Here is a 509,215-nt window from a genome sequence, read left to right on the forward strand (position 1 = left end):
TCATTAGCCTTCACCTTTTAGCTTTTTTTATATTTTCTTCTGAGTAAATAAAGACTAAATTATTTGGAACAAGATTTTCCTGCAGCGTAATTGTTGTGCTAGCAACAGCCAAGCGCTTTCCACAGAGAATGAGAGAAATATACTTTGCCAGGAGGGGAGGGTTGTGTCACAGAACCATAGAATGGTTTGGGTTGCAAAGGACCTTTAAAGATCATCTAGTTCCAACCCCCTTGCCATAGGCAGGGACACATTCCACTACACCAGATTGCTCAGAGCTCCATCCAGCCTGGCCTTGAACACTTCCAGGGATGGGGTTCCCACAACTTCTCTGGACAACCTGTTCCAGTACCTCACCACCCTCGAAGTAAAGAATTTCTTTCTAGTATTTGATCTAGACCTACCCTAAGCCAGTCCTCATTGTCCAATCACTACATGCCCTTATAAAAAATCCCTCTCCAGCAGTCTTATAAGCTCTCTTTAGGTACTGGAAGGCTGCTATAAGGTCTCCCCAGAGCCTTCTCTCTCTTCTCCAGGCTGAACAACCCAAAATCTCTCACTCTGTTTTCACAGCAGAGATGCCCAGCTCTCTGATGACCCTCTTCATCACACTTCTGGAGTCACTCCAACAGGTCTATGTCCTTCTTATGTTGGGGATGCCAGGTGGGGTCTCACAAGAGTAGAGCAGAGGTGAGGAATCACCTCCCTCAACCTGCTGGCCACACTCCTTTTGATGCAGCCCAGGACACGATTGACTTTCTGGAATGAGAGTGCACATTGCCGGATCATGTTAAGCTTCTCATCCAGCAACACCCCCAAGTCCTTCTCCTCAGGGCTGCTCTCAATCCATTACCTGTTCAGCCTGTACCTGTGCTTGGGATTACTCTGACCCAAGGGCAGTACCTTGCACTTGGTCTTGTTGAACTTCATGAGGTTGGCACAGACCTACCTCTCAAGCCTCTCCAGGTCCCTCTGGATGGCATCCCTTCCCTCCAGCATGTTGACTGCACTGCTCAGCTTGGTGTCATTGGCAAACTTGCTGAGGGTGCATTTGATGCCATTCTCCATGTCACCGACAAAGATTTTACCCAGATGTTTATTTGGTTCTCTCAAGCAATGGCTGCCAGAGCCAGCAGTCGCTGCAGAGACAGGCTCTTCCTGACACCACCCCAGGAGCTGGAAGGGGCCAGCACCTTTTGCCCCTCAAGCAGTTATTGAAAAGATAGCCAAAAGTGAAAACCTTTGAACTGTCTGACTGGTTTTGTACCCACTCTGGGTCCCAGTGATCTTAATGTTGAGCTATCCTAGACACACTGTCCAAAATCACACCCCAGAGGCTCACCTTTATTGAAAGAAGTGCAATTTTGCGAGGATGAATCTATCAATTTACCTGCCAAAGTATGATAAATAGAATTCCACTGAGAAAAGGCCTAAAACTAGTGCGTTTTACTCATTTATGTATAGTTTACAATACACTTATGCGTAATTGTGCATGTTTTGGATGTAGGTATTTAGATTTTGATATGGCTAAAGCATATAGTTTGTGTTAACTTTGTAAGGTATATAGCTTGGAATAAGAATAGCATTTTCTCACAAAGATGAAATGTAATGAATAATAAAGTAGATATACCTTCATTACTTTTTTTGTACTTTCAGCTATTATAATTCATAGTCTATATCGTGTACACATATGAGGTTTTTTAATATAAATATGGGTTTGTGAGAGTGCCACTTAACATCAGTCTGTAACACATTATTTAGAGACTATTTATGGGCTGTTGGTATCCTTCCCACTTTTTTTTTTGGTTGTTTGTTTTAAGAGGACTGAAGGGGAAAACACAATTTAGCATGGAATTGATTTTACATCAGCTGGTTTTACATGAAATAATATTACAGTATTAAAGAATTGCATTGTCATCTCTTGCTGCCAAGTTGCATTATATTCTGTAGCCTTGGCTCACTTATTAATCCTTCAGTAGCACACACTTAATTGTTCAGCAAATGACACAACATGTGAAGAAATAATACCAACAATGTGATTTATATCTCTTCAGGCAAAGACATTGCGAACTGGATCATCTGCCTTTGCTTATTACACTGCAACACAGGAACAGCCTGATCTGAAAACTGTGGCCAGGTAGGACACACTGAAAATACCTACCCTGGAAACAAAAGGTACGACTGTTCTATCAGTCAGGCACAAGTCTGAATTGCTCTTAAAACTAACCACATGCGTGGTGGTCAGAACCTTTTAGGCTCTGAGCTTACGTATGCAGGGCAGAACAAGTGCAGTGTGACCACCAAAGCCCAGCTTGAATGCTGTGCACTCACTGGAGGGAGCTGGGGGGTGCAACCAAATAAATACATCTGACCCCAGTGGGATATAAATACATTGAGCCAGCAGGACTTCCAGGGGGAGAGAGAAGGAGAGGGTGGGCAGAGAGAAGTGATTTTTATAGCTGGTGGGTTTTCCTATTATGAGTCCCCCTGGACTAGTGAAGCAACTTACCAGCACAAACATCAGTTCACCATTTTCTAGGCAGTGGCTAGAAGTGGTGGAGAGAAGAGTCTACTTGAAATAGGTATTAACAACTAGCTCTCCACAGCAGAAAGATTGCATCTAGTCCAATCCCAAGCTTTGGCATGCCAAACTTCGAGTCTCCCAAATAGAGCATGTTTTAAAGATCAAGTAAAAAACCTGGTGTGTGTAGATTGTGTGGCTCATTATATTTGCATCTCCTTGTGTCTTGCTCTGTACCTTGAAGGACAAAGGGTGCAGATCTTCTGGTGCAACAGCTATGAAGGGAAGAACTAGTACAGTCCATTTGTTCTCCTTCAGCCTCCAGAAATAGCTGAAGAGCAGAAGCCCAGTCTCCAACATGCTCTGTGGGTGCCTGGTTAATTTTTTTTTTTAATTAGTATTTATTTTTCCTCCAAGTCCACTGCACACATTTCTCTTTCCTTTTCCCAAAGTAATTAATTTAAAAACAAACATGTTTTTAGCGAAAGGAAGTTAGAAAATAAATGTATTGGAAGCAGGACTGTTTTCTTTCCTTGTAAGTAAAACAGGCTCCCATGTGTGTCCTACACATTCCACAGATCAAAGCTTCAGTGATGTTGCATATTAGCATTTTACATTTGTGGCACTCGGACTTGCCATAGCTTTTGTGTTTATTTGAATTTTTCCATTCTGTCATTTTTTTTTCTTATTCCTTCTATTTCTGATCCTTTTATTTTGTCAGGCAGAAAATAAGCACACTCTACAGGCCAAAAAGAAATATCACTTGGATTTTATGAAATTCCCGGAGGGCACTAATTGAAAAGAGTTAAGGCAATGGTAGCCCAGTTCAGCCAAACACTGCACAGCTTCAGGCAGTGTTCTGGAGATCTCTGAAAGGAAGTTCAGGCATGCTTGTCACCATAGTGTGTATTCAAGACTGCCTGGATGAGTCAGGCACAGTCAGAATATATTTCAGCCCACTAGTAGGTGCAGCAAGGTCTGCTCTTCCTCTGAAGAGTGTGGATGGCCCAAAGTACCCAGAAGATACTCAGTGAAGTTGGAAGATGGTGGTGTAAATAGAAGGCTGGAGAGGTGGATCACGGAACTTTCACCTCATGGTACTTTTGGATATAACAGCGCTTAAAAACCTTTCCAGGTTTCTTGCTTCAGTTTAGGAGAGTGTCTGAACCCCACTGAGAATCCTCTATGCTGCTGATTTTGTTGATTAATCTGCTCAGGTTCTAAAAGTTTCTGTTCTAAATTTTCAAACTGCATGGTTCTGAAGAAGTCATAGAGTGAGGGTCTCTTGCTCAATGGGACTCAGATAATTACTTACATTTCTATGGGAATCAAAAATGGAGAATCTTTTGCTCAGAAAATAGTGGAAAAAAAGAAAATAAGAGCCATGAGGAAAGGTCTGTGAACTGCTGGCTGTACCGTTCATGACAGAAAGCAAGCCCAGTGTGTTATGTTATTCCTGTGATGGTCATCTGTCATACAAGCTACAACCACCGTGGATCTGAAGGACATCTCTTTTGAGTTCTAAAATCCTTAACTAATCTGAGTCATTTGCAATGCTGAGCAGACTGAAGGTCTCTGAAGTAAATTTGAAATACCTATAATTCTGCAGGAAATTAGGGAACAGTTAGGTAGTCCCAAAGCAGAGGAAGGAGTCATAAAACCTCTGGTCTCTGGGAAAGCTCTGGGTGAAGATGACTTTCTAATAGAATTTTCTAAGCTCTTTCAGTCTCACTTGCCTCCTACCATATGGAAAATTTTTTGAAAGGCCAAAGCAAAAGGGTTCCATTTCAGCATTAATTGCAGTGTTGGGGTTTTTTAACTCTCTTTCCTGGGAAATAAGTCACTGATGCACCATTTTCAATAATTAAATTACAGACCCATTCTTTTGACTAATGTGACTCAGAAGACACACGTTAAATAGCATCTAGAAAATGTCTGAACAGCATACCTTATGGACAAGAACTTAGCATGTAACTTGAGGTTCACATTAATCAGAAAGCTGCTACAGAGTCTTGTAGGCCTGTTATTATAATTTTCTATTTTTAAAATTCTCTGAAGTAATCAGAAAATCAGACAGCTCAACATCCCCAAAGAGAGCTGCTTCCCACCCACCAGCAGTGGCTGACTTCACTGTTGACATAAAAACCATGAAGATCTCAGTCTAGTATTCTGCCATGTAATTGTATCCTTAATTTTGGCCTTGTTAAAAGTCTGCTGGAAAACTGAGCTTGTGTGTCCTCATTAGAAGCAATTCATATGTAAATCATTTAAGATTTTTTTTTTTTAACTTCAAGAAAGAAAATGTTCCTGTGACTCAAACATTCTGCAGGCTCTTGCTCCTCTTGTGGCTCCTGCGGGGCTGTGACTCCTGGCAAACCTGTGCCTCATGGCAAATCACAGTGAGAGGGTTGCTGGCCATGCTCTTGCCTTCTCTTACCTTAGCTGCTGGAGAAAGCATTTGTCAAGAGACTTTACCATTTTCCAACTTTGGTTCAGTCATTGAAGGAACATTGGATGAAGCTATGCTATATTCTACGCTTTTGTGCTTGGCATACACCCATGGAAGATGCTTCACTCCCTTCAGTCATTAGTAGCCATTTCGTTACCAATTTTTCTGCATATTGGAAGGCTTAATTTTTGCTCTTTTATGTGCAAAAATAAGTAGATGTCATAGTAGTGGAACGACCTCCTAGTGTTAAAATTGAATGATTTTGAAAACATTAAATAAACAAGTCAGATGACTTCTCTGGGCCTTTATCAATAAAACTGATGAAGCAGCATATGAGGTAACAGCCAAGTACTTGTCTAAAATCCTTTGATAAAGTTTGGGCACCTTATTCTTCTGAGTATTTCTGGAGCTGGAAATGGAAGTTATCATGAAAGTGTTGACAGCAATTTGAAGGTGTAAAGGAATATTGCATCTTCACCATGATTTCTATGCTTTTGAATTGGATGAGCTGGGTCCCTTCACACTTTTAACTGTTCCTAAAATATAATGTCTGAGGTATTTGTCTCCAAGAAAGATGAGGTTTTGTTGCTTATGAATAAATTTTGAACTATTGCTAAAGGTGTTTGGAACTTTCCTTTGGCACCTTGTTATTGTAGATACCTAAAAATGTAAGTGGGACTAAGTAGCAGATGATGAAATTTCAGTTGATTAAAAACTGTTTGTCAAAACCTATGTTTTTTCCCAAGTATAAGGGATTCTACATTAAAAAGTAGCAGAGGAAAAATAAAGGTAGGGTTCAAGGTAATCGGGAGGGCAGGTAATTCCTTATTGTTCATTAATTGTCCAGTTCATCGCAAAAAAAGTCTTATAGCTGCTAGGAATCTGACCTCATGCCCAGAAATGTGTAAAAGCACAGCTGGACCTGTCTGGGCTGCAAATCAGCTTTAACACTAATGGCAAAGACTATATTTCAAGACAGTATTTAGCTTCGAAAAATGAATAGGGGCTGCATGTTCCAAATGTCATCTGTCAATTTAACAAATGGCAACTATATACACATCTTGATGCCAGATTGCTGTTTCATTAGGCTCCTTGTTGGTTATTCCTTCTTGGTAGCTGGCATTATTCTAGCTGAAGCAGCAGCAGGAGGGCAGAGGCTTCTCACTGCTGCTGCTTCTCAGCTACACTGTGCAGCTGCTGCTGCTCTTGAGGGCAGCAGGAGAGAAAAGAGGGTGCAAAATGAAAATACGCTCGGCACACAGGCAAGTGTTGCTGGCTGTTGAGTAGCACTGCCTCGGGGTGGTCTGAAATCTGAAATGAATAGGCAGGTGGTTCCAAATCGGAGCACTCTGTAACTCTGCCACAGAGTATAAAGGAAGATCAAAGGCTCACAGGAATGAACAGAATAAACTTTCAGTACAGTATGTTAAAGTGAGTGAGTGCTGAGGAAGCATCCATGGCAGAGTGTAAGGTAAAGAGGGACAAGAGTCTGAGCCATTCCACTTTGCCAGCCCCAACCCACTGTAATACCATTCCCTAATTGTCCTCTGTGGCACAAGCAGCACTGCAAGGACCCTGTACATCTATAGGTAAATCCATAGGTTGAATCTCCCTGAGCAGCAGTTGCCCACACTGAAGTTGTCAGATTTTCCCTGTGGTGGAAATGCTTCTGAAATATCCTGTGTTGTAAGTAATCAAGGTTTTGTGGCTGAGAGTAATCATGGCTGAGAGCTTTCAGCCTTGTCCCTGGCAGCTTGAGCATCCTGATGGAGCACCCTGACGGGATTAACACAGTTAGATATTTAAAAGTGCACTAAAGAGGTATCATTTTGAATTATTCATTCAGGCTGCTGCTGGTACAAGTGCTGCACAGCATGACTGCAAAAAAGTTGCAGAGGGCAAGAAAATTAATTTCTTTAAGAAAGAAGGATTTGCTGTCTCCAGGGACAGATTTAGTAATATACGAGCGAGGCCGTAGCACAGAAGGGCAGCCAGGTAACTTTGTTCCCAGGATAAACTGACTTCATTTGCTTGTACCACAGCATTCAGGGCAGTTCATCCTGGGATTCCTAAACCACAGGTACCGTGAACCACTCTTGCTGTCCCACAGCACCCCCCAATAGGAACCTGCTTCTCCTCAGCAGAGTATCCCTGCTCTAGGGCGAGGGGGTCAGTAAATGAGCTGCTGCATTCAGCACCTTGCTGGGAAGCTTTCGAGAAGGGAAAATTGCATTGGGTTCTCACAAAGTGCTGGCGTATGTGCTGACACATCTGTACAGAGGCAGTGGAGGGTTCTGCTGGAGAGTTAGAAGCAGAGTTTACCATGAGTCCAGTCTCCTAACAAACCTCTTTTCCTGCTCAAACCAGCTGATAGACAAATCTGTCCTTTTTTTTTTCCTCCAAGAAAAGCAGGTTTTGCAAGGAGATGGTACATAGTTACTAATCTTCGTTTTACTTTCATTAAGTGTGTGGAAAAAGCTGGTAAGCTTTTGAACTCGGCGTCCCTACAGCTGGTTGCTGAAAAGCTTGCCTGTTTTTTTCCAATTGTCATTTGGCTTAATAAGATATTGCCTCTCCCTACAAACCTTGTTTCTCTTGCGCAGCGTGGTCATACAGATAATGGCTGTTGTTTATATCCTCACAAATTAATATGAGTGTGATGGCTACCTCTAAGGCTTGAAAGGAGAAAGTAGGAATCAAAGTCACAGGAAGCATTAATTTTTATTGCACTGCCTCTTGCATGTAGAGAAAGCTCTGAAGGTTAGAGAAGTGCCACAGCAAACCTTCCTCCACAGGTAAACGTGAAAACCTGACACCACAAAAATCAGTGCCTAAACAGTTGCCCCTCCTAGAGCACTACATTCTGAGATATATCTTAATTTCAGAAGCTGTCCCTGCCTTATCCAGCAAGACAAGCACCACAGCAACTGAGGCTGATGTGTGCGACTGTAGCTGAGGACAGTGCATCACTGTTCATGCAGAAATCAGAGATGAGCCCAAGTCTCTGCCCCTGGTGGAGCCCTTCATATTATTTTACCCTCACCCCACCCCCCCTTTTCTTTTTTTAAATCACTTAGATTTTTAAAAGACAAAAGGAAGGCACCATGTAAAAACATCACTATGGAAACATCACAGGCTCGCTTGTCCTTGCCTGCCAAGCAACTACCTAACTGAAGTTTTACATCCTATTGGATCACTCTTGGCCATCTGCTCTCCTTCAAACTTCTCTGAATTCCATATTTCCCTGAAAAGTTCATTTTTAGAAAGGAGGGAGGAGGAGGCAAAGGGAGAATCCAGTATTCTTGGCTAGTGCAAAGCTATTGTGAAAAAGGAAGATGAACCCCTTTGGGGCAGTCCCTTAAAAAGACAAAGATCCATGTTTTGCAAGGTAATTTCATAGAAAATACCTTGCCTCTAGATGCACTTTAATGATAAGAGTACATATTGGCAGTCACAAAGCAAAACAAACAGCTGCTTCTAGTACTCTTGCACTAATTCTCTTCCTCTCCCCTTCTCTCATTTAGCCTCAAATGTATTTTCTTCTAAAATGTAACAGTCACTGCCTACACTGGAGTTGTTGGCTGCAGGCTCCCGAGCCTTGCTCCAAATAAAACACAGAAATAGATTTCCTGCCAAGCACCGAGAAAGTTTGAAGACTTTAGTTTTTAAAAATATAATCTTTTTATCAGTGCCCTAAGCCTGCCAAAGGTAATTATGGGCCATGGTGCATTTACATTAATGCATAGGACCTACAGACATTTCAAAAGCTTAATGGAGAAACTCCATAAATGTACATATCGAAAAATAAATTAATTAAATTAAACTGTCATGTAAAGAGATCACTTAATTTTGCAGAGCGGAAGGCGCTCTTAATGGGAATGGAATGGATCAGTGAGCATTTCAAAACCCAAAGCTATAATTTAAATTCAGGCTCTCCTCTAATGTGCAAGTCACAAGACGTATTTATTATAGCCTTAGATTGTCAATTGTAATCGGTTTAGCAGAGACAAAGACATGTTGTTTTGCTTCCTGCCCTCCTAGCTAGTTTAATATATTTTGATGTCAAGCTATTGACAAGCAAACCGAAGGCTGAAATAAAATCATGTTTACCTGTGATGAACTGGTAAAAATGCAGTCCAAGGTAAATGTAACCCTGAAGCCTAAGTGTTTATTTATCAAGCAGCAAGGGAAAAACGGTGAAGAACTTAAACTTCTTTAAATAAACCAGTTGAATACTGCTGCTATGTGGCAACCTAGAAACAAATAGATAAAAATAGGTAAAAGCACTGTGAAATGAAAAGTGTTATTTATAAGCTGCTGCTCTGACTTTTCCAGGTGTCAGGAACAATTAAAGTTGTTGCTCTTGACACTCTTCCAGGGCTAGAGCCAAAACCTGACACTAGGTCCCCAGCAAACAGACAGCAACACTTCTTCCAGGCTGTGTAACCCAGTTTGCTGCAGGATTTTACTTGGTAGCAGCAGTTACAAACCAAGCCTATGTTTCCACAGCCATGAGCAAGCATCTTCTCACTGAATAAGCTTCCAAGAATGGTTCAGTTCTTTTTCTGACATTCTTCTTTCTGTATTCTCTAATTCTCTTGATTTTTAAGTTCATTTTCTGACCTGGAGAACTGAAACCAGTTGACTCCTCAGGTTATAATTGTTGTGGCTGCCTCCTGCCTTCTTCCAGTTCCTGCATTGAGCTTAGTCATGGAGAGGTTTCTCTGAGACTGAACTTAGAACATTCTACCCAGAATCTCTGTAAGTTCTTGTGGAACACTCAGGTTTTTCAATCTGACTGTAAAAAAACACTGACAAACTCAAAACTCATGGTTAGGAAGAGCTGTGGCACATCAGACTGCGACACCTGCTTGAGGCACATGTCTGAGGGCAGTGGCACAAGACTGGCCTCTGCGGGCTCCTGCTGCCAGAGCTGCTGCTACCGTGGTGGGATGGCCATTTGCAGGCAGGAAGGAGAGCACTGACTGGGGGGAGCGAGGAGGAGACAGCTGCACCCCTGATGGTTGTCAAGACATCATGCCATGGCTCTGATGAGCAGCTTGTGTTCACAAGAAGAGTTGATTTATTTCTTTTATAAAAATATCTGCATTTGTTCTTACTCGCATACATAATAGGATTTTCAGGTGAATGGGTCACATTTTTGTTTTCAGGGTAATCTTTCAGCAGTTTGTTCCCTAAGCTAATTATTATACTCAACCAAAAAAACCCAACCAAACAACCCCCCTAAAAAACAAACCCACCAAACAACAAAACCCCCCCCCACCAACCAAACAAAAAACCCCAGTTCTATACATCCAAATTTGCCTCTTAATATTAGACCATTGTGGTTTTTTGCTTACACATTACAGTAAACAGAAGTATCTTTTATAACCTTTCTGTAAAACAACAGCTTTTATCTTGCTATGCTATTCATCTGTCATGCCTCTGTTCCAAGATGCACATTATTGTCTTTGATCACTCTTAAGAGAAATTTTTATTTTTGTCCCTCTCTTCAGTCTCTTTTCATTTTGTGCAAGACTTGAACTGTTATTTAAGTGACAGGTTACCACTGACTGCTATTACAAAAAAATTCTGTTCCAATTTAAGGGTTGAAAAATTGGACACAGCTTTTAAAGTGTGTTTTGTCCTACTACCAGTAATCTTTCTACTTACTTACATGGCTCCTACTGTCACACTATCCAAATGCTAACAACATTCTTCTTTGAAAGAAGGCAGCGGGAAAGAAAAGTGTTCTTAGTCCCTCCGAAGAAAAAGAAGTGTTGAGATTTAGGTCCTAGTCCAAAACAGTATGAAGGCTCCAATTCCTACTGTCACTAATGTCAGTAACAAGCCACAAGCCTAATGCCTTCCTTTAATTTGGACTTCAATGACTTGAAGGTATAAGAAAATTAGTCCAGTTGAGAACTGAATGCTATCTTCTATCACAGCCAAATACCACATACTGCAAGCACAGGCATGCCCATTTCTTTTCAATAAAGCCATCATAGTCATTAAAAATGGTCTTTTCCTAAATAGTTTTTCCAGCTTAGCTGTCTGGTTCATGAGGCCTTGGAGCTCTGAAGCAGATGAAATCTACAAACACAGTCATAACTTATTTTGTTTATGGAAAGGGAAAGACTCAAAGAGTGCTGTAAGTAATGGTCAGGAGAATAGGACAGGCCGCTGATGTCAGTTAAAGGGCTTAAGTTAAAGGAATATTATTTTTAAACTCTGAGAATAGCTATTATGGTAAAAACATTTCTTTCCCCATGTCACTTTGTAAACAATAAGTAAATACACAAAATACAAATTGTAAGTTATTAGGAATAATAATGTGACAAGGTAATGCTTTTAATATTTAAAAAAACCCAACTTTTGAAAGTATTTATTTGAAATATCTAAAAGGTTTAATTGTATTCACTTCTTATAATAATAAAATTTTAGCCACTCTTTTGCATTCAAAATAAAAGCTAGGGCATTTCTCAAATTTCTGAACAACAGCCAAATAAACTACAAACAGTTTCATGCTTAATATAATTATCCACTAAGAGGTACAAAATCAAGATTGAACCGTACTTATATTCTTAATTCATTAGTGGAACTTGAAGGCCCTCTTCTGGATTATAAATTACTGCACTGCTAAGGAATGTACATGGAAATGACAAAGCCAACGAACACCACGAAAAGATAATCATCTTAAATATTTTTTATTCGTGCTATTACCAATTTCCTGGTTTTCATTTGTATCTGCCTGTCTCAATTACTATAATTTAGTAGCTGACAACAGCTTCAACTTCTTAGTGGATTGTTAAAAATAAAGCATTTCTTAAACTAATATTCACAAGCAGAGTGGACAGTCTAAAGAGAGTTGTAGAGAGTTTCTCCACAACTTTGTATGAAGATGCTGTGGAGCCAAGTGATGTTTGCTCACCTTATTAAGCAACAGCACACACAGAGACGTGATCGTCCATATGTACCTGTCTGCACAGGTATGTGACTTTCAGAAATCATGTCTGAAAATCTGGCTTGTGCTAGAGGGGGTGTAAAAAACAATGAAGAAACATTTACAGTGGTCTTTTCTCAAGTCTTCAAGGACTGTATAATTCCTTTATATGCCTTTTGATTCAATACACACACATGGACTATAAAGGACTTACAAATGTAACCTTCCAAGAGATTTAAAGAGATTTACTTACTTGCCTAAGCAAACGTGCTGTACAAAATGCCATCATTTTAATGGATCCATCTGTCTGTAAACAACTTGAACCACAAATTTTCCTCTTTCTAAAAAACAGCCATTTATTCTTTTTTTTGGTCATTATGATAGCAAGAAATCACATACATAGAAACACAGGAAGAAGTAGTAAGTATCCTATTAGTAAAAACTCCGTACAGAAAATCAGACATAGTTTGATTGAACTGTACATTTTACACAAGGACACTGAAGAAACCTTCACATATAATTTTTTGGTAAGTTTCTTTCTCCCTCCCGAGTGCGTCTACTTACGACGATCCTTTTTCCTTACTTTTGATTTTGGTGCTGCCAAGAAGAAACAGAAAGGGAGAAAAATTATCAGAAGTGAATTACAGTAATACCAGTGCCATCATTCTTTTAAATTAGGTAGGGATCAAAATGGATACAAAATTAATGTAAAACCTACCATTGGGATTTTCTTGTCTGTAGAAAGCTCTTAACAACTCCACCGCTTCTTCGGCACGATAGCCAGAAGTGCACTGTTCAAATTAGAATGATGTTAGTGAGCATATCTGAGAATAACATATTCCATACTTCACAATAATGCCTCAAGTACACAATAATTTTAAGCAACTGTACCGTCAACTTACGGGTCAGAAAAATCTCCTTTTCAGGTTAAATACCTCATGTTTGAAAAATACAAAGTAGAGGCTTAGTAGAGTAAATAATTTCCCTAAAACAAACTTTCTTAGTAACTTCTGTAAAATTTTTATGCAACCTACAATTTCTTTCTTATTAATGTATTTCAAACATATACTCCTCAGGCACTTGGAAATAAGAGACATACAGCTAGGTATTTGTAAATGAGATTCCTGCCAGAAAACATTCATCCACACACCTATTCTTTACCAAACAGTCATCTCTCAGACCTTTTTGGTCCTGCCAAAATACTTTTCCAGGCCACGAACACTAATGACAAAGCATTTGGATGTCATTCACACTAAACGAATCTTCACCGGCACAGAAAGTAATTAGTTACTCCCATAGATTCCACTGCAGTTGCCTACAGAAACAAAGGAAGGATTTGCAGCAGCAAGAACCTTCTCCTTTCTTTCTTCTGAACATATAAAAAAATTAAATACCACATGCCAATGTTAGCAAATGAACACTCTTCCAGTACTGACTATACAAATTAATTCAGATGCTAGTCTCGCTAACACCCCGACAGAAAGACACCTAATACATGTACACTGGAGTGCCAAACAGTATTGTCTTGCTGAATTAAATTCTTTTGAGCCTTGAGTTTTCAGTGCTTACTTAAAATGCTGAAATATATTACTTGTTTTTACATTCATTAAATCATAAATATGAAGTGTGGAAAAGAACTCCAAGAACCCTAATCGGTATCATTGTATAAGGCAGGATCATCAACAACTGTAACAATGATAATGCTATAAATACTCTCTATATGTATGTGTGGGTATATAGGTATAGCAGTACAATGCCGTGAAGCATTTAGATTTATGTATACTATACGTCCACTGAATGCTTGTCCAGCCTTTCTTACATGACAAAGAGGCCTCCTTCTTCCCAGACTGTTCCAGTCCTCCAGTATCCTTACTGTTCAGAAAGTTTCCTGATACCTAAACTAAATCTCCTCTGATACTTGTGCAGTCCAGATTTATTTTGGGATTTAAACTATATGAAGTAAGTCTAAGCTAATGCATTTTACCTCATATATAGACAAACTGTAAGCAAAAACACAATCACTTCCAATGGCTCAGCTAAAAAAACAGTAACTTGGTAAGTTGCTGTTACTTGATCTTTATTGATTATGTGTTTATACATTCTGCATTTTAAAACAATTTTCCCTCGTCTCTTCCTGCAGCCTACACTTACTGTTCTAAGTATTACACATATTTTAGATTATTTAATTCTTACCTTGTTCCACGAATATAATTCCCTTCCCCTTTGATACATTCTTTTTAATCATTTAAGACTGTCATCAGGCTTTTCTTTTATTTAGGGACCTAATGTGTTTTACATTATTTTCTTATTAAGTCAAGTTTACTTGACTTTGATCATCTTCCATCTGAGTCCTCTTAACATGATGCATAACATTCTCAAAGCCTGGTAACAAAGCCAGACACAGCACCCTAGCTGAAAAACAAAAGGAAACATTTCACAGCTTACTTCAAATGGGTCTCCTGTGTCCACCATATCATCAGATGAGATGCTCAAAACTGAGCCACAGCCTCCAAATCGCTCATTTCGACAACCATATACAACCCGTGGAATTTATGGGAATGAGTCAAGGTATTAAGTTAAAGTGAAAAGCAAGTAGGAAGTACAGTAGCCTGATTTAAGTAGTCATTAAATTTCACTAAGATGTGCTTGTACTTTTCAAACTAAATTAGTTTGAGCTGCAATTCTTGCCTCATAAAATCAGAACTTACTTCTGAGCAATGTAAGATGTATTGCTGAAGGTGCACATCCAGCCTTCCCCGGAAAAGGAGAAGCATGAATCACAAAGCTGAGGAATAAAAATACACAGTTTACCAATTGTTACATTAAAAACTGAACACTGAACTGAGCATCGCTCATTTTACCTACTAACAGATATCTCTAAAACATATTTTTAATCTCCAAGAGAAACAGCTGTTTGTCGTAATTGCACCATTTCTCTTTCGTTCTTGAGTCTCCCGCTATTCACCATGCAGTAAATGGAGGTGGGTGCAGACCCTCAGACCACCCCTTTTGGCTTTCCCTGATAGCGTCAAGCCCTTCTCTGTGGGCTCACTGCCAAAAGAGTAATGCCTTGACATACGGTTTCCCAGTGTGAATAAGCATGAAAGGATACTCATCAAGCGCACAGCAGCTGCACACATGATACAGGGCTCTACAGTTACATACAATACCAATTGTGGAAACACTTCCGTATAATCTCTGTTGTGTTGCTTGCACCAGTCAAGGACCTGATCGATCGCTACCATTTCTGCATGTCGAGTAGCCTAGGAGATAAAAATAAATCTTTTCTGAAAGTTTGCATTTATTCACTTTTGTTACAGAAGTAATGTAATGGTCTTTGCTGGTTCAAGTTGCAAAAGAAATTTCATGCTGCCCAAACTGCAGAAGAAATACTCAGCCCAAGAAAGAACATATCCAACCTCAACCTCAGTCACTAGTGTGCAGCACACAAGATCCACAAGTGCAAACCGGTTTTTTCTTCTACCTGTTCCTAAACAGAGTAACCTGCTCAGAAGTTCTCCTCTCCCAGTCATGTCAGCATAGTAAGCTGAAAGCTCTACTTGAAGCTTAAGGGACATACAAAGCCCACTAGAACACCTGATCTAGTCCATAGTCCACTGTGCTTCCAAGAGCAAGAATGCAGACTGGGTTACTTTCTCTGGAAATGTTAGAAAAGTGCTCCTAGCTGGTACCTTTTCCTCCCTCTGACAATGTTACTGTGCCCTCACGGATTGAATGCACTGTGAATATGCAATAACTTCAGTATGTTTCTGGAAAAGCTTGGCATGCTGTGTAGACACAGTATTTTCAGTTTGCATCAGGTTTACTGCTGCCTGGGAATACATACAAGTACAATAAGTCCCTCAAGAGAGGGACTGAGCATATGCCCGATTACAAAAAGGCAGAATAATATTAATTTCTCTTTTTTTAATCCAAGATAACAGAATGATTAGTATCTCAGTACCTATGGCACAGAAACCTAAACAGAAGTGTCGACTTTAATTGCAGAGAGACAAAAACAATTAGTAATCTCCCAGTATCGCTCTGAAATGTCTGCAGCACTGTTATGCCAACCAAACATCACAGCAAAAATACCACAAAGTACTAGTTATAAAGGGACTCTCCAGTTACAGAGCCTGATGCTTATTTGAATTAAGACTGCTAGTGTTTTCCTTCTTTTTTTCTAATCTGAAAAAAGGATGTTTTCGACACAGGCATTAGACTAATATTTAATCAATCCCAATTATACCTGTACCTCTGCTTCATGTGACCTTAGATAACTTTCCCTCAACACGTGAACTTGGGTTAACGTTTTAGCACTGTGAAGATCTGTAGTGATAACAGTGAGATGCTCTACAATAAATGGCAGAGGACTTGTAACTTATTGCTAAGTTTAATACTGTTTAAAAATGTTTTAAAACTTCTACAGAGATCTATGTTGCCTTTGCCTACATTAACAAACAGTGCAGTGCCAAGAGGAGTGTATCTGTACAGCAAAACATTGCTGAGGACTCAGCACCAATTCAGGGATGTTCACAGTGGCCTACATCCAGTTTAGTCCCACGGACGGTGTATTTGTGGCAACAGCTGGAGTGCATTTGGGATGCTCCCCCGGTGCATCTTCTCAGCATAATTTCATCTGCCAGGAAGACAGCTTGCCATCTCCGAGACACAAACCAAAGCAGGAAGCACAAACGGTAAGCAGACACAATCAAGAAATTTATTCTGGGAGTGCATTTGTAGTTTGAACTAACATAGTAATGAACCCACTCAGAGTAAGAACACGGATCTGAATCAATATGCAGACATGATCTTTCCAGACCTACTAGTGAAATGTTGCCATGAAGGTTCCCTAGTTGAATAAATGAGATCGCATCAGCTGGAATCTCAGTGTACACACTTTATGGAGACACAAAGCACAATGCCCTCCAGAAGATACATCAGAACTAGCACTGCTACTGTAACTCAAACGTGTAAGTGGTGGCTATTCTATTTTTATGCCCCTCAGATTAAAATAGACATGAACACCACATTGGCTTTTCACCAGATTGGCTTTTCACCTCTGTAAGCAATAAGCCTTCTTTACCAGAGGAAAACATGCCTCTATCCTCAGACACTGCTTTATACTGCATACACCTAGCAGCTTTCAGGCCTCTGCTGATCTTGGGAGCACAAGTTAAGAAAAGCCATGCTGCAGGTCATATCAGCTTCTGCAGTAATACAAGACAGCTCCACAAAAGAGATTACCCTAATATGGAATATTATTACATCCCACTGCACCCAGATTTTAAGTAATACACCCTGGTTTGGTCATCTCACATCACGAAGACATGGGAACACCAGGACAAATTCACCTCACAGTGAGAAAGGATTATCCAAGTTACAGAACAGTAAAGAGACTGTTCAGAGACTAATTAGACTATGGCTCTTAACTCACCAGATACAGTAATTAGTTTTCTAAGTTAAGAGGACTACAGTAGAGGTTTTTAAAAAATCATGAAAAATGTGGAAAATCACAGTTATAATTGTGATTTATTACTTCTCATAACAAGTAGGCACCCAATGAAATTATCAGGCAGCAGATATAAAACAAACAAAAGGAAGTACTCTTTCACAAAGCCCATAATTAAATTGTGAAACTCGGTGCCACAGGATGCTATGGAAGCCAAAAACATAAATGAGTTCAAGAAAGGTTTAGACAAATTCATGGAGGATATGTGCACAGACAGCTATCAGAAACAATGATCCAGATATAGTCTTGGGCTCTGGAAGTCCCTAACCTATTCACTTTCAGAAGTGGAAAGGATATGCAAGGGGAAGGTTTACACTACTCTCTTCTTGTTTCTTGAGCTCCTTCCTTACATGTCTGTTGAAGATACCCCTTAAAGACAAAATATGGGGAAAAACCACCTTCTAGGTCTGTCTTAAGATTTTATTTTGTATTAAGCTATGACTAGATAGCCTTTTTTATTGACTAAGGAACTAAGACAGAGAGCATTCTACTGGGGAGTGAATGATTGCGTCACACATGGGAATAAAGATGCCAAAAAAATGTTTGTAGCTGGGAAGGGTCACATATGCTATAAAGAAGAAAATTTTCAGGATGGTCTGAGGCAAGACTGTGAACAAGCAAGTGTGGGAGCTGCCAGAGGGAACACAGTACTGGCACAAGCTCGTGAATGAATCGCCAGGCTGTTGAAAACCACTGTCTTACGCAGGCATTTGTTACACTATTGCCCAATGAAGACAAGTAATGGCATGCATTTTGAAATGCTGATGCCACAGCCATGCTCTTTAAAAATAAAATAAAACAAACACAGATGTATATAAACTCCCTTCTTCCAAAAGCAACTTTTCCCAGAAGAATGGGATGATCAATAATTTTGCAAATAACTTCCACAGAGTAAGCGGCAGTACCTCTGACATTAACATGTCCTACTACGGACGTACAGGGCAGAAAGAAACTATGCAGGGTGACAGGAGACAGCCTGAAAATAATGGAGAGTTTTCAGTAACTAAATCTTCTTACCAAAATGAGCAGTTTAGGAACAGAATGAAAGAGGGCATAAAGAAGATGCTATCTGCTCCTAACTTCAGTCTGTTAGATCTGAGGATGCAGGGACCTATTTAAGGAGAAGGCAGAATTTATTTGACACAAGGGCTAGAGGCAAGTTGATTCCTGAGCAAGGGCAGAATTGTAGGAAAGGACTGCAGATCTAACTGGATAAATGATCATTTTTTAAAATCAGGAAGAAAGTTTTCAATAAGTTAAAAAAGTCAATATATTATAAAGCTACATTTTGGAGGTCAGAAAGAAAAGGCTAAAGGAAAAATCACTTGAGAGAAGTAAAAATACCTTGAGAGAAAACACGTCAAAAAGGAGTTAGCACTACTACAGTGACCTTGAGATGAGGCTCAAATATAATTATAGTACTACTCCAAAACAAAATGAATAATTTGTGTTTTCAATAAAAATGATGCAGAGAATGTGATCAGAAGGCAGAATAAGAGTATGAAAGCACAAATTACAGTGTATGAGACACAGAATTAGGTATTTAAAATTAAGAAATTGCCTAGGGCGTAGAAGAGGGATGAGAAGCAAACCCCCAAGTTGATAAAGCACTGCCATCAAAAAATGCTCATGAACTTGTGCATGAGGCTGCCAGTATCATAGCAACGTTTTAATACATCAAGGGAGAGTATTGCATGGCTGAAACCTGTCAAAGCAAACAGAGTCACTGTATCGAAAAATAAGAAGGATGCACAGTCCTGACACCTGGAGATCCATGAGAGACTCAATAGCAAAACAGGCAAGATAACAAACTTTGAAAAACAAGCTAACAAACTAATGCTTATAAAAGGCAAATGAAACAAAAAAATCAGTAAGATACCTGACACTAAACTGACCTAGTACTTTCTTTGACAAATGTTTTTTCTAGGCAAAAGAAACAGCAGTCTCACCTCTCTGGACTTCTACAATGCATCTGGTACAACCTGTGAAATTATTGTGAGTTTGGGGAAAACGGCCTAGTGCAAGAAAGGTAGGGTGAGCAAGAAGAGATGTTGCATTGACAGGGAAAATATTTGTCCAGAGGGAACCAATTAGCAAAGACACTCAAAGATCATTTTGCTTAAATGTTTTCAGTTGTGACATCAGCATTAACTGGAGAAACACCTACAGCTGACTATGTGATGTCTTTCATATGATGAGAGACTTCATGAGAAGTGACAGGGTCAGATGTCACTCAAGAGCTGAATGGTCTTCTGGATAGGAGTAAAAAAAGATTCAAGGTAACAAATGAAGAATAACAAAACAGCAACATAAAAGATCAAAGCAGCTCTGGAAAAGATCAGTGGACTTTCTTCCAGGGAGAATGGGAGGTATTATTGTCATCAAACAAAGCACAAGAGAAACTCCATCTGGAATAAAGTATAGAGTTCTGGTTAAGTGAATTCAAGAAAGATGAATCAAAGCTGGAATGGCTATATAAAAGCATTATTGAAATGAACACAGAAAGAAAGCCTGCCTTCTGAAAGGAAATTAAACAGTTGGCTTGGGAAAAACAAAAGCCAAAGGGGAATAAGACTTTAAATACATCCAAGCTATGTAAAATAATGGACGATGCTGGCACAAGAACAGAGAGCTATAAACAGAACACAAAACGTTTAAAACTGGAAATCAGATGTTTTTTACCCATCTGAGGAATGATGTTCTGGAGAAGTCCTTCAATATAAGGTGGGACAAGAAATTAGTTTTAAAACAAACCTTGACATTTATGATGTCTGCTGGAACTGCCTCGATGGTTCAAGAGGGTTGTTTTTTCCCAAGGATTGTCCCTAAATAATGCCAGAAGCCGTTAGAAGAAAACTGAAAACAATTTTCTGCATTCACATTTCCTAGCAAGTACTTCTTGCAAGCTTATATTTTCTTTTAGAAATATGGAAATTTAGAAATTGCTTATATGGAGCAATTAAGTATCTGATAAAATATTTAGAAGCACTAAGTACCCAGCATTTCCATTCACTGTAATATAAACATTTATGAAAATGAAGCCACAAAAGAACTGAAAGTTGAGCTAAACGGCAGTTCAATAAAGGCTTGGCTTTCAAAGATATTAGCAGATTACTGTTTCCAAAATGCAGCTGAATCTTTTAAAATCAGGCTACTTGCATTTTAGTATGTATTCAGTATGTATTCAGACAATCCTGATATCAAGAAAACCTGAAAGTTTCCTGGTATTTTTAAATTGATTATGATTTCGTTAGCAGTGTTGTCAGTTATGTTCTATTAACATATGATTTTTACACAGTATTAATATCTCAGGTATGATTTTTCCCACAAAGTGTCTGCTTCCCACAGTGTTTACAACAGTGTAACATGAGATACCTAGCTTCTCAGTTATCTGGCTTTCTTAAGTAGTATTAGAATCATCTTAATACAACTGTCCTGTATCACAAATTAGTATAATGACTCATCTTTACTGTAACATTTTTGAGCTTAAAAGACTAATTTTCACTTTACATTATATTTTAAGATTTGAGACATCTAATATAAACTACAGCCAGATCCTGCAATCAGATTCATTTATACAAAACTTCCAGTTGTACAAAATCCCTGTTGGCTTTAATGGGTCTCTCAGCAGGTATAAGATCTAATTTGATGCTTAAAGTTGCAACATGTCTAAAATTTACAGGCAATATCTTTTAGAAAGCAGAATTTGGTCAAAAGGAAGAATTTTTGTAAACTAAATGTGACATGTGGTTACTCTACGTATTCCTTAAGTCTACACAACTTCCCAACTGCTTGTCTTCCTCTGCATCTTCATTACTTATTCCTTTATTTGTATGGAATTTTTCCTAGAAAAGCAAGAGAGTTGGGTTTCCAATTTAGAGTTCGGTACTTTTCTGGTGGTCTAGTGGTTAGAGTGCCTGACTCTCACCTCTGCGACCCGGGTTCGATTCCCGGCCCCCTGGGCAGGTGGAGCTCGTCAGCCGTGGAAGGCAATCCACCTAAGAGAAGGTCACTCTAAACAAACCTACATCCTGGGGACCTCACTGCCACTGTCCAAGCTTTGCTCGGCCCCGGCAGATGAACCTCAGGACTAAAGGGTGGGCTCAGTTCAGCGCACGCTGTGTCTCACCTAAAAAATCTACTGCGCAGGCTGGAAGGGTTAATGACCTTTCCCAAAAATCTTCGCTCGCGAAGACTGGCCATTACTTTACTTTACTTTTCAAACAGCCGCACCACATCGCATGAAAACATCAGTCTACTAACAAAATGAACTGTTTCTGGAGCGTCTATGGAAAGAAGTTCAGCAGAAAAGGCTGCACGAGTCACGCTTTTCTCACTCTTAACCCCCAGGTGACTTTAAAGGCCTCCAGAGAGCACGTCTGAGACTCAGTAAAGGGACAAGAGCACGGCAGGGCAGGGCGGGACAGCAATGCCCCAGACACGGCGTCCCCGGGGGGACCCCAACTCACGTTCTTCGTCTCGTTGACTTCGTTCCTACCCCTGCCTATGACCTCGCCGTCGTACACCAGCAGGCAGCCCACGGGAACCTCCCCTTTCTCCAGCGCCTCTTTAGCCTGCGGGACAGACAGACAGACAGACAGACAGACACGAGGGGGGCACGGGATCGCGTTACCGCGGCGCGGGGCACGGACGGGCTTTCGCCGGGCCCCGCTCTCCCGCCCCCTCCCCGCTGCCCGGACAGAGGGAGCCCCCGCCCGCACTGACCACGTCGAGCGCCTGGTCCATCCAGGCCAGCGCGGCCGCCTCCTCCTCTCCCTGTCCCTGCCCCAGTCCCTGCCCCAGTCCCTCCTCCGCCATGCCGGGCCCGGGCGGTGTTTCCGGGGCACCGCAGGCGGTGCCGCTGCCGCCACCGCCCCTTCCGCCGCCGCCGCGGGAGCCGACGGGCGGCCGGGCCGGGCGCGCAGGATGCTCCGGTCCCTCTGGAGTTTCCTGAAGCGGCACAAGAAGAAATGCCTCGTCCTCGGCACCTTCCTCGGCGGTGAGTGCCCGGCAGCCGGGCCGAGGGGCGGCGGCGATAATGCGTGCGGGGGGGAGGCGGGCGCGGGGCTGGCCTTGGGGACGTGGGGCCTCCCGGCTGAGCGCCCCCGGATCCCGCCGGGGAGGCCCACTCGGAGCCTGCGCTGGGCCCGGCGAGCCCCCCGTGGCCAGGCGGGTTCCCCGCTGGCTGGAAAGGCTCTGTGTCCCCGGGCCACGGGAGCAGGGAGCTCCGGGGGGCGCTGTGACAGAAGCGCTCCCACCGACAGCCGTGGGAGAGCCCGGGGGCAGCAGGACTTTCCCACCAGGTAGAGAGGGGAATCAGCACATCATCACTTAAGCCCCAAAAGACGGGGCTCGGGCTGCCTGGGCGCTCTTACGGCGGGTGATCGCGTTGCTTTGAAACAGCGATTAACCACGCAAAGCGTGGGTGACATTTGTGTTGCTTACTGTGTTACTTGTGCTTTTAGGATGGAGGCTGAAAGCCTCAGCTTTCATATGTGACTTGTGCGTTGAGATGAATTGTTAAAATGTCACAGATTCACAGAATCGATTAGGTTGGAAAAGACCTCTTGACACCACCATGTCAACTAGACCATGGCACTCAGTGCCATATCCAGTCTTTCCTTAAACACCTCCAGTGACAGTGACTCCACCACCTCCCTGGGCAGGCCGTTCCAATGTCTAACCACTCTTTCTGTGAAGAAATTCCTCCTAGTGTCTAACCTAGACCTCCCTGGCACAGCTTATGACCATGTCCTCTTGTCTTATTGCTGGTTGCTTGGGAGAAGAAGCCAGATGGTTGTAGCCATCTGGCTACAACCTCCTTTCAGGTAGTTGTAGAGAGTGATAAGGTCTTCCCTGAGCCTCCTCTTCTTAGGCTAAACAACCCCAGCTCCCTCAACTGCTCCTTGTAGAACATACACTCCAAACCCTTCATCAGCTTTGTTGCCCCTCTCTGGACAAATGTTGACTGGCTGCAGACACAAAACTTTCATGGAGAGGATTTGTGTTAATTTTTCAAGCAGTTTTTTCTCCCTTAAGGCTTTTGTCTAACCCATAGTGTCGTCCTGATCTAGTAAGCTTCACCTTTCCTTGGAGTTATTATGGGATTGGTTTTAGTTGGATTTAAAAGAGCACATTGGGTCTTTCTGTTAATGATAAAGTGCATAGCTGTACAGCTGGAGATTAGATGCTTCTCAAAAGGTACAGCCATGTCTTTGCACACTCAGTCATCAGATGTACTTGTATCTGACGTAAATGACACAGAATTACATTTTACAGAGATGCTAAGGAAAGTTTGTGTTTGTTTATACCCACTAGAACTTGCCTGAACAGTTAAATATTCTGAGAGCTGTGGGGTTTTTGTAATATGTTTTGTCATATATTCAGGTGATGTATGGCTTGCCTTGGTTCTTGTGTCCTCTGCATCCTTTCATCATTAATTCCTTCTGTGTTTTTCCAAAGACTGCCAATTAATACATGATAATAGGTTAGATGATAATAGGTTAGATGATGGTTACTACAGTACTGGTCAGACTGCTTCTCCAGTTCACCTCATCACCTGCAGGTTTTGTGACTCCTCAAGTACAGCACAGTGTCACGTTTACCACTGCACTTACAGCCCACCATGTTAGTAAACAGATTTACTTAAATACACCCGGCTGTAACCCAAAACCTGTCCTCCCTGTCTTTAACTGTCTATGTGAGAGTGGTGGGTGGACAAATGGGAGTAGTAAAAACATCAGTTGTCCCAGTTTTAATTAGTAAACGTGGATCAATGTCCAAGGGGTAAAGCGGGTATTGGGGAGCTTGTGGCTCTTAGTAGTCCTGAAAATAGTAGCCTGAAATCCTAAATTCCTCATGTATAAACAGCCTTCTGCCAGCCTGCAAAACAACCTAAAATCCCTGAATTTGCAGCTTTTTCCTAATGTTTGGTGTTGTTTATGTACAGTTCAGTGTCACTTTCATTTAAGTGCTGCTGATTGGATGAAGTGCACTTAAAAAAATAATAATCATGGACTAAAATAAAGTCATTTAAAGAATGACCAATCCATAAACCCCCAAGATGCTCCTCCCCTAACAAGCATTTCAGCCTCTGACTGAAAATAATGAACTATGCTGTCATTTTCTGCAGCATGGATCAAGTACCTATTTCCTCAGGCCATGTAGTATTTGAGGACTCTGTAGAGAATTGCTTTTCTTGTATTTGAGACTGAAGTAAATCGGGGCTTCTGCAAGCAGGTGAACATCATTAGCTGCCAGCAGCTGCAACTTGCACCATGGTATATTAAGGCATCCTGGGAGATGGAGTGATGTCCTGCGGAGTGCTGTGTTACAGTTGCTCGGCAGCTGAATCTAGAGTGCTTTGGCCACGTACCTATTAGTTATGGATCAGACCTTAAAATAACTCCAGGAGCTATGGTAATGTCACCACCAATAGTCAGAACTCTGAGATCTGCAGTGGACTCTCCTCCAGAAAATATTGCCAAATCTCGAAAGGTAGAATGCAACTTTACATGCTGCTTTGACTTGAGGACAGAATACTGGGAAGTGGCTCACTGGTTTAAGAAAAGCATCCAGGTCTGCTGATTTAATACCAGAGCCTGGAATCTACAGCTGTCTGGTGTTTGGGTTTTTTTGAGAGCTGCAAGGTGCATTATCTGGGAAGGAGGATGTAACAAGGAAAATGGGACATCAGAAGATTTAATGATTTTAAGTCTTTAGCTGGCACATGGTCAGAGATTAATGTGAATATTTAATGATTCATTGGACACTACAGCAGAGTGTCTGTGTTATTACTGATACAGGGTTGTATCAGTGTTGTATTACTGAAGCCTTGTTGCACCAAAGTCTGAGTTGGTTGGAAGCTTTTCCTCTTTTTACCAAGGTGAATTCCTTATGTGTTATCAGTGGCTGTCATTCTTAGTGTAATCCCAACACAACAACTACAACTGTCAATCCCAACAGTACAACAGATTTTTCTACTTATGAAGATGCAAACCTCACAAAATAAAGAGCTCAAATTGAGGGGGAAAAGCAACTGAAAAATAGGTGTAACTTTTCCTTAATCATAGAGTGGGGTTGAAAAGACCTCAACTTAGCAAAGACTCTGTACAAACCCTTTCTTCAGAAGTTGTTCTTTTAACAATATAAGATAAATTGCACACTAAAAAGACTTTTATCTCTTCAGTCAAGCGAAATCTAGTGGTCTGGGGTCAAACTCACTAGAAATATGTAAAGTAGAGAGCGAGCGAGCTAGCACGATGGAGCCGCAAGGACACATTCGTTACAGTAGTTCTTGTTGGATGGGTAGGTTAAAGTAGTTTTTATCTTGGTGCTCAGAATTCAAGGTAGATTTCAGTGGATATTACAAAACGATTCACCATTGAAATTCTATTGCTGTAGTAGAAGAACAAGTTCAGGGTGTGTCTGCAATGTATGGTTCAGATTTCAGTGGTGAATTAATTATCGCTGAATTTCATGTGTTGCAACCTTTGGGTTGCAGAAAGAGCATTTCAGTTCAGAAGTCTGTCTGCTTAGCAGAGAAAGTTGGCTTGGTTTGTGAGTGAGTACAGGGACATTAAATATGTTTTGGTGGGACTCAGTGCTGCCAAGAGAATAAGGCTTTAGTGTCTGCATATTTTAAAGATGGTTTTCAACCATAAGGGGACAGTTGTATGTCAGTTGATGCACAGCTTCCTTGAACATAAGGATAAACCACAACTTATGGAGCTGTCCGTGTCCTGGAAGGATGCAGGCTTACACATATCAGCACAATTTCTACATAATAAAATTCTTAAAACTAAAAGTTTCCCCCTTGTTTTTGTTTGTTTGTTTTTTTTTTTTTTCTGAGGTAAATATGGCGGTGAGGGCAAAGGTTACATAGGGTTGTAAATAGGTTTCCTGAACATTTGGTGCCTCCTGGTTACCTTCCCACCCTTCTGCTGTGAAGAAAGGAAAGGGCTGAGGGGGAGGGAAGTCGTAACTTAGGTGATGTGAGAAATATCTTTGAGGCTACTAGCAGAAACATGTAAGAGCCTGCAGATTTTGTAAACTACTTGCGTTACTTACATTTAGATGGGAAGAGACTATACAGTGCTACAGCCAAAGAGGGCTACAGAGACAAATTAGGCCACGTTTATCTAAGTGTTGCTTCCACAGGGTATAGGTACTGTAGACCCCAGGGTACTCCCAGTGTTGTAGGACAGTGTTGTGGTTTAACCCCAGCCGGCAACTAAAGCACCACAGAGCCACTTGCTCACCCCCTCCGCAACCTGCCCAGTGGGATGAGGGAGAGAATCAGAACTGACCGATGCCCAGCAGTCCCTGGGCAGTGCCTTCCCCCTTAGCCTTCCCCTTGTTTTATTGCTGAACAGGACATCCTGTGATGTAGGGTATCCCTTTGGTCTGCTAGGATCAGTTGTGTCCCTCCCAACTCCTTGTGCACCCCCAGCCTGCGCCCTGGTGGGGCGGTGTGAGAGGCAGAAAAGGCCTTGACACTGTGGAAGCGCTACTCATCAATAACGGAAATGTTCTCTATTATCAACACTGTTCCCAGCACAAATCCAAAACACAGCCCTGTACCAGCTACTATGGAGAAAATTAATTCCATCCTAATCAAATCCAACACAGACAGCCAGTACAAATGTAAATAAATTTCACTTTGTAGATCAGTTTTAAAGCAGTATACATTGTAGTTTGAGATCCTTACTGAGGTTCCTGTACTTAACATCAGGTGATGTAATCCTAGTTTGTACCACTCATCTGTTTCTGAACTCTCCAAATCAGAAGCATTGGGACTATGGTCTTTTGTATAGTTCCCATTTTGATGAAGGTACAAAACGGTTTACGGAGGAATGATCTTTGGGCGGTCTCATTATTTCTGAATTTTCTTAATTCCTGGTTTTGTGTGAAACGTATGGATAAGAGTCAATATGACATTCCATGTATACAACAATTTAGCTAATTATAAATCTTGTTGCTGCCACTTTTTGCAGACCTCCTATCCCATACCAAGAGGTAAAACCAAGTTACATTAGCTGTTGTAAAAAGTTGGTGTTCGCTTTGCTTGTTTATAACAAGAGAGACTTTCAAAATGTCAGTTTAGTTTCTGACAGGTTTGTTAGCTGATTTGACATTATGGCAGTTCTTGGTATGGGGCTTTCTCTGGTCCTGCTTCCAACTCCAGGTGATGATGTTTTCATGTGATGTGTTCATTCTGGACTTCTTAGAAGTCTGTGTTATTTTGTTATTTTCAAGTCTTCTAAATAATTGCTACATGTATGAACATAGATGCAAATGGTTGTTTTAAAGTAAATTGTGAACAAACATGAGACCAACGGCCAGGTTGGCAGCTTCTTGAAATATCCCGTAAGTCAGAGATTTGCAGAGGCTCCACTGCTGTTTTCAGGCACGAGTGACTAGTGGGCAGAAGGTCGTTGTCATAACTGAGACTTGAATTTCCCAAGTGAGGTGCTGTGTCCTCCAGGCAACTTAGAGGCACCTACAAGCCATGCAGGTAACAGAGTCTGTCAGTCTGCTGCTGATGACCAAACTCCAAACTTATTATTGTTTGTTGGTTTTGCTTCAGCTGTGTGCATGGTGCAACTTTTACCTTGGTTAACCTCTAATGCATTGCATTCCCAACGATGAGGATGATACCAGATAAGCAACATCTGTTAGCAGTGGGTTAAAGTTATGGCTTAGTTCAGGGGAGGGAGGGAGAAATAAGATGCTTAGTAGCTGGTGTTGCATTGTTTTAGACAAGTGTTTTTTTCTTGAAACTCCTTTAAACCTGGATGACTGTTACTGCAACTTTGTACCCTCACGAGTCACAGCAGTTCTTAGTACAGAGTAGTCACTTAGCTTTAACAATCAAGTATTAAGAAATTAACTGTCTAAATCTTAAAGCTACTGCTCCAGCATATCACTCAAGGGTATGCATATGATTCTTCTTGAACTGTTTGCATGTCTACCTATGTCCTGTCTCTATTCAGGAAGGGTCTTTTTTTATACTTCTGACTTTTCTGCCACAAAACCTGGAGGTAAAAGGATTTGTTTTGGGGTGAGGGAAAGTAAGCAAAAGTAGTCATTTAGACAGATGACTCTGTGTTAATGTAATGTGAAAAATGTGGTGGGGTAAAATGAGTGGAAAAATCGTGTGTTCAAAAATCATTTGCTAATGCTAAAAAATTGTTTCTATTTCAGTATGTTAGCTGAAAAAAAATCAGTACCCTGGCAGTTGTGTTCTAAATAGATATTCTTGGCAGGAATTGGTAATTTTTTAGAGAAAAATAATCTGATTGTTATTTATGAAGTCTCATATTGGTTAACAATTTACTGGTCAAATAGCATTTTTTGTAAATGGACCCATAATATTAAAGTTTGCATCTGACGGAGTGAATATCCCACGTGACAAATGGTCAGTCTGCCTAAACACTGAAGCAAGAGAGAGAGACTTATCAATTTCTATTTTATGAGGCTTTTGGGAAATAAATGGAAATGACTGTGGTTGTTCTAAACTGGTCTGGCTTGTAATTTCCTATTAGGAAACATAATGCCAGTATGAGTAGCTGGATTTTTTTGCAACCATGAACATTGGAGGACAAAGTTGAAAAGCCTTTTGAAATACTGATGATAGTTTTGGAGAACATTTTGAAAGGTTTTGATGACCTAAAAAATGTAGCTGAATTCAATTATTATTATTTTTTAGGTTTTGTAGATTTGGTTTATAAAATTAATTTTGAACCTTTTAGTATTCAACTGTTTGAATGTTCAAATATTAACTTCTAAATGTGAAAATTGAAGAAAACTTTGTGACTGTGTGTTTAGAAAGTACTTTGTGGAAAAAAATAAGTAAAGACTGGATTTGTTATTCAAGTTTCTTCTGTGTATCATTACTGACCTGACAGATTTGGAGCTGACTCTCTGTAGAGGAGTTTCACTACTTAAGAGAATTGCTATAAAGCAGACAGAAGATGATCAACTTGTACAATAGTCTTTTCTGCTTGTGTTGGTTCCTCCCTTATCTCTGTCCCCCCTCCAATTCTCTCATGAGAGACCATGGGGAGCGCTTTTTACACCTAAATAGGTAACTGCTGCTGTCAGTGCATACAGGAGGCAGCAGATGAACTGGATACACAGAAGGTGTTGTAAGAAACCCCAGGTGGAGGTCAGAAATCAATGCAAAGCAGCTTACAGTGGGCAAAGGTGCTGAGGATAAGCCTGGAAGATGTAGTTGTATCTTGAGAAATGGCTTGGAAAGTGGGGCAAAGATGAGGAAGGATGAGAAGAGGGCTGTGGGCAGCCTGGACAGATCTCTGAAACTCTGGTGGTGTGGGACAAGTAGTTGGGGAAAACTTCAAGGGGATGTATGTTGGGAGAGGAGATAATGTAGAGTGAAAATTTTTGGTTGGTCTTTGTGGAAGTGGAGATTTATAGTGAAAGTGATAAGGGATGGTCAGGTCCTCAAGAGTGAAGTTGGAAACTAAGAACTTGGTAAAAAAGAAGAGCAACAGTCAAGCCCCATTGGAGCTAAGGTGCTTCCTACAGAAGTTTCAGGACCAAATGAAGGAAGTGTTGGTCTGTAGCATTTTTCTCCTATGTGATTCTTAAGAGTTGAGTTTTATCTCTCCCTCGTGGTAATTTTTAATCTGCAGACCTATGCATTCTTGTTTTTTCCTCTATTCTTTTTTTGTTACCCTACATTTTTTTTTTCTTTTTCGTTTCAGTCTCTTCAGTATAGTTGTTCACGTTGCAGTAGTACCAGAAACGTCTTCTGTGAATGGCAAGATATCTCTTCTTGGCAAAGTTTCTTATACTGCTTCAAGTCATTACCCCTGAAATTTTAATTAATTTTGAAAACATTATTTCTGATATTACTTTGTCGATCATTATTAAAATACCCAAGACCCACATATCCAAAAAAACCCCACTATGCACTCTTATGGTTTAAAATCAAAGAAAAGGGCTGAAGGGACCTTTCTCACTTTTTTAAAGCACCTTTTAATATGAGTATTTCTCTGTAGGAGTCTATTTACTGGGAAAATATGGGCAGAAGAAAATCAGAGAAATCCAAGAACGAGAGGCAGCTGAATACATTGCCCAAGCACGAAGGCAATATCATTTTGAAAGTAATCAGAGGACATGCAATATGACAGGTAAGAAAAAGAAATAGCTGCTGTTCTTGATAGGTAGGATTACTTGGGGGTACATACTACATATTGTCAGGATAGAAGAAAAATAGAAATGTAGGTGAATTCAAAATCTTCAGTAGTGCTGCATAAATAGAGTTGTTTTGCATAATAAAAAGACTCTGAAGAACAGAGGATTGAAGGGGTTTTGGGAGACATCTGAACCCTTATCCATCTATAATCATACAAGTATACCTGCAGGTTACAATTTTTTTTCATGTCAAGATCCTTTTTCCTTAAACTGCATGTGGTACTGAGGTATGAAACAACATCCAGATTCAAACAATACTGAATTTACAGCAGGATGATTGTATTCATTATAGCACATTGTTATAGCATGTTATAGCTGCATGGAGAACTTGTGGGTAAATGTTATTTACAAATAAGAGGCACATCAGCCCATTAGTTTCCTACACAGTTAAAAGGTACCTGACTAGGTGGGGAGCAAAAAACAAAAGTATTTTTCTTACAGCACCAGTCTTAGGATTTTTGGAGAGGAGATGGCAGAGTGGAGTTTAGCAAGGTCCTTGTTGTTCTTGTAAGTGCAGGCTATTTTTATAAAACAAATTGGACAGCATTTTCTTTTTCTGTTGAAATTTTTAATGGCTTCTTGGGTGGCTGTAAGTGCTTTCTGTGCACTTTGTTTACCCTGACCAGTTGGTATTTCATTTTCATCTTTTCTGATTTGTCCTGCTGGGATTGATTTTGCTGCAAGAGCTAAGTTTTTCTATGCCCTTCTTTGTGCCAAGTATCTTCTCTCTGGCAGCATGCATTCCTGACGAGATGTTTCATACTTTGTTCTTAGTGTCTATTATGTTTCCTGTTTCCTGTTCCCATCATATAACGGCAGATCGGACATTGTTCTGAAAGTAAAGGATTTTTTTCACATCAGGTTTCTTTCATTTGAAACTTACCTTTCTCTGGTTCTCTTGTTGGAAAAAAAACAAACCTCAGATACTTTTCTTCTCGCTTGGAGAAATGCAGCAGTGTAGATTTTCACCAGATTTTCTTTTGGGGAGTTGGAGGCAGGATGATGTATATGTAGGATGTGAGTGGACATTTGCAGGTAGAGCCAATAAAAACGTGTAGTGACAATAAGGGCAGCATTGTCCCCGAGCTCGTAAGAGGCACACAGGTTATTGCACCTCTGAGTATTCCCAGGGTTTCCTATTTTGCTTGTCCTCCCAGCTTTGCCTGTTGAGCAATGGGACATACATTGTATAGCACCTATTGAGTGTGAGGTGGGGATAGGTTTATGATGTTTGGAGTTTTTTTATGTTGATGGGTTTTGTTTGTTTGCTTTTTTTTTCTTTTAACAACAGTACTGTCAATGCTTCCAACATTGAGGGATGCCTTAATGCATCAGTTAAATTCTGAGAGTCTCACATCTCTTCTTAAAAACAGGTAAGACTATTTTAATTGTGTTAAACTGCATTTGTTTTGATCACAAGTTTTTGTCAAATTATATTATGTAGAGAGCATGCAGGATTTTGGTTCTCTGCCCCGTGAAATCACTAGTCTTAAAGTCTTTCAAAATCACTGTGTAAATATTCTGCATCGTGTTAGATGTGTTTTGATAGGTATGGCTGGCGTTTTGCAAACATTACAAGAATTTATTCTTCCTTTAAGATGTTGCAGTGAGAGGCATGTTTTTTGTTGGAATGCTTTTAAGATACATAGATAAAAGTACTTAAGAGGATCTAGTCTTCTCTTGAACAGGACAGGATATCTTGAGTGAGTTGTCGATGTTGTGTTTGTAAAGATGTTTTTGTAATCTTATCAAGTTCAGAAGTGAGTAGAAGTGGAAAGTATCCAAGATGAGATTGGAAATGGATGTGAGCAAAGAGAAGTAATTTTCTTCCCTCCTTTTTTTTTTTTTAAGTAGAACAAATAGGGGCACGTCATACATTAAGAGAAATGCTGCCCTGTCAGAAAAAACCCCCTGGATTTCCTTATTACTGCAGGAATAAATTGCCTGTTTTTAAATACATAAAGGGCATAATAGCATACCTTAAACATAAACTGCTTGTCATCTGGCACAGAGTAAAAGTGTTATGTAGGCAGTTAACACAGGGCTTCTGACTCACTCGAGACTGTCTTTCTAGTTTACCTTCCACTAGTTTATTTATGTAGCTATAACTTCAGCTGTCCAGCATTTAATAGGTTACCAATTCAATCACTTTTTTCAGTCAAAAAACTTCCACAACAGGGCAACAGAATGAGATATTTAAAGGGGGAATTGCAGCCTGAACAATGTTTTTATAATAAATTATCTGAGAATTTAGAACTGTAATTGAATATTATTTACCCCAAACAACAAGAAATTAGGAAAAATTAATTTTAATGTTTATCATAATAAGAGTCTTACTCAAGAAAAAAATTAGACTGAATGAACAAAAGAGCTTGTGGATCACCAGATATGTCATCTGGACTATGCAGCAAAATAGTCTACAACAGTTTGTAATCCTTTATTCAGTGGTGAAGAAATATAATGCCTTAGTTTGTTCTCTGTAGCAAGCATTCTTTTATCAAAATATACCTAGTTTCTCTAACTTGTTTGACTAGCTGAAGCAGTTTATGGGTACATTGACACACCTCTGAATTCCAACAATCCCAGTGAAAATAGATATTAGACTTTTTTGTTATGATGCATTTTTGAAAACAAATATTTTTTTTAAATGCTGGTAGGGAAGGGGTTGGGAAGGCACAGATGATGGAATCAGCCAGCAAGGCTCTCTCCACTTTGAAGTGATTCTTTGAAGAAGCTCTGCATTCTTATGCTATGCATGGAGGTATAGATTTCTTCTTTCCACTTCCGTTTGAGAAGCTCAATCAAATGGCTCCAGAGCTCTGAGTGCCATTGTTGTTCAATATACAAAAGAGCAGATATGGAGATTTACCTGTCTTAATGTCCCTGAAGATGTGTTATTTTTCTCACTGTCGTGGTTTTACTCAGGCCTAATTTTTCAAACGCCCACAAAATTGCAAAAAGGTGAGAGGTTTTACACAGGCAAAACAGACTCGACATGGGGGAGTAGTATTAAAATTTATTGCTAACAGAATAGAAAGTAAAGAGTAATATATACAACAATTCTAACTAGTTTCTCCTATGATGACAAACCACCCCTCCTTCCCCCATATCAGTCCAGGAGGAGAAGTCTCTTCTTCACTTTCAGGGCTACAGTTAAAGTCTCTCTTCCAATCAGGGTGTGGGGGTTCTCTCTCTGCACCCCCCACTGGTCTTCCATGGGCTGCAGGGGAACAGCCTGCGTCACCATGGTCATCACCATGGGTTACAGGGAATTAAAACTCTGAGTCTTCCTTGTTATGCGTGGAGTCCCTCCCTGGGGAAGCAAGCTCTCAGGGGATCCCTCTCCAAGGGGTCCACCCTTCCTCCCCGGGTCGCACGTTTCTTGGGGTTCAGCTCAGTCCTACCCCAAGAATGTTCCAGTGTAGCTTTTCATTCTCTCCGCAGGGCATCCCCGCATCTCTCGGTCTGGCTCCAGCTGGCCGCTGGTACTGTCTGGGCCACTCTAGGCCCGCTCTGCTCTGTTCCGTGCGTTGCTGCTGCTTCGGATCTGCTCTGCTCCTCAGCAGGGCCTCTCTGCTCACTCCGAGCTGCTGCAGCTGCCACCGCTTTTTCGCAAGGCCTGGCCAGCCTGCTTGCCGTGCCTCCCCCTGCAGAGGGGGGTGAAGGCAGTGAGGCTGGCCGGGAAACTCCTGGAGGAGTTTCTCTCTTGCTCTCTGGCTGCTGCATATTCTGGCCAGGGGCCCAGCTCGGCCCGGCCGCTCCAATGCTGCGCTGGGCCACCGCTGCCACTCCGGCGTCCTCTGCCACCCCCACTCGCAGTAGGGGAAACTCCCCAGCCCTTGGCCACAGCACCTGCTCCAGTTCTAACACCATGCCGGGCCCCCCTCGGTCCCGGCTGGGGAGGGCGGGGTGGCCTGGCCCCCCACAGGGCCCGCCAGCCCCTCTCCACCTCGTGGCTCTAATTCCTACTGCGTAATAAGTGCTTCTCTTCTGGCCCTATTAAATATGGAATTCGTAGAGGCGTTACTGCAGCTTTCGGTTGGCTGTCTGCATCAGAAACCCACCTGGAGCTACCCATCTTTCAGCTCCAGGGGGACAAGACTAGTCAAACCATGACACTCACATAATCTGTGTCGTGGCTTAACATGTTACGGATTTATGTTATCATATGTTACAGATCATGTTATGGCTCAGGTAATCTCCTTTAACTTAAAATCCATTCACTTATATAAATTTGGGTGGCCAGTGGTAGGCTGGGGGTGTAAGCAGGCTGAAGTCTTCAGTCTTCTAGAGAAACTTCTAAAGAGGGAGCAGCACCCAAGACTACAGATGTTCCTGCTCTCTCTGTCCTCCTCTTTTTAAAGCCATGTAACTGAAAGAGATGAGATGAAGTGCCAGCTGCTGTAGCCTTGCACATGTTGCATATCTCCCACCTATTCAGCACTTAGCTTTATTCCAAACCTCTGTTTTTTGTTTGCATTGCTTTTTGTTTCTGTAGCAAGCAGTGGCTTTCCAAATCAATGAATGTGAAACAAAAGTTTAGTTTTGAGTAGCAGCTGAGTCTTAGTAAATTGCAGGAGATGAAGACCAAAAAATTTATTTCCACTGTTAGGCTTAATGCTTGCAGACTTAAACTGTTACCAGGCTGCTGCCTTGTGTTGTGAGGAGAAACTCTGTAAGCATGAGCTCTGAAAAATGTTTTGATGTAATAGGTGCAAATATAGTTGGCTGATGTTGATGTATTGGCTTCTCTTTATCTCTTCAGTTGGCGTGAAAAACTTACCCCTCATAAGTAACAGATATGGCTTTAAGCCCTGTTATGTATTTTATCTATAGAAATAGATATTTTTTAACAGTCCTTCCTTTGTTTTACTTTAGAATAGCTTAAAAAAATTTGCATATAATAGCTTGCAAAAAGAGAAGCGTGTAAATTGTTTTTTATGTGCCATGGATCATTGTGTCTCTTCCAGCTATCGTTTATATAACCTGTCTATTATTTGGAGTTGTAGACTTAATAGTTTATTATACCAGTTCACCTGCATTATTAAAAATACATTGTTTATGTAAGTGATATAAGGGTTGAACTGATGCCAGAGTGCAGATGTTGTGCCTGTAAAGAGAAATGATTTCTGGTGAAAAGCGTATTTTTCTTTTTGTAAACTAGGTTAATGTAAAGTCTAGGTTAATTTGAACTCTCAGTCCTAAATATTTAAATGTTAATTCTGATGCTAAGAAATTATCAAATGTTTCCCTAAGTGACTTTTACAATATATATCTTCCACGATAGATACACAGTAACCATTCTTTACTGAGAGTGCTTAACGGGTGAGAATGGCTGATGAAAGTTTTGGATGATTACCTGGCTCTTATCCCTGCTACTGCTGCTTGCTAAGATTACCTCTGGATAGTAGTTACAAATATGACATGTACCTTAGGCAGTTCAGGTGTGTCTGCGCAATCTACAGTCTTGCAATTTTGACTGCAGAATATATAAAATTTTAGGTATTGGTCAGGTCAAAAAGTGAACCTCAACCAAAGAAAAGAGATTAGCATACGTTTGTGTGGGTGGCGCAAGATTTTTTTTCCACGGATGGTCATGATCTCTGTTTTTTGATGATCAAATATAAACTTTAAACCCACGCCAGGCAATGGTAAATCTTGCAAGAAAGTAGGGTGATCCTGCACTTATTATGCACAGGCAGATAGAGGAAGCCCTGCTGAACTGAGTTTGCTTTAAATATATAGAGAATCAAGGCCCCAGAAAAGACCACTTTGTGCCATCAGTGGGCTTTTTCTGATTGCTTATTGTAGTAGTTCAGAATTGATCATATAAGTGTGTAATTGACATGACTAAATGCTACATTTATACATTACATTTGGGATATCTTTTTTTGTGTGTTGTTTATATAGTGCCTTCTTGAATGAGGCAAATGGATATAGACCTGAATTTGATCTGAATAATTGTGGTAGCTAAATGAGCTTGCCTTAGAGCACTGTTATTTCATTTAGCATATTTATTAATTTCCAAGGAAAATATACTTCTTAGTGTTTAATATTTCCATTTATTTTTCCCACAGGCCAGCAAACAAGTTAGAAATATGGGAGGATTTAAAGATAATAAGTAAGTGGAAATGAGAGATTACATCTGCATAATTATTTAGCTTAAATTTAAAATGTCTTTCATGCCATTTAAAAGGCACACTTTAAACTGGGTTGTTGTTTCAGTAGGTATGAAAACAGTGTAACACACTACATGGCAAACCTCCTCCCTGCCCCTCCTCCCAAAGGCTTCTCATGATGGAACTTTTCTTAGCCCCAAGGGAAGTTAGAAGCTTGGACACCAAGGTGAAGAATGTTATTGCCCTTCATGTTACACTGCTCAAGAAAACTTTGTGAGACCTTTCTGTGTCATCACAGAAAAATCAAACTAGTTTTTCTGAAATTCTACGCTGAACCTAATGGAAAATGTTAATCAGAAATGTAGGCCAGCCCTTACATGGTCAGTGGTTTCCTCTTCTTGAGCCTGTTGGAGAGAACCACCATAGCAGTGGTCATGAACCTTTTGGTTCATCTTTTTTTTATTGTCTGATGGAAGCAGTGGAAGGGAAGGAAAAATAGTGGAGTCAGATAATTATGCTGTGAAATACCACAGCTTTTGGTTTTGTTTCTCCTTTTCACAAGACCTTTACAGATCCTACAGATCCTACTTTTGATCTGACTCCTTTCTTTCTGTGTCTTTGCACTCATCCATATTTATTCATGTCACTTCTTCTGCACATCCTCCTAGCCTTCTGGCTGGTAGCTGATGTTTATTTTAATTTTCTTTCACTAGATCCTAGCTGCTCCTGCCTTAGGTAACTTTTTCTCAAGCTGCTGTTGTGCCTTCTGTGTCTTAATTGCATGATGAGGGCTACCATAGACTGTGTATTTCTAATGAAGAAAAAGCATTTGACAGTAAATATTTTTCTTCTGAAGCAAGTTGTATAATTTTTATTTTTCTCAAAATAACTTGAGTAGTGTGCAAAATTATATTAACACAGGACTTCAAATGGGATACTCTAGATGTAGCTCCAGCACATTAGACTCATGACCATATTGGGTATGTATTGTGAAAATATGTGTTATGACAACCAGTGAGAGAAATGTGACTGTGTATTTAAAAATCATCAGCACTTCTTGAGTCTTGGAGAGCACGCTCTCTCCTTGACTCACCCTTATTTCTTTGACCTTGAAGTTACTTTGTTTTCTCTTTTCAAGGTTTCACAAGGAGCATCGTAGCTGTGTATAGTACCTGTATGCTGGTAGTTCTCTTGCGAGTCCAGTTGAATATTATTGGCGGTTACATCTACCTAGATAATGCTGCACTCTGTAAAAATGGCACAGTAAGTTTCTTGGTTTGTTTCAAAGGTATAACTTCTAGGAAGTGAAAGGATTATTTGGTGAGAGATAAAAAGGGCATAGCTTAGGAGTATCAGAATGAAACTGAGAGTTCTTACAAGAGTGGGAAATGTGGAAGCATTACTGCAAGTAAGATATATTGATGTCTTTTTAATACCCTCTAAATTTGGATGATTTGGTGATGCTGTTGCTTAACTGAATACTAGCCATATTGAAGAATGCTTTTTGTCTGCATTTCTCTTGCTTAATCATGTCTAAACACCAACATGACATGGTTTCTATGCTTTAATTTTTTTGTGGAACGGTAATACTGTTTGAATGATCCAAGATATGTATGCAAATTTATATAAATGCTTAGGTATTTCTAGCACAGACATTAATTCCCCCAGTTTAATTTTTCTAGGATTAAAGAAAATAGATGTTGTCTTTGAAATTTTGACTATTTTGTTTAACTCCAAAAGGCCATCTAAATGTCTGTTGGTGGGGCCAAGCAAGGTAGAAGACTTGTTTTTTGTTTATGTAGGATATCTATCACTGCTCAATAAAAACAGATCGATCCCACAGTAAGCAAGTATCCGTTGTAGAGAGTGAGATCTGCAAATTGTTGGATGGCTTGTCTAAAAATAATGGATACAAACTTTGATTAGTTCTCATATGCCCCCCTGTGATAGCTCCTGCTGAGAGTCAAGGAACAGCATGTCAAGGCAGGTCTGAGAAAACCTTTCATTAGGGAGGCCAGGGTTGACTAAGGTCATGCTTCATTTTGTAAAACCTGAAAAATCTTTTTTAGAAGGGCAAGATGAGTTTGGACTGGAAACATGTTTTCTTTCTGTTATTTTTTTCAATACAGAAGTGAGTTGACAGGGCCAATCTGAGGCACTCCACTGGAGCAAATTGAGATCCTGACTCTCAGTTACTGAAAGCTTCTTTTCTGTCAGATAAGCTTTTGTTAGGTTTCAGCATAAATAACATACTCCACTAGTTTTGATTTCTGGGATGGTGGAGGGTCTATTTGCATGTACAATGCAGGTTTTTAAGAGACTTACCTTTATATAAATGAAAATGAAAGAGTTTTCTGTGCCACTGAAGATGGAAGAGAGATCTGTATGGGACTGAAGAAAATAATGCAAGAGGACTTATGAAAGATCCAGGGGTTGACAGCAGGAACAGTCAGAAGCTAGTTGCACCGGAATGGGGGAATCCATCTGCTGCAGGGTATTATAAAGATTAAGGAAATTGGTGGCAGCTGTTTTGAAATGATTTCTGCATTGTTCTCTATTGTTGACATGTTACAGAACTGTTGTTTTTTTCCCTACAGACACCATTAGCTCCCCCTGAAGTTCAGCAGCAATATTTATCGAGCATTCAGCACCTTTTAGGAGATGGTATGGTGCTTATTATGAGCTAACTACACTTACAAAATTCTACTTTTTTCTAGACTTGAACAAATCATTAGAATAACTTTGACACTTTCTTCCTTCTAGGACTGACTGAGTTAATAACTATTGTTAAACAAGCTGTGCATAAAGTTTTTGGAAGGTAAGAGCCCGTGTTTCTCTGTGGTTAGCTTTTAAGTTTTATTGTGATGACTGTTCCCAAAGCAATGAGTTTTATGAGAATAAATAAAAAAGGGGTTATATCGACTTTTTCAAAACCATGTTTTTATTATAGCAGGCTGGGTGTACCAGTGCAAACCAAGGCAGTAGACTGGGGTCCTGTTACTTCTGAACATGTTATTGGTAGGAAGAGAAAGAATCAATATTCATTTTGCAATCAACACTGTAGCCTTTTTCCTTTCCAGTATTTCCCTTAAGCACACCCTGTCTCTTCTGGACCTGGAACAGAAACTTAAAGATATCAGGAAAGTAGTGGAACATAAAGATTCAGATCAGATTGCATCTTACTCTCCCTTATGTCATTATCTGATGCCAGATGAAGAAAATCCCTTGGCTAGCCAGGTACTTGTTTCAGTTTCTTTCATCTACCTTTTTTCATTCTGCATTTTTGTTTCTTTTTGGGGGTGAGGGAAGGGTGCGTAATAGTCCTCGAGCGTACCACAGTGTCTGTGTCTTGATTTATGATGGAAGAGGCTCCACCATTTATTAAAGTGTCCTTATCTCTTTAATTTAGGCAAAGTTACGTTTTCTTAGATTTGACTGAAAACAAGTGTCATCCTCAGAACATCAGCTTTGTGCTCAGAAACACTGCCCAATTACTGCTTTTAGCCTGTGGCCGAAGTTGTGACACAGTGCAGCTTAACTCAGCCCTAAGCTACATTGTATAGCTTGCACTGCTGTACCGGCAAAGTTCATGGAGCATTGTAGCATCTTGGCCGAAGCACGGGTTGATGATGTGCTTTGTTGCTTTGGGTTGGAAAATGAACAGGAAGCCAAGAGAAAGCTGTATCTAATCGCAGCTGTAATATTAATTTCCTAAATTTTGTGAAGGTGTTTGTCTCCACCCTCACCACAGGTTGGAGAAAACTCACTCTTCACTTGGTTTTACACTCATGTAAAGATGAGACATGGGCTTCAGCGTGTGAATGCTGTACTTACCACTTTAGCTTAAGCTGATATGCTGGGTTTATTTCAATTTTGAAGGTCAAAAGTGGAAAAATGCCTTGCCCAATTAGTCTGGTACTTCCTGCTAGTATTGTTTTTAGTTAAAAAAAAATCCTACAGTGACGATTTAAAACACAAATTATAAAGAATCTGATTTATGACAATATTTTCTTTTAGATTTGACTTGTACATCTTGACTTTATTCTGTGATACACAACTTTTTTATTTCTACTCTTATCCTCATGGTTGCTGATTAAACTTACTAAACAGTGTCCATCTTTGCTTTTTCTAGGCTTGTGGACTCACAGAAAGAGATATTGCTACAATTAAATTACTGAATGAAACTAGAGATATGCTAGAAAGGTATAGAGAAATAACTTGTATTCACATTAAACTCCTCACAACTATTGTTTATGTAAGACAATTACTTTCATATAAAAAAACTGTCAACTTTTCATTTGTGAAATGTGAGCGTTCTGTATTAAATTTTTACGTTCACTAATTGTAGGCTGGGATTTTCAAAAATCTGGGAACTCTGAAACTTATTTGTAAGAAATAATCCTGCCTTAATGAGGTAAACCAGGATGTCCTTCCCAGTCAGATCTCTTATCTGTTCCTCACCTGTTCTGTAGTTGTGCAGGAACAGAAGAGTACTTCTTTTCTGCCAAAGCAGGATAAATTGAGAGTAATTTTATTGGATTTACTTGATTTGATAAAGTGAACACCAGTATTGGCTTACTGGAATTTATTTTTAGTGCATGGTTTTGAGAGTGGTTGTATGTGTACTTTTACCAGAGAAAGCTATCAAAGTGAGGCTTCTAGAATAAACACAGGATATGAGGGAATTGAGACAAATGCTGAACTATTCTTACCATTTAGCTGCTAGGGATCTGGGGCATTTTAAGGGTAAGTCCCTTCTATGTTATTACTTAGTAAGAAATAGAAGTGAGAAATGCTTTTAGACTTAACTCCGTTTTAGGGTAGAGTCTGGGTTGTTGAAGGAGCTGGTCTTTGGTGAGGTGGCAATAGTAATGGCATTTATCTGGGTTGTACATGCCCCCTTAGGGGAGGCACATCTGAGGCACTGAACACTTGCAAGGTTTTTTAGTTGCAAAACATAAAACCCATGAGTCAATCCTTTTATTATTATTATTGTTATTATTATTATCATCATCATTATTATTTATTTTCAGTCCAGACTTCAGTACGGTTTTGAGCACATGTTTAAACAGAGGATTCAGTCGACTGCTGGACAATATGGCAGAGTTTTTTAGACCTACTGAAAAGGACCTCTCTCAGAATGGCTCTGTAAATAGGTAAATATTTCCTTCTGTTGTGGTTCTCATGTCACTGGTGTTTTGCGTTCATAGTGAATTCCAGAAAGCCTATTGATTTTCCTGCCTTCTTGAAGTTCTCTTGCTGGAAGTATTATTCTGCTTCTTGCTCTTCAAGAATCACTGCATTCTCCTTGTTTTGTTCAGGTAGGCAGCTAAGAGGATTTCATGGGTGGAAAGAAACATGCAAGAGTATAGGTGAGGTATCTTTCCCACCATTACTTGCAGATCTAGAAGTAGAAATCAGATGACCTATACCTTCCACTGTTTGCCTGAACACTGTACTGGCAGACTGCCTTTTGGCCTAGGGAGGGTTTACCCCACTGGTGGTGATTACTGGCAGATGTGCTGCAGTACCTACCTCCCTGTGAGGCCATAATGAAGAGCCTTCCCCTGCAGCTCGCGAGCCCTGTGCACCCCAGTCTCTGTCACTCTGGTTTTCAAGGAAGCTGGGTGGGCATTGCCGTGATCCTCCAAATACAGGGAGCCAAAGCATCTACAGAGCTCTAGGTTCTTTGCTGGTATGTTGATAAAATATAGTAACGCTCAGGATTTTCTACATATTCCTAGAAGACAGCTTAAAAATAGCTTTTATTTCGAAGTTAGCTTTGGTTTTAAACAGTGAGGTGAGACTGTTACAAATTCAAAAGCTGAGTTCAAATCCTTGAAATATTATTTCTCAAGTATTAAAATTAAAACCTTGAATGTTTTATGTATGTTTATTTTAGTAACTGATGGCTTTCAGGGGGTCTTATTTTTATTTAAATATATACTATTTACATCACTTAAAATACCCCAAAGAGTGTAGTTTGGTTGTCTGTCTTAAGCCTGGTTTAGTTTGAAATAGTGTGAGACTTCAGACTGGCACTTCTATCACCTGTCTACATATGCACACATGTAAAGGTTCTGGCTAAACCATAATTCGCTTGCATGAGAAGCAAGTATGAAACGTTGTGTAATAGGAAGACCAACTGAAATTAGCTTTGGTACTCCTCTATATTAAATGAAAGGCTTGACAGGGAAAAAAAACCCCTTCATCTGTACGTTTTAGTTTGCAGTCTTGCAATTCTTACTTTTTAAGTAGTAATTACTTAGAATTCTAATAATCACAGTTTAGTGGTTTTACCAATGTCAGAGCAGTTCTAGGTCAATATTTTTTGGTTTTTTCTAGTCTTTCCAGTGTCAGTCTTCCTTTAGCCAAGATAATTCCAATAATAAATGGGCAGATCCATTCAGTATGCAGTGAAACGCCCAGTCACTTTGTTCAGGTAAGAATCTTCCTTATTTACAATATTCCAAGTAAAATTTTGAAATGAATGTTGTATATTTCTTTTTAATAAATTCATTCTTTCTACTTTCACTGGCTTTTAAAAAATGGGAAACAATTGGCATAAAAAGCTTTTTGTACATTTATATCTTCCAAAAATATGCTGTGTTTCTAGAACCTCTTCCTTCTGTTGAACTGTGCAGATGCACAGACAGGTCTTTTAACTTGGTTCGACTTGCAGTTCTGCCCACAAACCTGTCTAAAGCAAGAAATTTGAGTAATGTGTCTGTGGAGGCACCAGGTGTTTTTCTCATGATGAATTCTGTACTGCAGCAAAACCAGAATGGCGTTGGATGTGTTCAATTAAGCAAATTTATTTTTTACATTTCTTCCAGGACCTGTTAATGATGGAACAAGTGAAAGATTTTGCTGCTAATGTTTATGAAGCTTTTAGTACCCCTCAGCAACTGGAGAAATGACTCGCACACTTTTAGGAATAGATGGTGTATTTATAACAAATCCCTTGCAACTACTGGTGAGACTTGGGTTAATTTTTTAATGGTGTAGGAGTGGCAGACCAGCAGAAAGAACACTCTGAGAAAAGTGGGAGTGAGCCCATATTTTTTCTAATAGAATTATGTTTCAAGCACCCATTAAAAGTATTCTTGTTGAAAGAATCATTGTATGTAAAGACTTTTCTATTAAAAAAGTCGTTAAATTCCTCTGTATTTAATTCGATTATTTTTATTGCATCTAAAAGGCATCTGGTGGCGGTATTACAGCAGGTTACTAAAAAACCCATTTGTTTGCCCTGGAGTGTGTAAGTTTTGAAAAGAACTAATGATAGTGATCTAAGAATAGCACAGAGTAGGAGAATGAAGTAATGCTTTCTGCTTCTTCTCCCCTCAAATTTTGCTTTTTATAAAGGAAATTTATTTCACTTAACTTTACAAACATTATTCCAAAGTCTCTTGTTCTTCAGAAGGCCTTTGCCAACAGATGCACGTTCCTCTTGAATGAGCTGGGGGCATGCTCTCTGTTACTTAATACTAAAGGAATGTGGGTTTTTAGATGTTCTCTTGTTTATGCTGTTCAAACAGCTACACTGTACACATTACCTTGTAAATATTTTATCTTAATTTGTATTAATTTTGAGCCCAATTGTCTGTATTGTAATAAAATATTTTAATGTAAAATTTGTGCGTGTATTAACATTACTAGCAGGAAAGGGAATAACCAAATTTGGCGCACCACTCAAAATTCTGACATAGTTGAAAGAATAAATTTAACTTACATAGTAATAATTTTGCACTCAGCAAAATTAGTCAGGAAAAATAAACCTTAAATCTCTACACTGAAGCAGAAACAACTAATACCTTCTGTTGTGCTTTATCTCCTCCTCTTTGCAAACTTCACATTGTGTGTCTATCCCTAGAAATGGTGACACGTGATGAATTTGGAAATTTTTCAAGTTGGATGCAGTCTATCCTCTGCTTAAAATGTTGTCCTTGCCAAAGTTGAAGATCCCTAGCAACTCCTGATTATTTCTCTTTTTTCAAGAGTTAAGTTATTGAAGTATATGCTTTGTTTAATAGTCTGCAGAAGGCACCCTGGTAACTGTGTAAAAACAATGGCTGTAAACAAAAGTCAAGCTTTACCCATGTAAAATTATACAAAACAGAAAAAAAAACCCTTCCCAGTTTACCTATGTCCCAATAATGGATAAAATTACTCAAGAGTAGGAACATGTGAAATGAATGACTTCCATGATGAGAAATGATGATGTACATATGCATTACCTCCATGCATTTGTGAGGAATTCCTAACCATTGCAGGCCTGTTCTTCCCGATGTTACCCTACTCAGTTGAAACTGCTAGCTACCAGTTGTTGTACACACCTGGAAAAAGTTTATTCTTTTCTCCAAAACTCAGCTTTTACTGTGCAGTTTTGTGGAAGTTGGAGTTCTTGCATTAAAGAGGGTGTCCAACTGACTTACGTGCACCTGAACAGTGGCTTGAGCTTTGTTTTTTGAGCTTTGCCTGTTTGTCCCTACACCACCCCCTTCCCCCCCTCCCCATTCTTCACATAACTGGGCCAGAAACTGACTAAAACGAGTAGAGAGGTCAAGGTAGCTGCTCAGTTTTTCACACAAGTTCAGAGAAGCAAAAATATATGCAGAGGATCAACTGTCTCATGGTAGACTTCGTGTGAAGTTTGTTCCATTCCTTTATAACAGCCTACCTTTCATAAAAAAAGTGAATTTATTGGTGTTTTTACAGGCAAGTAAGTTCAAAAACAGTGATGAGAAACAGCAAAACATCAGCATTCCCTGCTAGCCAGGGCTCCAGCAGAGTATGGCTCATTTTATGGCAGTCAGTTGTAAAGTCCAGCCCCACTGGCATGGCAATTGCTTAGGAGTTAATTGAGGTAGAGCTATAATCAGTCCCTTTTCTCCCAGTGCAACCCATTTCAGCAGTTCCTTGTAGCCAGCCAGCTTTACCTAAGATAGAAACATAGACTATAATTAGAACAATGCCTTTTCAAAGTGCATATAATTGCAATATTGACAAAATAAATATTGATCTATAGCCACCTTTCTAACCAATTATCCTTAAATGCCACTTACCAACCAAATGAGTGATAATTATTAAAGGTAATGGAAAAATACTTGCAATGTAGAAATGGAAGTACAAGTAATAAAGCTAGTCATGTTGGGTCTTGAGAAGTACTTAGGGCTGTAGAAGGTAAACAAGCACCTTTCAGAAGTATTTGGGATGGGATTTAGGTCTAAGCAGGGATCTAGGTGCTACAGTACAGAGCTTTGTATCACCTATTTCTGAAATGCCTACTTCCCATGGTGGAACTTGTAGTCTTGAATGAGTATCACTGTTTCTTACAGAGTGCAGCCAGGTACCTCAAAAAAGCTGACCTGAATAACCCCCTCCCACTAAAAACACACAAATAGGTTTATGGTGACACTCCTTCTTAGGCAGCTGGTGGCATGCTGGAGCAGCTGAAGACCAGTCTCTACCACTGAGGAACAGTACTCTCTTGTGCACATGGAGTCTAGCTGCATCTCCAAAAGTCAAGATGCATCTCCATTACTTTTGAAATTACTCTTTCTTCCTTATCACAGAGCTATCTTGGCACCTATTAGACTATTTTCATATGGAACTAGACCAGAAGCAGCTCTAATGCATTTCAGCAGCTAATGGACATGAAGTGCATGAGACCAGAACAGAGCTAAGCCAAAGTGAATCTCCCTCTTAAATGCATAGAGTTGATACCAACTTCTGCTTCCATTGGGCCACGCTTCTTTCTAGAGTAGGTGTGGCATCAGTGTCCTCAATATCTGACCTCCACTTGGTGTAAGATGAACATCTAGGGTCACACTGACTTATTTTAGCCTCCCTGGCCAACAAAAACCTCTGTGTGCATTCCCTCTGTGCGCATTCCCTCTGTGCAAGGCTTTAACTTGAAACAACTGCACCATTACAGCAACTCCAATATCACCAAAGTCACCAAAGTGAGGACAGCTACTTATAAAGCAAAGTCATGCCAAGTTAGAGTCAACACAGGAAAAAGGAGAAGCAGCACAGTTTTTTCCCTGCTACTTGGCCTCTTCATGATTCTTAGTTTGCAAGCTAAAACATATCCCGGCAACATCTCAGTCTAACTTGGTTAGTTGGAGAAGAAACATCCCACTGGAACACTACAACAAGGAGGTCTGAGAACTAAAACAAATATTTTGCTGGATCTCTTCCAATGTACTCTGTCCTAAGAGCTATGCATTCCTAAAGATGCCAGAAACTTAAATAAACATGATGGAACATGACAAATCCTAGAGGGAAGGGCACATGTATGTGTGTGTGTGTGCTGTCTTTTACCTGTGTTTCTCCAAGCTTAGCCTGTGGCTCACCAAGTTCCAGAATTCCAGAGACTGGCCAGTTAAGGAAGACAGCATTGACTGTCCCTTCTTTAGGGCTGAAAGTGTACCTGGTTGGAAATGGGGAACAGAAATGCATGTCAGTTTTTACATGTAAATTTTCTGAAGTGCTACATAAGAGTGTTTCAAGATTAGAAAAACAGATTTGAAAAGTCAGCATTAGTTACATTTTCACACACATAACCATCTTTTCAGATGATTTATACCCTTTAATAAAGTACTGCTCCTTGAAAATGTGTTCCAACAAACTAGAGGTAATTAAAACTATTAACTGAATTCAGAGGTAAACATCTGTAGTTACTTTAGTACACGTGTAACTCTCTGCTGCTCAGCCATATAGGAAGGAGATACTTGCAGAAGGGGAATCCTTAACAGAGAATTGTAGGTTATATTCAGAAAAATGTGCTAATTCACATCTATATAGCAACATACAGACTAAAAAAAATTAACAGGTATGTGCAACAATAGACCTTCCACCTTGTATAGCTAGTTTTTGAAAATATTATTTTCAGCATATACTATCTGCACTATTGCCATTGGAAATCTTGTGGCATATCTCCGAAACATACCCCCCTCCTTCCTTCATTTAGTTACAACTTTTTATTGCTCTTGAAAGTCATTTTACTAAACAGTCAGCAGTTCAGCATCTCTCGGCTAGAGCCAGATGGCCAAATTTTACTGGGAACAGGAGTAAAAAGGCCCACTGAGACAGAGAAGAGGGACAAGACCAAAACCCTGATGGATCATTAAGGCGTTACAGCAGCTACAAGTCACAAAGGCTGAGGAGTCCAGAGACCGGCTGTATTTAGGGACCAAACAATTGCTGTTATTTTCCCATGCATTTTTACCTTAAAAAAATGCAGAATATGCTAGACTTGTTTCTAGTTTCTTCCTCTCCCATTTTTCTCTTTAAATATCAAGTGACATCAAGTATTCCTTTCTACAGATAGACACTTCATAGCAATTTTATATTTACAGATTTGTATATTCTTTGTTTCTGTTGCCAACTACACTAAGAAGCACAAGATCACTAAGGAAATGTTTGCAGTCTTCCCTTCAGCCTCAGCATCATTCCCAAACTACAGTCTCTACCTACAGCTTTATACATACTTCTGTGTGCAGTTACTTAAAATGACAAAGGGATTAATTTCTTCACCACATACAAACTAAGATGGTGACTTCTGTAGCATCAAGTCATTAAGAATTTCAAAGTTTCACATACATTGGTGCTGCTTTACATTTCGATTCAGTAACCTTACCACACTTCTGGTGTGACTGAGTCATTCTGTGCTCTCCATGGTTTTGTTCCATAGATGGCCTCTCCATTGACCTCCAGCCAAGCACCCATCTGCCTCAGGCGCTCCTCGAATATAACAGCGATGCGACCATCGTGAGTGGGCCCGATATTCATCAAGAGATTTCCCCCACAAGACACTGTTTCTACAAGTTGCTGAAATGTTTTTCAACACACAGACCATATGATTACGACTAATGAAATCACACATCTGAAGTACTTTCTAAAGTCTGCCATGCTGCTTCAGAACTATGAACCAAATGAGTTATGTTACTGCTGCACGTTGAGACTTATGGGGGTCATCCCAACAGTCAAAATAAAATTTAAGCTCCTATAAAACAAAGCTCTGATGACAAGCTTTACATCAGAAAAAAGCCCAAAATATGTTCTTGCACTAATAGATATCACTGAATCCACATTAGAATCAGATCCTACACATTTTTAACATTGTGACTGCTGCAAGAATGTCATGAGGGTTTTACTGATAGAATAGACAGATGATTTCTTTGCACCAAAGTAGAGTAAGGCTAACAATTGCCACTTCATCTTTACTGAAGCTTAGAGAAGCAACTTCTTCTGTTCTTCCTCTATTTGATACTCTCCCTATTTTACAGACACATCTGTAAAACACCAGGAAGCCTTCTACAGAGTCTGTAAAATTTGTGTTCGCATCCACACTGCCCTCCAGAGATCATGGACTGAGATGCACAAGTCGGAGAAACACAGCTGGAGACAAGCTGCTGAATGAATTCAAACCTTTTGCTTCTGACAAGAGGTTACTTCAGTTTGTAATTGTCTTTTGCAAGGACAGTACTAGAAACAGATTTAGATTAACAATCAATCTCCCCCTCACTAGCTGAATTTTGCAATTAAATGCATTTTTCTGAAAGGCTGATCATCTTTCTTTCATTCAGTTTTCCTAAGCTTCACATCTTTTTTAATACCTTAGACTAGCAAAGGGAATCAATATTCTACTATGACCAGCTGTCTGCATCTGCTAATGTTTACCTGTATGTCTGTACAGAAAGTTTCTTGCTACAAGGTAAAATGCCTATGGAGTCATAAACTATCTGTAAAGGGGAAAAGATGTAGCCTTCAATCAGGAGTTCCTAACCAGGAGCTGTGAAACTGCAACTGTTTGCTTCTCATCAACTTAAAGGTGCAGTTACCAGAAAAACTTAATGGAAAAGGTAATTATGAGACTGTCCAGATCAATCCTCGGCCAGTTACTCGTAGGGGAAATGGCTTCTAAGAAACTCACTGAATTTCTACTAGAAAAACCTTTCCCTTAGTAATTTCTATAAAATTAGTAAGAATTACAAGGACATTCCATCCTGTCAGTGTTAGGCTGCAAATGAACAAAATGGTTTATTATTTCATCAATTCATTATTCAATTAATACTTTCTAGATAGAGACAAGTACACGAATGTCACACTGCTTAATATAAAAACTAGGAGAGAGAATCGGAAGTTGCAGGCAACTCCTCTGCCCCACTGTACCTTCACCAAGTCCTCGATGGTGAGGTAGTCACTGAGCTGCGCATCCCTGCGGTACCCCCAGGACCTCCTGTCGATGGTCATACAGTTCTCCCACTTGTGAGGCAGGAGGTGACCGGGGTTGTACCGGTCACTGCAGGTGTAGTAGCCGCCGTGGGTACAGATGCTGCCAACTCCCCAGCGGTCATTGGTTACAACTGTGTCTCGGACTGGGCTGGAAACAGAGAAATTTTATTATTTTTGTTCTGTAAAATGCAGTCACAGCCAGCCCTTCCCACACACACCCCTCCCAGACACTAACATTCTGGATGACTTGTGTACTACTCATTTACAGATTAAGTGCAATGTCAGGAATTCTATTCTCATCCTTTCCTAGTAAAAGGTCCAGATCGGCATTTCTTAAGAAATATGCTCCAGACTTTTGTAGGACCTCTGCCAGAAAACAACCTGCATTTCACATCCAGTGCCAGATGTTCAGTCTACAATGAAAACAATGTACCCACATTCTCAAATTGTCCTTCTATTCTGTTTCTGTGCAGCAGAAAATATTTAGGAAAGGCTGTGACTAGGCAGAGTAGCCAATACCACCTTAACTGATTAATTTGCAAATGTGTTTCAAAAATATGTAACAGTCTTTTTCTAAAGCAAGCTTTGATAATTCTAGGGAAGATCTGAATTCTGTATTTCAGGAAAATGAATATTTTGTTAAGTCCTCTAAAGTAGAGGTAACAGGTTCCATAAAATAAAGTGAAACAAACTAGACAGAGAGCAGAATTTTAGATAGGGTGCTAAGGCAGTATCATTATGTACCTGTCATTATACAGCCAAGCCAAGAAACCAGTGCTGTTCCAGTAAGTATCTGGAGCATTTCCATTCCCATCAGACCAAATTATTTCTGGCTGGTACTTGGTCACAATTTCATAGAGTTCTGGTAATGATTTACTGGTTGGAAACTTTCTTGTCTTAAAGACATTAGTGGCATCCTCAAGGAAGAGAGGATTAAACCATTCAAACAGGGAATGGTATAACCCGAAATGCAAGTCAGTCCTGTTTCTAACAGATGCTGCTAGTTCAGCAACAAGATCCCGCTTCGGTCCCACATCAACAGCATTCCAGTTCCAAGAATATTTGGACCCCCACAAAGTAAAGCCTGAAAAGAGAAAAATTGAAGGATAAGAAAGAGAAGAAGAAGAGGGGAAGTTATAGTTCCTCTTTCTGGAAAGTGGTTTGGAAGTGTGTTGCAAAAAATAATAAAAATTATATTTGTAATAATATTGTGGTATAAACTGTGCCTATCATTGTGCATAAACAGATTATAATAGTCATAACATCAGAATACCATGCCAGATATGTTTATGTATTTTTCTATACATACACATATCCTAAGCAGTTCTGTACTGCTTAGGATAATTATTCCCTCTCTTTAGTTATTCACTTCATTCATATGTCCCAATTAAATTAACTAGATGATCTTTAAGTCCCCTTCCAACACAAACTATTCTATAATTCTATGAACTTAACCAAAAATACAGCAGCTTTTGAGGCATATATGTTTTTGAAGAAAGTATCAATGTGAACTGTAAATGCACAACTACTGGAAGATAAAACTCTCAGCTGCAGCAAGCACAAGCTATCATTTGCATTCAAAGACTCTTCTCTCTTCTGTTTCCTTCTTATGCAAATGTTCACTTTTCATTTGTCTTGGTATTTATAGCAGCTCAATCAACTACTCAGTACATGTATATAAGCAGAGTGCAAAAACTCCTGAAACAGATTTTAAAATATCAACATTAAATATCAGGAGTCAGGAGGGATTTGACATTTCAGACATCCAGCAATCCTAGCACAAGCACTTAAAATACTACTGCACTGCAGACTCAGACCACTGCCAGACAAGCTACACTCTCATCTTCAAACTGCTTTAGACTCACTGCCTAATAAATCTTGTGACATTTTTGTGAACTGAATATACACAATTGTATCGACTAGACAAACAAGCTAAAAATTCATGCCCAAGGCCACAGGACAGACTAAATGAATCACTATTCTTTTGAAGATTCTTGTGAATTTCACCACAGGCATCATCAAAATCAAAATTTATGTGTATCAGAGCTGAGATAAAAATTTACAAGTCACAAGTTGCCAGTCTTGAACCCACATCTCCCCAAAGACCAAAAACATTCATTAGCTGTACTTGTCATATTGCATCCTAATATACTTTATTTGATACCAGATTTCCTTCCAGCCACTTTCTTTTTCTTTATTTTTCTCTGCAAAGCATCTTACAACTACAGTGCTAAAAATCAATTGTCCCTGTAAAGTTACAGACCCAGTTCAAGGTTTTGGCTTCTATGAGCTACATCAGGAAAAGCTATAGGTTGTGAACCTTCCTAACTCTGAAGTTGACTCCCAGAACATACCCCTAAATTCCTTACAGAGGAATTTAGAGAGCTTGTTAAGTGCCTGCATACAGCAGCTCTCCACATGTTAAAGAGTGCAGAATTCACTTTTATGGTTCTTTCAGCAATAAATTGCACTATGGCTACTGCAGGAAGCTCAGCTGCCACCACCACTTCAGGCTGTCTTACCTACAGCAAGAAAACAGTGGCACAATTTATTGTTCCTCCTATGCAAGCTCCATGACCTCAGCTTCCATGTAAGAGTCCGGAAAACGACTGCACATTTCTTGGGTAGTTTTTTTCCTCTTTGGCTGCAGTAGGACAGGTAAGCCTGCCTGACTTTCTCTATCCATCTTAGCAAGCAGGAAAGTCACCTGCTTTTTTCTTCTGTTGACAGAAATGCAACAATTACTGACATTCACAAAGCTTCCACTTACCTTCATGATGTTTTGAAGTTAAGACAACATATTTTGCACCTGAAGCCTTCAGAATATCTGCCCACTGGTTAGGATCAAAGAATTCTGCTGTAAACAGTGGCCCAAAATCTTCATAACGGAAGCCAGGTGGGTAATTGGCCTCCATAAATTTCACATAGGGCTCTCTCTTTTCCTTCTGCCAGTACCACCTACAAAATACAGAACAAAACATGTCTGCTAATGCATTTTTAGATAAAGAAAAGAGAGTTGAAATCATCAGCTCCTATTTGAGTTAACACTGAGAGGCAGAGGCATGGGAAGTACACGACACTGGCAATAGGACAAAATTGCTCCAGAACAGTATTAATTACCAAAGATTTGCTTTTCTCTATCCTATTTGTTCATGTTCTACATCTTCGAAGCACTCCACTTTGAAAAGGTCCCAGGATTTCATCTGAAGCAATGAAAAAAGCGGCTACACTTTGAGAATGGAAAAATGACAGTCTTGCTCAGTACCCAAATCCCAAAACCATACTAGAGAGCATGCACAGACAGACTGTGTAAGCAGCCCATGTGGCATGAGAAATGCCCTTTTTCTGAAAAAATATGACTCATCCTCCTCAGGTCTCACACCTCAGCCATCAGGCACCTCTGCTCTGCCACCCACATTGCAATTCCTCCCACCTACAAACATGTGGGCCAGCAGCTTTACCTTTCTGACAGTCCCAAGTCCTCTAAACCAAATGCAGTTGATTGACCAGATGCCCACAGTCCCAGGGCAGGAGAGAGCTGTGACCAGTGTGCTACAGCCACTGCACAGGTGAGGCTCTGAACCAAAGGCACCCTACTAGAAGCCATGTCCTGCAACAAAAACCCGACACACACTTAAAAATGCACCTCTGTCATAGTCTCTAACATGCAGGCACACGTCCACCTACCAGGGCACTTGGATTTAGCAACTAGAAGGAAAAATAAGCTGATGATCTCTTTTTGCCTTCCATCTGGCAAAAACAGGGACAGTTTCTATCCTGTGCTTCCCCAAGACAGTGACTGGTATTGTCTCTATTCCAACTGGGCTAGTCCACAGCAGGGCTTGGAGCTCTGCTCTGTGTTCAAGGTTGGTCTCTTGCCCTCATCATGAGCAGAGACCATAAATCACCAGTAGAGCAATATTTATTTTCAACTTGCTCCCTTCCCTACTGAGCAATGAAAGAGGAGCTTCAGAAACACCACACAACAGTCCTTACTGCATAAACAGCCTTATTGCCTTCTAACAACAACATACCATACGACTGCTAATATATACAGAGAAAAGGGTCTGGAACCATTCACCTTTCTGTGAATGAAGACAAGCAGCAAAGATCCTGTTCTAGCAAGAACATACATGAAAACAGATAGTAAGTGAAGGAATAAAACAGGCCAGAATCTAAATGTTTGAAGTATGTTTCTCTCTCCTATCATGAGCTGGACTCTGACCTCAGTTCTTTAAGACATAGTAACTGTCTAGATATTTTGTAACCTTCCCAGACTTCATCATAAACTGACACAACCCCTGACAGCCAACAGGGAAAAAACTCAGAAGAAAGGGGCCAAGACAGCTTTTCTCACTGAAAGAATGGAGGGGTAAAGGGAGGGGAAGAGGAGAAGGAATACGAGGAAAAGGGAAAATAACAAAACAAAAACAAATGAACACCCCCCCCAAAAAAAACCCCAACCGACCTCTGATTTCAAAGTATGTAATTGCATAAATAAACGGTAAGATCCTTGCTTCTCTTCCTTTGTCACGTGGTTTGCTAACATGAGCACTTTGATGCTGACATGATTAGATTCTAGAAACATCCTTACCAAGGCCATGCAGCTGCTAACAAAGGACCTCAGTCGTCTGACTGCACATGCTGCTAGAAGGCCTGAAGCAGCTCTACACCCACACGTGCCTAAGGATTGGAGACTCCGGGAATATAAAAAGCAACTTCATCAACTATATTAGAGAGTTTTGAGGTCTTTTTAGAACAACAACGAAGACCAAATGCTTGATCCTGAATCTGTGCACCACTATCAGATCACTGCACTCAGACTGAGGCTTGAACCCAAACCTAGCTCTATCACACCCCCCCAAAAGTAATTTATTAGTAAATGGAGTCTACCTTAAAAAACTGCTGAAATCCTTGAATATAACTCTGAACAAACCAAATATTGTCAGAAAACAGTTGTTTGTTTAGATCTATATTGGTTTGTTTTGTGAATATTGCATTTAAGGTTCACCACAGCTCTGCCACAGAGCTGCTATCTTCATATTTTAAATGATAATGTGACTCACTTGAAGTCACACAGGAAGTACTTGGTAGAGCATGGAAAGATGAGAGCAGAAATATGCTTACAGCCAAAGGACCTGAACCAGTGAACACTCGCAAAACAAAGGTTTTACTGAGCCTCTGAACTAAAATTACTTAAAGGATCAGAGCCTTGGACTCTTTTAAGTGAAAAGCAGTCCTGAATAATAGTAATAATAAAGGAGAAGAAAACCATCAACAGCACAAAATGTGCACAAGAAAACGGCAGGCTCCTCGCTAAGTAAGGGCAGCAATGAGCTCCTGCACTCCCTGCAGTGCTCCAGCAGTTGTACCAGGCTGTTCCAGGGGATGGAAGATCCTCAACACCTGTTCCCACGGGGTAGAACCCCTTCATCCATCCCTTCAAGGTGGTCCTGGAGAAATCTCCTGCCACTTAACCAACCACCTCTTTCACCAACAGCAAATCACATCTCTCAGCTCTGTGAGATCTCTCCTTAATTTAGTTTCGTCAGTCAAGGTATTCAAGTTTCAGGGCTGAGCAGGCAGATGGTCAGACACACCAGAAACACATCAAACTGTGCTTCCTTCGAAAAGGCGCCATGGAGTCCTTGGCCTTGGCCGGACACAAACCTCTTCCCACACACCTGAGCTCCAGGGTCAGCCTGCAGAGGGGCTTTAACCCAAACCTCCGCTGTACCGGGGTGGACACACCCATCCCCGCCTGCCCTAGGAGCTGCTTTCCAAGCAAACCCCTCGGACCGCTGGTACGACCCGTCCGCGGCAGCTGTTCCGGTGCGACCGGACACCGCTCGCCGCAGCTCACCAGAACCACTCGCTGCCGAAGCTGGGCACCGAGAACACGCCCCAGTGGATGAAGACGCCGAACTTCGCCTCGTCAAACCAGGCGGGCAGCGGCCGGGCGTCCAGCGAGCCCCAGGTGGGCTCGTAGCGGGGCCGCGCCGGCAGGAGCGCGGGCAGCCCCAGCAGCAGCAGCGGCGGCAGCAGCGCGGCGGGGCCGGACACCCGCGACATGGCGGAGGCGCGGCCGCGGGAAAAAGGCGGCTCCGCAGGGCGGGGGTCGCGGCGCTGCTCGGCCGGGCCGGGCCAGGCCGGTGGAAGGGGGACACGGGCGGGTCTAGGCGGGCTGTCCCCGCCCCAGCGTCCGCCCCGCCGGGCCCGTGGCCCGCCGGCCGGAGGGCAGGCGGTCCGCACGGCCCCGGGTGCCGGGCCCTGGTTGCGCCCCGCCCGGCGCTCAGCCGGCACCGCCGCCCCTGTGCGCCTCCCTCTCCCTGCCTGCCGCCCGGGGTCTTGTCCCCATCGGTGCCGCTTTATCTGCCTGCTCCATCACAGATTGCCCTCTGGATTTTAACGGTTTTAAGCAAATGAAGTAACTGGTTTCTGCCTCGGCCGACATCCCGCCGTACTTCCCTCGGGCCCCGCGGCTCCTCCCCTGGGAGCACCGGCCTCCCCGCAGCGCTCGCTCGAAAGTTCCTGCCGGGGCCTGCTGGATCTACAGCCGGATCCAGGGCTGAGCCTTGGATCTGCAGCCAGAGTCTGCTCCAAAGGCGGCCTCGGCAGCTTGCTGGTTTTGCCCTTCCCGCCTGCTTCCGTCCACAGGCTCAGCTTCCCTGCCCTTCCCAGGAAGGACAGCGTGTAGCGTTCATCGCTCTGCAGCTCCTTCCAGCCGACTTGTACATGGTGGCTTCCAGGGTAGAGAGGTGCCCCAAAGCCTCTCAAGGAGATATTTCTTTGATCATTAGAATGGCCTGTGCTGAAGTGGTCTCGATTCAGTAGATGAAACTTGGCGTTTGTGATGTGGATAACGGGTGGCAGGCACGTACGTTAAAATTTTCAGCAAATTTGTTGCCAGGGCTGGTGCTCGTCCAGTCTTTCCTCATGCCCGAATTCTGTATTTTTGCTTCAACCCCTAGACATCATGGGACAGCCTTTGTAAAATAATTTGGTTTAATCAGCAAATACAAATGGAAATGTCTTTGGCAATGTCATCAGAATAGTTGAAAATGAATGACGAGGCAACTGAATTAATCTCTCTCCAGCTGAGAAGAATGTATACTTTGCTGCTGTTCTATGGAAACAGAGCTTCAGTTTCCAGAACTATTAACCACAGTTGTTATATCTAATTCAAAAAATGTTTAAAGGGCTGTGAAAATAGGATGTGTATGATTTTGTAATATTTTCATTTATATACCTTGATGAATATATTAAGTTACAGGCAAGTAAAAACCATTGTGACTTCCATGGTATTATTCTTTCTGACTGGCTGTTCACATTTCTCTGATTTACAAAAGCACTTTGATATTACAATAGGAGCCTCTTCATATCTCTTTTACATTCAACGTTGACCGACTTTACGTCTTCTTTTGCCTTCACCCTTTTAGATGTCACTTTGCTCCTCAAAAGGAATCTTTAGATGCCTTGACCACTTGCTATGGTATCTTTTCTAGTTTATCTTTCTGTTTCTTCATGTTCTCCTTTTTGATCACACCAAGGGATTGCAGACACTGAGCACCTCCTTAATGTGGGAATTTTCAAGCATACATTCTGAATAGCACAACAAAGTTACAGGTGCTCTGTGGCTCAAAATGTTTGGAAGGAAAAATTATTTAAAAAAAGCTCAGGTGTCTGACCCAAAGCTCACTGACCTGCCATCAACTTCGATGAGGTTTAGAGCAGGAACTGTGTATTTCAATAGTGAAGTTAATCACATCTTTTAAACTTAAAAAAAAATAAATGTGGAAAACAGTAAATAGCAGCCATGAGTACACTTCTAATTAAGGCTTAAACAGGTTCAGAAAATGTCATTAGCCCACACATGCCCAGCCACTGAAATCTCCAGTGAGGGAAAGTCCTCAGTGTACAATCACATCTGTAATGATGCAAGCTGCACAGGGTAAATAACAAAAATAGCACATTGTAAGATTTTGTGAATAACACAAGACTGGTGTCAGCAGCTGCAAAAAGCTCTCTAAGCCTGGGTACAGTGTGCCTGCCTGTGTGACGCTGGAGCCTCTGGGCTCCCATGGGAGCGTCTGTAAGCAGGGAGCTCACTGCTGTGCCCTTCCAGGAGAAGCCCCTGCCTCTCCCTCTCATAGCACAGTCCTGCTGGGAAAGGTCTGTGGCTGAGGAAGGAGCAGGCTGGTCTGTCAGCAGAGGGAAGGAGAGGGAATAATGAAGGCAATTCTCTGGGAGATGCTGAGCAGAAGAGACCTTTTGACCTGACTAATGGCTGACATACGAGACTCCTGTACTGGATCGATTGCTTGGACAAAGGGAAGGGTGCCTGCATCGTGTGACTGCTGGGAAGACTGCAAAACCACTGTGCCTGGGGAGCTGTGTGAGACTCGTCATTGAGAGGAAGGCACTTGCTTGCCTGGGTGGAAGCAGAAACCAGAAACTGAATTTCACATGGACACGTTTCAGACGTGATAGATTTTGATTCAGACATGGGGAGTGGCAGTTGGTAGTTGTGGTAGTTTAATACAGCCTGAATGCAGCTTTCATGTTAGATAGCTGGATGATGCAGCACTGGATGTGTTAAAAATGTGGGGTGCAGTCCTGTCTGTCTTTGCCATTGTGGCTTCAGGACAGCAAGGATTTTATTCAAGGTAGAATATAATATGATTTACCTGTAAAAAGCAGTATAAACATTAAATATCCTTTTAAAGATGCATCTTGTTGTAAAAGTGTTTCTGTAAAATACCAGAAAATGAAAGCACAGAACTTGATTTTGCTTCTGCTTAAGTCTGTGTGACTGATTTGAAAGGCAGGAGAGTACCTTCCTCCATGAGTTAGTGGAGTAAAGCCTCTTGCGTGCAACCCAATCTTTAAGAAAGACGGGGGGAGATATTTGACTCATCGCTCTCCTCGCTCTTTTGCAGGGGTGCGATGCCTTGTGCAACCTCCTGGTTTTGCGGGGGGAGGGGGGAGGGCACCCTATTACACAAAACAGAACTGGCAATGTGGTTTGCTTGGCTCTTTTTAACTGACTCTCTTTTTCTTTTTTTTTTTTCCCCCGAGAGTTGGAAATGACGGGAGCGAGGAGCATGAAGACACCCCGGGGAATGGGGGCATCCGCGCACCTACGCCTCCACTTCGCTTTGCTCCTGTGCAAACACAAATTTTATGTTCCCAGAGACCCAAAAGGTCGACGGCGTCCCTGCGGGGCGGTCAGAGGAGGGAGGCGGCTCTTCCTCTACAAACTTTCCCTGTCCCCTCCCTCGCCGCCTCTCTCTCTCCTCTTCTCTCCTCCCTGCAACTCTCGGCTCCCGGTCGGCGATGGCTGAGAGGCCGGGGAGCAACGGGGCAGCACTGCTGCCCGTCTGGTCCTTGCCCGGTCCCCGCGGCCGCTCCCAAAGCGACATCTCCTCCTTCTCCTCCTCCCGGAGAACCTGTCTGCTGCGGTCCATCGTGGGCGGCTCAGGTAAGGGGGGGGGGGAGGGAGGGAGAGACCTCCGAGCGGAGCTGAACTAAAGAATTTGGGAAAAAACATCCTCCTCCACACCCTGCCCAGCTCTCCCAGACCCAGGACACGGTGGCCAAAGTGTGCGTCTCTGGTTTACATGCTTAATCTACTCCTTAAGATGATGTTCGGAAAGTTCCTGGCTTATCATACCCGTGTTCTCACACCTAAATGAATCCTGGTAACGCCATGAGTACCCACCTGTTTGACAAAGCATCTTTGACTGCAAGGGCAGAAAAGTTCCAGGAAAGCTTCTGGGTGTATTGCCAGGACATCAAAACTTCTCGTCCCACTGCTTCACACATTACACTTCAGCTGCATGTTAGAATTTTACCCCACGCACTTTTATCTGTTTCTTGATTTTCGTTAGTAGGTGAGGCAAAAAAAAAATGTGTAAATCGGTATTCCACCATCTTCCTTTGGGAGGTAACCACTGCAAGTGCCCACGGGATGATATGGGGATGGAAGCTGGACCTTTGGGACAGAGTAGGCTTCCTGCAGGATTCAGAGTAGCTTTGCTGTGTTAAATGAGAGGAATTGAGGGCCCTAGTTTACATTGCAGATATTTGAAAGTGGCCGAAGTCCCTGGGCTGTTCTTTAGTCAGTCTGTTTCCTGAGGTAAGGCATTAAGGAAAATGAAATTCTGGTCTCCATAGGGCTGAGTACATTTTGAAAATGTGTGCTTGCCTGGTTGCAAATCAACCCTGTATTGACTAGAACGAGGCTGTAGGCATATACATCCCTGGTGATGTAGGTACTTTGGATGCACTCTCACACTGCTGCACAGAACTACACCACCATCAGGGAAGCTCCAGAATGCACTGAGAGACTTCTGCTGCTGCAGCACAAATAAGGCACTGCAGTGCATGTTTGAGTCTAAAATGGACCACAATGTCCTCTTATGTTTGCTCCTCAGGGACTCTTAAGATAAAGCAGACCATGTGCTTGGGGAGGCTCAAGTATACAGGCTATGCCTGCCTGATGAGGAGAGTGGGAGTGAAAACTTGCTTAGTCACATAGGAGCAAGTAGATTCAACTTGTGGGGCCAGAGGCTGCAAGCAAAAACAACTCTGTGTGCCAGTTTCTGTATAATTTTTTGCTCTACCTTTTTCTGTGTCTACTTAAAAGTTAGTCCAGAGAAGGACATTTGGGACAGGGAGGAGGGAGGAGATTCCAGTGATTTGTCCAAATCAGAAAGGGCTACTTTTTGGTGTAAGGTGTATTTCAGCACTGCCTGGAATAATATTGCGTGAACAACGCCCTATGACTTGATGTGTACACCCCTGGATCCAGAGAGATTGACACAGAAGGATTGTCACAGAGGTTGACAGGATTGAGACCATATCAATGTTATACTATGTTTTTTGTCGGCTTAACTACAAAGACTGCTAACAATGAGCTGGGTTCATTATGAGAAACTGGCAAATCCAATGGAAGTAAAATGATGGTGTTTTCAAAGATGTGTTGTTATTTGTAGTTTCTTACACACAACATTTAGGCCTCCCTGTTGCCCTTCTTGGTTTTTGAGGATTTGTCACTTCCTGCCAGTAAGTGACAAATGCTGCTTTCTCTGGTTTTTATTTTTTAACGTATTTTCTTTCATTCTGTATTTTCTCCATTGCTGCTTCCTGTATCTTTTTCCAGCTGCTCATTGAATGCAGCAAAAACATATTCTGCAACACAAGTGTTGATTCCCTCTTTAAAAAGGAAAGTATGCATTAAAGATGCAAAGCTGTTTAATTTTTAATGTGGTGGTTAGAGAATTGGTTTTATACTGAGGTGCCATTAAAATAACCTGCTTTTTCATTCCCCCAGTAACCTAGAGAACAACTGTAATGGGGATGGAAATGTGAAGCATTTAGAGAAACAAAAAGAGGCAGTATTTTTTTTCTTCTACTTTTTTCCCTAACCATACCATTTGATTAAAGCAGATCACTCATTTACATCAGATGTTACCTGTGCTCCAGCTGCTGCATTTATAGAACAATTTGCATTTTAAATAACCTGCAAAATGCTTGCTTGCCACCTGTTCCTGGGCTGAATCACTTGCAACTGTTGAAGTCACAAGTTGCAGTTTCTGTTGCATATTTGTCTTCATTTTCTAGATCCTGACACCAGTTCTGCTGAGAAGACGTTGTTTCCTCTCACACCATCAGTGATAGGTTGCTGCCCCATAGGTGGTTCACACTGTCATTTATTTTACCACCTCCTAATTCACCATTCTCAATGCGGGATCTGTGAAGAGGCAATATTTTTAGAGACTCTTCTAGCTAACAGATATATAATAGATTTTTTAAAGCAACTTTGGCAGCAGCTCATAAAATTCATCTGTTTGTTATTCTAGGTCAGTACTATATGTATCTTGATAGTGCAGTGAGGCTGGTCAGGTGGTCCCCATGTTTATACTGTCTGTGCTTTCTTACCACCAGTTCTTCTTCTGCTATTCTTACACATTGACAGAAGCAACTTCCTGGTATCACTTTATAGCATCTCATTTCATTAGCTGCCATCAAGTATGTGAGGACAATATATTTTCAGGATTTTCTTCTTAAATCTGGCCTTTTCTTTTAGTGTTAGTAGTAGAAGATTACTTAATTTCTCTCTCTGGGCTCTCACCTTAGCTGTTATTTTGTGAGAGCTTTACCTTCCAACTCTTTTTTTATTTCTTGTAACCCCTAGGAAGAATAAGGTGAACCTCATCATGAGTAAAAGTGGCATGACCTGGAATTTTGATTTAGACCCTGAAAAAGTGCAATGTCAGCAAAGTTCAAAGGCAGCATACCTCTAGTTTGTTGTGGTGGGCATAGCCTGTGCATCACTTCGATGTCGTGGTACGCCCCACCTGACAACTGGCTGGTTTGCTAGAGCATCTAAAGGAGACTGGTGAAGAAAAACTTACTCTCCTAAATTTCAGAGCAACACCAGAGGCACTTGAAGAAAGCTGCTTGAATTACATACCTTTAAGCAGCCTTCCATGTTTAGTGACTAGATTTAAACCCACTTTAAAGGTGAATCAAGTTAGTCAATTTTCTTGATTTGCCCAGCATAGATGGGGACTGAACTGCAATTGAAACAAAGACCTTGCTCAGATGCTTTCCCAGAGCTCTTCCAAACTCTAGATTGTGTGGTTATGGGGCTGAAGGTAGCTCTCAGCATGAGTGGTGAGTTCTGGGGTGCAGGGTGGAGGAGGTGTGCTGTTTCATATCAGCCACCTCTGTGCTCCGGTTGTGAAGCGGAGACAGCGGTTCTCTTTGTGACAGCCCTCAGGCACCAACCTCAACTGCTGCGGTGCCCATTCTTTATCTTCATGTCCGCCTAGACAGTTTTGAGTTTGCTCTCTTTTTAGTGTTGTGGGTTTTGCTATACAGCCTTGCATTTTGTTCCGAAGGCAGTGAGGTCTGTGTTGAGGTACATCTTGGTGAAAAGGGAACTTTACTGCTCAGACCAGAAGTCAAAAAACCACCCATCTCTACTCTGGGATTGACATTGTCATATTGTTGCAGTTCCTCCTGAGGTCTTGCTCTTTAGCAAGAAGGAGAAGTTTCAGATAATTTGTTCCATTAGTAAGAAATGCACCTTTCAGATAGAGAGGTGAGCTCCTCATGTATGTTTCCATTCTTTTCACTGTTTTTTTTTGAGCCTTTCTAATGTCAGACAAAAAAAACCTACCTGAGAATTCAGACAGCAATTCATCAATACCTCAGGCTATACCCCAGATGTTGGGTTGCAGAAGAGAGTGAGAGCCAGAGTGCAAATGACAGTCCTGCCTCAAAACTTGTACATGCCAAGATTATTTTCGGAATTTTTGCGGGTTAATTTATTCAAAATGATAATGAGTAACAGCTACGAAGCCATCTGCTGCTGACTCCAGAATAGAGTGAGCAAAAAGATGGCTTAAAATCCCCCAATTAAGTGAAGAACTGGGGAAGCTTTCATGTAGTGATCAGGGCATCAAACTGGCTGATATTAGATGAGAAAAAAATTGAGGATTTTTGGACTTATTTTAGCTTTTCATTGTTAGAGTGCTCCACGTTGTAAACTTAAAAAATGTCAGATACTCTTCTTAATGGACAAACTTTCTGGTTGATGCAAAGGAAGCATTTTTGACAGCGGAGGGTATTTGACAATCTAGAAATGGTGAAATCCAAAATACTCATAATCTAGACATTGACCTGATTATCTGGGGGCATGGAATCTAGGGAAAAAAGTAAATTTTGCATGAGTAGGTAGGTAGCTGTTAACCTTTGCCTGTATTTCCCACTGTACTTGTACTCATATTTCCCCAAATGGCTACAGATTCCAGTTTCCTTATTCATCAAGTCCTACCAAGGTCTATGGGAGTTGAATTCAGCATTTGTGAAGAAGACATCAGATGTGCGTTGTGAGGGCGGTGAGAAAGATAGTGTTTCTCAGTTCTAAGATGGAATTGATGAGGGAGAAGATTGATGCTGTGAGAGAATACCATTACTGAAGCAGCTGATGTTGGTATATTGAGTGAAAATATGGGAGTTATAGGAAAATATCATTCTCCATTGTATCAAGCAAGACTTGTTTACAACATAAATTGAAGTACAGAATTTTGCAAGAAGACTAAGGCAGATAATCTGAGGTAGAAAACTATAGTAGAAATTAAAACAAGTAATAATTTTGAGTGATTTAGAAACTAGACTCAACACGGCTGTATCATTTCCAAGAGACTCTGTATCCTGTCTCTAAGTCTGCTTTATTATTTTTCATCAATTTGCAAATTTGAAGTATCAAGAAGAGGCAGCAAACATAACCATATGAAATTTGACATATGCTTATAGAATTAAAGCATTTATTTTTTATAATAATCTGCTTAGACCATCGTCTAATGTTAAATTCCATCCTGGTCAACCTTATATGTAACTTCAGACTGATGCTGAGGAAAAATCCAGGAATCTTAGAACATTTTGTACTGCATACATTGACAAAGTTCAAGTCTGCTTGAAAACCAGGTTAATTTATAAGATAGATGTGCATGCAGGGAAGAAGCGTGTGTCAGAATATAGTCAGCCATTTCTAGTATGAGTTTATACCATAATGCATGCTAAATAAGAACCTGCCTGTTTTATGTTGGACTAAAAGATATTATTCCACACCAACTCTTGCAGAATAACTGGAGTAGGTTCTTGTTATTAGCCTAGCCTGATTAAGTGTGAAAGGGGAAACCCTGGGCACACTATGGTTTACAAATACAAACCATGTATTCTATATGTCATTTACACATGACCCAGTTTCTGAGACAAAAACTTTACAGTCATATATTCAGACTTGGGCTCAGGCTTGAAAAAAAAAATTTCTAAATGTGATGATAATCTTCATGGTTGGCTAAGTAGAAATTGAGCTGCAAACATTTCCAGCATAGGCTTTAATGTGTGTTTTGCAGCTAATCAGTAGCTGAATGGGGGGATCTGTTCAGTGTTTTGCTGCTGTGTGTGTTTTAGTTTCTCAAGGCCCTTTGGCATTTAGCACTTCCTGCTGCTGTGTGGCTTCTAGTAAGTAACCATTTAATATCAGACCACATGTCAGGTATGAAGGCTGAAGAATTGATCTTAAGATTAGCTGAAGAAAAATTTTGCTCCTTCTCTTACTGAATGTAAGCAACTTGTTAAAAAAAAAGCATTTGTTTTGGTTTTAAAACCTAAACATATCATTAGTCAAATCCATAATTTGCATAAATAATTTATCTTTCTTCCCTACCCCATTCCTCATGTCCTTCTCTTTTTGCCATTATTTCCTGAAAAAGCAGACACAGTTTAAGGTCAAAAGACTGGGGACAGTTGGCAGATTTATTAAAGGTTGATGAAGAATTTAAATTTTTATTTGTTATTGGTTTTGAAGTCAGAATCTTTTCAGTGCCAGAAATCCTGTAGGATTTCAGTTTTCAATAAACCCAGTATTAGTCTTGTTTCTGAATTTTTAGTAGTTCTTATAGAATATGCTTTATCATAAGGCAAACCTATCTTCAGTTATAAACTTTTCTTTTCCTTTCTTTTGTTTCTTTTCCTTTTCTTTCCCCTAGCATTTTACCTGGCACGTTGCAGGTAAAATTAGTTTTTCTCAGGTACAATCAATTGGCACAAAAGGAAAGATATATAGAAGAAAATAGAAAATCTTGACTTCGATGTTCCAAGTTCAACCGCTTCTCACTTTATTTTTGAGATTGTCATTTTTAAATCCCACCACAACAAGGGTTACTCTTGCTCTTCATTCATGTGGAAAGCACTGTGATCTTTCTGAAATACAAGCAGAGGTTTTAGGCAGTTAACACTTCCCTTGGTGGTGAGCTGAGAAAACTTGTTGCCCATCATGCAGTTTTGATGCAGAATTGGAGTTTTAAGATGCTGTGTATAAATTCTGTAAGTGCCTTTGATGTTGTTACATTTTTTGAACTTGAAAGGCTGAAGCAGTGAAATATTAGTAAATTTTATCAGTATCAAGTAGTATAAAGGGCTCAGAGGTGTTTGCACTGCTTTAATACAGCTTGAAGCTTCAAAGCCACTGCGCTTTGCAGGTTGGCTGTGCTATCAGGTGGAGGGAGAGCTTTGTAGAGAAGAGGAGCTAAAGAGCAACTTAAACCACTGCACACTTAGGTGGCGAGACACTTTTCTACCCGCTCTCATCTCTCTTATGTTATTTATATATATCTGGCACATTCGGCATTGCCCTTCCCCTTTCTCATGTTGTTGTTAAAACCACTTGGGTGTATTTGGAGAAATACAGGGCCAAACAGTATGGGGCTGGGAAGGAAATGTGGAAGAGTAAGCATTCTACCAGAGATGGGCAACATGGCGACACTTCACATGCTAAAATACTGTGTGTAAATGGCTTCTTTTTAAAATAATGATCATATTTTTACCAAATGTCTTAATTTCTTTTTAGGAAATGTAGCATTTATTATTTATTTTTAATTAAATATGTATTTTACAGCTTGATCTAATTTTTTTAATTTTTATGTGATTTGCAGTATCCAGAAGAAAAACTTGTTTAGAGAGAGTGGCTTCCTATTAAAAGGAGCTGCTTTTTGATTCCTTTGAACTGCAGACATGATTTCAGTCTCACACACAAACTGTGTTGGCTACTGCTTGGGGAATTTGCCCAGTTGCACAATACCACACACTATTTCCATTAGCTGGATGCATCAGTTGGTAGCTCAGTTTTGGCATCTTTACCCCAGTTGTTCCTATTCAAGCTATATTGGAAATAAGAGGCACTCATCTATCGCTTTCTTCCTGTCACCTCCTTCGCAGTCTTTCACTCCCCTCTTCTCTGCTAGCTTCTTTTCTGTATTCTCCATAGCTTCCAGTAAATGTCATTTATATTGTGTTGATAGCCTAGATGTTTGGTGATTCTCTGTGTAGGTCTGATTGGGTATATGTCAGGTTTCATCCTGCCCATTCGAGTCTGATGCACTGAGATGTGAAGGGACTAGAAACCTACAATTAATAACATTAAGTTTATAAACTAATAATGCAATTATCTACAATTAATAACATCAAGTAAATAAACATTAAGTTTATTTTCTGATTGTCACATGGAGATAAAGGTCAGAATTTGTACAGTTTGAGCAGAGATTCATTCAATTTTACGAATTCATTGCAAAAGGCTAAAATATCTCCTAAAAATGTTAAAAGAAAGAGTTGCTAAATATTAGGAATGAAGGAGAAATGCTTCAGAGCCTTGCTAAGATAAAGGCTAAGATAAAGCTTGACGCAGTGGCAAGGATCAGGAAACATGAACTCTGGCACAATCCTTACTTTATTTAAAGTTATCAAGTTATCTTCAGTTTCTTAGAATACAAATTTTTCCTCATAAAATAAAAGTTTTATGAAAATAATTTTTTTTGTAGAAACAGTCCTGATTTCAGGCACACTTTTGCATTTTCAGGAGAAATATCTGACAAAATCTAAAAATGGTAAATTGTCACTTCAAAAAATTAATCTGATGTTTTTATAATTTTTCATCATACAGAAATCTGGTATAGGAGGTTTTTTCGTCTAGGTTAGGGAGCAGGAACAGAAATAAAGGCAGCAAAGAAGTGTCAGAATTTCCTTGCCACAGAAATGTTATTATCCTAAGGGACCCTGTCCACCTCTACAAGGCAAGTGTAACCACTACCACTTTCCTTTCTTATGGCTAAATCAAAGGTTAAAATGCCTTCTTGAAAGAATACGGGTGTTCAGTATAGAACAGAACCTGAGCGCAAAGAGCACATTGAGCAAAGTTCTAACTTCAGAGCATGTGTATTTGCTTTTCCTGTTTCTGGGGGGAGAATCACAGCTTTTAAGTTATATCTGTGACTAACATACACAGTACTGAAGAAAATTATAGGCACCAAGTAGAATTAGTATTGAGGTATTGTTTTGTGTCATCTACAAGCACAGTAAAGAGGGGGTTGTGGTGCATTTGCAGTTGAATGTGTCCTAATTGCAGGCCTTCTTTGTGTTCAAACACAAGGAGCTATATTTAAATTTTATGAGTGAAAAGATAATTAGCAGTCATCTGCTTGCCACTTTTTAATTTAATTTCTCTGTTGCCCTGTGTCAGGGCTGCCAGTAAATGTTAGTGGTTTAAACCACCAATGAAACTGTGACCTTTTTATCTGCAAAAAAGATGAGTGCTACCAAAGCGTAGCACAAAAAGACAGCATCTGCAAGACATATTTCTGAATGTTATTCTGATTTAAAGCAGTTTGGGCTATCTCAGAATGGTTGGATTTGAAATGAGCTATTTCACTTACACAGAACAGAGCCAGTGTAATTCATCAGGGACCAGTGGACATCCCAAGCCATGATATGAACTGCGCTAGGCCCAAGGATGAAGCATGGCAACGCTGCCTTTATTAATTAGGCTTATAGCCACATCTGCCTGTGTTTCTCTGAGTAGACTATTGACTCTGTGTCCTTAGAAGTGAGCCAAGAAGGGAGAGTTACACCTCCCCAGGGGCATGGCATCTTTCTTCCAGGCGTTTGACTTCTGAGCCCTTAACATTTAAAAAAAAATAATGGTATCTTCCTGTTATGTCTTCCTGCAAACAAAACTGAATGGCATATTTCACAATAATTTATTTTAGTGAATAGCAAATCCAAAAAAAATAGGCTGCAACCCAGCTATTTAAGTATTTGGAGGCACATCTGCTATGAATTTTGCCTTATTCTTTGGAAGTTGAGATAAACAATGGCTTTTGATCTACAAATAGCAAAAATCATTTTGGGGAAAGATTTCCAAAGAATCAATGCAGTAATTTTCAGAGCTTTCTCATATTTAGAAAGTCATCTTGGGATTTGTCTAATGGGATCTTCCTATGGTAAGTGGTGAATATATATGTAATTTTGTAGACGATTGTGGCTCACAAGCCAAGAGCTGCTCTGTGGTACAGATGTTTATCACTGCACACGTGGTAAAGAGTGCATTGTACATGCTTGTGCATTTAGTGGTCTATCTGAAATAGCCTCTGAAAGCTAAACCCTTGCACTGCAGGACCTACCAGAGTGGGAGGGAAACAGCAGAGCAAATGACTTTTTTTCAGCTACAGGGGTGAAAGACTTCAGGGAGAGCTTCAGATGTGCTGCCTGCCCCTTTTTTGGCTCTGTGTCAAATAGCTCTCCTGATGATCAGCAGACCGTGCAAGAAAGTTCCTCCCCTTGCAATTTCCATGGGGAAAAATAAAGCCTTTCACTCACTTCCTGGAGGCAGTGCCAGGAAGCTTCACAGGTTTGTCTATCCTTGGGTGAGGAAAGGTGGCACGCTGTCTCAAATAGCAAGGTAATTGCCCAACAGCAACTTAGGCATTACTCTGAAATCACTTTTAATTCAAGATGGGTTATGTAAAATGAAAACAAAAGCACTTCTTTTTTATAATGTCTAAAATAACTCAGTTGCCAGTCTTTTAAAAAGAGAAAGAAAACATCACCGACAAAATGAGTGCTAGCAAGATATCTGTAAGCAATCTGCTGATTTCAGGCAGAGAAAGACCCATGAGACTTTGCCTTGGTGTCAGCAGTTTAAAGATTTTCTATGCTTCTATGCTTCTTATGTCTTCTATGAAGTTTGTAATAATATTGTCTGTTTTGGATGGCTTTGCACTTCAATAGAGATATTGTAATTTATTAAAATTAGAAATTATGTATTTCAGACAACACAGAAGTTGTTATCACGTAAATTCCTGGTGAGTGGAAGTAACTCAGTGGAGCACACAGCTTTTCCAACTTTCTTGCATTATTATGTAAACTCTGTGGGGAAAAAGTATTTGTTCCATTCATTCTAGGCCAAGATTGGAAAAGTGCTGCAAGCATGTGTAAAAGAGGTTTCTTGGGAGTGGGATTTATTGGACTGGGGAATAATCTGCCAGGAGGAATAGTGAAAGCTTCTCTGCTTTAAGTGCTGGAAGCACTTAAAACCAGATATGGAATGGCACTAAAAATTGTGTCAAAAGAAACTCTTTTTTGCAGCAATGAGCAGGGTCTTTTGCAAATGTGGGGTTTTTTTGTTTTGGTTTGGTTTTTTTTTGTTTTAATTGCTCTGTGTTTAGGTCAAGTCAAGAATGACAGGAGGGGGACAGAGGACTGAGCATGCAAGCCATCCATGTGCACCAGACTCACTGGGCTAAGGAGATGAAGATGCATTTTGCTTTTTGACTGGTTGGAAGAGCCACATCTATGACCTTCTATCTGTGGCAGGGTGTCCTCTTTATGTCTTTCAAAAGTAGAGGGAAGCAAAAGAGATGGGAAGGAATTCTCCTAAGCAGCAAATAAATAACTGACAATAGGATAAGCGAAATGAAAGGGCAAACCCAAATTCTCCCTTAGTATCTTGAAGATGAGTTCTGTTACATGCACTTTTATCCTGTGCTTAAGGTAAGTATATATTTAGATGATTTTAGGTGAATATTTCGAATATTTAGATGAATTCTAATCAGCTGGGTTTTGACAGTGAGAAGTGCATCGAATAAGCAAGTTTTGTCTGCCTTCTAAGACAATTGCCCTTTTAAAAGAATTATATCAAGGAGATTTTAATTCAGGCACTAATTAGTGAAGTGAATTCTAATATTTATTGGAACTCCATATTTCTGCTTCAGTGAATTTGTTTCAGTTATACATACCCCACAGAGAAAATAAATCCCAGAAAACTAAACTTCATGCATATCATATCTGAAGTAAATGAGAATTGTTCCAAATTGTTTTCATACAAACATTGATTAGCATAATAATGGAAGAGAGGGAAAAAAATCCAGAAAGACCTCTACAAATGCCAGTATGCATCTCTCTCAAATTTAGGATCAGATGCCTCAAATTATGCACATTTGTAAGAAGAGCCCGAGTTCTAAAAATACATTCAAATGATTTCTGATTCTCATCCTTTTACTGTCAATGAAAACTATGAAAATATGTGCACTTTTCAGTAGCCCTAATCTCCATCTGTTAGTGTGAGCTTAATCTTTCAGAAACAGAGTTATAAGAGTGACTTTTTTGCAGCAATTTGGGATGACTGTGAAAGTGATTCAGCCAGTGTAATCATTATACCAAGGAAAAATCAGAAGCCAAGTTCAGTGGCATCTAATAGATGCCACATGTCTGTGGGATTCACCTGATGTTGAAGACTCCTATAGTAAAGGCTGGTGTTTTTCAAGGAACCAAAATTCCTTCTTTGCAATAATATTCTAATGCAATACTTTCTCTCTGTGATGCTCTGAGGGATGTAATGTCCCAAAGTGGATTGCTCTGAGCCCTGGAATTTCTGTAAGCGCTGAACATTGGCTGAATTGTGTGGATAGTGGGCATTGAAATAAATACTGCCATAAAACTGCAGGGCAGTTTTTAGAAAGGGTGCATATTTTTTTTTCTCTGTAAAATTGCAGTATGAGTTCTTCTGTTGAGAATTCATGGAACACAGGGAATAAGATGTACATGTCAAGTATGCCATGTACATAGGCACTGAAGGGCTCTTGGGTACAATGATGTGGGTATATATGAAAAAATAACTACCCACCTTCAATTCAGTCCAGTTCTTTTAAATGACATTTTTCTAAACCACTGAAATATAAGCATCTAGCTATCAGACTGGTGGAGCCTTGCTTTCTCTCCTAAAAAATACAGGTACACAGCCACAGGGAAGGAAGGAACCAGTTGGCAGCTATTGGGTATCTTCAAGAGAAATGCTGAAGGTTGAAGGCTGGGCATATGGATCCTTGCTCTGAACAGAGAAACAGACTTCAGTCACTGCACTTTGAGCTTGCCATGGATGGAGAAAGAGCTGGGCACCCCATTTCTTTCCCCTTCTGTCTGTGCTGTCATTTTTCCTCCCAATTCAATGATTTGGGATAATACAGATGTTATGATCTCTCAGGAAATGCACTGGCTTTAAGAAAAGGGAGGAGACCTAGTACTTCCAGTAGGCCAAGCATTTTTCGATGGAACAGGCCACTCAGGCTAAGCCGGTGTGGTCCAGCCAAGCCATTGCTGTGACTGCATCCCACCAAAGTTTCACCTTCATCTGCTGTGCAGCCCCCTTCTTTGAAATGTAGCAGTGCATTGCCAATTAAGTCTACTGCAGTGTCTCTGGGATTATGATTTCATTGTGACTTTCCACTGCTTAACATTGTTTTGGTTTGGCTCTTACAGTCACATTCTCAGCTGTGTTTTTTTATTTTCAATGGCTGCTGGACTTTGGTGTTGAAAACTTTGGGAGAAGACACAATTTTTTTCAGTTCCAGCCTCTTAATAAAATCCTAATGTAAGCAGGCATGAGATGCATTAACACGTTTTGTGATTGCCCAGGGTCAATAATGATCAAAATTAATGTGAGATTGTTTTCCAAAGGAAATTAAACAACGAGGAAGTAGAAAGCATCTAGAACAATGCCATAGTAGGCATTATAGAGCAACTTCTACCTTTATGCTGTAAAAGCCCTGTGAAGGTACACTTGACGATGTGGGTGTCTCCAGGCAGCCTAACTTCACGGAAGGGGATCTCCTTCTGGGATGAAAGCCCTGCCTGGGCTCCGTATTACTTGGGTGAGGACAGGAAGAGGTGGGGATTATCTATGAGTTCTTCCAACCTCTGCTGCCTATGAGTGGGAGTGAGGAGTGTGTTAGGTCTTCTTCTCTGATATGAGGGATATTATCTCCCTCCACTAGTCCTTTTATTATAGTATCAAAAAGAGTAGGAAGGGCCAGGGAGGAGGAAGAAAATACTGACTTAGATAGCAAAGGAAAATGGAAAAATTTTAAAATGTGAAAGATCCCTGTCAGGAACAAAAGAAATTACTTCATTCGGATTTCTGATACTTCTTTTTGGTTAGTCCAACCATTACGTTCACAAACAGAGCAAATGATTTTTTGTCTGTAAAAATCCATTGATTCTGCTCTGCTTCTTTCAGTTTACGTCCAGCAAACTATGTTTTGGCTCAGCACATTTTTGATTCCTGTTTAGTAGAAAATCTTTATTCTCCAGATCTTTTGTACTACGATGGACACCAAGTGTGGGAGAAGTGGGGATGCTCTCCATCTAGTATCAATTACTGTAGGAGTCCATCTGCCTGTGGTGGCCAACAGAGCTGATGTGCTGGACTCTTACTAGCTCCAGGTCTACTCTGCCATGGATATGAGGAGAATTGTCCACAGACCAAGATTTTCCAACAGGTCTGTGAAGGAACCTAAAAACACTGACTATACAACAGAAAACAGCAAATGAGTAGGTTGGTGGCCTTAAACAATTTATTTGCACTATAGTAATTGCTTGAAGAAAGCCTCACTCATATGAGCAATCTTTTTTATTTTTTCTCTATATAATGAATGTATAAGGTAATGGAGCTTTCTTTTGCTGTTCATGATATTGCCTGTTTACAAGGACAAACAGCTTCAATAATCTTCCTGCTGCAGGAGGAAGGAAATGGAAAAAAGTTGGAAAAGCAAAGATTTTTGGGTTTTGTGAGGGTGCTTAGGTTGAAATGGAAATATATTGCCCAGCCATAAAGTAGGATTAGCCCTCTTGTAGCTCCTGTTTTGTTGCCTCTTCAGTTATTTTTCATAAGACTTCAGAGCTAAGAGCATCCTTACAATTAGAGTGGCATCTGGCCTTGTCACCACCAAAACAGCTTTCCCTAAGCCCAGCTGTACACCTTCTACGCCTCAACACCGTATTCTCACAACTGCCTCCTCCATCTTCTGACCCATTGGCCATGCCTCCCATAATCTATCGTCTCCATACCCTTATTTAGGTGTCTTAATCTCCCAGCTGCCCAGCTGGCTGCCAGGGGAGTGCTGGGGGAAATCTCGTGTGGGTGAGAGGTTCTGTGTCTCAGCGAGATGCTGCCGTGTGAGGCTGATACACTAGATGGGGCGGTTGTTATGCTGATCAGCAAACACCGTTTCTCTGGCGCTGGGTTTCTGCTCCTGCTTGCAGGACGAGAAGACGGGAAATACAGGCTTGTTTATAGGGAGTGATCAGCCCTCCTGCAGCAGAGTTGGTAGATTGCTCTGAGCTGGTTTCGCCCGGTTTCTTCTCCTTCCCAGGTGAAGTCACAGCAGGGTCGTCATTACTTTCTGTGCCTTAAGTGCAAACTCAGCTGTGTTTAAAGGCACAAAGCTGCAGTGGGATGGGATGGTGTGTCAGCCTTTTAAATTTCTTGAAGGTCGCCCCACCCCTTTTTTTCTAATCCATAAAATGTATATTTAAACAACACAAAATGTTATTATCAGCCATTGCTCTTCCCTCAGCCAAGCTTGACATTATTGGTTGTGCTAGTGAAATTGGATCTCCTTGTCATATTGATTCTGATGTACTTAGGTCGGGGCTTGTGGGTTTTGTATTGATCTGTCAAACTGCTGAGGAGTCAGTGAGCAAGATCTGTTGTCTGTGTTGTTTGGGAACTAACAGAAGCTCTTATTATTTGCCGGCAGCCTGTTGCACACTTGGACATTGATCTGTTATGAGAGAAGCTGGCTTTAATTAGTACCAGGTTTTCCAGTATTTGCTCAGAGTGCTTTGACCCTGGTCCACAGCAAGTTCACAAAGCAGACTCTCAGGTTGAGCTGTACATTTATTATGTAGTCTTTTGAGAAAGAAATCATTAAAATAATTGGACTAAAATTTTTGTATGTGCTGAACTTGAAGTAGTCTTTTCTAAAACAAAACTCAATTGGATCTATAAAATGTGTTCAGAAATACACATCTAGACCTTGATTGGCATTATGCACTTAAGTAGTTGTTGTTTACCCTGATGTTTTGCTGGACTGCTAGAGATTGAGATTTGATGTATGTAGCTCTAATGGCAGATACAGAATCCCTTGACTAGTCTGAACAGGCCTGAAGACAGTAATTCCTTCTCCCAGCTTGATTACTTCAGCATGAAAAAGGCTTTCCCCAGAAGCCTGAAAGAGAGAAATCACTCATTCATTCCAACTTGTAAACAATTTTATGGCAGGAAAAAGCTTTTGTTTTCTTTTTTTTTTTTCTTTTATTCTTGGAGGAAGAGGGCCTGGCTAGATTATTGCTTTTAGTCTGTATTTCATGAAATAAACTGACAGTAACATTAAGTGGCTCATACGCAATTGATAAGTATCAAAGATGTCACCAAAGTGGTCATGTATGCCAGTACATCTGCAACAGGAATTTTCTTCTACATGAAATAGTAAAATTATAGACACTAGATATATGACTAAAAGTAAGTTAGAGCAGTTTTCCCATGATGTATCACCAAATAAAACATGAAAAGAACACTCTTACTAACTTATCAAAGTATTTATCTATTGTTTATTCAATACTTGCTGAAATGATCATGAAAAGTGACTCAGTGAAAAATGACTGTGTCATTTTATAGAATGTAATCCATGTCCAGGAAATTATATCTGTAAGTTCTGGCCATCTCCCACATATATGTGCAGATGAATGGGGGACGAGGAGGAGAAACTAAAAAAAAAATGTCCAAGCAGCCATTGCAGCATCTGCAAGGATAAGGAGCCAAAGCTCCCTTACTCCACAACACCCACAAGAAATGCTTGGTGTGTTTCAGCCCCTGTGGCTCAAGAATATCTAGGACTGTTGCTGCAGGCTTTCTGAAAGCTTTGGGTCAGGCTGTGTTGCTAGAGCAGGGTGGTAAAAGATCTGTCCTGGATTCTGGGGGAGGAAGCATGGTGTGATTCCCTCCAGGTCTTGAAATGTGTGATTGGTAATATGTCAGGATGAAAAGCACAGTTGGTTTGTTGGTTTTTGTTGTTATTGGTTGGCTGGTTGGTCTTGTTTTGGTTTCGCTTGTTTTTTATGAATTTGAAAATTATGCACTAACCTTTTGTATTCAGATACAACATTGACCTAAATATGCAAGAAATAGGGTAGCTTATTTCATTGCTTATTGAAGACTTAGGACAATATAGTATCTGAATGCTTCCTCTAGTTTAACTGTTTAGCTTTCTTCTGAAGAGATTTAATTTTTGATTTGGACTTAAAAACCTGTGAGAGATGTATAGCAGAGATTTTGCAAGTTCTGACTAAGCATATGAAAAAGTTTATCTATTGCACTTGACTTTCATAAAATAGAAATGTGATCATTAAACCTGTCATAGGAGGGTCTTTGTGGACTGGTCTAGCTCAGAAATTGATGTAATTTGCTTAGTTGTCTTTAAACATCATCTTTTTCCAAAAGAGGCATGGCAAAATGGATACAAAGTCACTAAAAATGTTAAATTACTAGAATGTTATAGGACTTGTATAACTGTGCAGACAATCAGTGGGCTGCATGGCTGATTTCTAGCAAAGATAGGCATTGACAGGCTTGTTCCTTTAATTTAATTGGGCTCATTGAAATGTGGGGCCAGCACAATCTTCTTTTTAGATCAACTTCATCTCTTTCATCTTATCTTGTAAACCATGTGTCAGCAGCTTGAGAGCAAGTACCTCCTTAACTGATTTATATTTCTGCTCTTTACAAATATTTCAGTGACATTGTTTTCTTCCCCTCTATTTGTTGGGCCTCTCTATGCATTCTTGAGCTTAGTTTGTGGCACTCCACCATCCCTGGCAGCCCTTGCTCAGCCGAGCAACTGTCTTGGCCTGGATTGTCCTTGCTACATGTGGAAGAAGTTTTTCCTTTTGGTGTAGCAACACAGCACTTTGTTTGGAGGTCTCTCTCCCCAGGACTGGCTGGCAGGTGACAAATGAATGAGTGTACCATGCTGTCTCTTCTGCCCCCATCCCTGAAAGCTGAACAGGAAAATTAATTACATGGGTCTGTGTTACTATTTCCATGTATGGCTTCCCAGAGCAAGCCACAGTCAATGCTGTGTCTGTTATGCTGGCAGAGTTTCAGCGAAGCACCCCGCTACAGTCTGGAGCAGCATGGGAGCTGACATTGGCTCTTTGAGAGCGGGCTTTGCAAGACACTGTTGCATGGCAGTGTCCTGGTGTGATGTTTTATAACAACAGCCAGGGACCAGTTAGATTGAAAGTCATGCTACGAAGGTTCCAGAATGAGCTACATTGAACAATTGGCAAGTTCTTAGAAAATAATTGAGTCAATAACTAAATGAGAGAAAATGTGTGATAAATGCATTTGATTTTCTGCTTTGGAGAGCTAAGTTGCCTGGTGAAGGAAAACACTAGATGTGTCTTGATTTGGTACATCTCAACATCAAAAAGATTTTGAGGCTGTTCCACAGGACTGTGTTTTACACGTAAGCCATAGAAACACGACCTAGATGTAATCTCCATGAAGTGGGTGTACAACAGTGTGATAAATTGCTCTCAAAAATATTTATCAGCAGTTTTCTGTCAGTCTAAAAGGACATCTCATGCAGGATCTTGCACAGGGCAATCCCTGGCCCAGTTGTACTCAATGGTTCAGTTTTGATTTGAATGTAGGATTACAGAATATCCTTGCAAATTTTGCAACTATTACCAAGCCAGGAAAGTTGCAAGCACTGGAGAGGACTGCACTGTGAATCAAAATGGTCTTCACAAATTCAAGCAAAGAGGTAATACAGCTTTCTGTCAGTTTGCATACATCTCCTTTGGTCTGTTTTTCATATAACTATGTGTCATAATTTGAGACCTCCAAAATCCAATTCCCGAGTCCAAGCCCTCCTCCCACAACTCAGCCCAGTGTGAGAGGGGTTTTCCAGACAAAACACAAGACTCAATATGGGGGGAAGGGAATTATATTACAATCACTACACAAATATTATAATATATTATATACATAATCCTAACTATCTCTCCTATGAAAAAGCAATATTTACGATGGATCAAATCTCTTCTCCCTCCAATAAAAATTCAGAAGGAAAGAAGGAAAGATCCTTTCCACTTTCAGAGCAGCAGTCTCTCTTCTTCCACACAGCGGTTGTAGTTGTAGCTGTAGCTGGATTTCTTTCCATTACACACAAGGGGTCTTCTCTCACCCCTCTCGGCTCTTTGACTCCAATCGAAGGTCTCTCTCTCTCCCGTGGACTGCGAAAGCAGGGACAGGCTCACTTCACCACGTCATATCACGAAGCGCAGGGGTCTTCATGACGGTCCCTTTCCTCAGGGGGTTTACCCCTGAGTCAGAACGTCTCGGGCAGCTTTCACTTGAAAGTCTTTGCCTCAAGCTCTGTCTCAGGCTGCCAGCCAGGCAGCAGCAGTGGGGGGGCAAGGTCACCCCCTCTGCATTTCATCTGGCTGTCCTGGTCCAGCTTCCAGGATGTTTTGAGCTTCTCAGCTCCTCTCTCTGGTACTGCTGCATTCCAAGACTCCCCTCAAGTAGGCGTCCACCGCTTCCTCCTAGGAGGGGTCTCACAAAGGTTTGGGGGGTTTGATTCAGTTCTTACCCCAAAACTCTCTCTGTAGAGCTTAGTCCTGCTCTGTTGCTCTCTCTCTCTCTCCTTCAGACATCTCTCTGTCTCTCTGCTTAGCTGCATGCTTATTTCTTATCTCCTTGGCTTTCTGCCATAGTCTCTCCGTTCACTGCTGCTCTGCTGCTGCTTTCAGTATCTCCTGCTGCTGCTCACAGTGGAGAAACTTCCCCCAGCTCTTAGCTACAGTACCTGGCCCAGTTTAACACTGTTCCAAGTTCCTGCAACCCCCCAGCTGGGGGCTGGGGGGGCCTAGGCCCCCCAGCGGGGCTCCCGCCCCTTCTCCTCGTGGCTTCGGAACATGGCCACTTCTCCTCCAGCTACCTCATCTCCCTTCTTTTCCAGTCTGGTGTGATATGTTTTAATTTTGCAGGGGTGCTGATTGGGTCAACACCAAGAGAGACACCACCCTCCTCAGGGGTTACCATTTTTTTTTTAACTCAAGGGGGAAAAACACCTTTTTTCCCCCACCACACTATGGCACACAAAGAAAGCATTATCACAATCCAGGTAAAATTCCAAAGCACTTGAGAGGTTAATCACTGTGAAGTAATTTATGCTCAATGCTAAGGTTTTGTAAGAATTTAAAGATATTTGAAAAACTGCTTTAGATAAATGCTGAAACTACCACAAGAAACACACCATTTCAAGACTTCACCAAAATGCTTGGAGTTTGGGGGTTTGTTAGACTTGAAGAATGTGACCTGAGAGGACAAGTAGAGAGCAGAAGGGTTGGGAGGTTAAGACTGCATATGATTGTGCCATTTAGCCACACTGGTAGACTGAAAACAAATTAGAGGAAGGAAATTATGAAAAGACAGCAAACCTGTGCTTCAAAACCAAGATGGAAAATGGGAAATCCAGGAGGGAACAATCTTCATTGTAATCCCATTGTCCAGGCTGACCTCAGTGACAAAAGAAAAAGATACCAGCAGTAAAATAATTAGCTATTTCAAATTCATCACATTTTAATAATTCAAACCTATTAATAATGCAAATAAAAAGAATATTTCAAATATATTTTTGTCAGGGTCTTTCTATAATATTCTCTTTCTCATTGAAGGAAAGAAGCTTATACTTCTCACCACCCTGCAATGTAAAGAGAAGAACAACATAGTTCTGAAATACCCAACCACCTTTTGTAATAGCTTTAATGAGTTTTTTAATATGGCTCTCAAGAGGGCACCATTCCCTGTGCATCTAAATATGCTCTCCAGGCAAATTCAAGCAGCATGTTCTTGGTGAAATGTCACTATTTTTAGAAGTAAATGAAGCAGGATACATCATTTCCCCTCCTACACCTTTGTTGATGCTTTAATAGAAAGACTGTTCAGAAGTTAATTACAGCATCCTAGATTGTGCACCAAACAGGCACTGCAACTGCAAGTGATTGCTATTGTAAGGGCAAAAGAAAAGGAGCAATGCCATACAAATGTTGCTCTGGAGTTCTTTTTGTGCCTGATTACCACCCCAGGAAAAGAATGCTGACTTGTTTGCCACAAAAGGGATTAAACTGCCTTGCATGACACCCTGGGAATGGATGCCCAGGTGAAAGGCATGTTACAATAAACAGATTACTTTGAGTAAGAGCTAAGGAAGGAAAGAAATAGCACAAACCAATTTGCCATCCCCATTTGTCCGCTTTTTGAACTTCCACACAACCTGATGTGCTGTTTCACTTATGAGGAGAAATTGATAATAGAAGCAGAAATGTCTTCGATTTCTTCATCTGGTTGTGCACTAAGTTCTGTTTCCCTGAAGACAGTGGGAGTCAAACAAAAGGGCATCATTTCACTGCTTGCAGCTCAGTCTTTTTCACCTGGCATTTGGTTTTACGTTTTCCTTAGGATGTCTTTCTAGAGTTTCCCTGGCTACTTTGTTTCCTCTTCAGTCAAATTCTCTGGTCTTTCTGCCCTTCTTCCCAAGATATGCATAATTCTGTGCAAAGCAACCAAGCAGTTTGTACCAGATTTATAACATGTTGCTGAGTTCATCGTAATACACCACTCGGCACTGGAAGTTTTTGTTATATTAACAGTAGTTCACCCTCTGGCTCCATGCTGGAGTGGAGCACTGTTGGAGTTCTGACTCAGAAGGAAAAGTTCGGGCTGCTGAATTATTGGCATTATTACCTGAAATTACTCTGGGGTTTCATTTTTCTTCTGCTATACTGGCCAGCTGCGGCCTCATGAAAGTATAGCCTATGGTGGCACAGTTTCATCCTGAGCTGAAAAATATTTACCTTGTCTATTCATTCAGCAAAAGCAAACTCTTTCTAATGCATTTTTCCCAACCTCTGCATATGGCGCATCTCCAGCTTGCCAATTTATGTGGTGTACTTTGCTGATATCAGTTGGGCTCTGTGTTTGTCACAAGCATTTTACAGTAATTCCTGGCAAGCATATTAGCTACCAAATTAGAATAAAAATGACTGCTGTTGTTAACAAGCCTCCGCAGGGAAAACTTATATTTTATAATAATTAAAATATACCTGTCCTTTCACTACCTTTGAGGTGCATTTGAACATCTGTTCTGTTGCTGTTGTTAGAATATCATCAAGCTGTGCAAGGTAAAGTGATGCTTTATGTGGTACCGAAAGCAGTTAGGGACAAGAGTTTAGCAGGAGTCAAAGTGAACAGACATTTCTGTGACTGATGAGGGTACAAAGAGTCAAATTACACATACACTAACAGACAGTCAATTCACCACACTTTCTGCACTTAAATAAGCAAAGTCAATCTTTGACTAATAGTCATTAAAAAGAAATATCCTTTTGTGGAAGTATGAAGCACCTTGTGCTAACAGTATACAGAGCTGCGATTCTAGTCTAGCTGGATCCCTTGAGCAGGTGATCATGAAGAGAAAGTTCTCATTCATAAATATTTCATTTTGGGTCAGGAAAGAGCAGGTGAAGTAGATACAGGAAAAAAAGACGAGTGTTTAATTTCAGGGGTCTCTACTAGCACAACATAGACAGATCCTGTTTAGGCACATTGGACTGTTACACAGCCCATTCAACTTGATATCCTGCCCATGAAGGAGGAAAGTAATCCTTGCAACTCCAAAGAAACTCAGGGACTGAAGTAGTAATAACGCTGAGCTTGAAGAGGTGAGACATAATTCCATCAGACCTTGTACAGATACCAGTTTTTCATATGGATAAAATAACTTGGACTATAGGTGTGTAAAGCAAATCCCTTCTATGTGGAACAGAAACTGAATTAATTGAGAATTCAGTCCCAGTATGGTAAATTAGGGAATAAATTTATAGATAAATAGGTATTTTTAAAAGTCATTTGGGAGAACACACTCAAGCAGTGTCTTTAACTCTACTTTAGTTAGTCTCTCCTGCCATTCTCTTTTACAAATATTGCAGCACCTGGCAGCACCTAGAAGCACTCCTTTATTTGATAGTCACTTCTGGTTGATGGATTTTACTTTATTATGTGCACTATGGGGTTCAAAAGCAATACAGGTTAGTGGAAAGATCTATATGATAACAGTACCTAGCAGTACCTAAGGGGAAGAGACAGTAAGGTAGCAAGCTGAAGTTGTTTCTCTCTTTAGTGGATCTTGTAAAGTGTCTCCTCTGATCATTTCTAGTTTATGTCTGGTCAGATTTCTGTTTCATGAATCAAGTTGCAAACCAGTAACCTCTAACGAGGTGGCCAAGTATGTCTGGCTAAGTGTACAGTGCATCATGTATCATGCATGACTTCACACTAGCAGTAATTTGTCAGCCTTCAAAGTTTGAAAAGCTGCTTTTGCTTTTTCAATATTTATTTAATCACTTTTCTAAGGGTGGCATTTGTCATTTAAGTGAACATTATCTAGCTCTCACATGTCTAAATTTTACTTCAACTGAGAGAGAGGGTTAAGACAAATGCACACTCTTCTACTGCGTAGCTGAAGACTTTCTTCATGTATTTTCACTCATAGTACTTAAAACAAACTGAAGCATCCAGAATCTCCCCTATCCTTAACATAAGCCTGGCCACATGTTTTATGTCTAGAGATGAAGTCCTGGCCATACTGAAGCAGCAGTTTTGCTGTTGGTTTCACCATAAATTGGGTATCGCCTCAGATCCTCAGACCAGGATATATTGTCTTTCCTTGTTTTTTCTTTACTGAATTATCTGTTTGCAGATTTTAAGGAAAAACAGAAAAAGACCTTTGTTTATGTCTCTCTTTTTCCTGTACATAAGACTGCAAGAGAGGAATCTGCAGAACACACAAAAGAGTGGTGGGCAGAAGGTAAGAATAAGGTCCCAAGATAAGGAATAGGGTAAAATGTTCTATAAATCTATTATATGCAGTCATTTAGGCATGATAAAGGTCTGGCATTTCCCTTCAGTAAGGATAATGAAGACTGACCTTTTTACACAGATTCATGGCACTAATGCCAAAGGGGTTCTTAGGTCTGACTTGTGTGATACAAGCCATTAAATGATGCTCATTTACCCTTTTATTGAGCTCAGTAACTTATGTTTTATTGTTGTCATCGAGAAAGACATCCAGTCCTGACGTGATGACCTCCAGAGACAGAAAATTCACTGATAGCCTTGGTAGCTTAATCATTTGGTGTTGCAATAGATACGTTTTTCCTTGAAAATGCCTATTCTCAGTTTTCAACTATTGTTTCTTATTGTAACTTTCACTGACAGAGTAAAAGGCCTTTTGTTTCTTCTTGGTGCCTTGACCCCTATGACTTACAATGTGTGTTCACTGCTTATGTGGCAATAGAAGTCTGAAGCATTTTTGCTTGTATTAGCCATTCTGATGGAGTCAAATACTGAGTGTGGAGGTGTTGCTGCAGTACAACTGAGCCAGAGGTAAACTGAGGATCCAAAACTGTCTGTCCTTGTATACAGAGCTTTGATTTGGCCTCTTTATAGAAAACCTATTCTAATACAAATACTGCATCTAGCCAAATATCATGATGGTTTCAGAACGGTCAAAGATGTTAATGGATTTTCAAAGCCAGAACATTTTATAACAGGCTCGATAACTGTCTAGCTCAGGTGTGGGAAGCCTGCAGCTCATAAAATGGGGTTTGAGTCTGGAACTTTATTTCAGTGTACACATGGATGCAAACTTTCTATTCCTTGTTATTATCATATAATACTGAGGATTATAGGAGCCGGCTACCTTAAAATTACACTCAAAAGTCTTATTTTGAACTGATTTTCTCTATTTCCTATATCTGATTTAGCCTGATGCTCTGGGTAGCAAAGGCCGTGCTCTGAGGTAAGGTTTTGGTTGGAACTCATCTGTTTCCACAGGAATAGTAACTTGTTTCAAAGCACTTGTTTGTGATATTTAAAGAGAAAAGGAGAGAGGTTATTTCAGTTTGCCTGACAAAATTCACTTATGTGAGCAATATGTTACATTAATGCAGGAACACCCACGCCAGGGATTGTAAATGGCTGTCCAGGTCTTGTAGCCTTTCTCCCAAAACATTTACCCAGTTTTCTGTGACAGAGAGGAAAATATATCTTCTGCTCTTTCCCAAATGATAGCCCTAATCCCTTTAGTAGCCATTTGCTTTTCCAAGTAATTTTCAATTTTGGGAGACTGCAAAGAGCAAACAGAAGGGCATGTTTTTTTTCTGACAGCAAATCCTTAGCAGTTCAGTGGAAGATGTGTGGCAATTTCTGATCTATACACCTTCCTCCTGTTGCAGCCCCACTTGGCTCTGTAGAAGCTGGTACATGACAGGGTCTAAGAGTTTGACTCCCAGTAATAGCCGAACACGGAGGACTAACCACAGCCTAGTTTGTGTCTGTACATGTCCTCATGCGAGAGCAAGAGGAGGGAAGAAATGGAAACAATACAGAAGTAAAGGCTGTCTAAGAGGGAGGATGGAGCGCAGACATTGAGACATGGCATTTTTACCAGCATGTCGATTAGACCTGACTCTGAGTAGATTTAATTGTTCTCTGAAGGCAGACAGCCTGCTAATAGTTCTGAGCTGGTTTAAACAGTAGTAAAAATCCTTAAAACCATTAGATGTCTTGTTTCTGAGGCTCCCATCACCAGCTGTGCAGCTGTGCTCATGGGGACACAACGATACTGTTAGTATATATTTACTTTTGGTCATGTCAGGGCATGGCACAATTCGTTCAAGCACATCCAAATCCAAGAAATCCTCTAAAGATTTCCAGGGCTATGTTAGCAGTTGGGCACATGCAAAACCTCCATAAAGGGATCAGTGGGAAAGCTAAAGACAAAAACTTTGTGTTTATTTTTCCAGATACTTCAAACCAAACACATATGATGCCTCTTTGTAGATATGAGTTCACTAAAAGCTGAGATTCAGAAAAAAAGGTACAATTTGCCTAAATAATCAAGCATTTAGAGATGTTTTTCTCGCCAATGCTTTTGTTTCCTGCTGAGTGCCTCTCTTCATGATATGCTGAAACCTCTTTCTTGACCTCTCCCCATGTCCCTGCTCTCCTCTCCCACTTCCTCTGTCCCTCCTCTCACTCAGCCCTGCCACACTTTTCTGCACTGAACTCAACATATGCCCAGCCCCTTCCTGCTCCTTCTGAAAACCCATCTGTGCTGTGAAACTCCCAACCTACAACGACCACATATTACTGTCTGGATCCCACTCTCATCTTGTTTTCTATCAGTTTAAATCTGTTGACTTCAGAGGTGTTGCTTCTCCCCTCACAGCTTTTGGCAAGAGTCAGATCCACTGCATCTGTCCAGGCTGTTCAAGGATAAAGTCTTCCTGGGGAACAAAAGGCTCTTGTTGTTTGCTTGGCAAAATAAAGTATCCTGTGCACTTGTAGCAGTGTATTAACAATATTTCCAGGTTGAACTCTAGCTTCTTCACAGGAAAAGTGTATCCTTGTTACTGTCCTGCTCTCAAACTCTTCTGCCTCTGTAAGGTGGGGAAAAGATACTTGGCAAAACCTTCTCCCAGTGATGCTGAGATGATAGTTGCTGAAGTTTAGGGAAGGTGTCTGTTAGAGGTTGGTCTTGCATTGTGCTGAACCCTCTACCCTTACCCAGGGAAGCCTATCCATGCATACTACTGAGCACTTCCTCAAGAGGCTCTCTCTTTTGCCTAGCAATTTTCAAGTATGTGCCAGAGGAGAGATGGTTTTCACATACCTAAAGCCTGAAGAATGTGCATCTAACAACTGTATTTATAGAGATGTTACTAATCAAGGATTTTGGTGCAGTTTATAAAGCATCCTTTTGCAGTGACAATCTTTGTTACCGACTGAAAGATTGGGATTTGTCTGTAGCAGAGCCCAGATATTTGCAGCCATTCCCATGCCTTCAGTGTGTCCTTCCTTCCCTCCCTGCGAAACCACCCCACCACTGGTGAATGGAAGTGGACTTCACAGAAGGAAATACCTTTTGGAGGGCTACAGATCACTTGACTCAGCGTGGTTGTTGCCCTGGGAATTGGTGGACACTTAGAATAATTGCATGAAGCTGTATATTTAGAGTGTTGACGTTAACTATTCAAACCCACAGCATCTAAAAACAAGTATAGCTTCTCCCAGAGACACCTGCATGATGAGTTCTGTGTGGGAAGAAACAGACACAGTGAAAGGGAAGTGAAACATTTTGCCCGAAATGGCATCTTATGGAGTCAGATCTTTGCAGTGACAAATATGCACCGAGCAGAGCCAGATTTCACATTTTCTAAATGTGTTATTAGACATCTTTGTCATGATCAGAAACACCACAGCTGATGCTGTACATTGGTTCTGCATGTTTGTCAACTCAAAGTGTTTTCGATGGCTGGGTGCTGAGGTCTCTGTTTGCCTCGATTTCTCTATTTGCTTCTTACCTGGGCAGATTTCTGTGCCTCTGTGAATCCTCATTGATTTTTGTGAGAGTGAAGTGTCATTACTGCAGCAGGCAGTGCACATCAGGTATATTGGAGAATAGGATCATTAGGGTTCTGTGTCATTAGCAGTGCTTCTAATGTACCCTGTAACGCTTTCTTCTCTGAGAGGTGGTACTGGTTATCTGAGTTAGCTACTTCATCTCCTCTTAACATCGCACAGCTTCCAGGGTGTTTATCCTCATACAGCTGAGGTGTGGGAAGCGAGCATGGTACAGGTCGTTTCTAGGTCAGATGTTGGAGGAGCTTGTGCAAAATTGTTCAGGAAGTCTCTGGATGAACATGACATTGAGCCAAGGTCTTAAGTACCTATGACCAAAATGGACTGTTAGACAGGATCACCTCAAAGCTGAAGAAAACTGGGATACAGTGTGATGGAATATGAGATCTTTGGAAGGTGGACAGAGAGCTTTGGACCTGTGCAGATCTGGTCTTAGTCCTTACCCAAAATTGTCCTTAAAAAGACTGACGCATTTTGGTGTCATGCAACTATGGATTGTGATGGGGTTGCTCTGTACTCACAAATTAAGTAAGTTTATGCCAGAAATATATGTATATTTTACTTTTAAATAACAATCACAGTCTGCTGTTGAACCCCATCTATTATCTGTATCTTTCTTTTCATACGTGTTCAGTCAGGGAGACATTGCTTTAATCCTGCTATAATGGCATCTGATCATACACATTTCTTAATTTCTATTAATTCTAATTACCTAGAATTAAAAATAAAAACCCAAGTAATGTATTTTGTAAAGCTTTCTCTTTTTTGGAAGGTTCCTGGTGAGATACTTTCTGTTCAAATGTGATTCACATCACATACCATAAGAAATTTCCATTTATAGTTAGCTTTCAAGAGTTAATAAATGTTTACCTGTCACACAGCCCTGATGAAGCATCCAAACTCAATGCTTATCAAGCTGCTGTAATTGGGACTTTCCATACTCTAGTTAGCACCTTAAAATCCTGATCCTCAGCTAACTTGAAGCTGTGACTATATCTGAATTGGATGTCATGGTGGGACGTGGGTACACATTACCATCTTCCACGACATCTTTGGAAGAAAACTTTTACATGTGGGTGTGCACAGGAAGGGAGCTCTGTTACTCTCTGATAGGTCTTCTCATCTGTGTGACTGGGGGACCAGCACCCCGAAGTACACCATGAAGCCCATCTGCCCTGCAGTTGAGGTTCAGCCATGGCATGCACACTAGGACCACTCTGCCACACAGAAATAGTCACTGTCTGGAGCTTTTCACTTGCCTGAGGTCTAAGAAGGTGTAGCTTTGCTCCTTTCTTGGGCTCTCTGGCACAAGCTGTTGCCCACCTGTATTCCCCAGCCACAAGGGTTAGTACTGGTTCCCTATAGCTGCACCATTGCCTAGTGGCTTCTCAGGCACAGAGCTCCCCCTTTCCTGGCCCCCAGTGAAACTCAAAGCAAACAAATTGGATTCAAAACCAATCTCTCTTAGTTTTAATCAGCACGAGATATTTGCATACTTGCTAAGATTTAAAATATGCTTATATCCTTCTGCCCTGTGGTGGCTTTGGCACCATCCCTAAGTGTTGTTTGAGCTCAGGCACCTGTAGGTTTTGCAGTTCTTCAGAGCCCCATCTCAAAAACCAGGGAATCTCTTCCTTTCACACGGGCAGCTTGCTGTCCCCATGGTTTGGCTCCATAGTAGAGTAATAGCATCTTAGCACAAAGGCACGGTCTCTGCCCTTCTCTTCCAAGCAGTCTGCCAGTGCAGCAGTACATCCCCCAGCTCTCTCCAGGACAGGCTTTAAAGACACACCAAGGGCCTGTGCTTTCCTTCCTTTTCTGCAGGAATCTGGCAGTCTCCAGGCAGCTATCTCCCAAAGGGAAGCTGAAGAAAAATGGTGACCTCTATCAGGTGGCCATCTCACAGCCTCCAGTTTAGTGCTCCTCTGCAGTTAGATTTCATCAAATGCCATTAACCAATTACCCAAAATGGCACATTAATCAATTGTCATTAAGTGATGCAGAATCTAGCAAATGAATAAGTTCCTTATTGGTCATATTTAACCCTTTGTATTAGTGTGGTTGTAGCTATCCGTGACATGTACTAATGCAACATGCTTATGCTAACTTCTATTTTTTATAAGCTGTTCATAAGCCACTTATAAATAGAAGCTTAATATGAAGTGTGACAGATCTCTAATCTTTAGTCTCTCCTTAGCCCTCCAAGCGCTTCCTTTCTGGAAATACAGAATATATCCAGTATGCCCTAGATATTCTCCATTCTTGCTGATGACTTTAGCTCTCAGCTATTGACGCTTTCCACTTCTTAATCAGTGTAAATAGATCAGTGCTGCAACTGTCTTTTTATTTAACATTTTAAAAAGACAAATAAGATAAAAGGGGCAGTAAAGGGGTGATTAATAGAAAATATATTTTTTTGCTCATGTGATGCTGTGAGGTGGAGGGGTTTTCGTGTCAATATAATATAGACATAAAAATCTGTATTTCTTTTCTATTGCAATAAAGAGGATTGGAGTAGCTAAGTGAATTGTCTAATAGAAGGGAAAAATATTAAGAAAATACTCTGTGGCATTTATGTAGTGTCAGTACTATATGACATTCTTTTTTACCACAGGGCATCTGTGTAATGGTTACTCTGTCACCACTGGGCAAACACTGTAACAGAAAACACCCGGTTTAGTGTTACACAGCAAATCAGTGCCAAAATGGTGGATGGAACCCTTATATCCTGGTACCAGGAAATGTTTATTAGTCTATACTAGGTTTGTTTGTTTGCTTGTTTACTTCTATGGGGGAAAAGCCTGTGTGTCAGAGACTCAGGTAGTATGGAAAATTCAGAAGTAATACCTGTTTATTTCAGCACGTCATTCAGATTTTGTTGAGTCTAATCCCTCCAGCATCCAGTGTTTTTACTTTGACTTTAAGAGAAGTAAAGCCCTGTAGTTACTTTTCAGTCTTTCCTTACATTCAGCTATGAACAGTATAATAATGCCTGTCCCCAGGCTGTTAATATATTGATATTCATTCACAGATAAGCACATCTACTGTGTTTCTCACAAACAGGAGAACATTTGATGTAGGGAACATCAGGTGCAGAACTTGTAGGATTTAAAGCACAGCCAGAGGTAATGGCTCCAAACTGTAACCTAACCTAACACTTTCTCAGCCATAGATTCCTCCCCTTTTTTTTCTCCTTAAAACTTTTGCTGCTGCGTCATTGGTAAATAACAGCCCTTTGCTCTGTAATATATCCCTTTTTTATTTAAAGTTTTGCCTTCTTACCCATTAAACCTCTCCTCATCAGCATTACTTTTACTTTTCAGAAGTGTATATTCAATATTATAGGCAGGAGTTCTTTTGTTTTCTCCCCGAGGATGTAAAACCCTGGGGGATTTAAGTATCTACTTGATAGGCTCACACAGTCTTAATCAGCCTATAATGGAGCTAATGGCTGTTTGTCATCCTTGGAGATATAAATTTCCTGGTGATGTCTACTGCAGTCAGTACATGAAGTATGCTCTGACTGCCAGCAAGGTCTAATAACCAGGAGAAGGGCAGCCAGCTTCATTAGTGAGAGCGAGACTGAGAGCATACCGGCTGCTTTTCTGGGGAACTGTGCTTTTTTGAATACCGAGAGGGAATAATGGATAATACTGGTAAGTGAAATAAAACAGATCTTCATTCTTAGTGGAGCTCTGGGGTTCGTTTGATTCCTGTCTCACTTGCTGCAGAAGATGTGTTTCTTTAGCTTGTGTGGCTTCTTCCTTTTAAATGTCCTTTATTAAAGCAAATTTTTATGTGTGTGTGTGTAAAACATGACACACTTAAGTTTTTAACCCTTTAATAGTCTGATTTTTTCTGGTTTAAGTCTGTTTCCTGGAATTGTGAACCTAAACTGTAATGTGGGATCTGCCTTTTTGAGGTTTTCAGTGTTATTTTGGAATCTATATGCAGGAAATGTGGCAGGAAGGGAAAATGCATGTACTTTAGTAGGGAAATATCTCTCACAGTTTGCAATAGGTGTGGATAGGTAATTAATAAAGCTAACGAAAAGTAGATAATGCTTAGCTCCCATCTGTCTTATTTCAAGCTGCTTCTATTTTCCCTATATAATGCCTTACTCTCTTTTATATTTAGCACATAAAATACTGCATATATTTGCACTTTTTATTTTCTTTGATGTTCCAACTTTAGATCATGCATTTTCATCCAAAATAATGCACTTCACGGTTTCTAAGGAGGCACACACATCATTGCATCCGCGATGAAATGCATTATTTGCATTTCCCTTTTACATTACCTTGTATCACAAGGCAGAGCAAAAAGAGAGCTCTTTGGGATGGATACTTTGCATGCTGCTTTGACTGCTATGAAACTTGAACATGTCAGTGTCTCTCTGATTTATTAGTACTAGTGCAATACCTACTAGGACACATAATCTGCAGTAGATTCAGTGCCCTTTGAAACCTGCTCAAATCTTCAGATTTGTCTAATGTTGACCTTAAAAGTGATGATCACCTCTACAATGTGTGAAAAGATTATTCTACAGTAGATTTCAGTCATGATACTACATGTAGTTTAAATTCGTGGGATTTTTTGGGTGTTTTGGATTTTTAATAATAAAAGCAAAACTCTTGCTTATGTCTACTAAGCTGTCCAGGTCATTCTCATTTCACGTGTATTGTTATCAACTTCCATGACAAACAGATGGAAGGGTCTTGCTGCTTTTATTTCTATGAAGTCCAAGACAAAAAAAAAAAAAAAGAAGAAAGTTTTCCCAGAATTTAAAATGTAGGCATCATGGAAAATTACACTGTCAGCACTTATGAACTTAAAAACTGACATAGTCCTAGTATAATGTTCATTTTTAGAAATAATTAAGATTAACGATACTCTTTGCGCTTGGTGCTTTGGCTAGCTTTAAGAAGCCTTAACATAATAAATGATAACAACTTGTGTTTGATATTGCATGACAAGGCAGAATTTTCTGCTGGAGAAGGATTCCTGCTCTCCAGCACAGAATGCCTGTGGGTAAGAGATACCCTGGCAGGCAGAGCTGCTAATTCCTGCAGGTTTTTACACTCTTCAGCATCAACAACTAATACTATTGAAGTCTTGACAGAGATACCACTTTAATCCAGCTATAAGAATCCATTCAGGAATGAGTCACATTTTTTTTTAAAGGCCAGGGTTTTTTTGGGGGGGGAGGAGGGAGCGAAGGGGAAAGCTAGTATCTGAAAACCATAGAAACAGATTTTCCTGTGTGTGGCGTTTGGGGTTTTGTGGGTTTTTTTGTTTGTTTTGTTTTGTTTTGGTTTGGTTCCTTTCTGCAAAATTTGAAAGTTAAAGTAAGTAAGGTTTGCTCTCTGCACAATTTACCAACTACTCTCAAAGCCTCTTATAACACCAGTTTGCTGAATAATTCCAGATATTTCTTTTTTTGTGCAGAAACAGCAACTGATACTTTCCATTTTTTAGAAAACAAACTATATGCCATTGAAATCAGTTAAAATAATAGTTTTGGTTGAGAAGTAAAAACTAGTTATAGAAAAAAGCCCCAAATCAACCCAACAACAGATGGAACTAAGCCTTATTGAAGATGTCATGGCAGAGGGCATGGCTTTGATCCAGCTTCTACTGTCATTACCAGCGATCTTCTCACTGCCTGTGTTCAGCTTGGTCAGCGAGCTTCAGCCCCAGGTGTGGCATGGGCACACTCCCTTCTCCTGGCAGCTCTTCTATGACTCCAGTCACTTCCACACGTTGAGCACGGTAGGGATTACATCCATTTCCAAAGAGCCTACAGGGTGCTGAGTAAACACAGCCAAGGTCTGTAGAGTTACTTTTAGGTCTCATGATCTCTAATTGCAACCAAATGGAGTTGGGTGCCAATGTGGGGACTGTGCAGCTGAATACCTCTGTATATCTTGCCTGTGCCCTCTGACTTCTACAGGGATGGGAATGCACCTTTGAAAGCCCATGTGGTGTAATCTGGGCACTTACAAGACCAAACAGACAGGGAGAGGACATTTGCAGCCATAAACATAACTGCCTGATTAATTTGTTCTTCAGCAGTTTGCCAACTGAAATGTAAACATGCTGATGTATACAGGCTGGATACCTGCCTGAATTCTTCCTAAAGAGATGCTATTTCTGGCAATAAAGAACTGCAGAATATTAGCAAAGCTGTGGGTTTGAGCCAGTGAGTGCTAGAAATAACAATTTGGTATCAGTGTCAGTGAATCAGGCCTCTGTTATTAAACTCATCATGCTGTCGAAGAGACTTTCAAAGTCAGACCATGGATAATTGTTGGGCAAAACTCCATCTTCTGCTCTGCTTAACAGAAATATCTCTGTAATTCATCACTCTTCTTCTCTGCCATCATTAAAATAATTTTCTGGCCATAACTGTAATTTAAAAAGATCAGTGTAGCTTATGTGCACTTTTTAGCTGTTATGGTCTGAGCTATTTTGTGTGTTTTAGAAACAATGTTTTTATTAAGAAAGTCCTTTAAATGTTAGATTGCTTATATTTTTAATCCATGTACCGAGACAGCTCTGCGTAATTGTTGTCTCATGTGTTCTTTTAAAAGCCTTTCCTGGAATAACAATAAAATATTCATCTGTCTGTGTATGGCACATCAGGACAGTTCTAGTTGTATTTTTTGCCTATTTTGGCATCATCTGTTTGTGATGGGCTGGCTGCAGGTATTCAGCTGCAAGGCTGCCTGATGCTCTGGGCAGGAGAGGGCAGCCAGCAGTCCCTGTCTTGCCTCCACTGGCAGGTCCTGGGATCCGGCTTTGCTGCATGAATCTACTTTGGGCCAGACAGATCGTGCCTGGCAACAGCAATGATGTAATAAAACTCGTTTTAAAAAACCCAGGAAGGTCTGGAAGTAACTCATGGGGAAAAAAAGCGAATATGAAAGTAGCAAGAAAGTTGCAGTAGCAGGAAGAGCGAAGCTGCGGAAACAGACGTGCTCCAAAGTGATGCTTTTTGAGGGGGATTTCCTGAAGGAGTGAGATCAGCAACATCCCTTCACCCAGAGCTCCTAGTCAGCTGTGTCCTGCTCAGAGAAGTGTCTCTCCTTAAAACAGACAAGTCTTACACACTCATTCTTATCCAAGGAACATGCCAATGTGATGTGCCAAAATCTTAGGGGAAGGATCTCATCAGGGTGAATGGCAGCATAACAAGGTGCTGTGTCATACCAGTCATGAACAAAACCAGGAGTCCTTGTTTCATGTTTCTTGGGGATTTATATGACTTCTTTGCACTTGGAATATTATTTTAGCAGTAATGAGCTAGCGGTGGTTAATTGTTACCCTGAATTATGTAGACTCTGCAGCTCTGGCTGCAGGCTATGCCTCCAAGTAAAAAATCTGTTCTAAAGGGACGGGAGGTCTTGTATATTGAATATCTTATCTCTGAAGAATATCCAGTACCAACATCAAACTTCATATTTGACCTGAAGTGAAACTTAGAGCTTTCCATTTCCATTTCCTCAAGACTTTAACTTGAGGCCTGAAACACTGCGGGATGGGAGGATAGCAAGTGTCAATTTAGCCTTCTTTTGCATGATATCCTGTGTCACAGGAAGGGCAAGAGACACAGGAAACTGTCTGTGGATGGAAATTCTCTTGCTTTTGAAGTAACTGGTCATTTTTTTGTTTCTGTAACTCAATAGGATTTATTTAGCGTTCTTTAAATATAAGACTACTGAAATGGAGTGCTGGTTGAGGATTTGACCTTACAGATGCTTTTTAGTGTCTTACCTTATTTCAAGGCAAATAGGGTATATCTTTCTAAAACATAGGGGAGAAAAAAAATCAGGTAGTTAGATGAGCAAAACTGGGAGATGGACTTCAGATTATGATCCAGGTTTCTCATCAACTCATACTGTTCAAAAGCCTCTAATATAGCCCAGTTGATCTGTGTGCAGATTTAGGCTAGATAACAATCTCAGTGTGTTGTAAGGTTCACTTGTTACCCATAAAGGGCTCTGAAATACTTTAAACATCTAAGGCTTAAGCCTGACTGAATTGTCCGTATTGATTTGGAAAGTCATTGAGACAAAAACCCTTGCAATGGAGACAGTGACAGTGTAGCTGCAGGTTTGTCAGCCCTTGAGACTACTCCAAACTCCAGCAGCAAAATCAGTCATGTCCTGTTGGCAGCTTCTGTTTTGATCTTTGATGGTACTTTGCTCATATTCTCCCGAAGTGTGAAGATGCTTTTAGAAAAGACGACAGCACCTCCTTTCTCTCTGTCCCACTCATGTATATGTAAATGGCGCTATCCATGATGCCATGTTGACTTTTATTGGGTTCTTATGCCGTGTTCTATTAGATCACAAAGTGGTTTGCACATGGACAATAAAATACAAAGCAATAATCAACTCTTTTATACTACATTGCTTATCTTAATTTATCTCCTCTTTGTACCTATGCCCTCAGTTGAAGTGAACACTCTAGTGTATCACAGGTCACTGCTAGAAAGTAGACTTTCTTGTTGTATTTTTAGAATAATATTTACGGCTTATGCCCCTTTACCCAGAACAGTGTGCTTATAAAGACATGATCTTGGAAAACATTTCTGTGAGGATTAAACTTCTTTGTGATGCTGCTGCTCCCAATGTTATTTTCAAGTGTTTAAACACATGTTTAAACAAGTGTTTAAACAACCATATAGGAACTTGCACTAGAAGTAACCAAATACTGTGTAGTACAAAATGTAGAGATATACCACCCACCCTACTTCTAATGGCTCTTGTTAGCTAGAAGTGCTGTGGTCCCACTGTGGTGACACACATTCATATTTTAAGCAACAATTCCTATTGCTGCAGTACTTCTTATAAAGAAGCGCCATGAACTCTAGCTGGTTTGGAGAGATGGTATAACACTGCTTTTATTTTCTAATAATTTCTGATTCTTTTTTTCTGATGAAAGCTAACAAGCATCAAACCACCAGGTGCTGAGCTCATGCCTTATGTTTACATCTGCTGATTGTGTGGCACTTTTTGGCCAGCTGCCCTCAGACCCCTGTTCTGAGCTCTGGATTAGCACTGCCACCTGTGGTGAAGAAGCAAATGTTGTGTACAGAAGTAGTAATCCAAATTTGAGAGGCAGCACTTCCCCATATACTTCTAGCAAGGGTGAGACCATAACTGCAGGAGCCAACCATTCTGAAAGTCCAAAGCAGTCCAGATGAGGAAAGGTTGTATTGAGAGGCACAGGCACAAATCGTTCCAAGAAAAACTGCCTGTGTTCCAGCGGCTTTGAACACCCCAAATGGAAGTGAACTGCAAGGAGGAAAGCAAAATTGTATGGCCAAAGAGCAGGTGGCTGATAATAAGGATGTATTCTGCTGCTGTTTAGTCATCATTCATTGTCTCTAACTGAGTCCTTAGGAAATTTGATGCTTAATTATGGGGTGACTTGCAGGGGTATTGCTTTGGGCTCAAAAAGTAGACTGGATGGAATTTTACAAAAAAATCCTCCCTTTCTCTTTTTTTCCCCTCTGTCTCACTGTTTAACCATTTTTTATATTTTCACATAAAACATTTATGAGACTTCTTCCTAAAGTATAATTGGAAAATATAAGTAGCTTAGGACTATAAGAATCCTAGCAACCTTCTCCCCACAGACAGGAGTAAATCCTGAATAAAGCTGCTGAATTTGTCTCTAGTCACTCTTTCTGGCAAGTGAGGCCCAGCAGCCCCTGGGTGAGTGTGGGGGGCCCAGGTCCAACGTGAGTGTCCCTGTGGAGTGCTCTGTGGAGATGCAGGATGTTGGAGGAGATTCATCACCTGGATTTGTTATCCCATACCTAAGGAAGCCATTTGTGCCTGGCTCTGGGCACAGCTCAACATTAGAAGGGATGTCCCATTTGCTGCTGGAGATGAAAGATTACAGAAGTAGCCATATTCATTTGAACAAAACTACCACTTTTTCTGCAGATACTGGGAGACTGAAGCTAATGTGGTTTGTACTGATACCTGTACAAAAGCATCCTCTCCAAGCACCTCGTGGGGGCAGTGGTAGCAGTGGAAGGACTTCTTGCAAGGAACAGAAGAAGGGATGATGTTTATGGCTGTCTGCTTTCCTCCCAGAGGAGACAAACTCGACCCAGACTTGTCAGCAATGAGGTATTGAGTTGCTGGGAACATAGGGCTCAAATAATGGACTTGAGTGAAGAATTAGGTCCCTGTTAATATTCAATTTTCAAATAAAGCAAAAGACACAGAAGAATATAAATGGGCCAGGGACAAATATTCGCTTAATCTTGGTTCGCTCAGCAGCACCTTTCCTGTAATGTAACTATCAAAGATTACTTATTTCAGAACTTATGGTATGGGAAAATCCCCTTAAATGCATTTTGGGTAGCAACAGGATATTTCATAATGGTAAAGGCAACCCTGTGTCTCTGTAGAAAGGCAGACACAGTGGGAGATGGTCCACGGCTTGACCATTGCTAGGAGAAGCCTTGCACAATGTAATTCCAATACAAATATGACAGCAGCTGGTATTTCCACAGGAAACAAAGTTGTAATTGATTCTTCCTAGCTCCAGCTCCTGCTGACTCACAAGTCCCTTCTGTCTTTCTCACTGGGACTTGAGTCAGTCCAAAAAACGAGGGGTATTTCATTATGAAGGCTTGCATGGAAACCATGTGAAGAGATGAACTGAAAATATGGTGATCTCAGACTGGTATAAAATTTGTGCTGCTGTGAGCTGGTTATTTAGACCATAATCCAACAATACTTTTCTATGGCCTTACTGTCAAGGGAAATGGTTTGTTAATGGAGGAAGCCTACGGAGTTTGTCTGTGTGATTGTATCAGAAAAACAGGCTATATATTTTAGCTGCTTTGTTTGTAGCTGCAGTTGTTATATGTCTCCTTTTTCTTCTCCTTTCTGTTTCTGTTTTTATTGTTTAATACTAGTAAAGTAACTAACATGACGCATTACTCTGTTTTAATTTCAAGTGAAATTTGGCATCTTCTAGTGTTGGGATAAGGTTTAATTGCTCTTGGCATTTTAAAAAGAAATGCAAATGACAAAGATATTAAACTAACAAATTATGACAGCTCACATAACGCTTTTTTCAATGGATTTTTCTATGCATTTTTAATACCCAGAATAGTCAGCCTTAATGCTGCCATATTTACAATAAATCATTATTCTAATGGAAACATTTTGCTTTGTCAGGCAACACACAATCAGCAGTTTTCAATAAGGAAGCTGAAAACTGTTTAACATTTATTCTGTGACACAAACTTATAAAAGCCAGACAATTTATAATTGGGGCCAATATGCTGCCCTTAAATTGGGATATTAAGAAATAATTAGAGCACAGTAAGGGCAGGTTGCCAAACGTAACTTTTAAATTCCCTAGCTTGTATCACACAGCACAGTGATTGTAATACATTATATGGCTTCTGTAAGGCATAAACTTGCATTTCCTACACAACAGCTTAAGGCTCTGAGCGGTGCCCGCAAAAGGTTGAAGTAGTTGTTTACTTTGGCATGAGTGGCTTCAAGAGGCATAAAATATCACAGAACTTAGGAACAAAGATGGCTTTTGGGTTAAAAATGGAAATGGGAAGCAGTGGTAGAGTCCGCTTTTCTCACTTTTCCCACAAAACCCAGCAATGGGGTTTTTTGTTTGTTTGTTTTCTCCTTTCTTAGCCCATGAATGCCTTGTCTGCTCTGTGTAACAAGGGCTGTGCCAGAAGTCCTTGAGTGAGCTCTGAGCATATTTATGTGGTGTAGTGCCTTTTGCTCAGCAGACATTAATCTGAACCACTAAACAGCATAGTCACATCAGCACTGGTGGTAGCACCCAGACTGGTTAGTCAGCTGAGATTAGATGTGATGCAGTGTCTTACATCTACATGGCATCCAGTTCAGGGCACAGCTGTTTCTAGTTCTAGCTGGAGGATCTTTGAACACTGTGATATTAATTGATGCAAACAGGCCTCAGAGCCTAACCCTGCCTATGGTTTTGGAGGTACCACCCACCCTGATGAATTACCTGTCTTATTTAGAACTAAAGGTTACATAGCACCATGTGAGAGCATCTTTGTAATTTCCAAAGTTAGGTAGTCTAGATAGTGGGGAAAAAAAAACGTTTGTTATTTTTTTTTATCTACATGTGGGAGGTTCTGGGGCCCAATTAAATGATGAAGTCTTGATCAAGATTCTGAGGTCCTTCAAGGTGAACAATTTACTTTCGACATCTGAAAGTAATGAGCACTGCATTCTATTATTTTCTTGTCCTCAAAATAATGTAGTATCTATTAATGATCATTATTTTAGGTTGTTGATTCTTCAACATGAATACTAGAGGGGATGGAGTAGCTCTACACGTAGCTCTTCATTTTCACACGTTTCTGTCATGTCTGCAAAGCCTCAAGTTCTGTAGGTGTTGGGTATATTCTTTAATACTGTAGTTCAGAAAACTTGACTGCAAAGAAGAGTGGAAAAGTATAATACTGGCAAAGTAGAAGTACTCCTCAGCACCATTTAGAGTCTTATTTTGAATTGCTGAAGGAACAATAGTGTTATTTCCCAGAAATGTTCTCTTCTCCCAGGGAGGAATAAGGATGATTGTGGGATCCCTTTTCTCTCTCAGGTGGTAGCCTGCCTAACTATTATTCTGCACTGTAGATGAAGAAGCTCATGATATGTCACTTGAACAGGGGGCAGTTTGTACAGCTACAGTTTAAGAGCACTTTGAGAGTAGTGTTATCACTTACCCTGAGATAAGTTCCCTCATCGCAGCTTGCAATCACAGCTAGATTTCTTCGGGGTTTTTTACGCAAAATTTGAAATTCTGAGGGCAGATCCAACTCTTTCTTCTTTCAGAGCAGATGGCTCCCAAGTGCTAAAGGTTGTATACATCTTCAGATTCAGATAGGTTGTGCAGCCATTTTAGAGGACTACTGTCAGGGAGAAGGCAGGAGTTAGCATCCTTCCTAGATCAGCATTTAACCACACTTTTGTGGCATCGTTGCCTCTTGTGGTGATCTCCTCTTCCTCTGCTCTGCCTTTAAGCTTTTCCTCCAGACCAGTAAGTGCTATCTCAAGCAGTAGATCAGATTGCTAATGGAAAAGAGGGTTGCCATGTGAAAGGCAGCCAATATGTTCTTGCCCGAAAAATGACACAAATAAACCTCTCAGAACATTGCTGATGGAGTGTGACCTCAGACTTTCCTTTTCTCTGCTTCTGGCATACCACACTTGTCTTTTACACCTTTGTCTTTACCTTTAGCTTATCAGGAAGCACCTAAGCCTCCATAGAATGCAAAAGTGATGCTTCCCACAGCAAAGCATCTATTGCCTGCTATCATGTTGGATTGGTCCTGATGACTCCTGTGGCCCCCTTCATTTTCACATTCCCATGCTAGTCTGCACTCTCAGTGTGAAACTGCATCACTGGGGTTTATTTTATTTTATTTTTTTCCTTCTACCCATTTTCACAGTCACGGTGTACTATGGGCAGAATGAAAAAGAAAAATACGTATTTTGATGATATTAGTAGCTTGGCAACCATAAAGCTTTCCCATGGCTTTGCAGAGGAATTTGGAGTACTTATGTTCCATGCTTCCCTTGATCCTGCTATGCACTGTGCACCAGAGCTCCAGTTCTGCAACTGATGTCATGAAAGTAGGTTGCTGTTCTCAAATACAGGTTTTGTCTGAGTCTTCTCAGCACAGTTTTAGGCCTGGTAAGACAGTGTATGCGTTTGTGGTTCAGACTGCTTCCACCATGGATCATCCATTAGCTGTCTCATACTATTTGGAAAGGGGAGTGGGTGAGATCTTGACAGCAGCTTTGTTTCTAGAAACAGAAACAAAATGATAAGAAAATGCTTACCTGTATCAAACTGGGCTTCCTCTCAGAGAAAAAGCAAAGAAGATTCTCACATGCCTCATGATTTCCCTCCTTGCCAACTGTCATGGTTTGAGATAGCCTCAACATCCAATTCCCTAGCTCCATTCCCCCTCCCACATCTCAACCTAATGTGAGATGGGTTTTTCCAGACAAAACACACCAGACTCAAAGTGGGGAAAGGGAATATATTACAATGACTGTACAAATAAATACCATATCACATTATACACATGATCACAAACTATCTCTACCACGACATATGTATTTACAATGGATCAGATCTCTTCTCCCCTCCAAATAAAAGTCCAGGAGGGAAAGAAGGACAGATCCCTTCCAGTCTCTGAACAGCAGCATCTTCTGAGGCAGCAGGTTTCTTCTCATCTCATGCAGCAGCTGATAGCTGGCTTTCTGCCAGCGTCCACGAGGGAGGTATTCAAGCCTCTCTCTTGGCCCCATCGCCTCACAACCGAGGGGTCTTCCGTGGGCTTCGTAACCCCAGACAAGGTCGTTTCACCACGTCATATCACGAAGACACAGGGGGTCTTCGTGACGGTCTGGTATCTCTTGCAGGAGACTCAGCTCCTCCTTGCAGGGCCTCTGTGCCCTGTCTCTCAGGCTGCCACCGTGGCAGCAGTGCGAGGGGGGGGGAAGCCAAGGTCAACTCCCCCTGCATTCCTCTCGGAGCTCTCTAGCTCCTTTCTACAGTGCATGTCGCACTTCAAGGCTCTTTCAAGTAAGAGTCCATCATCTTCCTCCTTCCAGGAGGTCTCAAAGGAGTTTTGGGGATCTGGTATCAGTCTTACCCCAAGAACTCTGTAGCTCTCAGCTGCTGGCTCTCCTTTCCTCGACTCTCCTTCCAGGAGTCTCCTCTGCAGTGCTGCATGTTGCTTCTGCTGCTTCTTCAGTTCAGGTTCTTATCTCTGGCTCTCTGCCACTGTTTCTCTGGTCAGCGTCGGCTGCTGCTCTGTGCCCATGGAGAAAACATCTCCCGACATACTACAGGCACCTAGCCCAGCTTTATGCTGTTCCAGGTCCCTGCAGCCCCCAGCCAGGGGCTGGGAGGGGGCCAGAGGCCCCAAGGGGCTCAGAGCCCCTACCTCGTGGCTCTACAACATGGCCACCTCTCCTACAACCAAAACTACAACTCTTCTTTTCCGGTCTGGTTGTGATATGTTTACATTTCTGCAGGAGCGCCCATTGGGCAGAATTTCAAAACTTCCAGGGGTTTCCACCCCTTGGGGTCTACCACTTCTCTTAGCCTCTGGGGAGAACAAGGTTCAAACCACTACACCAACTCCCTGGTGACACTGGCTAGACCCAAATGTCAGAAATTAGGGGTTCTTTAGAACTGGTATAAAAGGACTTCCTACAGATGAGAAGCAGTCCCTAAGTTATTTCAGCTTTTTCTCTGTCAAAGGTAACTAGTCCAAGATATTTACCATCCTTAAGCATATCGACACTTCCACTTTGCTCCCAATTTTTTCCTCCTGTTTAATTACATTAAATCAAATTCCATTATGTGTTCATTCATAGAACAAGTTGTCTTCTCATAGTATTTATGGACAGCTGCGTCATGTACTTTATGCAGTTCATGAGACATTGCAAACACACAAGAGCAAAAATGTTTTCCAAGAACAAAAGCACACTCCTTGGCACATAGAGGACTGACTTGCGTTCAGTCGCTGCACAGGCCCTGTGGAAAGTCTGAGAGTGCTTAGGGACACTGCTGGAAATGGAGTGCTGGGCTAGGTGGACCTTTGCTATATGTGTAATAGGGATGCAGGTAGGGTAGGGAGGCAGGAAGGTCCCACCCTGTTGCAACATGTGTTAGTATATGGTAGTGGTAGAGAGAGCACTACAAAAGAGCCACAAATAGTTGGCCACACAAAGGCACAGAGCTGCAGTTTGTTTTGTAGCCCAGAGATGGAACTGGCAGAGCTTTCTGGCCTTCTGTTTGTGGGCTGGGAAGGCAATGAGTTACCTGGGCTCAGAATCATTCCTCTTCTGAAGATAACCAGGTAGGGCACAAAACGTACCCCCCTTGGTCTCCATTCTGAGAGAACGTCATGCTTTTGAAGGAATTAATCTGTGTTGCAACAATTTTTAAAGGGAGTAAATGAGGTAGACTCATAAGCATAGCTAGTGAATCTCATATCAGTCCCAGGCAAAAATGTGAAACAGATGATATGGCGACTGAGCCAGAAAGAATTAAGAGATTGAATACAAATAATTCCAATTAACATGGGTTGGAGAAAAACAGGTTTGAGGGAATTATTTCATCTATCTAGCTACATTACAAGATGATTATTTTATCTGTCTATCTTGCTGCATTAGAAGATGCTTGGCTTGATTCTGGTGTGTAGAACCTAAAATGATACAAACCCAATATGTTATGTATCAAATGGTTTAATTGGTGTCCAAACCCCAGGCTTCAAAATACAGGTGTATTTGGGGAATCGTTGTCACACATCAGGTGTGATTCAGGAGGTATATAGCAAGAACTGGTTCTTGCTCCAGGCTGACTGGCAAGAAAATATAAAACTATTTTTATGCAAGAAACCAATGTGTTCAGTATGGACAAAGGAAAGGCCCTATGATCAGGGGAAAACTAATTAGGTCTTAGTTACAGATGGAGAGGCTCAGTATTGAGAAGCAGTCATTTTCAAAGATAGTTGCATAATAATAGCATTATTCTGGAAGTACATGTTCAACTGATGAACTACCCTGTCTCAGGGAGCATATGTACTCTTTAAATGTATTTGCAACATGGAAAGACGTTGTCTTGTTCTAGTTGGAGCACTAGAGTGACTGCTCCTGGGATATTGAGTAATCTTTGGTGTACCATGTCTTCCTTGAAACACAAAAATCTGAGGAGGATTCAGGAAAGCCTTGTAACTATTCACTTTGAGCTACTGTAAAAGCAAATTTCCTAATATTCTGAACCTACTTTGCACCTCAACCTAAAATCCCTTTGCAGCTTTCTAACTATAATAATCCTACAAAGAAAACTGTGTTAATGCTTCTTACTGGAAAATACTAGTTTGGACCTCTTTGTTCCCAGCTATGACTAAATACCACCAACATCTATCTGTAGAGGTACATTGTTGGGAACCATAATACATTTATATATTAACATGTGTGTATATATATGTTATATTTAAATATTGGTAATGGGTGATTCTGAATATATTTCAGATTTGAAAAAAGAAGGTGACTATTAGCTAGCACAGGGGAAAAACAATACTGCACAACTTACAGCAGACAGACTGCTAAAAAGGCTGGAAATTAGGGGTCCCAGGTGCTAAAAAGCCTCCAGCAGGAAGAATTTCTTCTTCCAGTTTTATTAAAGGCTTTGTTTCCACTGGAGCTAGCTGCATCTGCCTTAATTGCCACCTGTTGGACACAATGGAACGGCATTGCTGACACGTACAAGCCTTGGCTACCCTGACTTCTTGGTAGGAGAAAAGTGTGTTGAAATAATGCCCATTATACCATTTTTCAGTGCACATGTAGTTAAATGAAAAGTGTTTGGTTCTTTCTCATCACCCCAGAGTCAGCACCAGCCAGAGTTCCTGTACAAAACATTAACTCATGTTTCTTTTAGGTGGTAAAGTACTAGCGAGAGGGGCAGGTGGGAGTAAGCCAGAAACAATTAAGTAATTTATATCCACTCACACCAGTTGAGGGCAGATTTTGGCATTATTCCAGCATCTCTGAAATTAGGCACCATTCTCTTCCTCAGTGTTGCTGTTAGCCTGACACTGTAGCTGGAACTCATACAGGGCTGCAGTGAAGACCATAGTTAAACACTGCCTTGGTATTATGCCTAATAGGAAGGTTTCACTGGCTAAATCTGGCTGTTTAGGAGGTAAAGTACTGCTGCTCTTCATACTGCAAGGCAATACTTTATACAATCTTATTACCATTGCTTTATGCAGGTGGTGTGGTTTTCTCCTCTGTGCTCCAGTGTTTTCCTAAATTTTATTTTTTAAAAAATTATCAAGTCCTTTAAGTCCTGTCCTTCAGTTTATGATGTCATTCTTTGTGTGGCACCTAAGAATTCTGCATTACAGGGCACCCCCTGCCAGAAGAGGCCTCCTGGGACAAAAGAGCTGGAGGCAGCCGATCATGTTATGGTGAGGGTGAACGCTGTTGTTGGAGCATGCAGACAGTGTCTTCAAACTCCACTGTGTCTAAAATAACAAGTTCTTTAGACCTTAAATAGACTATGTATATGGTAATACACCTACTGATTAAGGCCCTCACCTGTCCTACTCTATACCTACTTAAAATGCAGAAGTACTTTCTTTTTTATGGAAGGAGGACTAGGAGGACTAGAAACAACAGCCCAGCCCCATGCCAAATGCTGTAGAGAGGTGCTAATGCTGCTTTATTCCCCATGCCAAAGAATCACCAGTGTTTCCCCCCCTGCAGCTGGCAGGACAAAAGTCCCCAAATACTGGTATTACACCAGCAAAGAGATCAGGTTAATTCCACTATTGGAAGTCAGAGAAGCAGGAATTAGTCCCTTCAGGCAGTAAAGAGTCAAGAACCCCCAAACTGTTCTGCATCCTGTTCAAGCTACTGTGTAAACGGACAGAAAGAGTCCTCTCCATCTAAATGCTGGTCCTGTGTGGGATTTGGTCTGGAAACAGAGCCCCTGTAACACAGATGACAGGCAATTTCACTACCCAGCACTGCATTGTCTAAGCTCATCTCTTGGGAATGGGGACCCTGAGGAGAGAGGATAAGGTTTTCCTCCAAACATGCCATCTTTTGGCAGCCCAATATCATTTGAAAAGACTCCTCAAAAAGCTCAACCTTCACACTGCTCTCCAGAACTCTTTAAAAGGGACTGGGCACCATTTCTCCAACAGTGTAGGTGCTAGTAGTGCACTGCTGTGGTGACCCTAAGTGGTAGTTTAGTTACCAAGGATGAAAGCTCAGTGTATGGGTAATTGAGTGCCTGTGTGGCTGAGCAGCAATGAAGGAGGGTGTTCAGGACTGTGGAACTCAGAGTTTGTGGATCCAAGCACATTTCAGTTAAAGGAAATAATTTCTCACAGAACTATCCTGTTATCCCCTAGATTATGCCCATAGCAGATCTGTTTGCTGGGTACTGTGGGGTGCTCAAATCTTGCAAAGATGAGGAGCCTAAGGTTTGCTTTATGGCATAGCTGGTCACCTCCCATGGAACACATTGTTCCAGCTACTCAGTGTTTTCAGGATAAATGTGCTCCTGCTGTACCTTCTTCTCTCCTGGGGTGCAACAAAAGGCAGAAAAGACTGACCATGATGGAAATAGCTACCACACACATGTGCACTCTTCACAGCAAAGGGAATGGGGAGTCAAGGAGTCAGATCTGGGTTCAGTCTGTCGTTGTAACCTTTTGTTCACATTCACAAACAATGCCCTATTGTGATGTTGATTCCTGCAGATTATCCTAATAACCAGTGAGCAGTGAAGCATGAACATGCGTTCAGGTTTCTTAGATTGAGTTCTAACGTAATAAAATGTGCCATCATTTTAAGGGCCAATCAAAACTGCATAAGAAGAAGAATTGGATAAGATGGAGCACCTGGAATTTTGTTGTAACTCTCAAAACTTGGAATCTTCCAGGAAGAAATGAATTTTATACCTAAGGACACATGATGTTTGCTTTCTTTTCTGCTATTATATGACTTGGCAATTATACTGATACATTTAATCTCTAAAAATGCATAGTCTGATGTTGGTAGTACAGCTTTCATAAAGACTTGATTGCAATTATAATGGGGGTAGGATTTTTCATGTGTGTGAAAAATATACAGCCCAGGGCTATGGTATGTGAGACAATACAAACAGTGATCAAATACCTTGCCAGGGAAAACAAGGAGTCTCGGAGCTCCTACACAGCCACTTTACTGCACACGTGCTGAAGTGTTACAGTCATTTACTGCACCAGCGCATTTGTAATATACTGAGTATAAAACTGATTGTCAGTGAAGTATGTTTTAGTGACTTCCGTGAAACAGCACCAAAGAGGAGCTGAAAGATGACTCATTTTAGCAGTTCAATACCAGGCTATTAGCAGCAGACTAATGACGTATGAACGTAAATGTTCTGCCTATGAAGAAGGTCACACTCCTCATATACTGGGTTGTCTTTTGTCCTTTACACTGGCTTGAGGGAGCTCAACCTGGGAGGTATGTAATGTCATGTCACTTGGAACAGCTTGCAGTCAGAAAGGCTCTTCCAGTCAGACCAATTATGTTTGATGTAAAAATTAACACACAGACAAGCCTAAAATAACTTCAGAAAAGGTATGGGTTTTCCTTTAATAGAGCGTTAACCAATGTTGCTAGACAACTTATACAAACAAAAAATGCCTTGCATGAATTGTGGATCCACTTATCTCATATTAGTTTAGTCAATTTGATGGGGCAAATTATTTATAAAACCAACTAATATTTATCATGACATAAGGAAATGCCAGATGTGTATAGGTTGCTATGACCATAATTTTTCACTTACTAGTTTAATAACAAAATATCTTAAAATTCAGATAATTAATTTTCTTTCTATTAGAGTGGTAAATAGACCTCTTCCTTTCCATAACTCTTACAGTCCATGGATTTGAATTGCAGGAAGTCTCTCTGCTGGTACTCCTATTCAGACTTCCAAAAATTTTGTAGGATTAATAGGATGGTTCAACACAAACATCTATACACAAAGAAAGTTTTCAGTGAGGCTGGCCACACAAGAAAATTTGTAGCTTTTCAACTGACTTGCATCAGTTTAGCATATCTATACATGGATATATGCATGATTATACATACATTCATTTATTAATGATTTTACTTAAACTGGTCCGGCCCTTGTCCATAGACATGACCTGCCTTGGGAGGCCGGGAGTTAGTACTGAGTGCTAAGCAAGGGTTAAGTCTCCATACCTTTTAAAAAAATTGACTTTGATTAGCTTGAGCTGTAAGGATCTAAACCCTGACAATGTCATGTGATTTTAAGCGCAGTTTGTCTTTAATTGAATGGAAGTCTCCCTGGATCCAGGTGTAATATCCCATGCTAGGACATTTGGCTTTTGTGGAATTCAGCTGCACAAAATTAAAGTGGTCTTATGTCATCCGTTAAACAAAAGGTGATCTCTCTTAAAGGCTACTCTGAAAAAGAAGTAGTATTTTCTCTGTGTATATTATAAAAAAAAAAAGAAAAAAAAAAAAAAAAAAAAAGCTGCTCTGTGCTTTCCTCAGAGTTTAATTCTACATACTGCACTCTGATTTATGTTCAACATGTCAGGATAATGGGGATGGAAAGCACAAGACACCCTTAGCCACGTAAATATGTTGTAAAACATTCTGAAAGTTTTCAGTCTGTCTTCAGCAATGGATCATTAAATAAGAGGAATAAACAAAGAAAGGACCATCGACCTGACCTCCACATAATTTACTTAATGACTGCCAGCTACATTCATAAATTTACAGGCACTGGGTTTTATCACCATGTGTGAATCATGGTTGTGGTTCATAATTACTGTGCAGTTCATGGGAAAACTAAGACTCTGACATCTTGCGTTGTATTTTAGTATTTTAAGTGAGTGGGATCTGTGCTTGAGAATGCTTAGGAGTACCTCTCGTCCTGCAACATCACCCAAGTCGGTGAGACTTTATATAGACTTTTAATTACTGTTTTGGGGGAAAACAATTATTTACTGTGGCACATAGCTAATATAAATGGAAATGTCTCAGCTTTCCTAGAAAGGGTAACTGTTTAAAATGAGAAATGAAGTGGGTATGTCTTATGTAGGGTATCTTTTTTTTTATCTCACCAGATAGCACAGTTCTCTAAGTGACTTTACAGAAAATACTGAAGCATAATGCCAAGCTGGATTTTATGGTTCATACTCCACAACCAAAGGCATTTGCCTTTCATCCAGAGAACCCAGTGGATACTATTTGCAGTGCCCATGAAGGCACTCCTGCATGGCATGAGGCTGTGCTTTGCACCCACACAGGGTTTTAGAGGGAGCTTGACATTGCAGCCTGGCTCCCAGTGATGCCAGGGACTGTGAAGGAGGCAGTGAGGGTTCCCTGAGCAAGTCGTGGTTTTGGAAATGTGTATTTTCTTTGTTTCACAATGGTTCTTCTTGGGTTAATGTTTTCCACAGTTAAATACTTACAAAAAGCACTGTAAAATTAAGACCTTTTTCTCCTAGTAATTGACATACCAGTAAAGGTCTTATTACTGGCTCTCCCACATGAGCTTTGCTGCTTCTATATGGGAATATAATTCAGTGAGCCACAGAACCATGAAAATATCTGAAGTACTATTTCTTTTAAATGGATTTTCCGTACAGAGAAGCTATCTTCCTGAGCATTTCTGTGAAAGCTTCTATCGACTCAATTTAATTTGATTGTAGCTGAAAACAATAATATTTCATTTACATTAGCTTTAAAATTATCTGCATTTTTCTCCCTGCAGCCCATCTGGCTTTAATGTTGATGAATTGTAATTTAATGAAATTTGTACATTTGAACTAACTAAACGTGCTGCATTAATGATCTGCTGTATTAAACAGGTAGTTAGAAAAAAAGTGTAATATTGATATTTATTCTTGGTAAAAGCACTTTTGGCATTCCTGTCTTACTTCATATAATTGTTTTAGTTTCCTTATGTGTGGGGTTTGCGACTGAATGAACCTGAGCTAAACATGATCTGGATCAGCACAAAAAAGACCTCCAGGACCAGTGTAGTTAAAGCATCCTGGTTTCTCTCATCACCAGCAAGTCAATGAATTAACACACAAGAATTTAAAAAGCAAAATGAGACTCACAGATTGACACTTGATTTATACAATCACCATATGAAGACCAAATGCCACGCATATAGGAGAAGCTGGAGGCAAAGCTGACCAGGTTTTCTGCCTCGTTAAAATGTTAGCAGGTTACTAGATCAGAATTCTGCTACAGCATGCTGGCAAGGGTGAAAAACCTGACCCTTTATAGCCCTCCCCATACACAGCCACGCACACTTAGACATATGGAAGTTAAAATGGGATGATATGTTTCCCAGCATCAAGGATAGCTTTAGAAATTAATGGTGTGTAAAACCTATTACAATGACAACTACCTTCAGTTTGGAGAACGAAAGCAGCTGTCTCTGAGGGTTCGGAACAAAACCCCAAACAATTGCTTGGGGGGTGGGGGAGTGGTAGTGTGCGTGAAGGATGAAATTGGATCTAACTATGTCTTTGAACCAATCACACCTTTTTGACATTACCTCTTAAAGCACTTTTTGACAGCAACACTTGAAGGGTCCAGCCACCAAAGTCAACACCCACAGAACGCATCCCCATTCCTGAGGTGTTAATGAACCCCATGGCTGCCTGCTCTTCCTGGCAGAGCAGGCTGTGTGCTTTGCCAGTCCCCCTTGCTTGCCTGTGACTGCTGTCCATGAGCCCTGCAGATCCCCCTCTGGACTGACCCACCAGCCTTGTGGGGAGCTCGGGCCAGACCACGCAGAGAAGAAGCAGCCTCAGTCAGTGCTCTGCTAGTGTTGGTGTATCTCTGCAGCCAGCCAGACCCTGACAGAGCCAGCTGGGTGGGCTTTTCTGTTAAACTTCTGTGAACTTAAAAGTGGCAAAAGGACACGCTCCACCAGCCTCACTCCCGGGAAAACTGTCAGTTGGTGTTTGCATGTTATTGCGAGGCAAAAACTGTGAGCAAAAGCCTTAAATCTGTAGGAAAGACAGTCTGCACAAAAGCAGAAGATTCATTTTACATGTTTGACTAGGACACTTATAACTGGCTGTGGGCTTTCTTACGGATTAGCAAAGATGCAGGCCAAGCTGTAATTCTGGTAGAAGTAAAAAGAATCACAGAATAGCTTGGGTTGGAAGGGAACTATGAAAGGTTATTAGTCCAACTCCCCTGCAATGAGCAAGGCCATCTTCAAGTAGATCAGGTTGCTCAGAGATCTGTCCAGCCTTAAATATTTCCAGGGATGGGACACCTACCAACTTTCTGGGCTACCTGTTCAGTATCTCACCACCCTTATAGTGAAGGATTTCTTCTTGATATGTAGTCTAAAGCTACCCTATTTCAGCTTAAAGCCATTCCCCCTTGTCCTATCTCCACATGGCCTTGGAAAAAGTCCCTCTCCAGCTCTCTTCTAGGCTCCCTTTAGGTACTGGAAGGTGCTATAAGGTCTCCCCTGAGCCTTCTCTTCTCTAGGCTGAACAACCCCAGCTCTCTTAGCATGTCTTCATAGGAGAAGTGCTCCATCCCTCTAATCATCTATATGGCCTTCCTCTGGACTCGCTCCAACAGGTCCGTGTCTTTTCACGTGCTGAGGACTCCAGAGTGAGTCATAGTACTGGAGACAGTACTCCAGGTGGGGTCTCACCAGAGCAGAGTTTTCCATGATAGAAAACTGCTCAGGGCCAGGCCAACTGCATTGGAGCAGCTGGAAGAAGCAGACAAATGCAGAAGAAAGAGTCTGCCAAGGAGGAGTGCAGTTGAGCAGGATGTCCTCACACTTTTAGTAGCATGCTCTCTCCTCCCATCACTGCAAATGAAATGTGGAAATCATATCTTGGGGATAATAACCCTTCCCTAGGACCAGTGAGAGGTGCTCACATGCTGTAGTAATAGATGCTGTGTAAGTGCTGCAGATGGAAAGTGGATGTTGGCTCAATATTTGCAAAATGGGAATAATAAGCCCAGTCTTCCAGAAGACCATTCAGCGAGCGTGGTGCAGGTCTGCCACCAGCCCTTTATTCTGTTACTCTGCAGACACTGATGAATTAAGTGTATAGTGTCTTGCTGTGAAGAATAAGTGGAACAGGCACAGGGAGATGTCTGACATATATTTTGAGGTGTATTTAATATTGTAGCGCTTGCGGATTCCACTAGCATGGTAGGGGTTTTGGCTTCAAACCAATGTTTTCAGCAGTACCATGTGTCTCTGGAACAGCAGTTCTTACTTTAGAGCCGGCTATGAAAATAGTTTCCATTATAACCCCTTGTTTTTACATGCTTCTTTTATTTTATTTTGAAAATCCTCTTTTGAGTAAAAAATTTCCATCTGTATCTTTGCCAAAAGGTGAAGTTTTCCCCCCTTCTTTTTTTTAAGCTTGGAGAAAGAATCTCTCAGTTGTTTTTGAGTCACGGGAGAGTGGAAAAAATGCATTTTCCCAGTAGAGCAAAAAAAGTCCACATTTTCATAATAACAGAAATATGGAGGCAAATTAAACTGAAGGCTGAAACTTGTATTTTGGTCTAGATACTTCTGTAGTAAGCCAGCTTCATAGGGAAGGACCTCGATTTGCCAGAGGCAGAGATTATTCTGATTTTTGGAAGTTAATCAGGCAGGGGTCCACGTTTGAAACTTTGCTGTCATTCAGGATATTGTTCAAGGTAGTGTCTTTACAGCTGCCCATTTAAAAAGGAAAGAGCTGGTCCCCTGTGGACTTCTGCCCTTCAGAGCTAATTATAGTCCAGCAATGCATTTGAATTCATTCTAAAATCTGATTGAATGGAGAGGAACTAGATGAACAGTGGTGCCAAACATTTTCAAAACTTTTTCTCAAAAGTTTTGAGCAGAAGTCTCACTCTAGTCAGCAAGAGCAAATGGCTGTGGTTGAAGTTGTGAACAGGCTCACGTGCTTTGAAAGGGCCAAAGTGCATGGCAGGGGACGTACACACAACTGGCTTGAGCAACTGAGGAACTTCATTCAGTATGCCTGCTAAATTTTTTGTTGATGTCTTTTCCCCTTCACACAGGCTAGGAAGCATCAGTGTAAAAATCTACTGTGCTGTGTGTAGTTACACTGAATCAGTTATTAAACAGAAAAGAAAAACAGAAGCAGAAACAAAGAAAAGGAGAAGAAAGGAGAGGGAAGGGAAAGGGAAAGGGAAAGAAAAAGAAAAAGAAGAAGAAAAAGAAAAAGAAAAAGAAAAAGAAAAAGAAAAAGAAAAAGAAAAAGAAAAAAGAAAAGAAAAGAAAAAGAAAAGAAAAAAGAAAAAGAAAAAGAAAAAGAAAAAGAAAAAGAAAAAGAAAAAAAAAAAAAAAAAAAAAAAAAAAAAAAAAAAGAAAAGGGAGAGGAAAAGGAAAGGGGAAGGCATCTAACCATCACACTGATGAGTGATCCTGCACCCCTATGCTGCTTTCTATTACTGTTTTTTCCTGGTTAGGCTGTAGTGGACACACTACTATGAAGTCCTCCATGTGTTCCAAAAAATATACAAGATCTGAACAGTTTTGGGGGCTAATGATACTGTTGTGGTCTTCAGTTTCATATTTTCTGGCTCTTTTGCAACTTTTAGCTACACAGCCTACACATTTCATGAAACCTTTTGCTTTCTATCATTCAAAACCTGCTCCAAGTGTACATATGTTTGGCAAAGGCATCCAAAATGATGTGTTTATTTTGCTTTGGTGCCAAAAAGCAGTGATTCATTAAGGAGCTTGGAAATGTAGAGGTAAGGCCACAGCCAGCAACCACCACACATGCCCTGAAGAGCAGAAAGCTGTGTTTTTCCAAGGAAAATGGTCAGTGCAGCTGGACCAGTATCATGGCAGACTGCTCTGAAGCAAGGAAGCACTGCTGGACAGACTGGAGAGCGCAGAAGTTCTCCCAGATAATTGGGCTTTGCTGCAGCAGCCAGAGGCTGCTGTTAAGCCCATACATGAGAGAGAAAAAATGCCTAAGGGGAACCACTCCAGCCAGTAGGAGACTTTCCTTAAAATGATGAAATAGGGAACTCCAGTACCATTACCACTTCTGTGGTGAACAAAATGCAAGGTGCAACAGGCCTTGAGAGAAGAGATGGAGGAGGAAAGGTGATGTCCTGCAGTAAGAACAGGCCTCCAGCTGCCTTTTGCAGCTTCATTTTCTCTGCTGGGGACATGCCTGCTTGTACCAGTAAAGGGGCATGTTCACTCTGTTTACTGTAGCTAGTGATACAAACTTGAAGCAGCTAAAGCCTTTGAAAACCTGGCAGAAACCTGACTGTTGAGGAACTCTACACTCCGGCATGTCATTGTTACACGATTGCTTCCTTTGTCCCCAGTGGCTTGAACTAGGACAGGCAGAATACTATTTATAATTTTTAATGTAGTCCTTTTTGTCTTTCATCATAAATCTGTAACCCTGGACAAAATTGATATCTGGTGACAAACCCACTGTTGATTGGAAAATGTCTGATGGTTATTTTCTGCCTGGAAAGGAAATGCTGTCCTGTGCTTTCACAGAGCTGCCACTGCACAGTGAGACACCATGCAACAGGAGGTGCTAGGATCCAGGAGCCAGTATGAGGCACAAAGGAAATGATCATGTATGAGCAACATTAGTATCGAGAGTTTTTGTTATTAACAATCAGAAACATGTAGAAGAGTTTTAGAAAATTTAAGGTTTAAATTTTAAACCAAAACTATGGCATTTAAATTATTAAGTATTAGGGTGAGACCTTACAGACTTTGGGGGTGTTCTTCATGTTGTTTTCAGGAGTATATGGTCTAGGATTAGGGACACAGTGTGATCTGGTATGTCAGTTCCCCTTGGTGCTTTAAACAAAGACGGGAGGTAGATTTTTGCAGCATAAACTGCACGATGCTTAGCCCTTCTTGAAAGAAGACAAGATCCTTGCCCTGAATAACACACATTTCTTATGACATATTAATTTTCAGTAAATTCAAATTAAAAAACCATAACACCTAGTGTCAGAAGTGTCTGATTAATCAGGGTCTGAATCTCTCATTTGTTCCCTTTTCATAATATTGCACAAGATGTTCTCCAAAATCTGCATTACACTGCTTCTACTGTTTACATCGGAAGTCTTCAGGCAGCTGAAAACTTTTGAAACAGTAGATTTCAAAATCTGTGAAATAAGACATTTCAGAGATTTTGAATCTCCAAATAATTAGTGAAAACTCCAAATAATTAGTGAAATACTCCAAATAATTAGTGAAATACTCTGGATCTGTGAGAAAACAAAGGTTCCTGTGTAGGCCAGGCTTGATGAAGCAAAGCAAGGGAACTGACTTCAGATCATTACAAGCAAAGTAAGCAAACATTAGCAACAACCGCAGGATGAAGGAAAAAGTCAAAAAACTCAGAAGGATATAAAGTTTTAGAATTTGCCTTTAAGGAACAACAGGGAAAGAAAACATGTTTGAAAGATATTGTGGAATAGAACTGGAATGGGGATAAAGCATGTAGAAATTGAAATGTATGAAGAAAGTGTAGAGGGGGTTTAGGGCAGCTTCTGAAGCTGAGGAGCATGCACAGGAGATGAGTAGATCTGCTCTCCATGACTCCCAAAATGTTTGTGTTGGGACCATTTTCCTTCTATTTTCTGCCTTTCAACCGCACACATTATGTAAATTACTTCAAAAGTTCAGTGCATACAGTACCACAAGAAACTGCAAAGTATTATTCAAATAAAGATTTTTCAACATACTTGCAATGTTCAAGTCTGTAGAAGTCTTTCCTACGAAAATTTTCCAGGCAGTTACTTAATATAGGCAAGAGCAATGTTAAATTAAAGGGTACAACAGAAGAAAGTCACAGATCAGATGATAAAACCACACAAGTAGATCCATAAGCATTCATTACTAACCATTTAAAATCATTTTGATGTACTGTTGTGCAAGTTTCTTCTAGGTACAGGTAAAAGTCCTGAGTCAGAGAGCACAAAGAAAGGCCCACAGCTGAGGGCATCTAGCACACACCTAGATAATAAATTATTGAACTGCTGTTGCCATGAATTGTTTACCTGCTTCTTAGTGTCTAAAACTGACTTGCAAACTGTTACGGTGAATAATTTAGAGCAGCAAACAGCTTTGCAAGTGCAGAACCTATTTGCAGATAATTTGTGAGCAGAAAAAAACCTGTCTGTGCCAAATCACCAGGAATGAGTTTGTCCAGCTGTACTGTCTTTCCTGTGTTTGACAGCTAACAGCTGGTAAGGATGAATAAGAACAGACATTGAAACAGGAGTCAAGATCACCTGAATACTAAAATGAGTCTGAGCCCTTCAGATCTTCCATAAGTAAGGGCCTTGCTACTTGTCACCCAATGCAATCTTAATGTGAACAAGCATATCTCATTCAAAAAATCTCTGTTACATATTTTAATCAGAATAGCCCTCATTTGCATATTAACGCCTCTGATCCAAGGCTGATCCAAGGCTTCCAAATTTAGAGACTGAACCACAGAAGCTCCTCTCAGTGCTGTACGGTTACCTTCCATTCTGCTATGTAGATATTATGTACCACAGGTTTTTATGAGGAAGGAAGACTGGTGGTGATCACTGACAAAGACAAGAGCCTCTTTTTTTAAAGAAGATTTCAAGTTCATTTTTTTGCCTAATACATGGGCATTGAAAATGGGAGATGACACTGATGAGAACATAGCATTGCTAAATAAAAGTAAAAAAAGGACACAGAAAAATATTTTAAAATATTTTCAAATGAGAGAATAATGTAGAGTTATTAAAAAAGTCCCTGGTTATTAAAAGGAAATGGCCTAAATTCCCAATACAATGCCAGCATAATCCATGAATATGGCCTGTAATTTTATTTTGACAGTGCCAAACTGCATTCAGTTTCACAGAAAACAGAACTAGATTTTTAGCTCAACTACAGCTGATGTTTCAGTCTTAAGCACACAAACTGATTTTGGTGATACCCTCCCCAAACTCTTCCCTTTTGTAAATGCAGGTTTTCTACAAGTAGGTACAAATTCAGTGTCATCATTATAAACCTTAGTGTGACCCATGACAAAAAAATTACCTGGCTTCTTGCTTGTGTTTGCTCATGCCATAACCTCTGCTTTGTTCATTAAATCATACAGCTTTGCAGCCTACTGGACACTGTGCTGCTCATCTTCCAGCAGTTCTGCACACTGACAGGAGTTGTGGGTGGGCAGGGTGGGAGGACCACCTGTCTGTTCATTTTTGTTCTAGACTCAATGCTAAAATTTTTTCCTGTTATAAGGCTGAATGTGTTTGCCAGTCCTGCATTATGAATCCTGGGATTGAATGTGATAGCCTGTCCTTGTAGCTTCTGTTATATTTAATGCCATAAATTAATCTCAATGACTGAAAGAATAGTTATACAAATTCACCTTTCTAAAATACCTCTTTACTTTTGTACAAGCCTACAGAACTTTAAAGACTGGGCAACAGCATCCTACAAGTTGTAGGTCATCTATTGCTATCCATCATCCCAGTATAGTAAACACACTGAAATAGAGCTGTCTTTGAAACTTTATTGATGGGAAGGAATTTGGTCTTTGATATGTGAGACAGATTATTGTGTGTATTATTTCATTCTAACTTTGGAACAAATTGGAAGTTTCACATCATCTTCCATGAAGAGATCTCGTATCAGTCATTTAGATAAGTGCAATATGCTTGTTTTACAAACACTTCTGAAATTCATGAAGAAGCTATTCTTCCTCTTTTGATGGAATATTTCAGTTCCTGAGGGTCAGCAGAGTGTCTATTTTATTTATCAATACTCAACAGAATAACTTGGGTCAAGAAGGGAAGGACTGTGTGAGCAGCATGAGGCAATCAGATAACTGCAGTATTGTTACTGACGCTGAAATTTCAAATCTAACTGGGACACTGGGTCCAGGAACCCGATTGATGCTGATGTATCAGAACAGTCTGGCGTGACTTACTGGCAACTGTTGTACCCATCAGCTTCCCCACCTTCCTTGGGATGTTTCAACATCTTGTTATAGTATTAGTACAAGACTAGCCCTGGATAAAAAGGTCCTGAAATTCTCACTTTCATCTGCCCTGCCCATTTTTGCTTTGCTTGCAACTGTGGATTTCCAGGAACTCCAGAAGACTACAATAGCTCAAAAATGCTGAGCAGTCCATTTGTGTGTTTTATCCTTTTAGCTGTTTAAAGGAAAAGTGGAATATACATCTTAACACATCATAGATAAAGCCATCTAAATCCTAAAAAAAAAAAAAAAAAGAAATTATAGCAAATAAAGGTGTATTTTATCTACATAATTGTAATCTCAAATCTCTGCTACAATCAGTTGTTATCAACCACTATTGTACCCTTAAACTTTTAACTGTCCTAAACACCAACTGCCAACATGGCAAGAAATGTAATGCACAGATGAGAACACCTCTATCATACTGCAGAATAAAAGTCCACGGACAACTGAATGTTTATGTATTTTGTGTGGATGCTCAAATGGGAATGTCAGCAGGGTGATAAAATCCCTTCTGTGTGGAGGCAATTACATAAATATAGCTCTGCATATGAGAAATGTCATATCTTGGCTTTCAACAGCCCAATTTCTCTTACAGGTCACATTGTAGACACCTTTTTGTACAGTCTTGAGGATTCATGGTTCACTCCCTCCCATCAGTGAGTCACAAGCTGAATTCTTTAATCAAATGGCTTAAAAGGCAGGATTTAAGCAGAAAAGTGCTATTGTTTTTTCTAATTTGATCTTTAATGACTGTGAGTACCTGAGATGTATACATTGCTCCTTTGCATCTTTAGGCAGGAAATAAAGCAGAAAGAGACATAACCATTGTATGCACCTGTACCATTTTATATATTCAACCAGTATTCCCAATTCAGGATCAAAATAAAGTATTTATTTTTGCCCACTTTACGAAAGATGAATAAAGAATCTATGGTGCTGGTATTGGATGTTGGCAATTATCTCGTCCATCATGAATAAAAATCCCCTTAATAAGAACTTTAAATTTTCAAATGCAAGTAAATTGTTTCTTCTTTACTGGTTGCTCTTTTGGGTAAATTTTTATAAGCAGAAGCTACATTTTCTGATTCTATACAGCATAATGCCTATAACCTGTTAGTGCTATAAATCAACACTGATGTTCCCTAATAGAGCTTCCATCCCCTACTTTCTAAAGTTGTAACCATGTCTGATTAGTTCTACAACATACCACTGAGCATTGCTGAGGTATGAAGACAGAACCCTTAAAAAGGAGGTGTCTGTAGGGAAAACATATAGAAGAAAGTCACTACCTTCAATTAACTTAGGAAGAAACAAACCCCAAACAGACAGAGTAACCAAACCAAAAGAAATTGGCAACTAATTCAACTAATTCAACTAAACTCATTTTATCAGCTCATGAATCAACCTTGGGGAGTTTATTACTTCATGTGAATCATAGCAGACAGATGACATATACTTTTGCATTGTAAACTGGGCTTTTACGCAGCAGGAGAACACAATTTCCTTTGATAAAATTAATGAGATTCACCAGAGGCAGACAGGAACACTTTTAGGTTCCTGTTTACAAGTGTCTCCAAAGAGGTAACTCGAGTTTCTCAAAACAAACTCTTTAAAAATAATTTTTCAAGGTAAGAAAAATGAATGTGCCAAATTGCATGCAAAAAAAAAAATCCCAAGAAATAAATGACAGAAGTTGTCTGTTCAACAAGCTGCCCTTCTGAAAGACTTTCCTTGGGTTGGACGAAGGCACCACTAAATCACCTACTTTGCCCTTGGTTCCCACTGCATAATTTAGCCTCGTGTCTCTGTATGAGTACCACTTAGTTGTCTTCAACTCCGTGCTTTGTACAGGGCCTGGAGTTGGAGGTGTCAGGCAAAGAGTCTTTCCTTCAGTGTTTGAACATCCAGGACTGTTGCAATGCTATTCTCTCCTTGCAAAGGCACTGTTAGATTAAAACGCAGCACATCAGTCTTTCCTGAATGCATTGGCACTAACTTTCTTCACACCTTTTGTTCAAGAGTGCTTTCTGCAATTTCCATCTCATGTCTTTCAAGCTGTCTCCCATCATCCAGTGGTATTTTAAGGGGCAGAAGACACTGAACACAGGACACCACTTTTTGTCTGATAAAAAGCACAACTATCTAATGGGAATTCTACCTGCCCCTTTCCTATTTGCACATATGTATGTGGATATCAGATCTCTTTTGTATCAGCACTAGTTCACTAGGAGCTCGTGTTGAATTTTGCCAAGCTCCTGCATGGAGAAACTTTCTAAGATACTCTCCTTGGCCCTGTAGGTAGTGTTACTCCATCCTGCAAGTCTGGCGTTTTTTTGACCCTATTAAAACTTACTTGTTTGAAAGAGCTGAATTTATTAAATAATCCAGATAACTCTGTGACTGCCTTGTCCTCATTATCACTCTGGTAATATTTATTCTGTCTAAAATTGCTGTTGGTGATGATTTATGTAGTCTTTTAAAGCTGTCTGAAATAACACTTTTTTAGATTGCTGGTGAAAACACTGACGAGCCTCCCATAGCTCCCCAACAGAAACACCCTCATTAAATGGTACTGCTCCTTGAACAATTGATCTGCTTTTCATTTAGTCTTCATCTGTTTGTGCTTTATTAATTTTGTGTTGTCTTCACTTTTTTCTCTCTTACTAAATCAAGTACCTAGCAGAAGTCTATTCCACTCAAGCCTCAGGCAATTTAACACATAATCATATAAAACAAGGAAATAAAAGGTCTGTTTACCAGGACCTATTTTCTATAAAATACCCATAAAGACTAGCATTAGTTGTGTTCTTTTCTATTCACCATATATTAGCTGAGAATCTAATATATTAGCTGACAGTCTTCTGCCTACTACACAAGCCACAGCTACTTGTGGTGCTCCATTTGTGTCCTTAGTGTTAGGGCCCCACACTAACACAATTCTCCATCTCCTGAAGCATCACCACAGCGCCAACACATGCAAAGAACAGCAGGTCAGACATCTCTTTAACCCCTCTAGGATTTCCCTCTAGGATTTCCAGACCACTGAGAAATATAGTAATTTCACCATATGGCTGCTGATAGGTGTTCTTTGGATGAGCCTTGAGTGTCCTTCTGTGATGCATGTGCATCTCCCTGCTTGTTTCTAGATACTGCATAGTAATACCTTTTTGGGGGGGGGTTACATTTTCTTTTTTTTTTTTTTTTTTTTTGTCACTGGTAACAGTTGCTAGCTCTAGCTCTAGCATTAAACTTGGTCTAGTGAGCTGAGCATTAAGCTTGTATCACTGCTTAGATTATACTTATGCATTAAAGAAAACAAACCATTATTCCTTTTGCCCTAGCTATATGTACAATCGCTATTTCCCTCCCATCTTCCCCATAAATGTATCCCATTGATTCTGACGCTTCTTGTCACTTGTTATTGCAGAGTTCTGTCTGGATGTTGCTGTCTTTGACTATCTTCTTTCTTTCAAAATTAAAAGTAGTCCTGTCTTTGATTACTCACCTGTGGGTGAGGTGAGGGTCGGGCACTTTTCCAGACCTGCTCTACAGCCAGACTAGGGCTGGTAACGACTCCGTGCCCTGCCCAGCCACTCGTTTTCCACTCGTGGCGGTAGCACAGCCCTGAAAACTGCCCCCAGCAGTGAAGCACCTCCGAGCAGGGCAATGGGGATTCGTTCCCTGAGATTGCCTCAAGTTTCCCCTGTACTTTGGCGATAAGGAGGGGTGGGAATAACTGTGTGTCTGGACTAACCCTGTGGGCTTCGGAGAGGGGAGGGTGGTAGACAGACACCGGGACACCGGGACACGCTAACTGGGAAGCCTCGCCAGTTACGCACCGTCTTTTCCGATCTCCGTGTAACTAAGGTGGTTTTCCTTTCCTTTTTTTTTTTAATTTTTTTTTTTTAACTTATTAAAAACTTTTGCGCTCCCCCCCCGGGCAGGGACCCGGGCTGGGAGCGGAGCGCAGCCCCGGCCGGGTGGGGCCGAGGCACCCGGGGGCGGGGTGGAGCGGGGCGGGGGTGGAGGCGGAGGGTCCCGGGTCCGCGGCCGGCGGCCGGGCGGCGATGACAGGCAGCCGCCGGCCCGCAGCCGCCGCGGGAACAGCCGCCCCCCGCCCGCCGGCGGGGAGCGCGGCCCCGGCCAGCACTGGGATGGCCCCTCGGGAACAGCCGCGGCGGAGGCTGTGCGCCCGGCGGGCGGCGTGACCGCCTCCCGGCCCAGCCATGGGACAGACCTCGGTCTCCACGCTGCCCGAGCCGGCCGGCGGTGAGTACCGAGGAGCGCCCGGCGGGGAGGAACGGGAAGCGCGGCCGTGGCGGCGGCGGGGGCAGCCCACGGTCCTGGGAGAGCAGTGCCCGCGGTCCCCGGGTCGCCGGCGCTCGCCCGCCCCTTCGGACCGCAGCGGGGACGCGAGGGACGGCCGCTTTTCAGGCTGCCCCGTCCTGCTCGGCAACCGCCGGGGGGTGAGAGGCTCCGCCGTGCCCCCCACCTCCCTGGAGGTTCGAGGTTACTTTTTGCCCCCGTTATTAAATAAATAAGTACGAAGGCGAAAAAAAAGAAAGGGGAAGGAAAGGAGCTCTGGCACCGCGCCCAGTAGCGCGGCTAGTAACCCGCCCAGCTGGTTGCTTTTGGCTCCAGGACGTTTTTTGTGTAAGCAGACTGCTGAAAATAAATAAATAGCGAGTGAGTAGAACTGTATTTTGTTTTGTTTTGTTTTTCATTTTTCTCTTCAATAAAATAGTCCTAACTGTTTGCAACTTTTTGAAGATAGTACAGACTACTTGGGAATGCTGTTTGGAGGCATGTTAGGATAACCCAATGTGTTTTAGTTACTGAAAAACAGAGCGTGTCTCTTGCCACAATAATAGGATGTATAATCTAAATTAACTCCAGCGAGGTTTGAAGTTTCCTGCGAAAATGTCACTTGCATGCATGTTTTTCCTCAACGCTTGTTTCCTTGCATCCAGTTAAAAAAATGAGAAAATCCTGTTGTGGAATTTAATTCTGGAGGTTGAACTTTATCCTTAATTTGCTTATAGCTGTTAATGTGGGACTGTTTTGTCAAACAGGAGACAGTGCAACAAAGTTTCTTTTTTCCCCTTGTTTTTCCTTCATGGGTGTTTCGAAGGATAGTTTTAGTAATAGCACATACGTTTTCAGAAGAGCTCCATTATGTTCTTAGTCACACCATCCCAGTCAAAACCTTGGATTATTTCCTCACCTGTCAAACACTGCATGAAAGAGAAATTGGACCATTTCCAACAATTGTCACCATCCTGTTGAAGGTTTCACCTAGTAGCCAGCATGATAGGATTATTTCAAGGTAGGCACTGGGAAACAGATGGACTGGTTAAAAATCTTTGATCGCTTTTTTGTGCAGGAAGTTGAGGAAATGGTTATGTACAAAAGTCTGCTGTGAGAGTATTTTGCCCTAGGGGAGCCCATATCTTGACCAAGGATAGCTGTGGTGTCTGTGTTCCCTTGGCTCAGTGCTAATGAACAATAAGTTTTACCTAAAAGGAAAAAAAGTCACCCTTGAATTCTTTCCTAACTGAAACCAAACTTTTCAACCAGGAGCAGTAAGAGACTGCTATCTGAAGATGTAAGTTACTATGATGCTACCTCAGTATTGCCAAGTAAATTCTGGTTACCTCCGTTTTAACAGCACTTCCCTTTATGATGAGACAGTGGCAGTGGTAGTGCCTCCAGGAGGTTCCACAGAAGAGTAATCTCACTGCGCTTTGAGCCCCGTTGAAATTGTTGGGAGGGTATATCCTCAACAAGAAGCCATAGGGGCAGGTGGGTTTCCGGGTGGCATGGAGTCTTGGGGGTGCAATCATTTGTTTTCTCTAGTTTTGCTGGTATGGTCTGGATACTTGATACATTGCAAAATTTAGGAAGCCCTGTCCAACTGTGATCAGGGCAGGAGAATGACCTCCATTGGTTCCTGTTTCATAGGTTGCCCCTTAGGCAAGCAAGCCTAAAATCTTCATTGATTTTGGCATGCTAGCCAGCTACAAGCCATTTAAGTCTTTGACAGCTGCTAGAGATTAGAGTTGAAGGAGATATCTGTCTTGCACACACAGGGATTACAAATCTGTTTTAGTGCTAAGGAATCAATAGTACATTCAGATCCTCAGTGAGCCACACAAAAGCAGCTATGAGAAGTTGCTTGCCTGTTCGCTCCCTTTTTTCCCCCAGCCATGCCAGCCTGCAAGGGCTCAAACCCTGCCCTGTGATCCCTGCCCTGTGATCCCCTCAGCTGGATGCAGGGGAAGGCACCACTATTAAATCACTGTGGGGACTTTGGATGGACTGGTAAGGTGAACATGGTTTGATGTACAAAACTAAAGTAAAAGATTTTTCCTGAAAGTCATAATGTGTTAGAAGAGATAAAATATATGCATAATACAATATTCGGGATGGAACCCAGCCAGTGTCCTGCAGGGTTTTTATTAAGATTTCCTTTAAATGAAAGGTTTTAGTCTTGGAAAGGGAAATATATACTGAAGTAGTTAAACAGATCAAGGTCCTAGTGTCACTTTCCCATTGGGTTAAGGGCAGGACTGAGGCCTAACCATAAAATTCAGAAGTCCTTCTCAACCGGAGAAACATAGACTCATACCAGATAGATTAGCATGCCTATGAAGAGAGGAAAAATCAGTTTTTTGTAGCCCATTGGAACTTCCTTTAGCAATGCTGTCTTGCTAGAGTTTGCCATCAGTTGCGCATGAGTGGGTGTTGAAATGTTTTGGACAGGAGGATCAGGGCTTTAATCATCTCCCATAACTGTGAGCGGTAGATGAGCAGCAAAGAAGGTCTTGGATGTCCACAGGCAGCTTTTGCTCCTTCTCTTCAGTTACAGCTTTTCAGTAATTTAGTTAAATTTTTTGAAGCTTGTTTGTTATTTGCCGTGGTTAAAAATGTGAACAAACAGCAATTGCAAGAGGAGCTTGCAAAGACAGTATCGATATGTTGATAAGGAAGAGCACGTATTGCCTTGTTCCTTTTCCTTCCTCTTCTCTGATTTTCCCATGCCTGGCAGGACTTGATTACTGTGCTCTCTCTCCATTCACTGACTGGAGTTCAGTGCTTTTGGGGGTTATCAGCAATCATGTGCAAAAGCTGTCACTTCTGTTTTCTCATCTACAGTTTATCAAAGGGCAGCAGAGCTGTACGCTTTTTTCAGTCTTTTTTTTTCCTTTTGGATTTGCTCTTGGGTAGTTCAGAACCAGCCACAGTATGGAGAAACAGCAAAGTCATCAAGTGGAGGCATGACCAGTGTGTTGGGAAGGTAACATTTCAAAGCAGAACTAGTTAGGTGATGAAAGATTTTTGTTGTTTCTTGAATAGCAATGCCTTGTCAAGAAAGAAATTTCCAGTAAAAACAGACCTAGTAGTGTTCCTGAGAAGAGGTCAGGCAGCTCAGCATGAAGTGTGAAGCACAAGCAGAGGGAAAGGACAAGTTGCAAAGTCTCAGGAAACTCTTGCACTGATGATCGAGATGCTCATCAGGGCCAGTTGAAGACTGGGGTCAGATCCCTGTGCTGACCTCCTGTGCCAAGAACATAATCTGTGGGTAGGAGTTCCTTCTGTCATATACATTTTGCAGAAACAGAGCACAAACTGTAATCCTTCTACAGACCCAAAGATTTTTCATGGGCATGAAAATGTACTTCAACAGCACAGAAAAACCATTTCCCGCTCAGCTCCCCCCTTGAGATGAAAGCAGTCAGTGGAAGGATCCTGTTGTTTGTTGACCTTGGCACTCGGTGAAATGATTCTCATAGGTCAGAAGTGAACATGTTTCTCAGACTGCTCCTTTTCATCTCTCTTGGCTTTGTGGGATTTCCTGCTCATGGACAAGGAAATAGCAGCTTCACCTGTGTCTGTGCAGAGGAATTGTCATTTCCTTAACTAGGCAACTTTGTCCTAATCCTGTAATGAAATGGAAAACTAATATTTGTTTCAGCAGTTGTAGGTGTTGGTAAACAAACTAATTGGTTAGCAGTTCAGCAATTCCAGGACTTGTCTAATAAGAGAAGTTATTCCAGTAGTATTCTTCATTACTACCTACTTGTGAGCCTTACTGAGGGTGCTGTTATGGGGCAAGCCCTTCTGTTCCTGAAGAGCTGGACATGGAAATACTCAGCCATAGATTTGAATCCTCATTCTAACTCAGTCTATGAATCTGAACACTATGAATCTGAATGTGCAGAAAAGCCCTTACAGTAATAATTCTAAAGAGTTTTTAAAAGGAAATTGATTTTTCTCCTCCAGCTACTTTTATTTTCAAAGGTGGAAGAACTTTGATATCATTGCACTTTACAGGAGGACATTTCAAAGCATTTACAGGTGCAGCGAGCTACTCCCAACACACCTGTCAGCTGGTCATTTCAGGTTTTGATGCACTTGAAAGAATGGAAAGCAGAGCTGTTGAGCTGAAATGTCAAGTCCCATTTGATGTGAAGCCCTAAATGACTTGTCCACAGCCACAAAGGACATTCTGGGCAGAGTTTCATCTTCCGTATTTTGGTTGGGGCCTTTGAGGCTGAACCCTCATAATATTTCACGGGGAATCCTATTCCTTTTTTCTCCCCTTTTTTATGCTTTTGTAAGTTATGCAAGATTTATAAGTATAATGTAAAGGTGTATTGTTTTCATTTGCTACTAAATTTACATCCAAGACTTTTCAGTTTTTGGGAAACACTTTCTTCACCCTACCAGTATCGTCAGATGGGGCTTCAATTGTGACAGCTCCAGAATTCGGGTTAAGTAAGTATGCAGTTTGCCTCAGACTTCAGGCTGATAGAGTGGATATTTTGGATACCTAGTCAAAGGCATAAAAAGCCCATGTTTTCAGACAGAATGGGTAGCTGTGGATTTACCTGCTACTAGTGAGAACTGCAAGAGCTTTTAAAAAGTAGGTGCTTGTGTTTCTTGAGAAGTTTCTGTGAAAAGTAATGGCAACTGCTGAAGGTGTAGGTTTCAGCTCCCCACACCATAAATCTGATTTGTGCTGTTGATGAGGGTCTGAGTGTGAACATGTAGAATGAATCACTATTTATAGAGAAAAAAATGTGCACACTTTTAAGTATTGCATGTTTATAAAATATAAAATGTGTGTGCTGCCACATACTCTGTGATCTACCAGAGCAGAGCGGGGCCCCCCACGGCTGCAGCAGTTGCTGCTGGCCCAGCCAGAGCTCCTCAGCTGTGGCAACAGCTCACTGCAGGGGAAGCTGCAACCTGAGCCTGCACCAGGCATGGCCCAGAACACAGGTCTCATAAGGACACAGGGGACCAGTTACAACACAGGGACTGCATGTGTGTGAAAATAAAGGTGTGGTGCTCAACAGGTTCCAGGTCAATGTCTCACCTCTTCTCACTCTGTTGCCACTTCAAGGATGACCGGAAATTCTCCTCGTTTAGCTGCCAGGGTGTGTGACCTTTCATGTCAGGCATGCCAGCTGAGGTATCTTTATGTGCTGATGTTTGGTAGCTGTTAATCACCTGTTCGCAGTGTTAATCATCAGCTTCCTCATCTGCCATGAGGAGAACCAGAGTTGGCTCCTGGGGAGTCATCGTGGGCAGGGCGGCAGAGTCCTGCCAGCTGCCTGGGTTTGTGTGGGGGTTCTCTTCTCAGATGACCACCCCGATACTTCCCTCAGATGAAAAGCTCATGGAATATCTTGTTTCCTGCTGAGCCCCGTGTGCTAAGCCCCACTGACAACTGATCCCACTCCACTGGGTCTGAGCCACCCTTTGGATCAGTTGTCCTTCCTTTCCAGATCCTCTTTCTTGGCTTTCTTACTGCTCCTGAGTAATATGGCCTTGTTCTTAGGTGGTGTTTTCTGTTACATATTTCAAAATGCTTTCCAGTCCTTTTTATCTTATTCCTTGTTTTAAATGGGAAAACTTATCATAAGGAGGTGGGACAGCGCCTAAGACGCAGCCAGGAGGAAATCAAAGAGCTCCCAAGTCCTCATCAGTGAGGCATCAGTCTTGGGTCAATCATTGGTAGATTTTTAAAAATACTTCAGCAAATAGCCTGCTTCCAGAACTTATTTCTGCCCATTGCATTTAAATTGTAACAGTGGCTTGAAAGATATTTCTGATATACAGAAATACCCCAACCAGCTGCCGTTCAGTCCCATATGGAGAAGTAATTTCTGAAGTGTCCATTCATTGCCTTCTGTAGTTGGCACAAGGGGAATTCCTGATCCTGTTGTTCTTCTGATACAAAAGGATTTTCATTCTAGTAGGGCCAGCGCTAGGCATAGGAAAAAAAGAGAGGAGTTAGTTTGCTGGTGATGATAGAATGTCTCTAGTAACAGGCAACAGTGGCTCCGGTCTGTTTTGCCCCCAGCAGATCCCAGAGAGTGAGGCTGGTTGCTGGTGCTCCTGCTGAGACAGCAGCCAGGATGTAGGTGTGTGTCAGGGAAGGAGGCAGTTTGGTTTTGATTGTGTCCCTGAGCCGCCAGTATTCAGTTTCGCCAGGGCTGATGAGAAGCTTTCAGTCAGGCCTGGGTTCAAGCCACATGAAGATATTGATGTATAAAATATGTGCAAAATTGAAAAAGAAACTGTGAGTACAAACCATGAGCAGGGAACATAGGCAGATAAGTGAGGGGGTTGGTTTGTTATTTTATTTCATGCCCCCAAAATAAAGTCTAAGGCAAAGCATGACGTGGAGTAATTTATATTGCCTTGTATGTGAACTCTACAACCCCTAGACTGTCAAGTGTATTTTTGGGTAAGTGTAAAATCACAGTGGGGTCCAGAGTGTGCCGTTTCCTACAGTGTCTTATGATCAAAATGGTTCAGTAGGAATGAGGTGGGAAGGTCACGGTGAACATCCAGGTGATGCAGGGTGTGAAGATGGACTGTTTTTTCTTCTCACGGTCTTTGACCAGAATCACATGGGTGACAGTGCTGCATATCCTCTCTTCTCGGTTTTGGGGTTTTTTCCCCCTTTTTTTCTGGATTTAAATATTACAATATGTGAATCAATTTAACCTTGCCTGTTTGTAGTCCACAGAGTAGTTTGGACTACCAGTCAGCACAGACCATGCAATTACCTCTGGTAATCTTATGGTGGCTCATTATTAGGAAGTTTGACTTAAGACTTGAGTTTCTTGCAAGGCTTGATACAAGGTCGCTGCATAGGAATATGAATTTCTTTTGTCTTTGACTTGGTTTTTGGGTCCTTGGAAAGAAAGTCTCTGTCCAAAGGGAAAGTCTTATTTATCTTTGTGTTCTCTCAGTGCTTTGTACAGTTGTGATGATCAGTGTAAGTGGGGAAAAGCTAGGGAGAAATGAGGATCTATGGTTGATCCATCATTGTATGGAAGTCTAGGGTATGCTGTGAGATGGCATGCAAGTAAAATGAGACTGTATAATAAAATATTATAATAATACTATAAAACTGTGATAACACTTGTTAATTGACGGATCAGAGTGTTAATATCACACCTATATCAATGGTATCTTTGTGAAAATGAAGTTTTATATGAAAAGATAAGGGCTATGTTGCCTTTTTCTTCTCTCATTCCCGCATTGGTTTCGTATGAATTGTAGTGATGTTTTGCCTAGTGGAGTTAGACTGTGATACAGCTGTCCTAACATTTGAAACCATGTGAGCAAAACCAGTTCTATTTCCAAATCAGCCTGCATTCCTCGCCCCTGAGAATGTGCTTTTTTTATTAGTGTTCCAAGATGTCTTCACTCTGACTATCTGCCCAAACTGTCACCAAATCCTCGTCAGGTAGATGGACCATCATAATTTCAGTGTTATTTAATTCTTTTTGTATTTTCTAAATCTGAATTTTTTAATGTATTGCCCAGTAAAAATCCAAGAATGGTGCAGAGGCCTTAGGTGTTGACTGGGCTTTAAAGCCTGGGCTATTACTCCTCATGCAAACAAATCACATAGTTTATAGTCTAGAGATAATTCATGAAAAATAGCGACAATCTCTAATTGATTTAAGATAGCTAGGTGGTTTGCACTATAAGAATAACTGTGATACACCATGAAACTTGATGTTGTCACTGCTATAATATAATTTACATTTGCAGCTTAAAACGTTGCTTACAAGACTTAGAGACCCATGGGGACTGTTTTTCAAACTTAAGAATTTTTCTTTATTGCTTGAAGCCTCAGGTCAGAAAGTTAACTCTCGACTGGGGATTTATCACCCCTGGTTTTATTTCTGGGGTTTGCAACATGGTTGATGCCCACTAAAATTATTGTTGTTTTGCTTGACCCTTTCTGATGAGGAAGACAGGGCTCTTCATGCCTTCTGCCTCCGTGGCTGTAGAGCAAGGACAGGCAACAGAAAGTAACAGCTTCTGTTTAGTAGTCAGATGAACTAAGTAAAATAGCATTGTCTTGAGAGAAATTTGGTCTGAATACCCAGGAAACTTCATGAGAGGACAGCCTGGCACTGGAGAGGATGGTGTGCTGAAGAAACAAACTACAGCAGGGGGAGCCTGGAAGCCAGAATGTGGAAGGTTTCTTGCCCATGGCAGAGGGGTTAGAACTAGATGATCTTTAAGGTCCCTTCCAAACCAAAACATTCTGTGATTGTAGGAGCCAGGCTTTGCAGTTCAGCACAGCCTGCTGCAGTCAGGTGCCCCAGTGATCTTCTTTCTCAAACCAGGAGCTAGGAAGCCAGCACCACGTGCCAGTGTCTGTGTCTTCATCCTCAGCAGACTGCAGCTTCTGCTGATGTATCCCAGTTACCAGTATAAGTCAGTGTGTGTTGTTGCACAGATGCCTAAAGGAATAGCAGTTCGTGGAAGAGCCCAATGATGTAGCCCTAGGTTACATCTGTCTGTGCCCCAAGTCAGCTTTTACAAATGCTGTAGGGAGTGCGATGCCCACATACTCCTAGCCAGTGTTTGCCTATGAGGCCCTCATGAGCCTCAGCATGGCTTGGAGATCTCTCATCTCTACTGTTGAAGGGGCACACAGAGATTCCTACTGCTTGGGCACCAAGCCAGTGAAGTTCACTCACACAGCAGCATCCTGAGTTAAAAATGTGGTGTGACTGAATAGCAAGGGAGGGTCCCATTTGTGACTCTTCTCCCAATTGCTCTCCTTGCTTATAACCCCCAGAGATCAACTTACCTGAGGCATTTATGTCACAACAAGCAAGATAAAGTCACCCAGGCTGAAAACTAACCTTCTGTGGGCTTTCTTTTCTGTCTTTTTTTTTCCCCAAGATCCTGGATGAGTCAACAAAGAAATGACACTTTTATTGTGTGCTTATGGAACAGATTTAGTGGGATACAATCAATTAATTTGAGTCACATTACAACCTAAAGTCACTGCAAGCTGGTGGGAAATGATTTTTAGATACTAGCAGTCCTTATGAGAAGAAAAATAAAACCCCAACAGTTAATTGCCAAGAAATTTGACATGTTTAAATTACACATTTATAATGTTTTATAATTTATTTCATTCTTAATAATTCAAAACTGGCTGTGCATTTCCTTCCCTGTAAATTCATTCAATGTGTCTGAGGATTACTGGTTTGTTTCTTGGAGTTTTATAGATCTATTGCTTTTCTGAAGGGAAGGAAGTGTTGGTTTTGGCACAGATGCTAAGAATATTCTTGTTCTGAAAATGTGAAGCAGTGTTCTAGTGCACTGCTAATCTGACCTCTTTTATGTTGATACAGAGAAGGGTGTAGTGGTTTTCTGCCCTACACATTATACCACCGTGCATGATTCTCCTATTCTCATGAATTGTTCAAGTGATTGATAGAAGGAAAATGTTAGTATTGATAATTAGTGTTAACAATCCATATGTGATTTAAAACAATTGCACTAATTGCAGACTAGTTCCTGTGCTTACATTCTTGAAGAAAAGTTTTAGAAGGCTAGTCTGACTCTTATAAGAAGACACCTAATTTAATTTCTTGGAAAAATGATGCTGTTATTGATTCTTACTTAAATATTGCTGCTTTTGACACATAAAAATAGGGTATGGAAAAAATACGTAAGGCCTGATGGTGAGACATGAATGAGACTGTGTCTGTGCAAGGGAGTGAACAATAAAGTAGACAACTAAGACTGTGGATAAAGCCAGCTTCCCGAGAGCCAGAACAAGGACCAAGCAGAAATAGTGTATACTTTAGTTGGAGGAGAAAGTAATGAGCCAGCGGGAAAGAGATGTTAACTACAAAGCATTGCAGAAATTATGTGACTATGACGCTCTGCTTTTAAAACCTTTTGTTGGACAATACTGTCATGTAACTGTGTTGTGTTACGGAGCGAACATGATTCTGAAGAGAGGAAGAAAGTTTTTGTTGGAAAAGCACAGGGGAATTCACATAAACCTGAAACTAAAAACACAAGTATCTTGGGCACTTACAGCAACACCTCTCTCTTAACTTCCCCCTGCACTTCTCCTCCTGCTACCAGAGGCAAGGGAGGAGAAGAGGAGGAGGGTATATTTCAGCCAGATCCAGCAAGACAAATGGCATGTTCCTGAAACATTTAATGCACCTGGAAACTCTGTAGCTTAGTTTGAAATGTATAATAAAAAATGTGTTGAAGAAAAAAAGTATTTAATGTCAGTATTGGATCTCTAGGACTGTGTATTTTTGAAGGAGAAGAAGATGAAAAAAGAGTGTACTTTTGTAGTTGACATCCGTGAATGATGAAAAAAATGTGAGAATACAGGTTTAGGCCACTAGAAGGTATCCAAAAGCTAAGTATTATTTTCAATACATTTTAAAACATTAACAGAAATTTGGGACTTATCAGGTTTCTCTAGTTATCAGGAGAAGCTGGACACAAAATTTGGTATCTAGCACTGCATGCTGTATCTATTGCATAGATCAGTTATTAGTTTGGAAATTACTGCAGTGGCTGAAAATGCACACCTTCCCTTGGACAGAAGTTACCCCACCTCAGCTCAACCCTGCTAAGGTGTGAGCCTTTCCCAGCCTTTCAGCACAAAATCGGCAAAATCTGTTGGCATGTAAGAATAAAGGCCACAGATAATCACTCTGGCATGTTCTGGAAGGGGCTTGTGTCTCCCAACTCTGAATTATTCCATGAGCATTAATCAACCCTGAAGATGGGTCTTGTGTGATAATTAAATATTGTTATTCCCCACCTTGCTACGGATGGAGCATGTCAGACCTGAAAGCCACAGACCAAGGACTTAAGGGAGCACAAATGATCGAAGTCAAACTCAGAATCTTTGTGTTTGTACCTTTCCACCAGCTGTCCTTAGGGGATCTATTTGTAGAGAAAACATTTCTCTCTCTATTGGTCAGCCTGCCATGCATTCAGGGTTTCCTCAGCCACAGAAGAGAAATATCACCAGAAGATGAGATGAACCAAAAAACCAGTTAAAATATTTTGTTAAGTGAGTTCACCATGGTAAAGGAATCAGCTGAAGACAGCTAGTGAGTTATCCCACAGCCACAGCAGTTTTTTTTTGTTTTTGCAGAGGAGCAGCCTCCTCAGCCCCTGTCTGCCTGTGGTTTAGCAGATAACATCATTACTGGTTAGCATATCTGGCAACCTGGTTTTTTCCCTCAAGGCTTGTTTTGGGAATGTATACCAGCAGGGCAGAACTGAGACCAGTGTCCATTTGTCAGCAGGGAGGTGTCTGGTGGCACAGATGAGGTTTTTTTAATCCTCTAAGAATTTATACATCCTCTGTATATATGGGCCCAGAGGTTTCTTCCTTTCAGTTTAATTTTTTTATTCTTTATGCAGGAAATTCCACATAAGATTGAGGGGAGAGGAAAGGAAGAACAGATGCAGTGCTGCTAATTAAATTAGGCATTTCCTAAAAGCAAAGACTAGGCAGTTCAGTCTCATTAAAAAATACCAGCATGGAGCCCATTCTTTCTGATTTGAGTGATTACTTGCACATCCAGATGTCAATGCAGGGGAAACTATAAATGTAGAGAGGTTTATTTTGTATTAGTTTGTGTATTTCTTTATAATTCAACCTTTGCAGCTACCATCTTTGGCTTTTTCTAATTTATTTTTTTAACATATGGAGTGGTAGAAGAAGCTTTGAGGCAAACCAAAAAATGTCCTTCTTTCAGGGTGATATAGAAGGACCATGTTTCGGGTGAGAGAGAAGGGAGGGAAATTGAGATAATGCTGACACTGTGCAAGAGATGACCCTTCAAGGAGATGGGTAGCAAAGTGAAAAGTCTTCTACGAGGACTTCCAGTACCCCTCTCTAGCCCAGTAGCTTGCTATGAGGTTAGGTGAGAAAGCCAACCATTAGTTTATCTCAATGCAATTATTGTTGGTATCATATTGGTGGCTTTTTTCTGACAAATTTACAGGTATGGGTTTTTTTTTTCTAACCCAAGAATTATGGCTGAGGTCCCACTGAGACAAACACGTATGTGTGGAGTCACATATACTTGCAAAAATTTTTAGTGTCAGATTATAGTTTATGTTATATTTTGCTGTAAATTTCTGTAGCACAAGAAAACTGTGACAATTTTTCAAAATATTTTCAAAATATTTGTTGTGTCAGAGAGAAGGCAGAGCTCTGGCAGTAGCAACTATTTGCAGTTAGAGTACATGAAGTCATTGGACATCAGAGAAGATGAGAGGTGGATCAATGCTCCCCAGAGCTCCCTGGTAGTAGAATAAAGTACATTTCGGGTCTGGGGTAGGTTGAGTCCCTTCAAGAGCAGGGACTTGCTCTGAGCCTCCCTAGTTCTGAGTAGGTGCCATAAGAAGTAAACAGGATCCTTCAGTTTTGTGGTATAGCCCTACACTTCCTTCAGTGGTTTGGTATTTGCCTGAAATGAGAGCCACCTGCATTCAAGTGCATGTCAGTGAAATTATTGATGAGAACTTTTCCTTGCAGAAAAACATACATAATGTTTTTTAGTTATAGTCCTTCCAGCATTTTCACTAATTACTCACCTGTTCCTACCAGCAGGTAGCTTTGTACTTATAAAAACAACATCCAGATACGCCCCAAAAAAGTACTATGACTTCGTATAAAATCAAGATTACATTCTTTTCAACAGCTTGACCAAAGCACACCAAGGAGGACAGTATTCTAGCACTATACATTTAGCTCTGGTTTTTAAGCTCTGGCTTGTTTTAGTTGTGAAATAGGTGAGTTTATTAAAACATTATGTGGAGTCAAAGGTCCTTTCTAAATCCAGCGTGTAGGGATGTGTACTCCAGAGTATTACAGTAATGAGGCACTTTTCCTCTGCACAAATAACAAGAGCCACTTAATATTTTGTGTTTGTGTTTTTCTGTTCTCATTTGCCTCCCTGGGGAGCAGGTGCTCAGCCCAGGATGCTGCCACTGCTGAGGCAGGGAACTGTGCATCCGGGTGAGCTCTACGCTCCTGCCAGGGGACATTCCTAGCCACTGGCTCCTGTTCTTATGCTGGTCCTTGCTCCAGCACTGGTCTGTGTAGAAGTGTGTAGTATTAGTGATAAACCATGGTATTTCTAGCACACGAGCAAATTAAGATATAGTCTTTTGTTTTGCTCTGAGCATGAAGAAAATGTACGTGCTGTAGTAATCCTTTTTTTATTTCCTTGCTATCCATTATTTTTTCTCCTTAGTTTTTCTCAAAGCTAAACTTCCCACAAAATTCAATTATACTTTAGAAGTCTGGGATGAGAGATAATTAAAAGTCCACTCAAACCTTTGCTTCCCAAGTGGTTTAAAAGACAGAAGTTTAAAGTTAGTGTAGAGGTTGACTGAAGTGGGAAGGCAGTGTTGGTAATGGAGCTGTTTGAATTGGAAGCTTTGAGGTGACATCAGAATGATCTTCATTCTCTTCAGAGCTGGTGTTACCAGAAATAGGATCACATTTCCCCTGGGACCTTGACATAATCCATGGACCTGTCCCTTTAGTTGACTGGTCCAGCATTGCTGAACCGCTTTGACAGGGGCTAATTTGCAGTGGATCACCAGCTGGATGCTTGGCCAGGTTGCTCCTCTTCATGCTGATGCCCATCCAAACACTACAAGGCAGCCTTGAAAATGCCAAGGCTGCTTATAGCCCTGTTGTTATGGGCTATATACATGTTCACAAACAGGACATTGAAGAGTTTTGGTTTAAGTGAAAATTCTTATACAACTGGTTCCCAGTGACCACTATGCCTAAATACATGAAATGTCATAAGGTTTATCAAAAAACTGAGTTAGATACATCTTGCATACCTATGCTGTTCAAGTTTAGTATGTTATTCCTAATCCTATACAGGAGTTTAAAAAAAAAGAGCCAGTTAACACTTGATTTAGTTTAATTTTATTCCTTCTAGAACAAGAAAATACTCAGTGAAGGTTAGTGTTTCTCTTCTAGCAATTTTTTTTAAACCTGAGTCAGGCTGTGCTGTTGTGCTTACCTACATTCCTTGTATTATGCTTTTGTATTATTATGCAGAAAATCTCCTACCAATTATGGAAATCTTCTGTTTTGCTTATTGTGTCCCCTATATGTTTCATCATGATTTCAGGTTTTTCCCTCGTATGAGCACAGCCAGTGAAAGGCAATGCCTGCCCAGGGCAAGGAGCTGTGGTGTAATGCACCAGTCCCTTTTTGGGTCTCTCCTGGGGTGAGAATTACTGCTCTCTCCCAGACTTCAGCATCCAGCTGGAGTGAAAAGTGAGCATAGGGTCTAAAAATGTTTAATAAGTGTGCCAAGTACTTGAATGTTAGCAAGAGTGGGAGGAAGGTTTAAGGGAAATTACAAACCTTTTTCAAGTCAAGAAAAATGACTGAACCCTTTATCACTTCTTTTCATTTACAAAATGTCAAAACTGCTCCCCTAAGCTTGGCAAAGTTACCATCATTTGTTTGTGAGCTGCTTGAAGGCACTCTTTGAAAGAATAATTATTAACCTTTGTTCAGTATGACAAGGAGAATTTTTCAGGAGGTATTTTCTGGGGGAGGTAAATTGGTGGGGATTGCAGGGGGGCACTCTGCTTCTTTGGTCGAGATTGGAGCTGAACAGGCTTCGAACCGTGATGTCAGAGTAGCACTGGCCTGTGCCTTGCAGAAGGGCACGGGGACTGAGTTTGACTCCTGTTTGCCTACCCATGGCTCCAATATTCCCTCTGCGCCCACCAGCATGCGGACAAGATCATCCATCATCTGTGAGATCTCTGCTTTCCTTTTCCTCCTCGGATCCCTGCAGCGATGCCATTTTGGGGGACGCTGAATGGAAAGAGCAGAGACCCAAGCAAGCCCTGGCTGCCAGGAATGGGCTGCCCACTTCTGGGCAAATCCTCAGAGAAAGACTCCTGTAGAAATATCACCAGTGGAAGCAGTGTTTGCTCGTTACTTTGTGGGAGACTATGTCCACACATTGATTCATTATTAAATAAGCATATAAATATCCCTTTGTCTCCCTTGTTGGGTGCATCAGTTGCTGTGCAAGTTGCAGAAGGCCTGGGATGAGAGGATGAGAAACAGTTGGGACAGGCAGAAACTGCCAGCAGGAATTTCTGAAGTATTCCTGTGGGCTTTCCTAAGAAATGCCTCGCTTTCCCAGGGACTGCTGGAAGCATGGGAGCACTCAGTCACATAATGTTCCCTCTCTAGGAAAACATTTGGTAGTAGTTTAAAAAAGAAAGCTTTACAGAGCTTAAATAATGCCAAAGATGAATTTGGTGAAAACTGATGCTGTACACACTTTACTTAGGAGAATTTTGAATTTCCAGTGCTGCTTGGAGTTGCTAGCAATAGTTCCAGGGCTTGCCAGTCATATTCAGGTTTTTTGCACCACCTTTTTTATTTTAATCAGGTTATTATATACTTTTAAGCACATGGCTAAATATTAAGCTTTTGTGTTCAATTCACCTGTATCAACATGGTCATGGCACTCATAAAAATACCACAGAATTTAGTAATCGTAAAGTTAATGAAATCCTAATAATTGCGAGAATGGCTTCAATTTCATTCAGTTTTAAAGTAATTCATGTCAGTGCTTACATTCGTAAACAGATTTGTATGCTGGCTTGTAGTTACTCAAGAGTCATATAGCCTGGTTTACCTCTAAAGTAAAAAGGAATAATAAAAAGATTTTTTTTAAATGAAAACTAAATTTTTTAAGGGTTTAAAGACAGTCTTAAAGGAAACACAAAATACAGTGAAGTGTGTCATTCCATACTGTGGGAGTGACCGATGTCAGCATTAATCCGGCTAAAATAGGCTAAAGTATTCTTGTTGTCTGTATTGGGTTTTGTACAAAGTAAACAAATCAATATATTGTCTGATTGACAATCAGCCTGAAAGCATCTTAATGGCAACTGGAAGGCTTAAAATTTCTCACTGGTCTACAGCGACTGCTAACTCTTAACTGTCCTTAGAACCACAATGGACGGCAGTGCAGTGGTGTGTGCTGGCATAACTGGGTGGTCTTGGATTTCCCCCATCATGCAAACAGGCATCTCCTCTGGCACCTTCTGAAACTCTTATTGTATGTGAACTCTTAAATGTGTGCTGAAGTACTGAATGAATATTGTTAGGCCCTGTGATAGTGTAGCACTGAAACACGTTGGTGGGGAGGAGATGGAGTCTGGTATTTTTTCTGTTGTTTATTGCTTTCCAGCTTAAGGGGTGTTCATCCAACTCCAGCTAAAGTGATTCGGTTTAAACTGGCACATAAAAGTTCAAGTTGGTGCTTTATTTTAGCCTACAGACAACAAAGATATATTTTATGATTGCTTAATGTCAGTGTCTGAATGAGAGAGGAAGTTAGGAAGGGACATGCAAACAAAATCAGAGAAACTTGTGGATAGCTAAAAAATTTTAAAAATGCAACAGCTGAGCAGGTGGCAATGAAAATCAGAAATCTGTTGTTCAAGCTGTTCTCTTCCATTTTATACTTAGAACTGAAGCAGGAATGGTCTTTCTGGTTTTTTTTGGTACTGCTCTTGTTACAAAGAGGTCTTGATCTATGGCCAGCCTTCTTAAGCAGCAGGATAATACAGTCATTCATTATTAATAGAAAGCAAGGAGAAGTAGGAACCTCAAATACAGTATGAAACAAGCAAGTGGGGAAATGAAGGTATCAATTATGTACCTGTCATGTTGATGATGCTCTTACAGAGTTGATGTTTTCCCCTAAGGAAAGAATCTGCTGGGAGAGCAGAGCGTATTCTCAGTGCCTTGTCTGATAACAAGATGACAACTCCCCATTGGAAGCCTCAACAAGCCCCTTTTTTATTAGCCCTTTTCCCTCCCAGGAGGACTTCAAGCTTTGGTTAGTCCTGGGCTGGTGCCTGGACCTAAAGGGAGAGTGCTGTTGGCTCTCTCACATGGAGGTGGGATCCTGGTTTCAAAGCCTACCTCCACAAGCATCTGCACCCTTGGGGTGCGCTGTGAACAGGCAGGCTCCAACACGGCATCCCAGTGCAGTGAGCTGAAGGGCAACAATTTTCTCGTTTGTAATTTGTTCCAACTAAAGTTTTTTGTTTACCAGTGCATCGCTTCCATAAACACTGATTCCATGGAAAAATTGAAGTCCAAAATATGTATGAATACAGCCTTCAAGCCTACATGAAGATGGTACTACAGTTCCACTGGGTTTTACTGTAGTGATTTGTGGTGCCATCAGCTTGCATGACAGAATTACTGTTTCTTGATTGTGTGGGAAAAGGACCACACTGGTTTTTAAAGTATAACTGAATCCCATCTTTGGGATTCACACAGACCTGTCCTTTTACTTGCCCCTGAGTGTCCAAGTTTAAATTGGCAAAGGAAGGGCAGCTAGGCCGACAAATATGTCAGCTTGTGCCTGATTTCCCCACCTAGTAAAGAACAAGATTCAGGGAATAAAGCAGCTGTTTGCAGTGTGGCTGGGGATAGAGAGAGCGATGAAACATGATGCGGAATAAGAGTCAGCTGCAACTTGGCAACTCCCATTTCCTCATAGCAAAGAAGATGACTTAGGTTGTATTCAGAATTGTGATATTGTAGGCATAGAATGATATGAATGACTTTTACAGGCTGTGGTTTTAGAGTTGGCAAATTGGCATTTTGACTGAGAGGAACTGTATGTAATCATTAATAGGTTCTTCTGAGCATTTTGGAGTTTTATTATTATTGTTTATCCAAGCTGGTATCTAGCAACAAAGACAAACATTTTAAAGACAGCTAAAAACTGAACTTAAAAATAAACAGTTTTCTCTACAAAGGCGGCAGAGTTAAAAGCCTGTACAAACATTTGCAATGACAGCAACAATCAGAAATTTGCTAGTTGGGTTTAAAAAGCCTTGACCTCCCTGGTGGGTTTCTGAGGCCAGCAAGGTCATAAACAGAGACTGTTTGCTTTGGGTTTGCCTTACACGCATTTGGACAAGTGAAATATGCTGTTTCCTGTACTAGAAAAAAGGTGTTGAAGTGGTGCCAGTACAGAAGAAAACGTTGCTCTTCAAAGGCAGCACAGTGAGCTCTGGACTGTCGCATCCCAGGGATTTAATTACATGACTGATCAAATTGCTCCTAAGGTTTTGGGTACATGAACATTCTGTTATTTGTAGATCAGAAGCTCCTTGTCATAGTACTTAAGAGCAGGGAAGCACTGGGATGGGAGTCCACAAAACCACACCTGCTTTCAGATGTGTAAACACAATGTTAATTGTGAAAGAGTTGGTTCAAGATAGTAATAATAAAGGTAAAAACGTGTAATGTTCATACAGAATTGTATTTAGCAAGGGTGCTGGGTAGTCTGGAATGAGATAGAGTGGGATAGGATGGAATGGGGAGATGTGTACCTCCTTCCCTTCCTGTTGAAGAGGAAAATAGCTGATGCTAGCACTTCACGTGGTCGTTGCTTTAGGACTGGATATGGTAAAGGGGTCGGAGCATCTTTTGCACCCACTGGTGGTGAGCTCGGGTAATCGCTTCCTAGCAGAAGTCTCCCTCTCTTCTCAGGCTTCTCTCTCACTCACTCCTGTTCTCTTCCTGCCCCAGCTCAGTGGCACACTATCCAGCCCAGTCTGGTCAGCAAATTCATTTGCCTGGTCCTCTGATGTCAGTAGTAGGACCTAACTCAGTTTTAAAAGCCCAGGCAAAAGGTGGTTTTTCTTTTGTCTCACTGTGGTGATAAGGTGCAGCCTTACAAATGGTTGCCAGCATGGTTGATGGTTCAGCTGATATTTCCACCATGGTGGTGTGAAAACACATGCTGAGATGACTGGAAGCCCACTTGTATGGGCAGCATCTCTATAAAGCTATACCTGCATGCTGCCTCCACCGGTAGTGGCAATGGCTTCTGGGGACATAGCCAGGGACCTTCAGGGAAATGCCTCCCATGTTTCCAGCTATATTGGAGGGGTGTCTGAAAGGCATCAGAGAAGGATCAGCAGCTGGGTCCTTTAGCCAGTGAATATATCATTACAGAACTTAATAAGATGCGTACATGCATCTTACTTTTACGTGAAATTACAAAATTATTAAAAAAAAAATTAAATAATTAAACTATAAATGGAAATACATACTATTTGACCTCCAAGGAGATATATCCTTTAATATTACAATATCCCTTAATAACAGAAGAAGTGTTCATTTTCAATGTTCAACTGTTCAAAGTAGTTTGGTTGCTTTTTTATTTATACTGCTTTTAGTTGTTTTTTGTACCACATCTGTTACTGTGCCTGGATTTTTTTTCCCCCTGTTTTTGTGGAGGAGTTGCTTTGACCTTTGGCCTGATGTTTCATATATCTGGAAAATGTAACTGTCTGGAAACTTTCCATTTGCTGCTTTTTGCTCAAGTATTGAGGTTGAGAAAAGAAGGAATAAACAGCCTGTATTAAACCCATGATCCCTTTCCCTCTGGTTGGGGCTGTGTTCAGGGTTACAGAGGAGGTAGCAAGAAGATTTTCAGCCAGATCACTTTCAAACTTCTGTAACAGAATGGCTGAGCATTTGCTTACTTCTGTAGAAAGCTAAAAGGATAGAAATTAACATTTCATTGAAGAGAAGGAAAAAGTTGTGTAGGTGTTCTAATAAGGACTGCATGATGCCAAAATCTAAATAATTAATTTACAAACACATGCTTTTGGGTATATTGCAGACATAAGGTAATGCCCTTAATTTTATTCAGACCTGAAGCGAATCCCTAATGTGTTCTGACTCAAAAAATAGATGAGAAGAGAGGTGGTATAACTGCAGTGCTTAATGTGCTGTAGAACCCACCCAGCTCGTGCCAGTGTAGGTGTAGCAGAAAAAAGCTCTGCGCAGGTTCCTGCATGAGAAGTGTAATTTAGTAAGGCTGGATAGCCCTGACTGGCTGTATTGCCTGTGGCATTTCCAGTGTCTCTACAGAGTGCTCTACAACCATAACTTCCCTTTTTTATTTTCTTTAGAATTAACCCAGTGGGAGTGAAAACTGTGAAGTAACTGTGCTGTGAAGTAACAGTGAAGCTGCAGGTTACAAGTGTGTTATCTGCATTTGGGTTGCATTAACAAGAGACAACATGTGGTAACTAATGTGATAGCCTGTAACTCGACAAACTGCCCAACTGCACTTAAGCTGATGTGGGTATTATATTAGGAAAAAAAAAAAAGAGCAACACTTAAGATAACTCCAAAGCAAAGAGTTTCTTTGTGCTTTACCCCAGTGATGCAGCAAGCATGTCTCAAGCCCTAAAGTTAACACTGTTTTAGGTCGTGTGTCTTGTGAAAGGTAATGGGAGGCCAAGGTAAGGTCCCCCCTTGCTTGCTGGGGATCAATGTCTTGCAGGGCATCCTGCCTAAGAGACAGATAGGTAAATAAGCTTTTCCAGGCCCTGAGCCAGTTAATTCCAGCTGTGCAGGTGAGAGAGTGAGAACTAGAATAAATGCATGATTGTTTGGGATTCTGGTCATATTCCTCCTCTGCACACTGTAGAAGAGGACAGTGTGACTGAGCATCCCTCTGAGCCACGTGGCTTTTTGTCTGAAACGTGGACCCCTGGGCATCCATGCTATTGCTTTCAGGAGAAGCACAGGTTTCCCTCATTCCCTTTTAAGTACCTTTTTATTAATTTTTTTTCAGAGCTTAGGTAGTGGCTCATCACAGGGGCAGAACAGAATATGGCCTTTTGAGATGAATTTTTCACCCTTGCAGTGTTTCACTTTCTGGAGCGAGGTAACATTTTGCTTGTGGAGATACAGGAGTTACAGGGTTTGGGCTCCCAAAGCCCTTTCTGGAATATTTGGCACTGCTGATCCAAGTATGACTCCAACAACCCAAAAGGCATTTGTGTGTGTATCCTTGTAGAAACCTGGAGATATGCAGGCAGTCATATTCATCCCTGCTGTAGTTTTTCCAGGAGGATTCCCTCTGGCTGTTTCAGGGCTAGCAGCAATCCTCCCTATGAAGTAGCCTCTATCCAGCCTCTTTAGCTCATTGCCAGCAGGAGGTCCAATTAACATTTTGCGATATTGTCAGTTCCATATGGAAACTACATTTCAGCTGCCTACATTTGAACTTCAGCTTTTTCCTTTCATTTAATTAAAACACAATCAAGTTAATTAGCTCATGACAGCTTCTCCAAAGTTAAACTCCAGATGTATGGCAAGGCACAAGCATGCAGATGCCAAGTCATTGTGCTGCTTGGAGGTAGATTATAGCTCTTCCATTTGCCAGTTTATCCACTGGGGATTAGCTGCACATTTTCCCTTCCAAGTAGATTTAAAAAAAAAACAAACCAAAACACAAAACCAAAAAAAACCCCAAACCACAAAACAAAAATGGGAAAAAGAAAAAAGACCCATCTTTCCATCTGTTTCTGGTCAGGAAAATAGATAGAACATTACAGAATTTGAGATCCATACTGAAAATGACATTTTTAGTGTCAGAATGACTTCTGATTTTTAATGACCGCATCAAACATTTTACCATGCAGTATCTTGAATTTTGCCAATAAGTTCCAAGAATAAGCAGCTTACCATACTCTCTAGCAAGTTGATGACTTATTGTTCTTGTTGCTAACTGGGGATAATATGCAGCTGCATAAACATGTTGATTTTGCTGGCATAAAACCCATGACTTCCAACTCTGTGCCCTTTGGCAAGACAGTATAGAATTTCATAGCACTGTAAGAAGAGGTTTTGAGGTCTCGATAAACCAAGATGACTTTTGCAGCGCATCCCTGCAAGGCAGCAAGGTGCACTGAAAGGAAGAGAAAAAAATAACTGTACTAGCTAACTGGTAGTTAATAAGCACAGAAATCAGATCCACATCCACACATAAGGTAGCTTTTAACTGGGGCCATGGCATCTTCTGTTGCATTTCTCAATTCATTTATGGTTAAATGTGGCAATACCCTGAGTCACCTGTATTCTAACAGGACAAAAAGGTTTTTCTCACACACTTCAAGGATAGTGTGGTGATACCATGGTACTACTGCAAGAGAACCAGTGCTAGTGAAAGTATTAGGTGCCAATGCTACCTTAGTGCCTTGATATCAGTGGAGCACTTGACTCTGTGCCTTTTTCCCTCTTGGTTGTATTGTCCAGCGCTGGGGAGGAGGAGGGGCTGGAGGCAGACCTTTCCTTCATCTGGCCATTCTACACCTTGCTGTATGACAAGGATCCAGAGCAGAATTGCAGTGCAGGCGGGTGAGCCTTGGGAGATGTGGGTGGGAGAAGGAAATGCAGCATGAAAGGTGCAGTACAGAGGGGAAAGAGAACTTGTAGCTCTGCTGGTACTGTCTTGTACTTAGCAACCCTGATGTGAGAAGAATCCCTTAAACGTATATCCCAGTGCTCCAGCAGGATTAGATCAGTTCTGTAGAAGGGTGCTGGTGAGTGGAAAGACAGAAGAAAGGAATACTTCTGAACAAATACTTCTGAGTAACTGTTCATAAGGTTTAATAGCATTACAATCCTGTAATACTTCTTTTTTAGTGTCAGATTCAAGTGAAGGGTAATACATTTCAACACTATTTATTCAGGAAGGGGGAAACCCCCAAGTCTTCCACCTACCCTGTGAATGCTCTAGGCAAAAGCGTGCTTTATTTTGTGGGCTCATCTAGGTTCAGGCACATGCCCGGCTGTGCAGCACTGTTGGGTCCATGGCTGGAATGTCCTGCTACCCTGGCTGCAACTGCAGAGCTTCTTTAGGCTGTCTGCCCAGTTCAGTCTCCAGCTCCTGCCCTGTGCAGCAGCTCCTCGCCCAACCATGACACTGCAAGTGTTTGTAGGACTATGCTGAAGACTCGATCACTAAAAAAGCTCAGATTTAAAATAACTTTTTAAAAAGGGAAAGGGGGAGGCCTTTTTGGTCTGGATCAGTCAGAGATCTACTTGCAATGAAGCCCAATGAACAGCTGTATTTTTACAACTGAAGGGATGGCATATTTTTTTAGGATCAGGAAGGAAAGTGCAGAGGAAGAAACTTCCCAGACTGCCTTCATCACCAGAACCACTCTGCTGTGAAATTTCAGTATAGGATGCTGTTTGCATACAGAAAAGCAGAGACTTCAGATAGTTTTAATGGCACCTGTACCTTCAGAGTCAGGGAGCATCTGATGAGAATTTTTCAGACTCCTAATAGCAAAACTTTTGACATACGCACCTAAATTCTGCCTTATTTCTTTTCTTCTATGTAGTCCTAAGTGTTTTTTACTGCAGGATCTGCAGAGTCTTTACGACAAGAATAATATAATTAAATTAATCATCTAACTTATGGCTCATGTGGCATGATTTGGCTTTTCGGCGTCTCCGTTACCATTGCTGTTGGTCTTTTACAACAAGATCTCCTCTTTGTGTTACATCAACATTCATGATTCATGGACTTCTTCTTATCCTTATGTACACGTTATGTCCTTCAGATGTAAAATCTTCACTTAGAGCAAAGGACTGGATAAACGATGTAGGTAGTATAGTCAAAAGTCCTAATGTCTAACTTAATAATGAAGTTTTAATGAAGGCAATGAAGGACTCATTGGCTTTTTGGAGATGGTGGGAAGAAGGAATGACTTCAAGACACTGTAAAAATAAAAGAATAACACAAGTGACCAGGTTCCTTGTGGTGGGAAGTTAAGATGTTTCTTTTCATCTCTATGAATATGTGTAACATTTATAATGATTAATAGAATGTGGGTAAGCCCTCTGAGGTGAAAAATACACTGCTTTATTCTTAAGTAGTACATGACCTATAAAGCAAATAGTGTAAATCTTAAACATTAGTTTCCTGCTGAATGTTTCAAAGAAGAAGAACAATAGCTTTTGTAAAGATTTTTCCATAAATGCTCTGAAATGTTATTGTTGAAATTGTGCGGTTTTTTCTAAGTAGTTTATTAATTGGTAAAATGTACTACCTTATGAATATATTTGTAATACATGTAATATATGTGCTTTTGAATATAAATAAGTTCTTTTTCCTGGAAATGTTACTTTATCTTACATTATTTCTGAAATCAGTCTGTGATACTTGGCTATGCTTATTCATCCTTGCTAGATACATATTTGTGTCCTTTTTTCAAATGAAGGAACTGCTACAAGGTGCCAGTAGATTAGTAAATTCCCAATTGTGAGCATTTGTTGAACTTGCTTTATAAATCAACTCCTCATCTTCTATTGTCAGAAGTAGTTAATGTTGAAGTCGGTTTTCAAAAGTTTCAGTCTTTCTGAGCAGAATTATTCCCCACGAGTTCCATATCTTAGCTCATTTGAAGCAGACAGATTTCTGTAGCTAGGGTCATTATTTTGGAGTTATGTTTTCAGCAGAAGGCAGAGCAGGGACTGGTACAAATCCGTATGTCTCTGTGGGGAGCTGTTGGAGCCCTAATCCTCCTCCATTTCTGCTGGTAGACACAGAAGAAAGAAATCTAGATGAGGCTTTTGTGGAAGTGGTTGCCTGCAATACACTGCACTCCATGACTCAGAAGGATTTGAAAATATTGGTGTTATAGTGTTGTAAGACTGTGCTGTCTATCACCGGGATGCAGGCTCTTCACACCGGTAGCCCAGCCTTTTTAAGCCATCGGAGGCAAGAACATGGGTTTCGTCCTGCTGCCTCAAGGGGTAGGTAGCCTCTCACTCTACTGAGCTGATAGACTGCTTCTGCCAGTGAGATAATGCTTGGCTGCTGTCCCAGGACAGAACTCTACAGCCAGCTGATCCTAGTCTCTTTTCTTCACCACTTCATTTCTGATTGTTTGGGTTTACTAGTGCGGATTTCACAGAGAAACCATGTCTGTCCGCATCCCTTAGCACCCACGGGAATCTTGACTGGGAGGGACCTCAGGAGGTCACTTGGTCCAGGCCCTCACTCAGAGCAGGACTGTTCCAAAGAGTAGGTGAGGTCAATCCCAGAAAGAGCTTTTGAGGCTTGCCTGGTTGAGCCTCCAAAGCCTTCCAGGACCTGTTCCAGTTCTGTACCACCCACCTCCTGGAAGTGTTTTTCTTACCTCTCACCTGACTCTTCCTGGTTGCAAGCTGTGGCCCTTGTTCCTTCTTATGTCAACTGGAATTGCTAGGATAAATTTTGCTCTCTTGTCTTTGTAAGTACCCTTCAAGTAAATGTACTTCTCCCTTAGATCGATAGTTTCCAGCAGAGGCTTCTGTATTCCACAGGGGACTGCACTCCATAGGCAGTGTCTGTAAGCCCAGACAAAAGTGCAATCCCTAATTTCAGGCAAGACATCCCTGCAGGGCTCCTTCTGGTGTCTTATGCTTCTCTCTTTCTACAGAGCTGCTCACTACCTTTGGTGTTCTCCTCATCCCTCACCTCTCGCCTGGCTTCTCAGGGTGTGTAGGGGGGCAGCTGGTTCATTTTAAGGGAGTTTTAGCTTAAACCGCCCTATAGATTGACTTGTTGTCTAGGGCACACAAGTGAGGAAGCTGGGATTTTGTACTCCTGCAAGGGGTAGACATAGCCGAGTCCTTAGCAAAATCTTGGTGGTTTACATTCAAAATCCACTTGCATGCCTTCCTTCTATCTTATCTCCGTGTTATGGACCAGAAAATACCCAAAGCTGGGTAAGAAAAGCTTTAAACCCTGTTGTATCTGACTAACAGTAATTTATCCTGGGAAAGTTTTCCATCTCTCAGGCAGTACAGAATTTGTTAAATTTTATGGCATAGCTTGTTCATATTTACTGATTTAAATGCTATTGTTGTCATACAAATTTATCTCTGATTTTAACTTCATAGACTTCAGTGAGGTTATGCAATGGATCTTTCTTCCCATACTTTGTTTCAAAACACTGGAAATAAAGTTCCTTGGACTCTGTTTGCATTACATCAGCTTTCTCATAGAAAAGATTTTTTTTTTTTTTTCTAGCATCCTGGATCAATCTAAAGCCTAGGACAAATATAGGACTCATTAAATGCCATTTGTCTGAGAAACAGAATTTGATTGCACCATGATGTTATGTGGCTGAATATATATCTTTTTAGCAGCTAGGACACAGGACCAGGATTCAGGAAGCCATTTGGCAAACACAGAATTAAGCACTTAGCAATTCTGTGCCTCATATTTTCCATCTGTAAAATGGGAACAGTGATACTTCTTTCTTTCAATAGAATTTCTGATTTAATGATCTATGATTATCATTACTACTGTTCAGAGTAGCATCAACTCTGTTCTGAATTGACTATAATTAGAATGTTTAGATGAATGAAAGCAATTACAGCGCCTGTATGCCACAAACAGTTAAGCCCATTATTAATTTAATGTCTGTGAGTAATTGCAGTTACTTCAGTGCTCACATGAGTAAAATTCAGCACATTTGAAGTCTTTGCAGGACTACAAGTGGAACACTCTAAGAAACCCTAGTTCTTAAATAGAAATAAATTATAGTAGATGTCTCAAAAATATCTAGGAAATTTATTTTAACTGTATGCTATGGCATATTGTGCAATGAGCCTTAATTTGGTTCACAAAACTTGATGTTACAGCCATTGATGATAAATATTGGCTTTCATATCAATCAGTATATTTTTGCAGAAAAGTAATCCTTCTTTAAATTCTATCTACAGTTCAAAAGCTTATTGTTAAATACGTTTTGTTAATAAGAAGCCTGACTCATGGCAGGCTGCACTGTGAATGACTGATTACCAGGGATATCGAACAGACCTGTTTCCATTCCACTGCCAGAACAGCTAACTTTAGAGCTTGTTTAAGAAAGGAATCGTTTCACTCAAAAAATAGTTTATGTTTTCACATTACAAGGGTTTTGTTTTCTGTGTGATGATAGCTAGTTATTCAACTTTACCAAGGATAGGGAGAAAGTCACCCAAATATATGTTGAAAGAAATTCTCCAGTAGTGATGGAAAACCCCAGGACTGTGCAAATGTGCCAGATGCGTATCACAAGAAGCAAGTTCTGGACAGCTGCAGTTGAGATGCTGAGAAGCAGTGAAGCCCAGGGCAAGCTGGGGTGGGGACTGGCTGGTGACCACAGGCTGAGATCAGATGCCCCTTGGCTCACTTCTGGAACAGGAAAAAAGCCACACAGATACACACACAGCTTGTTGCAATCTGACAGTGGAGGTGTTTAGTTTTTGGGTACCATTTTGTTTTCCATCCTTCAATTACCCTTACTTTTCTTCTTTATACAGTTGATGGTTTGGACAAGGCTTCAATTGCTAACTCAGAAGGACCAGCCCCAGGATCCCAAACTCCCCCCTTCAAGAGGAAGGGCAAACTCTCCAACATTGGCAAAATCTTTAAACCTTGGAAATGGCGGAAGAAGAAGACAAGTGACAAATTCAGAGAAACGTCAGCAGGTATGTCTATGGCCCTTTGGTGGCAAATAGTAGGAAATGCTATGATGGTTTTGCAGAGCTCTTTGAGCTTGTTAGGTGGCAGGGATTATTTAGGCATGATATTTTACATGTAGAAGAACAGTTTGATCCTTGGCAGTCTTACAAGAATGACACATTAATTCTTATAATACCAAGGCAAAATGTGTGTTCCTATTTCTTTTACAGAAGGAGGAAATTAAGCACAAAGAAATTAAGATCAGCTTTTTCAAAAGTGCCTCCTTAGTTACTTGCTAGTACTTAATTTGCTGGTCTTGTTTATGATGATGTGATCCCTCAAGATAGCAATTTGCTTTTAAACTGTGTGTGAGGTCACTTATGATTGTGTATGTGCTTCATGTGAGGCTGGAATTTAAAATGAAAAGTAGTTTGGATTGCATCCATCCTGCCTCAGATGGTAATTTCAGGGAGGAAAAAATTAGTTTTCCCTGTGTTTCTTGAGGAAATAGACCCAGGACCAATGGAGGCTGAGATGACGCGTTTACGTGGCAAGTTGCCCCTTGTTGCGTGCTTACTGACACAGGAGAAGAAACTTGCTTATTTGACTTGAGAGAGAAATGGGAAGACATCCATACAAAATAAAAATTCTACAGGATATCCTCTTCCTCAGACTGCTCCATCAGAGATGTATTTACATTACCAAACGGGGGCTGTGTGTATGTGTGTGTGCATCTTATATGCAGGAAGCCCATTTCCTGGCCTGAGACTGTGGGAGAGAGCATGATGATCCTCATTTATTGCCTATTCTCTTAACAGGGCTACAACTTGATAAGTCTGTATGCAGCTGAAAAATGAGTTTTCTTCTAAGACAGAATGTAGGCTGTTGGAAAGAACTCTTATAGCTTTCTCTGGGTTTTCAATAGGCTTTTTAAAATAGGTTCTTGCTACAGCCTTGCCAGGCCATGTACCTTAGAGTGCTTTTTGTCTTATGAGCAACTGAAAGATGTTCATAAACAGCAAATACCACAAAAATAAAAAAAATAATGGAAGTTTAGATGTTAGATGTTAGTATCTGTGCTGATGTGGGAACGATGGTTTGAATTTTTTTCCTTTATCAACATATTTTCCATGCTCCATCTCAGAAAGTCTGTTCTCTGGGCCCTGGTTGTATGCTTTTTGCCTAGAGGGCTTTCAAAATTAAGTAAAACTAAACAGAAAATGGTATCATCTCAAGGGTTTCTCTTCTCTGCAATGTTTTGTTGTTAAAGAAAGGAAAGCAGCAGTTTGTGTCTTGGCACAGAGTAGATGCCACTTCAAAGCTTCACTGCAAGAGTATATGCAGACAGGGAGCAGAAGGCAATTTTAGCTATTACTAGGTCAGAGAAAAATTAGTAAGTGGAATTATCTCAAGCTTCTCTTAGAAGAACAAAACTAAATACTGGAAAATATCCAGAATCTCACAGCATTCTTTGAGTCAGAGAACGGGTTTTAAGCCTGCCTGAGGTTTGTAGCTGCTGAGCATCACTAAGCAGACTCTTTTGAGGGGATGGGGAGGGAGGGAAGGAAATGTTTGAATGATGGTTGCTGGGTGTGCAGATGGTACAATACACTTAACTGTATAAATGTGAAATATATTGCCTAACCTAAAGTCTGTAATCATCAATAAATTATAACGATGAGTCCATGCTGGCTAAATAGCACCCAGTATAAGTTTCTAAGTTGACAGGCTACTCATTCCTCTTATACAGGAGCACATACTTTTGGCGACTTTGATTTAAATTAAAATTTTGCCTTTTTTGTCGTAGGAATTAAAATTATGATACTCATAGTGAATACTAGCATAATTTCTAATTTATTTTTTTTCCATGGGCCAAATAATATTTAAAATAAATTACCTTTTCAAGCTGAATTAATTGAGCTTAATCAGTTTAAATAAAAATACCACTCATGGCTAGCATTTTAGATGATGGAGGACTGGGGCTTAAGCTTCTTATCTGTTCACAATTTTTCTAATCCGTGAAATGGAGATAGTTATGTGTCAGGGTTGTTATGAAACCTACGTAATTTATAAAATGCTTTGAGGTCTTTCAGTAAAAGTATAAGGAGTTCATGTCTTTTAATGCCGATTGACATTTTCCTTGATAATTAATTCAATACAGTTGTTAATTCAGGGTTGTAGAACCAAAAAAAAAAATCCTGAAAACTAGAGAGACACATTGATGGGGGGGGATGTCTGATTCGATGTTCTTAAGCTTCATGGAAGAAGAATTATTGTTTTCAATAATTCGACTGTCCCACAAATAGGTATATGAGAGATCACTTCATTTCATTGTCACCAAAAAACAATTCTAAAAAGGAAGCAGAGAGAAAAAATAGCAGTAATCAAATTATACCTGTAATGCTGAAAGAATAATAAAAGAATTTTTATATTGCCAGCAAGAAAACAAGTGTAAAGTATTTGCATAAAATGTTCCTCCTTGGGGGCTCTGTCAAAGGAGATTTCATTCTGCTTGTGAATACATCTGCTTTCTAGAAAGACTAAGACACTCCATCCATGCCTGCCTATGTAGTCCTCTGTCTTCATGACTTCCAATGTCTTTTAAAAGAGTCTTTGTGGGACTGAGTGTTCCCTGACATGAAAAAAACTCTTTGCAAGACTAGGGCATGCTCCTGTGCCAATGTGTGACACACAGTTGCAAAGCATAAACCTTAAAAAATAGTGGAGAAAAACTGGAAGAACTTGTGAGTAATTTAGGTTTGGGACCCAAGGCAGTCTAACCTGATCAGAGTTCCTGCTACCACACTCTCCCCAAGTAGGCTGGCTTATACTGAGAGTCTATAGCCACACTCATGGGCTCCTTTATATTGTCAAATGCAGTTTGAATGCGGCAGAGGTTTGACCTTTAATGGGCAGATCTCACAAAGTACCTGAGTATATAGACACAGACTTAATGCCAACTTACATGTTCTTGAGCCAGTACTGTTTGCATTTGTGAGCTCTTGATCTCACAGACATGAGTAGCTTGAACTGGGCTGGTCAAAATGTTTACTGCCTCCAGCTCTTCTGCCAGGAATTGGTGCTATTTTGACACAGAAATGTTGGGTAGTTGCTGCATCCCTGAACTTTGTAGTGTGAGAAATAAACCTGGTGCTATAAATTTGGGAAGTGCAGAATCTGAGTAACTTTTTACAAGTGCATGTAATGGTAGGACAAGGGTAATGGCTTTAAACTGAAAGGCAGGTTTAGATTAGATATTAGGAAGAAAATCTTTACTGTGAGGGTGATGAGGTGCTGAAACAGATTGCCCAAAGAAGTTGCAAATGCCCCATCCCTGCAGCTGTTCAAGGCCAGGTTGGATGGGGCTCTGAGCAGCCTGGTCTAGTGGAAGGTGGCCTTCCCCATGGTAGGAGGATTGGAAGTAGGATCTTTCCAACCCAAACCATTCTGTGATTCTGTTCAATCATCCCCTTCCCTGGCAGAGAAGGGGAGTGGGAAGCTGTGAGCAGGGATGCCTTCGGGTGCGTGAGGTCAGCCAGCCTGGTTGTGTCAGCAGCCTGAGTTACCTGCTGCTGGGAAAGATGTTTTGCCATGCATGGAGGGTAGCCTTCTTAGAAGACCTGAACTGCCTCTCTCCTTGCTTTCTCAGGAGCCGTCACTTCACTGTATGGCTGATTCATCCAACTGGGCTGGCACAAATGAGATTGATAATACTTCTTGCAGTATTTAATCTGCATACAGCAATTAGACTGACCCTAGAGAGTGTTTGAATTAGTTGATGAGATAAATAACCCTATCCCATAGCATTAATAGGATGAAGTCCAGCACGGCTGAAGCTTCGCCACATGCCCTCAGCTTGAGCTGCAAACATCACTTGGATTTTGATATCCAAATGTAAACAGAATCAGGATGGGAGACTAGCTTTTCCTAACAGCAAAGATGAGATTTTACAAGTGATGCTCACATTTTGTGGGCCATGCGCCATGGTCCCATGGATCTTAACAATGATCTCCCAGATCACTGTATTGGTTTGGGGCTGGGCTGCAGTGTGGAGCTATTCTGTTTTGACATCTATAAATTCTTTTCCCTGTAAAACTATTTAGCATTTTTTCCCATGGGAAATAAACATAATAATTAAAATGCTTCATGTCACAGTCTTGTGTGTGTGTGTTGTATGCTGCTTTTTCTTTTTTAACCTAAAAACAGGATGCTGCATTTTTTTCCATGAAAGCCCACCAGCATTGATGAGGATGTTATTTCCTTTTAGAACACAACTTTCTGACTTCTGTTAAAGATTGGTTTTGTTGTTTGCTTTTTTTTCCCTTTAAAACAGTTTGCATGTCACAAAGGCTGCTTGCTCTGAGCAGGATTTGTCTCTCCCAACTCAAAACTTCTACAAAGCAGATGGAGGTATCTCTAACTGAGCTGGTCTGCCCAGTCAGTGGGAAAGAGGTGCTTTTACATGTTAAATGGCTATTCTAGGATGAGTTCAATTTCACTCTGGAAGTACCTTTTTCCATTGACTGTAAAAGAAGCCTCAAGGAACCTTGCTCAGTTGAAGATATTGGATCATACAAGTCCCCACTTTCTGTGCCTGAAATTGTGGGATGATATTTTCAGAGATCATCCATGAAAACCCAGGCCACTTCTCCTGCAGAATCAGAGGAAACAGATTTCTCAGGGTTTCTATAAAATAAAAATATTTTCCTATTTTTTTTTTTCACAAGCATCAGCAGTATGAGAATAAATCTATTCTTAACTGTGCTTTTTCTTTAGTGTTGGAAAGGAAGATTTCGACAAGACAAAGCAGAGAGGAGCTGATAAGAAGGGGAGTGCTGAAGGAAATGCCTGAGCAAGGTGATATGATAACACATTAACTAGAATTTAGCTACTAAGCACTAAACACGTATGATAAAGCGACTATTGCATTGTTTCCATGTAGTATAAATAGGTATGAGGAGACAAACTGAGGAGCGTGAGAGGTGATTTGGGCCAGCTGACAAAGAACTACAGCAGCTGACTTCTGTCATATCCTGAAGTATTTTAATACTCCCTGTGAATAATGTGACTTTTGTGGGTCCTAGTTTGCCAGAATTCTTTTGAGGTGATGATAAACCTATTTTTTGAGTCAAAGTCTGCTGTCTAAAGCCACTGAAATATAAAATGAGAAATTTTGGCTGAAAAATTAGAGGCTTTGGGACCCCAAACAAATCAGTATAATCCATTTTAATCCATTTCAGGTATCAAAAAGTACCAGTGCTGGGATCATATGGATCCCACCACTATCACACAGATCACATTCACAAATGGCACAAGCATAAAACCGTGGGGAAAACATCACTTGTATCAAAATGCTCTAAGTTTAGTAACCGGTATTAGACAGAATCTATATTTTGAAAAACATGAGTAAGCCAAGGTTAATACCTCTGGGCTACATCTGATTGTGTTTCTAGTGGTATTCTTTCTAATATTCTTCATCTTCTATAAATCTAGATTAAATAAAAGTAAAGTGAGTAAAATAATCTTCTGTAGCTTAAAATTAAACCATTTGTCATTTTATCAAGGAGTCTAAGAACTCCATGTTTTCCCAAAATATTTTTCTCCTAGAAATTCTGTTATTCTGTCTGATCTGAAGAATCAGGAAAGTATCGATGTGTATGGTTTGTATTGTGCACATAGATACTTAGAAGTAAAGGGCTTGTTTGTTGACATGTGGCATCACTTGCCTGTACAGTGTTTGGCTAATTACCAGACTATGACATTCAGCATAGCTGGCTTCTGCACTTGTCTCTGCTGTCTTTGTCTTAAAACAAGACATGTAAACTCTCCATACCTCAGTTTGTCCATCTGAGAATTTGTTGTGGTTTTTGCTACACGCTTTACTGGGGAGCTGCGTGACTTTGTCCATTGAAGGTTGTAAATTGCATTTATTGGGAATAAACTGCAAGGTTGTAAATTGCATTTCACTTAGTGAAATATATTAACTTCTCAGATCGGTTACAGTCTGAATGTAAATCCTATCATTTGTGCCAAAAGTATGAGTACTTTTGTCACAGGTGTCCTTGGCTCTCTCTTCCATCCTTGAAAGGGGATGGGAGTCTGGGTTTCCTTACAGGGACTGAGCAAAGAGAGAAAAGGATGTAAAGATGAACAATTTTATCCTCTTCCTCATATATCGGTCTGATCTGTGTTCCCTTCATTACATTGTGCTTCACGTCTGATGAAAATTATAATTTTTAAGGACCATTTTGAAAGAATATGGGATTATTTTCAAGGTGGTAAAGATGGAGGGGTAGGAAGGAAGGTGGTTGAGAAGTGTGAAGGTAGTTAGAAGTAATGACTATGGAGATGAAAACTAAATGAGGAAATTACATGGAGTCTTGAAATGTGAGAGATAAGAAGTGTGAAGAAGTGACAGTGTGTCACATGGGATGAAAAAGAAGAATTGGAAGGTGGCAAGTGCCACTTGGAGGCAGGAGGTGTTTGCAGAACCAAAGCATGAATAAGAGGTGGCAGTGTCACATGTGGAGATAGAGAGGAGAGAGTGAATTTAAGAATATTTGGAAGAGAGAAGCTGAAGAAACTGAATGTTGCAGCAAGGTAAGTGCAACTGTCAGACATAGTGAAAGAGACAAGGTTAGGAAGGAAGAACTTACCTTTTACACATCAGGTTGCTGTTAGTGTGTGGATTACAGTGAAATAATCATCTTAACCCATGGAGCACCCAAGGTGGTAGGAAAAGGGCTGCATAATTTTGTTCAAACCAGGGAAGTGCCAAACATCCAAGTCTGATAAGACCCAGCAAGGAAGAGGAGTGGAATCACCACACTTACTGAAGAATCAATGGAGAAATCAGAAGAGATGCTCTGTAGATTTGCGTAATTTTTGGATTGACAGCAAGACAATCCTGTAGAAAAAAATTACCAGGGAAGAAAATCAGCAGCAACTTCAAAATGCATGGAACAGAGAAAGCTATAAGCCAGCAAGGGTATGTATGTAGCACTTTTCAGGAATATAAAGACAAATAGGGAAGAGAAAGAACTTTTTTTCAGGATTAAAAAAAACCCTCAAACTGAGGTAGTCTGGGTAAGTGAGTAAAGTATCATCAAGGAAAGAACTTAACTTGCAGAATTTAATAATGGTATGATATGTGATACAGAAAGACTTCACCTGGATTCTTAAAAGTGGATAATATCTTTGTGAACTGTTTTGTTAATTAACTGGGCATATACATTCTGAGAACTTCTGTCTGAATTCCTGGCTGATTTACCTACTGGGATGCACCATGGTAGTCCTGCAAATCTGCCCCCTAATTGTCCATTTTTGGGACATGTTGGAAGGGAGAGAACAGGATGCTTATGTGTACAGCTGTACGAAGCTGTACCTGAAAACCGACATGGACTTGCAAGCCCATTACTGCAGAGATGTCCACCCAAAGAACATGGAAGCTTATAGAGTTTCTTTACAGTTACTTTTTAGAGCAGATCTACAGCCTTTCACATTTCAGTAAGTCTTTCTGCTTTGCTTCCACGGGATCTTGAAAGCAGAGGGACGCCATGTGTTGTCAGTGGGTGCTAAGTAAGCAGTTAGGCAATAGCTTTTTAATTTTCATTTCAGATGGTGATGTAACAGTAAATTTTGAAACTTCAAATGGACACACCATAGCCATTGGTGAAGAAACCATACAGGAAGAAAATGTGGTAAAAGCTAGTGGAAATAATGGCACTTTATCAGAGAAAACAACATCATCGGAAGGAAAAAAAGATCAAAAAGGTAAACTAATGCATTCTTCACAGATTGTTTTTTTGGCTACTTTAAATATTAGTGTGTTCTTCCATTAGCACCAATACATGCTGTGAGTTCTGTTCTGCCTCAAGGATGCCATCAGAATCCGCTGAGAGAATAAGACTTGGTAGGCATGTCTTTTACTGTGCCTATAGCAAGGTCATAAAGAGAAGCATGGTCTGAGCATGAAAATGCGTGCAGGGATGTTTGATTTCTAAATTCAGTGTGAGCCTTTCCTTGTAGCCATGGGCAAGCTTTGATTTCAAATTTTCCTCTTATGAAAGAACACACTAAGTGCATATGCATCACCTTGCAATATCATTGTAGAAGTGGCTCATGGGTTGAACGTTCAAAGGTGTTTAACCCATTTGAAAACCATGTATAATTTTGTAAGTAACTTCCGCAACTCGTTCCTGTTGGTTTTCATTGAATCTTAAACACCTGCAGTCCAGCAGAAACATTCAAGGGGCCATATCACTACCTCACACTGAACCTAGGCTATTTATGGAAAATGTATTTTATAACTACAGGGTTTTCTATGGATGAATTGTAGTAAATACTGCTAAATATTTAGAAGTCCCAGGGTCCATGTTAATTTTGTTACCTTTACTCAGATCTACTTTGGTAACAAGAGTTTGACTCATAAAGGAAATGTAAAGATAAGTGTGGAATCACGGTTTTTGGACCACTTTTATTTTCTTTCTTTAACATCTTGAATAATGCACCACTTATTTTCCCTATCAAAAAGTGTTTTTAAATACTATTCCATTTATTGGATTTTCCTCGAGGAAAGAGCAAGGATGCAAAAGATCAAGACCTTCTTGGCTGGCTGTTAGACTGAGCAGCCTTTCCAATGTCTTCTGTTAAAGTCTCCCTAGTGATGAATGAGCCTCTGAAGGTTGAGAGGATTGGTTCGGCTAACACAAAAATTTGAATTCCTCTCTGAGCTACGTAAATCACTTGACTATGTAAAAAGTGGCTAGATGTCCAAGGAGAACAGCCTTTCTTATGAGATTTGTCGTACTTCCTGTCTCCCAAAAAGACAGAAATACAAGATTAGCCTTTGTCATGACATTTAAATACACCTATCTTTTGGTGCCAACTAGAACCAGATGTGTATTGGGTCAGGGAAAAGAGTTATAAAAGCCATGGAAAACTCCTTTAAAATGGTTCAATTTAACTTTGAGGTTAGATCAGACCACTTATTATTTTATGCACCATTAAATACAGCCTTTTGGAAATGTTCAGTTTTGGAAGTTTTTCTAAGGTACAGTTTATTTGAGAAATACATGTTTTTAACTATGTTGAAATCCCCTCTAGCTGACTTTGCAGAATGCAGAACTCCAATGAAGCAGGAAAGGTTCAATATCTATTTCAAATTAGGCTCTGCACTCCTTATACGTTATGTTGACCTTACAGAGAGAAATTAAAAATGATTGCTGTACAGGATTAGACTCAATACAGAAGAATGTGTAGCAATCACTCCAGTCCCTCTCAGAAAATGAAGAATATATGGAGGAGGGAGAAGGAAAACAAAAAATGAGCCAACCTGGTATTCTAGGCTTCATAGAATGTCAATCTGAGCGTACAGAAGATGCAAAACAGTTCAAGTATACTTTCGTGTTTAAGGAGCAATTCTACACATCAGAAACTGTGTTACACTGTGGAGACCCAGTACAACTCAGCAGGTAGTCATTGTGAATACACTTCAGTTATTCTTTACTTTATAGCACATTAAGCAAGAAGGTGAGCCAGCCTGTTAAACTCAGTGTAAGAGTAAGGCCCACTCCATCTCACAGATATGTCTCACCTGCAGATTAGTCCTGGGTGATTTTTTTATGGCAGATGCAGTAGGTATGCATTATACACACACCCAGTAGCAGGTACAGGTTTGCTTATGCTCACAGAGCGTCAAAATCAGAGCTGAAACACACATACCTAACTCACTGTCTTCTGCTAAGACCATAAAATATGCTGGTGCTTCAGATCACAACCCTCCATCATGAGAACTGAGATAGGAGTGAATACTAGCTGACAATCAGGAGTAGTGGCTGCAAGGATTTCATCTTTAGTAAGCCTAATGTTAGGCTTCTTAAAGTCATCAACTCTAATGTGTAAATCTTGAAGGAAGATATATACACATTTGTAAGACCTGAAAACAGGATTAATTCCTGCTGTTTAGTAGCACACTGTGCTGCTGTTCCAACTCTGACTGAATCAAAGGGTTCCAAAAATTCATCTCAGCCCCTGAAACTTAGGAAGTTATTTTATAATGCTCTTATGAAATGATGGTGCTCTTTACTTGCTCTCTTGTTCAAGTGGGTCTTGAAAATGCCCTTCTGCTATATATGATGACTGCTGGAGCCAGAATCTTAAAAAGAACAAGCAATATAGGCAAATTGTGATAATATGGTGAGAATTGGCAGCAACATGCTGTACAATGTGGAATATGTTAGGAATTAAAAGAAGTTAAAGGAACAAAGCTATTTCAGCATGAGCTATGGGAATACATTATCAACAGGGCAAACAATAGGCTCAGCCATGCAATATAAAAATGAGTTAAGCAGAAGCAAGTAAAGAAGACAACCCCTGAAAGCTGTTCCCTCTGCTGCTAGGCAGTTCCATAAACTGTGTACCCATCTGCTGCCTGTGTACCCATCAGCTCACAGGTGCCTTTTGTATTTGGTGAAAAATTCCCTTTGGGAATTTAATAGTGTAACTGTTGCTATTTATAGTAATGATGACAGTCATCCAAGGAGGGCATTTAAAAGAAATTTTTTCCTTTATGGCAGAATGATAAGAAACTAGTGACAGTTTTACATAAAACAGGTAATTGATTGGTAAAGCTTTGTCGATGAGAAATCAGAGAATTTTTTTTTCTGAGATCATTTATTCACATTATGTTTGTGCTAGGCTGACTTCTAAATTCTTTTGTTTTGACTAAGAAAAATTGCTAGCATCTTTTGCAGAAAATAAAGAGCTAAACTGTAGCTATTATCTGTGAGTCTTGCAAGGGATACAGAGCAGCAAGTAGACAGGTAGCATATCAAAGAACACCCTGTTGTCTGGGCAGCAGTCTGAACTGTACCACTGTGTCAGGGCTCCTGACCCATGGCACCAGCCTGCAGCAGCCCCAGCAGTCCCCAGAGCTCCAGGTTCCAGGTGTGATATAAGCATCACGAAGGGGATCCAATGAGTCTCTTTGCCTCCTGCCCCCTACAGCAGTGTTGGAGAAGACCAAAAGCCACATCAGTAGAATAGGTGTCAAAATATTCACTGTTTGCCTCCCTAGGTATAGGGGCATAGCACGGTGATACAGCATGCATGCTGCTCCTTGTAAAGCCTCCTGGCACTATGTCAGAGCTGCTTTTCTCCTTTCTGCCCTCCCAAGATGTCTCTGGAACACAGATGTACTAGAGAACCCTGGATTTGTAGCTGAGTTCAGTTTTTAAACTTGTGTCTTACTCATTTTTATCACAGCAAGCTAGCTCTTTTAACAATTCTGGTAGATGCTTCCACATTGCATTGTTAACTTGGGCTTGAAGAAGTGAAAGGTTCAGTAACCATTAGCGAGATGGTTGGAAAAAAGTAGTAAGTTTTGTTTTGCATGCCGTCAGTCAGGTGTATTAGGTACTGCTTTGCTAAATAATTGCATTTCAGGAAGCCACAACTGTGTTGCAGGTGTCGTGGGTGACATGGAGCATAAGCTTCTGGAATGTTCTGGACCGTTTATAGCAAATTGATCCTCTCAGGTTTTCTCATGTCTTTAAGGGAAGGAAACAGTTTGTAGTCCTGTTTCCAAATGAATTCGTGGGCTACCTGCGCATAATTTTTTTTCCCCACAGGAGAACTCTCATATGAGAGCTGGCAAATGTTCCAGTATGCTGGGCTCAGAGGTTCCTTTCTCTATATCTTTGTTTGCTCTCCTTAAATCTTAAACTTTTCTTTTCCTTATGGGTAACCAAAAAAGAAGGTTGGAGGTACAAACTCTGGTCTTATGAGCATGTATCATTGCTGACTAACACTTTAGTTTGTCTACCAAGGAATGGTCTTGAAAGTCAAATTTTTTAGATTCCTGTTCTCAGAGGTCTTTTCTTTTTTTCCCCAAAGGAGAACAAAACTTGTTGAATTTAAGATAGTAACCCTTATCTCCCAGGGTCTCAGACAAGAGCCTGCTTTGTCTCAGATTAATCCTGCAAACCAGTCACTGTGAGAGATGAGGCAGACTTTCCTCCCTCGTGTGCCTAGCTGGCTTCCTACACTCCTGAGCTCTGTAGATCATTGATATAAGCAGCATACATAAAAGGTTGTAGGGTTTTTTGCCTGACTCCCTAAGAATCTCTCACTCCAGCAGAGTTATTTGCTGGCTAAAACCAGTTCTTCTAAGAATAGTATATCTTCGATTCATCACCTGAACTATGTAAATGAGGTTGAATCCAAGTCTTCTTAAAAGGAAAGCTACTTTATATAAAACTGTATTTGGGTCTGTCTATTAAGTCAGCTGGGCTGGCTCATGCCAGTAGGCTGATGTGAGAGGCATGGGCTTTCACCCACAAAAGTTGAGTGCCAGAGGAAGCTCCTGACTCGTAAAGCAACTTTTTTTTTTTATAAGAAGGATATCCATATGTGGCTCCAGAATTAAGACTATATACATTATTTTAATGAACTGACTATTCAATTATTTGGGTATATCTTTACAGAAAGTATAAGGGAATATAGAAATATACATACCTCTCACCTTCCAAGTCTCCCATAGATCAAGAAATGGTAAAAGTATGCAGCTGACAGTGAATACATTTTAGGTGTTCTCTCTTTTTTTAACAGCTTACTCCTGACACATAGGTTGGGTAGTTAACACTGTAAAATGACAGTCAGTTGGGTTCTTTCCCTATTTTATTTAGAAACCAATGCAAAACACCTAAACATGGTGGCTTTAGGTCAGATGTTATACCTGTCCCTTTCTCCCCTCTCCTGTTTTCTACACTGTCTCTGTTACAAGACCTCTTGTGCACAGTGCTGTTGAAAACAGTCAGTAAGTTCTAGAAGTTTGTAGACGTGCAGATCTGCTCATCCATCTTCAAGAAAGATGAATTCAAAACTGCAGAGAGAACTGCAAACAGCATCATGAGACAGCTGTTCTTGTTCAGTCTAGCAAAACGGAGCCTGAGAGAGCCTGAGTGCATTTGATGAATGTAGCAAGCTGGTATATAGCCAGGAGAGAACATGGCTAAAGGACAATGCTGGCACAAGTAGAAAGGAATAAACTGTGGCTTGAAGTACAGTTAGACTGGAAATTAAAGGAAGCTTTCTAACAATTAGAATGGGTCTTTTCTTGAACAGAATTTTAGTAGCAGTAATAGGAACAAAAACTTGAGCTGGTTGAATCTAAGTTTATGAAAAGATTTGTCTGAGCTGACCACCTGCATCAGGACAATCAATGAGTCCAAAAAAGTGACAAAAGACACCTTGTCTTGCTCTGTGTCCTATGTTTCTGAATGACAGCTTCCTGGGTTTTGGTGAATCAAAACACAGCTCTCTTCATAGTCTGGAAAGGAAAATCATGATTTGCAAAACTCTTACTGAGTTTCATTGTGCAGGGAGTCATCCTGTGAAAGACAACAAATCATACATTATTTCCAATTTTCATTCTACATAGTTTTGCTCCACTGAGTTCTGTTCCTCTTCCAGGAGAAGGGTGCTTTGCAGTTGATGTAGATCATATGCTTGTGCTTCAGCACTATGGGTTTGCTGTGAGGTGGCTTCATGACACTGCTCTAGCTGGAGAAACAAAAATACCAGTACTGTATGACAAAATCCTCAGGTAGAAAAGCTTTGGCCTTCTGTTCCTTAGAAGTTCACAAAAGTAAAGAAAAGTCTTGTATTTTACAACCTAGCTTCTGAAACTATGCCCAGGATCTTCATTGGTCCACTTGGTCCAGAGTTTGCAAAAGGTCCCACTTCTAGTTTGCAAAAATCTGATTTTCCAGTGCATATGACATCTCTCTGAAAGTCATTGAGACTTGGTGAGTCCCCACAAGAGCTGTTATATACTGAGAACTTTGTAACTCTGACCATCATTTAAGTGTTCACGTGAGAATAGAGCTTTCTTAAGAATCTGGCCCAAATCACAATTTCTGGGATCAAGAAAATATGGTCTCCAAATGAGTCTCTTGTAAATCTGACCTGTGGAAAATTTATTCTAAACATAAACATATTATTGATCCAAATGTTTAATGAGATACTTACATTTGCTTTGCTTTCCTGATAAAAGAGTAAATTATAGGTGGGTTGCTTTTACAGCAGATGTCTTGATCAAGACAGCAGTGCAGAAATCCTCTTTGATGTGTTTTGGAGACCTTTTCTTAAAAGGTCAGTTCTTAATGAACAGATGTCTACACTGAGAAATGAAACAGCAATAAAAATACATTGCAGCTGGTACTGAGGTATCTGGGGGATTGGATTGAACAAATAGAGAGGTCTGAACTGATTCAGATGCCTCCTTGTTTTGGCAAAAGAAAGAGCAGGCATGAAGACCAAGGGTCCATGTTCAAGCAGAATCATGTTAGGGAGGTACAATTACAACATAATTGTGTCTGAAGCCATTTACAGACATCAGACCATCCCTGTCACTGTTCAAGATCAAGCCACTGTTATTGTTATTAGTTATTTGTATTACTATTACTATTTGTTTCTGTATATACCAGAAATTTATTATAGTGTCTTACATAGATGCAGGAAACCACAAAAGTTTCCAATGGACTTGCAGTAAAAGAAAGGACACTATGGTTAGGCACTGAAAAACCAGAGGACATCAGACCAGGAAAACGAGCACAGTACTGGCAGCCTAAACATTGTCAGCTTTGACATCACAGTAGAGGGGAGTTTGAGGGAGGACAGTCAGTGAATATTCACAAAAGCCTGAGGGGCAAGAGAAGAAAAAGACTGAAAAGTGTCTGCTTCAAAACTTGGCTTGTCATTGGCAAAAGCTGGTATAATGGACTGGTCAGGTAGGAACTGGAAATCCGTATCTCAAGTAAACGAGAAACAATAGTTTGGTCAAGATTAGAGTGACACTGAGAAAAAAAGATGAAGCTAACAAAGATAAAAACAGTAAAGCTAATAAGATGCTGAAAGGAATGATACAGTCAAAGGCAATTGTCTTCACCACAGCTTTCATCCTGGCTGTGAGCAAAAAGAAGATTCACTCGTCAAGGCCAAGACAGGGCATTAGTTAATCAAGGGATGGTCAAGACTCATGAGAGCTGTAACTATCTGAGGAGATAGGATGCTGCTGTGCCGGAGTCTGCCAGTCTTTGGTACAATGTACATAACAGTATGAAAAGAACTGTCCTAGGTAAAGATGATATCCCAGTGATGGCAATGCATTTCTGTTAAAATCAATGTTATATAAATTGCCAATTTTAATCACAACTGAAGTCTGCAAGCAAGAACTTTGATGAGAATGAACTGTTCTAATTTTTGTTTTCATTTGTAGTTCTTAGTTATTTCTTTAAAGAAAAATCCAAAATTGTCAGATGGTTGTCACTAAGATGTGTGTATTTGCAACTAAGTAAAGCTTTAGCCTTATATTTTGTTGTATTTTTGTACTTTTTTTCCTGAATCAGAAGATAAATTCTGATATACGTTATTTAATCAGTTATTTGTTTTAGTGTAGATTGACTGTATTACTTAAGAATATGGTAGATAGAGTATTACTTTTTACTGGGTTATAATTCTGTTTTTCATATTTTCTCTACTACTATGTCTGGACACAAAACATGGTAATGGTGTACAAGTACACAAGTTTTAAATTTTTTCATATTAGCAGGTAAAATTGCAGCATTCTGGATCCATAAGTAAAAGGTATATCAAAGAATTGTTTACACTTAAAATTATTTTGGATCATCATGTCCTTCGAGATCTTCAAAATACAAAGATGTATCTTCTCTTGCCATGTTTGTTATTAATGGGATTCAAACTTTTAAAATGTCCTGCTTTTTCAGAATTAAATCAGCTTTTCAACTTCAAATGAAGGTAGGTAGAATTTCACAAGGAGACCTTTTTGCTGTAAAAGAAGAGACCAAAATATAACAAATAAGCATGTTTCTTTCTCCATCCAGAGTCTTTCTCTGAAAAACTGAGGGACAGTATAAGAATCTGTGCTTGAAAGAATTTGTTTGAAAGCTGTAAAAGGTCGCTGTGAAATGGTTCTTTCAAAACTTTAGCAAAAACATATTAGTCTATAACAGGCTGGAAATAAAGGAGGAAGACACTGGACAGTTAATGTTAATTCCTTCAGTTCATGAAGAGACATGCAAGTTGCTGCTAATAATGCAGGCAATGCATTGAGTTCGTGTTAACAAGCCTTAAGCTAGAGGTTGGAAAGGCTTTGTTTCTGAGATGAAGAAATGTCTTTGTTGTCCAACACATTATTTGTTTTTCATCTACTAATCTTAAATTTAAAATGTGCTGCTTATCTCTTGGGAATCTTTTACATGGGAAGGAAGAGAGATGGGAATGTCCATTTATTTTGTCTCCTTTCTTCCCCAACCATTTTAGGTTTTAGTAACATACAAATAAATCGCGTATGATTCTGATGGTATGCTCTTGCTTTTATAACATACCTTTTCATAAAGATTTGGGAAGGCTATCTTGAGACTGAATGGGCACAGAATTGGTGTAATTGAATAAATAAAGATTCCCATGTGGGGACACATAGTCTTACAGCCACAATGATTATGTGCAAAATTTTATGTTTGACTATAAATGGCTTACCTACATTACCATTACAGCTGGCATTAGGCATGCATTTTGAAGTGAATTTCCTAGTCATCCCCACTTACCCTTCTTTGGTTTGCAGGGCACATAAACCAGGTTCCTTTTGGATGAAACTAAGCCAAAAGATGCACTCAGGAATTTTTGCTCCCACCACCACCAGTCATGCAATCTACAGAACTAGCCCGAAGACAGTACAGATTCAAGTCTTCTGGAATGCACATTGTGGACATCGAGTCCTGAGTGCTACCTCTTTCACTCTACAGAGCCATTCCTATTGCACAACACAATGTACATAAAGTCCAAATTCCTGTTGACTAATGAACTGTTGATTCTTGAAAGTGCAGTCATATAACAGTACCCAAAGAACTTGCAGGAGAGGAGAGCATTCCCATGCCAAATGATATCCTATCTGATTTAGCTTTATCTGTTTCTGAAGAGTAGAAATACCCTGAAGAAGTTACCCAAAATAAGTTGCTAACAGCAAGCAATCTGCAGTTTAGAAGAATGGGTTGATTCAGGGGAAAATTTCAGCTGCGTAGCCATATTTGAACCCATGGCCGACAGAATGGCCATGTTCACATTCAGATTCACAGGAATCTGAGTTTTATAGCCTGTTGATCTTGGGGTGGGTAGGGTTGGAAAGAAGCCAAGGAAATGTGTTAGAGGAGTAAATGGCATTTCCCGTGTTTAGTTTGCAGCCAGCAATCTGGTTTAGGATAATGGATGTAAGGATGATCCTTGGAGGTCTAGAATAAATGAGGCTGAAAGAAGTTCCAGGTAAATATCTTTTGTGAGAAGGACTTGAACTGAGACAGACCGTATTTTTTTTTCTGAGGTAATACTTCCTTAAGAGGCAGAAGATTAAGTCTCTCCTGATTCCCAAGAGCTCAAGCAGCAAAAGTAGTCACTGTTTTGGGGCTTGCTGTTGAATTTACGTGTTGTATGTCTGTGTCAGTTGGCTTCTGTTCACTTTCTTATCCATAGAGAGCACTACTGGTCACTGCCCAGAAATACCAACATCCCATGCTCCACCACTACCCAAGCCTAAGCCTAAATCTAAAAAAGCTCTACTGCCACCAAAAAATGCCATTGCTGCTTCCACAACCACGAGCCATAAGGGTAATGAAGCACCTCATGCAAAAAAAAAGGGAAAGGGTCCTGCTAAGCAGCCTCCTCTCCCACCGCCCAAGCCAACAGGTCACAGGGCAAATCAAGAAGCTGGTGAGTACTGCCCATGCAGTGCCAGTTATGGTGGGTGCATGTGCATGGGGATGCTTGGCTTGGTCTTATGATATCTCCTGCCTTTGTTATGTTACTAAAGAGCATGCCATGGATGTTTAGCTAGCTTCCCACTGAGCTCTGGTTCTGCTGTCTACAAACACCCCAGACAACCCCAGACAGATCACTGCGCTGTTTAATGAATGTATGCACAACACAAAGCGTATCAGGGACAATATTGAATTTTCAGTTCAAGTGTGAAAGCTGGCAACAAAATGACCCAGAGAACTGCTGAAGAGCAAGTAGGAAAAAAGGTGACTTCTTTGTCACGAGTTGCTCCAAAGTGAAACTACTTTGGTGTTGCTATAACTTTCTGCTGGACATATCAGCTATTCCAATTAATTTGACAATATTACAAGATCACAAAGAGGTAAAGGACAAAACCATTAAGACATCTTAAAAGACTGTTAAGTAGCAGTTGGTTTAGCTCAAAAAAGAAAAGGAAAAATAATTATAACCATTAGAAATGAGCAGGTCTTCCTGAGCTAGCTGATGGCTTGCTGTGATTCTAAATACACACTGGAAATGGAAAATGTCAATCATCAGCCACATCCCACATGTATTTACCATCACACTTTTGAACTAAAAGTTGGCAGTGATGCTAGATTAAATATTATAGGTAGGTGTTCTTAAGGTACTGATCTAGAGTTTGAACGGTTGCAATGTAGACAATAACCAAAATGAAAACATCCAGATGTAATTTGAACACAAGTGGTATTGTGATGAATGGACTCCATATACGCATTGGCAAACTTATACAAGCCTTGTGTTTTCAATCCTCTGTTCGTCTTTGAAAGTCCTTCAGTCCCTCTAGTTTTCTCTGCAAATGTGCTGCTTCATAGCTTGTGCATTTTGGCACGTTTTGTATTTGAAGCATGCAGAAGAGGACTGTTTGAAAACATTGCAAGACTTCTAGAGTTACAATAATAACTTTTCCATAAAATATCCATTAACTTGGTATTAACTGTCCCTTCTACATCAGATGACTACAAGAATAAACATTTTGAAAATCCAGAACTTGCTGCTTTTATTTCACATGCAGCTGGAAAACTCAGCTCTTCCTAAGTGAATGAACAGCAGACCTTTCAGAAATAAAACAATCCATCGCATAAAGCAATGTTTATACAAATGGGTGGTAACAAGCTGTCAGGTATCTGACTTTTTAAATTAAAATGCATACAGATTCCAGATTTGTCTTTTAGTAGCCCTGCTGAAATGTCATGCAATGCTTGAGACCGTACAGATGTAAAATATATCCACATATCCCTTATTCTACTGATAGTTTCTTCCGATATTAAAAATATATTGTGTTCATTCAAAATGGGGCAATACTTAATAAGTATACCTGATTTGGAACAGTATTAGTAGAAGAGGTTTGTCAGATCGCTGTGAAAGTGACCATATGATGCAGCCAGTGATCCAGTCCTGTGAAGGAGAGGAGGAATATGAGTAACAACCTGAGCCATGGCTCTCCTGAGGGCAACACAGTAGGTTTCTAAACTGAAATAGTGGAACTGGGAGAATGGGACTTAAATGCAGGCATGGACATGTGCCAAAAGGCGAATAAAAGCCATGACATTTTTCATTTAATCAAAATTCAAATCTTCTACTTAAAAAGAAGCATGACAGAAAATTGTCAGCCAGCCCAGTCAAAAGCAACAATGGCAATAGCACTTTTGACCCATGTGGAAGCGTAGGAGGGTTTTCAGTGGGAGAAATCTTTCAAGTTTCTGTATCTAATTGCAGGTCCAGAAAGGTTCTGAGAATAATGTAATGGTTTTTACAATGGAAACATCTTTTGACATTTTCCCAGCAACAGTTGTGTGGCTGTATATTTGTATTATGCTGCAGTTTTTAAGTGTAAGCATGTAAATGGTTCTGTTGACCTCCAGCCTGCACTGAAGTGCTTTGCTGGATCAGAACCAGAGCCTTTTCTTGCAACCATCCACTTTCTCAGTAAGGTTTCTGCTAAATAATATGCAGGTTAGAACCAACATCTCTTTCCACTGCAATTATGAACTACTGCCTATACAATTTCTCTGCTTCATTTTGTTTTGCTTGTATGTTAAGTCAGTGATTTGTACCTGATGTGGAAGATTAGTGCAGTATCAGTAGATTCGGGATGCTGCCCTTTACAGTCACCTTGCAGCAGGAAGAGGAGCAGTGATTTGCCTGAACTTTTTATGGATTTTTCCAGATGTACTGAGAGCCTTAAAGCACGCTAAGTGTTTATAAACCATAACACTCAGCTACAAAAGAGAATGGTATAATGTGTCTTTTGAATTACTTTCCATCTTGGAGATTGAGAACAGTCTCACTGTGAAAGCTATTTTTATATCATGAACTTACTATGGCCAGTATCTGTATTTTGATTCTCTCCTAATCTGCCAGGGTTTTGTTTTTATTTAAATGCTTGTAAGTAAAGTAGGCCTTCCAGCAGATTTCTGTTACAGCTTTCTGTTTTACTCAGTAAGCTTAGCTGCAAGGCTGCTGTGTAGCTTTATAATGGTTTCATTTGTTCTCTGGAGGTTAATGCATTTTTACTACTGCAGAAGTGTTTGAGTTGGATGCATTTTGATGAAAAGGACTGAACCATAAGATGGTTGTCATTTTTATTGCTTTTTAAATGAAATTCAGAAGTTTGAAGCTCCCAGCTCAGAGGATGGAATGCACATGAGCAAGTAGGCTAGGTGAAATCTCTTGTGAACTTGGGCATTATACATATATGCTTCAATATGGTAAGTATCACAGGGTTAAACAGCAGCATCACTGGCTAGCTTGTACAGCTAGTGTCAAAACCTTGTTTCACAACATTTTCAATACTGCCCAAGCTGATCACTGGTAAGACAAAGACCTCCAGTACCTACAGGAGGCCTTCAGTGCCTCCTCCCTTCTGAAGGTCATCTGTGCAGAGTGAGATTGGTGGTTTCTGACTCTGTTTTATGGATATATCCAGCTGGACCTGAAAGTACATCGTTTTGCTGTCCCTCTGCTGTTTGCCATTAAGTAGGAGCACACCAGTTGCAATAACATTGTGAAAGGTAATTAATCGATACCCATAACAGTCCTCAGATGTCCATTGAAAAGCATAGGGTTTTCCCGCTGTTCAGACCCAAAATTCATGTGCTAGAAAAGGTCAAGCAGTTTTCTCTGTCAGGGAGCGTTTTTTTTTAAATAGGACACTACACAATTTTGGAATAGGTAGTGGACTTTTTAGATGATGTCCAGGGAAGTTGTAGTGAGCCAGTGCAGACTGCTCGAAACAAACTCTCACTGGTTTGTAAGGCTGATTTTTTCAGCTGTTCATCATTTCAATTTTTCCCACTGCAAAGGTGAAATTGGAACTGCAACATTTACTTATCTCAAGCACTTAGATGAAGGACTGTAGAAGTATCAAATGTAATTTTTTCATTTTTTAAATACCAGCACAAGTCAATCCATGCAGGAAATACACTGCAAAAATCATACAATTGCAAGACTGTAAAATCCTTTTTCTTTTCTTATTTAGCTGGTTCCTCTCATGCAAGAAAACCACCAGACTCCAAGTCCTCTTCATCACCATCTCCTTTGTCTGCATCATCTCACCCCAAAGCCTCTAAGGAGACTTCCAGCAAATTGGGCACATCAGGGACTCCCAGGGGCAAGAAAAAAACCGGGAAACAGTCAACCCCACGAACAGCACCAGATGGGGCTGCTTCTTCCCCCTCAGGTGCCACAGCCAACAGTTTGGAAGTGAAGACAGAAAAAAACAAGGCTGAGCAACCTTCCATAGTAACTTTTGAAATGGAGGACACAGACCAATCGAGCAAGCTTGTCGTCCCCCCTCCTCCCACTGCTGCCCCTCCTCCACCTCCACTTCCACCTCCTTTCCCTGCTGCAGCTGGTCAGCCTGCTGTCTCCTCAGATGCCCAGGATGTGTCAGACAGCTGTGTGGCAGGGCCATGCAGCCCTGGATCAGATACTAAAACTCTTCTCCAGACTGAGCATGGCACAGATGAGAGTCTGAGCAGTACGGCCCTAGGCAGAGGTCCAGATGCTAGTGGAGAAGACACAGAAAGGTAAGACAGTATTGCTGTCCTGGGTGATGGTAAGACCCACAGCCAAGGAAGCCACGTTTCTTTGCAAGGGATGCTGTAGGCACACAGGAATCTCTTCTGTTTCTTCTGCTGACTGGTAATAGTTTGTGTTGCATCCCAGCACAATTTGTTCCTTTCCAGTGCCTTTGAGCCATTCACCTGCAGTACCTCATGTTTCCCCAGAAGGTCATTGCTCACAACCTGCCTCTTACATCATTGTTTGGCTGACACTGCTGTCAGCAGTTCAGCTAGCAGCTGGTGACACTTCTGTTTCTCTCTCATAAAGGCAAACAAGAAATTATGCTGAATTATAAGGGGGTTTACTTTTTTTTTTTTTTTTGTGGATGTCATTAAATATCTCGGTGCTAAAGCTCTAAATTCAATGGCTGAATTTACTTGCACACTTGAAAACGAGAGTTTCAGGCTCCAATTAGTGGGTCTTTGGTCTGTCACTGCCTAGTAGCTTGTATAAATCTCAGGTACTGTAAAAACTAGTCAAGAGAAAGGTCATAATTACACTTTTTCAGCAAAATAGTTGGCAGCAAAATGGAACTGGCTTAATGATTTATCTTTTCCCTGCCTCAAGAACCAGCATCTTTTATATAAACCCGATAGAGTTTAGTCTAGATGCCAGTAGCCTAGAGACCTTCCTTTAAATTCTTGCTGGTACATCTGTGTCAGCATTACATTCCTGTGCTACATCTCCCCTTGCTCTACCCTTCTTTTACACAAAGATTTTCCCAAGGCAAAGGGCAGTCTGCTGCCAATTTCCGTGGTTGTCAGTGATGGTCATGAACATTTTGGACTCAACTGCAGTGAAACTGTATTTACAATAAATAGGGTTAGGCTTCCAGAAAAGGAAGCTTTGCACTCCCATCTGCTCTCCAACTTGCTCCTCTTACCCCCAACTTTATGAACTGGTTTTCTCTCTTTATTATGCACTGTTGGTCCCATCCCACAAGAAATAAAAAACAATTAGGATTTGTCTTTATATAGTCTTTGCAGCACATGATTCCAGATTGTTTGAATCCTTTTTCCTAACATACATACATAGATACATACACACATCTGCATACGTTATAAATGTTTTACATATGTACATTTTTTAGAAAGGTATTAGTTTGAATAACAGAACTTTTCATACTTGCTTATACAATCTGTCTCCCGTTTGTGTTCTGTTCTGCTTGCATTAATGTATCACCGTGTCTGCTTTCAAATTAACAGCTTGGCTATGAAAGGAGACCAAGAAGTGGAGGCTCCAGACCAGGCACACTCTGAACCAGTGGAGGAGGCTGCTGACACTGGTGCCCTTCATGAGAGTGAAAGTAGCAGAGAGAGCCATGGCAGTGACTCAGACTCAGATGGGCCGATACTGTACACAGATGATGATGATGACGATGATGATGAGAATGCAAGCGCTGAAAGTAAGCATCCTGCTTAGCTTCTTAGCTGCAGGCTACCTTTTGCAGATTGTGTTATGTAGCATGCCTGACCCATGCTAGTGTGAAGCAAAGAGAGAGATGACTGCAGGGGCTGGTTTTAGGGGATTTAGTATTTTGCCACTACTGAGAAATGAGTGTCCTGCTTCTCCCAGACAATTGTGATCAGAAACCTGCTGGGGCCTGTGCACGGATGAGAGCAGTGCACAGATGGGAGTAGAGGTGGGAGGAGCAGGTTCAGAAGAATATGAGGGTGGAACAAGGCCTCCATGTTAGGGCATCACAAGCCATTGATTTGGCTCACCTCTGTCACAAATTCCTTGTGTGAGTTACATGTGTGGTGGATGACAGAGGAAGCCCATCAGTTGTCAGCTTCACTGTCTGAAAGTCATTTGTTCCTCTTTGATCAGGATGTTTTAAGCATTGGAGCGACCTTAGCCGACAGAGCAGATCACAGTAGTTTACATCTAAGTTGTAAAATTTCATCTGAGGTCATGACTCTATCATCACCCTAATTGTGCAGAAGCCCTGCAGCTGCTGAAGGGGTTGTCCTACCCCCATTCTCCCTAATCCCTGCTCCTAGCTGTTCTCTCTTCCCTTAGGCCAGCACTCAAATTCATTTTTGCAGCAGTGGCTGTTGTTGAGCTGATTTTCAATATAACTGGTGGTTCCCTGATCCAGCTCACCCAATGGCTGCTCCTTTGCTTGGGCAAAGAGGTGGCAGCAGCAGGCTGTTGGGATGGAGAGGCAGGCAGCCCTACCTCTACTCCCTGCAGGGTGGCCATATGTCAGTATAAAATCACTACTGAACCATTGCTTGAGAGCCTTGCCCACAGGTGTTCCGGAGGAGGTGCTTCTCTGTGCTCAGGGAAGAAGTCCTGAACACCAAAGTGCTGTGTACCAAAGTGGGGTGAGCGAAAATGAACGTGTGTTTTTTATCTTGGCCATTGGTGCGGCAGAAGGTGAAGTGCCAGGTAGCTCAAGAGGCTGAAGTCTTCTGCAGTTCTGTGTTGGGTTTGAATAAAATCCAGTGTGATAGAAACCAAAAATTCATGTATTCAGGCAGCAGCATGATGTCTTATGAGAAGTGAGCTGAGAGCCTGTGGTCTTACCAAACTGCCTTACATGGTGAAAATCTGCCAGCCAGGACATATGTAGGCCACCTTGGTCAGAATGTCAAGACACAAGGGAAAGACTATAAAGGGTGTGAAAAATACCCTTTCTTCCACAGTTGGCTGGAGCTAATGCTGACCAAGCTGCAAGGCCCTTGTCCCTACTGTGTCAGTTTTATGGATAAACAGATTGCTTCAATGTGTTGGGGTTCCTGCCTAGGTTACTTTACAAGCACTCAGAGCACTTCTCTAAGCTGTATTTTTTGTTTTAATTTATAAATAAGTTTAAGATGACAGTGGTAATTGATTGGAAAAAAAAATTGAAAGAATGAGGGAAATGATGATAGAATGAGACTAAACCATTTAAGGCTGAAGAAAGAGCAGCAGGTTGCTAAATATACTAAGTAGATAAATAAGCCAATCTGTAATGTATTAGACTTCAAAGACACTTAAGTGTAGATTTGTCATTTTTATCCTATCGCTTCACAGATGACAAGTGATGTTTGTATCAATTTGGCTGGAAGCTTTTTCCTCCAAGCCTTTTAGCTTTTTATTTTTGAGAACTGAGCTAAAATTTTTCTTTTGATGTTAATTAAAATTCCTCTTCTGCATGTGGGAACAAGGTCGCTTTGGGGAGGTATTAAAGTTTTTACTCAGAGTTTGCGTCTGTAACCTAAGCATAAATGAACTAAATCTACCCTACTCTTCCTTTCCTCAGGCTCTTTGGCAAGTAAAATCCGTCGTAGGGATACTCTTGCTATCAAACTTGGCAACAGACCATCTAAGAAAGAATTAGAGGACAAAAACATCTTGCAGCGTACATCTGAAGAGGAAAGGCAGGAAATCAGACATCAGATTGGAACGAAGCTAGTGAGGTATCAGTCTCAGGGTAAATGTGATTTGACTGGGTGGAGGTGGAGGAAGAGAATTAAGAACACTGGGTTCATGTTTTAAATGCAGCCCAATATGCACTGCAGGATCTTTGTGGTATAACTGTCTGGAAAACAGTAGCTTTATTTCTCACAAAACTTTAAAATGTCAATAATTCATTTTTTGTCCTGCAAGGAACAAATGTGAGAGGTTCTGGGTTTTTGGGTTGTTGGGTTAAAAAAAAGGAAAGAAGAAGAGGGTAACAATGAGTCCACAATAATCAGTGCTATGGTTCAGGTTTTTTCTCAAGTTGGTTGGCAGGAACTTTCACTTGTATGTACACCCATCCCAGACAGAGTCATAGTTCCTGACATACAGAGCATGCCTGTGCATGTTTGTCCCTTCTGACTCTCCCTATCCTCCTGCTCTCTAATTCCTTCATTATTCATGTGTTGGTTCCAGCAAAAGAAGTGGAAGGAGGCTGACTTTGCAGGTCAGTGTCTGTTGTTTTACTGTGCCCACCTCTGAGGCATGCCTTTCTCATGCTGTTAAACTGCTATGGGATATATGTTACTTTCTCTTTCTAGACCTGAGAACATTGCATGAAAATATTTCACTTGCCTTTTTACAAGCTTTTTTTTTTTAAATCTTCATGTCTCTGAGAATAGACTACAGCATGTCTGTATTTTGCCAGATCTGTCCTTGTTTCTCTTGGGCTCAGAAATGTTGTCCAGACAGATCTGGAGGATGTCTTGTGTTGGTTGGACATTTACAGATATAGGATAGTCCAGTTGGTACTGCTCCAGTACAGAGTAAAGCAGCTCTGCATTAACATTTAGAAGCTGAGTTTGTGTGTGAACTGGGAGGCTGGATAAGGCACCTATTTAATTACTTAACAGTAAGAGTGATACATCTATTGTGTAGAGCCTGAGGGTCACTTTTCTTTTGCTAATAAAGTGGTGTGGTTGTTATCACCACTTTCCTAACCAAATCCCAGCTCTGGTGATCACATCCTGCTTGTCAGTGCTCCCTCGGGGGCTAGAACTGCAGAAGCTGCTTTGGTTCCTCCCCTGATCTCCTTGCACAGGGACATGGTGGGTTCTGCTGGAGAGCTGACATGCTCCCCATACAGCTCTGCTTTGGTGGCAGGAGACAATGTCTGTGTGTGTCAGGGCTGTGCTCATACCCAAAATCACAATGAAGTTTGACACCAAGTTCCTTAAAAATTCCCAGCGTGGTGATCAACACTTGGCAGCATCAAGGTCTAGGTGGGAAATCTCTTTCCACAGCTCAGCCAGGGTCAGGGTCTGCCATTCTTTTGGGACACATCTGGAAGTCCAGGCATGATTTGAATTGGATGAGTTTAACGAGGCTGAAGACAGTTCGTAGTGAACTGTGTGAGTGTTGCTGGACAGAGGAGCACCTATCTTTGACAAATCTGCAAAATAAGTTTTACTGCTGGAATTTTTCATGCTCATTTTCTCAACTGAGCAAGTGAACTTGTTTAGTAAACATAGAGACAACATCAACCATGTTCTTTACTATACAAACCAGAAAATTAAAATCTCAATTTGTTTTTTTTGTAAGGGCAGTTGTTATATATAGGTAACTAAATAAAATTAAGTTTCAGTTAAAGCTCCCAACTGTACTGTACGTACAATTCAGTGACAAATGAACAGCTTATGGGTTTTGTTGTTGTTTCTTCTTTTTAAAAAGTAATAAGATTTGCATTTGGAATATCTGATAATAGTCTTACAATTGCACTACTTATCATAAAGATGGTGCTTGGGAACAAAAGAAGATTTATGAATTCTTTCATAAAATTACACCTGTGAGGAATTTTAATTTGTGGTGCAATTTCTGTAGTATTATTCACTTATCAGTTATTTATGTGTTCAAGTGGCAGCAGTACCTCTTTTAAAACAAACAGCCACTCGCTACTATGGTTACATGTGCAGTTATTATAACTGTCTGGAAATTACCTGTGCTGGCAAAGAACAGCACAGCCATATGAGAAATACCTTTTGACATTACAAAATGTGTTCTGTATTACAAATTGGAATTTATTATTTGAATCTGGTTTTAAATCAGTCATTTACTTTGTTCTCACAGGAGACTTAGCCAGAGGCCTACAACTGAAGAGCTAGAGCAAAGAAATATCCTGAAGCGTAAGTATTTTATTCAGGCTTCAGCTAGTATTTACTTAGGAAATGAGCATGTGTTGGATTCATATGGAAGCCCGTAATTATTGCTGCAGTATTAGATCCATAACCAGAGAGAAATTATGTTCTAGAAAATAATGTGTCAACACTAGATTTATTTATCTAACCTGTAACTGTAGCCATGAAAAGAGCGTATATTCAATATGCCAAATTTTGCTTGTCACAATCCCACTTCTTGAAGGTGGTCCCAAAAGACCAGGAATGATTTAGATGCCCCTTAGAAGTAGTTCTAGGCTAGTTGACTTTCCACCTAATTTTTATGAGGAGGAGGAGAGAATATCAGATGTAGGAGGCAAAGGTGGGATGTAAGGGCAGAGGTTGGAAAGAGGAGTAGAAAGAGGTAAGGCAAAGTGTTCAGAGGAAAGACAATAGGTATGTGCCGAGTACTTCAGCATGCTTGCCTTCATATTCACTTTTGACATAAATGTCTTCTGTACTGAAACCTTCATGAGACATTCTCACCAAATATCTTCCCATTTATTAAATCCTTCCTCAATATCCCTGCTGAAAAAAAAGTCTTTAATTCAAATAGTCAAGGGCAGAGGAATGAAGTACATTAGGTATTTATCCTCTATTCCTATTTCCCATTTACTTATGTTGGTTTTGTTCTTAGGCTGGCAAACTCTTCAGAACAGGAAGTTTTTGTCTTCCTTTATGAATCTTTCCATAATATGGGTGTTACCTAAACACATAGTGTAGCAGTTGCCATGCCCAGCTCCATCTAGCCCTGTATTCATTCTACAGGAGTAGCTAGTATTTGATGGTTAAGTAGAAGAAATAAATGAAGAAAACGCACATGCAAGTCTTTCACACATACCAAAAAAATCAAAAAATTCATCTATTCTTAGGACATGAGAACTTTTCACACCTCATGAAAGAGAAGGAATAATGCTGTTATTTCCAACAATCATTCAGAAGAGTTGTGCAACCCTGATGTGCAGCATGGTAATGGAGGAAAAGAAAATGGGCTGTTTGCCTGACAACATCCATGGACTGATGACTCTCTCACTTTTTCAAGCCAGCAAATCAGAGGAGTCAGCAATTATTGGCTTTCAGGCAACCATCCATGCTAATAAAATCTTACTGCTGTTGTACAAGCTCTCAGATGCCAAATAGCTCCATGTCTTATTGAAGAGAGAAGCTACAGTTCATGTGTGCACAAAAAAGGGGTCATGAGACTCCTATCCAGCACCTAATGTGAATAGACTTCCTAAAACTGCAATTTCTGAACCTATAGATTGCGTAGATAAATAAAGATAAAATTTGAAATATAAATATTTTTTTATATCACAGATTGCTCATGCTGGACTATGTGAGAAAGGTAATTCCAAAACATCTTTGGTGGGCCAAGATATGGCCACTGAGCTGGGAGTACCAGCTGGGCTCCCTTATTGCCCTTTCGGTCTCGTTTATCTTGAGATAGCTAACCTAGTAGCGAACCTGCAATGTATTTAATATCACTTTTGCCGGTGTTTTTTCTATTCACTGATTTTGCAATAAGTAGCTCAAGACTTGAAAGCAGTTAATAGATTTCTTCTCCTGTTTCTACTTGTTTACTTTAAGCTTTTGGCAGTGTACCAAGCATTACACTCAGTGCCTCCCGCTGTCCTCCCCTGCTGCTGCCGAGGGGCTGTCTTAAATAGGCAAGGGAGAGCAAAAAATACAGGCTGGGGAGCAGAATGGTAAATCACAAAAAGTCACAGAGTCCCTGGCAAGCACGTGGAGAATCCAAAACTGCTTTTTGCTCATCTCTGAGATACAAAATTTCAAGTTGAAAATGATCTGTAAAAAGCAAAGTGAACCAAAGCAAGCCAGGATTTGTGGTGACAGTCTGACTCAGAGCCCTTTCAGGGTGCAAGTTCTCTCTCAGCCCTAAGGCACTCATATTTTAAATCAAAATTATTGCATTCCCTTCCCATGGATCATTTGAAAATGTTTACATGTCTTAAATGCCTTTGTTGGTGTAGTCAGCTTTTGTGAGTAAGGTGGGATTTCTTTCATAAAGTTTCCTTCTTCCTCTTTTTTAAGCAGTGGATGGGGAGGAGGGATTATATTATTGCATGTATATAAATTGCAGCTAAGGGGAAGTATTGTTTTGAGTAATATTTATCATAGACTTTGAGGTTACATTAAGCGGTAAAGGTCCAAATGTTTACTTCAGAATAAGTTCAGCTCAAATCCTCTAAGAGGTTAAAAAAAATCCGTATTTTTTTCTCTTTTTTTTGTATATCCAGTTAGTGAGGAAGTCTGTTTTGCAAGAAGTTTTGTTTTGATAATATCACCAGATAAACCAGTTACTGAAAATCCTGTTTCCGTATGATCGCAAGGCATTGCAGGCGGATTTCTATAAAAACTGTTTGAATAAAACTATCCAGACTTCTGAGACTTCCCATACTAAAACAAAGTTATGATAACTCAAGAGTCCACTTGAAGGAATACATAAAGCCCTGTGTTTTTTATAAAGACAGGTTTCTTGTGTACTGGCTTTGAACCAACAGTATTTATAGTACTGCAGTATGGCAAAGAAACTTTCTAGTCTTCTAAGAATTTCAGATTAAGATAACTGTATTTTTTCCCTGTATTGGTAAAGGACAGTGAACTTCATGTACAGTGCACCTGCATGCCTGCCAGTAATGGCTTTGTAGAAGACAGGGTTTGGCTTTATAGAAAACTGGCTTTAGCTGTCAGTGCTAGTTAAGGAATATTAATGTAAAATCAGGAAAGAGAAAGAAACCACTTTGTGTGTTTCAGAGCACTGTGAGGAGCAAGTGCTTTGTTTGTCTTTTCTTTCTCTTTCCCTAGCAAGCCACAGAGAAGTCTAAACATAGCTAATCCCATAGGGACACAATGGAAAGTTCAGTACTCCAGGAGTACTTTCTGGTCAAGAACAGAACAGTCCTCGGGCAGGAAAAATTCTCTTTTCTCTTTTCCCCTACTGCTGCAAAACAAATGTCTCAAAGAACAGAAGGTGACCAAATTTAATATGGCAAAAGTTGCAGGAGCAATAAGGTATAGATGCCAGGGAGGCTGCTGGTTTGACTTTGGAGAGTGGATTGTTTAACTTGACGGCCACAATAAGTGATGATAAACAAAATTGTTTCAGTTAGGATTCAGAACCCAGTTTGACCTCTTAGGAGGTGCAGGCAGGGAAGGAGGGAAGCCATAGTTTTGCTGGGATCTAACCAGAGACTTCTGGAAGCAAAGGGCGCTTGCTAGGCTGGTCCTTTGCCAATAAGGCAGCAGCGGGACATCTGAGGAGGGGACTTGCAGCTGGGAATGCTGTGTTTATATTTTCTTTCTCCACGCTACACAGATTAGATCTGCTTTTAAGGTGGAAAGCAGAAGTGTGTTTCTGTGCATTAATGTGTTCCTGCTTGGGCAAGTGAGTCACCTGCAGCCAGATCTTGGCCCTCTGGCTGGAATTTTCCACAATACCTGAAGGAACCAGGAGCACTAGACCCATTATTTTTAGCATCACATATCTTCTTAACTCATTACAGCAACTTTCAAAACTTTTACCTTAAAAGACCGAAAATACACTGTAGATTTTACTGTTTGAAGGAATTTGTATCCAGGCAGTGTTTCTGTAGCACCAGGCTTAAAGCAACGCTCTGCCCAGCAGGCCAGAGGTGGGAAATTGGTGCTTTAGGCATGAGTCAGTGCCAGAGACAGAGGCCTGTTTGCCAAACAACAGATTCAGTAGATTAGCAGCAACCACCAGATTTCAGTCCATTTCCTTTAGCTCTTGAGTTTTATTCCTAGAAGTAAACCAACTTGAATGTATAAAATACATCCTGTCCCCGGACCTCTCACACAGAAGACTATCTGTTCCCCATGGGTTTGATCCTTCCTGCTTTGCATCAGGAGTGAAGGAAGGGCCTAATGCCTCCTGCTGGTATTGTCCTCCAGAAGATGGGCTGCCAGCTCTCTTCGACAGCCTGTTCCAGGACCTGCCTGGACCTCTGCCCAGCAGCTATAATGACGGCCTTGCATGTTGCCTATTTTTGGGTATTTTCCCTTGTTCAGTTGTCCCTTTGTGCAGTCATCTGGTACCCACAGGGAGGTAGCTTTACAGCTTGGGATAGGCAGCTAACCTTCAACCTTCCTAAATGTCCAGACTAACTCTTTTACGGTATTGTATCCTCCCTCAAAATATAGAAAAACAGTATTTCAGGTGACCATGCTGTTGGTAGTTCCTTAAGGTATGCATTAAGCAGTCTGAGCCCCTATTTCTTACGTGAAGCATCTTGTTGCTGCTTCTTAGGAGACACTGGTTTAGATAGCAAAGAAATGTCAAGATATGAATAATGCACAATTTATTTTATGAATTAAGTTAAGGAAAGGACAGTACAGTGATGTGTATATTCAGCTGCTTTTTTTTTTTGCTATTTCTGCTACTGGAGAGTTTCCAAGGTAGACCATTCATGAAGGGACAAAATTTTTTATGTCAGATGATTCCCAGGTGAATGGAACCCCAAATTAATAGTTTGTGTTTAATTACCTCAGCTACAATGTCTACTGATTGCAAAGACAGGATGTTTAAACAAAAGCCTGCAGATGATTTATCTGTCCTAAAACAGCTAGAGAGCTTTCGATTTTTTTTTTTAGGTGAGGATTTTATGAAAAGAGTTCTCATTTAGAGTCCAAAGTCCTTAAATACACCCAATTTGTTTATTGATAGATATATTAATTAAAAAATTTAAATGTAGATTAATCTATAACTCTTCATACTTCAGTTTTAGTCCATTTACAGTTCCTCTATGGAAGCAGGCCATCAATTTCTTTTCCATTTAAGAGAAAAGCCATAAATTACATCCACGTTTCAGTATCTCAGTAAAATCACCACCAATATGAGATCCAGCCTAATCCTGGCAGCAAGACTGTGAGATTGCATCTTGCTCTTGGAAACCTGGGGTTGGTGTTGGATGCTTCTCACAGAGCAGATCTTGGGCTGGCGTTGCCTTTTTCCTACTGTATCTTTCTTCTTTTTCATTTTAATAATTTGTCCTGTTCTCCTTTCCCTTGTATTTTTCTTCTATGAAAGCCTTTGAGTTAGCAAAGGAAATCTGCAAGTACCACAAGGTATCCTGTTGTAGCATTGCCTCCAGTGTGTAAGTCATGATACACAAACTCTTCTGTAGCTACGTTACCTATACTAACATAGCAAGCTGGACATAGGAAACAGGGCAAATATGACTATACTAGGATTTAAAACTGCCTTTTCATCTATACAGGTTGGCTGTATCCACAGCAAATTAATTCCTTTAAATTTATAGTTACCCTTGAACTATAATGTGGTGTCCGTAATCCTAAACCGTGAATAAAACAGGATCAAAATTTTATGGATATCTCTAGATAGGATATTTCAGAATATAACCATCAGAGGTGGACTGAAAGGGCAAATAATATTCTGCAAACTGTACATCAATCTAGAAACATGCTAAGCCCATATGAACATGTCTTTGTAAGTGTGCTTTTCACTGTCAATCAAGAAATCAAGTTTGGTTAGCACAGAAATTTGTTAAAACCACATTTTAGTCACATGCCCAAATACATTCCAAAAATGCATGTGTATATTTGTGCTGAACTCATTTATCTGGTATAGCCAGTGGCCCTTAACCAAGAGGGCTGAATCTTATGCCCCCCTTATAAAACCAGAAAAAAAATATAAGTAATAAAACCAATTTGCACTAACAAATGACAGTGAAACAAATCTCATTGATTCATTGTGTCCTGTAGCAGTAGAAGATGCTTGTCTGATTTAAATACTCAGAGCAAACTTTTTTCTTGACACTTATGAATAACTAGACTCTCACTCTAAAGTCAAGAGATGGCATGTTGGAAGTAAAAGCAACAGTGAGTTTTTTGTTAAAATAATTAACTGAAACATTAGGCAGCTCTTTCAGGGTACTTGCTTGCTGATGCACAGAAAGGAAATGACAGGCACCTCCTCTTTGCTGTGCTCGTGACCCACAGTTGACTTGAGATGTCTACAGAATCAGGGGAAATGCGGATAGGGAAAAGAATGAGAGCAAACAAAAGCCAAAAAGCAGACAACACATGCAGCACCATCCAGAAATATGAGGAAATGTGAGCCAGGACTTAAAGTTCTGAAGCTTTCAACCAACAGATATACATTATGTGCAGTTATAATACTTAAATATTCACTCCTTTTTATCTCTTCTGAAAACAGAGAAGAATGAAGAAGAGGAACAGGAAGCCAAAAGAGAAATAAAACGTAGACTCAGTAGAAAGGTGATGATGTGTTTTTTGTATTGTGTATTTGTGAAAATAGAATTATGTTTTATAAGAGTCTAAAAATCATTGTGTAGACATTACTTCAGATGTCCATCAGTCATGTCCCCAGATTAGAAATCTGCTTAAAAAGCAGTACAAGCCAAATCTATCTTGGGGGAAACTCCATCCTGTCCAGTTTCCCACACCTGGAAAAGCATACAGAGTCTGGCCATGCTTAATATTTGTCTGTGTAAGCAGGGGAGATAAGTGACACGTTTCCTCTGTGAGCTGTCACATATGTTGGAGGGCAGCCACACCTGTAGATCTTAGAGCAGTGAAGGGGGCAGCAAAGCAATGCAAGCCCTACAAAATCCCTTCACCGATCTTCTAACCACATTGGTGGTCCTAGCTTCTGCAGGTGGGATCATGCTCATTGTCCCTGGAAATGGAGCAGTTATGGGTCTGCTGTTCTGGGACAGGATGTGGGGAGTTTTCATAAGTATCTCTAGTCTGCTCTTCTCTGCAAAAATACAGTTTCCTTAATATGATCATCCTTAGTTAATTAAAGTGAATATTGTTTGAGGTGAGTGAAACAATTTGGCATCATAATGACCCCCAGATGGTCAAACCCAATTTTTTTAGTTAGGCAGGTAGTTCCAAATCCTGCTTATTTCAGTATTACAGTTTAACACAGCAAACTGTATAATCATTGATGCAAATGGCCTAGTGGAGTAAATGCTGTGACAGTTGCAAAGTCACAATTAATATTTCAGGGATAACTGTCATGATTCCCTGTGACCTGTCTGACAAAGACTATTTTTATAATTGAAAAAATTAGGTTGTGCTGCCTCCCCATTCCTGTGCAGCACTCCCGGGATGGTGCTTTTTATAGACACCTGAAAGTGACCCTATTTAGAAATACCATTAAAGTTCTCTTGAGATTACATCATACCCTCGGATTTTATTTTACTTTATTTCATCTTATTAAGTGTATTACTTTCTGCCTCCTGCTTACAGCTCAGTCTGAGGCCTACAGTGGCTGAACTTCAAGCAAGAAGAATCCTTCGATTTAACGAGTATGTGGAAGTCACGGATTCTCCGGATTATGACCGTCGTGCTGACAAGCCTTGGGCCAGGTTAACTCCTGCAGACAAGGCAAGGGACAAATGTAGATTATAAGAAAATGCTTGCATCTGTTATTTTTGTGGAGCTTTCCTCTGGTTTACATTCTCTTGATGCCAGCATCACAAATGACATCTGCTGGAGACAGCGAGATTGTCATGGTACTATTGCTTGCAGATAAGAAAACCTACTCAAGTGCCCACTAAGAGCATATTTGCCACCTCTGTTATGACAGTTCAGCCCAGAATTTCTAATCTTTTTTCCTAATTTTTCTAATTTTTAAATCCTTGCAAAGCCAGATAAATGCTTAGCAAAGGTGGCCCTGACCTGTGGAATTCAGGCAAATTCTGCCACTGAGAGTTACTTTTGCAACTCATTTGAGTGCAAAAAGGTAGAAACTGCTTTATCCTCCTCAGGGATCTTGGTCACAACAACCAGTGCAGGAGCTGACTGTGTGCATGCAGTGCAGCTTCATGGGAAATTTGCCCCTAAAACGTACAGCTTATAGTTCCTCTACCTAACTACAAATGATGAGACAAAAGATTCTGTGACTCTCATTTGAAAAAGAGATCAAAGATTACCATAAAATACTCTTCCATTTCCATCCTATACCACTTAATAGGAAAGGAACTTAAAAAGGAAAGCTGTAGGATTTAGGTAGCAAATGGCCCTTTTAGCAGTGGATCTGAACCTACTTTTATGGAAGTCCGATGACATGTGCTTGACATGAAAAGCGATATGTGCAAGCACTCACTGTCTTTTAGCTCAACATGGTGAAGCACTAATTTTATTTCAGCTTGCATTTTTTAATATTAATATTAAAAAACTGCCAGCTCATCTTACAATCAAATGAGAATCTCATATCAAGTCAAGGTGGAGACATTAAAAATGTAGCCAGAAGTGTTTGTATGTGTTGTTTCTGGGAGGTGCTGAGCACTGTCTAATCCTCACATAGTGTGTGGGACATTAAAGCACCCAGCTCCTCCACTTTGACCTGAGTCCAGCCAGGGTACACTGAACTATTAAAACCAATGGAGTTTTCTACCTACTTCAGTATAGCAGTTTTTAATTTCAATTAACTTTGTAATGAACAGGTGCCCAGGGCTGGTTCTGTGAGCCCCATGTTTGTTGGCCTTAGCAGAAAGGCATACCCAGGGTTGCCTGGAAACTCCCTCACTCGTTTTTTTTCCCAGGGAAGTCATTCTTCTAATTCCAGTGGGAGCAGAAAATTGTACTGTAACTATATTAAGGAGCTGGAGCTCTAGTGTCTTTGCTGCTGATTTGGTGCTCAGAAATTGCTGCCCCTTTCCTAGCTATAACAGCAGTTTCATGTAAGCATGCTGTTGTGGCTAAACAGAACCATCCCCTGCTTAAAATGAAGTTTCTCATTTATGAGACTGCAGTCTGGTGATGCTATAATTCTATCATGCTGCTTGCCTGTTCTGCATTGAAAAGATACACACCAGATGACATTTCTTTAGGGCTTAATGAACTGATACTGTCTTTATTTAAAATAGTGAAAGAAAAGAGTAAGAATAATCTGCCATTTCCTTTCACAGTAAAGGTAGGAAGGCATGTGGCATAGAAATAAAACCCCTTGTAGTATATTAGAATATTTCAGAAATTATATTTATTACTTGATGAAGTAAATTGCTTATCAGTCTCTTAACATAAGCAACAAAGCATTTACAAATGCACTGAATTTTTGCTGTTCCTCAGTATCTGCCAACTGAAAACATAAGCCTGAAATGTCCAAATATTTCATGTCACTTTACATAAAACTAATCAAACTAAATGACTAATTCCACTTTAAAAAAATTGCTGTTCATCTTGCATTCCTGAAGACCTGTCTACAGTGGGGTAGACAGGTAGACCTTGTCTACAGAGACAAGGCCCCTGCTGTGTGCACAGTGCCTGTGCAGGTGGAGTGACTCACCAGCTCCTCAGGGGCTGTGCCTGGAGATACATCCCCCTCCTGGCTGCATATTCATCAAGTGATTGCAAAGTAACCCAATCCCTTGCTCATTTTTGTCTGTAGGAAGTGCTGTATTTCGTATTTCAGTGGGGGCTTGGTTCACCCGTTGAAGTAGATTTGGTGTTTCTTTGTTTATTGTTGGTGCTTGATGCTTTGGGTTTCTCTGTAATGTAAGACTGCTTCAAACAGCTGTAATTGAAAAAAGTAATTCATGTTGATGATCAGAAATGTGTGAGAACTGTGGATTATAGTAAGGGAGACTTGAAATAGGAGCTGTAAGGAAAGTGCAAAAGGTTTCTTTCATATTCATTACTTTCCTTAAAATTCATATTTCATATTCATATTTCAAATTAATATTCAAATTTCATATTTATTAGGCAGCAATACGGAAAGAACTGAATGAATTTAAAAGCACAGAAATGGAAGTACACGAGGAAAGTCGGCAATTTACCAGGTGGGTGAATCCCTCTTCTTGCATAAGTGTGAGACATGGGCCTGACAGCAACCCTCTGCCTTTCTGCAAGTCCTCTGCAGTTGTGTCATGATTTGTATGGATTCCTACCATGAGTCCCCTTGAATTTCATCAGTGATTCTGTTAGAATTCCCAGTGATTCTGTTAGAATTCCCAGTGTTGTTGATGCCACCTCTAGTTGGTACAGCAGTGAAGGTGACTGCAATGGATTGGTTGCACAGAAAAAGATTGTTTGGGGCATCTAAAAAATAGTCCTTTGAAAGAACTCGGTGGTTCTCACAGATAAAGTTAGTAGTCCTCAAGCGCACAAAAATAAAGGGATTTCCTTCTCTGGCAGCACTCCCTTGCTCATGAAAGTATACACTTTTGTAGATGCATTTGCTAAGTGAAAACTAGATGATGTGTTGAACTTCAGAAAAGCTTGCCAGTCTTTTGGCAAGCTTTCTAAGGGTCACCTAGGTGCCTGGCAGCAGTTTCTGGGGAACAAGATAGATTCCCTTTTTGCCACTTCTTATCTGTTAATCTGGATTTGTTTTGTTCTCTGCTTTGGATAACACCAAATTGTTGTCTGAAGCATTATTGTTTCCAAGAGCTCTGAAGTGTCCATAGTTTTTAGCAGGCCTTAAAATTTGGCAGTTATTCCTAGGGGGAGGGAGACATTTCCTGTCATCCCCGTGGCATGTGTTCATGCTTCTTGGAAGTTACAAAGGCTGAAAACGGAGACCAGCAAGCAAAACCTGATGTTAGGATCAGCCAATGTTGCGTACACAGTATTATTGTCTTTGCTTCTACAGAGAATTAAGTCAAATAAAAATAATTGCCTAAAACTTCATCCTTTCTGTTTCCTGTTACTGTTTCAACCAAACTCAGGATCCAAGCTAGGGATCCTAGTGTGAACCTTCTAATTTAAGAGTGTGTAACAGGAGAATTCAAAATGGGATATGGATGTTTCATGCCTCTTCTGCTTCATTGCCTGATTTCACAACTTCAGTGATTCCTTTCTCACCAAAACATGGATATTTTTTTTAATAATAATGTAAAGTTACTTCTGTGTAGATACAACATGAACAAATTCATTTTCAGAAAATCAAACCAGTTTCACAGGCAGCAAACCCAAGCCAGGAGATTAACCAGGAGGTAAGGTTTTAATTTAGTGTCACATTCTGACAATTAGAAAATGTTCTTTTCAAACACGGAGATGTATATCTTCATTTGGCTTCTGATGTAATTGTCTCTTCAGCTACTAGGTAGTGTATCTTTTTCAGAATATATAAAAATACCGCTTTTTAAAAAAAGGACATCCCAAGGTAGAGAATAAAAATAGCAGGTATAGAAACCAACTCCCTGCTTACATTGTTGTGTTTCCTGAGTTGCACTGCAATATCGAAGCATAAGTAACAGATAGGCATGAGTCATACAAAAATAATCGGATATTTTTTCATGAGGTTCGAAAACAGTTGAGACTTATTACAATTGGATTTTTGAAAGCTGAACCAGGAATCCAGTGGAGTGACAAACCAGTTAAAAAGTGAATTATTTTTTTTCGAAGAGGGCCTTGGAAAATGGAGCAAAAAATAGGCACAGCCAAATAATGGTAAATACAGGCAATGGTTCCATAGGGTCCCGAAAGAATTTCAACATGAGAGAAATCAGGTTCTCTGTTCCCTCTCGACCCTCTTTTGTTTCACTGATCATTTTGTGGAGTCACTGCACGGAAGTCAGAAGAGTAACACTAGAAAAAGCTAATTAAGAGCAAAATAAGGTGCAGATGTTTTAAGTCAATTGCAATTTTGAAAATAAAAAGAGATCCCATTTCCTCTGGGACCTCTCATTAAAAATTATGTAGTTTCTGCTACATTTGGATTGATAAAAAAAAAAGTGATTTAAGAAAACCATAGACAGAAGCCTCTAGCTAGAGAGATTGATTCTTTCCAAGGAGATCACTGAAATAATGCAAACCAAAAGGCAAGTGCATTGGCAGCTGGTTAACAAAGCCTTATTCATAAAGTTCTGTGATAGAATGAGACAACGAAGCTGCTTACTAAACAAAAAATAGTTTATAGGATATGGTTTCCTATATTATTACAGATTAAATATAAGATGCTTTAATATTCTAATCAGTACTACAACATATTTGAATTGTTAAAATTTTATTTTAAACATGGAAAATTAAAATTGTTCATCATTTACAGCAATGACTGTCAGTTTAACTGTTTTTCTACTCCTAGTAATTTAGACTGATTCTTTCTGTTATTTCATGAGAGAATCCAAGAAACCAAGTTTCTAAAAATAGAGAAATACATAGAAGTTTGGAAAGAGGATATTAGTTAATAAAGTGTTTCTAATGGAAATGCTATATATAGTCCACTATATCGTTCAACACAAATACAAAAACCCTATGTCTTTATTGCAGTCCACTGTACCTTCACTTAGCAGATGAGCTGCATACTTGTGAATGTCAGCTTTTGTGTACACCTCCTTTATTTGAGAAATGCATCCCTTTATTGTACTGAATCAGCTTGTAATGTGGGGTAATGTGTGGCTTGTTTTCTTTTCTCTGGAACTGTTAAGAGAAAATGTGTCAAACAAAAACTTAGGTAATTCCATTGTATTACGTGCATCATTACCTGTGCCTTTTTTCAAGCTGTTGCATATTTTACTACTTCATGGACAGATGCATTTTATAAGCCATTTAAAGAGATATTTATGGCTGGTGATAGATACATTGAGAATCTGATACTGGTGTCCTTCTTACCCTTTTGCTTGGATTCATTACATTTAAGATGAGTTAGAATTTCAATTGCTGTAGGTTCCTAACATTGTAGAAAAGGTTGGTGACACCTTTTGGAGCAATCCATCTCTCTAGCCATCATATAGGCAATCTGGAGCAATGTACATGCTCTACCTAAAAGCCTAAAAAACAGTGAGATATATTTGGGCCTTCATGTGCCTCAGCTGATAATAGGAAGAAAGCATCTGCAGTGCTATAAAAGTTGTTGCTTACTTTAAAAAAAAGCAACCTTTTTTTAGCATCACTTTGCACAAGGATTAAAACCCAGAAATTTAAGTCTTATAGTTTATCAAAGCTTTTCCCATAGTAGCTACTGTCATCCAAATAGTGGATGCAATTATGGCTAAATCTATACTGGCAAACAAAACAGACTGGACACTGTTCTCTGGCCCTGAGGCAGGCTTGGCATAGCTTGCATTCATACAATTAACCTATCCCTCTCACCCCAAAACAGGGCGATGTCCCCCCATACCCAGCTTGCCTGTTGTCCTGGGCTGATGCCAAACACGCCCAGGCAGTACCTGAAAGAGCTGGTTGACCCAAGCCAAACCATGCCAGGGACCACAGTGACAGGTTAATGGTATGGACAGACAGTGATACACCAGTGCTTGAGCCACACCGAATCCCTGTTTGGTTTTATAAGTAGAGAGAGATGGACAGCGAGTGATAATAGGTGTGCCTCTAAACCCACATAGACCAGGAAAATCAGGAGTAATTCTGTTTGGGCCAAAAAAGTAAACAGCTATGAGAGAAGGATGAGGATCAGGTTCATTTTCAGTTGAAATAATATAATTCTAAGTTTTTTAATTTATCTTTTCAGGTTTCATCGTCCATAACAGTTTGACCACATCCCATATTTCATGTAACAGTTTTCTTTTGGGAAATCATTGCATCCTGAAGACCTGAGATTGCACTGGAACTTAAGTATGAGTGTGTGCTACAGTTTACCCTCACGTTAATGAAGAAAGTGGCCCTCGTCTTTATCAATGGACAAATGATTTGTCTAGGAGGAGAACTCACGTGAAGCATTTGTCCGTGTTCAGACAGACCACAGTCTGTGGCTACCCCACACAGACGAGTTGGTGGACTTCTTCATCAGAGCTCCACAAGTCAGGAAGTGCTGAAGACAATCGCTTGAGAGCCTGCTACCAGGAACTATCAGATTTCATAGGGTTGTGACTGAGGGTAACTGCGAGGGAGGGGGTGTGTGAAAAGGACTGAGAGCTGGGGGAAGAGAGTCTTCGCTTGTCAGTCCACAGAGAAAAGTGGAATGGATGGAACTGCCTAATGATGCACAGTGGGAAGAATTATTTAAAGGAAAAAAAAAAGAGTGTGTGAGCAACTGTGCGTGTTTATTTGGTTTTTTTTAATGGCTACAGCCTGTCTTAAAAAGACAGCAAGCCATAAGTCCTCATGTTATCACTACTTTAGTGAAGAACTGTCATTTTCTTTGGTGCCAGTAAATACAGTTGCCAGAAATTAACTCATCTGTCTTTTTTAAAATCCCAATGTGCATGCTTCAGGAAAATACATTGAACATTCATACAGAACAAGCCACATATTTTTTGGTTTTTAATGTTAACATACTCTGGATCCTCAGAAAGACATAAAGAGGATTTGAAGTTTGATAACGTTCAATGAAATGCTTCATGTTTAGAAACACTCCCTGCTGTCTGTCACTTGCCATTCAAACCAGAGGGATCATTATCTTTCTCATTATGGCAGGCAGTGGTGACTTCGACATCATGCCAGTGTGAATCCAAAAGTAGAATAAAATTAGGCACAGAAGTCTTTGCTAGTATGCTTGAGGAGTGATTACTAATGTGACTTTTTCCATTTAAGGACTCTTGCATTGCTTTGAGGAAGAACTCCCAGATGATCAGTATGTCTTCAGCCAGTGGTCCTGTAAAAGTGAAGGAAAATCCTTGGAGTGTCTGCAGCCTGCTTTTGTTCAGTGTGAAGAATGCTTCTTAGATTTGTAATTTTTTATACTATCTTGAAATAGTATATGTGAATACAGTACTATTAAAATTAAGTGGTATGGAGTGTGAAAGGCAATACATGATTTTTCTAAGTTGGCCCAAAGGCCCATTAAAAAGCCCGTGGCATTGTTTACACTAAGAAATTTTCTGTCTTATATTAGCACTTATTTATCCTTTGATTAATGTACACAACATTTGGGGGGTGGGTCTGGAATTCACATATGCATACTTTTAATGCAGTATTACAGTATATTTGCTATTTATCCTTTCTAATGTGTGTACATATTACAATTTATTTTTGTCTTTTATGCGCCCTGTTCAGTTTTTAATTATGAAGTGTAAGTATTTCCTTTTCTGGCAATAAAAGATCTGTGTAGATGTGATTTTTACCTCAGTAAATCTGCAATAGATTCTTGTGGAATGTTTTTAGTTTATAAAATTGAAGGTTGTTGTTTTAGATGTCAGCCTAAAGGCAGAAAGGCGATTTGGTGGCTAAAATTAGATATCCCTCTTCAGTGCTATTTACAACAAGACCAGGTTTGCATAAATGGGGTGGATTATTTTAGGAAAGAGCACTTCTAATAACAGGAGAGTGCATTCCAACAGCCGTCACTCTATTATTTTTAAAGAGATTGGTAAACCATTTTTAAAGAAGATTTTTATGATGTTAGGATCCCTTACATTTTAGTAAAAACTCTAATGAGGTACAAGGCCCAAAATATCAATAACGAAATAAAATAACCATCTACATGCTTGTAGCAAAGAAAAGCAAGCAGCACCTTCCTTTTTTAATGGAATCAATAAGAGCCATTAGGATTCCATTTGCAGAAAACAGTTTAGCTTCTGGGAGGCCCATCATTTTAAAAATATAGAAACACTACTTTGACATCAAGGAAGCAGTGAAAATGTATTCTTTGGCACTAAATCATGCAGGAATTATCAAGCCATTAGAGTTAAGGTTTGTCAGCAATTCTGGTACAATGCTAATTTTTATTTTTAGAATTTGATGAGTAAACTTAAAACTTACACTAGAAGAGTTCTGCTTAAACTTTTTTTTTTTTTTGCTGATGTTGCCAAATTTAGAAATGTGTGTCCAAAATCATATAAAGGTCTACTATGTTGACTTTGAAGTATAAAGCACAGTATTTCACTTCAAAGGAAACAAGTGAAGCAATTAAACAGACCTCAGTGTTGCCTTAATCCCATCAAAACACTTGAAAGCAGCCAAGATACTAAAGGCAGAAGGATAGCTGTTGCACAGGCAGAATAACTTGGACAAAGGTAAGGTAAGACTATATATACTTTATATAAGACAGTAGCTCCTCTCACGTGCCAGGGTACGTATGGGTTACACAAGCAAAGTAAAAGTTGTTAAACTCTTAGGACGAAGTTAAATACTTGACTTTGCAAGAACATATTCCTCTATTCTAGGCCTGGAGCATGGATGGAAAGTTATGTGCTGCCTTTTCATTTTAATAGTTAAAATGCAAAGGTGAGGATACAACTTCTAGCTCAGACTTCTTCAAGCTGCAATATGTCATAAGAAATGAGGATACTTAGGTGAGGTATCATTTAGGCTTTTCCTATCCTCCTTCTGGGGTTGGAGGTTTTTTTAAAGTGTTCACTACAAGCCATTGCTAGAGGCAGAACACTAGCCTCGATGGAGATGCTGAGTTAATTTTTAATTTCTTTTTATTTTTTATGACAATCAGATGCATTCTTTGACCCACAATTCAGCAAACTAATTAAGTAAATTTATGTAACTGGACAAAAGGATTTGCCTTTATTGAAACTTATGTAAAAATGTAGTATGCTTGCAGAATTAGAACTATAAACTATCCATTTTGTATTATACCCACACACAGACATAGAATTGTATATACTATTTTTATATTCTAAAGATCAACTGGCAGAAAAACAACAGTTGGAAAGTGTTATCCATGCAATAAAAAATAATGAGAATTTGGTATGTCACTATGCGAAGTGAAGCAAGTTTGCTTTACCTTATTGAGCTGCCTGAAGTCTGTTTCTGCTGCATCTCCTAGCCCTCCATATTGATGATTTGAAATGTCTTCGAGTTGCATCAACAGCCCATTGGAAATAATATGCTGTATACTTGTCTATGGGGCCGCATGCCTGTTAGAAGATAAAAATCAGGATAAGTCCTGAGAAATTAATAAGTGAGTAGTCCTTGAGGAAAAAAATAAAAATATGCTGAAAAGGCAAAACAAAAGTAACACTTTCCATGTGACACATAGTACAGTCCAGCTGGCTAATAGGGAGCAGTATATTAATTTTTATCAAACTGGACAAATAATTTAAATGTCATCCACAACATATGACAAACCTTACACATATTATACCTAATGTTCCACAGAGTCATATATGAACTCAGATGTCTACAGCCATACAAAGAGAAAATTAGTAGCATGAAGTAGTGGTTTCTGAAATTACCTCATATATCATGTTTATCAGTAGAATCATGCATCACACCATGTTGCTGTGGGTGCAAAAGAATGGATGCTTAATCAAATCCTAATTTCTTCTTCACATAAAAAATGTAAATGATTCTACAATGTCTCTTGTCTCTCTCAGGTAATACATATTAGTCTTTTTAGCTGAAATACAGTCTATATGAATTTTCTCAAATTGTAATATATATGTTGACTCAACAAGTGCAAAAAAAAAAATTAAACTGAATGCTAATGATTACTTAAGCTAAATACCATTTCAGCTGGTGATTTGAAACATGTTAGGACCAGGAGCACCATCTCTTCAAAATCACTGAAAGTATTTGCAGCCATTTGTAGGTCTACAAGACTGCATTTATTTGTTGAGTTTATCATTTACCTACAGTTGTCCATGTCCCTTGCTGTGGTGGCCTTTCCTGACCTCTGATGTGGTGTGGGGCAGGGCATACCCACCACCTGCTCTGGCCACACTAAGTACCTCTTAGAGAAGCACCATAGCCTCGGTGTTGATATGTAAAAACCTTATCAGGTGACCACTTCTTATTTTTTACCTTGAAAATGAAATGAAAGCTGTGAAACAAAGGCATTAAAGCACCCCTGATATTAAGAAATTAGACCATTAGACCACTCCTTCCAGGTGAGATTAGTGCTTTGTTTCCTGTAGAAATGCTTCAAACTCAGAGCTGTAACAAGTACTACTACAACTACATCAGAGAATTTGTTTCAAAACAGCAGTCAATTAACCTGACTATAAATTTAATCTGAGCCCTAATTTTGTATCATCATAAAGTGGGAGGAAGATCCAGCCAGCACAGACTAAAAATGTCTAATCTAGTCTGGCAGCCTGGGAATCAGCTGAAATCCCTTCAACGGCTGCAGCCGGCAGGGGTTGGAGCCAGGGTAGGAAGAGCCACACTGTCACCTGGCTACCTAGCAGGACAGGTCTGTGTGAGCACTGCTGGCATACTAAGCAGGGACTAGACTATCCACCCATGTCTTAATGTCTGTTAATGCTTTAATGATAAAGCAAACCAAGCTAAAAGCCTACGTTTGCATGAAACTGTCAGGCACACCTGAACTGCATCTTTTAATGCTTTCACATCATCTCTTTTTGGTAATTTCTTAAGGAGTTAAGACCTGTGCCACTGCTGCAAACTAAAATAAAAACATACTCAGGGTGAAAAAAAAGGATAGACTTGCCTCCTGCCTTTACAGGCCACATTTAGTTCCATTATTGTTTCTATCCGTATTCTTACTGTACAAAGCTCAGTGCAATGCTCACTGCTGGGACCTAGATTTTAATAGAAAAAGTGATTCTGGAAGCTTTTATTAGGTTGATGCAAAAATATTTTGAGGATCAAATTTAAAAAAAAAAAGAAAAAAAGTAAATTCTCCAGAATAGCTTAAAGCTTCTATTTAACAGAAATCTGGAAAAAAACCCCCACCAAAACTCATGGAAGTATATGTATAGAGAGAAAGGGAGAAAAAGGAGTGAAATGAACATATTTTGCTGTAATGTTTCTATTTATTAACTTTAATAATTAATAAGTTCTTGTTTCACTTTGTCAGTTCCCACCTTGTTTCAGGTTTTTAATGGCAATAGAGCTCATATGAACTAGATACAGCATATCACCAATATTTTCTAGGAGGTAAATATTGCATTGGATAGAACTGAAGAAAGTAATGGTATTCCCTGTATCTCCTTGTTCAATCATTAATTCTTTATATTAAAAAAGTCTTTCAATGCTATGTCAAATTCAACAATATTTGAACATTGTTATGATATAGTAAAATGTTGCTGAACAAATCTTCTCTTCTTTCACTACTTTGTGTGGTGGTATACTGATTTGTAAACTTGCATAAATTTTGGAATTAAAGAAATACTGTGTTTTGGATTATTATTTTAGCGGGTGTGATTTCAAACAAAAATATATAAACGACTTGTTTGAATGGGACTGTGTGCGCAGGGTGGGAAGGGTGTGGAGATGGCACGTGCTTAATTGCCTGCAACCATTCAAATAGCTTTTAAGATTTTTATTTTTTTTTCCCTAAAAGAGAAATAGAATTCCATTTACAACCAAACTGTAAATCTGAGAGAGGCACAAGAATGCTGTAGACCACATTGCTGTACGCTCAGGAGCTAATAAATTGCGTCCCTTCCCAGCATTTTACAGAATAGCTCAAACAGTAAATAAAGATGTTATTAGTATGCCATGCTTTGTAGACCCAAATGTACCTTAAACACGGACAACTCAAGAACATGTATGCCTTTGGTAGAGCTGCAATTTGGCAGGGCAAGGTACTATTCAGTAGTAGGAATCGTTGCACACATGCCTCTTCCAATCAAGTCCACATGGACACCTCTGAGAGACGACTCCAGTAAGGAAGGTTGATAACCCCTGCACATCAGTGTTCCAGTAGTGTCTTCGGAGGGTCCGGTAAAACCAGAAGATTCTTATGAGCTGAATATACTGTAAGGCAGCACAATCACCTAAAATGAAATTTTCATGTGAATTCATTGGAATTTTGCAGCATGTAATGGAGAGTATCACCTATTGATATGCACTGGGCCAGTTCTTAGACTTTATTGTTTCTGTTAGTTTGCTTGGAAATAGAAACAAACTATGCTCAAAGTAACTTGCTTGAATTTCATTAAATGTTCCTATTTACAAGTAAACTAAGGCAAACAAAATTCAAGCCTTGGTTCCCCATTGCCTGGCATGCTAGATAGTTACTGGTAACTACACAAAATGTATCTGAAGCATTTTCAGCTTAGAATTCCTGTCTCTTTAAAGTGTACTTTCCACATTTCATTACTTTCAAAACATGTAAAGCTGTGGAGAATCAATACCAATAACTTTTCAGCTTATGGAGGGCATATTTTACATAACAATTGTAAAAAGGATGCATCTACCTATACTTTGGCAACTTGACTCAGTGTGATTGATTATGGTAACTATAAAGAACTGGCTGATCTGATACTGCATTTTACACAGGTGTATTGATATCTGAGAATATAAGTAACTGGAATACTGGAATTATTACAAATTAATGATAGCTGCTTCTTGAGGTTTTATCTGTAATGTAGTGTGTATATATATATATACACTACTATATATATATATATATACACATATATATATATACACATGCACACAAATATATTCCAATATCATCATCTGGAAAATATAAAATACAGAAAATATTTTGCTCTTGAATCTTTAGCATGTACATGGACATATATAAAAGAGTTAAATTGAGAGACCAAATTAAAAACCCCTCTTCATGGAATTGAGATGAAGAAAGGTTCCTAAAATCTTCCTTTGAATTTCCAAGGTCCTTCAAACATATCTGGTAGCTCACTCATGAGTGGTGTATTGTGTAGTGGTGTGTTCAATGAAGTGATACTTGGTATAAAAATAAAGAGTGATAGCTCAGTGGTTCAGAGACCTAATCCATGTTCCCAGTTTCCCAATTTTTTTTTTATCATCAAGAAGTGGTTTTCACTAGTTCAAGTGTCATTGACAGTAGATTTGCAACAGAATTACACCCACTGCACATGGACAAAACTGATCTGCATAGTTGAGGATCAACCTAGTCTGCAGTGTGTCTGCCAATTTTTTAACATTACAAAGTGACTGACAATAACTTTTGTTTTTTAATTACTTTGCAGTAATTTCTGCTTTGCAAGAACTAAGACAAAAATATTATCATAAATTTCCTCACACGGAAGGCAAGTTGATGATCATGTTAAGGATATCCTTCCAGCATATTATTTTTTAAGTGTCTGCCTTGACACACCATTTCAATATTGACCATTCTTCTTCTGCAAGCATAAAAGAAATGGTTAGTAACCTGAGCACTTTTCCCTTTAGTCTCTGTAGATGCTCTTTGCTGAGTTTAAAGTGTGAAGAGTCTCTGCAAAGAAGCCAGTGAGAGAGTACAGTCGGATGGATGACCTTGTAAGGCTTGGATGAAATGAGAAGCTTAAGCAGAGTCTCCAAGAGACTCTCTCATATACATTTCAAATACATGTGATACTAAATTTTGAATTTTGATGTATCATAAATCAGTTGGAAGGAGACGACTCACTCTTAGGTATCAACAAAGGAGGCAATATGATGCTTATTATTGTTAATCCTTAATCTTAAAACTGATTTCCAGATGTATTACTGTTTGTATACATTATCAATCTTCTGTGATATGGGAGGGAGCCTGTTGTTTTATTCTCTATGTGAACATATAATAACATATCCTTCCCCCTAAATGCTTAGAATCTAACCAGGAAATTCAGGGTGGGGATGTGAATGAAAGCAAGACAGAAAACCCTCAGACTTAATGAAACAGGTAAATTTAACTTACACATATAAAACAGCTGATTAGCCACACAGTTGAGAGCAAAAGCTCATTTTTCCCACTTCCAAACTGATACGATGCTTCTAGACCAGATTTGGGGTATATGGAATGACAGTACTGCCATTATTAGATAGGGAGGTCACCAGATTTATGGGACTGTGAAGTGTAATCCTGTCACCAAGTCTATGTACAAGTATTTTGCACTTCTGTGTATGCCAGAGCTATGTCAGGGACCTGGAAGCAATAAGGAGTAATCTAATCTACATCATTACCCCACAGATAAATGCTAAGCACTGTGTTTTCAACAGCTGAGTGATTCTGGTCTTAATTACCCTGTGAAAAGCCAGCTCTGCTATTCTACCTGTCACTGGGTTTACAGTACAGACACACTATAGGAAGGAGTTTCTGCTGTGAGGTGCAGTCCTGAAAAACCTGAAAATTTGCAGCATGCAGTCAAAGGACACCTTTTTGGATCTTGAGTGTCTACTACAACCTTCAGATGGCAACAAGATGCTCACCATGTACTTTTTGCAAGAGGAAACTCTAGCCTTTGCAGTGATAAATCCAGAGCTAATCTGAATCCTCTGAGTACAGGAGTAATTTCAACTGATGGAGCTGATCAGATTAGTTTGTGCACTTCCATAAGAGTGATGTGATGAAACCTGAAGGTAAAGATGCAAGACTTTAGAAAATAACAGCTAGAACAGTGAAAATTTGGGTTCTTTCGGAGCTTTAGTGACACCTACTGAGAGCCAATGAAATCCACTCAAATATGACTGAAGCTAATATTTTAAGGTACACATATGCATATATATTTAGTTGTATACATATACACACATAATTTGGATAATTTTTCTGAATTTTCAGTAACAACCTCTTCTTAGCTGTTGTTATTTGCTTGTATGAATATAGGAAAAAAACCTGTCCCTTCTGTTTTACATTTTCCTTTTGAAATGTAACAAAACAGGTTTACATCATATTCCTAAAATACCAAGCATACTTTTCTCTTTCTTAGCAAGGAGCCTGTATGTGCACGCCTGTGTCTGTGCACAGCACTGTCTGTGCACTGTGCAGCATAGGTAAAATTTCTACAGCTGATGTGTCATATCACAGAGCCACAGAATGGGTCAGGTTGGAAGGGACCACAGTGGGTCACCTGGTCAAACCTCCCTGCTCAAGCAGGATCACCCTGGAGCACATGGCACAGGATTGTGTCCAGACGGCTCTTGAGTATCTCCAGGGAGGGAGACTTCACTGGACAATCTGTTCCAGTGCTCAGTTATCCACACAGTAAGGAGGTTCTTCCTCATGCGCAGGTGGAACTTCCTGTGCATCAGTTTCTGCCTATTTTCTCGTGTCCTATTGCTCGGCACCACCGAAAAGAGCCGGGCTCCATCCTCCCGACACCCTCCCTTGAGATACCTATGGACATTGATGAGGTCCCCTCTGGGTCGTCTCTTCTCTGAACAGGCCCAGCTCCCTCAGCCTTTCCTCGTAAGAAATAAGAACTCAAATACGGCAAAACACTCTCAATATGACTACGTGTTATTTATTTCTCACCCTTCAAATTCAGACCCCACTCCTCACACCTCCCCCCAACCAAGCCCCGCCCTCCCCCGCCTCTTCCTGCGAGCGGAGGCACGGTCTCTGCGCATGCGCGTTGTCCCTTGGCTCCCGCACACCGCTCTGCCAGAGAGGCCGCTGGTGGGCGGAACCACTAGTTTGGGGGGAGAAACGGGAAAATGTGTCCTTGGCGGGCGGGAAAAAGCAACCTCCCTTGCGTTCACAGAACCTTTCTTTTAATAAAATACTATTTCAGTCTGAGAAAACGCTCGTTGTTTTTTTTTTTTACAGTGAAGAAGAAAAAGCCCCAAACCTGCCTGGAGCGGCTGCCTATCGCGTTCCCCCCCGTTTGTGAGTGGTCTATTCCAAGATGGTGGCCAGGGCTCGGCGGCGCTGAGGCCTGGCTTGCGTGCAGCGAGCGGGGTTGGGGGCACTGGGAGTGGCGGGAGCGCTCCCCGCGACCGGGGGGCAGCGCCATGGTGAGTGGGTCGTGTTGTGTGCTCGGAGCTACCGGGTGAAGAAGGCAGGTTAGAGTAGCCCCTAGGTTGCATATATCTGCTATAACGCGTTTTGGTGGGTAAGTAAAGCCAGAAACCTTCATAAAAGCATTTCCCCGAGTCAGATGTGCTAGCCTGTAGAAAAGGCTTATATTTTTGATGTTAGAACCATGTCTGGTTCTAGTCCTCTTGGCTGGTGTTGAATTGCTGGCGTAGGAACACCGTCCAGACAATTTTCCAGAATATAAGTGTGTCTCGAGGAATTTCCTCATGTCGGTTTCCTGTGTTTCGTGGATGAAATTTGTTGTAGTTACTTAAGAATTCCTTTCTGGGGTTATATGTTAAACTGTATAGGGTACTAGCAAATATTTATTGTACTTGCCTTTTGGCAGCTGAATAAGCGGCATGTGCTGTTGGAACCTATGAAATATCTGTTGTGCATTTGGTGAGGTGAGTTAAGCCACCACTAGTCTCTTTTGCTTTGTCTCCAAACATGTTTGTAAAGTATTGTTTTAAAAAGAATACACTAGCACACTCTAGACAAAATATTCTTTGTAGGTGCATTTAATTTTTCATTTTGTATTAATGGTTAACCAAATGCCCTTTTGCAGCCTCACAAGAAGAAGAAACCCTTCATAGAGAAGAAGAGGGCAGTAACGTTTCACTTAGTGCACAGAAGTCAGCGGGATCCACTTGCTGCTGATGATACTGCTCCCCAGAGAGTTCTGCTGCCTACACAGAAAGTAAATACTGACTTTTAATATTGAGGTTCATTCAGATAAGAAATGCTGTGGAGAAAAAAGTTGGTTTGCAGTCGTACAATATAAAAACATACTCGGACAGAAGGTAGTATTTAGTCCAGCTTATTAAAAAGAAGGGGATGTTGTAGGGAGTTTGATAGTGGTGAGTTACTACCTGGTGGTTGAAGGATGACTAACTGGCATTAGGGATATAAATATATTTTAAAAACAACAACAAAACTTGCCTGACCCACTCTGGTAAAACAGGCTTTGTAAGTTATGTTGCTGGTGGAAAAAGTTGTCTAAGATCCTGCTCAGACAGCACCCAAACACTGAACCAGCTGATTACAGTGTTCTAGTTAGTTTTTGTGCAGGTAGTGAGTGGAGAGAGGACTACCAGGATTTTAGAATTCGGGCATTCTCAATTGATGTGTTACTCTTCTTTTTGCTAATAAGTTTTAAATGAGCTTAGGTAATGTATTTATTTTTATTATTTTTATACATTTATTTATTAATTATACATTAACTAAATGTATTTCTTTCTTCTATTTTCTTTTTGCCCCCCTTCCAAGGGGCATGAGGAGCAAAGAAGGGAAGAGCAGCGGAAGTACGGCGTCTTCTTTGATGATGACTATGACTATTTGCAGCATCTGAAAGAAGCCTCTGGTCCCTCTGAGCTGGTCCCTTCTGTGCGTGGACAGCAAAGCAGAATCGTTGTTACAAATGAGGGGCACATAGAAGATGAAATTCAGAGAATTTCAGTAAGTAGTATTTTTGCTAATGATTATGCTATTCTTTGGAGTTTAGTATCCTGTAGACACAATAACCGTATTCAGCAAATGTTACTGTGACTGTGATCTCCTTCTATGTAAAAAGATCCTTTTGACCCACAATCAGACTTTCCTACAAATAAACCCAAAAGTTGACAAGCCAGAGTTTATTGATGAACATTATTTTGCTAGTGCAGTGTTAAAAGCTTCATGTACCCATGACAAACTTTTCTTTACAGAGATGGCTTACAAAGGTATTTGTTTGAACAAGTTAGGAGTTTTTCTGGGGTGGGTGTTTGTTTTTAAGGTTTTTAGAACTTTTGAATGCTCTGGGAGTTATGAATATGCCAGGTTGCATTACCAGCACACCATGTTTTTAAAGTGGAATGCAGCAAAACCCAGAGGGAATAAAAACAAACGTTTCAGTTACTGGGATAACGTGTAGAATTTCATGATGCTGAATCGCATTGGAATGGAAAATCAGTAATTACTTTGAAGCAATGATCTGTACCATTGACAGTTTAATTGAGGGAGTTTAATTTAACCAAATACTGTAGTCAAAACCAGTGTTCTTAGTCAGAAATACCTTTCAGGTACAGTTTGGTGATACTACATAAGATTTAAAGTTAGATTAGATGGATATGTTGTGAAGCTTTTAATAAGCCTTTCAATAAAGGGGTGATTCCAAATGTTTGTTACTATTCTCCAAAACAAAAAAAAAATACAAATTTCAATGTGCCTGATGTACAGCCATTCTCTAAAAAGCTTCAGAGATGCAAAAAATACTGTCTCTATACCTGGAGAATATTGACATGAGAATTAAAGCTACCAACACTTTACCTAGCTTTCATTGCATAACTTTGAAAATTTGCCACTGATCAAGTAACGCTTGTCTTAATATTTAAGTAGTACTCACAGACTTTCTTTGTGTCACATGAGCATCTGCACCTTTTTTTTAACATGAGCTCAAAGGAGAAGCTGCGAACAAATATATTGTGATGATGTTATTTTGTTTCCTTTTCTAAGGCTCCATCTATTAAGTTACCTTCCTCAGTATTTGCCACAGAGTTTGAAGAGGATGTGGGCTTGTTAAATAAAGCTGCTCCCGTTTCAGGTATCGCTTACCTTTTTGTTATGTGAGTTGCCATGTAGGAAGTAGGTGATAATTATGGCTTTGATTGTGGTGTCATACTTGTCAGTTTAGAGCAGGCTAAATAGGAGACATAAAGAATGATCTATGAGAGACCCATGTTACAATTTGAGACTATTTCTGTGATACACTAGTAAGAACTTTTTAGCTTTGCTTGGAGAGGGCAGAATCTATGAGCACTTACTATTGTGTAGCAAAATATAAGCTAATAACAGGGAAAAACTGTAGATAATACTATTAATTTATTACTCCATCTGTTTGAATTCAAGTCTGGAACTAGATTTTCACTCAAAATTTCTTTTCAAGTGCTGAGGACTGTTTACATTCCTTCATTAGTATTATTTCAATTAACAGACTGTGAATACACTTTTGTAGTCTACAGCTGTCTTCATATTTTATAACAGAAAGGATTTGTGGCAGTTCTCTCTTGTCCTGGCAGAAGGGTGCTAAAGACACATCTGTTAATTGCAGTAGAGAAACACTTTTTAACCTTTTGTAATGTAGGGAATTTTAGGATTGGGAACTAGGGTTGCTAATTGATCATGTGGTACTTTAACTTGGATATTTTTTCTTCTACAATATTCTATATTAAAATGCATTTATGGAAGCTTAAGACCTCTGAGGAATGTTTTTTTCTGAATGATAAAAATTGACAAGAGGATGGTGACTTGCCCTAGCTTGTATCAAATGTACAAATATTATTGAGGAATTTTGTGATTCTTTCATTTGAACTTTCCTTACTGCAAATTAACAGTCTAGCTGGATTGGTTTTGTAATGGCAGAAAAACTTACATATTTATGTATTGTTTTGTTTTTTTAACTCTCTAGGACCACGACTAGATTTTGACCCAGATATTGTTGCAGCTCTTGATGATGATTTTGACTTTGACAATCCTGAAAATATCCTGGAAGATGATTTTGTTCTACAAGCAAATGAACCACAGAAACGGTAGATAGAACTTTGTTGAACTGTTTGCCTTATGTAAATAGGAAAGATGCTATTTGCTATTTCATGTGGTGGTATAGGAAACCAGAATGGTTTCAGATTTCAAATTTGAATACTTTGGTGTATTAAAAGAATAAAAGCATTACTTTGTATTATGTGAATGGTAGCTTAAAAAACCAAATTTTCTTGTGTTATCCAGGAGATGGGTTTCATTCATTACTTTGAGCTCATTGTTTACATGCAATGTTTGTAATAATAGTATTCTTAAACTACTTAAACATTGCCATTTATCACATGTAAAATACATTAGTAATAGTATGGATAAAGGCTATCTGTTGTTTCTGGAACCTTTACAAATTTTGCATTTTATTTATTTAGGTTTAGATATCATCTCATTATTTTATGAACAATGAGAAATTTTTCTCATTTTAGTATTCAAGAGTGCAGCTAGTATTATTCTGCTTCGAAAACTACAGCTGAATGTAAACGTAACTTCACTCTTAGTGCACAAATCTGTGATCCAACAGTTACCAGAAATGTTTTCAGCTTTCAGAAAAAAGTAGTGTAATGCTGACTTTGGCAACACGGTTTCTGCTAAACTTGTTTTTCTTTTACTGGCTTCAAGATAATCACTTTTTATCTTTCCCTCTCAACATTTGAATTTGTTATTGCCAAATTGTTTCAGGTAACCCAGCATTGGTCAGAGCTATGGAAAGGTCCATGTATTATTTTAAAACTGTTTTGTACTTTTGTTCAAGGGGATCAGATGCTGAGGATGAAGATGAATGGGAAGATATGGAGGATGATAGTGATGAGAAGGATAGTTGCAGTAGTGATAAAGACTATGATTCAGAAGGTCCTTTATCAGATGATGGGGTTAATGGACAGGCAAAAGAATTTCTTTTTATGCAAGAAGAAACCAGGAGTCGTTTCACAGAATATTCTATGACATCTTCAGTAATAAGACGGAACGAGCAGTTAACCCTTTTGGATGACAGATTTGAGAAGGTGAGGCAGCTCAAGAATGTAACTGCTAAGGGTGTTAAATGCTTCTTTGTCTGTTGATTCATTCCATCAGGTGGTGTCTCGTGCAAATTTTTACTGCCTTCAGTAGTCAGGGCATCAAACATCTGTTCTTTGCGTCTGTTCCGCATTTAATACTGTGTACTGAGGCTTGTGTTACCTAGGTTATTGCTCTTGAAAGGTCTAACACTGATAGAATTAAACAAAATTACTCCAGTTGCTGTATGAGCATTCACAGTTAGTGTTACACTTTGTCTGAGAAGCTCAGTTCATAGAATCACAGAATATTCAAAGTTGAAGGGACCCACAAGGATTATCGGGTCCAGCTCTTAAGTAAATGGCCCATAGGGGGTCACACCCCCAACCTTGGTGTTATTAGCACCATACTCTAACCAGCTGAGCTAATCTCAGGACTCAACACAGCAAATCATGTTAGGTGCCTGATAAAGTACACATTCATGAACTGAGCAGTGACAGGCTTCTTAAGGTACAGATTGAAATAATAGACAAGAATAAGAACCATTTCCAGAATCTGATTTATAAATTATTATCATAAGAAAACTTTGTGATTCCCATGCTTTAAGGATACTGACAGTAAGGAGGAAATCCTACTGCAGATGGGTTTGGTAGGGGAGAGGAAAAATGGGCAAATAAAAAGAAATGTGTGGATCTTATTTAAACTGTCAAGAAGTTGCACAACAGATGCGATCTAATTACAGATATCCACTTCTTTATTTTAGTTTTATGAACAATTTGATGAAGATGAAATTGGAGCCTTAGATAATGTGGAGTTAGAAGGCTATATTAACACAGACAATGCTCGGTTGCAAGAAGTCCTGAATGATTACTACAAAGAAAAAGCAAAGAAGTATGTATTCCCAGAAGTACTGCTTCACATAAGTCGTTAAGTAATCCTGTGTTTATATTGAAATTTTGGGTATGTTGTTCCAAGTTCAGGTACTGAAAGATTACATCCCACAACAAAAGCAGCTGCATATGAGTATTATCCATTTTTGTGAGAAAATTAAGTGGAGGAATTTTGTTTGTTTTAGTGAGTTTATGCTTTTTTTTTTATAATAGTATTGAACTTAGTGTAAGTAGTATCTGGAGGCATTCTTCCTTTCCCTTTTTAGTGTAACTTATTTTTCTCCTTATACCTTTACTTTTGTTTGTAACAGACTCTTTAGCCAAGTATATTCTGTCCTTCTGGTATGCAGCTGATTCTTCTTTCTGCTTAGTTACATGATAATAAACTCATGGGCAACTGTTGCATGGGTACCAGTATTTGTAGCCCTGCAAAAATCAGTGCTTATAAAGCAACTCTGTGTCAATGTAAGACTGCGTTTCCATGCTCTGTTCGCTTTGTCTTAAAGCAGGTGATATTGTCCCAAAGATAAATGTCTAAATGTTCTCACATTAGTCTTGTGTCTCCTGATGGAAAGACATGGTAATCCCTTCTGCTGCCTTGCTTACAAACTCTTCTCTTTCTGCCCTCCAGTCACAAGTATTGTGTGCCAAATACTTCTGAAATGCAGAAGTATTTCTTTTGTTGACTGTGTCTGTTGTCCTAATGTTTTTAGTTTATTTTGAGGCGACTTACATAGGAAACTTAATTTTTTGTGCCAGTTTCATTAGGAATAGCTTTCTTGGGTTTGGAGTTTTACTGAAGGGAGTCTGGTTTTACATAATTGCACATTTTCAAGAAAAGATAAACTGTATTTTTTTCTTCTCTGGACTTCTTCAAAGTTGTGTGAAATTGGATGCTCTTGAACCCTGTGAAGATTTGGACTCTCCTGCGAATGAAGAAAGTGAGGAAGAAAAGGAAGAAATAATATCTGTAGTTATTGAGGAACCAAAAGAGAAGTGGGATTGTGAATCCATCTTGAGTAAGTATTTTGGAGTTTGCTTGTTTGTTCCTAGGACTTCAAAGTAAGTGATAGGTGATCTCAGAACTTTTCTAGCAGTGCTTTAGGTAAAACAGTTTATGCTCTGAGCACAACAGCAGGAATTTCCAAAGCCTCAGTATTAGTACAACTCATAATAAACTTACCTCGTTTCTCTTTCCAAGCCCTTCTTCACTGCTTTCTTTTTCCTTTGTGCCCTAGGTACATATTCAAACTTATATAATCATCCGACCCTTATTAAGGAGCCATCAAAGGTAAAATTATTAAACTTATTCTAATGAATAACACTGGGAAAACTTGACACAAATGTGCATTTTTTTCTCAATGGATATCTGCTTTAAAAGAAGGAGCAGAAAAGAGGGTTGGGGAGGGTGTTAGCCTCTGGTATTATTTCTTCACTAAAGAAGGGTTTGGATATATTTTTTTATATTAGAAGGAAAATTGAGTCAGTTCAAAATGTCTGTAATAGCTAGGCAGAAACATACAGAGCAAGGAATTCACTTTTTTGTTATCTATGATATAGCTTTGCATAATGCATGTCTCACAACTACCTATTAGTTTGGATTTTTTTCTACAGTTTGAAACAGTTTATTCTAGTTGTTTGACCTTCCAGATGTTCCCCATCATTAGAGCACAGCTCGATATTCCAAAGTTTGAAAGGAAACCTTTTTCTTGCAAGCTTATAAAGGAATACTAAGTGCCTACTGAAGTTCTATTTTTTTTTTCCTCAGTAATATTTAAATAAAAGGGAAAATTGTTTTTCATGTTCTGGGAGGCTAGATTCTGTTCACAGATGTATTTGGTTTCTTACTTTGGGATTAATGTGCATTTTTCTGGAGGAACAAAATAGTATGGGGAAACTCACATGTTAATTACTGTCAAATCTGAATCTAACGTTTTCATACTGCTAATGCAGTGCAATGTGCACTTCTTGTAGAGAAAAGTAGGGACCATTAATACATATGCACTCTCTATTTTAGCCCAAGCCAATAAAAATTTCTCAGAAGACTGGAATTCCTCTACATATCTTGCCTCAGAAAGGTCTTACCGCTAAGCAGGTTGAACGCATGCAAATGATTAATGGCAGTGACCTGCCAAAAGCATCAACACAACCTCGTTCCAAAGATGAGAGCAAAGAGGATCGCAAGGCTAGAAAACAGGCAATAAAAGAGGAGCGAAAGGTACTTATTATTTTAAGTAAGACCTTGCAAAACCATGTTGTATTATCTGTCTTATAAACTTTATTTAAAGCTCACTTGTTTTCATGTCTGGAAGTAATGGGAAAAACTTGCTGGTCTCAAAGGACTAATTATTGTTCCTTAAAAAAAAAAAATCTACTAGAAAGAAAGTTAATTTTGTCATCCCGGTTTCCAGTGTCAAAACTTTGGGTTTGTTATTGTGGCCACTACTGCAGATAAAACTTCGGAAGGAACTTCAGATTTCCTTACAATCTAGAGTAGCAAAGGAAACATTTATGATGTTTCAGATTACATAAAGTGAAAACTATCTGAAAGAAACTATGGAAGAGTGGAAAAAAAATGGAAAATCTAATTGCCCACAATTAAATACTAGCTGTTTTTCTTAGAAACAGAAATAGCCAGCATATTAGAAGCTTCAGGTAACTTAAGATGTTAATCCTGGTGGTACACATATTAATTTGACTTCTGCTAATTAGTGCCATAAATGATAATATTGTCCAGATTGCTCTTGTTCTCATGATCTAGAATAGTTAATTAGAATTGTTTGATTTTGCATGTTAATTCCTATTTTGTAAATTTCTAATTATTCATGTGCATAGGAACGCAGAATGGAGAAGAAAGCCAACAAACTTGCCTTCAAACTGGAGAAAACGAGGCAAGAAAAAGAGTTACTCAATCTGAAACAAAACATTCAAGGACTGAAGCTGTCTTGAAACTGAGAAGCTTATTGTGGAAACATCCTTAAGTTCTGATTTGTATTGAGAAGGGAACTGCCAACTGGAGAACCTTGCCAGTCCTGCTTAAAGGGAATTGTTCAGATCTCTCTGTAACAAGACCACAGTAACTTGTTATTCTTTCTGAAATTAAATTCTACATAAAACAATGTGTTAGGGATGTTTATTCTGTCATGAATGACAAGGCAACTGTTGCAAAGTTTCATTACAGTATATATTAAAATAATTAAAAATATTTTTGTTACACACTGAACAGAGTTTTATATATATATATATTTGTTGAATGTATTCAGCAAATCAGCAGAATCCTACAGATTTGATCTCATTAGATTCTTCTATTAAATTATTTCATTTTACATAGCAATATTTTCATTTATGTCTTCTCTGCCTTATACTGATGGTTGAATATAGTGCCTTGATATAGCACAGTTTTGTAAGTCAAGGAGTTTTCACCCACTCCTCCTTGGTTCTTTTCTGGGTAGGTTATTTGTTGTTTTGGTACTATTACAAAAGCTGTAGAATAACCTTTCCTGAGCAGAGGTGTCTGAAAAGCCCTTGTGGAGCTAGACATCCCTGTTACTTAACCTGACTTTTATGTTTCATGGCAAATAAAATCTGTTTCAACAAGTGTTGCAGTTAGAGTAGTCAGTGACCCCTTAGAGTTGCTATTGGAATTGGCTTTGCTGAAAGTATTCACTCTGAGTAGTGTGGCAAACAAAACAGGAGATAATTAGAAAAATGTTGTAGATAATTAGAAAATGTTGTAGATAGTCATGGTCTTGATTTTCCTGAAATACTATTCCTCGGGTCTTGCATTCAGTTTGGTTTCATTGAAATACAAGCTCAAGACCCACCACAAATTTTTGAAGATGAGCAGACGGCCAGAATTGAGGCTTGGTATGATCTTAAATGTTTGTACTGTGCACGTGAGTTATCTTGATAGTGACCAGTCCATTATGTGTGAATGAAATGAATAGTATTTGTAGTCAGTCATAAATCCTTATGTATTAATAAGAAACCCTCAGGTTTCGGTCCTTAGGCTACAGACTGAGCAGTCTTCTGCCTTTAGGTGAAAAGTTAACCATTTTACTGTAAGGAACCAACGCATCAGTGGAGTGGCCTGACTACTGTTGAATTCAAAGCATCTGGAATATTCCTTAAATAGTTTTGTGAATACTAAATGGAGACAAGCTTGCAGAGGGACTGATGAGGCTGTTTAATGTACAGAAACAATTCAAAGTACTTGGTTTTACTGGAGGGAGACTTTTATAATAAATTGGTAAAGTAAGATGATTTTGGAGAAGGGAATAAAGAGGTATTTGAGTCTACAAGTCTCTTAATCACTGCTCAGAAAACTAAAGTGTCAATGCACATCTAGATTAAGCCTTTGTATGCACATCTAGATTAAGCCTTTGTTTTCTAGAATTGTCTGTGTTAACTGAATCAGTAGAAATCATCTGTAAGATTAGGAAAAAGTTTCAGAGTTTTCCTTTAGCTAGTTTCCCTTACCTGTACTAGTTTCCATGTGTTTCACAAGCTTAAGCAGGGTCTGCCTATGTCGTAATTGCTAATGTAATAGCTGATTGTGTGGTAACTTGGATGGTGAGCTTTTGAGTAACGAATACTGACCACCTAGTACTCGTGACTCCTGACAACAACACAGAAAAGGAAATCTGAGAAGCAATTCTGTTGAGATGAGTCAGATACCAGGAAAGAAGTTAAATGGAACAAGTGAGTAACAAATGCTGTTCAGTTGTTTGGGTGGAATGTGATTTTCTGATTTACCAAAAAGGACGGTGCATGTGTTCTTTGCTAGATTTCTCATTGCTGATTCAATGATACTGTGCTTGTACCCAAAGTCCTTTTTTTCTAAAAAAAAAAAAAGCTCCTCTGTCAGTCAAAACCTTGAGGGGGTGAGAAAGAATAAAGAGGTGGGGGAGCCAGAGGAAGACAGACACAGCTGTTGATTGGGAACAAAAGGGGAAAGACATTTTTGACTTTTTCTATAGCCTTTGTTTGAAAGTTATAGAATTACTTTGTTCCTCTGCACTTGTAATCAATGAAACACTGTAGTAACGTTAACTCTGTGCCTTGGAGTATCTTAAAGTCCTAAGGAAAAGGTAAGAAACAAAAGCAGTCACTCATCTGCTTTAGCAAGACAAGGATTTCTTTTGTTTTAGCAAGAGCAGGTAAGGAACAGTTAAATGAGAAGTCCTTACAGAAGTTAATTCAGAGAAGTACCTCTGTAGGGTTACCAATCTAATGAAAAGGACTGTGTTATTCAGGTTTTCCTTAGGGCTTTTTCTGTTTAATAAAAGTCACGTCCCTGCTCTGAAGTGAGAGGAGTATGTGACTGCCTTTGGTGTCAGAGGGGCCTAGAACTACTTTCCATGTAACTTTAACATCTATTTTTTTAAAAAAATTACTGATTTAAAACCAAACATCCCCAAAAAATTAACATCTACAAAGTAAGATCATCTTGGAATGGTGTTTAGCATATCATAGAAATGTTCCGCCTTAATAATGAAGATAATGTCACACATTGCATGGCACTTTCTACCTTCCGAAATAGCAACAGTTCAGCCTGAGCCATTACAGGATGTCATTAGCTCCTGCTGACTTCCAAACAAAATAGAATAAATCTGGGTGCAGATCGCCTGTTCTTGCTTCCCAGCCCCCTTCCCTGAATTTAGGGAGCAATGAACTTAGGTACTGTTCCATCATCTCCTCAGCCAACCGTGATGTCATTGTGAAAGCACATACCTAAGCAGTCATGTGGAAAACAGAATGCTGCCCATCGTAGTAAAGGAGAGCTTGTGCTTAGTAGGAATGGGATAACTAAGGAGTTCTGCAAAAGGGAACCCTGGCATGGAACTGGAGGGTTGGATTTGATAATCCTTGTGAGTCCTTTCCAATTCAGGATATTCTGTGATTCTATGGAGATGTCCCTTTCTGACAATGAAGTACTGTTTCAGCCAGGGCTCAGTCCAAGTGCCGACTCTGCTATAGTCAAGCTGTCCTGTACTGTGCAACAGACTCTTGCATGGTTTGCATTTTACACAGCTGCCTGAAGTCAAGATCTGGCTCCTACAACCTGTGGAAAACATTCTGTACAAGATGTTCTGGTAAAACAAAAATCTTTTATTTTAATGGGAATGTCAATGCATTTAACTGAAAGGGGTAGTGAATACTGGGGAAGGAGGAGGTGACTGCTAGTAGAGAAGAGGGTTGAACACATTTAAAACAGCAAATTATCTAGTAACTGCTTTCATTAGTGAACTTGATTAGAGAATTAATCAATGTGCACAGAAATATTGTGACTTCATCTTCAGCCTTGTGCTATCTTAATTTACCTTCTTGTCCAAAACCATGTCCAAAAGTGTCCTGTATATTGAATTTAAAATAATGTATTTTCTCTTGGTGAAGCGTAAATTACTAACCTGAAGCTTCCTATTTGTTCCAGGTTTTTAGGGTGAATTTGTTATTTGAGGCCTCTTGGGAAAAATAGACTAATAAACCATCTGATAAGTAGTCCCTTTGACAGCATAATGTGGGCACCAGGCTCTGTTCCAAAGCCTACTGAAGTGAATGAAAAGATTCCCCTTGACCTCCCTGATCCCTGGATTACAAACTGAATGGGTGGCTGCACAGTTTGCCTGGCACCACCCAACTGCACATTTTTTCTGCAAGGGGTGGGGCTCTGCATGCACCCCTCTGCTCCTCAGTTTGTGTTACTGATCCTGTGTCTCTGTGGTAGATCAGATCAGCCCTGCAATAGTACTGAAAACTGATTTAAGAAAAAAAAAATCCAAGAACAATACATTTGAATCTGAGTGACTGTGGAGCGCCAAGACAAAGGTGCAACTACGCATTTCATGTCCTTTCATGTTTGGTATCTCAGATCAGGTGCAGGAAGAACAGAATGGTTTAATTTAGCAAAGCAGTTTGAAAAGAGATACGTCTATGTTTTGGGAGAGGTGAGAAGTTTCCTGTCACTGTGACTAGTGTGAAACACAAGTCTTATAGTGTCTCTTTGTGCCCCAGTGATGCAGGACTGCTATGCTCCTTAGTGGGCAAGGCATAGGTATTGCTGCTCTTTTGGTCCTGCAGAGCAATATTCCTCTTGAGTTTGCTGTGAAAAATGACTAGAAACAGAGGATAAGGACCTGAAGCACATGAGTAAAAGGTTCAAAGGGAAATGAGAATTTCAAAATGAGTTGGAAGTAGAATGAGTTGCTTTTTGGTCCAGCTGAGCTGCAACCAAAACGCCTTGCTCAGGCAGCTACTTAATAAGTAAAAAAAAAATAAAAGTGAAGTTGATGCTAAAATTTGGCACTAGATATCTATCTACCTAAAATTTCCCAGCTTCCAGCTGCAGGTGCTATCCCTAGTTTTCCTTCTGTGCTGTCAGGTTATGAGTGCTGGTAAGCAGCTGCTCCGATTCAAGCTGGGGCTGTGGCTATTTCAGTGGTGGTTCAGTGCTCTAACAAGCACTGCTGTTTGTCAGAGGAGCCCCCACTCTGAAACACTTATCTAAACTCAGAGAACTAATAATGTAAATCTTGGCCACTTAAATAGGGTCAGACTGTTCTCCCTCTTAACCAAGAAAAGAGAAAGAAAACCAGGTGCGGTGAAGGAGTCCAACAGGAGAGCTCCTGTTCACAGACCCAGTTTGTTCTTTTCTGCAAGTCATTATTTGTACTGGCCTCCAGCATGTCCCTGAGCAGAACCAACTGGAAATGGCTTCTATTTCTTATTTGTGTTGAACTGCAGCTGTACTTAGACAGCTTTTTAAGTTTTGATGAACTCCTTCAGGAGTTAAACTGAACCCAAAATAAATACTGCTGCAGCTCCCTGCTCCTGAATATAAGTAATTTCAAAGCCTGAATAAGGAAGCATCATTAACAAAGCATGACTCCAACCCATTAAAAAATGTTTTTCTTTGGATCCCAGCTGAGACATGATCCAATGTGCAAGAAAACCTTCAGTGGAAAGTGCAAGCCCTTCAGCATTTTGAAACAGAGACTGCAGGGAACAGAAATCATCACTGTGAAGAAGCAGGCCCCACAAAAGCTATAGTTAAAATTGAAGTGTGTGTGTTATCTCCATATGAAGTCTTTCATTCAGTAACACTATTGTTTCCTCCAAGGACAAAGCCTGGATGTTACGGATGAGTATCACATATGTGCTTGACCGGGTACCAAATTCTTTCCTCCCCCTCCCTGTGCTGCTAGTGTTTGGGAATATTTCTCTGTTGAGAAGCCAAATCAGTAGGTGTCATGACTACCCTGGCTATGTAAGTGTCTCTGCTCTTCTAAAAAACGTTAAAATATGCCTTTTAAAGACAATGTGAGAGTCTAACAGCTTCATTTTCACCTAAATCTGAGAGCATGATCCAAGATGGTTGATGCATGAATACCCCATGTTGAACCTGAGAGCTGTCAGTAGCCCCTTAAGTTACAGAGATTCACTGCTATTGAACTGAAGGGTTTAAAAATGTATTTAAATTGAACTTATTTACAGAGATGGAGGAAAAGATGCTTTAGCTTTTACTGGAAAAAGTATATTTGTTGGGGAGGAGAGGAATACACATGGATATGCATATGTATTATTTTACCCAGATATGCCAAATCATTGCTGATTTGGTATCCGTGCAGACTGCTGTTGTAAAATGTCCTTTAAAATCAGTTGTGGAAAGAAACAGAAGTGTGCAAAGGTTTAAAGCAAGAAGAATGTGACAAGTGGAGAGGGGAAGGTGTTGATCATAATGTCTTTTCTATTCCCTCTTAAGTGCTCTTTGGTCTGCCATGACCAGGGTGTTCTGTTGAAGTGCACTGTTCTTTTATCCATCTTCTGGTGCTGTCAATAGACAGTGAAGGTCTAAATCAGCTTTCCTATGCCTTCCAAAAAAAGCAAATTTCTTTTTTTTTTAATGCTTTTTCTTTCCCTCAGAAAGGAAGAACCCTTGCTCAAGAGAAGTATGGTTTGTGTCTTCTCTTATTTCCATTACAGAAACAGCTAGGGAAGAAATCTAACTGGAAGCAGAGGATTTTGTTAATACTTTTCAATCAGCCAAGCAGGTCACAAAACTCTGAAGGAGGGCCACCCTCTTCCACCTCCTCCCCCACCAAGAATGAATCCAGGTTTGTGGTCTACTTTATAATGTTGCTGTTCTTGGACTGATCTTTGGTAAAGCAGTTACCTCTTATTAACTGCAGATGGGCTTCAGTTTTGCACCCCTGGCACAACACAGTGTGAACATTAATTCCCTCCATAATTGTGTAGGAGTGCAAAGCAGAGGCAGTGAGGAGGAAGAGAAAACTAACTGTACCTCTTAAGTTTAAAGGCAGCAAGCTTGGGATTTGATATTAACACTTTGTGAGGAGAGTCCGGATAGCTGTACTACAATATAACAGAGGGTGAAATACATCCTCTCGCCATTCAAAACAACTGTACTGCACACTTGCTTCCCCACTCCCACGTGGTGGCTTTTCCACTGTCTCCTTCCCCACCCAGCTGTGCAGTCAGGGGAAGTCATTTAGCAAAAGACAGGTCTGGTTTACTACAAATACCAGGTTTGGTCTCTGCACAGAGCTCACTGTATTACAAGTTACAGATCCAAAATGATGTACATACAGCCAATATATCATGATAATGTGATTTATAAAATGTAGGAGCAATCTTGGAAAGGGTCTCAGTGGAGTCCTGCCTGCGTTAGGAAGGCGGAGAGCAGGAGGGGGACGGGGGGCTCTCTGGGCTCACTTCCAGAGTAGGAATTCATTACTGATAGCAAAAGCATCTGCCATGATTCCAGCCTCTCTCCTCTCCTAGATGATGGTGATGCAGTATAAGCAGCAGGACTCCTCTTCCTTCCTTGATTGGGGTCAAACTTCTCTCTGAATTTCCACTGCTGAATTCTTTAATGACTCTGTTATTTCTTGTCTAACTTTACCAACTCTAAGAGCAGACCCTCCCTTTCCTTCTCCTTATTGGAGGAATCCAAGTTCTGCAAGAGCAGCAGTAGTTGTGGAGAAAGGAAGTAAGTAACTGCTTTTTAGGGAGGACAAGTTGCTGAGTGGCCTAGTGAGGGTGTATATCCTATAGTACAGGACTATATATTCCCATGTTACAGGACTGGAGAGAAAGTACATGGATTTTGGAAAGGAGAGAGATATTCCCTTTTCCTCTCATCCTTCTCCAAACAGAGTCCAAAACCTCCCCATTTTCCCCTGAAGTTCCAGGTGCCCCTACCAGCCCCCTGAAGCCAGGCATCTGTGTTCACAACGATTATGCCCATGATGCTGATCTGGAGCTGGCTTTTGATGGCTGCTTGCACCATTTTTTCTGTGTTATTACAGAGAGAAAGGGTTTCTAAAGCTGCTATATCCTTAGTATTAGGATAAGGACACTTGGACTTCTTTTGTAAAAGGCACAGGACAGGGAGAAAGGGTCTGGGAATGGCAAGGGCAATGTGATGGCTGAATTGTGACTGTGCTGACCCTGAACACTGTTCATTGAAATGAGTCGTACTGCACCAGCCATGTGTCCCTGAATAGCTTTTAGTAGAATCAGGACTGTAAAACTGTCAGAAAAGGCTTAGAAAGCACGACTGTGTGTTCTTCACAATGCTGCTTCACACTCAGAAACCTGGCTCTTAGATGTGCCTTGGCTGGTGGGGCACAACTTCTTCAGCAGTGGTTTGCTAAATCACAGAATCACAGAATGAATTGGGTTTTAAAAGACCTCTGAGATCATAGAGTCCAACCTATGACCCAACACCACCATGTCAATTAGACCATGGCATTAAGTGCCACATCCAGTTAAATGCCTCCAGGTGACCCACCACCTCTCTGGGCAGTCCATTCCAGCATCTAATCACCCTTCCTGTGAAGAAATTCTTCCTAATGTCCAACCTAAACCTCCCCTGGTGCAGCTTAAATAATATCCTTTTGTCCTGTCCCTCGCTGCCTGGGAGAAGAGGCTGACCCCCACCTGGCTACAATCTCCTTTCATGTAGCTGTAGAGAGCAATAAGGTCTTCCCTGAGCCCCTTTTCTTCAGGCTAAACAACCCCCTCACCCTCAGCTGCTCCTCACAGGGCTTGTGCTCCATTCTGTTCACCAGCTCTGTTGCCCTTCTCTGGACACACTCCAACACCTCAATGTCCTTCCTGAAGTGAGGGGCCCAAAACTGAACACAGGATTTGAGGTGTGGCATCACCAGTGTTGAGTACAAGGGAAGAATCACTTCCCCGGTCCTGCTGGCCACATTGCTGATACAGGCCAGGATGTCATTGACCCTCTTGGCTGGCTGTTGACCAGCACCCCCAGGTCCTTTTCCACGTGGCCACTTTCCAACCACACTTCCTCCAGCCTGTAGCGCTGCATGGGGTTGTTGCGGCCAAAGTGCAGGACCCGGCACTTGGCCTTGTTGAAACTCATACCATTGGTCTCATCCCATTGATCCAGCCTATCCAGATCCCTGTGTAGAGCCTTCCTACCCTCCAGCAGATCAACATTCCGACCCAGCTTGGTGCCATCCACAAATTTACTATGGGTAAATTCTATCCCCTCATACAGATCATCAGTAAAGATATTATACAGGACTGAGCCCAACACTGATCCCTTGGGGACACCACTTGTGACTGAATGCCAGTGGGTCATTCACACGTGGCACCATTCCCCAGCACTCTCTGGGCCCAGCCATGCAGCCAGTTCTTAACCTGGCAGAGAGTGCTCCTGTCCAAGCTGTGGCCTGTCAGCTTTTCCAGGAGTATGCTGTGGGAAATGGTGTCAAAGGCTTTGCTGAAGTGTAGGTAGACTACATCCTCAGCCATTCCCTCATCCACCAGGCGGGTCACCTGGCCATAAAAGTAGATCAGGTTGGTCAGGCAGGACCTGATTTTTCTACACCTGTGCGAGCTGGGTCTGATCCCTTGGTTGTCCTGTATGTGCTGTGTGATGGCACTGAAGATGATCTCCTCCATAACCTTCTCCAGCACCAAGGTCAGGCTGAAAGGTCTGTACTTCCCCACATCCTCCTTCCAGCCACTCTTGGGGATGGGCATCACATTAGCCAACCTCCAGTTTTCTGGGACCTCCCTGTTTAGCCAGGATTGATGGTAAATGATGGAGAGTGCTTCTTCCAGCTCCCTCGCCCTAGGATGAATCTCATCTGGTCCTACAGACTCATGAGCATCTAAGTGGCTCAGCAGGTCACAGACTACTTCCTCCTGGATTATGGGTATCCGTTCTGCTTCCCGTCCCTGCTTACCAGCAGGGGGCCAGGGGATAACCGGTCTTACTGCTGAAGACTGAGGCAAAGAAGGTCTTAAGTACCTCCACCTGTTCCTCATCTTTGATGGCTATATTCCACCCGGCTCCAATAAAGAATGAAAGTTTTCCTTGGCCCTCCCTTTGTTATTAATGTATTTATAAAAACACAAGTGGCCAGGTTAAGTTCTAACTGAGCTTTCGCCTTTCTAATCTTCTCTCTATATGACCTAACAACATCCTTTCTGAGTTGCCTGCCCCTTTTTCCAAAGGTAATACACCCTCTTTTTTTCCCTGTGTTCCTGCAAAAACTCTGTGCTCAGCCAGGCTGATCTTCTCTGCCAACTTGTCTTTTGGCACATAGGGACAGCCTGCTCCTGTGCCTTCAAGATTTCTTTCTTAAAGCATGTCCAGCCTTCCTGGACCCCTTTGTTTTTAATGGTTGCTTCTCCAGAGACTCTCTAAACTGGTGTCCTGAATAGGCTAATGTCTGCCCTCCAGAAATCCTGGACAGAGGTTTTGTTGACGCCCCTCCTTACTTCACCAGTTATTGAAAATTATGATATCGTAGTTGCTGTGCCCAAGATCGCCTCTGACCACCACATGTCACACCAGCCCTTCGCTGTTTGTAAACATCAGGTCTAGCAGGGCCTCACCCCCAGTAGGCTCACCCCCAGCTGCGACTGGAAGTTGTCTTCCACATACTCCAGGAACCTCCCAGACTGCCTCCTCTCTGCAGTGCTGAGTTTCCAGCAGGTTAAAGTCTCCCACAAGCTGGCAAGTGTGAAATATCAGCCAGCTGCTTATAGAACAGTTCATCCACCTCTTCATACTGGTTGGGTGGTTTATAAGAGACTTCCACCAGGATACGTGCCTTGCTAGCCTTCCCCCTGATTCTCACCCATAGGAACTCAACCTCATTGTCCTTTCCTCAAGCTCTATGCAGTCAAAACACTTCCTAATGTACAGAGCCACCCCACAGTCTCTCCTTCTTCTCCTGTCCCATGTGAAGATCTTATAACCATCCATTGCAGCACTCCAGTCATGCGAGTCATTCCACCACACTTCTGTGATGACAACTATGTCGTATCTTTCCTGCTGCACAATGGCTACCAGTTTCTCCTGTTTGTTACCCATACTGCGTTGATTCCTTTTTTCCCTTTTAGACAGGTGAAACCCCTCTGTCTCCAGCAGGCCTGGTGCCGTACAAATAGCCCCATGATAAGAAAAAACAAAGTTCCACTGATGGCACCAGTCTTTAAGCTACTTGTTGATTGTGTGGGTTTTCCTGTTCCTTTCAGCATTCATCCCTGCTACCTAAGAAACTGAGGAGAATGCCACATGTGTTCCTGTCCCTTCAACCAGGCAGCCCAGTGGCTTGAAGTCCTTTTTGATTACCCTAGTACCTTTCTTATCAACCTTATTGCTGCCAGCCTGGACAACCAGCAGTGGGTAATAATCAGAGGGACAAATTATTCCAGGGAGTCTCCTTGTAATATCCCTTACCTGGACCCCAGGGAAGCAGCAGACTTCTCTGTGGGATGGGTCTGATCAGCATACAGGACCAACAGTTCTCCTCAAAAGTGAGTCACTGCCTACAACTACCCTTCTTTTTTTCTTAATACCTGTAGCTGTAGTCTGTCTGGTTGACTGCACTGATCTAGGAGATCCCCCCAGAAAGACGTTCTTCTTCCCTGTCATCTGCCTGACCCTCAAATTCCAGGGCCTCATACCTATTCTGTAAGGGCTCCTGGAAAGATGAGGGAGGCCGGGAAAGGATTTTTCTACCTCCCCAGGCAGGGACTTGTTTCCACTCCCCCCTTTTATGTCTTCTGCCTGATGGCAAGAGGGCAGGGCTCCTCTGACTTGCTGAGCTTCCGTTCGCTGCATTTCTCTCAGGGATGGAAGGATGCAACTCCACTAGTTTATTTTTCTTTCACACTCTCTGATACTCCTCAGTGTCTCCACCTCCTCTTTAAGCTCTGCCACCAGGCAGAACAGATCATCCATGAATTCAGACTGTATGCAGGTGTCTTTTCCGCTGTCCTCTGGCACTTAACACCAGGCTCAGACACTCCATGCCACCAGAGACCTGTAAAGCTGCGTGCTTCTTGTGGAGCTCTGTCTGGGTTGCTACGCTCCTACTAGCAATGGTTTTTGACCGTATGTACACCATTTCTGGGTCTATTCTAGTTGGGCAGTTGAAGAACCACCGGGTGAGGTGGGTTTACCTCAGGAGCTGGGAGGGTGGCTGTGCCCTCCTACAAGCTCTGCCTGTACCAACTGCTGCACCGCACTCCCTGGAGCCATTTAAACCTCCTGGCAATGCCCTCTCCTTGCCTGATGAGTTTCTGAGAGCTTCCATGTCCTGCAGGACAGGGCTCTGGCCTGCTGCTCAGGAGTCCCTGGGCTCAGGAACTCTCTGTACAGGTCTATCTAACCCTCAACCACAAACTTACCTCAGTCGATGTTGCTGCCACCTCAACAAAATAGCAACCTTAATGACCAGTCTTCAAAAGTAGTCTTAAAATCTTTGGGTTTGTCTATGCTAGGAATTTTTGAATAATGCTGTTCCTGCAGACTTGTTAATTACGAGGTTGGGGGTGGCCAGGAATAGGACGAAGATAATAAAATCTGCTTCTATTAATCTCCAGGGATTTATTTTTGAAAGCAATTACTGTTTGCTGGGTTAATACCATAAGCACATATTTTAGGATCCCAAGTGTTTTTCTAGAGAAAGTTTTTGTAGTTCTCCAAGGTATGTACTTTGGGAGCTGATGGGAACTCATCGTGGTTACCTGCTGGTGGAGCCAGGTTTTGAACTGCATCTTGAGTGCTCCAGGAAAACAGGGCAATTTTTCTCCTGTACTGTATAAACTGTGAGACAAGCTGTTTCTTTCTTATGGTCAGACTATATTCAGTGTCCACACTGCTCACAGAGGTTTCGTGAGGCTGCAGCACAGAGGCACATGGAGTTTTCTGAAGAACAAGCTGTCTACCATGCTGCAAAGACCACTGGACAGGCTTCGGTAAGTAGACAGTCACATTTGCGTGGTCCTGGAGGCAGATTTGCCAAACTTTAGTTCATGGTGAGTAAAGACCTATATTAATATAAAACTCTTTAAACAAGGTACATGCTGAATATCAACTGGGAGTTGCCCATAACTGGAGCCCTTCGTCTGATGAAAAAATGACAGAGTATGACAGTATGAAAAAGTTGGGACAGTAATTTCTTCAGGCTCTTCTGCAATTGGATTCCAGGGTAATTCCAGGTAGTTCTGCTGTAGGGAAGCAGAAAACTGGCAACTTTTGCAATACACGGAGAAAGCTCTTCCTGTCCATTAGGGCTCCCTGCTGTTGGAAGGTCTGCTGTTCCCTTGTCTTTAGACACAAGGCCAAAGGGCTGAGCCCCTTTGAGGGATCAGAAAAGTGAAGGTAATCATCAGTCTCTTGAAGTGAGATTTCGTTTTGTTATAGAAAAAAGAATAATGTAAACTGTTCCTTTAGGAGAGTACTGGGGTTTTGTTTGTTTGTTTGTTTTGTTAAAGATATTTGAAAATATTATTACTCTTTCACCTATTTTGGACACGGAAAATGACTTCCAAGTGAGAGAGGGTGGACCTTTTTCCTGTTCCTTCTAGCATTGCTTCAACAGCGATTTGGAGAGTTTTCACTGGGCTCTGTAAGTTCCTTGCTAGAGTTGAGTGGTGATTGTGCATCTTCTTTTACTAGGACAAGCAGCCATTGACTCAGAGAAAAACTCCAACATTAACACCTGCTGTGTTATCGCTTCTGGAGAGAGTACAAAAAGGTGCCAACACAGACAAACCTAGCCTAGGTAGAGTTCATTTAGTCATATTTATGTCTTTCTTGTAATAAACTCTGATGTATTTGAGGTGAGCGAGGCATTTTAAAGCAGATCATAGGCTTTGGAATCCAGTTTTCTGATAGAATAATGTTGAATTATAAATTTTGACTTTTTGTGGTTTTTTTTTAAAGTCTTGACATGAAAACCTAAACTCATTTCCATACAGGGTCAAAAATTTCCAAGTGGATGTTGTTGATATTGAATGGCTTTCCTGGTCATTATCCTGCTCCATTGTGTGGAGTGTATGCCCAGAGGTTTTCATTTGGGTGCTCAGGAGGGCCTTATTGTTTTCATTTAGAGGTCCTCAAACAGAAGTATTTCTATAGACCTAAAATATACAGTCTGTGTTTGAGGTTTATTCTGTCCCATAAAGGACTCCATAACCTTTAATCTTCAATTTTAAGATTTATTCCATCATTTTTACCTTTTCTTAGGTCCATTTAGCTGAAGTATGAAGTATGTTGTTTGTTCCATATGACTTTGCCCTTGTTGATTTAGCCTTAAAAGTAACACCACCACTTCCCTAAAACAGTTCCCTCTATATAATGTGTTTTCTAGACCCCATTGCTACTGGTTAATCATGACTCATACTCAGTCTATGTTTAGAAGATGTTTTATAAAGTATTTTAAAGGTTATTTGTAGTATAACATGTGACTGATAATACAAACTGCTCTTTGTATCAGTATCTTTGATCCCTACATTTCTGGAGTTTGTGTTGAATTTATGTAGTTTATCATGTTTTATGGCCAATAATTTTTTTAAATAATGATCTGCAGAGACCTCTTTAGAAATACTGAAGAAAACTGCAAAATCTTGGGGTGTATCTACTGGGAAAAATTCTTCAGGAAAGTTTGGGTAAGAATTTTTTTTTGTATTTCAACATTATCACATAAAAGGACCCTGATTGCTTTTGCGATACACCATATCACAGAAGCACAGAATATGCTGAGATGGACGAGACCCACAAGAATCATCAAAGTCCAACTCCTGGCCTTGCACAGGACCATCCCCAACAGTCACACCACGTGCCTAAGAGCATTGTCCAAACACTTCCTGAATGCTGTCAGGCTTGGTGCTGTGACCACTTCCCTGGGGAGCCTGTTCCAGCACCCAACCACCCTCTGGGTGAAGAACATTTTTCTAATATCCAACCTAAACCTCCCCTGACACAACTTCAGGCCATTCCCTTGGGTCCTGTCACTGGTCCCCACAGAGAAGAGATCACTGCCTGCCCCTCCTCTTCCCCTCACAAGGAAGTTGTAACTGCAACGAGGTCTCCCCTCAGTCTCCCCTTCTCCAGGCTGAACAGACCAAGTGACCTCAGCTGCTCCTCATACAGCTTCCCCTCGAGGCCCTTCACCATCTTTGTTGCCCTCCTTTGGATGCTCTCTAACAGCTTAATATCTTTCTTGTATTGTGGTGCCCAAAACTGCAGACAATGTTCCAGATGAGGCCACACCAGTGCAGGGCAGAGTGGGACAATCCCCTCCCTCACCCGGCTGGTGATGCTTTGCCTGATGCCCCCCCAGGACATGTTTGGTCCTCCTGGCTGCCAGGGCACTGCTGACTCATATTCAACTTGTCATCAACCAGGACCCCCATGTCCCTTTCCATGGCACTGCTTTCCAGCATCTCATTCTCCAGTCTGTACGTACATCCAGGGTTGCCCTGTCCCAGGTGCAGAATCCAGCACTTTCCCCTGTTAAACTTCATATGGTTGGTGATTGCCCAGTCCTCTGATTTGTCAAGGTCTCTCTGCAGGGCCTCCCTGCCTTTGACGGAGTCAACAGCTCCTCCCAGTTTTGTGTCATCTGCAAACTTGCTCAGTATCCCTTCCAGTCCTGCATCCAAATCATTTATGGAGATGTTGAAGAGCACAGGGCCCAAGACGGAGTCCTGTGGAACCCCACTAGTGACAGGTCACCAGTCTGGTGTCACCCCATTCATATTACCCTCTGTGCTCAACCCGTGAGCCAATTGCTCACCCACCACATGATCTGTTTATCCCGCTGTGTGCTGAACATTTAGACCAGAAGGATCCTGTGAGAGACAGTATTGAAAGCTTTACTGAAATCCAAAAAGACGACATCAACAGGCTTCCCTTGATCAAGTAGGTGCATTACCTTGTCATAAAAGGAAATTCAGGTTTGATAAGCAGGACTTTCCTCTCATGAAGCCATGCTGGCTGTGATCAATGACAGCATTGTCTTTCAGGTGTTTTTCAATATATCCTGTTGCAGTGTTGGCAGTATGAGCTTCTTTGTATTATTTGAAGCAATTAGTTGCACTGAAACTTTTGTGGAGCTCCTCAGGCCCCCAGTGTAGGCTGCTGAGAAATTAATTTTGGAATTAAATGTTCTTCCTTTTGGAACAGCCCTATCTCAGGCAGGCAGTGGCTGTGCTCTGCTGTAACAGGCATCTTGAGAGGATTTGCTGCTCGATAATGCAAACCTCTCTGACAGATCTTGTGCTCTTACAATTTCCCAGAACATGATGTTTGGGCTTCTGCTCCTCAGACCATGCAGTCAGTGGGGTTCCTGTTTTGGGCCATGCAAAGCCATGTCAGAGCAGCAAGAAGGCCTCCAGCTCCTGTTTGAGGTGGTTGTGGTGCTATTGCTCCAGGGGATGGCTCAGGTGATCAGCATCTTGCACCCCTGTGACATGTATACAACTGCAGAATATGAGATCCCAGCAGGAAATGTAGTCAAGAATTATTCCTTATAGTTGGCAAGGTATTTTGAGCCTGGGAGATGAGCTTGTGAGAGTGCTTGGAGCATGGGATGAAGAGAAATGTGCACAAAACAGAGTCTCACATTCCAAGTCATTGCAGGGGTCTTCTACGTGCAGTTTTGCTGTCCTTGATTGCTGCTGGTCAGTGCCTGGTACCTTCAGTTGTGGGGAAGAGCGCAATGGGCATGGTGCTATTATGAGCTCCACCTACCTCCATGACTTTACCAGCTGCAGGAAAAACTGCTGTCAGTACCCAGTAGTCTCATCTGGTGTTCTCCACTCCCCAGATTACCTGTGACTATGTACCTGTGACTATGTTAACAGTATAATAACTCTTAAGGTTACCATGCAGGGTCTGGCAGACCAGCAACAGGGACTTATTGATGCCATCACCGTTCTTAAAAGTTTAGCCACTGAACTCTGAAACCTGGGGCTTAGCAGGCTTGGGGAGGAGACACCTCTTTTCCCTAGGGATACTGGCGAGTCCAGGTATCACTGGGGTTGTAGTTGCAGCCAGTTTACAGAGGCTTGGGACAGCCGTTGCCTCCAGCAGTCCCCAGGACAGGCATCCACACTGGCATCCAAAATAGAGCACAGCGGAACTGTGGAAATGCCTGGCTTGGGTGAGCTTGCAGGTGCTGGACTGTTGGCAGCTGTTGCATTTTCTATAGAATTTGAGCTTTGCCAGGTGCTTTACAGAGCACTTTGTGCAGGCAAAGGATCAGTTTCAGCGCTACTCAAGAGCACTTTTTAGCTGAGAAAGCAGATGTGAGAAACTGGCTTTGAATGGTGTAAATAAATCCTTAATCTGCCTGGAAATGGTTTTCAGGATGAGCTGCTCCATCACCTTCCCAGGGATAGAGGTTTAATTTTCTTAGATAAAATGGAGTAAAATATAAAAACTGTTTCTATAATAGGAAATAGCAAGTATATGGCTTGTTGCTGCTTTTAGACCGCAAATGGACAACAGAAGATAGAGTGGCTCGTTGGCGAGGATGTGTTAAGGCTTTCTTCTAACACATTATGGAAGATCTCAAGCAACACAACTTTCCAGTACCACTTCTGCCTGAAGTTCTACAGCTACCACGTTCAATAAAATAAGTAAACTGAAATTCATTGATTGTGAGAGTATTTGTATTAGTTGCCAAGATTTAATTAAATGATTGCCTGCAGGGGATTGCTATTACCATGGGTTCATTAAATGGTTTAACAAAATGTAGAAAGATCCAGTACCATGTTATTTTTCCTTTCCCCTAATGCTTTGATATATTGAACAAGACAAGTGAACATTCTGGAATTTCATGTAAATATTTAATAGAATCTTTCAGTAAACAATAAAATGATTAATGATAGTGATTGATATGTGATAAATGGTGGTGTATACTGTGCATCTTTTTCAAAGCACTTCAAGTTCAGACTAAACCCAAACCTCATTCTTGCATTAAACACTTAAATTGCTTCTAGAAATTGATTAATAAGACAGAAATATTGTGGAGGCATACCCTTATTTTTTTGGCCACTTGATCCACTGTCAGCCTTGGATCACCTTGCACAAATTTTCAATGATGCAATATGTAGGGTTTTTTTAGCTTAATAATTTTTATTAAGGCTTTCCATTAAAATCCATAAGGAATTTTCTTACCTATTAAATACTTAAAAAGTAAACAAAGATTAAAAGTGGTTGGACACAACAATAGGAAATATCAGACTTTACAGAGTTTAATTAAACTCTACTTAGGCTTTAGCCAATAATGATTAGATAAATACAGAAAGGATGATACTGAAGCAAACATAAGTCCTATGCTAGACTCTTAGAAACAGCAGGCATGACATTATCCACAATATACTAAAGCAGTGCTGCTTAGCCTTTCTTAAAATCCAGAAAGAAGAGGGAAAAAAAAAACCAAACACATTCCCCACTATCCTGTGCAATGTTACCACAGTTGCTTTCTTTAACAAAAAAATAAATGAATCCTCAAAAGTTAGAGCAAGTTTTACTGTATTTTTTGTTGTGTGTGTCCCCCAATTATTTTCTGTCTGAGTACAAAAGTGTTTGATTTCACAGCTTAGTTTCTAGTATCTTACAAAAAATATAAGGGCAGGAACGGTGTACTGAAGAACAGAATTTTAAAAATTCCATTAGCAAGAAATGAACCAATCATTAATTTATGGAATGTAACATCATAGTTCAGACTGGCAGTGCAAAATTCTCTGGAGTTAACAGCAGCTCATTGATTAAGAAAATGGAAAGTCCCAAGAGAAAAAGCTGGTAAATAAAATAGAAGGAAAAAGAAATTAACATCATTTCTGATAGAGGATGGAACTTAGCAATAAAACTACTTGTGTTTACATAAAGGGTGCAGTCTTTTGTTCAATGTAGTATAATTTTAGCTTCTTGACATTATTTCAGCAGGTTTACATGCCTTTTTTTCTTTCATAAAATGAGTACACGTTTTCGTATGACACCAAATGTTTACTAAATTTTGTTATTTGTTAGTATCATTTGATTATAGTAATTCTGTTTTATCACCACATACTGCTCTGCTTCTACAGATTTTCAAGCAGAGTTTAGATAAAAAAGTATTTTTATCTCTATTAGGATGGGAGGTAAAATGTCCTAAGATCTCCCAGATCTTTCTGTTTCATCTCTTAGCTGGTATTCCATGGTCTACCTTACCTTCTCCATGCCAGCTCTCTGCTCTTGGATTCTCCTCTCACATTTAGAGGAGAAATTGGCTGTGCCAGAGAGGGAGGACTGGACACTGCTTGGGCTGCTGTTTTCCTCCACTGTACCCCTAGTGTACGTGAGGTTGCCTCTCCTCACACTGCCACTGTCACAGCCCTGCATGAGCCAAAGGCAGTGCCACCAGAGAGATGCCCTGTAGCTCTTGCTGCCTTCTCCCCTGTCACTGCCTGAAGTCAGACCTGCCTGCCCGCCTGCTGCAGCCCCATCCCCTCAGACACCGCAGGTAAGCCCAGGTGAGCTTGCTGCTGTCTCCACACCCCTTTCTCTTGGCACTGCCCCCTGCCAAAATGAAACTACTGCTCTTTAAGCAATGTGATATTCAAGCCCACACCAGGCTGGTCTACTGAGCCCAAAATATTTGTTTGCCTAGAAACAAAGTATTCTTCAGCTTCAACTACTGGAGGCCTCTCAAAAATGGTCACAGAGGTCCCCCTAGCAAAAGTGGTGAGAAAGTCCAGCCCTACTTACAGTATTAGATGATTTGGGGGTATCTCTTCAGCTGTGAGAATTTTAAAACAATTTTATTTAAAATATAACTTTATGAAATAGCCTGCCTTCCTTTGTGATGGGACATGCTCAGCTTTCACTACATTTATGATGTCAAGAATCTGGAAAAAGAAACTTGAATGGGCTGACAGGTTAAAGCTGCAGTACTACACATTTAAGGTTTGTTTCTCTGTTTTACTTGCCAACACCATCATTGTATGTTTTGTTAAGCATTTTAAAATGCATCAAAAGTGGTAATTTTCATTTTATTTGAATGAGACTTGGTCTTTAACCCATAGCTAGATATGCATTGGTGACAGCTGCTTATCATTCTGTATTTCAGAAGAGGCTGAGTTCAGGCAGCAGCACCTCTTGTGACAGCTCAGAGCTCAGGCACTCTGCTAACAGAGTGCTGAAAGACAGCAGAAAGAACGCGGGTGCCACTTTAGCTCAGTGTTTGCATAATGATTCCTTCTTAACATCACATTTTAATTCAAGGACAAGGACTTCAGTAAATATTTACACCTCTTACAAAAGCATAAATCAAAATGACAAAATGTGTATATGATCAGGTAACGCTACAAAATTGAGTAGTTTTTTTTGTTGTGGTTTAGTTGTTGTTTTTTTTTTTTTTTACAGGTACATACAGAAGTTTGGATGAAGACAAGTGAATACAGTTTACACAAACAAGGAAAACAATGCAGTAAGTGAATATAAACACACCTTTCCAAGTTAAGAGGAAAATAAGAGCCTAGCCGTAGAATATGCATGTAACATTGATTACAACTTTTTCTCTGTTCAGGAACTCATAATTTAAATAACTCTTAGCTGGGTGTGACTATGCAGCGCCTGCTCTTCCTCTTACTGTTGTCATTACAAGAATGATCTTAAGATTCCTTTTGGTTTGCCTTATGCCAAAAATTTTCGTAACAAAAAACACCCCTCAGCATTGTATCTGCAGAACATATTCTTGCATGAACTGTAATAATACAACCTTTCCTTAATCCAAATACCAACAAACTTCTAAGAATATTAGATCACTGAAGTTGTACAATGTCATTGTAGCTCAGTAACACCAAACCAGAAATAACTTAAAAACTACTTTTTATTTGAACCTGTCTGAAAATATTCCTGTGATTAATGAGGGAGAAGAGAACATGCATGTTTCATGCTACATTTGTAATGATCATTAGGTACTATGAACTCTTTTTGGATTTAATGAGAGAGTAGCTCTTGGGGTTTGAGAATTTACCCAGATTCAGAAATTTTGTGTCTGTTTTAGCAGCAACAGAATCCATTACTCACTGCATCATCCACTAATGCCAGGATTATTTTTTTAACTATGGTTTAGGTAAGAAACCGAATTGTGAAGAGTCTGATTGTTGGTTTTGGTTTGTTTTTTTTTTTAATAATGTCATCTATCAGGAAATGTGGTTTTTGCAATTTCTGCTCGTTCATGCATCAGGTGCTAGGACTGTCACACCAACAAACTGTCAACTGGAAATATTCATGGACAATTTACCCCAGGAAACAAAACGGAAGTCCCCATGGTTCTGGTTTGGAAGAAACAAAGGCTGGAAGTCCAACTGTAGCTGTCCCAGTGCTACTGAGGGAAAATCCCATGATTAAAATGGCCTGAACTGTTATCACACCCGCTAATTTCAGGTGACACTTGTGAGGCAGGTTCTGACCCTGTTTTTGACCCTGGCCCAGTGTCAGCTCACCACCACAGCCCTTATGTGCGTGGACATGCCCCTGGCCCCAGAGAGGTCCTGCTTGGGCGCAGGCACCCCTGGGCCAGGGTTTGCTTTCTGAAAGCCCACATTTCAGATGGTTACAATTAATAATCATTTTCCAGACTAAAGAAAGGCCATTTTTATCAACAAAAGGTGAATAAAGGCTTCTTAGGTAGGAAGCATTATATTTTATTAAATGTTAAATTAATCAAGCTGTTGACCCTGTGGGAGAAAACGCTTAAGTTTAAGCAAATGTTTAAGGGCTTTACTAGAGAGAGAGAGAAAGCAGTGCCTGATACCTTGGCAGATCCGGCTCTAAATGAAAAGTAAAGTTTTGTTATAACCTTTGAGACAATTCACTTTCCATTCTGAAAACTGCACATATACAAGACAGCAGTTCTTACATAGTCGTTTAGAAGTGATAGTTACCTCCAGCCCAAGGGAAAAGGCATGAGATGCACACAGCTGAACTGCATGTCAGAAAACAAAATCTAGTTAAACGTAATCATAATAGTGATGATCTTCATTTGAAAAAAGTGAAACAAGGAGGTAAGATTTACTCTTGGAATGATTCTGATTTAAATTAAAGATTAATAAACTTCATTAATTAAGTGCTTAACAGAAATCTATGTGATGTTGATAATCTGTTTGTTACATTTGCCATGTGTACAAATTTGCTGTGATTTATGGCTCATTAAAATGATTTTTCTGTGATTTCCCCCTTCTTCCCATTCACCCTAACCTTATTTCTGCTACTGCAGCAGCCACAGTTTTATTGTGCCTGTTGTGACACTTTTCTATTGTTGAAGATATTTATTCAGTTGTTCGCATGAAAGGTAACAACAAAAATATAGAGGGAGCTGAGGGAAATATGTTAGTTCTACTGTTGTCATATGCTAAAAAAACTAATAGTAGTATGAAAAATAGAGCTTCTTATTTATTAACATCCTGAATTTAACTACCATGTTCATAATGTGCTTTGAAAACATTTGGAGCAGTTTTTCTTAAAAACAAAACAAAACCAAAACCACCCCATCCTAACAGATTTAAGTAAGAAGCACAGTCTTAAAAAAAAAAAAAAAAAGGGAAAAAAACCCACACAGGGTGATAGTTACTTGAAGGCATGGTGAAAATGAGGCAAGGTTACAGAATTTGTAGTGGATGGAAAGGAGCGAGGAAAATGATGCAGCTGGTTTAGGGCCATCCCACCAGTTGCTAGCTGAAGACCTTGCTGTTGGCCAAGGCCATTCAGCCTGTGTGATGGTTCCTCTGGGCCAAATGCCATTGTGAAGTCCCCAATAGTGTTCTGGTTGTCCCCTGGTGGGAGCTGCCAGAAACTCATCACATGAGTGAGATCCATGAAAGGCAGACTTGTAGTTTCAGTTGCTGCCTCTGTCTCTTTGTGCACTGGGTACTTGTTAGTATCCCCTACAGGCCCTGAGGAAGCTTCTTCCATACTGATTTTGTGAAGAGACTGAGGTTCTGGTAATGGCAGGTCCTCGAGAAGATGTACATTGTAACCTTTAACATCCACTTTTATTGGTAGATTCTTGAGGGATCCTGCTGCAAGTGAGGTAGAACTAAGGTCATATTTATTAGGCTGATGAAGGTTCAGGTTGGTAGGGACGGCTGTTGAACATGGTGTGGGATGGACAGCTGGAAGGCTGTCTGCACAGCCCATCCTTTGCAAGTGAGGAGAAGGTTCAAGAGGAAGAGCAGTTTGTAGGCTTGGCTGGGAATGAAGATGTGAACAGTTGTATTCCTCTGATTCTGAACTATTCACAATACCATTCTGCACAGAGACCCTTTCAGGAAGAGGGGACAGCATGCTGGCGTCTTCCTTCAGTCTGTATGAAAAAAGCTGGTCAAGGAGACCCACTGAGTCACTGTTCTGCAACCTGCTCTTTAGCAGTTCCTGTGGATGAGTCTTCCTGGTATGGCGTGTCAAGTGGTCCTTCCGCCCAAACCTTTGGGCACAAAACTGACACAGAAAGTCTTTACAGCCTGTGTGAACCACCATGTGACGCCGCACATCTTTGCGGGTATAGAAGTGACGCTCACAGTGGTCACATTTATGTTTCTTTTCCTTCATATTGCCAGCTGGTTTCCCTGCATGACTTTTGAGATGTTCCAACAGAACCTCAGTACCGCCAAACTCTTGGGCACATACCCTACAGGTAAGGTCCCCACTGGTGGCAGCGTGAAGAGCCAAGTGTCTCTTATAGCCTAGCTTGGTGTTGTACTTCTTGCCACACTCTTCACACTTGAAGGCCATCTTGTTAGGGTCATGAGTCTGAAGGTGATTCTTTAGATGGTCTTTCCTGTGAAAGGTCTTTTCACAGTAGCCACATTGGTGAGATTTCTGTGGAGAATGAGTAGCAGAGTGCCTAGGACAAAAAAACAGAACACACACACAAAAAAGTTATTTGTGTTTACATTTATTCTAGTACATTTACTCTCGTAGATTCAAGACTTGAAAACACCGGCATCCTTGAAGGAAGGCCTTTTTTCAAGTTCCCAGGTTATTAGTAAAACCCTAAAATTTTTTTTGGGGGGAAAGGTTTTAATCATCAATCATAGAGTAGGTTAAAACTGCTCAACACAGTCTTTTTGAGCAGTCACCACAATTAAGGGAGACTAGTTTTCTCCAATTCTACCCAAACAAGAATAATAAAACCTGGAACTCAGGGATTAACTGTCACTAGAACACCCCTCACATCCAGCAGAAAAGGAATGCCTTCAGAGCTGTACCTGAGCAGTTTATATTTGGAAATGAAGGCTTTTGTGCATCCGTGCTGTGAACACTTGTAGGGGCGCTCCCCTTTGTGCGTGTAAGTGTGGACCGTGAGCTTGTCAAAGGAATCAAATATCTTCCCACAGAGTCGGCAAGGGTAACTGTCTGGCTGCTTCACTTCTTTGCCCTTCAACAGTGAAGACCGACCATTTCTCCATTTAGGTATAAACCTCACGAGAGCATCACAAGTGCTTCCTGAGCTGGCACAGCTAAACTTTGCAGCAGAGGAACAGGAAATGGTCCCAAAGCACTGAGTAATGCTTTTGCCTAATGACGCTCCTCTCAGTTTCCCTTTGAGTTTGCTTTTTGCTTTTACAGGTCCCAATTTATTTGGTGGTCTGAACCTCGTAGGAAGGACTCGGTCTTTATGGATGCACTGGTGAGATTCCAGCAGAGCAAAAGTTGCAAAAGTGCTTCCACAACTGGAGCATATCCAAGGGTCTACAGGCTCTTTCTGCAATGAGAATAGAAACAGTTCTTTCTTATTGGCCATTCTAAGGAAAGGTCATATTCTTCTCACCGATCTTCACCTGGGCTTTCCCATATCCATTACTGTCTTTGGCAATAGTTACTTCTATGTACTACCACACAGGTGTTCAACTGACAATAGATTCTCTCTAAGAATACAAACTCAAAGGAAAAAAAAGGTTGGCTAAATACTGATTTACATGGTTTTGTTTAGCATTTACTGTAACAGTCCTAAGTCCTTCATCTTTGTTTATCTGCACTTACTGAATTTCAAAGTCTCTACATTTGTTGCATTTATGAAATTACTTATAAAAGAAGCTGAAAATTGTACTTTAGACTGACATAATTTATCTGCTATTGCAACCTCACAAAAATGTCTGATTTTCTGCACACTAATGTAGTTTAGCCATACAGGATTTCCCTGTGTTTTGGATGGACTCCATGCTTTACCAGACAGCAATGGTCAATGTCTCCAGGAGAGGCTTCCTCACTTAGCTTGACATTTGGCATTAGATTTTCATTAACTGAATAAGAAACATTTTGGTTTTAGGGATCTCAAGCCTATCCTGAATTAGAGGTATTAAATTATTTCTGGGTTTTGGGTTTTTTTTATACAGTATATTATTTGGAAGTATTATTTCTGTGGAAATAAGAGCTCCATTGGATTCAGTTGAATTCACTTTAAATACTGACATTATAAAATTTCTAATGAAAAACAAATATAAAAAAACTCCAATTGCTGATGAAATGTACTTCCAATTAATACATGACAATGTACTTCCTCGGCTGTGTCTACCTTTTATGTAAGCTTCTCATAAACTGACTTTACTTTCCCTTGCTCCTGGGCTAGCTTGCTCTGGAGAGCATGGTAAGGCTGTGTCCATTCCATCTTTATTTCCAGACTGAGCCCTCCTCTCTGTTACTCGTGTCTGATGCTGTGGTTCTCTCACACCTTCCTTTGGGGCACACTCTGAAGGCCTCATATGCCTTCTTGAAGAATGAATTCCCAGTTCATTTGTATTCCCTGTTTCACATTTCCTTCTAGCTTGAGTATCAATTTTCACAGCCACATTTTCAACACTTAACAAGTTATTCCTATCAGTTTAAGGACTTCTGCTATCAGAGGGGAAGGTATTGGGATTAGAAGAGAAGGGTTGTTGCACAGGAAAGACTGAAATAATCAGTGGATAATCCGACCAATTGGTCACAGCATAACAAGGGGAAATGGTGAAAGAAGTCTGAGGCTGGACTGCTTGGTTATGAATGAATTAGTGCCAGTGTTTAGTCTTCCCAATACATCGAGCGGTGCCTCTTATTTCTGACTACATCTAATGGCTCCATTGGATTACAAACATAGGAGAGGAAGAGCAGCCTTTCTCTGAGTAGTTGTTTGGTTAAAACTGCTCTTGGCTTTGTGTTAGCCAACTACTCTATAGTCTAACCTTGCATGACCAGAGTTACATAAACAGAGAAAGCACGTAAATAAACTATAATTTACTATGTATAGTGATGGCCTGAATGCAGATTAGGGGTACTTACTGCTACTGGAGGTAAAGGACAGACATCTGATTCTTCTTTAATGAAGACTGCGGAAGCTTCCATAAACTTGGCATAATCGGCAGCATACCATACTTTCAGTTCTGTGTGGGGTTCAATTGGCTGTGAATGGAAAAAATATAGCACATATTTACTTGTGCCTATTTTCCTAAACCAAATAATATGGAAGATTGGAGGGGCTGGGGTGTGCCAGTTGTTGTCCTTACCCAAACTGCACTCTTTGACTCTGTCTAAATTATTGGTAACTTAGTTTCAAGATTCAAGCACTTTTTGAGCATTGTTACCCACTAGGGCTTAACACTTTCTGTTCCTAAAAGCAGAATTGTGCAGAGATTTGGGGGGTAGGGGCAATAGCAGGAGGGATGCCTCAATCCTCATGACCTTTGCTCAGTGAGATGTATTTGTCTGTGATGTTCAGATATCCAGCAGTCTTTCCAAGCAATATCCCATGCCCATTCCTTGATGTCTGGAAGCCCACTGGACACAACACTTAACTGCAGGGTACAGACAAAGGAAAAACCCATCATGAACACACAACAGCTTGGATGCCAAGCTGGATATGTCACACTGAGCATGGGTGCAGAGCCGATCAATTTGTGGACTGCCACTCAAATTGGCATGTTTCCATGTGCTGGCTCTGATGTGTCAGGCTCACTAAGCGTGTGCTTTATTGTAACTCTCCCCTCCTTCCACTGAAGCCTTCCCCCAACAGGATTAAGGGAGCCCATAATCTGCAGTCTCCCATCCAGTCATGCTTGCCCAAATCTTTCCTTGGACTGGACTATGACCTCTTCTGACAAATACTTTCAGTCAATAGAACAGCAAATAAAAGAGAGGAGTGATTACACTCATTGGCTAAAGATCTGTTAGTTCTTTAAAAGCAAAGGAGAAAACTAAACTTTGGGGTCATGATTTATATGACTCCCTGACCCTGTACACAATTTTCTTCATCTATAATAAAACCCAACACTGCTGCTACAGGGGTAGAGCCAAACTGCACTGTAGTTTGTAGTTTTATTTTAACTAAGCTAAACTTGTGTCACTGAAAAAAAAATTAGCCCAAGAGCAGAGCAGCTGAGTCTTATTCTACAAAATGTGACATCATAAAATGCACTTATTTTATAACATCAGTGTGGGATAAGCATGGTAAAGACAATTTAGATTGTGAATGCTGACAGGTGAGGGATAATTTTGTGTATAATGTTGAAAACTGAATTTTTGGACTCCCAAGCACAAGCCTGCTTGCTAACTACAGTCAGTATGGGTTGGTTGTGCGTTTTGATAACACCTGGCCTAAACAGAAATGGTACATGCTGAATTTTCCACTCAACTAAGGACATGAGGCAGAGCCATCAACTATGAGGCTGATAATGCACTGTGCTCCTCCACATAGTCTATTTCAATGGAGAAAACCAAGCTGTGGGGAGCTTCAGAGGTACAAATGTCTGAGGATGTCCTACGACCTTGGCCAGTGACACCTGAGACTGGTACCCACAAACAACTGCGCAGCATGACACTGTCATGACCTTCTGCCCAAAATTACAGGACCAGCAACTATCTTCCCTGCGGGAAGTTGAGACCTGGTCAATGTGACTTTGGAGGGCAACTGCATCAGTGTGTGAAATTGTCAAGTAAGGTAAGAGCTCTAATCTCAGTAAAACTAACATTAAACATCAGTATCCAAATCCACTACAAGTTGTCTTTAATTCTGTGCCATCTGTGAGAATAAAAGAAAACTACTACAGTGCCCATGTGAAACTATCCTGGGATCAAACAACAACCATGGATGACTTTTACTTTCTCACAATGTATACCTCTTAAAAGTAGAGGCTGCAGCCATTAGGTCAACAAGGCAGCTAATGGTACTGTTAGTATGTCACTTACATGTATGCTTTAGTAGTTATAGTTTCATGTCACCAAAATCCTATTTTTTTTTGTAAAAACAGTGGAGAAAGGAGCCGATCCTGTCCCCAACTTAACATACTTCATTACAAATATCTTGAGAAAATATCTTCATAGTCAGCCCTAAGGCAGCCTCACGGCATGACAAGAAGGCTGTGCCTAAGTGTAATACAAGGCTGCTGCTTTCACTGACCAGGACAAAATCTGCAGGATGACACAGTACCGTGAATGATACTGGGATTCAGGAGAAATAAAACCCAAGTCATGCCCTATGATACACAGCACAGTAAAGGTTTCAAGACACATGCCTAACCCTAAGATACTCTTTGTGTGAGTATAGGATACAACTCTCCACTAATGCCAATAAGCAGGGTTCTGCTGAAGTCAGCAGAGAGACGGTTCAATAGTACTTAAATTATACTGGAAATTGTAAGTTACCAGTTCATAACAACTACTTCTCGGAAAAGTTCATGCATCCCAAATACAGTATTAGTAATCCTGTCAATCTTATAAGCAATCTTAAAATCATATTGAAATCTCAAATGGTATGGACTGCATGAGAATCTCAAACACAGCCTAAGTATGTCTCAGAATAGCATATACTGCTTCACATTTTTCTTTTATCCCCCTAATAATTATTTTAATATTAATCAAACCCCAAATATACTTCATACTGTTATAAATTACTTTGAGGGTGTGAAATGTTATCACTATTAACTTATTCTCTCAGCATCACAGTGCAGTAAATATTTTTCCTTAGTGAGCAGGTGGAAAAACAAAAATGGAGAAACAACAGTAAACACTGCTATGGCACAGAAATGTGTGCCAAATGAAATTGAAATGCTGGATTTTAATTCCACAGTAACTTCTTTTGACTAATATCCACTCCTTTTTTTCCCCACATTTTAACGTTGTTCACAATGATACACAAGCATTATGTTCAACAGATAGACTTCAGTTTCCCAAGTATGCAAGAAAGTTATTTCTGATTAAAACAAACTTTGCCTGAGAAAGTGGACAAAACAACTAAAAAGACTGTATGTTCCAGTGTCATTTATAAATAGAGACCACTTTGTCCTCTCTCCACAGATAAAGATGCAGTCCAGAATCTCTAACATAAACTGATCATTTCATGGCAACATTGCATGTTGCTAAGTTATTGCTTAGTTATTCAGTTAAGTCTTCAGATTTAATGAGCATGGAAAATAGTATGTAAAGATTCTGCTAAACACCCTGTTCCTGAGCACATGGTAATGTGCTCAGAAAACACTACATGTCCAAAACTGTAATAAAGCAAAGGAAATTTGTTTGTTATTTCCAGAATGAAGAACTGTCAAATGTAACAAGGCTACATAATCTTACCATGTACCTATCTGGAACTGAGAAACTTTACTAAATGCAGTTTAAACACCACCATCAGGAATGATTTTTATGTTTCCCTCTGCTCAGTTTCTTCACTACCCACAACAGCAGGTACACACCACCTTTCCTGAAAAACCCTATACACTGCTTGCTTTACAATGGATTAAGTGATATAAAAGGTAGTGTGCAATAAAGATCCAGTTGGCAGAATATAATCAATCTTTCATCTTTAAAAGAGTTGGTCTTTCAGAACCTTTCCTTATACATTTCCATTTGGATGACAGGTGAAGCAATGTCAGTTTAACTACCTTAACTGTTGTGAAGTAAACTTCTCCACAGTGCTGATAAGCCACAAGGGTCTGTTCTTCTTGGTTCCGGGCTAGCCGGACAAACATCATCCAGTTTCCACAGTCTTCATTGGGAGTGTCCAGAAAGTACTTCCCTCCATCTTTCAATACCTGAAACAAAGGGGAAGAATGAGCATGATAAAACCAAGTCCCGCATAGAAGCACATTAGTTTTTTTAACTTGGAGTCACAGGTATCAGTTATTTACCCTGTCTTGCTCATATGTCCTTTGAAATTGCGGTTGTTTTGAAACAGATCACTCCTAAAGAATACTAACTGCAAAAGAAAGTGACGAACGAATACCTGCTGAGCACCCTGCTACTAAAATAACTGTAGGGCTTTGTATGTACTTCCAGTTTATATTTCATCATTTTTATGTTATATAGAGATAATATTATAAGAACTAAGTGCAGGCAGGTAGAAAGATAAGCTTTATGCCTTAATCTACTTCCTGAGTACTTGATAATCTCAAACTTCAGTGCTGCTACATTTTTCATGGAACAATTGTATAACTTGTGTAATAAGTTCAGAGAGGTAACATACAATATAATGGCATTTTAACAGTCTTGTCCTTTTCCCCTTAACAAGCAAAAGTAAATACAAATGAACAACTGTGCCAGAAAGATCTCTTTCTTTTTGCTTTACTTCATCCTTCCCAGATTCCCTTCCAAGAAGATGCCTCTGTGAGGTAAATACTATTGTCTTCCAACAAGACAGTTGCTTTTCTGCAATAGTGTCTCAAACATTGACCAACGAAGCTGCACAACAGATGTGAGCACAGCATGTATCTGTTCTACTAGCCATATAACTGAGTAATTAATTGCAAAAAAAAGTTGCATTTCCATTGCTTCTGGGAACTATTTTATCTAACTGCATCACGTTTCCGATGAAAACACCTGCCTGTTGGACAAGTTTGGTCACATACTCATGCTAGGGAGAAGTCAAGGCAGCTATTGCTGTCATGTAGGAAATCTGGGACTCTAATCTCCTCTTCTGAAGAAACAGTCCATTCATCAGCCAGAGCTGTGCTTATCACTGTATACTTTTAAGCAAACGGTGCTGAGTGATAGAGGATAGGGTGTGGTTTACAATGGCTTGGTGAAGAGGAAGGAACTGGGTGCTTAGCTCATCCATCCATTGTTAGAGAAGTACATTTTCTACATTTGTAAGAATTAAAGTGTCTCGTAAAAAAACTGAAGAAACTTAGTTATGGAGAAGAGCAAATCCTTTCTGGTGACAATATGCCATGAAAATCGCACAGATTATTCTCCTGGCAGTGTTATTCTCCTGGCAGATCATTCCCATGACTTCCATGTGCAAATGAAGTTTACGGCAACTACTGAAGCTATTACTTTTGCTCTCAAACAGAATTATGGAAGTATTTTTTTCACAACACACTGTTTTCTAGCCCTGAGCTTCTGGAGAAAGTTTGTACAAAGACATAAAGCGTGTCACAGGACAGCTGCTGCCGGTGTCTCTCTACTGGGGGGTGAGAGGGCCTGATATGAAATACAAACTCTGGAAGAACCGTGACCTGTTGGGAAGTCCTGACAGAGGCTGTGACTTGACCATGGACTCGCTGTATGACACAAGATGTGTGCTCAGGCATGACCCCATGCAGCAAAATGCAAAGACTGGAACCTAGAGGATTACAATCAGCTATCGCTCCCAAGGAATTCCTGTGGTAAAGGATGTGCACGTCTAAGCTAGGCCAGTCCTGTGAGGCCACTATTTTTGCTGCATAAAGTGTGAACAATAGTGTCATGGTCCAGATGAGATGATTAGAATCTGTGTGTGCAGCAACAGATGGTACCAGCACTAAAAAACAATCTGACTACATAAACTGAGTAGTGCACTGTGTGTCAAAGTTTACATATAATATAAACACATTATTAAGAAATGTTTCCTCATCCCTGCACTGTTCCTCCCTACTAAGCAAGTGCCTTAGTGCGTATTTCTGCCATCATCTCTAATCCAGTGCACAAACTCAAACCTCCCAGTGGCATGGTGTAAAGCACAAATCCTTTTGTGTTATCTGGGAAGACAGTTCAGTAGCCAGGCTCTGTGAAAAGTTTTTAAGAGCTGTTAGACTGAGAAGTCCAACATTCTGAAAATGGTAAAACTAGAAAGCAGAAAAGCAAAATTCTAGAAAACACAACATACAGGAACATATTGGTACTTCAGGTTATGCTGTATTGCCTAATAATGTGATTTACATTCATACTTACAGATCAAAAGCACAGTTAATTAACTAGATCAGTTGGCAAATTGACTGACTAAAATACATAAATACACATGAACTGCTAAAGACATATACGCACTTCATAGAATGTCAGTGGGTTTTTACCTGCAGGACTAGCCTGCTCTCATCATAGCAGGTCAGTTTTGTAGACAGTTGACCAACATAAGGACCAAACTGTGTTCTCTTCTGTATTACTTTCTTTGCAAATACACCAAGGACTGTGAACAAAGAGAGACCAATCTAATATTAATATAGACATCACAAACTATTTCCTATACATTTACAGCTGTGAAAATGGAGATAAACAAACAGTGCAGAACACATAGATTCTTCTTCTAGACAAGTAAGCCCTAATGTGAAGAATCTAAAAAGGATGTAAATAGGTACTGATATTTTTTTTTTAAATGGGTACTGCATTGAATGTAGAAGTGCCTAAAGTCCATGACAGGACATTAAACTGAGTGTGCAACACAATTGTGTTGCTACTCTTCAATCTACAAACTGATGTTATCATAGTGCTCTCCTTGTTGGCATAATCTGAGAGGTTGTTGTCTCCCGATATGAGTGGAGAGGATCTATAAAAACATAACATTATTCTGCAACACTCATATCAACGGAGTGGCAGAATAGACACCTTGTCATTCTCTTTCTGAAATGCAATCTAGGCAGGACTACTTTTACACAGGTACCTGTGGAAAATTTGTGCACTAAGGACGTCTTTTCCGTGTTCGAGTCTGGGCATTTGAATTGCCTTGCCTTCAGAAGGAAACAACAGTCTTTCCAAAGAATGAACTGAAGATGCTGCAAAATGTAAATTACCCCACTGATCTTTTGTGTTTGCAGGGGGTGGATGAGTGATATCATTTACCATTTTGTTTCTTTCTTTTTATTGAGTACTCTTTCCTGTTTCACATGCTTGGGGCTAAAAAAAAAGTAATAGTGCATGGCTGTTACTATTAGATACAAATTCAACATTCATTAAACTTGAATTGACTGAACAGAGCTAGCTGGTTGCTCACAGCTAAATGTCACACCAGATCTGGCTAATGTCCTGCCATCAGTCTGTGCTTCTAAGTTAGTAGAAATCAGTCATAAAAAACAGGAGCTGACTGTGAGCTTTAGCTGTGCCCAGCTGAAAATAAAGCAGTCTTCATACTGCTAATGCCCAATGATTATGCCTCACGAAAACAAGCCAGTGCTAGTAATTTTGCCTCCTCTTTCTCAAATGTGGGAAAAAGAGCTAAAATACTTACTCTGCTGGTTTCCAGCTCGCAGCTCCAACACTCGCAAAGTGAGGTAGTGAGGTAGGGTGAGACGGGCTCGGCTGGGAATAACCCTATCTTTAGCCCTGATGAGTGGTCCGTGGAGTTTGCATTCTCCTACAAGGCTTCTACCACAATCCTCACACCCTACAAATCCAGAAAAGGGAACCTGTTACTAAAAATGGCATACTACTTTCAAATTTAATCTCCTCTAATTTTGTCACCTTGAGAACACATCTGGAATTACTAATGCTTTCCTTCACACCAGTGTTCTACATAAGTTAGTGAAAAGATTATCTGCAAGAACTGAATTCGGAAGGTTTGAAATAACACCTCCAGTCTGTGCATTCTCTTGTGTGCAAATTGCTGGGTCCTGACCTCCAAAGATTTATACATGTGTTCAATTGGAGATGTCACAAACTGTGCCTCTGAAGACTGAGACGGCAGCAAAACTGGAGCTCATCGTGTGCTCACCTATAAATCAAGGTGCATATATGAAATGCACCAGAAATGAGAAGGACAAAGCTGTTAGTAACAACATGGCAAGGTTAGTCCCTTCCAACCTTACCCATTCTGTGATTATGTAATCCTGTAATTTGCAGAGATCCAAGGAATTCAAGGAAGACTTTGTGTCTGCTGCACAGACCATTCTCAGTAGAAGACAAGACCCACAGTGTACCATGAAAAATAAGTATGATGGGTCTTACAGTCACAACTCAGTTGACAATCGCACAAGGGCAGCCTTCTTGCAGGCCTCGCTGCCTATGGGAGTAAGGAAAAGGGGCACACCACATCTCCCAGTTGCTGGTTCCAATAATGACATCTGCAGGCTGAACACATGTACCATCCAGAGAAGTCATTAAAGAAAAATACATGTCTGCAAACTGACTTTCCCCCAGCACAGTGAGATATTTTTGGTTCAGTGCAGCTTAAACTGGTTGCCAGGGAAACTCATACTGAGCAGCGACACAACTGAGCAATGAGACTTTCCAGCAGAAGGTCATCTTGGCACTGCTGTCACGCAGGGCGATGGGAAAAAGGGGACTTCTTGTACAAAACATTTTTATAGACGGCAGAAACCAAACCAGTAAGCCAACAGTGCTTTACGACTGAGTTAAAAGGAAAAGCTGGTATTGGTCATCCATGACTACCTCATTTTGTTTTCCTTATGAAAACTCTGCTGAGCAAGTCTATTCAGTAAGCAACAATACAGAGCAGAGGAGGGGAGCCAGCACAGTCAAGAGAGTCCAAGGGAGCCACAGGACATTGTAGCAGAGACTGGGGCAGAAGAGGTGAGGCTTCACCACAGAGAGGGGCTTATAACCAAGGAGAGGTCAAGAGAAGCATAGAAAGCTCAGGAGACTTTGCCTGGGGAGACATCGGAGATGTCTTTGAGAAAGGACACTAGCACCATAAATGCCATTACATATTAAGGGTAGCTCAAAAAGGTTTTTGTTTGTAAACAGATGTAGGCACTTGACTAAATTACACACCTCGATAGTCTAGTCCAAAATCTCCCAAATAAGCTGGAAGTGTTCCTAGCCAGTTCTTTGGGCACTCCATCAATTTTAAATGAGGAGGCAGACCTGTGTGTTCGTCAGGCTGGAGGCACTACAATAGTCTGTATTTTTCAGTAATTTGGGGACCGTGTAAGTTTTCTTTTGCCATGGCTCCCAGGCTGCATGCCTGCACTATGAGTAGCTGAAATACATTACTTTTTTTGCAAGCGCTACAGATAAAGAACATGCCCCTCTACAGCCCTCACTTAAAATGCACAAAAAACAATACAGCTGCAAAGCATATTTTTCTTGTTATACACTGGTTTGTGTACCTGAAAGTCCTTTACAGCTAGGCTGCAAGAAAAAACAATTTCCTTGGTGATTTAACTTAATTGGCTTTTAAATAGATTCCAGAAGTCACCCTTCTGAGGACAACAAAATTAGGAGGGCTTCCTGAGCTTACTAGAATAATAGTAACTTTGTCTCAAGTCAAACAGCTCCTGCTTGGAGAGTCATTATATGCAAACTGCCAAAACACATTACCAAAAGCAAAATGGAGACAAAGAACTGCTGTTAGGGGAAGGATGTGTCTAATCGTAAAGTACACGACCTTATCAATCCATGCCATACCTCTGTGATTCATCACTACCAAGCTCCTGAGCAAACCTCTCAGCCTCCCCGGGGCAGTGCCCACCGCAGAGGCCCCAGGGTGGGCAGCTCACAGGTAGGCGGGAAAAGGAAAGCAGGGGAAAAGGGTATTCTTTGAATCGGCCTCCAAACTCAGCAGTAATTCATTAGCTAACCCCCTTAGTCCTCCAGATCCAAGACATAAGGTCTGAAATGATTCACACAGGTGGGTACCGGGGAGGCACTCCTCTAAAATCAGGGACTGCTTTGCATCAGAAGAGGTGTTGAGCATGCCACTGAGCTTAGCAGCCCCACAGATGGTTCCCCAGGTAGCACACCTAAGCAGCATGACAAAGCCCTGAATGAAATTAGCTGCAGAGCTGGAAGTGCTTTTAAGCACCTTGGGACCTGGCATAGCTGCACAACGCCTTGAAATATCCAGAGCTGCCCAAGGCTTGTTCTAAGATTTTCTATGGTTTTTTTTACATGGGACCTGAAGATAACTAGATTACTTAAGTTATTTAAGAGGCATACTGGTATTACATTTACTGCACAGTATTTCTGACTCCACACCAACATGCTAGTACCCTGACTCAGAATTTATTGCGCTCTAAAAATTGCCAGGTGTACCAGAACCACAGGACTGGAGCACTGCAAACAGAATAACTTCAGGGACTACCCTGGGGAATGGGGATCTTCGTAATTTCTCTCCCCAAAACTAACAGTGCAAAACAGTCAAGTTCACAATCTTCCTCAGAGATAACTACAGATCAAGTCATGATCCTTTGTATATCAGTGCTAAATCACATTGGTGAAGGAATGTATATATAGCTGCAGCACAGCACTGGTTTGCAAAGCTTACACAGATTTTATACCCCTTTTTACCTTGGCTAATTAAGTAAACTGCATTTTTTCAACAACAGCCTCAGAACTCACTCTGTTTTGAAATATCGAGCATCCAGCCATGGAAACAACACACACTTTGTTGTATTAGCACTAGAAATGAAATACACTTGGTTAGAAAAATCATTTTCTGTGAAGAAGATTTCTTCTGCTTTTTGTTGGGCACTTTAGTACCTCAATGCTTTTGCAGTTTCCTTGCTCCCTTAAACTGTATTTACACAAACAAAATTAATGGGCTCGAGGTCATGTGCAAGCATGCAAGAAAAAGTAAAACTGCCACCATTCCTCTGCTTTGCTGTGATTTAGATGAGTAGGGAACAAAAAGAAATAAATGAGATTCACAGGAGTTACAAGCTGTTAAAAAACAGATCGTGTCATTTACTATACCTTTAGAACAACAGTGCTATATTGTCCCCTAGAGGGTATTTCTTCATTCTTTCTCTGTCTTTGCAGTGATTCTGAAAAACTTCCAAGTCATGCTTTTTTATCTATCTAGAGATACAACTACACAAGCTAACAAATCTTATAGCTGTTAAGATTTTTACTTTGCTGAACTTCACTGCAGCAGGGGGGAGACAGGCATACAGAAGAGCCTGGCACGGGTGCAGGTGCAGACTCTGACCAAGTTGCAGGTGTGCAGCCACCACCTTAATCACAAGGACAAGGTGCTCACCCCCTACAAACTGCCTCTGGAGGGGCTAACAGAAGGGCACATCTGTACACCCCAAGCCTGGTATCCCTGTGCCTGAATCTGCTCCCACTTCTCCCAGATATTGAGAGGCATGGTTGGCAGCAGCCACGGCTTTCCCTGGCTCTTTGGGTCATCAGAAAAGTGAGACCCACTGCCTGCAGGATGCACTCCGACCACATGAGCTGACCGAATGTTCCCAAGGAGGTGAATGGGCTGCGAATGTGGCTCACCTGTACCATCCTCACCATGCTGGTTCTTCCCCCCAGTCCAGGTCTAGGTGACAGTTCTCCTTTGCTTCAGACTATACAGCCTGGCAGCCTCAGTGACCAGCCTGCCTCGTCCTCCAGACGGCTCTGGGGCCAGCCACGCTGCACAGGGACAAGCTCCCGCAGCCAACAGTAGCCAAGCTGGCACAGTAGCTTGGGCAAGCTGGACTTGAGCACAGTCAACAAACTGGTTTCCAAAACAGCAGCACTGTCGAGTACTGTGCCACCCCCACAGGCACAAGCCCGGCCTCGGGGAGAGCTCATTAGCGTGGGCAAGGAGCCACAGGCTGCGGTTACACAGAGTCTGCTGCAGAGATAACAGGAGCTATACATAACCATACTAGGAACTACAATCACTGTCATGATAGCTCAGACATGCCACTAGCTCCTTAACCAATCAGCAGTGGAACATCACTTTTTAAAACCAGTTTGCTAAAAATTAGATGCCTATCAGGACGTCCTTCCTGCGTTTTGTCCAACCTCTATTTTCAAGAGAGACTTTACAGTACCTGAACACTTCAGTGGCCCACAAGATGCCTGCGGTACAATTATGTTCCCTGTGAAGGCAGAGGTAAATCATTCCTTCTAAAACGTCCACTTTGAGCAAGAAACGATCGGCGTCTGAGCAGCACTTGACATTTGCTGTGCTGTTTTGCAGCATTAGAATTAGCTCCCATGAGCAAGGGAGCAAAGATCAGTGTACATAACAGTCCAAATCCTAGACTAATTACAATCATAAGATTTGCATAGCAAACAACAGTAATTTATCACAGAGTAAAACTGTACTGCTCCATTAGCCTTGTTCAGCTTTCACATAGAGGAACACTGCAAAAATACCATCTGGATGTTTTCTGTCCAAGATGCTTTGCACATACCAGTCTTGGTTCTTCTTACTCAGAGGTGTGTGAGGTGGTGCATGAGGGTTTCCTGCCCTATGGTTTCTTCTGCAGCACTGTGCTGGAAAAGCTTAAAAGCCTTGTTCTACAGTGTAATTTATTTGGCAAAAAAGTCAAAGTACTCAATTAGCAAATAGTTAATCACAAGTTATTTTCCCATTATTGTGGGCCACTGACACAATTCCCACTGTAAAGAAATGTTTATGAAAGAAGCTTTATGTGTCCTAAGTTTGATGTGCAAAATGAAGCTCTTAATTAATAATTTATCCTATTTATATTAAAGTAAAATAGAACTTGCTATAACTACCATAATGCAGAATGTCATGCTAAATTTTCTACTGACTAATCTTCACTTTTTAACTATAATAACTGATCCCCAATCCAGCATCAAAATAGGTAAACATTTCTTCAATGTCAACTTTTCACATCTATGTCATACATCAAAATCTTGCATTAACAGAGAGGTACGACTGCTCAGCTCTGCATGAAAAAAAAAGAAAAAAAATAAATCAAGAAACCACACTCCAGGCTGACTTTTCAATCACAATTGCTCACCCGAGCAAAGACTGAAAACTTGCACTTTTGTGCTTGACACAGTGGGAAGTGGGTACTATACTACATTTTCCATAACCCTGCACCCAAAACAACTCCACATGCAAAAAGAAGGGGAGAAAAAAGAGATTTACTCTTACGTGCTTAAGAGGGAAACTTTATAGATTTCAAGCAGTGAGTTCCCACGCCTTTGACACACGAAGACCACGAAGCCTCGCAGTCTGCCTGGTGGCACCAGCAGGGACACTGTGGATGTGCTGCTAGGGCAGTATCAGCTCCTTACCAAGGCCTTGTGCTGGTCACTGCCATGCCCAGGCTTTCTGGTGAGTGGACAGGAGCTCCTGAGATGCAGATGGAGGGGGAGGAGGAGTCCTGCTCCTGTGCAGGAGTGAGCAGCACCCTGCACGTAAATGCCTACACCCATTGGGGCCCCCTCTCCCCGGGAAGGAGAACAGTAGGTGGTTTGCAAACATCCCAAAAATCATTCTTAACATTAAACATATTCATGGGAACATGACCTCATGCTCCTAAAATGTAAAACTTTAAAAATGAGTTACTATATTTGGAGACAGAAACAGAGAAAGAGAACAGCAAACATGCCTTACTGCCGCCCCACCCCATACATTCAGTCAGGCTGGCAGGTCGAGCTAATTCCCTAAAACGGGGACCCAGCACTGCAGGTGAACCCAGCCCTCAGGCATCCTGACCCAGCCACTGATCTGCAGTGACGCTTTCCCTCATCTCACCTCCAACCTCCCCGTGCCTCTGTTTTTGTTCCCCAGAAGAATGAAGATTCAGAGGGAGGGCACATCCCTGGGTTTCCAGCAGCGGAAGATCATCTGTCAAGGCATCTGCTTCTTCCTTACAGCAGTACGATCTTGACAGCACAGCTGTTCTTATGGAAGAATGCCTCTAAGAAGGGAGGCTCAGCACTTATCTGACTATAAAGAAACCTTCTAACACAAAGCACAAATGCATTTTCCTGGCAGACACAAGTTCCAACATGTAAAGTCTTCAGAACTCCAAAACTATTTGTTATACAAACATATAGAAGATAACAACAACTATGATTCATTACTAGTTCCTAATAGGGAGTAATCATGATGACAGTCAAGCACATCTGGGAACAGTTTAGTTTTTTGCCTGGTGGCCACGAAGGAGTACAACAGGCATAGCCAGAATGAATTTAACCAGTTTCCCACAAAAAGTCAGTTTCACACCAATCCCAATGAGGCTACTGTGCTCCTTCTGTCTAGAAAATCTTAGCAAAACAGTTAGAGAAGCCTCAAGGATCACAGCTGGGCTGTGAAATTTAGCAGTTTCAGCAGGTTCCCGTGAAGCCTGTGCAGGAAAAGCAACTCTGTGCTCTGCTTTATCTTACAAACTTTCCAGCTAGGAGGGAAAAAAGTTACCTCCACTGTTTGAACACCTGAAAGGGCAGTAACTTACAAGTCTTTCCTATAAAATTAGAGAAAAAAACCCTCAAGAAACCCACAACACACAAAAAAACCCCCCAACAAACCAAACAACGGGGAAAGTATGTAAGTGTGTTTATCATGTTTAACTTTACTGCAGTTTGATCAACTGATTTATCAAAGTTCTTGGTAGGTTCATTCATCTAAAAATGACCTGAGGTCAAAAAATTCATTGATTGATTGAAAGCTAATTTAAAAAATAATCTTTTGCTCGTTATTCTTGGTATAAAACATACGTGTCACATTTCCAGTACACCATATGGGGTTTGGTTGTTATCAGAACCCATATACATAACCGCCATAGTTCAAGTGAAATCACCTCCTGTAGTTTACATTTAATAGCTTCTAATCAGCACAAACAAAGAGACTTCTCTCATTGCTAAATGCTGAACACATTTCAAACAATGAAATTCAAAAATACAGTTGGATTTTTCAGGGTTTTTTTTCCCTTCTCTCCCTCTCCCTCCACTGTCTGAAGTCATATAAAATTAGATCCAGAAACAGGAAAGGAAGTTAACAGCAAATTCGCAGACACAACTACAATATTTTTACGAGAAAGAGCCTCAGTCAGCATAGCGTGGTCCTACAAAATGCCCAGCAAGAGCCTCCTAAGAGCAAAGCCTTCCTGATGCACTCTGCTCATCTTCTCCAGCAGTCAGACCTGGTGCAAGGCTGTGGCTCCTTGGCTGCAACACCTTCATCTTGCTTTAGGTCTTCCCTAGCGCTGCTCAAACCACGCCGCTTCTGTACTGCAGATAGCAAAACTAAAACCCCCTGTTCACAGAAACACAGCCAGCTATCAAGAGAGTCATATTCAAACTGCTTATAATCACCCTGGGGCTCCTGAGCCACATATTGGACTTCCTAATCTACATCTCCCACAGCACAGGTTCGACCTACCACAGCTGAAGAGGCTTTCATTGGTCACAAGCAAAGAGGCCTTTTGGGGAGATTTTTGACAGGCTGGTTGATTTATTTTAGTGTCAGACCTTTTAGTAGAGAATGTAAATGCTATCGCAGCAATTTAACACAGACACCAGAATCTTCCATCTTTTTACTAGCAGGAAAAAACCCCAGGCACATAAGTCTTCCTAAATGTATGTATGTATAAATACACATGTACGCAGCCACACACACACACACTATATCAAGTGCATTAATACAGTTGACAGTTTTATTGATGGCAGGTCAACACCATGGTTTCAATTCTGATAAATGAAGTGCAGCAATTGTAATGACTAAAGCTTAGTATTAATTAGTTGAAATATTTCCAACCCTTGCAACATTCCCTTAAAAGGGAACCTTAGACTGGGTCTCTGTCTCCATCACTGAACTTGGTTGTTACTGCCCACCAAGTCCAGATGCTGTGTGGAGGAGTCTGGTGGAAGGCTTGGTGGCAAAAGCTACCTCTCCTTAGGAAACCAGTCCAAATCGATTCTTGATTTTCCACGGATGACACAACTTTCAACAGACTTGCGGGAACTTTCCCAGCAAAGATATATTAGCAGCTGGGATATATTTCCAGCTGTTTACTAAAAGAAAGAACCAGGCAGGTAGACACGCTTTGGAGATGGAAATATGATATGAGTTTACTGTAGGATGCAACAAGGAAGCCTGGCACGACAGACCGAAGAGATATTGTACTCATCCCATGGCTGGAGAACTTGAAGTCTTTAGAGGCAGTTATAACATGAAGCAAGCCACAGCTACCGGGAATAAAAGTGCAGTGCAAAAATGATGTGACCCACTTCTGTAGGTATTAGTCTGTGCACTTAGCTCTACTGATGTGCAAGTAGCCACATTATGAAAGAAGGAAGTCCATGGGGAGAAGTGAATATACGGACACATAAAACTGGTTGGAGCTGTGACCCTGAGGTCTGTCCTGAAAGAATACTCCAATGCATACTACATTCAGTGGAAACTATGCCTGAATAAAACTGGAAAATCAGTTAACTTTCTCAGTGAACCACCCAAACTTCCTACTGATATTCCAACTCATCCAAGAGAAAAAAAATTTTTTTTTTACTAATGAACCCTGATGTATATATTTAAAATACTGAAATGAAGGAATCTTCTTTTAAAAGCATTGGCTTTTGTAAATGAAAGGTCATTAACAGCTTGGCAGAACAGCTTTAGCTCTTATTACGCATCCGCTTCATAACAGAGGATACTGCCAACAACTTCTGTTATTCCCTGCCTCATTTCCAACACGAAAAGCATGCCTGATTCCCAGTTCCTCTGGGAAAAAAAATGACCCTGTTAAATTATTCTCCTCTTTTAAGGCGTGATTTCTTAAAAAAAAAAAAAAAATAGGCATTGGGAAGCTCTGCTGCGGAAAAGACACAAAAATGTATTTCTGTGAAAAAAATACGCATGCAAGTGTCGTATCTACATTTCCATTTACTTGTTTTCTTTTTCCTAAGATCTAACATTTATTTGTATTTTTTCTACACTAAAGACTGTTAATGGGAACCACAAGATGATTACCTAATGTCTTGACTGATACTGTACTAAAGAAATTAGGTCCACCTGAGCTTCTTTAACAGACTGACTAAGAAAGGATAACAAAATTGGCAGCAACAGAGTAGGCAGCAGTACAGCACATTTTCCTTACAATGACTATTCTCCTCAGGCATAAGGACAACTTTCACTCTGCTTTCTAAGAGTAATATAGAAATACAGAAATACAAAGAACATGATTATAGATTATTATAGAAGAAGTACATGAGAGTTGCAAAAATTTGTGGGTTTAGAAAAAATCGCACTTTTTCCTACAGATGAAGCTTTCTAAACTCAGATTATAAATATCTCCATAAAGCCCTATTTATTCTACTGCTGACAGTCATCTCAGTTTGAGATCAAATAAAATTCAAACACTTTTCCTATATTTCTGATTAATTTATAGTTTCTTTTAATTATTTCCAAAAGTCACACACACAAAAGTAACAGTAGTCTCTATTGCTGGAATCTAAGAAGCAATCTTGCAATGCAAAACTGCAAGGAATTTGTTCCTGTTTTCATACCTTCCTAGCTCGAAGAACAAGATCAAAGGATGGTAAATGCATCACCTTGGGGGACATGCACCCTTCCTCAGATATGTATATGTGTAACTCCAGTCATTTAGCGTATATATTTAGTTTGAGCTGTGTATGATTACATATCCCACGCTGTACTTGGTATATTTTGCTCTGTTGGTTGGAAATCAAGTATTTTATACTTCTTCCACTTCAACATTGCCAATAGGTTACAACGATATTAATATTTTGTAAAGATCCTTCAAGTTAGAAGAGGCAAATGGAAAACTGTGATAACAGAACATCCTTATGCACCTCCCCACACATCTGGCTAACCACCTTCCAGTCCAGTAAATTAAACATAACACACTCTGCCTTGTCTTATCGCCCAAGTAACAGAGAACAAGTGCCACTTTCCGTGTCACATATGAATCATCTACTTTCTTTTCCATTATACCAACTAAAAAAGCCCCAATCAACTGAGCTTTCCACAACCGTAATTCTTTTCTATTTGCACCATTAAAAGTACCCAGAAACCCTCCCCAGTCAACATTTTCATAACATATCTAGATTACAGCATTAAAAGAACCTACAAACGTATCTCCTGTACAACTTAAATGTTAACTTTAAATTAGCTTTAAATTTTAATGGCTTCCAATGCCTATCATGCATAAATACACTTAAGTGAGGTCTAAAAACAGTCTTGATCCATTTGGATAACAATAGTGTCAACAGAGCCCACAAACATCATATCTGCCTGCTTGAGTTCAGTGTTTTTACATCTTTGTCAAAACCGTAAATGCATTTGCTTTTTTTTTGCCTTTCCCTCTAAAAATCTTGGAAACTTAATGGCAAAGCCACAAGCAAACATGTTGATGCTCTACAGTAAAACAATGTATTTTCATTTTAAGGATCACAAAGTAATCTAAAGAAAGCATGTTTGCATATGGAGCCCAAACTCTTCCAAGAAAAACAGGTAAGTTATCTGCTGGGAGAAGAGCAAAATGAGACAAAACCTAGTAAGATTACTAGCTCAAAATCACTCAAAGAAAAAATGCCAGACTGAGGAACACAAACTATTCCAACAGACCATGAAACTTCCCAAGCACTTCCCCTGAAATGAGGGGACTACTCAAGAGTTTTCAAACTACTGCACACATGCACAGACACTTTAAATCAGGTTTGCAACATAAACACAGCAATTCCTACTGCCATGTAAGAACAAGGCAGCGTGATGGCAATTATTCTGTTCAGAGCTTGCCCTTACACTTAAACTAACAAAGGAAGAAATAACATTACCTAATTTTTTTTCCTGCAATCATAAGTGGGCCACACCTGGAAGTTGTAGCTGCATGAGCCCAGAAATCTTTTTCTTCAGTCACCACAGAAACTAATATAGGAACTCCAGTGATTTGTTCTCTTTTTTTCAGTAAAAAATTTACATATGAATTACACACCAAATTCCTTCAGTCTAATAAACTGTTCTGAACTTGCATGAAGAAAATACTGCTTCTTCGTTATCATCCTCCTCTTGCTACTCTTTGCTGTCTTTCCAAAAAAATTGTACATCTAAAGCCAGCAGCAAGCATAGTGGTAAGTCTATCTCTTGCCTTGATTCCATGCATGGAAACAGAGGTTTGGAAATATATCCTTACATTTCAAAGGATTTTAGATTCCCAGATTTCCTGCCAGACAGGCCTGTTTATTAGTCCCTGCCTTGTGTGTAAGTATTAACACAGCAATCAGTCAAGAAATCATCTGGTGCCACTGGGCTGATTCTCAAAGGCATAAAAAAATTGCATATAACAGCCCACATAAATTACTGATGCTCAGGACCTGACTGGAAGACCGAAATACTGAATTATTTTCTATTATTTTTCATATTCATAAATTACCATTAGATAAAGAACAAACGAGCACATATAGAGGCTAGAAACAGCATATGAGTCTCTTAGGTGTTTCCCGTGACACAATACAATTCAAATATTGTTTTTGCACTTAAGAACAGAAACGCAAACATTTCATAATTTCACTGTGTATGGGAAATCAAAACAAACCTTACCTTATTTAAAATATCAATTTTAGTAAAAAGTCAGGCTATGCTAGTACAGGGTGGCAGGAACCATGCCATCTTCCTTCAGCAGATTTTTCCAAATGCCCCTCTGTTCAACTAAGTCTAACTCCGCTCTGTTTTGTTTCCCCAGGAGGACCCATTCAGGACCATGTGCTCCTTTTCAGCTGTCAATAAACAGAAGCGGTGAATTCCCCAGTGCTTCACAAAGCTAGTTAGGCATAGCCATTCATTTCTTTGGGAAAACAGGGCATTGATTTCAGCAAATTCCCAGGGAGCAGCTACAACAAAGAGATCAAAGATCCACCTCCTTTCCTGCCTGGCTTTGGCCGGCTGGGCTGAGAGGAGCAGCAACAGGTTTCGGAAGAGCAGGCTCAAGCCCCACTGACCACTGCATGCTCCATTCACACCCGTCATCTTCCTACATTCCCGGAACAGCCCCTGGCACTAACCGTGACAAACCCCTACATTCACACAGCATAATATACTGCACGCTAGTTCATCCAAGGATAAAAAGAAAAACAAGCTCCAAGGGAAGTCCGCTGCTTCCCCAACCAGTCGAGCCTCAGTAGCTGCCAGATTTTCCATAAACTTTTTTTTTTCTTAGCTTCTCCATCTCAAACAGAGAAACACTTGCTACCTCAAATTTATTGTGGTGAAAGTTCACTGGAATGCTGGCTTTTTAGGTTTATTTCCATGAGCTTGAAGACTTAGCTGCTGGAGTTTGAGGTCTAGTTGCAGCAGTCCTTGTATTGTGCAGCCATGACATTTTCTTTGTGCAATTTGCCCCAGACTGCAGTGTTTTTTTCCCTAGGAAACTAAGGGGGTTTGTTCTGATTTGGTTAGATTTTTACTTTTTAATTATACGTCTTGTCTTCATTAATGTGACCTGGAACAAGATTTTTAATGCTAGAATTTGACCTTGTATTGAACCAAGCATTAGTAAAAGATGATGCTGTGGACAAGCTTAAGGACTGGTGGTTAGGCTACATGTCTGCTACTAAACAGTAAGAGACAGAGACCGGTTCTTATGGTGCGGAGACCACTCGGCATCAGCTCCACATGTCTAAATGCTCCTCAACTCCTTATCTGTTCCCCAACAAACAGTTTGGTTATATCCAAATTCCTTACCTGGAACACAGTCTGGTAGATATTATCCCCAAAACACACCATAGTGTTGCTTGCTACTATAGGGCAGTACTGAGCTCATGGGCTGGCTCTGAAATATTTATTTATATAAATACAGACATAAAGATCTAGAGTCACTTCACATCTGTACAGATCTGCTGTTTTATTCTTTAGCATTCTCTTGTGCACTGACATTTTACCAAGGCACTGCTTGGCTGTCACAAGTCCCACATGGTCATGTACTCCCACCAGCTGGAACCTGTAAAGGCCCCTCAGCACTGGTACTGCCTCAGGGCCATTCACACATGTCCAAGTGAGAAGACAAATGTCTATCCCATTAGCATGACTGAGTATCACAGGACTTGGCACAGCGCAAGCAGTACAATACTGAGAAGACCAGGGACAGGTGGTAGGGATGACTGACCATTGCACAGAAGATAGCTGAGGACACCAAGAAATACAGAACCGCAGAATTATCGAAGTTGCAAGAGACCTGTGAAGATCAACTAGACCAGCCTCTTGCTGAAAGCAGGCCCTTAAATAGCATTACCCAGGGCCTTGTCAAGCTGTATCTTGAATATGTCCAGTGAGGGGCACTCCACCACTTCCCTGGGCAGCGTATTTGAGTGTTTAATCAATCCCACAGTGAAAATGTTCTGTGCATCCACAAGCATCTCCCCTGAAGCAATTTGTGACCATCACCTCTTGTCCTGTCAGTGCATACTTGGGGAAAGAGTGCTTCCAACTCCTTTTCCATAACCACCATTTTGTACTGGAAGACTAGTAATATGACTAGATCCCCTTGAACCTTCTCTTCTTTGAGCTGAACACATCCAGCTCCTTCAACCTCTACTCAGGTGACAACTTCTCTAACCCACTGATCATCAGGAGAAACATGAGAGAGGTACTGAGCTGAAAAAAGAAAAATGAAACTGATAGGGCATAAAATTACTATAACAGACAAACCAGCTTAAACATGTTAGCACAGTTGAGGAGTCTTGACCCCAACTACTGTGCAGTCACCCTTCCCTCTCTCCATTCTTTAACTTTTCACTCCTGACAGCAGTTCTGCCTGTTGTATACAATACAGTCAGGCATATCACATTCCTTATTTTAGAGTTCTCCCTGTATCTAAATGGCATTTAAGCATGCCCCAAAATTGCCAGTTCGCACTTGAAGCTCAAAAAATGCACAAATAACTTAATCTTGAAGTACAGATATAACCCCCAGAGAAAACTGCTGCCACTCAGCCACTGATGGCTTTATATTTATTAACAGAATACAATTATTAATGAAAAAAATATTGTTTTCTTTGTTCCTCTGGGGAAATATTAAGAAACAATAAAACGGGTTTCCGAAATTCCCCTCTTATACTGCACAGTGTGCAGCTGGGCAGCCCTTGGAAGCAATGATAAAAAATGGCAGCTGAGGCACTGGAGGGACTCCAAAAGAAAGCATGTAGATCAGATCAATAAGCATAGAAAATGTGCTTAATGCTTCGGATAGCTTAAGCTGGAGTGAGAGAGTGTGAGTATCGAGGAAACGTGGGCAGCAGTCTTTTGTGGTAGTTACGACAGCATAGTATAAGGATATGTCATTTGTATATTCTTTTCTGTTAAAAAGAAGGATGGATAATAGTGATGAGGCATGAGATTTGGATACGACTGGGATAATGATGCATTGGAAACACAGGAGTTAAATTCACAAAATGATTTAAAAACCCCAAGCACATCACTCTGTAGTAATCTGGGATGGTATTTGTGCCAAAGATAGATAAAACATTTTAGACAGAATTGTAATTTAAAATCTCAATGAACCAGTCTGTTCTTATACTTGGACCAGATTTTTACAATTTTACTCATATTAAGTCATGCTTTACTCCAAGAATAATCCTGTTGATTATAATGGTAATATTGTTCGACAGATGTCTCAGAAGAAACACAAATGTAAAAGCAGACTTTATACTTCAGATAAAAGACATCAATCATGAGTACATCTGGGAATCTGATAAAAACATATGGTGCAAAAAAATCACTGTGAGATAATGGAAATGTACTTACAGAGCAGGTCTGTTGACATGTTTACAGATCAGGCAAAGGAAACCTACGAAAAATAAATGAAAAAAGAATTATCAGTTTTCTGACCTAGCACTATTCATGTTTATATCTCATGCTAGTAATCATATGCATTGTCTTTTAGTTCTTTAGGAAATAAGGAGAATATATATACAGAAATCTAACAAGGAAGAATTTTAACTTGCAGAAAAAAAAATAAATCCATCTAATTTTTTATTCCTTAATAACTGATTCCACTTCATTTCACAGACAATGTGAACTAACAATATTAATGTAATGCATTTTAATTAAGAGCAGTTCGCCGTAACTCACATCTTCATTAACATTTATTATTAAAACAGAATTTTCAGGCATCGTGTATTCTACCCCATTGCGTGCCATTCTGTGTTTAAGCCTGCTATTTCTGGTATTCATCCTAACAGTCCTGACCCTTGCAGAGTCAAAAAGAATATTAACCAAATACAGGACAAGACATTTAATTTGCTCTCTTGAAAGACTTCTGGAGACCTCTAGTTTTCTGCTGAACTAATTTATCTTGTTCTCTTCCCATTCATCTGCTGGTTTTTGACTGAAATTTTACTATAAGCATACAGGAACAGAGTCTGAGTCTTCTGTAGCTGTCTGAGCAGTCTCCAACATAACGGGATTCCAATGAGTGAATAAGGCTACTTGGAGCAACAGAAATAATAATGCATGTAATAATAAGAGAACACACAAATAACAGTACAAATCACATCAATATATGCCATTTTATGTCATGTACAAAACTTGAAAGTTTCAGGCAGTGTTTGAAGGTGTGTGTATATGAATTAAGAGTGAATGAAAGAGGTTCAACTAGGTGGAGTGCTGGGTCCTGCACTTGGGTCACAACCCCATGCAGTGCCACAGGCTTGGGGAAGAGTGGTTGGAATGTGGCCTCACAGAAAAGGACCTGCTGGTTAACAGTCAGCTGAATATGTGCCTGCAGTGTACCCAGGTGGCCAAGACCAATGGCATCCTGGCCTGTATCAGCAATAGCGTGGTTAGCAGAACTAGGGTAGTAACCGTCCTCCTGTCCTCAGGACTGGTGAGGTCACACCTCAAATCTTGTGTTCAGCTTTGGTCTCCTCACTGCAAGAAAGACATTGAGGTGCTGGAGAGTGTCCAGAGAAGGGCAATGGAGCTGGTGACGGGTCTGGAACACGAGTCTTATAAGAAGTACCTGAGGGAGCTGGGGGTGTTTAGGCTGAAGAAAAGGAGGTTCAGGGTGACCTTATCGCTCTCTACAACTACCTGAAAGTAGGTTGTAGAGAGGTGGGGGTCAGTAACAAGGGCAAGAGGAAACGGCTTCAAGTTGCACCAGGGGAGGTTTAGATTGGATATTAGGAAAAATCTCTTCACCAAAAGGGTTGTCAAACACTGGGACAGGCTGCCCAGGGAAGTGGCTGAGTCCCTATCCCCAGAGGTATTTAAAAGACATGTAGATGTGGAGCTTAGGGATGTGGTTTAGTGGTGGACTTGACAGTGCTGGGTTTATGGCTGGACTCAATGGTCTGAAGAGTTTTTTCCTAAATGATTCTATGATGCTATGAAAACTTGACTCTGATGAAGACAACAGTATTTTGTTGCTGACTGAAATGCGTCAAAGAAAACATCTTCATTTTTAAAAATACAGCGTAAGATACTTACAAATTAATTGGAGCTGGTTGGGAGAGCTGAGGGAAGGGGAGTTTGGAAGAAGGCAATAAAGATGACAGGAAAAATGAGTAGCAAAGAATAAAGAGAATTGAGAAGGAAACAGACTCACAGTAAGTAAGATGAACACAGAGGACGATGAGGCAAAGGGGAGTTAGTGGCCTGCTGATGAGAATTTGCCGAGGAAGAAGCTGTGACTGTCAGGTGCCAGGATGAGGAAGCTGAGATCCAGCTATCTGCTGAAATCTAGAAGCACATTTTCATGTTTGAAAAGACTAAGAGAACACTTCCAGTGATCCACTGCAAGCACCTAAGTTGCCATCTTAGCTTGAGAACATGCTGTGTGTGCCTGCAACCATACTGCAGTCATGCTGAGCGCTCTCCCCAGCATTTACTCAACAGTGATGTACATCCAGCACTACTGGGCAACATAAGAAGATGCTGATTACATTAGCAAATTGACAATCAATAAACTTACATATCCTCATTTAAGCACTTGCAGACCTAATCCCAAGAACAAGACACATAAAGTTAGTAAATCAGACTCATCATCTTACCAGGTGTCTCATTGCAACATAGTCAAACACCCAAGGAATCAAATTGTAAATTCTAGCATAAAATACAGTAGAGAACATATATTTTATAGATGCTTTGGACTCTGGAATTTAGAAGATTTCTGATGTCGAAATATAAAGAACGCTTATACGGCGAATTGGGGATACTGGGGGAGACCTCCAGGCCTTATGCTTCCAGCCCCATTACCTGCGAGGTGAATGCCCTTCCCCCCACCCCAGCACGTGGCCCGGTGACCCCGCAAGGAGCACACACAGACCACCTGGGAGGGACTGACGAAAGAGGAAGTTTATTGTGGGGTTGGGGTTTATAAGGCTTTTAGGAAGGTCAAAGGGGACCAATCACAAGTTCAGGGTCACACAAAAGAAACCATCAGGTAAGGGGTCAACAGCCAATAGGAAGGGGTTAAACAAAGGACCAATGGGACACCTCGGGACACCTTCCCAGGACACCTTGTGTGGGAGACAATAGCTTCACAGGGGGTGTTTGGGAGACAGTGACACTGCAGAAAATACACAAACATGTTGAGACATGTTTAAACTACAGTAAAAGCTTCTGTTTCCATAGGGTTTGAGCTGTTTTCCTCACCAGTCCATCTCTGACAGGACTTTTTCCATACTGTATATGGCAAGTTCATTGCCACACGCTTAGTCTTTCCTTCCCACATCCTTAAACTTATCTTTCAAGTGTATGCTGACTTCATCAAACAGAAGACAAGTACAAGCTTTTTATTTTAAAAGATTATTTCCAGTGGTGGGTGGTTAGGGGTAGTTGACAGGTATACTATAGACTTTACTGCAGAAAATTCCTATTTTCAACACAAACCAAAAAGATCCCTTCCACCTTTGTGCTGCACACATTCCCTAGTGGGATAAAACTAAGAGGGAGCAACTCATCAGAAAGTCTCGTCAGGGAAGATACTACAAGGAAAGATGCTTCAACTGCCCATGCACAAGCATCCTGTGTCATTTAAGGTGCCCAAGGACATCTGAAACACCCACATGAGTCTGATAGCAATACTAATGATTGTAAAGGAGAAAGAGTCCCTCCTTCTGACCAGGAGCTAAAAGTCAGGCAAGGCTACACAGGGCATCTCAAAGAGTATTAGACACTTACATTTCAGCAAATTAATCAAGTCCTACAGTATTGAAGTTTGTGTGTTTTTACAAGAAGCCAGGCAGATAATGGGCAGATTGCTGGTAAATCACTTGTGTCTGAGATCAAGGGGACTGCAGATGAGGCATGAAACACAAGTGCCAGCACATCAACTTCTCTTCTGTAACCTCTGTCCTCTACCAAAACAGCTGCCTCTGGTGAACATACAGCTTATAAACTAGCTTTGTCTCTGACTGGGACTGTGTGCAGCTGGGAGAAAGGAGCAGTAAAGGGGCCCACATGCTGAAAGGACATCAATGAGTCTCCTTTTTTCAGGTGAAAACAGGCATGCTGAGTGCATGCTTCCTAAGCAGCAAGTGTCCTAGTCTGATTTCCATTATCCAGAAAACACTTCATTTCTGAAAAAGATCTACTCTGCAGTTTGATTCCATTCTGGTTGAGAGCAAGGCACTTGTCTGTGGTGTTAATTGCTAAAAATTTGGGCCTTGCAGAGGGAACAGTGGACTCTAAGGACATCCATATGTGACTGTATACGTGCCAACCTTTGTCATCTCCAGAAACAGCAGGCTACATGTTGCCACTGTCAGTGCAGTGCCTTCAACTAATAAAGACTTCATCCCCACTGCAAGGAATTACTAGGCAAAAGGACTTGTGCTTTCACCATGATGCCATCTGAAGATGACAAGAGAACATGCTGCCTGCAAAAGAGACCTATACCATGCAGAGACAAAGACCTGGATCATAGCTTTTGAATTATGAATCCACTGCAAGCGGAAACACAGTTGTTCTGAAATAGCATCTGCCCCCACCAAGTCTTCAGAAGTTATTACAGGATTCCTTACACTGTTTTTCGCACAAAAACAATGTCAAAAAACAATTACAATTGTCAGCACAGGCATATTCTTTCTAATGACCTGACATTATACAGCCCAAAAATGCACCTCCGTTTCATGCTGCATGCCAAAGAGGTGCATTTTTAACCAGTCACCAGAAGACTCTTCTGAGGCTGTGAAGTCGTCTATCCACCTTACTTAGGCAGCTGAAAAGGGACACTGCTGTACCTCAGATACTTGGAAGAATGTCCAGCACAACTCACTTATAGATTCACAACAGCCTCATGTAAATTTATATTGTTATCTAAGTACCTTTTACCATATTTTAAGTGTGTAAAGGTAAAAAACAAATAGAAGTATTTTTTCAAGACATCTATGGTAAGTAACACAGTTGCAGATGTCTTTAAAACACACAAGCAAAGATATGACAGGAAAACCGCACTTAACCTACTTACACTGAGATTAAATCAGGAAGGACTCTCTTCCCCCACTACAGAAATCAGTTGCTGGGGTTTAACTTTCAGCATACCTTATGACTCAGGTTGCATCCATCAGAAGAAAACACACCTTCAAGAGACAACGCATCTATCACAGAGCATTTGCATTCCACTGGTGTCCCTATTTGTGCTCTTTTGGCTACTGCTAGTGCTCGTGGTGGGCTAAATGCATTTCTGCTGACATAGTTTCTCTTCTCCTGAATTTATGAACAGGAAAGAAAATAATAATAATATAGAATAATGTAAAAGTAATATAAATAATAGAGAAATTATTTAAGATTTATGGAGTACTAACAGGGAAAAATGAATATGCAGGACTAAATTCTCCATGTAAGAAATCTACGGAGATTTTCTGAAGTTTCTGTTAGTCCCACGTGTGTATCCACATCAGGATTTGGTGAATGTTAACTACAACTCATCAAACGTGTTCAACAGTGCTATTCTGTGCATTTTTTATCTACCACATGTAGAGTCCCTCACTGGTGAAAATTATAAATCACTGTTTTTATAATATAAAATAACATAATTTGTAATGGTCCAATTATATTTGTTTTTCAAATCTTGGAATTATTTTAGAATTATAAAACAGAATAATTGTTTTGCCATCATGTTTTTCTTTATGTACAGGATTCTGCATCTTTCCCTTGATTAAGCAATAAACTTGAGCAGTACAACACAAAAAAGCTTGTGCCCCTGATCCAGAAATCTGCCTCATTAATATTGCAGAAGTTCTTTCTATGTAAGTCTTATTTGTGAACGTAAAAAATAAGGAAAACCCCAAATTATATATGTAACATCTTTCTCTTTAACAAAGAATTATGCAAAGGTAAAAAAATTGTACAAAACCACAAGGCAGACTGTGGATGGACAAAAGTCATAAACTCAAGGATATATTTTCTCTAATGTGTTTACTAAGAATATTTTTTATACCTTCGTGATAATGTTTTAAATTATGTATACACACGCATACGCAGACACTATACAAATATATAAACTGGTCCTGCTGCTGAAGGAAATTTTATAACTATGTACACATCTCTACAGATTAAATGCCTTGGTATGCAAGCAGCCAAGAGCACTGTCAGTTGCCAGTAACTTCAAGACATGATTCTATTGACTTTGATAATTTTTGGATCTGTTGGTTTATATTTTGGCAAATCTGTATGTAAAACAGTACCATTCCTTTCACCAACCAATCAATAGTCTAACCTGGTTATGATCCCCTCAACATATAGCATCATCAAATATGGTCCACATATGCACCTAATATATACAAGTCTGTTTTCAGTTTAAAGCAAAACCCCACAATTTTCATTAAAAGTAAATCCATTTTATATCCTGTGTTCTGATACCAAAACACAAAGACCAGCAAATCCCACTCCATGTTTCTAAGCAAGTTTTTCTTGTTCTGAAATATGGCATTCTCTCTCATCATAGTTTTCCTAGCTTCTATCACTCCATGTTGATCTATTTTGGTCAGCAAAAGACCTATGGCAGAGAAGGCATCAAACACAAGCCTTTGCCCGTCTCCAGTGCCTTGATAATAAGAAATGCTATTAAACAGTATTTCTAAAAAGAGATACTAACAAAAGGGAGAAAAACTCCTAGGGAATGATACCAAATGGCATCTCATGCCAGCCTGCCTTACTGAGGGCTGCTCTTGTTATTTGGCTTTGCAAAGCACTCAGCATTTTGACTTTGATCCAGCAAAGCAATTCTGCATTTCCCATGTCTTTGCACCACTGACTTGCAGAGAACTATTCGTACACATGAAGACAAACCTACACTTCATATTGTTTGGGTCAGGATCAAGGCACCAATCATCTTTCTAGATCCTTGTTTTGTTATGAGAATTGCTTAAAATAAGCTAAAAAAATAAATCTTTAAAGTGTGAGCTTTAGAAAGCCTCAAGACCCAGGAACATTCCTAAAATAATTTGCATTCCACAGCAGCAGGGCAAAACCATTTCCATTTCAATGAGCTTGTGGAGAGGACTCTGGTCCACTGGCTGAAACTCAGGACTGAGCCCTGGCATAAAATAAACACCAAACCCATTTGTACAAGGTCACATGAGAAACCACTTTTTCCTGTTCTCCCTCACTACATTGGCTAAACTCTTTTCATTACTTCAGACCTGCATCCCAACACTCACTTCAAGATAGGTACTTCCACTCCTCTCTGCTGGACAGGGGCTGGTTGGCAGGGAGTTTTCCTGTCCCTTTCCTGCATCATCCTCAAGCAGCTGTCCCCAAAGAGTTCAAAAATGTTTTACAAAAACCTTGGCTTTAACACTTGGTCCTTTCATAAGCTTTATACAAATAAAACACACTAGCAGCCACAAACTTTCCAAAGTGGTGAGCAAAACACATAGTAGAGACAGACGGACAGACAACTTTCACACGGTGCAACAGTCACTCCTGTGACCAGAGAGGGGGAAACACATTTAGCCAGTACTTTAGCAACATCAGTAAATTTCAGGAAATCATAAAAACAGATTTGTCACCTGGAAGCCAACACCTTACCTCACACATCTTGCTTAGTAATCGAAAATCTCCCAGCCTCAGATACTCACAAACTCGCACTTAGCTACGGCATCACCCAGGCATATCCTAAGCACTATTGTAATAATGTGATGCAGTATGTAATGTTGCTGCTAAATACTTTTATTCAAATTATTCGGTCAAATTCCACTCTCAGTTTTGCTCACTCTCACACACATTTAGCAGCTTTAAATTTAAATGCTGTGAAATGACTACTCCATTCAGAAACTTGTAAAGAATTTTTACCTAAAAAAGGATTTCCAGGTCAAGAATATTGGTATTTTCAGGCATTTTAGATGCAACAGGTGATCTTAATAGTGATTTCAACAGCTTTAGCAGCTTGGCATCTTTAGTTCCTTCAAAAAAGCTGGATGTCTCTATACATAAATTATGTATCAAAACATAATTAATGCTCTTCCACAATATGCCTCTCTGTTTGTTACCAGTGTCTCGGCTGGAAAAAATGTTTTCCTTTTTCTGTCCACTCCTACAGGCCTCAGAGATTTGCTTAAGCTCTCTGAAGGAAGCAATGATAGCACTAATACATCCTTATAACTCTAAAGCATAAGCAAAGAGTTTTCACTAAGAACTTAATATTCAAGGTAGAGAGACAGCAGTAACTAATTTGTTTAATTAAATGGCACAAGCCTTATACTGGATAACAGCTGCCTGTTACATCCCTCCATTTGTTTGCTTCAATCTGCACACTCAGATTTTCTGCCAACAGCAGCCGGATCTGTCAATGGCAAACTCTGCAGCAATATCATCTATATCCTTTCACTTCTGTTCACACATGAGGACTGGCTGGAGCAGGATACTGCATGAAAAATGCAACCAACCACTTCATACGGTACAGAGGCAAGGGGCAATTATTAGAACTAATTTACTGAAACTGGCCATCACACTAATTGTCAGGGACTAATTCTGTTGGAACTAAACTGTAACTTTAGGAGTGATTCCTTATTGCATTTGCTGAAAGGGTATGTTAGTTTTAGTGGTTCTATTTTCATAGTAGTGCTTAGAATGCCTATGGTGCACAAATCTAAAAATATCCAAATCCTCCAAATACTGTATATATGCCTGATTAATGAAAGCTACACATTCTCAACTACTATTTAGCTGTTTTCTTAGTTCTTCCTTTGGTTATCAAGCCTACGATGACTCCAAAATTCCACAAATTGTGACTTGCAGGTTATTGATGAATAAAAATAGATATGCAGGTCATTATGCATGAATAAAAGCAGATACAGACCATTCATGTTCAGCACAGTAACCTGTTTCTCAGATAAAGGAGAGATAAAATGTTGCTCCCCACTGTCAACTAAAGATCAGTTGAACCTCTTGTTCTCCTGTACTGACAGCTTGTAACACAGAGTTATAACTGGAGGTCTGGACTGGAAGCCTCCTCAGCAACTATAAGGTATACAAACCTTTTTGGGATTCTATGTCACTTCTTGCACATTACTCAAACAAGAAGCCAAAAAAAATGCAGCATTACACGCACAGTGTTCCTGCTTGTGTAACATTTCAACCTGCACAGCAATGTTGTTCTACCATTTTCTCCAGCAAAACTGAAACTTGAGTAAATTAAAGGAGACTGTCTCCTCTACGCAAGCTTCTTTTCTTCAGTGAAGGAGAATGCCAAAGGAATTATGAACCAGGATAACGAGGCCAGTGCTGAACAGCCCTGAGGAGACCAGTAAAGGAAGAGTTCAGCCACTACTTCCAGAGAACGAAAAAAACAACTTAAAAATAAGTAACCTTTAACTTTCCTATCACTACCAAATAAATAGCTTGAAATATAGTCCACCATGGATTAATGAATGCAAAGTGCAGGCAGATATAAAATAGACCCTCTATTTCAGCAGTTCAGCAGACTTATACAGTCTAAAAAGTCAGTGAATTTGAAAAGTAAAAATTTTTACAGTAATATATCCTGCTAATAGTTTTACAAATCAAAAAAGACCCTCATTCTACATTGTTGTCAACTATTCTGTGAACTGTTTTTTTGATCCGGGTAAAAAACATTTCAAATAATCTTATTTTTATTCTCTATTTTCTATTAGTTAATGAAGTCTATACTAATTTTTGTAATGTATTATTTTATATTATTTTATAATGTTGAGATTTTTAATGTTGATAAAAGTGGTATGAAAAACAGCAAAAATCTGATAATTTTCTGTTTTTCTGAACCAAGTCACTTGGATGACTTCTAACATCCTCTTATACACTCTGTAACTCAGTATTTCATCTTTGCTAGAGGTCCAGAAATCTGTAAATATTTGCCTGTATTGGTGCTGAAGCCTGCAATGTTCTGAGATTCAGATTTCAACACTGACAAATTACTGAAACGGTAAGAACAATTTAGAGGAAAAAAAAAATCACTTCAAGTCCTATCTTTTCTTTTAGAATAAGATAAAGAGGGAAAACCAATTTACTCTCCTATTTATCCTTGTTTTGTTTTCTTCCTTGCCAATCTCCCTGGTTTGGTCAGGGCAGCCTTTCTTCATTTTATTTAATAAATGCTTGAAAACTAGGATACATTTTCAGTAGCCAAACACCTCCACATACCTTAGTAGACTCAATGAAAAATCTGTACAGCAAATTCATGCATTAAAAAGGGAGATGACTCCTTCTATCACTTAACATTAAGAGTATTTTAGAGAAGAGCAGCATGTAAATGTGCACAGGTCAAGTATAGATGATTTCCAAGACTAAAATTTATTCTTGTCACTGGCAGCTGTTATGTGAGAAGTAATAAGGTCCAGAAGCCTGGGCATGACCAGTGATAAGAATATCATTACGATCCATCTGCAACCGCCAAGAGACACAAAACGCCTCTGCAATCTTTTGTTCTAAGTAAAATTAAAATTCCAAAGCAACAGGTTTTCAAACCAGGACATAGTGCATGTCACCACACAAACACCTCCCCGACCCCCCCAAATGGATTCACATAAGGGCAAGCTGAGAATACCTTTCAGAACTACAGAATTTTAGTATCACAGATTTTATAGTACATATGTTTGCTTTACCTGTGTATTTACTTGCTTTGCGTGGAAAGGAGTGTTAGATTTGTAAAAACAAGTGAGTCATGAACAAGTCAAAATATTTCCAGTAAACTTATTTTTGCCTGAATATGCTAAGTTAACTGAAACCAAAACATTTTGCAGAAATGTATCAGCTTCACTGGTTTGTGATGAATCAGTGCTACAGGCTGTGTTACATTTCACTGAAATTGTTAGTTACAGACAGAATCACGAAGTCACAGAATCAATTGGGTTGGAAAAGACCTTTGAGATCAACAAGTCCAACATGAGTGAACACCATCATGTCAACTAGACCATGGCACTAAGTGCCACATCCAGTCTTTTCTTAAACACCTCCAGGGCCAGTGACTCCACCACCTCCCTGGGCAACCCATTCCAATGTCTAATCACCCTTTCTGTGAAGAAATTCTTCCTAATGTCCACCCTAAACCTCCTCTGGTGCAGCTTAAGATTGTGTCCTCTTGTCCTACTGTCAGTTGTCTGGGAGAAGAGACCAACCCCCACCTGGCTACAACCTCCTTTCAGGTAGTTGTAGAGAGTGATGAGGTCTCCCCGAGTCTCCTCTTCCCCAGGCTAAACAATACCAGCTTCATCAGCCTCTCCTCATAGGACTTGTGCTCCAGACCCTTCATCAGCTATATTGCCCTTTTCTGGACAAGGGGAGTTTCATTCTCCTTCATTTGGGATCTAACAGCTTTCCCACAACTGTAGAAATCCTCACCTTATTTTCATTATTTGCATTAGCATCTACCACTAAAGCGATCACTGATGATCTCTTGATCTCCTTCAAGTGCCTAGCACCACTGGAATAAGGAAGGGCTACCTGGCTGCCACATTTACAAGAAGTAATTGATGCTTCTACTCAGGATACCTCATCTGCTAGTTTTCAAATGTCCCTTTCACTGAAAGAGGGAGGAGTGCATCATAGTGCATTTGGACTCATTCTGGCCAGTAGCCCTGGTCTTTTCTTGGATGAGCCCTTAAAATACAAAAATATAGTGTTAAAACATAGTGTTTCAGCAGGCAAATCACCTACTACTGTTTCACTAGGAGAGATATTAAGTCACTTGTTTAATTAATATGTGTGATTGCTGAGATACCTAAGTGCAGTTGAAGCAGAAAAGCATTATGTTACATCTTCTTAGTTTATCTTAATCACTTTAAAAGGGTTTAACGTCTTTTCTTTACTCAATGAGGCTGGTGAGCCATGTCTCCCAGCATGGGGAAAAAAAAAAATCAGAAGCCAGAAAGCATCCCAGACCATGTCCCAGAGCATTTCGAAGGTTGCCTCTCTGCACAGAAAGTTGAGCTGGTTGCTAAGACTAAGTGAAAATTTAATTAAAATAGAACTTATAATGACTAAACAAATCTCTGGGGGTTTTGTACTCTTCCTCCATCTAAGAGTTTCTCTTTTGTTACTTCAATCCAACTTCAGTTATGTTTTTAGTAACTTCTTTCTTTTAGCTAACACTTCCCATCATTTTACTATCTTTCCTTTGCCTTTTGTTCATCACCTCTTTCCACAACTTTGTTCAGCATCACTACTTCTATTCCTTTCATATTCCCCTTGGTTCTCTGCATGGCATATCTGTGACAATGACTCTAGAGACAATTCCACCTGGCAATTCCACCTCTTTGCTATGTCTTCAACATGTGTATCACTGGCCTTTTCACTGCTTACTATTGCACTTGGTGTCTTCTTTGGGCGTCAATCTGTTAAGGCATTGTCAAAACAGAATATTCATGCCATGTAAACCACTTTTTATAGCTTGTTTATTGCCCAGTCTTGCAGCGCTTTTATTGTAATCTTCTAAAAAGCCATATTGATTCTAAAGTTACTTATTTCTGTAGGACAGGACAAACCAAGCTGTTGATCACATTATACAGGCTGTGGTAATTGAAATAACATTCCAACTAAAGTAAACCAACAAAATTGCAGTGACAGTTTATGACCAAAAGAATCACATGGGACTCTTGGTATTGCATTTCTCTCTAAAAGATACAAGACACTCTTGCAGAAGATATCCTTGCTTATCCTCAAGAGTTCCTCAACACCATTCGCAGCAACAGGTAGAATGACTGACTGAAGGAGCAAAGTTTAATATTACTCAATGCACTACATTTGCTTGCTATTGTATACGTTAGCACAGGTTAGATATGCTATACTAGTATTTTCCTAAGTGCACTCTACCAGCTGCTATTCTGCATTTGCTGCCAATGTGTTTTCTGCTACAGTTCTTCAGATGATCATTTGATGATCTAAGTTTGACAAGGGACAGTGCCTCTCAACAGGATAAACCCAGCAAATTCACTAATCTGTGGATGAATCTTGCCATTCTGGAGTGACTAGAGCACCTGAAGTGGCAGCACACGACCCTCCAACACAGTTAGCATCACTGTGAAGGCAAAGCACGGTGCCATCTGTGCAATGAACATGGTGAGAAGTTCCACAAGGTGTGTCTGGGTCATGTAGGTCATCTGCAACACCACTCAGCACACAGAGCTGTCATTTAGCACTGAGACACCTCTAAGCGCAACACGCAGGTCTGGGCAGCCACCAACTGAACTACCTTAAGTATGAGCACAGGAGCTTTCCCGTCAGGACCCCCACTGTCCCATGTAAGGCAAAAGAAACAGTACCACTCAAGAGACCCAAGAGATGAATGCTCTCCTATTATATCCCAACATACAAAAGAGACAATTCCCCTGCTCCTCTCCAGGATACACAGAAAATAGGCAATGAAGAAGCATCCTCCTAGGACAGACTCTTTTCCATCTCCCTCAGAGCAGGGGAGGAGAAGACAGAGGAGACAACAACTGGGACAGGGAATCCTACATTACACAGAGGACTGTCTCCCAGCAGTTGGACTGGGATGAACATCAGCACTTACTCTCTGATCCCTGTGGGTCAGACAGCTGGAATGTCTTTTTCCTCATTACTTAATCATTGGAGAGGCAGGACTAGGTGCCACTCAGCAGACCGTGGTAGTATTCCTGAGATACTCCTTATATCTTCCTTTATACTCCTAAGTTAAGAATAACAAGATGAAATGCACACAGTTCTTCTACACAGCTACTTTTTCAGGCTTTTCACTGATACTAACAAGAACTACAGTTTTCATTTATATTTGTTTATCTTCAAGAATTTGCTAGATTAATCTTTCTATACTTAAAAGCCGAGGCCCTCCAGAGGAAAAAATTACAACAAACAAGAATGTTTTGTTACCAACCCAGCACAACTGAGCTTAATTTAAACTCTTTTATGACCCACCACAAGGACTAGAAATGCATGCTTTTCTGTGCTTTATTCCAACTGCAGTTTTTTGAGGTTTAAGCAAGGGAATATACAGTGTCAGTTTTCAGAGATGCACTTTGAAAAATCACGAAATCTGAAAAAACACTGTGAGGTAATCAGTGTGATCAAGTTATCTCTCCAACTCATTAGAACTAAAAATCAGTGCCTTATGGTACAATCTCTATTGTATCATGATTCCAGCTTGCAATGATGAGTAGCTAATACTATTTGGGAAGCTTAAATTTTGCTATCTCAAGTTGTTTGTGAAACTCCTTCTCCTAAAATAGTGCTCTAGATGTAGGAAGGAGAAAGATAAAAACAGATCTACTCTGTCCTCTGAGACAGAACTAGTTTACAAAGGCATCCTTGATCCTGATTTAGCACTGCAACTCATACCATTGTACAAAAGATCAATCAGGACAAGCAGAAAAAGCAAGAAAAAAGAGGAAATATAAGATGCATACAGACAGTAAAGCCCACTGGAAAGAACTGTCACTTCTATATTGTCATGTTGGAGACATCTGAAACCCAAAACACACTTTCACATCAAACTGCAAATAGCCCACATACAGAAGAATGTAGTGGAAGATAGAGATAAGTCAGCAAAAAAGTAAAGCTAGAAGCAAAATATTTATTTGATTATCCTCAGGATATGTGCAGGATTACATTTTATGATCAACTTTCAAGACTTTCCCATATAGAATTCAAGTCAACTGACCTTCTTTCTGTCCTAACTCTTGTTATTTCCTGCTAGTTATCACAAAATAGCAGTATCCTTGGCATCATTTAAAGAGATTTCCTACTTCTTTCCACACACGCAAGAGAAGAACAAACAGTTTCTTCTGGGTTTAGTGACAATTAAATGATGTGACCGCTTGTACGGTGGCACGGGCTTAAGCAGAAGTGTGTGACTGCTGTTCCCTTGGTGCTTGAAGCAGTCTTGTTTGCTTCCCGCTTATCTTTGAAAGCAGGAACATCTTAAAATAAAAGCACAGCAGGGCCAGTAGGGAACTAGTTGGCAATACTCTAGTTTTGAAAACATCTTGTGTGTTGGATTGCTCTTACTGAAGAGGACTAGTTAGATTTGTAAAGTCAGGTGAAATTTATAACACCAGCACTGACTGTCTTAAGTACAGTGCACGTATGGGCAGGGTGGGGGTTGATGTTTTTTTGGGTTTTAATCATCAGTCAAGAAATTAGGAGTCTGAGGGAGAAGGACAGCAGCTCAGGTCCCAGGCATGCAACACACTGCAGATTAAACGTATCTCAATAGTCATGGGGAGGGGAGTTATCTTACGATGTTTACTTTCCACCAAACCCTGGCAGAAGGGCAGACAGAGAGGGAATACATGCATGTGCTCACAGAGCTTCACAACAAGGAGATTCTCTCTGCAGAGAAAATTACAGAATTGAAAGGAAATAAAAGTTATTGTCTTTAGTTAGAGAGCATCAATCTGTGACCTGCAAGTGTCCAGGTTAAAAGAAAGTCTACTCACAAGTAATGCAGTCAAAATGGTTTAACTCTTCATTTTTATCTTTGAAAAACTGAGCAATTTTAAATAAACTTGAAGATGTCAAATTAAGACTTCAACCTGGTTAAATTTAGAGAATAAACTAGATGATTAAATGGCCCTTTTCAAGAAATAGTTATTTATTTTCCTGTGTTTATGTACCTTCTTCTACCCAACTCTCCAAACCTGCCACTACCGTTCTCACTCTGATGCACAGGTCCAGAGGAACTGGTACAGTCCTTCTAATGTTATTTCTACCTTTTATTCCCACTCTAACACAAATAATCCTATTATCAGTTTTTAGCATCTGCATGATCAGAACGATCAGGCCCTATTTCCATGTCAGAGCACTAAACAATTCAAAATGAGGTTAGGCAGTTCTACTACTCCAGGATCTATACCCACTCCCATTAGGTTTGCAAATGAGATTTTGACTGCTTTGACTTACAATTCAGGGCAAGTAAGTGCACACTAATGGTGGAAAATATACTGCACATACAATGGCACCACAGCAGCAAACATGCACAGTATCGAGTTATAGTCACACAGTTTGTCACTGATCCTCTCACTGTACCTGTACCTCTGTCTAGCACAGGTTCCACCCAGAGCCACCTGCCCCCCACAGCCCCATTTTCTCTCACACAGTATGATCACTCCCTATGGACAGAAGCAGAGCAGGGCTCTGTGCGCTGCTTCTTCAGACCAACAACAGGGACAGGAGGGACTGGTGAAGGGAAATTCCCAGTGACACCATCTTTATTCCTCCTCAGCGAAGGGTCAGAGCACAACAGAAATGCTGCACATTACAGGTTCAGTGGTGTACTGCAGATTGCGCGACAAAAAAAGAGATGCTCTTGCTGGAGAAGCTGCCAAGTCAGGACGGGACTGACTGACACTTTGTGCTGCTGTACATGATTAAGTATCTGAGACTTAAACAGAAAGATTTTCTGCTAAGCATGGGACAACCAATAATAAGGTGCACATGCTGATGTTAATTTTACAACTGCAATACCAAGATGTGAGTGCTCAGATTGGGAACCTCTTCCTCATCCTGTCAGAGCCAGATTTGCTGATCTTCTGGTAATAATGCCAAGCACATCCTCTCCTACTGCTTCTTGGAAAGTGAACATCTGTATCATTTGTATTTATTCAAGAAGACCCTCATCATCAAGGTGATATGAATAATCTTACATGTTGAACAAAGTAGCCACAAATACATATGTAGATATATGATGTACCCAAAAACATAGCTTGGATTCTGTCCTACACAGTCTTTTATAAATTAAAAATATGAGCTGAGGTGGGAAGATGATGTTTAAATTCACATTTTAAAAGACAGTTACTACTTTGTGCTCTTCTTCATCAACTACTTCAAATACAATCTAAAAAAACAGCCTAAACTGGCCCTCCTTTGTAAGGAAAAATATACTTGTTATGCTCAAGTCAGACAGGGAAAGCAACAGCCCTCAGAAAAGAGTTTGGCTGTACCAAATTCACCTTTCTATTAAATGAATTGTCATTTGACTAAGGGACACAGACTCTTAACAGGGAAATAAAAAACAACTGAACGTTAAATTTTAACCAAGTTATGTACTTTAAGGAAAAAAAACCCAAACAAATCATATAATGTGGTAAATCCCTCTTCCTCACAGAAAACAAAACAAAACAAAAGTCGTGTGTCCCGTAGGAGTCAATGACAGCTCAAGGTTCGACCTCAGTAAGCTGTCAGCCTGCTGAAGAGAGATGAAAACCTGATGCAAACCGTTCTGCGGCTGCTTCTGTCGGCTGGGATTTTGATGAAGGCGTCGACACTTGTGTGCGAGCGGCGGGCGCACCTTTGGGCCCGCAGATGTTTTCCCACGCGGCAACAAACCTCCTGGACCACGACCCTAGTCTCTCGTCACGGGGGTGCCACGGCCAGACGCGGATCACAGCACCGCCCGCTGCCCCACGCTCTGCCTTGAGAGCCCCGTCAGGGGCTGGAGAGCGGCGCGAAAGAAAGATGGACAGATGTCCGTCGTCCCCCCGCCCCAGTCCCCGGTCCTGCGGCCTTTCGGAGCCCGGACGCAAGAGGGGCCGGGGCGGGGAGGGCCAGGCGCCCGTCCCGGGGCTCCGGTGCGCGGCGCTGCGGGCGGACAAGCCTGCGCGGCGACTGGGGCGTGGGGAAAGTCGAAGGGGGAGAAGCGGAAAATAAGTAAGTAAAGACCAAACTCTCCTCCTGAAGAGGGACACATTGCGGCACAGTTCGCTTTCCTGCGGCGGCAGGCGGCCCGCCCGGTCCGACACCCCCGGTGCTCGGCGCCCGCCCGCCGGCGCCCCGCCCGGAGCGCGTCCCCCGCTTCCCGAGCGCCCCGGCCCCGCTGCGGGGCGGCGGAGCGCCCCCGGCCCGGCCCCGCTCGCCGGCCCCGCTCACCTCATGGCCCAGCTCCGCGGGCGCCGCCCGCTCCCCCAGCGCCGGGCCGGGGAGCGCAGCGGCGGCAGCTCCCCCCGTCCCCGCGGCGGTGTCCGGCCCCGGGAGGCGGCTGGCGGCGGGGCGGCGGCGGGCGGGGCAGGGGAGGGCCGGGCCGAGGGGCGGCCGCGCCGCGTCCCCTCCCCTCTCCGCCCCTGCGGGGCAGCGCGGGCCGTGGGGGCGAGCACCGAGCGGAGCGCGGAGGCGTGTGCGGGTCCGAGATTGCCGGAGCGCTCCTTCGGCGGCGGCGGCGCTCCCGGGAAACTTGATGGAAACGGACTGTAAGTACCGCGGCTGTCCGGCCGCCGATATCGCCTCTGCTGCGGCCGCACGCAGTTATCCGTACTTGTGAGGATCTACACAACCCGCCACCTGCGCTGGTGGTGGTTATTTACTTCCCAGGAAGGCATTAAGAAACCTCACAGCATTAAGAATTTCCTGCACACACGTACTGGTTTTGCTTCCTTTACTTGAGGTTCTGTTGCAGATCCGCATCCCAGCAGGCTGAGGAGCACGGGAAGGCAGCATGTGCACATCCCCTGAAGCAAACGGTGGTTGTTTCTTCTTGTCCTGTCGCAGGTCATCCCTGGGGAGATGCTTCCACCTTCTCCATAACCACCATTTCAGTGCTGGGAAACCATGATCAGATCCAGCTGAGACTTCTCTTCTCCAGGCTGAACACAGCCAGTTCCTTCAGTCTTGCTTCCCATGGCAAGTTCATATTTAAACATCTCTGTGGCCCTCCATAGGAACCCCTCCAATTTTTCAGTGCCTCTTTTGAACTGGGGAAGACCACAGCTGGGGTCAGTCCTCCAGAAATAGACCCACAAGGGCCAAATAGAGTGGAATAATGGCATCCCTTGATCTCCTGGATATGGTCTTCCCCCCCCCCCCCCCTTCCGGTTTAAAGTAGATATCATTTCAATTTCCAAAGCATGATTGAATCACAATTGCTGTTAAGTCAAAATCCACTGTTAGGTCGTTTTTAACAGCATGTGTTGTCTCCATAGTGGCTGCAAGATCCAGCTAGGACTCTCACAGATAAAAGTAATCTATTGGGGCAGTTGCAAACATTGTACCAGCCTCTCAGCCAGACTTTTTGTCAGAAATCATGAACCCCATGGCAGTCAGCAGCATGGGATATGCCACTACCAGAGTTGCTACAGTTCACTGTTAAATTTATTAACTTAAACTGCCAGTGACAATACATATGTGCTAATATTATCATATGTTAATAACCAAGGCCTGGGCAACTCGAGAGTGCCCAATGTCTGTGGTGCAGCTGAGGAGGAGAAGTAAGGCAACATAAGGCAGTTTATAATTATAATGATACTGCAATCAAGCAGCATAACAGCTAGACCACTGAAATGTACTCTGGGCCATGTCTAGCTTCTGGTTTGTACTACTAAAGAAACCCTGGCAGAGAGAAACCACACTGAAATAGTTTCATTATTTCACTATGATAGATACTTTTATACTGGTCTAAAGATGTCTCCTGCAGGAGTGCAGGACAGGACTCCGTGGCTGTGTGAACACCACTGGGCTGTTGCTGTATATTTCTGCTGTTAATATAGCTTCCTCGGGCTCCTGCGAGTATAGACATTAAAAATGGATAAAGTAAGGTTCATGTTTAACACATGCATATAAGCAAGCAAACAAACACTTTCACAGATGTATTCTTTTTATTCGTTCTCTTTGCAGCATTATGAAACCCATGATTTCTGCCAGCAGCAAACTTGTTGTGAGCTTTACTCTCACCAGAAAGCTCTCAGTCTGTCAGTGTGAAGTGGAGAAATGCGGAGAGTCCAATGGTCCCAAAGTGGTCCATCAGTATCAAAAAGATTCCCAAACTGAATGAGGGTCAGGCAGTAAGTCTCAATGACTTCCCAAGTGGATGTTTAAGTAAACAAGGAGCTAAACTGCTGGGCTGGTTGTTGAAGTAATGCTTTGGCTTTTCGCAGAGAAATCAATAGATGCAAATCACATGGATACAGCCATATAGTAACCATCTGCTTTTAATAAAACACACAAAGATAGGAAGCGCACACACTTCTGTTCGAGGCATTTACTGACAGGCACCCAGCCTGGGCATGACCAGAAGAGGTACCACCTCAACTCTTCTGCTACAAGTGGTCCTTTGGACACAGTGCAAGGCCATGAACTTCATGTCTGGTTTCTGGGAGAAAGCACTCGGAAGTTTGCATTCTGGGTCCAGCACCCAGATGTGTTAAGAGTTGCTTATCTAGTTGCTTACTGTCTGAAAAGATGGCTGAATATAGGCAGGGAAATGTACTTTTCCTTTAATCTCATTCAAAGGACAGACTGAAACAGCTCTGCTGAACTTTTTGAAAGGGTTCAGATCAACCCTAGGGCTGAGACATGGCATGGAAAACTGAGCAGCTGCAGTTAAAAAGCCCTGAAACCCACAACACTCAGAGAAGGCAAGGCTAGATGGGTCTTTGAGCAGTCTGATCTAGTGAAAGATGTGTCTGCCTATGGCGGGGCGGGTTGTTGGATTAGATGATCTTTAAGGCCCCTTCCAACCCAAATGATTCTATGATCTAGAGTAGACTTCATTGGGCGGCTCAAGTGTTGGCTCCTCATGTTATAAATGAGTGGATTTTGCAAAAGGCCGATGCAGGGTTTAGCAGAGAAGGGAAGTCCAGAAGAGTGTCACTAGTGCAGGGTGTGCAATGGTGATATCAAGTAGTGTCTTTCTACCCGTTTCTACAGCTCGATTGCTGTGGGCTGTTCTGCCCTCTAGTGCCTGCAGCGACAGCTCCCTCTCTCTTCTCTCGGTTCCCCCTGTGCGTGCAGCACACACACACCCAGGAGCTGCAGACCGCCCCCCCACCCCCCCTTGCCACTCTGGGTGCAGAGCTGGCCACCCTTCGGCCTTACCTGCCTGCCGAGGACAGCTCCTGCTGGGGACACTGACCCAGCAAGGAAACGGTGTTGCTGCAATGTAGCACAGATGTACTTTTGTGAGGTGGACTGTCCCACTTGAGGAGTTGGCCTGTGAACCGACAGATACGCTAGGAAGTGCAGGCACATTTTGTCAGTCATGTCTGGTACCATTTCCAGTAAACCATCAGGAAAGGACGATTACAAAGAAAACCGAGACTGGACTTAGCATGTGGCTCCAGCCCCTCACCTGAGTTCCAGGAGTCAGGGACTTAACGAGGATTTTGCACTGGCAGAAATTCCTAGTGGGACTCTTTGAACTTGAAAAGCTTGAGGAACAACTGCTTTTGCTCTATTACCTGCTGAGATGCCCATTCAAGTTTGTGAGGAAAGACTAATATGAGTGAAAAGCAATTTATCTAACTGCTGTAGTAAAGTAAGGAAATTTTGTTCCAAGAACATTATCAAAGCACTTGCAAACGTTATTATGATGCTCTCAATGTCCTTCAAGCACAGGGTGTGGGACAGCAGTATTTTTCAACAGTAAATCTCACAGTTTTTTGATGTATTGGATTGTGTAGAAGGGGATAGTATTTCCCTGCCATTCATTGCACTAGTAACTTATTTTGATTTTTACAGCCTGTAATCAACAATGCCACATATGGAAAACATGTTTTAATGCTTTACTGTTGCTTAGGTTCCTCTTTCAGCATGGGTACGGCACGATACTTGTAAATAGAGAGGAATTAATTTCTTCTTTCTGAGCCATTCATCTCCATTTACTTGATGACTTGCCTGTTTGTTACTCAGTTTCCAAATCCTGTGTTCCTGCTTAATCTGATTCTTCCAGCTGGGAAGAGATGGGATCTGAAGGCTGTTCCTCAGCAACAGGTTGGTCAGTCTCTTCTTTCTCTGTGACTGGTTGGTCAGCAGCATCTGCCTCACCAGACACCTGGGGTGCTGCATCTGGTGGCCTGGGCTCTTCAGCAAGTGCTTCTGTCTGATCAGGCAGAGGCTGACAGCTAAATGCATCTAAGCGTTTTTCAACCACTGTACGAATCAAGGCTGAAACAGAAAGCCACCATTAACAAACATGGAGGAAAACCCCTATAATTTAACATTTTTTATATATTACTGACCTGTAACTTCTTAAACAGAGAAAGAACCCTGAAGTAACACTAAAAATGAAAGAATATTTAAGTGAGACAAAACCATCCCTGCTGCTGTAGCTAAATGATTGGTTTACACTCAATGCAGTGATTTGGAAAGGGTGCAATATTGGAAATTTTTGTTGATTTCCTCACATTTGCTTCTCACTCACAGAGCAGGTCACCCCATCAGGAACAAGGACTAGCCAGGTTACACATAAGGTGATGTTTTGGGCAGTCTTCATTCAAATAGGTTAAAAATGGATCCTTAGAGACTTTTCTCCCTGTTTCTCCTTAAGAGGGGAAAGAAGCCATGAACTGTCTCAGCTGAGGCTGTGTTTGCCTGTACAAAATTTGGGGGATATTCCTTTTGCAGAGATGATGTTTACTCAACAGTGGGTAACTGCGTAAAAGTCAGGAAATACAGAGGGTAAATAGCTGCTGACATTACTTATTGGCCTGTGCCAAGTGCTCTGTATATCTCAGAACTGGAGCAAGACTATGATATCTAGTTAAACAATTAAACAGATTTAACAGGAATGTGATAGATGTTCTCATCAACAGTGTATCCTGCAACAACATTATCCTAAGGATGTTTTAATTCAGTAGTCACATACAATATATTTTTTATTAAAAGAAATTTCCTTCCCCTCCTGAAGAGCTATGTGAAGAAGTGATCCTTGAATGTACATACTACCACATATATCAGGATAAAAAACCTAACAGACCAGCTGTAATTGTCCAAATCATACTATATCTTAACAAATAAAATTCAGGGTCCCAGTTAAACTGAAAATAAATCTAAAGGAAGCAAACACAATTTTAATTAAAACTCAAAATCCCAGCAAGAGGAAAACTATAGGAATGAGGAAGATGTAATGCAAGTGTAAAAAGTGGTTTGATCTAGGAGCACTCCAGTGGATATACATACATCATAATTTTGTGATTCTACACAAGAGAGAGTTCAGATTGTTCAGGTGTTTCAACTACAGCCTCTGAAGACCGAATAATAAAAGAACCCAAATACTTAGCTTGAACTAGCCCCCAAAAAAGACTGATATTTCAATCTATTTCAAAAGCAAGGACAAGATTATTGACTATAGCAGGAGGTAAGCCCTTGTTTTGATGAAAAATGTTGGTCACCTCACTTCTCAGTCAATCATGGCCTATGACTCTCCTCCTTTCATATAGGAGTGCTGGGAGCTTACACAAATCAATTAAGAGACTTTCATGGTATACATGTGGCAGTACACTGGATGGGCTTGTCTGTTCCCACTGGCATAATCAGGCACACTACAGAGAACATAACAGCAATGGTAGCTGTGTAACAGAGGAAGTAGAAGCTTTATAGCAGAAAAAAAGAATTGTGTTCTTTAACCATTCTCTTCCTGACACATGTTGTATCTCCCAGCATTAACACATCTCAAACAGTATAAAGCCAGGAGAGAGTGAACAGTGCAGCATGACTGACACTCCTATTATTTCAGATGAAAATCAGTTACCTAGTTGTATGTAGTAGTAGTTTTCCAACATTAAAACATTTTAATATAGTAAAAAAAAAAAACCAAAAAAAACCCTAAACACAAAGGTACTTGGAGTTCTTGCTAAAATGACACCTCCTGCCTTAATCCACAGTGACGATGTAAATGTGGTATTTGTTCTAACCAGGAAAAAAGCAATCAAGAACCTCAAGCAGCCCAGATTACATTACAGGATTTGCTAACTTACAGTCAAGCATTGTCCTCCCCAGAACCTTCTTCTGTAGTGTTTCTTCCACTTCTGACATCAGCCATGGAAGGAATTTTGTCTCAATATCTGCAAGAATTTAGCAGGAAGAAAGAAAGAGAAAATGCCATTTTATTAAGGATGACTGACAGGACTTGGGGGCTGTTTTTTATTTGCTGCAACAATTAAGGGATGAACCCCCCTGCCAGAAAACACCTGATTGTAAGAGTCAGATAAAATCTCTTGAGTGTTGTATGGTTTCTTATCTCCAGCCTCTCTTACTGAGTTCATCATTATGGACTCTGACCAGAGTCCTCTCAACTGCAGTGATTTTCAAAGAGGTCTGGCACCCTTGAAGGGCTAGCACAGTTGAGATATACAGTCATGTTCTAGTGAGATCCAAATAACTATCCTGAACAAGTCAGGAGAATAACACTTCCTGCCTTGCTTTCAAAGACATTTGGCGTGTGGTCTGCTGAAAGCATTTGTTCCCTCTGACTAAAGAGCTCTTGCTTACCCATGTACTTCTCAAATCATACTCTTTGTATGCTGTGGTCCCAAAGCCTGCCCTGGTTGCAAAATACACTCAGTTTCTGCATTAACCCCATGACTTATTCTGGAGAGAGTGTAGCTGTTCCCAAGCCGTGGTCTGCGCCCATGTGGAGCCTGGTGAAGTGGGGTGCAGCAAGGTAGCCCATAAGAAATGCTGGTGATTCTAAAGGCTTGGAGATCACTGATGTACAAGTCCAAAATTATTTTCAGGGCCTAATTCTAATTGACTAATTTCTCCCTTGCTCTGATAATCATTAAAAAATATTCAGAATGACATACTGATTTCTTTGTCTGTTCTATCAAAACATATTTACTTCAATTTGGATATCTCTCTCTTTCTCTCTACTGTACCAATCCTAACCACTCATTTATATCTGTCCAATTCCAAAGCAGATCTTTTCACTGTCACACTGTCAGCTCTTGCTTATTCTTGACTACTTGTACAGATGACCAATAATATTTGTTTGTGTTAAAACTATGAATTCAGCCACAAATGTAAATTAATAAAGTCTTATGACATTATTCTAAATAATAGAAGAATATGCTATGTTTTATGGTTGTTTTGAGCTTTATATTACTTAGTTCATATATTTTTAAAAAACAAATACAAACCTCTTTCTATAGGGTCATAAAAAAATCCACTGTCATAAAGATTGCTGAAGACTGAGGGAATAAGGTCAGCCAGGTAACGCTTAGCAAATGCCCGAGCTGCAATTTTCTCCGTGGTCTCTTTCTGCTTCCGCAGCTTTTCCAAGTGCTCGAGTCTGCGACGTTCCTGTCAAGGTAATTATGCATGTGAAACTTAGAGGCCTTTAGCTGTTACTTCTTTGATCTAGACTTTGAAGAATTATCACAGTGCGAGTCTCTTAAATTGCAAAGATAATCAAAACTGCAGATAATCACAGTCTCTACCTGGTATTTGCAGCCTCTGCCTTCCACAAAAAGTCCTCATATGAAAGAGTGCTTCAAAGCAAGCTTGTACTCAATCTATGAAGTATTAAAATGCCCAAAAATTACAGAGAAACACACTTCTGTGTTCTGTGGTCCACCTTTTCTGATTTTGGGAAGTCTGTAAAATAAGGGCTTCACAGCTGGCCAAATGAAACCCTTCTCTGATGCCTTAGTATACATTGATCTCATGCCTTCTTGCTTTATTATTGCAGATCAAGCTGATCATTGGCCTTAGAATGAGATGAAGTTGGATAGTGTTTCCTGAACTTTTCATCTTTCCAATATTCTATCCTATTTGATGATTAAAAAGATTAAAACTCAAATTGGTCCAGGAAAACATTAAAAACCCCAATTATACAAGACTGATGAATAGTGAGTAAGACTTGCCTTTTCTGTTTATTCCTATTTACCAAATATTAATAATATAGCATAATACTTGGAGATCTTGAGATGTACGTGTGCACATAGAGTAGTGCATGCATTGGGTGTGAAAGTCTAGGAAGTGTCTCTCTTACTTTTGAGCACTCTGACTATTAATTTAGAAGTTATTATAATGAAAAGATTTAAGAAACAGCTGCACCGGGTACAGAATAAAAAGCTGTTGGTCTGGTCTCTTGATCAGATGTCCAAGTATACCAGGTCACTCAAGCGTGACTGCTCCAAATAAACACAACAGTATGATGGTGGTGTATGAGAGCACGTGGCAGAGTGCAGCTCACCAAAATGCTAGGAGGAATATCAAAGTTAACAGTGCCCTTTGGGGTATATCCAGCTTATCTCACAGCTTGTCATTCAGTACTGGAAATGTTTTTCTCCCTTCTGATGAGCATTCAGACTGTTTTGCTGTTAGGCAGGAAGTCCTACCTTCTCCTCTCTGATACGCCTGTCCTGCTCTTCCAGGCGCTGTAATTCAGCAAACTCTGCGTTACGCAGCTCTATAAAGGCACGCTGATGTGCCCGCAGCTGGGCCAGCTCTTCTTCCTCCATGACTTCCAGCAAAGCCTGCTCAACTGTTTTCCCAATCAGCACTTCCAGGATTGGCTTAACTTCAATGTCAAAGTCAAACAACTGAGGATAAGAATCACGGAAACAGAGATAAATGTCCCTTCATCACAACTGCTCTTAACAAGTATTGGCAAGGAGAACAGGAGGCTGAACAAAGCCCTTGTGCTGAAGGTAGGCCAGAGAAGTGCAGGTGGGGCCAGTGTCAGCTGAGGCAGAAAGAAGCATGAGTGCAGCTGGGAGGTAAGTGATGAGTGGACTGGAGTGAGATACACACACCCTACCACAGCCACTGTTGGGACTGCCAGGGACAAGCTGAGCATTCACTTGGACCCTGTTTCTATGTTCCCCACCTGTTCTTGAGCTGGACACGTTTTACAGAAGAGCGCATTTTTCAGCACTGTAATTCTTAGCTGAAAGCAGCAGAACCAGTGCATATGGAGAAGTATCTTTCTTAATTTTGCACCTAACATCAAAGCAGACATTGGAAAGTTGGGTTGGGTTTTGGTTTTTGGTTTTGGTTTTTTTTTGCATGTTCTGTGAGGATTAGTTCCTTTCTGTTTCTACTTCAATTTTGCATCAGAAATGTGTTTTGCATGGGAGACATACTTCAACAGCACTTTGTGGACTGACTTTGCTTCATACCTCTCCTTCTTCTATTTGCGTAGCTATATCTTTTCCCGTTTTGGCTGGTATGAAGAGTGGAGTAGGTGGTCTGTCCAAAAATTCATCTGTTTGACACTCTCCATCAACCTCTACTATACGATCACAAATCTCTTCCAGATACAGTTCTAGAAACAAAAGCACATTGAATACTCAAAGCTGGATTCTTTTTATTTTAAGTCTAAACTATTTTGATGACTCTACACTGTGAATTATATCCAAAGAGTCAAATAAAATGTCTTATATAGAGTTAAAAAAAAAAAAAAGGCAGCTCAAATTAAAACATAGATGAGTTTGCTGCATAGGCCACCTGATGCTATGCTCCCTGTAATGTCAGGTGCACTTCATGGAAGTGATCCCCAAAAAGGGTAGTTCACTTGAAGCAAAATTTTTTAAACCTCTCAATTTTAAGCATATATGAAACTTCTCTGATGATCCTGGAAAAGGAAAGAATAAATAAAGAAGTCTTGACTAGCGTTCAAGAATGTACACTGAAAACTGCAAAACAGACCTTCTGGGAAAATGTCACTAATTAGACAAGTTTATAAAGGGTTATAATGGAAAGGATTATAGAACCTCTGATTCTAGCATTCTATGATTTTAAACTTATCCCTGTGTGATTCTACCAACTTCATCATCAGCTTAGCAAGTGAATATAGATCAGCAAGCTTTATTTTCAGATGCATATTAAAAAAAAAAAAGCCTTTTACCTGTTTGCACATAAACATGCTCTCTGCCTTCCACAGGCTCTGGTGTTCCTGGTCGAATTGGCTCTTTTGCACGCTTTCTTGCCAGTGCTCTTTTCTGTGCACCCTTCTGCTTTTGAACCTCAGGGGGATTGGGTTGGGTACTCTGAGCAGGGATGAGGAAGGAAAAAAACCACAAAACTGTGTACTTGAAAATGATATTTCATTCTTTCTACAGGAAATTGAAGATTGCTGTTTGATTTGACTGCCAGCAATCTAGCATTTTGGATTTACTTTTCTGGGTCCTGACTCTAAATTTTTGGTTGACTTAAAGACTGTAGGGCATGAAACTAATAAAATAGGCTAGCTGCCTACAGGCACATACTAATGGCATCTCACAGTAAGAGCATCCATTTGTTATTTGAAAGTGAATATGATATGTTTTTTCTGACAAGTGAGTTTTCAAATTTTGAGATGTCAAATGGACTTAAGTCCAATTATGATGTTATGAACACAATTGTTTGCTAGATAAAAATTACAGGACCAATTACTGCTGATGAAACAAAAGAAACTCATACTACCTTTTAAATTCAGTACTCTGCTTATGGATTGAAATGAACATCAGTTTTGAACTTCTTAAACAAAACTTACATGAATTCACTCTAAGAAACAGATACTGAACAACACAAGTTATTTACATGAAGTAGCTTTTAAAAATACAGACTGCTTTAAATTTGTATATGATCAAATTGTCTATGTTGAAATATTCTCTGAAAATAAAGTATTACATTTGGATGGGGTTCTGAGAAACCTGAACCAGTGGAACATCTCCCTGCCCATGGCAGGGAGTTGGAACCAGATGATCTTTAAGGTCCCTTCCAACCCAAACCATTCTAAGGTTCTATGACTTACTACTATATCAGGGTAAACAAAATACTTTTGCCTCCTCACAAGTAGCTTTTGCATACTGCTGGACCATTTAGCTCTGCTCCTATGCTAGGATAAGCCAAAGTCTACCCCAAGACTCAATTTCCCAGGAGCTGCAATTCTCCCTGATGACACCTTGCATATGATCACAGATTATGCAGTGATGACTTGTGCTTAGGATCATTACAGATGATCCTAGAAAGAAATGGAGAGGCAAAAAAAGGAATCACGTACTTAATAGGGGGAAAACAATAAATAAGAACTACAGAAGTTCATGTGAAACTAAGTGCTTTAAAGAAGAGCTGGAAACAGACACACGCTAGTTTAACTGTGACTATGTGAAACATTTTAAGTAAAATTACAGCTTCAGTAGTTAAAATTATAAATGAAGAACAGCTTTCCTGGCCTACCTATGACTTTCCAACAAAGCTGTAGCATGATCCACATTAAAAAACAAAACAAAACAAAACAAAAAACCAAAACCACATACCTGCGGCAGGAGGCGAATGGCTAAAGCGGGTCCCCGCGCCACTCTGGGGTCGCGCATGATGTTGCCGTAGCACACTGGCTGCTTCTCCCTGCGAGCAGCACAGACAGCGCCGGCTGCAGCACCGCACACCGCCCGGAGCGGCTCCGACCGGCCGCAGTGGGCAGCTCCCCCCGAGACACGGGAAGACGGGCTCCCCGGGAAGGGCGGCGAGGGAGCCGGGATGAGGGGAAAGGCGCGGGGGCAGCGGCACTCACGGCTCGGCGGCGTCGGGCGGCGCTCGGTACTTGGGGCGGGCGAGCAGGGAGCGGGGCTGGCTGCTGTAGCTGTAGGGCAGCGCGGGGGCCACCGTCAGCTCCGACGGTCGGGCGGGCAGCATGGTGGGCTCTGTCCGGCAGCCGTCGGGCGGTGCGGGGCGGTGCGGGGCGATGGAGTGCCGCTCGGATCGGGGCGGGGCGGGGCGGGCCGCGAGGGAGCTGTAACGGCGTCCGTCTCCTGGGCAACGCGCGGAGCATGCGCGGGGCAGGCGGCGGCGGGGCCGTTCGTAGATCCACAGAACGGCTTGGGTTGGAAGGGACTTTAAAGATGGTCCAGTTCCATCCCCCCGCCATGGGCAGGGACACCTTCCACTAGACCAGGTTGCTCAGAGCCCCATCCAGCTTAGCCTTGAACACTTCCAGGGCTGGGGCATGTACAGCTTCTCTGGGCAACCTGTTCCAGTGCCTCACCACCCTCGCAGCAAGCCATTTCTTCCTAATAGCTAACCTAAACCTACTCTCTTTCAGTTTGAAGCCATTCCCCCTTGCCCCGTCACTACATGCCCTTGTAAAAAGCCCCTCTCCAGCTGTCCCTGCAGGAACTGGAAGGCCGCAATTAAGTCACCCTTTGCTGTGCGCGGGTGTGGCTCCGGCGGGCGCCGGTTCGTGCCGTCCCCTCTCACGGGCGTGTTCCTGCCAGGAAGAACCAAACCCTCAGGAGGGTTAAGGAGGACGTGCCGGCCCACCGGGCACTGGGAAAGCACCACCGTAACCCATAAAGGGCCCCAGCGCTGCGGGGTAATGAGGTAATGAGGGAGTTGAACCGCGAGGTGTCACCGTCGTCCTGGTGTCGCTGGGCAAGCTCCTCAGGGACTCTGAGCTTTCCAGGGAAACCGGCGGTGACTTAACTTGATCTGCAGTGGCATTGGGGTGCAAAGATTGGCTGGGGGGGTCGCGAAAACCTGTTGGATGGCGTACTGGTGGCTTAGGTACTGATGTCGTAAAAGTACCGGCTCGAACAGCTGCACTCCAAATTTTGTGTTTTCCACACAAGTAGGGGATTTGGATACTGTAAAGGTGTTGTATGATGGGAGATAGGAGTGTGAGGTGCGTCCTCATATGCCGTCCCATCCATGGTGAGCTGCACTCCTTGTCAGGGCAAATCATGAGGACGTATTTTCAGATTATGTGAAAATTTTCCTTTAAGAGAAACATAAAAGCAATGAAGGGTTACTGATAAAGTGATAGCCTTCTTTTTTAACCTTTGTGGTTAGTGATATGCCTTGATCGCTTTAGCACGATAGAGTATATAAAACAGCCCATGACTTTTGTTTCTGAAACCTTTGGTTTAAATGTAATTCACGTGTGCAATTCTGTTTATTTCATCTCAGTTATGTTAGTGCTGCAGATGTCTGTGTTCTACCACAGCCCTGAGTAGACAGTCACAAACAAGAGAATTACAAATAGCAGAGTGTACTTCATAGGGGGCCTGGAAAGCATGAAAAAAGCTGTAGAACAGGAGAAACTTTTTAAAAAAACAAGTTAAAATCTCTACCCTAAACAAAAAAAACAACCCTACCAAAAAAAGCCAAGTGTGGGAGGCAAAGGAAAAGAAGGAATGTTTCTGTAATTCATTAATGGGCAGCTTGAAGAGTCAATATAGGAATGGGAGTTGTGTTGACTAGACTCTTGTTAGCTGGGTGGTAGGACAGAAGGATATCGGCCTGCAGGAGTACTGTTCAAGTATCACTGGGGTAAGAGGGGAGAGCAGTCCTTCAGGATTTGTTTGTGTCTGGGCAAGCAAAGTTAATGATAAGCATCTCAGCTGAGCCAAGTCAGAGAACTGTGGCCCTTGAATTTGGCCAGAACCAATGCAACCCTTTGATTTTGGAGACCTGACTCATATTTCCTTGAGTTTGGCTGTACAGCTAACTATACTGCTTTTAGACTGGGGACTTGAAATCCCGGTAGACCTTTCCAGGATTGTTAGGGATTTGGTGTTTCTATTCAAATGCAAAACAGCTTCAGCATAGCCTTAAAAAACATCCGTCTATACAGATCCGATAAGGAATGGAACGTGCTTGCTGAACAAACCAAGAAATTTGGCTGGAATGGACTGGGTAGGGAGACAATGCGAAGAGGGCCCGTAACCAGGAGGAGGAAGGACCAGTGGAGCAAGGATTCCTGCGGTGCTGACTGTTACCTATTGCCCACAAGTCTTGTGATGATGAAGGTGTTGCATCACAAGTTCATGTTGTTAAGCTGGCCCCAGCCTGGTACCTCACCTTTTGGGTGAATTTCTAATCCACCTAATAAGTGCACTGGTTGAATGGCAGCAACTCTCCTCCTCGCATCTGTGAAACACTGCTAACTCCTCAGTTACCAGTCTAGTGCAAAAGCATTGTATCGTTTCGGAGGGACGAAGGTCTCTGACTTGCAGGTTAGCAGAGCTTTATAAGTGACAAAGCCTCATCTCTTCTCTCTTGCCCCCTTTTATGTTGTTTTTTTCCTAAAAATACCTAGTGAGCTTATTTTTTTATATGTTTGTTTTCATGAGAATTTCCTGGCATTGTACCATGCCTTATGGCATGCCTTTGGCTTTCTTTTTTTGGATATGAAACAAGTTTAGTCACAGTAAAGCAAATGTGAAGTTGTCACTGTGTAGTAACAGAAGATGTGCATCCACTATTTCCTGCAGCACTTGGAATGGATTCTGTAACTAATGAATGACACCTTGAAATACGATATAAGGAGTCTACAGCGCTAAGCCTGGGTCTTCCTAGGGCACTAGCTTGGATGTTGCTAGCTTGGGAGACCTGGTACCACAGTGCGTTGCACAGTATGATGCTGAGCAGACTTGCTGTGTCCAGTTTTCAACATCTTAACTTTCTGCAACATTGCTTAATTAAGAAAGGAAGGAGGTTTATGGATACAGACAATGCTTAGATGTCAAGGAAGGACATGGAGGGGCATAATGCCTTCTCAGAACATTGTCTTCTCTTTGGAGGAGAACCATGGTTGCTTTTAAAAATATTGGAATGCTTTCATGATGTAATATTGTGTAATTACATGACATTTGGGTTAGATTTGATTCCCCATGATCCTGAGAGGGAATTTTAAGCTGCAGTTCTTACCCCTTTGGGCCTGCACATTAAGAAATGGATCTCCCACTTTGGAAGTAACTCTACTGGAGGTGAAAATGCCATGGCTTTTGAGAAGATATCAAAGAATCACAGAGCAGTTTAGACTGAAAGGGACTCTAGAGGTCTCTAGTGTAGCCTCCTTGCCTAAGTTGGTACAAATGCAAAGATAGATCAGATTGGTCAGGGCCTTCTCCTGCCAGGTTTTGAAAATCTCCAGGGATGGAGATACACAGAGTAGCCTTGAAAATCCCAGAAAGCATCAAGCTGCTGTTAATCAATGCTCTGAGATGTCTGACAGAAATACAAAGACCACAGTACTAACATGGAGAGCCATCAGTGTAACTGCAAAGATGAAAGAATTACAGAGCCCAAGAGAGGTGCATATATACTATTTGCCCTGACGCGGTTGGAAAACAATTAGTAGAAGTGCCCTGAAACCTGCGTTTAACTTGCTGCAGTGATGTGACCAAAGAAAATCAGCAATCCTGTGTCAGTATTGTATCACTGGTGTCTGCCAGCCCGCAGATGGTGTCTTTGCTGCTGTTCGTAAGCGCTGGGCTCAGTGCATCTGAGATAAACAGATGCTGCCTACGTATAGGCCTGGGCCTAATAGTGAGATACTTAGGTTTAAAAAATACAATGTGCCAGCCTGAGAGTTTTGACAGAGGAGAGACACAGAAGGAAAAATAAATACCAGAGCTAAACCTGAGTCTTACTGGTGACATCAGTATTTTTTAAGATTTGTTAATCTTCATATGTAATTGTGAATAGAAAAAGATGCAGATCCTATCACTCATATCTTCAACCCAAAATTATTAAGCCTCCTTTTCTCTGTAGAAGCACAGCTTCCTCTTAACCCCAGTTCTAAGTTTTTGTGTTGGGCAGGACTGGGAGGTTCGGTTTTGAAGACCTTAATTTCTCTGGCACTAGTTAAAAACTAGATTTTATTATTTATGGTTTCCAGACAAAATTTACAGTCCTGCTTCCCTCTACCACTTCACCTCTGAGTCTCAGCAACATTTTCCCTAGGTTCCCTTCCCTCCATGTTCCCCACAAGCTTTGTTTTGCAGCGGGACAAAGCTTCTTGTGGGGCTTGTATTCTTGCCCTATGCCACCATGGGACTTCCGAGACAGTAACTAGAAAGAATTATTGAGGGGTGGAGCAATGCACACTTAATTTGAAATTATCATACATTACGCTCTCAAATAGAAAATAAATTGTTGGTGACCTTCCTATATAAGCTCAAATAGACTGTGTGCTGCTATACCTCTCCAGCCCCTTCTTACCTCTCCCTGTCTTGAACAGGTTTCTCCCACTGTCTTTTTTTGCCCTAGGAAGATCTGCCTTATTTTCCATCTCCATGTATTGAGGGCAGTTGTTCAACTGCACTAAACTTGCAGAGTAAAAAACAAGACTCATCTGCTTCTGTTGCCCCTTCACGGTAGTCCTGGTGTTTTTCCATCTTGATACAAATTGCCCTTTATCACATTTCTGGGAGATAGAGCAGTAAAGTATTTGCTTTATTGGAGATAAACTGCACAGTCCAAAAACTGCACTGGGCAGGAGGCCTTTTGGAAAAAGCAGACCCTGATGTTGAGCGTGTTGAACTACAAGTCTCTGGTCTTCATCTCAAGATCATCCTCCCTTGATCACCTATGGAGAACTGGTGGCTGCTCTGCTCTTTCACACACCCAAAGACTTCTCAAATGCCATGTCTTCTGGTGTTTGTAGCTTTTAAGGTGGGTGTGCATCTCTGTATTGTATCATGTAACTTTGTGTACTCCTCAGAGTACAGTACTCTGTGAAGTTCTTGCATGATACTGTGGTTACTATGTCACCTAGCCGCCAGTTGTGCTGAAGAAGTCTGGTTGGTGAATTGCAGGCACAGTTGCACAGGTGCACTTGCTGTGTGAAGTCACAGCTTTATTATGGAGAAAAAATTGCAAGACCCAAGACTGTGCAGCAAGCATGCAGAAAACCAGAAAAATCTGCAATCTGTATGATAAGAGCATCTTCTCTAATCATCTGTCTTGGAATCTGCCTGGATTTGGCCTTAATTTTTTTTTTTTAAATATGGTTTTATGATTTTCGGCATGACCTGTGGGATATTGAAGGTGCGGGGTTTGAATTTGGACTGTAGCATCTGTTGAGGAAGTTGGTAGGAGGTTTGTGGGTTGTAGGAAGGAAGAGTGTCAAGCAGCCGTTGGATCAGTTCTGTAAATAGACTGTTGGCTAAAGAGCATGTTTTGTTTAGAAAGTGTGAAACCCTTCATAGAAACCTTTTCATATTATTACCTTGCAGAGGAAGCAGAGCTCAACAGAGTCAACTATGTTTGGAATTTATGAACAATTTGTTCAAACTTATATAATGACACCTCAGGTTAGAAACAGAAAATAATCTATGGTTTCCTCTCCCATTGCAGAAGAACATGTAGAATTTGGAATGGGCTTCACTCAGAGGTGAAATTTAAATTAATGTGTTTATCACTGCGAATGGAAAAGACTGATTTAAAACAATAAAAGTGATGTATTTATAGAAAAATGTTATTAGATATTTAGCATTTCTGAGTAACAGAGAAGCAGAAAAAGCCATTGTTCACCTAGCATCCACAGAGACTTGCAGGCAGCTATGGATATGATAGTCAGCTGACAATATGAGGACTATATCACTTCTCCAACAGTGGTTGCCCTTTTCCCATGGATCTTTCTCTCTGTCATTGTCAGACTTTTTAAATAAAAATTGCTCCATCTTCAGAATTTTTAGCCTTCAGAAGCTCCTCTGAAGTTTTTACTCTCTTCTGATGGCACAGGTGATAAGGACTGACTGCTAACAAAATTCAGAGAAAAATGTAACCAGAGCGCTTAACCAAGATGGGTTTCCTTTTCCTGTAGTTAGAAATTGTCCTCGTGGAAACATGATAGCCACACTGACTCATGCAAGCAGAGTAGCAGCACATTTTTATTTGTTCAGAGCTCGCCCCTGTGACAGCCAAATGCTGCAATCTCTTGGCCTTGCTGTGGTACAAAATGCTGTTCTCCAGCTTAAGAGACCTGCCTGTTGCGATGGAAAGTTGCAGTTGTCAAGTGCAGTTTATGAACGAAGAATGAGTCAACCTGGGAATAAGCAGTGCTGGTGTGGTGCTGCAACAAACCACCTGGTCTCCAGTGATTTATCAGCACCAAAACCAGAGCAGGCAGTAAAGAAATAAGAGCTCCTATTCCCAGACTAAAAATAACACAGATGGGATTTTTGTCAGCTGCGATACTTCTTCCTGTTGAAATTGGAGACATTTGATAGCAATATTATAAGAGGGAACATTATGGTAAAAATCGTCTGTGTGAAACTCTGTACAATATGTAACTGAGTTATGAGGCAGTAATTTTACTATTAGCTTTTAACATTAAAGTATATATACTCCAAGCAGTATCCCAAAGCCATATATTTTGTCACTAGTGCTACAGGAAAATAGAGATCCAGTTCCAAGCAAAAGGCTGAAGAGACACAATCCCATTATAAAAAACCTCCCAAGTTCTTGGCTTTATATTAAGTGTTGGAATTGTGGACCACAGTCACATTCTAGACAGTGGTTCAATCCCAAAAAGAACAGACTTCTGGGTAACCCATGCCAAATACAAAGTGTGGACAGTTATGCTCCAAGCTACTAGTTAGTATAAAGTTGGTGTGATTGTGTTAGTTATATACTTTTACAATGGGTTCATACCAGCAATCTGTGTTGCCTGGGGTACCCAGGAAGCAATCATGGGAGGAAAATACAGAAGAAAGATTTTATGTTGAGTAGCGATTCTGTTCTGTGACTATGTCCAGTGAAGGGCTTTCTTGGGTTATGCTGTAGCAGTTATCACAGGAAGTGACCATGGTAGTATCATGGTGGTAGCATTTCCATCATTGCTAAGTGACCAGAAGTTGTTCTTCCTGAGGTGTGAAGGATTCATCGTCTCTTTAGTTTTCACAGTTCTCAGAAACAACTGCCCTTCAGATAACAGCTTTGAGAAGAGGTCAGACAGGTGAGAAAGCTTCTTCCCCAAGACCTTGCTTGTAGAGGCAGAAAATAATCAGTGTACTGACAATGCAAGTTCCAGAGAACAGGAGCATATTACCAGAAATAATCCCTTACATCATAGCTTGTGAATTGCTTTGGTGAGGCACAGAGAAAATGGCTTATTTTTACTTATTATTTCACCTTAACCTAGCTCCAAATCTCCTTCCATCATAGCTGAGAGTCCGTATTTCCATACAACAAGAGATGTGCAGACCCCTTGCTGAAATCTCGTAAATTCAAGGGCCTCTGTCCATGGAAGTTTCATCCTGAGGTTTTCCATAGTTACAGCTGTGAATTAAGGCCATCACTGGGCTCTACGAATTCTGTATTTTTTTTTCTTGTAGCTTACAGAGATTTTCCTGCTCTTATTCCGATTCTCTGCATTTGCAGAGACTAAAAAGGGGGGGGAGGGGGCATGGGGACAATATGTGTGAAATTGAGGCTAGATGAGTGTTGATGGAGCTTATTGCAATAACAACCAGTGCAGATATGAGAGAAAAACATGGAAGAATTGGAAAAGGAAAACTGAAACTGGCTGACTGAGAGAAGTAGGTCTAGGGATGGAGAGGACATAAATGAAATTGAGACTTTGACAGCAAGTCCATAGGGATAGATTGGGTTTTGTTCAATTAAAAGAGACATAACTGGATGAGATGAGGAATGCAGGCAATGAAATTGAGAGGCAATGAAAATGAGGCAGAGGTGAGGAGTCAGGAGTGGAGAAAATAAAGGTCTGAGTCAGGGTTGTCTGTGATGGCATGGAACAGAATGCCAGAATTAAGATTTTCTCCTTTGCTGCACAACCTTGGTTCCTCCCCAGAGCAGGTGCATCCTGTGGGGAAGAACAGAGTGCATCATGTGATTGAAAACAACAGCCGGATGCAAACACAAGGAACTGAATTCAAGCTGCACCAACAGTCTTAATTCCAGCATTGCCTTACAAGACAATGGCTTGGATTTTCTGCTTTAATATTGCTTTCTTCCTTTTTCTAGTCCTATATGCTTTGTATGTTTAGAGTGTCTTCATGAAATTAGAAAATTGGGTGTGTGAAGCAAGTGATGCAATAGTGATGATGGGGTAACCTGTGGAGAATGGGAGGCTTATTGCCATCATTCAATTTTTGTGCCAAAATCTTTTGTTTGATCTTTCTGCCTGACAAGTTAAAGGCAGCTTTGGCAAAAGCAATTGTAAAACAGATAACTCACTCGCTGGATATAGCAGTTAAAGTGCCTTACTCTTGGAGGCCAGGATAGCTGGGCTGGATCTTAGAATGTGATTGGACTGGTAGCACGATGAAACTATTTTCTGAACCAAAGGCAGATGAATAAGTGCTAAAGCAAAGCTCTCTACTTTCTGTGTCATCCTAGGCCTTTGAGGTCTCTTACATGCTTATATAGAAGAGAAATCACTTCTGTGGAGAAACATGACGTGAAAATAATGCTGACTAAACAGCCATGTCTGAAGGGGTGAAGGAAGTCAAGTTACCCATCAAAAAGGAGGTAAATCTCTTTTGAGGTCCTTTTACATTCAGATTTTGTTTAATTATGGTGTTTCCTGGACTGAAGAAATGCAAGAGCAGGGTGAGGGTGACTGAACCACTCTTTCATTCAACTCCTTCACCTTACCCCTTTTTTGTTAGTTATGTGTAGAGCTCCTCTCTCTTCCTTTTTCTGCGTTGACTGAAATGCCTTACAGGAAGTTCCAAACGGTCTTTCTTATTCAGGAGCTGGAAGATTTAGACTCATCTATATTGAATATTTAAGCCCAGGTAAGCTTTCTTAGTGTGATTGTCCTATCTGCCTTAGGACACCTTGAACCTAAAGAGAGACTTTCCTCATCTCTGGTGAAGTGACCATACTTATTCACCCTGGATTTTCTGCTGGTTAGAGGGCAGGAATCTTGAGATCCTTATTCTTGTCACACTCAAAAAGAATGAGTCACTTACCAAAGAAGTAGCTGTATTATTTAGCTGTATTATTGTTTGAGTATATTTTGAGGTTTGTGTTTTCTGTTCTGTGGCTTCTGAGCCTTTCCTCTGCACGTGGATTATCTCTTCACGCTTGTTCTGCCACAAGGGCAAGACGCTTTTGTTTTTTACAAAAGAAAACTGTAATTCCCACTTGACACAGGGCAAAATGTAGAGAGCACAAATAAAAATACATGGAATTCCATCTGAATGCAAGGAGACACTTTTTCACTGTGAGGGTGGTCAAACACAGGAATAGGTTGCCCAGATATGTTGCAGAGCCTCCATCTGTGGAAATATTAAAAAACTGTCTGGACATGGTCCTGAGCAATCTGTTCTAGCTGGCCCTGCTTGAGCAGGGAGCTTGGACAGGACAACCACCTATTCTGGACCACCAGGACCACCTGGCCTCACCTATTCTGTCATTCTGTGATCCAGGAGTTGCAGATTCCAGAAAATGGTAAAGGCCTTTAGTAGCTTGCAGCCAAGCCCTCTCATTCAGCTTGCTTGGAAGCAGAGTGCCACTGTTTAGGGGGCTGAGTGAAGTGGCATTTTCCTCTAGTTGCAGCCTACCAGTATGATCCATCTCATATCACTTCTGTCAGATCAGGCACTCTCCTTCCCTTTTCTCTGTGTCCTGTGAACACCTACACTTGGAAAACATTCCTGAGAAGCTGGTGTGCTGCTTTCTAATTGGCTCCACTTTTGGAACAGCATCACCTCTTCGCAGCTTCCTCTCCACCTCACTGAAAACTGCTGTTACATGGCAGTATAACTAGTTTTCCTGACAGAGGGATTCGTTCCCAAAATGTAGCCTGCGGCCTCTTACAACAACAGCAGTGATACTGCTAGTCATTTACTTAGCTTCCATCAACTTAGCTATGCCATGTCATTCAAGCAGACCTGCAGTGCCTGTAGAATAGTATAAAAGTAGGTACCATATGTGTAGGGCCTAGATGTTTCAAAAACAATGGACAGTTTAGCATTCATGCAGAAAAGTGTTTTATTGTAGTGAAGTTACACAGGACAAAAAAAGTCTCTCTGCTTCCTGATTCAAGACTCTGCTGAGCCATAAAAACACATTGCACTTCCAGTCATATTTACAAGATTATAAGGACATCACCTAGTATTTTGGAATTTGTCTTTTTTTTTTTTTTTTTTTTTTTTTTTTTTTTTTTTTTTTTTTTTAATGAGCTTGAACTATCTAAAGCTGAAATCCAGAATATTTCCCTACAGGAGTTTTTGGTTTAATTTTTTTTGTCCTCCTTCTTTCTTTCTTTCTTTCTTTCTTCCTTTCTTTTCTTAGCCTATCCAGTTTATTTAAACTAAAACCACTTCAGACCACATGAGGGTTACTTGACACATTGTCATAATGACCTCGTAGGGTTTTGGTACCTCTAACCCCAGGCTTGGTAGACAACACTAATGCTGGTTAGTGCTCAGATCATTTTCATCACCAGCAAGCAGGAAGACAGAATGGCAGCAGGTACAGGAGGTTTATGGAAAAGTACTGAAGTGTCCTTGATGACAGAACAGGTCTTCCCCCTTTAGGATAACTGCCAACCCAATTCTTAATGTAGAAAATCAGCAAAGCATTGCATCACTTGGCACATACATAACAAATGGTACAGTCTGTGACCATACAGAACACAAAAAGAAGGTGAGACAGGTTTTGGACCTGCCAACCTTTTAATTGTCCTTTCAGGATACAAATACAACATGGTTTATCATCTACTAACTAGTTTTCCCACACAACAGGTTATGTACAACACACTCGCTTACATTTTTACATAATGATATACAAGTCTTCACCACCACCACCTCTTGTGGTGAAAGAACATAACATGTCAAGCTGACAGACACTTCAGGAAGAAAAAGTTCATGCAGACCTAGCTTATTCTTAGTCTCTTGAAAGTAAAATCTTACAAAGGATGAGAAGATATCTATTTTTACAGTATGTACAGTGCAAAGAGGAAGGATAGGCTTTTTACACGTATGATTCCTTAGCATACTGGATCTGGTCTGCCTCAAAAACTGGCTGGCTGCACCTCCGAGCAATGTACTCAAGTTTGTTCTTTTGACAGGATTCAGACATGGCTCTCAATCGGTAGAGTCCTGGGGTCACAGGTAAATTCACACGGGAGTTTACTCCCACAGTGACACTGAAGGTTTCAGTTTCCACATCAGAATCCTTCGTTGCAGAAACTCTGGCACTGGGTAGATCCCTTAGAGCCATATATGCTGTATCCTGTGCACTGTTGCTGCATGGATGAGGCAGCGGAGCATCCTGGTTTGACACCGCTAATCTCATAGTTTGAACCGTGAGATTGTGGGAGGGAACTTTAGTGGCCAGAGAGTTTTTAACAGCCTCTTCATAAGAGGGTGGTCTTCCAGGATTCCTCTGGTCTACCTCTCTGAACACTTCATCAACCGACCTGAAACGGGGCCTTTGCTGATACTCCACAGGCAATGGTTTGTCATCATTAGGACTGTTCTCCTGGACAATTCTGCAGCAGAACTGATCTTCTTTCTTTGTGAAACTGTCTCTCTGAAAAAAAATGTTTTTTCCAGGCCCCCAACTCTGGGTTTTTATTAGTGTTTTCCTGTGGTTTGCAAAAGAGAATGACATGGAATGTTTTTTGATCTCTCTGATAGGTGTACTGCAGTCTTCAGTGGCCTTGGTGGAAAAGGACTGGGGCCTATTTAAAAAGGTTTTTTTGGGACTAGAGGGTGAAACTACTGGGGAGCTGGTGAAGACTGAGCCATCAGAGCTCTCCAGGGAGCAACTGGAGGATGTTTTGGGTAGAGAGTCAGTTGATAAATGTGAAGGTAAGACTGCAAGCCGTTTCTCCAGTGCCTCCAACCCCAGCTGTTTCTGGGGAACTGGAAAATTGTCCTCACTTTTATTTAGCTTCTGTTTCCTTATTGTGCTATCAAGGCAATTCTGGAAGGACAAGTCTGACTCTGAGTACCTCCTATCCATCATGCTGATGTCATTTCTGAAATTAGTCAGTGAAGAGGCAGAGATGTGTGTTGGATGTCTTCTGCTCACAGTAGCATTCCTCCCTTTGTGCTGCTCCATCTCAGAGGTACAGGGGCTGCCTTCAGCTTCGGGATCTGGGCTGTCATAGGCAGAGTCATTCTGACGAGCAGCACATAGCTGTTCTGTAGGGAGAAAGCAGGCATTAGTTTTCACTAACAGGCTGAGGATGAAAGAGAACTATACAGAAAAAAATCCTGCAGAAGAGCACTGCAACAGAGTCTTGAACCCTCTACAAACATCTGTGTTTCCACAGATATATTCACATATCAAATTAAAGAATTCAGCCCAGCAGCCCCAGTCTGTGACATCCCCAGTCCATTCTCATACCTGTGGAGCTGTCTGTGTGCTCTGGTGACTCCTCAGCTGAGGCACAGACAGGGAAAGCAGTGTCCTCCTCAAATATTTCTGAGCAGTTGTTTATGAGGAACTCCACCAACACTGTCACCTGCACACAGAAAAAGTTCATTTCAGTCAAAAGGGAGGAACAGCTTTGGCCTCGCTGCCCAGAGGACCCATGGGTGACAGTGCTCACTGTGTGCCTCTTGCCCTCTGCATGCAAAGTATCCAGGAACTGTGCTGGGACTTAGGGGACTGTGGGGCAGCTGCTGCTTTTGCTCAGAGGAGGCAAAATGAGGGGCAGTCTGGCCCATCAAATCGCAGGCTGAGGGCCACCCTTGATATCCAGGGGTGCTGTTCTGTTGAGCTTTTGCAATGGCAGTGGGATCCCTATGGATGGTTCTGAGCTGCCCCAAAGGGAGTGGCTGCTTGGTCAGTTCAACATACCTTGTCATTCATCTCCTTCTGTACTTCCAGTGGGAGTGTGCTGTCCATCTCTGGGCTCAGCATATTTGGGCCAACACAGATGGCCAGGTTGCTGGAGTCCATCCTGTTGGTCTCAGCATTTTGGCTGATGTGGCGGAGCAGAGAGAGCAAGTGCTTGAGCAAGACGAGGTTTGGTTTAGGCAGCTTGTCAGCCACCCTGCATGAACAGAAACAAAATGTGACATTGATTGATGGTGCAGTGGCTTCTGCTTCTCTATTTGAGCAAATCTCAATTAAACTCAGACAGACAACCTTCCTTTAGAAAGAGTCATGTGAGCGTTTTATTCACTGCTTAGGAGAAGTATCATTCATAAATCCCCAACCACAGCTGAGCATGTGGTTAAGTACAAAATTTTTAATTATGAGGTCTTGACTGAAGGGCAGCATTGCAGCAGCCCATGTTCTTGAGTAGACTTTACTGTCAGAAGATGTGAAAGGTTCACGTCAGTGCCTGTCCCACAGCACCATGACTGTTATCTGAGACACTGCAGCCTCTGCCCTATTCCTAAGCTGGTTATTTCATAAAGCAATCTCAAAAAAGTTCAGGAAATGCTGCTGCTGGAGCCCTCTAAACCAAGCCCCATGGAGCAATAGCAAGCTGATATAAATGATAGGCTTTTAAATGAGACTCTTAATTCTGAAAGACATCGTTGGCCTCTACCAGCCGCTCCATCATATTGGTTCTGGTTGCAAAACTTCCTGGTTGAAAAACTTACTCTTTCAATCCTTCAATTTTTTCCTGCTTGCTTGGCTTCTCCAGAGCTTGCATCCACTTCTCATAGAGGTCAGCTGACAGGAGCTTGGAGGGAATATTTCGGAGAAAGTCCTGCAAGGCCAAGAAATTTATATGAAGCTTTGACACTATCTCTGAGGACAGAGGGAGCATTACTGTCACATGGGCTCTCTGAGAGGCAGGTTGACTTGAGCAGTACAATACACAAGTGCACTTGCACTTGTGTGGTAACAGGAACCAGCTTTCAGCTGCTCTTTGTTCACCCAAAAATCTCACTATTCCTCCCTGGGAGGATGCTGAGGAGGAGGACAAAGTGAGTTTCCTCTGGGCATGCAGGAAATCAGCAGCACAAGTAGGTCTGAAAATCAGGTGGAAAAGGAAAATTCCAAACTTTCCTAAGCCTGAAACATTTAGTCTGGCTTTGTTCTGGCTTTAGTTTGGAGTCCCACCTAGGTCAGCTCTGGGCACTAGAGTGGGTCTGTGCAGATTAGCAATGTCCTCCCACCGATGTAGCTCACAGTTGCTCACCTTCAAAACCACTGCCAGTAGGTGCACAGATTTGCTTTTCAAATCCACGTTGCCGCCTTTGTTGAGGTCCTCCTTCAGTTCTTTTCGTGCTTTCTCATTGGCAGCTTTTCTGAATATCCCTTCAGAGAAAGGTCCTTTCATATACAATATAGCTAGGAGATCCTTCAGGGAAAAAAATCAAACAGAAATGAGAGAACAGTTACTTGGGTGCAGGAAGGTCCTTTAGCAGGACGTTTCTTTAGAAACAGAAGAAAAATTGTCCAGATGTACATTGTGCTCTGATTAGTTCAGTATCTAGTTCCTGCTCCAAGTAGATTACATAGGCAAGAGCCTGATTTTCCCGCAGTCCACCCTCTGTTTGAACTGGTGAATTCCACTAACTTCAGTAGAGTCATCCTTGCTTCCTTCCATAATGAAATAAAGAGATGGCTTAAGTCTTAGTTCAAATCCCTTCCCTCACAAGCCAGGCAAATATTGCTTGTAAGAGACCAATGCCTGTTATTGGGAGAGCCAATTCAGTGGCAGAACTGCTACAAGACCGTTTTTATCCAGAAGACAGTGTTTAGGTATTTGTTGGTGGCAGTCCATAGCTGTACACTTTTTTCAGGGAAATACAGAAATCCTTGGAAGTTTATGCTGCTGAAAGATTTATTTAAATTACTGCTGTAGAATCACAGAAGTTTATACTAAGGAGCAGATCTTCATCTCCTATTCCTGGTCCTGGTTTGTCTCCGAGTTACTTCCAGTGAAATCTGAGTGGGCTCAGCAAAACCCCTAGACCTGACCCTTTGTACATCTGGGATGGGCCCCGAGCTTATCAGGAGTGGGTGTGGAACGGAAACACCAAAATCACTCATTTCCTGGGTGCTGCAGCACAAATACTGGTGATCCTGCCTCCCAATGAAGTCAGAGTTATGATAACTGTATCCCCATACTTCCTTACCTGGACTGGCTGGGGCAGTGTGTCATCTTCTCCACAGATAAATGCCAGAGGCTGGCCAAACAGAGTGATTTTGGCACCCAAGTCTAGCTGCCCTGGGGAATTTCCATTGGTAAAGCTTCGTCTTAGAGTAAATGATTGCGATATCAACTTCTTTCTTTTCTTTGTTCCATCTGCTGCAAGCAAAAGGAAAGCAAAAAATGGATTAAAAAAACCAAACCCTGACAGAGCACTATATGGTCTTTCATCTGTGTGTAGTGCAGAGATGAAACAACTCAAACTAAATGGGGAGAAGCTTAAAGGCAACTAAGTGGTTACTAGGGAAACAACTACCTAAACTGTAAAACTGTGGCCATCCCTCTAAGGCCACCACCTTTCCGGTTTTGGGTTGGGTGTTTTTTTCATTCTCGTCACTGTTTCTTCTTAGAGAGTGGGAACATACAAGGCACAGAAATAGCATTTATAGAGATTTTTGATATTGCAGTGGCTTCTGTGATAACTTTGAGGCAGATATGCCACTTGGGCAGCTGGCAATGACAACAATTTTCACTACATGGTCTGACTGTGACCCAGCCATAGGGCAAGAGTGGAAATAGGGGCTCCTGCTTTTTGGCCTCTTTTACAGCCTGAAATAAAAAGACGTTGCTCTACCTCTGCCAGCTTTGGAGCCAGCTCTAACAACAGTGTCCTTCTAGAGCTAGTCCTTGCCCCCTGCCAGCCTGCCAGTGGAAGGTGATACTTGCTCCAGAGGATGGGAGCATCACAGTAGTGCCTCACTGGCTTCAGGGTCAGAAATCTCTTAGCATGGGTTTTGCATCTGCTTCATTAAGAGGAGGGCACAATAAGAATTTAGAGATGGTAGTTGTATTGCGGTAGAGTGTGCCTTTTTTTCCCTTTTGGAAACAGTGAGAGAAAGATCCTTTTGATGGAAAGTTTTCTAAAAGATTTGCCTTCTGCAAATTTCCAATGATGTGCCTTCTACTCCAAAATGACATTGTCTTATGCAGATGAGAAATTCTCAGGACCTGTCTTTGTGGCTTAGCACAAGTAGGGAGGGGTTAAAAACTATGAGAAAGTCACTTAACATTATAGTGTCATATAAAACGTTAGCTTCTGATACTTCTGAAAGCTGATCTGATATGATGGTGTGCTCCAAATCTGACCCTGCCCTGCTAATGGTCTCCTCTGGGTTGTTTACAGGTTGCTGAGGTTTTGCATGGTGAGAAAAAACAAGTGCTGTTGCTGCTGCCAGGAGGGTTTATTTGCTCTGGTGAGCAACAGCTGGTAGCAGTACTCTACTTGCTTCCAGTGCCACACCTCAGTGGGGATGCTCGAGTGAGAAAGAAACACATTAATTCCCATCGCTGCCAGGGAACACACTGAAACAGCTCTAAGGACCAGGGGACAGGGATACAAGACCTCTGGCACTCAGCACTGTCACCTCTGCCACTGAGCATAAGGCAAAGAAGTAATCTGCAAGCAAGTGGCACTCCAGGGCTTAAGCCCTCTCTTGGATGTGGGCTATGGATTACTCTCAGGGAGGGGAAGTGGGCAGTTTTGGGTAGTTTTGCACAAGTGCTGGCTTGCAAGCATTATATAAGAAGGCAGTTCTTCAGTTTGTTTTTAAAACTCACCAGCTGAGAGGCAAAGTCTGTCTTCAGCATCTGCTGGGACCAACGGGGGACATTGCTTGGCATCAGCCTGCAAAAAGCATGTTAGGGTTAACAGACCTGCCACCAGTAGCAAGGGGCACCGGCAAATTGCTGAAGCTCCTCATAAATCTGCGGGAGGCTCCAGAGAATAACCAGAGCAAGCCCAACACCTGCTGAAGAGGTGCCTCAGTCCAGGATTGACAATGCTTCACTGCCAAATAGAGGGGTCTGAGGTAAAACCTGCAGCAGCCACCCCAGTCATGCCCGGCAGGTCACAACTCTGTGCTCTTTCAGGTTGCGCGTTTGATCCAGAGAAGCAACAGCTGGACACAGCCTGCTCTTTTGTGTTCTCCCCTGGCACTGGAAATTTCCTCCCAAACTCCTCCAGGGAGCCTTGATGGCTTTGAAGACTGAAAGATTCCTGAGCAAAGCTCCTCAGGAGCCAAGGGAATGCACTGACTGCCCCCAGCGATGCTCAGCTCCTGCTCAGTGCTGCACGGAGCTGCCTTTGAAGAGCTCTGCCCGCTCGTGGTTGAGGGTAGGCAGCCGCCAGCTCTTAGAGGGGCCACCCCCACTTTGCTAAGATATCTCACACCAGTACCCAAGAAAGAGCCGGGAAAATGTAGGGGCTGCTTACCTCTGACTGGCACTCAATCAGACTCTCCATGTTCCCAGCATTTAGTGTCTTTGACTAGGCAAGAAAACAAAGACACTGTGAGTAATTGAATGGTATGGTTTAGAAATCAGAGCTTTTCAAAATCACTCTGTTGACAGAGCTGAAACAATTAAGACACTCACAGTATTACAGCTGCTAAACACTTTCATTAGGAGTTTGACTGGGGGAGCTCTGGACACTCTGGTTTCCTTCAATCTTTTTGTTTGCCTGTTTATTGAACAGAGAATGGACAAAGAAAGAGCTTTGTAAAACTGCACCCTTCTTGTCTTTCTCCCCTGAAAGCCAATCTAGCATGTATGATCCTGAACCAGCAAGATCTCCCACACAGTTAAACCATAAAGCCCTTCTCTGGAAGGATGCTCAGCCCTGCTGCCCTAGCTGCCTCTTGATTAAAACAAAATAAAAGCAGCTTTCCATTTTTAATTCATGCAAAAAAGGAGCAAATGGTGACAGCTACATATGGTCCTTAATCTGCAAACACGAGGCTAAGAGACATGGTCAGCTCTACCCACGAGCTACACTTAGCAGTGGGCACACCTCTCCCACGTCTGTATTTTTGTACAGCTCTGTACAGCTGCATCTGAAGCCCCTCTGCTGACTTCATCCACAGTGCCACAGATTTTATCTCAGTCAGTACTTACCCAAGGAGTGAGTCCAGCCAGAGCTCCTTTACCTCCCGTGAACTGCAGAGGAAAGGAGAAACAGCATCACTTCCCACTGCTGCTAATCCTTTGGACGGAGGCAGGCAACTAAACAGTCTATACCACGTGTGCTGCCTTATATATGCAGAAGGGGTAGGTGGAAATTCACAGACAGGAAGAAGCATCATTGGGCAGGACAGAGACGCTACAAAATTTCTGGCTTCCTCTTTCCTTTTAGAGGAGCTACCATTTTTTTCCTTAAAGAAAAAAAAATGCAGCTCTGGTAGCTGTTATGGGTGGAAAAGATGAGACACTCACCAGGTAAAGGTTCCAACTCTCATCACCAGCTAGAGGTAGGATGTGCAGAGGGGGCTGCAGTGTGGGCAGGTTCTCCTTACCGTCAAAGAGCAGTGGGTACAGTCATTCCTTTGACTGCTCAGAGACATTAGATTTGGCAGTTCAAAGCAGCACCACCAAGTCAAGTTACACTAAATTAAAGTCATAGAGGAGTGGAATAGACAAGATTCGGGGAAATGTTTTTGTATATTTTTCTAAAAGCTAATGGCAACAGTTTACTGTCTGCAAGATGTAGAAACAGACTTTGCCAGTGCTAAGTAGTTCTTCACAATCTAAGCACTGGACTTCTATAGAAGAAGTGGCACTATGTAATAATTTAGTAATGTATGACAATATGTAATATAAAGTGTTGCTTAAAATATGTCTTATTAAGAACTATGTGTCCACGTATTAAACTTTAATTCAGCTGAAGAGAGAAAAATATCCAGGAAAGATCTCTCTGCTCTCCCTGTAGTTTTTCAGGATCTGTTGCTAACTGCCCCCAGCCTGGGCACATCAGGAATATAGTACTCGCTCTACCAGGCTATTATGAAAATTCATCAATGTTTGATGTTAAATGCATGATATTAGTTCTTTTGATTTATTGACCAAGGCAAATTACAAACCTCTTCTGGGTGCCAGTCTTTTAAACTTGTGAAAAAGAGGAGTTAAAGCTGAGTCAAATGGTAGGGAATTCTTCAGCAGTGGATTTGGGTGTAAAGCCCACTTGTGAAACTGGTTTTTCTGCTGCTTCCCCCATGGATGCTCCATTTCACATGTGCAGAGGGTGGGGCTGGGTCTTAACACAGTTCTTTGCAGATGCACGTAATGGCTACATCCGCTGCTGAATTTACCCTGAAAGCCTTTCTTTGCTTAACCACATCAGACCTGGCCTGTGTAGTACTGACCCTGTCTCATGCAAAACACAAAGGTGATCTCAGCTTGACTCTGGCAGAAATCCAAAGTGCAAAATTTACTTTTGCTTAGATAGAGATGTGTCCAGAAGGGCAAAAGGAGAGCCACTCTGCTTTTTTTTTTTTTTTTTTAGGGAGGGGAGTTACTGTAGAAGACCTTTCAAGTCCTCCTGAGGTCTATCATTTCCATGCTTCTGTAGAGACAGTGGTCTGTAGACTGGAAACTTAGTAGAATCTCAATCAATTACTCTGCAGCCCTGTGCATTTACCACTGATCTTTTACTCACTGCTGATTTTTTTGTTAATTATCTGTCTCATGATATCTGTCATTTCCCTACTAAATTCCATGGGCTGATGCATGTGGTTGCAGAAATACTGTCATCCTGCATCACTTTCTTCTGAGAATTTCTTATGAGGCTGCTTGGCAGCTGCAGCACTGCTGCTGCTATTCCCAGCGGGATTCCTGGGACAAGGAGCATCTGTTTTTCACTACATCTGTTAAATGTATATCCAAATATACCTGTCTGTTAAGTATCTCAGAGGCTTAAGGGACCTATGGACTTCAGTTCTGCCTTGCCCTCAATTCCAGCACTGTACACAGATGTATTTCTGACCTCAGTCTGTTGCATGACTAAGACACAGGGTTTGATCTGGAAAATGTGTGACTTGTGAAGAAAATGTGAGTTTAATGGGTGGTGATTAGGCAGGCCAGAAGCTTAAATTACAGTTAGGCCACAGCTGTACACAGGGCATAATGCTTTGAGTTTCCCAGGAAAAGATACAGTAATGGGTGGTGTGTTGATAGCACATCACCAGACTGTGCATTGGCACACACTGCTGTTTCTTTATCAAATTAGTTCTAATCCATTAACAATTGTGGGGATATAATGGCCATTGTATGTGGAAGATATGTGTGTATAGGTCCACCCATATGGAAAACAATTTGATTTTTTTTACCCTTCTACTAGCATTCTTTTTTTAATAGCTCTTTTATGGTATGTTTTACAAACACTTAATTTGTGCTAAAATTATTTTAAAGCAGCTTATTTTATTACAAACAAGCATCCCCCATGTGACTAGCAGGCATCCTAAAAAGCAATGGTTTGGTGAAGTAATTGTATGGCAACACAGAGGGAATCTTGACTGTTTTTCTGAAAAGCAGTAAGCAAGTATATGCTGGCTCCTACCAAGCACTGCAGAGCTGTGTGCAGGGTCCCAGGGTCAGAAGAGCTGCCCTCACACCTACCAGCCAGAGCAGCTTCACAGCTTCCTCCATCAGTGTGGAAAGGGTAAACACAGATGTAGCACCCAAAGCCAATCTCCACACTGCATATTAACAGAAAAGGCCTGTCCTATGGGGCTTTTACAAATGAAATTCCCTTACATGAACAGCTTCTCCAAGATCTTTACCACCCTCTACCAAAGCTCTGCTTTGCTTTGCACTTGAAATCTTTGCTGTGGTCTGATCCTCCCTCAGTTTGGTACAGATCTTACACCATGATGCTTCAGAGCAATATGTTTCTTGTCCCACAGCCACTGCCCTGGGCAAGCAGAATAGATGGCAGGTGGCTTGGGCACACCTGGAGCTGTTTGCAGGTTATGTATTACTCCCAATCCATCCCTGTCTAAGTGAATGCACTCTCCTTCAAAGACATGGGATGTTTACACAAAGATCAGGGCATGGCAGAGAGGGTGGACTTGCAAGGGTTTTGTAGGAACTCTGTAGAAGCCGTTGTAGAAGCTCTTTCTCTCCTGTATGTCAGGTTGCTTCCCTCAGTTCTGCTGAAGTGCTTTACATTCACTGGAGGGAAAGCAGGAACAGAGAGGTCCTGGAGAGCAGTCAACCCTGGATAGATTCAAACCTCTCTAGACTAGGTTTGCTCCTCAAGATGTGAAGGATTTTCCTTATAGAATCCAGGACATCAGTTTGATGCCTCTGCTTCCCCCTGGTCCCAGACAGCCCCTTTCTTCTGAGACCGTAGTTGATTTTGTGCTCCACTCCCAATCACTTTGCCCAACCAATTTTTGAAGAGAGGGCTTATATAGCACTTGCTGTCAACACAGACCAAATGGTGATTTTCCCCTTTGTGTGAGTTCCAGTCAAGCTAGGCATTTTCTCCTCTTACACTGTGGCTCAGTGAAGAGCAGCATCAGCTGGCATGAGAAAGGAATCAGTAGCTGACAGCAAACAAAGGAACAAAAGAATAAATCTACCGTGACTGGAGAGTGACTGTTTTCTTCCCTCCTCATCAAACCACAAATGGGAAAATCCCAGCCACAGCTCACTTTTATTTATTTCTATTACTCTTGCAAATGTTTGACACAGTAGCTTCTAGAAATGAAGGTTTGTGTGAATGAATCCTGAAACCCAGCTTTGCCATGTTGTACCAGCAAGGAGGCAGGAGTGTAGCTGTGAGAAGGGTACAGCAGGATGCGCCTGGAGCAGTGACTCTTTCAAGTCCATATAGAGCAGAAAGAGCCTTCAGCAGTGCCTCTCCATGTGAAAAAGGGATTGTATTCCAGTTTTGTCTTCATTGCCACAGCTGCAGTCTCCCCAGGGAACAAAAGGAACATTTACCAAAATAAGGAAAGCAATTATGCCCAAGTCAGAGGTTGTTGTGTTGGTTGTTTTTTTCAGAAAAGAAAGCTCTGTACAATCTGTCCATGGACTCCAGGAACAGGCTGGCAAGTGGGTTCCTGGTAACAGGTCACATTTATACATGCCTTCTGAAGGCAGCTCTGATTTCCTACCACTCACTCTCCAGAGTGTGTTATGGATTGCATAGGCACAGTTCAGGGTTTGATTACAGAAAAGAGGATGGACGGAGCTTTGATCAGACCAATCCCTACCTCCTACCTGTAACAGTTCAGAATGAGATCCATCAACCCAGATGGTGCTGAACTCCTGCAGGAGTCAGGTAGAACCTGGGCTCATACTAACCCTGCCTTTGGAAAGTGAAACTCACTGTCAGTTTGTCCCAGCTCTGTTCAGCTGACTTCTATCCTGAGTTAGATATCAAGGTTAGATTGTAGTGTGGGTTAGACTGCACCACCCTTCTACGCACTGTGTTACTATTGCACAGGAAGTAGTTAAAAATAAAAAATAGCACCATAAATATGGACAAAGGTGTATTCTGTGTCCTTCCCATGACACTCTTTTGGTTATATTTGCTTTGCAGGATGTTTTGTTTATCCTTTCATGGGTGCTTTCCCCAAGACTAAATTGGCAGCTCTAAAGATTTTTACTCATCTTCAGGTGACTGGTTCCAGTAGGTGTTTTTTTAGCTGTGGAGAACAGGTGCATATGGGACATTTTTCTGAAGGGTCTATGCTGCTGTTCAGCTCCGTCTGAATGGGAATTACTCATTCCTTGGGCTCCCTGAGGTGGCCAGCATAAAGGCATCAGGGAATTGAAGTTGCCCATCATTTCTGACTGAGCAGATGTAGATCTAAACCTTTGCTTGCTTACAAAATGGTCATAGAGAATATGTATACTTCAGTCTGATGCCTGTTCTTCTCAAGATTTCTGGTTGAAGGTACTCAAAAAATATTGGAAAAGTGAGAAGCTCACTTTTTTTGTTACTCCAGCAGGTTTCTCACTTGTTTTGCTTCTTTATGTTGTTCATTCCCAAATCAGAAACTGAGATGGGACTTTTCTGCCAAGTTCATTTGCTCTCAGGGACAGATTATGCTTCTTAATGATACAGAGACGTGTGAGTCTTGATTTTGCTTTTCAGGATTAATACAAATGTTTTCTTTTTGATTCTTTTTTTTTAATGTAGGCTTGTATTTCTCCTGTTTCTGCACCTTTTGTTTGGCTTTGAATTTCAGCATCAAAATTATCTCAGATCTCAACATGAGAATCAGGGGAAACCAGAGATAACCTGGTTTTCACATTGAATTCTAACTTGCGTGTGATTTTCAAGCAGAAGTCATCTCACTTTCACAAAAAATATGATCTGCAGACTGGCCTAGGAGTCAGTCTGGAATAAGACTGAGAAAACTTGGCCTGAGAGTAATTTTGGGTTTCGTTGTGTATGTGCCCCATTGATAATAAAACTAGAAAAGAAAGCCAGCCTCAAGAGATGCAAGACCTTACCACTCCCCCAGCAGAGCAGGAGATGCTCTAGGCAAAGCAAGCGCGCATCCACAGGTGCCTAGGAGGAACAACCAGAAGTAGTTGGATTTTCCCCATTGTTTGTCTCCACTTGGCCTCCTCCAAGCCCCAGTGGTATGATGGAAACATCCCCAAACTCTTCATCATAGTGTTGCCTTTGTGAGTTTACCATTCCTCTGTTGTACCTGCTTCCTAAGTAATAAGTAGAACTGCTAATAACCAAGTTCTCATCACCACTAAGTTAACCAAGAATAAGAACTTTTATGACCACACGCCTAGATTCCATCCTCCAGGCAAAAGCAGTGTCAGGCAAAGCAAATCTTTCCAGGCACAACTCTGCTGACTACAGTTAAACTCCCCTGAGAACATTTGACCCCATACTTGGGGAGGGTTGCTTGCTGTCATGTGCTGTCCTTGTGCATGCACATCCACACACAGCAAAATAAAATGTTCTTCTGTGAAGCTTTGGCCACCCATCAAAATCAAGATGATAAATTCAAAACAAACATCTCCATATTAGCTGGTGATTGCCATATTGTTGCTACTAGCAACAGCAGCCCTGTTAGTGTTTTATATAAACACTCCACTTCTGTATCGCTGTCCTGTTTTAAAGCATGACTACCTTATGAGGATTTCTGAAAGCAAATGCTTCTTATGGCATGGGCTCTGCCTCCTGCTGCAGGGCATCACGAGGTCTCTGGGCAAACGGGACCGTGGCTGCTGCTGCAGAAGGGACATGTGGAGTATGGAGGGGCGCCGTAGGGTAGGGCATCAGCTCTGACCACCAGAGCTGGAGGGCACCAAGGGCTGCCGCGCCTGGAACCAGGGCAGCCAGGTCCTCACTCTCACATTTGCAAAAGCACAGTGACACTTCCAGGCCAGGAATAAGAGAGGAATTCCCACCCTCCAGGGCATACAGGACCTGGGATCACCTCCTAGTGAGAGTAGGGTCAAGGGAAGAAAAAATGCTTTTCAGGTTGAGTTCTGCTGTTTGACTCATTACTGGAGAGGGCTCAACCAGAACCGCCAGGCTGTTCTCTTCAGGCTTGCATTCCTGCAAAGTTGGCCATTAATTTATGCTGCTGACATGCAGACCAGGTGCTGTTATGGCTGCCTTTGCTTATTCCACTTGTGTGTGCCTGCTCTAAATCCAGCATTTGCCTTCAGACATGCAGTCACTGCACAGAAATGACAGTAAAGAGTATGTAGAGAAGGTACCCTGCATGCCACAGTGCCCATTTCCCTGATCAGTGGTGGCTGAGGCTCGAAAAGAAGAATTTGTTCTCCATTTCCACTTCCTTTTAAAGGTTTGTTTGTGCTTTGTTTGGGCTTTACCTTTTCTCCCATCTATCAGATGAGTATGTTTCTTTCAGATTTTTCAATTTGAAAACAGTTGCTGTGTGTGAACTGCTGTGTGTGAACTGTCTTAGAATGAGCAAAGCAAATTTGCTAGGGGAGGATATATCTTTGACCAGGCTAGCTGATACAGGTGCAAAACCCTTCCTCAGGTCTGAAAAGAAATGCCGGTCCTCACTCTAAGGACAAGTTGAGAAGAAATGCTATGAATTTTACTAGATCCTTTTATCAGTTATATGGTTACTTGTTGAGATAAGATTAGGTGCCCCAGAAGTACCTCAGGAAGTGTCTTTTCAAAGAGAGATGGAATCCTCTTACCTTTGGGCACCATAAGATCTAAAAATTCTAAACCAAAAGATGTACAGTTCAGCAACTGCTGTAACATTTGTGTAAACCAAAGACCATATTTCTACAGAGTCTTAGTACTGCTTGTGCAACACTGTGAACCAATCTTTTCCTCATATAACTTAACTGAATTTAGTACTCAGAGAGTAAAAATGAACACTCATTATCCTCTAAGTTATGCCAAAACTAAGATGCTAGTACATTTTTAAGGGTGTCCTACTTCCATTTAGTATGTAGCAAGGCAAAGTGGCTATTCCTACTGCATTATACACAGATCCTCAGAGTGAATCTTTCAAACTTAACCCCCTGGAATTATTATAGCTCTAAATCAGTCCTATCCAATGCTATACTCAGCACAAAAATGTTTCCTAAAATCAGGCACTGAAATACGGCATATCTCTGTAATTTACTCCCATCTGCGCTATCTTAGGAGAGCCCGACTGTTGGAAGAGAGAGTTGGGGGGCTTTTTTTACACCCCAGTGGTTGTTCCTTCTCCCTGCAACATTTCTGGTTGCTTCCAGAACGAAGCATTCCCACAGTTTTCTTGGATGAGAGTGTGCTGCAATGTAAACTTGTCAGAACTGTGAGACTGACATGAATAAACAATGCAGATAATACTTCTGTTCTGACCTTAAAGGAAAAGTCCTAATGAACGTCACAAGTATGGAAAAAAATCATTGTTTTAACAATTGAACAGGCTTCCTCAGCGCTCAGTAATCAAACGATAGACAACCTATGACACAGGAATCCCCCTATTAGGGAATTTTCAGACTAACCAAAGACTCTAATTGTATTTTTGTGTTAGGATTTTGTGTGTGAATTCCAGGAGATGCTTCAGTTTGCCCTTTGATTTTCCGCAAAACATCTGAAAGATAGCCTGCCTTCTTTCTGCTTCAGTTTCTCATGAATAACATGCTGAAAATATAGGTCACTGCCAGGCATAACATGCTTTGGTATCTTTTGGTGAAAACTGGAACATACAGGACAACCCCATAAAGAGTTGCCTCTTCTATCTCCTATGTGCCATGTAGCAAAGAGAAGTCCTTAATTTTAGCCTTAATGACAAACCTTTGACAAATTAAAGCATTTTTTAAGTGCATCAACCATGAGGAAAATATGCTACTTTCTGGGCATTATTTGTGTACCTCCAAGGTCTTTACAGTTCTACTTACAGTAGAATCAAAATGCAGCACATTTCTGGCCACATCCGATACTCACTTATTTTAAGCATGCAGCTTGTCAGGATAATATATGATAATGTGACAATTAAATAACCATTCAATATGGCAACTGAACTATCCATTTTATCTAGATTCTGTAAAAAAAGTGGTTTTGAGCATGAACTCCTCTCCCTTTTCCTGACCTCTGGGAAGGGATTTGACATGGAGACTCCAGCATGGTCACAGCAGAGGCTATGCTTCAAACAGGTGGGGCTGACAGTGGGGCTGACAGTGGGAAATGGTGTCACCCAATATCTACATGCTCTTCAAGGGGTTACTTCCTTCACCGTGAGCTTGGGAAGGGCTACACAGCACTGAAGTAATTGCAACTGCTGTGTACCTTCAGGCTCCTAAGGAGGTTCTTGCCTTGTATTTTCAACATAGCATAAGTGCTGGAAGTAAGAGGTAGCTGCCAATTTCATAAACTTTGTATTTAATCTTCCAAAAAACCACTGGGATAGTGACTGGAGGGATGTGTGTATGGAGGTTGACTTCTTGCTCTATATCCCAACAACAAGTCAGAGAACATTCCTTTCCACCACTGTGACACAATCTGTGTGAACGCTGAGATGTTTGCTGTGTCAAAGTACTTGATTCAGTTCATCACTTTTCACCAAAATGTTTAGACAAATGTTTAGTTGAATGTGCTGAAGTGTGAACTGAATACTTTTGGTTCCAAAAGAGAAATCACTGCTTTATCCTTGTAATTTATAGGTTTGCCCCTTTCCTCTACTCTCAAGCAAGTGAAAATCAATGGAATTTGGATTTATGTATCACTTCAGAGCTTGAAATTCCCCTCTTTCATTTTCAGTACACTGGAGTACCTGGTCCAGAGGCAAAGGCCCATTTTATGCCCCAAAGATTACTTGTTTTAACTAATGGCAACAATATCCTTTCTTTGGTCAACCAGCAATTTTTGCTTAGCTTACCTTAGAGAATTTTGGCTGAGGTTTGGCCAGTATTCTGTGTAGATAAGGCGATTTTAATGAAAATAAGGGAAAAAAGGTACTCATATTTTCCAGTTTCATTTCTAAATGCTGAATTATGTTGTACTGATTAAAAAAAAATCCACACGTTTCATCAGTTGAAAGTAGTTTGCTTAATTTCTGATACAGAGCTAATTCTAAAAAAGGGAATTACAGTCAGAGACTGTGGTTGTTCTTTCATCTTCCTTCTCTTTTTTCCTTCTTTATTATTATGGCTTAGCAGGTCCTAGTTTTAGTTCCTCAAAATTCAGGTTTTGTTCGTTCTCCTTTTCTCAATGTGCAAGATAACACTAGTTTTGCAGAATTAATTTTCCCGCCAAAAATGCCTTCCCTCACAGTGGTTTGTGTGGCTGTTTCTGTATCCGTGTAGGTATAACTGAATAGGGCCTGATTCCTGCAGCCTGGCTCTCCATGCACCCCAAATTTAAAACACCACCATCCTGTTTAGGTGGTGTTCAAAATTAAACAGTGATAAGTTGCTACAAAAAATGGGAAAAAAATCCCAGGCCTTTGGTTTTGGATTGTGTCTTGTGAGAGAACACCTATAAAAGCCTGCTGTCATGAAATATTCTGTTACGTTTAATAAAAATGTCTGTCCTCAAAATGGGAATTTCCATTAGAAACCACAGACATGGTGATTTCACAATAATACAAATGTATGAGGGATCCACTTTATGTGGTCAAGATATCACCCTCCTCCCTGTTCCTTGGAAAAGAAGAAGGGATGGAAACAGCATATGCCTACTGGTGGGATTTTATCTCCTTTGCCGTGACTTGTGCACCATCTGAGCAGGAGGAGGCTGGAGCTGCTCTTGTCAGCTGTGGGCATCCTTGTGTTGGGGAGTTACCACTGAGGGCTCTGGTGAGGAAGTGTAGCCAAGGACCAGATCGTCAAAGATACTTAGGGACCTGTTGCCTTTTTAATCACCACCCTCATTTAAAACAGGAGGTGGGAACATAACTGCTTTGGCAAATTCTGTCTGAGATCAGTGTCAGGGAGAGGACAGGCAGGCTCTTGCAACATGAGGTGTAACTCCTTCCAGTTTTCTCTTCTTCGTGATTGCTTTGCACCGACCATGGCTGAGATAAAACTACCCCGTGCTTGTGCAGCGCTTTTCATTGTGATCCCTTTTATTTTCAATATCAGTGAAAGGAGCTACAGAGAATCTACGTGATGCATTCTCCAAATCATTTCTATAGAAAACAGATGGTAAAAGCATAAAATCATGACCCAGACTGCACCTGATAATACAGAGGATGGATTTAATATCAGGGTGCTTGCCTGAAATTCCAGATCTGGGGGCACAGAGAGAAAAGGGGTGGATATCAGCATCTAAGTTTTTATTTGAGTTGTCACAGAAATATTGCACAGGAACATTGCAAGGATGGGATTCAGAGACAGGTTGCTCTAAATAGTACTTAAATCAAGTTTTAGTTGATGACTTGTCTCTAAAAAATGAGTATGATTCAAAGATCTACAAAAATCTTATGAATTAAGAGATTTCATTGTGTCCCTAGTGGAACTCTGCTCTGAATGAACTCTGCCTTGGACTAACTTATAGGGCCACAGTGAGATACTCCTTTAGTGCAATATCCTTTACTGTAAGTGGGTGCTGGATCACTACTATCCTTTGGAATATCTTCACTGTGGTACCATGTGTATAAACCTTCAACAGGACTTTGACCTGCTAATAATCTTGTGCACAGGCAGAAACCGTTCCTTCTCCACAGACTTGGTGCATTAAAAGGTACACACTTGGCTACAGGAAAATGAGGAAGGTACCATTTTCCTTCATGAGCAGTGTTATAATGCAAAGTGTAAAATATGAATCCTTTAAAGGTCTTGCAAGAATTCAGGAGGTGTTTGGATCTTCCCATATAAGATGCAACAATAACAAAGGTGTAAAGAAAACCAAGCAATCGTCCTATTGTGTTGGCTGATTATGGATAACACCACTTGCACATGTCATAGCTGATCTGGACTACAGACTCCCCAACTTCCACTGGGCCTCACGCCATTAATGTTGGCTAACCTGATTCCTACTAACCAGCTGTCCTATGGCAGAGTGTGTGTATGCTCACACTTCTCTCAAAACCTCCAGGGATGGTTACAGTTCAATTTAAGAGCAGCTAGTAACAAATCTTCAATATACCTACTGACTGAGTTCTCTGTAGATGGGGGCTAAATTTATTTTAAGGGGGATTTGATTGTGGTCCCTGTTTTTGCTATGTATGAATCTTAAAATCTTTCATCTGAGCGACCCACAAACCTTCAAAGACACAAACCAGTGTCTTTGCTGTTCAACATAAATACATAGTTTTTATATATAAGTTACAGAGTGATAAAAATACCTTTGCATTATTTTCTTTAAAGCCCACTCAGCTTTTGGGGAGGTAGAAAGTACCAAACATTGTCAAAGACATTTGCAAGCTTGGATTGCCTTGGGAACACTTTGTTTGCCCATCAACAACCAAGTGCAGGAACACTAAAGGCAAAGTTCCCATCAGTACCAATCCAGCAACAACAGCAGCCACCATGCTGAGAACATCTGACAGCTGTCAAATTGGCTGCACAGAGCAGGGAGGAGGGAGATGGTTTAGTCAGTTGAACAGCTTCCACCTCTGCTGTGGCACATATTGCTCGTGGGCCCATGAGACGGAGAGGCAGCAATTGATAGAGATGCTGAATGAAGAGATGCTCCTCAGATGCAAATATGCATCTTTATCTTTGAGACAGCAGCTCTCACCTGGTGCAAGCCACCATGACTTAAAATAACAGTGTTCAAGCCCCTCAGCTGGTGCATAGCGGGAGGGCTTGTGGCAAGAACACCTGGGTGACATCTTCGAGGATACAAACATAACAAATAATTATTAGCAAAGACAAAGAATTATTTAACACCTATGCAGGTATAATATTCTTCTACTTTTCTCTCTCATTTCTCTTTTCAGACTGATGGTGGGGTGGAGTAAGAAATCCACATACTAGTGGATGTTACATATAATGAAATGCAGAAGTTGGGTAGATGGAAGAGAGTGCTCAATGAGGAGCAAGCAGCTCTCATCATGCCCATGTGTAGTGGTTTGAACCAGGTTTTCCCCCTGAAGCTAAGAAAATGGTAAAACCCCAGGGGGTGGTAAACCCCTGGAAGTTTTGAAGTTTTGTCCAATGGGCGCTCCTGCAAAATGTAAACATACCACAAGCAAACGGAAGAGAAGGTTAGTTGTAGCTTGTGGTAGAAGGGGTAGCCATGTTCTGAGGCCCAGCGGGGGCCTGCGGGGACCTGGAACAGCATAAAGCTGGGCTAGGTGCCTGCAGTTTGAGAGCTGAGAAAGTTTTCTCCACTGTGAGTGAGCAGCAGCAGCGGCGGCAGAAGCAACACTGGCCGGAGAATGGTGGCACAGGGCCAGAAGAGATAAGACGAAGCAACAGAGGCATGCAGCACCGTAGGAACACACAGGCTGCAATGAAAAAAGGAGGTGAGGTGGAAGAAAGGCAGTGTTCTCACCCTCCTCTGGCAGACTAAGAATGGAGAAACATAAAGTTACTAAAGGCTTGTCTGACACAAAGATGGATGAAGCCAGAAGACGTCTTTATGGGAGTCCCTTTCAATCCTGGATCTCTACATCTTGTATAACTTTCACTTACTAGTGAGCTGTGCCATGAAATAAAGAGATCTCAGTGGTTCATTAGATTTTATACAGGCCATTCACTCCTTCCAGACCTGTCACAGCCTGCAGTTTAGGATTTCTAAGAGGAATGGTGCTTACTGGTGTTCAGCTAGTTTTAGACAACTCAGGTGAAAGTAAATCTGTGGTCTCCTATGACCAAGAGTGACCGCTTTCCTCTTGATAGGAGTACACGAAAGATGCATGCCGGCATATCTGCCCTTCTTGTCTCAGCCATCTACACCAGGCCCTTTAATCTGACCAGCTATAATGATTTTTAGACTTACAACAATCTGCAAGGGAATACAGAAAGGTAAAAGTTTGCCCTCTTTCATCTTGCTGAAACTGGGGGCCTTTGTCCGTCTGTCCCATCTACACATACATGTCTCAGCACAATTCCCTGCTTACAAAGGGAAGAATAATGTGATCACAGTCTAGATACAAAGTGGTGCCTCTACTTCCACTTCCCACATTCTGATACAAGCCTGAGATGACCCAGATAGAATGGCAGATGAATGCTGTGCCATGCAACCCAGCCCAGCTCTGTGAAATGTCACCAAAATTCACCAGAAAAGGGCAACAGGGAATTTAGTGGGCCAGATAAGGATAAGAGAACTACTACATCTGAAGATGAGTACCTCCTGCTTTTCATCACACCTGAATGTTGCCTTTTTGCTGCACCAAGACCCAGCCTGTGCTTCAGCCAGAAGGTTGTGCCACTGCTGCAGAGGGGAGCGGCAGGGACTCAATTCTAGGTTGCCTCCTTAGGGCAAGCATGGGAACCACCTCTTGGAGAGTCACAGAATATTCTGAGTTGGAAGGGACCCACAAAGATCATCAAGTCCAACTCTAAAGCAAATAGCCCATACTGGGATAGAACTTGAAACCTTGGCATTATTAGCACCATGCTCTAACCCACTGAGATTATCCTAGAGTCTTTGGGATTGGAGGCTCAGAGTTTCAGATGGTAGAAATCAGCAACAGTCACTGCTGTGAAGACATTCTGACTGGCATTGCCATGGTTTCTTACATATGTCCTGATTTTTTCCCTCCATCCTGCCATTTACACTGGCATCGCTATCCCAACACTGAAATTGCAGAAGCATGACACGAGCATACTTTCATTTTCTGAGATGATGGTTATTGTCAGTTTCATGTGTGGCAACACTAAGGGTTCGAGGAAGGAGCACAAGGTGTTGTTCAAACACAGTACAATATAACAGCTTCTGCCCAAAAAGGATGCAGTCAAAATCTAAGACTGTGAGAGGACATAGCCAGTCCAAGGGGCTGGAACAAATGAGACATCCCTGTCAGTGCAAAGGTAGCAGGCATAACACCCATTGGCTATTTTTTTCTGTCTAAAACTGACACTTCCACATCCAGACTCTCTCCGTAGTTCAGAGAGAGAGTAACCAGGCATGTCTTCATGGGTAGGAATTCTGTCCTACAGTAGGAACCAAAAACAGCTCAGAGGGTTTCTGCAGTTGGAACTGCCTTTTTCTGCTCATTAACTATAAAGGGATTTAAACCACAGATTCAGCTGTTCAGTATTTCCCACACTACCACACATGTATTTTAAATACATAGTATGTATAGAGTAGCATGCACAAGTAACACACTTCCTTCAGCCTAAGAGGAAAACTGGAGGGAGCCTATTTTCCAGATGAAGAAATAAACTGAGATGGACTAAAAATTCCTCCTTGCTCTTCTTTATAGAAAAGTGCTTCTTTCAGTTCCTGATAAAGACAGACATCCTCCTTGTGCAGCTTTTAGGAAATAACGCCACTGTTTTCCTTCCACCCATACTGCTTACAGTATGCAACAGTAGCACCTTGCTCTTAAACCATTCTCCCCAGTAGTAGCTCTCACTCTTTTGTGACCTGAGGTGCATCTCATTTACTCGCCAAGGTTCCCCTCAGCAGCATGGGTCTGTACCACTCTCATGCCTCCCTTATGATAAAGGAAGCCTGGGATTGCCATGTCTGATTTTTCCTGGCAGTTTTGAAATAGCTGCTTTAGGTGCCTGCCTTGCCACTGGGGATGCTCTAAGCTGAGTTCTCCCCTGCTTTGCCCAAGGCACAGAGTGCAAAACGCTCTCAGGCCCAGACAACAATTGGGTTTATGCCTCCAGTTTGACCAAGCGGAAGGCAGAAAGGGAAAAAAGGAATGAGAGCAGAGGCAGATCTGCAGGTGTGATTGCGTATGTCAACAAGGGGCTCCTGCAAAGGCTACATAATAGCAGGTGCCAGCGAGAGGATGTTCCAGCCCACTGTGCATTCAGAAAGCAATTGCTGGTGACATTTCTTCACGCCAACCTCCTCCTCAGAGAGGAACTTGCTGGTTCTGAAGTGTTACACTTCTTGTTTGGATGTGGGAGGCTGATAAACTAGAAGCAGGGTCTGCTTCCATGTGATGAATTAACAGGCAAGCCAGGAAAAAAACAGTCCCTTTAATCTGACGAGCTATAATGATTTTTAGACTTGCAACAACCTACAAGGGAGTACAGAAAGGTAAAAGTTTGCTTTTTCACCTTGCTGAGACTGGGGGCCCTTGCCCATCTCTCTCATTAATGCTGCTAGGGACTCCTGTTCTTAAATCATATAATGGAACATATTAGGTGAGATAGAAAGCCTTCCCATGGCAGCTGATCTGCTGAGTAACTGTCTAAAAGGCACATCAGAGAGATTTTTCTCTGCAACACTGGTTCATGTGAGTGACAGCATCGTAAGATCCGTGGCAGCTGATTGGTGTCTTGCCTCAATGCCTAGTGGCTTGTTGTGAAAGCATGCAAGTTTTCTACAACTCAGATACACTTGATTTCTTTTAAATGAGTTCTTCATTTTTTTGCCAATCAAGTGACTTAGCTTGGCTTGCGTTATTCTTTTGAAAGCAACAACATGCCTTTTGTTGTTTGAAAAATTTGCTGAATTGCTTGTTCCCATGACCAGAATTCTCTGTTGTCTGGGACATGTTCATCATCATTGCCCCAGTGGGTCTTTCCCCAGTGCTGAAATGACCATTGCTTGTGTCATCCTCACAGCAGCTGACTGACTTAGTGATTACAAACCACAGTATATTTGAAAAAGACAAAGGTGGGGTTTCAGACTATTTAGTAACACAGAGAAGGCTCTGTTGTCACATTCATGCTTTATCAACTAGCATTCAGCCAGCCCAAAATGAGGCAAAAGTTCTCTTGGACCCCTGAGAAACTGCTATTTGTCAACACCACCTGTGTGTGACTTCAAGCTATTTTTTTTATTTTTCACTTGAGAGTTTTAACCTTTCACAGATGACTTCAAGCCTTCGCAGACCTTCAGAAACCAGCAGACATACACATGCACACACACAAAAAACCCTGTATCCATCAGCCCCAATACAAAGAATTCTTCTGTGACATAACACTGACACTCATCTAGGTTGCATTTTAAGTATGCTGAACACCATTTATCAGTCCAAGTCACTGGGGCATATTCTGTATCTTGTCATGTTCCTGAGGTACCTCAGTGACCCATCGGATGAGAGCCGCAGTTGATTGCAAGGTTAGCACAACAGCGCCTCTGCCATCCTCCCCACCTTCAGGACAAAAACAGATGGTGAAGATGGGGTTTGCAAGGTGAGAAAAAGACATGACCAAGGTAGACTCATTCTTCTCCAGGTCTCTTCAAATCCTGGCTGGTCTCTGGGACCGCTGCCAGCCAGCTCCCAGACCTCTCCATGCTTCTTTTCTTTGCAATATGAGGCAAGAGTGAAAGCAATCAGCCAAACAAATCTTTCCAGAGTATGAAACTTTACAGGTCTAAGTCTCTTTTGCAAATATTTTCTAACGTGGAAGCTATGGCAGTCAGACTCCCAAACCCCAGGGCCAGGAGGAAGGTCTGGAAGCTCTGACTGGTTCTCCAGACACAAATTGCCATCAGCCTATGTACTCTGTTCTGGGAAGGAGCTGAAATCAGTGCAGACAGTGCTCCCAGCCTTAAGGAGGTCTTCAAGGGCTATCAGGCAACACTGGATACACAGCCACTGTAAAAGACAACCTCCTGGCCACTGGTCTGAACTGATGGTGATAAAGCAGGATTCTGCTTTTGGAGTGGGTGACTATATTTCATGAAACAAGCTATTTTTATTCTATCTATTTATTCCAAATTGAACAAGAAAACTTGGATTTTGAGGAGGCTAGCCAGTCTCAGAGCTCTCTGAGCATTATCTTTGTCTTGTTACAAAAGTGCATTGTGTAAGGAAAAGAAAACAGGATCAACCCCACTAAATGCACAGTTACATATGCAGACATCCATATATGCAATTATGCCCACATGATTCTGTCATTTTTACATGGGAAAAAAATACAGACATACAGGACAGATTTGCAGAATGCATTTATAGTTCATATCCATAATAGTTCTGAGCCACATAGTGCCCATTTAAGGGGACAACCCTGCCCTTTCTTCATGCTAATTGTGTTGAGGTGTCTACAGAGCAAATCCCCAAGCAACATTTAAACAACCTGAAGGCTTCTGTGTTGTGGTCTGATCCTCAGGGGTTGTGGTTTTCTGAACAGCCAAGCACAGTCTCCTTATATTGTATTTAAAATATACTCAAGGAAGGGGAGGCCCAAAAATCTGAGTTGCAGAAGCACTCAACAGGAATGGAATACCCTGTGAATGAGGCTAGCATTTGTATTAGCTCTGTATTACCGGCTTCCTTCTACTTCCTGATTTTAAAAACATTTTGGGGAATTTCCTTTCTATTTTGGAACTTCTGCTTGTAGTTGCAATTGAAACCAAGACCTGTGAAGATATGTGGTGGTGGTAAACCCCTACAAATGACCACAGCAAACCTCTATACCCAAATACTCAGCAACAGTAGGTTGTTCTCTGTAAAGCAGCATATAGGCATGTTAAAGAATGACTAACAAAAGTGAATTAATACGTTCCGCTATTGTCTGAGTGTTCTCATGCAACATAAGCAAGATGAAAATGTTTGAATGGGCTTATACTCAAAAATCTGTGTTTAATTACTCTTTTTTTTTCCTTGAAGGCACCTTAAAATGACACCTTTTTAATGCTGTCTGCATGCAGCGCTACAGGCTGGGCACACAGTAGCTGGAGAACAGCCAGGCAGAAAGGGACTTGGGAGTTTGGATTGACAGGAAGCTGAACATGAGCCAGCAGTGTGCCCAGGTGGCCAAGAAGGCCAATGGCATCCTGGCCTGCATCAGGAACAGTGTGGCCAGCAGGAGCAGGGAAGTGATTCTTCCCCTGTACTCTGCACTGGTGAGGCCACACCTGGAGTAGTGTGTCCAGTTGTGGGTCCCTCAGTTCAGGAAGGATATTGAGGTGCTGGAGCAGGTCCAGAGAAGAGCAACAAGGCTGGTGAAGGGACTCGAGCACAAGTCCTATGATGAGAGGCTGAGGGAGCTGAGGTTGTTCAGCCTGGAGAAGAGGAGGCTCAGGGGAGACCTCATCACTCTCTACAACTACCTGAAAAGAGGTTGTAGCCAGGTGGGGGTTGGCCTCTTCTCCCAGGCAGCTATCAATAAGACAAGAGGGTATGGTCTTAAGGTCTGCCAGGGGAGGTTTAGGTTAGATATTAGGAAGAAATTCTTTACAGAGAGCATAATCAGGCATTGGAATGGGCTGCCCAGGGAAGTGGTGGATTCTCTGTCCCTGGAGGTTTTTAAGATGAGACTGGATGTGGCACTTAGCGCCATGGTCTAGTAACCACGGCAGTAGTGGATCAAGGGTTGGACTTGATGATCTCAGAGGTCCTTTCCAACTTGGCTGATTCTATGATTCTATGATTCTGTGATTCTAAAGAAGGTAGAGGAAAACATTTCCATTAAAGGCACAGCCTTTCTTCTTTAAGTGTCAGCTAAGTTCCCCCTCACCTTCTTCTGTCACCCAAGAAGAAGCCAAAAAAAACCAAAAGCAAGATTTATAATTGCCAGTAGCACTACAATGAAAAAAATTAAGGAAAACAAACAAACCCCCAAAACAACTCCCCCCAACAACAACCAACCAAAAAACCCAGAAACAAACAAATAAACAAACAAACAAACCAAAACCAAAAAAAACCCACCCGCCAAACAAACCTCAAAGAACCAGGAAAGACTGTTGCTCTTCCTTGTGCTTCTCAGCAGAAAAATTAAAAAAAAAAAAAAAAAAGCCTAAATCTGTATCATGGTATCACAAAAGTGACATTGCAAATTAATTTTAAGAATTCTGCCTATAGATACCATCTAGGGGAATTTCTGATGGGAAGTGTATCTAATAAAATAACTGAACAATAACTGAAACTTTTTTAAGTACCCCAAACAATGGAAATGAAAAACTACATCTGAACCAGCTGTGAGAAGAAATTAATAAGAATACATTTAGATCTTTCTGTTCTTTTTCAGTCATCTCTCTGATAAGTCACTTCTCAGCAGGCCTGAATAGCACTGATGGGAAACAGAAGATGCTCATTGTCCATTAGTAAGACAAATACTGCAATTGAGGTTGAATGAGGAGGTGCAGACTCTGTTATTTCCCACACCTTCAGGCTGATAAATTAGTTCATCCCCTGAGTAATTTAAGAAAAATGGGCTTTATGAAGAAATACCAACTTGTTTGAATGTAGGAGGAAAGCAAAAAGTCAATGAAGTGTGCTGAGCTGTCTGACCTGTGTGCAGGCTGGATGTTTTGCCTGTTTGAAGAGAAAGGGTGGTATGGAGTGTTTGCAGTTTAAGACTATGGCAGAGAGTCTTTCAGAAAAGCTGGTATTTTTTCTTCCCCAAGGATTTAGAGCTTAGGCTGATAATTTTAGCCAAGGAAAGGGTCTTTCTAAGAACACAACCAAATCCTTTGGGCCCTGGAGAACAATGAAAGTCCCTTTCTCCATTGCTGCCAGGAAAGGAAAATTAGTGTGATTTGTGGTGCTTTTCCTAATATGCAGCACAATTACCCGGACAGGACACAGGAAAAGGATTCAATCACTTTTACTACATTTTTACTACATGTATGAACTACATAGAATTTAGATGCATGCATGCAGAACAGTTACAGGAAAAAACAAAACAACCCCAAAACTCAACCAAAAAAACCCAGATGCTAGGAACATTATACTTCATAACCCATTCTGTGTCTGCTAGGGTACAGTAAACTTTTCCTTCTATTGCTGCAAAAGAGCTGTCCTGGTCCACTGGGTAAAACCTTTACTAAGAGTCACTAGCCATCTTGATTTACATACTAGATTGCAACACATCCAGCTGGCACCTGTTTAGAGTGGCAGCATTTTCTGAGTAATGTGTACAGTGTCCTAGATTCCTGATGCATTTTTTGTGAGGATAAAAGACTTCAAAACCATCTTACAAAAACAAGAGCTGGGATCCTGAAATGAGCACTTTACCCAGCAAAGAGGCTAGAGAAACATTTATGATATGCAAAGCAAATGAAATGCATTTAAAGGCTGAACCTGATCTTTTTTGTGCTGTGGACTTCCCTGTAGCTGTGCTAGCAGTCCCCCCTCAGACTAAGTCTGTCGAGGGAAATTCCCTTTCTGCCTTCAGTATCCTCCCGAATAATTATATTTCAAAGTTTCTTTAAAATAAAGAGAGCTGCTGGCTCTCCCACTTCCATTTGTTTTGAATGATCTGCTCATTAGACAGCATTTGAACCAGAGACTGTATTACCAGGGTCTGAATGGAGAAGTCCAACTAGAAAAGTAGAGCCAGAGGAGGAGGAGAGTTGCCTGTGGCTGAAGCCAGTGTGGAAGAGTGGTGGATAACGATGATTTCCTCAGGGTTAACACAGACTTTATGCAAGTCACTCTCCTGAAGTGAAAGCTTGCACCCTTCACATATAAATCGGGAAACATCAGATGGCTGATTTGAAAACCAGTGGTTAATGTTTAACTGATTCAGTGAAAGGGTTGTCAAGCTGCCCAGGGCAATGGTGGAGTCATCCTCCCTGGAGGCATTTAAAAGACGCTTGGATGTGGCACTTCGGGACATGGTTTAATGGTGGACTTGGAAGTGTCAGGTTAACGGTTGGACTCAAAGATCTCAGAGGTATTTTCCAAAATAAATAATTCTTTGATTCTATAGATTCAGTTGACTGCTTTGATAAGAAAAAGTTACTGTGTCAGTCTGTTATATGTATAAAAAGGCTGGGTTTCTGGCCTGAGGGTGGGCATGCTCTGTTGCCTCTGATGTTGTTGGTGTAGACGTCAGCATGATTATTATTAACCTTGCTTACTATAGCACAGAGCCTGGGGCTCAATCAAATCAGGGTACCACAGGGTGGAACAGGGACCAGATTTCTGTCTAAGCAGGTTATAACCTGGACACAGCAGGTTCCTGGGGTCTGCATGAGGAGAAGGTTACCAGTTTGAAGGGATCCGGTAATCCTTTTCAAATAAAGAACCAGTTACCACTTTTCTGGGAAATATTTTTAGCCTGGAGATTTCAGCCATGAGCCAGCTCTCTGAAGTTAGGATACCTTCAGATTTCCCTGGGGTGAGGAGGGAGGCAGTGATATGCCCATTTGCAGGGTCCAGGTTCATGAGCAGGGTGCTGATGGGGCAGCTGCGGCCGCTTGACTGTGCTCCTACCCCCAGCCATCTCTGTGGTGAGCATCTGGCAGGGTCAAAGTGGTTAAATTTTCTGAGGAAAAATAGGTTAGATTTGTCTCTTTGTAAAATGAAGGGAAGATTGAAACTGTTTTGGAAATGACTTCTGCATCATAAAAAGTTTAACTGAATATAAAATGCTTTCACTGAAAAAAAATGTTTTCTCAGCTGAAAATCAACTATTTGAAATGTGAGATAACTTCTTGCATTTCTTCCACTTTCAACAAGAAAGTTCCCAGTAGCCTGCCAAAATAAGAGTTTGGGCAGCTATTCTTAAGAAATCAAGCTCCTTTCAAATTTCTTCTTCAGGCCAGCACCAAAAAGATCTGTTTGTTTGGTTTGGTGTGGATCAGTAAAAGCAGAGTTGCAGATTTACCCAGCTCACCTGTGGTTTGCTCAGCATGGCTCCAAGCAGAGACTGACTTTTGCTTTCAGTTTGGCTCTGAGCTCTCTCGTGCAGAAGTTGAACTTTGAGAAATCCCCAAAGATGAAGCCCCGCCACAATACTACAGTTAGTCAAGTGTAGGATTTTCCCGTCATCTGTTTATAACTGACTAGAGAGTTTCTTGGGTTTTTTTGTTATTTTTCAAGAAACACTTAAGGCAGGGGGGTTTCAGGGATTATTTTTAGATATATTATATGAAAAAATAGAAACATAAGAAGTAAGAAAATCCATTTTACTTGATATTTGTGAGACATAATCAGTGTAAACATTTACTTGGGTAGAAGTAGGGCTACTGTTAGCCAAGAGGAGATGAATGCTCATTGCTGGGTTTCTGGGAAGCTGTGATCCAAGGCCACCATGGGTCCAACCTTACAACTGTGGATAAGAGCAAAGTGTGGCTGGCTGTAGTTAAATATTCCTGCTTGCCCAAGAAAGTGAGGAATTGTCTTTCTAGATGTGACTGGGTGAGTTTGGACCCTTTAGATGCTTGCTTATTCTTTTCCTCTCCTGTAACCAGTCCCTTATTTTTGCAATGAAGCTGTGGAAGGGGTACATCAGAGTCCTGGGATGAAGGGCCAAGAGTAAGATCTGACTTTGGCCTTGCAGGAGTATGTGAACATCACTTTGATGAGGTTGATGGAAACTATGCTTAAGTGAGGACTGAAGGATAAGGAAATGTCAATCAGAAGAGATTTTTTTTTTCCTTAGGAAAACAGGTAGCATGAATGCATAGGTTCATCTACAAAGCCAGGAAAGTACACAAAATCATCTAGTCTGGCTGCATGTCCACACTGAAATTAGGTCTGATTAGTCTTGGAGGAAGCCCAGCCAGCAATGTGTGCTGAACAAAATGCTCCTGCTTTTAGTTAACATATACACCTCCCCTCCACACCCCAAATGGTTCTTCCATTATAGTCTCATCAGAGACCACCATTTACCTTGATTTTTTTTTTGCCATGGTTCAGACTTTCACAATGGCTATTAATGGTTGGTTATTTCCATATTTTATTTTTCCCAGCTTGTACAGCTACCACTTCTCCTAATGCAAATTTCTCCGCCTTTCAAAAGACTCTTCTGGCAGTTTTTTCCCCTACATGAATGAACACATACCCTGAGTCATTTGATCTTCCTTGTAGTAAGTTATCTGGGCTGACATCCTTCAGATATGTTCTGAAGAGTTTTTTCAAACTCTGCAGCAGTTTTTGAGGGGTCTTTCTGCAGTTTCATCAGGTTTTCAAATCCTTAAAAAAAATAGAGATGCCAGCATGTCAAAAGTCCTTCAGTTCCAGTGTTTCAAACACTTTCCTAAAGTAAAATTAATATCCTTATTTCTGGTAATTGCTTTTGATATACCCAAAGGTCACATCCAGTTTTCAGTATCTAAAACTTCCATACAAATGGTTGTCTTGCTAATAAGCATCTGAAAGACGATTTAAAACAAGCAACCTTTTCCAGTTTCCATCATCTATCTGAATTAAAGCAAGATATGGATTACCAACACACAGAGGGTGAAAGCACTAGAAAAGCTGAGGCCAGGTGCCAGGGGCCATGCAGACACCAGTGGACAGGTCTGTCCATAGATGCCATGGACCACTGTGCAGCCAACATCTTTGGCTGCCAGAGAGGTGGGGACAGCTGTCCCATGACTCTGGTGACACCAGGTCCTACAGCAGCTTCACACCTGCAGTTTTGTGGGAACCCAAATTCATACCCAGGCAGAATAATATTGATAAAACTCCTGTGTATGGATACGCGGTGTAGAGATTGACTCTCAGAGGAGATGAGTCTTTTAGATCAAGAGCATTTCTAAGAAGGGCTTGTATGCAGTTGATATCCAGTGAGGTCAGGGATAAGGCATCCTCCTGGATGAGTTTTGTGGGGCCAGACTGAGTACAAGAGGCTTAGAAAAACAATAGTTGACAATATGCATATTATCTTCTCTTGATTATTGTTCAGTAAGAAATAGATGCAATGAGTTTGGCTAAAATCCCTCCTCCTGCCCAGAGCTGAGCAACTTAGTGGGACATTCATTTTGACACTCAAATAAATGGCATTTTCCTTTTTTGGCTATGTCTGATTTAAAATTAAATGGTCCATCCACTGATGGATAGGTGATGCACAGAAAGCACCAAAGACAGACTTTATCCTCCAGTGGGAGCTCCTCGAGTTCCTTGCTTTTCACTGGATGCTCAAAATCTCAGCAACTGCTAATTCCTTCATATGCCAAAAATAGCAGTATTGCCTCATGCTGCACTTTTATGGGGCTGATTTCCACAACCAGGTCTCTTCTCATTAATCCAGTAATCCATGTGGAGCAGGGAACCACTGTGACTGCACCTCAGCCCCAGTTCCTTCTATGCCTGAGTTTTAAAAGATCTAATCAGAGGCTAGGGTCCTGCCACTTAGCTTCCCAGTAAGGGACAAAAGGATGTGACTGCTGCCTGGGACGAGAGAAGAGGTTAGTGTTTGGGACTGTGACAGGTCCAGGAGCTGGGTTGTATTTCCACACAAAACCCAAGTACACAAGGCCTATCGGCAGTACACCAGGGTCCTCCATTGGCTTGGGTGGCCTACAGACACTTGCACTTGCCTTGAAGGACATTTGCTTCTGGCAAACTGTGAATTGGTCCGTGGTCACAATCCTCCAGTGCACTGGGCTGAGACCGACGCGGGATCCTGCACCTTCCAGTTTGCCCTCTCTCGTGGAGGATTAAAAAGTGCAGATGTATTTTCTATCACATTTACACCTGGTTCCCGTGTCAGGTAACAATCAAATCTTCAGGGATCTCAAAGAGAGCAGAGTCAGAGCAATACATTGTGAACCATGCCTTCAAGGCATATGAAGATTCTCCTACGTCAGCCAGCTGCAGCTTCATCTGGTTGTTCCCTGCGTAGCTCCCTTTTTCTTGACAGAGCAGGTGCAGGGTCACGTGTGGAATGAGAAATACGAGTGATGCTCCAATAATGCCCTTCTCTTGTGGAAAGAGAGGAGCACACCCACATATGTGCTGCTTCCTCCCAAGCCCTTGCTTGCTGTGCCAGCTGAGTGCTAACAGGGAGCTCCAGGGCTGCTGAGAACTGTAAAGGCTTTCTTGACATTTAACTATTAACCAATTTTGTGGAGACTGAAGTAAAAGGTGCTGTTTGTGGGAGGTGATATGTGGATGAGAGAAAGAGTAGGAGTAGTAGGTGTCATGCAGTAAGAGCTGTCTGAGCGTGTTCACCCGTTTTGACCTTGGCTGCAGGCACCCGTGCTTGGCTAAACCTGGGAGCTAAGTACTCCTGGGCCTGGCTAGCAGGAGATTGCCTGGAAGTAGAGGCACTGGATAACTGCATGACTGGACTTAAAAGCCCTGCCAAATGTGAGAGCACAGGCAAGGAGTGGGACAAAACCTTCTGGCTCCATTCATGCTGGTGGCTGAAATAGCCCATCCAGGCTGACACCATGGCACGATCTGAAGCTGATCTCCAAACAAACCTGGAGCCACCTCACTCTGATGAGATGAGACTTGCACAGCTCTCTTAGCTTCAGTCAGCACTGAAGACTTCCTGTCAGGGAATGGGCACTGCTTCAGGCAGACCTTAGCAAGGGGAGAATGAGCATTAATTGGCTCAACTCAGCCCTGGGGCTTATCACTGGGGTGGCCCCACAGCCCTCTATGGCTCATCTTCCCTGATCTCAGAGGTGCCTCTCACCACTGTCACAAGTGGGCTGCACAAGGACATGCCACGTACATTTGCACTGGGGTAACAACAGGACCCAGCTCTCATCTGCTTTTTGTTCACCCATAAATCTCACTATTCCCCCCTGGGAGGATGCTGAGGAGGACAGAGTGAGTTTCCTCTGGGCATGCAGAAAATCATGTGGGACTGAAAGTAAGATGGAAAAAGAAAATGCCAAATTTTCCTAAGTCTGAAACATTTAATCAAGCTTTGCTCTGGCTTTAGTTTGGAGTCCCACCTAGTTCAGCTCTGGGCACTGGAGTGGGTCTGTGCAGATAAGCAATGTCCACCTGTGGCTGCAGGACAGAGGAGCTCACCTTCAAGACCACTGCCAGCAGGTGCACATTCACACAGCTTTGCTTTTCCACTTAACCCTGGGACTCACCCAGGGCTGGTGAGGATCCTGCAGCCCAGGCATCGAAGGGTCTGCCCTGGATACAATGGAGTGCAAGAAGTGGGAAAAGAGTCTCCCTGGGAAGGTTACAAAGGACTTGGAGACACATAGCTGAAGCAGGGCTGCGCAAGCCAGGGCTATAGATGAACCTAGGGAACAGGAATATGGAGATGGACAGGGACATCCTCTCCAAAAAGCCTATGGGCTGCCATCACTAAGGCCCAAGTGCAAAAGTCATTCAGGCTCTCAAGATGCTTTAGAGAAAGAATCTTCTGTGTTTGTGATTATTTGACCCTTCACCCCAGAGCTGAGAAGACACAGAAATGAAGGTAGGTGGTTGGGTGTGGGTCTGGGCTTCCAGAGGGGCTGCTGCTCCCCAGGGCAGGGGGGCTGGCACACAGCTGCTGTCTGCACATGGGTCTGCACAGCCAGGCTTGAGATACAAGTACCCTCAACTATTGCAAAAGACTAACAATCTGTCCCATCTTTGCCTCAGATTCCTGCAGCTGGAAATTGCATTTATCCACCTGAACTGAGTGGACTTATGGGAAACGCCTCAAGGAATGCCACAAGAGAGATGTATGCTTTTTCCCTACTTCTTGCTAGTGCAATTTCTTGCTTTTTCCAGGTGCAATTTGCAGTTTTGAAATGCTCCTCCCTGGGCTGGATAGGCAGTTTCTGTGCTGGTGTTAGCAGTCCCCCTGCTCTCCCAGTCACAGTAACAACCCATCGTGAGTACAGGCCTGGGGACTTCCTGTCAGGCTGAGGAGGGCAGACATTTTCTGCCTGGTTTCATTACCAAAGGTCTTCTGCCCAGTGTTCAGCACTTTCCCCTGATCTTCTCTCCATGGACCAGCCAAGGTGATGGGAGCTGTCTCCAAGACAACCAGCAGGGCAGGGCAGAGCAGGGTGCCTGGCTGCCATGGAAAGTGTCTACTGCCAGTGCTTTGCACACAGGGGAAACATACAAAGGTCCTGTGCTCTGCCTTCTGAGAGGAAACAGCTTCACCTCCATGCTTGGTAAGAAACTTTTCACCCCTACAGGGGAGAGCACTGCAGGTAGCCAAGGTGAAAGTCTTCAGGATCTGTGAGGAAGCCGAGGTTGTTCCATGTGCCCCAAAACCAGCCATGTGCCAGGGCTACTCAAGGAGCATCCTATGAGACCTGCTCAAGGGCCGAGGTGCTGCACAGGGCAGCCCCAGTTAGAGGAAGTAGACACTGCTGTTATGGTGGACATAGCCTCTGGAGCACTTTCACAGCACCAGGGAATCTCACACTCAGGTCTTATCTATGAAATGAGTGGGGGGAAAGTGTGTTTGCCCACGTCCTGGACTCAGAGCAGTGAGTGGTCCTTCATAGTGTCCTCACCCGGTGACTGGGGAGATGCCAAACACTGGCCATGGCAATGCTGGCACATTGCACGAGCTGGCTCTGGGATGACCTGGCACAGGGCAGTCCACATCTTTGCTGCCAAGCAAGGAGACCTCATCCAAGCCGTCTGCTGGGGACAGCCAGCTTGTGCCAGTTTCCGGATGGTGTCAAGGCAAGGGCTGGCTGTCCTGGACAGAGCTGTGTTAGCAACACCTGAACAACTTCTGAGAGGAATGATCCTGTGCCAGCGATGGGGAAAGTCCATGACAGCATCTTGTTTGCTAGCAGAGCAGGTGCCCTGGCAAGCACAGGGCTGATGATGTGCTGGCAGGAGACCTCTGTGGATTGCCTCATGCTGCTGAACATGGGGAGGTCCTGGATGGAGGCTCTGAAGGCATCACCAGCAATGTCCAGGGTTACCAGCCCTCCTGACAGGTTCAGGAGCACAGGACCTCCTGAATGTTAATGGGCTGTATGTGCCTTTGCAAGAATTCCGAGTGCAGCCCCAAATGCCATGCAGAAGACTGCTGAGGCAGAAGGGATGGTAGTTTACTAGGTCTGCAAGGCAGCACACTGCCAGCTGTGCTGCCCACCCTGCAACAGCAACAGGGGGGAAATGGCAAGCATGAATGTCAGCCTTGGGACGCCCACAGCGTGTTTCCTTTCCACCAGCAGACAGGATGTTAGCTGTCATGGGTGCTAATTAGTCCACAATGCAATGCTTCTGATTTTCCTCAGTGAATCTCTCAGTTTGAGGCTATCTCTTCTCAGACCTGTCTTTTAACAGGGCCACAGCACTGAAGCCCCCATCCTTTTGATGTCTTCTCTAGGTGCAACATTTTTTTAAAAATGCAGAATCCTGTATTCTAAAAGCATCCCATGAGCACCACTGGCCATTTCTGAATAAAGTTTGCCCAGATGTCTGCAGCGCTGATAGATTCAGGTGTGTCCAAAAGCAACATCGTATGTGCCGCTGCACATTTCTTGTGGCACATAGATGAGAATAGCTGTGTATATGCAGAAAGGTCATGAAAACCTTTTCTGGCTTGCCTCAGAGTTTCATTTACAAGTAAAGTGAAATTATTAGCTGTTTAGAGATAAGCTGGTTACAACTGATGCGTGGACACCTAAGAAAGTTTTACTGTTTTAAACAAGCTGTGTTGGTGGAAGCACAGATTCTGCCCTGTGTGGAATAACCATTCGGCTCAGCATCTATGAGGGCAGCAGCTGCTTCCCAGCAGCTGGATGCTGCTTGTCACTGGCCACATGATGAGCATTCTGGTCCCACCAGTCTGCAGGTGAAATAGAGCAATAGAACAACTCCAAGGTTTTCTCCAGTGGGAAATCTCCAGCTTACTTTGAACCCCATCATGCAGCATCATAATACAGAAGTAGCAGAATTGTACCAGAGCTGTGAGTTACCACCCCCCAGCTTTTGCTGCTGTCTATAACTTCCAGACAGGGAATGGTGACAATTAGGAACAAGGCAGTAACACCTAAAGTCCCTCCAGTCATTTTAAAGCTTCATGTATGCCTTGATGGGCTGATCCACTGCAACCTGGACACCTCTTGTCATGGAGCGGTGTGGTTCAGCAGGCTGATCCCTGTATGGGAGATGCCTCAGCTCCCAGTTTACCACATTGAACTTATCTGATCATAGCTCACAATGACTGGTCTTGGAGTCACAGATTTGTGTGTGGTGGCATCAACCAGTGTCAGGTCGGTAATGTTTCAAAACATGCTTAACTTTCCTGGTGTCAAAACCATGTTTTTGGTGTTCATTGAATACATTCACATTGCAGCTTTCATAAGACTGTAATTTATCAAAAGCACAAAGAGGAATCACACAGGCCAAGTTTCTAGAGCTCACATGAAAGTTAGAGAATAGGTAGAATGAAAGTTTTAAGGTCTCTAAAAACAACAATGACATATTTTTCCCAGAGAGAACCTTTTTAGTTTGGGTGATATTTTTAGTGTTGCTTTCCTTCAACACAAATGTTACATTTCCAAAGAAAGCAGACACCTCCTACAATAATGACAGCCAGCCTCTGAGTTTCTCATCGGAACAATTTCTATGAATTGTTTTGAACCAACCTGCACAAGAATCTGGGTACATTATTATGTGTTTATAAATAGGTCTGTTTTCACAAAACTCTTTCCCAAGGAAATTGCTCCCAATTAATATGAAGTATTTTCACTCATTACTTTTATTATAAAAAAGAGGGATCCCGCATAGATCAGAGTCCTGTTATGCTAAGAGTTAATAAAGGGATAAGTCTTACTCTGAAAAACCTCATCTTTTGGATTTGCTCCAGACCTCTGCAGTTCCTGATTGTCTTATGTCTACCTCCAAATGAATCAGCCCCATCACTGTGTTGAGCTCTTAACTACTCCTTTTGTCACCATATTCCTGTGAGGAAAGGTAGCATTAGTAACCCCATGTTACAGATGGGGACTTGTGGTGCAGAGAGGTGAAATGTCATGCTGATGGTAATCTGAACCAGAGCAGGGGGTGGATGCCTACTCTTCCCCTAAAAGCAACACCTTGCCCACTAGGCTTCCACACGGCTGGTGCTATGATAGTATTACTTCTTTATTCATTAATTTCCCATCAGCCTGCCTATGAAAGAAAACTCGCAGTACTATTGTCAGGTGCTTAAACAAGGGAGCTAAAGCATTTAGCTAGTATAAGCACACAAAGGGTGAAAAATGGAAGTGAGTAAAAGTGAATGAAGAGAAAAAGTGAAGGGCAGGAGTAGCATGGCTGTCAAGAAGTAGTAGGAGGGTATGGAAAGGAAACTGAAGCTTCAAGCTGACCCATAAAACTCCGCAGTGTTACCAGCAACCTCACTGACTTCACCTTCAGAGACTGTGTTTTGCAATAACCTTCTCTTGTCTCATTGACACCTGCCCACTCCAGTCCTGTGGCCAGCAAGAAACCTCCCACCTCCTTTAATCGCAGCCTTCCACACAAGGGTCTCTGCTGTCAGCCACCAGACTCTGCATGACTCACCCCCTCTGCATCTCTGCAGATACTTCCCTGAACTTTCTAGCTTGGCATGGCAAGAATAAAAGGCAAATAAATGTGGTTGCATGATGACAGGAATCAGATCTCCAGTTTTGGGATGAGATCCAGCATCTCTGTAGGAGAGTTCAGTACATGTTGTGCCTCCCTGCTCAGACCTGGCTGCCTGGGCAAGAGAAGGAGCCAGGGCAACACAGAAAACACCACACTGAGCCCAAGCTCCCTCACTCTTTGTTCTATCAGTGCAAAGAATCCCCCAAACACAATTCCCTCCACAAGGAAACGCAGTGCTAGCTTCATTATCAGGTTGGAAATCAAGATAGTTGTTAATTAAATGACTTTCCCAAATGTCACAATAAGAGCTGCAGATCAGACTTGCTTCACTCTCCTGAAAGCCAGTTGAGTGTTGTCTTCAGTACGCTGCTCCTCTCACCTGGTGCAATTGCACCTGCAGTCATGGCGAGAGTTGGTCTGGGTCCACTGACCTCTTCAACATGACATCAGTGGAAAATTCAGTAAAAAACCTGTGGGTGTAGGAATCCTGTCCCCATAAATATTAGAAGAGGATGCACCTTGTTTAATGTCTTCACTGCCAGGAGTGGTCAATGAAGTTAGAATCTAATGAGAAATATGCAAACTCAGCCTCAGGGTACAGAAGATGCCTGGTACAAAAATAAACATCAGCTGTCAGAAATTGTCCTCTAGACAACATCCCAAGGAATACGTTTCTTCAGGGTCTCAGTTTGCTATGAAGGCTGTGTGCTTTAAAGCAAAAGGTTTGCCCCACTTACTTCCTGAAGTTTGTCACTTCCTGATAGTTTTCCAACATAAATCCAAAGGATTTCTGATTGGCCTGTTGTTTAACAACTAGAAAGTAACCATGTGATTATCCTTATCTTTTCCTAATGCTACTGATAGTTGCTCGGTAGGTTCAGAAAGCAGACACTTCAGTGACTTTTTCTCATGAGCCAACTCTTCACTCAATGTCTAGATCTGCAGTAGTTGATTAGAGTGTATCCTGCATGCTGCTGCAAGCAGGAATTGGTTTGAGGGCTGGAGAGAACTAGTTTCTAGATAGCCAAATCTGCAGGATAATAAATTCATTAATTTTCTGGAAATGACTTATGGTTCAGTTACTACAATCACCTGCATTAGCCCAGTCTGGTTGTTTGTGAACTTCTGTAGGGAAGAGGAAAAAAAATCACCATTTCGATTGGGAACAGTCAGGACCAGATGGTTCACAGGTGTGGCAACCAAATCACAAAGGCTATCTCCCCCCGTGTGAAATTCATCCTCACTTGTATAGTGGCTATGAAGAGTAATGCTCCAGTAAGTGCTCTGTGGTATTTGTATAGGTTACTGCCTGCACAGAAAAAAACCCAGAGGATATTCCCTCTGTGACTCCTCTCAATCCTGAAAGGTGACAGCTTTATGAAGGTGGGTTACTCATAACAATTCCACCTTGTGACAATTTTCCTTCTATTAAGTGTAATGGAGGCTTTTCTATTTATGCTTCTATAGATTCAGGGGCTCTAGGCCGTGTCTGCAGGTAGCAAGTCTGGAGTGTTCCCCAAGATGGCAACATTTTTTGAAATACAAAAGACATTTTTCATTTAAAGGCTGATTAATTTGTGCTGATCACAGACACACAAAAATCTCTTTCCATTGGGCTTTGTGGGCCTTTTCCATTGCTTCATGTCATGGTGAAGCCACCAGTGGCTTGGTCACAAGGTGTGAGGTCTCGGGGAGGGACTGTGGGTGCAGCACAAAGGAAGCTCGGTTTAACCTGACTTTCACATGAGCCTCTTCTGCACCTCAGAGCTTTTGTCTATTCATTGATTTCAGTGTATTCAGTGGAAATGATACATCATTTTGTGAGATGAGCTGATTCAAGGCCTTTATGGCCATTAGTGCTGTCAGGCACATGCCAATGAAGCAGCTGGGGCTCTACCCAGGCTATTAGGATTAACACCAACTCAAGGGATAGGCTAAGCAGGCAGCCACCCAGGGGAGCAAGCTGCCAAGAGTGTGAAAGCCATCACAGCCCTCCTACCCACACTGCCCAGAGAGCACTATGAAGGCAAGGCTTGGGGCAAAGGGAGGCAGCCACTACTGCTGAACAGCTGCGTGGAGGAGCAGCAGCTCCTGCTCTGCCCTGCCCCAGCTCACTGCCTGAAGGACAAACAGGAAAACCTGGGTCCTACTGGCTATTTGGATATTTCTCCTGGTTCTGCTGCTTGCTCTCTCCCTCCGTTTTCTACAACAGGTGCAGCACAGTGCTGGCATCTGACATTTGCTTGTCAGATGCTGAGATATCTTAAACTGGCTTTGTCTGGATAGGTCACAATAAAATCTGAGGTTGCCAGAGCACACTTCCCTCTTCCATACACCCAGGGCACAGACAAATTAGGTGCTGGCACTAGCTGCAAATTATCTGATGGCTCCAGCAACAACATGGATTACACCACAGTCTGTGCTCTTGGTAAATGCTATCTCCTTGCAGAAATGGACCATACTGAGCACAAAGGGGGGATGAGGCACTGGGACCACTCTCCTGCCCAGCATGGTCTGTTCCACACAGACACAGCTCTGAAAGCCGAAGCCAGAGGATGGAGGAGGCAGGGACTCAGGGGTGGACAAGGGACACAACTGCCCCTCCAGCTGATCTCCCATCACCAGCTAACACAGGCATGCTGCTGTCTCCTTCTTATAGAGACATCAACAGCCTTTCTTTTCCTGCAGGCTGCTGGAGTTTGTAGCACTTGTGGAGTAGGGTGTGTGATAGTATTTTTCACTTATAACACCTAGCAAATTATGGCATCAAAGAAAACAGAGCAGTGAGTGCTCGTTCGGTATTTGAGTTCCACCTGTCCCCCTGGCTGTTGGATGATTCTGGGCTCTGAGATGGAGCTGTATGGAAAACCAGGAGGTGTCACGCAGAGCCACTGCACAGACTTCAATCAGGAATGTTTCCAGCAAAAGAAAAATGTGTTAAACTCAGCCTTTCTCACAGTCTGACAGCTCCTGATGTTCATGTCAAGAAACGAATGCAAAAAAATGTGCTCTCTCTGAAGAGAGATATAACCAAAGAATAATTAATGATAAGGGCTCGTACAGCACAACTTGCCCCATTCCCCATGCAAAGAGTGCTCAAGACCTTGGACTTTCAGCGCCTGAAGACCCAAGATACTGATGCCCTTCCTGCCTCTCCTCTGAAAGAGTTTGTTTTAAATACATAATAAGCCTACTTGCAACACCACCATGCCCAGCTAGCAGTGCTGTTTGACTAACTGCACTGTGTCTATTAGAAGGGAAGTCAGGGCTTTGCAGTAAAGTAGCTGCAGCTCAAATAGCAGTGTTCTGCTTATTGGAAATCAGTTCAGTAAAGGAAGGAGTCACTGCCACTAACATCAGCAGGTACTTCCCATTGGTTTTTGTAAGTACGCTGTGACCTGGAGCAAAATAAGGCTATCACAGCCAACTCTTCTGCTTGTTTTAAAGGCTTTGCTACTCAAAAGAAAAACAGCAGGAAAATAAAGAATCAAAATGCATTTCAGGGGAAACTGCCAATGGAAGCTTCTCAACAAAACAAGCTGAAACTAATATGAACAAGGAGCCAGCACTAGCAGTCCTTGGCATGAGATGGGAGAGACGGAGGAAAGAGGCTGAGGTACTGCTGGGCTCACACAGGCCTGGTGGGAGGGAGAGAAAAGCAGCTGGGACCAATGCCAGGAAGGGCAGTTCCCACCAGCTCTCTCCTCCATCCCCTCTACAACAGCAGCCCCCACTGAACTCACGATTCTGCCAGCTCAGCTGCCCCAGGCACCACATGTGCACTCCCACATCTGCGACTGGCCTGAGGTCCTCTAGCGCAGGACACTGACAGCAGTGCCATATGATATATGCATGGGCAAGCCAAGGTGTACCGCCTTGCCCCTTGGCATCAAACATCTGTGCAGGCACTCAATGTACGTACCTGGCTGAAGGCAACCATGGCTTGCTCAAACCTTTGCTGAATAAGAGCGATGGTGCTGAACACCGGCGGGAAGGAACAGTCTTGAGGGGCTGAAAGCAAGAATGAGTTTGTCATCAGTTCCCATTTTCCAGCAAAGCTCCCACAAAGGTGAGGGATTTGAGTATTTATAGAAGTCATTGCTACAAAGTGTATATGGGAGGAGGATAAAATCTGTTTGTGCTCCTAAGTCCTGGATGCTGCCAAATTTCCCCTCAAGTGGCAAGGCTCTGACTCCCAGTGGTTGGCACAACAGCTGCTGCCCCATGGAGCCAGCCAGGCTCAGCAGCACTGGCCAAGGCAGGTGCACAGTTGCAGCACTGTAGGCAAAACCCTGGGGCCACCAGCTGAGACACCCTGGTAGGTGTCTGACTAAATAAGAGCAACCTCAGCACCACAGTGGCTGCTCAACCCAAGCTCCTTTTATGGGCAGTGGGGAGACATGGACACTTGTAGGACACCATTCTTCCCTCCCCACTTCTGCAGCCAGCCTGGGAGAAGAGGAGCTATGTCCTTTTCCAGAAGTGCCCATTTCTCTGCACCGACTCTGAAAGGCCCGTGGAGCAGATGGGTTGGATACAGACCCCCACACTCTGTAATGCAAGGTGAGAGGAGGCTGCTGTTAGTGAGCCCAGCATGCAGAGGCAACCAAGCTTGTTTCAATTAGAAGTGGGTAAGCTGCCTCCTGCAAATCCATGGGGGAGCTCCCTGCCTCTTAAAGACCTAAAATCCCTGAAATCTGTGCTTTGGGACAGCAGGTTCTATGTGGCTGCCCGCCATCTGAACACAAGCATGAGTGCTAAGGAACCAGGCTATTTTAGGAACAAGTGACACAACAGAGGAGCATCAGAGTCAAGAAATGGCTCCTTGCTGCCAAGTGTTGACATGAGGTCAATAAAGGGCAGGTTATCACCCTTTGGGGGATGCCTGTATTAAAGTCATATTTCAGTATTTCTTTGAGAGACTTGAAAAGCAGGGTGATATATTTACAGAGAACTTTCTGAACATTTGGCCTCATTTACTGAGCAGGAAAAGAATGATTAAAAACACCATCTGCTTTTTATTGAACTTTGTTTTAGATATTCATCAGAATTTCAGCAGCTTTTACCTCTAACTCTCAATGTTTACTCCTGAAAATTTGTTAGCAGCATACCATTCCATGTGGTTTAAAATGGCAAACAAGCCTTGCTGCTGGGGTCTGCAAATCTTCTCTACCAAGATCTCACCAAGTCAGTGCAAACCAGCCCAGCACAAAGGGCAGGCACAGTGTCCTCCCTGAAGGTGTCACAGACCAAGCCCTGTGAAGGATTATGGGGAGTCCATCTGGCTGAGACCACCCCCGTGGTGTCCCAGCCCATGTAACCCAAAATAGCAAATGCAGTTTCCCAGAGGACATGAGTGATGTTCCCAGTTGTTATTACCAGAAAAAAGTAAAGCAGCAGCAGGAGAAGTCACCTTGCTCTGGCTGCAGGGAAAGGTGCTGGCAGGCATGACCATGAAGCTGCCGCAGCACTGCTTTGAGATATTAGAGAACTACTTTCTGCTAGGAAGAATGAAAGACAGGAGTGGCCTTGTATATTTACTCCTGGTTTATATCAGTTTGACACTGGTATATTTAATCCTGTGGCCTCTCTGGATGTGGGAATTTGTGTGACAGAAGTAGGTGAGACTGCTTCATACCTGCAGAGGATATGGTTTCTGAAGGCAATGCTTACTCCTGCCTGTACTATCATGGCCCTTTTTGCTGCCTACCTTTTACAAATACCTAAATTTACACAATCAGAAGTCAAAGAAATGAACACTGAAATTGCTTACTATGTACATGAGTCTGTTATCAGAGCAGTAGGTCTTTTCTTTGAAGTGTTGACTCATTATTACCAGAAGGTCTTCTACACTCAGTTGCTCAACAAAAGGTCAGTACGTGACAAAGCCTGTGCTGCTCTCACAGCAGTCACTTCATAGCTCATGGAGTTAAAAGTGTTTTGGGAAAAGGTTATTCTCTTAAGATGCTGTAGGGTGTTGTCCTCATGCTTGAGCCCATTGGGACTCTGGCTGGGGGTAGTCCTCCAGCTCCAGTTTAAAATAGCATTTGTGTGGAAGGCACGGTCTAGCCATCACAGGTTTTGCAGTATCAGAATAAAACACTAGCTTAGTGATACAGCAAGGGAAATATCTGCACCCTGCAGGGGAAGTGAGAATCAATCCTGACCCAGGCAGAGGCCCATTTTCTCCCCAGCTTACTCCCTTGTATCATGAGCACTGACCACATCAGCTTATAGAACTCTCAGTGTTGTCCGTCATCCTGCCTCCATTTAAACCCACAAGGACTGTGCAGTGCAGACTCCCAAACAGGATGCACATGGGAGGGCAGACACTAGTTTCTTAATCTGGTGCAACATTTGCCATCACATGGCTCCAAAAGGTTGGCTGGGAACCTTTTCTGAATCCGCCTAGGACCAGCCAGGCACACCCTCTGCAGAGCAGGTAGGAGATGCTCAGGGAAACATAACCTTCCCAACTGCCACCCAGGGTGGGATGGGGGTTACAGGTGGTGGCAGCATGATGCTCATGGTGCCTGGATTGATATGCCACCAGGATGGCAAGGAAATAGTGCTGCACTGCAGGGAAGAATGGGTTTGTTCCTCTCCCCAAACCAGTGTAAAGCAAATTCTTCCTATTGCTGTTATTCCTGTTGTTCTAGAGTTGCCACAATTTCATCTATTAAGCACATATAGAGAAGATTAAATGAGCTATATATTTCAAGTTACATATATACACACATGCACATTTTGACACCACTGAAAATATCAGACCTGATGTACCTCCTCTCACTCCAAATACAAGGGATTTATTATTTGATTTATTGAACCAAATAATGTTATGTCATTAAGAAACACTTTATTGCCAAGTGTTGCCACTACTTTGGTGGAAAAAAAACTAAGTGTGATTTTTATTGAAAGACTGCAGCAGGTGCAGAGAAGACAAATTAACTTTGCCCTGTGCTCCAAGAGCTGGGAGAATTTGATCACATTTATGTCAGCGTTGACTATCAGGTACATCATACTTTCTCTCTTCAGGGTTTTTTCCTCCACTTAACAGAAATCTCTGCTTGCTTCATGGAGGATATCACAGTTTCTGCCGCAAGTTTAACTCCAGCCCTTCTTACTCTAGCCTGTGACCTGTTCTCGTTCTGAGGCACACAGCAGATAACACAAGGATGGCACCTGCAGATAGCAGAATTTCAGAAGCACTCCCTGGGAGCCATTTGCTTAAGGAAATCACCTACATGCACCACACAAGGGCTTCATCCCAGACACCCACAAGGAGAGCTGCCCAAAGACTCAACCATAACCAGAAAAATAGGAGGGAAAGTCTAAAAAATATCCCATTGCTCTGCAGGCTGTGGTGGGATATAGGTTACTGAGAGTGCTGAACAATGCTGGCACCAAATTACTTCCTTTTTGAAACTGGCAGAGAAGTCAAATCTCCTTTCTTATCTCAAAGCACTCCACCAAAAAAAACCTGAAAATCCAGAATTCAGTCAGTCTTCCTCAGATGAGCTAACTACTTCCTGCTGGTTTATAGGAGCAAATGCATTGCTTGTTTTTACTCATTCAGAAAGCCTTTCAAAGTGTGTATACAGGGACATGATTTTGCCATCTGAAGAGACTTCTGGGTGGCCAGATTCTTCAGCAAGCAAGGACCAGCACTAGCTGAAAACTAATCCCATTTCTAAAACCTTGGACTTTTGTTTCTTCACGACTTTAAGAAATGCCCCCCCATCTCAAAACATACTTCTACAATCCTTAAGGACAAACTAAAAGCCTTTTTGCCCCCTTCACTACACTAGGTGAGAGTCCTTGTGAAAACAGCAAACTTCTGTTCTTCCTTCTTCTCCTGAAAAAAATCCATCACTGGCAGAAACACAGATATTTCACACAGTTCACATTAAATAGTCACTTAAACCAAACTGCATGAGACACCAGAAGCAGAAGCAGGGAGGGAAGCCCAGGAAGCTTCCAGGAGGTGTGCTGACAGGTAAACCTGCCTTTCCTCAACCAGCTTTTCCCAGGGTACACAATGAAATTCCCAGGGACTTTCATTTCCCTGGCCACATCTTGCATGTGCACATGCAGAGGAGGCTGGGGCAGGGGCAGTTGTGACCACCCCAGCACATCAGACCACCAAAAAGGGAAGAAAAAGGGGCTCCTGAGGGAGTTGCCCCACTGCACCCAGCAAGAGCTGCCCTGCAGATATTCCCTTAGGTGAGGGGTTGGTTTGGCTCAATCAGGCAGGCTGGGAAAGAAATTACAAATTTACACAATAGGAGGATTTCTGGTCTCAGTTATATCAACGTGGGCAGAGAGTGGTCTCTCTGAAATCAGCAGCAGCACTCAATTTAAACTAGCCATCCCAAGGTGTGGGTCCAGGCTTATATAGAATAAATAAAAGTAGAATTTGCCTTTGTCTGGTCTATATTAAAACTCTTTTCCTACATTGTGGCACTAACATCACTCGAGTCAATGCACTTATTCTGGACTTCTAACAACACAATAATAAACAGATCTTTATCTAAATAGGTTTAAAAGCTGACAGCCTGGTTATTGGGACTGATGAGATTTTCTTTATTGACTGTGCAATCAGTGTGATTTAGAGCCTCCACAGGGGCCTTGCTGAAGGCTCTCCAAGACCCAGCTGTGACAAATCCTCCCCTTCCCCCCCAAGTTCTGCTGGGCATTGCTGCTGGAGACAGCAGCGGTGGTAATGGGATGTTGTTCTCCCCCTCATCTTCCCACCCTCCTGATCCTACCTTCCTGGTGTCCTGACCTCCCACAGGCCCAGTTATTTGTCTGGCATCACACCCCTGCTTTCCAAGGTAATAAATTACTGCAGGAAGCAGCTTTGCAGTGGACCTCATTAACCGCAAACACTGTCGTCCCTTTTCCTGCCACATCATGCAAGCCAGACATCCATGAGTGTCTGCTGTAGATACGCATTTCTCAAGCTCCCAGGAGGACCCAGAGGTCTGTGGCAGATGGTGCACTGGACTGATGTATACACAGGGCTGTGGAATCGAGTCACCCTTCTTGCCTCAGGGGATCATGTCCCAGCACAGCCTGAACTTCCTTGTGATGCTCCATTCCTGTGCCATTGCAAGGGGTTTGTGGACATTGTTAATATAAAAAACAGTGGGATGTAAGGTGAAGAGCCTTATTGGTACTAACTTGTTCCATTTTCAGAGACTGCTGGTATTCTGAGAAAGCATCAGGCTTAAGTAAAATAGATCCATAAAACTAGAAGTGAAGCATCAAGGTGCAGTAAGACGGATCCACCCTCATGCTATGGATGGGAGTACTGGGGCTGTATTATGTCTAAAGAAAATAGCAATTTTTTTCAATGTGTATTGAAAAGTTACTTTTGAAAAAAGTTAAGTAAAAATTGATCTTGGGGCAGCCAGCATCCCAATTTTCTCTGCTAAATAATCACCTACTATTTTCTTTTTTTTTATCTCTCAGAAACAGAACAATAAAGAGAGGTTAAAAAGAAAGAAATAGGAAGAAGAGAGAGAAAAATATGCATATCTGAAATTTTCAAATTTTTAAAGTGTTTCTACAGACAACTTTGAAGAAAATGTAACTGTTAATTGTTTCTCTTTTTTCCTCTTAACTCTCTTTTTTTTTAAGTAAGCACTTTCTCATTGGAAAATAATCCATTTCTGCCATCAGCCTTAGTTTTGAAGAGTAGGAGGTAAAATGGAAAACCAGATCAGTTATCACATAAAATACTCTTCCAGGCTTTATATTTGGAAGCTCTGAAGCTTCTACTTATCATCCATGCATCTCTGTGTAAGGGATCCATGCAGAAAGCCCCTGCCAATAATCTCATTTTTAGCAGAAAAATCTATTTATCAAAGCTGATAATGCCATGAAGAAAGGCCATGGCTCAGTGCAGAGATTCAGTCCTCTGCAGTTTTCTTTTTGTTTCCCAGCCAGCCCAGCCAGCACCTTGCTCCTGTCTGAGGTCAGACTAAATGATGTAACGGTCCCTTCTGGCCTCGAAATCGATGGGCTGGTGGCCGGGGCCTTTCTCCCTATTGACAGGAGCAATCGCTGCAGCTGAGACACCCCAGGGGACCAGGCTTTGGTCCTGGGCTCATACCAGACTACCAGGTGCTGTGGGACAGAGTTCACAGCACGCGCTAATGTGAAATGTGTCTCTTGCAACGATGTTAAACCTCTCCTTAAGAAGAAGAAAGAGAAGAAGAACAACAACACAAACCCACAACCCTTTTTAACTCTCTCTCACACAGATATAGCCAAGAACCTTCACGGTTTTATTTTAACCAATGTCCATTTACTCGTGGGTGAGGGTTTTATTTTGTTCTGTTTTTCAGGACTCTGCTGCCCTAACACGGTACCAGAGCAATCTGACAGTGCAGTGATATCGTCAAGCAGTCTCTAAATCCCATCTCTGGCAAGCAGCTAGGAACTGCTCGTCTGATCCTGACACCACCGGCTCCCGCGGTCCCATTCTCGGGATAAGGAGAGCTCTGCCCTACGGGGCTGAGAGCACGAACCCGCGGAGCCCAGCAGTCCGGCACCGGCCCAGTGCCGTGGGAGGCGCATCGCCAGAGTGGTACGAGGGAAGTCTCGGAGTTCGCTTGTTACCAGATTCAGGACCAGGCTCAGATCCCTGGCAGTTCCTCAGCTGCCTCTATCCGTAAATCACCTGCGCCGGCAGCAGCCAGCATCGTCCCTAACACCCGTGAAGGAGGGGGGCTGCCCCGCGCCGCACCCCCGCCCCGCCGCGCCCCGCACTCACCGCCTCGGGCGCGGGGCCGCCGCCTGCCCGCGGCCCTGGCATCGTTCCGGGAGGGGCTGCAGGAGCCCTGGGCGGCGGGTCCGGGTCCGCCTCGGGCACGGAGCCGGAGAGAGTGAGCGGAGACCCCGGCGCCGGCCGCCCCCAGCCCTCCCCGCCGAGGGAGGAGCCGCTCCCTCCCGCAGCAGACCCTGGGGGTCCGCCGGCATGTCGACCGGGCCGCTGGCAGGGACGGGCCTGCCGGGAGAGGAGAGCCCAAAAATCGATAGGTGCAGCAAGAAATGAAGTGAAAAGCGAAAAGTGACTCTCGAAGAAAAAAGCCTTCACGGCTTCTTCACAGCCAAGCGCTCTCCTGCCAGGATCATTACCGAGGCGACGTGGTAGGTATGAATGTAACACCGTAGGGTGTCGGAAATAACGAGCACCAGTGCTGGAGAACTTGAAGCCTAAATTTGTGCCCATCGGGCATGCAGGAAGGAGGGATGGGGCCAAGCCACTTAAGGGCTAGCCAATGTATCACCATTGTCCTGGAGGTATAGACTCTGTAATGCATTCATCATCCATTCAAGTGTCCACTTCGGTCTGGAAAACACATCCTCAGCTAGTCCTGGGTACAGGTTTGGGGAATCACCCTTTAAAGTCTAGTAAGAATTGCACAGAGCTCTTAAATAACTGGGATTGACTTTCTACTACCCAACACTTTCCATCTTCTTATTGAAATCTAAGTTATCTAAGCACTAGAAAGCTTTATCAGTTCAAAGCAGATTATTTTCCTACAGACTTGCCTGTACTTAACCAGCATGTTTTACAAGTGACCTGCTCTCACTGAGTTGTGCTGCTTGGCAGCTAGAGATAAAATTAAAGGATTTGTTTCAAGTAATGATGAATTGCCTACAGATGGGACATCAGCTCTTGCAGTCTGGATTATGGTATTTTTGCTAGGAAAAAAAAGCATAGGAACTGCTTTTTCCCATGAAAAGGACAAATGTCCTGTCAAATGTGGGATGGTTACTAAGAGCTCCAGTTTGTCCTTGAGTGGGAGGGATGAATTTTCACATCTCTTACTGTCCGCAATGCACTCCTAAGGGGAAAAACATCCCAAACAGCAAAATATAGCACCTTTCAGAACCACTCAGACCCCTTGAAAGGACAGGTGGATACAGACTCCCACATAAGTTGCATTGAATGACAGCAGTTCTGCCCCTGCTTGTGTACAGTCAGCAACTGCAAACTGGGTACCTAGCTCTGCCAGCATTATTCTCCCTTTTCTGGCTCTGATGATCCAGGGATTTCTGGAGGGCTTTTTCTTTTGTTTGGGTTTTTTCCTCTTGCATTTTTTCAGCTTTATTGCTGAGTGCATCACTTGTATAAAATACTAACAAAACTTCTCTCTGAGCTGCTGGGTTCTCTCTGTGACATCCTCTGGCAGCCTGCAGAAATCAACAGGGAAGTTACACGAGGTTTGGCATCATCAGTGCAACTATTGTGAAGGCTCAGTTAAGCCCTCCAGGACATGAATGCCGGCCAGCTTTTCTGGAAGTTGCAATATGTTCCCAGACAGCATGATCAGAGTGATTGATTTCTACATTTACAAATGTGTTTATTATTTGATATTAGCTCAAACTGGACAGTTTTGAGACAGACTGTTGCTTTGCTGTTTAGGTCACAAATGTTTTCTGGATTGCTGCAAAGGGAAGAAATTTTTTCTAAGCTCACACAGTGTCTTGGCCAGGACCTTTCTGCATGTAAAATACTGGATAATTTCAAAAGGGGACAACTGAAGACTGCAGTGAAAGAAAGAAAATGAAAATCAGAATTGCAAACAGAGTCATCTTATTTCTTACAATTCATACTTCTTTTTGATGCTTATGCTAAAAAAAAACAAAACCAAACATGTTTTGATCTGCACAAAGCCTCACACCTGTTAGCAGTGTCAGGTTAACTGGGATGCCTAATTAAAACAATCAGTCACCAATTAACATGATAAAAAATTGCTATTTGAAATTCATAAGAGACTGAGAAGTTAAAGAGACACTTATCCAAGAGCTTAGCAGGTTTTCATTTGCAGATACTTAAGAAAAAAAAAAAGGTGAAGACGCACTCTGGAACATAGCCCAGTAAAATCAGAGAGGAGTCTGCGAGCTCCTGTGACACTTCATTACTAACGTGCCGGCTGCTAGCCAGCCCATTTGCTTTTGCACTCCATCTGCCACGTCTTGTACATACTGAGATCCAGGCTCTGGTACCATCGCTTCTGTTGACAATTACTCCTCAGGTGTCGCTAACGGCACTGCTCGGACCACCTGAAGAGTGCAGGACCTGTGCCAGCACCTGGGTTTTCCTTGGGACAGGGACAGCATCTCACTGACATTCAGTCAACACTGCTCGTTCTTACTCCCTGGAAGTTCCTACCTGATGTATTGTAATGGCATTAGGCTACACTGTGCACCAGTGTCTACCAAAGCTTTAGAATTCTGCGGATCCAGTATGCCAGGTCATCAAATCCACACAGTCCAGTAAAGCCAGTCATTCACTTTCCTCCTGCTGACCAAAGGCAGTGACCCTCTGTTCCAGGTTGGAGACCCTTTCAGACCAGAAGTCCCTTCACCAAAACCAAGAAGACAGCCTTAGTCCTCTTCCATACCTGGTAGGTTGCTGGTTGCCTTCCACCATCTCAACAGCGGCTGAACTGACAGCCGTCTTGGATGGCCCTCTTGATCAGCTGCCTTCCCTCTTCCCCCTCAATTTCTGTACATGGGCTCCTAACTCACAGGGGGCTCACCATCTCAATTCCTCATGTCCCCTGCCCAGTCACACAGGAGAAACCAGAGAGTGGCATGCAGTGTGTGTCTGGGCACCCCTGACAGTCAAGGTGCTGGCCTGTGGGTACAAGGAGAGAAACAGGTTTTCTTCAAAAGTCAGATCCAATGGGTCACTCTCTGCAGCTGGTATATCAGAGTCTAGTCAGTCCATCATCTCCAGGTGGCTGGAATATAATGCTGGTGAATTTCGGACAACCCTTCTAGTACTTGCTCATGTACACTGGACATCAGGATCTTCGGAGACATGGTTGTCATCCAGGTCACTGTAGAAGACTTTCCAGCACTACTAATTCTCTCAGATGTTGGATGCCTTCTTCAGTGGTAGTGGCAGCAATCTGCTCGCCTGGCTGGTGGCTATAACATTGCAGCATATCGTGAAGTCTGCCAAAGGTTAGGGACCCACTATCACCTCTCGGTGATTTCTTTTACTTCCTCTTCTTGATTCCTTGCTGAAGGAGCAGCTTCCTGATCAGACCGTTCCTCCTCCTACTCCTGTACTAATTGATGATATGGACCCATTGACCTCTGTATCCAGTGCTTCTTTTTGACTACTAAGGCAATTACTGTAGTTAGGGTTTTGATCCCTGTCTTATCCATAGTGTTCCCAGATGCGGTTTGGGTCCCTGTCTCAACCATGTTCCCTTGATGGTGCTGAAGGGAGGCTCAAGAAGCACAAGAAAAGCCCTAGGGAAGTGCTAAGAGCTTCTGGGTTTCACCGGGGCAGGCAAGGCACCCCTCCACCAAGTAGTGCACCAATTGAATGGGATTACATGCCTGTAGAGGTGCAAGATCACAGGCTATGGGAGGTGATAACCCAGGCACCTGCCCAAGTCCTCCCACATACCCTGCAACCCAGGGATTGATGGCCTAAGGGCACATTTCCTTGTCACCTCACTGGCAAACTGTTTCCTCATGACATCAGACTAAAATCAGTTTCTATGCAAATGACAAAAAGATTACATTAATCAAGCAGCTTAGATAGGGATTTGGTGAGGACCTCTGAAGATGAAGGCAGACACATCAGCCCTAGAGGGGAAGAGAGAGATGCAATCCCTCAGCTCTCTGCAGGACAGGCCTCCTGGCACAGGGAGGGTACCTGTGCTAGGGCCAAGCACATGGCTGCTGCTTTTATCAGAATGTTTCCAGGCACAGCAAAACACAGAGATAAGCACTGCAGCAAAGGCAGGAGCTGAAAGCAGCCACTGCAGAGCCTTAGGCTCTGTTATGCAGTAAATCAAACGAGCCCTGTGAGCCATGCAGAAGCCTGCCAATTATCAGCTGCCACAGCTATAGTATGCCCAGATCAAAACTGGCGTTATCTCGTGCCCCATGTTGGGTGGCAAGAAAAAGGACTAGTGGGTTGATCTTGGCTGGCTGCCAGACATCTCCCTGGATGCTTTCTCATTCCTTCTCCTCAATAGGACAGGGGGAGAAAATAAGATTAAAAAAAACCTCAAGGGTCAAGATAAAGACAGCTTAATAAGAAAAGCAAAAGCTGTGCATGTGACCAAAGCAAAAAGAGGAATTCGTTCCTTGCTTCCCATCATCAGGCAGATGTCAAACCACTCCCTGGGAAGCAGAGCATCAGCATGTGTAACGGTGGCTTGAGAAGACAAACACCATAATCCTTCTTTCCTTGAGATTTTATTTAAAAAGATGTGCAGCCTCTCATTTGTGTGCTGGTTGCTCTGTGGGTTGGATCAGAGGGCTGGGAAGTGTGATGATCTGAATCCTTGACAGGGACCATGCAGTGAATGAGTCTTACTTCATGTGTGTGCTGGGGGCTGGGTGGTGTGCCTCTGCAGCTCAGGGGTTCTCTGCTCAGAAGGAGATTTAGCAATGGTGACCACCTGGCTCTTGCATGGGCCACACAATCACTTTGCACCCAGGACAAATGCTGACTGCAGTGCTGGTAGCTGGCACGTGCAGTGTGTTTGAGGCAACCTGTGCCCAGGTGGGTTTGTTCAGTCATCCAGATGTTCTTGAGGGACTCTCCTGGTGTTTATTTCCAAGCTCAGAGTTCATGTCATCCCCGAATGGACATTTCTGTTCATGTCAGCTAACAAGGTGGAGGGATGTCATGGATCACACATACCCAGAGCCACTGCGCATAGGTCAAGCATTGCAAATGCGGTGGATCTGAGTATGCTAGGACATTCTACAACAACTGTTCAGGATCTGTACCTTCAAGGGTTGGTACACTTTGGAAAAGAGGCACATCTGCACCCTTTTCTTATCCCCAGCCCTGACTAGCAAGAGCTGCTTGCAAGAGAGTCCAGGTCCATGGTCTGAAGGAAAACAGGTATCAGGCAGTGTGGGATGAGGTAGTATTTGTCCCTTTAGGCCAAAGAGCACCAGAGGAATTACTGATCCTGAGCAGAGAGACAGCGGGAATGCATTCCTTCTGAAAACATTGCTCTAAGTGCATTGCATAATGTTTGCTGAGCACTCCCTCCAGGTTTCCATGAAGAGAAAATGCTAGTGTTTTATGCAGGCAGCTATTTAGCTGGGGAGCAGGGTAGTAGCGGTGTCGGGGTCTGTGCCGGGAGCTCTGCTCTTGGGAAAGCAGCCAGAGGGGCTGGAGGGCATGAATCGCCAATCGCAGCTCTGGGACTGCAGACTAAGTGAGTTTAATGCAGTGTGCAAACAGAACAAGGTTGCTCCCTACACAGGGTTTGGTAATGAGCCCACGATAATCTATGCTTTTTGAGGCACAGCATGCATTTTCCAGGTGGCTGTTGAGTGTTTCATTTGGTTTTACACATCCTGCTCTATGTGTAATTGGCATTTGTGTCTCTGTATTCAATTTCAGAAGTGAAGCAGTAGCAAGAAAGGAGTGTACTGTCATTTCCACTGAGCTGTGGGACTAGATTTCCACATGGACAATGTCCCTGGACATGTTTTCAAAGCAGCCAGGAGCTTAAGTACTTCTGAAAATTTCCCCAGGGTTTTTGGAGCCCATGTGGGATACAAACTTTTTGGAAGATTTGCTCCAGAGAATAACTTCTGGCTTTCAATGGTTTGACTCTGCTACATCCTTTTTTCTCACGAATATTGCAGGAAGATTTCTGTACGAACCACAAACAGAAAGCAGAAGTTCAGCATCTTGCCTATCTGTGTGCTAAAGCCTCTGCTTTACTCTCACAAAGTGTGCGGGAGCTGTGCTGCACAATTTCTCCCACTTCCAGCTGAGGCATCTCCTAATGGCGGTGGAAAGCTAAACCACCAAATCCTGGCAAGGAGGTGACAAGGGTTACTTACCGGGACATCCAAAAATGTGGTTGAATACAGACAGGGAAATGTATTTTTTCCCCCAATCTCATTCAAATGACAGACTGAAACAGCTCTGCTGAACTTTTTGAAAGCTGAGGCATGCTGTGGAAACACTCAGCAGCTGCAGTTAGAAAGCCCTGAAATCCAGGATCCTGGTTTGGACTGAGTAGAGGACATGTGTTCATGTCAAGGGCATTGGACTAGATAATCTTTAAAGGTCCCTTCCAACTCAAACCATTCTGAGTCTCTGGTGCTCTTACTGTGGATTGTGTAGGGTGACTCTAGATTTTGGATCCTCACATTATGAATATGACCAGATTTTGCAAAAGGCCGATGCCTTTGGGGTTTAGCAGAGGAGGGAAGTCACTAGTGCAGGGTGTGCGATAGGTGACATCAGTAGTGTCTTTCTACCTGTTTCTGCGACCCGATTGCTGTGGGCTGTCCTGCCCTCTAGCGCCTGCTGTGTCAGTTTACCGTCCCCTTGCACCCACGTGTACACACACACTCGGGGGATGATGCTGGGGCTCTGAGTAGGACCGGGAGCTGGAAACCCCCGGAGCCTCCTCTGTGCAACCACGAGTGCAGAGCCAAACTGGAGAGCCCTGTGGGGAGGTGAAAAGCTTCTTAACAAAGCCACAGGCGGGGCAGGCTTCTTATCAAACACAAAGTCAAAACCATTTCCTTCCAGCTGACACATTCAGGACTGCAATTTTCCTCAGTTCTCAAAAAACCTGCAGTTGACAACTGCAGCAGCCAAGGACCCTGTAGTGCCCAAGCCCCAGCTGTGCAGACCCATGTGCAGACAGCAGCTGTGTGCCAGTCCCCATACCCTGGGGAGCAGCAGCCCCTCTGGAAGCTGCGACTGACCAACACCCAACTACCCACCTTCATTCTGGGTCTCCTCAGCTATGGGGTGATGCATGAAGTAACCATAGTAACTTTTTCTAAAGTATCTTGAGGGTCTGAATGACTTTTGCACTTGGGACTTAGTGGTGGCAGCCCATAGGCTTTTTGAAGAGATGTCCTTATCCCTCTCCATATTCCTGTTCCCTGGGTTCATACAGCCCTGGCTTGCACAGTCCTGCTTCAGCTACATGTCTCGGAGTCCTTTGTGACCTTCCCAGTGAGACTCTTTTCCCACCCTTGCCACTTACACTCGATTTTGTCTGGGACAAACCCCAATTGGACCACCCAATGGTGGTTGCCCTACAAAATGGCTATTATACAAAAAGGGCAGAGGCTGCAGTGTCTCAGCTAGCATCATGGTGCTGTGGGACTGTCACTGAAAGGGAGCCTTCATATCTGCTGGCAGTGAAGTTGGGCACGTGGAGACCACTGCCGTGTTTTGCTCTTTAGAAAGAGCAGAAGCAGAGGCTGACCGGTATTGCTTTGAAACCTGCACAGCACAACCACAGGCTTTCACCTGCTTTTGGGAAACTTCCAGTGGCAGCTCCTGATGTCATCCCATCTACTCAAGGACATGGGCTGCTGCAATGCTGCCTTTCAATCAAGACCTTGTAATTCAAGATCTTAGAATTAACCACACACTCAGCTGTGGTTGGGGATTTCTGAGTGATACAGTGAGCACACACATGCCTCTTTCTGGAGGAAGCATTGTCTGTCTGAATTTAATTGAGTCATGCTCAAATAAAGAAGCAGAAGCCACTGCACCATCAATTAATGTCACATTTTGTTTCTGTTCCTGCAGGGTGGCTGACAAACTGCCTAAACCAAACCTCGTCTTGCTCAAGCACTTGCTCTCTCTGCTCCGCCACATCAGCCAAAATGCTGAGACCAACAGGATGGACTCCAGCAACCTGGCCATCTGTGTTGGCCCAAATATGCTGAGCCCAGAGACAGGCAGCACGCTGCCACTGGAAGTACAGAAGGAGATGAATGACAAGGTATGTTGAACTGACCAAGCAGCCACTCCCTTTGGGGCAGCTCAGAACCATCCATAGGGATCCCACTGCCATTGCAAAAGCTCAACAGAACAGCACCCCTGGATATCAAGGGTGGCCCTCAGCCTGCGATTTGATGGGCCAGACTGCCCCTCATTTTGCCTCCTCTGAGCAAAAGCAGCAGCTGCCCCACAGTCCCCTAAGTCCCAGCACAGTTCCTGGATACTTTGCATGCAGAGGGCAAGAGGCACACAGTGAGCACTGTCACCCATGGGTCCTCTGGGCAGCGAGGCCAAAGCTGTGGCTGATGGCATTTTGTTTGTATTGGGGCAGATCCATCTGTCTGCAGCACCAGGCAGGAAAGACTGCTCAATATGTGTTCTTCCCTTTTGACTGAAATGAGCTGTTTTCTGTGTGCAGGTGACAGTGTTGGTGGAGTTCCTTATAAACAACTGCTCAGAAATATTTGAGGAGGACATTGCTTTCCCTGTCTGTGCCTCAGCTGAGGAGTCACCAGAGCACACAGACAGCTCCACGGGTATGAGAATGGACTGGGGATGTGGCAGACTGGGGTTGCTGGGCCAAATTCTTTAATTTGATATGTTAATACGTCTGTGGAAACCCAGAGATTTGCTGACAGTTCAATATGTTAATGCAGTATTTTTCTACAGGAATACTTTCCAGAAGTTCAAATGACAACACTCACAAAACAGAATTAAATCCTAATGTTAAATATCTGCCTTAAGCACATTTTGCTACAGATGTGCAGATACCTCAAGGATCTTTCTGGCAGGCTTGAAAGAGCATCATTCTCCCAACATAATAGATCCAAGCATCTCTATTTTGTCACTGCTTCTCAGGAGGAACAAGAAAAGAAAGACACATTTTCAGCATAGCTGATATGTTATCCATGTCCTTTTTTACACTTTCCTTATCAAAGTTAACTGCTCCAAGAGCTGTTTGTTCTTCAAGGTGAGCTGAAACTGTAAAGTCTAGATGCTGGGTTCAGAAATCTGTGCCATGAAACATCCTATCAGGACCCATTTTCAAAAAGAGTCACAGACATTACAGAGAACATGGCGTTAGAGCATTCATGGATGCCTGGTGTATGTTTTAAGTTAGGTTTCACATTTTGTTTCATTTTACTGTTCATTTGTTGGATAATATTTACCTTACTGAAACACCACATTTAAAAATTACAGCAAAGTCCTTGCAGCTTTTGCTTTCTAGAGCTGCATTCAGAAAAGCAGCAAGAGAGGTGCACATAGGGAGTCAGAAATGTGATTTTCTGGGCAGACAACTTTCTCCATTTTTCACTCAAGAAGAAAAGAGAGTACATGGGGCCATACAAGCAACAAAAGGAGAGATGCAGTTCCCCAAGCACTGTCAAAACATCTCTCCTGTATGAAACAAGCTTCTGATTCTAAACTTGGGCAAAATCAGAAAGGAACTTCTCCTCAGTGAAGATATTAAAACAAAAAAAGTCTTCCTTGTACACCATGAAGTTAAGTGCAGAATTAAGGAAGGGGCTTCTCCATATGCATTGGTTCTGCTCCTTTCAGCTGAGACCTACAGAGTCCCCTGTAAAAGGTGTCCAGCCCAAGAAGTTGTTGGGAACACAGAAACAGGGTCCAGGTGAGTGCTTGGCTTCTCCTTGGCAGCCCCTACACTGGCTGTGGTAGGGTGTGTGGTGTCTCACTCCAGCCCACTCATCACTAGCCCCCAGCTGCACTCATGCTTCTTTCTGCCTTAGCTGACACTGATCCCCCATCTTCACCTATTGAATTGTTGCCATACTCATTGATTTGGAGGGACTATAAGATTTGAAACACAAGGCTATATGTAGCAAACAGTAACAAAGAACGGATGTTTATCAACTGCTTTTCAGGCACACTAAATATTTTGGTGGGTTACTTGGTTCCAGTGTTTCCCACCACCAAAAAATACTATGCTATATACAGACGTGGTTAGTCTTTGCTCCTGGCATGTCACACGGTCATTATATGGTTTTGTCAGAAAGAAATACACTTTAGGAAATACAACTTTGTAAAATACTTCAATTGGAATGAGCCACTTAAAATCACACATAACCTTTAAAAATATTTAAACTGAATTTACTGTCTATTACCACCAGATGTCACTGATAATACTAAGCAAAGCACTTTTACCTGTGGTTAAAGCCTTTCCTCAAAGGCAGGTTTGCATACCCACCTATTTATTGACAACAGTTTGCACCATGGCCACGAGTGACTGACTTTGCAGGCGTCACTTTAGCATTTGTCATGCGGACCTTATTCAGTGTAATAGCATTGTTCCTGCTTAGCATGCATTTTGGGTTGTGTAATATTTTTTTCCAGAATCTCTCTAGGTTGTATGGACATAGGCTTAGGGACTGGGCTTCCCCAAATGTACAACTGTGGGAGTGACCAGGAGACTAGTGTCAGGCTTACTGATGCAACCTGGCAAGGTATCGAAAAACACACTTTCCATAGCTTAAGGTAAAATAAAAAAACTGAAAACCGAAATGGTAATAAAATTCTACCATTTGACTTGTACCAAAATTGTTGTAGCAGGCAACAGAGGATTAGGATCATCTTTATAGAGACAGTCATGGAGCTTGACGTGGCTGATATAGAGGGGATGCCAGCAGCCACGCTCACCCCATTGTCCTGGGGAGATGGAGCAGACAGACCCACCCAAGATGGGCCTGGGGGCCACCAGGGAGCTGGTAAATGACTAACAGGAAAGCTAGCATCACATTTGCCTCTTCTGCCCTGACAGAGTCTCGTGTGGGCATCTCAGTGGAGCAAAGGTTGCTGTCCCTGAAGGTCTTCAGGTTCAGACTGTTGTCTGCCATGTGTGCTGACCCAGGAGGGCAGATCCCAGTCTGAGAGTGGGATGTCAGGAATGACACCTGAAGATTCAAGGACCTGCTCCACATTCCATACCCTCAAAAGGGTCCACTGGACCTCACTGGAACACTTATATTTGTGGCTTCAAAAGCAGACCCTGCCTTCTGTCCATCCTGGGCTAGGACATCTGGTGATAATCAGGACAGCTATTGCTTACATGGAAATATGCCCTTGGAAGGTGACAGGTATTTGCCTCTCTATAGGTGGCTGAAAATCTGAAGTAATGAGATGCAAGCACCAACAAATCCACTCAGTTGTTTGAAGATTTGAATGTGTTAAACTGTCTATGTTCAGATGCTTTGAGGTCAAAATTAGGCTAGCACACCACAGACACGTTCTAAAGATGTAATGTTCCTCTGTAGACTCTAGGGTTTATGTCACAGTAATTCAAGGGCTATATTTTTTATTTACCACTCATTCCTAAAAGTATCAAAAGATATGTTATCTCTCTGAAACTAAAATTGTCGATGCTCACTCCACCTGCCTGTTAGTATTTGAGAACAATTGCTCTGTTTCTTTTGGTGACATGCAAGATGGAAGTCAAAGGCTGGCAGTGAAAATTTGGTTTAATTATTGAAGTCAGTAGGAGCTGGACTTTACACCAGTTTTGTTTTCATGAGAATGGAAACTCCTGTCATGACTTCATACAAATCAGTCTTATTATGGTTCATTTTATCTGGCTTAAAATAATTAAAAAGGACATTAAGGTGTGGCATGTAAGAACTGTAAATGTTTTAGCTTCTTTGGTGGAATATTAAATGTCAGTTTTAAGGATTACTCATTAGTGGATATCTTGTCATACCTTTACAAGGGACTCAGCATTACTAAGAGATTTGCTATGGTTATTTGCAAAAAGATGCGAGCAACTGAATGCTGACTTTAATATTTACTTTGGAAATTGCCCAAGGGGAAAGTAGTACACTGGAAGATTTTTATTTCTGCCACTTCTACTTTGTGTTTTATTAGCTGGAAAATTTAGTTAGATGGTGTTGAATTGTATTTAAATTGTCTGTGACATTATTTTTGTTCTTAAATAGCTGTAAGAAAAAATAATTAATTATATCCATTGCAATAATTCAGTAATATTGGTTTATGAAAGGTCAAGAACACATTCAAGAGAAATTCCAAGGCTTCTGCATCACAGCTAATCTTCACATAACACTAAAAGTGTTGTTCAGAAAGTCCTATCGTCACTTACCTGAAGTGATACCTGAAGTGTACAAGTGGAAAAAAGAAAGCACGTTTGGTCATATCTAGAAAGACAGGCTCCTGACTTCATACAATTTTTTTTAAGTATAATGTGAAGAGTTTGTTTGGATTTTTATGCTGTAAAATTGTTAAGAGACTGCAAGGTCAGCCTAATGTGTTTTAGCTAATGTTGCTTGGGATTTCACCCTCCACCTGCTGTAGTACAGATACAGGGCACTTATGGAAAGTTACGTGACAACTTACATGTAGATATTTTTCCTGTAGCATCATTCATGTGAGAGTGCCATTATTACTTCATTAGACTTTACAAATACATCCGAGCCTGTAAATCATACCCACACTTTAAAATCTGCCCTCAAAAAAATGTAGCATGAAAATATTACTATTGTGTACAAATTGTCTTACAATAAATTTGCAGAATATATTAGAACAGGGGAGCCAATTCTATTAGCCCCAATATATGGGGCAATCTGTGTTCTTTTATCAACAGCTAATGATTGTGTTTGATAAAAAACCTTATAAACCTATTTCCATGCCCCCTAAATAAAATATTTGTTCAATGATAACAGCAGCATGGGCACCTGGAATGCTTATTTATTGAAAAATATTTCTTTGCATGGATAAGGTGTACCCAAGTTTAAAAGAAAATTATTATAATGACCATTCCCAAAACACCTTTTGCAAGTGACTCTTAGCTGGTGGAAGGACATGACTGCTCTGCAGTCAGCCCAGCAGTCACATTCCTTTGGCTGAATGGGAATTATTTAAGTTTGCTCTAACTTAAAGATAGCAGTAGCAACAGAATTTACTTAGGAGCCAGACAGGCTCCTATGCCAATAAAATTGCACTGCGCTGACCCAGAAAGGGCATCTTGCTAGTAGACAGATCAGTGGTTGGGCAGGTTCTGCTGCATTTCCTTCCACATGCACTAAAACATTTGCACAAAGCAGCATTAGAAATGTGTAGCAGGGACAAACTGACACATGGGAAGGGAGCTGGTTGGAAATGAGAGGTAGAAGAGTTGTGTACCTGACAGAGTGACAACTGACCCGTGGGTCTCTGCTGTGTAGCAGTGGCAAGTGAATGTCTTGAGGCTGGAGAAGTGAGGTTACTCCAGGGTGACCAACCTTCATGCTCCTGTAAGCTGCCTGCCAAAACCCTCATATGGCCAAAGGTTAAGAAAGAAGAGAAAGCTCCAGCTTGGGTTTACCTGATCCCCATGGGACCATGTTTTCCATGGGGCTGGGGGGTAATCTCTGCCAACATACTTCTTCTCAGAGGTGGTGCCTGAGGTCACCTGGCAAACTCTATGCCTGCACAACCCACTGCTCATCATGTGAGTCCACTCCAGCCTGGGAACCACACTTGTCCTGCCCAAGGATCCACTGTTGGACATCCCTGCTCTGTACTCCTTAATGCCTTCACCCATCCCAGTAAAAATATCCTTCTGAAGGGTATTTTACTGATGTGGCAAAGCCAAACCCACAAACATTAGGATTTGCCAGAGCAGCCCTCAAAAGCTTTTACACTGGACACTCCACAGGTGCCTATGGAAAGTCTGATGGGTTCTTGCTACATGCAGTGTCAAGGATGGACTTGCCTTGGGATCCACATGGGACCACAGTGCTACAGGGGCTTCTTGGGGACAGTGTTGGGGTTGTGACAGAGGGTTGCAGGCAGAGACAGAGCAGGCTGGCAGTGACACTAGTTCTGGGCTTCCCCAAAGCTTGTCTCTTCCACTGAGGTTACATGTAATGCTGGGTGACCATGAGTGAAATAGCTGAGAAATGTATTTTTCTGTTCCAGACAAGTATAAAAATCTACTAAATTAAAAAATCTTAAGAACGTGGGTTTTGTAAGTGATCAGCTCACTAATACTGGAATTCACAAATCCAGTACATTACCATTGTTTAATAAACATTGATTCAGCATATTATTCTGGCAAGTATGCCCAGATTATTTCCAACAAACACTCTAAAAACTGTGGCTTTCTGAATTTTGAATTGCAATTTCCCTTCAACACTAGCTTGACACACCAAATGAAGAAAAAAATTATCATTAATTAAAATGTAAAAATTACAAATCTTAATTAATGTATTTTCATGTGTATAACTGTCCAAATGACAGGCACTGTCTAGTTCCAGTTAGTGAAAAAGACAGACTGAATGAAAATGTCAGCGCTGTCTGAAGACATACTAGCCAATAAAAATAAGTCTTTCTCTCAAAAAATAATATATATATATATATAAATTTAAAATTTTTATTTGCTTTCCTTATCCCTGTGTGGCAGACTACTACCTCAGTTCCTTTAGACAATTTATCAAAGATTTCCTCTTCCAAAGTCTCTGAGCTATTGCCCCACTCCAAGAAAATATTGCTGTTCTCCAAATGCTTTTGAGACACAAGATCTCCTGTCCCTCCCCAGCCATGGTTGGCTGGGGAACTTGTGGTTCCCACAGAAGTTATGCTGATGAACTGCACCACATGGACATATCTACACCCTGTGCCTGGGCTGCAGGACCTGCCTGGCCTTGCAGACAGCACAGGGCTGCAACAGCGCCTGTGGGAACGGACTGGATGAGCTGAAGGAAAATGAAGTCAGGAGAGCTTTTCCCTGTTCTTCTAAGAACTTGGCATGAGCTGAATAGGTGCCACAGCAGCGTGGGACTTGAGACTGGAAAACGCTTCAACCACACGGACACAGTGCCAGTGCCACTGACCTCTCCTCTCCCCCTGTGCAACTTCATATGTGTGACTTTTTGACATCTACTAGCAGCCTGAGTTTCATTAAAAAGTTACTGGGAAGTACAGAAGGTGGCCATAGGTGTGCAGCCAACATGGTATAAACATACACTGAGCATGGGGCAGGTGGAATAACTGTTCTGCAGCTCTTTCTGGGCTGAAGCCTGATCCCTGCTGCTGGTTCTGTGGAACTGAGCTCAATGACCTATCCCATCCCCTCCAGGCCTGTGCCTCCAACTAAAGATAAAATTCAGTTTTATTGTCTTTATTTGCACTATATGCTAACTTGCTTCTGAGAAAAAGCGCTATAGAAAGCATCCGAGTACAAGGTGCAGTGGCATGTTTAAGCAGCTGTTGAAGAACTACTCATCCTTATGAAACAGCTGGCTCTGAGGGGCTGCTAAAGGCATGATCTCATGGTTATCAGAAATACAATAGGCTGTCACAATGAAGAAACATGACTTTGTATCAGGACTGGCTTCCATGGTTAATCTCTGTAAGCAGATGCTGTCTGTTGTTCTGTATGCATGCAGCCTCTCCCTGATCCCCTGCAAAATCAGCAGAGTAACAGAAACACAGGTGAGACAAACAGAAAGAACAATAGGTCTGCCATTTGGCTTTTGCTGGTTTACCCATATCCATCCTGAGCTGGATCCTTGTATGCTTCGGAGGTTATGCCTCCAATCCAAAAGCTGCACACAGCTATAAAATCCAATCCGTATGGCAAGGATACTCCTCAGAAGAAACACATCCTCTTTTCACTTCTCCTTAGGGAAAAGGTCTTCCCTCAGGTTATTCCCCCCCTGCCCCGGGACTGATACACTGGATTTCCGTTATCTTCAAAAAAAGCATGAGCGTCTATAGCAGTTCTCCAGCCTTGACAGGAAAGGAATCTTTTTCAGAAGACCTCTGCTGAATATTGTTCAGTACAATGGGACGATCATGCTCCTGTTCTCCATATGATCTCAGGGCACTTCTACCTCTGAGCACTAAAATTTTGCTTCTCTTTGGAAAAAAAATCCGATGCATATGGACAACTGACTCTTTAATGGAAAGTGTATGCATCAACCCGTCTCCTTCTGGCAGCAAGGCTGGAACAGGAGCTATCTGTGTCGCACAAGGCAACTGTATCTCCCTGCTACAAGGAAAAATCTGAAGATTTTTTTCACAAGAAAAAGCCTCTGAAGCCCAGCTGACCCCATTTCCAATTTCCAAGCCTCATGTCAGCATGTGGCTCTCAGTGGGTGCCTGCCCAACCCCTTGCAAGGCCCTCCACACCCCCTTGGAGACACCTGATCCTCTCTGCCAAAGGAAGGCATTGTCACAGGCAGATGAGGGGCTGCAGAGCACCTCTGGTGTGCATGGACCCACCGTGGGCCCTCAGCCAGCCTCTGGCTTCACCGGGGAAAGCACAAAAGGCAGTTCCAGGCAGAGATGGGGGCTGGCACTGCCTGTTCTCCTATGCTGGCCTCTTGTCCTTGATCTCACCCTTCAGTGTCAGCAGGGTCACAAGGTCTGTTCCTGCACTCCTAGATAATAAATACAAGCCCTTGCAGACATGGAGCATGGAATTTGTAATTCTTTAGGCAGGTATTGCTGGTATTTTATCACTTTCTCAAATGGCCCATCTGTCTAATTCCACCAGCAAATGAGGACTGGAGCTCCACAGTCTCTTACTTTGGGTGTTTATGCAATCAGCAAACCTTTTGGCTTGTGGCCATCTTCAGAAATAAAGATTAATAATATTTATTTATATCAAATAATTAACTAGGAAATACAGGCATGGAGCCGTGCTCAGCTTGATAATGAGGCATTATACAAACACACAGCAAAGCAACCTTCCATCTCTCAATCAAAGTAACAGGCAGAAAAGAATAAGAGAGGTACCAGAGCATAAGGAAACAGCATTTCTGTATCACAAAGGTTTATTGAAAAAATTGTTGCTTTTGTGAAAAAAAACCCCAATGTTTAATGAAATGACAGTCAATCATAGGGATGACTGTGCTGGGTCAGAACAGCAGCATTTCAAGTCCAGTCCAGGACTCTGACTCCTAGAGCAGCCAACAGTAATTGCCTAATGACAGCATGAGGACAGGGGAGGCTGCTCCCCAAAATGCTTCCGCAGGATGCGGATTTGCACCTCAAAGAGTTCCTGAATCAGAGGTGTTTGTGTGGAACATCTCTGCACAGATTTTTCTTCCATGATTATGCTTAATTGCTTTTTGAACTGATTCCTGACATCCTGTAGCAGTGAGTTCCAAGATTTGTTTTGTGTGAAGAGGTATCTTCTTTGAACTTGCCACCTCATAATTTCATTTGATGATCTCTCTTCTACCCCAGTTGCTATGCTACACATTTCAGTAAATAGCTCTCCTTGAATCCAGTGGTAACTTCAGGGGGGGAAAAAGAGAATAAACTTCATATTTTGAGAATTCAGCTGTATGAAAGCATATATATATATAATTATATAAAATACACTGCACGATATATTCCTAAATAGCAAGTCCATATTCTTTATCTTACCAAGGTCTCACAAAAAAAGCCACCAAAAAACCAAACCAAACAAAAACCAACCAAACAAAACACCCTTAAAAAAACAAACCCAGTGATCTTACACCTGACACCTCCTCCGATATGAAAGGAGCAATGGACTATATGCAATTAGTAGGATGAAAACAGGTGTAATGCAATTGCACTGTGCAGACCAAGAACATATGTGTTGTGAGCATGTCCACAAAATCAGCATACTTTAAGCAAGTAGGAACACATCTTGAAGTGACCCCCTGAGCACTTAAAATCTTGAGCATAGTCAGGAACTTGGTGTATTTTTAACATTTACCTTATCATTTTTTTAAAAAGGTAAGAATCTTCAAACAGGAGACTATTTGCTGTCATTCTGAGTCATGTCAGTTTTAATACAGTTCTCCTCCACTCAAGCAGAGGGAACGGGGATAAAAAGAAAACCCCACCTCAGGTGTTTCCATGGTGGATATGGGTTTATGCGTTCATTGTGTATGTCTGCTTAGGATCAGAAGGTCTGAGCTGTAAGCCCCAAGGAGGGCAGGCCTGCATCTTTTCGTCAGCATCTTACCCAGAAAGGGCCTGGCCCTGTAATATCTCTGCAACCTTCTCCCGTGGCACCATGGCTCAGACTAATGGAGTAGAGATGGAAGAGCTAAGGCCAAGGCGATAAACTTTATCAGTCCACTTCCTTCACTGGAACAGCCAGTCTCAGGTCTTAAACAGATGCTGTTTTAAAAGCACACACATAGCACAGCTGCCAGAACAGGGTAGTTGTTTTTTTTTTCCTGATGGCATGTCACCGACTTCCCTCTGCTGCTTTAGAGAGAGGAAGGGCGCACGGTTTGAAGGAAGGAAGGAACGAACACCTGCAGGAAGAGTCACCGAGTCCTTGAGGGAGGACTAAGTGACAAAGCCAGTCACCGAGGCCTCGAGGGCGTCACACCCTGCCCTGGGGCTTCTCCCAAGGGACAGGGACGCGCCCAGCCGGTTCCCCGGGGCGCGGGTGAGCCGGGACCTGGAGCAGGACGGGCGGGGCGGGCGATGGCGGCGGGGCCCGGGGCGGTGGCCCCTACCCTGCTCGCCCGCCACACCTGGCCCCGACCAGGCGGCACCGCCAGCGGGCCGCTATTTATAGTGCGCTATTTTAATCGCGAGGGGCCATTGGGCGCCGCCTGGGTGACGGCACCGCCGCTCCCGGGGCAAAGTCCCGCCGCCCCCGCCTCCCGGGCTGGCACGGGCGGTGCCGGGAGCGGCCGGCTGTGCGCATGCCCTGGGGAGCGGGAGCTGTGTCAGCAGGGAAGGGGAGCAGCAGCGGGAGCAACGTCTTCAGTCACGGACTCGCCGGGCTGGGGTGGAGTAGGGGGAGACTGTGGCTTCCTGCCGTGCTGCAAGTGGGGGAGACGCAGGTCGTCCCTGCCCCGAGGCCCTGTGTCATCTCCGGGCGCTTCAGCTGCCGCGCAGAATGGCGGGGCTGGGGGGCTCCCTCCTCCTGCTTCTGACGGCCAGGATGGAGAGGGCAGCAGCACCCGAGGGTGGGGTTGCCACAGGTCTACGGGTAGGGCGGACAGAGGCATATTTCAGGGGGTTCATCCTTAGCCTGGCCTGCAGAGGGGGGAGAACATCCTGTGGTGCGGGAGTCGCTTGTCCCTGTTGCTGCAGCAACGCAGGGATGAAAGGCTGGCAGGGGCAGCTGGGCTCACGAACCTGAGGGGAGGGCGGGTGCGAGGGACAAGTGACAGCAGGCACAGCTGCCTTAGGTGTTGGTCTGACTGTGAAGGTGTGCTACCTCCCTTGGGATATCCCTGACACCAGTGAAACCTGCAGGAAGCAGCCATGTTGAGTCCATTTGTAGATATACAAACTACCTTCACAGAATCAATTAGGTTGGAAAAGACCTCTGAGATCGAGTTCAACCTATGACTCAACACCACCATGTCAACTAGGCCATGGCACTAAGTGCCACATCCAGAACACCTCTAGGGACAGGGACTCTGCCACCTCCATGGACAGCCCATTCCAATGTTTAATCACCCTATCTGTGAAGAAATTCTTCCTAATGTCCAGCCTAAACTTGCCCTGGCACAGTTTGAGACTATGTCCTCTTGTCTGATGATAGTTGTCTGGGAGAAGAGACCAACCCCTACCTGCCTACAACCTCCTTTCAGGTAGTTGTAGAGTGGTAAGGTCACCCTGAGCATCCTCTTCTTCTGCTAAACACCCCCAGCCCCCTCAGCCCTTCCTCACAGGACATCTGCTCCAGACCCTTCATCAGCTTTATTGCCCTTGTCTGGACAATATGTTAATTCAGCTTTGCTGATTTGGGGGTCTAGATAGGAGTATCCTCACATCCCCAGTCTTCCATGACAGGATGGCCCAGAGTCTGATGGCTCCGGTCACTGCAGATTTTCTTTTTTTTTTCTTTTTTTTTTTTTTTGCATATAGCTCAAGTGCTTTTAACAAATGGGCTAAATATTACTCAGTGCCATTCAAAAATAGCCTCTAGAACACTGCACCCATAAAAGCCATGTGTGACTTTCATGCTCCGTTTATAGAAAGTTTGTGATTATAGTTGGGATATATGCTTTTGGCAGCTGCAGTCCCTCAAGTCCCCAGTAGATCTGCATACGTTGGTATGCATCTGAGAGTAAGGTCAGAAAACTCCACCAGGAAAGGTGAAAGACCAGATTGCCATTTCATGAGGTCAAAGAACTCAACAGTAAGTAGTATCAAGATCCAATTGCTTGGTATTCTTACATGAGTGTGGAAGTTTTTCCCATTCACCAAACGCTGTTCAACTAGAACAGCACTTTAAGAAAGCTACAATTATTAGCTTGGCAAATGTAGCATGAGACTGAACAAGCTGTGCAAATTGCCTCCCTTAAATCTTGCAGGAATCGTGATCCCTGGAGTTCTTGGATGTAGCTCCCAGGAGGATGCAGAAATCAAGCCACGTGAGCTGGGTGTCGGAAATCCCCAGTTTTCTACAGCCAGTAGAAAAGATGCTCCCGGCATCTTCTGGGAGCAATACAGGTTGGAAAAGCAACAACATATTGGTGTGGCCCTGAAGTACTCATTTGTGTAAGTCCTTCATCTTCCACAGGATTTTGCCTGCGCAGACAATATCTGTGTTAATCTGGAGCCTAAACCCAATGGCTCCTGGACAGTTTCTGGCAAATCAAAGGCCCATCACACACTAAACACACAGACGGGGATGGTTTTTTTACTATAACTGTTTGCTAACAGTTAGAGTAAAATATTAATAAGTTGGACTTTGAATAGTTTAGTTCACACCATTTCCTGATTTAGACTAGGTTTTTGGCAAGTGGAATGCAATACATAAACTTTGCAGAAGCTGTTTCTCTTTGTCCAACTTCTGTTCTAGGATTTCAGAACCTATTTATGTTAAGGCTTAAAAGTTGTTCCCAGAAGTACTGAATTGTTTAAACAAGAGATTATGCTACTGTTCACCTGGCACTACTTTGTAATTTCTGAAGAGCAATCCTGGCTATATGTCTTTTATACATACATTTAGAGGCGTATCATGCTATATGTGTGTTTACATATGAAACAGTGTTGAAAGAAAGGGAAATGCATTCCTTCCAGCAGCTGCTGCTCATTAATTCATTAAAAGCCATTCACTCAGGAATTAACATATACTATTCTGTAAGGGTTCCCAAGCTGTCACACTGGGACTACTACCAAGCCATATACAACAGTGTACTATTAAATTTTACACATTTCACAAAGCTGGGCACTTCCACCACTGTTGATCACATCTAGAAGATGAAATTGGGGAGTCTTTTGCCACTCACATTCAGAGCTTGATTACAATTCCATTGAAGCCTATGAGAGTCTTTTCAGGAATTTCACAGTGCTTGAGGGCATGCCCTCAGCGCTTAAAGGTTCATGGAATTTTTTATAAAGCCCACTGGTAAATTTTCCAGGGAAAAAGTTTAGGAGGGAGCAGAAAGTTAAGTCTGCAGATTTAGCATAGATCTGCTTCATATCTGGTTAGCTCTGTCCTTGTCCAAGTGTCTTGAGTTGTTTTGTCCAAACAAATATAAAACTAGATTCCAGTTTTATAATAGTCTTTATTTAAAGACAGTTTACAATAATTGGAAAGTCAAGGTTCACTGACATTAAAGTTCCTGAGTAGGCATCACAGTTTCGGTATTGTTCCTCGAGGAGCTATTTTGGAAAGATTCACACTTCTCAAATGCTTCACTTTACCGAAGTTTAAGAAGAAATTCAAGATTGTATTATCAATTTATAAATCCATCTGTCAGCTAAGATCTAACAAAAGCTTATATTTGGATGCAAGGATTTTATTGTCTTTGACCTAACAGTATTGACTGTCTGATAAGCAGAGAATTTCTGCTAATATTTGAAGAATAAACCTTGACTGCTGGGCTTATCCCCTATCACCAAAGCAAAGGGAAAGATTCTCTAGGCTTTCATTGACTTAACAGGGAATCAGATCAGAACTTGGGCCACAAGGAAAATGCAACTAATTCCCCGACATTAAAATAGTGAAACTGCATTGTTAGTGGAGTGGCTGATTTGAGTGGACTTTTTTCACTTACATGTAGTGATTGTAGTTGACTGGGATGAGCAGTTTTACCACCACCACACCTCAAGGGCATCATCAAGGAATGTCAGTGAGGTTTTATGCTTATTGAATCTCATCTTTTGTGGGGGGAAAAGATCTGAGTAGTGCTTAATGATTAGGCAGATCCAGTTTCTGCCTTGCCAGTGGCTTGGTCACCGGTGCAGTACACTGCTCGGAGTTTTCTGAGACTCCCAGAAAGACGAAGAACAAATTGTAACCAGTAAGGAATAGCATGTAATGGAGAGAAGTTTGGGAATGATGTTATAGTCATGAAAGGTGCTAATTTTGTGTTAAAGTTGTTAACATATTTTTATAATCGATTGCATGAAGTCAGATTCTACCTGCCTCATTAATAAAAAATTTGTAATGCACAGGGAAGGGTAGACTGAGGAGTAATGTCTGCCTTTGCATTCAGAAGGCTCTTTTAAAAGGCTAATGTAATGGAGTGCTTAAATAAAATTAGTTTGCCACATGCAAAAATTTCTTACCAGGCTGACCAAATTCTTGTCAACCTAATGAGAGGCTGAAAAATCTGTTTGGAAAGCCAGTCTTGTTGCAAATGTTGCTGCACAGAAAAAAAATTGCAACTTCGGTCATGAAAATATTAGCTCCAGCATTCAGGGAAACAGTGCACCATTTTGCAGAAGGGAACATAGAGGTCATTTTGGGTGCATGCTCATTAAGGAAAGGAATTGCATTGGAATGTGGTAGGGTAGAGAATAAAATTCAAAGCTCCTGTGTCTGCAAGAAAACAGGGCAGTACATATGCCACAGTGACTTCTGATGTACAGGCACGATACTGAAATTCTAAAAATGTTAAAGATGTAAATTAGGTTTACTGAAGATCGCAGTCCCTGTAAGCTGTCCATCAGCTCTCCCTGAACTCATTAGTCAACTAGTATCTTTGATACAGAAATGCCTGCTGGATCCATGCTTTATTCAAGCTCAAGTTCAGCAAGACTCTTAAGTGTATGCACAGGGTTAAACAAGTCTTGTAATTTCACTGAATTCTGGATGATGCCAGCAAGGCAGAGCTGAAGTCACAGAGCCTGACAATGAGACACAACATGCCACAGGGTCCCAACAACAGTTCATATATGTGCTTTAAGGCACGGAAACATTGCAAATCTGAGGAGGGTCTTGCAGATCCCAGCCTCCTTCTGGGTGAGTTCCGTTTGTTGCACAGCAGTGAAGTGTTATGTCTGTGGAGAAAGAAACGATTGAATAATGACATTTGAAACCTAATCTGTGACTTAGGGATCAAGAATAGAGGAATATCTATCTCTCACACAGAGGTAGATGTAACAGGACAGTACAGGGGTTGTAAAATTATATCTTTATTAGTACTTCTAAAGTTTGAAGAGTATTTTAAGGTGTTTATAAGAAATCACTCTGATGCTGGGAAGTAATGGTGGTCTCTTGCACTTCCTTTCTCACTGTTTCAGTTCAAGTACCCATCCTGGGCCTGATACCGACTGACTGACTGACTGAAATCCGTGAGCATTTGGAGTAAGACCAGGGTTTCTCTAATGCTATTTCAAGCTGCACGAAGCAGAAGTCCTCTGGAACTAACAGAAACATTGAATTTTAAAGAGATGGGATAATTTTCACTTCCTCATTTTTTTCATTAACATTGATTTATTTTTACACAGTTGCAGGCTGGTAGCAGCGTGGGCTGGGGCTGGACCAGAAGTGCTTGGTTTTCTGTAAAGTGTTTTGTTTGCTCACCTGAATGTGCCACTACTCCCACAGAAATGCAGTACTCAATGCAACTCAAGTGTTTACACAGCACTGGTGTAAAGCAGGCAGTAGATCGCTTCCTTTATGGATAAACCTGTGGGTACATTCTGCTCACTGCTGTATTAACTGAATATTAATGATTAATGAAAAAAAAAAGACATGAAGAATAGTTAAACCAACTTATTATGGTCTTAGGATAATATAAAGTTTACTGACTGCTGTAGCAGGCCCTTCCCATCCTGCATGTACTGCCCTGTACACATGTTCCAGTGAAGGTCCTGGTGTACACCACAGGAGTCTGTTTCTCTCCCAGAACACCTGGAGCCAGCCTGAGGATCATTAAATTACAGATCTGATTAAAAGGAATCTGTTATTTTAAAGAATTTCTCTTCTTTCTCTTTCTAGGACAAACAACTGGCATAGGCATTGAGTTGAAAACAAACAGGGCAACTGTAGTGACCAGGACCATTTTAATTTTACCTGGTTACCTCAGACTTTTATATCTGCTGAACCTCTAGTTCGTTCTATTCATGTCAGCTCAAGTTTTCTAAGAAACATAGAACTTACCTCTTCCACATCTATTCGTGTTTAAATAAGATTGCATAATAAATCAGGTAATAGCACCATGGCTAAAAGTAGCAGAATCAGGCTGGTAAGATCTAATTCCAGACGACTGGCACACACAGACTCTTAATCTGATGTTTGATAAGGCCCATAAATAGCTGGATTGCTGCGATCCTGTGATCAGGTTGACAGAATCATCCTGATTCTGACCTCACACAAGTGCAAAAGAATTTCTGACTTTGTCCCTGTACACTTCATGCAGGTCTTTAGATTATACTTAAACCGTGAACACAGTTCAAGGTTATCATTTCACATTAACAAACGTTGGCGGAGAGACTAATCTAAAGTAACCAATTAAGAATGATCGTGGGAGCCTGTCGTAGTGAAGTCATGGAATTTTCTCCACTAAACCTCTCGGTTACAGGCCTTGTCCCACCATCTTGACTCTGAAGGGCTTTGACAGGATTGCAAGTTTGAAACCTTGAAAGGGTCTCACCCTCAAGCATCACTAGCTTGCATTGAAACAACTTGCAGATTTCTTTCCCTTCTCTGCAAACAGGGTTTCACTGCAGCTGAGTTTCCTGTAAATGGGTTCCACAGAATTAATTACTGTCTAAAAATTATTCACTTATCTTTTTCCTAATGTTCTTACAGGATGTACCTTTGAATCCATCTGGGGACTGGATACGTAGCATTGCATTTCTTGTCAAGGGAGTAGTAAGCAGGTTACCAGAAGAACAAGAAAATAACCTAAATCCACATTTAAATCCTGCAATGTACTTGTCAGTGTGAGTTTTACAGTTTGGTTTTTTAAGGATATTCATTACAAAGTAAACCTTTTAACTACACAAAATTTCTGCAATCATTTTTCCTGTGCACTAACAATTTAAACAAAAATGTTATAAATGAAGTTAAAAAACTCAATCTCAGAAATTTACAGCCATGGTAAAAATCAGTGCCTAGAGACTTTAGAGCCAGGAGAAATAATTTTGATTGTCTTTCTTGTCTAACATGAAACTCAGGTTGTCAGTCAGGAATTCCAGTAACATTTGTTTAGGGCTTTGTTTGAGTTAGATTGTCCTGCTGAAATTTAACACCTGCAAAAGCAAACAAATCTTTTTCTTACTTCTTATTTAAGCCATTATTTACTCACCATTGATGTGTTGTGGCATTTGAAACACAATACTTAATTGCTGCTTGAAGCACTGAAAAAGAGACCCTTTCAAATACAACACGTTGGAAACCATGGGGAAAATGGTGGCTTGAAACCACACAGTATATTGCATGCTGCATTTTAAGGCAATTTCTGTAAAGAGGCGTTCATTTTTTGTTTTTACATTCTTTTTTTTTTAACTAAGGGTGCAGACTGAACTCTGAGACAAGAGAGAACATTGTGCAAGACTCAGTGCTGTTATCTAAAGAATATTGTTTCTTATCTCTCTGGATTTGTACAGCACAGCATGGCTAAACTACAGTGATGAGTGAGCAGTTATTTCAGGCGACAGGGGTGGAGGATACTGAGAGGAATGTAGGGAAGGAGTACATTTAGATATCTGGAAAGATAATACATTAAAAAATTATTCCTTGCTGTCCCATTTCTTGCTTATGAGAAAGCCTCCTAAAGGGATCAGGAGAGTTCCAATCACTTTGGACACCAATGTTAAAAATGGTGTGTTGTGCCCTGAGAGAAATGGTGTGGGTGAATTACTTCCATTAGTCCTGTCCACATGGCTTTCTGGGAACACCTTAGGTGCCGTTCTCCAGAATGCCCTTGAACCTTCCCAGGTACATCTGCTCTGTGGAGGGTCTTCACCTATGAGACCGATGTCTTGCTTTGCCAGTGCATCCAGCTGTTACTCCACCCTGTGAATCAGCTGCACATGCACACCCTGTTTTGTTGTTGTCTCTAAGGACCTTTTAGTGTTTTCCTGCCTCACCATGTCACACAAGTAAAGGATAACCAGGCCAGTAGCCAGGACTCTCAGTTTTCCCACTCTGTGCTGCTGTCCTGCCTGGCAGATCAGCCATGGAGGGCTAGGCAGGGAAACCACCCTGAAGGTCTGGATTGCTGTGTTGGTGTGAAGAGGGCTGAGCACTTCTTGCAGGCTTTCACAAACAAGCCTCAAAGACCAGATTCCTCATGGGTAGCGGGCAAGAAGCCACTCATTGTCCCTGGGCCCAGAGCGCTTGGACACTCTGAAGTGAGTCTGTGGCCAGGTGACAGCATTTCAACACGCTGTGTCAGAAACAGGTCATGTTACCCACTATGGCCCACTGTGAAGCCCTTACTCTGACAACATCCCAAGTGCTCACAGCACATGGCCCTAAATCTGAGCTCTGTAAAAGAAGGCCATAGCTGACTTTGTACTTTCCCCTTCCTCTCTATCTGCCCTGGCAGGCATACCGCAGCCAGGGAGAACAACACAGGGCAATATCTTTCCCATAGGAAAATGCCGCACATGACAGCCTAGCATGCCTTAGGGATAATATGGTTCACTCAGAACTACAAGGGTGTTCCCAGCTCTTGTGTTCCTGGTCTCTCTCAGATCTAGAATCGAACTGGGGCTGTCTTTGGAGATGATCCGAGGTAAGATTATGATGATCTCCAATGCATATATGTTTGTATTAAGCTACCCAAAGCAAAGTCTGTAAGGCCAAATGACATGGGTGGGAAAACCAAGATGAACTTCTTGGATACAGAAACTCTACTTCATGTCTGATTGCTGCAGTGACAATGTTTTTACTGTTCCAAGATAATTAAACATACTGAACAATTAGCTCATGAACCACTACCTCTGGAGTCACTTTATCCTTACCCTCAACCGATACCAGGTGGAGGGACACAACACCCTGCTTCTGGAGTCCAGCAGCACCTCAGCCTTCTCCTCCCACACCATAAGTGCTTGAAGGTCAAAACAGAGCAGTGAACCAACAAATCTAGCTCCAAAGGTGTTGCTAGTAATTGCTGAGAGGTCACGCAGATGAAACTGTGGCACAGAAGGTGATCATAGTTTACATATTACAGATTTTCCCTTCTCATCTTCACGTCTGTCTTTTATTAAAGAGACCAAAGAATTCATCGTGCCACCCTTAAAAGATAATCGGCTTGTTAAGTAAGTGAAACACTGAGCTGAGCTGTGTTCTGCCTAGGAGCAAATCAAATCCATGCGAAATCCTGGTTACCTCTGAGGCAGCACGTCAGCTCTATTTTGAAGACTCGGGTGGTACTCAGTTAATAGCCAGGTTCTGAATTACCTGCTGCAAACAGGTGAAATTCAGCCGGTATTTTTAAGGTAGCACAGTGATACTATTTTCTGAAGTGTTTTGAGGAGTTGCTAGCCAACATGCTACAAGACTCGGTGTTTATCTTTTGTGTCATGCGTCAGCGGTAATTACTTCACAGGCTAGGTGTGTCATTGGGAAGCACTGAAAACTCCCTTTGTTTCAGGTTACCTGCATGCCTCAGTGTGGCAGGTGAGCAGTAATCAGCCCGATCCCCTTCTCCTCCAGCAAGGCCTTGCAGAAGTTATTTGGTTTGGTAGCCTCTTTGTTTCTGTGTTACTGGCTTTAAGGCAGCTGGGGCTGATTAGATAAGGGTACTGTGTATCTGCAGCCTTGACATAAAATAGATTTAGTTTGCCCTCAATGTTTAGCAGGGTTTTGAAAACCAATTAAGGATATATGTAGCCATTTGTACATTGTGTATGAGCTGTTTGCTGTGAAACACAAATAGTTTTTTCTCATGAATATTTAGTTGAGGTACAGTTCCAGGTAGGCCCTAGCAAAATATCAGAGTTAAAATTCGGGTCTGGTGAAAGTAGGCAGTGTTATGCTTTGTTTAGCAATGTCACCCTGCTTATACCTGCCTTGTACTTGGTCTTACGTCTTAATCAGTGCCTGCCTGTTTTCAGTATTATTGTGTTATCACAGAGCAAACAGAGGATTTCCCAAGAGATAGGTGGATTCTTGTACTTCAGACTCTAGCTTGGTGTCTTACTTATGATATACTAAGGTCAAAATTACTCTCCTTTATCTACGAGAAAAATCTCCATTAGTATATTTTGTCCTTATTCAGCACTGAGAGCTCCCTGTGCAGCTTGCACTGCTGCTGGGCAGCTGCAGCCTGAGGGGAGCAGAAATAACTTCAGCTCCTAATGGCACTTTGAAATGTTCATGTCTACAGCAGATGCAAGTGTTGCAGAGTAGGAGAGCTGATGTAAGGACCAATGAAAAACAGCATCCTCAATATTACATGTTTTCTGTTTCACTGTTGGATGCAGCCTTTAAGGTTAACTAGCCTTACACTACAAAATAAACCTAATCTCTAATGTTCAGAAGGAGGAGAGGCCTTGTTGCATAGAGCACTTAAATAAGGCTAGGCAAAATATGAGAAGATATCTGAAAGAGACAGTCCTGAGTTGAAAAATAGGCCAGAGTGATATCTGAGTCTTTTGAGCTTTACCTACTAACCTGTGCATCCAGAAATTTTTTCTGTTTCAATTAGGGAAAAATGTGAGAAAATGGTCTTTCGATAGCTGGCACCAAACTACACAGTCTTAGCAGTAAAGAGGCAAGAGCCACGCTAGATGTTTTATCTTGGTTGAGTATTTAACTGCAAATTGCATTATAGCTAATGGAACTTCTGAAATTCTGAAATTCTGAAAATACAAGTACCAGTCAATATAAACAACTTTCACAATTTACACTGAAAAAGGACTTGGCAGTGGAGAGAACTGGCCAGGAGGAAGAATCACTGCCATTCAGTCTTGAGACTGGGGTTTAAGGCCTTTCTAATGTTACAGGCTGGATTTGAGAATCACCAGGTGAAACTCAAGAGCTTAGTTTATGCTGAAAGTCAAACAACATGGTCGTTCTGATCTTAAGAGGTGTGAGTCAGCATCATATCATAGGAAAAGAAAAGGGACTCTATGTGCATTAATTGTACATTGAACTCTGCATACTTAGCCCTGAAAGAGTTCTGGCACTCTTAGTTAAATTGAAATAGCTTGTTACTTGTGGTTTTGAACTCTTACAACCTCATTCCTACAGTGAGAGCAACAAAACTGCCTGCAGTGAATAGAATTATAAAGCAACTTGAAAGAACTCCTGTACATAGATTGATGAACTATTTTTCTCTCTATCAACCAGTGGGCATTTATTTTGCCTCCACCTTACCACTCACACCTGCTCTAAGCACAGATATATGCTCTACTGATGAAGTACATGAACTAAGTTGGTTAATATGATTTGACATGCAGTTTTTGTCAGCACTGTCTTAACACATCTCTACTTTGATATTAAAAAGAACCTCAAAAATAAACAAACACTCAAACCAAACCAAACAAAATCCACAAAACAAAAACCAACCAACCAAAAACCTAAAATGGCTGGTCCCCATAGAAAGAGTTCAGATGTGCAGGGAGTAAGTTCAGTATATGGCACTCAGCTCTGCTTTTAATCAGATTTCAAATAAAAAGCACAAAGGAAGATATCAAGGTGGAATAGAGATTACTTAAGAGGGGAACTCCCTTCCTCTTTCCTTTCTTATCATAGGCATTAAGATCATTACTTCATTTCAAGACGTAAAAGCTGTGTTGCCCCTAGTTTCCATTTGCTTTGAACCTTGGACAAACATGGCTGGATTTACACATGTGGTAAAATCTCCACAAATTCAGTATGTAATGAACTTGATTTGTCATTTTACACTTTTACATAATACTTTGTGACATGATTGTTCTCATTCAGTCATTCATTTCAGAAAACTCTCAGTGCTTTTTCTATTTGTTTATTTGTTGGTAAGATCAATAATTCATTGTGGATTTCAGTTACAGAGATGATTACCATAGAATTTTCTTGCCCGATCACATACATGTTTAAACCTGCCTTTACTTTAAGAAGTATTTTATCTGTATTTTACCTATCACTAAGTCTTGCCTTCCCCATCCACTGTAAATAATTTTTCAGTCTCAGTGTACACAAAATGTAAATGCCAAATTGTGTTTTGTTTCAGTTGAAAAGAAGACTTTATTGCACATTTTGCATCACTCCCTGTGAAATTTTCCTGTGGCAGAAGAGTGAAGAATGTGAAACTAGAGTGGTTGCTAAGGCAACTGTCATGGGAACTGAAAGCAAACTGTCTTTGGGACTTCTCAGAACTGTTGCAGAGAAGAAACATATTCATAATCTTCCTTTAAGCTTTTCTCTCCTTTTATGATGGGTGAGAACAAACCAGATAAAAGCCTGAAGTCATCTACTTCTTTTTCCTTCTTACAACATTTTAAAACAATCCTTCATAAACTTAATTATATATACATTTCCTCATAATCTACCATGTCCTCATAAGGCTCCATGATAGTCAATCAGAGAGCCAGATAATCCCAAGGACTGCTTGGGGGTGCTGCTGGAAAACAGAATGATTGTAAAGATAAGGGTCTCCCAGCATGTAACCATTGGATCGTGTAATGAGGTTTATTTCCAGGCCTGACTGCACCTAGCCATTTGTTGGTACAGAAAAAAAACCAACTTTGTGGGAATCCATGCTTACTGAAAGAAAAAACTAAGAAAAACCCAAACCAACAACAAACAACTGAACTTGGCAGCAGCTTCTCATTTAGGAACAAGGAAAATGAGGCACAAGCTTTGCGCTCTTTTACCCCTTCATAGGAAACCCAGAGAATGTTTCGAGAGTGATTTGTCAACAGATGCTGGTCCCCCATGACCTGAATTCATTGGGTTCAATAAGCTCAGTGTGGGTAGTGAGGAAGCAGCTCTCAGTACAGACAGAAATACAACTCACCAGGTCCTTGGTCACTCTTCCTGAAGTCTGACATTTCGGGAATTATATTGCCAAAATTTCAGAAAGTGCAGTGGGGAATAAGCTGTTTATCTAGTTATGCACAATGAAAAGGAAGCTCTTGTCTGTAATACCGTATGGTTCTTTTTCCTTCTACAACTCTTCCAATTGACAAAGAAAATCAGACAAAAGACTCTTGACCTAGATGAGAGCAAATCTCCTTAAATCTATACATCTCAGAACGTGGCATCCTTTCCATTCACTACTATAATGAATGTCTTTTCTTTTAACTGCTATACTAAATGCACAGTCCATGAGTTGTCAAGAGGACAGAGTTAGCTACTGTAGATTTTCAGTTAGTAAAAAATCCTTGGAGTAAATCCTCAAACAAACCACCAAAGATGCTGCAAAACTCTTCCAGCTATGCCTCACCAAACCTGGATGAAGCTTTCTGTATGGAGAAACAGGGAGTTCAGGTCTGTCTCTTATTGAGACTATTGATTTGTGTGAGCGACAAGAATGGGAATTTAAGGCACAAGATTCCATGTTTCCCAGTTCCAGGATGATCCAGCTTAGGAAGTTTTATGGTGACTAAAAATTGGCTGGCACAAAGCTTGAGAAAATTCAGGCAAATACTTGGACTTCGTAAATTATTCACATCAAGTTGAAATGTTATTACAGATTAAAGTAGAACAGGAAAATTAAATGGGTCTTCTCTCTAAAACAAGGAAGGCAGGCTTGGTGAGGATGACACAGCTTGATTAGGGGTCAGTAAGGTACAGGAACTGTTACAGGGAGGAAGACAGAAACTGGGTTCTGCTGCTGACCTGCTGAGCAATCGGGATTCTTTCATCACCTCTTCTGCCTTATTAATTCCTGTAAAAGGTTAGTAATGCTATCCTCTTAATAAAGCAGGTTAAGAGTAAGTGCTGGATCAGAGCAGATCTTAATCCTGTAACTTAAAGGCTTCATTTTGATTTGGGTCTTATGTTTAATTCTGAGGTCTGACTGAAGATGATGTAGTTCGGGTAGACATAAAAGCTGTCTCTTGCTTAGCTAATGCCTAAATCTAGAAGTAACCAAGTTCCATAAAGTTTTCATGTGGAAATTTCCCCAGATTGCACATTTGTATCTGGGTTTTTTATGTTTATATTTCTGCCTCAGGATGTCTTGATGTGGGTTGGTTGTTTTGCACTTACTTCATGCCTTCTCCAATATTCCCTTATACAGACTCCAAAAGGGATTCAGTCCGTAGGCATTCTTAGACAATGCTTATTGGTATTACACATGGTGCCCATGCTCCCAAAATTCACTATATTGATTTTCAGGACACTCTCAGAAAAAACAGAGAACTGAGGCCTTTTACCCCCACTCTGGAGGAGAGGGCAACTGGATTGGTTTGCATCTGCAAAGGATGAGTGTGCTTCTCTATAAAAGGGAAGAAGGGGCTTGCATAATATACCTTCCCGTCTTTCTAGGGCAGAGGTGGAAAGAGAAATATAAAGGAAGGCGCCAAGAAGGAAAGCCCAAGAAGGAGGCGATAGGTGTCTAACACATATTCCAAGCTGGCAGTTGTTCTGGTTCCTTCCACTGAAGACAATTCTTCCTGTGCAAGATCAATATGTTCACAGTGGCTGGTTTTGGGTGGAGCGGTGTTGGGTAAGCTGATAGTTATGGATGCCATTGAGGTATCTACCTTTTCCCAGGTATTGCAGGTGATTGTGGGAGAATGGCACAAGGTAATGTGCTGTGGCAAACAGGAACCTAGAGATTGTATGTTGCCATACTTAATTATTAGTCTCCTGAATTCCTTTTGCCCCTAGGTCTGTGTGGTTATGAAGCAATGGTGTTTAAAAAAAAACAACGAACCAAACCAAAACCAGGGGTTTAAGCTTGGACATGTAACTAACATATAGAAACAAATACTTACCTTACTGATTGAAGAAATTATGATTTATTAAATGAGACATCTGTCTGACATGGAGTTTCTTCAACATGAAGCCTCAGGGTGATGGTCTCTGATCCCATGTTGAGCTATGGACTCAGAAGAGGATTTTGGGAATGGAAATCTCACAGAATGGAAATTGGCTTGCCCTTAGATCTGTGTAATGCTCTGTTTCAGGGGTATGCAGACACACACACTTGTTTTGTCTTTTCTTTTTCCAGTCATGGCCAAAATCTGTATTTTAAGACTATGGAATGAAAATATCTCATCTCTATCCTTTTCCACCCCCCAAAAAAAATCCATGAGTGCCACTCAGGGTTCTGAGTGCAAGCTGCAAAAGCTGGGTTCTTACAGCATTTCTTACTTGGAACAGTTGTTCCTTGTGCTTGGCAGCCTATCCAAAACACTCTGATAATCTGGTCTGGTTTGTTTCCAGGGTCATCCTACTGAATAAGGCATGATTCCCACCATAAAATTATTGCTTAACAGAAGAGCATAGAAAGCCTCCTCACAAATCACACTTTTGTTAAATTAACCTGATCCAGGCAAATGTCAACATATTTTGTTAAATTAACTTGATCCAAGTAATTCTCAGTGATATTGTTTCATCTGAAAATGGAGGCCATACCTGTTTCCCAAGGATGTTTGATCCCATGGCCCTTTTCTTGGAAGCTATTCAGCTTAGACTATTTCTTCTCACCTGCTGTTGCAAGCTGCCACCCCCATGGGTCTGTTTTGATGGTAAAGCCTCCTCTAATCCTAAAGGATCATGCAACAGGAAAGGAATATAACCGTGAATTCTCTCAGCCTTCAACTCAACTCCCCTCCCCTTTCTCTCACAGACCTGACACAGTAATGCTTCTTTTAGTGTGGCACAACCAATTGCTGTTTGGTGGACTCTGTGATGGAAGACATCATTTGGATCTCTGCCAAAGCAGGACCTGTATTGTAAGGGCTGTCCTTTTTGTTCCCATCCCTTGATATTTCCCAGGCTCTCTCCTGCCCTATGTATTTTCCATCAAGTGGGTTGTTGTTCTCCTTGTTCTGTGCCTCCCTGTTCCTGTCCTATGCCTTTTCTGACCAGATAGACAGACGCTGGTTGAAGTGGGGTGTTGCAGACAGCAGCTTGGGTACAGGCTGTGTGATTTCCTCAGTCTTACAGCTCAACTACGTGCCATTGCCGGCACAGCGGAAGAGCTGTGTCCTACAGGCCGTTGCCCATGACTATGTAAATACAATGTGCTCTTGTGACCAGCCAAGCAAGGAGATGCTGTGGGAGGCCAGCAGCTCCTGGCAGACACCATCTGCAGGAGTGCATTGCATTCATGGGGGAGGAGGGAGAAGGAACGAGGGGCAGACACACGGACTTTGTCATCTTTGTATGCCTATAGATTGTTAGGCTACTTACATGAACTTTTTTTGGCTTTATGAAAAGTCAGAACCAACTGAAGGATACTCTTTGCTTTATTATTTCTGAGCTTAGATGGATTTTTGGTTTTCTGTTTTGCTGAAAATGCACTTACACAGAAAGCAACCCTGTGTTTTGTTAACTAATCATGTTTTCCGACCTCGCACATCAAGAAACACAGCGACTATTACAGACCAGCGTCTGTGCCCACAATTACAGAAACATGGAACTCATTCTCCCTTTCCCGGACTGGATGGAGGCCGGGGAAGCGGGGGACTCGGTGAGCCCACGCAAAGCAGCCGTCCCTCCGGGTCCTCTCCTAAGCGGACACTTTCCCGGCCTGGGAAGCGCCGGCCACGCCGCTGGTCCCGGCGCGGCAGGCGGCAGGTGCGGGCGCGGCCACAGCGCAGTGGGCACGGTGTGCAGTGGGCAGGGCGGCGGGGCGAGGGTCTCCCCGCGGGGTCCGGAGGCAGACGGAGAAAGAGCGGCGCAGGAAGGCCCCGCCGCGCCTCGGCCGTGCCCGGCGGGCTGTCGGGGCGGTGCCGCCCCCGCCCCCCGGCACCTGTTGCCCGCCGGTTCGCGGGCGGCCCCGCCCGCCTCTCACCCCGCGGGGTCCGGGGGTGGCCGGAGGTTCCCGACCGCGGTGCCCCCTGTGCCCTGGGGGCGTCGCGGCGAGGCCGGCGGGGGTGCCCGGCGGCGGGGCGAGGCCGGTGCCGCGCTCGGAAGGCGCCGGGGGGAGCGGCGGGCAATGGCCGGCGGCGGTGAGTCACCGCCGGGCCCCACCTGCCGTACTTAACCCGCCGCCGGGCGGCCGCCGCCGCACTCGCGGGTTGCGCTGCTGCCGTGGCCGGGAGCGGCTTCTTCCACCTCCGCCTCCTCCTTCTCTTCCTCCTCCGCGCGGGGTGCTCGGCTGAGGCGAGGCAGTCGCTGCATGAACGTTTGTCTCGGGAGTAGGAGCAGCACAAGCAGCCCCCAAAATGCCGAAGCCGGTGAGTGGGGCGCGGGTGGGAGGCGCCCCGCGGGGCCGTCCCGGGGCCCGCCCGCCCGGCCGGCCCTGGGCGTTCGGGGCTGCCCGATATTTATTTTAATATCCTGGAGGGCTGAGCACCTCTGGGTGCCGCGGCGTGAGCTTTTGCCGGGCTGGAAGAGCTGAGTCCAGGTCCCCGCTCCCGGTGCCGGGACGGGGCGTTTCGGCTGGAGCGCCCGCGGAAGTTCTCCTTGGCGCCGGGAGGGAGCGGCGGGCACCGCGCTCCGGAGCCACATCAGCGACTGCTCTCAGCAGGAGGAGTCGCCAGCGCGGCTGCCATGGGGCGCTGCGGGCAATGGGCCGTGGGTAGGACGGAGGGGTGCCTGGCCGTCCTGCCGCCGGGAACTGGGGGGGATGGAGCTTCGGGAGCTGTGCTCCACAGATCAGGCGGTGGATTGCTCCGTCTTCTGTAACGCTGCCGTAACGCTTCTGTAACGCACAGAGCTCCCTAGCAACTCTCAAAAGAGGACCTTTCATCACACTCCCGCTTAACGAGAGGGTGGCAAAACTTCGCTGGCTTCCATTTACTATGCGCGTGGCTTGTGCATTTCTTTACAGGAAACGTGTCTCCGCCTGTACATATAGGAGAAACCTTGTTTCCTCCATGTTTTGTTATCTAAAAACTAAACGCCAGGGGCTCCTAATACAGTTCTTCACAGAGGTCTTTACCAGTCATTATCAAATATCTATTTCTTTTTTTATGTCTGTTTCTCTCTCGCCCCCCCCCCCCTTTTTTTTATTGTACGGACTTTTTCGTTGCCCCTTCTTTCTGTTGACACCACCACCTGCTCGCCGCCTCCCCCCTCCGGCCTTCTAGTCGGTTTTTTGCTTGTTTTATTTTAAAGTCTGCTGCTACTGTGCCAGTTAGAAACGATAATTCCCCTGGGGAACCAACTGCCTAACGCAGAGCTTTGAGCAGTCATTGGACCAGACGCACTTTTGAACTTTGAAGAGCATAATCAGAGCAGATTGTTCTTACTATCACTATCTGTTTTCAGTAGAGGCAATATTTCTTAAAATGCAATGCAGTGGAAGACTTATGTATGAGCTCACATAAATGAAATATGAAATAAGAGTAAACAAGCTTATCTTTAAGGTAATAAGCAATTCATGGTTTACCACTGTAACACTGAAGTTAGTTGAACTTTTTTTTTCTTTTTTTTCCTTTTTTTTTTCTTTTTTTTTCTTTTTTTTTTCCTAAAGTCTTTAGGTTAACTTACATTGCAGTTTCTGTAAACCTACAGAAAAACCTCCACACCAAATGGTGTTCAGTCCTTCTGAGAACTGAAAAATCTTCAGTCTCCCTGTATTTCATCAGTAGGAGGTGATATATTGCTGCATATAATAATGCATACTGAAAGGACCCTTCTGTAACTGGGGAAGCAAATACATAATTTACAAAGCATTGATATAAAAGGTTGTGTGTGAATAATCTCTCTCTACCTTATTAGTTGTTTGCTAATTACAGAGTGCTTTCTTGAAATATCCTGGTTAGAATAATCTGAAATCCTGGTTTAGCACTAAGTCGCACTGGAAGCCGTGGATAGGTGTAGAAAAACTCTTTAATCTCTTAAAAAAATAATACAGCTGTGTTTATCTTTTTGCTTGGAATGGCTTTGTTTGTATTCCCTCATAGATGGTGATTTTTCTTTGTGTCTTGGCTGACTAGCCACTGAATAACAAAGGTGGATGGTGTAGATCACCTTCCACTGGGGAAGGCAATGGTAGTCTAATGATTTCTGAGACGTGACCTACTGGCTGGGATTTATGGACAAGACTGTGTCAATAGTTTGCACAATATAAGGGGTTTTTTATTATTGTTTAATCTGTTGTTCAGTAGGGCTAACTGATACCGTACTGTAAACGAAAAAGAGGAATTTTGTAGAGGTTATTTTAGTAAAACACTGTTTGGTCTGACTGCTTCAGACTGAGACTGGATTTGGATGCTTCCCAACTCAGCTCATTTGATCTTAATACAGCTAAATAGGATTTGTGTCAGTTTGCATGGAGAGAGGATGTAAAGCTGTCACTCCAGAGACAGAACTGTGCTCAGGACAAATGTGACAACAGCCTTTGGCATGTGTGAGGAATGATAGCATGACCTCTTGGGAACCAGTTTTAGTTTTTGATGGGTATTTGACATAGGTGCTAAATATTTATTACCTGTGCTTGTTTGCATGTGTCTTGTCTGCATGGCATACGTAAATAAGATGTTGCTTGGCAGACTTCATGCTGCTGTGTGTGAAGTCTGACACACTGGTCATCAGTTGTTTACAAGTAAAGGTTAAGATGACAGAAAGCAGAATTTTGGCAACACCTCCTCCTCTCTGCTCCCCCCCCCCCAACCCACTAAGCTAAACCTTTATATGAAACTATTTTTTAACAAAAATTATGCATGCACACACAGAGCTTATGGATCATGTTTGTAAGTTATTATTTCACCGTAAACAAATAGTAAGTCCATTAACACTAGAACGATAGTGATTTTATATTTTAATTATATACCAAAGTGAAGTGCCAGAAGGCTAGCTGTATTCCCAACTCTGTGGTAACATTTGATCACAATTAGTTGTATCTGATGCATGCTTACCATGCTCAAAATAAATTTTAGTAACAGTCCTGAAAATAATTCTGAAATGAGTATATTTGTTAATATAGACACGTTAATATATAATTTAACACAGACATTCTGCCATGTGTAACAGTTACAAAGTAACAAAATCTCTCCAAGATAAGCTGTAAATATATAACTTGTACCCAGTTCATAAGGGTTTATGGCTAGGAGTTCATAAGCAGTTCAGATACATTATTTCCACCTAGTCTGCACAGAGGTTCATTAGATTTTACAGGTAGTGAATTATTACGTAAGGAAATACAAAAAAATGCTATCTAATCCAAATCTTGCAGTGTTATTGGGAAACAAGTGAAATGCTGAATAAACTTACTTGCTCAGCCTTGCATCTTTTCATTACTGGAGTGTCTGTGTGCTCTCTGCATTTTTCCTAGATTCCTGGTGCTAGTTTATTTCTATTTGACTCATTGAATGGATGGTGTTTGAAGTGAAATATATCCTTTTGTAAAACAAACCAATCCAATAAATTGTGGTTAGAACAGCATGGCTGCGGGCTAATGAACAGTACTTACCGAAGGAGGAGGAAATGTGATCTCTGGTCTATAGAGCTGTTAATTTGATCTGACCTCTGAGCATTCTTGATTACTTTATTGAGGGTGGATTTTTTTCTTTTTTTTTTTTCCCTATTTTTTGTTTGTTTGTTGTTTTGTTTTGTTTCCTCTTGGGGGAAAAAAAACTTAAAGCTTCACAAGAAATTGAGTGAGCTTTGCAGCAGAGCATTTGATTGATGTAGTGTCACACAAGAACTTTTAATACTTGTATGCATGTATATAAAACTGTGTTAAGAGAAGACAGCAGTAAATGCAGTCTAACACCTTCTGGTGCTAAAGACAAAATATAAGTGAATAATATTTTGAGGCACCTTTTTTTTTTAACACCTTTATTAAGGGCCTGTGTTCAGAAAGCAGAGCATAGTAATGAAATCCAGTAATGCCATGCTGTTGAGGGGGAGGTGTTATTGATGCAGAGGGCCAATACGTAAAGGCGATTGAAGGACGGGGTAATAAAGTCCCACTGCAACAGTTAAACTTGGAGGGGTGGGGAAAGAAGGTCCCTCACTAAATAGCATAGAAGGAGATGGATTAGTCAGTGGTAGAATGACTGTTCTATTGTCCGTGTCATCTGCAATGCATAGGGTGTCTCTAACAGAAAGCATTAATAGAATGTACTAGTGAGATCTTTCCTTGAATGTAGGTTACGCTTGTCTGTGTCCAGGAGAGAAAAATTCAAAGCAGAACCTAGGGAAAGGTTTTAGGATGATCAGAGGCAGAAAGCCTCTCACGATAACAGGGTATTTAGCTAGTTTAGCCTGGTAGAATTCAAGGAGTTACCTCTTCCTTCACCTGTATAAAATGCAAGGGGTTCAAATGCCAAAAAGGAGGAAGAATTGCTTTAAGTGGAATTTGTGATTTAAGTTAAGTGTGTGTGGTGGTTTTTTTTGTGGGTGAGTAAGATTTTTTTTTTTTTCTCCTTCCTTGTTGATCATATTCAAAGACTATTCCAAGACCTAACATCCCTTAAGATAAAATTTGACAAGGGCACAGTTTAATGCTGCTGCCTGTAGGAGTGGGGAACTGGCACTGATGTCTCAAAAGGGTTTTCCCAACTGTGTTGTTAATCATGTGCTAGTGTGTGCTAGGCATGAAGTGGTTAGACAAGCCCTCCATACCTATTTGATGTTGAATATGCATGTATTCTGAAAAAAGAACTTCAAGGCAGCATGCAAGCCTTCTGCCAAACCTTTATCTGTCTGTGAACAGATATGACATTAAATTCAACAAGTTTTCAATAAGCCAGCCTAAAAAATATATAAGTGTAGTGACAGGAATTTATTTCGAAATATAAACAATTAATAATTGTTCTCAATTTATTCTTGACTGTGTCTTCTAACTATATCTAGTGGTTTGATCTTAGTGCTCTTCACAGCAGATTGCTATAACTGGACTGAAGTAAAAATACTTTTCATATCCTTAAGTGCTCATAATTAATTAAAATACTCTTAACTTAAGGACAGCTATAGATTTAGTCAAGAATAAAATATTACCCTTGTAAGCATGAATTGCAGTACATTGGGTGATACAGTGTGTGGTGTACTTAATGCCAAGAGATGTATGCTCACTTTGGTGCAAAATGGAAACCTAAGGAAGCTTCCATTTGCCAAATGTAAGAACTCCCACTCACTGCTGCAAAAGAAAGGTGGAGGATTCTGAGTAGTAAATTTAGGGAGTAGTTGACAGATGACTAAACTTTTAAAAGAATGAGTTCACAGTTTTGCCAAAAACCTTATTTACTGCATGATCTGAGTAAGCATTTCCGAGGGCTGTTTGTTCTGGGGTGTTAGCTGCTGCAGAGAAATCAAGGGTGTTAAGTGTTATGTTAGTCACTACTTAAAGAATTTCTTAGCCTTCTTAAAGGGCAAAGGGGGGAGATAAGCCTTCCTGTTCTGCTCCCTCCCTCCACCCACATGAGCATCTTCCTCTGTCCCTGAAAAAAGCCATAGTTATGTCAGGACTTTTTGAGAATAAGACTTCTTGATGACCACTGAAGATTCCCACATCAGTGTAGTTCTTGTTTGGCACACTGTGCCCAAAGAGCTTTTTGCACACTGTAAATCCCATAATCACTCGATTGACCTTGATGGAAGGCAATGCTGCCCAAGATCACTGAACCACACTGCACACTGTGTTAAGTAATGTACTTTAGCTGCGTTGTGTGCTTGCTTTGAAGCCTGGTTTCTGCCACGGATAACATTTAGCCTGTAAGCCAAGAAGTACCCTCTTTGCAGAAGCAACAGAAATCTCTGGCTTTTACTGAGCAGCGTATGAGATCCTTCCCCCTAGGAGAGGCGAAAATTGTTGCTACATGAGGCTGGAAACAAGGCGTAGCTCAGTGTAACAAGCTAACCATATTGCCTCCATATTGCTCATCTGTTCAGATCCAGATTTTGTTTCCTTTCTAGTTTCTTCTTCATTGTGGGGGAAATTTACCTGCCTTCCCTGCAGCTCCTCTCATTCTGTGAGAGAGTGTGAGTAGCAGCCATGTGCTCAGCTGGGGCTGATGAGCACCTGATACTAACAGCCGTCAATTAAAGTAGAAATCCAGAGTCTAAGAATTAATGTGCAGGACTTCTAGTCGAGTAAGCAAGAGAAACTGTTGCTTGAAGACCACGGAATTGTGTTCGGCTACCTACTGTGTAGGCTCAGTAGAAGAGGTACGGGCACCCCTATACAAGGCCTGTAGCCTTCTGCTACCTTTGGGAAGGGAGGGTGGGATTGCCCTGTTTGAGAGAGGGTTTGTGTGCATTTAGTTCTCCCTCTCTGTCATGAACAAGTGCTGTAGCTGTTGTGTAAAACTCAGGTGTCACTATCACCATCTCTTCCTCCCTTGTTCTTGCATGAAAATGTCCGTGTTCTAACCTCGGTGTGAAATGTGTGTGAGAAAAGGATTTTCCGGGGGTGTGAGTGGATGGCAGTCCAGTTGATGAATTTGAGCAGGGTTATGAAATGGCCCTAGAGCAGCTCAGTTCTACCAAGAGACCACTGCTCTGCAGATGCAAGGAGCAGATCTGTGAGCTGCCTGCTACCTGAAGAATTAGGGATTAAAGAATTTCTCCCTTTGTACCCAGGCACCTGAATGTAGCCTGTGTAGCCCAGTAGGTGACTTCAGAATCTGTACTGTAAGATCTGGGCTTCAGAGTTATTTGAGGGAGCTAAAGTTATTCTTTAATATCTAGTTTGAATACACTTAGCTTGCTTAACTTTTTGTTTTTGTAGAGATAAGCGATTGTGCACAGTGGTGTTAATTGGTCCATGGATTTGCGTAATTGATATTAGGTGATCTCAGTGTGGGAGAGAATAGTTTTTCCTCCTTAACAACTGACACAACTGTGCAGGCAAACTCTTGAAAAGTACTTTTTCTACCCCCACTATGCTCAGGGACTTTGGGAACCACTGGGGTATATTTGTTTGCCATCACACTTCTAGGTTGAGGGGCCTGTGAAGAGTTGCATCTCAGAAGCCCTTAAACTATTTTGGGGGATAGAAAGGGATATTTTGCTGATCCTTGCAATTGCTTTTCCTTCATGATCTGTAACTTCTCAAGAGCAATATCTTGGTGCTTAGGTGACATTCCAGGACTTGCGATGCCCTGCCTTTATCTGGGAGCAAATAGTACCTGTTGCATACTGTTTGAAATACCTCATTGGGAAGTGGAAGCGTTGTAGTGTATTTCACATAGATCAGGTTATCAAACTATCAGAGGTGATCACATCACATAATCCCACTCATAAATTTCACAAATGCCATGTGGTATGCTCCACTGAAGTCCATGAGGTAAAATGAAAGAGGCTGATCTGGATTAGGTGAAACAGAAGGATGGGATATCAAACCAAAAAAATCCCTCTCTGACAAATGGAGTTGTATCTAGAATGCAGAATGAACATGCATCATTACTGGGCCTTGTGTGACTTGTTACACTGCTATTTCTCCTTAAGTAAGTGGAGTTCATTTTCCTTCTGCTCTTTGATGTTTATAAGAACATGGCTGCCCTTGTAGGTCAGGCAGAAAGCCCTTGTAGCCTACTATTACACCTCTGATGTTGGCCAAAAGCTGATGCCTGAGGAAGAGTATTTCAAAGATACGCACTATTGCTTTCCTCTGAAGTATTGGAGGTTGAAAGGTCCTATATAATGAGTTACTAAATGGATTTCTGTGAACTTGTCCAGTCTCCCCTTGAAACCATGTGAACTCCAGCATTCACAGTATGCTTTAACAAAGGCTGTCCTAGATAACCTTCACGTTGTTTGGAAAGTTATCTACAAAACTCCTTGCTAGAGTGCTATTTGATTTTAGTTTTTTTTTTCTTGTTCATGGGGTTGATGCCCTGTAGTTATTCTGTTGGTAGAGCAATGAATATACATTCCTTCTCTACCCTGTTTGTGGAATTCATGAATTTATATGCTTCTATGTCCTAACCTCAGTTAATTTTCTTCCAAACTGAGAAGTCCTAGTTAGCTTAGTCGATGCTTGCATGGTAATTATTTGAACATCCTTGAGCTTCTTCCAGATCACATCTGATGGAAATACTGCTTTGCATCCTGTAATGTCTCCATTGGTAAAGAGTATGGTTATTGAGAACATTTCTTCAACAGTTGTATCTTGTATACCTTAAAGTCTCAGGTCATAGTCCTGTGAGAGAGTAAGTCATAGATGTTCCTTGTGTTCAGACAGCCCACCCTGCTCCAATGTAACGTGCTGCTCTTCCACCCCAGAAGAACAACCTTGTGCTAGGACTGTTCATACAGGATCTATTGAAAGTGTTGAGTGCTGTGTGCTGACAGTCTGTGTTGTTGCCTGGGCTCCAGGTGAGTAGCCATCAGACATTTGGCTCTTTGTAATGGCTTAGGGTTTTCCATGCACATTGTCCTCTAGAACACATCTCTGCATAAGCATTGGAATAAAAGACACCAGTATTGGTGCTTGGATTCAGGGAAAGCTCTGAGGTTATTATAGCTTTTATTTGCATTATTCATGCCTTCAGACCCTGCCCCTGCTTGTTGTGACTTGCTACTGTGGAGTTCAGCTTTTGCAGAAATTGTTGTATGCCTCTCGCTTCCAAGTGAAAAAGCCAAGCAGAGGTAGGAAATGGTGTTTGTGCTTTGGATCAAGACTATAAGACATTCAAGTTGGTTTTTATTTTCCCTTGAGGGGATTGCCTTAGTAGCTGATGTGTGAATATTAGAGATGTTAAATCATTTAGAAGGCTCTGAAATTATATCAAAATTTGAGATCTCAAACCTCTATATTATCTGCACTTGGCCCCATGCTATGGTTTCTGATGGAAGACAGCAAAAGATCTGATTCATTCTGGATTCTGAGCGACATCTTGAGATAAACCTTATTTGCGGATTGGTTGTGGGGCTTGCTTTAAACTTCATGTGTAAAGCCTTAGTCTTGCAACTTCATTATGTTTAATTAGATGCAACAGCTGTCATGATAAAACAGGCTGTGTATGAAGGAGTTTGATCCAGTGGCCTCTAGCTTCCCCCTGTGTTTATCCTTTATGTACAAAGGACCTATTGTTGCTGCAGTCTGTGTTCCTAAATCCATCCTAACATCCATTGAGGGCAAATGGCACATCCAGGCAGTGGTGCTACGTTGAGCCTGTTGTCACTAGCTGTGGGTTCCTCCTCTAAAGAACAACTCCTGCTTGTACACATATATTCTGAAAATGCTAATAGAGTATTATGCAGCATCAGAGAGTCTTTAAAGTGAATCTTAATGTATTTCAATGAAACATCGTAAATACTGCTGCTTCTTCCTAGCATCCTCTGGGTTCAAAGTAAACCATTCTTACATCTCACGTAGAGTGAGGGCAAGTGTTTTGCATGAATAACATCTGGGCTCACAAAGAGGATGGGGCTTTGTTCAAGGGCAATATCCTGGGGCCTTTCAGACTTACACTGCATTGCTTTGTCTTGCCAGAACATAGGGCTGTCCCTAGGTAATTTTACCTTTTAAAAAAATGTGAATTTAAAAATTTTTAAAAGGCCTCTGTCAGTTTTTCAGCTTCTTCTGAACTCTAGACAGAATAGTGCATCTTGCTTGTTAGGAAGGAACTTAAGTTGGGAGAAACTTAAGTGGGTGAAGATTTTTCTCTGTCAGGAGTACTCGCTTGGTTTTACTGTTTAACTGAGCAACTACTGTTAACTGTACAGAGCTGACCAGAGCTGGAGAATGCTGGAAGTCTGACTGTGGCCTAGACGTTGAGGAGCCAGGGCTGTCATAGATGCAGTGTCACCTGTGCTAGCCACACCTGCATGAAATATTCATGATCTTCTAACATGCAGAGCATTATTGCTTGACCTAAGATAACAAACTGAATTACAGCCGTGGCTGCTTCTTGACTTTTCACACAGATGCCTACTATGCAGTTATTACATGCTGACAGAAGAGATATCAGGCTTTCATTAAGGGAACTGAGATAGGCATGTAATTTAGTATGGCATCTTCTGCACATTTAAACATAAAAAAAGTTTGAATTTGCATTCTATTATTATCTTCATGTTTAATTATAAGGAAGGTTTCATGCTGTCTTACAAAGAAGAATAAAGTGACCTGGCTGCAAAACCAAACTCTTCTTTTGGGTTTCTTGTGACCTGTTTGTGTGTGCCAGCAGGGAGGGGGATGTTTATTCTGAAAATTCAACCCGCTTTGTGAAAACTGGAATTTCTGGATGACTCCCCAGATCTGGGTATTCAAGGTTTTCCTGCCCATATCAGTCCCCCCACTCCACTTAATCCAGGAGATAGCTTTCAGATTTCATTTAAAAAATATTCTTGGCTTCCCCTCAAAGTACTTTATTTCTCTTCAGAAAAACTGCTATGGAAGATGTTGTAAATCTCTTTCACTATACATGAGAGCAGCAAATACTTGGGCTGCTATTGCCTTGAGTAAACTTAAAAAATTTCAGTTAAGTATAGCTGATATAGTTATTGCTCTTTAAATACTGAGGATTAGTATCCCCCAAAAATATGGTTGTATGAGCTGTTGCTTTAAAGTTGACTAGTAGTTAAGGCTAACAATCGTGCTGGACAATTTTAAGGTAACTACTAGCTTATAGATTATTATTTACAACTGTATTTACCCTCAGTGGTATTTGTCCCTCTCCTGGGAAGGTGAGCAAGGTTTTAAGGAACAAAGACCAGCCTACTCAGCTCTAATTTTACGTGTTGCAAATGCAGCAATACCTAACTGCTTCTTAGACTTGGAGGAATTCCATTGGAACGTGACTTAATGTTCCCATTTATTTGCAATGAGGAAGCAATGTTTAACACAATGAGAGCTGAAATGGAATTCATCTTTCAGTTCACAGCCGGGTCTTTTTGATTTAACACGGTATGCTGACAAACTGGGTCAGTCAAATGGGTGCAATGAGCTTGCCTTGTCAGCCAAGGGAATGCCAATGAGGCCATCCCCTATTCATGTTTTGTGAACTGATGAGGCTGTTTTCTTCCTTGTCAGCACACTATGTTCTGCAGTGGGCAAGGCGAGGCTCATGACTGTTGCCCTGTGCTGCTGCTACCCTCTCTGAAATGCAAGGTGTTGGGCAGGTAGTGTGCAAAAGCTTCTGTCATGGGAGCAGGGGAGGAGCATGTGAAAGGTTTTCTTCGGTGTTTTGCTGTACATCGCTTTCCCACTCTCATAGTAAACAGATTCTCCTTCCCACAGAAGGTAAATGGTGGGTCTGTCATTTGCCTTCTTGTTTTAGCTTCTTGAAGTTCCTCTAAATCATAAAAATGTAGCACCAGAGAGGACTTGAACCTGTGTTGTCTGAAGGCTGCACGGAGGTGGTTATATAGTATCCTAATATCTTACCACTCTAGCAATTATTGTTTCTCCTCGTGTTACCAAGTTTGCAATAAGAGGCTGGGTTTTTTTGATGTGTTTTATGGTTTTTTGGATTTTTTCCCCCTGTTTTTGTCCATGTGGGCTTAAAAGTTACTGTCTTGTCTATAAACACATCATGCTTTAGACAGGTCCCATTTGGAAGAGATCAGTGACATGCTTAAAAAATCGGTTTGAAACGAACAAAACCCCCACAAACAAACAAAAAAAACACCCCAAACATGAGAAACCTCAACCCGCAACCAACCCAGAAACACCTGACCTGCAGACTAGTGCAGACTTTCCTTGGTTAACTTGCCCCCTTCCAAAAGAAGCATTCAAATTTGGGTGACAACATTCCACCTAGCAAGTCATCAGGCAAGCAGAACAGAATAGTCACCTTTTGTAATGCTTCCGGTGACAAATACATTCAAGAATGTAATTTTCCCTTCTGTGTAATAGCATCACACCAGGAAATGTGGTATTTTTCTGGGGATTATGATAGACCACATCCTTGTCTACAGTCCTGCTATGGAGCTATTGTTTGCAAGCTTGTACTTTGTTCATCTTCTCCTCTGGTCCATTCTCACCTCTCAAAGTGTAACACCTGTAACTATTTTTCAGACCTACCAAGATCTTTGAATTCCAGCCCTGTACTCCAAAAGAGTTTCTTATTTGTTTTTAACTAGGTGCTGTTTGTGAATGTGTAAGTCTTCCAGGGACTGTGAGAATACTTAACTTTGTTTTCTTACTCCCTCAATCCCACCACACTCACATCCCATTTTCAAGACCTTGGCCTGACATGAGAAGGTCCGAATACATGTCCCTGCAGTAGTTCCAGCAAGATGAAGGTGCTGAGCCCAACTAGGAGGGAAGTTGTGCTTTGGCAATCCTGCAGCAGTGAATAGAATAGAATTGATCATTTGCTTTACACTGTTTCCTGTTTTGAACGAAGCTGTGGAGAATGTAGGTGCACAACTTGTTTGGTTGTAATTTCACATGGCTCAGATTTGTGGTCCCATATGACATAGACTAGGCATACAATATCAAATATGTTACTAGGTGATGGTTGATCCATTAGGCAGATTTCTCTGTCAGAGAAGAAACAGAATTGGCTCCAAGTGTGTTCTTGACATGTTGGTGTTCATAAGTACTAGAGAACAATATAATAAATTGAACTAATATTTCTGCAGTTCATGCTAGTTACCCTCTCAGAGTTGTCTTCTCCTCTCCGCAGTGTCTGAACTGTTGACTTGAATCTGTTGATTTAAGTAACCTGTGGAGGACAAGAATGCAGACACTGAAGTGTTAGCAGGTCAGCTCTGAGCTCTGGAGCCTTTAGGAATTTTTTCCCTATACAAAGGTGAAAATTTTCTGAAAATAGTTTCCAGGAGCTGGGACTACAGTTACTCCATTAATATGTTTTGCTGTTGGACCTGGCACCAATGAACACTACTGAATGGAATGTGGAAGAATAGAGAGCAGTTTCAGTGCCCTTCTGATGCTGCTACATGAAGTTGTTTTTCCTATTACCAGATACTTAATCGCTACGCGCGTCTCTGAACAGCTCTGGTTGCTAAGGTCAAAATGAGATTACTTTGTCCATGCAGATGCATTGCGGTCTGGGCCAAGAAGCTTGTCTGTTATTTATTCCAATAATAGTTTTTGCTTGTGTGGCAGAAGAGTAGACCTGCAGAAGTGAGGATGCAAGCTTAATACTACTGCTTTCTTAATACTATCATTAATAACACTGCTTTCTCTTATTTGTTAAGACTTCCATATTCCTGAAGCACAAGTGCATCCATATGCATATACTCTGTGTATGTGTAAGAAAGCTTAACAGCCCTGCGTGCTGTTTCTCATAGTACGTGCTGTGCAGGTACAACACTTAAAATGTGGTTGATCTGCTTACTTGTAGCTAGCAACTTGCCTGGAATTTCCAGATGTCCTGTGGCTGAAGAAAGAAGGCACGTCTACCTAGGGTGCTCCACTGTGATACTGCTAATTGCCACCACTTGGAAAGATATGTCACTAGCATTTGCACTTGTAAGCCTACTATTTAAGAGACTGGTCTTTATCCCTCCTTGGAAAGAGGAAGAAAACATTCTTGAGAATTGTCTGAGGCATTTAGAACTGCCTAATGATAATAAGCAACATGGTTAAGGACCGGTTTATCCTGTGTATAAGGGTAAAAGTTGGTATTTACTGCCCTTTATCTTATGTATTCACTGAAAATCAATGGTATGTTCTTTTAAATGACTCACACAACTTCATGGTTTCACTGAACTATTTTAGTATGCAAGTGAACTTAAGGGTTATTACATTACATGCGTTAGGGTGCGAAATATTCACGATGGCTTGGTGTGTGTGAGAGCTGTGGAGTTTTTTTCTGTTCTGCCTTCCCTTTCCCCTTCAGTGTAGGATGTTTTTCAGTGGAGCTGCAATATCAGGAGAGGGATGGTTAACTTCAAAAATACCATACTGCCTGCAACCAGAGACAGATTCTGAACCAACGAGCTCAGGATTCAGACATTAGGAAAAAAATGTGCATGCGTGGTGTCCAACACACCTGGAAATTGGGTGTTTGTGAGAGGAAGAGATTGAAGAGGCAACATCATCTTGGGTTCCTATCTAGGTCTTGGATCTTCCACAAAGATGTTGCCACTCGGCTGGTTGGCGGTGTGTTGCCTCCTTAAGAGACAGTGTTTTCTGAATTTTTTTTTCAAATGGCACTTTAATTTTCCAAGTTAGATACTCTAGTAATGTGCATGGACTCTGAAAGGGTACCCTGTCCCATAGATTGGTCTACTGACTTAGTATTAGAAGAGATGTTGTCTTAGCAACAACAAAAAAAGTAGGAACAAATGCATGACTTAAGGGCATTCCTAAAGCACAGAAGGTTCTGTTCTAACTACTGTAACTTCTGATACAAGAACTTTCCTTAGTATTATGATCATTTAAAATACATTTTGTAGTTCCCTCTAGTTCTTTCATCTTACATCTGTTCTCTTGTTCCAGTTGGTAGTGTAGCTAACATGTTACAGTCTATCCCAAACAGTCCGAAGTCATGGAACTGGTGTTCAGTCTTTAGTGTTCTAAATTTTGCAGCTTCTGTTGAGTCTTATTATTTATGGAGAGTTTTTCATTTTAATGCAAATGACATTGCCTCTTCAACAGCATGCTTTTTCCCCTCTGGATCCAATTTGTTACCAATTTTATGCATCATAGCACAGGGGAAGAGGAAAAACTGATGTTCTGTAGTGTTTTTGTATGCACAAGCAAACCTTTTAAGGCCCCATTTGTCATTTTAATTATGTTAGTCTTGGACATAAAAGGTTAATCATAAAATCATAGAATGGTTAAAGTTGGAAGGGACCTTAAAGATCATCCAGTTTCAACTTCCAGAATTATAAAGTGTTATGACACTGGCCTATCGAGAAGAAAGTTACATCTTACTGTTTAAGATTTTTAGCATACTATGTGCTTAAATGGACATAGTTTTTAATATAAACCCTTATTTCATATGTAACAGCCGTGTGCTCTTCTCCCCCCTTCACACTTATGCTTTTAAAAAATTAGAAACTGTTTTTATTTTGGTTATGGCTTCAACTTCGTCCTGGGTTACTGCCAGGATTTGGTAGGGATCTTAACAAATGATCTGCCTTGCCTATGCAGGTTAAGCAGGACTTCACTTGTGAAAGTTGTCTTAACTGTGTCTTGCTCTTTTTGTTGCTCATGGAAATTAGGTTGAGTTGTTCCCTGTTTTCCTCCCCAACCATACCTTGAACTGGTTAGCACCTTGGGTGTTGATTTAATCATCTTGGAGCCATGGGAAGTTTCATGTGGTCTGAGCCGAATGAATTCCAAACTGATCATCTCTCAGTGTAACAGGCATCACAGTTTCTTCAGTCTGTCTAAACCAGGGTTTTGAGTGGGTTAGGCTCTGTTTGCCTGCTTTACTACCAGCTTCTGTGGCTAAAAGGTTTTGTGGAGTGGTTGTAGGTCATCCATTCAGAAACCCTGTTAAAGCCATTATGTTCTTCTTGAAATTAAGGATAAGGTTTGGAGATGAGAAGCAAGAGGACTTAATATGGCAGGAAGGAGACTCAAAGGATTTTCCCAGGCAGTCATCAACTCATCGAAGGGATGGATACTTGAGGCCCTGTTTCTTCTTGCTCTGCCTGTCATGTGGCTAACAGTTTGTCTGAGAGCATACCATGGAATTCCTCTTTGTCCTGCTGGTTATGCAGTCCTTTAAGAACAGAGAAGTTAATCTTTACCACATATCCCAAGTGTCCTTGAAAGCTTTTTGGATAACCAAGTAGTCATGTTCCTGCATGCTTCTGGCTTTACATGATTGAAGTGGAAAAGCAGATTACTACAATTTTGGGTCTTAATACTAAAATAATTCTTAAAATATGTAGCAGCGAAATGGCTTTAGCACTAAATAGCTCACTGTGTAGCTAATCCTTCAGGAAGGGGTGTGTATCCAGATGAGTCTTTTAGGGTTGCAGTAATACAAGATATTCCCCTAGACTAGGGAGGTTAATTTTTTTTACTACCAGCTAACTACAAAGGAGAGATAGAGGAAAAGACACATACTAGTACCACCTGGAATTCTGTGCTCAGCCAGCATCCATACCCTTTTAAGTTCTTCAGCTTGTAAAGTGATACTTATTTTACATCCACTGTGGTGTTTCATCCAGAAGTACAAATAATTTGCACAGTACAAGACTGAAGATTGCAAGCATATGTTGTCTTGAAGTGGGTAGAAAGGGATTAGAATATGATTAGGGATTTATTGTTGAGAGGGATTAAGCAACAGGTGTTTTTTAAGGTCACATCTTTGAATTGCAGCCTTGCTGTTCCAGAGAATTTGATATCTGAACTCCCTCTCCTTTCCTACACTGGAAACACTGCTTGGGAACCCCTTGGTTCTTAACGCACAGGAAGAAAACCTTAAACGTAATTTCATGTTCCATTATGGATCACAAATGCTACAGTTAGGTTTTCCAAGAACTCCCTTTCCCATCTTGCTTGTTCTTTGATATTGCATTTAGAGATTTATTTTTTTTAATTTCTAATTTAAGGGACACTGCTCTAAAAATATAGCTTGAAAGAGAAAGGGCACTAAGTCATCTTTTCTGGTTCAATTCTGGGGTTCCATGACTTGGAAACTGCCTTCAGTCATCTTTCTGTAAGAGAGTCCTCTGTCATCTGAGAGAGAACAGGAGGAGGAAACGACTAGAAGATACTTGATGCCTTCATAAAATCATTTAGTTTGGAAAAGTTGTCTAAGATCATCAAGTTCAGCCATTAACCTAACATTGACAGGTCTACCACTAAACTGAAAAAGGTTGGTTAGACATATAGCATCTTGCTGAAAAAGGAGTGCAAAATTTTCTGATGTGTTTGATTAAAACTAGCTTAGGCAACTTGTTTTATTCACAGTTCTGTATTAAATGTGACATTGTTTCACCTGACATTTATCCTAGAGTTTAAATATGCATAGTTAAGTGGCTGGGAACTGCTGAAGGTCAAAGCTTTGTAGTGTGAGTGATTCTATTCCTCTTCTGCCTCTTACCTCTCATTTCTTCAGATGAAGCAGCCTCTCCTGGTCTCCTAGCTCTGGCTTTCTGTAAGGTGACGTTTACAAAATGTTGGGAAATTGAAATGAAATGTCATCTGCCTGTAGCTTACCTGTTGTCCGCCTTGTGTTTACATGTCCACTTTTTCTTCTTTCCTTTAAAATACTAAGCTACAAATCCAGTTGTTAGTAGAACTATACTACACAATCATCCAAGTTTGGGTTTTTTTAGTTTGTTTTGCAGGGGGGGGTTTGTTTGTTTTTTGAGAAGTAGTATAATATTGCAATCAATATAGCCTACTGTAGTCAAGACAGTTGGAGATAATCCTTTCCCGATTTGCCATTTTACTGGTCCTTATGCTATTCCCTGCAAGCTTAGTTGCTGCTCTTGCCTCCTGATTAACTGCTAATAGACTTTTTCTAGTCATTAAACACTCTTGCCTTCTGCATTCAGTAGTAGCCTCTGCCTTGCAGTCTACTGCTGTTGCAGTAAATCTGGTTATGTTGTTTCTTCACTGACAGCAAGAGCTTAGTGAACTCTTGCCCTTTAGTATCATTTAGTACCTGTTACTGCTGGGTTTATGTGCTGAGTAGATTTTTATGAGGGAAAGAATGAATGGTTATCAGGTTAATGCTGATTGCTTTGTAAGAATAATCTGCAGCCTTTTGCCTTTAAAACCTCAGATTAATTCCATCTCTAATATAAATGGAAGTTAAATTATAAGTCTTAAATTTAATTTAGTCATTAGGGCCTTTCGTAATCCAAGGGATGGCCTGGAGGCAGCTATACTATGCACTCAGAGTAGCTCTTAGTCCAAGAGGGTTTAGGCCTGGAAAGGGTCAAGTCTAAAATGCCCTCTTGTTTAACCAGAAGATCAGTCCAATCCTGTATTGAGTAGAAAAACCTGCAGAGCAATCTGGATAAGATGGCAAAATGAGTGCCCCAATTAAGTTTGCTGGTGTGATAACATAATTCTAATTGAGGCTTAAGTGTGTATATTATAGATGTGAGGGTAGTGCATCTAAGCATGGAGACTACTGTACACAAAGTACTCTGTTAACACCTAGAAATAACAATGCTTTTTGTTTTTCTCCTTAGATCAATGTTCGAGTTGTTACTATGGATGCAGAGCTGGAGTTTGCCATTCAGCCAAACACTACAGGCAAACAGCTGTTTGACCAGGTCAGTGAAGTTTTGGTGTGGGCTCTTACTGTTTAAGTTTGGAGTACGTTTCAGATTATAGTGTTTACTTAAGACTGGATTCCAAATCTATTTTCACTCTACCTCCTAATCAAAGGCCCTCGGTCTGAACTGAGATCTCTAAACTCCATCACAGTAAAAGAAAAAAGCAAAAACCCTCGGAGGTATGTTATACTCCAGTGAAAACTGTTTTCCATGTTGGGTGATGAAATGTCACAAGGGATCTAAAATGTTTGGACAATATAGGTAGCATGTAAAAATGCACTTCTTGCTTTGAAATACAGCTTAGTTCTTACACTGTTCTTCAATTCTAAGGTTGAAATGTTGCCTTTGTGCGTGGAAGTCTTTAGAATCAGATCTTCAGATGGCTGAAGAAGGTGTTGGCATGGCTACATTAATTCAGAAGCTGGGTTGGAGGTAGCCACTTGCCACAGGTGTTTGAGTTTGTCACACTGCTGAAAAAACAGAAGAGTTTGTGACCTCCATGCAGCGTTTGTAGGCAACATGCCTTATAAGAAGCCCCTGTGCAGCAGGACAGAGCACAGATTTGCACAGTCAGCCTTCAGGATTTCCAGGAGAGTGGAGGGCATGAGTGGCCAAGAGTCTCCTCCCCTTGCTGTTATTCTTCCTACTGCATTAACAAGTTTAAAGATGGACCTACAAAGATCAGATAAAGGCAACAATGTGCACTTTGTAAAACTTTATTATTGTCTTAAGTAGCTTGTTGTTCTAAAACTGAAGCAAGGCCTAGATTCAGCAGAAAAATTTTACGTAGTGCTCTGAATTAAAAAAAAAAAAGAAAATACTTGCTTCTAGCCATTTCTGCTGTAGACCTGAAAACTAAGAACTGATTTATGCAAACTTCAATTACATATTTTAAGCTGTTTACAAGCTGTTAGAGCAGCTCCTTTGTACTTCTCCCCCTGTATCTGCTAGCCTTGATAGCAAAGGGTGGTTGAGCTTTAACTCAAGTAGGCAGTACTGGCTAAACAATGTCCATTGGTTGGTCCTAAGGTTTTGTTGGTACAATTTCTTGTTTCAGTGAGTTAACTAGAACTTGCTAGGCCTTAAGGCAATTGTGCATTAAGAAGTACTTAAAAAGAAAACCTAAAAAAAAACCACAAAGCAAACAAACAGCCCACAAACCCAACTAAGAAAAAAAAGCCCCCCAAAAAACACCAACAAAATTCAAAACTCGTAACAAACAAACAAACAAAAAAATGCTTCTAGTGGGTTCTTGAAAGGAGTGAAAGGAGGAAATCAAGTTCTAATCACTGCAGATCTTCACAGTACAAAACAGAGTTTAGCATTAAATCTAACTTTAATGCCTCTTGATTACTACTGATGTGGGCTAAACATCAACTATTCATTGACTGGAAATCTGCTGAAGCACATATGAAACCTGCATTTCTATGGAACCAGTGTTTGGCATTTGACCTACCAGAGAAGGGCCAAGATGATTAGAGAGATGGAGCCTTTCCTATGAGGAAAGGCTAGAGGATTTGGGATTGTTCAGTCTGGAGAAGAGAAGGCTTCAGTGTGACTTAATTGGCCTTCTAGTACCTGGAGGGAACCTACCAGAGAGTTGGAGAGACACTTTGCAAGGGCATTTAGTGACAGCACAAGGGGGAATGATTTAAACTGAAAGAGAGTAGGTTTAGATTAGATATTAGGAAGAAATTTTTTACTGTGAGGGTGGTGAGGCACTGGCATTGGTTGCCCAGAGAAGTTAGAGATGCCCCATCCCTGCAAGTGTTCAAGGCCAGGTTGGATGGGGCTCTGAGCAACCTGGTCTAGTGGAAGGTGTCCCTTTCCACGACAAGAGGGTGGAACTAGGTGATTTTTAAGGTCCCTTCCCACTCAGTCCATTTTATGATTCCATTCACTACTGATCACTCTTGCATCATGGTAACTTCTTCCCCCAGTCCCTTTCATGTTAATCCAAAACAGAGAGCTCAGATCTCATCTCTGAGGGTACAAAAATCCAAGTGACTAAATGACAGTTTTTTAAAAGCAATGCCTTAGATTAGACTGTAAGTATGTTCTATGTTCCTTGTGACAAGTATTCAAGAAGGACTTTTCCCCCTCCTATATATTAATTAATGTTTATATCTGTTAAGAGTTAGGGTCATATCTCTGGCAGAAGAGAAAATACTTTCTAGACCTTCAGCTGAGAAGTTAAAATTCCTGAGAACATGGAAAAAGGCGAGATGTTTCAAATTCAAGATACTTCTATTTTAGCTTGCTGTCTAGGTACTTCAGGATTTCTGAAGATTGCTTGTTGCAGCACTGTTGAGATAGACTATCACCTCATGGAGATTTCATCCTTACATCCAATGGCTTATTTTTAAAGCCTGTGACTGAAAATTCTTATCCATATTTCACATCTTGTTGTGGTGCACTTCTGCATATCAAGAGAGATTAAGGTAAAAGTGTGCAGCACAAAAACAGTAAAGGTGAATACCATATCTTTAACTGCAACTCTTCTGGCATCCTCTCTTCACTTCTGCTGTAGAAGCCTTTTATTAGGCCCTTATCTCTGGTGGAGTTTACACTCAGATTAAGCCTGTGGAGGCAACAGGTTTTCACAGGTATGGGGAGTGGCCCAACTTGAACTGCAGAACTACTGTGGGGGTGTTGAAGCAGGCTATTTTTAAAAACTACAAGATGATTTCTTGGCCTAGCTGTCAGCTAGCAAAACTACTCTGGCAGTGTCCTTGTTTTTCAGGCTTTGCTAGCATAACTGTATCCTGCATGTAAGAGGGATTATAGTTCCTTTTCATAGGAGTGGGAAAATAGTGGAAACCTGTGAATATTGAGTTCAGCTCCACTCAAGCCAGACCTGTGCAGAGTTTATCCTGCAATGGGGACTGAGGTGTCCCAAGAAACAACACAGTGGACTCTACAGCTGGCTGGAGAACCTCCCACATAGTCATGTGCTTTCTTGACCATGAGTAAAAGAAATTCAAATGGAGGAGAGTGTGCCACTGGCATTTTCTGGAAGTCAGTGCATTACTGAGTGGAATAGTCAGACTTGAGAGTTGCTGCTTCATGTGTTTGAGGAAGCGGAGGTGGTGTCTCCCATCTTGAATATAATGCCTTGGTTCTTATTTCTTCCTTTTTTTGCTATGGATGAAGTTTACAGAGCATTTTCCAGAATACAGTATGAAAAACTCTTTGTTCTTTGTATTGGAACTCAAACTGTGAAGTTTAGCTTAATACTTTCTCCATTCTTGCCTTTAGGTTTCGGGAAGAACTTGAGTGGTCATAACTTCTGCAAGCTTTCTAGCTCGATTTATGGAAAAAGTGTAGTTTTTCTCTTGTAACAGACATTCAGAGACTATGACCTGAAAAATGCTTCATTTACGCAACTCTTCATTTTAACAAAGTTGCAACACTCTTTTGTGCAACAGGAAGTACTATGCTTAACATACCCCTGCTTTTCTGCTAGACTTCATAAAAATACATCTAGCTGTCAGAAAACTTGTCTCTTCTGTGAGGAAATAAGCCACTTGGAGGGAGGAGGGAAAATGAATTTTAGTCAAGTAAAAGCTGAAGTATTTTCAGACCCCAGCTCTTTTTAAAAAATTGTGGAAATTGGTTTTTTTTGTTTGTTTGGATTGGTGGGTTTTGTTGTCTTTCTGCTTGTTTTTTTTAATATAAACTAGTTAGTCTTAACTACCACAACACTGTTTCTTTCAAGTCTGCTCTCAAACCATAGTGTCTCCAGCAACACTCTAAATGTGGAGGGTGAAACAGATCCTTGGTTGAGATCTTAGACTTGTTGAAGCACATGTAACTACACGCTCTCAAGTCTGTCACACTTTCCTAACTTGCAAAGTGGTTTTAGAAAGTACTTGCCTTCCAGTCAGTTCAACTCCCTATGATTTCTACATCACTCTTTGTGGGGCTACTCTGCAAATAACATCAAGGAATGATCCTGATATATCTTTCCAGATTTCAGCTCTGACTAGAGCACAGCTTTACAGATAGATGAGCTGACAGGCAACCACTTGTCTATAAGAACAAGCTGTCGAGAGTAGGAGGAGGTCAGGGGCTTGTTAGGCTATAACCTCCACTGAGGAAAAGTAACATGTCCAAACAGCACTGTTTTCACTAGTAAGCATGCCATCCAGTCAATGGATGGTGTTTCTGGATGTTTCAGGATGTGCTGTTTGTCTCACCTGGTTTCCCCAGAATCATCCTCTTCTAGAAACCGGGTGGGATAAGTAGCTTACCTATGCCATTGCTGTCATCTACTGTGGCAGCTGTATATCTTTGTCTACAAGGTGAAATTAAGAGATGCCGGATGAGTAGGTTTAGCCTGTTGCCTGCACTTGTCACAGGTGATGTGGGACTTGAAAGGATACCTGGACCTTAAGTGAAGTGTTATCTACAATAACTTTTTTTTTTTTTTTACCTTTCCGTTGCAGGTGGTTAAAACCATAGGTTTGCGAGAGGTGTGGTACTTTGGTCTTCAGTATGTGGACAACAAAGGATTCCAGACTTGGCTGAAGCTTGATAAAAAGGTAACAGACTGTGGGTTAATTGCTGAGCAAAGGTTAAAGCCTATGTGATTCCTGATGTGTTATTGGCTGCAACTTTATAAACCTTGTACCTGTTGTTGATTCTTCCTTAATTTTCATAACTCTAGGATTATTTTTTAGACATAACTTTGTGATATCCATGGGAATTGTTTGGCATGGTGGAAGTTTGCCCTTTCACTCTGCGTGAATTGCAGAAAGCGTTTTTCAGATATGCAGCAGCAGCTCAAGACTGTATTTTGTTGAGTAGAAGTAGCTATGCTTTTTGTGACTGAAGAAACATCTTGGCTAATGATGGTTTTAGGCCCTGCTTGTGCAGGATCAGTTGTTGCAGTAATTGGAAAGACGAGTCACTTCAAGGTTGGGCAGTTGTAGCAGAGTGCTGACACCTCTGATGTGCTTCTGTTTGTGGACTTGCAGCTCTTATGAGAGTATAAACTGTTTTTCTTGGTGAAGCAGTCAGTGACACATGTTTTAATGTTAGTGGGCTGTTCTTTGTCAAACACATACAGTACTGGATGGGTTTGCCATCTGATAGAGCACAGTAAATCATTCTCCAGTGACCAAGGCTTGTTGTGCAAACAGAATTTTTCTGACATAGTTGAAAAACATAATACAGCCCCCCCATGTTCTCATACCAATGAGCAACCAGAATTAAGAAATTCCAGTAATGAGCTGCCAGTCAAGCTCCTCTTAAGGCAAATACGTTTTTCTGTGTAAAAGCAATCTATTCTGTTGTTTACAACTCTGCTCAGTTGTGGTGTCACCTCTGTCCTCAGGTTTCTGCTCAGGAAATTAGAAAGGAGAATCCTCTCCAATTCAAATTCCGTGCCAAGTTCTTCCCAGAGGATGTGTCTGAAGAGCTGATCCAAGACATCACGCAGAAGCTCTTCTTCCTGCAGGTGAAGGAAGGGATTCTCAGCGATGAGATCTACTGTCCTCCTGAAACAGCAGTACTTCTTGGTTCCTATGCTGTGCAGGCCAAATTTGGAGATTATAACAAAGAGGTGCACAAGCCTGGATACCTCAGTTCAGAGCGTCTGATCCCCCAAAGGTGAAGAAATTGGTTGATGCAGCCTCCCTTTTTTTTCTTTTTCTCATGGGGCTTTTGTTGTTGGGTTTTGGTTTTGGTTGATTTGTTTGTTTTTTAATTTGAATTCTAGTTAAATACAAGGAGTTTCATTGAAAGCATGTTTGGTGGGTGTTTTTTAATTGAATTGTATACATTTGGGTTTTCCTTTATTTTATTTCTATCTGTCATATCAGAGTATGTTTTTGCCTCTCCTTGGGTTGGTTAGAGAGAGGAAGTACACTTTGGTATTCAGCTTTTATTTCCTAAGCATTGCTGCCATGCTGGTAACTGGCCATATGAATATCTCCTCTTTAAGAAAAAAAGCATAGGATTAGATTAGGAATGTGTTATTCCTGAAGTTGGGTTGCGTGCCCTTAATCCCAATTTACAGTCCTAAAATCTCATATGCAGAAAGCATGTCTTGAGGCTATGCAGTCCGTACCCACACAAGATCAGTGGATGTTATCAGACCAATCGCTTCTGTTTATGCTTCCTGACAATGCTGCAGGAATGTCTAATTCCAGGAATGGCACTAACTTTCTCTTTGCTTTAGTCCACCGGTGTCTACAGCGTGTATGGGACTTGTTTGCAGTGTTTTGTGTATGCCTCTCATGTCTCTGGTCAGTGAATAGAAAGGCTTTGCAGAGGGTTTTGATTCATTCTGAATTGCTCTGCTTCACCGAGTACATCATTGGGCTGAGTTAGGGTCTTCTTTTTGGCTACAATAAGACTCCCACCAGGTTGAGAGTAAGGCTGTGGCAAAGATCAGCATCAATAGATATTGCAGAACATCTAACCTTGCTAATATCTGTTTCCTTGTATAGGGTCATGGATCAGCATAAACTCTCCAGAGAGCAGTGGGAAGAACGGATTCAGGTGTGGCATGCTGAACACAGTGGCATGCTCAAGTGAGTGTTTTGTTTTGGTCCTAGGGCTGGTCACTATGTTGCTTGTTGATTACCTTAAGCTTGCAGTTCTACACCATGGTTTTGAAATAGACTCTATGAGTTGCCTGTCTGGGCCAACTTCTGGTATGTATTTTCTAGTTTATTGTTGAATTATATGGTAAAATGCAATAGGACATTTTGTACTGGTGAGAACAGTGTGACTTCCAGGACCTGTGTATATTGTATCAGTGATGACTTTGAGCAGGGAAAAAAAGTAAAGGTGTATGTCAAACCTTAGTCATTGAAGCATTTGTACTGACAGATGGGGAAGGTTCAGATAGTATACCTTTCCTACTGATTGTACCATGAGACAAGAATGAATGCTGAGAGAGATGAACATTGATAATTTTCTGTCTGGAAATACTGGGGTCTGGTGAAGGGGAGTGTTCTGTGTATGTGTGTTCATACATGTAATATCCTAACTTCTAAAGTGAATCCCAAATGGTGAACATTCAGTTTTAACTCCTGGGTTTGATGTGGGGGTTTAGGAAAAGTTACCTTTTTCTTCTGAGGGCTTTTTGCTTTGACATAGTCAAATAAATAAGAAACCAACATTTGCGCTCCTTGCTGTCTGAACCAGAGAGAATGCCATGCTGGAATACCTGAAGATTGCCCAAGACCTGGAGATGTATGGAATCAACTACTTTGAAATCAAGAATAAGAAAGGAACTGACCTTTGGCTGGGGGTTGATGCCTTGGGGCTCAACATCTATGAAAAGGATGATAAGTAAGGCTTTTGTTTTTACCTCTAATCTCCCAGAGAGGGTTGGTATGGGAGCCAAGAAACATTTTTCATTTACAGGATCAGAGCAAAGTTAAGAACATGTTTGTGTTCCAGTTTTGGATCAGTAGGTGAAGCTAGGAAATGGGCTTTCACATCATCTGTGCTTTCATGGCTTTCCTGACCTCTGTGGCCTGACCCGCTAATGCTACCTGCCGTATAAAGAGAAATGTCAGTGGTACAAGGCCATCTGCTTAATTGTGCACAGCTGTGGCACTGAATCCTGAACTGAGGAGTTTACCAGGCTTCTCCTTGAGTCAGGTCGCCAGGTTTGCCATTGGTGGATACAATATGAGAACCTAGATAGGCCAGCATATCCTGAAGTTAATGATAGATGTGTGTACAACTGCCTGGTTTTGGAAAAGACAGATTATGGGGTGGGCACGAAAGCAAAGCTGGATAACACCCAGAACCCAGGGAGGAGCTAACCTATATAGTTACTGTGAACAAGGAATGAAATGAGGTCTTGCTGCGGTATGCATAGTTTTAATCAACCCTTCTGGTAAAGGCAGAGCCATTATTAATTGGATAGTAGGTGGGAAATGATAGACTACATCTATAAATAAACATAAGAGGAAGGTGAGAACAGCTGTGTCTAAGCCTGCTAGTCTCTTCTAATACTCCACAACTGAAGGATTGAAGGGGAGCTAAAATACTTATTTTTCAGATGTAGCATTGCTGTCTAGACTGTTTTTTCAAATCCCCCATCTCTTATGTTCCGAATCTTTGTTTCATGTCACTAATCTGTAACAGACTATCATTGTAATAGAGAAGGGATTTCACTTGTTCTACATCTTTGCCTCCAAAAATCTTTGAATGCAACCCAAATATTAATTGGAACTCGCTGGAGCTTCTGTTAACATGGCAAAAAGAGAGGCAGTCTTTTCTGCAATGTTAATATGTGCTGTCACCCAGAAAACAAGGAGTGTCACTTGAAAGAAAAGTAGTTTCGCTCATGTAATACTTCAGTCTTGAATGACTAGTCTTGCTATGTAACCATGGTCACACAAACAGGTTTTTCAAGCTGGAGAAGCAGACAGAGTGTAGCCATTGACTGTAAAGAGCTATCAAGAGCATTTGCAAAACAAATACAGTGCTGGAATAAACTGCTTATTTCTGCCTGTAACTCTTGCCACTATGTAATTAAGTCTTTCAGCAGATATGGGGACTAGAAAAATAGTAATGTGTAGAGTGCCTCTGGCTTGTATGTGCAAAATTTGGGGACTGGGGACAAAGGTGAAAAAGAAGAGATTTCATTGTTGAAGTTCAACCTGAGGAAAATGAGACTGTGCTGTAGGTGTGTGAGCCTCTATACTGCAGTGTATGTCAGTGTGCCACTTCTAGGTGTATTCAAGCTTTTATTTTTTTCTTCCCTCTCATTAAAGAAGAGAATTGGCAATAGAACTTACTAATAAGTGAATTATTTTAGTTGTCCATCTTACTGACTATATAGGATTGAAACACTAAAGCTAATGTGATGAAGGCTGGAGTAATTAGTTAATCTTAGTCTAATCGAATCATTTTCTTTACAGTCTTTACTTAATGTTACGCACTCACACTGTTGCATAATTTTGCAGTTGAGTTAAAGGTTAGGGAGTGAAAAGTTCTGAAGAGGATGGATTTTATTCTTGATGTTTGAATTTAAATGAAGTAGGGGTTTTTTTATGGTTGGACCCAGCAAAATCTTGCTATGTAATGGCTTTCCATCTCTTTGACAAAGAATTAAATTCCTCCAAAATTGCCAGCTTTTTTTCCTTAACCAATGAGCTCCACAAGAAGGATTCTTACAGAATTTGAATGGTTCACTGTGATGAGACATTTCTCTAAGTGCTAAACATTAAATACATGTCTTCAAACCATTTGCAAGAAATAATTGTGACAGAGACACATACATTGGAGGGGTTAGAAGATTGCTTGTTGGTATTATCTTTTATGTAAAACACAATTCTTAATCATTAACAACTGTCTCTAGAGAATATACCCTCCCTTGATAAGAGGCAAATGGTAGAATAATGATGTGATATTAAACATAAAAATGGGAATATTTGGTTGGGGAAATTAGAGGACTTTATTACAGTCAAATACAGAAGTCCTTGTAATATTAGAACTTGCAGAGCTGGTCAGATGTGTAAGGGTGAAGTACTGGAATGGCTCAGAAATATTTGGTCTTATGAAAAACTAGACGCTTTTTATATGCAAGAATCTGGAGAAATTAAGGTAGAGGAAAAAAACCTCAAATGATTAGTGAAGCTTTTAGAAATAATTTTAAACTAATAACAGACCTGAACTCCTCAGCAATGAGGAAGAGCTGGGAATCTGAATCTTGTCCTTTGCTTCCTTGGGGTGCTTTTCAATAGGGGAGAGTCACATGATGCAGCTTGTTGAATGACCAGCCAGTAAAGTTCCACTTGGTGACTCATGGGATGGGCTGAAAGAGCAGTTTGTACAGAAGGAAAGAACAGGGCTCTTTGTTCCTAAGCTTGCCTGTAAATCTAGGGAAGAAGATATCTAAAGGGAGGGTGTCAAGAGGACAGACCCAGGCTCTTCTCAGTAGTGCCAAGCAATAGAACAAGAGGCAATGGGCAGAAACTGATGCACAGGAAATTCCACCTGAATATGAGGAAGAACTTTACTGTGTGGGTGACCAAGCAGTGGAACAGATTGCCCAGAGAGGTTGTGGAGTCTCCCTCGCTGGAGATATTCAAGAATCATCTGGACACAATCCTGTGCTATGTGCTCTGGGATGACCTAGCTTGAGCAGGGAGGTTGGACCAGATGACCTGCTCTGGTCCCTTCCAGCCTGACCCATTTTATGATTCTGTGAAACAAAAGACATAATTGCTCCTACCAATTGTGCCTGTTCAGCACTCCAGAAGTGAAGGCTGCATGGAGGTGACTGGTCTAGCTGTAACGTAGCAGGGTACGTTTCTCTGTGGGTGCTATAGGGTGTGGGGATCAGCTCAGTTACTTTGGCTTATGCCTGTAATGATGTATGAGAAGCACGTGCTCTGGGAAGCACGGCACATAAAATCTGCATTATGTGAATTTTAGGCCTGGATTTCAAAGAAACAAACTTAAAACAGGTGTTTGATAAAACTGAGCATGTGGCTTCAGTAGAGTCCATCATAGTCAAAGGTCAGTAGGGTGGCTGACCAAAATGGGAAGAGACTCAATAAGAGAGGTGACTGGACTTCTTCTCCTACTCCCTGTGGGGTTCTGGTTCACTTACTGTTTTCTATCTGTTGGGAGAGCTGTGTGAAGCGTTGCATTACACGGCGTCTGTGTGTTAGAAGGAATGTGAGGAAAAAAAAGTTTATTGCGTCATCTCTTAAAAATATTTTTCTTCTTTCCAGACTAACTCCAAAGATTGGGTTCCCCTGGAGCGAAATCAGAAACATCTCCTTCAATGACAAGAAGTTTGTTATAAAGCCTATTGACAAGAAGGCACCAGTAAGTATGTCTTGAACAGATTTCTGGATACTGCATATGAACAAATGATACAGCTTCATCTCAAAATAGTCATTGGAGAGGAGAAAGCTGCAGATATTCTAGATGCAAAATGAGCCTTAGTATTTAGAGTGTATGTAGAGCTGTCTGTTTTTCTGTACAGCAGGGCTTATAGCAATATCCAACATGGAAAAGATAAGGACTTTACAACTGCAGAGTCCTTTTATTTTCTAGCAAACTAGGTAGCTTTATGCCTAAATTAGAGATTCTTTGCTAGTTCCACGAGTCCTCTCCCCATTTCTTTCAGTGCATGGAAACTGGTAGATAACTTTTATTTTTGGCTTTTAATCTGAAGAAAAAAACCAAAAATGTTCATTAAAAAAAATTACAGAAGTAATTAAAACGCTACTGCAAAATCACATGGATACATATGGCTTCCCATCCATCACTGCTCACTTCCACACTACTGAGTAAAAGCCAGTAAAGGCCCGTGGTGTTGTTCACTGACTTTCTTGAATACTAATGTAAATGCCAGGGATATGACTTCTGTGAACTGAAATGTAGCTACCTGTGAATGTTGCTTTTCAATACTTACAAGTATGTTTTCAGAGTTATTTTAGTGAGGAATTAGAAGCTTACTTTGACCTGTTGAGAACATAATGTGGAATAACTGGTATAGGTGGATGTCATTCTGTCAGTCTTGTGAAACTATTTGAATAGTTGAGAAAGATCTCCTCTTGTCTTCTCCCACCCCAGTACTTGACCTTGGTGGGTAAGTGCAGCCCTGAGAAATAATAAGCAGTTAGGCTTTGTCAAAGGACAATAGCTTATAAATATCTCTAATAGAAAAAGCTCCTCCCAATAATTTAAAGGATACTAATGCACAGCGTGCTGCAGGGATTTCTTCCAGATAACAGCCTGAGGAAGTGGAGCTTCTTTCTGTGATGCTGTTAGTGAAAACCAATAAAACTCCACAGAGTCAGAAAGCTGATCTGTCAGGCATGCTTTCCTCAATAGAATAACCTCTGTCCTGTGTTGTACATAATTACAAAATATGGATCACAGCTTTCCACCCACTTCCCAGCAGTAAATCAGACTGAGTTTGAAATGGAGGACTCGCAAGAGGCTGTTACAGAAAGGTGTTAACACTGAAAACTTCAATTACGTTTTCTCCCTCTGTGTTAATTGTCCTTTTCCCTCTGAGTGATGGTATGTTGAAACCTTTACTTGAAAGAAGAATTTATCTGGACACTAATTCTGAGCATTCAGGAAGTTGTCTGGGTCTTTTCATGTGTTTGTGTCTCCTTTTAAAATGGCAGGTGTTATAACTACAGCAGAATACTCAGTCCACCCAAGATGTGGGCTGGAAGCTCCCCTTTAATTTGGAGGATTCTACATGTCTGTGTTTAAATGGACAGTAGTGTAAAGGGTAGAGTCCTGTGGCACCTTGCCCTGCTTAACTAAGCTTTTAAATTTTTCGGCTTGCCTGCCCACATACTGCAACACCTTTAGCACATTATCTTTCAAATATCGAGGTGCAATGCTCCCAGTTTTGTGAGACCTGGGGGAGGCTGGGGATAAGAAAAGAAGGGTATTCTTTTATGTTCTTATTTAAATGTTTTGTCCCTTGGTTATGGCTTAAATGACAAATGCAACCACCATTCATTCCCTCAGTATTTAATTCCATGTAAGTGAGCCTTGCCTCAGGATAGGGCTTGTTCATCACAATATACACAGACTGTTTGTTTTTAAAATTACTTGTTAGAAGGAGGAGGTCAGATGAATAGCTTACAGGTACAGTTCAGTTAGCAGTATCAGACCTGTACGGCTCAGAATGGCTCTGGCAGAATCTGGTGGGAGAGCACAACACAATTCCCAGACTGCCTCTCCTGCAGTCATTGTGTGCATTAGAGAAGTGCATTGGAGAAAATGAGTCTTTGTTGCCATATTCATCTTAAGTAGCACTTAGGGAGCTTTTAATTGCTTCTAGCGTGTCTTCTAGTTTTTCCAAAGATAGCCACAATTGTGCTTCTGAGCTCAGGCAATTAAAAACATGATCACTGCTTCTATGCAAAAGTGTAAAGCCCGTGTGGCCCTTCCCAGTTCCACCTCTTGCTAACAGTGAGGCAATCCATAGGAGAGTGGTTCTAAGGAATGAGTACTGGCTTATGGTGGTAATGTGGCAGCTTGCCCACTGCCCTTATCACCATCCACGCAGTACAAAAAAAGCACAAAAATGTTGAGTTTGTTCACTGTGTAAGTTCAGACTTCACTGTAAATGCATGAGGTTGCGGACTCAGTAAAATCATCAGGCAGGTAATGAACTTGGCCCTGTGTATCCCTTTCTTAGCAGATTTTCTTCTAGAAAATCCAGTCTGATTATAACACAGATAATAAGAAATTTGCAGCTGTTCTTCTTGCTGAACCAGAAATTTTAGAGTATCTTGTGCTTTGCTACTGCCTGCAACCTGATATTCCAAATAACCATATATTTTTAATTTTGTGCTTTATCTTTCATTCACAAAAATGTGCAAACTGAAAAACTACTCAATGCCAGAAGTCTATGTGTTGCCCAGATGTTTACTTGCCAACCCAGAATCTTCTCCAATATTTAACAATATTCATTTAAAGGAGACTTCATTGAGTTTGGAATTTTCTCTAGAAGATGATTTTTCTAGAAGAGTAACTTATCAATTCTATGTAGACTTTAAAAGGAGAATATAAATAATAATTTTTGCTAGAGATGATTTTGACAGTCCCTGCTGCTATATTTAAATAGCCTTGCATGTGTGTCTGAATTAGAGTGAAATCAGTGGCAAGGTTTTCTGTCTGCAGTTAGCTAGGAGAAGAGAAAACATGCTTATAAAAACCGACTGTGTTGTCTCTCTTCTAGGACTTTGTGTTTTATGCCCCTCGTCTGAGAATTAACAAGAGGATCTTGCAGCTCTGCATGGGCAACCATGAACTGTATATGCGGCGCAGGAAGCCTGACACCATTGAGGTGCAACAGATGAAAGCCCAGGCCCGGGAAGAGAAGCACCAGAAGCAACTGGAAAGGTGAGCTTGAATACAGGCAGCAGGCATGGGGTGGCAGAAATAAATGACACTGAACTCCCAGGGTCAGCAAGCAGCTGTACCTGCGGGTCAGCGGTCGGTAACAGGGGTTTTGCCTGGGCAAGGCTAAGAGCCATTCCAGGTTCATGAGGCACACGCATGGTCCTAGGAGGGGACTCGGGGTGTCCTGCAGCAGGACTGTAAGCATTGCTCTTCTTGTGACCATGCAGGTCTGCTGTCCTGTGCAGTCTCAAGAGCTGCGAGGACATGTGCAAGTAAAGGCACAATGGGCTCTGGTGGTGCCCACCTAGAGGAGGGTTCTACTGACTCTCAGGTATTAAAACCTGAATTATGTGCTGGACCATGGGATGGTTGGGAGTAAAGGGGAAACCTTCGTGGGGAGCATATGTGTACAGTGTAAAGAGAGAAGAGGGGACTGGGAGATTTCTTACATGCAAGGAAAAAGCAGTAGCAATTCTACCACTGGTTGCTTATGGTTCAAGAAATCATGCTGCTTTTCTCCTATGTTTGTGGATTGTTTGTCTTCATTCCCTCACTGCTGATGACGTTTTTACGCCTCCTTCACTTTCCTTACAGCAGAAGTAACAAAGTTAAATCTCCTCTGCTGTGCAGTCCAAGTCCTGCTTTTTCTCTCTGCATCTAGTAGCTATTTGGTGTTCTAAACTTCTGTAGTGGCCAACAAAAATACAATTTAAATGAAATGGGGCATCCAAAACTGAGCAAAAATTCTGAAGTGATGAAGGAACAGCCTATTTCTGTCTCCTGGCTCTTTTTTCATGGCAGCCACTTTCCATTGAGCTGCCTGGAGAGATGCCCAGCCAACTTTCTTGTCTGGTGGTAGCTTGAGCCTGAAAGTGAGCTTCAAACCTGAAATGTGTTTCTAACAGGAAACAACTAGAAGATGAAAAGAGGAGGAGGGAGACAATTGAGAGGGAGAAAGAGCAAATGCTGAGGGAGAAGGAGGAGCTCCTGGTGAGGCTACAGGAGTATGAAGTGAAGACTCAGAAAGCAGAGAAAGGTAAGATACTTGTCATGGCTGACCAGACCGTGTGTATTGTGCTCCATAGAGGGGTTACATGGATCGCTGCCTATGCCTTGACTAAATCTGGTGACACTGAGATCTCTTAGCAAGGCTTACTAATATCTTCCTGTATGGGTAAATACACACATGTGCACACAGTACTCATAATAATCCAAAGTATTAAAGTAGCATAAAATCTACAGACTGTATTTGAGAACCAAAGGGCAAGAACTCTGTTTTCCCCAGTTGCCAAGAGGGTTTAAGTAGCAGAGCCTCTTCCGGCAGTGAGCAAGAGTTCAGCCCTCAAGTACTTTTTACTTAATGCCCAGCAGAAAAAAGTGCTTTGGGAACAAGTCTTTCCAATGAAATGGAAACATTCTGTTTCAATGCATAGATGATTAGATTGGAGACAGCAACATCTGGTCTATTAAGGGCAGCAGAGTTTTGTCAGTGTTACAGACTTTTTAGTGCAAACATCTTGCAGAAAATCTAATTATAATGTGCATCTGACTCATCTGAATCCAGTTACTTGGTGTACTATGCAAATAATTACTTTGAGGAGCATGGTGAAGGGAGTATTGCATGCTGGAGTAAAGTGCTATTGTGACTTACTGCAGTTACCTGAGAGACTGTTTGTAGTTCCTTAGCTTTGGCCAGGCTTGTGGACTAACCGTGCTGATCTTTTTCCAGAGCTCTCAGATCAGATCCAAAGAGCCATTCAGCTGGAGGAGGAAAGGAGACGAGCCCAGGAGGAAGCAGAACGTTTGGAAGCTGACCGTTTAGCTGCTCTGCAGGCCAAGGAAGAGCTGGAAAGACAAACTATGGACCAGATAAAGAGCCAGGAACAACTGGTAAGACCTAGTCATTTTGAGGATCAGATATGCTACTATGTCCTTGAGTAAGGCAAAGCCGTCTTGTCCAGGGAAAAACCTAGTGCAGTAAAGTACTAGACCACATCATAGGATAATTATGGCACTGGTTTCTGTCATAAGGAATCGACTTATTTGTTCCTTAATTCTTTATTACAGTTAAGAGTGTTTCTTTGTTGTGCTTGGTGGTTGGGTTGGGTTTTTTTTAAGAGTCCTTATAATTCCAGTTTTATTATTCAACAGGCTACAGAGCTTGCGGAGTATACAGCCAAGATTGCACTTCTTGAAGAGGCAAGGAGGCGTAAAGAGAGCGAGGTTGAAGAGTGGCAAATCAGAGTGAGTATCTGCCTTATAAAGTTGCTCTAAAGTTCTATGCTTGAGCAGAGCACACTATGGTGCTTAGCTTGGTGTGACTTCTCTACACATATGGAGATAAACATCTGTACAGCAGTGAAGAAGGGCAAACTTGTGGTGAATGTGCAATATGCCTGCAAAACACCTTTCCTCCAACAAACCGTCAAAATTCAAAATGGAAGCCTGTATAAAACCTAAAAATATGATCATCATCTTGGAGCCATGGAGGGGGAGGGGCACATGGATAAATGATGCCTGATGCATGATATAATGTCTGAAAACATCAGTCAAGAGAAGATTCTGCAAATGCAGCCACGCTGCAGGTATCCATTTTGAGGAGTGTGTGCTGTTGTTGGTGGCTTCCTAGTCAGCATAGTTTAGCAACATATGATGCACTAAAACCAAAGACAAACCACACAAGGTTCAGAGTGCCTGATGCTCCCAGTGCCCTGTAACTAGGGCTATCGGCTGCATGGCAGGGCAAAACCACTGAAGCAGTAAGGACGGTGCCTGCCTAGTGCATAACTACATTCAAAAGTCCAACTTGGGAATCTGAGTTCTTGCTCTGTAGAACTCTTGTCTCTTCAGCCTACAGCTCTTCAAATGGAGAACAGGATGAAGATAACTGTAGCTTCCCACAGAACAGTTTTTCCTAGGCTGTTTTAGTGGAAGAAGATTCTTTGCTTAGATCTCCTGCACATTACATAATGAATGATGATAACATACCTAGCAAAAAAAATAAAAAAAGTTCTGTATATGACTAATAGAGTACTGTCAGCTGCAGAGATTTAATTCTCTCTTCCTTGCTTTTCATAGTGGATTGAAAAAACTGGGAAGATAAGCATTTGAGTGTTCATTAAGCTGGTTTAAAGCAAGAAATGCATTTAAAATACTTTTTATTCTTTTCCCGAAGGCCAGGGAAGCCCAGGAGGATCTGGTAAAGACAAAGGAGGAGTTACACCTGGTAATGACTGCTCCACCTCCACCTCCACCACCTGTCTATGAGCCAGTGAACTACCATGTCCACGATAACTTGCAAGACGAAGGCTCTGAGTACTCTGCCTACAGTGCAGAGTTCTCCAGTGAGGGGATCAGGAATGACCGCAATGAGGAGAAGCGCATTACTGAAGCAGAGAAGAATGCACGTGTACAGAGTCAACTGAGGGTAAGATGATGTCTGGGGGAGGCAGAGTAATTGAAACAATCTTTCTTGGAAAACATCATTTAACCACTTGGTTATACGCACCGAGTATGATAGTTTCTCTTTGTTTACAGTTCCTGTTGGCAGTTTGAAATAAAGACAAGGTATATAAAGATTACTCTCATTGCTGAAGCTTTGAGGTTGCTTAAATCATCCATAGTGTTTATGGAAAGCCTATGTTGTATCCATGTCACTGATCTGTCCAGTCATCTGTCAACTGTCAGCTCTCACCAAAGAACTGTCATGAGCTGGAAGCTTCTTACAAATAACCTGTATTTAATGTTCTTCATATTGCAGGCACTGACAGATGAGCTGGCCCAGGCTAGAGATGAAAATAAGAGGACCCAAAACGACATTATCCACTCAGAGAACATGCGACAGGGACGTGACAAGTACAAGACGCTGCGGCAGATCCGGCAAGGCAACACCAAGCAGAGAATCGATGAGTTTGAGGCGATGTAACAACGCTTGTAAGAAGACAGGACTGTGGGAAAGGCAGATCTTAATGCTGTGTTCTTATTTTGGGGTTTTTTGTTGTGTTGGTTTTTGGTTTGTTTTTTTTTTTCCTGAGGAGGCATCACTGTATGACACTTAACAAATGTTCTCTAAACCCAGAGGTGTTTAAATCTCCCATTTATCCTGTACCTTCTCTGAAATTTGATATAGTTAAAAACTTATTGTACCACTGATCCTGGTAACTTGCTCATGCCTTTGCTTAGTGCCAAAAGGCCTTATGTCACATCTCTCGTTAAGCAAGACAAATTTTAACAGGCTGTGCTTCTAGTTGAAGATACATGTCCTGTGCAGGTGCTGGATTCATCCTGGTCTAAAAAATAAGCATCTGTGGGTGAATTTTGTGCCATACGTCTTTGTATTATTAGTTACAGTGTGAAGTCCAGCAGTTGAGAAGACAGGTTCTGGAACTCAGGATTTGCAAGCATCTGAGTGTGTACAACCTTGCACATGTGCTTGTATGCCCTGTTTTTTCCTTGGTCTTGATGCCCATGTTCCCCCTCCCCAGCCCACCCCCACACACAAAAGAACTGACAACACCTCAGAACTACTTTGTGTAGAAATTAGGCGTTTTCTGGTTACTGTTCTCAACTGGAGAATTTCTGCAGTGATGGCTCAGAAGTGTGGCATAGGGACACTCATATCCTCTTCACGTAACAAGTAGCAAATACTCTGTTGGAATCCAAATACACTACTGTGTTTGCATTCCAACTTCATTACTGATCAGTTATAGTGTAGTATTTATATATATATATATAAAAACATGCAACATGTGGATTGCAGTACTAGTTTAAAGGGAAATAGTTTTGCTCTGTATATTTTGTTACTTTTCAGATTTAATAAGACTTGTGTCTGTAAAAATGCCTAAACAGCACTGTAGTCTGATACAGTGCAGCTGATTATTTACTATAAAGCATTATTTGTAAAGATCATTTTTTTACTTAATGAAAACTGTTATATGTACACATGATCCAGTATATACAATTTTACTGCACTTATTTTTCTAACAAATTTTCTAATTTTTTTAAATGTTTGATTTAAAGTTTCAGACTCCAAAGATGAAGGGACTGCTTGTTTATATCACAGTTGAATTCTCTCTAGTAGAGAGCATTTCTGTGACCATTCTTCCCCCACTCTCCCCCTTTCCTTGAAAATCTGTTAGAAAGTGAGATACAGTATGTTGTCACCTCTTCTCTTCCATTTACAATATCTATGCTGCATTATACGTGAGTAGAATCTTGTGTGGGGTTTTTTTTATTTGCAGCAGCAAACATCTAAATAAAAGATCTGCAAAGTAACAAAGGATGTGGAGTCAAGTGTTTCTTGTGTGGGGTGTATTCTGTATAAGGTGTAGTACTGCTCTTTTAGTTCCTCAGCTTAGCCTGTTAGTCCTTGTGTCTTTAAATCTTAAATCCTTAAAAGCCACACTGACCTATAAAGGACGAAAGGGCAATACTTGCAGTAACAAAAGTATAACACAGCAGCACTAGTTACAGTTGTATATATGAAGTTTCTGCTGACTGTAACACTACATCCGAGGCAAGTAAAATTGCTGCAGTAGTTTGGCCTAAGCTTGCATTTCCACCAGTACACATGAATAAATGATAAAGTCATTTAGTCAGGAGCTACGTTCTTGTCACATGCTGTACGCCCTATGGATCAGACTTGTTAAAGCTGTCTTACAGCGGCAGATAAGACGGAACTTATTACACCCACACTTAGTCTATCAGCTGTTGTCCCATACTCCTACTGAGGGAGAATTTGTACCTTAACTTTCTAAGACCTATGATGCAGCACACATTTGAGAGATGTGGCTACAGGCCAATGCTTTTTAGTGGCATGTGAAATAATAGTGGCAGTGTAGGTAATTCTGAAGCAGAGTTATTAGCATCTCCCCTTTGCAGCAAGCAGACAAAGATAAGCTAGTTTTCAGTTCTGTGTATAAAACATTAACCTCAGAGTGAAAGCACATAACTTTCCTCCTGTAACAGTTATTTTCTCTGAGAAGTATTCCTAGCTGTGACTAAACAATGAGAGTTTGGCTATGCCCAGAAATGGAAAACTGCATATTGTCTGGCTACTGTTGCTTTGTCAGCATAATGCATCTCAAACTGAGACTGTAACTCCTGAAGAAACAATATTAACCTTATACTCCAGCTAGAAACACAAGTTAAAGCCTTTACTTTTTAAGAAATAAGACATTCAGAATGTCACACACTTTCAAATACATAAGTCTATTCCCCAAAAGCCAGAGTGGATACATTTGCATCATACCTTTCCCCAGACCTGAAGTCTGGGGAAGTCTAAAATATCACAAATTGGGAAGGAAAAGTTGTGTGATAATTTCTCATGATTTAAAGTCTTCCTTATTTGAATGCAGTACAAGTGTAAAGTCCATCCACGTGTTTGGGTTGCAGAGCACTTCTTGCCATTGGAGCACTGACTGAGAAACAAGGTCTGTAGAGCCAAACAGTTCCTCTGCAAGAAAGCAAAAGGAAAGGTCAGTTACTTTTCACTAAGCCTTACCCAGCTTCAGGCCCACTTGGACTGGTTAACAAAATAACCTGTTCACCCACTTCTACAGTAATTTCAGCTCCTAAGGCACTAATTGCAATAAATTGTATTTATACTTTTGAAGTATTACTTACATCCTGTAAACTAGGATTTCTCTCTGAAGATCTCCGCTTGCAGCAAATAAAAAGTTTTTGGTTGTATGACTAGGAGCAGAGGAGCAAGTGTGTGCACTATTAATAGCTGAATGGTACAAAATCTCCTGTTTCAGTTCATCTCCAGTACCTTCAGTGCATTACTAAGCTTAGGGCTTGGATCACTTACAAGCAGGTAGCCCCTGCTCTAGCAGAAAGGAAAATGCTGGGTCAGATAATCAGAAAAAGTTCATGAGGAAGCCTGCAAAACATTGACTTACCACTAGTGATAATACTCCTCTAAAGTGCATACTGATACCCAAACAACATGACAGCCTCAATCTTTTTTGAACCTGTCATCTCAAATACTGAAACCACAGCACTTACTCTCAGGGAGGATGGGGCTAGGAGACTCTGTTGGTCAGCCTTCAAGTGATAAGGGTTGGACTTGATCTCAGAGGTCCCTTCCAACCCGGCTGTTTCTATGATCCTGTGATTCTATGATAATGCTTCCCTGCTCAACTACCAGGGAAACAGGGCCTATTTAGCAAGCAGAGGGTTTTTCAGATGTTTCTCAAACATTTCTCAGCCTTCAGAAAGAAAGTTTGCTCTTATGTTAGAACAGAGCCCAAAACTCACACATGCAATAGCCCCTTCTGAGCAAGTTTCACCTTCTGTATTTCATTGATTGGATTGATTTGTGGATGTAAAATGATAATCACAAACATAAGCAAGGTTGGAGTCTACTAGATCATTAGTTCTTGTGCTTTCTTTTGATGAGAAATCATTTAAAATTAGCCAATTCATAAAAAACAGTTAAGGGAATAAGTCTTTAAAAATACAGAGAGCTCTAGGTGGAGTTAGAGCCAGGCCATTTCTGTGCTTGTCTTGGCATGGCTCTGACCTCAAAAGTCACCATGTTAACAAATAGCTTTCCTGAAAATTTCCACTGAAAACCTTGAGCTTCCCCACAGACCTGAATTAAAGCACATGCATCAGTCCTTACAGGATCAAAGCCCAAGACTGCAAGTTGCTTATGACAGAGGCTGGGACTGCATGTATAGGCACATGATAGCAGGTAATAAATAGCATAGTATAATTATTGTTGTTTAGGATGTAAACTAAAAGACCTTTTCCCCAAATTACCTTCAACTTTTAGTGGTAAAGTACTTACTTGTACCGAGCTTGGTTCCTCCTAGGAATCGATCACTTGAGCTGAAAGTTGACTTTTCCCAGACAGTCAAGTGTAGACATGATTGCTGTAGCTGAGCTGGGGTCACACCATCAAAGACAAACAAGTGTTTCCACTGAGGATAGGCTTCTTTCTTCAGGACAGGAGACTTTTGCCTTACCTCTGCTTGGTTTGGAAGGATAAGACAACTTTCCCAAAAAAATAAGAGTTCAGCAAAGTTACTGATTTCTCAACAAGAAAACAGAGCATTTGCAATAATCAACTAAGGCTCTTTGTTTTACCTTAAAGAGCAAAAAAGTTTAGGTTAAGTACAAGATAGAACATGGTGCTAGTGTGTTTATTTTGGGATTTGCACCTTCTCCTGCTTGTCATTAATGTGAGTGCAAGTGGGTTCTTCTGGTCTGCTTTAACTTTGCAGTCACTGACTGCTGAAGGAGTCTTTACTTCACGTGCTGTTATTCAATACTGCCTAAAACCTGTCTTTCAGTACCTAAAATGCTCACCCATTTCACCAAAGATAGGTGCCACAGCAGGTAAAATAGTGTTATGAGATGTAAGTTTACCCCAGTATCATATTTCTAATGGCATCTGATGCCTGACAACAGGAAAGTAAAATGATCCCACATACAAGCTACTCAGCATACTGAAATAAAATTCAGTCCCTTCTCTTTCAAAATGTCTGGAATGAAGAGGATAAAAGTTTTCAATGTATCCCAAGCTTTACTTAATTCTGCAAAAGCTGAAACTAGGAATGACGATACTGTATTTGTTTGCAAATTTTTTTCCTCTCCTAATATCTAAAAGCATATACTTAAACTAGTGAACTCTAAATTTTAATGACATCATTAAATTCTAAATTTCAAGACCAAGAGGGCAGGTGGGACCTGTCACCACTCTGCAAACTGCTGCTGTTCTGCAGGCACTCAAATGAAGCCATTACAAGGAAGTCTAAGTGTAGACGATGGCAGTTTCAAATGCAGTCTGCTGATGAAAACATGTTAATACATACGTTTGCATGGAACATGTGACATTTCCTATTTGTAGTGTTAGGTCTCATACATACCCTTTAACAAAGGAGTTCAACACTCCAGCAGGTCTCAGCATGGGCAAGTTCTTAGCCCCAAATATCATAATCTGAAGCTGGCAGTTGGGAACTCCTTGGTCTTTGTTTCCTGAAAAAGGGAACCCTTATTACATGAAATGCCCAGTCAGTTCAGCTCATAGCTTAAGATGCTGCTATAAGTAGGGGAATGCCTAAGTGGTACTACTCAGATAAGGAGTCATAAAGCTGTACTAGGAATATTTGAAAGATTTTAACATGTTTGTACAGTGTATGATTCACACAAAGAAAACCAAGCAATGAGTAGCAGGCTGCTTTGTGATTTCTGTCCCAAAGATAAAGCTTTCTGCTGTGTTTGTGAAATGTCAACACAGGACAGTACCCACAGAAACATTTTTCTGGAACAGTCAGAAGCAGGAGAAACAGCCAAACCCATGGTGTGATACTGCTCCTCTCACAGCTCTAGGTACAAAGCAGAGACCCAATACACAGGCCTGCACAGGGAGGAAGAATTGAAGAAAGTAAGCTGATAACTTTGGGGTCATTTGGAAAAGAAAAAATTAATACACCACAAAGCACCATTTTCTGTAGCTGTTAAAAATCCCATACAGGAATATTACATGGACACATTGCCAGTCCTTCATTGATATCAATTCTTTTCTAGCCAAGGGATTCACAGAATCATAGAACCATTTACACTGGAAAAGACCTCTATGAATGCTGAAACATTTTATACCTTCAAACTGGAAATTTTTATACTGGGCTGGTACCAAGAGTCTTGCAGACAAGAGGAGTTCACCACTGTACTGGGTAAGATCATCTTCAGGCTTTTCAAGCTTAAGAAAGGGACATACAGAAGTTTGCATTACTGCAATCATTCTCTTACACATCTTTGTCAGGGCTTATTTGTGTTTGTGACACATCTTACTAATGGGCTGGATTGACAGCATTTTTCCCTCAATGATCTCAGAAGGGTGATCTTTTTCATAGCCTTTACAGCATCTTTCTCTTAAAATAAAATTAAGAACAAAAAATAAGAATTACCTTGGGTTTGAGTTGATACCAGTCAAATAACTGCATTGAGTCCTCTTCAAAATTCCATGCTGCCAGTGGAATCACTACTTCCCCCAAAAACACCCTGTATTTGAGTGCTCCCGCATGCCACACAGAGATCTGAAGTTGCCGACTTCGCAGCTGGGAGTATTCAATCTTGTACTAGAAAGATAAACAGCATTTACAGAGCAATACACAGGATGAATGCAGCCCACGATCATGACCTGCTTACAGGAAGCCCAGGCACAGCATGGCTGAAGGCAGATATGAACCATGATGTCTGGGTATGCTTTGCAATCTGCATATTACCCCACAATTTAAATGCTAAATAATGCTCATTCAAATATATATCAACATTCCAGGAATACCTTGACCTGCCTTGCTAAAGATTTTGATTTTTAATTCAGAACTTTAAATAAATCTTGACCATTTTTGCTGGGTTAGGTTTTTTTTCATTTGTTTGGTTTTTTGGTTTGTTTCTTTCTTTTTTTGGTTTGATTTGGTTTTTGTTGGGGGTTGGGGTTTTTTTTCTGTTTCTGTTTACGCTCCCAGCAGAATTTGGCTGTTCTGGAGGCCAGTTCAAGATTAAGACATCTAATGATGGCGCTGAAATTCCCATCCTGTTCAGTGGACATCTACTTAATGCAGTCAGCAGGAGCAAGGAAGTAACTCAGGTGATCACTAATTAAAGCCTTGATCCACTCCCCAAACATAGTTAGAGCCCTTTGAGACATTGTTGGGTATCTGATATACCACATGGTATATGGTATGTGGGTATCTAATATACCCACATGAGCCTGGCAAACATGATACCCAGCCCATAGGTGACCTGCACTGAAAGCTGAAGGCAATGGAGAGGCAAGGAAATCGCTATCCATATTTAGGCTGTTGAATCAGAAGCTGGGTGTAGGCTCTGTGGCTAATCACCCTGAATTACCCTGGGCTCCAGTGATTCCCAGGAGCACTTACCCAGCTCTCACACATGCAACTCCCTCTAAATGCAGGTACCTTAACTTGCAGCTGAATCCCACCAAGCTGGATCTCAGTGGCATGATGGAGTTCACCTGTAACAGTGCTATGCACTTTTGACCATTTTTGCTGAATTCAGTTCCTGAACGTACAAAAACCCATGTCTATGGAAGACACTTTGCTTTTGCCACAAGGTAACTCAGAACAACACTGGTATTCATTAAAAGTGCTCTCTTGGACAAAGGCAGACTCTTCTAATGGTTTGCCATTTACTGTTGCAACTCCAAAAGCATTTTCTCTTATTTGGACTGAAAAAACATAATTTTTAAAATTATTATTGTCAGTAACTCCTTAATTTGCCCTATCAGGTCGATTCAGAACTTGCAGGATTGTACCATAGAAAAGCACACTTAGCAGCAACACAGTTGCAAACCGTACCTTCAAAGTCTCATTGAACTCTGGATCCACTGTGCTCTTTTTGACAGCTGTCTTTCGCTTACTCCAAGGAGATTTATCAGGAAGTAAATAAACCTTAACATACCTTATATAGAGAGAGAAAGATACATTGAAAATGATCAGAAGGGGCAGGGAGAAAACAATTAGATGAGAGGAGTTTTTCTTATTTCTAAAAAAAATTTAATTGACTTTGTAAGTTTCCATCAACAAAATGGCAAAATGTGATTTATATCTTTTCTCAGTAAAAGCAGATAGACTATAAGGAACCCTGTGTATCATTCTGCTAATGTGTTTCAATTCCATTGTAACTCGGAAAGGATTAGGGTCTGAAGAGGAATCTTCTGGTTTTGTACTCTTGGCCTCTGATAAAATAGCCCCTAAAGAAATCACCTTCCGGGTTTAGTGACAGTTTTATGCCAAAAACAAACAGCGTATTATGTGCTCAAAGAAAAAAAAAAACCTCAGTCAACTTTAGGATCACTGCTGATTGTTCATAAAGAAAATATCTTGTCTTCACAACACCGGGTACCATGTAGCAAAAAAGGTATTATCACATAAATAATACATAATAATTCATAAGTCTTAAAAATGCTAATTGTTCCAGCAGCCACTAGAATGAAAATGGGAGATTGTCTAAAAGCAGTCAAAATTGCCCTAACATTGATTCAAGGAAAACCAGTAAAAAAAGTTTCTGGAAGCTGAGTTGCACCAAAATCCAGCAGTAATGATTCCTACCCAAAGTTTCTCATGTGTAGGTCAAGTGAACACTAATACCTAAATATTCTCCTTACTATCAGTTCAGTGGGCTGTAATTGGGTTATGGCTTCAAAACTTAGGAGTTTTAGCCATAGAGAGTGCTCACGGCTTGTCAGGGAAAGGAGTGATTGTTTACTTAATACTAAATATTTTTAAACTGTATTTGTTGTATATATTTCACGTATGATGATTTAAACCAATTCTAAAACAGCCTTCTGATTAACTTGCCGGGTAAATAAAAATCAGCTGTACTTCATATCATAGCTGCAAAACTTACACATTTTCCCTATTTTTTCTGAACTTATTCATAGATAAAACTACTTTCTAAAATACACAAGTCCTAGAAGTTTTAGCCTCTTTTTCTGTGACCCCAAATCAATTTAATTAAAATGTAGCCAGTCAGACTTCAAAACAGCAAATAAGCTAAGTAATTCAACAGGTTTTAAACATCAGTTAAAAGTCTGCTTTTCAGCAAGCATGTTAAGAGAGTATACTATAATTTTTCTGTTGGCTTGGAAACCAACAGAAATATATAAATATGTGCCAATAGAGAACATAACGTTTACTACACAACACTTCCCACATTGCCTTTCAGCCTTCCTGTAATTGTTTGCCTGGCTTAATTACCAGGGGACTTAAGAACCTTGACCCACTTCTGAAGTACTCCCAAACTGTCCTGCTCCACAAGCTGCTGTTCCAGCAAGGCACTGCTCATCACCAAGCTTGTCTTTATGACTATTCTCTGCAAGATGCGCAAAAGCCCTCGACCTTCTGGGTGAAGGTGACTGCAAGTCCTCAGTTCCAACATGGTCACTCAAATGCTCAAACGCGGTGTGACAGCAGGGACAAGAACAGGTAGTTAGGTATTCTACCTGTTGATTTTCTATCAGTGGTTGCTGCATGGTCAGAGAGCATTTTTAAGCAATAAAGAGATAAATCACCAAGACTTAACTGTCCAGCAAAAATTTCTATGGCATATTTTATCTACAGAAGTAAATATTTCTTCTTCTTACAATGATACGTAATTATTAAGCAGCCTTAGACTTTAAGATCCATTGCAGCATCTGAAATTTCTACTCTTATTACAGAAGATAAAAGCACCCAAGTAGTATAGCAATCACCCAGTGACCCACAGTGAGTCAGCAGACATATTAGGAACAGGTCATCTCATGTTTCAGCCACTTACATATTTCAGCCACTTACATATTAAGAACTAAAATCTGAACAGCTATTCTTGAGGTCCAAAGGTACTCATCAACAACATAGATACCCAACTGCCTGCTCACAAGAAGGGAAAGGGACAATTCCTAGCAGAAAATTGTAAGAATGGAATAAGCATTGGTATGAAACGTATTTGTCTTGCAGTGTGTATATGTACAAAGGCCTGGTACGTATGTTGGAGGTTTTGAAAGTGCCAATATGGCATACCATCATATATCAATCCATTTCAATCACAACATGCGTAAGTATCTCAAAAAACCAGAATATTTTCCTTATGTTTTTTCTCCGTCTCTGCAAAATACTTACGGGTTACACTTTTTCTTCTTCTCTTCTCCATAAGCCAGATTCTTGCATCCCTTGATGCAAATTTCCAAGATGTAAGCTCTGAAGATGTATCTTAAGGCAAACTCTATTTCTCCTGTGACATTAGCTTTGCCAAAATTGCCAGATTCAGTGCAAGTGCTGTTAAGACTAAACAAACTTCCCTAAGAAAAGACAAACATTTGGGAAAATGAGTGTCAGATCAAACAGGAAAAAACATTTATTTCCTTTAATAGTCAGTATCTTTATAGACATTACTGTAAAGCTACTGCAAATCACAAAATGTAAGGTAACCTGTAGAAAACATTCCATTGCTTCCATAACAGCCTTGAAAATTATGACTGTAATTGCAATAACTACTGCTTTGCCCTGTTCTAGGGCAAAGCTCTCTAGGCTTGGAAATTGCTTTGTTAAGTAACTTCTAGATCTAGAAATTGTCTTAGAATAAAACTGCTATGTCGCTTCCCATGAGAAAACTGGGTGTCTGAAAGGGATTGAAAAAAACCCCTGAAATCTAAGAAGGTACAAAGCATTGAAGTAGACTCCTTTTAGTACATAGCACACAGTAGAGTACACCACTGAGACATTAGTTTCTGTCGTGTATTAAAGGAAACATAAGTGGCCTGCACATTCCGTAAATACTTTACAAGATGCCTCAATTCCACATAAAAATTGCACACTTCGTACTGCAGACCAGTAGGATTCAGGAAAGATTAAAATAGGAAGACTTCCTATTTGTTGTATTCTGGTGCTAAGAGAAGATGTCTCCTAGTTCACCTTGTTCTCCTTTCAATCTACTTTCACCTTTGGGGCAAAGGTTTGGATGCTGTCCATCCACATATATAAAAACCACTTGCATCCAGCACTACAGAAGCCATGACAGGGCAAAGAAGGAAGAGACTGTAATGCTTTCTGTGGCCCAGCCCAGACATGTAACTTTATGGTGCTATGTAGCCTTCACTGTAACAACGTATCAACTAAAAATGGTTTGGTCTCCATTCATTTATAATGATATTCTTTAATGTGAGCCCTAGGAATTTTTTACATCGCATTTGTCACGAAGACTCAATTGTTGTTGTGATTAGTCTCACAGCAACATTGCCCTAGATTGCTAAGATATCTGTGTTAGATCACTCCTCCCTCTGAAAATAAACACCAACCCACACAGGACTGGTTAACCAAGGAGTTCTGAATTGCACAACCCAGCAGCTAAGATTGCAGAGTAGTGTTTATAAGATCATATCTCTCTTCCATGTAGATACTTTTCTTCATTTGTGCAGCATGCCAAATACTCAGTTCACACCAACAGATCCATTAGATTAAAGCACCTATCTACTCTATCTTATAAACTCTAAGTAACACACATACATGACAAAAGAAGGGCCAAGTGCTTGTTGAGGAAGTCAAAAGAAGTGTCAGGACTTTTTTGACCTGATGCTTGTTGCATGTAATCTTGCTCCTTCCATAAGATGTTTATCAGTGTAATCAATCTCCTTTGCAGCTTTGCTTTGCTCTGCTCTTTCACTCACTGACATGTTTTTATTCACTTGACCAGAAAATTATTATTTTCCACCAAAATCCTTTATGGTAATGGAATACAAAGAGTTTTGTCTTAGCTCATGTCCTAAGAAAAGGTTCTGTGAAAGTCCCTAATATTTATTCCACAGAACACCTTATTTATTTAGAAAGGCTGGATAGGTGTTCTGGACTGAATATCACCACACCTCTCCTACCTGCTCAGGTGTCACATACATTCAATGTAGAAGTCACCATCCTTTTTGTTCAGCGAACAGGGATTTAGCAATGACTTCATGTATTGTACTTCTGGTGGCATGACTGGAAGCAATGTCATCTGATATTTTGGAAGACACATTTTTATGGAGTGGCCTTCAACATCCAGTACTTATCCATAAAGAGAAGCTTAATGGAATTTGTCCCCTCTTACAAGATAGTAAAAATATTACAGTTTTAAGCCTGAGCCCTTTATAGACCAGTTCAAATGGTCTATAGCATCAGAAATATAATCCACAAGTTATTACCCACTTGTCAGCTTAACACCTCAGACTCCACAGTGCAGTAAACTGTCAGAGAGCACCAAGGTCCCTGTGTGTGTTTATACTTCTCTGTAAAGCCAGCAGGCTGGTTTAATTTTGATTCCCTAAATCATTTTACAAGGTCGGTCATGAATTCTTTGGATACTTCACCCTGCTTAACCTTGTCACTAATACATAGAAATTAGCTTCCACAGTTAATCATAGGGGCTTTAAAGCATGTGCTGAATTCATTTATAACCAGCTTCCCTCTCTCTCATCTGTAGTATTCAAAATGCCATCCGTCAGAGGATGATTCAATATCATGCCCTAAGCCTATGAACTGCTCCTCTGGCTTCCATCACTGTCAGTTTCCTCTTCATTCACTGACATTCTGACATTTGAATTTCCACTGACATTTCCAATACCACAGTTCTTGCAGACTGACAAAACCCTTCTGTTAAATGAAGCTTGAAGAGAAAAAGCTAACTATTAGATTAGAAAGTACTATGTTCATAATCCCAACCTTAATATAAATTGGGAAGAATGTTAGTTGTATTTGCAAAATTCAGAAGAAGCCGCTTCATAAATTATTCACTATTAATTGATGTATCCATCTATCAATTATCCATTATTAATTTGATTTGGCTTATGCTTCAGAAAGTTCACAGTGTTACTATGAGGACCATGCCAAAGGCAGTCAGTCTTTCATCAGATACAAACTCAAGTAAAATTCTTCCTTCATTTTGTAATATAATCTAAAATACACCAACATTTTGCACAAGCTTTTATATTTGTTCCCTTTAAGCATCTGTTCTAGGTCTTTCATCCTTTAACTTACATGTTTTCTGCCATCACAGAAAACCGTATCGCTTGTGGGACTGGTTGTTATGTCTTCTTCCTCCTTGCAACTACTTTTTGTCAGAATTTCACTGTCATTTTGGGCCCCAGTGATGAGCTGTTGCAGACTGGGTGTACTTTTCATCTGTAAGAAATTCAGAAAGTAGTTTTTTTTAAGATAAAGAAAATGTCCTGGTTCCTTCAGGAAAGCTATCAAAAGAAAATGCAGTAAATAGCTACAGTTGACTCTGATCAAGGTCATGCAGGTGGCACACTTTCAAAGATAATGTAGTACCTTAAATGTTGATTTATAACTCCTTCCAGCTAGTAGTACATTCACTATATTAATAATTTTCTAAAATCAGCATACCACTAGCTAATGTAATGATCACTACCACAGCAATTATTAACAACAGTCTACTAATAATACACCAAAAGTAGTAATATACTAATAAAAGGCCTTATTAGCCCTTAACAAAACAGTAATTTTGGAAGAAAAACAATAATCTTGCCTCCAGGAAATGAAAAATAGTATTTTGCAATATGTATGACACATGCCCATGTTTACCTATGCAAGAATGAATGTACGTTGAAAGGGACTTGAAAATAGAAAAAGACAAGTTCATATTTAACTTTGTTTATAGAAAAAGCTTAAATTTCCAAGGTGTTCTTGACTTTGCTTTGACTATGTCCATTCACCTTTCCAATTTTTCCATGAAATTTGAGAAAAATTGAGATAGATAGATATAGCAAAACTCCTTGAGATTTTTCTTCAGCCCCCTCTGTTATGCAGAACAACAGTTAATAGAAAGAGGTGCCAAAAGATTAATACATATGGCTAGAAATATGCTGAAATTAGATTTTAGCTCATTCGGGCACACCACTTTCCCTGGATAATACAATCTATGAAAAACATGTTCACAGCTCAGTGGGTCCAAAAAGAGTGAGGAGAGAAATTTTATATGGTTAGAATATAAAAAAATAATTTCTTTTTCAAATTGTGTAACAGAGGTTACCTGAAAGACTAGAAAGAATACAGTCTGACTAAAATCAACAAAAAGAATTGGTACTTTTTTGTATAAAAGAAACAGGTAATATATACTTAACAAACCTGAGAGCCCCTTCTGCACAGTCAGCAGAAAGCACTAAAGAATGAGGACAACAGATGAGATAATATATTGAGATTACTTCTGAAAAAAACAGGATGTGCAAAATCCTAACCATAATGCTGTTATGATGACACACAGATACTGTTATGTGTAATAACTGCCTGACCTTAAGAAGAGATGTAAGAATTATGTTGCCTTGTGAGAGGGAAAGAGACAGAAAATGCATTGAGAATATAGTCTCAAAAACCCCAAACAAAACCAAAATAGTGTATTTCCCAGCACAGAAATTGCCTCCTGCCTTATAAAACCTAAACCACCACAGATTTAATTTGCTGAACACAACAGCCTACTACACACTGAATTTTAGCTTGTACTTGTATCAGGAAGACTTTGGTTGTATAATACAGACAATAAGTGACTGACAAGGCACCATAACTACCAGTGCTAAACTTAGCATCAGGTCGCACAAGCGAGACTCCCCTGTAGCCCAGATCTAATGTCACGGGAGAGGTATCCCACAGCTACCAATGCACCACAAACAGCTTCCACACATTGCACATGCTTGCTTGTTCCCCCAGGAAGGCAGGTATAATTGCAGTTCCCTTAATAAACTTAGAGATTCTGATGACAAGAGGCCCTTGAAAACACTATTCAATTAACTTTCCAAATCCAGATTTTACACTGGCTGGTGTTTTTTGCTATTGCATTAGGGTTTTCTCACTAATACTGAGGTTAAATACAATGTCTTTAAACTTTAATCTGGAGGAATCAAGCTCTGAACACATCACAAATTTAGAAAACTTATCTAAGAAACAGATAATGTTCTTGAGACTGAAGTAGTGCCCCAGTTTTATATACTGCACATTCAGCTATTACTTTACAGTCATTCCCAAGAGAAAAATACACACTTTCCAGGGGGAAAAATCCACTGTTTTGATTCAGTCTCTGATAATGAAAAGTTCTCTCTGGTGTGGAAAGCACAACAAGTAAGATTTCTACATCATATTTCATTATAAATGTAATTAGTTGTTTTGCAAGTGTAATTTAAAATATGTTCTGTCCCATAACTTAAGGTATAGTTCTAGTAGGGATATAAACAGCTACCCTTACTAAAGGAAAACAAAGATGGGAAAGAAAAAAAATAAATTGAAGAATAATAAATAGTGCCATTGACAGAAATTAAAAGTAGTTTTTAAACGCACAGTAACAACACAAAAAGTCATCATATAAGTGTGGGAAGAGAAGAGTAAAATTTCCTTTAGCATGAAAAAAACTAAAATGTCAAAAATTACGTTTACAAAAAAAAAATCAACAGTAATTCCAGTAAAATTAAAATTCTAGCTTAAGGATAGTCTAAGTGGTTTAAATGAAACAAAAGGTTCCTGGCTCAGAGAAATAGTGCTCTGGCACACAAACAACATTGAAATCTATCTTTCAAAACCTGCAATGCAAAGTGTGGACATAAATTAAGTCCTAAATCTTTAAAGGGGCGATTAAAACCCCACATAAATAATTTGGAATCTTCTACTAATACATTTCTCAAGCCAAAGAGTCCATATCCATCTTTTTAACATGACAGATTTTTTGTGATCAGTGTGAGATGTAGCATAGTTGAAATCCACATTATCTCCAACTCCGATGCTTTAAAAGAGCAATGCTCTGCCTGTGGAATAAAGTTAACACTGAAATGTGGCTTGCCACAATGAAAGCCAATTCTGTTCATAATTTAATTTCATACAAAAATACCAGAACTAATTTCACAGAGTTCACAGACCTTGCTGGGCCAATTCAGACTGCCAGTCCATGCAGTTTGATATCCTGTCTCTTCCATTTAACAGCACCTGACACTTCAGAGGAAAGTGAACAATGTGCACCAAGGGAGCTGTGAGTAATGTGTGCCAGGAGGTCTGGCCCAAAGCAAGAGCTTTTCTCAGCATCTAATTCAGGCACTTAGCAGACCACATTTACCTCGTTCAGATGAACAAGGCAATTCAATAAGTACCCACTATGTGGAAAACCGAGTGTGGACAAAGTTCAGTCACTTGAGAGCTGAAAGCATACAAAACAAAATCTTCAGTGTAACTTTAAAGCAGAAGTGTGACATCATCTTCAGCCCTGCACAATTTGTGGGAAAACAGATGACTGGATTTTTCTCAAACTTCTCAAGAAAACACTGAAAGTTAGAGACTGTAACCAAAGCAAAAGGAAAGGGGAAGTTGCACAGCAACTAACAGCAATGTTTTCTCCCTGCCAAGTCAAAAATGCTCAAAGATTGCCAGGATGGTTTTGGGATGGTCATAGCTTGGTCCTGTTCAGCAGCAAAAGGGACAGGAAGAGGGCAAGACAGAGTACATCCCTGCAGCCCAACAATCACATAGAGCAGACATCAAATCTGCCTCAAGAGAGCCTGTGAACACCCGAGAGCAAAATGACCCATCCCCTCCCTCTCTATATGAAGGTCTTTGTAAAAATTTCAGTCTAACATTTCAACTCTGGACTGAAATCAATTGTGCAGACTCTGTCAAAAACCCTGTGGAGAATCAGAGTTCTGATCATGGTCAGTGAACATCAGCTAAGCTCTGTTCATACAATAAAAGTAAAATTCCACTGTATAAGTCATTGCTCTCACAAAGATATTTCATTAATGAAACAGTTCTTACAGTTCGAGAGAGTGTATAATAATATGGATACCTTGCTTGTAATGTTGATGGCAGTGTCAGACTGGCTCCTTCTTTGCCACCTTCTTTCCACATTCTTCCCAAAGTCTGTGGTTAGGACACATCTGTCAGTCATATCATTCTGAGACTTTGAGATTTCTGAAGTGAAAATAAAGAGAAAAGTCACTATAACAAACTTTGCAAGCAATCCTGTAGATTTATAGGCTAATTCTGTAGCTTTCAAACTTTTATCCTGCAACTTTAGTGTTGATCTCCTAAGAGTAAGAAACAGATGGGAAGACAAGTGCTTGTCACATTTTATGTAATTATACTTTATGTAATTATACCTAAATCTTTCCTGCTATTTCAATTGGAAATTTTACTCTTTGTTGCCTATCATCAGAACTACTGCCATCAAATACAGTTTCTTTGCAGAAATAGCTACTACAGTCCGTATGTATAGCTTGATTTGTAAAGTGGTTTGGTTTGGTTTGGTTCAGGATAAAAGCAAGATCATTATAACAACATAAAGCAATATGACAATGAAAATCAGAAAGCAGAGCATATTGGAAAATATTTAGAAATTTATCCAAAATATGTATGAAAGGAGAGATATTACATACTCTGTTCCCAAACCACATATAATTTTAAGAACATGACTAGCCCTCATTGACTTCAATAACATTACTCATACAGATAAGCTTAGCCGTACTTAAGTACCTTATTGAATTAGTGCTTCAGTAACATCTAGTTTATTGTCAAATAAATTTACAGGACAACTGGACATTTAATGCACCACTTTTCACTTCTTATTCCTCAGTGTACATTCAGAATTTCACTTAAAGGGAAGGGCAGCACTCATCCATGATTTCTGAAGTTGAAAATAGCAGGTTTAGCTGCAGACACTTTGTTGCTAATCCCAGATAGCTATTTCATGTACCACTTAAAAGTTATTAATTCTTCATGAGAGACTATCATATGTTTAATTCATACAGAAGAAATAAATACTTTTCTCACAACATGAACCTCTGTGGAGAAACCTTCCACACAGTAGACAATATGACAGTGATGGTATTGAAAAACAATGGGACTCAAGTGTGATTTTTAAAAGACACTCTGGGGTAGTTTTGTTCTTAGCAGCAATCAGTCCTCAGATGTTTACTGTACTCTTTGTACATCATTAAGGAACCATGTGACCTATTCAAATGCAGGCTCAATTAAGCCACCCCCGTAAATGAAACCCAATTTTTAAAATACACAGTGAAATCAGAGATCATAAAAGAGAGTGAGAGTTCTAATGGAATAGATACAATCTGAATATCTTGAGCAGCAAAGCAGAAACACCAGCTTGCCTTACACTGTCCTAAAATGAACAGGTTACAGAACAGGTTATTGTGAGAAACATGAATGTTCAGTTTTCATATCTATTCCTCCTTTGGCTTCTCTACCCAAACGTCAGCAAAGATGGACACTATCTCTAGAGCCAAGGATGGCTTTTTACTGCAAATAAAACTACAGCCAGTAATTCATTTTACATTCACCAAATGGCAACCATTGGATTATAATCTCCTGTTGCTGCCAAGCCACGCTGGAACAGGAGGTAACAGCATAAAGAGCAGACTGTACAATGGCCGTTCTGTGCTGCACTCGCTAATCCTTTGTTCCCACTGCTCCCACACACACCTGGCTCCAGTGATAGAATCAGAGGCATAACGAAGTTCTCCGTGTTTATTTACTTCAGTGCACAGGAGCGGGATGTATTAAATACCTCTGCAAACCAGGACATTTTTATCTAGATAAGATACAGAGTGCTAACTTTAGACACATGTGACCAAATGCTTTTATCAGCACAGCACCAGGCTTCACTGGAGGCCATATTGTCTGAAAAAGCTGGTTTCTTAAGAAATCCAATTCTTTCTCTTCGTAAGACTTCCAATGCTTTTTAATTATTGACTTCAGTGATTGCAACAGCCTGTTATTTTCTCACAAATCGAACCGCTCTACCCTAACTGAGGATGGTATCACCTGCATGGGGTTTCTCACACAGCTGAGCCGATCTAACAAGTAGCTGCCGTCTCCCTCTTCAACCACTGCTCTTCCCTCCTCAATCTCTGGCTCCTGACCACATGGTACCCTCCACTGTACATGTTCCAACACATATGTCCTACCTTGAGCCTATTGACTCACTAAACCAGCAGAAAAGTATCTATATGTTTTGTCCAGGTTAACGTTATGCCCTTAAAATTAGCTAAACCAGTTTCCAGAGGGGTCCAGAAACACCAGTGCTAAGTCAAGTCACAGCAGCATAAGGCTAGAAACAGGGAAAGAAGAAAAAGATGTGTGTGGAGGAGGATCTTCCATGTGGTAGTAGCGAACTGATAAATTAGCTTGCTGCAGTCCTGACAGTCTTTACCAGTAACTGTGGGATATGACCAGGCTTCAAACTATCAGAAAGCTGGATAAATTACTTTGCACCCAGTTCAGTGCTGCCTCACCTGTCTGCTTCCAGTAATAGTGTCCTATGCTACCCTATATTTTTCTGTGTGGAGCAACAGTCACTGTGTCTCTGCACGGCTTTAATATGTGTTCACGCAGATGCAACATTGAATTTGCATAGTTAAAGGAAAACAGTCCATTAGGGTGGGTAGAAGAAGCTAAAGGAAAGACCAAACAAGAGGTAAGGCAAGAGGTTAGGGGGAAAGGCAAAAAGGCACTAAAGCCAGTTTTATTCAGGTCTGGTCTCACATGTGGGGTTGTATAAGTTGAAGCCAGTAAGAAAATATTAAGGTTTGTTCAAATACATGCAAATTTGCAAGCCTCTGTAATCTTGCTGAGACTCAGAAGTGGTTTTCCTCTGGTCATTGATGCCTTTGTTTTTCACACTGCCTGGCTGTCCTTAGTGTAGTTAGTCTTAGAGGTGCACACACAGTCTGCAGCCCAAGGAACAAGCAGCATAAGAGAATGGAAGGAACCAAAAGTATCAGAATGAAAGAGGAGTTGTTAAGACTGGACAGCACCTAGAAATATGCACTGCAAAAAACCCACTCAACTAGTCAGACTGAGAAAGAGGAAGGAAGTCCTCATGTAAACTGCCAGTAAACGAAAATATTAAACTCTACTTCCATTAAATAACAGACTCTTTGACAGTCAGTTGTGGTTCAGTCAGACAGAAAACACGAAGATCAATACAGCAGAAATTGGTTATTACTTGGTGCTAACATGAGTTAAATACACTGCATCTGAAAACCTGGTAAACTTAAAGATTGTATACTACAGTCTTTTCCATCTTTACAGGAAAGCTATTCTGGGTTGATATAATCAGCAAATTTAAAAACTAGCAGAATACTGAAGGAGAATTAGATTTACTATATTATTTTTCAGGTTGGCATAGCCTTAGCATTAATCATTTCAGCCATTACTCAATATCCTTGTTTTATAACTATTTCTTGGCCAACACTGTGGCCAAAAAATTGAAACATTTGACTTCATTACTATAGAATGACAAAACAGTGAAAGCTACTTACTTTTTATGTTCGTTGTGAGAGACAAAAACAAGTTTTCCACAGATTTATTAAACCTTTTAGACTCTCCAAGTTCCTGCAAATGGGAGATGCCATGAGTAAGAAAACACAACATTTGTCATTTTAAAGTTTCCATGATTATATCAGATGGTAAGGCTGCAGCCCTTTGCTCATTTCTGTAGAAAAATATATCTGAGGACATACATACACATAGTTGAAAACTGTCAGCTGTTGAAGATGGAAAGTAATCTTTTCAGTTCCATAGTCTTTGACATATAAGTGGAACTCCTTGTAGGAAGATCACACAGCAATTTCATAAATACAGCTAATTACATCACCAGTTTGTTGTAATGTGGTTAATACTTTTATCTATTACAGATGTTCCTGTGCCTCTGAATCAAAGTTTTGTCAAACTCCAGGTATGCACATAAGACTGTTTACAGAACTGCAATGGGCTTAAAAAACAGACCTGAGGATCCAGTCCAATATGAACCGAAATAGTAATTCAGTGCAACTTTTATGCGTTCTGAGCCATGTCCTACTATTCTGTCCACTAGAAACTGTAATGCAAAGGCAACCATCAAATTCACTGTTCTTCACTCAATAATGAAAGTGACACATGAAATGGTCATTTTATAAATAACTGTTGAATATCTTAGGAACATGGGATCCCTTCAGGTTTGAGGGGAGCTCAGGAGATCCCAGTCCAGTCTTCCAATAGTGAGGCACCAAAAACCATATGCAGTATTCCAGTGTCAGGAAGAGTGGTTGAACACTTCCCTTAAAAACTGAAAACTAATTGAAAACAGCCCTCATAGCCTCTAATCTTTCTCTCCTGGTACCAACACAGCATAAAAATAATGACAAAGAACATAAGGTATCGTTTATATGGCAGTGTGATGTTATAGCAGTTGTTGTTTACTACGTTTCTGTGGCTGGCCTTTACACATGAATGAAACTCTACGAGGTGAGTATATATATATGTATATTTTGCAGATACGTACATTTACCATCACATTGATTCCTGCTGTTGATTCTGTGAAAGGAGGTGGAGTTGGAGGTACGACAGAAATTTTACTAGAAATTTAAGAGATTAACAGTTAACAACATTTAATATATTATGCCAATAGATGGATAAATAAACCATGTCCATGCACAGTATCTTTATTATATGGTCTTTCCTGTACACTATAAAAATCTGGGTTGACATCCTGTGTCTTTAAGGGTTGCAGCACAGGTTTGTTGCCTGTTCTTAAAAATTAGGTCTACCTTTCTATCTTCTTAATTGTGGGCTGATCTAGGTAAAATTATTGAATTAGAACTACCAGGAAGACCTAAGTTAGGACAGACTCCCTAAACTTCTATACAGCTAGCAGTATTACAATCTGTGTTCTGAGTTCTAAAACACAATTCCTGTATAACACATCCCATTTCTATTTCAGAAATTTTTTCAGAAAATAGTCATCTTTATTTACAATAATGAAAGCATCCTTCCTTGCCTGAGTCCAGAGCTGTTAGAGGACCTTTACAACATTCCTGCCATTCCATCTGTGGTAAATAGTGCTGCTCTGTGAAAAAGAATCTAACTGTTATCTGACTGATTCTGTTATCACAGCACAATCACAGATCTCAAGGCAGCTGGTAAACTTCCTTTTTGACTCTCTTTTAGTTTTACCACATTTACGCAAAAGCAAGCTCTGGTTAGGATCTTATCTAGCTGACTGTAAGTTTCTGTCTTATGCAGCTATGCCTAGCCAGATAATTATAATAAATTGAGACCATCTCTATATATCTTACTTTAAGTGGGATTTTGGGGGGAGGAGGGGGTTTAGTTCGTTAGTTTTATTTTTGGTGGTTCTTTTTGTTGTTGTGGTTGGGTATTGTGTTTTAAGGAAGAGGGTTACTTTAATACCATATAGTTTAAGCAGACTGTTTGTTATATATCACTGGTAATAACTTAACTATGGGCATGCTTTAGCCTCTAGTCAAAGTATTCACTCTAAATTAGACTTTTTACTTTTTTAAAGTTTGGTTAGTGGAAATGTCTAATTAAATACAGAGCTTCCTGTCTACTATTTATTCTAAAATTGTCATATCAGCAATATCTCCCATTGAATCAATAACGATGCTATTATGACAATTAGTAAATAGTGTTCATCTATGATCATTTAAAAGTATTGTGCAAATTTAACAGATAATGGTATAAACAGTTATGCAAAAAATATAAGCACATAAAAATAATGGATGTACCTTCATTTCAAGGAAGACACTATTACTCTAAACATAGTACTCTGTTGTACTTGAGATCTTTTCTATGGATTGCTGACAGATAAAAGTGACAATTTTTCTACGTTTTTGTCATTTGTACTCCAAAAGCGTCGAATTTTGTTTTTCATAATAAAAAAATACAAACTGTTGGCTAGTTTATAACATAAAATATATCACCTATACAAATCTCAGTGTCCTAGGACCGTTTGTCCTTTTGAGTATTACCTCAGTTTCTGATAAGATTTCAAGAGCTTTGCACCAACTGTTTCATGTCTGCCTGTGAAGGAGGAAAAAAAATCCAAAGGTCATTTAGCAACAACAGCAGTTACTAATGCCAGTATAACACTTTTTAAAATCAGTGCCTTTCAGGAACTGGCCTGTATTTACAGAAACTCATGCACGTATAAGTCAGGAGTGAAATCAATGCCCACCTAATGCATTAGCATATATGCCAAGCAACACAAGTTTCTCCTGTGTCACAAACTATGGTGATTTCACCTCTCACAGGTGACACAGTCAGACTAACTCTTCCCAAATCCTAAGGACAATCACATACAGATGCTAACAGGCCCATTCCTACAGGCTGCTAAGTGCTCTCAGCCTCCTGATGTCCAGGAGGCAGGTAGTGCACCGGCCCACTGCACTAAAACACACTTCAGCCACAAAACTCAAACACTAAGGAAAGCTTAAAAATGTCTATAAGAGCAGGCACATGGTCATCTCTTGCATCTCATGAAAATTCCTCTCACTTTTCCTACAAGAGACCTGACCACCCATAAAAATGCTTGACTAGCTCACAAACATGAGCAAAATCCTCTGTTAAGACTATTCCTGCAGGGAAATAACAACCATGTCACATTCCTCAGGTGAGCAGTCACAAGGTGTAAAGAACACCAAGGAGCAAGCACTTCATCAGGCACAAAGAATGAAGACTCATAAAACTCTAGTTTGTTCCGAGGTGATCACAAACACAAAGAATGGCTAAAAGCATGTTACAAATGACCGACTGAAATTATCTGGAGTATCTTTAATTACTAATAATTCCTAATACAGAAAGCAGCACATAATCCACGTTTTGCTAAAGATGGCATTAACTATAACATTAACTATAACATTGCTTACATAAAAGTAGTAGACCTTGGTGGTGATAGAAATAATAGTAAGCTCATCAGTATTACAGCTTTCAATCAAGACTCCATTATTCATGCTCTATTATTAATAAGTAATATTTACTATCTTAGATTTTAAATTTATTAGCCATTAAAGGCAATATACCACTTTAATGAAAATATTGATCTTATTCTTTAGGTAGAAGCTACCAAAAAATTAATAAAAAGCATACTGATGTCACCCTTTGGGTTATTTTAGTCTGTAACATGAGAAAATTTCACTGTAATATGTATTTTTTTTCAGTTAAACTTACTTTCCAGTGAATATTTCGGTTACGCTGTATTTTCAAACCAAAAGAGGGCACTGTCTCTCCAGGATTGAAGGATGCACAACGGCTGTTGTGTTTCAGTTTGCCATTTTTTTAACCTCTTTAATTATATCAGTTGGTCTAATCAAAGGAACTAAACAAAACATATTTCTCCCTGCAGGTTTATCTTCTGTATATCTTTAGATCCTTGTGACTTCAACAGTATAACTAAGCAAAATGCTTCAAGCACCCACAAAGCTTTGATAATTCAAAGTGAGGACTCATTTATTTTGCTGGAAAAAGAGACAGTACCTTCAATAACAGAGAGATTGATAAAATTACCAGCTTTAGACTCACTGAAAAGATCGAGGGGAAATTATTAATAACGGTAATTGGATAAAATTGTGGTTTTAAAGATCAGTCAACTAATACATTAAAATCAGAAATTGTCTTACCTAGAATGGACTACAGTGAAATCTTTCAAATTTGAAATTAATTTTATTAGCAGGAGCTGTAGTTTAGTTTCTTAATATGTTACTTTTTGTCTTTCATGAACACCTACTACCCAAAATTTGACTGATTACCTTCTTATACTTATAAAATTCTTCCTATTCAAGTTTCCCAAGACATATTTAAAGCCCAGTTCCTTCCTTTTCTCCAACTACTCTTAATCTAGATGTAATGCAGATACTGGAAGTGAAACTCTATCATTTGACTATGTTCAGGCACAAAATAAAACAGCTGCCTATCTGAAGTGGCACTTCAAGGGAAAGAGGAAAGAAATCCTCTCCACCAGTTATTGTAGGTGAAATAAAAACTAACACCCCCTTGGCTGACAAAACACATTCCCCACAGAGCGATCCATCCACATCCTCTATAATTTCTTGTAAGGCTTTGTACTTTTGATGGCACTGAAAAGACTGAACACAAGGCAATGGCACAGCTGCCTGAAAGTAACAAAACAGTAAGTGTTTAGCTCTCTGTTGATTTATAGCTACATATGTTTTTCTTTCTTCCATTCCATCATTTCTTTCAGCTTTAGAACTTTCTCAGTGAAAACAACTGAAGTTTTAACTTTGACAAATGATGGATGCAAGATCATTTCCTTCCTGAATTTATACTTCAACATTTCTATATTTGCTTTATGTCATTGTATTTCTTAGAAGTCTTACACACTCAATAATTCAAAGTGATATGGTCAGCAATTTTCTTATTACTCAAACAAAATAAGTTATACTTTAAAATGCATCCTGCTGGTTTGTGTTCATGTTTTATTTAGTGCACAGACAGATGCACTGAATGGCAATTTTTGACACATCTCTCATCAAATGGAAGAAACATTAAATACAGTGGCAGACTACATTCTGTGTTTCACTTAGATGATGATTACATATTACATAGCAGCTTATGGTCTATTCCAGTGATTACCTTCACCTGGATATTTCTTTGCTCGTTCCTCAAAGAACCATTCACCAGCCTTTACTTTAACATCTCTGAAAAACAATGAAAAGATATTTGAATCATCATGTTCCCAGGTGCCTTTCTTCAAATGTTTGGTAACTATTTAACAATACAAAAACCTTTTTCAATCCTACCATAAAACTAAGATTTCTTGACTGCTCAATCCATTGACCAGTTTTGTTGTGTGTCTGAAAAAACCAGAGGGGAGATATCCCTGGGAGGGAGTTGTTTTAGTTTTGAGGTTCTTCTGTTTGTTTTCCTTTCTGCTATGTAGGACTGCCCATGGAAAGTGATACGTACTGCTCTAGGCATTGCTCTGAAGCCAGGAGTCCCAGCTCCATTCCAGTCTATACAATCAACTTGCAACACAGCCCAGGCACTTGTGCTGCCTGGTATCCTGACTGCTTACAGCTGCAGCCTACTCTGAGAAGCAGGGAACGTCAATGGTAGAGGACATGGTTCCAAGCAGAACTTGGGGCAGCTATCAGGGAGCGCTGAGCTGTCTTTTTATAAACTATAACTCTCTTCCAAACTGTAGAAAATTACTTCAAACTAGTACAAATTTGTTTAGTTTAAGACCAGTACCTTGCCTTATATTTCCCACTATTCTAATCTCATTTTTCCACCTTCAGAGAGAGTGAGGTGGTGGATTAATCTTGTGTTGGCATAAAGTAAATTTTCATCCAAATCCTCACCCTTTGTACAGGAATATATATCATCCAGAACAGCTTTTGACTAATTTCCAAAACTATCATTCTTTGCCTACATATTATTTTTCATCAAAAGTGGAAATATTCTAAAATATTTGGTTTAGAAAGATTCTAAGAGATAGAATGGACTATGAAGGAATATCTTGATATATAGTAACAGAAAATCCTAATAGTGTTTTTTTGCTTTTTAAATTTTTATAAAACATGACTACTTAGTATTTATCAATCCAGGTTCCTCACTCCTGTAGTAAAAGGCAGAAAATAATGATTAGGAAATTATCGAGAAATTGGCTATACTACAAAGCACAGCACTTTCAGCAGCTTGTTAGGATGCACTGGTTCAATATTGAGTCAGGGGAAGGAGTTCTCTCTATGGTTTAGACTGTTGCTATGCTTTGCTGCTATCATCTTTGCCCCACTACCTCTGGCTTACCTTGAAGATCCATTTTGCTAAACATAGGAAAGGAAATCCTGACTATGTGAAGTATAGCAAAAGTTCCCACCGATTTCATTGCTACCAGGACTCCAGCCAACATTTTCATTACGCCAGAGGTTTTGTTTCACTAATTGTTTAAGTAACAGATGCAAAAAACCAGTGGGCATCCATTGGATGACCAGTGTAAAAGAGCACTTATCCAAACCAGTAAAGTTTCTTACCCATGAGCGTAACAAATGGTGCATTTCCAAAGGCAGGGATTTAGGCAGACACGGCATTCAGAGCACACTCGATGACTGCAGCCATTGCACACTGCCCCTCTGTTCATCAACAACCCGAGAGATTTCTGACAGCGAGCACAAGATCTCTCCTGATATTCATGGCTTACATTTTTTGCCCCTTTCCACCGAAGCTGCTGTAGATGCAGTTTCAGTTTCCTAACCCCCCAGGTAAAAAGAAAGAAAAAAGAAAAATTTTAAAAATGAAATAGACCAAAATCCTCATGAAAGCGAGCTAATACCCTGGTTGTGCAATACCATTACTAGTGGGAGATAGGCCCTCAAGTGTGACCTCAGTTAAGCACTGTCTGAAGGCATCCACACACAGCATTTTTGCAGTGTGACTGTATGTGACCAGAATTGTGCAACTAACAGAGAAATAATTTAGTATAAATGGGGTTCTGATCATGTTAGGCGTTCTCAAAGCAGGGCATTGAAATCATGTATACAGGTGATTACGCATTGATCTACGAAAACTGAGACTAAATGGTGCTCCCTTTCATTTGATTTTTTTAATCATATTTATTCAAGAATCAGATCTTCTATCAAGTAAAAATACTCATAACAAATGCATCATCTGAAAGCTAAATAAAAAACTACACTGGCCCAAAAGATCAAAACATCTCCTTTTCATTAACTTTGCTTCCATTACATGTATGAATAATCAAGATATATATTTTTATCTGTTACCAACACCATCAACAATTGAAAGGGATTTTCTGATCAGTTCAGATTTTCTATATAACCCTTTACTTACTTTTCACTTAATTGTTTTCATCTAATATGCCCAGTAATACTTACATAACTGTTCGCTGTAAGCAAAGTTTAAGTTTCCACATTTAAGACACTAAAAATTTATATCTTATCCACACAAATACCTTGTTTACATGGGAATGCAATGTCACAAAGAAAGGTACAAGCTGCAAGGAAATCTTTGTCTTAGCCACGGTATAAAGCAAAAAAAGTGCTGGAGAAATATCCTTTATCCTCTCCAACTGAGATACTTGCACAATGTGAAGTTATTTAATAAAATCCTTTTCCTAACAAATGGCACCTATTGACACTAGTAACAACCTCTGAAACAGCATTGTGTGCTTGCCACCTGTTTTGTGTGAGAAGGGACAGTGATGGATTTAGCACAGTGAGCAGGTATCCAATGATTCTTAACTCCAGTATTGGCACAACTTAAGCTAAATAATCCAGCCAAAGATCTGAACGTGTTCTGTGTTACTAGGACTATATATGCATACATAGGAACATGACAAGAATGCCATAAGGCCTTCATAGAAAAAGTACAGGCCGCAACTGAACTTTCTACGAAGGCTGAAAGTAAAATTAATCCAGTATGTTATTCACAGAACAGTATTTGCTCATGTTTAATGTAGAGTCAATGGAATGGTAAATTCAAGAGAGTCTGGATAATCCTTGGTTTTCCCAAAGAATAAAAAAGCATTAGGTAACAAGAAGTTATAAAAAGGAGTACATTTGGAAGGACAAAGTAGAATAATAGTACTTCAGAAAAAAAAAGGAACAGAATACAGGAATAGGGGAGGAGCACATACCTTATTCTTTCCTCTTCTGTTTTTCTCACCATCTCATCACGGTACAACACTTCCAAAACAGCCTCTCGTTCCAATTCCTTAAGGAAGTTCAAATTAAATTCACAGGCCATTTTCTCCAAATTTCACTTGTTCTGTAGACTCCTATCCTATGGGTTCTAGTATATCCAGAACAATGTTCTGGGTGTTAACTAAGTGCCTGTGCTCTTACTCAATTGGTGATGTGTTTCACTGTGTCATGCCCTTGAAGAGAAAAATGACTGTGTCTGTCTTCACACAAACCATCACTTAGGTGTCTCTGCAAACCAGGGAATATGAACAGTTATCAAGATCACAGCAATCTTGACTTTTTCATGTCCTTAAACTTCCTGTTCTTTTCTTTTTTTATTTTTTTTTCCACTGAAAGTAGTTCCAAAAGAGATGAGAGCTTGCAGCAATGTCCCAGACAGGGCTTTAACTGCCTCCAGATGGAGGGACAATATGTCAAGAAATAGTGTAAAGGAGTGAGGGGACTTGTTTGAGGTTTTTTATTTGGTTTTGTAGATATGGGATTTCTGGACCTAGGAAAAAAATGAAGAATACATGTTATTATCTCTTCTTTCCAAGACATTTAAAATAGTATGTGAAGAACACATTTTGCTACACTCAAACCTTTCATACACTAATTCAGATACAGGAGAGGTTTTAAGACAGTCCTGTTCTTCAAAGAGTCTCACCATAATGTCCATTAACACTCAGGTACATATCTTTGCATTTTTTGTACAGTTAAAATAAAATAACCAATAAAAAAGTTTAAGTTAGTTCTGACCACAGGCCTGCAGGTCCCGTGATTGGAAAAGTCATAGTCCTTGTGACAAAATTTTTGAGGAAAAAAATGCCCCTTTCTAATCTCATTTTATTGAAAAGACAAAACATCACAAAACTAAGAGGAAAGACATCTCTAAGAGTCATTTTTATCAATTACCTATGTCTTTTAAGTCTAGATAAACAGTTTAATAACAAATAATGCTATTCTCTTTGTTAATACAGTTATTATTTTCATCTCAGTGCACTAACAATTTTGGCCCCAAACCAAAGAAGTTCATGTACAAGCATATGAGAAGTGTAAAATTAAAACAGAATCCCAACTGTAGTTTGAATGTATTCTGTGATCTTCATTTTTGCAGAACCTCCACCAAAATATAAAACAATTTTAATATACTTCACAGCAAAGCCAAGAGAGAGAATGGTTATTCAATCCAAACCAGCTTGCACACCACGTTCATTTTCAGTACTACTGTCTGGCATCTAGTGCCTATTACAAGAAATGTAGGATAATTCTACTTACGGTACACAGAATGTTAAAGATGTGTACATGAAAGCTGGTTAAGCATTTCAAACTTAATCTGGAGTAAATACACACAGTCAGGCTCTAGGAAAAGGGTCTAGATGCTAGGTCAGAAGGGTAAAGCTTTCCCCAGGCAGTTACTGATGTTTCACTGATGGACCTTAGCTGAGAATCTGAACAACCATCTGTACTGCTGACACAATGTTGATTGCATTATTTTAAAATACTGAGTTTAATTTAAAAAAAGAAACAACTGAAAACCTAAACAAACAAACCCTCACCCACTAAAACTTCATATATATATAGTGACAATGTATTTTTGTCAGTGCAGGTAATTACTTCACATGCAGCTTGCTCCAAATACTTAATTTACAGTTACCTAATTTCCCACCAAAAAAAGCAGAAGGTGATAACATGTATTTATAAACAGCAAGCATTCCATTCCTGTATGTTGTGTTTTGTTTTTTTTTTTGTAAAACCCTTCAGACACCAAAAGGAGAAAGCACTTCACAGAAGCAGTGTTAAAAGGAAAAAAAAAAAAAAAAAGAGATTGGTTTCCTGTGCAAACAAAAGAGACAGAGATAGGCATAATCATATTTTATTTCCTTACCAACTGCAATTTCACAGGAAATTACTCATTTGAAACATAAAAAGCTTGAGCAATTTTTTAACACAATATACGTCACTTTCAAAGGCCCCTACATCCTTCAACTGCTTTTAGGGCACAAAGTTTTCCATATATCAAGACTGTTTTGAGGAATGAGTTTCAGAGGACACACAGAATTTTATTTAGAGATGCACAAAACAAACAAACAAACCATTAGTTTCAGCTATTCAAACTTGCACAGATTTTAACACTGTGATGGAAGGAAGAGCTTAGACCCTCCCCTTATTTCTAATTTGTCTTGCTCAAAGTTATTCCCCGTGGGAGACACAGTTTCTGCCTTAGCCAGGGCAGGATTTTCCAGAAGTACATTCAATCTCAGCCTCTTGTTGATACTGCAAACATCAAAACCAGCTGATTTAATATGTTACACTCCATACCCTATTCATAGTGATAAATCACAAGCACTGAATCTAATGCCAACAGGGAGCAGGATGGAAAGACTAGAATCATCTTCTGGTACTAAACAATGGAACAAATTTACTGCAGAGCAAAGTGCCAGGGCCCTCCATCCTGCAACATTTGCCCTGTGCAGAGAGGGAAAAAGCCACCACGGGCTCTCTCACCGCTGGGCAAGGTCAGCACACACTACAGACAAAGTTTAAAATTCATCATGCAGCCAGCAGCTCTAGCAATATTGCACGTGCACACTTCTACAGTTGTTTGTTTTTTAATCTTCATGAAGATTTCAACTCTGGCAATCATTGTGTTCTGACAATTTTTCTTGCACATCCAAAGGTAACTTAAAATCTGACTTTATGATGAGGTAGCTCTCAGAATAAACAAAGTATTGTAAAAGCATTATAACCCCTGAAATGGGAGATAATTCTTGGCCCCACAACAGACTTGAACTTGTAATCATTCCACAGAACTGTTCAAATTGGACTGTAAAGCTCTCTACCACTGCAAAAGAAGAGCTTTTCTCTAACACCAAAGCTGTCTGCATTAGATTAGGTTTTTGGCAGTAATAAAGAAGCGTCTTCAGTAATGGCCCTCTTTGACAGGAAGAAACAACATTATAAACCTTCGCAGATCCCCTCCTTTCTTGTTGACTCGTTGAATCCAGTTAGCTAGTTGTTTTACGTGGTTAGCTAACCTCAAAGCTGAGCGTCTTCTACATAAAACCAAAAATAGCAGCAACCTCTTTAGTAAGAGGTTAACCATGACAATTCTTCCTTTTCAGCACAAAGTTCACATTAAAATAATACTTGAAGGGAATATGTTAATTACGTGTTTATTATTATTACATTTTATTTTAAATTACAGATGGATCAGTAGCTTTTTGAAAATATCATATGAAGTCTCAAAGCCAATATAAGGGAGAAGGAATAACCAACATGGCTATACCTTAGGAGAAGAAGACATGAATGCACTGAGTGCAATCTCAAAAAAATATACTTTTTTCTTTTATATCAGCCTAAAATAGTATATAGTTATGTAACTGAAGATCAATCAAGAGGTCTATCTAATACAAGATTAAGTTTGCAAAAGGTAACTTATTTTTTAAGTTTTTAAACTTAGAAACGCCTGACTTAGCAAGCCTTTCCTCAAAGCAATTTTACATATTATTGATCTCCTTTCAGATCCTTAAGCATTAGCAAAAGAATGACAATTAAATAAGTATAAATAAACTAATCTTCTAAAGTGACAGTCTTCATTGACTTGAGATAATTGGATTACTTCATCCATTAACCCAGAAAATAGATGTAATACATCAGTAGCTAGGACACAGGTTAAGAAGGTTCAGGGTAAAAACGATCACAAAAGCCACTGTAATTTTTGGCTATTTTCTATTCATCTGAGGCCAATCTCATAAATTTATTCTTAGTTAAGAAAATTGCAGATGTTATTCTGTACTACCTGGCTGCAACAGTTTAATTTTCACCCCCCTGCATGTGCACATGCAAATTACTTATAAGTCCTTTGATAATGCCTTACCAAAATTATATCTGTGATAACGCCCAACCCCAGAACTTAAAAGTGAAAATAAAAACAAACAACAAAACCCAACACAAACAATTAAGTTCCAGTTGTGGCTTTTCCGTTATACCTTTGCAGTTTGAAAAACATCATGCAAGTAGGTAAAAATGCATCCCTCTGTGCAATATCATATAGAATAGATTAAAACGATGTGCTTACCTCTTCAGCACCCCCCAAAGAAAGACACACGAAAGTAAACTGCTTTTAAAAGATGAGTAGCACTCTTATTGTTTAATTATCTTTTCTTAAAGAAAACTGGTGGCTGTTCTCCACTCCCTTTCCTTCCTTTGGGCACTGATATTACTGATGTATGTTCAGAGAAGCATCCCCAAAACAGCTAAAAGCAAATGCACTCAGCAAAGAGCTCTAATGTTACAAAAGCTTTTGTCAAGTCTCTGGTTTTGTTACCAGCAACAAGCAAGGAGAAGATATTAATTTTTCTAACATAAAAAAGAAACTCAGCACATGAGACTATAAAAGCTGACTGATAAAATGTGCTCAGTCTTCAAGCCATACACAGGAAGAGAAGTGGCTTTGAGTTCTACAGAGTTTCTTTTTCTGATACTATAGATGTGAAAATGCTTCTAACCACAATGGCTCTAGGACTTGCACAGAAAACTTGTAACTTTGTATCATAAGCAGTTCTTTCCTGGAAACAAAAGTAGTTTTCTATTTAGGTCTCTATACAAAAGCAATTAGAATAGATAAAAGTTCAAAACAATTCATTTTTATGGACCTGCAAAAAGAAGAAAGTTATTTTACCTCACAGCTGGAAATCTGATCTCAGGTAACAACTGAAAGTTAAAATATTATTTGGATTGGATATCCCAATTCAGTGTATTACAGAACTAAGTGTCGGTAATGAAGTTCAAAATGACATCCCAATTATTTCAAAGTCTGGCAAATAAAAGAGGCTATTCTTACAGGACAATCTCCTTTCTTGTTCTTGGCTCTAACAAACTGTATGTACAACACAGAAGCACTCTTAGTGTTTCAGGTATTTTAAGATTCCTTATTTCTAGTTAAAATTAAACAAAGCACAGCAATTCTACTCATATGGCAAAGTTTAAGAGCCTGCATTTTTATAATCTCATGAAGTTAAATGGGTTCAAACATTCCCACCTGTGTTTGTCAAGTTTAATCACCTTCTTCAGCTGTACCATGGAAGGAAAGCAACCGTTAGTGGGGCACAGAACTATGCATATATGCATCATATTTGGTTAATTTGGGCCTTAACTTCAGTAAAAAGTTTAACTGAATGAAAGACCAGAACCAACTGAGGATTCTAGCTACCCACAGTAACATAATAGTAGCATGCCAAATCCAGGCTGAGGAATATTATCCCTACCACCAGCTTTCCCCTAATGTTTCAACAAAGCCTTGATTGCCACACATGTAACTCACTGTATTTTTCCTTCTCATCCCTGGATGTGGAAAACTGTCACAGTATTTTATACATGCTAAGAATGTAACCAAATTATAGCCTTTTGTGCTTTCGTTCAAACAAGCACCACTTATTCAGCCTTTCCATAGCCCTCGCCTTTCTGTCTCTGCGTCCAGCACAAGGCTTGGAGCGGGTCTGAGGGCGTGCTCAGTAGCCAGCCACAGTCCCACAGTATCCCTGCAAGATGGGGAGAGCTGGTGCTGCCTGCAGGGTGCCCACAGAGCCCCAAAGTGGGGTAACTGGTCAGGGTCTCCTTTTTCAGGAGGAACAGGAGGCAGGGCCTGACACAGGGTTGGAGACGAGGTCAAAACTGATTAGGGCAGCTGAGGCCCCATCAACAGGGCTGTAGCTCCAACAGCCTTCTTGATACAATGCCCAAAACTGGACACAGTAGTCCTTCTGCAGCCTTACTGTAGAGAGGGCAACAGGAATGCTGCTTCCCACGTCCTGCAGGTTATGTGTCTGTTTAGATGTCCCAGGATGGCATCTTTTTTTTTTTTTCCACAGGACCTTATGACAAATTGAGATAAATTGTACCTAAACAACCCCCTACTCTATTGTCTATGAACATATACTGAGTGAGCTGACCCTGCCCCGTCTGTAATTGTAGAGCTGGTTATTCCTGCCTCACTATAGCCCTTTGCACTCACACCCAGTAAGTTATTATTACTTCCTTCATCCAGACCATTTCTGCAGTTCATCCAGGCCATTCTGAGCCTGAACAGCATCTTCCACTGCTTAGAGCAGCTCTAAGAGGCTGGTAGCATCAGTAATTTGGACAATCTGTAAACACTGCACACACATGGAATCCATAAACTGTGACAAGTGTGCCCTTTAATTTCGTTGTCCTGATTCTTACTCTGTCTGTTAAAAAAATGTGATCTGCTTAGAATTGTAGGAATTCAGATATTCTTCTGTGGTAGGTTGACCTTGGCTGGACATTGTGTCCACCAAAGCTGCTCTGTCACTCTCGTCCTCATCTGGGCAGGGGAGAGAAAATATAATGAAAGGCTCATGAGTTGAGATAATGACAGGGAGAGGTTTTCTGTATGTTTGGGCATTTTTTTTTTTTGCAGTTCCTTGGCATACATGAATTCATTTTTTTGAAATGAAGGCCTTGTTTTGAAGGTCTGTTTCCAGAAACAAGGTGCAGACCCATCTCCTCTCCCAGGGAAAGAGGAAAGGACATCCCAGGGAGGGACCTCTTGCATCACTGAACACAAACGGCAAGCTATCCGTATGAAAAGCACAGCCGTGACAAGCGACCTCCCTGTCTCTCAGCCCCAGCCTTTGGGGTGCTTGACAGCGCCACAGCGGTCCCACGGCAGCGCCGAGCGCCATCTCCCCGCCCGGCTCCCGGCCGCTGTTGCTATGGCAACCGCGCCATCTTGGAGGGCGCTGGGTAGGAGCCCGAGCCCTGTCGGGCGCTCGGCGCGCAGGCGCAGTGCGAGCGGCGGGTGACGGGGTGCGCGTCGGTGGCGGCGCGAGCGGCTCCACCGGGAACATGGACGAGTTCCAGTCGGGAGAGGAGGTAACGGGATGGGGGCACAGAAGTAGGACAGCTTCCCGCCTGGCGCCTTCTTTCAGGGTCGGCGGAGGGTCTCGGGCGGTGCCTGCCCGTCCTGGATCCGACCCCTCAGTGTCCTCCGCCGCCATCGCCCCGATCCCTGCCACCTTTCCTCGGGATGGAGCCGCGTGTCCCGGACAGCGGCGGGAGACGGGCCCAGCCTTTGTTCTGCCGCCCCCTCGGGAGCCAGCCCCTTGTCCGGGTGTGCGCTGGGCTCCTGTCCCCGGGCGACGCCCGCCGCCCTCGCAGAGCTGCCGCTGCGGGGGCTCGGGGGGAACGCGGGAGGGGAGTCCTGGCTTTCTGGCTTCCCCAGCGGGATGAGGCGGTGTGCCGTGGTGGCAGGGTTGCCGGTGCGGTGTAGGTGTAGGGACGCTCGAGCAAGCTGTTTCTGTGCGGAAAGAGGGGTTCAAGCCCATGGTGTTTGTGTTAGAAACGCACCGATGAGGCGTCGTACCCCATTAGCAGGATTCGAAGTGGGATAAATCAGGGGTCTAATTGAGCACCCAGACAGTACTGCTCTTGCAGGAAGACAGTTTTTCTGAGCTGTGACACTGTTACTTAACCGGCGCGTTGTGGCTGTGTTAGACAATGGGGAAGCAGCGAGAGGAGCGAAGGTGTGTCAGGCTTGTGCTGGTCTAAAAGCCTTCTCCTGGTTGCCAGGCTGGGCCAGTCTTAGACATAAATAACATACATACATTAACATACTCGAAAATCATTCTTATAGATGTTTTCGAAAACGTTTTCAATAATTATTAAAGGATAGTACTGCTTTGCAGTTTGCGTTTGTTGCCTCGGAAGCGCGCCTTTTAAACAAGGCATTTGAAATATCGTGTCTGCTTTCTTTGTGCCATAGAGGTACTGCAGGGAAATTGTAAAGCTTACAAATTTTTTAATACAAAATAGTGTTTATGCCGTCTTATTAAAAGGTGAACTGGTAGTGCTGCATTATTTGGCAACTCAGTTATAACACGTAAATCGCAAAGCTGGATATCAGAAATTTGTTCTCTTTTGTCGTCTCAGAAACGGAAGAAGATTGAAAAGTAACAGCAGCTCTAGAAGCATATTCTCAAATCTCTTTATTGTTTCAGTACAAATTAGATATTGAAATACCTTCAAGAAATTGGGTTGAATTTAAGTCATTTTGCTTTGGTGAACTGTGTTTGTGCTCAATATCATGTCTGAGCAGAGTTCTAGACTTTGTGAAGAAAAAAAAATTTATATGGTTTATCATCTTGCCTGACAACAGGCTTCATGTCTGCCAGTGTGTCTGGCATGCATATTCTTAACTTATGCTCTTTGGGACAGAATGTTTTAATAATTGTAGCTCTTACTTGGTTAAATACACTAGTGCACCTGTAAAATTTAGTACCAGGAAAATAAACGAGGCATATTAAAATTAAATCAAAGTCAAGAAGCTGAAAATAAAAGCCAAAATAAAGATAAAATAAAAAAATTTGCCACAGCACATAAAAGCTTTTTAAAATGTTGAAGTGTGCAAGCAAGCTGGTGCCTCCGAAGAGCTATAGAAAAGGAATTGCCTGCATGTCTCCTGGGATATGCTGTTTCTTCTGTCATGGAGAATGATCAGCGGCTCACATCTTTCTGAATGTCACAGGTCATTGAAACCAGCTAGGCTGTTCACCTTCTGATCAAAGATTTATGAAAGTAATGCTGAAATTCTCCTGTGCAGGTATAACTGCATCCTGCTTGCATATGTGAGTTTTGCTGTTGTTCATGTTTGTCAGCTGGAGAAGCTGACTGACCTCCCAGTGAAAACCCGGTCAACATGTGCTTGATTAGGTTCATTTTTACATCCTTAATCAGTCTTCTGAAATTAGTATGCTTTTATGTGCACTTCTTTGGCCCTGTGTTGTGAGGTGTGGCTGTGAGGTCCCCCCCGCACTGACAGTGTGGTGTGTGTCTCACCTACACACCACATGGGGTTCCCCATTAGTGCTCCCTGGCCCTGTGAGTAGGTGCCCCAGCAGTGGTGTTGGGTTGTTCAAGCCTCCTGACATGGGGGGCAAAAAGAGATGAGGGACTAAAACAAGAAAACCTACTAACCATACATGTAAATGGGTAATAGATTTAAGATTAATAAAATGTTGGGGCCTTCTCTCTCCTGATTCCATGTGCTTAATCTTCTCCCCAGAGCCTGAGAGAAGGCTGAAGGTCCAGCGAGCTACATTTCCCCCTTGGTTTCCAAGGGGCAGTTTTGTTCTTATCCTCAGCTGAGATTGTTATGACAGTTTTTCCTTCAGCCGAGAATTGATGTTTTGTCACACAGGTGCCCTGGAGATGTAGGTTTCATTTAACTGCAGGCTGTGTCTGCGCACTGAGGTTTTCTCTGCGAGCCCACCCTGATGTGCAGACATGGATGCTTATTGTGAAAGGAGAATATATATGTACAGAAGTACTATACATGTGATTTTAAAATGCTTCCAAGTTAAAATTTGAAAACTTTCTTGACTTAAAAGGCCAACCAATATTAGTTCATCTCTTACTTTTCATTACTTTGCTAAGAATGTTCACTTGACTGGATTAAAGGAGCCAGAGTACATATGAGCAAATAAGGGAAGACTTGGTATCTGCTGACTTAGCAGAAATCTGACAAGCATAAATTAAACTTCTAGTGCATGTTCTTAACAGATCTCGAGCTCTCTAAACAGAAGAATGTGTCAACTGATTATTTAAAATTCTACTTTTTTGGTAGGCTTCCTTTGTTGTCGATGAAGTCAGTAGCATCATTAAAGAGGTAAATTAACATTTTTGTTTTGTTGTTGTGAAACTATAGTATGTTTTATGCTGTGTGCTAAAAGATATTCAGTAAAATCTGATAACGGATATGTAATAAATTTCTAGATAGGTTGCTCTCAAAATATAGGTAACTGTTGTATAATCAATGTAGAGACTTTAAGGAGAAATGACACCCAGCCTTAGCTGTGATATGTATCACAAATCCAAAAGATAATTAAAATAATTTTATACATACCTCTCTGGTTGAAGTGCATCCCTATTAGAATTTCTAGGGGGATATTTTATGTTAAGCCCTATAGAAATAGATTTTATGTTTCAGTAAAATACAGGAGTTTTTTGTAGACTGCATATGCATGTTACTGCGTTCTTTCAAGATGCTTTTCTCCAAAGTGAGATCATCTTTGGAATGACTGAACTATTCTTGTTGCTAAGAAACATGAATATTCTGTCTAGAAAATTTCCAGAGGGATTTGGAATTTCTCTTGTAAACTAGTGCAATCTTTTTCTTGTTGCAAAATAACTCTTTTGGTCAGACTCTGTAAATTGAATACATATGCTTTAATACATGCTCCTGTCTCTTCTGAATTTGAAATAATTGTGGTTATTTTTAAAACAATTTCTGTGATGAAAAATGTGTCAATGAAAAACATGTAGCTTTAACATACTTTTATTTCTATCTTAAAGGGGAAACTGTCCTCATAAGTAAAATGGATTATTTGGCTGAAGGCTTATGCTCTGTTAGTAACCAGCAACTACATGGGTCTTTTGTTTTAATTTGGGGGTTTGTTTCCCAAAAATGATTCTGCTGAAAAATCTGAATTTCATTTCCATAGAAGAATATGTGTGAATGAGCCATTGTCATGTGCATTTTTTCATTCTCTTCAAGACTGTTCAAATGCCTTCAGACCCTTTTCATAACTGGCTGCAGGACATTATGGTAGAAATTACAAATAGTCTGAATGTCACAAAATGACAGAGGATGGAATCTGTGATGCCTGGCTCAGATTCCTGGCTCAGACTCTGACCTGCAAGTTTATAACAGTTAAAAACAGTTCCAACAGCCAGTGTGGACCAGCAGTATTTAGGATTTTTCTGTGGGTATGGGGTCCATGTTGGAATGGGTTCGTGGGTGCCTTGTAGATGAACCCGGTGCAGCTTCTTTATGTGTGTGTCCCCAACAGGCCATAGAGGGTGCGATAGGTGGCAACGCCTACCAGCACAGCAAGGTGAACCAGTGGACAACAGGTGTGGTGGAACAGACACTGAGCCAACTCACAAAGCTGGGAAAGCCCTTCAAGTACATCGGTGAGCTCAACTTTCTCTTTTCAGTGAAAGCTGGTGCAGTCAAGTGCACTACTGTGTGGGAGAAGATCTTTGGCAAAAACCGTGTCTGTACACTGCTCCTAAGCATGCATATGTGTGTGTGTGTATGTGTATGCTTCGCTGAGCAAAAGGTAGCTGAATGTTAATCAATGTTAGTGATAAATTAATAAAAGCTTCTCTACTGTCTAACAGTGACCTGTGTGATTATGCAAAAGAATGGTGCTGGGCTCCATACAGCAAGCTCTTGCTTCTGGGACAACTCCAGTGATGGTAAGGAGCGTGACTGTTGGATTTTTCAACTTGCAGCTTTAATGCCAGTCTCTTTAAGACTAGGCAGCATACTTTTCTTTTTTTCTAAGTGCTGCAGGTCTGGAGGAATAGCGTACTTTTTGGTATTTTTTCCATTTGGCTGTGATGCTAATTGGGCTATATATGAATAGAATCTCTAAAAACGCTTAGCTGTTGCAAAAGCTTCATTTTAAAGATTCTTAAAGTAAACAGTTATAAAGATGCGTATAGGGGCATGCATTTAATCACTGTAACTTTCTTCTGTTTCTAAAACTCTTTTTTTATTTGTAGGAACCTGCACTGTGAGATGGGAGAATAAGACCATGTACTGTATTGTCAGTGCCTTTGGACTTGCAATATAATTGCCTTGAAATCGTTCATCCTTCTCTTTTCTATTCCAGCACTTGATTCCACCTCCACTCAAACTGTGAATACCTGAACAACTTGTTTTTAATGTATTTTTAAAGTAACTTTTCTTCAAACGTAGAAATATGAGAACATGCTGTTACATGGTTTATGTTTGTACCTAGTATCCTACCAGTGTTTCTATACTTTCTTATCACTTCAAAACTTCTCTTCAAGGTGCTAATACTGAAATCTGCTGCAGTGTAAACACTTTCTCTAGATTTCTTTTTTAAGACCAATATAAATGAGACACTCATTTTCACACTTTGTATTCTTGGTTAGCATTAAATTATTGAAATTCATAACCATTGGTGTGACTCATTTAAACTTTGTTATTGAAAAAAAGTTCCAGTTCTTTTAATTCTCTTCAAGGTAGTTGAGGTACATATCAGAATACAAAGCACTTTCATAAATTTGCGAAGTCACTCTAATTTTCCTGCAACTTTGTAGTATCAGAAAGTAACTTGACTGCATTTTTGGGACCTATTTAATCTGACTGTATGGTGTTTAGGGCATGGAACGATAACAGAAATAACTATCTTCACTGAACAAAGACAGATAAGAAATTTTTCACATTCTAGAAGTGCTCAGTTCCCTGGTTCGCTTCTGCAGCCAGTTACATGTGTCAAGTAGGTCTTGAACTTACTTGCTACCATCCATGTTGATTTTGCTGAGAGTGAGTGTGACTGAGTTCTGGTATTTAGTGAAACATGATACTTTCTGAAAGGGGAAGAAACTGCCCTGAGGCAAGGTGACTAAATAACATGTGAATAAGTCTCCTGCCTTCTAAAGTTGCAGAGGAATAACAAGTGAAACAAGTTTTCAGGCTTGGATAAGGTTTTGTCAGCCAATTAAAGAAATGGGAGCATGCTATGAATTTCAGGAGGCCTCTGTGAACTGCTATGCTGCTTCTGTAAGCAGTAGCTCACTGCTAGTGAAGGTGAAAGAATTACAAAGCATGTGTGGGAGAGTATTCTTGGGCTACAGTCAGTTTGAGCCACCTGGATTTGCTTCTGCTTAGGAAGCCCTTTCCAACGTTTTCAGACTCTGGCTCTCACCTAAAGTGGTTTAGAGTGAGATGACAGCTGATACAACAGTATGTTTCAATGATCTGGAAAGATGTAATACTGAAAATTCAAATTACAATGGAGGATATAACATATCAGTTTCAAAACATCTCTGTAAACACATCTCCTTCATGATATCATTATTCTCACGTATGTCCTAGTGAGTGCTGTAGGGCTGTATAGAATGTATATACCTCAACCTGAGGAGTATGCACCTACATTTCCATAGCAGAGAGCGCTTAGCATGGGTTTGACTAGAAACAGAACTCAGTGTCAATATTTGCTTCTTGGTGAAGCCATTCAAACATTTGTCCTTTGTTCATGTTAATAAGAAGAAATCCCTTGATTTTTTTTTTTGCTTTTTGTTGGTTCATGCATGGGCTGAGCTGCAGAAAAAAACCCATTTGAGATGGTTGTCAGTGTAAAGGTTGTATGGGAGGCAAACACTTGTATTAAAATAGAAGTTGTGCTACAGAAAGGTAGACAGTTTTTTAGATAGTTTTATATGTGAGCAATAACCAATACTTCCATTATAACAGTTTTAGGACTACAGAAAGGGGTGTAGAGGTTGTGAGTTTTTTGGGTGGTGTTGTCCCCCTCCCATGAATTAAGATAGGGCTTTTCTGTAAAATTGTATAGCCACTGTTTCAGTTACAGTTTCAGTGTTCTACAGTAACTGATTTTTAAATTTTAAATATCTTCAAACACCTGAGTTTCAATCACTTTTTTCAGAGACTGCTGGCCAACTTATCTCCGTGCCAAAGTAAAGCATTCGCGTAATGAGCTTGCAGAGTCCTTGCTCTAGGTAACTAATTGGCCTTAAGAAAAATTATTACTTACTGTGGACTGGAGTGTTCAGGAAGGTACTTATAAAGTCTCTCTCTGGTTCCTGTCTCTCTCTTACTGCTGTGGCTCTTCATATTCCTACACTTAGAGAAATCAGGGACATGGCAGCCCTGTTCTGGATGGGAGGAGGAGGAAGGGGGCAGCCATTTACTGTCACTGCCACAAATAAGTATGACCTGTCTTCCATCACTATGTTAACTAAAACCTAAAGGAAATGGCTTCAGGATTAAATGCTGCTAGTAAATGAGCACTACCATAGCTGATACTAAAGCAGGACTAGGTTGCATATCCGTTTGTGCAGGGAAGGTTGTGGCTGTTTTATTCAGCACACGGTGAGATAGCAGTATCTAAAGAATGGCACCACCCCAAACAGAGAGTGATGTGCTGCTGATCACTTGCAGTCTGTCAGCTATGAGCATCCTCTTGGAAGATACAGAGCTGTAAGAAGTTGAAGAATGACATCAGCATCTTCACCATCTCTAAATCTTTTTTTATTGCTGGCACCAATACTCACCAGGGGGATTCTCGCTGCCAGCGTGACCTCAGGAGGCTCTGCAAAGCCACTGGGAAGCCATTTGAAAATGCCAGGTCCCCTTTGTAAACCTGGCTAACGTACTTAGGCAAATTAGCAACCTGTCCTTCCACCTTCCACCTTCAAGTCCAGGCAGGGTAAAATATGAAAAACCCCAACAAACAACAGAAAACATCTGTGCTGACACATCCTCTTGGATCCCATCCTTATGCAATTAACCAAATTTAAATATGTGTAAGAAAATGCACGTAAACTGAAAATATCTCTAAGTCATGAAAATGGTACAGTTCACAAGAAGGAAAGTAAAATTCACTAGAAGAAAAATAAAACCAAAATACAATATAAAGGTATAAAACTTTATTATGAACATATTTAACAATGATTATGCACATGAATTCTTCCAAGAAACTTTAAGTAAAATATTCAGTTTTCCTTCATTTTCCATATTAGCATGAAGTTTTACAACATAAATGGATATTTGCTGTTACCAGTACAACTTCTGGATACACAGAATATTTAACACATCCTCATGCACACTTTCTCAAAGCAGCATTTAATTACAGCTTCTCATTAAACAGAGCATTTATCTTACACATTTTTATACCATTTTGGTACACAATTTTTCCATATTTTCATTTTACATATTTACAAACTTCTAAAAAGAGTTTTACAGTAATGCAAAGGTTATTACTGGCATAAGCAAAAGGAAATAGGTGGGGAAACTATGGATAAAAAGTTGTCATTTGGCTCAGAGACAACAGATCAAAGTCTTTCCTAGCTGGAACCATTCTCCCCAATATTGGAATGAGAGGTTCAATGCACTAGCTGTGTCTCACTGGTGTTAAACCTTAGGCTTCCTCTTCTTTGCCACTTGTAGGAAAGTTTCCAACCAATTCCAGTTCCAACATCAACTGTATTTTTAAAGCAAATACTACAGAAAATAGTTGCTATGAATGACTCACACTCGACTGATTCTTAAAAGTCCCTTGTGATCATTGTGTAGGTGAAAGTCTTGCAGTTATTTAATAAATAGCCTCTCAGAGCAGGATCACTGGATGCTGTGGGCCTTTTTGTGTACTTTTCTTGTGTTATACAGTTCCACTCGTGATGGAGATAATTACTTTAGCAGTAGTGAAAGGAAAACCTGGCTAGTTTCTTACCCAGATTTCTTCTGTTTCACCCTTAGGTTACAATACTCAGAGGTGAATTTATACCACCTATTTCCAAGCTGTTTTCAATCCATATTGTAGCATTCTTCAAATACTGTCTCTGCTTTCCAATCATGGAAATACAAGGAGTCAAATTGAGATTTCTTGCTACCAAAACTAGTTCTTTAAAACTGCTTCACTGCTTTTGTCATCTTACTGTAAATTGAATTTGATGTGACAGTGCTTCAACCAAGCTTACCATAACACTAGCACTTTGAAAATATAAAGCTAACTGGCATGGCAAACATTGCTTAAACAGAATCTCAAAAAATTAACACGGAAACTATTTTCTCACTATTTTCATAGTGAGAAACTTGCTTTAAGCACAATTTCCCATTCTTCACTTTTCTATTGCCACTTTGAATGTAGTGATGTAGTAAAGTTAATGCAAACAAAACAGCAAGAGAAATGGGCTGAGAACAACTTAGAAAAAAAAACTCAAACGTAGATTATAAATACATTCTTTAGTTAATGAAATCCCAAAGCATGACACTATTTCAGAGTTAACTGTAACAACCAGACTGTATAAGAAACATTAGTGCACTTTGCACATTGGTCATATTTTCTCTCTTTAGAACAATTAAACAGTAATTAAACAGAGTGAATTAAACAGTATCAGAGAAAAAATATCTGAATATATAAGTATCATGTAAATATCAGTTTTTGAAGACCTACTTTCTGTACCCACTGTTACTCTAATGGAACTCAAAAGGATTTGGGGTATGCAAACAATCCAAGTTGGCTCCCAAACCTGACTCTGCAAATTCAAATAGCTGTAGGCTTCAGGAAGAGTAAAAATGAGAATGGGCTCTCTAATTTTAGGATACAGAGCATCTCCAATACTTGTTAAAAAAAGTCTAAAAGGAAGTGCTGGAGGAAGAGCTTACAATGGTTCACTGGAAAGAAAACCACCCATAACTTGAAATACTTCTTGAATGTTTCCCTATATGTTCTTCTGAATTAACACCAATTAAGAAATTAAAGGGAAAAACCTTCTCCCCCAGCAGTTTCCTTGCTTTTGCCATACAGCAGTGCTTTGGCTTCTAACAAATAAACGATCCCTGTCACAGAAAGTTTTAAATTTCAGATACTCTCAAAAATTTCATAGCTCTCCATAATTGTAGAAAGTTTTCTCTCTCTCTCTCTCTCACACACACACACACACAATGTCTCAGTACACGTCTTTAGCAGAGCACTGATTTAATCTGAACTATTCTATGATAACAAGGATGCAACCACATGAAGCAGTTCCTTTGGTCCCCCCTAACTGAATTGCTGCCCTGTGAAGTCTCCCCTTCATGATCTTGAACCAAAAGGTTATTGCAATGGGAATGGTCTAGAGCAGTTGTTGCACCAAAGCAGAACAAATCTATTTTCTCCCCAATATGATTCAGCAAGTCTAGCAGGACTTCATTGCACTATTCTGCTTTAAATACTTCAGCGATGAGCACAATTTTCTAGTGCAACCCAGCACCATATTCTAATACATGAACAGTGCTTTTGAGAGCCTTCTGTAGCAGCAGGGCAGAGAAATTTTACAGGAGTAAATCTCAGTTACAAATCCATAAGAAAAAGATAGACTTTTAGACAGGCCAAGTATCTGAGAACAAAAGCATTTATAAAAAACAAACAGCACCCACTTAAATAAAGAACTGAACAGTAGTGTAGGAGAAAACCAACTTCTAAATAGAGCAGCAGCATTGTACATGGAATACTTAATTCCCATATAACTTTGTTCCAGCACAGACTGGAATACAGATAATCACAAAATGTGCTAAAAAAGTTCCCCTCAGTACAGGTGGTGACTGTGGTATGACAAAGCAGCTGAACTATGCACAGAACATGCTCACAAGCTAACTCTCTGGCCCATTCAGTAGATGAGCAACCACAGTTGTTCCTAGGATGTAGATTAACTATTCCCTAATACAACTTAAGGAAAAATTCTGATGTAGAAAAAAAAATCTGTAAAAGTGAAATGTTTGGAAATTTGAAATTGCAATTACTTATGAAACTTTCGTACTGTATTCTCTGTAAGTGCAACAGTCTCCTCCAGTATACAAAAAGAGCAAGAAGAAAAGTACAGGCCTCCTTCTGAGATTTGCTGTTGCTGAAATATTTCAATTTGAAAGGGCTGTTCTAAGAAAAAACAATAGACACTTCTGTTGTGGCAGTAAAGGATGTCAGGAAACATACATTATACAAATAATTTTGCACCACTGAGACGATTTTGGCTCACAAGAACTTGACTAGCCTGTGCCTACAAATCCAGTACACTTATTAAAAAATGGTCTTAAGTCTGTATCACTTATTCAAAGGAAGAAAAGAAAGCTTGTGTTTTCTTGTATTAATTAAAAAAAAAAAAAGACTAGTTCATTCCCTGCCTCCAGCTCAAAAGACTAAGGTAGAAAATTGAAAGGGAAATTAGGAACTTCATACAGCAGTGGACAATATACACAGCAGCTAATGCAAATATAACAGATGAATGGCAGTATGCTGTACATCATCCTAAAAAAAACCAAAACAAAACAGAAACCAACCAAACAAAACCAAGCAGCAAGGAAGCAATTCGCAACTCAGTATATAATTCGTGAGACTTTGAAATGGAAATAGACTTAAAGATTTTAGTTCACAGACATCCTGCTATCAAGCATTTTATAAGACATGTAAAAATTTTGGTTTCTTAAGTTTTCACCCCAACCATTTCAAGCATTCGTTTTCTCAGTTTTAACTCTGTAAACAGAAACAGAAGCAGGATGTCCTTCCCAGGAGTTGGTGTTAAAATGACAGCAGACTGTAAGGAAGCCAAGGAAGATGTCCATCTAGGAAAACTTCAAAATTGGCTTAATTCCAGCTGAACAAGTCTGTCTGCATCAAAATCAATCAATCACTGTCTGATTCCTCTTTATACTTGGCTCTAATAGCTTGGCCATTCTGAAGTGGCATTTCTTCATAGTCACTCCTGTGAAACAGATACTTGTTGAAACTTCTGAATATGGTGTTCAGATAGGAAGTTGAAAATAAACAGGAAGTTCTAAACTACATTGAGGCATCAAATGTTACTTGGGTAAGAAGCTGGTATCTGGTTTTCTTCCTTGTGGGAGATATGAACAACATATATGAATTTTCTCCAGAGGACAATGTGTAATAAAAGTTATTCCAGTAACTACAAGCCACTTTTCACACAGATTTGTATAGAAGCAAGCTGGCACTATCACTACTCATCTAACTAACCAAAGGCAAGCTAGCCCAGGCAATGGATGAACTTGTTCAGGTTAGTGCAGCGTTGGTCCCATTCACGGTTCCAGCCACTTCAATGTCTTTGGTAAGAGGTGAAAAATCAAGGGCAGATAACAAGTGTGTTTCAGTGTCCAGCACAGAGCCACCTGACTGGGATGGGTTTCAAGTGCTACTACAATTCTCATATTACATAAACTCACAGAAGTCAAGGAAATTTTGCTAGACTTGGCTATTTTTAATTCAGAAAGCGCTGGACACTTAAGAAGCACCATTCTCCTTCCCTGAAGCATTTACATATGAGATGCCTCTTTGCTAACTCCACTTGACTCCTGCTGTCCTTCCCAGTGTAAAAAGGAAGCCCTTTCCTTTCACAGCTCTTGCTGCCTTCACTCCATGACCTACCAGCATCATACTACTTTCTTACCTGTTTGTATCAGTGCCATGGCAATCCCTTTTAGAAACCAAAGAAAAGAAAAAACAACATGCATTCTCACTGCATTTCTGTTTCAGAAAAAGGCTATATTTCTGTTCTTTAGGCAGAATACTTTCACTAACAAACCATTCACTTATTTAATGAATATGGAAAAGAACATTACAAAAATAATATACACACCAGAAGTAACTCTCCATAGTATTTTATAATCTTACCCATAAATCACATCATCATCTGAATCATTCAGCATAGAAAAAGCAGGATTGTCTTTCAACTGTGATTCTGGAAAATACAAATAAGGGTTAATTTAGTGTGTTAAATGTAGAAATGTGACTAGTTCTAACACAACACTGTAGCAACAGACACAACAACTTCCAAGGCAGTCACAATTACAATTCAACAAAACTATATCCAAACAGGAATTCTCTCCTTTAAATTCTCCACCCTTCAGCCACATTGTCATGGTATTAAGAGTGAAGGAAATGACAAATTATCTCAGTTTTAGATAGATATTCTCCATGATGTATAAGTTGATTTCCTTCCTTACACAGCTTCCTATGTCATATTATTTCGATTTGCACATAAGTTAATTCAGAGTTCATTATTCTTTATCAAAAGTTTGTATGTATTTAAAAAGCACAGACTTGTGGTTTTGGTTATTTCTAAGCTACAAATATAGTAGACCAAAATTGGAATCCCTTGACTGTAAGTCAGTGATTATCTAGTTACTTTTCATCCTTGTAAGAGATGAAGGAAGGACTTGTACTTTTATAGTGAAATAAAAAAGAAACACATACTTTCCACCAGCTATGATAATTCCCTCTACCTTATTTTAAGGCCTTCATTTCTTGCACAATCTGTGCTGCTTAGCTGCAGTTCACAGTAGAATTCAATTTAGCAATTTGCCATAATATTTTTTTCCTGGCAGCCTTTTACTTTCTACCATCTACAAAGAAATATTTCTTGCAACTCTCATCCAGCCAGTTCTTTTTCCATTCTTAATGGAAAAATAGCATTTTTTGGTAATGGTTCCATCCATCTCAACTCTAAAAATTTAGAGAAAGGACCAGCTCCACTATTTAGTGCCTTCCCCCTGCATGCTCTCAGCATGCAAGGTATGACTGGCCACTAGATAATCTCATCTAGGCTTCCTTTCCCATGAAAGGCTGGACTGCATGATCTTTCCAGGTCCCTTCCAGCCTCAACTGTTCCATAGTTCTATATCATGAACTCAATGCTTAAAGCAGAGAATGGACTCAGTACAAATATTTATTTTAAAGATCTTTATCTGTTAGAGAGAGAACTGCTTTATAATCATCCTGTAAGTCAGACTGTATCCTCTACACAGGAATGCAAAAGCAGAAGTGCTACTGGTTCAATCCTTTATCTCCTTTAACATGGATCCTGTGCAGCCCTCCCCATAGCAAGTTCTCCAAAATTTCTCTCACATTAGAGATCAGCTTCCCTCCTACTGTTCCAACAGCATGTTACTGTCCAGTTTGCCAGCATGCCAATATATAAACTTTCATTAGAACAAAGTAGAAGTGAAGTAATGTTGTGCCTTAAGGGCTGTGTGTGAGTCAGTTCAAAAGTTGGTGCAGTACGTGCAAACGTCATACTGACTTATACGCTTGATCTAAGTGCATAAGAATTCAAGCCTAACTCATCAGTTATTACATTTTATGTGTTCCTAATTTGCTCAGGAGCAGTGCAGCTTCTGCTTATGTTAACTCAAAGGAAATTGGAATAGTAACGAGACAATCAAAATATAAAGAGATTGCACAGTATCTGCTAATATGGCAGTTCTTGTCATACAAGTTTGCCAGACAACAGCTTACACTTACCATATAGTGCATTCTTCGAGGGGGAATACACGAAGGCTAATGTGTAGAGATAAAAGTTCAGTAAACCATAAAATGATAAGAATTCTGCTGGTAGTAAGCGTCAAGGATATTGCTCAATATAGTTCCATACACATTAACTTTGGAAACAAGACCCAATCCATACACAAGCTGTTTCAATGGAAAGAACGTTTACCTTACTGATGTTTGAGAGCATGAATGGCTAAACAAAACTGCATGTTTTATTTTCAATGACAACTTATGTACTTGAGCTATTTCAAGCTAAAGCTCCCCCTGAAAACAACGCTCTAACACAAGTAACATTTGCTGAGGTATGGTCTACTCAAGCAGTGGAGTGCATGGTCAGTCAAATGGTTCTGCCTTCAGTGCTAAAAGAAAGCTGAGTAAGTGGGGGTGTTCAGGTGTTTTAAAAGTTTAAAAGTTTCTCCTTGGTACACTAATTAGGAAGGAAGGAGAAAGGACTATCTGTAGATAGAACTCTGAAGATGGTTTCTTGCCATGCTTTTAGGAAAATACTAAAGGCTCTACATATTGTTTTCTACTACCTCTCAACACATATCTAAGCTTATCAGTAACCAGAGCAGCTGCAGTCGCACAGGCAGTTTCAGAAAGTACAATGAACTGGGATCTCATGGTTCAGGTCAGGAATATAGGTTGTAATCCTTTGTCAACAGACATCAGAAATAGTCTCTCTCAAGTCACTTAAATTCTCTGCTATGACCTGTACCACATGTAGACTTGGACCAATACGCAAACAGTGACTTCTAAACTATTAATTTCTCATATTTTAGTATGCCCCATGCTGACTGATAGGTACATAGAAAACAACTGAGGCAGCAAATGCAGCCAAATTTGTCATAATATCTAACTAAATGACTTCGATATGCACCGGGCATGCATATCTAAGCCTTCATTCCTTTTGAAGAGTATCAAAAGCAGTTGTGATTCATGATGTGAACAAATTAGACTGAGACTGTCTAGCTCATAATCTTTACAAGGAGTCATTACAAAATGCTGACATAAAACCTTGAACAAAACAGACTTAACTGCAAAAGTCCACCTAAAAGTCAAAGGTCTCAGTCTTAGGTACATCATTTTGAAGTACCTTCTGCATGAAAACAGCTTAACATTCCTACTTGAGCAGTATCACAACACAAGGATATAATTCTGATAATGAGTCGACAGCTCAGCAACAAAGTTATCCTGTAGAACCTGTGCTCCAAAGCGTAGGTAGAGTATAACGATGCTGTGGGGAAAAAAAAAAATAAAACACACAGGTGCACTCTGTCTTTAAAATGCAAAATTGAAATAGTAGGTTGATAGAAGAGTATATGAGAAAATAATTATGTTAACGTGCTGACCGGTTATTTTAAAATAGACTTGCTTTCATAGTTCTAAATTAAGAAGGATTATTTTGTGATTAAAAGTCAGCAGTCAGCTGAGTAAAGTGGAGAAACTCCTCAGATTTCATCCACTACATACTATCTAAGTAACAGCTTGGAGTGGGGGAGAAAGATATTAACAATAATCTAAGAAACTAATTGTAGACTTCTGCTTTGACTAAGTGAAGTTTACAAAACCCCAGAAGAGGGGAATGGTGCATTTGCAGACCACTCAGCAGTAAATATCTCTGCTAAGTGAACCTCTAAATCTTGCAGTGCATTGCCATGGTAATACCAATAATGTAAACTTAGCTCAAAAAGCCTTACGAAAGGCTAAAAAATTAAAAATGCTTGCCACAACAGCCATATTAAAGACATTCTTCAGTTTCATTGACAATTTTATTATCTAGAAAATGTACTCAAAGCTCTGAAAAAAAGGTTATAAAAGTTACAATTCTGAGAAAGGTACTTTGAAAAGCCTTACCTAATAACAAGCACTACAAATGTTAATGCAGTCAAGAATTTTAACCTGAGATCTGAAAAAAAATGAGAAAAGTTGTTATTAGTGAATTTACACCTACATCTAGGAGAAACAAGCCTGTTTGGGGAAGAATCAAAAAAAAAATATTCCTTACCAACATAAGGCATGTTTCGAAGTTCTGAGCATGCCCTCACTATCAGGAACAAAAGGTAGAGAATGTATGTGGTTGCCACCACAAGGAAGAAGATCTTCATTCCCTATAAGAAAAGTGTTAGGTTTTATTATTTAATGACATTTGATCTATTCCTCCTTCCCTCAGTAGAAATCATTATTTCCCAAAGCACAACATAGAACAGTCCATTTATGCAGGAAAAGTTGGCTCATGAAATGAGGATGGTGATACATCCAGGCTGAATTTTAGGGAATGTAAAGGATAGAAACCAGCATTTTTCACCAAATTCACAGTGAGCTGAATCACCATGATTTTCTAAAAACACGGCTCCCAAGAACAATACAAGGACCCCCGTACATCAGATCTTCCTTTACAACAAGAAAGCCTGAAATTTACCACGACAGTCAATCTTGGCAGGAGTAAAGATATACAAAGCTGACTTAATAAGAGGCTTAAAAATTTCTCTTTCCATTTCAACAGTCATGAGTCTTGTGGTGTTGAGTCTCCAGATCTGCAGGACAAATTACCCTTCTCAATATGGAGCTCAATATGGTCTATGCATCTATCTAATGCAAAATTAAAAATACTCTAGTCAGAGTAAGACCATTTGACCAGCATTTTCTCTTTTCTAAATTGTGTTATAGATTTTTATAGAAGAACAAGCCTCATCTCCTTGTATTGCCTAACTCTACCTGACAATTTAATAGCAAGAAAACATTTTTGACTTACCTGAAAATTGCCTGTGTCAACCCTGTATTGATATGTAGGATCATGTACTTCATTAACGCTAGAAAATATTCAAAATTAAAAACTGGTATGTGCACCATTCCAGACAAGGTCAAAAAGACATACTGACCAAGAAACCCACTCAAAAGAAAAGGTTTAGAGTTACTATAAAGGTTTTCACCATATAAGTTGGTGCAATGCCATTAATTCAAATGCAGTCGTGACAATTTACTGTATATAACATTCTCGTTTCCTAACTCAATTTGGAAGAAATATGGAGGATTTAAATTGTAATCATGTCTCATCTCCCCAATTGTTTTTTAGAAAATGCATTTCTCTACCACTAGTTATAAACAATCTTCTCATTCTTGAACACTCTCAGCTCATACTTCTGCACTAAATTTTAAATTACTTACGTTTGCCATATTCCCAGTGTAACAGAGGCCAGCCACAATAGTCCAACAATAAAGAATTTGGGTAGATAGAAAGTTAAGCACTTCCTTTCCCCCTGTAGAGAAAACAATACTGTGGTGAAGAAGTGAACTACATTTAAGATTTTATTCATTCTTGACAAAATAAAATAACTGTCTTCTTTGTTTCACTCAACATGAACTAGATTAAAACACTCATCTTCTGCATTTTTATCCTGCACAGGTGATTTAGAGAAGACATAAAATTGTATCATCATTTGTGTTAATAAGATGCAGTAGAGTTGGAGCATCCTATTTATAAGGTCCCATATATTTCACTGATAATGCAAATAAAGGAACATGCTCCAGAATTCATATTTCTCTTAAGCAGAATTTTAAACTAGTTTGAAAAACCAATCAACTACCACATAGAATAACAAAACCCTTCAAGCAAGAAAAAGCATAATGGCATCATGGTTCTGAAGACTGTCCCACCTATTTCATTTAGACTTGGTGGAATCAAGATAATCTACTTCACCATAAATCATTTTAACTCCAAAGCTTCATATGTCACATTGTACTTTATGAGTAAAATAAACATCTCTCTTTAAAATATTTCATTTCATTTTTGTCACCTTTTGAGAGAACTGAAAAAAAACAAGTACTGTCTTCTCACTTAGTAGTAGATACTGGTGCACCCTTACCTGTACTCTTATACCATGGTAGACACAAAGCCAGAACAACAACAATGCACACAGAAACAGTGACTGGAATAGATCATCCAGCATTCCAGGAAACCAGCTGTTGACCAGAAAAGAAAGGGGGAAAAATGGATCTGTAAAATAAATAAGAAAAAAAAAAAAGTTAAACAGAGAGAAGAAAACCTTTCATTATAAAAAGTAAAGCAGAACGTATCTTCAGAGGAACAAAAAACCCTAGATTTTTCAAATTACACCAGTAAACGAAATTGAAGTTCGCTTTATCTTAAAGAAATTAATAAAGAAAATGGTGCCTCCAGCAGCAATCCTCTGTGCTGTAGAAATAATCTCAAATGGTTGCCAACATTTCTAAAAGATTTCAAGTTTTATTAGACTTTCTACTAAACCACTGTTAATAGTGATGACCTAAAAATTATCACACAATGATTAAAACGCAAATATTCTTTTAGTACTGCTAGAAAGTGCTAGAATTTGATGTGTTTTCCTGGACTAAAAGTAGCCTCCATTTTTAACTGAAGTGTGAGTATCTGAAAAATGAAGAAGTAAGACTTAGCAGATGAACAGAAACTGAAAGGTTCAGTATGGTAGACACCTATTCCAATCAGAGCATTAAACAAATAGTTGACATTGATGTAACTGAAAAGAATTAAATCCACCTACTCGTTATGCCCTTGAATTTGCTACACTTGAAAAGGGTTGTTAAGATTTTTTTATTTAGCTTTCTGAAGCCTTATAAACAGTTGCCTATAAGTTCAAGGAGGAATTCCATTTTGCCTTTTTCTCTCTCTTTTGTCTTTTTTTCTATTTCTTTTTTAAAAAGGAGCTTTTTGAAAAATTCCAGGATACAAGTACCATTGTAAAGTAGCAAGAGAGGAAGTAGGATGGACATCCATTTCTGTTCAATACCCCAGTCTCTCATGGAGAATTTCCGCAGAGAATGTGCAAACAGACACTATAAAACAACAAAAACAACAATTTGTAAGGAAGGGATACAGCCTTAACGGTTTAACCAGAATTAAGAGTACATTGCAAAGGTCTTTGCCTCTGAGAACACAGTAAAACATGAGCCAGGTCTGTTAGGCTCTACTTCAAGTTTGCTGGCTGACCCCAATGCAAATTACATAATTTCTCAAGCGAACTGAGAAGTAAACCAGGTAGTCCTGTGAAAGTCAACAATGTGTGAAAAAAAATGTTGCCTCATTACTGGTCATACACTATCATCAAGTTCCACCTAAACTGACTTTTTAAAAAAGCAGCTTGCATTTTATATTCACAGTTACCTGCTGAGTGACATCATCTATGTGAGAAAAATGTTATGCAAGTGTGCCGTACTTTGGTGTCCCTACCTGAAAATTCAACATTTTAGATCTTATTTTGTTGGGGTTTTTTTCCGAAATACTTCTTTTCCAGGGCCAAACCAGGTTGGAAAGGAGTGATAATCTAAATCATAGCATAATTTAGATTGTAAGGCATCTCTGGAGGTCATCTGGCTCATCCTCACACTCAAGGCAATGATAACTTTAAAGTTAGATCAAGGTTCATATTGATGTTTTGCTCATTTTCAGACACAAACAGCCCACACTCTGGCCATCCTATTCCAAAGTCTGAGCCTACCTGTACTGCAAAAAAATACTTTTTCTAGCATCTAATCACAATTTCCTCTGTTTAAGCAAAATTCTTTCTGTTTAATCCAAAATCAGAGTTTGGAAAAGCAAGTTTTCCCATTTATCCTATTTTCTTAATGTCCCTTCAATACCACTTTGTAAAAACATAAAAGCAGCAACTACATGAGTATTTCATTAACATTTTTTACATCCATTCAGTGATACGTCAACTCAGCTGCCTGGGCTTACACAGCACTACAGAGCAGTGTTATCAGCTGTCTGTATAATATACTCCAGAAAAACTGAAACAAAATCTTACCGTGACCATAAAAGTAAGAACTACAAAGACAAATCGGAACCATATTTCCACTTGTGAAAAAGTTGGATTGTAGGTCTTCCACTAGAAGAAAATAAAAGAAAAAGAGCCCAATGAACGATGTTTTGACACGGTACATATGACATTGATAATTAGCACTTTATGCACATACTGGAAAGTTCTCAGGCTTTTTGAAATGTAAAGGTGTAGCCAAATTTCACAAAGACAAATTCGTACCCACAGGACTATCTGATGAAAAGATAAGCAAAGCAGCCCAATAGCCTTGCTTCTCTTTTATCCTTCCACCTTGTAACATACTCAGTGCTATCATACGTTAAAGCAATTCTCAGGACAAAAAGGATATTTTCTTCACTGATTTAAATTGCATTTTCATTCAAAGTTTTAATACCAATAAATGAGTAAATCCAGTATGTTCTTCTTTATTACCAAGGTCAGTTGCATAAATTGACTATGAAGAGATCAATAAGGTGCAGGGGTGCTTCCCATAAGGGGTTTGTTTTCTTAAAGCTTGCTCACTTGTCTCAGAAGTGGAAAAAAAGAAAATCACATAAAGGAAGAATAAATGAGCTTACTAGAAATACAGAAATCTTTTCATAGGTTGGGGGGAAAGCTCCTTCTCCTCTAATTACTAGAAGGGCACAAACATTCATTATAACATGTCAGTTTGCAAAAACTCTACTCTGTCAACAATTTATCTCATACCTGGCATGCTTCTGTTTTGAAGCCATTTTTGAAATGTAAACTCCCTGGTACAACACATGCTCTGCTCATGTGAACAAGAAGCTTTACCTTTCATTTTAAACTGTAAATGTAGAATGAAAATTATATGTAGAGAACCCTATTATACAAAAGGCAATCTACAATTTCAACTGAGGTCATCATAAACAATTGTAATAATGAAATAAATTTAATAATTTCAGTTGCTGCAGGAAAGTGGGGCTTTGGGTTAGAGGTTTTTTTGGGGTTGCACACAGGTCTGCCTTAAAGGCAGCCTGCAAAGCAAGATAATAAACTGTACAACTACAAATGCCCCAACACTTTGTCCTGTTTGAAACCTGGAACTAAACAAATGGTTTGTGAGCTTAGGGGTTTTTTCCCCTTAGAGCTTATTTTTAATGATGTGCTTTATGCACTAGAATATTACAAATATTAATATTTAGAAAGTTAATTTAGTATATAAAAAACATTTTTGCTTTACCGTAAGATTTTTGCTTGCTACCTGCTCTGACATTCCAAATGCTGTATACAGGTAGAATACAGCATAGTAACATGTATTATAAACTTGGTTTAGTTCCATTTTCTCCCAGTGCAAATTTCTTTCTGGAGCCAATCAACACACACTGATGATGTGTTTTATAAGCAGTCTTTAGAACTATGTACTGAGATAATTATTTCACCAGGGATTATTTTAGTGAATTAGTTTAGTAGCCTGATTATTTTTGCTGAAAATAAACACCATTTTTCCCTTCCTCATAAGCACAATCATTAAAAAAAAAAACCTTCATTTTTCTTTGAGTTTGTTAAGTCTTTCTAGCCCACGCTTTTGTGAAGTCTGGAAAATTTGCTAATTCAGATAAATCTCCTGGAAAAGCTGAAAAAGATACCATGCTTCAGAAAGGCAACATCTCTATAAGCAAATGCAGAAAACTGAATGTTCTAGTCTAGTTTGTCTATTATTAAAAATATCTGCCAGGAATTAAGACTAAATTTATCTGTTACAAAAAACAGCATCAGCAGTTCTGAGAGAAAAATCTTTCCCTATAAAGGTGAAAAAATTGGTCTAGACTCTTATGAACAGTAAATGCTACAATAATTCTGACATCAGTAGTGACAGAAAAATTAATTATAATGCATTTTTATACTTCTCTTCAAAAATCAGACACTTTTTTGTTACAGTCAAAGCACACCTCTACAGCATTAAAGAGACTTGTTTTACTAGTATAAAACTTTATACTTACTGTGAAAGTAATATTCTGGATAGTGTATGTTAACTTGTTTAGATCTTCAAAGCTAACAAATATGTTGTACTGAGTGTAGTTCAGGTAGCCAAGGTGAGCAACAATGATTTCACTGCATTTCTGTGAACACATACAGTAGAGAATAGTATGTTGAAGTCTTCAAATTATTCCAGAATATGCACTGTCAGTATAGGATGGAGAATTTGTTTCTAAATGGTTGAATATTGATGATATTTATTATATGTCTCACCAATCTCAATCAGTCCAATCAAGAGCTTCTTGAAAGATAAAAAGGCAAAACAGAAGAAACTGATAAAGTCAGTCACTGATAAAGTCAATGGTTGAACAATAAACAAGGCTAGCTTTTCACTTTAGCTGGTGAAAGCACCTGCTTGCAGCACCAGGATGGATATGAATAACTGTCAGTCAAACTCTAGGTCATCAGATTGTGAGATGGAGCTATCTTGTACTAACTCATTTTTAAAAGCTAACAGGAGGAAAGAGAAAACCCAAGCATATTGTTCTCTTGGCCTCTATTCAGTATTGCTAAACCTGTTTAAGTGACTGAACAGGACACACTGTTTTGCTGACAAAGAGCAATTCTAACAAGAAAGAAGGGTCTTTAATGGGTAATAGACACAAGTCAGAAGTAAGCAAAAAAACAATGGATAGGAAGATACTTGGTCAGCATTACTAACTATGTTGCCATTATAAATAAAACCATACTCTAGAGTCTTTCTGAGACATGTTTAACAGATACATTCTTCTTATTTGCAATGTAAAGCAACATGCACACAAACAGACTTAAAGAAAGTGCACTTCATCAAAGTTTTGTTTAAGCAAGTACATACTTGTGCACAACTGAGTAATCTTGTTCGATTGTGAACTTGATTATTAACATATGGTGTGCTTCCATCCTTCACCACTCCAAGTACTTTGACTGTCATAGTAACATTCTTTTTGAGGGATACTGTAAATAAAACAGAAAACATCAACCTATTGCTACCTTCAGAGATGAAATCCCAAATAGACTTTCAGATGCAGTTCAAAATGTGTGTTATCCAAATATTACTCAGAGTTATTCAGTTATATTTTACTGAAGTAGGGGTACAGTATTTTAACACTTACACAGTAAGTCTCAAGCCCTGTAGTGAATCTTGACAGATTAACAATTACTAATACAGTATTTCTCATATATATACAAGGAAGCTTTATTGAAAAATTAATATCATTACAGACTACACATCTAATTCCCCCAAAAATGAAGGAGGAAAGACACAGATTATCTGGATATTACTGTGTTCGCAGAAATAACAAACAATATTCCCCTATACTCGTTTCTTACAATTCAGTCAGTGCTGTCCATGTCTTTACTGAGGGAGGGGGGTGGAGGGGAAGAAAAAGCATCAGAGGAAAAATCTACCAACCATAGACAAAAAGCAACAGGCTCATCTGTGTGACAGATGAAATTGAAGATACAATAGACAGGTTGCTATAGCAAGTTTTCTATTCTCAAGTTTCCTGAGAATTATGTAAGATTCTCACCATCATGCTGATCCAACTCAACTACGCAGGTCAGCCACAGCTGCTGATTGTAAGTTGACAGCGGTGGCGAACTTAAATTAAATGGCTTCAGCTGTAAAAAAACCCGTAAGATTAGCACCAGCCATTACACTGTTACATGGTGTATCTGTAGTTACAATGATGAAAGGCATGTTAATTATGTCTGTGAAAATGTTTTTGGGAAAAGATTTAATATATGGTACTCTGTGGACAGTATGATAAGCAGTTCAAACAGAAGTCTTTCACAGGATTAGCTTAAACAGCCCACGTGTTTTGCACAGCACAGAAGCAAGGACAGGTATGACTACCTAAAGCCCATAAGAGCAGCAGCATTAAAGCAGATAAGTTCAGACATGACAAACAAAATCCTGAGACCTAGCCTGAACATAAGTAATAATTTTTAACACTTCACATCAAAAGTCAGGTTTGCGTTCCTTTATCTGCCACAGTTTTAAACCTGTTCTACTGTAATTATGAAAACATAACTATTTTCCACTAGGCTTTCTAAAAATCCCACATTCAGTTCAAAAGAATGGAAGATATCATTAACTGATAAAACCTACATGCAGGGAAGACTTCTCTTATTTGAAATCAAAATGTGCTTTAAAAAAAAGAAAATCCACCCATAATACAGTATCAGTACAAACAAATATAGGTGACTAATAGATGAAAAACAAAGAAATGTTCCAGTGTATTTTAAAAAAAATTTCCTTAAAAAAAAAACCAAAACAAAACCTTTTTAGCACTTTCACAAAAAATACTTCAGATATTACGTTGACAGTGAAGAGCTATCTAGAAAAAAATTGCAAGAACTAAGAACCAAAATATGAAAGTTTTAAGAATGTGAAGGTTCATGTTAGGAAGCCAGATCCCATGTCTTGGTCACGTGACAGTGAACAATTAACAAGAAACAGAAATATTTCTTCCCAGATGGTAGAAAGGAAGATCACAAGAGGGATATCATTAATTGCCACTGAGCGCATCATTTTTCAGTTTATGTTCTCAATTTCTATTTCTGAACCCCCTACAAGAATCTCCAACCTTAATTCACCAGGGGAAAACTCAAATGCTACTTTATCAGAAACTGCTGTGTGGAAACATCCTAGAATTCTCTACCTGGCCTGCTCACAACAGTAACAGACTAGAAATTGCTGCTGGGCCATTCATAAATAACACAATAGTAGGACAATATTGCATGTTCAGTTTCAAACTGGAAAGCATGCATAAGATGTTTTCCAGTAAAAGTTCAAATACTTAAAATAATTAGGGGGAAGAAAGGTAATGTTTAATATTACTAACATCAAATAAAGCCATTCATATAATCCAACTATACTTAACTCTTACCTTTAGGCTGTTATTTAAGTCTGTTCTTGCTACAGAAGTTTCAATTACATTAGGACCTGCACAATATATAAGAAGAAAAAAAGAAAACAATATTGAAGTATACATATTAGTGGTAACTAATGATGTAAATACAGGTTTTCAAAAGACTGTACAAAGTCCCTGCCTGCAAAGCAGGTAAATAGTATCCCACTTTTCAGACGTTTAAATTGAAGGGTAAATCACCTGGACATTTCAATATATAATTAATGAACTTGGTCTGAATGTTCCTTTAAGCAGTTCTGACATAGTATTTCTAGGTATGATTAAATAGGAAGTAAATTATAAATCAAGAATTCCATGTCAGAAGCCCTGAATGTGTACTCTACTACAACAAACCACATGGTATTTATATAAATATATCCCAAGCTTTTCATGGGAGTGCAGTCACGAAAGTACTCAGCTACAGAAAAAGCTGGCTAAGCACCAGTGGCGCTTTTGTTATAGAGACTCAAAGTTTAACAAGGGCTGCAGAAACCACCTGAAAAAACAGCATGTTTAATTGAACTATAAAGTTTGCATGGCCAAATTGTTACCATTACCTAGTTTAAATGGAGCACAGCACCCGTAACACATTGCACTCAAGGCTTGGGCACCAAAGCAAACACATCCCATTGTGTGCAAGAAGCCAATGCCTTTTTATGCATGTGTAATGTACTTGCCCATACAATCACAGTAACAGTACTTTCTGGATAAAGATGGATTTTCATTGCATTGGTCTGTTCAAGCCAAGATACCCACATTTTGTTTAGCAACAGTTCTCAATTTACTCAGACTGGACCCTTCCTTTTCTACAGAAATCTGGTGCTATGATACACGATGAATGTCATCACATAAGTAAAGATAACTGCATAGAAGTTGTATAAACAATTTCTCTCAAAGCAGACAATCCATTTAATAGAGTTGCACGTCCAGTTGTAGTGGGAGATGTTCAACTTGATACCAGACCTTTTATGCAACCATTCCTCCAGTCATTCTGGATATGGACATGCACACACTTAACATGTACTGATCCATCCACTCACATCCTACCTCTAGTTCTATATGCAATAAATGGGAAGCAATCAAATCATAATTTATGTTAGAAGAGACCTCCAGAGAATATCTAGTCCATTCTTGTTTAATTAGGTTGCTCAGGGCTATGTCCAAATAAGTCTTTAACATCTCTAAGGACAGAGACTCTCATAACCTCTCTGGGAAACCTGTTTCAGTATTTAATCACCCTTATGGTAAGAAAAAATTCCTAATATCTAACTGGAACTTTTTGTTCCCATCTTATGTCTGTTGCCTCTCCCCCTATCATCATGCACCTCTGAGAAAAGTCTAGGCCCATCTTCTGTGTATCCTCTGATAAAGCATTTGTAGAGAGTGCTACAATTTCCCCTTAGCCTTCCTAGGTATGGAAGAACACACGCTACCGGGAAGAAGAAGAATGCACACACGTTTGTACATACACAAAACACGAAAAGACTAAACCAGAAGAGTGAAAGGGAGGAGTAGAAACAGATCTGTGTCTATACACTGGGGTGTGAACAAACACAGAGGAGACGTAAAGCAGGTAGGAACAAAAGCAGGACATACATATTTGTATTTGGTCACCAGAGGCTTCCCAATCATAGTAAGATTTTGCTGTCCAAATGGTCTCTCCCTCTATATATTTGGTCTGGCAATTTAATGTAATTTATTAATCCTTACAATATGCTCTTTCAGCCATAAGCTCAGTATTAAAAAAATTATGCAAGAAAAGCAGTTTTTCACAAAGACCATGGACTTCAAAGTTACTACAGAGAAACAATGAAAAAGAAGGAAGTTTATAAATAAGCAACATAGGATCACTCTGTGCAAGAAGTATTTTAGGTTACCTGTCATGACAGCTCTAAACATGTAGTACTGCTTGGGCTCCTACAACCACTCTAATAACAGTACTAACCATCTTACAGACTTTAAATGGAAAAATTATGAATTTCACCCATCATAGTCAAAATTTCATATTAGGATTGCAGTTCAACATCACTAATAGCCACCCACTATAAAGTCAGTTCTGCATCACTGAATTTTTCAGTTCTCAAGTACACATAAACAGGGCAGATTTTTGAAAGGCATTTTTTGTTTTAAAAAGCATAACTCAATTTCAGTAAGCGTTCACGGACGATGTCATCATATGTCAGTAATCAGTTCTTGACAAAACTAAAAGAATTGGCCTTTTTTATAAGTTTTTTTTTTAATTGGAATATATTGGGACAGAGAAATCACAGTCACAATTTTTAAGAGCAGCAACCAAACAAATAATGAAGTTCTAGTGTCATTAACTGCTACTTCTGAAGCAAGCAATATATAAAAGCTTTTTTAAGCAACTGACCATAATGATGCTGTGGAGACTAATTTAAATTGTTATTGGGTTTTTTTCAGTCTTGCTCAGTTATCAGAATCACAGCTGAAAGCAAAGAACCACCCTGCACAGGTACAGAAAAATGAGTTCTGCACCTTGGATTTTCATTACACTTGTCTCACCCCAAAGATAACATGGACCCACTGGGACAAGGGAAAGAAAGTGAGTGCAACTTGGGAAAAAGATCAAACAAGTCTGCATCTGTCTTGGGTTACGAGAACTGAGGAGCAACTGCCACCATAGATTAAACTGCCACCATAGATTAAACTGTCTTGTTTTCTCAGATGAAAAGCAAGACTTCTGCTAGGCTTCCCAAACTGCAGGTAGAGATGTTGAGTATGGGTGGTGGCATATTCAGGCAGCATGGAAAATATGGATGTATCTCCCATGCTTTCATTTACTTAGTGGGTTTGGTGAGTTTTTCTCAGACTGCACCCTTTAATGACAGAGCATTCTACTGTTACTGCCCCTCCTTCTATTCACAGGAAGCAAGCAGCTGTCAACAAAAGTCACAAAAAATATCACAGTAAGCGTTCATCAGATCTCCTCCCAAGGTAAACACCATTCTTTTAAAAATAATTAAGTTATAATAATAAATGGTGTTCATGCTTTGTCAACAAAACTATCCAGCAAACCTATCTTACAAGGACAAGAATCCCACAGCCATGGCAGTTCCTGAAGGGGATCACAGGCAAGGCCTGGGACCCCAGCAGGGTACAGATGACCAAGTGTTGCTTACAGCAGCCAAGTCCCCTGGGCCAAAGGTAACCACATCACCAGATTGCTCTGCACACAGACACAATGCAACACACCAACACAGCTCTCTCTCAGGTTCTGATATCCATTAAGAATGAAATGCTCAGTTTTCTCTTCCAGGAGCACTGCTTTTTGCCTATCTTACGTAAAACAACTTTCACTTCTTGCAACCTGGCAGTATAAATATACAGCTACAAATATGGTTCAATTTTATAGCCAAATAGCCAAATTACAATAAATTAGGTAATTCCATTTTTTGCTCTTTATCATTCATATAAAATGCACTTTTGTAAATGTATTTCTACAGTATTTTAGTGGCCAAACAATGTTCTTCAGCATCCTTAGGCAAGTCGCAGGAATATCAGTGGTTAACCTTTATGAACTGAAAGTCTATTTGGACCTTAGGCTGCTACAATAAATCAAACTGCAGGAAAGAAGGTTTTATTTCACAGACAAATTTTATTATTTAATGCTATTATGAAAAATGTACTGCCTACAAGGCACAGATGGGCATAAAAAGCCTAGACAGCTGCCTCCAATTAATCCCCTCTTCTTTCCAAGGCAGGCAGGAGCAGATGACTCCCAGGCCCGAGCAGCCCTTCTCATTCTAAAGGAAATGAAGGACAGGGTAGAGGTAGAAACAATCCAACAAACAGGTCAAAAAGTGTCAGAGAGGGGCACAGGAGAACACACTGGACATGCTTGGTGACGTGGAAGTAAGCAGTAAAGTGGGGGAAGATGGTAACAACCTTAAGTAATTCTTATATACGGGATGGGTTGCTTAATGAGTACAAGTCCCTCCCTTCCCCTCTCCCTGTCTGTCACTTCTGTATTGACAAAGCTCTCCTGACAGCAGAGTACTAGTATATCAACACTGCTGTGACAGCACACTGACTTATTTTTCAAGTATGTTTTATACCTGGAAAAGCTCTCTGGCATAAAATAAAGAGGGCTCCCATGCTTTTCAACTCCCTAGTGACACTGCATCTTTGTGGATCAAATCTCTGATCTCCAGGATAAGTACTCAGACGCTAAGTGCTTAGCCTCTCAGATCACATCAGGACTCAAACAAAGGTCTTTGAAACCAGAGACCAAAGCTCGTATATGTTTGACAACTGAAGTTCATATTTTTATACTACTAAAATATTTATTATTTCTGTGGCATTTATTACCCACACATTTAGAAGACTTTACAAACAGTTAGCAGTTTCCTCACAGGAAATCAAGTATTAGCACCACCATTTTACAGACAGAAATACAAAGAAAAACAATTAATGTAGCAGTCTGCTGAAAAATTATGTTACTGGTTTTGAAAATTATGAAACTGATTTTGTTTTATTTTACTGACTCCTCCCTGCAAAGCACTTTTAAATACCAAGTCGTTGTAGGTAGTACTCCTATGAAAAAATGAAACGGAAGAAACACTTCCCCCTCCCTGTCAGGAGTAATGCTTCCTCAGACATCCCAGGGGCACTAAGCTCATTAGCATTTAAATACATGTGTAAATACCACCAGGTTTAGACAAAGCATACAAGAACTGTAATCTTCTAAAAAGACAACGTCCTTACCTGCTATTCCTATGAAGACTGTCAGACCAAAACAAACAAAGAATACTACAAAGACCAGAACAAAATGCCTTTTGGACAGTGTATATAATCGCATCGGTGCCAGCCTACAGGAAGCAAAAGAAAGCATAGAATTAGTTGTCAGTCACATTTCTAAAGGGGCAGAAAACAGACCCTATTCATTTTTCCACAAAGAAAATGAAACCGAATTCTGAGATAACATGTAACACTAAGAAAAAAATATTAACGCTGCTTCATAGAGCAAGGATAACTACAAGGCATTATTAGACATATGTACGTGCACACGTATCCGTGCTCCAAAACGTAAAAATTTTGCAGATTCTTCTTATGCTAGGGCTTTCTATTGTCCTAAGACTTCAGCAAGAGAAAGCATTTCTTAGAGGGATAAAAAGTTGCATTTTAGTTCATACGTTAATAATTTAAACATCCCAGACACCATGTCTCCTGTAATGACAGCTTAATCTAAAGGGACTGACATCACTAACAACTCAGTTATCTGCACGGGATCTTGATGAGTTTTATGCACTCTACATATATACATCATCCCTTCAGGATCATCTCCAACAAGGAGTAATGCAGAACTCCAGATCTGCTAGATGTGCATGCTCAGGCTTTGAATTCTCATCTGAACTCCACCAAAGCTTGGGAAACAGAAAACTGAACTTAAGTTTATTATTAGACACTTAAATACAAATACACATACAAGCAATGACATCTCTTCCACAACTATTTGGTGCTTATCATTAGGTTAAAGACAAAACAGAGAGGGGAAAAGTACTGAAAAGACCAATTGCATTCTCTCAGAAACGAGTAACTTCTAGTTCTGTTGGCAGGGAAATAAGATCAAATAATTAATCCTACATAACACATCTTCCTTTCTGTTAAATGCGTAATTTCTAAAAAACACAAATCCAGCATTTTCCAAAATAAAGCCAACATTTCGAGTTATGCCAGAACTGAGCCACCACAAAACTGATTTTCTAGTGTTGTTCCAGAAGGTTCGATCACAGAAAGCTGTACAGTTTATATGGAAAAGCTGCTAGGACTGGGAGGGTGATGGAATGGTGCTGGTGTTTTTCAATAAAGTTGTATGAGCATCATCCTGGAAAGAAATGAAACCATAAGACTTTAATGGTAGTGCTCCCTTTTGGCTTGGAATAAAACTTCTTTTCACCAGCTGAACAGTGCTCTTACTGGTTCATCACATTAATGAAGAATTGCAGAAAAGGAGCTGAAATCCCTTCCACAAGCCCAACCTGAACTCTGAGACCAGGTACCATGTGTCTGCATGCATAGCAGCCCTTATAAGCAAGGCAAACAAATCACCAATACAAGGATCTAATAATAACAACCTCTATTTTCTTTAAAAATCATTCTCTCCAAACAAAGCACTACAAAAAAATTACATTATTCCTTTCTTGTAAAGTTTGAGAGATCCAAACCTTAATTTAACTCACAAAGGAGGTGAGGAAAGGAGGAAAACCCTACAGAAATAATGAGAACTACAAGTAAGTAACTGTAAATGTTACAAGTCCTGCACAAACGGGCAGTGCAGGACTCCAGGCACAGCACCTGCAAACACAGAGTAACTTGCCTTGCCACGTGCCCTTATGCGCGGCAGAAACTCTCCATTAGTCTAGAATTCAGAATAGCTGATTGTACAGACAAAAAAGGCAAATCGTACATGAAATTATCACAGACATAAATAAGATCAGATCTCTGTCAGAGATCATCACACAGAAGTCTCACACATGAATATGATTATAAGCTGACATTTAATAGAAGCAATTAATAGGAGCATTTCAAACCAGAACTTGTCTGCACAACTTTTGCAGGGATATAACTACAGTATGTTTCTTAAATCAGTTTCTTAAAACTTCAGCCTTTATGTACTTAAACCACGTTAAAGCTATTACATCTGTACTAGTACTTAAATAACTAACTAACCAAGGTGCATCTTTCTACCAGTTTCACGTGCTTCTTCAGTTCCACAAATGACCTGGTATTCCCTATCTAACTAAGTATATCAAGTATGAGATACTATCTTGAGATGCTAAAGTAGTAATCTTAACAGGAAAATCCTTGATGTATAAAAATTGTGCCTAAAATGCTGATGTGCCTAAATTAACTATAAGGGTTCATCTGGATACCAAGTATTTCATGGCAGAGTACATAGTGAGGATGTCTCAATACACAGAAATCGGGTCTGGATGGGAAAGTCCATGGATCGAGAATAGCTGACAACTGGATGAGTATTGTGTGTTTGCAGGGAAGTTCAACATATGCTTGTGCAGTTCTGAACAGCTTACATCTGGGCATCCACTTAACAGCTACAGCTTGATGCAGGATACTTCTGACATGCTGTACGTGTTCTCAGTTCTTTTCATAAGCTTCCTAATTTCCAAGTTTTTGCAGACACTTCAAAATGCATAACGTGAACATGAAAAGCAGCTCCCTTTCCATAGTCCTCCCTCTCCAGGAAGGTCACCAGAGTTCCCCCCCCGCCAGCCACAGGATTACAACTACTGGCAATTATCACCCTCATTTGCTCATATACCAGAGCACAGATGGGCTCGCGAGCTTTTGAAGAAACATGTTCCAGGCATTCTTTATTCCAGCTCCTCTCCAGCTGGTGCAACACCTAGTAGTCAAAATGGGAAGGTGTGCACCTACCTAAGTGATGACGGTACCTAACAAAGACCAGAGACGAGGGAGAGTAGGGACATGCTTTGTGTTTTCCTTTCTTTCATACTGGTACTCCTCAAGTCTCATCTAAGCCACTGACTGAATGTGCTGCTTTACAGGTCAATAAGGCAACATGGATACTTATTATTAAGAGGAAGTGTAAGAACTCAGCCAAATCTTAACTACATTTCTCGTGAGTGCAAACAACAATTTACAGCATTCCTATCAGGTGATGTATGTTTCACTGCCCCTCGCTGCAATAACAGAACTTCCTTGTGTGGTTTTGAGTGCCTCATTTCACCTATCACCAGTTGACACACAAAGCAGATTAAACGGTCTTCCCATATGTTCATTGCTAAACATCTGCCTTTTGGAAAGATATTACATAAAGTTTCTGAATACACAGAAGTGCAAGTTGATGATCCTCCACCAACAGCTTCTTTCTGACATCTGATAGGCCCAATAAAGAATACAATGTTTGAAACACACTCATGGGAAAATCAGAAAAGGTTCCTTACTCTGGAAGCATCTGTTCAAATGAGTAAAGAACTGTGCTTTGCTTTACCAGCAGAAGATGCTCCCTAGCCATGGCAGTCAAAAGCTCAGGACTAGCCATCCAAGTGTCTGCAGATCTTTCAGGCAGCTTTTACTGCCTACATTGAGCTTTATCTTAACTCAAGGGTACTTTATAATTAAATTATGTCTGAAATTAACTGCGAAGGAGCAGAAAGCACTGAGATACAAACAGAGAAATATTACTTAGACACCTCAAATAGTAGTAAAAAACTAAACTGCATTAATGCAATCCGTGGTAAGAGTGAACTTTGGAAACACACACTCCTAACATCTGCAGTCTTTCAGTACCCATTTATATGTGAGATGTAAAGGTGGGTTAAATCTTGTTCTTTGAGTAAAGTTTTGGCTCAAAGTTTTGGCAAAATGTTTCTCAGGCTATTCCTCATCTTCACCTCTCATGCCTGCACAAAAAAGTCTTTGGTAAAGGCCATTTTGAAAAACGGAGCCTGTTATACAATAGTTTTCACTTCAGACTCTCACTTTACAGAAGGGAAGGCTGTGGCAAAACTGAGATTAAGCAGTACGTAGGTACAGAGTTGATATTAAAATCAGAAATAACTTGCTTTTATGCACAGCAGTTTTTCTGACATATTAGCCTCAACATCTCTGCCTCCAACTGCTCTTTTCTATTTTAGGCTTACTTCCAAATAAAACCATCAAAACCACTTTGATTTAAATGATTATATATGCTACCTACATTCACAGTACTGGGTCTATCCATACACCCTGCACTTCCTCATGGTTTAAAGACATTGCTCGCTTCGGTGTCCCTCAGAAGACCTTGAATTTCTTCTTGCAGATGTATTCCACAACGTTTAATAGCTAATGAGGCAGCACAGGACTACATAAAAAGAGGCATAAAATTAACATTAACAGTATTATACAGAACTGCTATATGACAACTCACAGCTAACCATGGCTATGTTAAAAATATTTGTGCACTGGGTGGGTTTGGGTGTGTGGGGGGTTTTTGCTGGTTTTTTTTTTTTTCTAGTTCTTGTTTGCTGTATTCATTTAAGTCTGAATAATTAGTTACGGCTATGGCTCTGTTCGTGCAAAGAGTTATCCAGGAAAACAAGTTTTCCTTTTTCTTTTAACAGACAATCTGAGAGTGGAGATACCAGGGGTGGGGGTTGTTGTTCTCCACAGAAAAGAAAAAATCAGAACGTTCTTCTAAAGAGGTGGGTAGTCACTGAGTGGCGAACCACAGCCTCGGAAACATAAATTTAACCCTCGGCGTGCTGATTTCCTTAACGAGAGTTAACGTGTATAACCTGAATTCGATTCAGATTGCCCAAAGAGGTTGTGGAGTCTCCCTCACTGGAGATACTCAAGAACCGCCTGGACATAATCCTGTGCCATGTGGGATGACCCTGCTTGAGCAGGGAGGTTGGACCAGGTGTGGTCCCTTCCAACCTGACCCGTTCTGTGATTCTGTGAATGACAACATTCCGGTCTTTACAGGGGGAAGAGCCTAAACTACCGCACCTGGCCGGAGCAAGGATTTTCTTTTCTTCTCCCCATTCCGAATCCGGATCCGGACCGAAACAACCGGGCGCCCCCTCAGGCTCGAGCCCCCCCGCCCCCCTCCCATCCCGATCCCGCGCGCGCTGCTCCTCCCCGCCCGCCACTCACGGCTCCATCCCGGCCCGCGCGCGCGCTGCCGGCACCTCCTCCCGGCGCCGCCGCTGCCGTGGCACCACCGCCGGCGGCGCCTCGCGCCCGCTTCCGCGTGCGTCACTGCCCGCCCGCCGCGACCTCGACACGTCACGGCCCCGCCAAGCCCCGGGCCGGGGCCCAAGGGCGGTGCTGCCGCCGGCAGTGGGGGAAGGGGGGGGCGCTACGGCGAGCCCGAAGGGACATCTGCCCGCGCCCTGCCGGGGCCGCGGGAGGGAGGGAAGGAAGGAAGGAAGGAGGAGAGGAGCTAGCTTTGGTGAGCCGTCCTGGAGCGCAGTCAGGCGGCTGGTCCTGCCCTGCCGAGCGGGTTCAAAATCACAGTATCACAGAATCAGTTAGGTTGGAAAAGACCTGAGATCATCGAGTCCAACCTATGACACAACACCACCGTGTCAACTAGTGCCACGTCCGGCTAAACACGTCCAGGGACGGTGACTCCACCACCTCCTTGGGCAGTCCATTCCCATGTATGATCACCCTTTCTATGAAGAAATTCCTCCTAATATCCAACCTAAACCTTCCCTGGCACAGCTTACTACTATGTCACTATATCCTCTGGTCTTATCGCGAAGAGACCGACCCCCCCCGGCTACAACCTCCTTTCTGGTAGTTGTAGAGAGTCAGGAGGTCTCCCGTGAGCTCCTTTTCTCCAGGCTGCTTATTCACACCTGTATATATATATATATAGGACTTGTGCTCCATTCCCTTCACCAGCTCCGTTGTCCATCTCTGGACACACTCCAGCACCTCAATGTCCTTCCTGAAGTAAGAGGCCCAAAACTGAACACAGGATTTGAGGTGTGGCATCACCAGTGCCAAGTACAGAGGGACAATCACTGCCCTGGTCCTGCTGGGCCACACTATTTCTGACACAAGCCAGGATGCCATTGGCCTTCTTGGCCACCTGGGATACACACAGTGCTGGCTCATGTTCAGCCAGCTGTCGACCACCACCTCCAGATCCTTTTCCACGTGGCCACTTTCCAACCACTCTGCCCCCAGCCTGTAGCGCTGCATGGGGTTGTTGTGGCCAAAGTGCAGGACCCGGCACTTGGCCTTGTTGAACCTCATACCATCGGTTATGAGGTCAAATGTGTCATTGCAGCAGGGTAGCAGTAATATTTTCCACATTTCCAGTGCCCTTTTCAAGCTTGAATTGAATCCAGTTTTAACCTATCCATTTTAGGTGAAAAGATCAATGTGATGTATCCATGCTGTACACATGCATGTTTAGTGCCTGTTAGAGACAGCCATCCGGTTTGCAAATGATTTTGTTTACTAGCTCTTTCAGTGGAATTAAAATGCTGTTGCTGCAGTCACCTGCATGTAGCTTTGTTGTATTCAAGGGATGTGATTGATGTATCATGTTTGCAGAGAATTCGGTCAGCCTGCAAGCACCAGAAATTAAATCCTAGGAGTAAGCGACTGCTTTAAACACACTGCTTAATAAAAATCTCTACACAACACCTCAAACTACTTTGTTCCTGCACAAATGCTAGGATAAAGTCGGATTTTTGTTCTGATATTCTGTTAAATGTTCTAAGACTGGGCAACAATGATTGTCAACTGATTCACTGGGTAGCAATGGAGAAGAGTAGGCAGTTTTAGGGATTTAACCAAGCTATATTTTGTACTCATTTTTGATAGCTCTAATATTTGCTCATAGAAAGCCAGCACTGCAGTTACTTAAATGTGGGCAAACCTGGTGTGTAGTCTAGAATTAAATTCAGAGTAACTGCCTGGCTTTGGTGTTTGTCATGTACATAAGGGAGAGCCCCCTTAGGATGACCCCAGAAATGTTTAGATAGATCAGTCAATATATAATTTTATAATTATCTCTTCAACAATGAAATACTTCTATTAAAAGCTTACTTAGATGGTAAGATGGGGGACCCCTGGTGGTCTAGTGGTTAGGATGCAGCACTCTCACCACTGCAGCCCGGGTTCGATTCCCAGTCAGGGAAACTCCCTCAGGCAGATGGAGCTCGTCAGCCCTGTAAGGCCATCCATCTAAGAGAAGGTCACTCTAAAACAAACCTTAGGATTAAAGGGTGGGCTCAGTTCAGCGCACACTGTGTCTCACCTAAAAAAAAAAAATCCATTGCGCAGGCTTGAAGGGTAAAGACCTTTCCCAAATTTTCGTTCGCGACGACTGGCCATACTCTATTATTATAGATGGTAAGATGGTTTTATTTCATTTACTTTTCAAAAGTACTTAACTTTAATAATATTAATTTCATTCCATTGCCTTATGGACAATTATGTCCATTACTGATGACCTGTGGGACCCAGTATGTCTGCTGTGTAACACCACTGAACCTAAAAGAAACATGCTGGAAATTAATTCAGTTGTTGATACTGGATTTATCCCATCACTTAGATCTGTGGTTTATGGCACTGATGATTATTTAGTAATCTCATAAAAAGGCTGTCTTGAAAATATATAATACCAATTCATGAAGAAAAGGTGTTCATACATTTTAAATCAACAAGAATTTAAACTGTAGGGCACCTCTCTTGCCGGGTCTCTTGTAGGGGCTGCCGCAAGAGAGGAGCCCCGAAGAAAAGATACAAGGACTCCCTGAAACAACATCTCAGCCTTGGCCATATTGATCACCATAACTGGTCTGCTCTGGCCTCAAATCGGGAGGCCTGGAGACACACCATCTATAATGCTGCTGCTTCCTTTGAGAACACTCGCAGGATCACTCTTGAGGAAAAAAGGCAACGCAGAAAGAACTGTATATTGCAGAATACACCATCTAAGGAGTCTTTCTGCTGTGCCTTTTGCAATCGGATATGTCTGTCATGTACTGGCCTCATAAGCCACCAACGTGCCTGTAACAAATGTGGATAGAGCCTTCCCAAATCTTCGTTCGCGAAGCCTAGCCATGAAACTGTAGGGAAGAAAATAAAGCTTCAGGTAATCAGGACAACTTAACAAGCAGTATATACTCAGAACCAGTTAGCACTGCTACGCCACACTTTGAAGTCATTAGGTCACAGGGGACTATGACATGCACCGTGTAGCTTTCAGCACACTTCGGGCTTCTCCAACAAGTTCTCCCCGGCCAGAAAATGATGGAATGGTTCCTACAGCGTCTGTGACCATTTCCAGTGTTCTGGGAAGCGCAGTTGCAGAGTTATGACTCTCTGAAGTTACGCTGCCATTTACGTGCACACAACTGAGCTGTTTGGATGACTGCTCCAAACCCTCTGGCACTCAGGTGTCTTCACAGATGTGAATTTATTCTCCTCAATACAAAAATACATTCTTCTTGTTGAACTGGCAGAAAACTTGAAGCACAGAGAGACTGAGCCTTGCCAAAAGTCACTTGGAGAACAGTGTGAGTGGCATAGCTTGTCATCCAGTTCACTTCAATTAGCCACGGAACCACATTTCTCTTTGCCATCTACTAGCTTTCAAAGGCTTGTGAATACACTGTAAACATGTACGTTGCACACTATTTTTTTGGTGAAAATTGTATCACTGAGTTTACAATCTATACACTTGAAAGGAAGGCACGGCAAAACACTCTCTCCCCACAGAAGCAGTCAGAGTCTCACTCTACTTTGTTTCTTGCAAGAAGGTGCCACTCAGTGCCTTGTCTGACCTGCTCTGGAATGAAATAGTGCAAGAAGCTACTGTCTGCCTCATCTGTTGTAGGAACTGGGCAGTGTATGATGAATGAGGCTAGCAAGAGGAGGTTGGCTGATCTATGAATAAGCAGGCTCAGTGCTAGCTCAGCAGGGATGCTGCTTACACTTAACCACCTTAACACTAACGCTATACTTTCTTGACCAGTTTATGCTTTCATGACTCACATGTACAGCTCCAGGTGACAAAAGGTGAAATCCAGCTTCGCTGGAGCTGGAGCTCTTTGATTTTTGCCAGCACAAATGTTAGTGCAGTAGAGTGGTGAATCAAATAATGGAAATTATCTGAGCTCAAAGTCACTCAGGAATCAGTTGCTCAGTCACTGTGCAAATACAGGACTAATTGTGGGCAGATGAGGAAGAGAGCAGAAATGTGTGACCAGGGAAATGAGAGCTAGGATGGCTTCTTCCAGCCACAGAGCCAGTTTGTGGGATCTTAAAGCAATCATGAAGCTACAGTGTTAGTTTCCTCCTTCTCTTTCAAGCCTTCTGGCCACAGCTCTGTAGTTCACATGAGGGTCATTCAGGTTCTTCCCCCAGTTGCCAGGACCCAGCAGGGAGCCTTGGAAGAACAAGAGAGGGGTACTAGCTATGGTTCGAAGCAGCCACTGAAGATCATGCCTGGGTCTAGGCTGGAATTTGACTACAGTTCTCCAGCAAGGTCTTGTTGACCCCATGGCTTCTCACAGACTTGCACTTTGAGCACTTGGGAAAGAAATTAAGAATGTGGGAAGAAGTGTATACTTATCACAACAGCCCTCTCTGGCAACTTCAAGTTTCTTCTCTGAAGCACACAGGTACTGGTTTCTCTAGGGAAAAATTAATGGTTTCTCTTCATTGCCGAGCCAAATGGACTGTTCTCTGGTCTTTTTGCCAAAGGAGCAGAACCACAGAGAATGAAATTTTCCCACATATTTTGAAGATTGTCTATGTTTTAATGAACTGGAAACACTAATAGGAGATGCTGAGGAATTAAGAGTATCAGTATCATCTATAATTTCCTCTTCTGTTACCTGTATAGCAACATCAATAATTACTTAAAGCTGCAAGTCAAATAATATGTTTCATGATGTCCTATATATAGTCTTTTCTTTTTGATGTACAAAATGCCATATTATTGCGTGATAGGAATTTAAAATGTATCCCTTATTTAAAGCAGGGCAGATGGTAGGTCTTTATCTCAAACACTGAGTGTTATTACTAAATTCAGAATCAACACTATGCTTCCCTGTGTAAGCTGATTGGCCAGGGGGACATGTTCATTAACCTAGAAATTGATTTTTCAGGAATACCATGTCATTATTTGTAGTTATGCAACTCTGATGTCAGACCACAATTTGGCCACCCTCCTGCTCTCTCCTCTCTATCAGGTAGGCACTTCAATTGCTTCCCTTCCTATCAAAATGGTTCCAGCAAGTTGAACTCTTTGACAATAGATAGCAGATAGAATTATGAAATTCCCATTGAAAAATAACTGCCAGCTGATTGGCCTGGTGTCTTCTGGTAAGCTTTGGTATCTCACTGCTAACATGTCAAACAGATAAAAATGTGTTTTGGTAACATTGGTACTAAGCTCTTTTCTTACCAATACTCTACTTAAAACAGTCTACTGCAGTGGGGGAGCTGTCATCTGCCAGCCCTCCGTCAGCTCTCCCTGCCCTGCCATCTCAGCCAGGAGGCATGCTAAGGGAGGAAGAAATATGTTGGAGTGGGAGGGAGAGACACCAGACAAATGAACAAACTGTTCATTCCAGTGGCTTGTTTGGAGCAGTTTCTCAGTGGCGTAAATTAGAAAAACCCTGAAGTTGCTGCAATAAATCTGATGTGCTTTATGGCAGTCCCCATGACTGACAGAAGAGTGTAACACTTCTGCCTTCTTGGAGTTTATCTACATCCCATGGTGTAATACAGGCTAGTCTTCAGTGCACTTGAGTCCAGACCAACCCTGTATTTGCGTTACCAATGAGGTTATTTAATATCACACCCATTAGTCTGTAAGTATACAGTCTCTTTGACAAGCACAACATGCAGTACCATGTCTGCTGAAGGGAACTATTAACCTAGACAGATGGCATTCATCAGTGTGCTGAGCCATGGCTAGCCCTGCTTTCTCCATCTCTCCCAGATGACTGAGTAAACTAGCACTTGCTCGTGGGGAAATACACCAGGAGGCACAAGGTAAAGAATATTTTGGGCTGTTGGGAAGAACAAACTCACTGACATAGACAACCTTTCCTCTCTATAGTATGAATAAGACTCCTGGGGCTCTGCTGAGTGAGGTTGATGTAGCTTGGGATGGCTGAGGACTCTGCCAAACTTCGCTTTCCCCTGTGCCCAATGAACAGGCTGCTCACAGACAGCTGCTGAGCCACATGTTCAAGAACACTGTGCTCTAAAGGAAAACATCACCAAAAGATGTCACTAAACTGGGACAGCCTCAGAGCTGAATCAGAAATGACTCAGCCATCCATGCAGCAAGAGGACAGTTACTTGGGATAAGAGCTTCATCAGCTGTTTCTGAGCTAGATCATCCCCTTGTACTGAGTCCCCTGTCACTGAGAATGAGCGTGAACAGCACAGCATACAACAAGCACTCCTGAGTCAAGAGTCACAAAGGGGACTGACTGCTTGGTGCTTTTCCATTTCTGTATCAGTTCTGCTCCAAAGCTTTCCAGTTTGAGTTTTCCAGTTGGCATTCAGAGAAGGCTGTCCTCATAGAAATCAAGAATAAGATTGCAGCAGCCAATTTTTTTTTTCTAGGAAATACTGATTACAAGTACCTCATGGCCCCCAACCCCTTTCCCTACAGCTTAACAGAGTAGATCGCTCCATTTCTGAAGAGGCAGTGGAAACCACTAATTGATAGCTCAATAGCTTTGTTCCACCAGCCAGAGAGAAGAGTTAAGGAGACAGTGGTTGAGAGGCTGACATCTGTAAATACTGTGCGTGAAAGGGAAAAATCACATGCTTTTATATAGTTTTACCATCTTTTCATTTTATTGCTCTGGTTTAAGGTATTATTTTCTTTTAGTAACCTGATTATTTTAGAGAACTTCCTTGGCTTGAAGTAAAGAAAAGCCACACAGAATTTCCTTGGTCAAATTTCCAAAATTCCCTCTGCTGTCAGAGCAGTAAGTCTCCACATTACATCTCAGTACTCATTTATAACCTGATCAAACATACTGAGTAAAATAAAGAGGGAGAAGAGGATCAAGTATCTAATTCTCCTTCCTATAAGTGAGAGTTGGCTGTAAGAAGAATGCATGGTTGCATCAAGAAACCTTCCTCCTTGCCAGGAATCTGAAAAGCAGGTGCTGTGGTTACATCCATTCATAATACTGAAGGGAGACACTCAACAGAACAGGAGGTATGCAGTGGCAGTAACAGAAACTTATTTTATGCCAGTCACTTAGGTTAAGATCTTGAGAATGCAAAGAAATACTAGCATGACTTTTAAGTCAGGAAATGTTTCCTTGCAAAGAGTCCATTTCACTCTAGGTGACCTGCAGCTGATACCTCTTGAGGATATTGTCCCTGGAGAAATGGCAATCTAGCACTAACTGTACAAGCTCATTTGATTTGGTGAGGTAACATCTTTTCAATACAGAAAGTCCCTCTATACACCCTAAAGTCATAAAAATGTTTCAAGAACAAAATGTTGGAGAGCTTAAGTTTTGTCTGGAAATAAAGCTGAACCAGATGCCTCTCTCGGGACCTTTTAGTTGTTAATTCAACAGGCTTATGTCTTCTTTCTTCATTCTAGTGCCAGTATTCACTATTGCGCTGCCAGATGCACACAGGTACATTTCCATCACTCCTTATCAGCTCCCATGGCTTCTTACACCATACTCAGGTACAAGAAGCTGCTGTTTTGCCAGGAAGGACCATGGTTTTGTTAAACTCTGCCAAGCTGTCAGGCGGTGTTTCCAAAGTCTATGACTCTCTGTGGTCTTTGCTGTTGTGAACAATGAGACAAATTCAATCTAATGGACCACCTACCACTTCACTGGGAAAAACAGACACAGCATACTGAAGTAAAATGATTTAAACAGAACAGCTAGGGCACTGTGCACGAACAGACTGCCCAGATGCATAGAAAAATAGAGCTGGAAGAGACCTCACAAGGAACCTCATCTTTCCTTTTGCCTCGGGAGAGCATCTGCCAGATGTAAGACTTTCTTGGCATGCATTTTTCAAAAGTTTTAAAAGGTCTCAGTGATGGAGATGCTACAGTCTCCCTGGATAACCCTTTCTATAGTCTTTTACCATCCTTCCCTTTCAGAAATTTTTTCTTAATATCTAATATGAACTTTTATTTCTTCAATTAATATTACTCTGTAATGTTTTGTCCAAGGTGAAATGAAGTTTCTCTTTACAGAAATTCCTCTTCCTCCAACTTCAGTGTTTGTGCTTTTGGGGGACTAACCCCAAATTTTCCTCACAGCTATGTTTTCTACGCTTTTGATTATCCATTTCTCTGTCCTTATCCTCTCTTCCACTGGCAGACCCTTGAAGTGTGATGCCTAGAACTGGATATAGCTCCAACTAATGTCTGGAATGGTGACTAAAGTAGATGGTTTAATTCTCACATCTTATGAACTGTGCTTCTGCTGTACACCCCAAATTATTACCTTTTTCACATGTATAAGATAATGTCATTGTTGAAAGAGTTTATTTTATAAAATATTATAATTTCCATACTTTTTTTTTACAAAAGTGTTATATAACTGTTCATTCCCCAACCTGTATTTTTGTGGCTGAAGAGCATTCATTCTCTGCGTAGTTCCTGGCATCTGTTTCTCCTGAATTTCATTGTACTTTTTCAGAACCTTTCACCAATTCAAAAATTCTTTTCATTTATAACCCAGGCCTCCAACACCTTTGGAGTCCTTCCTATTCTTTTGTAATCTCAAACCATCGATATTCTCCAGCCATCACTGGTCAGTCATGGAAACAGCAGAGAGGGCAAGGCACAGAAAAACGTGGGTGTAGCCCATGCAGTACATCTGTTCCTTCTAATCTCAACCTTTGCCAACTAGTCTGATTTCCTAACCTATTCCTATCCTATTCCAGTATTGTTTCACGGCTGCTCAACAGAGCAGAATCACATTCCCCTGTAGAACAAATCCCCCTCGTTTGCTACGATAGTGGTAAAGGCGTAGCATAGAGGAATGCAGATGGAAATTGCCTGTGTAAGGTGAGGGTAGGAAGAGAGGCGTCGGGCTTTCTGCCAGGGAGGCACTGCCAGACCACATCCCCCGGGCAGAGCAGGCCTGAAGCAGCCCCGGGACCGGGCGGCCGCTCCCGGGCGCTCAGCCGGGGGCTCCTCGCGTGATGCCCGGCACCCAAACCCCGCCCGCCTCCCGAGACGGCCCCTGCTCCCCTCCGGAGTCCCGGCCGGAGCCGCGCCCGGTAGTACCGGTAGTATCGGTCATCCTTGTAGGGGGTGAGGTCCTCCTGGATCTCCCGGTAGGTCTCCCGCACCCGCCTGCAGAAGCGCTTAACCTCGCCGCACAGCGGGCTCCCGAAGGCGGCGAAATCCGCCTCCATGCCGCCGCCTCAGGGCCCGCGCTCCGCCATGGAGCCCCGCCGGAGCCCGCCCGGCGCTGCGCGGCCGCGGGGCGGGGGCAGCGCAGGAGCCGCAGCGGCAGCGGCCGGGGCGGATGAGGGGGCGGGAGATGCAGGGACGGGAGATGCAGGAACGGGGGATATAGGGGCGGGGGATACGGGGGGGCGGGGGGGGATGCAGGGGCGGCGGCAGCGAGGGCGGCGGATGCGGGCCGGGCCCTCAGCTCACGGCCCGCGCCCGCGGGGGCGGTGGGAGCCGCTTCAGCACCACGGAGAGGGGCGGCCGGTGACGGGAAGTGAGCAGAGAGCTCCCATTACCTCTGCTGAAAACATCGCTCTCTCTTTTTTTTTTTTAATAAAACTGTTTTGTTCTTAAAAGCATGCCAGCTCCATGTAAAATAAATGTCCTGATTTTTATGGTTTCTCTTCCCCAACCTAGGAGATACGTAAAAGAAATTCTACGCTAAATCCACTTTTCATGGTCATGACGCTGTAAATACTCCAAAACTAATGACGCTGTTTACATTGTCTAAATCTAGAAAATCTGAAGTGAGCTCTAGTCAGTTTGCAGAGCGCCATGTTAGCTTCATTCACATCAAACTTTTCTTCATAAACCTATTCACATTTAAACTCTTTTAAATTATTCTATCAATTGAAGCCTTAATTTCCATTAAATAATGACAATGATGGTATCTATATTAAAGACAAAATCTCCTCTACTATGATATGCAATAATTGTTTCTAGAGGATATAAAGATAGGAGTCTGCTGTACTGCTCCTCCCATGTAAATATCTTCCCCGTTGACATTCAGGAATGGGGGCTGGGTTATTTCCCAGCCTTGCCCCTAGTCTGTATTACATACTAAGACTGAAATATGCATTTTTACTTAAATCGATCTTTCACCAATATGTGATGACAAGAGGTTATTCCTGGTGGTGCAGTGGGGGAGGGACAATATGTCTTCGCCAGCAGGTGAGAGAGAGAGGAAGGTTCACCTCTGACTGAGAATATCTGTTTCCTACTTATGAATATTTCTAAGCCTGAGAACACACAGCAGCAGGATAAAAGCCACGTGCACATTTAGGCTGGAGACTAGAAGGTTCCTTACAACTTCAGGACTGTTGCTCTGGAGCAGTCACCAAAGAGGAGCCAAGAGCTCAAGGGTAGAGACTGACCAGCTTCTGAACACTGCTATGAAACCCTGGGACAGGCTCAGCAGGTCCCTTGCACTTCTGTGACTATGTTACAATTTGCCAGCTCAATGCTCGTTATAGTACATGTGGCTGATGTGGGCACTTAGATTTTCCTTGAACTGTTTATTTCAGAGGCCATGTTTCATTTGGGATCAAGATTTAGCCATGTTTTCCCTCAAAGCACTAAAAAATTCCCTAAAAGAATTAAAATTCTTTGTTATGTGTGATGAATGTGCTGCTTCCAGCTCTCATGCTCAGACATAGGCATTATCAATGGGATCTTTAAATATTTACCAAAAGGAAAAAATAAAACATTTAGGGCTTCAGCTGAGTAAAAATGTGTTCACTGCTGGGAAATATGCAGTCAGCATGGCAAAGTAATAAAAAATAGGCTTGAAGACTAAAAACTAATTACCATTTAATTATTTAGAGCTAAGTGACCTCTATTGCATTTATTTATCAAAAAAACCCGAACAACAACACAAACAAACAAACAAACAAACAAACAAACAAACCCTCCAACCCCCCAACCAAAAACCAACAACCCCCCCCCCAACCCAAAATCAAAACAAAAAACCAGTTCTGGGGGCTTTTTTGTTTGGTTGGTTTTGGGGTTTTTTTTTGAGGGCCCAGAGCAGCACCATTTCACAGGTGCAATCTAGTTTCCTCCTTGTAGTGCTGAACATAGGCAGCTATCAGTAAGACAAGAGGGCATGGTCTTAAGATCTGCCAGGGGAGGTTTAGGTTAGATATTAGGAAGAAATTCTTTACAGAGAGGGTAATCAGGCATTGGAATGGGCTGCCCAGGGAAGTGGTGGATTCTCAGTCCCTGGAGGTTTTTAAGATGAGACTGGATGTGGCACTTAGCGCCATGGTCTAGTAACCACAGCAGTAGTGGATCAAGGATTGGACTTGATGATCTCAGCCCTTCCAACCTGGCTGATTCTATGATTCTATGATTATCCAGGCTGGCTTCCAATTGTGTCTCTCTCCCTACACCTTGAATGCCATGGGACGGTCCCACACCTGCTGTGGAAGGCTGTCAGTCAGGCCTGCAGGTTACTCCCAGAGAAGGTTTTAGCATGACCACATATTAACCCACCAACCTCTGATATCAAAAAAAACAGACAGTGTTTCAACTAACAATTTCCAGACATTACAGGATTAAAATTACTAGACTTGTAAATAGTGAAGCTTGTGTGAAGACACAAGCTAACTGCATATTCCCATTGTGGTCCATATTAAATGCTCAAGGATTCTAAGAAGGTCAAGAATTCATTTTGAGTCTCCAAAACACTTCAATACATTGATAAAACAAGCAATACATGGGGTTGCATGCACGTACCAGTGTATAAATCAGATGTTTTCAATGTGTGGCCTTCTCTACATGGGAAATGACCAGGCACCCAGAGCATACAGAGCTGCACTGCCCACACCTTTGGCAGCCAAGAAATGGGCTCAGGATGCTGGTGGTCTGTGAAGTACAGACACCAGAAAGTGACTTCGAGAAAATGATAGTCTATTAAAAGCCCAGCCTGCTGCTTTTATTAAAAGTTCTTTCCTTCAGTAGCAATTCCTTGCTATACAGTAGCAATTCCTAAAACATTTGCTTCCATGCAAATGTTTTCTTCATAAAAATATCAGGTTTCCTTTTTTTAGTAAATAAGCAAAGTATTAAAACATACATTTTATTCTAAACAGGCAGAATAAAACTAATAAAACTGTCTGTCTATTTTCTTTTGTCAAAACCTTATGAATGGAATATTCAACTAGCCATTTGCTCACCCCTAGCCCTGCAGACACAAACAGATCATGCTTCTACCTTTATTGGTTGTCTGTCTTTCCTGTCCAGTGCAGTCACAGCACAGATTGGGCTGGCACAGAAAAGCATTTGGTTCTGCAAGAGGCACGACTTAAGTAAAAGGAGACCAAGGTTTCATAGACAGCTTTGCGAAGTAACTAACAAATTACCTGCACTGGGGTATGGCTTGCCCGGTTCATTTCTGGGCACCCTAACTCATTTATCCAAACACAGCACCTTCTATGCCAGACTGGTTTTGCTGATTTTCACAGCACATATTAAAAGAGAGGCAGCATCATACCACATCTAAGAACAAACCAATCTAATTAGTACTGAGAGTCCTACAAATCTCATTTAGAATTTAAGCATCTGGAACTCAATTAGTCTCTCGAGTGCTTCTGGGCTGCATGAGGGAAAGAAAAGCCCCAAGAATCTAAGACTAAAATGTGATCAAACTCAACATCTGATGAACGCACTGCATCATATCACGTAACATGGACAGAGTTTATTTTGAGAGTGGAGCTTAACAGAAGTCCCTACCATCATTTTTCTTCCTGGTTCTCCCCCTGTGTATAGCTAGACTTTTGCAGCATCGGCCACGTGTACTAAATTGTGGTAATAGCTAAACACAAAGCTTAGCAATCCCTGTAAAATCACCAGGATTATTACTCTGGGCTCTTTCAGAAGCAATGGCAGCTGGTGCTGAGAAGTTAAGGGAGTAAATGCTGCCAACACAAGTACCCCCCTTTATTTTTTCAGCAAAAGAACAAATCCCACAAACAAGCAGAAGTCCAGCTGCTTAGTAAACCCTTTCTCCTTCCAAACTGTTTTGAGATAGAGAAAGGCAGCAGTGGCAGCTGCTGGCTGAAAAGAGCAACTGTCTTTTTCCTTCCTAGTGGAATTAAGGACTGGCATGCCAGATGACACAGAAACAAGCACATGTCCATACTGACTCTCCCAAGATAAGAGCCTGTGCTGCTGTTACACAGCTGTATATATGCTCCTGAGTCTCACCACATACAGGAATTGCCACTGAGTATTCCCAAACTGCATGAGTAGAAACTGTGCTGAGCCCCACATAAACCTCGTGACTTTGGTCCACCTGCCCTGATCTTCAGTGCTGCCTTAAATCTGGAAGAAAATAACTCTTGCCTTGCCCCAAGCCATCATGGTTTGACTGCCTCCTCCTGTCAGAAAACTCTTTGTCACAGTGGTGTGACAACAAATGTTGCCATGCAGCCCTTGCTGTGCATGTAGAGGATCACAGCAGCATGCTGGGGACAGAAAGGTGAGTGTGCTCGGTAGGAGCACAGTGCTCACCACGAAGCAAAACTTCTCATTTATTTGAAGAGGTGACATGGAGACATCAGCTGGGACAACCCCTGACAGATCATCCATAACAAATCATCTCTGAGCTGACAGGGGCTTTGGAGTCACAGCTGCTCTTGTCATCACTGGGAGGAATAAAGCTCTACACAGTTGGCTGCAGCTGGCAGTCCCGACCCTCACAGCAGTAGCAAGAAAGACTCATCACTCTCTCTGTGTCTTTGGAGATGAATCTTCCCTGAGTCTATCCTGCTTTGAAGAGATGTGAGGACAAGAAGATAAAATAAGATTAAAAATATCTTTTGAACAAAATTTAAGAAGAATCTCTTGTGAGGTGATTTCAAGGATGACAAAGAGGAAGCGCTAATCACACCTGATTCATGCTCTGTGTACTCTCAGTATGGCTGTGTTGCTCTTCTCTCAACTGTCATGTTGAAAGCAATAGGAAGATTGAAATGGTATAATTGGGAGGATGACTAGGTTGCCTGTCCTATATATAAATTAACATTTTATATGGTGTTTCACTGTGATTACTGGCTTTCAAATGTCAGCTACACTTGGAATAATAATTACCAGTGGCATATATTAACTTAAATATCCCACTGGTATTAAAAGGAATACTTGTAAGGAAAATAAAAACTCAGCAACTAGTGGTATTTAGGTAAAAACTAGTGAAGACTTTACACTTACTGAATATTTTTAACTGCTGCTTATTTCTTGTATTTTGGTTACCTTAGTCAATTAAATAGATCACAATCTTTACTTTTCAGTTCTCACACAACTTGCATATTGTTGCAAGTGTACTTCAGAGAAAATTTTAAACACTATGTTCAAACCACACAGGATGTATTTTTCTAAAAAGTTTTGTTATGTTTGAGAATATACATGTAATGACATATCCTGCCAGTTTTACTGTGCCTATTTTAAACAAAACATCTTCTTTTTGATTTTGAGATGGTTATTACTCTTCCTTTGAAATTCATGTCTCTTGTGAGACAAAGCTTTATTTCTCAAGAATATTTAGGATTAATTGACTAATAATCATGCAAATTATACCACCTCAGGCTGAAAATGTGTGGTGGGTTGACCCTGGGTGGGCAGCCAAACTCCCACCCAATTACTTGCTCACTCCCACTCCCTGCCCTGCAACCAGCTGGATAGAGGAGAAAATAAAAAGGAGTAAAAAAGCTCATGAGTGGAGATAAAGACAGGGAGATCCAATTCCTGTTGGGGGAAAACTGACTTTACTCAGGGAAATTAACTTAATTTATTGTAAATTGAGGTAAATATTTGGGTACTGATTTGGATAACAACAAACAGACTTTGATGGTGGTGGGGTGCCTGCCCCACCATGGAGCACCTCCTCCTCTGACCTTGGTGTTCCCCTGTTGTTTCTCTCTTTTTGTTCCTTCCTCCTCCCTCTGCCCTTTCTTAAATATGTTTCCACAGAGGCACCACCAGCTTTGCTCATGGGCTCAGCTGGGTGTCCCATGCTCTTCCCTTTTGGAGCTGTCTGAAACCATCTTGTGTCCAATGCAGGGCAGCCCTGGCCTCTTCCCACAGAAACCACCTCTGCAGCTCCCCCTTGCCAGCACATACACCACATACAGTGTGTAATTATTCAGATAGAAGACTACATAATACTTTTCCATTATTTATAATATTTCCGTTTCTGAACTGTTGTCTGTACATCTCCAGGGAAGCAATTAAAACAAACTTGGAAATAGTGAAAAGTGACAGTCCAGAAAACTTCTCTCGTTTTAGAAGCAGCTTATTGTCTGCACACACTGTCACATATTAATAAGACCCTCTAGGTACTGCTAGATCTAACTAGAAATGTGCAGTATCATCAGAGGAGAGTCTTATTTTGTGCTTGGGAATCTCTTTTCTCCGGTCAGTCAGTTCTGGTATGAACCACAAAGATGAATACCTAGTTATAAATAGCACACGACATTTTTACAAAGTAATAGAAAAAAACCCATAAAAAATACAGGGTTTGCAGCATGTGTTTGCAGGCCCCTAGAATGTCTTAGCTTTTTCTTGTGCAAAGTGCCAAATGTGTCTCGGTCAGCCTTTTAGGACTACAGCTAATTTGCAAGACTTGGGCATATTTCTAAGCTCCTGGGCCTGGGCACACGTGTGGCTAAATCGTGGGCCCACAAAAGACAGAGACTGCTCATCCTCAGGCCCTCGCTTTTCCTCCTCTTATATGAAAGAAACCTGGGCATGCAGGTTGTGAAGGACCAGGAACGTCCCCCAGCCAGACCTTGCCTATGCCTCTGGACACAATTCACCTTTGGTCATTTCATGTTTCACACATTTACCTCTACATCTAATCAAGTGCATTTAACTGAAGCGGTCTTGTTTGGAACACTTCACAGGATGGAGAATCCACATCTTCTTTGAGCTTGTTCCAGTGTTAATAATTTTCATCATTAAGTGTGTCTTGCTTCCTTTTGTACTTCGCTTCAGTCCCCAGTCATTACTGCTTGTTGTGCCTTTTCCTGCTAAATTTAAGTGCCTTTTGATACCAGTATTTTAATTAAGTTTTTCAAGACAGTGAAAATTATTTAATTATGCTTTTCTCTGAAATAAGTTAAGCAGACAAATCTCTTGCTGTGAGGTGTTTTCTTCAGTTTTTGAACTTCATCGTTTTTCAACACTCTCCCTTCTTCCAAGACAGCTTAAAAGCCTGGCCAGCAAAAGCAGACCCAGTATTTTATCATGTGAAATCAATTCCCTCCTCCCACTGCCCTACTTACCAATTTAATGGTTGTACTAGCTCTTTTTGGAGGAAAATCTCAGGATTGCTAACGTACTCCACCGAGATGCCTACCTGCTTTAACCTGTGCCTCCAAATTAATCCTGCAGCTTTTAGAGATAAATTACTGATTGTGAAGATAAGTCCACATTCCTTGTTCCTAAATGTATAACTTTGCATTTGGCTGTATTAAAAAAGCATTTTGTCTGTAATCTTTCACTGCCTTGTCCATAGTGCTATTTGCCTTCATGGCAGTTTTATGCCATGTCCAGATTCAATCAGAGTCCTCTATTTGCTTTTGAGTCCAGTTTACTGTCAGATCTAGTACCTGTCTACAAAAAAAACAAAACGAAACAAAACATTCTACATCACAGGCTACTTTGTAAGATTTCTTTGTACGTTCATAATCCATCTAAAGCCCACCTTGCTCACACTAGCTGTTGCTAATGTCTTTATTTAAACTTCAGGCAGTATTTCATCAAATGCCCTATGAATGAAATTTTATCTACAAATTGAGGTATTAGCCTCAAATAATAGTGTAAAAGGACACAGTGAGATAAGAACTCTTTTTTTTTCCTCCATAATAACTTATCACCTAAAACTACTTTTTCATGGTTTACAACTTTATATTCCAATTTTTAACTGACTCCAATATCATCCTTTTATTTTGCCTGCATGGCTGGCCTACTTCCTGCTGCCTATTTTCTTTTTTCAAATACTGTTAGATAAGTATTTTCTCAGGCTCCTGGGATATCTCCTGTATAAAATACGTTAAAAGTGCTCACCGGTTGGCTCGAATTCTCTTCAGCCTGCTCTGTGCCACTCTGGACAACAAATTAGTCCAGTTTCAAACTTTTGAAAAAAGAATGGAACAGCATAAACTGACACAGGTCAATTTTGGTTATTACTGCAAGACATTAACTATACTGAGGAACAAGTTTGGCAGGACACTTAATTTTGTACTTAATTTACCCATATATTTGAGCAGAAAAGAAAGGAATGTGTTAACTGTACTCAAGTCTAGCAATATGTTCTCCAACAGTATGCAGTATGTGATACCATCTTGCATTGCTCAGGGTGACAAAATATAGCTCGTAGACTCCCACATTTTTTCTTAAAGTTAGCTCACGTACCTTGTACCTCATGTACTTTGGAGAGAGATGTTTTGCTTTAGAGCTAAAGCTGCAGAACTGGCTCTGGAACTTGGAATCTCTTGATGCACTGCCTCATGCCTCAGTGTACTTTCTGCCACTTCACATGAGAAAGGAATTTCTTTAGAAGCTTTTTATTTGGGGGCTCCTACAGTACGTTTCAAGCTATAGTAGGATTCCATTCAGTTATTGCTGCCAACAGGAGAGCATTAAGAATTATTAAAATTACAGTTCTTGGGATCACAGTTTGTACTAAATCCGTATCCTGGATACTCCTCGTTGCATCTGTACTATGAGCAATTCAACACAACAGTTTGCTTTTTCACATCTTGGCATTGCTCTCAAGACTTAAATTCTTTGCTGATCCAAGCTGCCTCTCCTGGCTGCCTGTGGGTGTACTGCCTAGTCCCTCAGGGAAGTACAACGAATATTCATCCTGCCAGTTTTCTCAAATCCACTGCTTTGCAGTCCCACGTGACTTCTATTGCAGCAAGGATCTGTGTTACTTTATTTTTGTGACATACCATAAGATACTGCTGCAGTCTGCAGTTCTCTGATCTTCCTTGGCTTTCCAAAGATTATACTTGGTCTCTACAGCTGCAGTCTGTATCTTTTTTCATCACCTGCCTCATAGGAAAGTCCCCCTCTCAGTAAATTCGCACAGGCATGATGAATCAGAGTGAGCTGTCCTGCCTTCCTATTCCTACCGCAAGTGCATCTCAGGAACTGGTGTTTTTGTTGTGGATGTTCCCTCTTCATTCTTGATGTGGTGTCATCAAAAGCCCCTGCCCACCCTCCCTGCCCCCTCCCCCCTTACCATCACCAACAGACCAAATTCCTTTGAGGCTTGCTGGTAAATGTGTGTACCACAGCTAGAAAGCCAAACTGTTGTGCTGAAGTTGGTTTTATGTTGATTTTTTTTCTTTTTAATTGGCTTGATGAATAAATACATCAAAGAAAAAAAAGAACAGGGCAATAAAAGGGAAGCTATTAGAATGCAACACTGAGGAGCTGAAAAGATGGCTTATTCAATCACTCTGAGTCAAGCACAGATAACTGTAGTTATAAGGCTTCTCTGTGTCACTGCATTAGAAAAGTCATTGTGAGAAAGCACCTAGGAGGAAAATCCAGTTAACTTAGTGAGCTTGCTGTGTGTAAAGCTCTTGGGAATAGCATTCAACTCACAGAGTTAATGAACCAAGGTCAAAAAATTCAGCTGCTGATTTGAAGAAGCAAACTTTAATAATGCCTTTCTGGAGACATCAGTGTTGCCAGATTTTTTTTTTCAGATCTTACAGCCTCTGGTAGCGTCGAAGTAATGATTAAGATTTTCAAAATGGTTCCCTGTCTGTTGGCAATATATTTTTGGCACTGTAACATTTAAGCTTCACATATTTATCAGTAAAAAATTGATTATTTATACAATAAGAATTATATACATTTATTGTTTAAAAGCATCATAAACAAACAACACAGTGTTTTACCTTAACATGTTTATATACTATAAAACATTTGTAAGATTCTATTTCAAACAAAATAATTCACCTCTATTGTTTATAAATCTCCAGTGAAACTATGTTACTTGGTATTTCTTTTAATCTTTAATTTTCTGCTAGGCAGAACTGCAGCTTGCACCTGCAGAGGGTTGCAGTTTACACCTCTTTGTTCAAACACAGGCGTTACTGATCTGGACATGTACAATGATCACAGAGGACACACTTGACAATAAATGTGACAGGCAGCCATGGTGAAGATGATCCAAACATCCACTCTCTGTCCAGATTCTCTGCCTCCAAATTCCAGTGTAATTGTACACAGTGCAAACTGACACAGTGCATGCCCAAAGACAGCTGGAACCCACTTTATCTTTTTTGGAAGAAAGGCTAATACAGGAAACCAAGTAGCACCAAGTATTGCCCATCACAGGATTTCATGTCACATATGTTTCAAAGACATCTGATGAACTCACCAGTTCTTGGTGCTACACACCTGCATGATTTTTCTATCTCCCAACTTGCCTTCACCTAACAGTGTTAACATCCCAAACAAGACACATAGGCTTGTTTCAACTCCACAAACATCAGCCTTAGGGGAGCATTTGACTTCATGGATGGTTGTAAATCTTATCCAGGCTTGTGTTCAAATCATCTGACATTCTGGCCAAGATATAAAATTGCTGCATCCAAGGCCAAGCTCAAGAATAGATATGTCTTCAGGGGTGATTGTGGGTGATTTGCACCCATCACTTGAGGCACAGACAGCACACAAAGAAGTCCACCGGATTTTCAGAAAAGAATTTAGGAAATCTGACTTCTTTTCAAGTCACTGATTGGCTCTGGGACTCACAACATAAATTTCTGCCACAAATTCAATGAGGACTGAGTTTCTGATGGGATTAAAAACCTTTTTCCATTGTTATACAGTTCTGTTCTTGTAATGAATACATGCTTTGCACCCTTTGTTGCATCCCTCTGAACCTCTTTTTTTGCCACCTTTTGGAAATATCAAAAATCCAATAAATTTTGCAGCTTCTGTATCATTTAGTTAGTGCTAATGGCCTTGTGATGTCAACACTTAGCCAATACTGTTCATTCTTTAGATTAAATTCATTCTGTAGTAACAGAGACAATGATGATATTAGCAGGAATCACACTTGTAACCCATCCAATGTCAGTGCCCAGGGAATACACAAGGACTCCTCAGTCTCTCTGTGTTGTATAACAATTAATATTTTTCCTATGAAATTCCTTCAATGTCCTTTCCTGAGCACCTTCCAACTCCATTCTTTCTGTTGGTACTTGAAGACATCTTTTATTTCTATTTGGATGTCTAGTCATAATGTTTCTTTGAAGGTGAATCACGTCTAAAACAATTCCTTCTGATATCATTATGTGCTTCTTCCCTAATTCTATAGAATTTGTTATCAACATCATCAGAGAGGAAATTGGCCAAGCACTAAACAAACTGACAGCATCTGCCTCATTAACACTGGTGGGCCTTCAAACTTTTCTAAAAAAAACTTCAACACCCACCTGATATTTTGAAGTCATATATACTTAACTCTTCATGAGTTATCTTTAAGTTAATCAGTTAAATCATGACTGTCAGTTGTTTTATATGATTACTAACACATTCATATAACTAACACGTAACTTAAAATTTTGGAGAGCACATTTCATTGTAATCTTGTTCTTTGAATCTCTTCAGCTGATTACTTCTCAATTGCATGCTACACGAAGATTCTTCCAAAAGAACCTAGAGATCCCATTTAAAGACACTTGACATCATCAGCTGTCAAAACCATTTTAGACATCTGTTCTTTTGATGAAATTGTTTTCAACTTTGTCTCTTGCACTCAGGAATCTACACATAGGAGATGAATGTAACAGCTTTGGGCACATGATAAATATTGCCTTATCCTCATGAATTCCATGTTTTGGTCTTTCAGACCTGTCCAGATGCACATGTAGGATTTCTTCTTAATTGGCTTGCTTATAACTTCACAGATGCAATCAATCTTGCTATGAGGTTGTTCATTCCTATTGTGCTGGATTCTGCACCCGGGATGGGGCAGCCCTGGATGTACGTACAGACTGGGGAATGAGATGCTGGAAAGCAGTGCCATGAAAAGAGACCTGGGGGTCCTGGTTGATGACAAGTTGAATATGAGTCAGCAGTGCCCTGGCAGCCAGGAGGGCCAACCGTGTCCTGGGGGGCATCAGGCAAAGCATCGCCAGCCGGGTGAGGGAGGAGATTGTCCTGCTCTGCTCTGCATTTGGGTGGCCTCACCTTGAATATTGTGTGCAGGTTTGGGCACTGCAACATAAGAAAGATATTAAGCTGTTAGAGAGCATCCAAAGGAGGGCTATGAAGACGGTGAAGGGCCTTGAGGGGAAGCTGTATGAGGAGCAGCTGAGGTCACTTGGCCTATTCAGTCTGGAGGAGACTGAGGGGAGACCTCACTGTAGTCTTCCTTGTGAGGGGAAGGGCAGGGCAGGTACTGATCACTTCACTCTCGTGACCAGTGACAGGATTGGAAGAAAAGACATGAAGCTGAGTCAGGAGAGGTTTAGGTTGGATATCAGGAAAAGGATTTTCACCAAGAGGGTGGTTGGGCACTGGAACAGGCTCCCCAGGGAAGCAGTCACAGCACCAAGCCTGACAGAAGCATTTGGACAATACTCTCGAGCACATGGTGTGATTCTTGGGTTGTATTGCAGAGGGCCAGGAGCTGGACTTGATGATCCTAATGGATCCCTTCCAACTCAGGATATTCTATGATTCTGTGAAATAAAGATATTTTCCTACTGGATGTGAATTGCCCTTAGTATGCAACATTTTCTACTTCAGAATATTCAGTCTTCTCACCATCTGCCATTTTATTTTGATTCTTTTCACATTTAATATTCACACAGTAAAAATTTCAACAAAAAAAGCTTCCGTGGCCACTGTGTTTCTAGTGATGATGGCACAGATAACCCCAATTGTAGATTTTGCATTTATATATCTGAATACATGTGATTTATGCATCTCCTCGTGAGTTTGTCTTTACTTAACTTTCTGTCTCATATGCTAGTGGTCCCCCACCCTGCAACAGCTTCCCTGACTTCCAAGAAGCCTCTACTTTCTCAGTTACTACGGCCTTGCTCTTTGGAGAACTTTTTTATGATGCACATACTGCAGTATTCTGATGATACTCAGTCTGTGTCATTTTACTGTTGCTTGAGTTTTCCACAATCTCCAAAAGTGGAATCTAATTGTGGATTCTGGCAGTTCTCCAAATGATGCTCTCTCAGTTTATGGCCTGAGGGGATGCTCTATCAGCATCTGGGACTTCTGATGTTCATAGCAGAACTTCACAGTGTGAATTATATATATGCTATGGGTTTTGGAAAGAGGTCTTCTCTCTTTTCATACTTGCTGATATGTTCTGTTGACACAAACCTACTAAAACCTGTTTATTTTTTAAACTGCAGATAAAATTATTAGCATCATATAAATAGGAATACTAGCAGTGGATTTATGAACAAAACTGGAATCTTGGTTTTAGTGGCTCTCTAAGCCATACAAATAAAGCCTGTCAAAATGAATGTTTGCCACCTCAGATTACACTAGCTACCACACTAGCTCAAGCAGAAAAATCTTAAGGTATGTTCATAGATCTGATGAAAACAAGGTTGCTTCCCTCATTAGAAAACATCATAAATGAGATAGAGAAGCCACTTAAAAGTCAAATCGCAGTTACATGACTTCTGCAGATCAAACTCTCCATTTGGCTGTCTCTGCGTGAGGCAACTAGAACACTCCCTGATGTTTAAATCATCTTTAGTATCTTCCCTTTGCTATAACTGCCTCATATAAACTCTTCTCTAAAATAAAGATCTTTCAGATTACACAAAATTTAAAAATACTTAAATGGCTTTGAAAGGGAAAGGAAGACATTAATCTCACCTAAACCGTGCAACAAAGGGATCAAATAAACTCTTGTTTTAAGAGAGAGGACTATTACCACAGAGTGCTATGAGAAAGGAGAACAAAGAAATGTTACTTCTGCAGTTCAAATCTAACTTTCCTCCTTATCTGTGGGGAAGTGATAAATGGAAGAAAATAATGTGGAACAGCTGGAAAGAATAAAACTGTCAGGAGATGCAACAAAGCAAAATATTCCCCCAGAGGAACAGGTTTCCCTTTGATCACACAAAGATTTGAATTTTTTTCTGTTTTAAACAGAACAGAAAATGAGGATATGCAATAGACAGCTATAATGGATAGGAGCGAGACAAAAGGTCTGAGATGAATCATGATTGGTATGATCACACAGTTGGGGGTGACCCCCCCCCAGGTTGGTTTTTTTTTCTGATCTTGTACAACTCCCTCACCAAGAGGTAATTACTTAACTCCCTAACCCATTAAGATTGTATAATGAAAGCTGAGATGCTTTTGAAAAAATTAGCAGTAAGTAAAGATTGCCATTTTATTATTGATAGCTTTTTTGGTAGGAATGCCAAAAAAAAAATGGAATATGTAATTGATGAGAGAACATCAACAGCAATAACCTGTCTTGATGAAAAAGTTCATGATCTAGCCAGCAGTTATTAAATCATATACAGAAACTTAAATATATGTATAGTTGCTGTATTTCCTGCTTCTTTTTTAAAAGCCCCTGCTTAAATATTGTTCCCTCAATGTCTGCACATGTCTACACCAGGCAACGCTGGGCAAAAATAGTCCTTGTGTTCATCCAAATCAAAAAAATAAGACTGTACTATTATCAACAAGATCACAATCATATATAAAAAAGAATAAGTAAATGCTATTAGTCCCTCTACAAGGCAAGAAAACAATCACAGGAACCTTTCTAGGATATTTTCCTAAAGATCTAAATTTTAATTTGTTTACTGCAGCCCCTGTTAATTGATAAACTATGCATTTGCATCACCTGCCATTTCCAGGCAGGTGTGTTTCAGTAGTCATCTCCCCAAACCAGCCATCTCCCCATATCTGTTTGCTTCCTTTTATGCCTCCTGTCTCTCAAGAGCCAGTTAGAGCTCCAGTGTTCTCATTTACTCACAATTCTGTTCTGACATGTAGAGGAGAAGGTGACGCAACAGGCTTGAAGTTTATTTACAAACTACAAGTGACAACATGTGCTAAACTTAACTGGTTGCACCCAGCAGAGAGAGACCTTCCAAAACCGATCTTCCAGAACAACAAACCAAACTGCATTTGCTCAGTTCCCTTGAGCAGCGCAGCCAGATTGTTACTGTGATTGAATCAATTACCAGTGCTGTAGCTGGCAGACCCCCAGTGCTCATTCCCTGAGTTAGAAGAGGACTTTTCACAGTTGCATTGCAAAGCATTCAGACATTAGGTTGGGAGTCCTTCCTCTTCTCATTCCCAGAGGCTGAAACTCCAGGTTTAAGCTTGGTTTAGAAATGCTGGTATACAAATGGTGACAATCGTTC

General features: G+C 41.1%; 13 protein-coding genes and 2 long non-coding RNA genes across 34 annotated transcripts; 8 read left to right on the top strand and 7 right to left on the bottom strand.

The window, feature by feature from the left end:
• Positions 1-11,649: 11,649 nt before the first annotated feature.
• On the bottom strand, positions 11,650-22,350 carry ADAT2 (adenosine deaminase tRNA specific 2). Its single transcript, XM_027751452.2, has 6 exons — positions 22,148-22,350; positions 21,892-21,996; positions 15,023-15,173; positions 14,356-14,462; positions 12,629-12,701; positions 11,650-12,507 (listed from the first exon to the last, which is right to left on the bottom strand). The coding sequence occupies exons 1-6, from the start codon at positions 22,238-22,240 to the stop codon at positions 12,467-12,469; spliced, it is 570 nt and encodes a 189-aa protein (XP_027607253.1). The 5' UTR covers positions 22,241-22,350; the 3' UTR covers positions 11,650-12,466.
• PEX3 (peroxisomal biogenesis factor 3) lies at positions 22,318-44,399 on the top strand. Its single transcript, XM_027751450.2, has 12 exons — positions 22,318-22,421; positions 30,448-30,579; positions 31,935-32,016; positions 36,721-36,764; positions 37,901-38,025; positions 39,360-39,426; positions 39,526-39,580; positions 39,843-39,999; positions 40,895-40,965; positions 41,796-41,918; positions 43,108-43,204; positions 43,599-44,399. The coding sequence occupies exons 1-12, from the start codon at positions 22,349-22,351 to the stop codon at positions 43,680-43,682; spliced, it is 1,110 nt and encodes a 369-aa protein (XP_027607251.1). The 5' UTR covers positions 22,318-22,348; the 3' UTR covers positions 43,683-44,399.
• Positions 44,400-45,412: 1,013 nt separating this feature from the next.
• On the bottom strand, positions 45,413-56,251 carry FUCA2 (alpha-L-fucosidase 2). Of its 2 annotated transcripts, none has more exons than XM_027751448.2 (7): positions 55,871-56,251; positions 52,778-52,965; positions 50,752-51,091; positions 49,945-50,155; positions 48,410-48,600; positions 47,092-47,200; positions 45,413-45,704 (listed from the first exon to the last, which is right to left on the bottom strand). In XM_027751448.2, exons 1-7 carry the CDS (start codon positions 56,077-56,079, stop codon positions 45,564-45,566), a joined length of 1,389 nt encoding a protein of 462 aa, XP_027607249.1. In that variant the 5' UTR covers positions 56,080-56,251; the 3' UTR covers positions 45,413-45,563. The 2 variants fall into 2 exon arrangements, with proteins under 2 accessions (XP_027607249.1, XP_039243314.1); XM_039387380.1 differs by having other exon boundaries at positions 53,128-55,963.
• On the top strand, positions 56,221-195,066 carry PHACTR2 (phosphatase and actin regulator 2). 5 transcript variants are annotated; one of them, XM_027751473.2, is made up of 14 exons: positions 56,221-58,673; positions 59,086-59,488; positions 148,417-148,584; positions 153,335-153,415; positions 156,176-156,331; positions 166,106-166,342; positions 169,908-170,457; positions 171,700-171,899; positions 173,745-173,901; positions 176,009-176,064; positions 182,312-182,373; positions 183,373-183,510; positions 185,830-185,906; positions 189,536-195,066. In XM_027751473.2, exons 2-14 carry the CDS (start codon positions 59,191-59,193, stop codon positions 189,549-189,551), a joined length of 2,196 nt encoding a protein of 731 aa, XP_027607274.2. In that variant the 5' UTR covers positions 56,221-58,673; positions 59,086-59,190; the 3' UTR covers positions 189,552-195,066. The 5 variants fall into 5 exon arrangements, with proteins under 5 accessions (XP_027607274.2, XP_027607277.2, XP_027607276.1 ...); XM_039387379.1 differs by lacking the exons at positions 56,221-58,673; positions 59,086-59,488 and adding exons at positions 134,815-134,841; positions 135,176-135,197; XM_027751476.2 differs by lacking the exon at positions 166,106-166,342.
• A 4,398-nt stretch (positions 195,067-199,464) lies between these two features.
• Positions 199,465-208,677, top strand: LTV1 (LTV1 ribosome biogenesis factor). Its single transcript, XM_027751484.2, has 11 exons — positions 199,465-199,566; positions 200,196-200,327; positions 200,897-201,085; positions 202,121-202,208; positions 203,073-203,193; positions 203,949-204,198; positions 204,954-205,081; positions 205,960-206,099; positions 206,319-206,371; positions 207,098-207,298; positions 207,916-208,677. Exons 1-11 carry the CDS (start codon positions 199,564-199,566, stop codon positions 208,027-208,029), a joined length of 1,419 nt encoding a protein of 472 aa, XP_027607285.2. The 5' UTR covers positions 199,465-199,563; the 3' UTR covers positions 208,030-208,677.
• LOC120324497 lies at positions 200,133-202,199 on the bottom strand. The gene is made up of 2 exons (XR_005565853.1): positions 202,011-202,199; positions 200,133-200,316 (listed from the first exon to the last, which is right to left on the bottom strand). It is a non-coding gene; the product is annotated as an uncharacterized LOC120324497 (long non-coding RNA).
• A 662-nt stretch (positions 208,678-209,339) lies between the features above and the next one.
• On the top strand, positions 209,340-225,032 carry ZC2HC1B (zinc finger C2HC-type containing 1B). The gene is given in 10 exon segments (XM_039387400.1): positions 209,340-209,365; positions 211,124-211,175; positions 213,004-213,111; positions 214,003-214,033; positions 214,096-214,134; positions 214,137-214,193; positions 220,232-220,350; positions 221,054-221,159; positions 221,967-222,045; positions 224,873-225,032. Coding segments are annotated over 10 exon segments (642 nt in total). The 3' UTR covers positions 224,898-225,032.
• Positions 225,033-227,404: 2,372 nt separating this feature from the next.
• PLAGL1 (PLAG1 like zinc finger 1) lies at positions 227,405-273,611 on the bottom strand. The gene is made up of 8 exons (XM_027751478.2): positions 273,518-273,611; positions 256,004-256,046; positions 240,813-240,968; positions 239,665-239,777; positions 237,280-237,429; positions 233,690-233,809; positions 231,640-232,136; positions 227,405-231,275 (listed from the first exon to the last, which is right to left on the bottom strand). The coding sequence occupies exons 2-8, from the start codon at positions 256,020-256,022 to the stop codon at positions 230,000-230,002; spliced, it is 2,331 nt and encodes a 776-aa protein (XP_027607279.1). The 5' UTR covers positions 256,023-256,046; positions 273,518-273,611; the 3' UTR covers positions 227,405-229,999.
• Positions 273,612-273,727: 116 nt separating this feature from the next.
• Positions 273,728-283,588, top strand: LOC120324496. The gene is made up of 2 exons (XR_005565852.1): positions 273,728-273,834; positions 274,133-283,588. It is a non-coding gene; the product is annotated as an uncharacterized LOC120324496 (long non-coding RNA).
• Positions 283,589-285,385: 1,797 nt separating this feature from the next.
• On the top strand, positions 285,386-369,544 carry LOC114003975 (T-cell activation Rho GTPase-activating protein-like). 5 transcript variants are annotated; one of them, XM_027751439.2, is made up of 7 exons: positions 285,386-285,661; positions 293,429-293,560; positions 343,972-344,776; positions 352,200-352,395; positions 352,813-352,930; positions 364,670-364,856; positions 369,346-369,544. In XM_027751439.2, the coding sequence occupies exons 4-7, from the start codon at positions 352,294-352,296 to the stop codon at positions 369,356-369,358; spliced, it is 420 nt and encodes a 139-aa protein (XP_027607240.1). In that variant the 5' UTR covers positions 285,386-285,661; positions 293,429-293,560; positions 343,972-344,776; positions 352,200-352,293; the 3' UTR covers positions 369,359-369,544. The 5 variants fall into 5 exon arrangements, with proteins under 5 accessions (XP_027607240.1, XP_039243329.1, XP_039243330.1 ...); XM_039387395.1 differs by lacking the exon at positions 369,346-369,544 and adding an exon at positions 367,833-368,564; XM_039387396.1 differs by lacking the exons at positions 293,429-293,560; positions 369,346-369,544 and adding an exon at positions 367,833-368,564.
• On the bottom strand, positions 295,684-344,502 carry LOC114003999 (T cell activation RhoGTPase activating protein). Of its 4 annotated transcripts, none has more exons than XM_027751511.2 (12): positions 344,400-344,502; positions 337,542-337,630; positions 303,063-303,104; positions 302,544-302,628; positions 302,383-302,436; positions 301,728-301,794; positions 300,097-300,269; positions 299,154-299,315; positions 298,609-298,718; positions 297,854-298,049; positions 297,398-297,515; positions 295,684-297,192 (listed from the first exon to the last, which is right to left on the bottom strand). In XM_027751511.2, the coding sequence occupies exons 1-12, from the start codon at positions 344,439-344,441 to the stop codon at positions 296,015-296,017; spliced, it is 2,316 nt and encodes a 771-aa protein (XP_027607312.1). In that variant the 5' UTR covers positions 344,442-344,502; the 3' UTR covers positions 295,684-296,014. The 4 variants fall into 4 exon arrangements, with proteins under 4 accessions (XP_027607312.1, XP_039243327.1, XP_027607313.2 ...); XM_039387393.1 differs by lacking the exon at positions 344,400-344,502 and adding an exon at positions 326,163-326,293 and having other exon boundaries at positions 337,542-337,625; XM_027751512.2 differs by lacking the exons at positions 337,542-337,630; positions 344,400-344,502 and having other exon boundaries at positions 300,097-300,266; positions 303,063-303,671.
• Positions 369,545-379,616: 10,072 nt separating the features above from the next.
• EZR (ezrin) lies at positions 379,617-417,559 on the top strand. 4 transcript variants are annotated; one of them, XM_027751464.2, is made up of 13 exons: positions 379,617-379,826; positions 397,567-397,650; positions 402,102-402,197; positions 402,992-403,266; positions 404,109-404,192; positions 404,812-404,958; positions 408,366-408,462; positions 411,353-411,516; positions 412,422-412,552; positions 413,246-413,406; positions 413,668-413,760; positions 414,692-414,943; positions 415,277-417,559. In XM_027751464.2, exons 1-13 carry the CDS (start codon positions 379,815-379,817, stop codon positions 415,439-415,441), a joined length of 1,761 nt encoding a protein of 586 aa, XP_027607265.1. In that variant the 5' UTR covers positions 379,617-379,814; the 3' UTR covers positions 415,442-417,559. The 4 variants fall into 4 exon arrangements, with proteins under 4 accessions (XP_027607265.1, XP_039243351.1, XP_039243350.1 ...); XM_039387417.1 differs by lacking the exon at positions 379,617-379,826 and adding an exon at positions 380,077-380,170; XM_039387416.1 differs by lacking the exon at positions 379,617-379,826 and adding an exon at positions 380,091-380,166.
• Positions 417,560-417,650: 91 nt separating this feature from the next.
• Positions 417,651-450,274, bottom strand: SYTL3 (synaptotagmin like 3). 3 transcript variants are annotated; one of them, XM_039387414.1, is made up of 17 exons: positions 449,956-450,274; positions 447,582-449,846; positions 443,455-444,011; positions 441,836-442,051; positions 440,436-440,500; positions 437,816-437,867; positions 436,327-436,399; positions 435,326-435,398; positions 431,836-431,960; positions 428,037-428,180; positions 425,151-425,329; positions 422,850-422,952; positions 421,434-421,604; positions 421,126-421,225; positions 420,393-420,501; positions 419,312-419,517; positions 417,651-417,970 (listed from the first exon to the last, which is right to left on the bottom strand). In XM_039387414.1, exons 3-17 carry the CDS (start codon positions 443,562-443,564, stop codon positions 417,840-417,842), a joined length of 1,857 nt encoding a protein of 618 aa, XP_039243348.1. In that variant the 5' UTR covers positions 443,565-444,011; positions 447,582-449,846; positions 449,956-450,274; the 3' UTR covers positions 417,651-417,839. The 3 variants fall into 3 exon arrangements, with proteins under 3 accessions (XP_039243348.1, XP_027607258.1, XP_039243349.1); XM_027751457.2 differs by having other exon boundaries at positions 449,455-450,274; XM_039387415.1 differs by having other exon boundaries at positions 448,545-450,274.
• A 20-nt stretch (positions 450,275-450,294) lies between these two features.
• Positions 450,295-455,511, top strand: DYNLT1 (dynein light chain Tctex-type 1). Its single transcript, XM_027751466.2, has 5 exons — positions 450,295-450,397; positions 453,147-453,188; positions 454,372-454,495; positions 454,706-454,783; positions 455,093-455,511. The coding sequence occupies exons 1-5, from the start codon at positions 450,371-450,373 to the stop codon at positions 455,161-455,163; spliced, it is 342 nt and encodes a 113-aa protein (XP_027607267.1). The 5' UTR covers positions 450,295-450,370; the 3' UTR covers positions 455,164-455,511.
• A 2,482-nt stretch (positions 455,512-457,993) lies between these two features.
• Positions 457,994-494,076, bottom strand: TMEM181 (transmembrane protein 181). 3 transcript variants are annotated; one of them, XM_027751495.2, is made up of 17 exons: positions 493,869-494,076; positions 479,837-479,940; positions 475,088-475,143; positions 473,726-473,816; positions 473,032-473,150; positions 472,181-472,300; positions 470,205-470,285; positions 469,134-469,233; positions 468,267-468,397; positions 467,569-467,660; positions 467,156-467,213; positions 466,409-466,511; positions 466,258-466,309; positions 465,555-465,637; positions 464,374-464,463; positions 462,745-462,811; positions 457,994-461,818 (listed from the first exon to the last, which is right to left on the bottom strand). In XM_027751495.2, exons 1-17 carry the CDS (start codon positions 493,997-493,999, stop codon positions 461,740-461,742), a joined length of 1,557 nt encoding a protein of 518 aa, XP_027607296.1. In that variant the 5' UTR covers positions 494,000-494,076; the 3' UTR covers positions 457,994-461,739. The 3 variants fall into 3 exon arrangements, with proteins under 3 accessions (XP_027607296.1, XP_027607297.1, XP_039243352.1); XM_027751496.2 differs by lacking the exon at positions 493,869-494,076 and adding an exon at positions 484,751-484,839; XM_039387418.1 differs by lacking the exon at positions 493,869-494,076 and adding an exon at positions 483,813-483,956.
• Between the last annotated feature and the right edge of the window lie 15,139 nt (positions 494,077-509,215).

This window comes from Pipra filicauda, unplaced genomic scaffold (assembly GCF_003945595.2).
Source record: "Pipra filicauda isolate LSUMZ 115617 unplaced genomic scaffold, ASM394559v2 scaffold55_size4083901_pilon, whole genome shotgun sequence".
Classification (NCBI taxonomy): Eukaryota; Metazoa; Chordata; class Aves; order Passeriformes; family Pipridae; genus Pipra; species Pipra filicauda.

Bases quoted from the DNA above. Each gene is read 5' to 3' on its own strand.
- FUCA2 (XM_027751448.2), bottom strand. From the start codon at position 56,079: ATGTCGCGGGTGTCCGGCCCCGCCGCGCTGCTGCCGCCGCTGCTGCTG. The intron at 50,156-50,751 runs GTACATAATGAT...CTCTGTTTCCAG, and splicing joins GCTTGGCTGTATAATGACAG to CCCAGTCCGAGACACAGTTG. The intron at 45,705-47,091 runs GTAAAAGACAGC...TTTCTATCTTAG, and splicing joins CTAAGCTTGGAGAAACACAG to GTAAAGCTGGCTGGCTACAA.
- DYNLT1 (XM_027751466.2), top strand. From the start codon at position 450,371: ATGGACGAGTTCCAGTCGGGAGAGGAG. The intron at 453,189-454,371 runs GTAAATTAACAT...TGTCCCCAACAG, and splicing joins TCAGTAGCATCATTAAAGAG to GCCATAGAGGGTGCGATAGG. The intron at 454,496-454,705 runs GTGAGCTCAACT...ACTGTCTAACAG, and splicing joins AAAGCCCTTCAAGTACATCG to TGACCTGTGTGATTATGCAA.
- EZR (XM_039387416.1), top strand. From the start codon at position 380,143: ATGGGGCGCTGCGGGCAATGGGCC. The intron at 380,167-397,566 runs GTGGGTAGGACG...TTTTCTCCTTAG, and splicing joins GGCGCTGCGGGCAATGGGCC to ATCAATGTTCGAGTTGTTAC. The intron at 397,651-402,101 runs GTCAGTGAAGTT...TTTCCGTTGCAG, and splicing joins GCAAACAGCTGTTTGACCAG to GTGGTTAAAACCATAGGTTT.
- LTV1 (XM_027751484.2), top strand. The intron at 204,199-204,953 runs GTGAGGCAGCTC...TCTTTATTTTAG, and splicing joins TGGATGACAGATTTGAGAAG to TTTTATGAACAATTTGATGA. The intron at 206,372-207,097 runs GTAAAATTATTA...TCTCTATTTTAG, and splicing joins TTATTAAGGAGCCATCAAAG to CCCAAGCCAATAAAAATTTC.
- TMEM181 (XM_027751495.2), bottom strand. From the start codon at position 493,999: ATGGAGGCGGATTTCGCCGCCTTCGGGAGCCCGCTGTGCGGCGAGGTT. The intron at 469,234-470,204 runs GTAAGATTTTGT...GTTGTTTTATAG, and splicing joins TTCTTACTTTTATGGTCACG to TGTCTGTTTGCACATTCTCT. The intron at 462,812-464,373 runs GTAAGTGTAAGC...TGTATTTTCCAG, and splicing joins CTCGAAGAATGCACTATATG to AATCACAGTTGAAAGACAAT.
- PEX3 (XM_027751450.2), top strand. From the start codon at position 22,349: ATGCTCCGGTCCCTCTGGAGTTTCCTGAAGCGGCACAAGAAGAAATGC. The intron at 30,580-31,934 runs GTAAGAAAAAGA...TTTTAACAACAG, and splicing joins GAGGACATGCAATATGACAG to TACTGTCAATGCTTCCAACA. The intron at 36,765-37,900 runs GTAAGTGGAAAT...TCTCTTTTCAAG, and splicing joins GGAGGATTTAAAGATAATAA to GTTTCACAAGGAGCATCGTA.
- LOC114003999 (XM_039387392.1), bottom strand. From the start codon at position 303,250: ATGATGCTTCTTCCTGTCTGTGAATTTCCACCTACCCCTTCTGCATAT. The intron at 301,795-302,382 runs GTAAGCAGCCCC...TGCTTTTTGCAG, and splicing joins TGATTGAGTGCCAGTCAGAG to GCTGATGCCAAGCAATGTCC. The intron at 298,719-299,153 runs GTGAGCAACTGT...TTGGCCTTGCAG, and splicing joins TACTGGCAGTGGTTTTGAAG to GACTTTCTCCGAAATATTCC.
- ADAT2 (XM_027751452.2), bottom strand. From the start codon at position 22,240: ATGGCGGAGGAGGGACTGGGGCAGGGACTGGGGCAGGGACAGGGAGAG. The intron at 15,174-21,891 runs GTGAGTTGGGGT...TTTATCTCCTAG, and splicing joins AAGTCAACGAGACGAAGAAC to GCTACTCGACATGCAGAAAT. The intron at 14,463-15,022 runs GTATCCTTTCAT...ACTCATTCCCAT, and splicing joins AGCTGCTGTGCGCTTGATGA to AAATTCCACGGGTTGTATAT.
- LOC114003975 (XM_039387395.1), top strand. From the start codon at position 352,294: ATGGACTCCAGCAACCTGGCCATCTGTGTTGGCCCAAATATGCTGAGC. The intron at 352,931-364,669 runs GTATGAGAATGG...TAAATCTTGCAG, and splicing joins GCACACAGACAGCTCCACGG to GAATCGTGATCCCTGGAGTT. The intron at 364,857-367,832 runs GTAAGTCCTTCA...TCACTGTTTCAG, and splicing joins GCCCTGAAGTACTCATTTGT to TTCAAGTACCCATCCTGGGC.
- SYTL3 (XM_039387414.1), bottom strand. From the start codon at position 443,564: ATGGCCTGTGAATTTAATTTGAACTTCCTTAAGGAATTGGAACGAGAG. The intron at 425,330-428,036 runs GTAAGTTAAAGG...GTCTTTTCTTAG, and splicing joins TCTGTGATGGCAGAAAACAT to GGAAGTTTGTTTAGTCTTAA. The intron at 421,605-422,849 runs GTACGGTTTGCA...TTATCTTTCTAG, and splicing joins AGTTCAATGAGACTTTGAAG to TACAAGATTGAATACTCCCA.
- PHACTR2 (XM_027751473.2), top strand. From the start codon at position 59,191: ATGTTCCCAGAGACCCAAAAGGTCGACGGCGTCCCTGCGGGGCGGTCA. The intron at 153,416-156,175 runs GTGATATGATAA...TTTTCATTTCAG, and splicing joins GAAGGAAATGCCTGAGCAAG to ATGGTGATGTAACAGTAAAT. The intron at 173,902-176,008 runs GTATCAGTCTCA...TTGTTCTCACAG, and splicing joins ATTGGAACGAAGCTAGTGAG to GAGACTTAGCCAGAGGCCTA.
- PLAGL1 (XM_027751478.2), bottom strand. The intron at 237,430-239,664 runs GTAAAAACCCAC...CCTTTGTTTCAG, and splicing joins AGAGCAGGCTAGTCCTGCAG to GTATTGAAAGATGGAGGGAA. The intron at 233,810-237,279 runs GTAGTTAAACTG...TTCCATTCACAG, and splicing joins TTTACTTCACAACAGTTAAG to CCAATTGAACCCCACACAGA.